This window comes from Manacus candei, unplaced genomic scaffold, assembly GCF_025592945.1.
Source record: "Manacus candei isolate 608988 ecotype Guabito, Panama unplaced genomic scaffold, ASM2559294v1 h1tg000018l, whole genome shotgun sequence".
NCBI lineage: Eukaryota > Metazoa > Chordata > Aves > Passeriformes > Pipridae > Manacus > Manacus candei.
In genome coordinates, this window is record NW_026138066.1 from 15,282,288 (window position 1) to 15,843,750 (window position 561,463).

The 561,463-nt window shown below is 40.0% G+C and overlaps 6 protein-coding genes and 3 long non-coding RNA genes across 25 annotated transcripts; 3 read left to right on the plus strand and 6 right to left on the minus strand.

Moving 5' to 3' along the window:
* The first annotated feature begins 3,564 nt into the window (after positions 1-3,564).
* On the plus strand, positions 3,565-43,676 carry PKP2 (plakophilin 2). The gene is made up of 13 exons (XM_051784544.1): positions 3,565-3,903; positions 10,929-11,041; positions 13,448-14,142; positions 19,815-19,953; positions 22,876-23,083; positions 28,108-28,285; positions 35,537-35,654; positions 37,133-37,294; positions 38,145-38,318; positions 38,893-39,046; positions 40,795-40,984; positions 41,918-42,005; positions 43,518-43,676. Exons 1-13 carry the CDS (start codon positions 3,690-3,692, stop codon positions 43,584-43,586), a joined length of 2,502 nt encoding a protein of 833 aa, XP_051640504.1. The 5' UTR covers positions 3,565-3,689; the 3' UTR covers positions 43,587-43,676.
* Positions 23,016-54,507, minus strand: LOC127469792 (uncharacterized). Its single transcript, XR_007904074.1, has 4 exons — positions 54,411-54,507; positions 51,111-51,233; positions 49,034-49,220; positions 23,016-24,623 (listed from the first exon to the last, which is right to left on the minus strand). It is a non-coding gene; the product is annotated as an uncharacterized LOC127469792 (long non-coding RNA).
* Positions 54,508-103,349: 48,842 nt separating this feature from the next.
* On the minus strand, positions 103,350-104,949 carry LOC127469791 (uncharacterized). The gene is made up of 3 exons (XR_007904073.1): positions 104,849-104,949; positions 103,817-104,375; positions 103,350-103,588 (listed from the first exon to the last, which is right to left on the minus strand). It is a non-coding gene; the product is annotated as an uncharacterized LOC127469791 (long non-coding RNA).
* A 269-nt stretch (positions 104,950-105,218) lies between these two features.
* YARS2 (tyrosyl-tRNA synthetase 2) lies at positions 105,219-110,980 on the plus strand. Its single transcript, XM_051784659.1, has 5 exons — positions 105,219-106,294; positions 107,765-107,932; positions 109,191-109,346; positions 109,649-109,819; positions 110,273-110,980. Exons 1-5 carry the CDS (start codon positions 105,219-105,221, stop codon positions 110,430-110,432), a joined length of 1,731 nt encoding a protein of 576 aa, XP_051640619.1. The 3' UTR covers positions 110,433-110,980.
* A 3,696-nt stretch (positions 110,981-114,676) lies between these two features.
* Positions 114,677-150,732, minus strand: DNM1L (dynamin 1 like). Of its 5 annotated transcripts, XM_051784545.1 has the most exons (20): positions 150,493-150,732; positions 139,154-139,301; positions 133,321-133,359; positions 132,093-132,139; positions 130,968-131,039; positions 130,308-130,394; positions 129,540-129,702; positions 128,128-128,248; positions 127,383-127,514; positions 126,916-127,122; positions 126,596-126,716; positions 125,105-125,260; positions 124,909-124,998; positions 123,904-123,996; positions 122,047-122,103; positions 120,789-120,866; positions 118,374-118,541; positions 117,618-117,727; positions 116,638-116,797; positions 114,677-115,565 (listed from the first exon to the last, which is right to left on the minus strand). In XM_051784545.1, exons 1-20 carry the CDS (start codon positions 150,592-150,594, stop codon positions 115,509-115,511), a joined length of 2,208 nt encoding a protein of 735 aa, XP_051640505.1. In that variant the 5' UTR covers positions 150,595-150,732; the 3' UTR covers positions 114,677-115,508. The 5 variants fall into 5 exon arrangements, with proteins under 5 accessions (XP_051640505.1, XP_051640506.1, XP_051640507.1 ...); XM_051784546.1 differs by lacking the exon at positions 133,321-133,359; XM_051784547.1 differs by lacking the exon at positions 120,789-120,866.
* Positions 150,733-158,950: 8,218 nt separating this feature from the next.
* On the minus strand, positions 158,951-270,648 carry FGD4 (FYVE, RhoGEF and PH domain containing 4). 5 transcript variants are annotated; one of them, XM_051784538.1, is made up of 17 exons: positions 270,325-270,648; positions 201,318-201,482; positions 192,966-193,137; positions 189,373-189,859; positions 183,702-183,791; positions 181,489-181,634; positions 177,850-178,006; positions 176,594-176,732; positions 175,625-175,683; positions 174,856-175,002; positions 172,877-173,049; positions 170,828-170,858; positions 170,561-170,656; positions 170,027-170,152; positions 167,874-168,014; positions 166,100-166,240; positions 158,951-165,920 (listed from the first exon to the last, which is right to left on the minus strand). In XM_051784538.1, exons 1-17 carry the CDS (start codon positions 270,584-270,586, stop codon positions 165,663-165,665), a joined length of 2,790 nt encoding a protein of 929 aa, XP_051640498.1. In that variant the 5' UTR covers positions 270,587-270,648; the 3' UTR covers positions 158,951-165,662. The 5 variants fall into 5 exon arrangements, with proteins under 5 accessions (XP_051640498.1, XP_051640501.1, XP_051640503.1 ...); XM_051784541.1 differs by lacking the exon at positions 270,325-270,648 and adding an exon at positions 229,669-232,597; XM_051784543.1 differs by lacking the exon at positions 270,325-270,648 and adding an exon at positions 226,273-226,358.
* Positions 270,649-272,496: 1,848 nt separating this feature from the next.
* LOC127469793 (uncharacterized) lies at positions 272,497-293,185 on the plus strand. The gene is made up of 3 exons (XR_007904075.1): positions 272,497-272,578; positions 289,196-289,290; positions 292,631-293,185. It is a non-coding gene; the product is annotated as an uncharacterized LOC127469793 (long non-coding RNA).
* Positions 281,599-452,661, minus strand: BICD1 (BICD cargo adaptor 1). Of its 6 annotated transcripts, XM_051784537.1 has the most exons (11): positions 452,364-452,661; positions 365,839-366,051; positions 331,529-331,681; positions 327,545-327,982; positions 320,757-321,851; positions 315,072-315,223; positions 308,105-308,422; positions 306,964-307,154; positions 306,681-306,689; positions 293,195-293,270; positions 287,222-287,435 (listed from the first exon to the last, which is right to left on the minus strand). In XM_051784537.1, exons 1-11 carry the CDS (start codon positions 452,574-452,576, stop codon positions 287,348-287,350), a joined length of 2,946 nt encoding a protein of 981 aa, XP_051640497.1. In that variant the 5' UTR covers positions 452,577-452,661; the 3' UTR covers positions 287,222-287,347. The 6 variants fall into 6 exon arrangements, with proteins under 6 accessions (XP_051640493.1, XP_051640492.1, XP_051640497.1 ...); XM_051784533.1 differs by lacking the exons at positions 293,195-293,270; positions 306,681-306,689 and having other exon boundaries at positions 281,599-287,435; positions 306,964-307,126; positions 308,215-308,422; XM_051784532.1 differs by lacking the exons at positions 293,195-293,270; positions 306,681-306,689 and having other exon boundaries at positions 281,599-287,435.
* Positions 452,662-485,058: 32,397 nt separating this feature from the next.
* On the minus strand, positions 485,059-515,845 carry RESF1 (retroelement silencing factor 1). Of its 4 annotated transcripts, XM_051784514.1 has the most exons (7): positions 515,712-515,845; positions 512,681-512,763; positions 496,238-496,303; positions 495,493-495,577; positions 488,204-493,595; positions 487,479-487,553; positions 485,059-486,277 (listed from the first exon to the last, which is right to left on the minus strand). In XM_051784514.1, exons 5-7 carry the CDS (start codon positions 493,554-493,556, stop codon positions 486,135-486,137), a joined length of 5,571 nt encoding a protein of 1,856 aa, XP_051640474.1. In that variant the 5' UTR covers positions 493,557-493,595; positions 495,493-495,577; positions 496,238-496,303; positions 512,681-512,763; positions 515,712-515,845; the 3' UTR covers positions 485,059-486,134. The 4 variants fall into 4 exon arrangements, with proteins under 4 accessions (XP_051640474.1, XP_051640472.1, XP_051640473.1 ...); XM_051784512.1 differs by lacking the exon at positions 496,238-496,303; XM_051784513.1 differs by lacking the exons at positions 496,238-496,303; positions 515,712-515,845 and adding an exon at positions 515,208-515,406.
* Between the last annotated feature and the right edge of the window lie 45,618 nt (positions 515,846-561,463).

Here is a 561,463-nt window from a genome sequence, read left to right on the forward strand (position 1 = left end):
CGTTCCAGGAAGGGAACACGCGGTGGCACTGTGGCCTCTCGCTCCTCGCAGGGGTTTTCCTGGCGGAGAGGAGTCGGTTCCCTTCCCCTCGGCGGGGTCAAATCGAACCCGAGGGAAGAGGACACGTGTAGAAACAATCCTGCAATTCTTGACTAACCTGCACTTACATATAACGCCCACAACCCTAGCATCCAAAATGAAAAAGGGGGGAAAAAACAAACTCTGAGTAAATGTCACTTCATTTTCTGTGTGGTCCTAGAGATTCACACACATTATTTCTGTGTGTATTTAAGATGCTGTTTCACTTTTAAACTGAACATCTCATTTCCTCTAAGATTCCTGCAACTGAAAATAATCTGTTTCCAGGGTACAAACTCAGCTGGTTCCTTAAGTCCTAACACGGTCCTGGGGCAAGGGGAGGAGGGAAAGACAAGCTAAAGGAACAACTACCATAACTTTAATATAAATATTATTTGTGAGAAATTTCTGATAGAGAGAGGTTGCATGGTTTAGGCCAAGCACATCTGGTAAGAACAGGAAATAAGTCTTATAAAGAAATATCTGTTTTTCTGATCTGTTTGACTCCATTAGACACAGCTGAAAGCAAATATTTTTGTATGTGGTTCCTCATCCCTTAATCACCATATGCATCATAATTAATTCTCTTTTTCAAAAATCTAATGAGTAAACATTCATCACAAGCTGCAATCTTTTCGAGGATAATCCCAAATATGTTGCTTTACATCTGCAAATGGCACTGCTAAAGTATTTCCCTCTCAAAAGACTTGGGGCTTTTTTTTTTGTTTGTAATTCAGTCAAAAAGGGGTGTTAATCCAACATAAATCAACTTCAAGGAATTGCTATTGATGGGGCAATCAGTTACGTGGCATTTATTTATTTTCTTCAGTTAAGAAAAACTGAAGAAAAACTTAATTCATTTCTATTTCAGATGTTGGCTAAGCATTTTCTGAATTGCTGTGCAAGCAAAATTCTTTCTTTCTCCTCTCTCCTCCCCCCGCCCCCAACTTTCCAGTCAGCATTCCTAGTCACAAGAAGAGAAACCCAACTAAAAAAATCTAATTGAAGATTTTAAAGTCCAGAGAAAACTGCCATTTCTTTTGCCACAGATATCACAAGCACAAAGAAATGTATATACTTGCAAAATTAAGTTAATAACAATTCAAGAGTTTTTCCAACAGAGGCAATGCTGATGTGCCAAGAGCTTGTAAACCTCAATGTGGTGTCAGTGGCATTTGGGGATACCCTCTACAAAAGTATTTTCTAAATCTTGAATCCATTTCAGGTGTATTTTTTGTGTGAAACCAAATTGGTCTCGACTATAAAAACTATCCAGAATTCATGTTTGAGCTGGAGTTCAGCAACAGAGAAGAGAGTAGGGAAAAGGAGGAGGGGAGGAAATGTTTCACATTTTTTAGACTATTTTCTAATCTCTTCACTCATACTGCCTGAGAATGTAGTATCTATTGTTTACTGGAAATGCTTTTGTGACCATCTATATGTCAGCAAAAGGGTCTAACAGAGTTTCTGACATAGTTAACATTCCTTTCTAGCTGTGATGTGTCTTCCCCATTGTTTTTCCTGCCTTATCCTGTCCATGCTTTCATTTTTTTTAATCCTTGCACTTTTCAGTTACGATTTTTTCCTGCCCATCATAGTTCTGCCAGCATTCATCAAGATTGTAGGAACGACTGATGAAATGAACACAGCTTTATAACCCAGGTCAGGACGCAAGTTAGTCCTGTCCTAATATGCGACAAAAAAGCCACATGCCTGAGGAACCACTGCTATCTGCACTTCTGCCACATACCTCCAATTTCCTCTGCACAAATTGCTGCTCCTCTTTTCCAGCTGGTACCCCCACAGTTCATCTCCAACCTTTCTGCTCCGATATATAACCTTTCCCCATTTATAAGGGAAAAGGAGTGTGCCACTCAGTTTCTCTTAACTATTCTCATGTATCACTAACATGACCTCTCTTGTGGAACACTACATTGGAAGAAAAGGGAATGACGTTAGTCAGTCCAAGTGATGAGAAGGGCCAGAGCTGTTTCTCCCTCTTTGACAAAAAATTGGAAGAGAGGCAACGATTAAAAATCAGAAGCAAAAGGATTCTGAACTCATAAGTATAGAGCTGGTTCCTCATCCCCATCCCCATCCCCATCCTGTGTTTTCTGAGAAGGTGCCCAGTTTCTTATGTCACAGTGTAACCCAAGACAAGGATCACCCCAGTTTCTCCCCAGCCATCCTGTACCCTCACTGCTGTCTGAAATTTGGTAAAAAACAAGCTTCAACAGCTCATTTTGAGTCCCAGCACGCCTCTGGAATAGCAACACGTGAAGTTAAAAGCCACATTAATTTTCATTTCCTTTTAAGAAATATCGGGGTTTCCATCAAAATACCTACACTTAGTTTGGTGGAGATTTGGGTGAGTTTTTTTTTGGAATCGTGCAACCCTGGATCACCTACTTCTTTTTCTAAAGCCTGCACTTTCCTTTGCCCAAGACACTGTATGTTCTCTTGTTCCTCCTCCTTTCAGCCCATCGCGAGTAGAGTGTTTGTTTTAACAGTGACTCCAAGCTGTGTCCTGTGATAGAGAACTTCAGCCTTCCCCCGGCTCGCACTCCCCCCGCTGTACTTCAGTGGGTAGGAACCCACTCGTGACGGCAGGGGCAGCGCCAGTCGGGGGTTTTCCAACCTTTAATTGAGCAATTCCCTCATCACCTCTTTACTATGGAGAGAAGGCGGTTTCGACTCATCTCTCTGCAATCCCTCAAGGCAGCCTGAAAAAAAACCCACAGAGCAGGAAAACTTCCCAGACCAGCATCCCTATACCCACTCTCGCATCACAGTCCCGCCTGAAAGTTTGATCTGCTCAGCACGGGCCGCTGCACTTGAAGCGTCTTCAATTTCCAGGTTGAAACTTATGTACACATGCACAAAATGCGTAAATGTGTAAAAACATAGAAGCATCTTAAATGTATGACATAACACAGGGCATCTGTGAGGGACGGTACATGGAGACAGCGCATATTTAATATGTTCAAAACGCCTGCATGTGTTTGTTCCCGACGGGGGGCGTGGGGAGGGCGGAAAGGTAGCCGGTCCCCCGGCGAGTGCGGGACGTGGCGCCAGAGCCACATACACACAAACAAACTCACACACACGAACTCACACACACACACAGACACACACACAGACACACACACAAACTCACATACACGAACTCACACAGACACACACACAGACACACACAGACACACAGACACACAGACACACACACACACACACACACACACACACACACACACACACAGACTCGGCCGCTCCGGGACTCCCCCAGGGCGAGGACAAGGACAGTCAGCTCTTGCTGGAAGCGACGGCCGCGCCCCGCTGGGCTGGGCTGGGCTGGGCTGGGCTGGGCTGGGCTGGGCTGGGCTGCCACGCCGGACCCTTTCACCCCGGCGGGCAGGACAGGGGAGGGGAATAGCGGAGAAGGGACGGGGAAAGGGAGGGAAGGGGCGGAGCGGGGCGCGGGCCGTGCCTGGCACCTGTGCGGCGGGCGGGGCAGCCCTGGGGCGGGCTGGGCGCGGCGGGGCCCCGGCGCTGCGGGAGCGGCGGCCGCGCAACAGGTTATCGGAGAGGAGCGGGATCGGAGCCCGGCGGTGCCCATGGCCGGCCGCGGCCCCGCCGCCGAGCAGGGCTACATCCGCACCGTGCTGGGCCAGCAGATCCTGGGGGAGCTGGACAGCTCCAGCCTGGCGCTGCCCTCCGAGGACCGGCTCAAGCTCTCGGGCGACCGCGCCGGCGAGGAGAAGGCGCTGCGGATCCACCGGCAGGTCCAGCAGACGCTGGCCAGGAAGAGCCGAGGCTCGCTGTACAATGGTGAGTGCCCGCCCCGGCCCCTCGGGGCTCCTCGGTGGGAGCGGCGGCGGGAGCACGGGAAGGGTTCCCGGGAGTCCGGGGGGGACCCGGGCTGTCCGAGGGCGGCCGCAGCTGCTTCCCGGCCCCGGGAGGTGCGGACTGCTCGGGACAGCCGGTGCCGGTCACAGGCCGTGACCGGGTATGCAGAAAAAAGCGAATCTGTTACCTCTTCCCGTTCTCTTTTCCCACCGCAGTGAGTCAGAAGTTTCTCCCTCCCAAACTCTCGCTGTAATTCGGTGAGTGGTGGGGCCGCTCTCGGCTCTCCGCTGCCCAGGAGGGGGAGGAATTGAGGGGAAATTCTTCTAATCCAGCGACCGCTTAATGTGCTTATTTTAATGTTTTTATCTTTACCCACCGGTCCTGTTTGCTAAACAAAATGGGAAGAAATATAGAAAATGTTTTGCCTTGTTTAACTATGAAATTCAAACAAACAAACAAAACTAAAAGGAAGTTTGGAAAAGTAGCTCTGAGAAAGGCATGAATGGGAAACACAGAACGATAGAGCTATGAGACATTATTTACCCAGTTCTTTGACATGCATGATACAAATTGACGTCAATCACTCCGTGCTTCTAAAACCTTGTAGGCAGAAGGCCAGACTCAATCAATAAAGTCTGCAGTCACACCTTGTGCCCCAACTAGGGCCCGATCACAGCATCAGGCACCTACAGGGTGACTCTCAGGTGCTGAGGGTTAAAGGCAAGCTGCCCAAGGGGCTTAATCTTAACTATTAATAAAAACTTTGTATACTATGAAACTTTAATCTTATTTTTAAAATATAAAGATACGACTGACTTACAGGCTATATACCCTGTTACTCAGTTATCCTCAAAGAAGCTGTCACCTTTCATTTGCTAAAAGCTGTGAGACAAAGGTCTTTATATTTCACTCATCTATTCCTGTCAGGCAGAGGAATGTTCTCTTGTTCTTTGTCTGGCCTCTATCTAAAAAACACCTCATGGCAAAAAAAGCACACGGTGCAGACATGGACATATTCTGCTCATAAAAATCAGGTATACAACTCACATAAATAGATACACACAGCTGTGCAATGTGCAGATACACGTCCAAGTCCCTAGCTTGGCTGCTGTCATTTAAATGTTTTCTAAACGCTCTTAGAGTAACTTAATTTCTTTTCCTCTCAACAGAGAGCCTGCAAAAAGCTTTTTAAGCACTAGTTTATAGATGATACAGTGTCATGAACCTGAGCTCATGTCTCTAAACCATGCATAAAACTATGAAGACAGAGTTCCCATCCTCCCAAGTCATCTTGACTTCTCTGGAATACATTAACAGACCTGATGTATTTGGGGATAGTTATCCTGGTTTGCTCTGTTTTTCTAAAGGTCAAGTATTTGAACCCCTTGCATTTCTAAGACACCAAAACTTTCAAACTTCAGGATCAGGAGTGGCAAATGCCACGTCTGTAACGTGTTTTGTTCATGCATAAAATGAACTTTTCATATTTCAAATGTATTCTTGTGCCCAACTCACTGTACACTTTTTAGTCCTACTACAAAACTCAGAAAAAGTAAATGAAACTGGAATGCATTCTATGAATGTATACATATATATATATATAATATACATACCTCTATGTATATTTTAAATATATATGTGAATCAAATGCCTATCTTGAATTTAATATGTTTACTTTCCTGAAAAATATACATATATGTGCATACGTGTCCCAATGTGCTTTCTGTATAGACTTGCTCAAAAATCGGCTATGCTTTGAGAAACATTTCAATTCTTATATGTAGGGTACCTTTAAAAATTTTTTTAAAAAAAATATGACCTCTTTTACATGCAAAAGCATCACTTTCTCTGAATTATAACCTTTCTCTGGATACATTCACCAAGGGCCCCATAATGTTTGCCATTTCAGGGAAGACTTACAAAGGGTTAGAGGGAGCAGGAGCAGGCCCCTGTGATATAACTGTCCTATCTGCAGGAGTATTTCAGACTCTGTTCAGCAAGGTACTTAATGCATACCTAACCACAGTATTCACACACATGCCTAAAATTAGACAAGCACATAACCACTGGGTATGAAAAATCAGTGGTAGAAAAGGTCTTGCCCGGTATCATCAGTGCACACCCATTTTCTACTGACTATAGTGGAAACTTTGAAGCCACAAGAAGTAGTTTGCCAGGCAGCATAATTTCTCCTTAGAATTTCAACTTACAGGTGTCTTATTAGCCTTCAGCTTTACCTTTAAATGGAAAAAACATCTTTTTACCTCCTACCCTCATATTGTTTGCTGTTTCATGCCCTTTTCCTCCTTTTGGAGTGTGTATTTCTTTTTTATAATAGAAATTCAGTCATCCTTGGATTTGAGGATTCCACCTGCTGCCAAATGATTGAAGTTACATATGACCTCAGCTCTTTTCAAAACATTGTCAAACATTGTTAACAGCTTTTCAAGCAGTTTAACAACAGCTGCAACTTTTCTAATTCACCCAATCCCGAACCTTTATAAATTAAAGATTATGCTGCACTTAGAAGTTTTGAATAACTAAAGCAGTCATATCAAATTTCTGGATGCTATTTAGGGATGGAAATGGACTGCTAGGTAGTTCTGCCTTATCAAAGAAAAATGGCATTCAGAATCATATACTTTAATGACTGGTGTTTTTCAGCTTGCCTATGATGCAGCACTTGATTATTTTATGTACATTTTAGGAATCTATTAGACTTTTTTCTGTTTGTAAGTCCACTTGCCTCTGATCCTGTTCCATTTGGATTTTGGTAGGCTTTTTAAACCATCCTAATTAGTTCCTCATTCTAAAAAATCAGGGCAGAATTGAGTAATATATCATACAAAATCAAATGTCCTGATGAACTGCTGGCCGTGTTGTGATTCTTTCCCTTACATAGTTTTATAAACACAGTGTGTTTATAAAAAAAAAAAAACAAAACCCCAAACCAGAATTCAAACTTATGAGACTTCCCAATAAAAAACATCAGATACAAGACTGTTAAAATCAGACCCTTATTTATTCCTCACAATTCTTAATTTATAAAATTCTGAGTAGTGTTTTCTTGTTAGACCTGCTTTTAGGGGGCTGGGGCACTTTTTTGTCCTTAGGCTTCCATTTTGCAGAATACTGACTGTGATGACTGCTTTGTAGCAATTTTCTGTTTATATCTTTGTGGGTTAAGGACGTAGAAGAAAATTCCTCGTTGATGACTTTCAATTTTTGTTGGTTTTATTAAATTCCTCGCCTCTGCTTCCTGAGCCAGAAGAAATCTTTTTCTTAAATTTGAGCATTTGTGTAAATGTACTGACCAGCATAAAATGTTAGAAAAACTCCTCTGGGACCAGTCATGTGCTGGCAGAGTGATGAAGGAGCACAATCAAAAAAGAGGGCTCTGTGATCTCTAGATGAAGTGATTCAATGATTTTTTTGATGTGCCATTCTTAAATGTCACCGTCTTAGTCTGTCATGAGTGCTGAAGTATGAAAAAGGATTAAAAGGTGACAGTCCAGAAGCACTGAGGAGTCTCTACTGGGGATGTGATCACCCACCTGCCCTGGGCAAGAGTGGACAGCGAACACACAGCAGGTTGGCCCTTGGGTGCATGAAAGTATCCTAGTCCTTAATAGACCTGTGTGTCCAGGGTACAGCTACACTGATGACTGCAGTGGGAGGTTTGAAGCCAAAATTTGACTTTGATGGTAACCGTTTGAACACAAAAGCCCTGAAAAAGACTCACAGCTGAGAGTTACCACTGTACATGATTTAAGGGGAATTTGATACACCGAGCTTCTTAATGTAGGATAATCGTCTTGTTCATATCTTAAAGATGCCTCTTGTCATAGTTGTTTTTCAAAGCAGAGCAAACAGCAGATTGATCTGTCAGCAGCCATAGGCAGTGATTGCTGGGGAGAAATTTCCAAGGCCTTTGGAGTTGTTGGGCTTGTCACATCCAGGGGGACAAGGGGGCCTCCGTGAAGACAGATGGGATTTTTGCTCAGTCATCTGTACTGTCTCCGTCCTGATAGCGTAATTATTTTTTCCAGTCTTAAAATTTTGTCATAACTGTTGCAATATCAGGTGATTTTTGTACAGCTTTCATTTTAGCCTTGGAGAAGAGCAAAGGGGTTTAGATTTCCTCCCCCACTGACCAAAGTGACATCCAAAGTGTTTCCTGGGCTATTTCAGTTCATATTGACAGGGGAGAGGGGAGACTGTGATAAATGGTTCCACTCAGTTGCCCACACATGGGTGTCTGGTGTTGTCTGAGATGCCTGAGTTTTCTAAAATATCCTTATGGGTTGACAGACATGATGCAGGGCCTGTAGGAAACCCATTTTTTTCTTGACTGGCTGCTGGAAATCAAGTGCGGTATCCTATGGCCTCTCAAATAGTGTTTGTTCCCTATGGATGAGCATGGTGTGCATATTTTCTGTAGAGAGTTTTTGTGAGACTTTAAAACACTGAGTATCACAACTAGAAAATACTAATTGTTACAGTATATGAGACCATAATATGAATTTTTTTAAAAACAGTCTTTCATGGTTTTTTTAGGAAAAAAAAATAAAAACAGTACCCTGAGTATGTAAGGACAGCGTAATGATTTCTGAATATATGTAATACTGAGCAACTTTGCAAGGTAGGAAATATATGCAGGTTTTTGTAGTGTGGTGAAAATAATCTGAAGGAATCCTTCCTGGCAGAGGCAAGTTTTGATCAGGTCACTTATTCTGCACCTCATGGAAAGACACAGCATTTCTATTACCACTTTTAACACACTGACTTGTGGCACAAGTAAAGAGCTCACAGTAAAAAGACATGCATTTTATATCTGCCTAATAAATCTACAGGTAAAAGTCTGGCAAAATAATTTACCAGTGTGGTGAGAGCAAGCAACTGCAAATGTGAAGTGAAATTCCATAAGTTGACATAAACTGTGTTTGTGAAAGAGAAAAATTTTTACTGATGGATAGTTTCACAGGGAGACTGAAGGTTAAAAAAGAGGGCTAGTTGAAGATAACTGCATGTTACAGTTTCTGTTTGACTGCATTTTGCTTTTGCAAAGAGGGAACTGTTAGATGTGTAGTTTATCCTAGCTAGTTCATCTTCTCCTCTTTTTTGTGTTATTAGTAAAGACAAGTTTAGAGTTACCTAAAATATACAAAAATTACTTGTTCAAAGGGTCATTGTGCCCTAACTAGATAAATAACCGGGAGTACTTTCTCACTAAGTGTAGTAAACGGGACAAAAAATACTAACTGTAAAGAAACAGAAATTTATATTATTTATTTCATGGAAGTACTTTATTATGCAGCAATGAAGAAAGTGAATCTTTAAAAAAGCAGGCACAGGGGATAGGCTAAGATAGACTCTTATTGGACACCTGAAATAGTAAATTGTGTCTTGTATGACACAAATTAGAGATTTATAGAAGATCTGTAGATTTTGGATTTTGGTGTACATCAGATAGAATTTTTTGCAGTATAAGAGAACAGTTTTCTCTTACTGATTTCTCATGTACTCAGGTAACCCTTGGGCTCTGGTAACCTTGTAATGTCACAAAGGAATTATTACAATCCAAATCATGAGTTTGACCAAGCTGCATCATTCCACTCTCATGACGCAAAGTTACTGTGAATGTGTCTTAACAAATCACCTAATACGTGTTTAAATCTGCCTCGTGTGGCCAAAATGAAAAAATTGGAAAGTATGATTAAATAAGGAAAATAACTGCAAAGTATGATTGAATTAGGCCTCAAATTATTGCAGTCTGCCATTATATTGTATTGTATTATACTGTATTATAGGATACACAAATTTGGACTTGCCCAGGTAGCTACGTGCTAGGGAGAATTATTCATAAGTTATTATGATTACCTGGGTTTATTTTCATCCTTGTTGAGTCCTTTACTAACTGCAGACACTAAGGATAAAATACACAGATGTGCTGAGCTTTCTAGGGTTGTGCACCTAAAGAAACCCAGAATCTAACTGCATGCATTGGAGGCCTCAGCTCTGGCACACACACACGAGGTGCTTTCAAACACCCCAACAGCCACTTGCTGGTATGTTTTTGGGACCTGAATTCCCATAGTCATAGGTCTCCTACTATTTTTAGAAGCAGAGACTTCAGCTGTTTGGTCCAGTTAGTGATTCATTCCTTAGATTTCTTTTCTGCAGTATCTCAGGTAATACCTGCTATTTTGAAAATTGATGGCCAGTTAACTTCTTTATTGACCACTGCTATCTGTTCAACCCAAACTTCTGCAGCACACACTGGCCCCATTTATGACTGATTTGAGGTATATCTTGCTTTCAACTTCAGTTTCACCTCTTTAAACCTGTGTTAATTATATTCCTGCATACAGATTCTCACAGTAGCATGGAAATCTCATGGATAATTATATCAGCAGTATCTGTTGCTTTAAAAGTTTTCATTAATAGGAGCACTTGTTCTTTGAAAATGCATTGTATTAGTGAAAAAAGAAACAGCCTGAAGTTTTTGGTTGGTTTGTTTGCGGTTTTAATGAAAGAAATAATCCTCATGTGCTGCTCTATTTTCAAAGCTGGGTCATGGAAGAAAAGAATCAGAGCAGATACACTGTGGATCTTCTACATTATTTGGAGGCTTAGTGAACCTTTCAGTTGCAGATTTGAAGCATCAATGAACAACCCAACTTTACAGCATTATATGCCACATGCCTCCATAAGCCATAGAATATGTTAGTGGACTCTTTGTCCTCTTTGGGTGAAACACTGAGAAGATTATATAAAATATATAGGGAACTGAAAAAAAGGCTTGTATCCCCAGGAAGCTTTGCTTAGCCATGTTTTGAATGTGATACACCAAATGCAAACATCTTCCCATTGTTTCCCTGTTCAGTGTCCAACTTATATATATTAATGGCAGTGCACACTGCTGCACTTCCCTAGTACTGTACCTCCTCCTCTGTAACAATACCATGTTTTGTTAAAATCTTACTAATATCAGTCTTTGGTTACAGGCAGCTTGCACCGTGCATCCAGTGTTCCAGAGCGTGTCTATAACATGGGGATTACTGAAAATGATTTTGCACCAAGAACTCCCTATGGTTTCTCATATTACCAGTCAGGCCAGGTGAGGAAGATGATGAATGGAAAAAAATATAATATCATGTGCACTGTTTATTCATTTTGTTACCACAAATAGTAGCATTTAGATGGTGTTACAAGGTTTGGTTGCTTATTTGTTTTCTTTTTGAAGCCTGATTTCTAGAAAATGAGGTTTTTACAACTGAAATCTCCTAATGTTTTACCCCACTTCCAGTGACTTCAGAGCCTAGTGGCCAGATTAAACTCAGTTGTACAGACAGGTTGTTTGCAACCCTGTTGGTTTTGTGAGAATGGGCATCAGGTTAGAAAACGAAAAATCATATTAACACTCCACTAAGGCAAAGGCTGTGAGAAGTTTATCCATCCCACCAGGCAGGTCAATCAGCACATCCCTAACTCAGAGCAGCTAGAGGCCATGCTGCCCTGTTGAACAGAATTAAGCATCCAAACCCAAAGGAAAACAGATTGCTTTAGTTTCACAAAGACAGGTATAGTGTTCCTTATAATTTAAAATACTATTGTTGTAACCCCTTTTAGCCTTACAAGAATTTCAGCAGTACAGTCCTTGCAATACAATGGTGTTTCTAAACCATCTAATCATAAGTTCTCATGTTGTTTTGACCAGCTTTTCTTGGGTTCATGGCCTGAATGAACAAATAATTGGTTTTCTGCAGGGTTTGTGACAAAGCTTATAACTGGTATGAACCTATTTGAGGGAGCAACCATGTGACTGGGAAATCAACACAGCTCAATAGCATCACTGCTGCATGATCAACATTAGTCAACTGAAAGAAATTCAACTTGAGAACAGAAATATTTATTTAATAAATAATTGTCTATGGAGAGTACAATTCTTTCTTAATTTTAGATTACTAAGAATAGCTTATTGTAGTCAAAAGAAATAGCCCAGCTTCTGAACAGCCAGTGAAGCAGCCCTGGCTCTGTATGGGGAGAGTTAGAACTATTTACTTAAAGATATTTCTTTCGGTGTCCTCCTCTCTGCTGTTCTCACCTATTCTCTAGTCCATAATATTTTATGTGAATTCACTCCTTTTTAAAGAGAGCAACAAGAGCAAAACTGGAGGTGACATAGGAATCAGAGGAAAATAATGCAGTTTTCCTGGGGGGAAACGGGGCTTTGGGGGAAAGAGAGAGACTATTTGTGCTGTGTGAAAGCTGGAAAAAGCCACAAGGTCTAGTATTTCACAAAAGCATTAATCTCCTTATCCCCAAACAAAAGATAAAGATATCCTTGCAAAACTTCTGTAGAATAAACAGATATAGCCAATGATCCTTGCCTCAACCTACCAGTTCCTGTAACCTTTACTCCTTTTATGAGTCAATTATCATCCTCAGGATCTCATCAACAGCGAAATTAGGGGATTTTAGTCTGGCAGCTATCTGCTGAGCACTGTTCCTTCAATTCATAGTTTGTATAAACTCCTCAGTTTACCTTGAAAAATGCCTTTAATATTAGAAAACTTTATTACAACATGAAAATGGAATATATGGGGCTTTGATTTTAAAAAAAACAGGATTCCTCTCTTTGAAAGCCAGATAGTGTTCCAAGTTGATCTACTTGTGGAAGGTTGGAATCGAGTATGGTGTCCAATATGGACCAAAAGAAAAAGGTAGAAAATTTGGAGATACCTCAAATGGCACCTAAACAGTAAAAATCTTGAAGATACATCCTACAAAGAAAGGTTGGAGGAAGTGGATTTGTTGACTTTAGAAAAGAGAAAATTATAAAGCAAGATGATGTTCCATTACAGTCTATGCCCATTAGGCACAGGAAGAGAAAAATCATCTAAAATTGCAACTGTAGAATTGGGGAAATCATTGAAATGGTGAAATGGTCATTTTGGTTTTCTTGGAATGTTATACAATCTCCTCCATTTTTAAGAGGTTAAAGAGACAGGGAAAGGACTATCTCTTTTTACTAGATACTACCACAAAGCGAACAGGAGTGCCAAATAACTTTGTATTAATAAAGTTAATATCAATATGCAGCAATTTAGTATATTTTTAATATCTCACTGATTCATTTTCTTCTGTATGTTGGACAGTCTTTAATTTAGTTTTAGTAACAGATGTTGGTATTAATCCCCAAGGAGTTTCAAACTGAAAAATGTCCATTAATAATCAAACTGTTCACTACCAGAAATAATTGGCTTATGCAACTATTTTGAGTTTATAACTGAAGATTAGGTGCCTTAGACTGTACTTCTTCCTGCCTTCATGAGGCAGGTATAAGAAGTGTTGCAGAATCCCATTTAACACACAACTTTGGTGATGTTCACATTTTGTTCTCCAATTCTAAAAGCAGAGTGTAAAATTTTTATCTTTGCTTTTTCGGTTTGGCTTCTTTGCTATCAATCCTAAGTGCTGTGATCTTACTGTGACTCCTGTTCTTTTGTGCCCCCTTGAGCAGGTTGCCTCACCATCCTCTTACACAAATGGCTGGGGGACGAGGATTGCTTACAGGACAATGGAAGAGGGAGCTCAAAGGCAACCTCTGAAGAGACTGGAGGTTTCACCCCAACGAAATCCAGAAAGACTGGCATATGTGTCCAATGATTTTCACTATGATGGAGGGATTTCACCTGGATTCTCTATGAGGCATGGAGATATCGGGAGATCAAGTGGGACTGTCCCCCCGAGATACGCTCGGTCTGAGATTGTTGGTTACACTCTTCGTGATTCGGTGAACAGGGGACGCTCTTTTAAGAGACACTCCCGCATGGGGGCTGTCAATGATGTTGCCCTGGATGGTGTCTACCCCAGCCCCACTGTACCTCTGTACCACCAAGCAGGCAACAGTCGCAGTATGACCAACCTTTTGGAGAAAGAAAACTACCTGACCTCGGGCAGTGCCATGGGACAAGTGAGATCACCAACTGCTGCCCGTCTGGGGTCTCAGAACAGGCAATCTGTAAGGTCCAGCTTCTACCAAACCACCTTCAGAAACACACAGACCAGGAGGGACGTTTCCCAGCCAACTTCAATAGCCAGTGTCCCTGCAGAAACAGATGGGAAGAGGATGCCATTGACAGCTGCTGTGGCTGCAGCTGGGAGAAATGGTTTCCTGCAGAGTGAACAAGTCACCATCAATGGATCTCAGCTAGGGTAAGCATGATGCAGGACCTGCTTTGGTTCTGGGGTGTCACAGCTGAAAGGAACATGTTTGTTTAAAAAGAGAAAGTAAACTGACAGCTTATGGTTCAGCAGCCAACACAGTGTACGAAATATCAGTGCAGGAGATGCAGAGAGATTTGCTTTTAAAAATCCTCTGCCAGTGCAGAGGAAAGGGAGAAAAAATGTATATGCATGTACATATTGCAGAATCCACACCTGCCTAGGTTTGGGACCCCCTTTTGCCAAGAGTTAATGAATTTAATAACACTATAAGTAGTCACTGAGTAATCTACAACCTAAGTCACAGTACACAATATAGTATTGGCAAATTTTGTGCTCATAGAAGACCAGAGGATATCGTGATGCTCACAAGAATAGATCAGAAATCTGCCAGTGAAGCAGCTTTTTGCAGATTTACAGTTTCTGGTTTATAATCCTTCATGGTTTCAAGGATACTTTTTAGTATTAACTTCAGTTAAAACATAAACAGAAATTTCTCTGAGCTCTGTAGCACCATCCATCCCTAGAACAATACCCCAGAGCTTCTCACTACCATGAGATCCTACATGCTCTGAGGGCACTATCTTGATTTAAAGCCCTGTTAGATCCATGCCAGAAAGTCAAAAGTCTGCCCCCAGACTTCAGGAAAATTGTCTGAAGTTCTGGAATTTTTTTTCTGCCAACATCACTCCCCCTGCCCCCACTGAAATTTCCTTCCAGCGAAGATTTCAGAATGTCTAAAATCAGTTTCATTTTCAAGAAAGAAAGTTTATCAGTTCTGAAATTCCACTCAGAGGTGAATATTTTTTCGTTTTAGAATAATTCTGAATGTTTCCAGAGCTGTTAAGGTTCAATAGACAGAACAAGCCACTTGGTATACAGGAGATGGTTACTTGCACTGTCTATTCTGGTTTCTATTGTTTCATAATCCAAATGAGATCCTAAAATTTCTTATTTAAGTTAATCATAGTGTAATTTGCAACAGTGTTATTAAGAAATGGCTCTTTTCCCATAACTGCACAGTGGTTAAGCTCGTTTTTCTGAAGACTACCTTTCTTCTTTTTCTAAATTTGTTACTGTGTGAGATGAGGCATCATCTGGTATCACTGAGGAGGCATTTTCTGTTGACAACTACGTGTTATGTGTTATGATAAGATTTACAAACATATATAGTATCGTTCCCACTTCTGGCCTGGATTGAAATTTTCACTGCTGGGAAATGCAGGAGTTAAGAGATCTGATATTAATGATGTGACTTGTAGCTATTCAGTCTTTACAGCAAGTAAGTCCAGAAAAAAACATCTGAGAGCTCACAACAGCTAAAGATTTGAGAGTAGTAATGTTGAAAATAGGTACCTGGGAGGACTTCATTTCTCAGTAAGACAATTTACAGACAGGTATGAATCCCACTGATAATAATTTACTTAACTTTTGGCACGTTCTTGAATGCATTTCTGAGCAACAACCAGCAATTTTTGTCTTTAATTACATTTAGGAGCAATTTTGGTTTTTCTTTTGCAGGTGCAGACACTGGAGTCTGGTTGTCTGCCTGTACAAACATCAACCAAAGTATTTTTCATACCTGCAGATGTAAAAATCTCTCTTCAGTCATTGTGCAAGGCCTATTGGAAATCTTTTGACAGCACAACTTTTTAAGTGCCACTTTTTAGGTTCAGCTTTTGCTGGAAATTGCAGAGGAAAACAACTAGAAGTGCTCTGAAAGCTGCTAAAGTTCCCTTTGCAGCTGTTTACAGATTTTGTTTATCTTTGTACTTTCATTTCATTTACTTCTACATATCTTGAATCTACTTTAGTTTCATAGCTAGGTTTTTGAGGGAGTGAGGGGCTCTTTACCCAAAGTATTAAAAAGTCTCTGTAAAATGTAATAGCTTATATAGGTAAAGAGGCTGGTGGAAAGCAGCATGTAAGTTAAAATTCTGCAGAAGTCTTGCAGCACTTTCACCATTTTTACACCATTCTTAAATTATAAGGAAGAAACTGTAGCCATTTTAGCTGACTGAAGTCAGTATTTGTTACGTGTTTATGTAATAATGTGTATGATATCCACCTACATTATTACTGTTGTCAACACCTATATTACACATTTAATAAGTCCTCTTGTGAGTCTCACCACTGGAAGGACTGGATGCAGAAGTCCTGTTTTGTTTGTAGTACATTCTGGTTCAACCTCATCTAACTACCACACAGTTTACTGTTTAAACCACACCAGACAACATTTTGCTATGCAGCATACACCACTGTCAAGTCAGAGGTATTTCACTTAAGTCCATCATCCCACCAGTAGTACAATAGTTTCTTCTGACAAGGTTTCTCAGGTAAAGAAGTTTGTAGACACTTTCAGAGCTCTTGTCATTTCCCATTCTCTCTGATTTTAAATCTGCATTGTCTGACATATTACCTGTCACTCCCTTAGTAATGTAAAGGGGAAAAAAAGATAAGCTTGGCTTTGGAGTAAAGTAATTTTTCCTGAAATTTATACTCTTTTAATGCAAATCACAATTTTGGGCTTTCCAAGGTGAATTAAGAGAATGTAAAATAGTTGTGCAAGGTTAGAGAGAAGTAGTGGACTAGCTGTGTACAGCATTCGAAATTTATATAAAAGCATTTTCAAACTTTCTGTAAAAGAATTAGCTCATGCTATGAAAGAAAAGTAGAAAAAATCAGAGTATAGAGATGTTATCTGTGTATCTTCTGGTGAAGTGAATCAGTTAAAAGCATCCTCATGATGAAGAGCTTAGGAAAGAGATAGATTCAGCGTGATGCTGTCCGAGAAACAGCTGCTTACAGAATCTGACCTCTAAATGTACTGAGAGCTGTCACAAAATTATTATGTATGTATATATCTCAAAAATGGTATATTTTGGCAATTAAGGTGAAGTCAGAACTTGTCAAATCATTGTTCTGTTTAACAACCATTTCCTGACTGACTGTTTGCAGTGTCATGACACATGCCAATCAGCCAATTGCTATTAAGTTTGCCTGTAAATGTTGTGAGGGTGGGGTAGAATCATTGCATCAAATTCTATTTTCACGAGAGTTAGGGTGTTGTAACTTTATGAATACCATTGAGGGTCAAAGATTGTATTGCATCCTTTATTGCTGCCAGAGAAAACATTAGGGAATGTTATTTTTATCCAATGGAGAACGAGCCTAGTATGGCAGTGCGCAACAGGAGAGAAATATTTTTGCCTGCTGCATGAAGGAGTATCAGCCATGAAGGGATAACCAGTGAACAGTGAGCTGCTGTCAGTCTCAGTGCACATCTACACCCCCAGCACTTCGAAATGCAGTCTGGCTGTCCCTGTGTTCATCTCAGCCTGGCAGGCACTGCTGATGGACCTTAACTACTCTGGGACACCCTTGGCATCCTGAGGTTGAGTTTCCACAGAAATTCTCTGGTATCCCATGAGGGATCAGCTCATGCAGCAATTTTGACCTTGAAAGGCACATGTTTATAGCCCTTCAGGCAAAGGGCTCCAAAATTATTGTGGTGACTGGCAGTCAGGTAGACATGCTCGTATGTGCACATGTATAACAGGGTCTTTGTTGATTTAAGAAGTGACTAAAACCCAAGGAAAACCTGCTTTTCTGTTCCGCCACAGAGAGTAAGAAGGAGAAATATGATCTAGCTTTTTTTCATCACTCACTGTTTGAGATCTTTAAGTAGGTTTCTGATCAATTCACCTTACTTACAGTTTAGAGTAACTTAGTAACTACTTTGTTTTAAATCTGGCCGGAAGTAAACCCTGAAAATCTGGAAGCTGTAAGCATTGCCAGGCACTAGAGATACCAACCAAAGTTCTGTCTAATTTCTCTTTGATTTAACCTCTCCATTGACATCCTCAGCATCCCCCTTCATTTCATCTTTCTCTTGCACAAGCATCCTCAGCACCTATAGATACAGTGTATTTGCTCAAAACACTAACTCAGAGAAGACAAGAAATAACATATTTATACCAAAAAGAAATATAAAAACAGGTAGAAACCTCAGGGTACGGATGTATAATTTCATTTGCAACAGGTGCAATGGATCAAAATTCTCCATTTCTTTACTGTCCTTACAGCCATACTAATTGGTTTTGCCTTGCCAAAACCGAGCAGCAGATGTCGATTTACAGTGTAGCTGCAAGAAAAATTCCAGTAAAATCTGTTTTTGTCTCAGAGCTCATGAGTACATCATAAATATTTTGGGGGAAACAGTTGGATTTCAGTGCATTTATAGCAAGATTCCCTGTGAGAAACCTGCCTGATTTCTGCCTGGTTTGTCTGCATTGCTCCCCTGCAGCCCATTCTAGGCAAGTCTGGAATTCCAAGCTCTTTCACTCCTGCAGGTCCATTATGGAGCCAGTCTCAGAGCTGAAGAACTGGGTGACACCTGGTGCAGTCCACAAACACATTCTTTAGGAATGTTTCTCTTCTCAATATCAAAACATTTGGTGTTTCACTTTCCTGAACCTTGTTTATTATTTAATATTTCTACTTAGTTAATTGAAAAAAAAAATTAAAATTTCAATTTAAGCCAATTTATTTCCCAGGTTCCTGTTTTAACATAAATGGTAATTGTGTTAATATTTCTAACTTTGGGTTCATTTACTTGGATGATTATCAAGTAAATCATTATCATTCTGGTAGCTCTGAAGTAGGGAGTTATTGCCAATGACTACTTGTTTCACTGGGGTTCACAGCCTGCCTTCTCATCCCTGTCTGGGCAACAGAGGATCTGGTATTACAAAACTATCTGGTTTAAAAAAAAAAAAAAAAAGCTCATATTCTTGTCCACTTCCCCTCCTCCTCCCCTCCCCCCCCTTTTTTTTTCTCTAGGTGGAACATACTTGAAACAAAAAGTAAATAAAAGTCTGGGGAGCATAGCCACCTGCACCATGGCTAATGCACCTGAATGTGCCATGAATTGTTTTATGTTCCATTTAGTTGGGAAAAAATGTGTCTGGTGACCTCTCTTTCCATTTTTTTATATGATTGTCTAACACAATCATCATTTAAGCAAACATGCTGGAAGTTGAGAGGAAAATAGCCATGCTTATTTTTAATCCTCCCACAGTCGATGTACATACTCAGTTTAATGAGTGCTATTTTTATTCTGAAAAAAAGGCTTTACCCATCTATTTCAAACTAGAACAACTTCTATAGTTTGAAATATGCTGTCCTGAATATATGTATTCTGGGAACTAAGAAATGGATGGAAGGCATGAAAACAAATGTAAAAAAGCAATCATCACATTACTGAGGAAAACATCAAGGTGTCTTCATGATCTTCACTCTGCTTTGGTTATAGCCTTCTTTGGATCTTCATCCACTTCCTTCATCTTTCCTTCCACATCCTGTCCTTCATCCAGTGATGAAAGGATGGAAACTGATGGAAACAGTGATAAAAACATCCACTAATGTTTCCATTTTGTTTTTATAATTTGAAGCATGACTTTCTCCAGAACGTCTCATTGTTGCCACACTTTCATTTATGATTTTCTCTTCCCCAGCTTTTTTAATACTTTCTGCTACTGGAAAGGAAAAAAAGTTCTAAGACAATCTAAACTTACTTGAAAATACAAAAATCCTTGTATTATGACAAAGATAATTTTTCTGCACTCTTGTTTCACCCTATTTCCTCTGTCTGTACTTTTAAGGAGCCCAGAAGTGGAGATGACACTGGAGCGTGCAGTGAACATACTGAAGAGTGAAAATACACAGTCCACACCTAGGATTCTTGCTGCAGTGACTTTCATACAGCATGAGTGCTTCCAGAAAGCAGATGCCAGAAGAAAAGTAAGTAATAATTTTTATGCCAGTTACAGTCAGATAGAGAAAATAGCTTTCTGTACTGTATGGCACTATGTCAGCATGAAGAGAAAAAAGGCACCCAAGAAATCTTATAGGATACTAATGTTAGACATTTTCCCTAAAATGCACTGATGCTTTATGCTGCAGACCCTTTTAAATCCATGGAACAGGGCTGGGTCTATGCTTGCAAAAATTTGGGCTTTAGCATTTTGTGGTAGGAGACATAGAAATGTAGGGTAAAAATTCACTCAAACCATGGGTAATTACAGATGTTTAGGACCAACCTCCAGATCAACCCATTGAGTAGGATTCCACAAGCTGCTGTAAGCAGTCAAAGAGCTTTACTACCTTTGCCAGTTATTCCTGATATAACTTTAAAAGCATAACTTAAATCTCCCTTTTTCAAACTGATTTGATTAGTTTCTGTCCTGTCTGGATGGTTTTTCATAAATGTTGAGGCTGCAAAGTGAAAAACCCACTTAATTTGCTCCTTTTCAGGCCAAAAAACCAGTTCTTTCAGCCTTTATAAATAGACTCTGAACTTTTTGTCATTATAATTGCTCTTGTCTCTCATTTTTGACTGGCATGCTTACACCATTAGTACAAAAATATCCCAGAAAAGAAAAGTCTGGGAGTAGAGTACAAACTTATCCAATCTTTAGGATTTGCTAGGAGTGCACAAATGTGTTAATACAGTGCATGGATTAGCCAAAATGTTAAGGGCTCTCTGGGACTGCACAAATGCATTAATACATTGTTTAGATTAACCAAATTTTTTAAATCCCTTAGAAGACACTTGTTAGGTCTCTTACAAGTTCTTTGAAAGCACATATTAAATATATTCTCTTCTTCCTTTTCTTTCCCTATTGGACACAAATATGTCTCTCTGTTCTGTACATGAATGTGTAAGGTGATAGTTTATTTCAACTATTGAAAAACAGTTTTACACCTGCTTTGGTTTGTAATATGCTCAGTATCATTCGTATGTAACCTCAGCCTTAACTCCATATTCATGTATATTCAGTCCAGTTCAGTGACAGCCAAACATCACTCAGTCCTTTTAACTTGCTTTATGGTATGTCAAAGACTGTTTTGGAGGAAAACACCAGTACAGGTAGCATCCTTAACTTCAGACTGAGGACAGAACTTCAGAATTTCATGTTTGAAGGTGGTTTATTATACAGACCTCTCTCAGGCAGCTTCCCAGGAAAACAAGTGCATGAGTAAAAGTGTTCTAATTGGAGCAGTCAGCCTAAAGCCTTCTCCTATTTTCCTGTCTATGCCACATATCCTAGCTGAGCTTTTCTTTTTGGTGCCTGTCAGGCTTGTTCACATTGGCATTGTTTTGTGTCCCCTTTTTAGCCTTTCAGCCTTTGTCATACAATGCTTTATTCCCTGATAGTTGATAGTTTGTGGGTTTAGTGGCTTTTCTTTTTTTTGTGAACTGGTGTTCTTACAGTATTTTGGTGAATTCTGTCTTCCAATGAAAATTTAGAATGACCAGTCAATAGGTTTTGCAAATTATCCTTTGCAAATTAGGTCAAAATAGCACCACTTCTTTTACAAGAGCTCTATAAATGGATTAAAATTACCAACAGAAAGTCTGCATAAATGTTTAAAAAACCCCAACCAACTACAGTGTCAGTGTCAAAAGGGCTGATCTACTGTAATAAAATAGGTTGATGTGCCTCTATGCTCCATTTCCCTCAAGATATATATTTCTGTGTTTCATTCTGTTAGCACTGAGATGGTTATGGAATGATTGCAGAGGGAATCAGGTCAGCAGTGCAGTAGCAAGAAACTGTGCCTTTTGTACAGCTGAATCAGAGGAAAGGCTGGCAGGCTGAGTAGTTTGCTACATGAAGGGCAAAAGACTATGTTACATTCCATTTCTTTGTGTTGCCAACACCTGCCAGTTGCATTCAATTCTTTTTATCATTAAACTCTGGACTGCTCAAAACAGTTGTATCAGATTTCTTAGTCTTTCACATGCTGTTGATTATACACAAGGATGAGTTTGTCCACAAAACCATATGGCATTTTGAGATGCTGGAGGAAGCCTTTCTCAATTGTACATGAATGTAAGGTACTTTTCATAGTAAACTCGTTCTTAAATGAGCCAAGGCTTGCTTATGGCACATCACTGGAATTCCTCATTTGCCACAACATGTAGAACTTGGAAACTTATTTTTCCATACAGCTGCGGTAAAATAAGATCTTCTAAAGTCTTCATTTATGATCAAAACCTCATTTTCTAAAGAATTAGACACTGAAAAGTAGTCTTTGTTAAATGAGGGTGGTTCAGTAGATAGCTAACTTACAATGTTCAGATTTTACTAGTTTAGTATTTTTTCTCAGTATGCCACAGATAAGAAGTACTAAGTATAATGTGTTCTTATTTGATACACTGTCACTTATTTGATAAATGCACAGAAGTTAATAGAGAAAAAATACTGTCTTTTCATCAGGCTGGCTGCTAAGAGGAAAAAACACCAAATTTGGCATCTCAGGAACATTTTACATATAGAAATCTCAAAACAGTTTATAAATGTTCAGAATGAAATCTCAAAGACCCATTTCACCAACATGGAAGCTAAAATACAGAGAGATTAAATGTCTTGTCAGAGAGTACAAATCTGCAGCAAAGCTGGAAAATATTTAGTTTCATTCTCTTACATTATTAAAATATGATGCCTGCCTTAGTTAATTTTAACTATTAGTCATATAAAAGACCAGAAGTTAGCAGTCATGTGCAAATGATTAATGATTTGTGCTTCAAGTCTTTCAAATAGTAGCAAATGAAAGAAGTCCCTATGACTATTTAAATATTTGCTGGGCTAGGGGGAGAGCGGAGTTTGTTTTTTACGGGATCTAACTATTCTCTGCTGTGTTTTGTTTCCTTCACAGGTTTTCTCACTTGGTGGTATCCCCAAACTTTTACAGCTTCTTGAGGTTCAGAATGAGGACATTCAGCGGGCAGCATGTGGTGCTCTGAGAAACTTGGTGTTTGAGGACAATGACAACAAACTGGAAGTGTCAGAGCAGAAAGGGATCCCACTCTTGCTCCGCCTGCTCCGAAACACCAGGGATGTAGAGACTAAGAAGCAAATCACAGGTAGTGTTTTCTGTGCAGTCAAACATGAAGTGCTTTAAGTAATGCACGAGCTTTCCGGGAGAGGCACATGATTGTTTACTTAGGCCCGTGTTTAGTGACTAAATACAAGAACATTGTCACCTATTCTAAGCAATTTACTTAGGGTAAAATTCCAAGGTCCTTACTCAAGACCAGTCTCTCAGTCAATAAAAAGAGATGAGGAACTGCAACTTCCCCTCTTAAAGCTCCTTCAGAAATTATATGAGTCTGTTTGTGGGAAGCTTAAAGTCCTAGATATTCCAGAGAAGAAAGTGACTGGGACTGTAATTAATGCTGCTGCTGTTTACACAGCAACTCAGCCTTTGTTATTTGACTCTATGCTGACAGCACCTACTGGGAGTTCCTTGTTGAAGACAGTCACACAGAACTGTCAGGTGCCATGGATAGAAAATGGTTGTTGTGTTCACCACAAACTCTACTGCCCCAAATTTCTGCTCTGAGCTCTCCCACTCCCAGCAGTTTGCACTCGAGTCTTGTCTTCTTGGATTTGTGACAAGCAGAAAGCTCTGCCACAGCAACAGCATGTTTCTTTTTTGTGTACGGGGGAGAGAATTCCTCCCAGGCACCATCAGTTGAGTGACTGACATTCTGGATTCTGTTTTTGCAGGGCTAGTGTTCTCATGCTTTTATTTCCAATGACCTTGAGGAAGAACTGTTAATTAGTAGGGCTCATTGCAAATTTGAAGGAAAAGCCCTTTGGATCAGAAACCCCATATTACACCTCTTGTTGTACTTCAATGTAGCAGAAGGGATGGTGGGAGGAAAGGTCCAGCATTACTCAAAAAGAAACCTATGGTTGCTACCTTGTTGGCTTTGTCAACCACCTCATCCCTGCAGTCCTGTGTAACCATAATGTGTCTGTTGGAATTCAACTGCTTGTGACCCACATTCATTCTCGTTGGCATGCAAAGAAAGAGCAGGCTTATATTTTATAAATGGAAAACATTATGAATAAATGAATGGAGGTTTATTTCAAGTGAACTTTAAAGATACCAGGAACAAAAGCTATTAAGAGAACTGTACTTGAAAAGATACAGAAGGTGTCAAGCAGTCCTGCCTTGAAGCAAGGACATGTCAAGACCTTCTGTAATTCTGCATTCTTTTAAGTATTTTAAATACTCTGCTCCCTAAGCTGGAGAACAAAGCTTTGTATTGTTGGTTCTTTTGGCTCAGTTCTACAGCTCTGCAACATTGAAATGTTTTAAAGGTTTTCACACTCATCAGTTGCACAACTGGGTCACTTAGTAACTTACTGTATAGTGTGTTATCTCTCTGTGCTGTTACAGATCAGTGAGGTAAGCAGTGAAAATGGTGATACAGTGGCCAGAAAGCCAATGCTCTTTCCTTGCTAGCAATTCCATCATTTCTGACAAAACTGTTGACTGTGCAGGATAGCTCACATGGATACTGTGAATGGTACTGTCTTCCCCTTCAATGTGGAATTGGATGAAGGCTCATCTTCATTCTGCAATTACCCCTGTCGTTGAACATGAATATTTACCTACAAAACAAAGAAGACACCAACAAAATATTTAAGCAATATCAAGCAAGATGAGGTAGCTTGGGTAAAGCAAAATATTGTGATATGCTTTCGTGCCTCTGTCTTGCAAAAGATGGCTTTAAAAATATGCCAAGAGAGAAGTATTTCTTGCTTTGTTCAAGACCAAATGTGCAGTCAGGAGGAAGTACAGAGTGCCTTTGTGAAAGTGGCACTAGGGCATACTTTTTGCCATCACTTGAACAATTCTTCATCTCCTTAATAAGCTGCAAGGAGCCTACAGGGCAAAGGGCAGTCTGGATGAATTCATTTCTATGAGAATATTAGCTTTGCTTTTGACCACCTTCTCTCCTGGACAGGCAAGGAGTGAGCTGCAGAGAGGAGATAGTCAGTGTTATAAGTATGCTAACTTGGGTCATTGCTTCCCGATGACCTTGGCATGTACAGTGATATCTAGGAATCACTGGAATTACTGCCCTGTCAGATTTCCTGCATAGCCTGAGAAAGGCTGCAACACAAGGCTCTTCCAAGGATAATGCAAACTTTGACTGCCTTTCTAACAAAATAGTTAAATTCTGCTGAACAACAGCTTCCCTGTCTGACTGATGGCTCCCCTACAAGCTTTGTGTCTCCTCTTGCATTGCCTTTGGCTTCCTGCAGGACTAGTGGAATATCACAGCTATGCATGCAATCTCTCTGCAGTGTTGTAACACTTCCGGGAAAAGATTAGTGTGGAAAATTTGGCCTTCCACCCAGTCAGCACGAGAAGTCCATCTGTCTTTCCACATCATACGTATTACTTGCCTACTTTGACTGTAAATTAGGGACTTCCAAATGTGTGATTTGATATTTAGCTGAATGTCTTTCCCCATAAAAGATGAGTAAAATCGGCTTGGTGTCTGATAATCCCTCATTGAGCTGAGGTGAAAGACTCCTGACCAAGGATTGAAAGCATGCAATACTCTTTATTAAAGATGTCTAAGCTCAGCAGAGGGAAACTTTTTGTTTCTGTTGCTGTGTAGCAAGCATGGTACCAAAGCACTCCACCTGACAAAATTGTATGAAGATAAGGAAGTTGTTGGAGAGAAGGAAGTTAAAATTCAGAGGCACAGAAGTTTTCTCATACTGTACTTCATTACCTCTCAGAAAATTACATGACATAAGTAAACATCAGCCTTAAAAGCTTATTTTTAAGATCGCTGGCTTATTAGTACTGGCAGTGTTAATACAGACAAGCACTTGCCTAACATTAAGCCATATTACATCATATGTTCTCAAAGAATACTTTGATGGCCTGTATTTTCTTCAAGACCTGAGGAATACAGACTGAGCACAGTCATGCAGTGTGCCTTGAATTGCCCTATGAAAAGACTGCAAGCAATCAAAGTGTATGGAGATAAATGCTGATTACAGCAAGTGCTGTGTGCTGCCTCACGCTCTGTGCGTCCCAGGAGAACAAACAAAAAGCACCAAACCACAACCCCCACCAAAGTGGATTTGTGCCTATGAAAGTGGTTTGAAAGCTGTTATGGACCAGTTTAACTAAGGCCCCTGTGCAGAAAATAGCTGCCTGGTTTCTCTGCAATTTCTGTGCTTATATGGCCTCTTCATAGGGTGAATGAGTCCTCCTCAAGAGCACACTGACTGAATTGACTTCATGAAATCATTGATACAAGTAAAGTAAAGGAAACATAGGCTTTGTCCTTTTTTTGACTTCTTGACTTTTTGACAAGCTACTTAGAGGTCTCTTAGGAAAGGAATGAGGTTACTCGTAAGTAGCAGGAGAGGATGTCACTTGGTGACAACACAAGAGCCAAGACAGGAATTGAATTTTATAGTATTTGGAGAGCATACTGAGGAACAGAAAGTAAAATGGCTGTAGCATGGAAAAAAGAAAAAAAATATTAGCTTTTGAAGGTAAGCCAGATGAGCCTCCAGGGAGTAGCTAACCTCTTGATCTTGTTATCATGAAACATAAATACAAGAAATGAAAGGAAATTTTTCCTGCAGGGAAGATTACAGCACAAGCAGAACTGTCATTAAAAGAAATATAAATTTAAAAGCAGACCCCACCCATTTTTCCAAATAACCATCTAAGGGAAAACTATGCTCCTATGAGTACATTAAGCATAGGTGCAAGGAAAGAGCCCACTCCTAAAGACATTTTCTAATGTGAACAAATTCATCCACACCTAGAATGCCACTGAGAGAATCCTTCTCAGCCCAGTGATACAGTGCCTGTGGGTAAAGGTAGGATTTTTGTTGGAAAATATACAGTGTAAGCAACATCTCAAATTCTGTTCCAACAATTCTATTCTAGGTATCCATCTGCAATTAAAAATGAATTTGTTCTTTTTGAAATTATATTCTGTCCTTGTGCTGTTCCTTGCATTTTTCCCATTCTATCTTAACCTGCTTCCCTTACAATGCTCTTTGGATTGCTTGTCTGATTTGCCATATGGCTTATTTTCCTTCAGGAAAATACATTCTTCCTTTTATCCTTTAATGCAGAGGTTTTGGTTTTATTATTTCTCACAATACCTGAAATTAAATTCAAAGTGTAAGGAGATATAAAAGAAGCATTTTTTGTTGTGAATTGATGAAAGGAACATTCACTAATACTCTGCCAGTGTGTGTGGAGAAGGAGGTCTGTGAAACTGAGAGCAGCAGGCTGAGGAAACAATGAATGTCTTTGTAGTGAAAAGCAGAAATACATGTCGTTTTCCAGGGGAAGAGTACTTTAAAAAGAATTGTCATCTGTTGGAATAGAACATAAGCAAACCTGGTAAGTTATGCAATATTATATTTAAATTTGTTTTGGAGATTGTGAATAGACAAGGTTTGTAGCATTACTTAATGATTTGCTTAGTGACTAATGTCTGGACAGTAACGGCAAACTGGTGAGAAATTTTGCTATCAAGTGTTAGAGAAACTTGGTAATGGGCATCTCCTGTCTTCCAGCAGATTTCCAGCAACCTGTGAACTCCATCTCTGTACTTCCCATCACAATCCCTTTTGCATACGAGTTTATTCTCCCACTCATTGGTCTTTACTTGGTACTTGGAAGTGCAACTAGTTCTGCCAGGCATCCAGAATGGACAAATTCCTCCCTGGAACTGTGGAGGATGATCACTGATGCTGGTGTTGTTATCCCTGTTTAGCTTGTACTACTTTGGTAATAGAGAAGATGATTGCTGCAGATGAGCAATGTGGAGCCATGGGAAACTGCACTTCACGGTTGGGCATCAGACTAGACTGTGCAGAGATTTTACTTCAATCACATGGCACAACTGTGCCACCTTTTTTGCCCCATTTCCCTGTCCTCAGATGAGGGCTGGTGAACACTTACCAACCCATTCTGCTCCTCGTCAGAATGTCAAGTGTCAGTCAGGCTTCTTCACCTTTTAACTTCAAGGACTTTGAGATTAAGTCTTTCAAACTGCAGTGGAGTCTTTTTGCCTCTCTGATTTTATTTTGGATATTACAGGTTTGTTGTGGAATTTGTCCTCTAATGACCAGCTGAAGCACCTGTTGATTAGAGAAGCCCTGCAGACATTGACTGAAGCTGTCCTCATCCCTTACTCAGGCTGGCCAGATCGAGATTACCCGAAGTCAAGTGTTTTACCTGACCCTGATATCTTCTACAATGCCACAGGATGCTTGAGGTGAGCACTCAATCTACAACTGCCCAAAGCAATAGTGATGATAAAACAGGCCTGCACACTTATTTTTTTTCTTGTTTTTAATTTTGATGCACTTTACTGTTGTATAACCCTATAAGTGCCATTTGGACTAGCAAAAGACTAACATATTTGAATTATTAGTTCTGGTATCATAGATCTTTGGTGGGACAATTGAAGTGCCTGTATATCTGAAATTTTCTTTCGAGAGACTGAGAAAGTTATCCTCATCTACAGCATTATTGGTTATTAATGGGACCATTATTTTTTGACATTTCTGCTGAGTATGTTTTGCTCACCTGCTGCAATACCTAAATGCTACCAGGCATGGGAGCACTCTTTTGACTAGTGAGCAGAACGTGCTCAGCAGTGGCCAAGTCAGTCTTTTTTTCTACTCTGCATATAAACCATGACTAACAGTTACATTCATTAGCATCTCCAAGGACCCTTTGCATAAATGCACAGAGTTCCTCTCAAGTTGAGATCCCTTCTCATCTAAACAGATGACTTGGAAAAGAGACTTGGTGCCTAGAAGCACATAAAAGTCTTCAGTTTTCAGCTGCTGCCAAAGATGCTTACTTTGACATATCATAATCTATACTTAAACTGACTAGAAAGTTATTTAAATTAAGGAAAAGCCATTTGTTAAACCATGGTAAGCCCTGTCCAGCCTTTTGCACAAGTTCAAGCAAGTTGCAGCCATGGAGTGAATGAATAGATTTGCAGCTGTGTATTTACTACTACAATCAGCTAATAGGCTCATGAACACAGTAGCATTTACTACAGAGAAACACCAAAGGCCTCAGTGAACACACCCCTAAATGGTTGAAGGATAAAAATCACATCTGCAATAAAAACACCATTAAAAATAACAGCCTATAGAACTGGGGCTTTTTGTGTTTGTGAGTTCAAAGTCATTGCACGTTAAGTACACTCATGAGCAGCAGAGATGCATGCCTTTTGTTTACACATTTCAAAAATGTATGAAAGGGCAGTTTGAGCTGCTTAGAGGAGTAAAGTACAAGTGCAAAGGCATGGCCTGAGTTTTACACACCTTCTAGTATAGTACAAGGAATTAAGTTTGAAATTTAGAGGCTTGGGAAGCTGCCCAGTTTTGCCTCACACATTCCTGCTATGCTAACGTGTCCTATAGCATAGTAGTTGTATATATATGGCATTAATTTTTACTGTGTAAACAGCTCTGTACCTGACTCGTGTGGTTTCAGAAGACAGATGAATTGTTAGCTATACAAAATACTTAACAATAAGGCACCTTTTCCTGTAGGAACTCCTGTCAGCCCACTAGCTACTAATTAAGTTCATCTCTAAGTAATAATTAACTTTTATTTACTATGATGGCTCAAAAGCAAATAAAAAGAAACGTTAACCACCCATAATAAAATCTCTCTAGCTAACGCTGGTGGTGTTTAGGAAATTGAGAGGTTGTCTTTTTTCATATTGCTTAGCCCAGGATGTGTTTATACAGAAACAGTCTGGCTGCTCCTGTCCTACATTTGGACTCTGGAACTGTCTCTTCCCTATGAGCCAGCCGATGCGGACAAAGGATCATTCTCAGGTTTAGCCCTGTATTGCTTTGTCTGAGATTGTTTCAGCAGCTTGATACAAGTTGTTATGTGACAAATAAGGCATAACAGTAGCTGAGTTCTTTTAAATTAGATTCTGGGCTTACCTTACTCTGTACAGAAAAGTCAGTGCTTGAGGCTGCTCCAGAGCTGCAGTGAGCTCTGCAGGTTTAATGAAAACTCTGTTAAACTACCCTTATCTAGGTGCTCAAAGATGAATTACCCATCTTATAAATATGATGTCCATATTCTAGTCCTCATTTTTAAGAGCTTCAACACTGAAAATTATAATTAGAACAAGAAGGGCTCAAAAATTCCCAGGTAAAGGAGATCTGCAGGATTGCAGCACAGAATTAGTTTCTGGCACAGAAGGGTTTTTAATGAGGTTTATCATATTTGTACAGGCCAAATAGCTGAGATTTTTAAGATTAATCAGTTTGCATCTCTTTATTGGAAATGGACACCCCTCCCAGATTAGGTCACTAGAAGTATTCCTTCCTTATGTATTAATTAAAAATTAATCTCTGCATGAATAAATGCTGAAAACTAAAAAAAAAGAGCATACACAAAGTAATAAAGCTGTGCACTGAGGGAATGATGTTGCTAATGAAGATGTTTGAAGAGTATATTTGCCAAAATATAAATCTGTAATTAGTCTTCCCTTTTGTAATACTAACATGTTTGTTGTGCATGCTGATAAAGTCTATAGCCTGCAGCTTCTATTACAGGGTAAAAATAGTACTTTGAAGTGCAATACATTATGCATAGTACAGTACTTAGCCATAGGAGAATGCCAAAACTTATTTTCAAAAATTTACATACACCTATGGACTGAAAGGGACACCCATAGTCCAAATCTAACACTGGCATATGGTGTGGGTGTATGCACTGTGCCACACGGTTACCAACTCATAAATCACAGCTCTCTTCATCCTCCTTGACAAAAGTTCAGGAGGAGAAGTGAATCCACTCTAGCAGATAATATTGCAGATACTTTCAAACACTGGAATGAGTGAATGAGCAGACCAATCCCTGTCCTGCTAACCAGTTATTGCCAGAAGTATTGTGGAGTCCTGAATCTTGGCTGCCTGTGTCAGTGTTTGCAGTCACTGATAAGGAAGTCTGACGTTAGAAGGATTTGTTAATCCCTTTCTCCAGGTCTGTGTTTTGTCTTAAAACCATGTCAGAGGCAAAGCTTCACAGAAATCGCAGGTCACAAAACTTAACATAGTAAAAAGAAGCTGCGTACGCCACAGAATTCCACTCTAGCAGTTAGTTCAGTTGTGAAATATGATAAAAAGCACTGTGCCCTGAACAGGCAGAGTAAACCAAATGAACAGACTTAACTGGTTGCCTGACAATAAGCTGAACAAGTAAAGAAAACAACAAAAAAACCCCTATCTACAGGAGTATTACAGACATGATCTTGTTCCATTTTTATCTCAAAATACCTGTTCCCAAAAGTTCTGCAATGCTGAACTTCCCCAAATTTATGTTTAGTCATCACATTTCCTCCTGCAAAACATTTCATTTAAGTGTTGGAGCTCAGAGTCACAACTGCTGTACTACATTGCAGAGCCCTCCTTTTTAATTGCTCTGGAACTGAAGCATCTGGTGCCCCTTTGTATTCTAATTCTTCAAAACTTTCTAGACAACTGTCTCCAGAAAAGTCAGCTATCCTCTCTGTTACTGGTTCCCCAACCAGTCAAATAAAAATAGTGCTTCCTTTTTCATTATTATTTTTGACACTTTGTCTATCCCAGCTCTTGTTTCAGCTTTTGTTTTGAATTACACAGTGACCCACAAGGACAGTGTAAAGCTGTATTTGGAGGAAGTAGTATCATTATACTTTAGACCAAGAGGCTGCATAAACATCTTCTTCCATTTGCTCCAGAAAGAAGGGAAGCCAAAGCTCTCACCGTGTGTTGAAAAGTGTGATGGCAGCTCAAACCTGTAATGGAAACTTCTAAGAGAGAACGTAAAACAAATGACTGATGATAACAAGTCTTTGAACCAAGGCCTCTTGCATAGCATTGCTACTCCTTGAAGTTTATTTCCATCCATTCTTATCTTCTCTTGCCTCCTCTTCAGTTTATCTGCTCCCCCAATTCCTGAAAGGAATTTTGTTATTTCCAGCAAGCATCTTGCAGCTTGGCGCCTCTGGTTACTGAGTAGATCCTAGATACCTTTCCCTCCTTGATGGATTTTTGAACTGTGTAAGGCATGCAGAGAATAGAATTTCCCAAACTACTCCAGGAAATCGTTGTCTGGTAATTGAATGAGTCCCAGGAGCAAAATCCCTCTTCTTATCAGTTATGTGGATCATTCACAGCAGTTCAAAAACCTTTTCCAACAGTCGGTGCATGACTCAGTGTTGGCTTAAAGGGAGTATCCCTTTCATTTGGTGCCATTTGTGAGCTAATTGAACATATATTACCATCATTCTGTTTCTTTCAAAGTCATGCTTGATTTTACTATTTCTTTGTATTTACCTCACATCTCTGGATCAAAATTCTATTTCCCAGTAGGGAATTAGCTGAACCTCCCCAAATGCCACAAGAACATGGGCAAACAGCTATTTTGATTACAGATATAGTTGCACCATGTGTGAGCCAAGAGAGAACAGAAGCAGCAAATGTAAGATGAGATAAATGAGGCACATAGATAGACAAAATGCATCCACATTAGCATGTGGTATAGTTTGAGCATGTCACCAGGATTACCACATCTGAGCATGCCAGAAGTCAGAGATTTTTGATAGTTAGGTGATGCCAAAGTGTAAGTTCTGAGTCATTTAAAGAGACCATCCCTGCAAGCACCAATCTCCCTGAGGCTGTATTCTCCTCATGCTACACTGTCCCAGCCCTTGAATACCAATGCAGGGTTGAAATATCACAAATTGGGTAGCAGAAGAGCTTCTCTATGAGAAGACTCTTGATTTTTACTCCAGGTGTTCCTTGCTTCATGGATCTGTTTATATCAGAGCACTTTTGATAAAATGCAAATAAAACAAATTTGCATAGCAGACTTGAAGGTTTCCAACCTTCCAGCCCAACCATGACAATTCCCCAAGCACTGAGTATTTCAGGACCTCCAGCAATTCCACTATAATAAAGTCCAGCTCCCGAGCTCAGAAGGAGCTGTTCCAGTTATCAGGAACCTCAAATCTTGGGAAGCCAAGTCAGTTTTGAAATTTTCTAAGCAAAATGTCACCATTGTTTAAAAAATAATTTTTTTTTTCATTTACATTTCTGTGACACTTCTCAGAAACATTTTTTTTCCTTCCCAATCTAATAGCATTTTTATTTCCTGGAATTTCTCAAGCTTCAATTAGCAAACAAACTGAAGCTATCAACTGAGGTTTTGGCTGAAATGCTCTTCTCTGACCCTGTTTAGAGTAAGGTGGTTACAGCTGTGTTTGGGTGAGTGGGAGAGCAGGAGCTCTTCCCTTCCTGTCCCACGTTGTGGTGATAAGAAAACAGGGTAAGGTGGAGAATGGAGTGGCCATGTGTGTAGAGACATGCACACAGACATGCACTGATATCTATTGCTGGATGAACAGTTGAGCATCAACTTCTTAATGAAACAGAGTCTGGTAATTAATTTCCTTTGCAGAACAGGACAGTGCCCTCAGTTCAGGTTCTTCTCCACCTCCTGAGCTATAAAAGCTGTTTCCCTCACTATATTCATGCTAAGACAGTAAGTCCAGGGCACTGCCACTCCTTGCACAAGCATTCAGCATGATCAGTTGTAAAAAGTTCAGGGGGTTTTAGAATGATATACTGGGACAAAACTAAATACTGCATCAGCTGAAGTGTCTTTGGTGAGGGAAATTCCACACTTATCTTTAACAGTATTTTTAGTCTGTGTGCCTCAGGAACTATGTTTGCTATGTGCTAGAAGGGCTATAACATGTACATTTCTGTCAGCATAACCATAAATATATGAATGGGTGACATGCCTCAAATGTGACATATGTAGGTAAAATTAAATTCCAAAGTGATGTCTGTAGTAGGCCATATTGAGGAATCTGAATATTGATTATGTGATACATAATTTCCTGAGAGAATAAATGAACTCATAGGTAGAGACATTGTTAACATTATGACCTAAAGTAAAATTCTAATTACAGTGCATTAGTATTTAATCTGAGCATGTACTTTCCAGGGGGGAAAAAAACAGTAGAAGTGAAATGACAATGTATAAAATGCTACATTCATTTTACAGTCATAATCCACAGGAAAGTTTAAAGCTGTACCTTACTGTCTTTGTCTTTACTAATATAATAAACACTGTGATTTCTGATGGGTAAAGTAAGCATGCAAAATAAGCAACCTGAAACTATCTAAAGAAACATGTCCCTCTCTGGTTTTGATGGATGCTAAGGTTGGGTTGTATTTAATGCTATTTCAAACAAAGAAGCTGGAATGTGCAGTCTTTTGGCCAGCAGAGCTGCAGGAGTCCAAAATAATGAGGCCTAGGTTTATAATTCCAGCATTCCATAATTCAGACCTTGTTGAGTTGTAAAAGTAATTACACAACAGAATGTGTTGTTACTTCCCTGGAAATCAGTATCTTATTTAGAGCCAAGCTTCAAGCAGCAAGTGTGTGTTTGGGTTTTCAAGAGTTTTTAAATCACTTTTGTAATTCGTTTTCAAGGTGCACTTGGGTTACTACAAAGCATAGAATCTGTTACTTGAAAGCCAGGCAAACAGTGCCTTCTTTTGGGTGTGGAGGAGGCAGAAAACCTGCAGAGCAGTGTCTGAGCCGCTGCAGAAGAACAGCATGAGGCATCTGCAGAAGGCATCTCACATTTCCCTCTCAGACTGAGAAGCTTCTACTGGCTTCAGCTTTTACCTGCTTAGATGCCATCAGCTTCTCTGGGAAGCTGGGAATCAGCTGAGCACAGTACAGCTTTCTCCTCTTCCCTGTCTCCCACTGCTGCTCTGGCAGCCGCCTCACCATTCATCCCCACAGCCTCTTGCCCAGCAGTGGGGCCAGGCTGCTGCTCCAGCCTACCAGTCTGGCTGCATTCAAATCCCCTCCTACCCAGTAGCATTTCCCCCTGGAGAATCTCCACACGCACCTGAACTGCCCTGTGAATGTAGCCCTCTAAGTGACATCGGTTTTCTTCTCATGTTAATGTAGAGTTGTTGCTAAAACTCTCAGAACAAGTGCCTGTTGATGAGTTATCTTGGATCAAGAACCAGTTTGGTGTAGGTAAATTGCTAAAGGACATTTGTGTGCATGGAAATTTTTACAGCTATTGTTCCTCTGTTATTTTGACATAGGCACCATCCTAAATATTAAAAATATAACTTAAAATGGAATAATGAAAAAAAGTCCAGGTTTTTTTTTTCAGGTTTGTTTAAAAAGATTTAACTCAACTTTGAGATGAAAATTGGAGTCAGATCTTACCTTATCTATCCAAACACATGGTTTGTTTTCCTGGAGTGTTTGCTTTTGTCTGGGAGTATGCTGAAGTGAAAGTTTTATTTAGAAGAGGCTCAGATTGTCTTACAGCCCTGAAGAAAGGAAGCAGTCAACCTTAATTTCAGTGATTTTAAGATTTAGCTGGAAAAGTTTGTCAGAGTAGCACAAAAAAATATCTTTGACTAAATCTCTTCTCACCAACATATTCCTTCCTGCACAGAAACATGAGCTCTGCTGGCCCAGAAGGAAGGAAAAAGATGAGAGAATGTAACGGCTTGATTGATTCTCTTGTGTATTATATCCAAGGAGCTATTGCAGACCATGAGCCTAATGACAAGGTACTCTTTGAGATGAAAAGTGTTTTCCTGGGGGAAATTGCTAAGTGATTATTTGTTGTTGTTTAGAAACCAGTGTTCAGAAACTGTTGTGATGTAACTGCCAAACTTGTTTCCAGGGCTTTTAAAATTGCCTCCAAAGGTGAAAGTCCAGTAAGAAGCTTTTTGAAGTATTTTTATCCTGCTATCTAAAAGAATAGTACCTTAGCACTGAGAAAGCATTTTTGGAATCATCAGAGAGAAAGGTAGAAAATTCTGTCTTTTTCTAAAAAGTGAGATAAAGTCACAGCTGTCAGAGATACTAAGGCACAGAAGAGTCAGATGTTACCTTTTCAGTTGCCTCAGGGAGCTACCTCGCTAGAAGCTTAAAAAATTAATCTGGTTACTCACCTGTATATTTAATGCTAAATACCCCTTAGGAAATGAAGAACCTAAATCCCTTTGGGTGGCAGTGTAATTAAGGAGCTTGCATCATTTAGAATGGAATTAATTTTCCTAAGTGTTTTTTAGAAGTTATACTTGCCACCTAAGCCAGTAACTACAGGGACACGGGCACCTCCAGACACCAGTTTATCTCATTCTCTTCCTCCCACTCCTGACTGCAGATGAATCCTGAACACAGCCTAGACTAGATGCTTGTCTTTTAGCTGGGTGAAGTTGGGTGAGAAGACCAACCTTCACTTATGACAAAGTTATCTGAAGCCTGCGAGGCACTTCTAGTGTGCCTGCTGTAACTTGTGCCATGTAGTGGTAATTACTGCACATTTACAGCTCTATTCTAGGATTAGTTACTTGAGCATCTCCTTGTATTTAGTGCCATTAGCTTCAGGGAGAATCCAGCACATTACGCTTGTGCCAATAGCTCCTTGTTGCATTCTGTCTTAAAACCACTTATTCCTTTTTTACTTTCAAAAAAGGAGGAGCTGGTAATAAAGCCATTTGCCATAGACTCATCACTCAGAAATTGTATACCTGACCTTAGCTTTGTTCAGAAAGGAACATCTTATTTAAAAAGACATTCCACCACAGAAAAAAAAACTTCCTCCTTGGGAAAGATACAAAGCTTTCCTTTTGCTGATGCTACAGCAGGGTTTGTACATGATCATCTTTACTCTTAAGCTCTTAAACATTTCTTGGCACACTTCTGGTCTGTGTCAAATAGCACTCGCCCAAACACTTCCCAGGCACAATTCAGGAATTATAATGTCCCAGGACCACTTCCAGCAGGCATGCACCCCACTCTGAATGCAAACCCTGTGTGCCAGCTGGCCTCAGTGCTCGGGAACATCCCAGGGCATGTTTAATTTATCAGTGTAAATGCAGTCTTGTGGATCACTGGCATGAAGCCCAGCTCTTCCATAAGGCATTAGAAGCTCTGCAGTTAGTTGTTGAAGATCCAAAAATGAAAGCTCTTCCCATGTCTATACATGTCCCTTCAATGCATGCCAAATCTTTCAATTTCTGTTCTTTTGTTATTTTAGGCTACAGAAAACTGTGTGTGCATTCTTCACAATCTTTCCTACCAGCTAGAGATAGAGCTCCCTGAGAGCTATGCCCAGAGCATATATATGCAAAGAAGAAATATTTCTAGCAATGATAAAACACCAGGCTGTTTTGGAACACGGAGCAGAAAAGTAAAAGAGGTAAAGTGCATGTTTAGTTACATCTCATTTGGTTAATCAGTTGTAGTAACCTCTGGAGAATAACACTGTAATCTACCTAACAGTCTGTTATTGATGTGTCCAATAGCATGACACTTACTTGCCCCAAAAATGCAAATTTATTGATAGTCCTACTTGACACCAATTATCTCTTCCAGCTGCTGCTGGTGACACTGACATATAAAAACCACTGTTCCATTAGCTGAGGAATACTGCCACTCGGTTTCATCCCCTCTGATGGATCTAAGTCGTATCTGTGCCATGTACAGCAATTGTGCAAGTGCCCTCCCAGTGAGTGGGTGTTGTGATGGTTTTTTCGCCAGTGAAACCAGCACAGAATGACTTGCCACTTCCATGACTTGCTGGGGTTTGGGCTATCTCAGGACCTCTTCTTTTCAATGCCATGTGGTACAGATCACTAATATTCTGACAACTGGGAATAGTTGGAGGGAAAACAGTACTAGGGGATGGCAAAAGCAACATAAAAAAGATTGATAACCCTTCCCCACCTCTTGGTTTTGCTGGAGTGTGTTGTGCCTTCTCCTGCTCCACCCACAGTACAACAAGCTGTCCATTTCTGTTTCTCCTTGGTCTCAACCCCTAACATCAGTTGCTGAGAGAGTTGCTTCCCCCATACCTGTCTCCTTTTATTTTGATTGAGTGGCCAGTATCATTAAATACTGAAATTTTACACATTATTATATGAGCTCACAACTTGACAATCTGCAAATAACTTGGTCATAGAGAGTTACAAAATGGCTAGTTTAGCTTGTGATGCATTAAGTCATATAAGATCACTGTTTTTAAAGGCTTGATCTGTTTACATGTTTAGAAGCACCAGGACACCCCTCTACCTGAGGAAAAGAGCAATCCCAAAGGTGTTGAATCGCTCTGGCATTCTACACTGATTAGGATATATCTCTCCTTAATAGCGAAGAGCACCAGAAACTACACCCAGGAAGCATCTCTGGGAGCTCTTCAGAACCTCACAGCTGGCACCGGACCCGTAAGTCAGCATTATATTTTTCTGATCATTTAGTTCTTAGTGTGAACACATAGAGTTCAGGGCTGCAGTGCAACATGCCCACTGCCCTGAGCTCAAATAACGCTGTCTCACTGACATCTTCAAGGAAATTGAAGAACATTGAAGGGAAAGTCACAACCAGCTTTGTAGTGTTTTCTTGCTTGGCAAACACGGGCCCTGCTTCTTCTCACTCATCTCCATGTTGCACACTCCATGTGTGGAATTTGCTAATTCATTACACAATGGGAGGGATGAGCAGATGTTATAAGCACTGAAAAAGTCATGTTGTGGAACGTACTCCCGTGGGGAGCGGAAGGCTCTGACACAACTGCAGATCACTTTCGTGAAGAAGATAATGACTCTGAAGAACTGGCCAAAGAGCACATGGGAAAAAGAGGGCTCAAAACTTTCCTTTTCCATTGCAGCTGATACGTAGCTCTGAATTTAAACTATTTTAAGCGTGCTTAACATGATGTAGAGAACCCTCTGCGTGTGGGTTTTTATGAGGCCGTACATTCACGGTAATGACACAGTATTGCCACGTGCCCTTTAACAGATGCCGTTTGCGGTGGCCCGGACTGTTGTTCAAAAGGCAAATGGCCTTCCAAGCATCCGAACTATGCTGCATGTAAGTCACCCTGCAGTAAAGAAGACAGCAGTGTCACTGCTCAGGAACTTGTCTCGCAACACCTCTCTGCAAAACGATATAGGTGAGCAAAGACTGGCGTTGTCTCTTGGACGCTCTCTGCTCTCTTTACCTTCCAGTTTCCTTCCTTAAAAAAAAAAAAAAGAAATGCCCAAAAAAAACCCTGATCCGTGTGAGTTGAGTAGATCTTTACGCCAGATACTTGCAGCCATTTTACGGGGTTTAAAATAAAGAGTTTTGCCTAAGGAGGACTTTAACCTCAAGTTTTCTCTATATTGTGTATTCCTCGTCAGGTACTTCCATTGGTGCTATTTTTAAAAATACATAATGGAAGTAAAATCTGTGCAGATTTGGAGAGGGAGTTTTTCTTCAGCTTAAAATAGGGTAAAGGAAGGTGAGTGCCAGCTTCTGTGCTGCCACAGCTATATAATGCTTTGCTAGAAATCACAGTGCATCTCTAATTCTTCTAGCAAAGGTTATATTTCCTTCTATTTAGACACAAAATTTTGGAAGCTTGCAGCTCCCACAGTTTTCCCACAAAATGTTTGTCAGAATGGAAGCTAGAAGATGCTATAGAAAAAATAATTCAGTCTTTTTAAAGGATCTTATTTCTAAATAGAAGCCGTTTCTATTCTGAGTATTCTCATTTCAATTTAATGTGTATTTGAAATTTTTTCCTACCGATAGGACAAAATGAATTCACATAATTGTTGTCCTCTTCTGTGTTCCCACCAAAGGAAAAGGGGAAATTACAGGCATACAGATGGTTCATGGGGCAGATTAACCTCCAGAATTCTGCAGAACAGTCTCCTGGACACTGTTTAATCCTTAGAGAACATTCCCTATTAATGAAAATATTATAACATGTTGTTGAGCTGATTTTGAAGGGATAATCCATATGGTGTTAAAAATTACAAGTAGTGAATCTCCCAGACAGAATAGAAATTAAACTGACGAGAAGCTGAGATTTCATCGGAAAAAATAATTTATGAAAGAGTGTGGGAAAGATAGAATAGCACAAGGCTTTGGAGACAGATGCTTCATCTTGCACAGTCACAGTCATTTTCTTACTTCACCTATAGTAGAGACAACTGGGGGAATTTCAGGCGAACCTTTTCTCCATGAAAATGTATTCTTTGTGATTGACTGAAAACATATGTGAATTCAGGTCAAATTCCTAAAAGAACTTTGTTCAAAGCACATTTGGAAAGCCATACTGTTTTCTAGATATGTGTCTAAATTGATCAAGCTTTCTAAAAATTGCCTTTCTTGATTTACTAATGGAGAAAAATATGGACTATCATCTCTGACATAATTGCTTTGCCTGATACATGAACCTTGTCACCCATCTGAAGGAATGAACAGTCTGGTCAAAGTGATGAGGTGTTTCTTTAGTAGGGATGGACTTCAAAATATGATGTCATTCTTAAATAAACAGCTTACACACTGGTTCAGAAAGTTGTGCTGCAGTCACCCTTTCTCAGTTTGCTGTGCATCGCTATACCCCTGATTACCTCTGGGACACAGAGGGTTCCCTGGGAAGGGGCAGCCTGCTGCTGGCACATGCCTGGTGACCTCACTACAGCACATGAGGTGTTAATGTATTGTGTATGAGGTAAATTGCATAGTGTCTGAGTTGGTGTGGATGCAGCCTAACCCAAGTTGTGGGGATGTAATGCAGGTAACAAAACCATGACTGTTGAGAGAGCACACAACACCCTGCTAGGTGAGAATGGCAGGAAAAAGGTAGGACCCCTACATAAACCTGCACCTGTTGGTAATGGAATTGCTTGTCTCTCTTCCAACCTGTAGCTAGAGAAGTTTTGCCTGATTTGGTCGCAGTACTTTCCGAGTCTGTCCCAGCGTCTGACATTGCCTGTGAAACAACAGCGTCCATCTGCTACACCTTGTACAATCTGACGCAGAGCAGCTCACACAATGCACGGCTTCTCCTGAGTGCTGATGGGCTGCCAAAGATTATTGCCATCAGCATGAATGACAGGTAAGGTGGTCGAGAAATCTTACCCTTTTCCTTCTTTTCCTGGGCAAGAAAGAAGCTGCAACCTCTCTGCCTCTTGGGGAGAAAAAACACTTCGTCTCAAGGTAGAGGACAGCTTAAACAAGCGATGTGAATAGAATTGCACAGGTTGGGAGATACAGAAACATCTCTTGCATCTGTTCCATCCTCAGCTAAATTGACCATGTTCCAGAATTTTAAGTAACTCCTCAGAAGATAACTGCACAACATTATCTGTGTTCTGGTACATATAGTGACTGACCATCAGATCTTATCTATACCCAAAAAGTTTCTGTCTTTCCCGTTGATTGTAACACAGTCCTGATAAACTTCAGAGTGAAGTGCAGGGATACATTTTATAAAACTTATAGACCTGTACTTCAAAATAATTTATAAAGTAGCATTTTAGAGAATAGATTCAAAATTTAATCATTCTTTAATAGGTAATCATATGCAATCAATATTTACTCAAAAGATAATTAATGCTTAAGAATATGAATAATGATGCTGTTTGCCTTCCTCTCTCTTTACAAAACGAAAGAGGAAATTAATCTCAATAAAGGAGGCTTCATGAGGCCCCAGGTAGTTTAAATCCTGTTTAACTAACCAGAGATTTTACCTACTGGAAAGATTCTTTCAAATGCTTGTTATGCTGAGTGTATTTTCCTCAACTGAAAATTAATAGTGTGATGGCTGCTCTAAAATGTAGCCTACAAAGTACTTTCATTTGTTTCAGTAATCAGGATGGCATGAAACATGCTACTATACCTAAAGACTAGGAAAGCAGCATTTAGGAGCAAAGAGAGACAGGACAAATGCTACAAGGTTACATTTGTTGAAGTCTGTACATGCACTGTGATTATGACATGGAAATTGAAATATGAAATATGTTTTATCATTCTTTTTGCAAAATTGCAGTAACATGTTCAGCAAAGCTAGTAGGGCTGCTTCAGTCCTCCTCTACTCCCTGTGGTCACATACTGATCTCCACAACGCTTACAAAAAGGTAAGATCCAGGTTAGAACAACAACACATAGTCTGTCCTTTCGGACCTAGAACTCTCTCATTTGTCCTCTGGGGCCCTTAGCAATTCCACACATTTAAGAATCAATAGGATTTCAAGTGGTCTCTGAATTTGGTTTTACTATTACTTATGCTGCCTGAGTAATACATGGCCTTAATTTTTGCTCATCTGCATTCACGTTCCCTCCCTGTGTGGTTTTAAATCCACTGCCAAAGTTTATGAAAACTGTTGCTGCTGCCTGTCAGAAGTGTCAGACGGTGAGAAGTGATGCATAGTAGGTCACCATCCACCACTGACTGAACCAACCTGGCACAGAGGGTGTAAAGTGCCAGCAAAAGCAAAGGCAGGGCGAGGCAGCTTCCTGCTTTGAAACCAGAGCAGTTTTATTCTTCTTATTTGTGTGATCTGGTAGCCCACATGTAGGCAGAAAACTAGGGCCTGGGAAAGGTGTTGGCAAATATTTACTGCCATAGTCAAAATCAAACAAGAAATGACCAGCATGAGTCAGACAACAAACCAGTTTCCTTTTTTTTTTCTTTCCCCTGAAGCTCTGTGACCGCTTTTTCAGTACACAGCTGATTGAATTCAACCTACCTACCTTCACCCTGCATTTCAAACTGTTTTCAATCCTTGTTAGTTTGCTGTTCATAATTGTCACCTAAAATTCCCTGTAACCTAAAACTATTCCATGTTCTCAAGGTAGCCTTCAGCATTTATTAGTTGGCTGTTTCTTTTTGTAGATTTTCTGTTGAAATTTGCTCTAAGAAAGTTACTTAGCATGATATGCTTTAGCGGTGTTGCGTCACACTCAGCAGTTTACTTCCCCACAAGCCAGAAATCTGTGCTCAAGAATGAGGGTACTGTACCCATATAAATTCTTAACTACATTTTGTCGTCCCTGGTTTTTTACAACTACATTCCTGACTTTACTGTACAGCAATATGGTATGAATTTTCTGAAGTCACTGGTAGTTTAGGTATGCCTATAAGACACATTTGTCAGATCTGAGTTTCAAAACTCAGATTACTTGTTGTTCCTGTGCAAATCAGATCCTCTAGAGACACCAGGTATTGCACTGAAAACTGCAGACCACCTAATGCCTAGATATTTTTGACAGGTCAGGCTAATAAGCAACAGAAATTACTTGATCCAATGGGATGGATAAAGTCCTGAGTAATTTTGGCATTGCCCTTTACTGTTTGTTCTGATAATGTTAATCTCAGCTGGCATTAGTCACCTGAGAGCTCAGAGTCTGTAGAGCTGAGCTAGAAGAACAGGCTCCTGGTACAGTCAGTGGAGAGAGTTAAGCAACTCCAGTTATTCATCTCACTTGTCTTAGACTAAATGGAGATGTGACTGTCTCTGTGACTGTAGAGGACTCTGCCTAGACCCCTACCATGGCTCCATATCTAGCTTTTAGACAGCTGAACCCACCTTTTCCTTGCAGAATCAGCACTGAAGATAATGGATTATTCTGTTTCTTTCATTCCAAAGGCTGACTTTAAGAAGGCGGATTTCATCAACACCCGGACCACAAAAGCCTATAACTCACTGAGAGATTGAATCAGAACATACCACTGAAGACAAACGAGATCATACATCAGTTAACATAACTATCTTCACATGGTTGGTGTTGCCATTGTGAACCAGGAAGTATCTCAGAAAAAAAGATATTGTGATTTTATATAAAGACTCGAGTGACCGGAGAGTAGCTTTTTGGAGTTTTTAGTCCTAATCACCTTGTTGTCACTGTATATATCAATATAAGAATAACCAAAGATGGATTCTTCAGGATGTCTGAGGTGAACTTTCATCCAGGTTTACCACTAGTCAGAGCTCCAGATGACTGCCTTTGATCTATGCAGAGAAGTTTGAAATGCTGATCGGCAGCAAATTCTTTTCAGACTGTTTTATACAAATAGTTTTCTACAGTGGATAAGCATCAAGTGCACTGCTCAGGACTTAGTAGTCTTTCACCCTCTTATTTTTCCCACAAGCTACATAAGAATCTCCAGACTCCATGAGTATGCACAAGAAGCTGTTTCGCTGCCTGCATTATAAGAGCACCAATGAAGTTAAAATTATTATTTTTGTATTGCTTGTATTCATGGGTTCACTGGTTCTTAAGCCCCTTTCATTTGAGATTTCATCAGCAACAAAACTGATTTTACATAGATCTTATCATCTCTTTCTCCTCTCATCCTCCCTCACGTGGCTCTTGCAATTTTGTCCAGAAGGGGTTTTGACTAGAACCACTAGGTTTAAGACACTGCGTTTCAGAAACTTTAGGCTTAATTTGGGCCCATCATTCTTTACTAGTTGGTGGAGAAGTTATTTGCGGGTGATTCAGTGATTATTTTAAAAAAATTGCAATATCAAAATAATTCTTTTGATTATATATAGTAAAGGGAGTGGAATCTTGCCTTTGTTTTTGAAGTAATAGACACACACACAAGAGGTTAGGCTCTGTGCTGCTTAAGGAATGCTGATCCTACTCCATATTCTCTTACATGAAATAATCATCCTCCCTACAGCACTTACATGCAATGTGATAACTAGGACTATGTCTGCACATGTGGGAATAGGCAACAGGAGGAAAAAAAAATCCTAAGCACCTAAAAACTATTACCATGATATGATGCTCAGAGAGGGTAAAGAAGCACTAAAAAAAACCTCTTTTGCGATTTCAATAAGTCAGATTTTTCTCAAAAAAACCCCAGTAGTTCAATTGTCCACTAAACCAACAGGAAATTAATATATAAATATATGATAGGATGGGGATTGGGTTATCAGCTGGCATTCCTCTTCTGAAATCAGGGGAGGTGAACTACCTTTATGGCAATGAAGATTTTCTCATTGTATTTTTAAACCTTGCTGCTTGAACAGAGCCTGTCCTGTGCCCTCATTCTGAACTGCTGGCATAGGAGCTATTACAGCTGTTCTTGTCCAGAAGGAGATGTGCAATCCTTTGATGCAGAGGAGGCCATCAGGCCTCTTCATTTCAACACTCCTGGCTAAAGGTCTAGCTCCTATCAGAAACTAAGACAATAGACTGTGACATTGCGTTGTGTCCAAACGTATTTCTGGATATCAGGGACCTAAGTTCTGCTGGTCGATGCACATTGTTCTCAGAGGATTCCCAGAAAGCCCCACACGTACACCCAGAACTGAATGTGCCCTGGGGAGGTAAGCAAACAACCCTGTTTTCCCATCACAGATCATTTTCATAGGTCTGTTAGTCCTCCACACTTGTTTTGAATAACTCAAATCAAATGCATTCCAGAAGGAGGTTATAAAAATACTATTGTTTTTTTTTTAAGAGGTCATATTCAAAATACTACAGGTCCAAAAACAACACAGGGGAAGGGAACTTAGAGCACCTCATGTTGAGGAAATTGTTTTTATAACTTTTTAAAATATGATAGAAAACAGGCAATTAAAATCTAAGTTTTTCTTCTAACTTGTTAACCCAAGTAGCATTGCATGTGCCACAACTCAATAAACACCAGGAAACCTGGACAAGTCTACTTTTACTGCCCAGAAAGAAGTGGTAGGCAAAATTAATATACAAAGAGTAAACCTGAATACAGAGTAGCATGGGAATGAAGAATTGCAGTCTAAAGATCAGGAAAGCTGTTTTTAGAAATACTCAAGCACTGGTTTAGTTCTGTGAAACTCACAAGGTATTTAAAAGAAACAAAACAAACAATGCCGGGTACTTTTAAATACCCTGTTTAGTATGACTATCTCCCAGTAAGATGTCCTTATGAAAGGAATGCAAACTTTTTGGGTTGTTTCTATTGATTCAGTAATTTTAAAGGTCTTTTTCAACCTAAATGATTCTCTGATTCTATGATAGTGTCCCTTTAAAATCAAAGCAAGTTCCAAAGTTACAAAGTATCTCAGACCGGGCAACAACATGAGAAACAGAGACACGCCTTATTACAACTGATCTCCTACTTGTATGCAATCAAAAACACTTCAGCAGGTCTCCAAAGAAAACAAAGCATGTTAGTCGGAGAAATAATAAAGTGCTCTCTCTAATGCAAAAAATCTGTCTTTGGTTTTTCTGTTATTAGTGAACCTACTTGCTGGGATGCAGCAAATGTATTTTCAAGCCTTAGCCCTTCCTTTAAAAGGGCAAATTCATTTTTAAATTAAATCTGTGTTTGGAGACTTAGACTTTTCTACAGCGGGACAGTGTTACTGAAGACAAGCTGTGTAATGCTCCCGCTGGCATCAGAGTGCTCCTGTAAATAATTTGTTTTTACTTTCAAGATATGTTATGGCTTTCTTTGTCCAGTGTTGCTGATCTGTCAAACCACCCAGCATCTTCTGTTTTCACCTCTCTTTAATTGGTATTTGCCAGTAAACTTCATCCTGGGCCACTGAAGATCTCAAAAACAGTTAGAATCATTCTCACCATAGTCTCGGACTTGAGAAATAGAGCATTCCCACTTTCTCTTTTCCTGAGAAACCTTGAATTTAAACATACTGAGCAGTGCCCAAAGTGTCTTTGGCTTAATAAGGAATTGACCCCAGGTCCTCTTGTCTTGTGTCTTAACCACAACCCAGTACAACCATCTTTCACTGAATTGTTTTAGTAGAAATCCTTAAACGGGATGGATAATTTGGTAGTAGATACTAGAGAATATAGACATTAATTCATTGCCAGAGAATTAGTTATTCCTTTCCTCATTTCATCTTCCTACCTTTTTTCCTACTGTCATTGCATCTAAATATTACTGCTTTTTCTTCTCTCTCCCTTCCTAAATAGAATTAAACTATGTAAAATATTGCATTGTATTATACATGAACAGAGGTTTTAGGTTACTTGGCTCTTTTTGTGAGGTTTTCCTTTTGAGTAGGAACATGCTATCTTGTAAGAAAGGTTCAGTCTTCCCTTTTGGGCCCACAGAAAACTACAGGTGAGATGAAGTGGCATCATCATAAGCCACAGTACAAGAACCCCAACTCTTTCACTGGCCACTGCTTAGCCTGGAAGCTCATCCTCAGAAGGCAATCCATTAAAGCTGATGGTAGGCAGGCTGCCTGCTTGCTTTTTACCAGGCTTAGCCCTTAGGTTCCAGAAGTATTGCCAGAAGCATTAACCTTTTCCCACCTTTAGGTTTCAGGAACAAAAAGCCCGACAGAATCACTTCACAGCTCTCCTGGGGGAGGGTTCATGAGACAGCCTGATGAGCACAGTCACACAGTGAATCATGCACAAACCATGCAAAGTGTTGATACTGATGTTTCCTAAGTTATTTCAACTACAGCAGCTGCTCTTCCATTCTTTTGCTTTAATCGCTACTGATTAACATCTCAGTTTACATTCCTGACTCATACTCCAGACCCATCCCATAGGGAAGATAACATGACCGTGAGGCATCATCTGATACGATACAAAGGTCTCGAAACAGTAGCAGAAATCAACAGAAGGAAATGCATGTTTGAGCTCAACATCACAGTGCACCCAGGAGAAGTCCTGAAGAATCAGGTGTTGTACAACCGTGTGAGTTACACCTGGCATATTGTTTTAGATGTTGCACAGAATCTGCCCACTGAAAACGCAGCAGGGAGATTTGCTCAAATATACCAAAGACAGAAAGGGCTTTAGTGCAGGCAGTATGCACAGATCAGGGTTTTGCCATTCTCTATAGTCATCCTTTGGATATTTTAATAGGTTTGCATATGAAGGAGAAAAAAAAAAACTAATTTTATCTTATTTCACATGTTCAGAGCTAAAAGCACTGTAATATACACATTAAGGTATTGTAAGCTCAGGATCAGAAATTAGAGTTTGCTTTTATCCTTTCTTCAGCTGCATCCAATGTGACTGTAAATAATTCAAGTTTAGGAACTTAATCTTTGTTCAACAATTTTTCAGTTATTATGCCTAATCTCCCATTCCCTTATTTCCATCTTATTTTTCTTAGTCATCAGTCCAGCCTAAATATCCACAGATATAAAGAGGAAGCAGGCATGTCCTCAGCAGCTACAATTTAGAGCCAATACTGCAAACACCCCCAAGGCATCGGGGGCTTCTGAACATGCCCATGCCCTTGGTCACAGAGCAGGCAGCACCATGGCCACGAAGGGGAACAGTGACAACACCAGTTCCAAATACAGTGCTCATCTCCATGCTCTTTTTTCCATGCTCACCACATATTGCCTCTGAAATTGCACAAGGCCCTCTCTTACCTAGGCCTGCCTTTTGCAGTCTCTTAAGCTGTAATCATCCAGCAGACTGTGAGTCAAACTGCCACCACTCACACCTTGAAAGGTGAGGGCCTCAAAAGTCTCCAGTCTACTCTTGATATCTGGGGTTCACAAGGACACCACTACTGCCTTGATTATACTTAGACATCTTGGACCTCCTGTTACTTAAGTAAGAGATTAGAGGTCTTGCCCAGTTCTGGAGCAATTTAATTATTTGACCGTCAAAAATATGTCTTATTGTGCTTTCACCAAAAATTGAAATAGCCAAGTCTGGGCAAGCACAGAAAAAATATAAAGAGTGAAAGGGGCTTTTTTAGCTGCTGCCAAGGAGAGTAAAATCTTTCAGAAAGTTCAGAAACTTTCTGAAGCCCCTGAAGGTCATAAGACAATGGGCCCCAGCCAGAATAGCTGTGTTTGGCTTGGAATAACAACTAAATAAATCAGTAATGTTGTAGTATCACTGTTGAACTCTGCCTGGAACGCACATTATGCCTCCAGATACATGAGCACACTTGAGTTTTAACTCAAAATTCTGGACATGGGGCATGTGTACGAGCTGAAAGCCCGCACAACCTTCTTAAGGCTGAAGAACCTTGGATTAGGAATGCAAGATGAATGATCTGTAACCGAGATTGAAGCAGATTTTATAGGGGGGGAAAAAAAAGCTGTTAAACTGAAGAAATAGTGTAAAGATGAAACAGGCTTTTTCTTCATCATACCTCCCCTTTGTAATAAAGATGTTGCCTGGCAGCACAGTTGCTGTGTTGTGCGTTTGTGCCCGTGGTTACCTTTGCGTTGCTTTGCATTGCAGTTGCAGTTACGACACGTGGGATGCTGCAGTGAGAACAATGGAGCCTTTCAAAGGCAACTCTTATCCTCGAGGAGGGACTGGGTGGCCGTGTGGGCTGTCTGCTCTCTGTCTGCACGTTGGATTAGGTGTGTCATCCGGTTCCTGCTTCACGCCTGAAATGAAAGCTGGGATTACAAGAATTTTATCATGTCTTTTTGAAAATTAAAATAGAGATTCTTAAGAAGTTTCTTCTTTTCTGATGCTTAGAAAAAAAGCTGCTGTAGACTATGATACATATAGCCTTGAAATACTGTTTTATTAATAAGATTATATTTGTTATCTTAAAAGCGTATGGACAAAAATTAGAGTTTTTAAAATAAAGGGAGGCTAAGATGAGAAAGTCAGGTCTAATGATATACACGTTGCTGACAAGGATAATGTACAAATCAATATTTTCAAGCAGCATTGTTTTAGGGGGGGGTTGTTTGTTTAGTTTTGTTTAGTTTTGTTTTGTTTTGTTTTAACGGTGCTACTACTCGACCTGAAATTACTTGAAACCTGGCAGTCAAAAACTGGTGCTCTGGACAGCAGGAGTGTTCTTGTGAGTGTTATTGCAAAAGTTCTGGCACAGTTTAAATGACACAAAGCAATGGAGGAAAAATTGTCCTCTGGTGTGAAAGACTTGGACCAGAGGCGTTTGAAAAAAGTTAAAATGCCAGAGTGATTCACTGAGGAGTGGTCAGGAAAGCTGGAGCATGGGGAGGAGGGAAAATAGCTGGCTTCTCACTGGTAAGAGGTGTTACTGGACGGGATCAGGCAGCAAATGCTGCCTTGGCAAAAAAAATTATGAGTAGGTAAACTGTTAAAGTGAGAAAGACCAAGCAAGTGGTGTGGAAAAGAAAGGAGAAATATCAGGAGCTCTGAAATTCACTTGGCAGAAAGCAAGACCATCTGGATGCCAGGTCAGAGGCACTTCCAGTACCTCCAGCAAGGAGGACTCATCTCAGGAGACCTTCACTTCAAACCTTGACAGAGTTACACACAACTCTCTTTCCAACTGCTACCTGCAGCAAATGAGAAGCTGGAGTGGAAATTGCCAAGGTGTACGGACTGGGCATTGCTGAGGGCATTTGTTTTGCAGGTTTCTGAGGTCCTGCACACCGAGCAGAGGGAAGCCAGCACCAGTCTGGCACCTGTCTCTTGTACAGCCACATCTGTGAGCCAGCAGCCTGACCAGTGCTGTGCCTTCTGAACACACAGCACGGATTACCCATCCACCAAGGACACGTTACCTGATTACATCAGTTATTTTCTACTGTTATGAAGAGAGGTGGACAAATTCACTATTACTTTAGGATTGTAATTAAATTATTGGAGGGGTAATTATGGATAATAAATAGGCCACAATGAATTCTATAGTCTATAATATGCTCACCTATAAAAAAAAGAGCTATTTAGTGCAACTGAAAGGTATGTACCTGTGTTTTATGGGTAACCTTGTGTTCTTCACATCTACTGCAGTGGCTACAGATATATATTTGTTCAACAGGCATTAAAATTAAAAAGGGGGAGAAAGAACATTACAATTTGAGATAGCCCTATCCAAGGTATTTATATGTAGACTTAAAGTTTTAGCCCCACTTTGTGTACTTTTGCAATGGAGAAGTGCCTTCAAACCCTACCATCCTGATTCAGAACGACAAAACAGCACAGCACCCCCAGCCTGATCCAACACAGCACAGCACTGGAGCAGCTTTGGAGGAATATTTACTCTTTCATAGGCAAGTTTCACTGTGTGATTTCAGTGACAAAATGGCAGGCACGTGGTGGATGCTCTGTCACTGTGTACACCCACTTTTCCCATAAGGCCAGGGAGCTTCCTGACTCATGGCAACCACCTCTGCCCCATCCCAGAGCCATATGAATCTCTACCTGTCTGCATGTGGAGCAGTGGGACAGACGCCTTGGCAAGGATCATTTTAATAAATTCGGGGTGAGCACAATACAGCAACCTGGTGGGCTCTGAACAGCACCAGGGCAAACAGCTGCTTTATATCCGTCCTGTGAGCACTCACCTTATGGAAAAAAATGCACTTAGCAGCATCAATCAAACACCATGTCCACTGTGGTTGGCAAAAGTCTTGGAAGGTGCATGTCTGCTCTCAGGCTCTCCATTACAGTTGGCAAACAGCAGTCATCTGATTACCAGCCAGGAAAGAAAACAAAGGTAAGTAAGGTGTTGCCCTGGACAATGGTCCCTGATGTGTTTATACCAACCACCTGCAGTAGTTGTATATTTTGCTCTGTCACTGTTTCCATGCCTGCAGTCTGGTAGGAGGACCCTGGCTAGAATTTTTTTCTTGGTAGACACAAAACAAAAATAAAATTAAAAATCAGTGTAACATCCCAAGCCAGAGAAATGTTTTACCACAATTCTTGTTAAACATTAATTTCTTGTTAAATGCTCATGACCCCACGGTTTGGGCAAGAAGACACCCTCCTGACTGCTAGCAGCATCACTGGCAAGGCTTCTTTCCTTCACCCCAGGCAGTCCCCAGGATGTTTAGCTCTGGCTGCAAGCAAAGCCCAGCATGACCTGCTGTCCACAAAAAGGGCAGCAAATAGCCCATAGGTTACACTGACTTGTGTTGTTGTCCTTTAAGCAAAGACATCTTTATTGGGGGACAGTTTAATTTTTACATGCATGTCATTTAACAGTAGCTTTTTCAGGGTAAGAAGAAGAAGGCAAGGAGGAAAAGAAAAAGAGGGTTTCTATGAAGATCTTGCCAACATTTTTTCTCTTTCAGGGCCATAACAATAGCTCTCTTCCTAAATGAAGCAATCTATGATTCCCCCCCTCACCGTCTTCCAAGATAAATCCCTTAATGTTTTTTTGGGAAGGCCTGGGTACAACAGGCAGGCTGAAAACTGCACACATGCCATAAAGTACAAACCATTCTTGCTCTGGCTTAGGAGACAATCTCTGAAGGTGACACCTCTCTGACAAAGGTGAGACCAGAAATAATCCAGCAGTCCCATCTCTATTCCCACATCAAAGTCAGTTCCATCTCCCTTAAATTCAGCACTGAATCAGGGTAACAAACTGCTTAACTCCATAAAACCCAAAGCCTGTCCCCAGACACAGAAAAGTCAGCAGAGGGTTGAGGGAAGGGAAGATCTCAAAACTAAGGATGTTTCAAGTGTGGCTTGAGTATTTTCTTGCCAAAACTAAGTGAGATACATCTGTCTGGGTCCTTCTTCATTACAGCAGTAGCTGTGTTGGTACAATGGTTGCTCACAGGTCTACAAACCCTGCACACGTGGGGAGGGTTAAGGCTGTAGCAGTGCAGGGAAGCTCCATGTGCACACACACAGACACACACCAGTGTTTTGCACTGCCTGTATGTACAAAGAACTGAATCCTCAAAGTGGGGTGAGAGTGAATTTAAGAACATGGCCCCTGTAATGATTGGACACTCCTAAAATAAGACACAGCTTGTTCTCGGTTGCAAGGGGTTTCAGAAGCTCTCAAGATTGCTCTCCACCTTGCTATTTCACTGGAAAGGGATACATCAGGAGATGCAGCCTTGCTCACTGCATTATCTTGCATGTGAAACTTTGTTCACATGCAAGATAATTTCTGATGGGACAGGAGATTGATGGAAAATGTCTTACACTTATTTAATATTTCCTAAAGAGCTTTGCTGGGAAGCATCTTCAGTAATATTGTTCTAGTTGTTGGAGTCCTCTAATTGTCCAAACATACTTCTCAGAAACCATACCAGAATGGTTTGTGGAAACACCCCAGCTCCAACCTTTCTGAGTAAATGGTATTTAAAAGCCCTGCATCCTTGTTTTTCCTCATGACAACAGGTCACTTACCTGTCACTGGCTTTCATCCCTGGCTGAATTTAGCAGACCATCCCATAACTGCATCATTTGCCATCTCCTTCTTCCTGCTATGACTTTTTCAAACCTGTGAACCCTTCTCTCTAAATCTCTGACCCTTGTAATTTGCAGGTAAGGAGATACATCAGCTTTCTCACACCTGTGCTGTGCAGTATGTAGTTCTTTGCATTTATCTGGTAACTGCATCCACCAAAGAGACAAGAGTCTGCTTGGAGCATTTTTTTAAAGTCTGCTTATATGAGACAGCTGTCCCCATATACAGCTTTCTACTTGAAGGGCTTTTGATGGTGCAGGAGGGATAGTTCTGTGAAAGCTGAGCTTTTAGTTTGGTATAAACAATGCTATAAAACCTCAGGTTGTAAAAAAAAATAAATATTAAATCCCCACACCTTGGATTTTCAAGTTCTGTTAAGAGCTTTTTGTAACTTGATGTTTTCCCCCATCAGTAGAGAAGAATACGACTTAGACTGTTTAAAAATGCTTCATGTTCATTGACCTGTAGTTTTTAAATGCTTCTCAGGGATGTAAAACAACCTACAAATACTTCAAACTAAGCCCCAGGGATCGCAGAACCAAACTTGTTACAGTAATGACAGGTGATAAAGCAAGAGGCAACAAGGCAACAGCATCATGCTGAGATGTGGGAGATTTGTGTTGGGCATTAGGAAAAAAATTCTTACCAGGTCAGTGGTATCCTGCTAGAAATAGCTACCCAGAGAGGTCAGAGATGCTCCATCCTTACCATTTTTGAGGACTTGGCTAATAAAAACAGCCTGGTAACTCAGCATTCCCTGTTCTGTGCACAGTGCAAACGGTGACATCCCCAGTGCAACCAGGACAGTTGCTGACAGCAGACGACACTTCAGTGGTGTTGCTGTCCTTGCTACAGGATTTTAAAAGATTCTTGTCATAAAGTGAAAGCATAACAAACCAGTTTAGGCTCATGGGGATAGAAAGAAAAAAATCTTCAAGGTAACTTTAACTGGAGACTGGGAAATATTTTCCAGTTGAAGGCAAACTTATCCACTAGCTGAGAATTCACACTCTGTGTGGCCCTGCCTGGCTACAGGAAGCAGACAGAGAAACATTTGTTCCAACTAACATTAGTATTAACTGGGTTTGGCCAATGACACTAGAACAAGATATTTATTTGATCCCTTTCTAATTCCCCAGCACAAAGCTTAGCTTCATAGCAAAGCAGATAGATTTTCACAAGTTTTGAATGCTTCTGTACTTCTATATTGTTGTTATTCTAATCAAGCCGAGAGTTCTGCCTCCAAAAAATGTCATACAACCCTTACATGAAAGGAAAAATACATGTTAAGAGAAAAACCAACCACTTACAGGCTTTCCTGAAGTGGGTCTTAAAATCACCAGTAGAAAAGGGCTTCCCCATATCTATTTTCAGAATCTACTGTACTTTTGCTTGAGCTTTGATATTTCATAACGCTGACAGGTTCCTTTACCGTGCTTTTATCCTTTTGTGCTGTCCTTTCAGTAGAGCTCTCACATTACAGCTGTAATAGTCACCATCAGTCAGATTGGGCCAGCTCTGGAAATTCCTTTAATCAGCTCACTGATCAGGAGCTTATATGTGAGCCTCACATCAAGAAGCAGTCCGATCTCTTAAAGGACTTTGAGTCTTGCCTAGCTGATGAATGAGCAACCCAGTCAACTGTGAAAAACATCTCAGATAAGGAGGAAACTTGACCTTTTTCCTTAGCTGTTTCCACCAACTATAATTCAGAAGAATTCAGATCTTGGGCCCTCAGTGCAAATATTTGTTTTCCTCATTAAAGTTACCATGTTTGTGTTAATGAGCATGTTCAGTAGGTAAAAAAATTAGAAGTTATCATTAGTTAAAGTGCTAGGTCTTTGATTACAGGTTAATTTTGGTTTATGGGTCATCATTCTTTTCTTTTTTCTTTTCGTAAAGATAGACTAAAATTAGAGGGAAAGAGGATAAGGATAATAAGGTACTGTAGAAGGCTTCTTAGTTTGAAATTTTGGAGCTTCTTTTGTCATTAATATGAAAGCTTAGAGATCTGTTTTATTCTGCTGCTTTTTTTTTCAACAGCCTGTGTTAGAAATGCTAGTTCACCTGAAACCTGGATATAAACAAGCAGTGTGTTAAAGAATTTCCCATGGAGACTGAGACCATATTTTTAAACATATTTAGAAACCTAGTTCCTCCTTAGGTAAGGGAAATGGCAAAAGACCTGGGCCTGTGGATAGCAATTAATAGATGGGTAAAGTTTGTACTGCATCTGTCACTTAGTAAATGCTGAACAAAGTGAAAGGAAGGAACAGACAACATAGCTCAGGAGGGAAGAGTCCAAAATTGCATGAAAGAACTTTATGCTGAAATAACTTACTTGTTATGCCTCCAAGGCAGAATGCTGCAGTAATCTGCTATTCTAACAGCAGTAATAAAGTTGGAGAAGTTTTTTCACAAGATAAATCCCACGTTTCCTTCTTAGCTGATGTAAATTTTAAGGAGTATCTACTAAAAGCCCCATGCCTCAGCAATGGTGCTGTTTTGGCCAGCCTCAGTTGTAGTTCTATGAAAACATATAAACTAGTCAGCAGTGATTACTAATAGAGGAGTTGGTCCTGTCCTTACAAAACTGAGAAACGTGCTGCCATGCAGAGCCCAAGCACTGAGTACAGCTGCAAGGCAACTGAGTAGGTGGAAGTAAGTGCCTTAGGAACCATCAAAGACCTCATCATGCAGGAAAACTTTAGCCCTGGATTCTTGATTTCAGGATGTTTGAGACCAAGTTGCCATCACAAGTTGCATATAAAAACTGGATTTTTTTATTCCTATAGCATGTAAGCACTTTAAGAAAAAATCATATAATGCCACTTATCTACAGAACTCTGCTTTAGTATTGCATATCCAAGCCTCTGCTTACAAAGTGCAGAGGAAATAACAACCTGAACACTGTTCTCAAACTTCATCCTCTGTATAAATGTCATGGTTCAGAATGTACTGCAGGAAAAGATCAACAAGTTTTACCTGTTCTTGAAGAGTTTACTGGATTCCTGCACTCCAAGGTGTTCTGTTTATTGTTGCTCACCTGTCAGATCAATGAAAGCCTCCAGGGATCAGCGAAATCTGTTATGAACTAGGTGCCCTTCAAAACAACCAGTCTTCTCTGGCATCTAGAAGAGCAGTGGATGAATTAACCTCACCTCTGCCATCTTAATCACATATGGACATAGGTCCTTAAAATATCCACCTCCTGTTATTTTCCAGGGACAATCCATGCCACTTCCTCAGCAAAGTATGGACATCGTAGTCTGTGGAGGTTGATGTTGCTTTTTAATGCTTTGAAAAAAGCTTATTGAAAGGACTGTTCTTGCACCAAGGGGAATTTTCTCAGTGTCTGCTAGGAGCCCACATGTATGTGAAATGAATAAACAGGGATGCATGCCACAAGTTAAAAAAAAAACAAACAAAAAACCCCAAACAAACAAACAAAAAAAGTCAAGGATACTTCCAAAGCTGTTATTTAAGGCAATGGGAATTTCCATAGGAACTCAGTGTTTCAGAGCAACACTTACTTATCCCTGTGGAGCTAAAGGCAGTAATAGTGATATCAATCAAATCTTTTCATTGTGAAGTGCACAGTTATATGACCATGTAAGAACTTGAAAACCTCCTACCTTGTATTTTGGTTGAGGTTCTTTGTTTTGGTTTGGGTTTTTTAACACCCCTCTCTAGTTCCAGTAGATAGATCAGTTTGGAAGGGAGCTGCTCTTTACTGATGTCCTGTAACAGCAGTGGACACCACAAAGCCCTGCTGAGCACAAGGCACATGTGGATGTGAGGCCATACATCACCTTCCCATCCTTGCTGGAAAAAATAAGAAAGTGAATGTTAAATAACTTACATTTATAAAATGAGCAAATGTTAGGACAGAAATGTATTGGTTTATGTTTTTTCCATAATATATAGTTTGTTCTTACTGTTAAAGGTATAAATCATAGGCTTTCCAAATGTATAAGTAATCCATCCATGCTACAGTACAACATGCCTGAACTCAGCAGTATAAACAAGTTTGATGCAGACAGCTCTGCAGTCCAGGCTCAGCCTCAGACTAAGATTAGGAAAATTACACAATTGCATCTCAGCCATGAGGCCAAAGACCTGAAGAAATATTCCAAGAGATCAGAAAGCCCACAAGGATATGGATAAATTTGTCTTTTAACACTACTTTTTACAGTTTGAATGGACTGTAATCTCAGTGACTTATATCTCCCTGATCTGACTTTTGCCACTCAATAGTTTGAGACACTTGTAAAAGGGTGAAGCTTAAAAGTGCTGTGGTGCCTTTCAAAGGTGGCAACCAGCAGACACAAATGCACTAGTCCAGTTTGGTTTTTGGAAACACTGATATATTGACACAAATTAAAAGTACTTACTTCAGATAAAGAGCTTAATTTTGTTCTTTCACAGTAGATTACTTTCTACAGCTACTAAACAAACTTGATATTAAAGAGCATCAATGCTCTGAGGAGAACTACCAGCATTCATGATCATTTGAACTGCTATATGCACAGCAGGTTCAGGAGTTGGTTGGGTGTTGCTCCACCTTCAAGGTTAAATACTTATCAACTTCTTTTTCTTTTTTGATTTATTACTTCTGCCAGACAAACGTAGATTAAATCTGTTCAGCAACTCCCACACATATTTATTTTAGGAGCTTCCTCATGCAAATATGCTAGCTCAAGGGCATCTTTTTGCCAAGAGGGCTTTCATATCATCTAGGTTCTTTCTAGAAAGGTGTGAAATCTATCCAAGCACACTGAATTCCAATGTCTCTGTCAATAAACATGTGGGTATTTGGGTATATCTATACAAATTTACGTACAAGGGTTATAAGAAGAACGTCCTCAGGAGTGATGGGAAAAAAAGCCATTAGGGAGGACCAGCAGTAAATTTACATTTTTTAGTATGTCCTCTCAGGTTTTCAGCATATGCTTTGCTTTGGAACAGAGAGAAAGAGATTAATCTTGAAAATAAATTACAATGTCAGTGGCAGTCTAACAGTCCACAAGAATTCACAGTACTTTACAAGTAACTCAGCCTGTGTTGGCAACAGGAATTTTTGACCCTGCCTTACTGCTTATGCACACTTCATCTGTTTGAAACACTGAGATAGATGCCCTTAGATGCCAGCTGTATGTTGGCAAGAAATTGTAAGTCTAAAAATTAGTGCTTTTTTTTTTTTTTTTCTCTCAGAAGTATTTAAAAACCACACAGGGTAATTACAACAGTTCTGCAACCCAGGCAGAACGCTGAACCTGCCTGAGCCATTCTCTCACTTGAAAGTGACACTCCAATTACAAGTTTCACTTGGCTGGCGGTTTTAATTTATTACATTTCAACATTATGCTGAAGTTGTAACTTCGTTTCACACTGCACAGGCCCATCCCATGCCAAGAGAGGGCCAGATGCACGGATAACACTGAAGAGAACTTATTTTGGCAACTCACCCTCACAATCCTGGAAGGAGGCATTTAGGTGCCAAGTTTAGATAGAAGTTTTTGCTACCTTTTGAATGTTGCCATTAAAGTGAGTTTGCAGTGCATTTAGGACTACAAAGTGAAGCTCCATGCCAAAAGTTAATTGAAGAAAAGTGAGAACGTGGCATATTCACAATATTAGTTTGAAATGCACTCTGCATGGACAAGAACAGCAGTGATTTATCTACCAACTAGCTCTGCAAATTCACCCTGCACCTAAAAGAATAAAAATGCAGAAAAACAACAAGACCCTGCTTCTCCCTCACATTGCAAAGGAGAATTAGAAGGGCAAACAGCTTAGGTAAACTAGAACAGCTGGTTTTTCTAGCCCAGTTTAGACAAGGAACCCCTTGTTAGACACAATCCCTTTGTATTTCAGAATGCTCTCCTCATAATGATAACAGTAATCATACATGAAAGCATGGTCTTCCAAAATGTATTTCTGCCAGAATCAGGGGAAAAAATATATATATACAAGAAAATGGATTCTTTTAACATGTGAAACGTTGAAGAAGCTACTGCTCACCTAGGCTAGTTTTGAACATTTTGAGAGGGAAAAAAAAATTCCTTTAGCTGCCCTGGATATGTATCACACTGTCAGAGGAACCCCCTGTCTCTCCAGAGAGCCAAGAGCAGCTTTCCCACACACGTGTGTGTGTGTTTTTGGTGGGCAGGTTGCCTAAAAGCAACACCACCTTTACAGGCAGCCTCAGCACAGAAATCTGTACCCAGAGCTGCCACTGGCATATCAGTGTGGCACTTCACTACCCACACAGCTGAGAGCCCACCAGTGGTGCCACCATGCTCCTCTCCCCTGGAAACACAAGGCCTGGCAGGTCTGCCTGCCAGGGAGGACAGGATCCAACAATCTTTTTTTAAGAACTGTTTGGAGATCCTGACTGCAAGGTGCTCCCAGTTCATGCTCCAGATTTATTAAGGTTTTGTCCAAATGTAATTCCTTTAATGACAATACTAGAAACATCTTCTAAGCACTCAAGAAAACTATGTTGATCAGAGTGGAAGGAAACAGCTTAATTAAAACAACCAGATTTTCAGACAGAGCACCATATTCGGTATTTCAGCTCTGTAGTTTTACAGCTCTGCAGAAATTATTTTGCAGAAGCTGAGATCTGCTCAGATTTCTTCTTAAGATAAGGTTTCCTTTCACAAGGAATGCTCACCTCCATGTTTATGCTGATAAAATCAAGCCCCATTGATTTTATTTCACTTGTGCTCCATGTCCTCTCCCAGCTCTAAACTAAAAAGACCAACCAAAAAAAATTATTCCAGAAAGGTCTGTAGCATATCCAGGTAAGAAGCCATCTAAGATTCTTCTTCTGTGTTAATCTGAGTGGCTTGGATGGAATAGTAGCAATAGTAGTCTCAGCAAAGCATCAGAATTGGCCAAGTCAAATGCCCATTTGACCCATTTTCAACTTTTTCCACAGGTCAGACAGAGCTCCAAGAGGATTTTTGAGCTACATGAAGAATCTTGCTCAGATAAAGGCGATAGATGAAACAAGACAGATCAGATGGAAAATAAGTTAATCACTAATCTTATAAAATATTTACTGCAGTTGTTAGGGTTTAGTAAAACATGAACTAGAACGCGTAGACTGCCATAACCTCTGGAGATAACCAGTTTTGTCTCCAGCAGGAGTGACAAGGTTCAAAAGGGCCGCAGGATGGTAAGCATACAACACTGTTAGAGAGGGCAGGTCAGTAATTTAGAGATTAGTCAAACTCATTTGATATGATATATTAAGCTCCATTTCGACAATAAATAAGGACAGAGTCTGAAAGTGCCTAATAAGCCCTGCTAAAGATTTACTAGGTGGACTCACAAGGGCTTGTGTCACCCAGGTTTGAAAAATGCCTTTCCCACTGAAATTCAGAAGGAGCAACAGTAGATGAGTAGATTCCCTGGTTTGCCATCTGCACTGCATCTCACACAAACTCAGCAAAAGAAGTAAAAAGATGTCCTGTGATTTAAGGTGAGATTTAATTGACTTTGAATTGAATTGAAAGAGAAAAAAAATGGATGAAAGGCAAGAGTGATAACCTCAAGGTATTATGAACCATCAGTTAATTGTACTTCAATGTCTTTGTAAAGAACCCCTTTCCAGTCTGATCCCCTTGATGACTAGTTTTCAATTAGTTGTTAATGGCAAGTACTTGGAATGCTTCTTTAGTGAGGTTAGTTAACACATGATAATTCAGCAGGTTTGTGCAGTACTTAGAAGCCCAAATCTTGCTTTGAAGGACAGTTACTGTGGAAAGTAAAGGCAGGCAGCCATCGCAGTCACATACAGGACAGGGAAATCTTGTGTTTCAATCCGGATATCATTGCTGGTTAAGAGTGTGGTTTTCTAATAGTTTCAAGCAACTTAAATGGTTGCTTTACCTCCCTCATGACTATACTTTCCCTCGGTCTTCCCTTGCATCAATTCTGGCATTTATTTGACTCCTCTTTTTCTGTTTTTCACCTTCTTTGCTGAGACTCCTTTGAGCCTGGGTAGCTTTCCAGACAGCTTGCCTGGGTGTCAGGCATATGTGGCATTAGGCCAGGGCAGGCACATACAGCCAGGGCAGGCAGAGGCCCTGCCTGCAGACACCCCTGCACATTTTCATCTGGCATGTCACCAGCCTTGGCTATGAGTTCCACGTGCATGACCTTACTCACCAGAGGGGAGAGACTCCTGCTGCTGTCCTCAGAGGAAATCAAGACCACAAGGACAGTAACTGGACCTCTTAGCTATCCTCTTTCTTGCTACTATTCCATGCAATTCATTTATATGTGCCTTTCGGTGACGTCCCTGAGTCCCATCACAAATCTCCAGCCAGTCTCATCACTGCCCAGGTTGTGGTGCCATATCTGCAGGCCAGGACTTTCAAGGAACAACAGAGTGAGCCAGATCCCATGAAACCTGGTGTTAGCTAATCAGAAGAGCAGCACTCCAAGAAAAAGTATCAGTGTTTGCATGCATACCTGTCATATCAGGCCATCATGCTCCATTCATGCAGTGAGCCAGCAAAGTGGGTCATACATTAGAGTCTGGGAAGAGCTTCTCCCTTCCTCTTTCCTTCAGAGGAAAAGACAAGTCATTCTTTTCAAGTCTTCTCTTGCTTGAAGCTATTTGACTCAGGTTCCAGACCTGTATCTCCTCCCTAGGGAGATGAGAAAAACCAGAAGCTTTGTTGCTCGCATTGTTTCACAATCGTGGATGATGTTAATTGCCCCCAAAACAATTAATTTCAGGAAGTGTTCTCTTAGACTGCCCACTGAGTCAGGAACATCACCACTAAACAAGTCATAAAGATACATATCATAGGCCATTATTTCATTAATCTTGGAAGACCTGTAGCAGCATGTCTTACCTGTGACTCACAAACCCAAGATGTTTGGATATTACCTGGTAACTTAAAACCTTGTTTCTGAAATGCTGGCCAAAGAAAGCCCCTCCTGTGAATTAGCTGAGGACTTGCACAGTGGGAAGTTGCAGGAACTTGCACAGTGGGAAGTCAGACCTCCAAGGGGGTACAGCAAATAAGCCACAAGTGGAGTACGCACTGGTAGTCCCAAATCAGAGCAGTCAGACCACAAGAGCCAAGAGGATTTAGGGAAGGAGGTAACTGACTGTAATGAGGCTTTAGCAAAGTGGAGGTGTCCAAGTAAAAAGCTGACCTTGTCAAGAGGGACCTCATTAGCAACCGACAGGACTCACTGGGATAATTTCTGTGGAGAAACAGAAATTCAGGTCTTCAATAAAAGAAAGGGTATCAGGCTGTTTTCCCCTCACCCATACCTGCCAGTCAAGAGTAAATCTGCAATTCAGGTACCCAAAATACCACTAAGTAGTGCTACCACACTTTCCTGGTGCCCCCTCAGTCTTCCTGAACAAGCCCTAGAGCAGGAAGACTGAAAAAGTACCCAAGTGGGAGTCTGCCCCAGCTGTGCAGGCTTCAGTCACTCCAGGTGAGGGATGGGAGTAGGGCTGCAGGTCTCCAAGTGACACTGCTCAAGAAGGTGCTCTCCTTGCTCCATGGCTGTCTTGAGTGCAGAAGAGTTAAAAGCCATGGGTGGGGTCATATTGACATTTTTGGTCTGTGCCATGCACCCAGCCAGGAATTGACTGATGCAGTTTCATTCCCCGGGTCTTCTGTCTATAGTTGTGATTTAGCACTGTGAACCACAGTTGGCCAGCTGAACTCTAGGTTGAAAAGGCACACTTATCCTCAGTTTTGGTTTAAACGGGATTACTCTGCTTTTTTCACCGGTAATTTCCACTGCAGGTCTCTCCTGTGCATTGCCACAGCCACAGGTTACGTAGGAGAAATCAATGCATCCCTGTGAACTCACAGCTGTAGAGCAAACCCCCCTGCAGCCAGAGGAGAGCTTTGCCCCACTCTTGCCAGCCCCAGCCCACAGCTGGCACAGCCCTTCTCTGCTGCTGGGACCGACCCACCGTGTTCGCTGGAAGCAGCCCAGGGGAGCAGCAAGGGGCTGCCACTCCAGAAATTATTTTCAGCAGGGTCACTGATGCAAAGGATCCAGCCTCACTGCTGCCACCTTGCACCTGGTGCCACCTCACCCCTCATGGCAGCAGGGCTGCAGCCCAGCTCTGTGCAGGGACTGAGGGTGGAGCAAGCCCAGGGTGGAGCAAGCCCAGGCTGCAGCACCTCTGCCCCAGCACCCCGGACAGAGTGGGAAGAGCAGCGCCTCTCTGCTCCTGTCTGCTGGTTTGAACACAAGCAGTTCTGTATCCTTGACTCCACTCAGCCCTGCATCTTTTTCCCTACTTGCTGGGCATGTACTCCCACTCTGCCACTGCAGGGCAGAAACCCAGTAATATTAACCCATTTTCCCTGGAAGCAAAAGCATGGTGATTTCTCTTACAAACCAAATCTCAATAGCATCAGGTAAGAAACCACCATTTCAGAAACCCTGAAAAAGGTCTCAATTAAGATTTACAACGAAAGAGAAACCATCTCATTTTGAGAAAAAAAAAAATAAAATTGTATTTTGGATTGAATACAATATTTCCTACTTTTAGCTTTTTCTTTTCCTTTTCTTTCTTTCTTTTTTTTTTTTTTTTTGTATTATCAGAAGCAAAAGGAAGTGGAGGACACAAATAAATAAAATGCACTGGAGATGCACAAAATTCCCCAATGACTTCAGAGATAGCACACCCCAGAGGTGGGAGATCCGCAGTTCAACCTGTGTCCCTCACCCACCCCAGGAGCTCAGAGAGCACACATGGTGTGTTCCTCTGTGATGCAGCATGGTAGGACCAACCAATCTCTCTTTTACCGATGGTGCCTCAAATATTTAAGCCCAAAGTAACAAAACCCAACAGGCCTACATGCTTCCAGAGCGTTGGTAGGAGGGAACAGGCAGTCCAGGTCCTGTTATAGTTTTCATGAAGGTGTAACATAACATTTCCAGGAGCAATTAATCAGAATTCCTGCGCTGCTGAACAGCAGATTTCCAGAGGTAACAGCTTCCTTCTCATGCCTCATCCCAGGAAACATTCAAGGCCAGGTTGGATGGGGCTCTGAGCAATCTGATCTAGTTGATGTCCCTGCTTATTGCAGGGGGGCTGAACCAAATGGCCTTTAAAAGGTACCTTCCAATCCAAATCGTTCTATGATTTTCATTAAATCCTTTGTTTGACAAAGTTCTAGTAACCCCACCCTGTCTTGTAAATTCCAGTTTCTTCAGAAGGGTGGACTCCTGTACTTTCCTAATCGCCAACATATTAATCACTTTTCCAGGAATTTTGCAAGAAGACACGTAGCAACACAAAGCAGACTTAGTTAATATAAGCTGGACCAGAGAGCATTTTGACATCAAGGTTAGCAGCCTTGACATAACAGAATAAACTATTAGAAGCTTTTAGGGTGCGGATGTTACTTGAAGCATATTTAGGAAATCAAACCTGACAGGCTGCTACATAACAAAGTAAGAGTATTGTTTTGGGATCTCACAGGGCCTCTGATTTAGATAAGAAGGCATCCAAGTAAAACAAGAGGAATTACGAGAATAAAATCAATGTTTACCCATCAAAAGTTAAGAACTATTGTCTGCAGTTTCATGTGCAAGTACCCCTATTCCAGCTGTGAAAACAATCATTAAAAAAAATAAAATAGAAAAAGCCTAGTGGGGTAAACGCACTTTTAACCAAATACTCTTATTCCTTTTCATTATACAATACCTTTGATAGGTGAAACTCCTCTGTGACAGTCCTATCAGATGGTGTTCAACACTTGAGACCCTGTGGGGAATGAGAAGAAGTTGTTGGGGTCAGAGATGCTGCTCTTGGAACATGCTCTTGTTTCCTACAAAACAAGCATGTGCAAATGGTGAGAGGAAGGAATTAAGCCAGAAAAGGACACTTTTGACCCTGCCACTCTATTCAACATTGCAATATTACTGCTGAGGAAGTAAAAGCAGTTTGGCTACAAACTCCCTCGTGCATACCAGCACTTCAGCTTTTAAAGGCATGATTTTAGTACCTTGTATAGTTCTGTAGGAGTGACTTTGCAGTCACATTATATTGGGAAACCAATGCAGGGTTAAAAAGAGAGTAGGATAGCAGAGTTCAGAAAATAAGAGTAGGATGATGAGGAGCAATATGGGATCAGGAAGATGACAATATCCAGGTTCATATACCATAGGTGAGTTAGCTGAAGCCAACAGGCCTCATTACTGGAGGGTGCCTTTTAGCTCAAGTGAAAGTAACCCGGCAGTGTTGTGGGAGCCTGAAGACCCAGAAGACACTGATGTGTCAGTCCTAAACTTCTTTGTGTCTCCTCAGATGAATGGTAACTTATGGCCACACACAGCCTGTGGCAGTGCCACAGCCAGAGAATTTCAGTGGTGTGAATCCTATCAGCATCTTTTTCCTCTGTTTTTGGGTTTTTTTCTGGTTTTGGGAGGGGCTTTTTTTGAGAGAGGGAGGGGGAGAGTGTGGCTTTGGTTTGGTTTGATACTGGTTTTTTGAATTTTCTGTTATGCCAGGTGCCTGGAAAATACCTTTATGTTTAATTTCACATTCAGCAAAACAGTTCAAGCCTGTTGTCTCCTCCATTTTAATGTATTTTTGTGAATGGGCTGGCCTGGACATCATTGCATTTTCCAATGTAGACCAAGGCTGCTGGTACCAAGCCAGATACCAAACATTCTCGAAGATAAGAAACTGGCTTCTGAAACTTTCCCAGGAATTCCAGAAAGATAGCAACTCTTTAGGCAAGACTCCCTTCCACAGGACTTCTTGTTAAGTGGGGAGATAACAAATGAATAGCACAGGCCACCCTTCCTTTCAGTTACACATAATTTGGGGGATATTTCGATTAATATGGAGTATGTGAACTTTGAGTCTGAGGAGAGTAAGATGCCAGTCAAAGGAGCATGACTTGTGCAGAAAGCCCCTCAGTAAGGTAGACCATGCCTGGGAATCCCACACTGATTTTATAGAGGAATATTCCCATTTTCCATGGGAGAAAGCTTGGGGGAGAAGGGAGAGAAGAAGATGGAGGCTGAAAAGGCAGACTTTCCTCTTTCCCGAGCTGAGACAAGTTTGCTTGGGCTCAAACTGTTGAAAGGGGTGGCCAAACAAGAGTTACTGGGAAGGGTATCACTACTAGCACAGGTGTTGTAATGTCTTCAGAGACAGAAGACAAATAAATCACATTTCAGATACCAGGAATGCAGCAATGGAAAAAAAAAAAAAAAAAAAAAAAAAAGCAGGGTCACCTAGACAGAAGACCTGGGAGGAAGTGAAGTGCAAAAATGAAAACCTCACATTCCATTAAGAAATCTGCATCTGCATTTCTGTATTTATGCCAAGTAACTTTACCTATATCATATATCTTTGAGTTTAGCCAGACAAAGGGGAAGTAATAAATTTGAGCTTATAGAACAAGATAATAAAATGCAGAAGTTTTATATTCCTGTCCCATCAGCCTGAGAAAATATATGAGATCTTGGCTCAAGCAATGATCAAGAAACACATTAAACTGCATAAATTCCTCTGCAATGCTTTCTGGAGAAAAAGTTTCTCTTATCTTAGCCCCAAAATTACCTCCGTTCCTTGCAAATTTCTGCCTTAATCCCAGCAGAAGAATGGCCATGCTTTCAGTAGTGAAAAGTTATTTGCAGAGATAACAAACCTATTGTAACCGAAATAACTGACAGAACTGCTAACCTCAAGGAGAGGCAACTCACAGAACTTAAATTTCCCATTTTAATCATTTTTCTGCATCTCTCCAGCAACTCAGCCCACATTAGCAGTGACAGTGGGGTCACAACAGGTTCAAGGTACACTCACACCATTACCTGAACTAGGGGTTTTGTGCTGTAAAATCTATTTCCCATGTGGATTACCAGGAGGAAACATGATCAGCATAAGCAATGCTTCTAAAACTGATGGGAGATTAAGACTGTTTTTATATGCAGCCCAATAACAGATTTATCTAGCTTTAAAACACTTAATCAAAAAGGTTTTTTCCACAAAGGACTAGCCTCAGCCTCTTCTGGGTGAAATGTCTGGGTTATAACATCCTGCAAGGAAGTTTGCATGTTCGAACCACAGACAAAATTTTAACCAGAAAGGCACAAACAGATGATGGGTGAGAGCCACAGATGTGATTTTTGTCAGGTGAGTGGTACTGTCACTGTGCCAGAGCTAACTTGGTAGAAGCTGTTGCACTGCCCTGGCAATACCAACCAAGAAACTGCTGCTGGGTCAGACTCCCAGCACACTTTAGTTTCTCATGGCCCAACACAAGTAGTATGAGAAAGCCCAAAAAGAGCAGGATGAGGCCTTTCACAATTCTGTGTGCACACACAACCTGTCCTGAAAACCACTCCACAAAAAATGAGCAACCCTTCTCAGCCAGGGCAGCCAGTTGGCTCTGACAGTTTACCTCGACAGGAAATTGCTCCCAAAGCTGGTCTCCAGTGATTGCTGGTCGAGGCTTCCAGAACTGATTCTGCCATCCTGTTAAAATCACATTCCTATACAGCCTATCCAAGGAGATCTATTGTTTTAGTATGAAAAAACTGCAATTCCTATTTTCTCTCTTTTAATGTCTGTGTGAAACAAAGCATGCAGTAAAACTACAGTGGTTTGCGTGGGGCACTGTGCACACTTGAAAGCCAACTTTATCGTCAATATTTAAAACTGATATATATTTAATTTGCTGGTTTTGCTGTACTTGAGAAACAGTAATGGGACACCCCCAGGGCTAATTTAATGTAGCTTTGCGAACAAAGCATCTGCTTCACATCTCCAAGCAAATGAGTTTGAAGTCTTTTACAGAGTGGATTGCATTAACCTTTCTAATTATTTTTCTCCTGAGAAAGCACTGCCAGATTTCTCCTGACAAAACATATTTCACTCCTGAAGTGTATTTGCTGACAATAATTAAAATCAAAGTGTAGCAAACACACACATATTCTTGTAAAACAGGCAGCCCAACAGCAGAACCATGAATGCTGAAGAGCCTTACAGCTCCATAAAGCCTTGGAGCAGCCTGTAAACATAACTGATAACAAATTCCATCCAGCACAAGATGTGTCCTAGCTACATTTAAAACAACCAAACCCCTTGAAATTTAGGTCTGACACCAGGAATGTGTTTAGTCCTCTCATTTAAAACGTGTTATGTTTGCATTAAACTCAGATGTTTGATTTGCTCCAGAGGAACATGTCTGTGAATTTCAGCGTGGCAATGGATCACTATTTATCATGAAAACAACCCCAGGAACATCCGCGGGGTCTTTAAATGCCTGAAAACAGAGTGTGTGCCCTCCCTTTCTCCCCCTACCCCAAATGGTATACAGCTCTGTTATGTTACTCCACAGGGCAGCTAAGACGCTGGAGTGGTGTCCTCCTATGATAAATAGGCACATATATTGGGAACTCAGCACATTCATAAAAATGAAATGAACTGAAGCAAAAGTGCAGTGAGTCACCCAGTGGCTGCTGCCTTTGAAGGGATACAGAAATTGGAGACTGCAAACTGGAAAGGATCACCTTTCCTCTGCCTCTGTCAATGCCGTTCACACGCCACTTGCATTTTTAGCTCAAATCTACAAAGGAAAAAATTCTTTCATAATGGCTACATTGAACTGAGAAACAATGGAAAATTGCTGATTTGGTTCTATTTAAAAAAGACACAGAGTTATTTTGGACTAGGCACAATAGTACTAAGTTCTGTTTCAACTTGGTATAATTACAACTGGCCATTCATACATCAAAGAACAATTTATTTTGAGTAATAGCCCATAATTCACCCTAACATATGTAATGAGAAATGAAATGCAATATGTGCCCAGGCTATCAAGGAAGAATGGGAAATGCAGACTTTTGAATTCATACTGTGTAGGAACTGCTTAATAACATGACTGGTAAAGATTAACCATCCATCACAGTGCAAAAGATCAGGTAATATTAAACAACAAAACAAAAATCAAGAGGCTGAGCACAAAGGAAACCCATTATAAACACAGTGGAAATTATACGTGCAAAAGCTAAATTAATTCCTGGTATAGCTCCAGTATTAGGGGAATAAAGATGAGGAAAAAAAAAACATATTAAAAAGGCACTTGGGCCTCTGTTTCTGCGGCATGTGGTAGTCCTAAAGACAGGTTGAAGCTCTGCCTCGGTCACAGATGGCCATCCAATCTCCCAGGACTGCAGCCCTGGAGTAGCAGCCGTCTTAACACCCAGCTACCCATCTGGGATGGCAGGAGCAACAGGACAGATGGAAAGCTGGTGCAGGCTGGAAGTCACCACCCACACCCTTAGCAGGACCCCACAGAGAAGCAGGGTGGGAAAGAGTAAGGTAGCCACATCCCAGCACCACCGAGTAGCTGCCCAGCTTAATGTATTTTGGAGGCAAATAGCAGTTCCTCTGAATTACCCAGCTTTTTGTAACACTTGAAGTACCATCGTAGAAGCTGCCAAAGCTTCCTGTGCTGAGTGCAGGCACCATGCTTCTGGGTATTTTTGTTTGGTTTGGTTTATTTTAAAAAGTTGGCTTCTGAAGTTACCTCTGCTCTTCCTCTTTACTCAAATGCATTTGACCAAACAAATGCCAGCAGGCCATAACCTAATTCTTTGGAAGACAGATAGCAGGAACCAGCTGCACTGGTTTGAGCCAGCTGGGAAAGTCTCCAACAGTGAGGCTGACTTCCCTGTGGTCTTCCTTCCTCACAAGAGCTTCTCTGTATTTTAAAAGGACTACAGGGTTGTATTTATGTATATGTATGTGTATATTTTATTTTTATATGCACTTTAAAAAAAAATCCTATATACGTGCATACAGGTATAAGACTGATTGTACATAAACACAATATCAAGGCCACACATGCAAGAGGCTCCTTTACCTACCACTGTTAATGAAATTTCTATTTATAGAAAACATGTTTGTTTGTGTGCTCATGATAAAGATTGAGTAATGAACTCCTCAGGGTTATTTGAGGTTCACACACACAAAAAAAATTAGAAGTGCTTACACAGCTGCACCTGGACTTCCATTTGGCAGCCAGGAGTTATCCTGGGCTCTGAAACAGCTTGTCTTGTTTAACATTAAAGTTAAGCAATGTAAACAGCTAACAATATCCTATAGCGAGCCCTAATGCTAGGATACACATCATATTGGGGAAACCTTGCTCTCCTTATTTGCAAGGATGATTAAGCAATTGCAGACAGAGATACACAGGGCCATTGTTTGCCTGGTTTTCAGGTTACTGGAGTCCCACAGAAATAAGAAAGACAGTCCATTGTCAGATCCATTTCAACAGGCTGAGGAAATCTCTGTTACTCAAATCATAAATGAGCAGCTTAAATTTCCATGGACATCTCCCAGCCTACATAGCCACTGCATAGTGCTGGATTAGCAAAGGGAAGGTAAATAATGGGGCAAAACCTACCACTTAACATCTCTGGGGATATGTGGGACCACAGAGAGACTTTCAGCTGATAATGAGAACGAGCATTTGGCTGATCTAACACTTTTTAGCAGCCACTGCATCCAGGAGATCGCTCCTTGCATTGTTGGGAGGCATTATGGCTTGGATTGAATCACCATGGAGAAGCTGGTATTTCTGGCTTCTCTTCAGTCTCTGTAGGTTTGGTCTGGCCAACATCATAACTTCAGAGCTACAGCAAGGTTTCTGGGCTGACAGACACTTCACCCTGCAGCTCACAGTCTGCAAAACCCTCTGCTTCTTGAAAACTTCAAGGTTCTGGGCTATCAATTTTTACCAGTATCATATATAATATGATATGTCCTTGCAGTGTTAATAACCCCAGCTGCAGTGGAGCTGCGAAACTGCTGCATCTTAAAGGTTAGGGGTAAGATTTAGGAATAGGCTCATGCCAAGAGCTGCAGGCAAAAGTAGGCATTTTTCAGGCAAGCCAGAAAATAAAACACACTCTTCTGAGACACCCAGAACCCCTAGACATCCTGTGTTTCCTTGATAGACCTAACCTATTGTGCCATATTCAGGCTGCCCCAGGAGAGTGGACAAGGAGGGGGCTGAGGGCAACCACCCACCCAGAAGACCTCTGCAAGGGGCTCAGCCCAACTGGGTGCATCAACAGGTAAGCCAGCACCAAGAGAAGAGCCAGGCTGGGTTACTCCTATAAAGTAGCCAGGACAGGTGTGCAGGGCTGAGCTGAAACAGGGTCCTGGACCTCGGTTAGGGTGGGGACATTCCAGGAGGGAGGCTGGGCAGGGCAGTGAGGGCTTGTAGTGCCCTCAGGGGCCAGAGAGGCTGCTCAAAGTAGGAGGTATGCACAGAATTACCTGTGTGAGCCCTTAATTCTTCAGTGTTACCTACCAACATGAGTCTCAGTTTTATTTCTGCAAATTCACTGTTCAGTTGCTGCCATCCCTGGACATACCAGAGTCCTCTGGCTGCACAATGGTCTTTTACTAGTGAGACTTCCCAACACATGAAGATCTTCCCTGACAGATCTAGAAACATCAAAAACCATGATAACACTAAAACTCACAGAGCTTAACTCGTGAGAGAAAGGCCCAGCATCTCTATACCTGTTGATACAAGATGGCTCCAGACCTTGCAATTAGACAAGCACAGCACGACACACTGTCCACACAGCCCCTGGGTTCATCCACAGATCCAGTGTTACCAAATGCTCCAGATATCTGTTTGACCCCTTCTCTGAGCAACTTGAGTTTTCTGTCCACATCAAGGGTGAGAACTGCAGTTAAAGAATTTTAGGTAAAAGGCCAATGATTTAGCTTATGACTCTAATGCTTGTGTTTAGAGAGAAAAAACCAGTGCAGGGGCTGATCTCCAAGGAGAGCAGAGCTATCTGTTCTATCTGGTGACAGACACACCTTCCTCCCCCATGGTACATCAGTCCCTCAGGGTGGGGTTTAAGATGTCCCTGGTTTATAACTTTTGCCATGGCTATTTTTCCTGGTGGAGGATTATGCACTACTGCAAGCCTATTCATTACATAGGACTGTGTTTTACTGAGAGGATAGACAAAAAATTTTCACTGGTTTCAGTTTTCCCATACTTGAGCTGTCTGGCATAAACACACAGATGTGCAGTAGGAATTTGAAGCATTTCCTAAGCCTCACCTGACAAAAGCAGTTAGACATTGCATCTGCACCCAAACCCAGCTCCTCCATTGTGCAGAACCCTCATCTACTTCTTGAACTACTATTGCAGAAACACTGACATATATCTTCAAATAAAAAGGAAACTGCAAAGATAGACTTTTATTCACTAGTTTAAATATTTTTCCTGTCACACTGCAATTCAGACTATGGCTGTCCAGCACTTCCCACTGTTTTGTCATGTTCTCTGTCTGGTTGTACCAACTAATCCTTCACTTTGTATTTAAGCCATAAATGCATTTGGGCACAGACCAGTGTTATTTCCCCTGTTTGTGGCGGGGCCTTGCAACAGAGCCTTTCTGGTAACAGAAGGAACAAGTAGCTTTTTTCTTACTAAATCCTGCTTTAGAAACAAAGGTATTTTCTTACAAACCTAGAAGAAACATTACTTTTAAGTTTCCTCCTCCTCCTGAGTTCCATGCAGCCCTTATTCTGATACCTCCATGATGTTTGATAAGCCAGACTAGATAAAACAGCACCTCGATACACAACAAACTTAAAGTCCTCTGAAATGTCTTTGGGAGCTGATATCATCTCCTCATCAACAATCATTCACTAACCAACTGCCTTCCCATATTGTTTATAGATATTCCAAACAGCACTGATCTTAATGTTGATCTGTAAGGGATTCCAGTTGGTAATTCCCCTCTATTGTGAAAAATGAACATTTTTCTCTATCTTTTATCAGTATTTTCAGCTTGCCTTATCATGTATTTGAAGAAGTCTGTGACATGTTGGGGAAACTCCCATAGGCCAAAAAGATTTCAAGCAGAATCCCACTCTGTAATTCCCTCTTATCACATAACAACACACAAGGTATGAATAGCCTGAACCAAGTGCATTGACTAGTGATTCCTGGCAAGACAGGAATCACTTCCAGGAACAGAGCAGGAATATAAATTATTTGCTTTCAGATCACAAACCCATCAAATTAATCATCAATGGCACCTATTTATATATATAAGGAAAATATCCACCAACCTGAAATGAACAGACACCGTTGTCTATGTCGAGCAACATCATTTCATGGCTTGCTTAAGTGGTTCCTTCTTTTCGGTTGAGATATACACTGAACACCTTGAATCAGAAACAGAAATGAGCAATACAACAAATGTTCAGTATCCATGTCAAGATACACATGAGAAAAATAAATTACACAAGAAGAGAGGACACAGCACTGTCATCTTCATATACAAATGCCAAGTGTTGCAAGAATTTCCTGGTGTCTCATAGAAATATGGAGACATGCTATTGATAATTAGAGTTTACTCAGTTTAAAAACTCTAGTTTACCTATAGTTTGAAAACCACATTTTGAAGTGTAACAGTGAGGAAGGTAAGGGTGAGTTGGGGGAGTAAATAACATAATATAACATATATATTATATATTGAAGAAGATATTCTCAACTCATCCTACTAAATGTTTTAACGTGTCAAGTCAAAGCAACATAGCATCTTCTGACACCAGATAAACACAAGATAATTTTCAGCAGGGTTTGTTTGAATGTTGCTATTTAAGGTCAATTAAAATATATTTTGAAATCATTGAAGGCTAATTCCCAATTTAACAAATGCATAGCAGATAGGCAGGAGAGCAGGGGAACACAGAATTAAATTTGTTGCTCTGAATAGACCCTGAAAAGCACGTCACTCACAGTGCACCAAGCCCCATCCCAAACCTCACTGAAACACCTTGGTACAGTCCAGGAAGATTTTAGAGATTCCAAGAAGATTTTCTGGGTTGTTTCTGGCAAGATAAGCAGAAATATTTCAGCAAAGCTTTCTGTGTTTGCCTCTGAATGTTTAGATCCTTTAACCTTCTCTACCTTTTTCATATCCTACCCATTTTGTACCATTTGGGTGCAAAAATTTGGGAAGAAAAAAGTGACTGTCACAGGAAGCAGTACACTAAAAATAACTCATTCACAGAGGAGAATTTACAGTACAGAACACTGGGCATTTCTAAGAACAGCTTTTATTTTTCTGGAAGAAAAATATATAGTATGTGGCCTCTTTCATTAGCACTGTACTTTGAGGCTAACAGTCACATTCTGCTCCTCTCCTCCCTTTTCAAATTCTCCCTTCTGAGAGGTACATGCTATTCTGTACAGTCACAGTTGTCAGGGTAATGTTCAAAAACCTCAGATTAATAAAAGTGTGAACTTATCTTTGTTCATTTGACACTACAGAACAATTTTGGTGGACAGAAATACTATCTTAAATACTCAACACTGAGTTAAATTGTCCTTCTGCTGGTGCAGCCAGTTACATGTAATCTTTGAGAAATTGCTTGCATCGGGATCTATATCCAGCATCTCAAATACAAGCTGGTGAATATAACTGGAGAAAGCTCTAAGGGAAAAGCAGTAGCCACCCAGTTCTTCAAACAGCATGGCCCAAAGCTCACTTTCATTTCTTCAAACACCAGTCAGCTTTTTAAAGCTTTTTTTCTGTAACCTATTGGGAACATGGCTCGAGGCTTGTGTCTGCAGGCTGTGCAGTGTAGAAGCAAGAAAGCTGAGATGTGCATGCAAACAATCTTCAGAAACAGAAGAGGCTTGAGGGATCATGCATATTTTCTCAGGAGAAATCTGCTGCTATCAGCTTTGAAGACAGAATTTATCAAATGTCTAAGCAGGCTGCTTGATGTTAACAGATAGGGTTAGAGATACACCACAACCCAAGTGCCTTACAAAAGTATCTGCTCCTGCCAAATACAGGTCCCCATTTCTGTCAACTGTTAAATTCCACAGTCAGCATTGTGCAGAGGACAAATCAGCCAACTGTTTCCCTCAAGCCTTCGAAGCTGTGAATCTTGAATTCTAAGAGGACAAGGGCAGACATGTGCCAGTGCCTGTGGTCCAGTGGGGTGTTTGAACAGAGAGGGCCATCAGTGCCCTTGTAGAAGATTTATATGTTATTTGAAATACAAGGCAGTCCCAGCACACATGCCCACAGCACATGTGACAGCTTGAACACCCAACTCACAAGCAGAATTTTATCTTAAATCTTTCTTAGAGAAGTTCATGTCACATAAGTTATTTCCTTTTTCAAGGCTCCCTCATGTGTTGTTCTACTTTACACTGCTATTTATTTACTAAACCACAAACTTGCATGTACTTGAAAGACATATTTGCTAACAGACTGACTTCACAATGATTGAAAATAAGATTTCCCATAAGGTGCTCAGTGGAAAACTGTTTCCAAGTCAAAAGAAGACAGTAGCAGACTGTTAGCATTTTCATGTGAAATAACAAAATGCGCATCCGTAACTTCTCCATGTTCAAATAAATACTGTGGTGAATATAGTGACCTGAGGCATATGCCAAGTCCACAATCCATTTCCTATGCTAAAAGATTTTTAGACTATCTTATTTGAATGAGAAAAAAGTAAAAAATCCCACCTTCTGCAAAGCTGTAGCATTGACTTCTACTGAAAGTGCCAACATCAAAATAGAAAATGTCTTCAAATACTTTCTCCGTTACAGTGGGTGGAAAACTAGTCCTTGAAAGTACCTGTAGAAAACAGAGATATTGCTGCTTTCCCCAGTGCCTGAAAATGACACAATTTTAATTATGAGACAGGATGAAAAAGACTGGAAATTAACAATTTCCACCTGACACCACTTATGGTTCACTGTTGAATGCTCTTATAACGCAGAAAAACAAGTATCAGCCGTGCTGAAAAGTGAATTAAAAACATGGATGAAAGAGGGAGACTTCAACGGTGTGAAGCAATCACTTCCCTGGGAATTTCACAAAAATGAGGTGTTCAGGTTTCTTTGGACCTCAGGAAGATCAAGAGTTAAAGCCAGGAGAAGACTCACAGCTCTATATCACCAGTGCAGCCCCTTTCCTAAGAGATTTTGCTTTTAACAGCAGCTGAGTTCCTAGCATAACATCTCTCATCCACTACCAAGCCACTTAAATACAGATATCAATTATTAGCAACATAAAAGGCATAAATCATTGATCCAGAAAATCAGCTTAGTCTTCCTTGGCTTTTGCATGAAGTCAATTATGCAGATGTGGAGCACATATTACACACTGGCACAGAAAGCCAAACTCTGCACAAATACTGCAAACGTATTTATTTAGCTAATACCTCAAAGCTTACCCAGCGTGAATGCTATGAATACCAACAGAATTTAGCATACTAAGCTCTTGTATTGCCACCTCGTGGCTAATGCACGTATAACTTCGCTTTGTTGGAAGGAGAGATCAGGAGTTCCTTGTATTGCATAAAAAGTGAATAAATGCTAGCATAATTCGAAGCAGAGTTTTAAATTTAGTTACATTTAACAATGAAACTTCGCAATGGAACGAGAGTCTTCTCTGAAGGAAGCATATGAATCAAATATTAGATGAAAATTCAAGCATGAAGTGGAAATATAAGTAACCAATCCCAGCTGTGGTATGTCAGTTATGCATTTGCCCCTCAGCCCTGGCACTCTTGATGGTGGGACACAAAAGACTATAGTGCCACTAATAAGTGACTTCAAAATTATCTCAATTAAGTAATCCTTTCAGGAAATTCTTGTCATCACTTCCAAGGTCACTGAGTGATTTGATATTCAACTGACATAGAGACAATTGTGGTTTACAGGAAATGTTACCTTTATTAGGAATTAGATCCCACAATACTGTAGGGGTTGAATTTGATTGTGTCCACACATACTTGATAATGAGGAAGGACAAAGGAGCCATGGGCACAGTGAAGAACAAGGCAGAAAACGTAGGTGGAGGGGTGCCTACCACTGGAAGTAGCATCAGCTACTGACTAGAGAACTGTGGGGATGCTCACCAGGCTCCACAGAGGCCTTTCATACTAGAGTTTTATATTTAATTCTGCATAGCAGTTCCCTGAACTCTCCAAGTAATTTCCTTCAAACCACAAAGAAGCTTATATAGCTGCACTGGCAGGCGGAGGGAATTCCAGCTTTTACGTTTACTTTTACAGTCTGAAAGCAGAATGGTTTTCTTCTTTCCGTCAGCATCAGCAGCACCAGAATCCTAAATCAGCAGGGATAAAGGACTCATCCTTAACAACTGAATTAGAAAAAAAGCAAAACCATTCTTACTCTTAGCTCGTGCTAGTTCTTGTTCTAATCTATGTTATTTATACAAGTACATTGCCATGAGAATAAGTATCCTTTCATGACTATTCTATTTACCACAATGAAGGCTAAGCCTTTGCTATCAGTTACGAGGATTTTGTGTGCAAATGCTTTCAAAATGCCTTCAAAAATCATTTGCTTGCAAGGCTAAGATAAATTGCTTTATGATTTATAGGAATACAATCACATATAAGGCTTGATGATTAATAATGAAAAGGCTAAGCACCTTAATCATCTCTATCTGACTGCATCCACATTTCTTCTACTTAGGGCTTAGCCTGTCTTCTAATAGGATTTAGTCCCAAACACTTCCTACTTTCCCTGGTTACATTGCTGATATCCCTTTATACAGCCAAGAGAGATCACCCTTGGCTTTGTCTTAATCTTTTAAGTGAATGGTTCTTAGAACAAATAATTTGACAGTCACATATGGCAGGGTGGGGAAACAGTCACAAAAATTTTCTCAGTAATGCCACAAGCAAATATTTTGTTAGTGAGTGATACCAATGAGTAGGCTTCAGGAGGAAGAAGATACTATGTACCTATACACATTGTGTGATTACTTAAATTTTAGTGTCATTGACACAGCATGACACTTTTTGAGAATTGTACATTATTTCCAGACACATAAAAATACACATAATTCAGTGATTATAAAGGCCAGCATCTGAAATGTACAAACACAGTCCCTGATAGGTAAGTTCTGGTATTATGCAGTGACTTAGATTCAGTCTAACAACACTGGCTGAAAGAAAATTAGTCCTTTCAGCAGCTGAGCTTTCTTTGCAAACTTCTGCTACACAAGTTTATCCTCCATCTTTGCCAGGAGTTGACAGTTTCAGTTGTGGACACTGAAACATCAGACTGGGATGCAATCACAATAGGGATGACATTTCTGACGGTTTCATGGGTTTCTGCATGATCCAGGGAAAGTTGTTGCCATAAAATTTTATCTCATTTGAAAATTAAGCCTGTGCACGACTGGCTGTGGAGAATGGAGAGATTCTGGACTTAGGATATTGTCATGGGTTTTTTTGCATATAGTATTTAGCTTGGGAAAGGTCCTCTTTCGTGATGCCTGTAGCATGGCTTTGTCATAGCTACATTATATAAGAAGTGGCCTCTCGTTGGAAATTACTGCCACTCTTCAGGCCCTTGCTGCACACGTGCACACACATCCACAGGTGTGCTATTCTGAATCAAAATCCTCTTTCTGCTGCTGCCTCCTCAGTTTCCACACTAAGGACAGAGCTAACACACGTTTTCATACCAGATAACAAAGTAAAAGGGTGAAATGAAGAACAGAGGTTTGCCCAAGACTTGCATATACCTTATGTAAAGAAAACAAATAGATGCCCAGTCATAGCAACATCCACTCCAACATGAGTATCAAGTACTGTGACAGCATGATCCCTGCCATTTAATTTGTGATGGTGTGCTCTTAGCATCTCCAAAGGGAACACAGTCAATGGACACATGCTAAAAACTGCAAGTAAATTTATTTTTTTTAAGTGACATAACCTTCAATTTAATCCCATGCAAATTGCTTTGATGATCTCACCCTGAAGTTGTGTAAGAGGAATAATTGCTGAAAGTTACAATAATACATTAAAAATCAAGAGGATTTTCATAGCTGATTCTGGGTTTGGGACTGTCTTAGAAAACCCCAGTATCGAAACTAAATTTGAGGGAGTCTAAAGGCAAGGACAAAAGCAGCTGTTGGCACCATAGTCTGCGAAACCCTCACTGCAAAATCAGCAAAATTATTTAGCCTGGAAAAATATGAAAGCATATTCCACATTAATTGGTCTGGTGATTCAGGGATGGACATTAAATCTAAGTCTAAACATGATCAACAGCACAAAGACAAACTCAAAGCAGGTATGCACCCATCAGAGGACATATAAGAGGCCCATGAATAAGCTGCAAATTAAACAATATATTACAACAGAGAAAAAGGGGAGATGGAAGGGGAAAGGACAAAAGAACACACAAGCACCAAATACCCCTGGGGTGGAGAGAGATGAGGAAACAGGGAACTCGTTACCTTTCAGCTGAAAAAGATGACAGGATAAAAAAAATAAATATATTGAAAAATAAGAAGATCAAATTAAATGAACATGAGGGAGGGTGGGAAACCACAACAAAAGAAAAGGAAAAATACTCATTCAAATGCTCAGATTAATCCAAGAGATAAAAGCTGCAAAGGGAATAAGGACTGTAGGAAATAACCACTGCCTTCATGCCTACAGACACTGCAGAGTTAGGCATGACTACCCCTTAGAAGTACATCGAAAGCAAATGCTTTTCCCACCCTTAGGCCACAGACAGAAACAAATGCCTTTGAGTACAGCAGAAGCAATAACAAGAAAAGAGGTGTCAGGGGTTGGTATGAGGTGTGCTTCCGGAAGGAGGTGGGCACAATAAGAGCATCCGTAATTCCAAGGTGTCTATCCCAAGACCCATGAAGATATTGCATGTTGGCGAGGGGCATGGGATTCTAAAGCTCATGTTGATGTTGTGGAGCTGGTTCACCATGCACAGCAGGTACAGACTCTCCCTGTGAAAGGAAAGCAGAAGTACAGAAGACATGAATAAGGAACAAAATGGCAAAAATGAGATTTGTAACCAAATTAACTAGTTCATGCAAAGGGAGGGATACTAACGTGACAGAGTATCTCAGAGATTTCAGAGAATTAAACTGATCCTTCACCAGCTTTATTGCCCTTCTCTGGACATGCTCCAGCACCTCAATGTCTTTCTCATAGTGAGGGTCCCAAAACAGAACACAGGATTTGAGGTGTGGCCTCACCTGTGCTGCATACAGGGGGAAGATCACTTCCCTGGTCCTGCTGGCCACACTATTCCTGATACAGGCCAGGATACCACTGGCCTTCTTGGCCACCTGGGTAACACTGCTGGCTTATGTTCAGCTGGCTGTCAACCAGCACCCCCAGGTTGATTTCTACCAGGCAGGTTTCCAGCCCCTCTTCCCCCAGCCTGTAGCGTTGCAAGGGGTTGTTTTGACCCAACCAGAGAAGAAAGAGCAAGGATTATCCACAGGCAGTGAGCCCTGCCAGTACAGAAGGATCTTAGCATCTGCTCCAACTAGGCATTTATCTGAATCTATAGCAAGTAAGAACTTTCCATAGTCGTTGCTTTTACTAATAGTTAAAAGTGGTACAGAACAGCAATTTCAGTGGAACGTGAAAGTGGTGCATGGGAGAACATTACCAGGCCCTTTACAAGATAATGGCTATTTTTTGGTTTCTGATGTGCAACAACTAGATATTCTCTTCTTGTCAGTATTATTTGGATAGTTAATAATCTAAACTTTTCTTATTCTGCACTGTATTTCCATCCATTGATCTCCCCATTGTGTCATCACCTCAACACCTTACCTCTAAGACAGAATGACAACTATTTAACAATATTTATAAAGTCCTTGCCACTGTCTCAAAGGTAAAAGCTGCTGCCCCTGTTAGGATATTTACTCTAAGACAGGCTAGCCTGTAGATTCTGGATTTCTAGGGAGCTGTACATATTCCTTTAGCTGAAGGAGACAAAGAATAGTTTGTGAGGATGACCTCTCACTCCTGTCCCCTTCCACTTCCAAGTGGGAGCAACCATCTCTACCATCTCTACCCCTGTGAGAAGTACCCTTCCCTTGGCACTCAGCCTACCTCCACTGGGACTAACTAGCTGCAAGCTGGCAATGCAGAAGAGGGTCCAGCCTGAAAGGGTGAAGAGTGTGCAATTCCAGCCCAGAAAAGGGAAAGTACAAGGTTTTTAGGAAGATGTCCTCAGGGAGGTGACCAAGGAACAGCGAGCCTCGGATGATGACACACAACTTTTAACCTTCTCTAAGGCCACCTACATTTCCATTTCGCAGAGGCCAAATGACTCTTGCTATTTTCTTTGCCCAGATCAGTTTCAGACACTCATCGCAGGGCTCACGTGTAGTGATGAGTTCAGCATTAGACAGATCTCTCTCAGAACTGAAAAAAAAAATAAAATAAAATATTGTCACAATTACAAACAAGGTGTGCTTGCAGGAGGAATTAGTTTTCTTGGCATCTAGAGTGGGTTCTTCTCTTCTTTTTTTCTTCTATCCCTGGCTAAAGGAAGTAAGGGATCACCAGTCCACACAAAGTAAACATTTGCAGCATATACCATGAGTTTGCCACCTTAGGAAATGGTGGATTTTAGAATATAATATCACAGAGACCTAGACCTCTGTAGAAGGTCTAGGTACTGTACTCAATGCCTTATAAGACTAAATTATTTTCCATGCTATGTAATATTACTTCTCCTTTCTATGCTTTGGAAATTCCCATGGTAGATTAGTCAGAGAGATTCTTCTTTAATGAAGCACTCAACACCAAGACTTTTTTTTTTTTGTCTAACTTCTTAAGAATATGTAATTAGTTCCTACCTCATAATAATTGAATTAGCTTCTGCGCATACAACTGCATGCTTGTCAAAATCAACATCTGCCTTCTTGTAAAATAAACTATTCATTGCCCCTTTTGGATATCCACTGTAGCCCAAGGCAACCTAGAAAGAACCAACATACAAAGAAATAAAAGTTAATGTTGTTCTGGGACCTTTAGCTATTTACAGCCTAATCCAACTCCTGAAATCTGTTAATAACTTCGACAAGAAGCCTCATGTGATACTGGTTGGTAGTATTTATGCAGGTTTCCATTTCAAGATGATTGATTGTGGATCCTAATCATATATTTGTATAATATGTGAAGTTTCAGAAAATCATGAATATTTTTCCCAAAAATGATAATTTATGTTTCCAGAAACACATTTTCCAATTAACATGTAATATAATGATTATAAACAAATATCACAGAAGTTGATTAGGAAGAAGAAAATCAAAACAAAAGAGGCTGCTAAACCCAAAGTCACCAAAAAGATTTGGAAACTGTTAGCTACATGTTTTTAGTTGTGTCCATTTGGAAACATATAAAATATAAGTACGGAATTTCAATATGATAATAGTAACAATGTCATCAGGACATCAGCTTATAAAAGTTCAGCAAATATGGGACTTAACCCCTTCTAACTGCTGGCAGTATATTAAATAATCCATCATCTTAATGTTCTGGGATAGAGTTAGGGAATATAAACTCTTTCTTCCCCATAAAAGGTCGGTTTATGTTATGGCAACTTCACTAACATTTTTTAAGAAAGTCCATACACTGCAAGTTAACTTCCTCATTTAGCTGCATAAAACACAAACCTAGTAAACTTAGAGTGCATTTCTTATAGCAGAAGTGTGCTTTTCTAAACATTTCTGTTGCTGATAATTTATTACATAGCAGTCTTACATGCATTACTTTCAGGTGACAACAGATCATGATTAGAAAGTTTTATGAGTGCAATTTTCAATACCACACAAATTTTTACTTACAATGTTGTCTTCTTTGTAAATCACTGTCCCCACTCCATTGTTATTGTCTGAGGATAAAAAGTCAGACAATCAGAGTCACAAATTCATACAATACTATGATATTACAACAAACCTGCTGGTCAAGAGATATAACATTCTTACTCATGCCTGTTGGTCCTATTGGGATAAAAGTTGCTGCTCCTTGCTTGACTACCTCCAGAAAATATTGAACAAGGTAAAGTGCTGACAAGAAGGCTAATCAAACATTAGGCTAATCAATGCACTTGCCTCCAGTCCTTGTTGGTCTCTGTCTCCTGTAGTCCATCTCAGTTGCCTGATCTAGTCCTCTTGTGTAGAAATGCCAAAATCTCAGACCTTCCCCACTGCTGGGACCAGCAGGTTTTCTTTCGTTGCAGCTCAGAAAGATTTTAAAAGCTATTTTCTCTGTCTGGAAAGCAAGTCCTGTTGGACCTTCCTCAAGGCACAGGCACTGGTATCTACTGCCCAGGACATCTTCCTGCCTCTTCCCCCTCTGCAAGAGGAAACAACCCCCCAAAATTTCCTTCTGTGGGAATGGGAAGGGAAAGCTTGAAAGTACTAAGCCAGGGGAGCTGCTGCAGTCGTGATCTTGACAGGGACTACCTGATCTCTGGCTGGTGCCATAAAACTCCACTTCTTTATCTATGAGCAAAGAGCAACTGCTACAATGATTAAATTCAGTCAAAATCTGCAATACTTTCTCTTCCATAAAGCAGCAAAGTACATTTAGCTAACAGGAGGAGAAGCATTGGGAAACAGCAGAAGGGATTTGGGATAAACTGGAAACCATCTGCTATGCTGCTGAGTGGACCATATTCTCACTTTGCACTTTTCAGTGGGACTGAACAAAAACCAGCTTTGTTTTGATGAAACCAACCACAACCAGCCAGCCTAATGGACAGTGTGAGAAGGAAACAGATAATTATGTCCACTTTTGTTTTCTTTTTATTTGTCATAGTGGTGTTTCTTTGCTTTTGCAAACCTATAGTGTAAAAACAGAAAAGTTTGCCAAAAACTACACTGGAACTGATGGTCTGCCATTTGGTACCATGGAGAAAATGGACCCAACAAGAGTCTCTTGCAGTCAGTCTAAGGAGTTAAAAATCCCTACCTGGTGAGGAAGACAGGAGAAGCACACTCCTCCTCTTCTTCCAGTTTGGCTTGCATTATAGAAAGAGGGATACTAAAGTTGGCTAGATATGCAGTTTCATGAATTACCTAACAGAATGCAACGTTATCAATCAAAGGGTTTTTTCCATATTTTACATTTCCAGGACTATGACTAACAATTATGTAGGATTTTTCTGCACTGAGTGAATTACTCAGCTAAATTTAGCAATACTGATATACTTACCACTTCTGGATGCTAATAAATCACAGAGCTGTATGGCATGGGTGTATTTGGGATTATTCATTTCAATGTATTTCTTCTCTTCTAATTTTAAGATTATTATCTTTTCATCTTTGCACCTTGCCAGAGCTTGAAAACAGTTCTTTGCTGTAGTAAGATTTTTTTCATATTCTTCCAGTTGGTCTTTTTTCTGTTGGCATTTTTTCAAGTGTTCCAAGTTCAAGTACTTTAAAATATTTCCATCAATATCCATTGTTGTAACATCAAATACAGATGTAACTGGGCTTAGACGATCATCAGAAAACACTCCTTTGTTTGAATTAAGTATTTGCATCTCTTTTTGACTGTCTATTTTTGGCACATTTGGTGCTGCAACAACATAGCTTTCTGTAAAGATGGTTTGAGCATGTTTTACTGAATCATTCAATGACTCCCTTTTTGTCATTTCACTTTCAAAATTTGGCCAGTAATTCACCTGTGAGACTTGTGCTGAATAAAGGAAATATATATGCAAGATCAATATTTAATATAAAATATATCGTTGGTAATTTTTTCATTAATAAATATAAAGTGATAAATAAATTTTTCATTAATAAAGTGATATGGAATATACTTAAGCTGCAGCTTTTCATCACATTAGTAAAATAATATTTAAATTTTTTTATTACCACATTTTTTTCATAGTCAAAAGGGAAACTTTATATAGAATTCATGACTTTTTTTTCCCCAGGTGATTAAACTTTTGTCTCTACTTATATTTAACAAGTAGTAAAAATTTCCAAAACAAGGAGATTGTTTTAAAAAGATAGCAGAAAGTTACTGAAGTTGTTGTAGAGGAAAAATATGTATATCAATTAGGCATCTAAAACCCCCAGAAAATTCAATATATAGGTAGTGTGTTGTCATTTGTGAAGTACCAAAGCTTAACTTGTCTGCAAAAAAATCTACCTATTTCCCTCACTATCCTAAATACTAGTACCTGAGGTATATTTCTCATCTGATAAATTCTCAGATAAAAATGGCTATTTTCTTTTTTGTTGTTGTTGTTGATTATCTATGCATTATTTTTTTCAGGATTTCCAGGTTCCCTGAGACCACTCCTTCAATTTTTTTTTCTCACTTCACAGGCACCTCTACAAGCACTGGTGGCTCCTTTTCAAATTCAATAACTTGCACTCTTCATGATCCATGTGTTAGTAAATACCAACAATTTGTACAACGACATTATGAATCACATCTTAATATTCTCTAACAATCACAGGTATCTACTGTTAAGCTACATCAGCTTCTCACAGTGATCTGAACGAATCACATAAAATCAACTGAAGAAAAATGCAGAGATCAAAACGGAAGAAAACATAGAGGATGAGAAATGACTGGCATGACTAGTTTCCCAGCCTGTGAATGTGCCACACGTGCACCCTTAGTCTAGGAGATATTTCAGTTCTGATACTGACCTTGAACCAACAATGTTGCACAATTATTACAAGGCATCCTGGACATGTAAACCTCACAGCCTTTCAGTGCATTAGGAAACCTTAACAGCACTTTTGGCACAGCATGGAGTTCCTTTGTTGAGCAGCCCAGGGCAATAATCCTTTTTGGCTTGCTTGCTTCACAGACGACAATTCCAGTTGTGTAAGGTTGCATGCACATACACAAAGAAATGAATGTGTAAATCAGAGTCCAGCCAGTTATGTGCATGTAAAGTAACAGCAGTCAAAGGATCTCATAGAAGAAGAATGGCATTTGTTGCCAAAGGGTAGGGATCAAGCAGTTTAGAAGTGTGCTGGTTCATGTGGATTTTTAGTCAGTTCTAGTGTGGCTACAGCACATAACTCAGCTGTAGCATTCAATATCAACAGCACAAATGCTTTGACTGAAATCAGAAAGGCATAAGAGGCAGATAGACCTTTGGAAAACCTGTAAGTCCATAAAATCATGAAAAAAGTAATGAGATGAATATCCTAATACCTGCTCAACAGCAGACTACTAAAACAGGAGAAAGGAGTGACAAGACACAGTTTCAAAAAAAATGCCAACACTATTCAGAAGAACTCACGGCAGGAAGCACCAGACATCTGTGTAGCTTCACAACCTTGAACAACTTTGTACGCCAAAAATTATTAGAGTCCAAGCATAAAATCCTAACTACAGGACTGTGGTACACAAATGACCCACACTGGGTCAGAGACACTCCTGAGGGACCACAGCCAGCAGATAACCCATGAGAGGTCAGGGCCAGTAAAAGAGCAGAGGAAGACTGTAAAAAAAGTACAGAGGAGTTGCAGACGAAGCAGCACACACAGCTGCAACTTCCTGCACCACTCATCACCTCACTGAAGGTCTTGGGACCAACTGAGAGTAGCCTACAGTGAAAAGAATGGAAATTGAGACTAGGAAGGTGGGAAGGTAGGTGTTTGGGTTAACGCAAACCTCAAAAAAAATGGAGGAAAGGTGTTTCCTTTGGTGTTTAACTCCTTACATTCTTTTTTCCCCTTAATACCAAATTCAGTAAACAGAAATTTGCATTTATTGGAAATAAACTGAATTAAGTAAAAATTCCTCAAGTTTAGATGATTTTACCTGCAACGCCAAGTCAGTAATTTTAAAATCAAGATCCTATTTGACAGTATGGTTTTTTTAGCCTTAGTACCAATAAATATGGTTGAGATCACATAACTCACGGGTTTCTGCGATTCACTTGGTGAATTTTCCATATGTAGAGCTAAAAACATGCACAAGTCTTCTTTCTTCAGGTAAGGAGCCAGAGGACCTAGAAAGAAATAATGGACAGAAAATTTAATCTTGGAGAAAAAGTAGATAATGTCACAAAATTAGTAAACAATTACTGGTAAAAGACAGAAAGCATGATTTTCTAGCTTTCCAGTCCAAGGTGAAAGGTTTGGGAAAGCAGCTCCAACTTCTACGCATGCTGAACTACAGAACTGTTTCTTAATAATGTATCAAAGCTCAATGTGCCAGTTACCCTGTAAAGAGTCTTGTCTTTGCACTTCACTCATCAGCACATGCACTTAGGCCTGCCAGTCCTCTGAGGAGAATCCTAATGATCATCCCAGCAGCTTTGGCTCGACAGAATGCAGAGGTATCCTGGATCTCTTTTTCTTTCTGGTTTTGTTTGTTTGTTTGGGGTTTCTTTATGCTATCTACTCTTTTCTGCTGGCATAGGGAATGATTTCTATTGATTTCAAGAGGGAAGAAGCAGCATGTGATTATCCAGTATCTGAAACAGCCAATGTTATTACTCTATGTCATATTCTTCTTCAAAATTGCTATATGTCAACTATTATAGTACAAAATCTTCCCTATTTAGGTCATATTTTTTGCTAAGATTTCAATAACATCAGGTAAAACTGAAGAAAAAAAAAGCATATAATTACTTTCACCTAAAGTAAATTTAAAATTAAGGCAAACATGCTGCCAGAGAGATATGTCAGAAGTTCATGCATCGGATGTCTGTGCTGTGTAATATCCAGCTCATTGCTTTCAGGACAATTATATTTATTCAATCCTGTTTAATGAAATGAAACTGTGATTATTAGCTAAACATTTACTAAATTTATTGCACTTTGCCTTCATCATTCATTCCTTCTGTTCCTCCATTCTCTTCTGAGTCACTGGGCACTGGAAGACAGCAAAGAAAAAGGTTAGATTAGAAATAACAGATATGAACAGGTGACATGAAGTACAGCAGTGTATCAGCCCTCCTCCTGTCATTATCAACACTAACAGATTATCCACTGTGAGTTGGGCATCTCAGAAGCCACAATTAGTTTAGGACAATATTTGATAGTCAGGACATCATAATCCAGCCTCTGACACTTTATTCAGAAAGAAACTATAATAAAATGAATGGAAATTTCACAGATATAAAACAGATAACTGAATGTCACATAGAAATAATTGTGGCTCCCCAACAGCTGGTGGTGGTGACAACGGGATTGGGTTGGGCTTTTGTTGTTGAGTCTTCTGTTGAAAGTTTGATTTTTCTGAATTTCCATGAAGTTTGAACAAATCCATGATGCTTTCCTCAAATACAGAAAGGCCAATACCTACACTGTCCCCTCTCTCCCTTTGCTTTCACACTCAGGACTGACTCTCCTGTCCTTGATATCGAGTCTCTGCTTGTTCATTTCTGCCATAATCCTGTCATCCACTTTATGTGAACTTCATCATCCTGGTTCTCACTCTTCCCATGAGTTTGATTTCATTCTACTGCAATTATGTACTGCAAATATGCACTATTCTCCTTGATTTTCTCCTCCCCTTACTCCTCTTCAGTTATGTAGTCTTCCCCAAGTCACTTATCCATTTTATCTTCACACTCCATGGAGATCTGCTCAGCAACTTTTTTGGAGTTTCTATCTTCTAATTCCAGTTTTGTTCCAACTCTTGATTTGATTTCAAATCCATATTCCCCCTCAGCAAGAGCAATGGTGCTTCAGCTTATAAATCATTAAGATTTCAAAATTTTAGTTCAGTACTGATTTTGCTTAAACCAAGCAAGGATCAGGGGTTGGACTTGATGATCTTGGAGGTCTTTTCCAACCCAATCTATTCTATGATTCTATGATTCTATGATTCTAAGGAGTACAAAAGACTCAAACCCAGTACCTCCAAAGCTCATCCATTTAAGGCTAGAAGAAATCCAAAGAAAAGGCTTGAAATAAGAAAACTATCATGAAGGATGCTGATTAGCCATTTGGGGGAAATCTAAAACTTACTAAGAGATACAGCAGAAAACCCAGAAAGTTACTATATCATTCCTCTGTCTTTACAACTGTAACCAGCTATGGGATCTGGCCATGTACAGACCTCAAGGACAGAATTTCTGTGTAATTCTGCCTTCTGCATATTGAGAACTATTGTGGCAGAAGTGGTATCTGCAGGGTACAGATATTTATAATAGTATCAAAGGAAGGCTGGAATGAAGAGAACTAACTTAAGGGTAACTCTGTTCAAGTTACAGTAATTATATCCAATTTAGAACCAGATTTTTTTTATTTATTACATGCTGCAAAAGGGGCTTTAAAGAAAAATAGATAGTAACACGCCATGCTTCTAAACTTAAATATCGAGTAATACCAAGAGAAGACAAATGGAACAGTACAAAAGGATGAGAAAATTAATCTTAACCATACCTGATTTAGGTTGAGTTCCACACTTTGTTTGTTTCCACTGAAAAAAACAAATGAATAAATTCCTAATAAATTTATTTAAAGCATAAGTGAACATTTAGTTAGTACTTTCCACAATTTGACTGCTCAAATCTGCCACTATATCTAACAGCTATTAATCAATCTACCATGAAGATTTCTTGGACCACAGGACAAAGATGGGTCCCTGAAGTCATTCTTCTTTATTCCAGTTCTAAAGCTTTTTTCTACAGAGAAAGACAAAAGTCAATCACACAGTCTACTCTCCTCCAACCATTTACTCAGTTTGTCAGTAGTCTTGAGTGTCTCAGTTCCCTCTTTTTCCAAGTCAGACTGCTTTACTTCCATCAAATGTATCTGATGGATCTTCAAAAGTGAAGCAATATATTTCTATGTCACCTGCTTCCACATCTGACGTGCCTTCTACCTGCTGAATTATTTTGTTATTACATACAGGAATGACTTGCTCCCAAAACTCCAATCACTTTCAAAATTATGACTGAAAAGCTCTGATATGAATAATCAGGTGAATACATACTTATATATGATCAAACACTCATGAACACTCAATGTATTTTAAAAAGCTTTCCATCTAATGCTTTGTAAAAACAACAGGAAAAAAAAACAAATGAAAACTCCCCCCAGAATGATGACTCATATCAAAGCAAAATAGTCCATGCTTTTATTAAATGAATATTGAAAAGTATTTCAACAACTCTTAGTCTAATCTTCAAGATGCAAACCTACCCCATGATAGTCAAAGTTTTTCTTTAATTCTTCAACAATTTGCTTTCGATCTTTCTAAAAGAAAAAAAAAAAAAAGAAAGAGAAAGTTAAAAGCGAACAAATAAACCAGGCAATCCAGAATCACTGAGGTTGGGATCCTTCTCTGGACGTCTCCAGTCCAGACCTCCTGCTCAAGGCAGGACGAACTAGAGCAGATCTCTTGCGGCCATGCCCACTCAGGTTTTGAATATCTCCAAGGACAGGGGCTCTACAACCTTTCTGGGCAACATGTTCTAGTGCTCATTTCCTCCCAGCAAAAAGGCTTTTTCTTCCATTTCAGTGCAATTTCCTGTATTTCAAATTGAGCCCAATGCCTCTTGTCCCATCACTGGGCACTACTGAGAAGGGTCTGGTTCTGTCTTTTTTACTCCTACCCATCAGGTGTTTATGCACATCCATAAGATCCCACCAGAGCTTTCTCTTCTGCAGGCTGACCAGTCTCAGCTCTCTCAGCCCCTTCTCATATGAGAAATACTCCCATGACTTAATCATCTTCATGGCCTTTAGCAGGACTTGCTCTCCCATGCCCATATCTTTCTCATACTGGGGCGGTCAGAACTGGACACAGAACTCCAAGCACAACCTCACCAGTGCTGATCAGATGAGAAGGATGTATATTCTGCTAGAGTTCCTCTCCTACGTACAAGAGCAAGAACTGATGTGTTTGTCTGTATGTCAGCTATAAGTAAACTGACTCCCCTGCCCCCAAACATATAATTACATTATGACAATAAATAATAATATTACAGATGCATACTTTGTTAGTTTCTTTGGATGATTCTTCTACACAGTGAATTGTCCTGATTTTCACATCCTTCAGAAGTTTTTGACAATCAAGACAGGGAAGTTTGGTGCTGTAAAGAACATCAGTCTCTTCTATTTTCACTTTTGATCTGAAAAATACATGTATTTGCACAATTAATTCCATTTCTGCAAAGCTAAAACTAAACGTGATGCTTACATTTTTTAAAAGAAATTTACTATTTTCACTGAAGACTATTATTTCTGATTAGATTATTCTCTATCCCCTCCTTCAAGTTTTCTATTTCATCTTGATTTTACCTTCTAACATTTGATCCTTGTTGCTTCCTCCACTTCTGTGTATATTAAAGTGCTATTGTTATGAGCCATATGGTTTTACAGACTAATGATTCTCTAAGTACTGATAGCTAGAGTCTTAAGTGATCTCGTTGACTTGACTTGACTACTCTTGTTAGCCTAAGGACCACCAAAAAGACTGCCAGGCAGAATGCTGCAAAACTGTGTCTTTCAAAAACTGTTCAGAACTTTGTCACAACGAGACTGGGTGATTATTTTGGCAGTGCAGGAATACAAGGTGAGAACACACCTTCTTGGAAGAGAGGAAACGCACACATTGAAATGTTGATTGTAAGCTCAGAGCTGTAAAATGTGAAGTCTTTGAAACTGAGTTAGTAGGTGAAGTACAGATGGAAAGGTTAAAGAGAATACCCACAATTAGTTACTGACCTATTCACTTTACACACTATTCACATTCAGTGTAACAAAGAATACCTGCAAAGTCACTCTATTTTGAGATTTGTAACAACAACCTGTATAGGAGGGCATTTGCTTCAGCGTGGAGAACAACACTCCGTTTTACATATGGAGTTCTTTGGCTCTTTCTTCCTGCAGAGGGCAAGTTTGCATATAATATGCCAATGGGGTATCCATTATAACCTGCTCCAAACTGCCAAAAAAACCAAATGAAATAAAATAATCAGAAGTTAACAAATCCTTCCAAACATTTTAACCCTCTACTAATACAGCTTCAAAACCTAAATATATACTGCCTAAATATTTCTAGGTACACATAAGTTCTAAGCTTTATAGCAGCTTATATTAGATTTTTAATCAGCTTTAACACCTGGTCACAAGCATCCTACCACCCTACCATGTTACCTCTTTTAACACAGTCAAGAGCTAATTTTGCTTTTGCATGCAGTGGAGTCATTGTTCCCCACCAATTCCACCACCGTCTCTTTGTCTCTCCCTTTGCAAGAAACTTAGGATCCTCTTATTCAGTGACCCCCACAGATTATTTTTTAAAGTTAAATTTAAAATATTGTTATTACTATTTTTATTTATTATGGGAGAATATGTTCATGAGGGAAGTTCATCTCTCTTAACTTCTTTACATGTTTATACCTGACTAGTCGCCCTGAATCCCTTTATATTCAAGAGAGAAAATCAAGTCTACCTGGGCTATTCAGACTCTGGATTGGGATGAATGACAGTCTAGATCTCTACTGAGTACAAAGGGGAGTCAGGGCAAATAACTCAGAAGGCAGCACTTACACCACAGATACCTACATTGTGTCAAAGAAACAAGACTCCTTGGAGCACTGAAAACAAATTTTACAAGTGTAAAGAGAATTCAAAGTACTTACAAAATATCCATCCTGACTGTAGAGTGTACACCCCACACCTCGGTCTGGATCATCTTTTGGCAAAGAGAGATTTTCGTGTCATTAAAAACATACTTTTTTCATACTTAAAACCATATTTTACATATTAACATGTAGTACTTTAATGATATAAAAATGGAAGGCATAAATGACTGCCTATATGTTGAAAGAACCCCTCCATGCATATACATTATGCAATTCCAGACAGATATCCATATATAGTAGCATAATGAAGCATAACCAGTATCAAGTACAAAAATTGTCAGATTCCAGAATACAAAACCTTAAAATCTGACTTATGGTACACTTACTCTTTGATTAGTAATTGCAGGGTATTAACTAGATTAAATCCTGATAACAGAATTGTTTCCTCCCTCCAAAATGGATTAAGTGGCAAAATATCTTTTTCTAGGTTTCTATAACATGTAGTGCCATCTTCTGCTTTATGTTTAAGCTTGGTATTGCAGCAAACATCATAAACAATAACATTAAATATTAGTGTAACAAACAAAATAATGTAACAAATAAAAATTACAAATATTTTACCAGTTATGTTAGGAAAACATGCAATTTCTCTGATACCACCTTTGTTTGCACTAGTTGAATGAATCATTGGCAATAGTAAAAAATAAATATACAGTAATCTACGCTTTATATTTGGCTACTATTTTTTATATAGTCTCCTATCATAACTTACCAGATCTTGCTGCTAGAAAATAACAAAGCTGCAATGCATGTCGATGAACATTTTCCTCCAGGTTTCCTTGTTGGAGTTGGGAACATTCCATTAAAAAAAAAAAGCAGTGAAAAGCATTTTTCACCCGTTTGACAAGCACATCTTTACTATCTTCACTGATACATATATTAAACAATGAACAATATTCTTCAAATTCTTTAGCATGATCATTGACCAACTTGAAATTGATGTTTAGCTGTTCCTTGCATCGTATTTTTGTGGTAATATTTTTCACTGTTTCAAAGCTTGTCATGGGTAAGAGCACAGTGCTGCTTATATGACTTCTAAGGAAGAGGCTGTCAGCTTGTTCAGTATCTTCCTTAATCACTGAATCATCTCCCTTTTTTTCAGGAGCTACTGGCCAGTAATAGACTGAAGAAACTGAACCTAGAAAGAAACACTGAAAGTCACTTAAGTGCCATTAGAGTTGGGTGAGACAACCAATTCACATGTTTTTTGTTTGAAACAGTGGGACAATTTCCTATTGCACTGCAATTCTGTGTATACACTAGTGTCCAATGGCTCTATAGTCACTCACACCTTAAATCACTCCCATTCCAATGGGATCTCAATTGAACATAAGAACTATTGCAACAACTGCTTTTTCACTTTCATAAATGATCTCCCACAGTTTGCCAATCCTTTGTCAAGCAGGAATTCACACTTGTGAGAGACTATTTACATTTTTTAAAAAATTATTACCTGAGCCACCTATAACATTCTTCTAGACATGATGTTTAGAGGGGTCATTTATGAACTTGTTATTCAGGTAGAACTGCAGTTAAAACAGATTTATTAAAAATGTATTATATACCTTGAATGAGGAATGTGGTGCAAGCTGTGCATGGTTTCCTGGACATGTACACAGTGCAGCCACGCAAAGAAAAGGGAAGACATCGAATGATTTGTTGTACAGCATGCAACCCAGATTTGGAGAAACTCAGGGCTACTATTTTGTGTACCTTGTCAGACTCACATATTACAATCCCAGTCTTATTGAACTGAAGAGGAAAAAAAAAAAGAAGCTTATTTTTCCTCAGCAAATTGGATTTTACAAGTATGCATGCTTTATACAGATTCAAAAATACACTATAGTTTTGCCACATTGTATTACATATAACTGCACTTTAGTCCCACAATCTTTAGATCACAACTTCTCTTTATGAAAAGTTAATGCAAATGTGGTATGAATTGATTTTTTTCTGTGCCTTAGTTCTCAAAAAATCCAGTGCTGCTCCAATTAAGAGAAACATAGAAGCAGAACTGCAATCAATCAGAAAGATCAAAATATAGATTTCTAAAACACACTCAGAGTAATTGGGGGCTTTAGCCAAATTTCTCCAAAACCATTTATATTCACACCACACACACATACATATAGTTGCATTCTTTATAAATACCACACTAGGTGTGGTAGGGAAAAAAAGACAGGGCTATTAAAGTTGATAAATAATTGTTCAGGTTATTTAAATTTTTTGCACACTAATGTCCACTGTTGCTACAACAGTGCAAAAAATAAATTATACTATCACTAGATGCATCCTCCCTACAAAGCTGGCAGAGGCACTACGTGGTACCAGAACCTCTGAGTAATTTAAATGTGAAATGAAAACCTGCAGATTAATCCACCTTTCTTCAGAAAAAAACAGCAGCTTTGGGATTCATTGATGCCTCTCAATGAGACTGCAAACATGTATTTCCATAAATTTCCCAAAGAAATCATAGCATTAAGCAAAGCAAGAGTGAATAAAGCAGTATCAATGATCTCAACAGAGACCTGCTACTGACCGTCTGACCAAAAGGAAAAGGGTTTTTTTAAATACTTCAAGCAATCATTCAAGGATCTTTTGATAATGGCAGACTAACTACTGGAGACAGCAGCTAGAAAAGTAATATGTTGATGATACACCTACAGCTCTGGAAATATTCCAGAGCCTATTTTCATTACAGTAATGAATGAGAAAAGAGGTATTTTGCATTTGATTCTAACACAGAAGAAATTACCTTAAATCTGAAAATTGAAAGCCATTTCAATAAAAATTGTGTTGATGCGATACACAGAAAAGAACAGAATTATGCTAATTATATATATATATAATAAGCATATATATATATGCTCTTTTGTAAGAACAGAATTATGCTAATTATTTCAGAAACACATACATCAGCAAATTTAAGGAATTATTAGGAAGTTTCTTGGTAAAACAATCCTAGGACTAAGAGAGTCTGACCTAGTAGAAGAGAAACAAGTGTGAGATGTCCTAATGTAAAGGAAAAGTCAGTGAGACCTTTTTGGTTGAAGCAACAGGTCTTTGTTGAAACCAGAATCAGATAAAAAGAAAGGAAGTACAGGCAATATGAAGAATGAGCATAAAGGAATAGTGTAGCACGTACAGATAAAATTAGAAAGACTAAATAACTGAAAAAAATACAGGCAACTTTACTAGAAAGGCACACAGAAGGCAAAAAAAAAATGGATAGATACAAAACTACAGAAAGAAAATCAGAGGAAGCATAGTTACATTATACAGCAGGAAAGGAGAGCAAACAAGAATACAGAAAAGGCTGCACAGCAATGAGATGAAACCAAAACCAAGCAGAGCAAGATCCTGCTTTGGAAACAGAAACAAAAAAAGCAAATACAATATAGAAATATCTTCTAGCCACAAGAGTCAGGACACTACTGTGCTTCAGAGTCATTCATATGAAGAATTGTAATCCATAAGATAATAACAGCTCCAAGGAACTGTTTCTGTGCTCCAAGGAGTACATTCACACTCTCCATCCTGTCTACTACCATCCTAGCTAGGCTATTGATTTGAACACATGAATATTCTTTTACCAGGGATCTTCACTGGCTTTGTGCCATTTCTAATGGACAGTGACAGCTCTGGTTAAATAACTGAAACTATGTGCATCTCCAGGATTATCGGGAACAGAAACTGAAACTGGTTCAGCACTCACACAAAGGACAGAGGGAGGACTGGCTCACAGAACCATTTACTATTTTAAATCACAAGTAAATATAAAATAATCTTTGCTATAACCCTACATGTACACAACTGCACATCATTGTATCCTCATCTTTCAAGCAGGCAAAGTAAATACAACCTTGTGCCACTTTTCCATGGCAATCTCCTTCCATTTCATTAAAGGGTTCATTAACAATTAGGGCATCTTGGTATGCCCCAGTGATATCACATAGTGATTGGAAATGAAAAAATTGGTATTAATTGATACTTAGGAATCTAGTATCTTTATATAATTTCATCAGATTACAGTGAAAAACTGAACAGCATCAGTCAGTACCAGTAACTTTTTAAAACACAGGACTGGAATGGACCACCTAACACATAAGTCTCACTGCAGCACAAAAGTGGCAAGACGTTTATGTTACAAAAGCTTTGCTTGATGGATATCATTAGATATTTTAAAGGATAATTCTCAGTAGAATAACCAGCATAAATATTTCCTAGCAATGATAGCCTGTTACATACCTCATCAGATGGGGCGTGACACTCTGGAGACTCCTCCATAAGACGAGCTAGAAACATATACAAATCTTTCTTTTCTAAGCGTATGCCTGAACGATTGACTGAAGGACTGACTGAACAGATACAAATAAGATCATAATTAGTAGGCAAATTCAAATAGGTTCTTGCAACAGAAAAGATGCTGCAGATTACTGCACTTTTGGTAATATGGGGAATGAAGGAAGAGTATTTGGTTTAAGGAAAACATAGAAATACGTAATTTTTTTTTTTAATGTACTGCACATACAGATTAACTGTCAGAAAATGCAAGTGAGACAGAGAAAAGTTTGTGGTGTTATCTAATGAGTGCACCACATATTGCCAAAGAACACTGTGCTAGTTAACAGGCAAAAAGTAATACCATCATCCAAACAACAAATATAAGAAACCCCACAGAAATCACACTGAAAGAAAAGCTCTAGGCTGTGGTTAAACTCCTGCTGCTCATTCCATCTACAAAGAAATATCTCAACTTGAGATAAAGTTGTTATATCCTGGTTTTGTATAATTTCCTAAAGCTGAAGAGATGTGCCTGTTTCAGTTGACTCTATCGAGATGATTAACCAGAGCAAAGAAATACAAACCAGTTGCCATGTCCTCAACTCCAGGTGTCCTCTTCCAATGAAAAAACTTATATTTGAAGTATAGTGCTGTAATAAAGAGAATATATGTGTGTGTATATAAATTTATATATAAACATGTCACACGAGTTTATTCATGTTTTAAAAATAATAAACACTCTTCATCTCACATAAGTGCACACAAAATATAGAGGAAAATCTGGTATCTTGCATTGCCATTCCCCTTTCTTTTTGCCAGAACAACAAATCTTCAGAAGAAACAAAACTAATTTGTGCCTTCCCCATTATTATGCATCTTACCAGTCCAATGACAAAGTACTTCACAGCACCTGTTCTTGCAAAACACCATTAGCACAAGCATTAGTATTTACCATTGACAGATAACTCATCACTTCAGGATTCACCATGTTTTTCTTCTTTCATTATTTTCCACCAAATCCTGGTGGTTCTTCCAGTATGTTTACCCTCAGTGTGATACAACAGAACAATTCTGTACTTCACCTACCTGCAGGTCTGTTACCACTCTTCAACCACAGGTCTGTTACTTGTCTTCACCGATAACAGCTTTCAAAGGGATAAAATGAACGCTTTTATATCTTCCTTCTCTTCTGTGAGTCATAGTTGTGTATGTTTTGTTTTGCTTTCAATACTACCTTGAACCCACCCTGTCAATATTTGTATGCTATGTGAAGATCAGTGTGATGAATTAGAGAAGGTGGCCAGGACAACTAGGCAATGACCTGCGACCAATATGCACGGATAAATGCTTTCCCCTTAACCTAAAGTAATAAATTAAAAGATAGATTTGTATTGGAATTGCTGTTTAGCACTCCTCAAATCTCTAATAAAACATCTTCAGGCCAGGTGAACAACTGGACAATCTAAACACCTATTTTATGATGTGTATTCCCCTATGAAATACAGTCTGCCAATACTTACCTATGCCAAACATATACAAAGCAGCACTGTCCAATATTGGAAGGGTTTGCTATAAAACCAACATAATTTCTCTAAATTACTCAATACTATTTTCCATATTCAATCCCGCTGTTCACACCTTTTTCCTTTTTTAACTACTACAGACTTCCTTTTACTACAGTGCTTTAGGGACACATCAAAACGTACCAAGCAGACGGAATTTCTAAAGTTTTTTCATTATCTTTTAATACTGTCACTACGTGGAAGCAGACTCGTCGTTCTGTTAAACTGAAGCAGAAAGTCAGTCAATAGAAAGAGCAGACAGTTCTGAAATTTGATAGAAAAACAACTCTTTAAGTGTTGTTTTTCTTGGACTGGTAGTTTCTCCAGGCAACAGGTGACAGGTGCAAGCCTTCTCTCTCTGCAGCCATGCCAGCAGAGGGGATGTAATTCTGAACAATGCAACTGGGAAGAATGAGGAAGCTCATGGGAAAGGAAAGGACATATGAAGATGCTGGATCCACTTTCCTATTAAATCAGGCCAAGATAGTGGTTTTTTAAAAGGCTCCGCTTTTAAAATTAACAAATTCTGGAGTTTGTAAGTTCTAAAGCTGCAATGTTACTAATTTAAGCATCAGGTATATCCTTTCTGCCAGGTGCCCTACTCAAAACTGAGGGCTGGATTTCCAGTGCATGTATTTAAACCTGGAAGTGGGGTGGCTCTGCATTGGCCTGGGCCAGCAGTTCAAGAACCACAGTTGTCAGAATACGTCATGGTAGTTCAGCTGGTTTAAAACCACCCCACCTATGAGAAGAAATGGAAACAAGTCTCAAGAATCCAGCTATTCTGTAGTTGGGTGGGGAGTTTTTGTTATTTTTAGGTGGGGGTTTTTTGTTGCTTTTGTTTCTTTTTTCTTGATCAACTTGATATTGGCTTTATTTACAGTGTCATTCAAGATTACAATGGTAATTAACTGTTCTTATTCTAGGATAGCATATTCTCAAGAATGGAGTATCATTACTTAGGGTTGGAAAGAAAAATTACTATGTTATAAAATGGTTGCAGCTGTGACAACAGAGAATCTCCCTAAAACAAAAGGTCATTTCAGCTCTGCTCCTTGAAGATGTTTCTGTCCTGTGTGTTACTATGCAGCTCACAAACTGCCCAATACCATCGATTTTCAAAATGCACCAACAGAGTTCAAATAAAGCAGCTGAGGTATACCAGTGAAGAGGTTTTAGATATTCTGCCTTATTCAAAGCACCACTCCTAAGAGGAGCTGCACAAGAAGACAAGGAAAAGATTCATTTCAGAGTCCAAAGATGAAGATCTTTGGATCTCAAAGGAGGCTTCCTCTCCTTTAACAACCATGTGTTGGAGTGCCTGGTTACTCCACAGGAGAACCCACAGCCAGATGAGCAAAATGATCCTCCAACCCAGGACTTCTTACAGCCAATGTGTGCTCACCTACCAGAGAAACCTGTGCCAGTGGGCAAGGACAACCAACCTGCAATCAACATGTTTGTTCACAACAGGTTTGCTTTGAAGGACCCTGCAGGAAATTCACAATAAAGGAAAAGAATGATTAAGCACTAATGAGCTTCTTGGTTATGTATGGGGGCACATTGCACCAAAGCTTTCCAGCCTTCATGTGGGAATGCACAGCAAAATCACTTTTTGAAATGTGGAAGTATAGAGCCTCTCAAAGCTTAAATCAACTTCATGAGTCCCTTTTAAGCCTTCTGTGTGCATAGTATGACTTACCAGGTGAGTGATGCTCATTCTGCTTCTTGGTCCTCTGAATTCACTGGATGCATCCCTGCTATCTGCCATATTTGATAAAAGTGTGTCTTGGCATTAATTGGGCTCTACAGTCAGTTGCAAGATAGTATATTATACCATGAGATTTGGAGCACTTAAAGGAAAGGTTTTTTTTAATTTTAGGTGCCCAAGACTTGTGAGTGAACAGCACCACAAGGGTCTCTGGACCAGGAAACACATGAGGGAAGCTGTACTGCTTTTGCATATAAAAAAGACCCTTCAGACAGTACAACATACAAAAGTTGCACTTATGAATGGGAGAGCAGAAAGTGATTCTACTGCTTATGGCCTAGTCAGCATTTGGGATCATTTCTTCCTCATTTTCTTGTAAAGATGGCATGAAAGACAGAATGAACTTTAAGAGCTGGTAGAATTGCAATATCTACATTTAAAAGTAGAACTGCTTTACTGCTCCAACACACCTTCCCTCCTTTTTCTTATTAGCCACTACAGCTCCTTACACACATGGAATCAAATAAGCATGGAATACAATGCCTTGACAGATTCCCTTCCCCTGGTGAGGTTTGAGATTGGGTTGCTCAGGCAGTACAGGTGCACGAGTTGCAGTGCAAACCCAGATTTGGATTATGTCCAACAGCTTAGTGACTTTTAGAACACAGTAATGTAGTTGGCTGGCTCAGAGCTTCTTTAGTAAGGGACCCTCAGTCTGATATAATGCTTTGGGTTTTGAGTGCAGTGTTGCTTTCAAGGATTAGGCCAGAGAGAATAATTTCCTGGTCCATATATTTCCTAGACAATATAGTCTGCAGTCACAGCAGCCACAAGGGGAGAGGCCTTAACCTGAGCTTCCTGAATGTGGTAACTCAGCACCATCTCTTTTGTCATCAAAGTCATAGTTGTTCAGCTGGTTTAAAACCACCCAGGCTATGAGAGGAATGGGGAACTTCTAGTAGACTGCAACAAGTCTCAAGAATCCAGCTATTCTATAGTTGGGTGGGGAGTTTGTTATTTTTTTTTAGGTGGGGTTTTTTTGTTTATATTTCTTTTTCCTTGATCAACTTGATAATGAGACATCTCTATCCTAATCTCTGTTTCATAAAGAAAACTAAAAAGTACCTGAGTCACTTCTACCTTAAAAAAAGTACTCTATACATTGTCTTAGCTCCCAGACCACCTTCTGTTGCTTTACCTTGAGAGAAACCATATGGAGGAAAAAGGTGAAGAGAAGGGAAAGTAAAGTTCATCCACCTAATATACCTGCCTTGTTTCTTAAACAACAGAAGCATTAGAGCAAATTGAAAACATACACTTGGGAACAAACTACATCAGTACACAGCCATGTTTGCCTCCAGAGAAAAACAACAGAGCAGATTTGATAGTTTCTTTCTGGTTGCAGGAAATAAAATCCCGAGAATAGAAAAAGTAATGTTTTATGGCTGATCTCTTTCCTGCCTTTTTTCCCTGATTACCAAATGGTGCAGATGCACACATATACCCACTTTTAATAAGTTAGTAAAAGAATTGTATTCATTTTTACAAATACAAAGTAAAAAAAAAGGGAAGTCGCTTCTTTGCAGACAAGGTTTTTAGTAACACCCATAAATTCTTAAGAAATTTAGTCTGTGCTTCCTTTTGACCAATTCCTAGCAAACCAAACCCTTCCCTGACTCTTTCCAAAGAAACAGCTGCATACAACCAGTACTTGCCATGACTGTACAAGGTTATCACAACCATTTGAACACTTGGGCCAAGGATCAAGAATGACCAGAAAAATCAAGTATCCTTTCTTAGTCTGGTCTTATTTATCCTATACTCCAAAACAGATATGCTCAGGTAATCAGAAACAGAACTTGTTCAAATGTGAACAAGTAGTAACTGATGTTAAATCATTTAACATGGTTACAAAGGTGTGATTTTAAAGCACAAAACGAAAAGTAATTATTTAAGACAGATATTTTAAAAAAATCACAAACCAAAAGTATCTATACAGCATTTAGGGTCAGCAAAATCTGGAGGACTTGAATTCAACCTTATTGTGGCATCTAGCAATGAAGAGGCAAAGGGTGAGAGGGCGTGCAGGAGGCAAACTCAAAGGGAGCTACTGGAGCATGAAAGCACATTCACTAATTTAAACAGTGTCAATGAGCACAAAACTATATTCAATGGTTTTACACTTTGAAGAATCAATCATCTGGCTCTCACCTCAAAGCACAGAGTTTGACTTGCAACAAAAAGCTGACACTGGAGATCTTCAGTAACTCCTGAAAACACCAGCTACCCATCACCCTCACAGCTGAAGGATAAAACTGCAGGAAGAAAACCTACTCAAGTTAATTCCATTCAAGTTACCAACAGGGCAGGGGCACAACAGACAGGCAAACTGTTTGTCCTGCTGTAGCCCATAAAGCAGGGACCTGAGCCTACTATATACAATCTGGCATCTGTCAGAGTCAGTCCTCCACAAAGCACTGAGTAAAGGCAAGGTCTGCTCTGTTTATTTCAGAATGAGGTTTGAAGCACACAGACCCTGCCCCTTGCCCATCTATTCCACTAAGTGAAATTTTAACCTGACTACTAAACACTGACAAACTCTGTTCACATAGTGAAACTGTGTTTTAGTTATAGTAGTACCACACAAAGCTCAGGTACTAATGTCAGACATTTACTAATCTGAACTTGGTTACAGTGGTTTTTCCCCTCCATGATTGTGTTTTTCACTGGCGAGCACATTTAATTTTTAAGGTAGCTAAAATTTGTGTATCGATGACACAATTATTTCTAGTTTGTTTTAAATAAGGTGGACTTGTAGACAATTGTAAAACATCAGAGTAAATTTTCAGTTGCTGATCTCATTAGGCTTTTCCCCATGGCTGGCAGTAACAGTGGCATTTAAAGTATTCTAGTTTAATTCCAGAAAACAGTTTCTTTCAAACCTATCAACAGCCATGAGCATCCTGTCTACACTACTAGTTATGCAACTCTTCAAGAAGTAAGAATGTAGAACTACATGAAGGTGTAGAAATACAGGTAGAATGGACTCTCAAAGTTCTGCATTAAAGATTATAAACCGTGTTCATTTCTTGGCACTCAAACATTACCAAATTGAATTTTTTTTGTGAAAAAGTAAACATACAAAGTCTTAACATTTCAAAAAACAAATTAAAACTGTGGAAAGAAGAAAAACTACTTACAGCACACAATAACATTTCCTCAAAACAACTCTAATCTCTGGTATAAATATTCCAGTTTCACAGACTTTCTTTCATACTGTCATACATTCTAAAATTTTAAGAAGTTGTGAGGACCCCTTCTCCCTGGACAGCTGCATTCTTTCTGAAAGAAACACTTATTATCCCATTACAGTTTTGAAAACCTTTTTTATTTTTTAGTTCTGCCAGAGCAAATTTACAGTAGATGGTCCAGGGGCTTGGTCCCAGGGGGGAGGAAGGAGAAGGTGCCCTTGTAACTGTTCAGGGAAATGTATGTGGACACACATACATAGTAATGCAGTTGACATCTCTACTGTGCTATAAAATAGATACTTCCATCTGTCACAGTGCATACAACAGCATTGATTAACAACTCTGAAGCCTTCCATCTGCAAAAGATTACACAAGTGGAAATTACCGCAAAGCAAAAAGTAGTAAAAACTTAGCATAGGTGTCATTAAATAATTTCTCTAGAAAGACAACAATTAAAAATTAATTGAAAGCTTTCAATTTGGAGCAAAAACAGCTCACTGTCCTCATTTTGAGCAACTTTTATATGATACAAGTAAGTACGGTCTCCACTTGGAGTTGACTGCAATTCTATGACTGCAACTCACCAGACAGTTCCTTATCCACCAAATCCATGTCTCTCAAATTTAGAGACATGGATGTTGCGTGTCAAATCAATGTCAAATGCTTTGTGCAAGTCCAGATAGATGACATCAGCTGCTCTTCCCTTGTAACCTGGTTGTAGAAAGCCATCAAACTTGTCAGGCACAACTTGCCCTTAGCGGAGCCATGCTGGCTGTCACCATTCACTTTTCATGTACCCTTAGCATAGTATCCAGGAAGATCTGCTCCATGATCTTGCTGGGCACAGAGGCATGACTTCCTTTTTTCTCTTTTTAAAAAGGGGGGCTACATTTTCCCCTTTCCAGCCAGTGGGAACTTCACCAGACTACCCTAGCTTCTCATATATGGATAGCAGCTTAGACACTTCATCTGCAAGACCCCCCAGGTTCTGTGGATGCATCTCATCAAATCCCATGGACTTGTGCACCTTCAGGTTCCTTAGACAGTCTCAAACCCGATCCTCTCCTACAGCAGGTGGTTCTTCATTCTCCTCATCCTTGCCTTGCCTTCTGCAGCTCTGGTGGTGTCACTTGCTAGTGAAGACTGAGGTAAAAAAATCGTGGGGTACCTCAGCCTTCTCCATATCCCAGGTAACCCATATCCCAGGTAACCCATATCCCAGGTGTCCCATTTCCCTTTTGAGAGGGCCCATGTTTCCCCTAATCTTCCTTTTATCACCCACGTGCCTACAGCTGCACACCAACATAGTTTAAGCATCCTCTTCCCAAATACTCAAGCTACGTAACACAGCTAACAAATTCTGGTAATGTAGCTAATAAATTCTAGAGTCCATAAGCTCTAAAGCTCCAGTGTCACTAATTTAAGCATCTGCTACCCATCCTGCCAGCCGCCCTACTACCAGCTGAGGGCCTCATTTCCCACGAAAGCATTTCAGCCTGAAAGCATCAGAAATCCCGGTATTTCGGGTTGGGGAAAGGAAAAAAAAAAAAAAAAAAAAAAAAAAAAGAGGAGAAGTCAACAACATGCGGCGTGTCTGTGCGAATTTGCTTTAATACCGTGGAGGAGAATCACCAGCCAAGCGTTCAAGCCATTCCCGACCATCCGAGGCTCCCTCCGTGTTCCCCCCCCCACCGGGTCATGGCGGTGATCCCACGCCGATTGTCCTGTCCCTGTTACCCCCTCCCTACTAACCCACCCCGATTACCCCATCCCGGTTGTCCCATCCCGCTTATCCTGCCCCGGTTATTCCACCCTGATTGTCCCATCCCGCTTATCCCGCCCCGGTTATCCCACCCCGGATGTCCCATCCCGCTCATTCCACCCTGGTTATCCCACCCCGGTTGTCCCATCCCGCTTATCCCGCCCCGGTTGTCCCATCCCGCTTATCCTGCCCCGGTTATCCGCCCCGGCTGTCCCATCCCGCTCATGCCACCCCGGCTGTCCCATCCCGCTCATGCCACCCCGGCTGTCCCATCCCGCTCATCCCGCCCCGGCTGTCCCATCCCGCTCATCCCGCCCCGGTTGTCCCATCCCGCTCATCCCGCCCCGGCTGTCCCATCCCGCTCATCCCGCCCCGGCTGTCCCATCCCGCTCATCCCATCCCGGTTGTCCCATCCCGCTCATCCCATCCCGGCTCCCCGCGCGGGGCGGGGTCGGCGCCTGCGGGAGCCCCTCCCCGCGCGTTCCCGGCGTGCCCCGCGCGCGATGGCGGCCCCGGTGGTGGCTCGGCGGTGCGGGCGGGTGGCGGGGCTGTGGGGCGGGCTCCGCCGGGCCCCGCTCCCGCCCCGCCGCCGGGCCCACGAGCAGCCGCGGCGGGCGCGGGGCGCGGGCGGGCTGCTGGCGGCGCAGTGCGAGCGCGGGCTGTTCCAGGAGGTGTTCCCGGCGCAGAGCGCGGAGGAGCAGCTGCCGGCGCTGCTGGCGCCGGGCCGGCCGCCCCTGGCCGCCTACTGCGGGTTCGACCCCACGGCGGCCTCGCTGCACGTGGGGCACCTGCTGCCCGTCATGGCGCTGCTGCACTTCCAGCGCGCGGGGCACGACGTCATCGCCGTGGTGGGCGGGGCCACCGCGCGGCTCGGGGACCCCAGCGGGCGGGAGCGCGCGCGGGAGCCGCTGCCGGCCGGGACGGTGCGCGCGCACGCCCGGGCCCTGCGCGCGGGGCTGGAACGGCTCTTCCAGAACCACCGGGAGCTGTTCTGGAACCCGGGGGCCGGGCGGCTGGGCCGGGCCGAGCTGCTGGACAACGCCAGCTGGCTCGGCCGCGAGCCGCTGCTGCGGTTCCTGGGCGGGGCCGGCGGGCGGCTCCGCATGGGCACGCTGCTGAGCCGGCAGAGCTGCCAGGCGCGCCTCCGCAGCGCCGACGGGATGAGCCTGGCGGAATTCCTGTACCCCGCGCTCCAGGCCTACGACTTCCTGCACCTGCACCAGCACCACGGCTGCCGCATCCAGCTGGGGGGCCACGACCAGATGGGAAACATCATGTCCGGCTACGAGCTCGTCACCAAGTACGGCGGGGCCGGGGCCGGGGTGGTGCGCGTGGTCTGGGTACCGGGAGACCTGCATCGGGAATAGTGTGGCCAGCAGGACTAGGGAAGAGATTCTCCCAATGCTTGGCAGTGGTGAGGCCGCAGCTCGAGTGCTTTGTCCAGTTCTGGGCCACTCAGCTCTGGAAGGATGTTGAGGTGCTGGAGCGGGTACAAAGAAGGGCAGTGGATCTGCCTGGGGGAAGGCTCTGGACTCCATGCCCTGTGCGGAGCGGCTGAGGGAGCTGGGGCTGTTTAGCCTGGAGAAAAGGAGGCTCGGGGGTGACCTTGTAGCGCTCTACAGCTACCTGAAAGGAGGTTGTAGCCAGATGGAGATCGGCCCCTTCTCGCAGGTAACAAGTGACAGGACAAGAGGACACAGTCTTAAGCTGCACCAGGGGAGGTTTAGGTTGGACATTGGGAAGAAGTTCTTCACAGATGGAGTGATTAGGCATTGGAAGGGGCTGCCCAGGGAGGTGGTGGAGTCACCTGGTGGTGTTTAAGGAAGGAGTGGATGTGGCACCATGGTCTAGTAGATGAGGTGGTCATAGGTTGGACTTCATGATCTCAGAGGTCTCTTCCAACCCAGTTGATTCTGTGACCAAATGCTGTGCGACTTGGTGCTGACAGTCGCTAAAGCACCAGGAGCAGACGTCAACCCTCAAGAGATTTGGCCTTACATAAAACTGCGATTTGAGAGGAATAATTAATTGGCCTGACCATAAGCCTGACACATATGTACATTTTGGCCAGGGTTTAAGCGTTTTCTATGAATTGTTAGTGAATTCTTAACAAAAAGGATGGATTTTTTATTAGTGGATCCAAGAACCAAAATCAAATACCCTGAAGCATGGGACAAAATCAGGACAAGTCCTCTGCCAGCACACAGATCCTGGTGTGATCACACTGAAGTAGAGGTAGTTGTCGTATATTGGTCAAGATTGCTTCATTCCTTCTCAGAAATAAAATGAGATGTGACGATGATGCGCTTTTTGCTTACCCACCAAATTTAGTGCGAGTTTTAGAAGGTTTGCAGGAGTATAAATCAGTGAGGATGTGAGCTTCTACTTCAGTACGGGCTTGATTATTACAAGACAGAGAATGGGCACAGAAGAAAAGCCTTACAAGTGTCCCAGCCACACCAGCAGCTTCGATTAGTACTCGGGGCAGAAGACAAGAGGTCGGGCACAATGAACCTGCTAATGCTGTTGCTCAAGTTGCTTTGAGTATGTCAACTTCTTTGATACACATAAAAGAACTTCAAAACTTGTTTTTTTCCCTAAAGCACTCTTTTCAGAACATCTCTTCAGGCATCTTTTGCTCCTCACTCCCTGTCTTATTTAACTGCTTTATATTAAGGATAGGACCTTGCAGAATGTTTGTATTTTAGTCAGTTTTACCAAGATGTGATTTTTTTTTTTTAACAAGCAGTGTGCATCTTTTCTGTCTTAGGATGACAGGAACAGATGTGTTTGGAATTACTGTACCTCTTATTACCAGTACTACTGGAGATAAACTGGGAAAAACTGCTGGAAATGCAGTTTGGCTAAACAGAGATAAGACTTCTCCATTTGAGCTGTATCAGTTTTTTGTCAGACAACAAGATAACGTAGTTGAAAAGTAAGTTGTTCTTCATTTTGCTTTTTATCATTGTTTTTAAAACATGATCCTAACTGTTCTCTGTAACTGTTTCATTTGGATATGTGCAACACCAGCTCCATGTAGAAGTATATGTTAATTATAACTGTACATTCATTAAATAAACAAGCATAACTGGTTCCTAAGTATATAGGATAGTGGAACCCGTCATATGCATAAGAAAATTAGGAGGTGCATGAACAAACAGGTGAAGCACAGTGCATTTTGTTTGCCAGTGGGGTGACTCTGTCTTACAAGGTGTGTTAATTTCTGTACTGAGCATCTCAACATCAGTCAAGTCTCTCCTGCTGGTTAATAAGCAACTGCACTTAAATATATATTAATTACTACAAGTTTTGACTTAGAATGAGGTATCCAGAAGGACCACATTCTAATTGTGAGAAGCTGCTTAACTAGTTATAAACACACAGAGTTCAGCTTTTAGAACTGCAACTGCATGACATTCAAATCTGCATATCCTTAAACAGATCTGAATGTTGCCTTGTTAAGAAAAAGCCAAGAAATTAATATTTATGATTGTATTAACTGTAGATCAGTGATCTCCAAACTTTTTTGATCACAGGCTCTTATCAGTGAAAGAAATTTTAAGCATTCACTCCCAATACATGTATATTTATTTATTTTTTTATAGAAGTGTAGTATTACTGAACTTCTAATACTTTCCTCCTGTACCCCAGTGGTCTTGCCTGCCTCCTAGGCTGCTGTCACCCCACTTTGGAGACTATTGACCTAGATGAAAACATGTCTAGGAGGCACTGACACTGGCAATGTCTTTACTGGCAGTAGTGCAAATAAAAAGGAGAGAAAGCTATACCATTTTAAACTCTTGGCAGAGATCATACAAGGAATATAAATACAAGTATACAAAGTAGAGGTTTTCAGGCACCAGTTTTGAGTCACTGTTGAAAGCAGTTAAAGCAAAAACTAAAGCAGAGGAGAAAAACAGAATGAACAAAATTCATATACCTGGTTAAATTACTAGTTCCATAAACCTATTCAAAGCTAGTAGTAGCATAACTTAGCCCACCTCTGGACAAACATACCATTTATTTCTATTCATGTACTATAACTCACACAATTAAGGATTAATTAAATATCTGTCATATGGATTTTTTAAATGGATTAAGAATCATTTTAGTGAGTTAACGAACTTTGAATGACAAAGGCAGGAAATCTGTAATGATGGCTATACAAACAAAATTTTTTTCTCTGCTCGTAGATACCTGAAACTATTCACTTTCCTACCTCTTGAGGAGATTGCCCACATCATGGAAATGCATGCTAAAGAACCTGAAAAATGGGGCCCTCAGAAACGACTGGCTGCAGAAGTAACCAAGCTTGTCCATGGCAGAGAGGGGCTAGAATCTGCTAAGAGGTGAAGTTTGTTTTGTCAAGCAGTTTTGTTTCAGATTTTTTAAATGGTAATGATTCTCTTTTCAGAGACTATTTAAATGTATTTAGTTGTTGCTTAGATGTTAAAAGAGAAAAATGTAATAATTCTGTAGACTTAAAAATACATTAAGGATATAAAAAAAATCCGCAGGGGGTGCATTTTAAGTAATTCTCTTAGTTTGTGGACTCAGGAGAAATTGGGGAGAGGAATCTCTGCTTGTTTGAATAGCACTTTGTGTGAAAATGAGTCTGGCTCTGTATTTTGAATGATCTTTGTTCTCTCAGGTGCACTAAGGCCCTTTATTACAGTAGTGTGGAGGCTCTGGAAGAGATGTCTGACCTAGAGTTACAGGAACTTTTTAGACAAGCTCCTTCTGCTGAACTGATGCTTGAACCTGGAATGAGTGTTCTTGACTTGTGTCGCAAAGCAAATGCCATTCCAGATGGACCTAGTGGGTAAGTTCTCACCTGGTGCTCTACTCACCTAAACAGTTGTAGCAGTCTGGGGTCAGAAGTTAAATGTTCAGGACAGCCAAATCAAGCAGAAACAGGCTGTGATCTACATAGCAGCATTAAAGAAGAGGCAAGCATACAACCTCATTCCATTTTGAAGTATATGCTAACACAGCCTTATGTACCTCAGCTGTAAAATCTACACCTGATCAAGGGACAACCTGAAGCAACAGCCTAGGTTTCCCTACACCTCTCAGACAGAATTAGAGTAGTAGAGGCTAAAGTTAGTTTCAATCACTCTTGACCTGGACTGAAAATGAAGTGCAAGAGAATTAAAATTTACTCAATTATGGATCTAAGAAAAAAAAACCCTTAAGTGGACTTTCAATACTTAATGGCAATAAGTAGTTTCCTTTTGCAATTACCATTTATTTTTGTTTTGGTTTTTTTTTTAAGGTACCAGAAAATTACAGATGGAGGAGTTTCAATAAATGGGAATCGTGTAACTAATCCTGAGACTGTTCTTATTCTCGGACAGCATATTCTCAAGAATGGAGTATCATTACTTAGGGTTGGAAAGAAAAATTACTATGTTATAAAATGGCTGCAGCTGTGACAACAGAGAATCTCCCTAAAACAACAGGTCATTTCAGCTCTGTGGCTTGAAGACATACTTGAAGATGTTTCTGTCCTGTGCATTATTACACACAAACTGCCCAATACCATCGATTTTCAAAATGCACCAACAGAGTTCAAAGAAAGCAGCTGAGGTATACCAGTAAAGAGGTTTTAGATATTCTGCCTTATTCAAAGCACCATTCCTAAGAGGAGCTGCACAAGAAGACAAGGAAAAGATTCATTTCAAAGTCCAAAGATGGAGATCTTTGGATCTCAAAGGAGGCTTCCCCTCCTTTAACAACCATGTGTTGGAGGAGAACAGTGCCTGGTCACTCCACAGGAGAACCCACAGCCAGATGAGCAAAATCATCCTCCAACCCAGGACTTCTTACAGCCAATGTGTGCTCACCTACCAGAGAAACCTGTGCCAGTGGGCAAGGACAACTAACCTGCAATCAACCTGCAATGTTTGTTCAGAACAGGTTTGCTTTGAAGGAATCTGCAGAAAATTCACAATAAAGGAAAAGAATGATTAAGCACTAATAAGATTCTTCTTGGTTATTTATGTTTGGGGGCACATTGCACCAAAGCTTTCCAGCCTTCATGTGGGAATGCACAGCAAAATCACTTTTTGAAATGTGGAAGTATAGAGCCTCTCAAAGCTTAAATCAACTTCATGAATCCCTTTTAAGCCTTCTGTGTGCATAGTATGACTTACCAGGTGAGTGACGCTCATTCCACTTCTTGGTCCTCTGAATTCACTGGATGCATCCCTGCTATCTGCCATCTTTGATAAAAGGTATATCCTGGCACTAGTTCTTTGGCCTCTACAGTCAGTTGCAATATAATATATTATACCACAAGATCTTAATCTGACCTTCCTGGATGTGGTCACTCAGCACCATCTCTTCTGTTGTCAGAATAAGTCATGGTAGTTAGGCTGGTTTAAAACCACCCAGCCTATGAGAGGAATGGGGAAATTATAAATTATAATGATACGTCTCTGTTTCATAAAGAAAAAACGTAGCTGAGTCACTTCTACCTTAAAACAAGCACTCTATACATTGTCTTAGCTCCCAGACCACTTTCTGTTGCTTGTTAACTTTACCTTAAGAGAAAGCATGTGGAGGAGAAAGGTGAGGAGAAGGGAAGGCTAAGTGCATCCACCCAATATACCTGCCTTGTTTCTTAAACAACAGAAGCATTAGTGCAAATCAGAAGCATGTGGGAACAAACTACACCAATAGACAGCCATGTTTGCCTCCAGAGAAAAACAACAGAGCAGATTTGATAGTTTCTTTCTGGTTACAGGAAATAAAATCCCAAGAATAGAGAAATTAATAACGATTCGTGTCTGATCTCTTTCCTGCCTTTTTTCCCTGATTACCAAATGGTGCAGATGCACACATATACCCACTTTTAATAAGTTACTAAAAGGATTTTATTCATTTTTACAAATACAAACTAAAAAAAGGGGAAGTCACTTCTTTGCAGACAAGGCTTTTAGTAACACCCATAAATTCTTAAGAAATTTAGTCTGTGCTTCCTTTTGACCAATTCCTAGCAAACCAAACCCTTCCCTGACTCTTTCCAAAGAAACAGCTGCATACAACCACTACTTGATATGACTGTACAAGGTTACCACACTTGAACACTTGGGCCAAGGATCAGGGATGACCAGAAAAATCAAGTATCCTTCCTTAGCCTGATCTTATTTATTCTATACCCCAAAACAGATATGCTCAGGTAATCAGAAACAGAACTTGTTCAAATGTGAACAAGTAGTAACTAATGTTAAAGCATTTAACATGGCTACAAATGTGTGATTCTAAAGTGCAAAAAGTAATTTTTTTGGACAGGTAAACATGAAGCTATCAGAGCATGAAAGCACCTTCAGTGCCACTGAGCACAAAACTATATTCAATGGTTTTACACTTTGAAGAATCAATCATCTGGCTCTCAACTCAAAGCACAGAGTTTGGCTTGCAATAAAAAGCTCACACAGTGGAGATCTTCAGTAACTCCTGAAAACACCAGCTACCCATCACCCTCACAGCTGAAGGATAAAAAACCATAGGAAAAAAATTACTCAAGATAATTCCATTCAAATTACCAACAGGGCAGGGGCACAACAGACTGCCAAGTTGTTTGCCCTGCTGTAGTCTATAAAGCATTGAGTAAAGGCAGGTTTTACACAAGGTCTGCTCTGTTTACTTCAGAATGAGGTTTGAAGCACAAAGACACCCTCGCCTTGCCCATCTATTCCACTACGAGAAATCTGAACCTGACTACTAAACCCTGACAAACTGTTCACATTGGTACACTGTGTTTTAGTTACAGGAGTACCACACAGCTCAGGTACTAATGTCAGACATTTACTAATCTGACCTTGGCTACAGTGGTTCTCCCCTCCATGATTCTTTCCCCACCGTAGAGCAAATTATTTTAAGTTATCTAAAATTTGTGCATTAATGACAAAATTATTTCAACCTTAAATTAAATAAGGTGGGCTAGGAGGCAGCTGCAAACCGTCATTTTAAACTGGGAGGTTTTTGTTGCTGACCTCATTAGGTTTTTTTCTGTAGTTTACTCATTATTTCTTTTAGTGCTGGCAGCAACAGTGGCATTTTAAGTATTTTAGTTCAATTCCAGAAAACAGCTTATTTCAAACCTAGCAACAGCCACAAGCAGCCTGTCTACACTATTAGTTATGCAACTCTTCAAGAAGTCAGAATGTAGACTTGAACAAGAGCAAGTGCAAACTTAAGTATGGCTGTACAAATACAGGCAGTTACACTTTTAACTAAGTCCTGTCACTTGAACTACAACTCAGTTCAAAACTATTTCTGGGATAATTCATTTTGTGTATTATCTGTTTATTAAATAACAGGATTGTTACAGCGTGGACTTTCAAAGACTTGCATTAAGGATTACAAATCAAGTTCATTTCTTGGCACTCAAAACATTACCAAATTGAAACTTTTTGTGAAATTTAAAACAAAAGAAGTTGTAACATTTCAGAAACCAAATTTACACTGTGGAAATTTTACATGACATTACAGAGCCAGGTTATCACTTGCAAGAATTTCTTAAATAAATGAAATTCATTTGCTTTAGGCAGCATTTCAAAACTTACAAGTCAGATTACTTCTTCACAAGAGACTGTTGACTGAACTTTGGGAGTTAAAGCTTAGGTAGCAGTTCACTTATGGACGGCACTACCTTGTTGAAAACATACTTCTTATGTGTTGAAAGTAAAAGGTGATAGAGGTGTCAGGTGAATTCCAAACAGAAATGAAATGCTTTTGACAAAACTATTAAAACTTTCCACTGATCACCAAAGCTGATTACAAAAGTGGTTTGCACTTCAGTCACATTTCTTAAATCTGAGAACTACCATCCCTGGACACAATGCAAGAAGTTAAAATTACTTGCTTTGTATTCATTACATGTAATACATACACCGTGACTTTTTAGGCTGTTTAAAAATACATTATATATTTCTGTGTGAATTATCTCAGATTATACATAAAGTATCCAAAAGTTGCACCTGCCAGACTTGTGCTTATATTGATGCAAAACTGAGGATTACCGTAAGAAAGATGCATTTTTAAACAGCTTCTTGTAAACTGAATTTTTAAATTTTCAATCTTTAGCAGCTTACAAAAGGAATTCTATTTCTAACTGATTAAAGGCAGAAGGAAGTGCATTTGGTAATAAAAAAAAACCTCATTATACTGGCCCAATACCACAAAGCCATGGAGGTTAAGGGCAGTGTCCTATTTTTCATGCAAGTTGTGTTAAAGATAAAATATCAGCAACACTAGAGTAAACATTTTCACTTTATACAAAAAGAGTGAATCTGCTTGAAAAGTACATGCAAGTGCGCTGGCTGAAGTTTAAATAAATTTTTATTCATAAAAATTAAAATGTTTACTTTATAAAGGCTAGTGTGATCAATAGTTATCTGTACGAATTATAATCAGAAGAAAAAAAAAATCAACTTAACTTCCAACCTAAAATTTCATTATTTTACGATTGTCCTCCAAAAAAAAAAAAAAAAGCGCTACTTACAGCACAATAAAATTTCCTCAAAAGCACCTCTAATCTCTGGTATAAATATTCCAATTCCACAGACTGTCTTTCATACTGTCATACATTCCAAAATTCAAAGAAGTTTTGGGGATCCCCTTCTCCCTGGCCAACTTAAATCTGTTTTTAAAAGAAACACTTATTATCCCGTTACAGTTTTGAAATCCGTTTTTATTTTTCAGTTCTGCCAGAACAAATTTACTATGGGATGGTCCAGGGGCTTGGTCCCGGGGGGGAGGAAGGGGGAGATGTCCTTGTACCTGATTATAATCCCCAGCATTCATACACAAGCTCCAGTGCACATGAAAACCTTTGCACCCACTTTTTAGCAGGCTGCTATTGTTCACAAGCTCCAGGCTAATTCTTCCTACATGATACTCCATTAAATCAAGTTCAACGTTTTGTCTGCAGTTTAAACATTTTGGGGGAAAAAATAATGTGGACACACATACATAGTAATACAGTCGACATGTCTACTGTGCTATAAAATTGATACCTCCATCTGTCACAGTGCATGCAATATATTCATGAAAGGAAATACTCGGTGCTTTCTTCTCTTCACAGTATTTAAACTTCTATTGTAAAAGCAGCTTAAAACTATGCCACAAGACTACACCGGCCGTCTTAACCACAGGCAACCTGTTTAGCAAGTCAGGCACTGGAACTTGAACGTTTTTTCCCCAAGTTCAAATGAGACTGTCACTGAGACAGAAGACTTGGTCTGCTTTAATTTGCACCAGAAAGCTGGTAAGGAAACATTTAGAGCCATTTATTATGTGGATTAAATACGACTTCTTTTGCAAAATACAGCATATTGTCCTGTTTGCAAATCAAACCAACTGTCTTTACATGAGCAGATTTACACAGTTGCAGTACACAAATAAGAGTTCATAAATAAAAATTCTACTCCGTATACCATGCCTAGCAATTTTCAAGCCAATGTAACCTCCAATGCATATAAATAGTGTGGCTGATACAGTCTTCACCAAAGATGTGTCTCACGAATCTCTGCAATGATCTGGCTGGCTCGCTGCAGGGCCTGCACACACAAACACACAGAAGCCAGAGCTGGTTAGTTTTTCTGTAGAGGTTTCTCAGGGAGGTAACAGCAGCAGTCTAGGAAGTGTAAAGTTAAAAACTTATTTTAAGCTAATCAGTTTCATTATGAAATGAGTGGCAACCCATTAAATTTTCAAGAAGGGCAGGCTTTTTCAACACACACAATTTTAATGTTTTAAAACCTCTTCAAAATAAAAGAGAATCTGCACCTAATTTTTATGACTTTTAACATTCTGTAGCACTCATTGCAGTGTAGTCTGCTAAACGGCAGATTTAAAAACTCATAATACCAACTAATATTGACATTATTTAAAGTATTACTCAAATTTGGAGAAATCTGAGCTATGAGTTTGTAGAAGTGGTATGTCAGGATATCCAGTCTCAAATAGGCACTGTCTGACCACAGTGCATATGAAAGAGAAGCACCTCTTGGTACTTCTTCAGTGAGCTGAACTGGCAGAGGGACCCTTTTCTATGCAGCTGAATGCAAAGCAGCAGATTTCTGATGCAGGTGATGTGGAGACTGACACACTACATAACTGAACAATGAAGAAATGAAGAGTTCACTATCATGGACATGTCATCAGGACTGTCATACAGATGTACACAGAGTCACCATAGGTGAGTGCAAACATTCTCACTGTTACATTATGAGGCACTGTCTAGAGACACCAGCCATTGGCCATTAGGCTCTGCATGACACACATGAATGGCACTTAAAACACTGTAAGCTTAATCCCCCAAAAGAGCACTACTTAAAACTACAAAATTAAATAAAAGCACATTATTAAAACCAAATGTATAATGGAAGATAACGCCAGATTAGATCTTCTGCTTTATGCCTAAAATATAGTTTAAGTTACTTCTCCCCAAGTACTCGATCTACATAATATTTTCTGGTCACATATTAGTTTTAATCCCTCTAGCAGAGAGAAGTAATACATTGGCATATTCTTAAAAAAGCAGCAAAGAAAAAAGGAAGGCAAAAGTCTTCCAAAAATCTCACATTTATATGGTGAACTACTGCCATGAACTCCTGATCTTCTTCCTACCTTTAGCATGTCAGCTGCCTCTTTTCTGCGCTGTGCCATGTCCTCTGATTCCGTCAGAAGGTCATCCAACAACAAGGATTTATACAGCTGGCCTACCAGCTCACTCTGAAGAGTGTCCTTCACGTGGTTCACTAGAAAATGCATCACTGCCTTTGGCACACTGCAAGAACATAAAGATTATGTCTTTATTCAAAACCAGGTCTGCTCCAGATTGAAGAAGGTAGTAACACAGTACTAACACTGCAGAAACATTAAGGTAAACATAGCACTTCCCTGTCATCAAATACTAAAAATTATATTGAGGATACTAGTTTATTGGGTAGACTAAAACTTCCATGGCCTCTCTAATCTGCTATAAACTTTGGTTTCCAGATTCCTGTATTCCCCCAAAATTTCCCACATACATAAAAATCTAAATATATACAAAGCTAGGTCTTTCCACAAAGATACAAGCAAAGCAAAGTTTTATATCATTCTTTGTTAAAAGAAAGTATGACAATTTTTAAGCAAAATTTTTCTGCTGACAGCAGAAACAACTCTTTGTGCTATTTCCATTCTTATAGCCAACTACTGGAAAGGTCAGCCACAGCAGTTCCTATCTGACCTTCCCTTTTGAATGACAGGATGGCAAAGCTAAGTTCTGTCAGGGCTAGACAGCACCTAGAGTTCATTGCAATAATTTGCTGCAAATAATCCATCTGAATTGAAGCATCCTCCAGAAGAGCAGGCATCTCCTAAATAATTAAACCTTTTACTTAAAATTATACAGAACTGAAACCATTAGAGAAAGCAAGTGCTTCTTCAAACTTCTCAGTTCTATGAAGGCTCAAGTTTTACTGCTGCTCTCCCTTCTAAAAAATAAATATATTTTCTCTCTTGTTACTAACAAAAACATGATAAAAATAACAAGATTAATATGTATGACTCTTGAGATACCACAATATTTGTATGGTTTCAATATTTCTAGAAAGTTGCCTTACCTGTCCTGAATGTTCTTCCTGACAATAAGGAAGTAGGATTTAATAAGTCGTTCAATCACTTCACAATCTCGTTGCTCACGGGCAGAAAGTTTGCGTGCAACAGGTACAGGCTATGTAAAAAAATAAAACCCTCAGTTTACCAATTCTGCTCATTTGCATGTGTAAATAAAACTCAAACTGTGGAAACTAAAATAAACTATTGCTCTTTTAGTCTGATAGTTCGATAGACGTAACCTGTCTTGCAACAAACCTCTAATTCTTCGGAAATAAAACTGGAGACATATAAAAATCCAGATCTGTGAGACGAAGGTCAGAGGGCAACACTACTGCATTTTTTTTAAAGCTCACTAAAGGAACTAAGCTCCAAACATAGGTATCTCCATCTAATTTAAGTTTTATCTTTAATTCATTCTTTTCCTCTAATATAAAAATTGAACTTCAGCAAAGAAGGAGCAGGAATTTGAGATGAGATTTGTTTCTCTACAAGAACGATCTAGACAAGTTCATTTGCACAGGATTTGCAAAAGGAAGCCAGTTATCCCAATCATAGGTTGAAACTGGGATGGGCAGGGGGGAGATGAAGGACTGAGCAAGGAGGAAAGCAGAAGAGACTGGCTAGAGATCCCTGTTGCTGTAATGGGAATTATTTTACAAAGATATCACATATTACTAGCAAAGTTACAAGATTTGAAATTCAGATGTTTTCTTTGCTGAGCCTGAGCTACAAAGAACAGGTACCTGTCTTTCATGACTCACCACATCTAACAGGTTTACAGCATGTCCTTTTTGAGGACTAGCAGGTAGGGCTGCAGCTGGCTTGGATTTTTCCTCTGCTGATACCTCTTCTGCTTTTGAGGGTTTCAGCATTCCTCTCCAGTTGCCTGTCCCAGGCTCCTGAGATGTATCTGCTGCTCCAGGAGCAGCCTGCACAAACAGCACATTGAGAAAAGCATTGGAGAATTAGAACTTGGGCACTGTTAAGCAGTGTCTGATCAAATCACTACAGATAAGACTCAGTAAAAATGAGATTTTCATATGTATTTTCCCACCATTCTGTTCTTCACATTCCCCACCTTTGTTCTCCCTTTGCTGCTTACAGCTGACACAAGGTCCCAGTAAAATGAAAGCTTTTAAAACTCATATTCTTTCAAATAATGGTATGAAAATGTCTCACATAGAGAAGCTCCCCAGCATTTTAAGGGTCTATAAATAACTTATGAAATATGGAGTGGTCTTCCTAAATAATTTGGCTTTTACCACTTTGACCATACATCCTTGGAGCAATAAAACCTATACTCTCTCAGGATCATCCTGAAACTGTGTTTTGAAGATCACCACAGCTCTTGCAATACTTAAACTCTTTGGTATTTCATCTAAATACAAACTGAAGTTTCTTACAATAAGAGCTAGAAAACATGCACATTTTTATTTCCAAGTACCACAGCTACGAATACATTTGTGCTGCCAGACCTCAATTTACAGAAGGCTTTTTTTGTACCAAATCAAAACTAAACAAAAATCTCCATCCTCTGGAAGTGAAGATCAGAGTTTGTGGGAAGTTCCAGAGAAGGAATGACTCGCTGATCTCCTGAGAAAAGGACACATCACCCAGCTCTTAAATATTGAGAATCACTGGGCAAAAGAAATATTAGTGGATGGTATCCACCATATGTTAATTAGTATTAAAAAACCCAACAGTTTATTTTGATATGGAACAGGAGCAATTTTTATTTCATACCTTTCCATAAGCCTAATATCTGTTCTATTTACTACTGTGCTTTAAAATCTATTGCTGTTTGAAAAACATTCAAGGCTCTGCGCTATTATTTATGTCTTCCTTCAGATATAGGAGGAAAAAAGCTAAATTTATCTATTGTGTTTACAATTAAACACCACAGGCTGATCTTAAATCTAAAAAAAAAAAAAAAAAAGTGAGAAACAAAGCATAGAATATCAAAAAAACCGAATAGCAACAGTAGCACACTAAGAGGAAGCCCAGCTAAACTGTCCACATCAGAAATTTTATTTAAATTGCACAACTGTTCAGAGGCATTGTAGAATACACTATAAGAATTCAAATCAAACTCTGTTAATAAGAGAGAACTACTGACAAGGAAAGCTCCATTACATTATTTCTGATTGCCAGACAGCTACTCAAAATGACAAAAATCCCTACGCCACTCTCGTTCTGTATTACTGTGGAGCCTGGTCTATCTCCAAAGTAGTTTCAGAAACAAAGCTACACAAGAGAAAACATGACACCAGCTAATATAGGACAGATTTTATGGGAAATGCAAACCAAATCTGGCAGCTTCCTGCAACTTTCTAAGTCACAACAGTATCTTCACAGTAGCTCTTGATTTCTTTCTAATGTTTACAGCATATCAGAACCTCTAAAACACTGAGTTTTAACAATAGTTAAGACTCTACTATTGACTAGATTTTTATTCTAACCACTTTGTTGAAGACAGAAATGGCAGCTTTGCATTAAAAGCTGAATGTGCATATGCAGTGAAGCAGAAAGCCTGAGTCCTCTTGGTACTCCCAATACACAAACTTGTGACTTCCCATCTTTTCTGACTGCAAGCGAAAGCCATTAGCAAAAAAGCCTTCACAGTAATAATGAGCTGTTATTTTAACACAAAAGACATCACACCTGAAGTGTAAAAAAACACTGCAGAACACATTTCACAAATATAAGTAAACCAGGGATTGAACAATTATGAGAAACAACACAAAGGAGGTTCAGTTTGAACAAAGCCTGTAAGGATTCCCTGCAGGAAGCAGGAAACTCACATTTTAGCTTATCTTCTGTCCTCCTTCTTTAACTGTCAACACATTAAAAACATGCAGTTTAACAACCATGCTGAACACTTTTGATTACAATACTGTTGCACCAAACAATCTACTGACAGTTTGAGGCAAATTATGCTGCATTCTTGCACCACAATATATTGCAACCAAGAGTTCAAACAGAAAGCAGTGACTTTGCCACCTCATGGCACATCTTTACCTGCCACTGCACGTGCTGAAATCAGCAGTGCCAAGTAGTCCATAGTGGGGAGGGTAACTGTGTCAGTGACAAAGTGCTAAATCCAAACTGCTTTCCTTTCTGCGGGGCACCACAACAGAAACGTGCATGCAGTGCTTAGAGGAGAAATCAAGACAGACCTTGCCATCAGCCTCAGCAGAAGCAGCAGTAACAGTCTCCTGGGAAGCAGGTGGCAATGCACCTGGAGCCTTAGTAGACTAAGGAAGGTAAAAAATGCAGGGAGGGGGGGGAAAAAAAAATTCAACTGAAGACCACCAAATCTACCTAGCAAATTTCATACACTTTTACCTACGAGCGTCTTTCAAAATCCAGAAAAGAAGTATTTTGAATTTGCAAGAATAACTGTTATATAAGCAGAAAAAAAAGCAAAAAAAGGGCATCTTCAAGACAGTTAAGAGACTTTTGAATTATCTGACCTTCAATTTCATTTCAGTTCCTACACTGATGATATAAAGATGAAGTCAATAAAAAGAAGGATCAAAGAGCACTGAACGCAATCTCTAGATAGCTACCCTAAATTCCCAGTTTGTCCATCAGTTGTCTTATACTGAATAAAGGCAGTATTAGATCCATTCTGGAACTTGGTCTCACTTTTAAAGCTAGCAACCTTAATGAACCAATTTCTGTCAGCTGTAGAAACTCCTGTTACAACCTTGTGAGGAGTTTAAACTATGCTCTGTATCTTCGAATACTAAATACTTCACATAATGTTAAATAACTGTCTAAAATTCCAGCTTATTGTCAGACCACTCTTCTACAGCCAGGCAACATTTTCCACGACACTTGGTTGGTTCTTCCACCCATGTATGTACCTGTCATTGCACTAATCCAAAACCTGGTAAAATTAAGCAAGCTCCAGAGATAGAATACAGAATACTGAAAATGTCACCTCCACCATCTTCTCCCAAAGAAAGCAAGGCTGCAATAACTTGCAGTTTTAAGGGTGACTTAAAAAAAAAATCAAAAGCAACCACGAAGTCATTATGTTGGCACACTGGATACTTTAAATCATTTGTTAATCTTTAGAAATCAGTGTATCTCAGCTATAAACTTAAGCATGCAAGTTCTGACTCCATCTTTAACATCTGCAGGCATTTTACCCCTTACCTCAGATGACCTTCAAGTAGTAAGTGTAACATTAAATTTATAGACAAGTCTTCAGAAATGCCAGATTTAAAACCTCCCAAAAAATTGCATCTTTATAAGAAAATGACATTCTGCTTTTATCTTACGAAACTGAAGGAAAAAAAGTCAATACTTGGAAGCTCCCAAGACTGTTACTAGGGTAGCATATCAAAGTTTCCAATACTTAGATTGGATCAAGGAGAATGCATTAAACTATAAATGAATAACTAAAAAAATCCAACATTTACTTACCTTGTCTCGTGGCACAGCAGAAGGCAATTCCCGAGCTAACCTGTTACGCCTTTGTTCCTTTAAAAACAATCCAGCAAGACCTCAATTATGTATTACTCTGTATCAACACATAGGCAAGATTCATATTTTACAGACTTAACATTTTAGAGACAAAAACTAGTAATTTCATCTCGACCAGTGTCATGCAATAATACTATGGTCCTATGAAACCTTGGTTATTTGGATAAAACTACTTTAATTACCTGGTCAAAACGAAATTCTCATTATAAAAAGTTTTGCAAAAATTTTTGCAACACGCTCCATAATCAAAACCTGAGCCTTTAAAAAACAGCATCAAAGCTACACAATTTGGCTCAGCATAAATACCCCTACAGCTCTCACTAAACATTAAATATTCAAAGTAATCTAAAGGATTTGATTCCGTGGCCAGCACATGATTAGCCCGAGGGAAGAAGGAGGCAAAATTCACTTCATAGCAAAACAAGATTTGAAGCAACTAGGACAAAAAGATCTCATTTTTCTTGAAATTAAGAATTGATTGTCCAGTAAATAAGGTTAGGGTGTTTTACATGGTTTGGTTCTTCAAAAATTCCATGTGATGTTCAGAAAAATGTTAGGAAAGAACTAGTTTAAGTAACACATGATAATACAATAATTTTCTTGTTCAACTTCACAAAGTCTTGACATTTGTACTCAAAGCATACACATTGTTTCCATACACATTGTTTCAGAACTAGATTAAAGAGCAGTCTATCAAGGCAAATTCAATTGCATACCCAGTTAAAAGAAGATTTATGCAGAGAAGAAAGTAAAAGATTAAAAATAAAGAGTTTAAATTTTAACAAACATTTAAAAACAGAACACTACAAGAGCATGTAGTGACAGAACAAGAGAGAAAGGCTTCAAACTGAAAGAGAGTAAGTTAAAATTGTATATTAGGAAGAAATTCTTTACTGTGAGGGTGGTAAGGCCCTGGCACAGGTTGCCCAGAGAAGCTGTGGATGCCCCATCCCTGGAAGTGTTCAAGGCCAGGTTGGATGGGGCTCTGAACAACCTGGTCTAGTGGAAGGTGTCCCTGCCCATGGCAGGGGGGTTGGAACTAAATGATCTTCAAGGTCCCTTCCAACCCAAACCATTCTATGATTCTGTGATATAAAAACAACGTGTTGGATAAACACAGAGTATTAGTGAGCTCTTAGCCAGATGGATGAAATATTGCAACAAAACCAGATTGGAAGAATCCATCCAGCAGAACAGTTCTAGAACTGCTTGTACAGGATGATGACAGCAACAAGTATTATTAATCAAAGCTGGGCTTGAAAAACAGAAGAACTACTGATGAGAGGCTGATGGAGAAAATGTCTTACAGAGACTGAAGTTTGGTAACACAGAGATTCAAGAACAATGCCAAGAGCAAGCAGAAATTAGAATCTGAACAGACAAAACAATACTTGTATTATCCTTTCACGAATGAAAGGAACATTATTGATACATTGTGTCAGAGACAAAATGCAGTTACTTCAACATTAGGTGGTAGTTCACAACCACAGTTTTAAATTTCCTCTTACAAAAATTTCATTTAATAGCCAGTACTCAATTAGGTGCCTGTCTTATTTTCCAGACTGAAAAACAGGCAGAATTCTTTCAATTAAACATCAACCACTGTTCCTCAATGTAACAGAAATCTAACAAATCCACAGATCACGAGAGTATACACCATATTTGTAATATATCACATTTTCATACCCCAAAATGTAGAAATGTGTTTCAATGAAAGAACTTGAAGCATTTGTTATCATTTGTTATTTTATCAATTTTGCTTTCATTTAAAGGAGTCAAAAAAATGTATTTTCTCACCTCTATGTTGTTATTCATTAAACCACAGGCATCAGCAAAGTCTGGATGTTTGGTATTGATATAAGCTAACTCAATGGCCACGAGATTATGAACCTGCAATGCAATGACATTCACAGTTCAAAAATTCTGTTGGCAAATCTAATGCTAGTGAGGAGCAATGATCTACAGTGCTGGGAAGTGTGGTCTAACTGTCCATAGCAAAAGCCATTCTCACTGCCCAAGGACACTTAAGTTCTGATCCAGAAGGCGAGAATTCATTTATTCATCACAATTCATTCAGTCCTTCAGCCACTTGGGATGTTACATCAGTTTAACTTGTTACCTTCATCAAGCTAACCCCTCTCCAGCAATAAAAAAACCAAAACTCAACAATCTAATGAGTGTAAACTATATAAAAACCACAGATAACATGTGAACCAGTGGGAGATGGCTCACTATGGGGGATAGTGAGCATACAAAGCAAATTTTGCTTTTCACATCAGAGTCAACAACTGAAACACTTTGTTTCCTCCCCAACAAGCAGCCCAAATCAGACTTTTATATTAAAACATTTTTTCTCAAAGCTAGAAGTTGAATTTTTAGTTCTCATTAGCTAAAGGGCACTACAAGTCCCCAAAACACACAGAATAAGGTCTATAATTTAATTTTCATCACTGCATCCCAAACTTCACAGTTAATGCACAGCTTCTGTTACCAGGGAGAGAAATACACTATATCAGAGAGGCTAGGAGATGTAGAATTGAAGTTTTAGTAAAATTCTTTTTGGGAAATTGTCAAAGGGGACAATAAGCTGAAGAGGAATCCCCCCACCCCTTTGCTTTTTCTGAATCAATATTCTAATATAGAAGAAGTTTCAAATCATGTAGATGTTAAATAACTAGCTATTTAACAAATATAAGTTAAGATTCCTTTAAAGACCTGGGTTCCTGACACTACCAACAAAAGCAACAAGGCTCCAAAAACCACACATTTTTACCAGTAAAATTAGAGTAGATGGAAAATTACCATTTCATTTGTGACAGGAAGTCTTCTACGCAAAAGACAGGTTACTACTTCAACTATGGCATCGTGCAATTTAGGAAACCTCAGTAATTCCTGAAAACAAACCAAAAATTTGTTTGATATGACTTCCCAAAGTTCTTAAGCAAGTGGGGGGACAAACCAACGATTACAAACCTAATTCTAAAACGTGCATTTTTACCTGGGTACTGTAATTACTACAGTGCTGGATAATCCTCTGCATTTCTTCATGAACCAGCTCCACACAGCGCAGGCTGGGCTCTTCTAAACGTTTGATTTGCCTTTTTACCAGCAACTCAAATGAAACTTCAGGAACAAACAAGGCAGGACGGGGACCCTGGTTCAAAAGGAGGGAAAAAGCTGCTAAACTGTGAATTAAAACAAGATGTATTCCTAAGCAGCATCTGATGAAGCCCAGAATAAATCAGGTCACAGTGCTCACACCCAACACTCAGAACAGGTCTCAAGATCTGTTACAAGAATAATTAAAAATAAAAGCTATAAAGTTGTTATCTTTAAGACAAACCCTGTGTTAAACAATGATTAACAAGCATCCTTACAGAATCTTGGGAGATTTCCAGCTACTCCTGTCACCCTAGGCTTACAACTCTGAACAATTCTTTTCACATTTGTGGATCCAAGTTTAATTGAAATTTATTATAGAGGCAAAGACATTTTCTTATTAATTTTGGAGAGAAATATTGCCATTATTTATTTGACACTCCTGGGCATACAATACCACACCAACAAGATAGGTGGGTTTCAGTGTCACTGATTTACAGAGTTTGGGATAATTTCATTTATCACCATACAGATTAATCCTTAGCTACACACAAAACATTTTTTACCTGAAATTTCTTTTTTTTTTAATTAAATGAGCTTAAGAAACACAAAGATGTTATATGTCACATAAAAACATGACTTCTTTCTTGTTACTAAACACTATTTTTTAATTTTACATTTATAGAAGGATAGAATATGCACACAGATCATTGCTGCAGAGCACCTCACAAGCTCCAAGACCGTGAAGAAACCTGACTGTCTATCCACACCCAACAGGACACAGGACAAAAGCAGACTGACATGTCTGACACATAAAGTCAAGCTCTAAGGAGTGAACATTCTATATATAATATTCTACAAAATTTAAAAGTGAGCTTACTATGTTAATTCTTAGCAATACCAATTCCCATATTCTCAAGAAACCAAATCTGTCATGCAAACACTGAACCATTGCAAAGTTGTGTGCCTTATATGGAACTAAAATATCTGTGTCCTAGCCCATACATCTCAGACTGAGCTGTCATAACTAACAGAAGTGTTAAATGCAATATAAGACCAGAGGTAGTCTTCCATCACCATTTCTGTAATATATAACAGCTTCAGCACAGAGCTGCCAAAGCTGGGCCTGTGCTTTATTTCAGCCTGTAAATAACAGCAAGAAGATGTAACCATTCACATTAAACTCATTCCATACAGAATAATGTCTCCAAATTTGGATATTGTAATTTTTCCACTTAAAGTACTAAAAAATCAGGATTCAGCCTCTTTATATTAACTCATTAAGCTGAAATCGTTAATTCACAGGACTGAAGAAGCACAAATTTGTTGAAACCTTATCTTCCTATGCAACATACAGCCACAACACTTAGATATACAGAAGAACACTCACGGTAGCATTTCTAATGGCAGTCAGAATATCAATTGTATTAAGGCCACCCAGCGGGTCAACAGATTCCAAAGTTCTTCCAAAGGTCTCATGAAAAATATAGCAGATTCTGGCTCCACCACATCTGAAAGAGTAAAATAGCAACTGAAGCAGCAAACAAGAAAAAAGCTCTAATTGCTAGCAGTTTTTACAGTTGCTTGGATTCAAAATATGTTTGAGTCTGTTATGCTCCAGTGTAATACTACTGCCAATGAAAGCCAGTAAGAGGCACTGGGTCAATCTAACTACTCAGTCAGTATTCTAGGAAAAGATTCGATACTTACAGCTCTGAAGTCTCTATGTACTTTGCTGTTCCTTCAATAGTGTTACAATATTCTGTGGCAAATTTGGTAATAAGCTGCAATAAAGTAGCACTTTTGTCTTCAACGGGTTCCCCATAGCTGTTCAGTAGAGACTGGTACTGAGCAGCTAAAACATTAATTCTGGTTTTCAGTTCTGGCAAGCAATCCCTGATATGATGCATCAGTAGTCTAAAAATAGAAAACAGTCCCTCATTAGCAGGAAGGAAAGGTTTCAGTATTATTATCTCCATCAGAACAGAGAAGAGACAAAAATAATCACCAAAGGAAAACATTTTCTCAGAAAAATTACAGTAAATTCAAAAACTGAGAATCAAAGTTTGGAATCAGAGTTTTCCTCAATGCTCTACAGCACCAAAAGAGAAACTAAAGGTAAAAAAGAAAGGTCTGCACCTATTTCTAACACATCAGTTTACAGGTTAGAGTAATACCTGTTCAGTGTTCTAGCAAGATACTTGGTTCCGTTTCGGTTGGCTAGGGAAGGGTACTTCTTTTGGAGAAAACCATACTCATCACGAATGGAATCAGCCACACTCTTCTTGTTGTTAATGTCCAACTGACTCCTGAAGGGAAAAAGCAGAGTTGCACACCGGTTAACAGATGCAAAGTAAAAAAATTTCACATTTCTGCTTGTCTGGACAGGACATCTAACAACTGATTTTTTTGCTTTACACACATAACTAACCTTCTTTAGACTTCAAAAGGTTTTATTTTTTTGTTCCAGGCAGCATAGTCAACAAATCAGTATGGGGAGCAGTTGTACACAGACTAAGCAATGCTTTTACCAAAACCACATGAGATTTGGCCTTGCTAAAGCAAAAACTGAAGTGAGCAGTGCTGTAGCCATATGCAGTTAGCACTAATGTACACGGGATCTGTACTGGATCAGTGCTAATGTGAACAGCTGAGCAGAAGCATTCCTCAAGCTGAAGAACAACAGTGGAAAGAAGTGGTGACACTACAGTTCTTTTGGAAAAAGTGTTTCTACTCCTTTCCAAAGGTTGAGTGGAAGAACAAAGGCTTTTGAGAAGTGAGCGACAAGCTCCTCGCTTGCTTATTCAGTTTATTTCAACACTCTCACCTTATTCTTAAAACTATGTTCATGGTTAAAAAGGCTGAAAGCATTACTTCATAGTAACACCGTTTTAAAAATAGCACCAACATGCCCAGACAGACCTATTCACTACTCCAATGATGCCAAGTTTGACTGGAATCACTCTTCCCATGAGGACATCCATAGCATCAGTGCCAGCATCCATGAGATCCAGCTTTGTGATAACAGCAAGGGTTCTTCGACCTACCAAAAGGAAAAAACACTCGCAGGGATGCTTTGTTTTGATCAGAGTAACTAAAACACATAATACAGCAAAGTAAAGAAAAAAGTGACCTCAGTTCATTAGATAGGTAAATACTGCACATCTAAACCAGGAAGGAGGCTAATATGCACAGGATTTGTCTGGGACCTTAATATTTCCTGAGCTCTCGGGTTGAAAAAAAGTGCCAAGAACTTTTTCGTTAAAATATAACACACTTTTTGAGTCTAAAAAAAAAAATAAACCAGCATCTCAGCGAAATCAGTAAGTTCTTGGGTCTTGAAACTTTCATGTGAGGCTAACTACTTTGGTAATTCAAGTTCTCCTTACATACCACTACTCCTACTGAACCTGCAACATGATCTGTCGCTCCAGACCTTTAAGTTTCAGAATTCTAGGAAGTGATCCAAAAGACACAGTCAATAATCTTTACAGGGATAAATTAAAAGAGGTCTGCTACCTTGAACTAGGAAAATTTGACTAAGCAGACTGCCAGCAGAGGTTATGTGGCAGACAAGCCAAAGCAGATTTGGAATTTGAAAATAAACAATAAATGTTTACAGGAAGAAACACTAAATTTTAGCCTAATTTCTGTATATCTATTTTCCAGGTGTACTATTCCATATTCTTTCAAATCACACAGTGCCATTTGTTAGTCAATGGTGCTGACAGCACTTTCCAAAAGCAAAAAGCAGGCATCTAGCAGCTTCAGATCTGTTCCAAAGTAATTAGGAGGTAAATATAAAATGATAATCCTCTTTTTAGATTAAATCTAATCAGTCAGTTCTGTCACATAAATGCAGGGCATAAAAATGGATACTAACAGTATATATTAATCTTAATCTTACTAAAGTCACTAAACTAACAGCTAGACAGTCAATTGCTAGCTGCAGAACAGGATGGTGTATTTTCTCTACTAAATATTTTCTCACTGAACAATAAAACACGAAATTGCCCTAACAGACCTCTGTAAACTACTAAAACTCTGAAAACCCCCAATATTCTGTAATATCATTTGCTGCTGTGAAAACAGAAGTAGCTCTTATGACTACATGTTCATAAGCCAGAAATCTGTCAGATATTAATTCATCCCAGCATTTCCTGAGTTGCAGACACTGCAGCAAAAAGCCTTTAAGAAAATATACAAATCGTATTTTCTAGGAAACGTGGTGACATTTGCTTTTCTTACTACATTTTGCCCAAACAACTTCAGTTTTACTTTAGGATCTAATTTAAAGAATAAGTTGAGTTACAGCATCCAGTTTTGGTGCTTACCATCTGGATCCACCTCACGTGCTATTTTAAGTGCTTCTGAGGTGGCCATGTCTGTGTTAGCGGCTGTGACTGCCAGGATAATCGAGTTTGGGTTGCTGATGAACTGAAGGATTAGCTCTCTTATTTGAAGTTCAATGTCCTTAGGCTGATCACCAACAGGCACCTAGAGAAAAGCAAAACAGAACTGTTCAAAATTGTGTGTTCATGCCTGTGTGAGACTTGGTGTCCAAGAACCACCTGCACAACTGGCAGAGTCAGGGGGATGTGCGTGGGCAGGGAAAGTAGTCATCTTGTCATCTTCGTGTCACAGAAAATGATTCCATATAAAATCTGAACAAACAGGACCTCAACATTTCCTCTAGTGTATCCTCACTTTGTACAACTTCTTACACAAAACACACATGGCAACTTCTGGAGGAGCAATGTGGAAAACATTTTCAAATGCTCATCTACCTGCAGGAACAGCTCTGAGACTTGGAGTGCTACCTCTTCTCTGAAAAGGAACGTGCAGCCCACACAACGCTTCCAATGGGTTGTATATAGAAAGAGGAAGACCTTAAGCAACTCTACTTCTTACATCAGCAAAGAGCATCACAGACCCAAATCTCACACCAGAAGACAGTGATGTGTTGAATTTATATAACACTATTTAAACCTGAGGAAAGCTGTCTATCTAACAATACAGGATAATGCCAAAGAGTGAACATGCACACCTTGTTCAAAAATACCGTTCACAGTGAGCCAGAAAAGAAGGATTCTGCACCCTACCTTTGTCATTCCAGGTAAATCCACAAGAGTCAGATTCACAACATTAGCTGAAAAAATCTTAAGATGAATAGGTTCAGGACTGATCCCCTAGAAATATATTAATAATAAAAATAATTACTGTACTGGGTTATTTAAATGCATCATTGAGAAAACCAAAAGCTGTAGTTACATACTAGAAAACTTTCTTTCATCAGACTCCTACATGGTAAGGAAAAGAAGCCAGACACATCTGTCAACTAATTTCTTTGTATTTGGCAGCAGCCCTGTTTTCTCCATCATAAAATGCAAAAAAGCTTTTATATGTGAGCGATTATACAGATATGCAAGAATAGAATACTCAATTTTATAATTACACATTAAGCCATATATGTGGAAAAATGAAAGCAAGTTTAACTAAAAGTTCATTTTTTGCACTATTATTACACAAGTTTAAAGTAAATTAACAATTCTCTGTCTTTTATCTGAAGTCATTTATCTCATGGACACAGTGAAAAAATGTCAAGATAGCAAGTAGCATTGCTTGCAGCATTGCATTGTTAAATGTTTTCACTTCTGCAAATGTTTTCACTTCTAGCTGCCAAAACTGTTTAAAAAAGGTTTAAATAGAAGTTTAAACAGCAAGAGAATTTATGGAAAGGCAAAGATGGACAGTACATTTACCTTATTATTTCCTGAAATCCTCTCCGTTTCATTTTCTATTTCCTGACGAATTTCATCAAAATCTGTATAGATCTGAAGTAAGGAAGAAAAAAAATGTTTAAAAATCAAAGATAGCATCCAGTTACCTAATTGCAAAACAATGCTCTCTTCTCCAAGAGACAGTGAAAAACTCTCTTAAGTATACAGAATATGAGAAAAAATAAGAATTACTATTAGCCCTTAAGCTGATGTTAACAGGAATCATCAGAGCTAAAAATTACAGAAAATGGAATCTGTTAAACAGTATTTACTCTGTTGACTAAAACTGTGAGATGGCAGTTGTTAGCACTTTTATGCATCAGTGTCAGACACATTATTAACTAGTGTTCACCTAAAGAGAATGCAAACACTTAATTCCACTTAGAACCTAATTGCAATCATTTTAAGTTAAAAAAACATGTAGCCTCAAACCCTTCTCATCTTGAAGAGAATAAGGGCAGAGTTTCATTTTCACATTTTTCCACTCTTGTCAGAACTCTTCTCCTTCCACCAATCCAAAATAAGTTAGCACAGAGCTACCCTTGCACAGGTTCCCTCTGCAATCCTCCCTAGCTTTCCTTCCATTCCTAGCACTGTTTAAAGTAATAAACACTTATGTAATTCATCTCCCAACAAGAGTATGACTTTCTCCAAGCAAACAATTAAGCTTTGACTCTCTTATTTAAGTCCTTGGTCATCTCAGCTTCTGGTCCTCAACCCTGATGCACATTCCTTCTTTTTCATAGCTTTCTAACAAATCTCTGAAGTTGCCAATTCTTCAGTGGACTGAAATGACTTGTGATTATACATATCCTTGTCTCTGCCACGTCCGTTCTAATTTTGCCAATGCACAAAATAGAATAATCAACAAAATAACACAGAAGGTAAATAACTCAGCAGAATCAATGACCTACACAACAGATATTTTGTGTTTCCAAAAATTTTCTACTCATAAAAAGCAAAACACAAAATCCTCAATACTCTGCCATATAGTATAACAGGCAGAATAATCTCCTTTTTGGGAAAGTCAAGGAAAGATAACAGAATTACATATATATACGTTAACATATTTATGACAGTGCTACTCCATCATCAGAGTAAACATACCTTATTTTTGGTATGAAGAAATTTACCCCATTCTGCAGCATCTACCTCTGAAAACAAAGAATTGATACATGAGGAAGAGGAAGTAGATGTTTCAATAACATTTTTCCAAGAGCCTGACTGTTGAAAACTACAATGTGATTTTATTTTTTTCAAGCAGTAAAAGAAAAATTAGTTAGCTTTCTACAGTTAGATGTTAAATAGCTCAGTATAAATATATTTATGATTCTGCCTATTGAAATCTCATTACTATGTTTAATTTGTCTCTCTTACACAAGGTCCACCTTCCTAATTGTGACTGAGCCAATCAGCTGTCCTACAATCTTTCAGAAATGGTCTAGTTCAGCAAATATCAGCTTGTAACAGAAAACAAAAGAATTATTAGCAATAGCTTAAAAAACCTGGAAAAAAAAATGAGGGCTTGTAGCTTCTTTTCTTTTACCATGCAAGCGAGATCAAATTTCAGCTGAAAGAAAAAGTTAGAAAAACCTGTGGGACCAAAACCAAGCAAACAGAAAATACATAAGAATTCTGCATAACAAAGAAGCCTTAGGAGAACATGTCTCTTCCCAAATCTGTCAAGGACCAAACATCTTCTCTCTTGTCAGTCACCACATTAAGTCCAGAATTACTTGGGGGCTGTGCAAGAGCAGCCCCAGAAACAGCAAAGGAGGTTTTGTCAATTCTTGCTTCGTAGCAAAGGCAGCAGTTTGAGTCACACTGTGAGACAGTCACACTTTCACAATTAGGTTTCCAAGTACTAGTGGTAAGTTCTATTTCCAATTTTTAGTTTGTGGTCGTTTCCTCTCTGCTCCCTGACATAGCAATCTGCTCTAGAAGAGTAGTCTACTAGAAATCGGGCCATTTGGCAAACACACAGTTTACCTACAGTCAAGTCATCCTTTGAAACATTCTTTTCACTTAAGTTGAAATTCAAGATACTGATCAACAAAGATTTTTTTATAGGATTTGGGAATTCAAAGTGCAAGAAGCTCTATGAAGCAGCAACGGCACAGAAGAAAAGCAAAAATCATCTCATTCTAATGCAACAAGGTCAGAAAACTAAAAATCAATCAGATCACAAGACTCAGCAAAATAATCAATCAACACAGGAGCTGAAGTGTAAAAGGAAAAGTGTAATCAACAATAACGTGGCATGAAATGTACGTGGTTAGTGTATATAAGCATGCATTTTATGTGTAGGGAGAAAAAGCAAGTGGATAAAGGCAACCTTTAGAAAGGTGTCTTGGATTTTTCCATGTAGCAGGGTCTGCAGTTAAAAAGAAACAGCATTGAATGGTATTTAACAGTTTTTACATCATAATTAATATAGCATTTTATTAACTTTCAGTACCAGATTCTATTAGGAAGATCACAAATGCATGCAGACAGATGTAGATGCTATTCTAGTACTGATGAGAGCATGTAACATATTAACACTACGCACACAAATAAGATCTTAACTAAACACAGATCTTAACTAAACACAGATAAACGATGCGTATCAGATATTCTATACAACGAGTTTACTTGATGGTGACTTATTGCCATTCCCCTAATTCCAACAGCTCACAATGTATTTTATCTCAGCATAGAAAACAGCACCATTAGGGCTCCAAAAAGCTGAACTTCTTTGGTGAAATGTTTCTTAACACTTACTCATGGTAAGAACCAGAAAGAGTAAGAAAATATTTGTAATGTCCTGGAAGTAAGATTACTGTATGGGAAAGAAATCTGAGGTTTTGCATCAATATTTCTAAGATTCCATTAAACAATTACATCAGTTCTGAGACAGATTTAAGAAGAGACAACATAGATATGACCCTTCTCAACCTTTAATTTTCTCCAACTATTTATGGAAATCTCATTACAAAAAAAAATTATTGAAGGGTTGTTGATGAATTTACAGCTCTATTTTTATGTCATGTCTGCACAACAGCACAGAAGTGCAAGAATCAAAACAAGCTGGTGAAGATATTTTTCGTTCGTGCCTGTTTGGTACCAAATGCAAGTAGCACAGCAACAATCACCTCATCCATCTGGAAAGCTCAGAACATCTGGAGAGTTATTTTAATGTCTTGCTCAGATGACTAAGCCAAAGGCATGTGTATCATCAATGGAAATATGCTGATTCTGATGGACTGCATCCATCAAGGAAAAGCTTTTAAACCCGAAACTTTTATCCTTATGTTCCACAGGCATGTGAGCTATAAGAAACCATCCTTAGGAGGAAGCTTTTGTTTGTCTTGGTTGATAAAGAGCCAAAATTACATCTCAGTCTCCAAAGTGAGTGCAAAATGAAAGGGTTCCTTCATTACAGGTTATTGTACAGGTTTAGCTTATTTACCGTTCAGAGGAAATAAAGCAAAATGCACATATAGGAAGAAACTACAGTATCTTCAGGATTGTATTGCTCATCTCCTCTTAAAAATTAAATCCAAGAGAGTAAAGAGAGGCATAAAGCCAGGAAGAGAAATATACAGCAATATACTGCCACTGTTACATTAGGAAGATGGACCAAGCACTCTTCTGTTCTGTCCCTCCTCAGGAGATGATGTCCTTCTCAGACAAACTGTTTCAGTCTTAAATTATTGGTTTTGTAGGAGTATAGGAATTTGCAGCTAGGTACTAGGTTTGGTTCTACGTATAAATAAATGAGTTTTTTCAGTATAATCTATCAACTTCTTAAAATATCTTCAAAGGAACAGAACAGGAGAGTGCAGTATATTGAATATCTCTTTTTTACTTGGCTTTGCAGAAGCACAGGAGAAAAAGTTTGCAATCCAGTTGGCGTCAAGGATAGAAAAAAATGGTCCAAGATGCATTTCAAGTCAGAGACACTGCATTTTAACTTGCTAACACCTACGGAAAAATTTCCCAATTGATCTAATTTAACACAAAGGATTTGCATTACTCTAAATGAAAGGATGTTCAAGGCAAGGAGAAAATATTTTAATTAGCCTACATTCGACAACTCAGTGTTCTGGTTTACATGCAGAACAATTTTTTTTATCACTAGTTTAACTGGTAAATCAGTCTTCCCCCAGTTATGTTACTTTCTGGAAGCTTTTCAGGCAAAACCTTGAGGTGAATTAATCATCTGATTACATCCAAGATTCAATGCAAGATAAAAGTGTGACATTTTGGTCATTATAAGAGTCAGTACTAGAGATTTTAAGAAATTAAGACAGCAGTTGTTAAGAATAAACAGATTCTGCCTTTGAGAAAAAAAACCCAAACAAACAACATAAAAACAACAAAAAAGAAAAAAACCCACAAGAACAAACAACAACCAAAAAACCCCCACCACATCTTCCAAATAAAGCAAGTGTCTTTATTTTTCTGGCTTTTCATATCTTGGAGTAAGACCTGAAAACCTTAATTAACACACAGGAAAACTAGACATATTACAGTATTTTTCTCAGGACTGCCATCCACCAAATTGTACTTTTTATGTCCTACGCTACAATACTCCTTTAAGAAGCTCAAATGCAGTACAAAGCTTAGTAACTTTAATTATTCATTTATCTCTTCTCCCTTTCTAAAGCAGTAGAAATGTTACTCATACACAATGGGAGCACAGAGAAACTGTTCAGGGTCATAAAAAGCCACCACCACAGAAGATTTCTTGCAGCATGAGAACTTCCCAATTACTAAATTCCTAGCTTTCTAGTTTCCATATCTTCACAGCTTCTGGATCCAGAAGGTGACCATCTGAACTCTCTTTCTCCCCTTACCCTATCACCTCATCCTTTCCTAGCTCTATTCCTCTAAATTAAAAATAAAAAGCCAACTTGTGAAAAAAAAACATGCACACATCTTCCAATCCCTTCTGCATGTTGGGCCATTTTTTCCATCCCTGACACCAAGTGGATTGCAAACTTTTTCTCCCGTGCTTCTGCAAAGCCAAGTACAACAAAGCAGGTCACACTGTTCTGCAGCTGGGGCTAAGAGATTCCTCTTTGATGTACAGAGCAAAAAAGCTGCCAAAACAGTGCTGATTTATCAAGCAACAGATCTGTATTAATTATTTCTGTGTTCCATATCAACTCTATCTGTCCAGAATTTGAACAATGTTCAGTTTCCTATCTTAGGACCAAAAAAAATCCAAAACCTATAAACACTTAACTAATTTACCACTGAATATGTTCCCTCTTTTTTTCTATTTCTGAAGTAGCGGGTCAACTACGAGAATAGGTTTTGCTACAAGACCAATTTATTATTTGACAAGACCAGGCCTAGTTCTCTGATTAAGTCCTGTTTCTCTTGCAATTGGATCAGAGAACACCCCAGTGTGGTATCACCACATCAAACACACCCTTTGTGCTGAATCACTAGAGCCTAATAATAAACAGCAAAAGCACAATGAGAACATTTCCTTCAGGCCAGATCACACACATCTCTGTGGAATATACATATCAGTCTGAAATATCATGTTATGAAAATAGAGAACTTTGTATTTAATTGAAAAATTATCTCTGTTATTTTCTGACTGTCTTGATTTATTGCAGTGACCACAGTACAAAGGTCTCACATCGCTCATCACTGACTTTGAGGAAAAAGCAAGGATGATCTTTAGTGCTGCATATTAAAAAATTAAAGCTAGTCCAACTGTCTGGCTGCAATTTTTCTCAACAATCTTTCCAATGTGCTCCCAAGAATCAAAAAAATACATTTTAAAAAATCCAAAAGCAAACCCAAAAAACTTCCCAACCAACCCAACAAAAACCCTAAATTCATACAAACTGATAGTCTTTGACAGCTCACATGCATCAGATGTCAAAATTAAGCCATTGGAGAGACACAATTTTTTTCCTCATAGCCATAAAGACAAGGTAATTGTCCATGCTTAAATGAATAGCACAGCAGTCAAAAGTGCTTTGTGTTAAAAACAGGGAAGATGCAACCACTCCAATAATGGTAAAATTTAAACTTGTAAAAATCACAGACTAGTACCTATTTCTAAATGGCTGTGTTAATATATAACACTAGTAGATATGTAGACCAAGCATTAGGATGGATAAAGGTGACAACCACAAAGCAGAAGTCACAGAGACAGTTGTATAAAAGTATCTGTACATACAGAGAGTTCAACACCAGCATTCAGAAAGCAGCATGGCAAGACTGATAGTCTCTTGTCCAATATTCAATTTGTAATGAATCATCTGGACAAAATCCTTTTCTGTAAGACTATTTCCCTCTGGGAAATCCCAAACACATATTCAACCCTATCTCAACATCCATCTCATACAAAGAAAATTATGACTTCTAATGGCATAGTGACTTATTAAAATGTCAGGCAGCACAGCCAGGATAAGAGGTTGTCATCCTTTTTCTTTCCAAGCTAATTGATCCCATCTTCTCAGGTCTAACAGGACAATCTGAACATACACTAAACCAGATCAGTGAAAAACCATTTAGACCATGATTTGCCTGAGTTTTGGAGAGAAGAGGCATTTCAAACTCAACTGGTAAATCATAAAGGTTTCTCTATTCTTACTAAACAAGCCCACATCTCTCTCACAGGAACAACAAGATGAGATTATAACACATACATCTTGCATATTGATTTTCCCCCCCCCCAAAAAAAATCTAAATGGGCCTCTTAAATAATAATTCAGTCCAACATCCTTATGCAGTATCCTCAGATCAAATGCAACCTCCAACAGAAAGGCTCTGCCTTGACTCAGAATACTTTAATTACAAAACCATCTTTTATACCTGTAATGTTGCAGAGCAGAACGAAGTAATATTTTACCCTACAACTCAGAATCAAAGCATTATGAAAAGTACTAGAAACTATACACTGCACAATGCAAGCAATGTAAAACCACATTTAGAGAGAGCAAATCTGCCATTTCTAAAAGGTTGCCCTGAGATTCTGATTCTCCACCCTTGGCAGTTTTCAATACCCAGCTGGATAAAGACCCAAGCAAACTGCTGTTGAGTTCAGAGCTGGCCCTTTTTTGTGGAACAGATTGGACTAGAGAGCTTCTGAGATAATTTCCTACAATTGTCCTACAATCTCTCCCATGGATTGCACACTAAAAGTTCTTAATTATTATAAACCCTAATTGTGTTCTCTGCTTGTTTCAATAACAAGCAGAGCTAGAGCTTAAACCTTTAAAAGGGCACAGTGTTAGTAACTGTCCTTCAGAAATCACACGCTATAAATATTGCAGGAAAACAAATACTGTACAGAACTTCTGATACCTTGACTTATTGTCACTAGAAATAAATTCAGAAAAATTTGAACACAATGAGAATTAATAATTATAGCCCCAAGTTCATCACACCAACAAAACCTGTGCCCTTTTTACAGTCTCCATCAAGGAGCTAAGATTTATCTTACAATCAAAAGGTCAATATGCCCCTGCTGCTCTTTCCTAAAATCAAGAGCACTAGTTGGTATAGAATGAGCACTGAAAGTCCTAAGGGATAACTGAGATCACTTTCTTGATCTGATGAAGGATAATATAGAAACACTACAGAAGACAAGCTTCAAACTGGACAGCCTCAGAACATTTAAAGTGCTGTTCTTGATGCCTTGGAATCCCAGTGTGGCCCAGTCAGGTGGTATCTGTAAGCTACAGAACATGCCTATTAAATCCTGTTTGCATCTACTACAAGTTTGTTTTCATTCCTCCTTCTTCTGCTCCATTCAGAAATTACCTCATTCCTAACCTCCTTCTAAAAAGTCACTCATCCTCTGAATGAAACACCTTATTTATACAGCAAAAGAGGAGGGGAAGAAAAACACACACACAAAAAATCATGTTTTCTACACTCTACAACAGTCAGCTTAACAACTGAAATGCTTTCTTTGGCCTATTTTTCTCAAAAGCATTTCCTAAGAACAGAAAAGCTTAAAACACTAAGGATACTCTGAATGTCCTAAAGATTTTGACTTCATGACATTTGCTAAATGGACAAAACAGATGTGACAACAGCTGTGTTTTCTTCCGAGCAAATTTTAAAAAATACACTTGAGTTTTAAGATGACAGCAACTGATTTTTCAGTTAAAGGAACAAGAAAGATTTTAAGTCTCTTGGATCACACTTACCATTTTCATCTCCAGCTCCTTTCCGACCATCCTCTGGGGAAACGTGCACCAGCTGCAGAATGAGGGGTCTCCGGGTGACAACTCCAGTACCTCGTGGGAGCAGATCCCTTCCCACAAGACTTTCCAACACAGAACTCTTTCCACTGCTCTGAAAATTGGAATACAGCTACGTTACTTTCTTAAACATAAAAATGCTGTGATATTTTAGTTTTAGTTTGCTTTCATCTAACCTGCAAACAGATACTGAAGGATACAAGTCTGCTACAAATCAGTAACTGTCTAAACCCACTCAGGATATTTAAAAACCATGGGACACCTAAAAAACATGTAGATAGATATATTTTCTATCTCTTAAGGCTAAACCACATATGTAACAGTTTTTTTCAGAAAAATTAATATCCTATTTAGCATTTTCTACCACAAATATTGAACTCTCCAGATACAAAACAGAATTTCCTTCTGACCATTATAAAGCAAGCAAAATATATTATGCAACTTTCTAAAGTCTTGCAGTAAAACTTTATAAACTAAGGAATTTAACCCTCTGTTAGTATTTGTTAGAATTAACATGGGCTGACCCTGTTAGTACCAACAGCAGCATTACACAAACAGATATTATGTATACTTGAGTATATTAAGCTGTTAACAGTCTTATATTCCTTTCAGTTTGAGGTTTTGATTTTGTGGTTTTGTTTTTGTTTGGGTTTTTTTGTATAACATATTGTATCAGTTTCGTAAGTGTAGACGTTGTTTTATACTCTAAACACAGAAACAAACATTGTTTTGTGCCCTCCTACACTCTCTGTGTATATATTTAAGTATTTATAACTTAATTGACTGCAAATATCTGTCTATATAACAACAAAATGTAAGCAGTTGTGAAATACTTAAAGGCTGTGAAATTACAATGTCAACATAATACTTTGAAAGTTTGATTGAGAAGATTTTGTCTTTTTAATAGAACTGTATTAAACTCTTCCAGTTTTCTGAAGGAGGAAAGTCAAAACCTGCTCTGACAGTCACTGCCACCAGCTACGAAATGTTTCTATATTAATGCTACTACCAAGCAATTCTCTTGTTAAAAAAAAAAACCAAACAAACAACAACCAAACAAAACAAAACAACTGGAAAAAACCCACCCCACAAACCAACAGGTGCTTCTGACAGCTGGAATGTGCATTACTGCTATACAACCTCCACTCAGCCTGCCAGTTCTGAAATAAGAGACTTGAGATTTCAAGTAATGAGTATATAACCTCACATACGATCACAGAAAAGCAGGGATGAATATCTTTAAATCTCACACATTCAGTGACATTTTCTAAAAATTAAAAATAAAACAGAGTTCAAGCAACACATCACTATCAGACAGGACATTTCTACTAGTGCAGTAAGACATATATGAGAGCCTTATAACCTATTGAAATAGGACTTGTATGCAGAAATACAAAATACATATTAAAATAGAAGGCCAAATCTGCAGAAAATTTGAACAACAACAAATTAAAGCCTTCTTTCATTCTATCACCTACAATATTGTATATGCTTTATGGAACAGAAAAAAAGCTATTTTATCAAAAATATCATTTGTCTCAACAGGTGAACAACAAACCAATGTGGATCATGTATATTTTTCAGTTTTCCAAATTTGACTGCAGTGAGGTCACTGGTCTAGGAGGACCAGGGAGAAGGGCAGGGTCAGATGAAAGAGAAATATAGCCTTGTAGGATTTTTTTTCCCTTTAAAAGTCTCCCCTAGAAAGTAATTATTTTCTTCTTCAACTGACCTTCTCCAAATCAACTTTAGATACTTTCTCTGCAAGGAGCTTTTAACAGACCATTGGGCACTAAAGTCTTACCAAAAAGTAACTTAAGAACAACCTGACCAAAGCATGAATTAGCTCTGGAAACCTCCATGAGAGAGCTCCTGTCTGGCACACTTTTGAAGAATTACAGGTATTACAGACTGAAAAAACAAACTTCACAGTGACAAATAACAAACCACTTCTTAACTTCTTTAAAACAAGTGCAATGCCTGGTCAAAAAGATGAGAGATTATAAAGGTTCATCAGCTGCATTGAAAAAGCTCACCAAAACCAAAACCCACCATGGTTTCATTTACTAAAAACATCTTGAACATCAAGATGGATATGGCACTTGGGGATATGGTTTAGGGGTGATTACGGTGGTGCTGAACTGATGGTTGGACTAGAGGATCTTGAAGGTCTCTACCAACCTCAATGATTCTGTGATCTCTTCAGCAAGGTTTCTTACACATGGGTAAAATGATCACTCAGTCTCCAAGGGCTGGAGGTGAGATTTAGAGGAAGTGGCTTCTCCTGAACACATAATCCAAGCACATAATGGATATTAATAAATAGCTTGAGTCCTTACCAAGAACCTCATCAAGACAGGAAACCAAAATCCACGGGAGAAGCTGCTGCACTGCTCATTGGTCTTTCCAAAGAGTAGGAATGCGGGAAGCTAAAATTGGCACACACCAAACCACGTATAGAACTAACATACTGTGTCTTACACCACTCCCACAGTTATCTCTGGACAGAGAAGGAATGATCTGGATCCTTTGCAAATGTGAAGTCATACACTAAATGCAACATTACAGTTGTCCACACACCAGGAAATTTACTTCAAATTGCATTACATTCCCAACTAAAGCAATTTGTTGTTGGAATACAATACACTATCTGATGTCACACTCCTTAATCTGGGTTCCATCGACTTCCATTACCAAGAATTGTCTGGGAACGCAATTAGGAAAGCAGCAAACATGAAGCTCATCTTTTTCTGCCAGCAGGAGGAAGTTAGGGATGTTAACAATACAAACTCAGTTCAGCCCATCCCTCATACAACAGGTGAAGACAGAGACTAATACTGATGATCAAGGGTACCACAGAATTTTTGGGAATGAGTCTGCAGAAGCATCGCGCTTGTTTTGGCAGCTCATTGCAATGCTTATCATGATTTTAAGTGTGGACAGAAATCCATAAATTCATTTCATGATGGGTCCAGAAAAGCATTAACAAACTCTAACCTTTCATAGCAGATCAGTCAGATTTTTCCTTAATATCTGATCTTAATTTGAAATATCTATCAGCTGTGATACCTAGAGAAACTTTATATAGACTGCTCAGAAAACAAATGGGCAAATAATACAGGAACATTTTGTGTCACTTTTTTAACCCCTGTGTCAAACCTGCATTGCTGAGTGTTTAACACTCTGCTGTGTTAACCAGCACCAGTCTCACAGATAAGCACCTGAGTTTGATGGATGGTAAAACCATTTTCCCCAGAAAACTAAGATAAGATGAGATGATGCACACAGGATTCAAGTACTTTATTTACATCATATATACTGTCAGAGTGTGTTGAAATCTTATAAGCTTTCTCACTGCCTCCTTAACACCTGTTATGTTTATTTTTGTCAACATCATCTTCAGGTTAATCTAAAGCAATTAAAGACGAAGGGCAGAATCACTGGGACACAACTGTGCACTTACCCTCACAAATGAAGAAGCTGCAAACTGTAAGAACTGTGATCCACTCCAAAAAGCCAACATTTCTACTTTTAACAGTTCTCATGAGCTTGCTTTTGCCTCCCCATCCTTCATTTCTTCTTTACTTGTCCCTGTATATTTCAATTCTGTGCACTTCAGTATTAAAAGGCATTTGCTCCCATCCATTGCACTAATTCTTATGAGAAAATGTGGGTTGCAGTCTGCTGTATTACTGACCACATTTTTCAGGAATTCAGAAGCAGCAGACAGCAGTGGATGACTTCATAATTGTCCAGCTTCATTAATAGCAAGAGATCACTTTCAGAAACACTTTAGGGTTGTTGATAAGCCAAATGGAAGAGACTATTGAAAATTTTCAAGTAACACTATCAGCAGCCATTCACATTCATCTCAAACATTTACTTTGCTGGCTTTCTTACTCTATTTCCATGTCCTCATTAACATTCCTATTTTAGGAGACTTGTACCCTATATCCCACAGCATGCAAAGATGTTTTCTCCATATCAAGAAAACCCTGGCCCAATCCTCTTGTACAGCATTGATAGTTACCCTCCACTTTGAACTCCATCTATAGGTAAAAAGGCCTAGAAGACCCTGATGGTGAAGACCAGGGCAAAGAAAGGATCGAGTACCTCAGCCTTGCCCATATTTGCTGTCACTAAATCTCCTGTCACAGTCAGTGTCAAGTCTGTATTTCCCTCATTTCTTTTTTTTTCTTTTTTAACTGATACAGTTAAAAGATACAGTTGATAAAGTGCTGGAAGTTCCTGTTGCCTTTCCCTTTCCAGTCACGTTGGCTTTCTTACTACATCTCCACATATGCCGGCAGTATTTTTATACCCTTGAGCGAGCTTGTCCTCACTTCTACCTCCTGCATGAGTCTTCTGTGTTGAAGCTCAGTCATGAGTTCCCCTCACAGTGCTCTCCTTACACCTCTGCTCATTTTCCCAAGCAAGTTTATGGACTACTGTTTTGTGCTCCAGTGAGGTTGTCCTTAGAGGTATGCCAGGTCTCTGGAGCTTGGCTGTCCTGGGTCCCACCAATTTGCTCAGTAAATAAGCCAAGTCTACTCCTATTCTTACAAAGTCCATGCAGCAAGAAGGCAATAAACACAAGGCTCACCTGGAGTCTCACTGATGCACGAGAATCATGAGATTTCTTATAGTCATTTGCTCAGATTGAACAGCTGACAGAGTGAAGAGTTGACTGTTGGATATTTCAAATATTATTAAATATTATTAAAATTATAATGGACTTGTATCAGCTGCAACAAACTTTTAAGTCATCTCACAAGAATCTCCTGTCTTCCTTTGTCTACCTTTAGACTTCATAATCTCTTTGTGAAGCCAGTGCACAATATATAACCCGTGGAAAAAAAACCTTTGTAAGGAAACACGTCCAATAAAGTACTGGGACACTTCCAAAATGAAAATTAGTTGAAAGGGATCTAAAAATTTGCTCATTACTTTTGCTAGGATAAACTGATAACTTTTGTATTATCTCATCAAATAGGAAACAAAGGTAAAGAACTCCTACAGCACAACAGAGATTTACTGCAGGACAGCACAAGAAAATAAAGGGGCAGTGATATCAGTATTCTCTATGACTTTTCAGTGGCACAATGATGACAAACATTTGAGAATGACAGTAAGGAACTGTGAAGTAGGAGAGATTTCTCAGTAAGACCTAATAATTACTGAAGAATTCTCTTAAGAACAGCAATGCATCTGCTTTGACACCCCAGGTGGAATGGTGGTAATTTTGCAGTTTCTATCGTACAAGAACTATAAAAGTTCTCCTGGCTACATCACGCTCTTAGCAATATATATGTAAACAATTTACTAAATTTTCATTCTATTATTGGGAAATATAAGCTAATGCATTCTTGCTGGGATCTCATCCACCCAGTTAGGTGCTTTGAAAAGAAGTTACTTGCAGTAGCTACCCTGGAAGAGGACAGCATGCTATAACTAAAGAGCAGCAATATTTTTGTTTCTTTTCTTATTTGCAAACATGAATTGCTCTGAAATAAAAGGAAATGTATGCATTTCCAGAGTAGTTCCACAAGGGAACTGCTTTGCCTGGAACAGCTATTATAACAAAATTTTCCTATTCAAACTAGGAACACCCCAAGCTAGGCTGGTTCAAAACAGCTAACAAATTTAAAAGTTTATTTACTTATCAGAAGAGAATGTTAAAGCTGCAAGCAGGGTACGATGAATCATTTTTAAGACATTGTTTGAAACAAAATTACACTTCTACAAGATGCAGAAGAATTAACAGGGTAATCTCAACTTGAGAAAGCAGCAAAACCAGCACAACGCACTGCTCATTGTTGCAAAATACATTTCAGTATGAAAGACCTTGTCTGAATGACAAGATTGTTGTTCCTTCAGGCCATTCCTCATTTACTTGAATAGAGAGCCTTCCTGAATCACTCAGGAAGAAACTGAAGTCACAGGAACATAAAACAGCTCAGGTACTAGTAGTAAGGAATGCCAGAATTAGCACAGTTCAGCCAAAATTCTTCAGAAATTCTATATTTACACCACATCTAACTACAGACAGGAGCCAAACAAGAGCAAACAGAGAAATGATTAGCAGATGTATTCTTTCTCCATATATCAATTGCCAAAGGCTCTCCAGTAATTCATTTAAGAAAAAAAATACCTCACCTACTCAGAAACAAGTAGAGACTCCAAGCTAGATCATGGAACTGTAGTATTTGAAGATTCATATTTCAAAGCCAGATAAACTGACTTAATCCTACTAAATTCATGACTTGCAGTAAAATGAACTAAAATAAAGCCAAATTGCATCTTTCAATTAAAAAGTTCTAAACAACAGAGATCTGGGGATTTTTCAAGAACTCCACAGCCATTTTCTCTCCAGATTCTGAAAAACATTTTCCTGGGCTGTCTGCTTTAATATTCTTGCCCTTCATTCTCCTGAAAACATTATTTCTTTTGCACTGCCCCTGCTGGACAACATACAAGATCCATCTGGTTTAATTAAATACAGATTTTCTAAGAAAGATAATTGCCAATCAGAAGATGAACTTGACCCTGGCAGTAAGCATCAAAACTAGTGGGGAAAAAGAAACTAAAAAAAAAAAACAAACTGGAGAGAGGGAGAAATGAACAATAATGAAACAAAAAAAAACAGAATCACAAACAACTTCATTTACATCCTTCTACAACTGTGCATTCTGTGCACTCTTCCTACTCTTCCAAAATAACTGTGCATTTGCAAACAATAAAATTAATATCTTCATTTAAATTACGTTTATTATTGCTTTCATATTAAAAATTTTATTTTAATTTATATGAAGTCTGCACATAGACCCAGTGAAAATGCACTTCCGAACATAGAAGCCTTCAGGATCTAAAAGGTACAGCTGTTCAGAACCACAAAGAGCCCATCACAGAAAAGAAACAGCACAACACTAAATGTTGTTTGCACTGTATAATATTACCAGCAAAACTTAGATTATGTCTGGTAAATGTAAACAGCTAATTAATGTCAGCCTCACTTTGCTGCTTGCCTGAAACACACACCAGAAGAGTCAGGGCATGATTTGACACGAGCAAAGGATGGCAAAAAGGCAAACAGTTACGCCCAAAACCAGATTCAGTAAATGTCAGCTATCAAAGCAAACAGAAAAAAAACCCAAACCAAACCCAGAAGTTTGCAAAACATTTGGGAGAAAAACAAGCTCTCCCCAGCCAGTGCTGATGTTATGCTCTAGTTACATCCCCTTTTACAAATGTAGGTAGAAATGTCTTTTCGCATCTGCTTGAAATCCTAGGGAGGAAAAAAAAAAAAGAGAAAGAATTTCCCAAGTTGAACTTAGCCTGGGGTTTTCCTGGTTGCTTGGTACAAGCCTGAGTCTCCACCTAAAACTGTTTTTTTGACAGCACAGTGTAGGCTACATCAAATGAGCTGAAGTAGCTTAAATTTCTTTTCCCCTGACAGGGCAAGGTCAGGGAAGCTCTGTACAGTGCCTGACATTGAAGATCAAGAGGCCAGTCTCAAACTGGATGCTTTGCATCCACTGAATTCTTCTCCTTATCCCAGCCAGGACTGTTACAGTAGCTTCTCATTGCTGTGAACTTAACAGACAAGTTATCATCCTCACTGTTTAGCTTAACAGAATATACACTTATAGATATTCAAGTATATCTGCTATCTCAGATAGAGAAACCTTCCTCCTTGGCAACAAAAAGAGGTTTAGTCTTGAAATATCGAACATGATACTTATTCCAAACAGGAAAAAAAGAAATAAATGTAACATTCATCTGTGAGCCAATCCCAGGGAATCATCCAACAGAACAGCCTAGGTTAAATATTGTAAACTACACCTCCCCATTTAAAGTCCCAAAGCTGTATCAAGTGAAGACTGAGCAAAAGTGCTCCATAAATGCACACCTTAAAAATTGCACTGTGAATTTCATTAGCTGTTAGATCCATTTCCCCACAATGTCTCAACTTCAATTAACACTACCAAATGCAAATAAAGTCCAGAGAGTGTTTTTATAACGACAGTATTGGAAGAATTTTGCTACAGACCTGACACTAAAGTTTGGATATAACTAGGTTGATGACTCCTAAAAACCCAAAAGATATTACAAGAATTAATGACCTCCCCTGAAAAAAGGCAGACAATTCATTTTTACATACCTCCAGGCAGATATTTGGTTGGTTTTTTGAAATTTATTCTAAATCTCATGGCCACCTTTGTAGTGTAGACATTTAATTTTTGTGATATGTACCCTTAAAATACAAAAGGTGATAACTAACCACACTGCTTTTCTTCCTCTTGCCTCCTTTTACTATAGTTTTAATGTGTTTGGCTGAGGCACTTCAATACCACCTTGTTGTCCCTTACAAATACAGATCACAAAGCAATTGTATAAAACACATCAGAACACTGAGTATTACAGCATTATTGCACAAATATTGTTTATATAATATTCCCAGAATGGAAAGGGGTTTTTTGCACTTTAGTAATACAGCTCTAAAAATAGAACTGAAATACTGAATTGGGGAAAAAATAGAACACCTCTCTGGGAATGGCAGAAAAACCCTGAAACAGTGAAGAAAAACTGGCAGTCTGAAGGTGTCCTCTGAGTTCTATCACCAGCAGAGTCCTGAATTTTCTTAACAGATCCTGCATTAGGATCCAGAAATAACTTACACAATATTTATGTGGAGAATGAGAAGGAATTCTCATATGGCCAAGTCCTGGGAAAACAACTAGAAGTGCAAGAGGTCATTTGAATGTGTAAAATTTACTGAGAAATATTTTGTAATTAGTAACAAAAAGTATCTGGAAAGAGGAAAAACTAAAACATTACAATTGCTCAGCGCAGTAGGAAATCAATCCCAAAAGAGAGGAGGGGCAAAGGGAACATGGGAAACAGAAAACATACAAAGCTAAATTAAGGCTTATAAGCAGTTTCTAACTGTACATATTCTAGAAAAGAAAGAATTAACTTGATGCATAGAAGTAAAAATAAATGAGAACCAGAGAAAGACAGAAGCACAAAATAATACAGGAGTAAAGAAGAGAGAGAGAAGACAGGTGAGAAAAATAAACAGCAAAAACTACTCAAAAAAACATTTTTCTTCTCCTTGCTGAATATATAAAAAGGTCATTTAAGAAAAGCATCTGGTAAATTGGAAGGAAAAAAGCATAGCTCAATTAACAGAGTTACAAAAATCCTAACTGGCAGCATTTCTTTCCTACAAAGAAAAATGGAGGTGCAAAATTTAGAACTGCTTATTGTGATTATTATTCAAAGAAGAAAAAGTAAAGATAGCATATGCCAGTAGGCTACAAACAAATCGTGTGAACAAACTTAAAGGCCGAGGCCATGTAGCATTTAACCAAAAATATCTCAAGAAACAAGATTGTCTCAAGGCACATTTTAAAAAACCAAGGCAGCAAGCTTCCAGCAGCAAAACTATCAGCTCTAGGGCCACATCTGAGACATCTCCAGAAGTCTGGTCTACAATAAACTAACTGCAAATGAATAAATGAATAAAACTTTATTTAAATTAAAACTAATTGCATAAAATAACCATCTGTGGAATTACCATGTGAGTAAAGACTTATTTGTCCCAACAACCCTGACTAAACACAAAAAAATCCCAAGATACAGCTTGCTAGAGATTTTTGTATAAATTTTTCTGGAGTCTATAGAGGATTTGGTTTTGGTATGATAAGAGATTTCATATTAATTCAAGGGGGTTAGGAATATAATGAATACAGCACTAAACAGACATTGATACTGACAGGTAGACAACTTAAGTCAAATACATGTCAATACCGTCCTAGCTCTCAGTATTTACTTATAAATGTATTTACACTTAGGAAAAGGTACCTAGGAACAAGTTGTTTAAAAGTCCTTTTAAAAAATGCCACTTCAGTGCATTTCATAAAGTGAAACTGCAAAAAATACTTTCTTAATCTTAACAGAGAAAATGCCACACCCCTGCACTGCATGTTCTGTTGCAGATCTAAACTGAAACACAGAAACAAATTAAAAAAAAAACAAAAAACCACAGCTTGATTGTATAATTTTTAATGTAATGAAGATTAAATGTCTTCATAAAGCGACTGACTCAAATTAGCCACAACACCAGCCAGTATCTAACACAGCTTACCAACGCAGAGTGTCTCCCACCCAATCCAAGTATTTTAGATCTACTCTATTAAGTGGCTGACATAAAGTCAGTGAACCTACCTGATGTACACTGGGAAAAGAGAATGACTGCTGGTTGCCTCACAACCAGTTTGACACTGTAACTGGCTTTGAGCGAAGCTATTCCACGCTTCAGCAACGTGCAAGCTTTAAAACATAAAACTCATGTTTTAGGCCATATAATAAAACCCCTGACTGCAGAGTAGTTGGTATTAATGTCTTTGGTAGGCAAGCCATTGTTGAGCAGCACAGCACACTCAATAGATACTGTTAATGTCACAGGAACCAGAGATCCATTAGCTTCAAGTTTTAGCTCTGTTTAACGTTTCATTTCCTATTCCCTTGTGCCTGCTGCAGTTCTGGTCAGGCATATTCAGCTGCCAAAAGTTCTGCTGGAGAACAGCAGGCCATTTGAGGAGATATGAAAGGGTCTGAGCTATCTCCGAGCCCAGCAGCAGCACCACAGGGCTGAGACACGCACGTTGCAACTGTTGCAGCCGACGGCGGCCGGCCTCGCCTCTCACCTTCACTCCCCATCACCGGCTAAGACAAAGAGGTCCCAGCGGCAGGAGAACTCGGAGCAAAGGGAAACGATCCACGCCTGCAAGATGCCGTTCCGCTGCCACATCCCTTTGATTCAGCCCTGGCTTCCCGGCGGCTGTCGGCGAAGGGAAGCCCCGGCCCGAGCGGCGATGGCGGTCCCGCTGACGCACCGGGGCGGCCGCCGCTCCCCGGGTCCCCCAGCGCCACCCACACCCCCGGTGCGGGGGGCCGGAGCCACGGGAGAAGGGGGCCCAGCCCTCCCCGCAGCCCCTCCGGAGCTCCTCGGTCGAGAAGCGCCCAGGGGCGGGCGGGCGGTGCAAGAGGCGCTGCTTCACCACACGGCGGGGAGGCAGCGGAGCCCGGGGAGGGAGCGCGGGGGGGACGCGGCCACCGAGGGCGTCCCGCCCGCCCTCTCCTTCCGCGTCCCCCCGTGCCCTTGGCAGGGGCAGCCGCGGGGCTGCAGCGGCGAGGGCGCGATGGGCGCCCCGACTTTGCCCTCGGGGCGGTGAACGCGCCCGCCCCGGCCCGGCCCGGCCCGGCCCGGCCCGCCTCACCTGCGTGCCCACCACCACGATCTGCGGCAGCTGGATGATGTCGGCCCCCACCGTGTTGAACACGTCCTGCAGTTTGTTAATGACGGGGATCAGCGCCTCCATGGCGGTGGGGGGCGGGACGGGCCCGGCAGAGGCGGCGGCGGCGGCGACGGACGGACACGACGGGCCCCGGCGGCTCGCTCAGCCGCCCCCTGCGCCTGCCGCCATCGGCGCCGGCCCCCGCGCACGGCACGGCCCCCGGCAGCCCCCGCGCGCAGCGCCGCCGCCGCCCGGCATCATGGGAAGTGTAGTCCGTAACGGAGGGGAGCCTCTCCCCGCCCTGCCGGGACACACAGCAGGGTGGCTGTGGGCGCGCAGCACGAGCCGCTCCCAGGTTTGGGTGTGTTTTTTAATACGACAAAGCTGATCCTCTGCAGGGATCACCAGTAGCAGAGCAACTCACAAGTTCACAGATTCACAGAATCAACCGGGTTGGAAAAGACCTCTGAGATCATCGAGTCCAACCTATGACCCAACACCACCCTGTCAATTAGACCGCGGCACTCAGTGCCACGTCCAGTCTTTCCCCAGACACCTCCAGGGACGGTGACTCCACCACCTCCCTGGGCAGCCCATTCCAACGTCAAATCACACTTTCACCTTTTTCAATTTCTACCCTCGCACAGAAATTCTTCCTGATATCCACCCTAAATTTCCCCAGGCGCAGCTTGAGATTATGCCCTCTTTTCCTGTCGCTGGTTACCCGGAAGAAGAGATCTACCCCTAGCTGGCTACAACCTCCTCTCAGGGAGGTGTAGAGAGTGATAAGGTCACCCTTGAGCCTCCTCCAGGTTAAACACCCTCAGCTCCCTCAGCCACTCCTCCCAGGACACGCACTCCAGACCCTTCACCAGCTCCATTGCCCTCCTCTTGACCCACTCCAGCGGGCACCACAGGCAGCCCATGTGGGGCAGGCTGGCCTCATCACCACACGGAGTTTTCAGCAAACAGCAGGGAGCAGCCACATTTATTTGAGGCACTACGTTTTGTAAATCCCTGGAAAAGCAGAAAGCAACCAAAGGTGTGCCCCCGCTGCCCTCCTCACTGCTTCACCGGGTGTGGCAGTGCTGCTGCCTGAATGCAGCAAGGACAGGTGCTGAATGGCAAACTGCCAGAACTTGGCAGCATCTGGTGTCACAAAGCCAACAGAGCACAAAAATAAAGTCGCTGGGGGTGGGGAAGAAGCATTATGGAGGTCTCTTAGAAAGAACAACAGGACTGGAGAAGACCTGCTCTTACAAACTGTGCAGTGAAAAAAATGTTCTTCCATTTCTGTTCACATATTGAAAATTACAATGGACATATTTAAAACAGCTAAATTTATTCTGTTCACTTTTTCATGGATATTTTTGGTTTTGCAAGACTCTCAGATAATCATCTGAAATTTTGTAACTAAGATGTATAATAGTAGGCTTGATTGAGATATCTGGCACATCTTGGGAAGTGGGAAACTGTGTGAGATCTAATACTCTGCTGCCTTATCAAAACGATAGAATGAAACCAGAGGGTGACTTGTGATGCAAGATCACAACAAATAAGCTGTCACATCTTCAAATGTCTTTCCCTTGAGTGCACTTTCTCAAAGATAAATTATGAATACACTAGCACTGAGTTTAATTCTGACTTTGTCCTTTCTTGTAAGCCAGCAGAGTAAAAGTGCTTCTAAAAGTTTGGAGTTTTGGATGGCAACAGAATTTGTATTCTTAGTCTACACAAATTAATCTTTTCCAGTCTTCATGTCTTGAAACACTCAAATGTCAAAGAACAAAGGAAATATATTTTTATCTGTACATCTTTACAACAAAGTTTCTCATTCTTACATAAGCAATTTCACGCTGTTTGTCAGAGGGCTAATATTTTGGAATAAAAGCATAAAGATGGCTGGGCAAATTGAAACACTCAAAAATTAGTGTATTCAACACAGAGAAAAACAGTTAATGTGTGTAAAATTTGTGAAGAAGGTCCTGAATTCCCTGTTGGTGAGGGGTTCTTGTCATAGCCATACAAATATGATTATCCAGTGGTTTTGCCCATTAGCTTTCAGTGTCACAGCCGGTTGCTCTCAGAGATCATTAACACCAGAAGGCTGTTTGACATCTCCCTCTTCAGCTTCCAGGAAAATAGCAAATATTTCCTGCATTGTACATCTGACACAGCAAATAATCTTTCTAAGGGATTTGCTGTTTCCTATCTAACTTCATTTCCTCTCTCTTCTTGAGTCCCTGGAAGGAAAAGAAGAGGAGAAAGGAAGAAAAGAAAAGCACCCCAGTTGCACAGGACCAGAAGCTGCTGGCACCCAAAGCAGATAGATAACAACCAGATTATTTCTCTATGTGAATCTCTCTTCTCCTTCTGCTTTTATTTTGACATATGATCTCACGGACACCACTGTGAAATGGAGCAAGTGCATTCTGGTTTATATTTTAATTTGGGCCAGAAGTAGGACATCTCAGAAAGAATGTAGAACTGGAAAAGGGTCAGAGAGGGACAACAAGGATGATGAAAGGTGCAGAACAGCTTCTATATCAAGACCAACTAAGTAAGCTAGAAGCTTCACACTACAAAAGAAATGGAACGGGTTAGCGAGGATCAGAGGCCTGTGTAATCATTAGCAACCTGGAGCGGGTGGAAGAGCATCAGATTTCTCTACTTTCCCTTCCAATACAGGCATCTTGGGAACATCTAATGAAAGGAGGAACCAGCTCAGAACAAAACAAAGACAGCAGCCCCTCACAGGTGGGTTGGTGACCTCTTGAGCTCCTTGCCAAAGGATGTCGTAGACAGTAAAAGTTTAAATTGGTTCAGATGGTGTATGGACAAGTTTAAGAAAGAGAAATGTAGTGCATGCATATAAATAGCTATGCAGGAATCAAATCTAGCTCTGGATGTTTCTGAGCTGACAATGCTTGGAAGCTGGGAGAGTAGCCTTCAGAACCACTGTATGTGCTCACCCTTTAGTCTGTCCCAGTATGGCTATTCTTAGAATTTTATCAGTGCATATGCTTCAAGAAGCATACAGAGGAAATATCACTTGCAGAACCAAGTTGAGATAACCTAGCCTGCCCAGCAGAGATGTCAAAAGGCCTACCAGGGGCTGGACACACAAATGGAGAAGTACAAGGCAGATGAAGGAAGTGAATTAACGAAGAAATTCAAGAAGAAAGTACTAAAGAAGATATAAAGCTAAGAAACACCAGAACGCAAAGTTTAACACATTTTACATTTCTGGCTAAAAAGTGAGAGCCGGAAATACCTCTGCTATGAAGTGTCATGTCCTACACCAACTTAAAAAATCCAACAGTTACCTCAGCCCAGTTGAGGACTCTACCAAAGCAATAAATATTTTACAAGCAATGGTTAGCTGTAGCTTTAACTCTAACTTTCCATGGCTGACTTACATTGTACAGAAAAAGAAACTCAAAGTTCTGATAGAAGGCAGTAGTAGTCAGACAGGCTATTTATTAAAAGTTAATTGATATGATGACACAGGAACTGCCACACTGAATCTAACCTGGTATCAATCTACCTCAGGACATCCTCTCTAAAACCATCCAGCATCAGCCATCTGGGGAAAACATAAAAATGCAGTAATAAGATCTTCTGATTCCAAAACTCTATATTAAATAAATTTGATATTGCTGTAAGATCTGAAATAGACAGTTCAATATTTCTTCTGGTTTTTGTTCCTGGAAGCTAAATTTCTTTATTTACCATATAATAGGGGTTTTGTCCTATCATGCTAAATGTTTGGCTCTAATGACAACCTCTGACAGTAAATTTAATTATTTAATTATACATCGTGCAAAAAACCACTTTGGTATGACTTTTATATTTGTCATCTTCTAATTTCATTATAAGCCTCCTTGGTTTTATGTTTGAAATCAGGAGAACAACATTTCCAGTCTTATTTCTCCATGGTATGAATTTCTTTTTAGTTTTGCATCATTATCTGCTTCCACTTTTGCTTAGACAGCTGAGTCTCTTTCTATGGGCATACTGACAGTAATGGACAAGCCATTTGCCATTTAATTCATTTATGCCAGACGAAGAAACCACAAACTAGCACCTCAGCAAAGCATATTTCCCTGCCATCCTATTTGTCTAGAGAATTATTACCACGCTGAAACATATCGAGTTTGTGCCACATACAGTCATACTGCTTCATAATGCACAAACACTATTAGCAAAATATTTCTGTAAATTATTCTTTAAGTATTGTCACCTTTTGGAATTATGCAGTACAGCAATTATATGGGTCTGGCAGAGCCTGATTTTTATGTGAAGACAAATTGCATGGTGTTTCTATATTCTCCAGAGCAACCTAATCACAGAAGTAACTGTAACAGTTTCTTGTAGGAGACATCTGCACAGCGAACACCATTAGCAGCTGACACAAATAAATTCCTGAAATCCCTTGACAGAATGACTCTCCGTTTGGATGTTCTGCACAGATTTGTCAAGCTGATGGATTCTAAACCTTGCTCTTTTTTTTTTCCAGAAGAAACAGAAATCAGAGGCTTGAAATCCATAGTCCAGGGATTCTGCTGAATTGGCAAAGCGTGCTCTCCTACGTGCTGCCTGTAAGAAGGTCATAGTGCTGAAAGGAGTTCCTGAGGTACAAGGAACCTGTGCTGACACCCAGTCTTCGACAAAACAAAATCATCCTGGGGCAGGGATGCAACTTTGCTGGACAATATGATGAACTAAACAACTGAGAGTTCCTTATATTCTCTTACTCTGTCCACTGGGAAGTTATTTATCTAAATTCACTGGATATTGGTGGTGTCACACAACTCCTGGTAAAACACGCTTGCGGAACAGAAAGCAGTTTCAAGTTAAGGAAGGGGAGGGCACAGAGTTTAAGAGGCATAGGGCAAACGCAGCAGTCAAACCTCATAAATCAGTAACATAGCCCAAGCACTCTGGTGTTTGTAAGACATTAGGCCAATAGAGATAAAAACTTTGGTTGGAGATTAAAGTAATCTCTGTACCGTTCTTAACTGCTGCATAACAGTGCCCCTCCCTCCTGCAATGGATGTGGTCAGACTTCTTGAAATAATAAACACAATAGTTAACAGTAAATTATTCTTCCCACTCCAGTGGTTTGCTGTCCAATTTTCATATGAAGACTTTTTATATTACAGGACTAAGATTTAGGGAATAAAAGCAATAGCCTTCTGTCTGCTATCAAGAAAGTAACCTTTACCACTGGACAAAATGCACACTTAGCATTCAGATAAGGCAATATAACTAGAAAAGAAAAAAAACTTATCCCAGCCAAACCTTACCTCAACCAAAACTGACTGATATTCATGAAGAAATTAGCTTGTATCTTCTACTTCTGGATCTAGTAGTTTAAATAAGGCTATCTCCTGTGGACTTTTTAAGATAAAATAGTATGGCAAGATGACCCTTTTTTAATTTTATAATACACATTTTCTTGGGCACCTCCTTGTGTTTGGCACAATTTTAAGTTTAAATTCTAAATGTAACAACTGAGCATATGTGATTTACATCATCATGTCCTGCTTATAAGACTAATGGATACTTCAAGTTTATCTATCTAAAGCTTTTTAGTTCAGGTCAGTATTGCAGTTCTGGAATGGAGATGTCTCACCTGCAAAGCTTTGCTTTGCGTCACAGAGTTGTCTTGGAGTATATGAATGTAAGTCTTTTCACGTGAAACAGAATTGTAAGATGCACTTCAGCAACTAAAGGGCATTCAGTTAATAGGACCACCTTAGTGCTAGTCCAAAATTGAATTCCAAAATATTACATAGGTAAGGTAGGTCTTTTGTAAATGCTGTGTCTCTGAGCCTTGAGCTAAAAGATTTGAATTCCCTTTGCAAGTCAAGAAACATTCAAGTATGGTGGAACAGGCAAGGCAGGTAGTTCTACATAATAGGCAGTACATCTAAAAAGAACTACAGTTGAAATCTTATCTTCTTCCATTAATTTAATTTCACACAGTGAGAAGGCTCCCCTATTCAGCAGAGTCTAAATCCCATTTTCTGAAGGAGGGACCTTTACCCAGAGTTTGGAAAAATGAGTTAGGCATACAACGTCAAAACATGTTCCAAAGAGAGCAAAAACATCCAGCCTTGCTTCAAAACACAAACTCACAGAGATACAAGTTCAGTCTCCAGTGGACCCAAGAGAGAGTTCATTTCCACACGTTCTCAGAAGAGCGCTGGGACTGTCTGGCTCTGAGACAGCAGTAGGAAGGGACTGCAGAGAACATGAGGCCACTGGAGGCCAAAGAGAGGGTAATCTCAGATTCTGCTCCCAAATCAATCTCTGTTTCTTCCACCATGTGCTCTTTTAATATTGCAAATGCATAAACCAAATCCAGAAACCTCTGGAATCTTCAATTTAAATAGGGTGGATTCAGTAAAACTAATATGAAGAAATCTGGGGATCTAGAAACTCAACTGCAACCCACTAAGTCTTACCCTAGATTCTTAGTTAAAGCTCTATTCCATAAGGAGATGCTTCTCACAGCAGAAATTTACATAATTTAGCAAACAAAAACATATTCAAGTTTGGAGTTGAAATTGTTAATGAATTTTCTTGATAAGATCCTGATGGTTGGAGGCTATGTAAATTCTGACTGGGAATAAGAGTCATTAAAAAAAACCACAAACAAACAAAAACAAAACCCCAAAAATACAAAAACCCAACCAACCAACCAACCAAGCGAAAAACAACTGCAGAGATTATAGCTAACAACTGGAAAACTTACCTGGCCGTGTGATGAATTCTTCATAATTTAAGTCTTTAAATCAGGGAAAGTAAAGTGAAAGATATGCTGTAACAGGAAGAAATGTAACAGTTTGACATGACGGGCAGGCAGCACATCCTGCTCATGACACCAGTGTTATGCTTTTGAGACAGAAAGAGCAACACAGACATGGTGCAGACCTCAAGCAACCAAACTTTACTGTGTGTATCCTGACTTATTACATGAACTGGGTCTGGTAAGGCTAAATATTGTCATGGCTGCCTGGTGCACAGGGCCAAGCAGGCGGAGAGTAACCAGCTCCCAGACAAAAACCATCACCATCGTAAAGATCCCTCCACTTTTCTGTTAGAGACACCACAGAACCCTCCAGAGCAAAAAAATTCTTTGAAGCAAACGAGTTCCAAGTACTGTGTTTGCCAAGGGCTGGTATGCCATTTGTCTCGTGTCAGGAAGCTCATATAATGCCAAGAACAATTCTGTGGTAATGAGACAGTATTAGTCAGGCTCTTTGGGAGAGCCAGAGGAGACAACGCCTGTGCTTGATGGGCTCCTGGACAATTTGCTACCACCTAGAAATATCAGTACTTATTAAACAGTACTTATTTAAAGGAATTAAGTAGGAGCTGTGATTGCAGATTTCCTGTAGCTTGATTTTTTTTTAATTGTGTTTTCTTGTTAAAGCACGTTGTAGGGTAAACTCTGTTATTTTGTCTCCATGAAGAAGGCAGGGCATTGTGTTTAATGGGGAAAATAGTGGGTTTGGAACAGAGTTAATCACAGTGGGGGGAAAAAAAAACCAGAAAAATTAGTAGGAAAAATTGCATAAATGGAGAGGGAAGCATTACTCGCCATGGTCCGTCAGTGCTGATTTCAAATACTAATTTGTTTACTGTGTTTCCAAAGAGAAGAAGTAGAAACTAAACAAAATTCTTGTATGCAACTCCTTCCAGATAGGAACTAACAAGTACTACAGTAACTTTTCCTCTCTCTGTTTTGAGAGAAGTCTTTTCTGCAACACCGTGCCCATCTGCAGAAGAATACCAAGAATAAATCAGATACAATCAAAACAGGTCTAATGTGTACAGATAATTGAAATTGGAGGCAATTGTAAATGGTCTGCTAAACCACACTTGGAAAAGGAGTAGTTGCAGCTTAAGTGGCACTTCCTTAAACTGAATGTATGCTTAGCCAGTGAAGGAATTTAAAGAATCCAAGTTGTTTATGCTTAGGATGATCATCCAGCTAACTAACCTGATCATTTTTTTGCTTTGAAGCACCACTTTAATTCAGTGCACAAGAGATCATGCCGAGCAGCTCACAAAATTTACTGGTCACATTCCCACTAAAGAAATCTGGACCTAAACTCAGGATTGCAGGGACCACACCTTGTATCTTTCCTAGCAATGTCATAGCATTATATCCACCCTTCATAAACTCAGAATACATCTTTCATCGACTTAGCAGTACTTGTGAGTAACCAGCACTTCAGCAAATTAGATAGAGTGTACCAAAACAGATAGGTCCTTACAAGCACACACACAACTGGAAATACGTTAAAGATTAAAGATTTGATCAACAAAGAGAACAGTAGGTGGACAAAACAACCCAAAAAACCAAAACCAAACAAAAAAAAAACCAAGAAAAAAAAACCAACCAGCAATACTTATTTAATTATGCTTTTATTTTACATGATACAAATTTCTTTTAAGTACTCAACATGAATTAAAGTGCTTAATTTTTACAATCTCCACCCCCCCTTAGGACCAAATATACATATATTACATAAAATATGTACAATATCTTCATTTTTTTACATTCATATACTTATTGACCATAAAAATGTCAAATTTGCACAACTTACAATGGCATTTAAATTTCACCTTTTTAATATTATTCACTTTCTGGCAAAACCAAAACAAATTTACACCTCTTCCAAATATTAGTATTTTTTTAAAAAGGGGCTTTTGCAATTAAAATCAGAAATGTTTCCATAATGAAGGGAAATTAACATGTAGAGCCTGTAATTCTGATATCAAACATTACAGCTGATCCAGCTCCTACTAAAATTAATGTATTAATCTGCTGTGTGGGCTGAAGAACAGAAAATTTACTGATAGAAAAAACAAAATTTCTATTGCCAACTGTTCCCTATATGCAATAAAATTTGGCTTCTTAAACATACTAGGGCACATACATGCAAAAATGCTTTGATACAGTTCCCCCTTTTCTGAATGTTTCCACCATAAACAGTTAATGAATCTACAAAGATGAACTATAAACAGAAATAGGCTGGTGTTATGCAGTGGTTGCAAACATGTTTTATTCAAAGAAATCTACTGGGGGATTTTAATAGAGAAAAAAACATGTTTTACATTCATTTGTGCTAGAAAGAGGAAGGGGGGAAATAAAATGCCATAGTTAAGACTGGGAAGAAATTTAATTACGAGGTTTCAAAGGAAGCTGATTGAATGCCTTACTGGAATTTGCATGTTTGTGGGGGGTTTTTTGCTTGCTTTTTTTAGGCTGAAATAGTAAACATGCCACAACAGCAGATCTACTTCTGTCGATTTTTTTCTTCTGAAAAGAACACTCAACACAGTCAATACACATTCTCTTTTGAATGCAGCACAGTGTATTTTTTGATTGTAAAATACTGCTTGAAAACAAGTCATCTGAATAATAGTCTCAAATATAAATACACATATATACATATACACACATACATATACATATGTGTATATACACACAGATGTAACCATTAAGTTAATGTTATGTTCTGTTAAAGGAAAAGGATTTAGGAAACAATCTGACTAGCAGATTAAAACTTCTATCCAAGGAACATACTTCACTACAGTCCCACAGGTCAGAACCAGCTAGGTAAATTCCTCACACCAATAGGGCCACAGACTAGAGGAAAAAAAAAAACATTCAACTCCATGTATTTCATTTCAGATTTCAAATAACAGCACACCACAGACTAAGAATGAGGCCCATTTCACCAATGGATTTATCTTAGGGATAGTCAATTCTGCCACGAAATTATTTTTCTCCAGTCATTTACTTTTGGATATAGATTTCCAGCTGTTTACATACACCTTTACATCAATTACCTCTAACTGAAACTCAGCTGAAGTCCACCTGACCACTGTGACTCCAGATGAGACATAGTATGTCAGCAGCTACCAAACTGGTGAAAGTTTGATCTTCCACAAGTGTTTTTATATATGTAAGGCAGATTCTAAGTGAATTTAAATCACTGAAGGTAGAACAGCTCCAGCAGGTCTATGCTGGTTTATACCAGCTAAAGACCTCTAAACAGATTTATGAAGAAAGCCCCTTTGTTATTGCTTAGAATTATTTCGACGTGGAACGTTTATTTCTTTCCTGAAAGCCTTTCCTTCAGTATAAGGAACCACTACTCCCTGTTAATTTTTATTTCATTTTGTCTTGAAATGAAAAGCTGACCATTGTTTATACTAGCTATGTGGTGATGAACCAAAACAACCTGTCAAATGGTTCCACATCTTTCACACTTGATTATTTTTTTTATATATGTATATATATTTTTTTTCCTTCTGACTCCACTTGGAAATCTTTGGAGCATATTTCTATAATCTCACCTAAATTTTACTTAGGTGGTAGTGTATTTATTCTACATTTAATCAGTGCCTTGTCTTCATCCATAATTTGAAAACACAAAGAATAAAACCCCTCTTTCCTAGGATAGGGACTTAGAATCTTTGAGGAGATTTATAAAGCACTTTGAGATGGTTTTGCATAAAGAAGGTGCCACTGTATATTTACGTGCAATTAAAGTGGTTTAATATTCTACTCCAAATAGAAGAGGATGTTTTGTATTCTCAATATCTATTTTGCACATATAAGTTAAATATGTTCTGGAATAAACAAAACTACTCAGAGTAAAGGGATTTGAAAGTACTAGATGATCTAGGTTTTATAGCAGCTCTTCAACCAAGCAGGAGTACCTGATACCCAAAAAGAATTTTCAGAGGGTTTGGACAAGTGGCACAGACATGCAGATGTCGTGATACACTATTTTCCCATGATGAGGTGATGGGGGGGAATAAGTAATTTCAAAAAATATATTACTATGCTCCAAAAAATACTAATGATAAAATTAAGCCATTGTTCTGGTTGAACACAGACAAAATCACACAAAATAACTTTTGATCTGCTTTAAATCGCACAGAAGACTGATCACTTTTAAAGTGAGAAACAAGCATTTCTTGAACACAAGAATTGCAAAGCTTAAGTAATTCAGCAGAGCCATTCACATACATTCATGTATTATGAATGAACGCTCAGTTACAGTTTATTCCTTACACACAGAGCTTTATGCCAAGAAATTTAATGCCTTTTTTCTTTTCCTTTAAGAATTTAACAGTAGAAGTGGGAACAGTTTCTACCTTGTTAGAATGATGGGTTTAATTTGACTGCTTTGGCCATAACACTTAAGCCACAGCAGTTACGACCTTGAATTTGTTCCTCTGCAGTCATAATTTACAATTTAAAGTTTTGGATGCTGTAGGAGGGCTTGTCTGTGGAGAATGAAGAAAACAGGGTGGTTAAATTTAAAGCAATTTCTCCATCTTCTGATGCCCTTTAATATCTGTAGCACATATTTTTCCTACAAAATGCACACAGAAACACATATTTGAGTGCCAAAGCATTCTGACTCAGAAGAGAACAATTCTGACCAAGCAACTGATTATGAGAACATGAAATAGGTCTCACTAGGGTAAATAAAATACCCTGTGCTATATAAATTTTAATGGCTGAGAGTAAACATGAGGTTAACATCCAAATAAATAACTCCCAATAACTTCATTTCAAATAGTTTATGCCCAAACTCAGGGCTTCATCTGGGAGATGCTGCAACCATTCAAGCAGCTTCAGCTACTCAATACCACTATAACAATAAGGCAGCACAGAAACTGCTGCTTCCAATCATTTTCCTAATAATTTAGCTGGAATAGGGCTTCCTACTTGACTTAGAATTCAGTTTGCAGGAGCTTAGAAAACAGAATATACTACACAGCACCAGTCTGTGCAGGATGTTGGTCTGCTGGAGGATAAGAAGGCTCTTCCAGGACCTGGAAAGGCTGGATCAATGGGTCAAGCCATCTGTATGAGATTCAACAAGGCAAAGTGCCAGGATCTGCATATGGGTCACAATAATCCCAGGCAGCACTACAGGCTTGGGGAAGAGTGGCTGGAAAGCTGCCCAGTGGAAAAGGCCCTGAGATGCTGGTGAACAGCCGCTGAACACGAGCCAGCAGTGTGCCCACGTCCCCAAGAAGGCCAATGGCACCCTGGCCTGTATCAGCAATAATGTGTCCAGCAGGACCAGGGCAGTGACTGCCCCCCTGTACTTGGCACCTCGAATCCTGTGATCAGTTTTGGGCCCCTCACAACGAGAAAGACATTGAGGTGCTGGAGTGTGTCCAGAGAAGGGCAACAGAGCTGGGGAAGGGTCTGGAGCAAAAGTCTGATAACGAGTGACTGGAGGAAGGGGGGGTGTTTAGTCTGGAGAAAAGGAGGTTCACAGAGGCCTTTATTGCTTTCTACAACTACCTAAAAGGAGACTACAGTGAGGTGGGGGTTGGTCTCTTCTCCCACATAACAAGCAACAGGACAAGAGGAAATGGCAAGTTGCACCAGGGGAGGTTAAATTTGGTATCAGGAAATATTTCTTCACCAAGTGAGTGGTCAAGTGTTGGAACAGGCTGCCCAGTGAAGGAGTTAAGTCACCATCCCAGTACGTATTTAAAAGACATGTGGCACTTAGGGACATGATTAGTGATGGACTTGGCAGTGCTGGGTAATTGCTGGATTCAATGATCCTAGAGATCTTTTCCAACCGAACCAATTCTATGATTACAGTCATCCCATCATATTATTTTCAGTATAGCTCAGTCCATCTTATCTGGGAACTCTTCTAAGGCAACTTCTTCCCTTACAGTCTACAACTTGACCATGGGAAACCGTTTTTTATAAATTGACATATGGTAAGACAACTCTCCATATCCCACAATTGCACTGGAGGCTCTTGTAGAAGATACCCAGTTTGGGGAGATGACCATGAAAGAAAGATAGCTACTGAGAGTTCTTCTTGCTTACCTGAATGTCCCCCCATCCCTTGCCAAGGTATGCACAAGGTGACATGTATTAGCTAGGGATACCTTGGCAAAGACCTGTTGGTACTCACCAACATGAACCAAAACAGGCTTGAGCTGCCTATTAATAAAGGTAAACACAGCCGACAGTAGAAGTAACTTAAAATCTCTTAGAGAATTACAGAAGAGCTTGCACATTAGATAAAAGTAATACTAGAGTATCAAGCAGAATAATCTGGACACACGGGGCACCCAAGGAAGAATTCAGAACTGACGTGCACAAAACTCAGCTGCAGAGTTAGTACTCTACAATACCATGTCCTGATCATTACTAACACTGGTGTAAAGCTTTGAAATTTAAAGGCTATGGTAGATTTTGGATTTGTGCAGGTGAGAGCAAAATCCATCCTACTAACATTAAGTTGCATGACATTCTTCTTGTGAAGGAACAATGGACAGTGCATGCTCATGTACGCTTGGAGCTAAAAATTTAACAATCCTTTGTTAAATGCAAAACAAGTTGGGTTTTTTTTTTTCCCTATAATGTCGCAGAAAGAGTAAAGTGGGAACAGGAGTTCAGTGAATAACTAGTTTGGCAAACTCGTTGTAAAAAAGCATCAATTTAAATCTGCCCTCATGTTACTAATAAAACTGGACTTGAACCTGAGCTCTTCAGCTTGGCAGAATTTAAAATACAGATTGCAGATATATTGAGAAGACTCCTGAATGGTCTTATGACAAGTTGATTGTAGAAGTTACATATTTCCCCTCCTCTAAGGGTTCAGAAAAGGAAAGACAGCAATGATCTTAATTGTCTACTTGATAGTCAATCACTACTTCTGAGTTTTTCATATTTCATCCAAGGATAATTACAGCAAAAATTTTGGGGAGGTCATTTGCCTCTGTGTATAAAAACTCTAACAGGAATGAAAGTTCATAAGGAACTTAATATTGTAAAGCTAACAAGTCCTTATTCACAGACAAAGAAAACAAATAATGTTAGTTAACACAACTTGAGATTTGCAAGCTCAGACTTCATACTGAACTTTTATAAAGCAGGCTCCACCTTACAACAATAATCCTTGAAGACTGTTGTCATAAATAAGTATTAGAGGATCTAATCTTCTGCAAAAATTAAAAAACTTAAGTTCAAAATGTTCTTTTGTTTCGATAACCATAGTAGCAAATACACACGTTCCCAGCAGGTTATTAGAATCTGTTGCTTTTCTCAAACCACATATTGCATTTGAGTAACAAACTACTGCACTCTTAAAAGCTACCAGTGATAGGACACCAAAGAAAAGCGACTACTCGTTTAAAACACAACTGGAACTCATATGTCCATTGCATGCCACTTACATCACTGCTATTTTTTTGATGCATAAAAATATCAAGATCATTAAGTGTCAGCTATTAAAACAAGTCACTGAACAGTATTTTTCAATTTAGGACTGTGTTTAATTTCAAATAGAAAACATGCTTTTTTAAAATAAATTATTCACTAAGAGGAACCCAGAATCATGAAATCAAAGCACAAATCAAGTATTGTACATTTTTAATACTGTACATATATTATATATAGTTTTCTCATATTTTAGGCATTTATTTCTAGATTGAAAATCATTAGATTTTTTTTTTCCTTGAGAAACTGAAACCTTAAAAGCCAATATACCAGTGAAAGAAATTTGCATTATTTTAAGTAAAAAGAGACAAGTGAATACAACATATGTACAGATCTGTGGAAATCAATCTATAAACTACGTACATTAAACCAAACTGTCCCTGCATGTTTAAGTACAGATCTATTTTGGCAATGTGGAGGTATATCTTTTATCCTGTTGCAAGTCCTAACATGTAAGTAGGAAGCTTAAAATATTTGCATTCTTAATGAAAGTAGCAAATGTTAACTGAAGAGCAACTGGATTCTCAAAAAAAAAAAAAATTGCATTATGACAAACAAGTAGTACAGTAAAGTTAGTAAGTATTTTTAATAGCATTCACATTTTTTTAAAAAGTCTCTTAAATGAACCTGTACATCTCTTTTATTGACAGAACATAAATATAAGAAAAAGATCCCTAAAAAGACCAGAATTTTTCCCAAACATAAAGTGCCAAGATGTGTATGGTAGTAAGAAGTTTCTTTTTCTTTTTTTTTTTTTTGCTTTTTTCTTGATTGAGCAAATAAAGGTTAACACAAAGGTTAACCACAATTTCAACTGAAATCTTTTAAAAATGTCATGTGTTCTCAAGCTTCAGCATTCAGATCTTTTAGAAGATTCAGGCTGCTCTTCTAAATTCACTTGCAGTTCATTTTGACATTCTGGTGTCTCACCTTTGACAGCTAAATGGATAACTTTTAGCCATTTCTGTTTCAGTTCCTCATTGTCAGCAGCAAAGCTGTGCACAGATTTAGACTGGGTCAGTTTGAAGCTGTGTGGGAGGTCAGCACTTCTTGGAGTGTCATCCACTGTATAGCCCAGAAGGGGAATTGTAGCCAGAGCTTTAACATCCTAAGAAGAAGAAGTTCTTGGTTAAGAACAGACAACTAATCTGCCCACTACCTCTCGTTTGCTATACAGGCTGGTGAAAACACTTGGATCTATCCTGCATTCCCAAGCTATTTGACTTCTCTTCCTCAGATGTCAGTGACAATAATTACTAAAACCTTTTCCATTTTCTCTGCACGTACCTGTGGAGCACCATACATGTAGAGCACAAGAGCTTCCTGTTTAGGTATAACACACCAAGCTTTCTGCCAGGGCTTCGACTTTTCCATGTACTGAAGAAAGCTACATATGACACTGTTTCCAGAGACTTCTGCAGATTCAATCTGGGAGATAGTACAAAGCATAAAAAGGAACAAAAACTTTCCTTAAATAAAGATTAAAAATATACAGGCCAGAAAAGCAGAAATTTATCATCATTCATGTAAAATCTTGGATAGCATCTGCAAAAGAGCTTCAGGAAATACCCAAGAAAGACCATGAAGGACCGGATTTATGGAGAATATATATATTAAACATATACAATCACAACATGTATTCCCTTAACATGTGTAATCTATTCCTTTTTTCATCAGCAATTTTGGATTATAGACTTCTAGATCTCTCCAAAATTCATTTTGCCACCACAACTAGCCTTTCTCTGAATCTGAGTATCTACAACGTCTGATTTCCAAAATAACATCATGTTAGGCATTGAAGTGCCACTAATTACCCAACATGACAACCAATCTATTTTGACAGTCAAAATATTATGACGGGATCAGATCCAAACACTTTTCTAAGAATAACATAAGCATGCAAGCACTAATGCTAGAGAAAAGAAGGCACTCTGAAGACAGAGTGACATGCTACTCAGGTTAAATAGTGAACCTGAGACAATTATAAAGTACACAGTGACTATGTGTTAAAATCTCCTTGCATTGACTTTTTTCCTCTCTCACCAGCGGTACTGTCTAAATGCTGCAACATGGTACCAACCACTCTGTTGCCAAGAGATCCAGCTTGCAGACAAACATTTCTGAGACGCTCTGTATCTCCTTCAACTGCCTTATAAAAGCCATCATGCCAAGAAACAGCAGTATCTCGACTCTAAGGGAAGCCAGTGGAGTTCTGCGCTCCTTACTCTGTCTTGCTGAAGAGAGTATAGTTGATCCATGTTGGCTTGACTACACTTAAGAACTGTGTATGGAATTATAATCTGTATTTTAATTTTACCTTCTTTCCTTATTGGCATTTAGCTCCAGGGTCAATTATTCTTTACTAATTCCCAATATAAATATATGTCTTGATAAAGTTAGGATGCTCTTTCTCTAGTGTATGACAGGAATTTTAAAAGGGCCTATCAAAGGGCATTTAAGAAATGTGGAGGTTAATTACAATTCTAAAATGCCTCGTTCTCCCCCGATCATAAGAGAAACATGGTTCTTTATTGTCTGCTTGAGACCTTGAATTTTTAGATGTCAAAAGCTGAGAGCAGCTCGACAACTTAAAGGTACATTGTATATACTGATCAAAACTATCTTACTCCTCAGACTCTGAAGAGCAAAATTCTCCCCCATTCTCCTCTTTTCCATCCCCAGTTCTTTCAGCCTGGGTATATGTTTTCAAGAATCACTGCAGTAGCTGTGGGGTTTGTTGCTGTGAAAGCTTAAACACAGAAGAAGAAAACTGAAGATTTATAAGGAAAGGTAATGTCTCATCACAGGAGCTGATGTAACCGAAATAAGAAAACAACCTCCACGGTCTGTAATTCCCCCTTAAAAAAAGTTGTAAGAAACAAAGCAGTATTGCAAAGGTGAATGCTGAAGGCCAAAAATCTATTGGACAGGATGAGTTTGATCCACATGGTTTTTATTTCTCAAACAAAAAATAAGCCCTGCAAGAATGCTACCATTTTTCACCTACTGATGAGCCAAAATCATAGCATCCATGCATATATAGTATTTTTGAATGACATACCTCCAAGATGCCTTTCTTCTTCTTTTCTTCACTGTCTGTACAACCAATTATAACATGATAGCAGTCCTTACAGACTTTGTTCAATTTATTGCCATCATATTCAAGATGTGCCTTGTAATCAGAACATTTCCAGCAAACCACCTTAGAAACAAAAAAGATAACATACATATAAAGTTTAAGTATTTATGAAGCTTTATGAAAATATAATTTAATTAAAATTAGTATTATTCTACTTTGTACATTTTTAGTTATATTGAACAAGATAGATAATGCCTTTATAACATGTCAAAAATAACTGAAAATAATGATTTTCCAAATTTTTGCCATTACTTCTTAACTAGAAGTGCTTTTTACTATTTACTTAGCACAAGTTTTGTAGTTTGCATAAAATCATATTAGGCTTTCAATTACATCTGTAGATTAAAATTGGATATAGAATCAGAATTTAGTACAAGTCATGCTGCAGGAAGAAAATCCTACAGTTTCTTTAGACGCCAATGTGAAAAGGTAGATTTACTATATGGTTTTCTATCAGAAATGAGGTTCTGTGAATGAATGAAACCTACAATTGAGATGCCCTTTTAATGATTAAAAAAATATGACAAAATCAGAAATGACTAGTTGTTTAACCTGTTAATAAATATTAACAGGTTAAAATTTATATATATATAATTTATACTTTTAGAATTGATAAGGCAATATCACACTGATTTTTCCCGATTTTTCTTTTCACTACAGATATAAAGGAAATGCAAGAGAGATTTTGAGAGAAGTTCTTTCATGAGAAATATTTTTCCACAGAATTCTTTTTTCAGGTGAAAAAAGAAGCTCTGAATAAAAAATATGAGTGTGGTTATTTCAAAAAAGAGAGGTAGGCAAATGGACTTGAATCAGTCAGACACATGAAGAGAATTTTATTGTGGGCCAGGGCTTTGCAGCACTAATCTAGATCAGTACCTTCAGCTAGTAGCTCTAGGGAATACTAGTGAAGTATTCCCCATTAGTTACTGCTGGAAAGCCATTGCTGACCCAAATTAACTCCCACGAAAAAATGTTTTAAAATTAAAGTGCAAGGAGATGTGATAGAATGGCAGTAGAGAGAAGCAGTTAGGAGTCAAAACAAAAGGGGAAATAAAAAGGAAGGGTGCAGTTTTAAGATTAATGGAGTTTTAAAACAGAATGACTAGGGGGAAAAAAACCCAGAATCAATAATTCGGAGCTTCTGTAAAAGTCTCAAGTGTCCTGCAAAGCTTAAAAGCAGCGTTATGAATGCAGTAAGTCTTCATACCACATAAAAACATTAGAAAGAAATCATACAAATATTAAACCTGGGCTTGTACCACCCTCTGGTGGAGAAAGGCATAGCTGCTGGATACCAAGAGAAGGAAGTTTGTTTCCTCTTCTTTTGTTAACTTCTAAAAACTCTCAAGTCATACCACTATTTGGATATGTTACTGTAACATCCTACACGGAAAGCAGCAGCAATATTCTTTCCCCATCCTAACATTCTCGCCTTCCCTGATGCACATGTTCACACAGTCACACAGTGAACCCAGCTGGGAAGAGCTCCAAGTTAACTCAGTGAATAACTGCAGGGTTTCATGGTCTTCTTGCAAAGAGGAGAGAGGATGTAGCAGAATGGAAAGAGGAGGCAGCCAGTGCTGCCAGAAATAATGCTGGATTATGCCAGCTTAATATGGTCTTGAAACTGTTCATATTAGTGGAGGCCACTCAAAACTAGCAATACAGTATGTCCAGGGACTTGGGGCATTTTACACAAACATGCATCTTCCACTGCTCCAAATTACTTCCAAATTTAGTATGCCAGCTAAAGCAGACAGAGGGTCCTTTGTGCTAATGCAGAGCTGCTTCTTTCAGCTACAAGTGCAGCAACAAACTGCACAGCAATGGAACAGGCTGCCCAGACAAGGTAGGGATGCCCCATCCCTGGAAGGCTGGATGGGGCTCTGAGCAACCTGGTCTAGTAGAAGGTGTGCCTGCCCAGAGCAGGGAGGTTGGAACTAGATGATTTTTAAGGTCCCTCCCAACCCAAGCTATTCTATGATAACAAGGAGTCACGGGAAGTCAAGCAGATGCTTGGAGACATTCCCAAGCCTGCTGACCAGCTACAGGCAGTAGGGCTTTGCACTCACATGTCCACATGCTCGGCAGTGGTGCCTTCTCCTTGTCAGGGCATTAAATGGCTCCTTGCACTTCATGCACATGGTCACTTCGTTGTCCCGTATCCACCTCGGTGCTCTCTTCCCAAGCTCGGCGTTCTGAAGCAGGGGCAGGAGGAGGACGAGAGAATAAAAAAAAAAAAAGCTAGTAAAAAGTTGCACAGTGCTTGAAATAGAGAAAATAATTATTCTCTTCCTCTGGAAAGGAAATGGCAAAACATAGCTCAAGATGCATTTTGAAATCTATAAAAGAAACAACAAAGGACTCAGTCAAAAATCACGATGCATCACTGAAAGGGTGCTCTGTTAACAGTTTCAAGAGAGAAAGAGGCTTGTTTATAGGATTCAGCATTATGAAGAAAAACAATTACCAACAAGATGACTACTCTGTAATTACTCTGCTATAAGAACAATGAGTTTGAAAACAAAGTTTCTGCCAAACTTTTTCCACTAACTGAAGAACAAAACGGGTACTAAGAAGGTTACAAAGGAATAACAGCAACTTACAGAAACCTCAACAGGCATGTCTTCATATTCTTTAGCAATAGCGTTTCTGAAAGTTTCATTCCTCTGCTGAAAAACTTCAATAGTACTCTGAAGTGCCTAAGGAAACAGTGGAGAAATTCCTCAAACATGTTAAATTAAAAACAGACTCGGCATTCTGACCAGTTCTCGATCAGCAGAGGGAAGGTACAGACAGAAAATATGAATATTACTTTTTTGATTGCTTCAGTGAAAAAGTGCTTAGAAAATAAAGAAGGTAGATGAATTTACCTTTATCCATTCTTCTTTATCTTGTTCAGAACTAAAAGAAATATTTCAATACATTAGTCCAAGACTGGTTCAGGAAACACTTCACTATCAACAACTTCTTGCAAAAGCCAAGTAATTCTGAAGTAATTCTCAAGAATTTAAATTTAAACAATATTAATTTTTAACTGTCAAACTTTAAAAAAACAAACCAAACCAGAAAGCAAAACCATGACCTTAGGCTTCACAAATTTGCAACCACTAAGAAGTGAATTCAAGTAATAAGTTAAATGTCAATGCATTTAAAAGTAGCAATAGTATTTTCATTGTTAGACTTTTGTAATGATTATTACTTTTTAAATCAGGATAGAGAGGAAAAGAGGACAATGCACAGCCTAGGTGTGTCTTTCTCCTCACATTTCATCACTTATAAGTTCACATACTAATACACATTTCTCCTGTGTACGTCTTAAATCCCACTCCCTTCCCAAAGTGATTTCCTTAATGCTTTTTTGTTGTTGCTTTTCTCAACAGTGACAGGAATTGCATCCAATTAAACTAAAAGAATATTGTTTTAATATTGTAAACCAAACAGCAGAAATGTCCCTTTTATGCATCAGACCAGATACAGATGACTTAACAGTAGTACAGATGAGATAAACAGACAAGTCAAAGATAAGAGAGGAAGCATATCCAACCCTAATCTTGTATGACAGCTTTGCCTTTAAATATATCAGCAGAACTTTGACATTCAAATCTTTGGAAAGGCATCTTATATCACAAGTAATAATACTATTAGAAACTACTGGCTAGTGCTAGTAAGAAAAAGTTTATCTGCAAACATTGTGTTAGAAACATGAGAACTAACACTTCAAAAGTGGCCTCCTCCTTAGATACTGTTTGAAAACAGTAATTTAAAATGTAATTCAGTAGTAGTCTGAAAAGTAAATAGAAGGCTACTAATAAAAAATACCCTGAGAGTAAACTAAATATGCAATATTGTTAATACAAGCTCATGAATTAAGGACATTAAGATATAGCATACATACAATACTCATACATTAATAAAGATTATTCTAATATATATGAATAAGACCTTGTTTGGTACTTATTCCTTCACAATTTTGTACAGACTTAATGCCTTCCAATAATGATCATAAAGCAAAAGATTAAAAGGTGGGTTTCTCACACCCAAAACAAACTAGTGCAATAAACTTTCAATTACTGCTAATAGAGGAAAGTTAACAAAATAAACTTCCTTCACTGTATAGTTTTTCTTCCGATTAAAACAAGCTTTACAGACAGTGCAGCAAGATGCCATCTTTCACCACTGAAATGGGTATATGGCACAACAACTTGCAAAATACTTAGCAAGATATCATACAGCAATTTACAGTGGATGTGATTGATAGGCATAAACATGTCCCAGAAGTCTTATAGACCTCAGTGGAAAGTTTTTTTTCCTGTCATTTTTCAAAGTTTCAATTTAATTTCAAATTCAGTGCAAGTGTAGGTAAATATCTACATTAATATGTATCTGTTATCTTCGCATATTCACTGCTGTAACTCTCATTAATTTTTAAAAGGGTTTTATTTCATAAAGGACAGTCACTTGCAAGCTCATGGGTTAGCAAGCCATGGTTTGTCCCCAAATACATGGTGCCAACAGAGAACTGTATCCACCATGGACATCTTCCTGCTTATTTAACCTTCACCTCTCTGCAACAAAATCCTGACTGCTAGGAATAGGATCTTGAAGCAGGTCCAAAAGGAGAGGTAGAACACCCGACTTTATTTGAAGTGGGGCAGTCTAGACAGAAAAGATTTAGTCTAGGTAATGCAAAAAGGTAATGGGGAGGTAACTCAGCAAGAGCAGGATACAAGCACATCTTTGTAGATGCATCTCCTAATCAGAGAGATCCTTGGACTGACAATTTATGATTTTTTGGCAGACTATTTTCAAAACAGTGATATTTTAATGACATCCACTGCATCTTTCTCCAAATCTATTAGTCCACTCTTTTGTGTGTACATATTTAATCCTCAAAAAAACTAGCTAAAACGACTGCTTACCTGGCCTGCAACTCCAGTGTTCGTTCCTTTCCAGACACTTGAAAAGTATGTGGATATTCTTCATTATGAGTTTCTATAATTTTCATACCATCTATGCCAACTCTGGTTCGAACTGAGAACTTTGATCCTACCAGGCTGAATTTGGGAACGCAGTAGAGCAACATATTGTTAAACTGGGGGAAAAAAAAACCACACGGTTTTTCATCTAAAAAAACACAGATAAAGCCACAGTTTGGATAGTATTGAAAAGCTAGACTTGGTAGGTGAGGAAGCAGGCTCCTTCCTGATCAATTGATGCATAAGAGCTTTGGTCTTCTCATGTAAGACAACTACTTTTTTCTTATTTGTTTAGAAGTAAGATTAAAGGACAGCTTCAGTGACTATAAGAATAATTGCTCTGTATATGCAGCAGTCTTCATAGCATTTATTATCAAACTATACTCAGACTAGATATTATATACCAGTGTAAAGCTTTTCTAAACAAAAACCCCATTCTTATGCCCCAATGCTGCAAAACCTACTCTAAACTGCAGAATAAGGACTCTTTTCTTCAGTGTATACATTTATATTTATCCAGTTGGTTTTGTAGAAGTTGTAATTACTATTATTTGAGGACATTTTTTGTGTTTTATCCAAGATAGAAGAACATTTCTTAGAGTTTTTATTCCCTGAAACCCTCCATATCACAGGGAAAAAAAAAAAAAAAAAGAAGTAAGTGAGTAGGACAAAGATATATTCCTTTATTAAAAACTAGAACTTTAATAATGTTTAAATGTCTAAAGCCCCAGCCTGGAAGCACAGTTATTAAATCATATCTACAGTATTTAATTTTCTCACATTTTTCCTCTCACATTTTTCTCCAAATTAATTATTAAAAAGAAAAACTCACTTCAGTTAAATCCTATGTCATAGAATTCCTGTCTAGCCTATTGCCTAGTCTGTATCGCAGACATAGCACATTTGAACTTGTCATCTCTCATATGAAGAGAACATTATTTTAATCAGCTGTCTAGCTCCATTTGAGGTCTTACTATTCAATGATTTCTCCTTTTGTTTGAAGCACAGTTAAGCAGGAGTTGTGCCTCAATGACTCATTACTAGGCTTTATTAACCAGAAAACAGGCAATGCCAGAGGCCCATAAGCAAAAATGCATCAGCAATTTTTAATGCATGGAAAGCAATTAACTACATCAAGGGAGTATGGCTGCAGCTTGTGAGTTCCAAGACAGGACACAGGCGCCTGTCGAGAGGATGACCTGCCATGCTAACAAGCTCCCAGAGGACCATGAGCATTACTGGAACCTCAACACACAATCCATCAGGACTAAAATCCTAAGCTTTTACACTTCAATTTAATGAGAATGTCAAAGTTCTAATGCTCTAGGAGCCACATTTATAATCAACAGCCACTTAAATGTTTTTCTGGAGGGACTTGGGAGATACCAGGAGAACATCATGGAGCTGCCAGGACAGCATGTGCCAAGAAGTCAGAAATAAATGAAGCCCACTGAGCATAAGCCTGTTCAGCATGGAGTCATCCTGAGATAACATTCTAAATCTGGCTATGAACTGGCAAATGAGAGCTCTGAAACCACAGGGACTGCAGCGGGCACAGGAAAAGGAGTCTGGCAAGTGATTCATTTCAACCTCCGTGAACATTCATAGGCTGGATCCAGTGCAACACCAATCTCCCAGCACTGGAGCAAGGCAGGGTACCTCTGCAGCCATGGAGTGTACTCAGATGAGCTTGTGTGGTAGGTGGTCAGTGACAGTGACCACCATCAGCTGAGTCTGTCTCCCAGCTTGATGGGCACAGCCCACAGTCACCCCATGACCCCGGGCACCACAGGCCACGTGCTCTGCAGAGCAGCACACCCACCCTAGACATCAACTAGAGAGCCTTCCCTTTCTCTTTAGTAGTTCTTTCAAGTCTAGAAAGGTATACAGCCACTCCTGCAAACACAGGTCACTGTACTTACTAGGAAAAGATACCGTTCTTGAGCAGACGTATTGCGAGCAGCGAGTTTAAGGATCTGGCCTTCTTTTATCAGTTCATTTGAAGGGTTCACAATGTCCTCCTCTTCTCCCAGCATCTCATATATCTCTAGCAACTTCTTTAGATTCTCCTATACGGTGAAAATACAGTTATAAGACTTACTAATTGAAAGCACAGATCTTTAAGCATGTTTAAATTAAATGATAGGCGCTTGCACAAGTTTGGAGAACGTTACCTCTGAAAAACAAATATACCTGGTATGCATGGTCTGACTGATTAACTTAGTTGATAAAGTCAGACATACTTTTAGATATGTTATATCCTTGGCAAGTTAAAAAATGCAGTTATACATAGACTCTGCATTATTTCTTCCTAAAACTTCTCACATATTAATGAAGTACCTACCGTGCCCACCCAATAGGTCAGAGAAACAGTAGCTACTCTTTACAAACATTATCCTTACACCGATAGAAACAGACAAAACAAAGTTAAGAGTTCAGTGCAATATCAGTTATTTGAGCCAGGGGAGGAACTAAGTGTCCCACTTTCCACTTGAGGGAATTAAGTGCAATGCCTGATTTTGCCTATCATTCTCAGGAGCTGTATAAACACATTAAGTTGGAGCAACCACTTTGATCCAGGAAAACAATTTTTGCCATTTTAGGGAAGATTTGCAATTCACACTTCCTAGCTTCACCAAATACTCAAATACAATATATTGAAAAGTGAACAGGAAAACAAGGATCATTTACCATCTTTCTAATTGCACTATTCGAGTGACTTGCTGCAGTGGATATAATTTCCAGGGATTCTAGACAGAAGAAAAGGAAAAAGTATCACCAAAAAGCTGCATTTTTACATATTTATATATTACATGGGAAACAAAAAAAGGAGTCATTCTACAAAAATATTTGTCATTTTTATGTAAATTACAAAGTACAATAAATTTCTTTAGTTTTCCATAAAAAGAAAACAAGGTAAAGTGGACAGCATAATAAAGTAAACTACCAAATAGATATTATAATCTGTAAAGACCAGAAGAGAATTATTGCAGATTACTTTAGTGCTTCAGCACTTAGTCACATTTTTTGTGACAAGAACAGTCACGGTCTCTCCCTTCTTTTCTCAAAGCAGTTCAGAATGTCAAACTGTATTTTTCATTGAAACAGCTCATTTTACAAGTGTTTACTGTAATGGTACTAACAATGAAATATAGCAAAAAAATATCTGGCTAGTGATTTTGAGCAACCCACGGAAATATCTTGAGCTGTTCTAGAAATTTAAAAGTGGACTGTTCTTCTTCCCTGAAGAAGCTTAAAAATACAGTGAGGTTAACTTCACTTTTTTATAAATAACAGTTATACGTTCCAAATGTGCATAAAGCAAATCAAAATGCCAACAAAACAAAACAAAACAAAAAAAAAGCCGCTACCTCAAGCCCTGATCATCTGCAAAGCAAACAAATCAAAACCTGTGTGTTACTCCAAAACTAAGGCAAAACTTCTGTGCTCCAGAAGGAGAATACTAAAAGGCTTTATGGTTTTTACATTAATTTCAATTCAGACAGACTTTTTTCAAAGAATCCTATGAATCCCTTGAAGAAATTCTATTATTCTTTTCACAGTTACTTCTTCACTTTCCTGAAGGAAGACATCTTTAGTTTACAGTATCCTCTTACTAATATCTTATTACAGCTCTTTTAATGGCCTGAAGATATTTACTTTCAGCATCTTTCCAGTCTAGAGAATCCTGAGGCAATTTCCTTAGGTAGTCCTTTAGAAGCATCTCGTAGCGTGGAATGCGTTGTACTGGTTCTAGCATGTGATGTTGCAATGTCAAATTTCCACACACTTTTTCCTTCTAAAAAATTGTAAACATATTTCAATGTAGCAGGCAAAAAATGTTATTACGATATAGTAAAATAAAAGTTATGATTGATGAAACATAATGTATTTTGAAATATGCGTGACAGACCTACCGAAAGAAAATAGAACTACTTTACCGAAGCAAATAATTAGAAAGTCTTTCCTAAAAATAACTTACAAAACTTCTCTAAGTATCCAGCGTAAGTATACAATCCATAAATAAAAGTCTTACTAAAAAAAAATCTCCTAAACTCCTAAACATTTTAAATGAGGTTTGTAATAACACAAACAAGAGAATTACTTCTGAATTAATAAGAAGAGTTCATGGCCAAATATTAGAAACAATCACTTAATTGGGCTACAAAGTTATATTTTATCTATCTGAGGAGGGAATGCTTCCTTTGAGTTTCATTTATAGTGCAAACTCCCTCAGCAGTGCTTTAAGATGTATATTCATTTCCATAATCTTTGATACAATTAGATTAGGGAAAAAAATATTACATTAAAATACACATAGTTTCCTTCCCTGGCTTACAATCACGAGACCCCATAGAGCAGTAAAATTTAAGTAGATATGCTTTCTCCTATTTCTAACTGCTCAGTCTGCAGTAGAACACATACCTGCCAATTCACAGAGACACCCACAGGGAGCACTAGAGGGTATGAAACGAACCTCTGACAAGGTCGATGCATTGCTGGACTCTCAAGCTTTCTCAACCTTTTGCGGTTCAGCATTAGTGTGAGCCAACACAATATTATGGATTCAGAGTAAGGATCTACAGATGCACTGATAGGTCACTTATCCTGAAACATTACTTACTTTTGGTATCTACAACAAAATGCAGCATTTTTTAGTCTTCACACGCTACAACCTTTATACTTTGCTCCTCTATTTTGCAGGAGAAAAGTCTGGATTTTTGTGGGTGGATTGTGCACACGTGAAGGAAGAAGGAGAAGAAACAGAAGGCAGCGCGAAGTTGACGAAAACAACAACCCTTAATTCTAGGGGACTTGGTATTTAATTTTCTCTTTAATCCTTTTTTCATCCACAAACCTATGTATTTTTATAAATGCTTGTATTACTTGGAGATTTACATTATTCTTCCCATTACCTGAATATCTTGAATAATGAATTTGAATTGAGGTGACCGTTCAGTCCACGTTTTCACCAATTCCATTGCGTTATCAAAATTCTTCACATACTCTCCATACATCTTGAGGAAAGGAGCTAACTTTTGCAGAATATCTCCAATTCTAGGGGTGGTAGTCCTGCAAAGTAAGAGGGTGGAATCTCAGAGCAAACAGGAAAGAAAAAAAGTCACACAAGGTTATAAAAAGTTTCAAGCCTTTAATGGAGAATCCTTCTGTTTGGGATCACCTCACATGGAGTTCCAAAGTAACCATTAAAACTGACCTGAATTAACATAGGAAGACTGTTTGTATCATCTTTGGTGATGTATAAGCATTATAGGTCATGTAGAGCACTAGAGAAACAAAAGCTAGATATAATGAAAAACTTATGTTTATAAAACATAGCCTAATTTATTTTATTTGCAGTTTCTTAAAAGTACATTATCTTTCTTTGATTTTAACCTCTAAAATATCTAGCCTGTGGTTTTGTTTGAGGACTAAATCCATGCTGTACAGCTTCCCTTCTGTGCCTTATATAAACATATATATTTACAATTTTAAAAAAGTATTATTTCTCTAAGATAACATATGAAGTAGAGAGAATCCCTTGGATTCCAGTCTTTTGTGAGAATTTTCCCACATTTTTCCCAATTCATGATGGCATCTTCAAATAAAACGGAATAGTAAAGCAATTGATGGAGAAGCTGAGAGAAGCTGCCATCTCAATGCACACAAAGAATGTGGAGCAGCACACATACATCTCCGAGGGCTAAAATAGGAAGCACATTTCATGTCTCATTTTCAAGGACAGACTCAGAAACTCAGTATCTCTGCATTTCTCAACGTTGTTATTGTGGTCCGAAGTGAAACAATCCATATTATTTCTACAGTCTACTCCAACAAACCACTTCTCCAAGAAAAAAAGTGTGCAGAAGGGAAAAGTTACTTGAATAGTGGACATTGCAGGACTGTCAAAAACTGGTCCAGCTCCAGCTGCCTCTGAGAGGGCAGAAAGTACCTATGCAACACCTGGCAGAGGTCTGTCCTTCTGCTGGGCCTGGCAATTAGGGGACAAGACAGGCTGAAGTCACCAAGGCTCTCCACCCTCACTTAGCTTCACACATTTGTTCAACCACTCCACATGCAAGCACACAGATACACTTTCAAAGGCAAGGTAGCAATTTAAAACAACTGCCCTTTGATTCTCCTTTGATTCACTGAACCATTTCTCTGGCTTGTCAATTTATGGCAATATAGCAATGTAACTTTTAACTGAAAATAAAATACAAATCATGCCAATTCCAACAGAACTGAAGGAAATGTACATTTATTTCCGAAGGTCAAAAGAAAACGAAAAAAAAGCACAAAAAACATAGACCTCAAGGTTTGTAGCATCTCATTTCAAAACTGGCTGCAAGAAAACTAAGGAAAACTCTCTAAAATCCACCACAGCAAAGGTGCCTACAGAACAACTGCTTCTTCTTCCAACATACAAATTAACAGACATCCAACAAAACTGAAAGTTGCAGTTTCAAAAGCAAAACAAATCATATGAGTAGGTGGTGTCTAATTGACACAGATTCCAAAACTTTGTGTTGAAAGAGTGAAATAATTTCTTCACCACCACCATTATCCCAAGAGGCTATCATGTTGTGTCCTTATATTCTTTCCAAGTATCTGTTTTTGGTCATCCTTGGGTACAAAAGACACAAGGTATTTTATCTCATTATTTTGTTTGATAGTCCAGTGAAAGGTACCTCTGCCCTCAGCAGTAGGGTTGGAACTAGATGATGTTTAAGGTCGGTTCCAAACCAAACCATTCTGTGATTCTATGATGTGGGATCACTGTTATGTTCTGTTATACTCTTTTTATGGGAAATATATTGCTACAAGGCTGTTTCCAGTGTTTTCAAGGCATATGTTGTAAAAGAGACTCAGCTCCAGCTGTTGCTCAACTCATTCAAAATGCAACTACCAGAGAATTTCATTTTTACCAGATAAGCTTAGATTCACACTGCCTTTTCTTCCAAGAAAGAATCTGCTCCTGATCTGCTTTCCCAGTTGCAAACCTACATATTTTTACTGTAAGTTTTCAAAACAAACCACAACTCAAGGGAAGTGTCAGAAATTTTTATCCAGTTATTTTTGTTGGAAGTTAAAGAATAATAGAAGCACATAAACCTACCCATAGAACTTACTTAATTTTCTCTGTCTAACGAGAGGAACTGCCAAGAAAAGACTCTGTATTTGGCAGAAGCTTTTGTGCCAGACAATTTCAGACCGGTGATGGGGAGAGAAAGTTATCCCAGATTTTTCTTTCAGCAATGATCAGAAAGAGTTCTCTTCAACTGCACCCTTTTTTCTAATGCCTCCCAAAAGCATGTTTCAAGGACATTTAAACAGGCATCTCAGGTACAGCACAAAGGTTGTTTTCAAGCAATGTGGTAAAGATAATATCCTTGTGATGAGATTTATTAGCTTTGCACCAATAGTCAAAGCTTATCTGCAAAAGCATTTTTCACCCTTTGAAGTGATATGATTATACACATAATATTAGTGAGCAATGTAGCATTTTGCAAATATGTAAAGTACTGCAACCCATCTTCTGTGCTCCATAAAGTGTCTACAGCAGAATTTGAAGACTGCATCATGAATTTAATTTCAAATATAAACAGCACTGCCATAATGTAGTGTAAGCTGTTTTTCAAACAACTAAACTCCACTGCTCATGAACGTGCACTCTGTTAAAATCCAGGCATTTGTATTTCCTATCAGATTTTTTCAAGTGATTAAAAGTAAAGGTTTGGCTTACCTCACACAGTCACTTTGCAACATAAGCTGTAAGCTTTCCTATATTTCACAATGACTATATTTTATTTATTTTCTTGCATTATAGACTATACAGAGCTACCATGTGTTTGTGCATGGTAACTATTCTATTTTAAAGAATCATCACTTTAAAGGGTAATCATCTTAGAGAGTCAGAACACATACAGTTGCTGTCTAAAGCACCACTGTATGGTCTGAGATTTTCATTTATGTCACAAAAACATTTTTAGTGTGGGTTTTTTGACATTAAAGAAGTTATATGAGAGTGTAACTAGAAATTATATATGGACAAACACTTGAATCCCTCATAATAAATTCTAAGTAAGATGGAATAAAGGAGCCAAAGAGCTGCTAAGGCAAAACAACTGGATGAAACAATATTTTTAAATGTATCCCATCTTATTACAGAAAGCAGTAATGACAAAGGTTGCTGTGCTTCAACGTTAGCATAAACCACACATGTGTTATTTATCTCAACTTTGTATTCTGTACAATGAATTCACCAGGTAGCAAAGAATTTTAGTCTGAACCCCTAATTTAGCAAGGCATTTGATCATGAGTAATCTCACTGGCTTCAGTGAGATACATGTCCTTTATTTTGAGCAAATGATTCAAGTCCTCTGCTGAGTCAGATCCTGATGAAGAGTGGAAGAGCAGCTGTTCTCCTACTCACAGTACTTCCTGGGCCCAGAGCACTTAATTATGAAGGTACCTTCCCTACCTCAACCCTGCAATAGAGTTTCTACAGACACGGTTTTAGTAGCGTATTTAACCAGTGAATTGCCTCTTACCATTCTTGCATTCTTTTTTCAAGTTCTGGAAGTAAGAATTTACTGTGGAAGGCATTTATTGACGAAATATTAGAAAATATTTTATTAATCACTTCAGGTGGAAACGAACCTCTGTTGGCTTCCTCAAGGAGTCTGGAATAGAATACCTGCAATAGAGAAAAAGAGCCCCAAACCTATCAGGCCATTATATTTGATCAATGGAAGACCACCTATCCACCCCTCCTGCTACAACTAAGGCAACATTAATATTTCAGTAATAGACAGGGAATGATGAACTCATTTATTGTCTTTTCTTCACCAGAAGGGAAAAAGCTTCTCCTCCCCTTACACACCACTTTCTTTCTCATAAGCCAGGAGAGCACTGCAGGCAGAGCAGACATAAGGGAAGCCCAACTGAAGTAGTACCATTTTGGATCAACTCCAGACACCCTGTCTGTTTTAACAGCTAGATCATCTCAGCTTTCCCAGTCTTCCAGTCACATTTTCCACTCTTCCTTTCTTTTCAATCAGCATACTGTCTGATCATGATGTTTGATCACTGTTCTTGTATGCTCTATCCCCTTATCCTTTTGAAATCAAAGTAGCTGGCTGACTATGAGTGATACCCTCATACTGTTTAGAGTATTATGTTAGAAGGAGCCCAGTTCTATATAGTCTGCTATGTTTCTTTAAGAAAACCCATATATTCTTTCCCCATCAGTGAGCTCTGCCTGACTAGACAAAGCTACAAAATGGCTAGAGACTTGTGCATCTGTTAATATGCACATCAAAAAAAAGTAGTTATGGAGAGTTGTTGTCCCTCTATCTCCTCCTCCCATGCTTGAACAGACTGCATCTCCCTAGAAAGGGCTTCAGAAGTTTGGGTAAGGACTTGCAAAAGAGTCTGAAGACAGGAATTTTGATCACACAAACTGAGACAGTAGAAGTGTCTTAAAAGGAAAAAGCACACACTTCCACATATACTTTAAAATATGCTCAATTTGCTGCATCTCTGATAGGACAGGTAGTTAAATTTTGACAAGCTACTTTGAAGACCATAAAGATTACACAACTTTTTAACCAAGTTTAGAAATATAACAGTCCCTTCCCAGTCTTCTGCTTTCCTCTCATTAGCAACAGTTGAGCAGCTGTGTTTGAAACTCATTTTTCAGAACTCCATCCAGTTAATATTTGGAAAGCAGGCATAGGAGTAAGGCACTTATGAAAGCATCAAGGGAAATAATTGTACATTACCCATCAGAAAAATCTGTGAACAAAGTAAACACTATTCGTTTTTGGTTTTAGACTTCTCTAAATCAAAGATTTTTTTTTCTCCAATACTTTGGCTTTTAAAAGTCGCCATATATCCCTCATAATGTGGATCTGCTATGTAAATCCACTTTCATAAAAACAATTACTTAGATCCCTAAGCAGCCTGAACAATTATTGTACAAGTTGAGGCTTTTTGCTTTTCATCAACTGCTTGTACAAGGCCTATGCACTGGACCTGAGAAATTTAAGCAGTGGTTTCTGTGAAAAATATCATGGAGTAAGACAATGCAAAGCTGGAGGTATCCAGGTAAAATGTATATGTGTTTTGTTTATGCGAGCAAGTAAACAAGACTTGGAAAGAAAAATACTCAAGAACTAAAGACTTTAGCATTTAAGAAAGATCAGTTAGATTCTACAAAGCATAAGAGTCCAACCCTTTCCTTGCAGGGAGAGTAATTTCTGTTCATTCAGTATGACTTACTCAAAACATATAGTAGAAAAAGAGAGGATGTACCATTTGGAATGGATCAACTTACGTTCTTTAGCACTAAAGAAAAATTCTGATAGGGTGGTTCAAATTAGAAGGATTTAGTAATTTTCCAGTGAGTGGGTGATTTCAGCATTACAAAATTATACTCCTCCAAATCATAATAAACCAAGACATGGTTATCCATCCTCTTTTTGGAAGGGCTATCAGCATGTAATACTATTGCTTATAGTGACATCTACACGCAGAGAACATTTTGCATTAATATCCAGAAAGTTCTAATCCTTTTTAAAAATGTAGTGTTCTTAAAATAGAAGCATAGGCAAAGTCATGTGGCAAGAGCAAATAACTGACTGGAAAATCAGCAAAATGTGAAAAACATATCACATCTTACGTCATTTATATCTACACTTATGCATTGCCATTTGAGTGAATTCAAAGCAACACAATAAAAGCAAATTCAAGAAAAATGTACCCCATCTAGGAGGTCAAGTCGGCTAACGTAGGCTTTTTCTGTTTGCAGAAGCTCACTGGCAATTTTGTGACGTTTCTGTTCATCTGTCTCCTGCAAGAAAATAAGAGCAGCTCTTAGGGATATTTAAGGAAAACATAATTTAAATACTAAAAAAAATTGAAAAGACTTATGATTACCTCACAGTTCAAAAAAAACCTGAAATGCAAGTTTCATGTTCAGTTGTGAAGTAGACACCAATTTTGAAAAACACACACTTTCCAGCAGTTTAATCAACCAATACAAATGTCAGAGAATGATAAAAATCATGGAGCAAAATTCAAAACCTAAAAGATTTAGTATTTCCCAGTTTGTATAGGGATCTTTGCCAAAGCACCAACTCCCTACTTAACAGATCAGCTCATATCCTGGTAATCGAGTACCACTGACCTTTCAGAGCTGGAAGAACTGATTTGCAGAGTGAGAGGGAACAGATGGGAGTACTCAGTGTTCGCCTCCACCCCCATTTCAAAAGTTGTTTGAACTGTATGTTCTTTGCACAACAAAATTATTGAAAAATACCATACAGAATGTTTTATGTTCATCAATACACTCATTGCTGAATAAGTGTTGACTGCAATTAGAGGGCTCCTTCATTAAGTCTTTACAGAAGCCATTTTAGCATCTTAAGGGAAGTCTTCATTTTAAAGCCTTTGATTCTACGATTCTACAAAACATATTTCTGATTCTTTTGCTGAACAGAAACTTAAAACATTCATTCAAATTTCAATATTAAACTAAATATGTTAGAATGTATAATTATAAGTTGCTAGGCAAAATTACTTCAAAACAAACAGTGAAAGCACAGGCTTCTACAACATTAAAGCATTAGGGAAATGCCTCAAGCCTGCAAGTGTCAGATTCAACAAAATGACACTTCCACTACAATATTCTTTCTCCAGATCTCATGCCAGTCTGTTCACATTTAACAATGCCCAAGTTTTTCCTAAGTAAATGACAGTCTTATCAAAGTGCTTTTGGGAAAGTGGTGATTTCTAGGCAAACCAGAAAGTCTTCATAAGAAAATTAAAGAGGAGAGCTTGAAAGAGTGATTTCTGATTTCAAACTGCACACTGCTTTCCACAAGGGTGTGATAAACATTTGCAAGTACATTGATAAAGACAGTTTGTGGAATACTGAATAATAAGGTACGATCTTACATTTCAGGGACTCCAGTGGCTATTTTCCTCTTTTCAGTATTCTATAAATATTCCAAATTTCAACACAGTTCAGTTCTAATCTGCAGTGTTAATGGTCATGCTGCTGCACGGCAAACCTCCTTCCTAAACACAGGCTTTCGATAGTGACTTCAAAGCTGTTCATTAAATCTGTTTAAATCAGCATAGCAACCACAGTAACCTACAGAACAGCATTTTAAGTGCTGTCAAGAGACGTTGTGGGGAGCTGGAGGATTAGCTATTACAGCTACAGTTTGCTGTTTAGTGCAGCCCTTTACAAAGGATTTCACATGCGGACTTGAGGCACAAAACCACGGAGGCTACTGGTTCCTCGACAATTTAAATTTCTTTTTCTCACCCTGGAACCCCACTGTCTCCCTAAGCACTGCTACAGAACCCATCCAGAGTTTTCAGAAGAACTTGAACTAACTAAAAGAGGGGAAAATCATGCATAACAGACACAAAAATACCACATAAAAAGAGCTGACCCCAGCTTTCCAATCCTCTCAGTATCAACCTTACACGTCTTTCTAATTCTTGAATCTCAGCCTCCTTTCTACAATTGCATTACCTGGTACAGGGATCTTCTGTGCGGGGAAAACTGCACGCCACAGATGAGTTATCTTTTAATCACAGTGGCATGTTCTTATTCCCGAACAAAAACACCCACCTACAGGGTTAGATCAGTGCAAAAATACCACAAAACCATACTACTTTTCTTTTAAGAAGTTCTCAGGGTGGGGGGTGGGAAGGCAACTTCTCAATTATTTCAGGGAACATTTCAAACTTCTGTGACAATCTGTAACACACGGCAACTCAACATATAAAACCAAGCAGAAATGGTTAGTGTGCTGTACAGAGGTACATGATTTCAACTGCTGATATGAGAAGCATAAAATAGCAACAGGTTCATGAGGAGGAACTGCAAACTTGCACCTCTATACAGATGCTTACAGTAAATATTTCAGCTGGGTCTAGTTAGACATTCTTTAGTAGAAAGCTGCACATCAGAATCATTACATTACTGTGGATGCTCAAGAAATTAAATCAAGTAATTTTTAACTCTGAAATAAAGAAGAGGTATGAAAAGTGCTGCTGAAAGTATGAACTTTTTGTTCTCATTTCCTAATATTGTTTTTCAATTGTCCTGAACTTGAAAAAAAATGTTGCTGATTTAAAGCAGCTTTTATGTAAGCCTAAATTCCAATATAGCCATAACTTAACATCCAAAGAGGAGCCATCTTCTGTCAAGAAAACTATACCTGCCAGCATGACAGTGATGCTGTATATGATTCACTCTTATTCAGGCACAGACCTTGCCCCAAGGGCTTTGATGGACTATATTAAGCAACATAGACAGGGTGAGAGATGTAAAGCATGAATAAATATAATTTAATTTAGATTGTGCTTGTTTCTTGCTTGCTTCTTGCATAGCAACCAACAAAGCAGTAAAGATCCTGGTATCCTGGTATCTACTCACGAGAAGATTTATGCATTTATATTGGGCATTGAAGCTATGGAGCTTTGTCCAAATCACTGTTGCTAAAGAAGACCAAAAAAAATTGTAGAATCAAGAAGTTGGTAGAACCTCTCAAGTGTTTCAACAGTAAAACATTTCTTGGCAGAAAGTTAACTTTGCAAGAAAAATTTCACCCTATTTAAATCAAAACTTTACCTTACATTTAGAAATATAGGATCTCCACCAGGTTTTGCATCCGAAACATCAGAGCCACCAGCACTGCCATTAAAAGAAGACATCACATGAGGACTTTGTTAAGGATGCACAGTGGATTCTTTTCCATCTGTGGCATGCAGGCAGTCTATATGCCCATTTCCTACCAGTCTCACAACAAACACTGAAACATTTGTCCTCTTGTCTTCACTTAGCACTGGCAGCAGATTTCCTACATGTTGTTATTCAAGGAAGTTAACTGATGGGATGTTCTTGTACTATTCAGCCTCCGCAGTTTAGACAAATCAAAGTTTATGACAGGAGGTGTTTCTGCTGCAAGGCAGGAAACTTTTCACTTTTAATTTTCTCTTTTTTTATTATGCTTCTGTTTCATTACTTTCAAGCTAATTCAGCAAATAAGAGAAATAAAGCATGCACTACTCTGGTCATTTGGGGAAGACATTTCAGATCACTGTCAACTTTACTAAGTCTTGCTCAACTTTTCCAGAACCTGCAATAATCTGTCTTTAATCAGATCTACAGTGATAAGAGGGAGAAAAACAATTGTAAGAACAACACTATTTCAAAATAAGTCTTCTTTTCCAAGTCTGAAAAGTAATCTCTGCTCTGGTTTTGCACCATTTCCCGATTTGATTCACCCCTTCTAGCAGTGGACTTCAGATTACTTCTGCTGTACATATACTTATTTACAAAGAGAAAGCACCACTCTCTTCTCTTCCCTGAATTAAGAAATATGGCATGCAAGAGACAAGATACTTTGCATCAGTACCAAAATACATATATCAGATGTATAATTTAAAGTTTGACTATGATACACGTGCATCTGCTCCTTTCGCTTTTACTCAATTGGACCTACACTTTCTTAATTAAAAAAGGCAGAAGACTGCTGTTAGCCTGTGCAGTGCAACTTCAACTGGACTGCATCCCAGTTTTAATATTCTATAATGACTAAGTGGGCTCTTTGCAAAATCACAGATTGTCTAATGCTCTTACTTCTTACCAATGCCTGCTTGGATGCAGAAACAGCTTAAAGCTCCACCAGAATTCTCTTGCTCATCACCCTTTCCCTATTCCAGACAGCATGGCAGCAGCTACTTAGGTCACCACAGGGCTGATTTCCATCTATAGGCTGCATTAATCCAAACTAAATCAGTGTTTGATTCTGGAGAGGGTGGCCCTTAGGTCGTTCTGTGGCAGACAGGCTTCTTAACCTCACTAGACTAAAGGGGATGTCCTTGTTGCACAAGTAAGCTGGCATTTCAGGAAGCACTGTTGTCACCCAGCTCAATTATATAGATTCAGTTCTACACCAGTGCAGACTCAAAAGTCATCCTGCATGGGTTTGCTTGTTCTGTTTTTTTACCCTTCAAGCACCAGTGAACAATACATCTAGTAACAGTTGAATTACACTTCACAAGTTGACTTTGTCAATACAAGACAGATCACGTGTTGGTTCCAGCAGCTCAAAGACAGATTTTAATGAGATTTCTGCCATCAGCATTTGCCCAGTTCCTTCCTTAACTTTACAACAGAACTGCTTCTCATTTCAGCTTTTTCCTGAAAATGCTGCCAGCACCTCACCGCATGACTTGGATTCAAGTTTAACAGTGTTGCCCACTGAGAATTCAGCACTTTATGGGCACAGAGAGGGGAAACAGGCACTACCGAACAGGAGATAGAAACATAATGAGAGGTGTGGCAGGCTAAAGGTGCCTTGGACCATGACCAGCTTATGCTTAGATGGGAATCATAGCATTCATTCATTACAGGAAAAAAACCAACCTTTAAAACAAACAAGAAAACCCGCACAACCCAGCACCTTCTTGTCATTGCCGAGGATATTTCATCCTAAAATGCATGAGAATTTGAGAGCCACCTTTCCCACTCACAGGATTTGCCTTCAAGCATGTATGCATGTGACCCTTAGCTAACCAAAGTCAAGGGCTTGGAGAGGTGTGTAGTTAACTGATGCAGGTGTACTCCCGACAGCAGTGAGGAGCTTTATCAGCACTCAGCTGTTTGGCTCTGTGGTGAAGAGGAAGACCAGGAGGGTCTGCCAAGCTCCCCCTCCCATGAGTCACACAGGGCACAGCTGGACCAGAGCTGTTAATCACATTCACTGTTTCAGTACAAGAAGGAAAACTGCATAAGCAAACTTTTATAAGTGGAAATATGCACAATTTTTCAGCAATTAATTTCCCAAGACAGATTTTTCTTCCACCCACTTACTGCTCTAAAGTATTTAAAACCTTCCTTACAAGGAAGTTCAAATTCATCAGATATAAGTTCTCCTTGCTATATATTTAGTATACTCTGAACATTGCATCTAGCTGAGAGCTAGAAGACTGCCACTGCCTTTCAAGCTTTGACTTGACAACTACATCCAAATCATGGATTCACACAACAATCCTGCCTGAAGCTCTGTCATTACAGTTTACTACATGTGAAATTTTATTTTATATACGCCCCTAACATGTCTCCCTCATAGTCTGGCACAGCTGAAGCATAGAGTCAAACATGTCCACATATTTCAGTTTCACTTGTTTTTTAAACTTTAGATAGCTAACAGGGAAAGAGCAAAGGAGGGCAGGAGGTGGGAAGAGGCCAGCAAAACTGTTTTTCCCATCTTTTTTTTCAGAGGAAAAATAACCAAAAGAGTTTCAACTTTCTGACCTGCTCTTGAAAGCCTGGTTTTGTAAATAAAAACCAAGAGAAAATAGACAAAGTAATGATATATCAGGAATGAAACAATTTCTCTTTTTACCTTTGTTTCTACAGGTTGATCTTGTTTACTGATTTCCTCAGCTGGTTCTTCCTTCACATTACTATTAATTTCTGGGGTTTCATTTTCAGATGGGAGCAGTGTATCACTACTTGGAGTTCTGTAGCAGCTGTTAAGAATCTGTTCTTCACAGGTAGTCATACTTTGCAATGACTCCCTGCAAGTACTTTCTCCTTCCCCATTTATCAAGCTGCTGTCAATGACATCATCTGGAACTGGAGTGGACACAGCAGAGCCATGATCTGATAATCTCCTGTCCTCATCCTCTGGCTGGTCTTGTGCTACTACTCCGTTGGCTGTGTGTAGCTGTGCAACCTGAGTTTTGTCAGTATTGTTGTTTCCCTGTTTTTGTAGTGAGTGCTGGGAGGGGAGTTTGGGCTGAGGTGATGGTGTTGACCCATATCTTCCTTGAGATTTAGTAAGGTGGAGAACAGAGGAATCTTTCTTCAAATCACTAGGATTCAACGAGCTAAAAACACCAAACAAAAAAGCATCAATGAGAGAAGAGTTAAACGTGGACTTATAAAACATCCTGGTATGGTAAGTGGGAGAGTTGCACCATATAACCAATTCCTCCCAAATCGTTTTTTTTTTTTTTCCTGTGTTAATATTAGGAAGTTCAGGCCACTGAGACCTGGAATGCATTGAACGACACACAAACATGCATCTCTTACTAGAAACCCAGGGTGCCGTTCATACCGATCCATTGCATCCTCATGTGTCTTGAATCTCATTTGTAGGGGAGATTTAGATTGGAAATTAGGAAAAATTTCTCCATTGAAAATGTTGTCAGGCATTGGAACAGGCTGCCCAGGGAAGACTTTGAGTCACCATCCCTGGAGGTATTTAAAAGACATGTAAATGTGGCACTCAAGGATGTGGTTTAGTGGTGGGCTTGGCAGTGCTGGGTTAACAGTTGGATTCTATGATCTTTTGCAACCTGATTCTATTATTAGCTCCACATAACAGCCAAGGTAATCAAGAAACCGATGGATGAAGCAACTGGCCCAAAGTGTTCCAGAAATTACTGGCGGAAATGGAGCAAGACCCGTGGTGTCCCAAGTCCCAGTCCACTGCTTAAAGTAACAAATAGCCTATTCCCTGCCTGCTCTTTAGTTATAAAAAGTGAATTAAATGTGTCCAAGAACATTTAAGCATCCCTTTCCTTAGTTCAGCAGATTATAGGAGGAGCTTTAAATTTTTATTCCATTTCTTCCCCTGCTTCCTTATTTAGCAGTGTCCTTCTATCATGCTGCATCTTTTCTGAAAGTCTTTTTCCTCCATACTTTATGTCTGCTTTAAACACATTATCCTTTGCTCATACCTTTCACTCTCTCTTTGACTTCTAGGCCAATATAAATGCTGTAAAAGCATTTGGATTCCTTATAATTCAGGAAAAAAACCACCTCATTGGAACCTGAAGTACATTTAACAAGTCACATTCAACTTGCTATAAAGTATCATAACTGTCCTCTAACACATTGTTCCTAGTATGGACCTCCATCTTCTGGAGAGATGCTAATTGCTTACAAACTGTATGTTTACTCCTTATTTATAGCACAGTTTACACAAATATTGCAAACACATTCTGCATTTTGACATACAGAGCTCAAAAAAATAACTTACATTAGCTTTACCTTTTTCCATCATATAACAAAAAATTTAAATCAGTTTTTCTTTAGTTGTGTAAAGATTATGCCTTTTTTTTATCCAGTAGGCTTAATTCACATTAATTAATTCACAAAATTAATTCACATTTTTCAATTGTCTTCACAGAGCAAAAAGGTTTAATTAACTTTCTGCCATGCCTACATGTTTGTGGGCTGTACAGACTAATGAAAATAAGTTATCATAACTGACAATCACAATTTGTAGTTCATGAATATGCTACCTAGCCATTTCAAGACCACTAATTAAAACTGAAGATCCAACTACACAGAAGATATATTTTGTGAGTTGAGCTCATTCGAAAAACAGGGATTGCCTCCACTGTCAAAGCAGGATATTCCAGAACTCAGCATTCTAATTATGAAAGTTTCTCATAAGCAGAGATCATATTCTTGAGGAGAATTTAGTCATTAGACAGATATTACTGGGTGTGCCTAATGAACAATGTTGCCCAAAGGCAACTGAACTTCCCATAGTTCACAAAATGTCCCTACTTTTAAAGGTCTACGGACAAGAAAGTTTTCCTTGCTTTCTTTATAGTTTCCTTTTATTGCATAATATTGTAAAAGTTACTTTACAATACAGCAGGCACATCTAGCAGGAAGGAATGTAGGGCTCAGTGGTGTAGGACACAATGTACCTGAGGAGTTTCCTTTCAGAAAGGGTAAAATTGTTTTTCTAAGAATATTGCACTATTTAAAAAACTGTGGAGGAAGACTAGGAAACAAAGTTGGTAACAGAGACTTGTGCTATAAGAATTCACAGGACTTCCAGTGCTGTAGTAGTCTCTTTTCCCCATCTATAAGCTCCTGCCATGACCAAGTGCAATTAAGTCTCTGCCTAATGACAGAAGTTTCTTGCAGATGAAGCTCTGAAATGATTTCTATTCCAATGGATGAAGATACTTTTACAATGCTCAGCTGCTTCCATATAAAGGATTAAATTTCACCCATCTTGAGGGGAAATTCTTTCAATGGAAGTCTTTATAGTCTGGCTCCTCAGAAGCTTATGTTCTATTGTACATCATGCATTCATTCTCACAGGGGGCATTCCTTCAGAACACCAGTAACCCAAGGAAAAATGAGAAAACCGCATCCAAAACTTGGAGGACTCAACTGGCACTGGACTGTTCCTGGAGCTGTTCCTCTGTCATGGGCTTTCTGGAAAGTCGGTCTCTTTATACAGAGCAGACTCCTTTCAAACCTTCTGTTTCAGAGCTTATAATACATCTTACTAAAGATGCATCATGTGCATCTAATTAAAGACACACAAGTAACACTATTTTGTGAAAGCATTATTCACTGTGGTTTATGTTTCCCACAGTTCCAAATGTTTTCTGTAAAATGTAGTATCAAAACTCCAGAACACTGAGCTATTCCAAAATCACCAAGTATTACAAAGGAAACCATTCAGAGAATGTATGTCATATCAATACAAATAACTCATAGACATCACCCTCTTCACATGAATGATCTAAGAGGGTAAAACAGTGTAAAATGAAAATCATGATTTCAGGTTTTTCTATTTGCTTATAAAAGATTTTTTTTCCTGCAAAACCAGAAGAATTTAATATTAGCTGCAATGTTTCATTCTAAACCCAGCACTTATTTCAAATCCCTACCATTTTTGGGCATGCTTTAAAAATGCTAAAAGTTTGTTTGTTTCCTTTTTTTTTTTTTTTTTTAAGAAAAATTAAGGCTAGCACCTCATGAATGAGCACACCTTGTACAGGCCAAATACACAATTGGCTCTCACCATTTCAAAACGTGCAGTTTTGCCACCAAGTCCTCTGGCAGGCATGGGTGTGAGCACTACTGTGGTATCAACGTTCTTCCTCACACATTTGAGTTCCAACAATCCACATACAACAAACAGAGTTACGAGCTAATTGGAATTCTCTTACATACCTGCCTCCCTCAAAACGATGGATGAGATCTGACACTTTACTGGACTTCTCCCTTGCAACACTGGAAACAGCAGCGGGCGCCTCTTCCTCCATCCTTGGTTTGTGATTTGCTAAAGCTTTATGCCTGGGGGTTTGGTACGTTGCCTTCTGCAGATGAACTGGCTTTGGAGGCACTGCAAACAACAACAACAACAATCACTCATGTTTCTTTGAGCTGCCAGAATACAGAATCATAGAATGGTTTGGGTTGGAAGGGACCTTAAAGATCATCTAGTTCCAAACTCCCTGCCATGGGCAGGGACACCTTCTACGAGATCAGATTACTCTCACATATGAGACTTTTGCATAAGAACCTACTGCAGTAATGAAAAAGGGATGCCCATGGCTTTAATTAACATTAAAGCTGCTTTATGAACACAGGGACTTCATATAGTCCTTTATACACTGTTTGGTATTGGGGATCTTATTACATTTCCTGACTAAAATGTGAACCATATGCTACTTTGACAAGTTAGAAAACTAGGAAGTTTTCTAGTTTGTTTGTTTTTATAGTGTATTGTAGTAAATACATAAGTGGCCTCCATAAATGCAGGCTTTATAATAAAAAAGAATTGAGCCCAAAGGACTCAGCTGTACTGTGAAGCTCAAGACAGAGATTTAAATTGCTGCCCCAAAATTCCGGTGCTCTCATTCTTTACCTTATCCCTTGTGACCTCAATAACAATTGTCAATGGAAAAGGTATTTGCCTTCAGCTTTAAACTTCCTTTACTCACTGAACCTTTGTCTAATTATACTGCTGAAAACCTTCCCCCCTGAAAATACTTTTTATTTTTCTTGCTTTTTCCCCATCCTTTCCATAAGTCCTTCTAATTAGATTGTTAATGATCAGTCACTGTTTAATAAAGCAGTGACTAGAGCACAAAAGACAAGGTGACACATAAAGCAACTAAAGTCACACGTACCAAAGATCTTTAAATTAACTTTTATCCCTTTAAGCAATTATGCAGCATTTGTGGACAGCAAAAGCACATCACAGACTGGGCCCAAATGTGTTCCACTATTGGAGTAATGCACGTCCAGCTCCATCAAGAAGAGAGACTTAAAGGAAAGGTCCTTAATTCCCAAAAACACAACTCTGTTCAATCCCACACATATTCCCAAAACATACTGTGATGGAAGTGAAACCATTTGATATGAAATTGAAAAAAGATTTATTAAAAGGCAGGCATAAATTGGCAAGAGTAGGTAATGCCCTGCCAGTAGAACCAGTGGCCCCAGGGGCTTGGCCACTGCTCCACAGACAACCCATTCCAGCGTGCCACAGGCACTGGCCCTCCAGCAACTACAAAGACCTGCCAGGGGGCAACCATGAAGGGAAAGAGCACAGGAGTCAGCATTAGGAGTCATGTGCCATTCTCATGGTAGAAAAAAAAAAAAAAAAGGCATCAGTACAGGGTACACAATAGATGGATATGAAAAAAACATGTTCTTCACATCGCTGGCTTTAGGATAGCTTACTAACTTACCCTGGAAAATCCATGCACCACAGGAATGAGTTTACCTCCCATCAACTGACAACTGAAAGGAGTGTTGAAAAAATTCTTGCAAATATACTAATCATAGACTATGATATTCAAGTGTTTCTTGCAGTTTAAGGGCAATTTTCCATCTCTACCTTACGTTAAATTTATAGGAAGTAATATTTGTGTTTCCAAGAATGTAATTGCACTTAAGTGGGATTGTAGTGATTGCTGCAGTCTGAAAAGTACCATGAGAGAATCTATAAAGAAACAAATTTACCACAAAAAGCTTTAGACTTCAATCATATCAATTACAAATGCAGATAAATGAAATAATCAGAGGGAGAAGGAAGACAATTACTGCAGATCAGATGCTTTTGCTGTGCATATGTGCATACTTGGTTCTTGGAAGCTTTATATTTATTAACACAAGCAAGAAAAGCGAGTTCGTGGGGGATGCAGTACAGAAAGATGACTCAATCACTTTTGAAATAGTTATAATGCAACCCTGAAACAAGCAGACTATTAAATTGTGTAACTGCTTCAGTATCTGTAGTAACCGAAGTCCCTCCTGAGAAGCCGCATGCAATCGCTCAGCTGCAGTGCAGTGGAGTAGCTTTCCCTACGTTCCCTCTTCTCAGGGAGTTCGGAAAAGGTCTGGCAGAATTAGGCCAATGAGCATCAGATAATTGTCCAAGCACTGAATAGCTTGCTGGGCTGACAAAGGCAAGGGGACAGCGGAAAAAGGTGACACGAGCAGGCTGGGAAAAAGCAGGACACATAATTGAGCGTAAGCGCTGCCATTCCCTCAGGGGGGAGATGGACAGGAAAGGGGTCACCGAGTGGATTTGCTGACCAGCACCACATGAGTTTGTAGGAACAAACTCTTACTCTCGCAGTGGACTTTGTATAACCCCCATTCTTGTGAAATCTCTTATGTAATGGACCCGTGCATCTCTTCAATTCTTTTGTACATCTCATAAAATGTTAATATCCTCAAAAGGATATATTAAAACTACTGAACTATAGGGAATTAATGTCTACTGATAAAGCAGAAGGAATTAGTTGGAAGTTATTTTTATACTGGGTCCACGGGGACAAAAATCAAATTCTAGGACATTCTGTGGAGGTGTCACACACTTTTGCAGCTATTACTGAAAAACTACAGCTTAGCAGCATTTACGTAGGGCAAGCATGAGGAACCTCTGGGCAAAGTGGGCAAACCCCGCATACTGAAAATCCCCGTAATATCTTCAGAGGAGAACAACAAACCTAATAGCCATACCAACTCATTTATGCAAAATATTTCACGCTTTACTTCCTACTAGCATCTAAGAGAGAGAGCATTTCCCCTAATCAGCTGCTGCTGTAGCTACTGTATGGTTTAGAAATAGAGCAATGGAGAAAGAATAGTCACAAGATCAATGGAAAGAAAAGAATTGGTAGCGTAAAAAAACCTCAACCCTCAAACCTTCCTGTAAGGTCAGCCTTGTTAACAGGGATTATGGAAAATAAATTCCATTAACTCTCCCCTCAATGTACTTCTGCAGTGTTTTGTTTTAATCAGATTATTTTTCAACGTGCATACAGCAAGGATCTTAAGAGAAAGAAAAAAAAAAAGAAAAGACTGGCCCATTGTAGTAACCTGCATAATACAGAGCTCTGTTTGAGTCTATAAATACTCTAGTCTCCATACTGTAGAATTTTGAGCTCATTAGGAGACAGGAACTGCCCGTTCTGCTCAAAGAAAACCCCTCCATGTACTCAGGTAGCTGGCACTGTATACCACTAGCCATAATCAACATTTACGCTGCAGTGCCTAGCTGTGCATTCAACTTCGCACAAATGCATAAGGAAATGGGAGTTAATGCTACAAATGGCTCAAAAGGCACAACCACCTTTGCAGACTCCAAAGCATATTAGACAAGGTCATTTATCTCTTTCCTTGGAAAGCATCACGTGTTCAATCTCCACCCATGTGTTTAACACACAATGGTTAAAAATGCTACCGTGCCTTGACTCCATGAAAATACACTTAAAAGTTCCTGGGGCAAACAACTATAGCTCTCCTGGTTGAGTCATCCATCATCACCTCCTTGCATGCTTCATCACCTTCAAGAAGATCAAACAAGCACAGCTGGATAGATGCCAAAGATTTACACTCTTAAGAGCAGTATGAAATAACTAGTAACCTAGACTCAGTAGAAAGAGAGAAAAATATCTTCCAATACTGTATTAAGAAAGATGACCAATATTAATCAGATGTACTTTGTTCTCTCATTTGTCTTCTTCCCAGAGATAATATTTGGGATTTGGCAGTTTTGCTGATAAAAGAGACTTTGTAACAGGTTTCTTAAAGCACCACTGAGAGTGAAGCCTACCTATCAACAGCTCTCAGCTTTAGTTCAATTCACCATTAACTGTACAAGTTTGCTAGAGAAGCACAGTCTGCCTTTCAGACTTTTAAGAGTTTTCTCAGCTTTTTTAGGCCCAAGCCACTGAACATTTTCAAAACCACAGAATATATTATAATTAACTGAGAAAGGAAGACAGGACTGATGCTACACAGCAGACAGTCAGCTAAAACTGACTGCTGAAGTCTATGTGCTGAATGTGTTGTGTCCTTATCATTTCACAGTAGCACAAACCAGCTTGTCTTTTGGAGTGGAAATTCATCTCCAACCCAAACAAAAATGCCTCTTCAGCCTCAGCAGGAGATTCATAAGAACTGCTAAGCTCTCATTAGAAAAATTTAAATGAGCAACTGATGCACAGTCTTGAACTGACAAGACAGTTCACTGCTTTGAAGAAGTGTTGACATTTCAATATATTTTGCATCCTACAATAAAGCTGCCCGGTACAGACAACAGCTTCGGTGCCCAGTATTTAGTAACTGGGCATCACAAAAAAACTCAAGCAAGAGGTTCAAAAAGCAAGGAATAGAAGAAACTTTTTTCTTTTTAAAAAAGAAAAAGGTCAATTTTTACATGCCATTCTACGTGCATTCTGCTACTGCTAGCTTCAGATGACTGCCTGACTATTTGTAGGTACGGGCACGTTTCAAATTATTTAACAATTTGCTTCCTCTCTCACGCATCATCTTCGTCTTGGAACCTGGTAGCATATTTTGCTATTTCCACTGATTATCTCCAGTCTGGATTAGTCTGCTCTGTCAGAGAATGCAGTGCACTGGTGCAAAGGCAAAGCATCGGGTTCCACAGCCAGTACAGACTGTGACTGCTTTGCTCCACAGTCCTGATTTCTTTGCTTAACTCCCTCATCGGCCTTCAGCCAGTTTCAGGCTTTGTTCCAAATTTGCAAGGATTTTCACGAACCAAACTGTACTCAGGACAGAAATCTGACATATGAATTGCTAAACTGTTGATGGAAGGAACAAAAATTGATGGAAGGAATTACTGGAGAACAAAATTGTTCTTTACTGCCAGTGTATCAGACAGATTTTTTTTTTCTCATTGAAGTGCCAGGGTAATAAATGAAAATGAAAAGAAAGAATTTTATATTGGATTCTGTGCAGAAATTTATTCACTTGACCTAGCTACCCTAAGTGAACTGTTTCCAAATATTTAAACTACTTCTCAGAGACCAAGTACAGACAAAACAGGGTTCACTTCAAGTGCAAGATTTTGGACCTTTTTTCTCTACATTAAAGCTCTATTTCCTCTAAAACTAAGTTTACTGAAGGTAGCTGTACCCTACTTGCAACAAAACCTCAAAGTAATTTTTTATCTCTCTCATTTTAATTATATGCATTCCAGTAGGTTAAATGAAGGTCATTTTGCAGTTAGTTCATCCACAATCAAATATACTGGCATTACAATTCAGGTCTGTCATCTTGTTTCCTCTCACTATGAAAGGACATTTCGTATTTGCATGACTAGAACAACAATTTGGAAGAACATTTCCTACTGCTGTAAACCAAAAATATTTCTGTACCTGTGCATGAAAAGCTCTTTAAAAAAAATATAATGACCACTTTTAAACCAATAAACTAGAGCAATCTAGTCTGCTTACATCATTTGGACTTCCAAATACTTCTCTCATTAATTATATTCTGGTTTGCTTGAATTCAATTAAAAGCAAAAAAAAGATATACTATAAAACTTCAATCTGATGCACATATTTAATAGGAATAAATGGAGCAAGACATAGGCCCATGAACAAAGCAGACACAAAATACTGTTTAAAACAGTATTATTAAATATAATCTACGCAGCTGCATTTCTTAGACTACAGCACTATTCCTGGCTGTGGCACAACTTGGAGTAAACAGTATTGACAAACACACAAGTCATGGCTATGGAAGAGCAACAACAGCTGCAAAACTGCTTGAATGAATGGGGTCCGATAATATAAAACTCCTAATTTATCTAATGGCTAGAATTTGTAATAAGTGTAGTGGCTTTGTTTTTGAAAGGTTTAAAATCTTTTTATTGATTGCCCATTTCTATTTATCCATTAGCAGATTTCTAAAATATTTTTCTTAGGAAGAACACATGTTCTCTTGTTAACTTTGCTGCAGAGAATTTGTTTCAGAGACATAGGAAATGGTGCAGAAAGGCTACTCAGATAAGTAATGTTTACACATAACTGGCAAAAACATCTTAGTTTACTGAACAATACTGGCAAAAGTTCTATAAAAATGAACTACACCAAAAAAATAACAGCTTTATTTTTCTCTCATTCTCCTGAAGTAAACAAAACTTTCTTGACACCTCAAAAAATTGCTTCCCTCCTTAACTCTAAGATGAACTCAGGACTGATGCAAAATCCTTCAAGATGCATTTTCCCATTAAGTGATACACAGATTGTTGTATCCACTACAAAATGACCGTGTGTGATTCTAGTTTCTATGTGTGATTTAGATGAGCTCCAGTGTATTTGGTTTGCACGGCCAGGTTTCAGTAGCTGTGGAGGCCACAGGGGTGGCTTCTGTGAGAAGCTGTCAGAAGCTTCCCCCACGTCCAACAGAGCCAATACCAGCCAATACTCTAGGACAGACCCACTGGCCAAGGCCAAGTCAATCCAAGAAGGTGGTGGCACGTCTGTGATAACATACTGAAGAAGGAAAGAAGAGTTATTGCACAGATGTAATGGCTCTCAGAGAAGAAATGAGTGAAAATATGTGAGAGGAACAACCCTGCAGACACCAAGGCTAATGAAGAAGGAGGGGGAGGAGTCGCTCCAGGCGCCGGAACTGAGATTCCTGCTCAGCTCGTGGTGCAGATCATGGTGAAGCAGCCGTCCCCCTGCAGCCCATGGAGGTCAGTAGGGGTGCAGAAATCCACCTGCAGCTCATGGAGGAGACCCACACTGGGGCAGGTGGATGCCCAAAAGAAGGCTGTGACCCCATGGGAAGCCTGTGTTGAAGCAGGACCTGGGGCCTCGTGGGGAAAAAGCCCTTGCTAGAACAGCTTTGCTGGCAGGACTTGTGGCCCTGTGGGGCACCCATGCTGGAGCAGCCTATTCTTGAAGGACTACACCCCATGGAACGTTGGAGCAGTTCGTGAAGAACTGTAGCCCATGGGAAGGACTCACAAGGGAGAAGTTCAAGGAGAACTGTCTCCTGTGGGAGGGACCCCCACACTGGAGCAGGGGAAGGACTCCTCTACCTAAGCAGCAGCAGAAGCAACATGTGATGAACTGACCATAACCTCCATTCCCATCTCCCTGTTCTGCTGGGGGAAGGAGGCAGAGCCTGAGAATGAGGGAAGGGTGGGGGGAAGGTGTTTTTAAGTCTTGGTTTACTTATCGTTATCCTGCTCTGATTTTGATTGGTAATAAATTCAATTAATATCCCCAAGTCAAGTCTGTTTTGCCCATTGTGGTAATCAGTTTGTGATCTCTCCCTGCCCTTATCTCGACTCATGAGTCTTTTGTTGTATTTTCTCTGCCCTGTCCAGGGGTACAGGGGAGAGTGATAGAGTGGCCTTGGTGGGTACCTGGCATCCAGCCAGGGTCAAACTACCATATCTAGTTTTCTATAAGTAATTCTTGTTTCTGTTGTATCAGCACTGTGTCTCAGAATCCAATTCCCTGAACAGCATCATGATATTAGTCTTCTAAACTCACTCTTTTTCTTTTAACTTTTAGGATGAACAAAGTTCCTATTGCATGTCACTTCTAAAAGACATCAGTCCAGAGCTGCTTTGAATTCAAGATTTCTGGAATGCAGTGACTCTGTTACTATCAACTTCAGCAGAATCATTGATATTACCAAGAAGACCACAAAAAAGGATGGTTTGTGGTGGTTTGAATCAATATATATATTGTCTTTATATCTATATATACAAAGTATATATAGATATTTATACATATATATATATATATATATAAAATATGCACATATAAAGTATTTATATATACATAGGTTGACCTATGTAGCTTTTAAAAGATACATACTTATGGACAGAAACAGGTTAAGAAGGGACATTTACTTCTACTCTGCATACATTATTGGTCAGCATTTACTGCACGAACATGGAGTTCCCATCTTTCCACAAACTCCTGCAGAGCTAGAACTCCAGAGGTCCTGAATATCCTCCTCACCAATCCTGCCCCAAAGCCGGCCTGTCAAATGCTCCAATTCAAAAATAGTGCCAAAACCTCCCAGCTCCAATGCAGCAATACTTTTGAAAAATAAGTCAGAAATTACAGAATCATAAGGCATTTACAGAACATTTGTATTTCAATAACAAGCTTTTACCCTACGGTTTTCCTTCTGACAAATACAGTTCTTTCAAGGTGCTCTGTTTCTCTCAGAAGTCTGAGATGAAGAACAACTTTCATAACAAAAATATTTGAGACTACTTACCTTGTGGCTTTGGATTTGAAGCTGAACGTGGGGATTGTTTGACTGGCACGCTTCCATTTATTCCCTGAGCCGCTTCATTGCGTACATTCTGCTCAACTAGTCTGGTTGTGGCACTCGCTGTACAAGTTCTAGACAGTATTAAGGACTTTGGACAGATGCTGCTGCCTGAAAAATACACACAAAAAACCTGAGAGTAAGAAACAGGATTAAATATAGGATATAACGAATACAAACACATTTATTAGAGTGCTAACACTTCTCTACAGAGAAAATTAAAATATTCATCTTCCTTTTAAGGGTGTCTCATCCTAAAAACACATTTTACCTTTCACTGAAATTTATTATGTGGTTTAAACCTTGAAGAGGTTTTAAACAATATTTGGATATTAAAAAATACTTCCACCATGACTAGCCTAAGTTCTTCTAGAGGAAGATTACAATCTCCAACAGAGAGATTTTTTCTTATCTGAATTGTCAATGAGCTTGTTCAACAGAACTGTAGAAAACCCAGCATTTTTGTTTGGCTATTCTACTTCTGCATTCCAAGTCTGCACAAAATGCTATACATTCAAAATTTTATTTTATTAATGATGGTAGGATCCAAAATTATGCAATTTTTGTTGGTAGGAAAAGGCTCCTGTTTTAAGTATTACGGAAAAAAAATAGAGCAAAGCACAAATCCAGCCAACTCTTTCCTAGCAGGATGGAATTTATTCCAATTAATAGGATCTGAAGAAATCTGCTATTGGTAAGAAATCTGGAAGAAAACATAAAGGAAGGCATATTCAAATAATAGAAACTGCCATAAAAGCACTTATTAGAATGTGATTACTGAAGTCGGTTGCTTTGGAGTGTGAAAGCAATTGGTTCCCTAAACACAACCAAAAACTTCAAATAATAATATGAAGGACCTTGAGATGTCACTTAGGTCAACATTCATTCAACTCTGAATCAAAAAAAATCCACAACTTTTTTTGTGGGAGGAACAAGGGAAAGGAAGAAAGCCCACTGTTGTCATAATTATTTTCATTTAAAAACATTATTAGGGTAAATGTTGGGCACCTCAATTTATTGCTATTATTTGCCACCATTTTACCTTTTCTTGGCTTTACTGGGGTTTTCTTTGCACATTTCTATAAAAGACAAATCCAAAACTCATTTAACCGTTCCATGAGTTGATCCTCTGATGCCTTCTGACCAACTGGTCTGCACAGTTTGGACACTCCGATCTAATCCAACTCCCTCTCCCATGGCAAAATCCACCATATCAAGCCATTCCTAGCCAAGCCTGTTCTTTGTATAGCAATGGAAAGAGACACCATAGCTATTGCTCTGTGCTGCTCAGTGATTCTTCAGCCTTCTGTGGATTCCAACAATATTTTCGAGTATTTATTCTTTACTTCTTAGAAGCTTATTTTTCCTATTAAACACTGAGGTGCACCCAGAGGCTGCCTCTACAAACATGGAGGCTTGCAGAGGTCCATGGTGAGGTCAACAATCCATACTAAAAAAGCACCAGTACTTGGATGACAATGCATGCACAACATCCACAGCTGCAACATGGCATTTTTCCCTCTTCCATTTCATTTGGTTAGCAAGGGATCTTCCAGGAACATAAGGGTGGCTACTTCCAGAATGATGAGGATAATCTAGCAAGGTCCACCATGTACAGAAACTTTTCAGACATCTGCAATCTGAGGCACAAATTCCTCTTTCCTTGGGTATCGCCCCCATACGCAAAAAGTCGTATTGTACTACAGCAGTGGGAGCTCTGTCCCACATCGTTCCTCAATGCCTAAGAAGGTATTTTCAGTGCCATATCTGTCTCCCCTATGGAGGCAGGAGTACTGGAAACTCTGAGAAAGACCAAGGTGATGATACAGAGAGTTGCACCAGCAAGTTTTCCTGGTCTCCATCAAAGAGCTGACAGGCTGAATTTCCCTTTCCCACAGAATCCCATACCATACTATAGCAGTTTACACTCTAATTGAGGAATCCTAAATTCAGAAACTCATTTAAGAAGAGTAACTCCTGTGGGATCGGTACGATGCACAAATTGGGTAGGCAATTGCACGTAATTTATAAATCTACATTCAGATCACACTTATAACTTTGCAATGAGGGTGAAAGCGTGAAGTCGGACCTTTCTGAAAACTAATTTGCTTGCATATTTGACATCTAATGTGCTCCAAAATCTCCAGCTCCCAGAGTGCAGCTCAGTAAGGGGCACAGCTGCTGTCAACTGCTCAGGCCAAGGTTAAAAATGTCCATCCAAGTGGTACTTTATTTATTAAAAGGATTTCCTAACGAAACGAGAAACTTCTGGGGTCAGAATAGGAACTTATTTTACACACACAACTTTATCAAGCTGCTTGCTCCCATTTAAGGTTATCGCTCACAATCACTTTAAGCCGAGGCTGTCGCAGAGCTGCTGCTGAGAACAGGTTACTCTGTGGTCAGCCACTTGTCCTCCCCTCCTTGTCGCCTTCTGCTCCAGCTTCTGCTTCTGGCTACTCCTTCCCCTGTGCCAGCAGCAGCCCTTCAGCCACACAGTGAGATGAAGAGCAGAAACAATGCAGCTGAAATCTGGACTATATTTTGGGTCGGTTTAACCTCACAGTCACCCCAGCATTGCTGCTCACACACAGGAACAGCCAGGAATATGGCTGGGGAGGGACAGGACAGCTCCTCTCAGCAGCAGCCTTTACTTAGATCTGCCTGATGAGATAATTTAAATGCAACTCCAGTTCCTCAAGCAGATATTTAGACCTCAAGTCCACTTGGTTTACAGGTGCACACACACAGCCTTAACACAAAGTCCAGCAAAACCAGAACAGCTGAAAACAAACCTTTGATACAAAAACATTAGATGGCCTTAAGAATCAGTTTTGTCAGCATCACATATCCCCACTAGACTTGGTAATATTAGTTCCATTCAGTGGGCAAAAGCCATTTTGTAAAGCTTGTGCACTGTAGTACAAAACTGTAACACAAGCAACAGAAAGAGTGCTTCTCTGTAAGGGGATCTTTTGCAACTGCTTACAGAAAACAAAAGCTTCAAGAGGTGTTATGACCCGAGACCTGCTCTGGCTTCACACCAACAACTCAGCACATGGGGTGTGGGGAAACAGGAAGTTTTCAAATTAATTATTGTTGTACAAGCCATTAAACATATCCATCCCCTCTGGAAGCCATATTTTCTGGAGATGGACACGCTGCAGACATTTAACGTATATTTCAAGCTAGTGATTCTGTTAATAGTGTCACATCCTCAAGCCATGTAAAGCTCGAATGGAAAAAGATAATGGAAATCTAGCCAGAGCATACTTCTATGCAAAACTGAGCAGTCAAATTCTCTGGACAAAAAGCATCATTTAACATCTGTGAAAGTCTGAGCCCTGGTTTCTTTACAGTGAACAATATCACCCTCCAGGTGACATAGACAAGAAAATTGTGGCAGAAATACAAACTCCTGGTGAAAATTCCTGTATCTAGTGTATTGTATGCAAGTGTATTATAAGGCCATAATACATTTTGTTATAACAAAAGCCCAAACCATGTAAAATTCAGCCAATTACAAAATGCCAAATACTTGCTCCACAATCAGCAGCATACACTGCAGGAGGGCTTCTCGATTCTCTCCACCTGAGTAAGGAGTTACACAGTCTACCTTTACAAAATACAGTCATTGCCCTGTAAATAGAACATAAAATCCCATTTGATTTGCAAAGAGGCAGACGTGCGGCAAAAACCTGCAGCTTTTACTGGGCTAAAGTAAATTCCCATTATGATTATTTCTGACCTGGTTAAAGAAGCACTTACATATTTCTTCTATTCCTATGCATTATAACAACTGAGAAATTTCACCTGAGGTCAGAAATGCAGTGCACAACAAAATACTACCACCCATTTACTGTGTTGACTAGTACATGATTAATACCCCCATCTTGTAATCAAGAATGACTAAATACGCTGAAGAGGAGAGAAAGGGGGGAAAAAACTTAAGTAAATTTAAAATGGGGGCAGGCAAGAACATAAGAGAAAGAGAGGTAATAAATAACTAACAGAAAAGAGAAATAAACACTGCAAACTTGATAAGCACTTAATTATTTTCCTTATCATTTGTGAGGAAATGAGAAGCTAGAATGCTTACAAACACGCTTGCATCTGCAAGAATGTTTGAAGCTAGGTAATGCATTATCTATTTTTTCACAGCATTCCAATTAGAAATAACTTGTAGCCATGAACATTTAGACAAACAATCAGCCAGATTGAAATGCCAGTAACATGAGAAAATGGCTTATTTATATTCACAAAGGTTACACTAATGTTTTAGTATTGGATAGATCCTTCATCAGCAGTTTCATAAACCAGTCTCAACACCATTAAGTCTTCTGTTATATTTATTTTTATTCCCACTTATAAGCACACAGCACATCTATACTGTTCCAGCACTGTCTAATTTTACTGCCATTGTGATCCCTCTTGCGATCATACATTCTGAATGAAAGAAATCCAGTATTTCTGGATGTAAACAAAGTCTACAGGAAAAGGATTTGTCTCTTGCGACAAGAGAAAATTCAAGTATCAAAATTACTTCTCTTAAAATTATACAGTTATGTATACCTCACGTTAAGTCCCAAAACACCTGCCATAATGGCTGTGGTCTTGATGTTCTGCTGCTACATCTTTTCATGTAACATCAATACAAAGCTTCATGCTTCCTATCCATCCCTGGGCATAGGTGGGGGTTCAGCTAATACACTCTCTACCAAAGTACTGGTTTAGGTACAGTAACCAAGCCATACAATCTCCTGATCAGCTCAGGAGAGTGTTAAGTAGCATTGACCCTTCCAGAGATGAATTCAGCCCATCCACTTACTCACCAAACACTACAGGAGCTGTAGCAAGGAACAGAACAAGAGTGAGCAACAGCTTCCTGACCACAAACAAGAAGGCAGAAAGTGACCTCTCACCCATGCAGTTATATCTCCACATGTGTTGAGGCCTGAGTAGGAAATGCAGTACATTGAGTCACAAATTTTGCCCACAGTTGTGCTCAAACCTGCCCTCAAAACTAAGTTTCTATTAACTAGGTACCTACCCTTCATTGGTTTATCCTTTTTGTGAGAGGACCCAACATGCTACTAAGATGCTTATACTGCTGATGTACAACCAAACACATGTCAATAACAACTGGACTAAGCTCAAACTATCTGAAAATTAGGAGTATGGAGGAGGAGAGTTGAGAGTCTGGAGGTCCAAGTTTCTCTCACCAAAAAAAATAAATCTACCTTCCTCAAATTTCTGTTAAATGCTATCCTTTGAAGTTAAATACAGATTTGTGTCTTGATGTATATTCACCTCTCCCACTGCAGTAGTGATAGAGTTGTGAATGGTTTGCAGCTGCAGAACAGTACAAAAATTTTATACTGATATTCTGTTTCACGCAGATGAGCTCTAAAGGTCAAACATCAGTCCAGCCTTTACTGTGGTGAGCCGCTGCTGAGATACTGCAAATAGCTGATAACCCAACACTGCAAAAAGAGAAAAAAATAGCTTTTGCTGAAGTCAGGAGGGCGGTCTCACCAAAGAAATTAGTTTTCTTTCTGCAAGAAGGTTCTGGCCAGAAAAATAAGTGGCAAATAACAGACAGTTTAGAATTATCTTTGAAAAATGGAATCTTGGCAAAGTGTAGGGGACAGATCAGGTTCTATTAAAGGATTACTTCAGATACATATGCTGACAAAATGCAAAAATGTAGGGTTTTTTTCTTGCAGAGCTATTCTCCAGACACAGGCAAAAACATTCTAAGATCAACAGAACACCATTTTCTGGGAATAAAAAAGATGCAAAGCATATAAGGCTCTTATTTCTCAGTGCACATGAACATTAACAGAACTACCAAACAAATATTACCCTCAATTTCATAACATTTAATGTGTGAAGTAAGTAAATCTTCAAGTTAATATGACAGGTATAAATTGTAGATTGCAAAAAAGTGTGCTTTTATGTGAATGCACTCACAACATCTGATGGTGAAGTTAAACAGGAAACATTACTGAACTTAAAACTGGCAGGCCAACCACCACACAATACTTGCCAAAAACTAGAAAATATTTAACTTCTTGGTAGATATGCTACATTACATAGTAACAGAGAGTAGAGGTTTCCAAACTTTGGTATCCATAACACTCAGTATGTGAACCACTTGCAGTAACACACAGAGCAGTAACACAGAAGGAGAACGGAAACAAACTTCAGTAAGTTCAGCTGTGCACAACACACAAAAGATATTGTAAAAGAAGAAACCATTTTTGAAACAGTTTCATTTCTAATAAACTCAAGGAGGATATGCAGGGCATCAGGGACAGAACCAAACACTAAGTAGAAACATTGTCATATCTGCTTGGTCTAAGATAAGACAATACTGCATTTGTTTGGTTTGTAGGTATTCATGAGACTTGAGCATTCAGTATTGCCTTTCCTGTGTTTTGTCAAGGTTTATAGTTGTTCTGACTGGAGGAAACCATGCATCTTTCCCATGGTAAATTTCATTTTTAGGCTGAAATACAGCTTATAGTAGTTGCTACTGAAAAAATAGAGTTCGCCATGTCACCAGCCATGGATGCCATTACATTTAAGTAGGATATCTATTGAAGGTAACTCCCTCAAGTCCAAGCTTTGACAGGATATTAACAGAACAAGATTTATCAATTCTCCCCCGATCACAGTCTCAGCCTACTGTGTGTCATGCAAAGTAAGGGACTGAATGATGAATTCCACATTCACTACAGATGTCTTGCCAATGCTGGCTGCAGCAAACAGACCCAGTGTGCCTTAGAATGTTGTCCTGTCTGGCTCTGATCTTTGTTCTTTTGGCTCTGGTCTAATAGTCAATTCCATGCAGGCAAACCTGGGCATCTGTTGTGATTCTTATTAAAATGAGTCAAGAATCAATGGAATTATCTTTCAACATTTGTTTAAATTTTGGATTAGCACAATAATATAACGTGCACTGCTGATGCTGTTCCAATAAAACAAAAAGCACTCTACAGGACTCCAAATGACTGTGGTTTGAAAGCAGTAGCTTATGACTGAGGTCCTCCAATAAAACCGCAGTATTTCTTACACTAATTTCTTATGAGTGTTCTATACTCAGGGACAGTGGCTTTGCTGATGGTGGTTGTTCCTCAACTATTTAATGAATAATGGAGGTTTCTTAAATGAACAGAGAAAAGAAATGTTCAAACCACATCTCCAGACATATGAAGGGAGAGTTCTGAGCATGAGGAGTTCTGTTTACAGGAATAAAGCACTGCTCTTTCCACATACTTGGTTCCTGTATTACAGTGCATTCCCACAAACCTTTATTTTCACTTTCATCTTTGAATATATTATCAAGCCCAAAATCTAAAGAGAAAATATGCATTAATGTTCTTTTACTTGTAAAGACTTTTCATGGCTTGTGTTTCATAAAATAATCATGGAATCACAGAAGCTGAACAGTTGGACGGGACCCACAAGGATCATTGAGTTCAACCCTTAGTCCCACACAGGACACCCCAAGAATCACACCATGGGCCTGGAAGCATTGTTCTTCTTGAACTCTGTCAGGCTTGGTGCTGTAACCACTTCTCTGGGGAGCCTGTTCCAGTGCCCAACCACTCTCGGGATGAAGAACCTTTTTCTAATATCCAACCTAAACCTCCTCTGACACAACTTCAGGCCATTCTCCCAGGTCCTGTCACTGGTCACCACAGAGAAGAGATCAGTGCCTGCCCCTCCTCTTCCCCTCACTAGATGTTGTAACTGCAATGAGGTCTCCCCTCAGTCTCCTCCAGGCTGAACAGACCAAGTGACCTCAGCCCCTCCTCATAACAGCTTCCCCTCAAGGCCCTTCACCATCTCCATTGCCCTTCTTTGGACACTCTCTAAGAGCTTAATATCTTTTCTATATTGCAGTGCCCCAAACTGCACACAATATTACAGGTGAGGTCGCCCCAGTGCAGAGCAGGACAATCCCCTCCCTCAACCAGCTGGAGATGCTTTGCCTGATGCCCCCCAGGACACAGTTGGCCCTCCTGGTTGCCAGGGCACTGCTGACTCATATTCAACTTGCCATTGAACAGGACCCCCAGGTCCCTTTCCCAGCACTGCTTTCCAGCATCTCATAATGTCAATATCTCTCAACCATTTTGTACAATATTTTTCTCTTTGCTTTTATTAAGACAACAAGACCTACAAGTGACTCCAGCTCCTGACCCTACAACCACATACCATGTAGCTTAGAACCACAAGGCTCAAACCCACAAAACAAAAAACACCAAAAAAGAAAATGGGTACAATAAGTAGCAGCAGCTTCACCAGTCCAGGATTAGGCAGGGTAAGTTGACCCTGTTGCCCACAACAGCTACCCTGCTGTTACTGCTTCATTTCTGTAACAGGTAACTCTTCGGGTAATTCCTCCTTCCTTATCAGCATCGCCTTTTCCCCCTTCCATAACACACAGTGGCAACTTTCAGCTCACAAACTCCTTCTCACATGACTGTATTTCACAAAGTTGCAGGAGAGTCCTGAATATATATGTCAACTTCTTCCCCCATTGTGATAATGGGAACATTGGTGAGCCCTGTATCCAAGGGTCACTTCCACCCCTCTCCTTCCCCCAAGCCCTTTACAGCTTCCTACATATTTGATGAAGGAAGGAACTGAGGAAGTTTTATGTGGCTTTCTTGAGTTCCAACTGAATTAATAGCTGATTTGATTATGAATCCTAGCACAAGATATACACCTCCACCGAGTTTTCCCAAAATTATTTTTTCATTCGAGTTTTCTGTGTAGAGCTGCGTGAAGTGAGCAATGTTCCTTCAACTATTGTTTTAAGTAACACTGAAATTTTTCCCTAAGTTTTTAATTGTCACCAGCATATTTTGCACAGATGGTAATCATTTTTTTCCAAATGTCCCAAGCTCCTATTTACTAAACAAAACACCCCATTTGTATAAGCAGATTTACTGATCACAGAAGAATCACTTGTCTGGCCAAGGGTTGTAGCACCAAGCCTTGTGTTTCTTTCACTTTATTTGTCAAGTTTTAAGATGATTTATTTGTCTTTTTCCTTTTTATCATATATCGGATGACACCATGCTGGGCAGCACAGTCTAAAGTCATATTAAGGAGACCACCTGCAATACTGGAGTCAAGTGAATGAAAAATGCAGCTATCTCATAAAAACCACTGGAATAATTCAAGACAATACATTAGCATTTACTTACCAGGCAAGTGCAGTGATTACTCAGACAATAACAGAGACCTCCCCTTCCATAATTCATAAGACATTATAAAATAATGGTGTGTACAGATAAATTTGATCTAACTACAGATTTCACCATTTTGCTCAGTATACATTGCTTCTGAACTTCTCTAACCAGTCAGTCACTGACACTTCATCTTGTTCTCTGCCCAGTTATCTGTACAGGTCATCTCAACTCAGAGCTATTTTAGAAACTATCCATATGCTTTGAGACATGAAATTAGCTACTTCTGTAGAAAAAACGACTAAAGGAAAGCATTTTTAGAAACAGGATGCTAAAACAACTCAAAGCAAAAAGCCCCCACAGACCCAAAGGGGGAAAAAATAAAATACCTAATTACAGAAGGTCGAAACAGTAACTGATGTTTTATTTCAGAAGATCTGAGCAGAAGCTGTATAAATACACACACTCAGAGCATTCAAATAATTTAAAGATATAAATACATAATATAGTATATTCAAAACGCAGAACAGCCAAAGATCCAAACAGAAGCCAATTATTCAACACAAGCCCATAAAATTATCACTGATAGATGGAAACTGTTTCCTTCATCCAACTGCTGAGGCAGTCTATGTGTCCCGCCAGCATCTGACAAGCCAAAGCTCATCCAGCAGCCAGCTGTCACGGACACAAGTTGTTCCACCCACTTCCCTCCCTCCTCCTGGCTGCCTGCTCCCACCACTTTCTGTGCACCAGTGTTGGCATGCATCTACCCTCAGGATGCGGTCTGGAAAAGTTAAGCCATCAGAAATGTAATCCTGCCAAAAAAAATTAAGCAGCCAGTTTCATGCATTCATTCACCTTAGATGCACTGAAGCCTGGGCAAAGATGCAAAAGTATTGATAGTCAAAGGAAGACAAGATTTCCTTTCCAGAAGCAAGTAGCCACTAGATAATATTGATTTTGTTGAATCGTATCTCAAGGGGGTTGGAGCAAACGGTAGGGAAGGAAAGGGGAAAAAAAAAATTAATCAAAAAACTATTATCTAAAAATGGATGGCTTGAAATATGCCCTAATTACAGAAAAGGCAGCAGGGTATTAACTGCACAATAGCATGACAACAGGCTACCAGGCACTACTCCCTGTTACATGAAAGATTACAAGAAAATATAAAATCGTGCACTTCAAGAGCAAAGCGCGGGTGGAAAGGAACACTCGGCCCTTCAGAGCGGCACCAGCGGTGCAGCTGTGCGGCACCCCGGCTGCTCCATGGTGAATGCCTTTCCTCCCCCGGGCCCGGGGCAGCCAGCCTGCTGTCAGGCTCCCCGAGCACTTCAGTCTCCCTGCCAAGTAATTAACAACCGTCATCTACGAAAGAGAAAAACAAGCAGTTCCCTGGGAATGCTCGCTGCACCAAACCAGAAATATAAAGGACCCAAAGCTGGACACTTCACAAGAATTCAAGTGCTTCCTGCTTTTGACCTGGTTGAGGGAAAAAAAGTGAAGAATAGCCACAAAAAGCCTCATTTAAGTACACTTAGAGCCTTCCTGTGAAATCATTCAAGAAGGACCTTCCGTGTCCAGTCCCTTTAAAGCCTACCACAGTTATGCCAGCTTTTACGCTGTCTCTTTTCCGTAAGGAACAAGAGACCAATCACCATTTCACACTTACTCATCGGTTTGTAATCATCCCTTATGTGAGAAAACCAAATACTAGTTGTCTGAAACCCAAATGGGGAAAAACCCCTTGGCCCTAGATTGCCAGAGATGACCACCCAGAGATGACCACAGTTTGGGCTGTCCACAGAATTCACCCCAGACTAACAGACCTGCACATGAATATTCAAGTTGCCTCTTGAAAATTATACATATTGAAACAGCTTTACACTTAATGCTAGGAACTGGCTGAGATTCAAATTCAGAACTATTCTACTGTTTGGTCCTCCCTCCTCTCTATTCTAGACTCCCATTTAAAAACGTCCTTTTTCTTTTTTTACATAAAAAGAACAACTGTATTATGAATTTTGCATGTAATTTCTTAAAACTTGTTGAGAATTCAAATATTTTTTGATGCAGACTTGGATGAATATTTACTATACTGTTCTTAAAAGCTTGATACTCATAAATATATATCTTTGAGTGTGCAAATGTATTACAAAAAAAAGCAGTCATGCAATGCAAAAATACATTAAACACAACTACGCCTCAGGAAGAGAAATAATTTTGTAATGGCTCCAGTATCATCCAACACATCTCAAGGATGTGCAACCTTTCACTTTGCAAACATTTCAGAATGAAAATGTTTGAAGGCCCCAGGACAGACCAAAAAAAACTCTTCTCCCACTCAAACCTCAGCTACCCCAGACAGAGCAAGACAGCTCTCCGCCAAAACGAGAAAGTTTCATTCTCTCCATCCCTCCACATCCCCATAGCTCCCACTGCTCACTTCTTACCCGCTCTAGGGCTTCTTGTGTTTCTCTCCAGGCCAGTGTAACCCCCTGCACCTCACAGCAAGTCGATGTGGGCTTCAGCACCAGTTTTGTGCCATGGGAGCGAGCTGAACTGCTTCATCTGTGAGACCAAAAGTCTGGGAAAGTCCCAGGGAGGGACTGGGCAGCCTCTTGGCAGCAACTGCCCACTGGATCACTTCAGCTGCTCACAGATCTTCAGCTCAACAAAATGTTGCTGACTCCTATGCAATATTTACTGTTTTCCTTAGAGCCTCATTTTTGGCATCAGAAGAAAGAGCATCAAAACATTCACTAAAATAAGTGGATAGCTTGCATGTTGGGGAAGAAAGTTTTCCAAAACAGAGCAAATAAAATCTACAAAATTACTCTTAAAAAGCAACATTTGTTTAAGGTTAAACATTTAATGTTTTTTATAATACAAGATTTGGCAGTACTACAATCCCTCTCTACCTCACATGACCTAAACCAGCTGCTGCCTCCCCTTCTTTTTCTTTCCTTTGTTTTTTTAGTGACAGGTCATGACTGTAAGGGCTTTTTCACAAGCAAGCAAGAGCACTTATAACGTGTTAAATATTTTATGGCGATCTAAAGGGCAGTTTCCTAACTACCTGTCCTTCTTAAGGTCAAGCATTTACTGTTAAACTGTAAGAAACACACAGGCACTAAATTTCCAAACTCTTAACAATAAAGAACTTTAATCCTTCTGTTTTATAGTAATTATAAACCCAGGGCAGAAGGGAAGAGATAGAGAAGAGGAACATTCCATAAATATTTTGAATTTTCAGTAAAGACTCAACAAATTCACTGGGTTTACAAGCGATGATGTAAACTAATAGACTGTCTGTCTCTGTTTATATAGCACCTACCACATAAAAGACTAACATAAGACTCAGTGCTGCAGTCACAAAGCAAAGCATAGAGATGGCACTAATGAAAACACTGAAGTCCATTGTTGACTTCTGGGTTAGGGTATCAATGGACCCTTCAAAACAACATTGCTGGAAATCAGTTTTCCTTATAGTGAAAACTAATATTATATGTACATATATATATATAAATCTATAAAGTTCTAGTCTTCAAAAACGTCCAGAGAAGGTACGTTCTACATATTTCCCATATTTGTTATGGGCCTCTAGTACTTGGAAAAACTGTTTTGCTCAGGTACCTGGACACACTTAACTGCTCATTGTGATAACAATGAATAAAGTGCCACGTGAATTTATACCTTCCCATAGACACTGTCCCTCCAGGCATGCCACTCCCCTCTCACCCACTCCCAGCACTGGAAGGATTTCTTTCCCTTTCTGACTGGAGGCAGCCAGTGCTTCAGCAAGCAACTCACTGCTTCTCTCAGATACCGTTTAGGGGAGTTCAGGGATATTTGCCCACTCCATTTCAAACTTACACGGATTGGAACTACTGCTGTCAGCACTTCTCTGCACACTGTCTATATCCATAGGTCTCCTACACCGTTCTGTTCTGAGAAGGTGACACTAGGAGGTATCTATATGCTATTCCACAGGCTGGTAAAAGCTCAAACTCTTACCCTTCAAGCCAGGAATTTGCAACATAGTCTGTTCCTGCACTAACTGCTTTCATACAGCTTCTAACTGGACACTTGGAAATACGCTGCCTGGAAAATACCACGATAGTATAATCTATGACACCTTAAAGCATACACAAATATACCTGTACTTCACGTAGTTAATCTCAAAAAAATAAAAAATAAAAATAAAAAAAAATCAAAGATCACAGCTTCACCATTGTATTTCTATAGTTGACATTCAGACTGCCACTGTTAGATGTAAGTACACTGCAGGCCTCAGCCTCTGTAAACTGAAAGTAAGCCAACGGGCAAGAGGAAAGATGAGTTATACTACCAAGAATAGTAGTTATGGTACCACATTATACTTCCTGAAAAATCCATAAGGGTTTATTTTCTCATTTACAGGAAAAGAATATGCATTACATATCCTAGAAAACAGCCCTTATGGAATAGATCAGTGAAAAAAAAAAGTTTCCTACATCCACATGTAGATTCAGCAAAATGACACGTAAAGAGCAGGAGGAAAGGTATGATTCCCATCCTTTTGGTTGATTATTGAAAGCTGGAGGGAGAAGGGCAGTTTCAAACCTCATCATAAAACAGGTAAGGAGCCAACAGAATTATTTGAAAATAAGTATTCTTTGATACCAAGAAAAATCAGATGCCCAAAAGTACTGAATTTAGGAGAGCTAGGGTAGAACTATTTGCATGCACCTACTCCAAGCTTCTCTGGTAAATCTCAATCTCACTCAACCAGTGACTCCCTTTCCTCTCTTTAGTCTCAGAGGGCTCTCCAGAGAGGGAGACCAGTATTCTAAACCCAAACTTCCCACAGATCAGCTTCATCCATCTCTCTGTGGAAAACTCTAACTCAGAATATTTACTGTCTTATATTAAACTGTTAGGGTTGGGTATGGCTTTTGATTGAACTTACCCTAAGCTGAATGTTTTCCAGAACTGAAAAATGTACTCACAAGTAAAGCAGTATTTTCAACAGTATGCTTTAAAACTCATGAGTATATAATGGAAAAAAACAAAACCCTTCACTGGGTGGTGCAATAAAAGAAAGCATTCTTTAATTCTGGAAGCCAATTCTATACATTAATCGTGGCATAAGCATCAAAATGGGTTATTGTAACAGCATACATGAAAGGCTGAGTAGAAGTCACAAGTGCGCACCTACTTCCTAAAAGAATGCAAGATATAAATCTTAGAGCCAATGCTTACTTATAGAAATGTCCCATAGAAATCCATGAACAGAGGTCATATGTTACAGCTATGAACAGAGGTCAATGAATCTGGCAAATAAGCCAGGAACTGAAACCACTTATAAACACCACAAAACTGATCTGCTTTTAAGGAAGTCTTGAGCTGATGAAAGCAGCAGCAAAACAATGCACAAGCAGCAGAGTTCTTGGTGTGGCAGATGTATAGACAATCAGTTCAGGAGACTTCAAGCTCATTTACTGAGAATAAGAGGAAAAAGCCACCAGAGCATTCCAGCTGTATTGCATCATAAAGCAGCTGATGTTCACCGGCTTATTTGCTTCAAACTAGAAAGTTTAACTCTTGGTGTCTCTGGACACAAACGTACCCCAGAGTCTGGAAGAGATTAAAGCTTAACAGAAGGAACCTGTTCAGTCTTACCTGGTTCAGAAGACATCGTTTGCAAATATAATCCAGTACCACTGCAGCAGAAATTGATTTTGCAATGGTAATAACCCTAGGAGAGGCTCACATTTATCCTATTTACAAGCCCTGTAAGTTGTTAGAAAAGACTTCTCCCCAGATGTTTGGTATATGCTGACAGTTTACATGCTGGGTCTTTCAATTACACTATGCTCCTCCTCCTTGAAGGCGAGCCTGTTTTGAGAGGAAAAACGTAAGCATGCGAACCAGTCCGCTTAGAGAAGAGAGTGAACTCTGTTCACGAGTAAAGAGGAAAAACAAAGAAATCAGCTTATGTAACCTACAAACTGCTGGAGAAAGGAGGAGGAGGGACTACTGTAAGTTGTTTTGTCTAATACTTCAGCTACTATGAAAGTTTTGTCACTATTAGTTGCATTACTGTTTGAAATTAAAGCAGTATCAGGGTTAAAGGACAAGTTAGTACACTTTCTGTTTGGTGCTTTGTTCTCCCTTTTTATTGCACGATGCTCATTTTGAATCATCTTTTGCATTTCCTAATCTCTATTTAAATTTATGCCTAGAATGAAAAACATACAACACACAGGATATCAGAGCAGTGACCAAAAGAGTCTGCAGTAAAGAATTGTTGTGAAAACATTAGTTTATTTGGCACAGATTAAAATCAACTAAAATAATTTAAAATCAATTTTTAAGTGGCATGAACTAGATATTGTGCCCCAGGGTACAATACAAAGATATTAGAGTGAATTATGAACTGTGAAAATGCACATTTTTAAAAAGCAAAAGGATTAACTGAAAAGGGAAGTTACTGCAAGTAACATTCTTTTATTTTTCAGAGCTCCCACACCATGTGATCCCTGGCTGGCACACTTTCATCTCAGCAGGAGAAAAATTGGGATTTAAATCCAGCCCTGTCAATTTGGATAATATGAATCAGAATATAGCAGCCAGCTTGCCATTTGCTCCAGCTGAGGTCATCTTCAACCTCTGCATTGGTCCAAACCACAGCTCCCACATCACCAGCCACTTGTGGTCCTCACATTCGAGGCTGTGCAGGAGCACAGCGCTGCAGAACTGCTTTGAAGGACAAGTACCAAGGGTTACGGGGAACACACTTGCAAAACAATCCATGAATATCTGTTTTTCACCCAGGGGACAGCCCTCTGGAACAGGACAGCTAATTATTTCCTTTCTATTACAGATGTTGAATGGCAGGGGGTACTGCCAAAAACAGCCAAAAAACCCCAAGTACTCCTCCAGTTATTTCAACACTTCGGTCTGTTTTGTTCTTGAGATGAGCAGATACAAGCTCCCTGCATATGGATTTGAAATCTAAATGGAACCCATTTTTAGCACTTTGGCCAAGATTTGCAAGTGTTGTTTTTGTTTTTAAAGTGTTGTTTTATTTTTACACCGCTGGGCTAGGAAGATGCATTTCCCCATGCTTGATACTCCTAGCCAATAATCCCAGGCTCCTTAAAGACACATACAAATTCTGTTCATCCAGGCCATCATCACATCATTAAAACAAAAAAAAAAATAACATTAGCTGAGTTTCATAACCAACTAAGAGAACTCCAATGCATAGGTTATATTTCTATTTTGAAGTTCACCTCCAGGAGTTCAAAGGCTGCCCCTCTTGCTAGGGCTTGCATATGAAGTACATCTACAAAAGAACACCTTATCTCTCCAGGAAAGACTTGGTTGAGAAGATAAATTTTCTGCTCAGTTTCCCATATTTGGAACAAATCATTTTCCTCATGTCCCTGTTTTGCCCATCTGCCAGTGAGGGCTTTGTCAGCCTTTCTTCAGCCTGGTATACTCTTTCCAGCCCAGGAAAACCACTGATAATGCCTATCATACAAGGATGTGACAGACTTTAAATTCAGATGGGATCAGCAATATAGTTTTCACTTTTCACACAAGCAACACAGTGGGTTGGAAAACTCGAAGACAATTGACTACAAAAGCAATTGGTTCAGATATGCAGCTACATAAATGGTTACTGACCACTGCAAACAAAGAGGAGTGAAGGGGTCACACAAGGAAAAGGAGGGGCCAGACAAGAAATCAAGTCTCCTCTCTGGGGAAAGGTATATAATAACTGTTAGGAACTTTCAACATGACATGTGGGAGGGATGACATCTGAGCTACGAAGACACTCTTCTCCCTCAGTCCTTGCCACAGGGACAAAGCAGAGAACAGGCAAGGAGTCAGAGCTCCAACCAGCCATGGACCGCACAGGCAACCCCCCCAACCCACCACAGCCCATGAAGAGTCACCACAGTTCTGCTGCCACTCAAGGAGAGAGAAGGAATTTTACACACACGAAGGAAACTGGGGATTTTATTTCATTTCCAGAAGTAACAACATTAAAACAGCTATAAAGAAGTCACCACTGCCAATCTTTAAAACACATGCTTAACCTGTTCTTTTTTTAGAAAAGGTAAAAGAGTAATTGTTTTATCTCTATTTGATTAGCTAGCCAATAAGGGGATTTGGGAGAGGTTAAAACTGTTAGAATGAGAACATCTCATTAACCTATTCCTCTTGTTGAACATGTGTTCCATCCCCAACTTTGCTTACTCTTAAGAGCAGAAACATGCAAACTGCACAACACAGTTAAAGTGGCAAGTATTAGTTGAAAACTCATCAACAATAGGTGCAGGTGTGCCTTACCTGTCACCAAAATATGCCTGTGAACTTTGAAGAAAAGTTAATTAAAAAATAAAGTTAGTTTAAATAATTTTCTCTAAAAAGCAGATGAAGAGGAATGGAGAACAACTAGTTAAATAAAATGTTGTCATTAGTGTGTAATTAAAACCATACTACTAAAATCAGTAGTTACTGTCATTTAGTATGAATGGAATAACTACACCAACTAAACCCAGTATGTTTTTAGTCCTTACACAGCAGACTAGTTCTATGAAACTATGTTATCTCACATCAACATTATTGCCTCATGTACCACTTTATTACCACCAATAATTAAAAGTTTTTACAGACATCTGACAGTAAATAGACAGCACTTACTTTCTTTTCCTAGCACCTTTCAAACTAAGCACCACAAGCTTTCTCTCAGTACTTTCCCCATTTTGCAGACAAGGAGACTCAAATTATATACATAAATAATTTGAATATTCTTAATGTGATGAAGGAGGTTGAGAAGGAAGTCACATGAGTGCAGTTAGGAGACCTGGAAAGCTGAACTAAATATTACAGAGCTACATGGGCATCATGTCACAGTGACACACACAGCCCCCAAACCAAATCAGTTCATGTGACAGTGAATCACAGTCCAGCATTCAGAGTGGCTGTGGTGGGCTGTCTCCTCCTTACTGCAGGCTCACTTCAGGCACAAAGTGTTTGAAGAGGTTTGCTGAGGATGCTGCATCAGGACATGATACACAGTTTGTGCAAGCCAGTGATTGTCTCATCCAAAGGATCAGTAACCAACCTGTCACCCTGACACAGAATGCAGAATGAGCACTTCTGAACCTCCATATGAAAATACCTCCCACCTTTCTTTTTCCCATGTAGGATACCCTTAGACATCTCAATGAGTCGAAGAGAGGAAGGCCCCTTTCACAGGACTCTCATACAGTAGTTGTGGTTGACTCACACTGACCTACCCCTCTCCACTTTCCTTTACGTCCCAGTACTTCAAAAGCACAGCACTTTGAGTATGGGTAATAATAAAATCATGCTTTGTCCTCAGCCCAAAATAGTTCCTGAGATGCTATTGAAAGCCTCTCTCAAAAGCCAGGCAAAGGGGTTCAACTTGGCTCCCAGCTATTCTTAGGGCAATGGGATCAGCTACCGAGACACTACACACTCTTGTCCCGAAGTGACCCTCACTTCTGTCAGACCTTCCACGTGCTGCCCTTTTCATGACTCTTGGCTTAGCCTAAAATCAGTAACAAGTGATTTTGTGCAGAAGCCTGGATGGACATAAACTGTACCTTAAACAAAACACAAAAAAAAAGTCCAATGCACACAACTTAAGTACTGCTGTCTTGTTAAGCTGCATCCTTCAAGCTTTGCCACACAGGCAAGTGAGGAAGGAAGAAACAGTCATACGACAACTCAAGATTTTCAGGTATATAATGAATATAAGGATGGGGGAAATTCTCTATTAAGCAAATGACCTGCAGAAACTAGTGACCACCAAGAAAAGTAGGGAAGAGGAAAAGTCCACACAAAAGTGGGCTAGGCAGAGAGGGACTCTAGGAATAGGTATTCAGGACTGCCACAACAATGAAAAGTAACAATAGCACCTTAAGAAGATGGGCAACTAGCCCCCAGCAAGGTGAGAAACACTTAAGGGATACTCAGGAACTGCAGCCTAAACAGCAACAAGTCTGTGGAAAGGATATTTTACCCTCCCAGTTTTGAAAATCAAAAACTCCATCACTCTTCCCTAGCTCTCCTGGTTCACATGCAAGGAGATGCAAAACAAGCAATCTCAAGGTAAATGGAGTAAACAACTACCATGTCATAAGTAGAACGTAAATAGCAGTATTTTTCCATCTTTTTTTTCTTTTCTTCCAGTTCAGCTGTATTATGTGCCCCAAAGGGAAAGCCTGTGGTTGCACAAACAAACATTAGAAGTTCTTAGGGGAAAACAACTTTTTGTCATATGTCTGCACAGTATTTGTTGTTGAAGCATCTTTGTGTCTGCAATTTAGTCCAAGCATAGAAGCGATACAAGCAACTGCAAAACTCTCCAAACAAATAATGAAAAGGTTGCAGTTCTACAAAATCAGAGAACTGTATCAAAGATCACATCACTTACATCTATTTTATTAGCATTTACAAAAGGACTGCTTTTGCTATGGCAACTGTATGTTTTACACTAACCATACAAAGCTGTTTTTCAGTAGCTTAAAGTATCTTCCATACTTAAAAAAAAAGTATAAATCCAAGAATCTGTGGTTCGTTTTTCAATTAATCTTCTTTAATAAAGAAAGATCATCAGTTGTTAAAGGATTTCTAATTTTAGACATGAAAAGTGGTCAAAGGCTTCACCTTGATCAACTGGGTTTGATTTGCCAATTCTTCTGTTTAAAAAAAAGTGGTTTAAGAGTTCTTATTTCTAAAACCTCCTTCATATATATATATAGATATAGATATACACATGTATACATATAGATATACACACTATAAATATACATACTACAAAATTGAGAGAAAGTATCATGTTATGATTTAGGGAAGAAGAAATTACTATTTATAGTGTTATCCATTCTATTAGGCTAACACAGAGTTAGCAAATACCCACGAAGAGAAGACACTCTGGCCCTGCAACCCTGCTTTTTCTCATGCCTTCTTCATTGCTTTCTCCTCCCAATGCCTTCCTCCTTGAGAAGGATGCTTCATCAGGCCTCCTGTCTCCCACACAGCTGCTGCCTTGTCCCCAGTGACAGTATTACCTCTGATGGTGACATTCCCACCTGCCAGTGCACTCCCCTGCCAGCCAGAACCTACAGCCAGGCCAGCAGACCAGGTGGTACAAGACCAAGAGGGCAGCTCTGGTCCCTCAACAGCTTGGGGTCATGATGCAGCTGTTACCATAAAAACGCATACTCTTCCTTAAAGAAGAGTGGAAAAAAGCAAGGAGGAAAAAGGCTATGGTCTACCCTAAAAATGTGCCATCCACCTTTACACACCTTCACACATCAAACATCATTTAACATATTTGCAAAACAGCACAGACTCATTTTCCAGTTAATTTAGCTTTTGGTCACACATAAACACACAAAATACACATGTGCCCCACAATAAAACCCCACAACCCAAACGAGGAAGGCCACCACACAAAATTTTCCTAAGATTCTTCAGTACAGTGAAAGGCTGAATTCATAATTTAAAAATTACCTCTGCCACATTAAAAATCCAGACACTAATGACTGAAGTGAAGCAGGTCAAATTGCAGAGACCGTGATTTCATGTCCATATAAAAATCAAATTTGGGCAATGCTAGATACTAAAAATAAAGTACAAATTATTCTTGGTTTGAGTTAATTAAAAAACTGCATGGCAGATTCACAACGAACATAGTGGAGTAATCAGTACATTTCTGGGGTAGGTAAGAGCATACACAGCAAGGTCAGGAAAAAAAAAGAATTAAAAAAACATTCAATAAAAAAATTCTGTGTCTGACAAGAAAGAGTAGCAAATGTTTGGGTAACCCACCCAGAAGGCATCAAACAGACAACGTGGCTTACAGCATCAATTTATGCACCACCCATGTCAGCAGATGCATTTGTGTGCAACCCTACTTTACCAGATGCTGGAAGCCGTATTCACCATGAATTTGTTTAGTCTTTCCCTGAATCCCATTCATATTTCTTAAGCAGAATATGTGACAGTACAGGCATTTTCAATCTATTCCACCTTAGCTCTGACTTTGTCCTTTCTGAGGAAGTTGAGGGCACGACACATTTCTCCTTCCACTTTTCTCCAGCCTTCTTGTCACATTTTAGAAAGCGTCAAATTAACTTTTCCATTCTGAAAAATCACAGAACCATAGAATAGTTTGGGTGGAAGGGGACCTTTAGAGATCATGCAGTCCAGCCCTCCTGCATGGGCAGAGACATCTCTCACTAGATCATGTCACAGGACAAAAAATGTCACTATCTGTTCACAACTATTTCCTTCTGCCTCACATACAGCTTTAGTCTCCTGAATTGTCCTGTTATGGCCAATTTGATCTACTACTTAAAGGATAGTCAGCAAATTGGGACCTTCTTTGCAGAGCTTTTTCTCCTCTGCCATTAATACACAGTACTGCTTTTTTCCAGTCCATCCAACCTTACACATCTCAAGTGTCCAGGGAAAACTGATCAAAAGGAATTCTATGAACCAATTTATTTCAAAAAAGTAAGGTAAAAATACACACAACGGTGAAAAAATAAGAGAATTTAGACACGTATTTCAGCTTTTGGAGCAGTAAGGGTGCAAGATCAGAGACATCTGCGACTGTTTTACATAGTGAAGTTGTGCTGATAGTTAAACATAGCCTTTGAGACCACATCAACACTAATGAAACTGTAATTTCCTTTAAATTATTGCCATCCATACACCAGACCTCATTAGCCAGACAGTAATAACTTTCCATCATTTATTTCAACACAAAAGCAATCAATAAGCTTTTCCCCACAGTTCTTTTACTGCTATCCCTGAATTCTGAAAAACCTAGAGTCAGAGAAGATGCCAGCTATAAAACAGACACAGTCAAGTTTCATTGTTGTCTTTCTTACAGAAAGAGATTCTAAAACACCACCTGATTTTGAGATAAACTGGATTAAAGCAGTTTCAGCGCAAGGAAAAATCTTAATCCATTAAAACATGATGAACAGACTACATTATCAAAGAACAGTAAGTAGATCACATTGGATTGAGAGGCTTTTCCCTCTCATCATTACAGTGTCCTGGGCATTGTTTTGCACTGCAAATGTTTAGTATCAGATTGTGGGAATATCACACTTCTGTTCGCACAAGATGAGGACACTCCATGGAAGACACACATATACACAAAGAACCCACCTCAGCTACCAGCTGAAGTTTTACCCCTGTGTTAAGAAGCAAGTAGAAAAGCATTCTTCAGTTTTCAGAATTTTTCAACAGTAAGGAAAATTTTGGAGTATTTTCAGGCAAACCAGAGAAACATCAGGAATAAGACCATCAGTGACAAGACAGGTCTGGAAAATTTAATTCAATTGTTCAGAAAAACTATATTTTACAATAAAATCAGCTTTATAACCACACACACACCAAAACAAAATGGTCTGCCTCTTACAGCAGAAAGCAGGCCACAGCTTGCAGAATAAGTGGTAATATGGGGGAAAATTGGTGGGCAAGGTGCTTTATCTACAGTGTTCCAGACTAAGATCTTAAAAAGAACATTTACCCAAAATAACAGAATGCTGCTAGCAGACAACAGAGGAGTGCAGCACTGCTGACTTTACTAAGGGCAAACAGTGCTCACACTGCTAACTGTGAATATTTCATTGTGTTAGATTTTAACTGTTGTGTTCTGGTTCTTAGGCAAAGCTCCAGTTCCACCCCTAGGCCTTCAAACGTATTTTGGCTTATCGCAGCTATCTTTAAGAGTGTTTGTAGCAGCTTCCACAGTTAAAACTGACTTACACACAGAAATCTTGACAAGCCAAGGGACTAAAACACTTGCCAGTTACATTATGGTGGGTGGCCAAGTCATAACAGCAACATAAGGCTCCAAGCAATGGCGTGAACAAGAGCTACTGAAGAGAGCAGACATCAAAATTAGTCTTGGAAACTGCCTTGTCACATAAAGCTGCCAGAGAACTACTTCAGTGGTAAAGAAAAGTGGCATAAGATAAATTTAAGGAAAGACAGCAGGTAATCTTATCTAACGCATGAACCCTTTTGATATTTTAGGAAGCTGAACAATACTCAACCATGTTGAACACAAGTACAATGAGCATCAAATTATTTATTCTAGGTATTAGATCTTAGTCTCAATGTAACTGCTGCAATCATAGTATGGGAAGCCATAATACTATTTTGAATTACAAAAAAAACCCACTTCATGCTTTCACTAATCTTCCTCAGCATCACTGACATCCTTAAGAAAGGGAGGAGAATAAAAAATATAAAATAAATATTAACTTGTGTACAAAATGGGACGGGGGTGTAGGAGCACACAAAGGATGTTGGGATGAGGAGGAGATACTAGGAAGAAAAATTCCAAGTGAGAAGTTCAGGTCTTGCCCTGCAGGAATAACTCATTACAGAATCAACTTGATCTTTCATGTAATATTACAAGCTCTTGAGCTAATTTTCCCTCTACTACTCAAACAGCAGATATGCTTGGTACCACTCCAGGGAATACACCACATCACCCATGGCATTACCCAATGTCTACAAAACAAAACCTTTGGTTGTAGAAGAGACTGTAATTCAGGTCTTTTGCAGCCTCAATCCCCAGTTCACAAGCCCTTACTGAAAAAGCTTTCATGATATTTTGTTTCAATATTAGCTATCAAATCCAAAACAGCTACTCAGAACTATAACCACACCACCACACAACTGGGCAGCTGAAGGTGGAATTTTTTTTTAGTAAGTGTTACCACAAGTAAAAGTGGAACAGACAAGTTGCAGCACTGTTTAATACCAGGGTTACCTGCATCCATGCCATCTTCATGAAGGTAAAGTGCTTCTGTGAGAAAACCACAGCTAAAAGTACAGTCTGAAGAATACACAAGTCAATAAATGTCTACAGATAGTCAAGAACAAGTACAAAAAGACTGCACTGAAAGTTCCTCCAAAGATCAGCAGCTGGAAAAGCACTTCTACCACCATCTGTCAGGACTAGATGACTATTCTTCCCTCTGATTCAAAATCTGGCTGCTTTGGGTTCCCATTTTTCTGAAGCAGTGGAGACTGACTGTGGCTATTGAGTCCAGAAAGCATCACCCTGCTAGTAGAATTAATGTCTCAAAGTGTCTGCTTAAGTTTTCTACTGCTAACAGAAATCTCATGACACTGGCAATGACTTCAATCTTTCCTGCACAGTTTCTGAAGCATAGTGTAATACTGGCTTTTCATCATTTAGTACAGTTTAAAGTTCTGCCTAAAGTTTGCTTCCATAGCCACTAACACTCTGCAATTCGCAGTGTGCCAGAAGAAAAGCCTGCTGAACATCTAAATGATGTGTAACTTATATGGCTACCTGTGACTGAGGGAAAAGCCCCCACAAAAACCCCTCAGTGACCAAGTGGCTCCTTCCAGTCCTGAGCTCCACATTCCCAAGTGCACTCAAGGACTTACTTTGTTGAGATAATCATCAAAAAGTAAACAATTCCCATGTCTCTGTCAGTCCAAGTAGTATTTTTATACTTAAAATGAACAGCTAATTATATAGTAAGAGCAACTGGATGAACTGGGGAAAAAAAAGTCAGAAATAATCCCTCTTCAAGATATTCTGTTGCTGGCATGCAGCCATTTCTCCCCACCCTGTTTTTTTCCCAACTTTGAATAACAATTACCTGGGAGGAATATTTTCTGAAATCATTTGCAGAAGAGCTCTGAGTCTTCAGGTTCTCCAGTTAGGCACCTCAACAAGATGGAACTTCTAGGAAGGACAAAAGTACTTCTGTACTAAATGCAATCCCCCCTTGAAAAGGCTAAAAAACATACCACAATTCCCAGACATATAATAAATCTGGACATTGCCAATCTCTCCCATTTACTTACTCATTGTCTCACTGCACTAGTTTAGTATGATGATCTGCTTCAGAACGAATTCAACAATTTTGGTGTTTGCTAAAATCTGGTACAGCTCTTTGCTGCATCAAGAAAAAAAGTGTTACTGCCTGCATTTTGACCCCGCCCATGCAAAGCATAAAAGGCACCAGTAATTTTACATGACTAAGGCCCGGAGAACAGACCAACAGCAGCAGTGTCTGTGTCAGCAGGTTTATCCTCCCACATCCAGCGCCGGGAGAACTCCATTATTTGATGGGAGCTGCAAAGAGAACAGTTTGTAAACAGGCACCCGGACTTTCTAAAACAGTTGGCCCTTCAGAGAGAGCTGCAGGCTGAAACCTTTAAGTAGCCATACTGCTGTAAGGAGACAGTAAGGAGCCTGGGCTTGTTTGTTTGATTGTTTTAATGTTCACCCTACACGAGTAAACAGCAGGGGAAAAAAGTGTACTGAAAACCAAGCACATTTAAAACCTCCACCAAGCAGCAGCCCAAACACAATGTATAAATAAATCCAAGTCATGTCAAACAGCATTCCACAGTCATGTGTCAAGTGAAAAGCAGAAAGACTTGTCTGTTTGAAGAAAACAATTGTGATCGTTTATGCGCAAGCCAGCTTCCTATATATTGACTCAGGATTTTACCATTTAATGACGAGTGTCCTGAAAGCTTAGTATGTAAGACATTATTAACAAGATTATTATGAGCCCACTACATACTTGGTTGTATTTCTAGACACTGTTTAGTTGGGAGTTTATTAGAAATGTCCTTTTTTTTTTTTTTTTTGTGAGATGAACTACCTAAATGTAGCTTACACTCCTAAAAAAATCCAAAACAAATCACTACTCAGTATGACCCATCACCTCTGCTGGTCCCCAAAGCCTGTATTTTAGAATAAATCTCCTTCAAGAGATCATGTAGCAGATTACACTGACAATCATTTGTTTGCATTAAGCATAAACATCAGAGCCACTTGTAATAATCTACCAAAGATTAAAAAAAACAGTCTTTAAAAAAAAAAAAATCATTAGTTTCCAACAGACATTTAACAACTCCTCTGTTACACGGAAATGGGATGTCTACTATGAAAGGCCAGATGTACAAATGGATTAAAGAGTGTCTAGCCTTTAAATCCTGCATCCACAAATCAACACTGACCTAGTGACCTAAAGTAAAATTTAATAATAAAAAATAAGTAACCAACAGACACATGCACACCAATCCAGACAGAAATAAAAAAAATTGTTTGCTGAAGACTATTTGGATATTTGCATAGTGCTTATCAGAGAATATAACAAGAGCTGGAGCATGCAGAATGCAAAGTCCCCTATTTATCCTTGAAACAGGTTTAGCAAAGTCAGTGGAAAAACAAGCTTCTCAACACACCACCAGTTAGCAATCAGGAAAAACCACCTCTGGAAAGGATATACAAGCCTTTACCTTTATGTCGATATGATTGTTGCTGTCTGTGAAGACTTGCCAATGAGACTATCATTCACACACACAGCGACAGTGAACCCTGTGGGCAACAGCAACCTTCCTAGAAAGACACCAGGGAACAGGAACACATCCCACACCAGCATAACCTTGGGGTGGTTGCCCTTCCCTCCAGCTAGGTCCAGCGTAGCATCTGAAGGGTGAAAGTCTAATCTCTTTCCAAGCACAAAAGCCAATCTGCCCCCTGCACTCTTTAACAACGCAATTCCAGACCGGTGACTTGCACGTGTGAACAAGTCCACTGCAGCCCATTAAAAGCAAGTTTTGCATAAATCACCCACTCAAACGGCAATGCAATAGCTAAATTTTGGGAAAGGAAGGGGTTAAAAAAAGGTGTGGGTGTTTTTTTTTTAATTATAAGATGATACAGCTTCCATTTAGAGTGCTCACCCAGTTCCACCAACGTGCAAGCGTAGCATAAAAGTCTGAAAGGACTTCATGCACATATACCAACCTCCCACAAGCGCAAGAAAAGCTCACACATCACAAACAGTTAAAGTACTCAAAGAAATAAAAACCCCCTCAATCTCCCACATGCACTTTTGTGAGGCACCAAGACTTGGAAAGCATCTTCTAGGTTAAAAATTTATCCTAGGCAAATATGTTGCAATCGTGACTTATTAACTCTCTTAGTAACTTCCCCTCCAGACTCCAATATACCGACATTTTCAGTGCATAAAAGCGGGGGGAAAATAGGTTGAATTAGAACTGACACAGTTTTAATTAAAAGCCTCTGGTAGTGTCCTCCCCTGCACCAAATAAAAATGGCAGTTCTGGCAAGAGGGATGCAGCATAAAACCTTTATTTGAAAAGGGAAAGCCCATATGTGACTAAAAACATCTGCTGAAGTAACATTTTGTCTATATGGGGTGCAAAATTTTAATGATCCTCGTTTAAGTCAGTAATTTGAATTGCACTAAAATGTTCATCATTCATTTATTATGAAAAGAAATAACACTCCTAGCTCCTAAATTACAACAAAAAAAAGTCTTTTGTAGGACACAAAAACCTTACAAGCATATACTTCTAATTTTATTTTCCCCTTTAAATGAAATCCTGCCATTGAAACAGTCATAATATTTGCAGAGTATTCTGAAAACTCCTGACAAGTCTCCATACAATTAAGCTCTTTAAGAGAAATAGTCCGAAGTGTTTGGTCAGTTAGTGAGTTAGAAAGAGGGGCAGAGGGTGGGAACGAAGAGTGGAAAACCTGCTCCAGCATTCTGCCTCCCTTACGCTGCTTCCTCTGAGCAAACTGCATAAAACACCCTAAACATCCATTGTATCACCAGCTCTGTTTGAACATTTCTCCCTCCTCTCACCCTTCATGCCAGTACGAAAACCAAACACGTACCACATCCAAAAAGATATCACTCAGACAAAAAGCAATTAGCGTGAAAAGACGTGAATCAAACAGATTTGGCAGCAAACAGCATTTCATAAAGACAAGAGATATGAATTGCTCCATTTGTGTCAGTTCGGCCAGTTATTGTTCTGACTTACTACTTTAACAACCCCAAATTAAACTGCTCGAACTGAAACAGACAAAGATCCTTAAAACACAGTCCCCCCACACACCCTCTTAACAATAAGCATTATTTCTGTGGTGCTGCCATCCTTAAATCATAAAGCCACCACACCAATTAAAAATTGCCTACGTAAAGAATGAATTTAGTACTGACCTTGCAAAAAAGCTTACTCCTCTTGGCTAGAAATCATTAATAGTTTTGATAAAATCCTTTTATGTGCTCCTCCAGCTAGCTAATTCCAGCCTTCCATTAACGCACTCCATTGCAGATAATTGCCGACAGCACACGCTCCCCTGCTTTTGCTGGTTCCCAACCCAGCGAGGATAATCACATTCCAGCAGGGAGCGAACAGATGGCAGCCTCCATGGTAACCAGTCCTCCCCAGCTAGTGGTAGCACTGGGAGACTCCCGGGGACTGGGGCAACAAGCGCTCTTTGTGCTCCAGCCTCCTAAAGCCCGAGCGCAGGGAGAGCCGGCTCCTAGGGCTGACTGGGCATGCCTGGCAGGTGCCTTGCCTTCGCAAGCAGGCACGACACCTTAACAAAAGCTTGCGACCAGGTTTAACCTTGACACTGCCTATTCCCGCGTCGTGCAGGGGGAAATGGGGGTAAAACACTCGCTAAGATGGAGGTGAAGCCAGCAAGAGTTCTATTTGCTGTTAAAACAGAGCATTCAGAGAAATTAGCTGGGATCTGCTTTTCCCCTGACAAAATGATTTTCTGAAGGCAGGCTTACTTCCCCTGAATGGGTTTGATTTCAGCACGATGGACGCATTTGCTGCCTGATCTCTACCTCCTGGACCTCGAAACTGTTCCCCTCAAGAATACTATAATCTATTGCTCAACAAGAACTGCACAGACCCTCTGTTTTGGTCTTAGAGCTTCTGCCAGGCGTATCTGCTCCACATCTGCCAAGATCAATGCTGATTCAGCAGCAGGCAAAACCACCCTGTCTCTCTGCTGCATGACCAGGCTGCCAGGGGAGGCGTGTCTGGAAAAGCCTTTTTCTTTTTTTCCCCCCCACATCAAAGGTGTGCATGAAACCTTTGCTCTCACTGGGCCAGATCCTGCACAGCCACACACCTACAGCAATGATGTGAACCAGCTCAGTGAATTCCCACTGATGTTGTCTGCAGGGAAAAGGGAAGTGGCTTTTTAAGTCCAACTGATAATGACCTTGTCTGCAAAATAAAAGGGCTTTGAAAGAACATATTAAAGCTTTTAAATTCTGGTGATTTGCACAGGACCACATCTCTTTAAGGTTTTAAACACTGGATGTATAACAGCATGCAGCACAGTAGCCTGTTGACTCACTCAAACTTTCTCTCCCTCACTCTCAAAACCACTCAGTGCTTATGACTAATGGTGTGTCAAAAAACTGTGGGTAATTTTACTTAAACCTGAGCCAAATTTGGACTTCAGATTTCTGCCTGCTAACTTAGGTCTAGCACACTATTCTTTTGAGGAAGGGAAAATGGTTTCCTTTCTACCTAAACGACACCAGTCTTGTAGCTGGTCCTGCAAAGCAGTGTTTGTTTCTGTGAAAGACTGAAAACCCCTTTGCCAGAACCCACCACCACAAAAACACCTCTTTCTCCCATGGGTGGCTCCAGGCATGGAGTCAAAAATTTCCTCTCTCCTTAGGCCCAAATTTTCAGTTTTCTTCATCCTCACTGCACAAGGATGTTAGTTTTGTTTCACAGCAAGCTCAATGAAGTTTATATTGGTAAGAGGCATCACTATTAAACTGCTGGGTGCATTAACATTGGGAGTTTTTCAGATTACTGCTGACAGTGTGTATCTGTAACCCATCTGAGAGTCCCCACCACAAGGAGCTGAAGAAGACCCAGATTTGAGAGAGGACTCACAGAGCTCACAAGGGTGCTGCAGATACTGGTGACTGGCATGGGACCAAACCTAGGTCTGCCAACTTGCCTTCCACGACTAGTAGACCATTCTGACTCATGCTGGCTCATAATTTGAATCTATTTTCTTCCTTTAAATAAGCAAACTTTACATCATCAAAAAATTCTTAAGCAAACATGGCCACCAAACCTAATTACCCATCAGCAACAAGAGTAAAATAAAGTAAGGAAGGAAATCAATATCCTGTTTAACTTGCCAATTGTTAATAATAAAAACTTTTCAGCATTTAAGCATCATTAAACACCAATAGCATTTCTCGTTTTGCCTCTTAAAAATAAGGACCATGGTTCAGAAATTAGTTTTGATATACTAATAGATTTTATGTATTTATGCATTTCTGGGGGGAAAATGGAGCAATTACAATTCTTGGCAAACTGACTTCAAAATTATAGGGATTCAGGTTCAATTTCAGTCTTTTTTCCTTCATGAAAGAGACCTCCTACAAAGCAATTGTCTAGATTTATGTTAATTCTAACTTTGTATTTAAAAATTATGTTGTTTACTGAAATATTATAAGCAATTTTGGCATTGGAAAACCTGTTCCCTACACTATAAAAACCCTTAGACCATCTGTTCTTGAACAAGTACTAGCTGTACTCATTACAGGAGGATTGCTAGCAGAATGAAGGGCAACAGCAGTCAGAATCCATTTCAGCTTCTTACTTGGATTTTCTTAATAATTAAGTCTGATTTTACAATGTACAATTGAAAAAAATTGAATAAACCATATGGAGTAGCCATCACACATAGAAAGGGGCAGTGGGGTGCACTACAATTTTTGACAGAAGCAATGGATAAGTTACATGGAGCAAAAAAGTATCCTTTGTACATATGACAGAAGTTTTACTCAAACTACTTGAAAGACAGAGAGGAAAACAGCACATCCAAAATGATTTTGAGGAGGGGTGGACAAGGAAAAGAAAATTTAGCCATCTCCCCTTTTGATCTGGCCAAGCCTGAGCCAGATAGACGTTTAGGAATAAATTGGTTTTAGCTGGAAGATATGAATGGAAAATAAACAACATATTGACATCCTGTCTCCTGAATTGATTCCATTGAAAGGATTGTCTTTTATAACAATGACACCATGTGCTTCAGCTTTTTCCAGCCCCAGCTGCCATCTGATTGATCAAGACTCTGGCACTTTATTCAGGTTGATGAAGACTCAAACTAGGCTTTAGAAATGTATGTTTTTCAAATTGGATATGGTTTGGGGTTTTTTTGCTGATGAAAAAAATGTATTCACCTAAAACAAGTTGTGTGAAATTAGAATACAGCATAATGACAGCAGTTAGTCTCCATTCTCTGCATAAGATTTGAAAGCTTTATAAATAAAGCCAACCACAGCATCTATGTAAGTGACACCAGGCCTCACACATGCATGGGTTTGAATTGTTGTCCACCTGTCATACCATTTTTTAGAGTTCTACTGAAACAACTTTGAAATTTCTGGCAGTTGTACCAACCACACATTACTGTCAGACATAAAGCAAAACAATAGACCATTGATCTTCTCTATTACAGTAACACCTTTGTTTCTAAAAACAAACCAACTTAAATATGAACACAGACTGACAGAATTGTTTAGGTTGGAAAAGACTTCCAAGATAGAGTCCAACTCTTAACCCAGCACTGCTGTATTCACCACTAAACTGCGTCCCCAAGTGTCACATCCCCACAGCTTTAGTACACTTCCAGGGATGGTGATTCCACCACTTCCCTGGGCAGCCTGTTCCAATGCCTGGCCACCCTTTCAGTGAAGACATTTTTCCTAATAGCCGGTCTAAACCTCCCCTGGTGCAACTCAAGGCCATTTCCTCTTGTCCTATCACATTTTACCTGGGAGAAGGATTGATCCCCATCTCACTATAACCTCCTTTCAGGCAGTTCTAGAGAAAGAGAAGGTCTCCCCTAAGACTACTTTGCTCCAGACTGAACACCTCCAACTCCCTCAGCTGCTTCTCATAAGACTTGTGCTCCAGACCCTTCATCAGCTCCACTGCCCTTTCTCTGGACCTGCTGCAGCACCTCAATGTCCTTCCTATAGTGTGGAGTTCCAAAGCTGAACACAGGATTCAAGCTGTGGCTGCACCAGTGCCGGGTACAGGGGCACAAAATATGTATGTATTTCTTTTAGCTTCACACCATCTAGTATTGAGGAAGTTCACTTCAAGAGAAACAGGATGTCTACATTTTCAAGGGTATTAAAAAAATATTCTGTAAGCAAATATAAGGGCTGAAATTTGAGAAAATTTCCTCTTATTCTCCCCAAATCCCAAGATTTAACTTTTTTTTTTTTTTTGGATAAGCACAGAAGGACTAAGGCTTCCACACTGGTCTGAGATGCTCCTCCCATCTTACCTCAAGTGCACCTAAAATCCATGGTGCCTTGCAGAAGGAAAGCAATGAATTCAGCCCTGCAGACAACAAATGCTTCCTCAGCAGCACCTCTGCAGATAACACAGCGAATGGAGACCTCGTACCTGGTGAGTTGCACTCTCTTCACACCGTGTTTTCAGGTCGCACTGTTTCACATTGGCTCATGCTGCCTCAGTCTCACAAGGGACAAGACTGTGGCATTTCTTTTCCCTTCAGAGGGTGCCCACATAACCTGTGAGGATGTGCGTGCTGGGCATGGGAGAAGGGGCAGCAGCTGTTTTGCTTTTGCTCTTACAGACACTGTTTGATGAACATGCTGTCAGTGTTTCGAGTGATAAACCTTTCACTTCCAAACTGTTACTGCTTACAAAAGTGGGATTTGCAGCAGGGAGAGCAGCTATCTCCTTCTCACCAGTTCAATGACACGGACTGTCTCCATCCACTGTAGCAATCATTCTTCCAATATTACAACAGCTGTTTCTGTGGACGTTTATTTTTGGCAACTGTCATTAAAGGACAACAAAGAAACATGGACAGAAGTTGTACTAGGCCATCTTAGTGACCTATTTAGTGTACAAGCCTGAAAGTTATCCTTCCTTCATAGGCAGTTCTCCAGAATAACTTTCAAGTTATGAAAATGAATGCCTTATAGATATAGAAAAAACAAGACTTTTACTGTTATGTCTCCAAAGATAGTTATTTTCAGATCAGGCACAGCATCAGCCCAATACAGTTACACACATTCCATAAACCAGAATTGCTTTAGTTTCCAAATGGTTTATGGCACCACTCCCATTGGCAACAGTGCCTCCAAGTCAGTAATGCCTGCAGAAAAGAGATTGTTTCTTCCTAAAGCCAATACCAAAGTGTATCTGGATTTAGCCAGGCACATCAATTAACATAATTTTCAAGTATTATGAAAAGTAAATTATGTGAAATGTAATTTAAAAAAAAAAAAAAAAATCCATCCATCCCAAGGCTTTAGATGTGAATCTTTTTCTGTAGTAAAGAAAATCTTCTTGGAAATTGCTGATTAAAAGATACAGCTAGTTAAGAGAATTTTTTTGCTGTAAACACTGAGTTATTTTTATGTCAACAGTAAAATGTAGTGCACAGAAGAGTTGTTAAGGAGAACATACAATTGCACGGTCTCCCTCAAGAGCATAATGCAGCTCAGGCCTTGCACATACCAGGCAGAAGACAGATCATACTGGTGGTAACTACCCAGCAGGAAGAGGACAGGAGCTGTTTCTGCAAGATGTGAACAAACAGAAATGGAAAGGCAACATCAAGAGGCTCGTATTACAACAGTAAAATAAACTGAGACACTATTGCATCCAATCAAAAAAAAAAAAAAAGCAAGAAGGATGACAAAAGCAGAGAGGATTTCAGCTAAAAACTGAGTTTGTCTAGGTGGGACAATTCAGTTCAGTGTCTGGAAGCATCCAACAATAGGGCACAGCAACCTCCAGACATGCCTGATTATTTCTGCAGTCTCACAGAGTGTTTCCATGGAAAAGCAGCAGACTCCTAGGTTTGACATTCAGCGTCTGACAGTTGAGCCAGCCAAAGCTCAAACTCACAAGGCTCAAAGAGAGATCACAGACAGCTCTTTGGACGTGGTTCTGAGCAATGCAAGAGTAAATCCAGCTCTGAGGGAAAGTCTATTTACTAGTTCCCAATGAGAGCAGAGCAGACATCAGAGTAGCACATGAGTGGGAACTGTGACCATGGGGCTTTCCCTTCTCTTTAGGCTTTACTGCAGGACTGCTCTTCAACCCTGGCTTGGACAACTCCTGGCAGAACTTGCAAACCAAAGATAGAAATGGTGTCTTTGGAATAAGAATAGCCTGTACCATTCTCTCCTCTGTATCCTAGAATGTAGACCACAAACAGTAAAAGAATCAGGAAATGTAGAAAAAACAGTGCTACCATAATTAAATAATTCAAGATGTTATGGGTATTCAGTGTGCTAGTCTCCTTCGTGCAGCTACAGGAAGTTCTCATACTCCATCAATTAAACTCAGAAAGAAAAAAGTTGTTTTAACTCCAGAACTCGAATGTAGAGGTAGCCTGAGGTATGCAGCAGGAGTGGTGGCATTGGAGCTGTACTAAATATTACATCAGCATCCTTAAGCTTTAGCCCACTGCAGGTGGCTAACTTATTAGTGGCAAAGAATACAGAAAAAAATCTCAAAATGAATTTAGCAGATCCACTCATATAACACACATTGATTTGATTTACATTCCTCTCCAAACTCGTCAGGCACCACTTTGCCAGACATTTCTATGGTCTAGAAACACCTGTGCTAGATCCAACACAAACAAACACTTTCCTGAGCAGCCTCTAACAGCCTTCTGAACAACAACATACTCATTTTATGATACACCTTGCCCTTCTCCAGCCAGAATCTCCTTCTGCAGGTCAATAGATCATCCAGCAGGAAGTCATCTAAAGAAACCAGGCTGGGCTATTTGATAAGGCAGGCAGACATGGAGCACGCTCCTTCCATGCTGACAGCTCCACTGACAAGTGGAAGGAAAAGCAGCATCACAGGATTTACTGGTATCTACCAAGACAACACCAACAAAACCCAAAAATTCCACCTATCTCCCATCCTAGCTGGCATAAGAGAGTTAGCTCTTTACAACCCAAATTTGTAGTACCATTTAGGCTGACAGTAACTATGTAGTCCACTGGAGTCACCTAAAATACTCCTGATTTTATTGTGTTTATATTTCAATGGCTCAGAGATTTCTTTGCAGTCTATCTCCTCCCACGAGAATAAGAAACCAGTTTCACAGCTGACAAAAAAAAAAAAAAGAGGTTTTATCAGAAACTATTTAGAAAAGTCTGATGAATGCTGGGGTCTTGGTCCCAGCTGGGGCTTTCAGGTGGATACATGACAGATGCATGGCATTAGGGGCATGCAGCACAACCCCACAGGTGATCTTTATTTTATTATTTTCAATAAAAGTAATCAATCTAATATAGCCTATTACTGTACAGCATTTCTTGCAGTAAGCACCTCATGAAGGCTTGTATTACTACTGCCATTAACATATAACAAAGAGGGATCTTGCAAGGATTTTATTTTGCTATTAGGAGCCACCAATATTAGAATATTATTAATATTCTTAATAATAAGAATATTAGCACATGGGTCACTCCAGTACCTTGAAAGGTCATAGTTTATATTAAATTGCACCTTGAAAAGTCATAGTTTATATTAAATTGCACATTACTATACATAAGGATAAGGGAAAAAAAAAAATAACCAGAATGTATCAAGACATAGATACAAAGAAAGACTTCTACACATTCTGAGAAATGAGTAATGGCTGACACATATACACACAAAGCAGAACTAATAAACCGATCTTGCTCACTGAAAAAAATTTTGGAAACACTTTTGAGGTTTTCATTGTCTTTGCACTGGTGAGCAAAATGAGTCAAAAGAACGCAATACAAAACAGGGATAAACATTTAACTGCAATTTTATGCTCCTCAAGTAATACAATGTAGTTTAAATGTGTGTATATAATGTATATATGCACTATAGCAAAATACTTTCGATCCAGTCTGCCTGTACTTACATTTTAAACAGCCAGAATATAGGCACTCTAGCAAATGGAAGTATTATCTAAACTTCACTTTCAGGAACATGGAACATTTGGCCATGCACTGCGAGGTAATGATGTGGGGGGCCGTAGTGACGGGCACTCTTTCTCTCCCACCCATAGTTGCAAAGATCATCACTACTCCGAGACTGCATGTGACAGAAAAATGGGAAGGAGTGGTCAGGAGAGCGTCAGAAACTAAGTTCAGATGTGAAGACAAATCCATTGCATGCTATGAGGAAGGTCACAAGGTTCGGTTTCTCTTCGTGGGGATGGCTGCCTTGGGTCAACACACTCTTGTTCTGCTTCCACCCCTGCTCACCCAAGTGATGAGAATTCAGTTTAGTGCAACTGCCCTTGGACACCAGCAGATGACTTGTTCAACAAAAGCAAGAAACAAGCTCTACTGATATGAGCAGAAAACCTAGATCTAGACTACAGAATGCACTCCTGCATAGAAAAGTTTGATCACAGGCTACTAGAGAACTTCTTACCTCCTGCTTATTTCTGATTCTTTAGAAGAGACCTGTACATGTATCAGCTACAGGCCAGGATGAGAAAAACTACATAGATCATGATTTCAGATACTTCTGAGCCTCTCCCAGAGGACATATATTTACTTCAAACACAGTAAACTATTAAGGAAAAAAAAAAAGGAAAAAAAAAGACATCTACTTACAGTTGCCCATGCCTTATATAGGAATGTCATTACTGCGAGCAGAAATCCTTACATTCCAATGATTTTGTGCAAGTAACTCTACTCATCTAAGAGGTAGTCCTTACACTGGACATAGAATGAGCATTATCAACTCATTCTACAAAAAAGGAAGTTCTGAATTTCATAACTTAGTGACATAGCTCAGGAAATAAGCAACAAAAAATATTTCAACACATACTGACAGCAGATTGTATGAGTGGGCACCTAAGTCAAAGGAAACTTATCTTTGAAATGTTTCCTTATAAAGAAAAAATCCTTACACGTCAGGACTTGCTTCTCTCAGTGCCATCAAGAATAGCTATTTTCTATTCCACATCATTGTAGCTATATTCTAGTCACATCTTCAAGACCTTTTAGGAACCCTCACTTCTTAAGAAGGTATTGAGCAGCTCTGGCAATGCAGAATGGCTGTCACTCAATGTAGAAGAGCAGTTCTGTATTTTAGTTTGTAAGGAACTAGAAGCACATGAAAAAAATCCAGAGAAAGGATCTGTGTAAGTTGCTTCTACTTGTAACCTTGCTATTCTTTTCACAGTAATAAACTGTCTAGTAGGGAGTTATTATTTTCCAGTAGTGGGAAACCTGCAAACAAGACAGTCTAATGCTTTGCATTTGGTGCTCTTCCATTTTTGCTTCTCATTGTTGTGGTCTTTATATCCAAATTCAGCAGAACGCCTCCGACTCTTGTACTGCTACATATTTGTGCCATGCAAAATTCAGCACAGAAACAAGTAAGCAGTGACTGCCAAAACCTCCTGACTCTTTTCTGCATTGAATATTAAATTACCGAAACGCCATTAGAGAATTTCCAAGCAGAATAAAAAGACCTGATATTTTCCAGCCTGCCTCAATTAAAAAGACTCTTAAAACAAAATCCCAAAGCATCAGGCATGGATGATGCCTGAAGCTTTCTAGACTCACCTGTCACACTACCCACTCCATGCAGCTTCTTTAGAAGACCATTCCTCAAATTGATTATTTTTTTTAAATCAGAAAGCACTATGAGCTAAAACAAAAAGGGGAGCATGTGTCTACTGCACTGTTGCTTTCGTGAAGTGTGAGAACTTATATTTCAGAAAATTGACATTTAATGATCAAAAGAGAGTCCTATAAATACATGAGTGGAAGAAATAATAGGAGACAGCATAGTCCAATGCTCAGCCCTGAAACATAACTGACATGCCTAATTCACCCTGGGAAGATGGCTGTGAGAAGACTACATCATCAAAAGCATGACTACACCTACCTCAGCTTAATAGAAGAGAAAGAAAAATACAGTACAGCCAGATGGTTCAGTTAAGGAATTTATACATTTTTTTTAAATGGTTCTTCAGTAGAAAGCCATGTGATGCTACTAGTGTAAGTCAACCACTCTCTCATTTTCTCCTAACTGCTAGCAGGGCTAAGATCCTCAGCATTCCCATAAAAAAAAATGGAGTTTAAACATTATCATCTCTAATGCTGTCCACTCCCTCACCCAGAAACCCTTCTTACCCTTTCCTTTAAGCCCTGAAGCTATTATTTGAAAGCTCTGTATGAATTATAATGATCTTTTTGGTCATGTTTCTTCTAGCAACCTCCTGCAACTTTAGCAGCAGAAACACTAAATTTTCAAGCTCTTTCTTCTTGAAACTTCAGGTTATAGGAGGAAATGGTAGCTGAACAGAAATTAATGAAAGAAAAATTGTGCTTTTCACTTTGTAGAGTTACCTTTGATTTCAGCACTATAACTATTAGCAGTGATTGCTGTCATCAACGCGAAAACAGCTGCAGCCAACAGCCTACAAAGAGCACTTATTCATCTGGACCACAGTTACTTAGAATACAGTAGCATTATGTCATATATTACATTGCCATTTATTTAAACTTAGGTTATTTTATTTAAAGTTGCATTAAGCCTTTTATGACAAAAATTAAGGCTACATTGTTAGAGTGTGATTTTTTTTCTCTCTTGAAATAGTGAATTTCCATTGCTTCAGTAAATTGTAATCTAATTTTAAGGAAATCTCATAGTGTCATGGGACATAAAATAGCAAAATCTGTAATCTGTCAGGTTTCAGATTTACTTTTTAATCAGTCCCTCTATTCCATAGCAAGTAGAGACTCTAATAAGTTGTGACATTCATACCAGGAAGCTACAAAATGGAGACAGAGCACCCCAGAAAAGATTTTTAAATCAGTCCTACATGAGGCAAAAGAACCAATCTCCCAAACGCGTCCACTCCTCAACTCAGAAGAGATTTATCACACTCAAATTTAAAACATGCAGTTGTCACACCAAAGACATGTACATTTGTAATTTATCAGAAGTGATGCTAAAAATGGGTATAAATACTTCAGCTGACTCCACACAGCACAGCAGTAGTGGAAGACTGCCAAATTGACCTCAAGTACATTCCTCTGAACACAACAGACATCCTGTACCTTTACCACCTCCCTCTAAAGCAGCAGCTGGCAGCTAGAAACACCTGTGTTGCTTATTCAGTGGAGGGAGAGAATGCTCAACATTTTATTTAAAAAGGAAAATTCAACCATTTTGTTTTCACCAAGACCTCAGGAAACACTAAAGAAATAGCTGAAGGAGACTCAAGTCACAGTTATTTAGACTATGAGGACACTGTAAACCACAAGAAGCTTTACTGTGTTCCTCAGCAGTCTGGAGATTTGAGAGATTGTGCTATTTAGATGTGGAAGAAGAAAGATCTGTAGTTCTTTCGGGATATACAGGAAGCCTATGTATTAAGTACAGTACATGATGGTAAATATTCTTGCTATTTTCCCTTCCCTTTTTGACAGGATATATCTCCACTGAATATTGAAACAAAAGTCTGTCAAGGACCTGTATTTTGGGAAGGCTGCCAACCTCTAACCTAAAACAAGCAAAAGTGTGTTCAGAGGAATGTTTTTATGTTCACACCACGGTCTCTCCCATTTCCAGAGAAATAATAAAACAATGGGTATGTTTTATTATATTCAATAAACTTTCTTTTTAATAAACAAACAAAATGAGTATTTCCTTTTTAGATTGTGTTGCTCATACTCTACATCACAGCTAAGGGACAAAGCTTCAGATATTCTGGAAACAGTAGCTTAGCAGAATTTTAGACTCCTCTACTCAACATCCAGATTCAGTAGAGTCACCAGAAAGAAAAAAAAATATTAATTTCTTGAAATAGAAAAATTTGGGAACAAAAACTGAAGCTCAACCAGTCCAATCTATAATTTGGCTCAGATTTGCAAGCAAGAAAGCTAAAGAGGAGCTGCTAGAGAACACCAACATGCAAACAATCACAGAAGTTTTTTCATATCAGGGGAGGTGAGCGTTTTGGGGGTGTGGTGCTGAGTCTGGTTGGTTGATTGGTTTCAAATCTATAAACAAGCTGGGCCCTGCAGAGTTATTATTAATCATGATCAAATCACATCAGGTTGTCAACATCTGATTGCCCTTCCACTTGTACGTTCTGCATGTGTCTCTCTGAATTAAAATGGTAAAATATACATGAGCAGTGGCAGCATACAACACCTTTTCTTGCAGCAAGAGCCAAGTAAAGTGGAAATAGCTCTCAGACCTAAACAAGCACAAAAGTTCTTCAAGCTTACTTCATGCCAAAATCTTCATGCTGTGTATATCACTATACCAGCCACAGACACTGGAAATTTTTTTTCCTAAATTTGCTTTTAGGTACAGAAGTGTTTAGATGATCAATGACATAAAAAAAGCAAACAAACAAACCACACATACAAAAAGATACCCACTTTAATTTGGATCTCTCTACCTTTACTGCAGATTCTGAACAGCCAGCATTTTGCCAAGTCCATGGCCACATACACCCATGACTCTGACTCACCATTTCAGACTGCAAACACTGCTACTTATTCTTCAGTTCCTTCCTAATTTTTTTTATGGTTTAGGGCATTGCATCCTCATTATGACTTTGAAATCAATTGCAGGTGGAAGGACATACTGCAGCCAGAAGAGCTCTGTGGTATACACTCACACCTTTAAAAACTAGAAATAAGAAAAGTGTTTGCAAACCACCAAAAAAACCCTTAAAACAAAACAAAAAAAAAATCCAATAACAACAACCAAAAAAACAGGTCAGCTTTGCTTTCTCCAAGGATCTCTTTGATCTTTTCTGTACAGGGTTCGAACATCTTTATGGTCTTGCAACGTGTCCCAGGCATTTGTCAAAATAGTTTGTTAAGCCTTTCTATCAACTACCATGACTGACTTGAGATTGGAAAAGGGGCAATTGGGGGAGGGGGGGAAATGGTGGAAATGATGACTTTTTACCTCTTCCAGAACTGAAACTATTTATCTGTATGATGATATTCTCATAAGAGTCTTTGAAAGAATATGCCTGAAGCTGGAAAATAAATTCAAAAATCAAGCCAATAAATACCCAGCTATAACAGGTTTGTATTTGCTGCTCCCACCCGAGGAATATTTGCAAGATTTAAATCCTAGAGCTATTATCATCTTATCTGGTATTTTATTATATACCTGGGCACTTAGAAGGAAAAATGAAAAAGACTGATCAAGAATAAATTTTATATTAAATTTACAGTTCCTTCAGGACAGAAGACAACAGTAACTAAAAGACCAAGGAAGGTGTCTAAAGATATAGTATCACATATTGTATTATATATTCAATGAGAATATAATTTAATAAATACTTGCACCTACCATGCTGAACTGGAGGGAGCTTCATGACCACAAAACTCTGCATGGTTTCTTTTGCTATTCAAGACAAAGGAGTTTGTGCCTCTTTTTCTTCTACAGGAGGCAAAACAACTACTTTGTCTGCCTTACAAAGAACAGCAAGCAACAACAAAGGTTACTTCAGTGAGGACTTACTTCAGCATTGCCCCTCTTGTAATACATATTCTTACTGTTTTACTGCTGTGTGTGTTATTGCATATTATTGAAAAAAAAAAAAGTAAGTAAAAACCTCCATCTGTAAGCTTTGGGAGGTTTTCATTTCCAGTTAAACAGTCAGGCATCTACACTCTTACAGGGACAGTTGCAGATCATAACAGGCAGTCTAATGAGTATTGTCAGACCCTGTCTGATTCCAGCTACACCATCCACTAATCTCACCTCATGGAGTAGTTTAGTTTTGAAAGAATCATAGAATGGTTTGGGTTGGAAGGGACCTTGAAGATCATCTACTTCCAATCCCCCTGCCACGGGCAGGGACACCTTCTGCTAGACCAGGTTGCTCAAAGTCCCATCCAACCTGGCCTTGAACATTTCTAGGGATGAGGCATCCACAACTTCTCTGAGCAAACTGTTTCAGTGCCTCACCACCCTCACAGTAAAGAATTTCCTCTTAACAGCCAATCTAAACCCACTCTCAGTTTAAAGCCATCAGCCTTTGTCCTATTACTGCATGCCCTTGTAAAATGTCTTCTCCATCACTCCTGTAGGTCCCCCTTTAGGTATTGGAAGGTGCTCCAAAGTCTCCCCAGAGCCTTCTCTTTTCCAGGCTGAACAACCCCAACTTGCTCAGCCTGTCCTGGTCTAATGCCCTGCTCAGAGCAGGCCCAGCTTACATCAAGTTGCTTGAGGTCTTGGCGATTGATCTCTGAGTGCCTCCAAGGATGGAGATCCCCCAGACCCTCTGGGCACTTCTTCCAGTGTTTGACTACCCCAATGCCAAGCTTTTCTTCTCCTCATGTTTAGTTGAAATGTCATTTCTTGCAGGTGCATCTGTTGCCTCTTGTGCTAACACTGTTTATCTCTAGAGTCTGTCTCCGTCACCCCAGTAGGTAACATAAAATAGTAATAAGTTACTCTACAAATATCTCTTTTGGAAAAAAACATTTCTGTCAGGCTCTTACATCGTATGTGATCCTCTTAGTCAACCAGACTTCTTCCATTCCTTCCTGGCACCAGGAAGCCCAGAACTGGAAACAATACTCCAGGTGTAGTTTGACCACTACTAGGCTCACTTTCTGTGACCTGACACAGTTGGTCCTGCTTCACCACAGGGTCACACTGCTGACTCACATTCCTCTTCAGCTCCCCACATATCTGCACTGTTCTCCAAGCTCTAGCTTCTACTATTGCACTGAGATTTTTCCAGCTAGATACTAGAACTTTATTTTGCCCATAATGAACTGCATGAGGTTTCTCTCAATCCATTTTTCCAGTCTGAGAAAGTCCTTCTGAAAAGCATCCCTGCCCAACCCTTGTCAGCTGCTCCCACTCCATGTAATATCATCCACAAACTTGCTGAAGATGCCCTTCTTTCCGTTGTTGAGGTAGTTAATGGCAACATGGAACAGCATCAAAGTCAGTGTTAACCCAGGAAAAAGGAACTCCTTTTCCTTCCCTGGCTGCCAGGACTGCTAAAAGTGCTTTGGGAGCCAAAACCATCTCCAGAATTACTGACCATTTTGTCCATAACTAAAGGACAACATTCCAAAAATGGAAGTACAACAGCATAAGGTGGCTCCTCCTCTAAGCTCAAATACCAATTTACCATTAGGCAAATTGCTTTACTTAGAATATAAGTTAAACTACAAGAACATAGTCAGTAACTGTTAGTCATTATCTTTTCCCATCTGCTAAGTTTCCAAGTGTTTTAAGATTTTTCCCCTGCCCTGAACTGTTTGTGTACATCAAAGAAAGAAGACATAAACAAGAAAGAGACAAGAACAACTTTGCAAAACTGTTTTGGTGGGTTTCTTTCCCAAAGGTCCTTTGAAGAGCTTTAGAGTTGCACAGCTTAAGAGAACGGAAAGAATTTTTACATTTTTGGTGTATGAAGGCATAGCACAACTATTTGTATAAAAATAAACGGACATATTAAATGTCAAACTAACATGTTAGGTTTGGGTTCTTTGGCTTTTATTTGGAGACGGGCTAGGATTAAGAAAAAGGAGGAAAGCATAAATAATAGAGATATCAATTATCATTATTCACAGAAAAAAAGTTTGCAGACAATTTCCATGGATGAAGTACAGCATCACCTTGGACCTTTGCTATATTCATATGCAAATTGGTGACGCGTGGTGCTCCAGGGCATTTGGAAACTAACAGTATTCACAGCTGCTAAACTATCCCATAAAACAGTGCAGTTCATATCTCAGAAAAAGACTAATTTGGACTCTTTTTCACTCATCTGGTTTTGTATTTTTGGCTAATTATTAATTCTTAAGCAGTTTATTTAGGGTAGAGAAGAATAACTTACAGGAGTACTCTGGAACAATAGAGAGATTAAGTTCAGGCAAGAGATCATAGATTATTAAGATGATACCACAGAAAACATGTACAGTTAGTTTAATAAACGTTTCAATTCAGGCTTCACCTTTGACAAGATAAATAAGCTCCGTTAAAAACTAGGATGCAGCTCAGGACACATTACTCTGATTCAAAGAGGGAAGTTCACCCACACCAGTGTGTCTTCCTCACATTCTAGTGCAAAACCAGTTTAGAGATATCTGCATTTGTCATAGAGATGCTTTGAAATAAAAAAAAAAAATCCAGAAAACTATTAAAGAAAAAAAATGGAGAAACGTGGTAATCCAAACAGGAACCACTGATGGAATTACTATATTATATCCTATATGGAGAATTTAAAGTGTAAAAAATTCCTATGGTAAGCCATTGAATTACTTCAAGAAATCTAAGTTCAAAATCTTTGACTCTACAATGAATTTTTTGTCCTCAACGTATTCCTTAATTGTCCATGCAGACTTCTCTGTGGATAACCCTATCATTAATAATCCCACCGACTATGAACATAGAAGGAGGAAACAATCATTAATTACTTGAGGTCGTGCAGATATTTATAAGGCAAGAAAAATGAACATGCAGTTCTTGATGGCTCCCGTGGTGTTTTTAAGCAGTTACATGACAGAGGAAAAGAAAAAAGTGACTCAGGAATCAAAATAAAAATCAGACTTTGTTCTAATACGGGACAGAGGAAACTGCTTTCCCATTAGAGGACAAATAAATATCACCAACCACCTGATACAAAAGGGAAGAGGAAAACAACAGGAAAACTTTGCCAGCTGGGGAAAGCAGTAGTTAATTGCCAAGGATCATTTTAGGGTTGCAGCTGCTTGTCTCTGCCAAGTTTAAAGAGTTAGCTGTTCTAAAAGTATATTCGAAAAACGCCACTAGGGAGTTTAAATACTGACCTTGTAAGGAAAAATTCCACTGAGAAGACAGCAAATTTCCAGGATCCCGGGAATTTTGTTAAGAGTCATCTCACGATTTCCCAGGTTCAGTATCAAAACAGCTATTCCAAAAATGCAACTAATGTTGCTTTTTTCCTGCTCACATCCTTACCCGCAGAGTTGCCAGTCTCCCATGTACCTGTCTGGATTTAGTTCTGCACATCCCACTCCAAAGGGAGCAACTTCTAGACTGAGTGTTGCTACTACTATATCATCACAAATCTATTTTTACTGGGTGATGCACAGGGCTTCTGGGAAGATAGCAGATATAACATTTCTCTCAGTATTTTAGGACTATTCATGTACGGGGTTCTCAGCAATACTATTTGCTGAAATTTTAGAGAAGCATTGGTGATAAGCTTACTTCCAAGTATTTCAGGACTTTAAAGGGCTAAATCTTGTTTAAAAAGACCAACAACAAAACAACCCAGGAAAAAAGTATCAAGGTTTTCCTCATAGAAAAGGGTGTCTATAAAACTGACTTTTTTCAGATTTCTTTTTTTTAAACAGGAAAACCTGTCTGTATGGCATAGCATTGATATCAAGTGACATGGAGGATGATCAAAGCACCTTTCTGGTATTTCTGAGAATTTAACAGAAACCCCCTTGAGCAGACGATGAAGGAAGAAGTGACATAAAGGTGCCCAAACCAACAAAAAAAGTGAATCATTATAAAACATCTGCACTTAGGTTTCATATACATCACATGTAGTATCAGCTAGAAAAAGCATAGCAAAGGCAGGTGCAGGAAGAAATACAGATCCATAAGAACAGTGTCATGCCCTTTAACACCCCCAGAATCAGCTGACACTTATCTTAACCACTCAAGACAACCAGGAAACATTTATTCCAGATTACAGACTCTTAGACAGAAATTCTGCTACCCTTTCTCTTAAATCAGAAGCAACTGAATGATCTAAACTCTATCACTTTTGAGGGAAAAGGCAGATTTGGTTCCTCTGTGGTAACATGGGTGACCAGTACCCAATGTGTGTGAAGAGCTACTCAGCACTGAAGGTGATAACTGGCCAGAAGACCAAATGACTATCATTAGGTATTGTTATAAAAGCTTGAATATCTATGTAACAAGCATGACAAAATGTAGAAGCCGCTGGAGACCACAAACATTATACCAAAAAAACCTCAGAATCCTACTGCTACCTGACAGCTCATTATTTTCTAGCATTCCACTCCACCATTATCCCAACAGAAGCAGTTCAATCATGGTTATTGTGCTTCACTGCTGTTTCAGAGTGATCAGCGTGGCTGTTACTTTCAGTGACAGACAAATCTCTAAGGCAGTGCACACTTCCTGCTGAAGAAGTAGCCAGCCAACCATTTACTTTTCTATTTACGGAACAAACTGGCTCACAAAACAGGAACCTCGAAAATCTTACTTCAGCCTCAAGAGTCTTATCGAGTGACACAGGAGAGAGAAAAACTAAAGATAGAATAGGACACCAAAGAAGTTTGCTCTAAGTACAGAGTGGCTTGACTACATTCAAGAGCAACTAAAAATAAAAAATAAAAAATTTAGTATTCACACTGAACAAGTCAGTTAAGAACAAAGGACGTGTTTCTTAGTTTCTTAGCCAATTCTTTCCCTCTGGTACTAATATATCTACAACAATGATATTTAAAGGTCAAGTGTCAAGATGTGTAAAAGTTCAAAGAAAGTTTATCAAGTTTACAATTACCAATCAGATACCTGTTGTATCTTCTGGAAATATCAAGATACAAACATTTATCTGGAATACACTCAGGACAAAGACGGAAGCTTTAAAAATAAAGCTAATTGCACACATCGCCACTGGCTCACCAGTTTCATTTTGACTATTATAGCCAGATATGAGGAACATTTGCTTTTTTTATTATTTATTTATTTATTTATTTATAGTATAAAACTGGACACGAGTTTCACAAAAAAACCCAAGCTGTTCTCTGATATATGCAGGTGATCAGTGGGATCCTTCACTACATAAAGACTGTATTTCATCAGTTCTAATTGTCATTGCAGTTACAATGCTTTGTGTCACAGCTTTTATGCTCCATGAGTGGTTACAATACATTCTGACACACAAAAATAAAGAAAACCCAACCAACCAACCACCCAAAAGTAGAATTTAACATGAGCTATTTCTGGGATCCCAAAAGCAAAAACGAACAGGAAGATCACATATCATGGCAGTAGGCAAAAGAGTACAGGGCTAGAACTTCATGAACTATGGCAGACATCTCAGATAAGAGGACTTCCAAGAGTCCCAGGAGACAAGGAGAGAACAGAAACAGAGAAAGCAACATCTGGCAAGCTCTGAACTAGATCACAGAATATGCTAAGTTGGAAGGGACCCATCAGGATCATTGAGTCCAACTCCTGACCCTACGCAGGACACCCCAAGAGTCACACCATGTGCCTGAGAGTGTCACTCAAACACCTCTTGAACTCCGTCAGGTACTGTGACCACTGCCCTGGAGAGCCTTTTCCAGTGCCCAACTGCCCTCCAGGTGAAGAACCTTTCCTGATATTCAACCTAGACCTCCCCTGACTCAGCTTCAGGCCATTTCCTTGAGTCTTGTCACTGGTCATGACAGTGAAGAAATCAGCGCCTGACCCTCCTCTTCCCCTCACTAGGAACTTGTAAATGCAATGAGGTCTCCCTTCAGTCTCCTCTTCTCCAGGCTGAACAGACCAAGTGTCCTCAGCTGCTCCTCATACAGCTTCCCCTCCAGACTGTTCATCATCTCCATTGCCATCCTTTGGATGCTCTCTAAGAGCTTAATGTCTTTCTCACATTGAGGCACCCAAAACTGCACGAAACATTCAAGGTGAGGCCACCCCAGTGCAGAGCAGAGCGGGACAACACCCTCCCTCAGCCAGCTGGTGATGCTTTGCCTGATGCCCCCCAGGACATGGTTGGCCCTCCTGAGCAGATTGCAGACAGCACCATCCCCCAGTGCAATGTGGGACCCTTAATTTACAACCTGCTTAAAACCTGCACTCTGAATTTGGGTAGAACAAGCATTTTTCCTTTCCATTTCTTTTTCCTTCTTAAAACTCTTTATGGCTGCAAACTCCAGTTAACAACTGCGGTGTTTACAGTTTTACCCATTGCAGGCCCCTGAGGTCACCTACCTGACTAATTTTGAAACTTAGTATTTCTGGATTCTCTCTCAAAGTTAATACAGAAGTAAGAGGTTCTTATTACTAAGATTTTTGAAGTCCCCATTTGATAAAGTTTACAAAAGAAGTGAGTATAGGATTGGCACAAGTGGACCTTTTTAAGATTTTCTGACTGCAAGTAGCTTGGTTAGTTCTGGTTACTTTAGACACACAAGAAACAACTTAGGAAAATGGGAAGGTTTGGGGGTTTTTTAAGTGTTTGACAGACAACACATCATCCAGAAACAGTAAATGCATCAGTCATCTATGTTTTTTTGGATTTACAAAAACAAAACTGAACTCCCTCTCCTCCCCCAGCCTGGCTTCTGTAAACTTTACAGAACTGAAATTAGCAAGATAATTTTAATACACTTTATTCTAAGCAAATATTTTCCATTGAAAATGGTATTTCATACACAGAACATCAGCTCTTTACACTGTGTTCCCAGAACTCCTACAATAACACAAATGCCTTGTTTAAAGCATATTTTCTTCCCTCCTTACTTCAAAGCACACACAGCCCCATTAAAAGAGGAGGACTTCATGGTTTCATCAAGGCAGCAGAGAGGAAATATCTGAATCTAAATAAGGCTTTTCATTTGTCAGACCAAACAGATAGACCCAACGTATCTCATTCTTTAGGTCATACAAGATTTGTGCTTTGAGGTTATGCCCTCCCAAACATGGTCCCATCTGCACTTCAAGTTAAGTACAGTGAGCAGATTTACTGTAGAGAGAAAGAGGGGGAAATAAGTCTGAACAACAACATTTGATTTTGGTGAAGTTCAGTGTACCTACCCAGATGTACCAGTGCAAAAAAACCCCTGTGGTTCCTGCCTGGTTGAAATCATAACCCTCCTTGAGCACAGAAGCAATATTTGCAGAAGATTCCACATTCAGATCCCACCACACTAAGTTCAGCGCAGAAAATGTAAAGGATTGTAAACATCAGCACATAAATCACCTCCAAAAAACCCCATTGATAAATAAACACCTGGATCTAGTTTCAATACACCAGCAGGTCAACCCCACTAAAGTTCATGTGGCCAATGTGCAAACAGCACAGCAAAGAAGTTTTAAATGCCTGATGGATTAGGCTGGTAATCTAAAGCCCACTACTAGTACCAGTGGTTTGTCACTGCACCATCTTGCAACTGTTAAGTTAGAGCAGTCCTGACAGAAGTCCCTTCCAAATAGGCTTTTCCATTAAAACACTAGGTAAGCTATTAAGTGATCAGTGTTACCAGTGTTAATTGAGAAATAAAACATTTTCAATACCTGAGGCTTTTTGAAAGAAGAAATGAATCCGTATACATTGGTGCAGGCTTCCAAGTGATGGATTCAGGAATCATGAACACCGTGAGCCCAGGAGTCAGCAGAAGGAAGGAACGGGAATGTTTTACTTTACATGGAGTGGCTCTGAGTACTGAGTACCCACACATTTATAGGCTGAGGCAAGACTTTCTGAGAACAGCCTTGATTACTACCACATCATGTTAATAAGAATAAAAAGCATGATAAATTGAAGAAGGGGAATTTGGGGGGGGTTGTAACAATTTTTTTTTCTCATGGCAGCATAGGCATCATACCTTCACTGAATAAAACTGGTTAAAATTATTTAATAATGTTTCACAGAAGAACTCCCAAAAGTTCTCCCTTTCATTTACCTTGCTCCAAAAGGAAACAAGTAGTATTTCTCCTCTTTCATGGGAAAATGAGCAGCTCTCCATCTTTGGTACTTTCTTCTGTAATTGTGGAACTAAATAGCATAACAAGGACCTCAGTGACACTTTCTTCATCTTCAGCCAGATTTAGAATAGCCTTAAAAGAAGTGCCATGCCAAGACTCCTTTTCCAATAGAACCCCTTTCTCCATCTTTGATCCTGGCAAACTCGCTCTGACAGCTACAATAAAGAAGAGGTTACCACCACAAGCCGACCATTCGGATCACCTCCTGGAAGCTGGCACCCCGGGAAAGATGTATAAAAACAATTCGTGGGAACAGCACAAATAAAGGAGTGGACAAAATGGAAATTCAAGGGCAGTAACACGCCTGGCTACTGCATAGCCATGCCATACAGTTCATGGAGTTATGTGGCAGCAGTTTTTCTCAGAGAACTAAATCACAAAAAAAATTTCTGAAGCTTGTCTGCCAAACACCTAAATTTCATTTACTGTCCTTTCACAGAAGCAAGTAGTTCACAGACTAAACCTCCCTCCTTCAGGTTATGAATAAACCTTTTGGACTGAACTATTTACCAAAAATCAAAAGTACATTTAAAAAATAATGTGAAAAATTGTTCTTAAAAGGCAGCTATTGGAGCTTGTAAATCCTACCAAAAAAAACTTGTTATTGCACATACACATAGTGTACCCATACACCTTGCAGTCCTAAGGAACTTATATTTTCCTTGAACTGTTTCCAGCACTTTTGGAAAATAGGTTATTTATTCTCAGAGAAAGCATGTCAATTATTCCATGGATGGGCCATGCAAGCAGAGAGTGGCTGCTGTAGCAGGTCAATAAGGCACTGCAGGAAGGGCAGCGTTGCTTTGCTCCCCCCTCAAAGACATATTACAAGCACTGCCTTCATTAACAAGTATTGACTACCCTCTCTAATTACTGCATTCTAGACCTCACATTATCACTGCAGCACAAACCTCAGCTGTCCGCAGACGCCATTTGCTCAGCTTAGATTTTGCTTTAGCTGACAATTTCATACTCTGAAAAGGGGTAGGAACAATTTTTTTTGATACATAGGGACTTTTCTTGGATTTCAAAAAATTGTCAAAATACCTAGAAATGTACTTACTGATAGTAGTCTGCCAAATTATGTACCTGAATCTGTTGGTTTGCATGCCTAAAGCTAGAAATAAAAATCCAATATTCAGACTTGTAAATTAATGAAGTAGTTTTCAGAAGAGCTCAAACTCCATACCTCAGAAAAACAGGCTATCTAGCTGTTATGCTTGTACATAAAATCCTGGCTGTAGAATGGACAACTTTCACACTTGTTCTCACAACTCTCTGATTAACTCCACTGAGCAATATTTTCACTTTCCCTATGTACAATTTAGAAACAGAAAATCAATTCTACTTAACTGCAGGCAGGCATTTAATTGTGAATAGAATACTGTTTTTCTTTTTCTTTTCTCCCCCTTTCTTTTTGCCCTTTCATGTTTCTCAGTAAACAAATCCCTGACTATTTTTTTATTAAAATATTTGCTGCATTAAATATTTGCCTTAAGAAAAAAAGCTATATGGAAAATTATGACCCCCATACCCCACCTCTATTTTGTTTATTAGCAGTAATTTATTTACTTACCAGTGAAGACATTGAAGAGCATTTGTTAAGAAATTATGGATTCACTTTTTCTCCTTAGGTCAAAAGATTTTTATTTCTACACCACGGGGACTTCCTGCTATATCCTCAGAGCTGACACCCAAGGTGGTTGCACAACCTACACACTGAAGGGTTCACAGTCTCTTTTACTTCCTTTTGTGGCTTTTAAGGCCAAAATGAGATGGAGATCTTTTTTTTTCCACAAGAATATTGCACTCTTCAGTTATTTTAGGAATATGTGATTGTTTTTTAAGTGAGAGCTTTGCTCCTACTTTTCAATTCATCCTCAGACTAATCTGCTCCTAGCTGTGGATGCACAGAAAGATGGCAAGACCCCAGAAAAGCTTAGAATATCTCCACTTCATTCTCATGACTCTGCATGCATAACATACTCCAGAAAGCAGATACTTAAGTGAACATTAAAACCTCTGTCTGGATAAATGGAAAGCACACTACTGTGGCTGCCAAGAGAATACATTGTTAGACTGCACTTCACCATTCCCTACAAAGCAATTTTGATGCCTGCTGAGCATTGCCAACCATTTCTATAGGAAAGCCTGAGCTGACATCAATAGCAAGTGGGATTTTTGTCACCCATACACAAGAGCCACGTCTTTTTCAGACACCTGATCTTTACCAGTTTATCTGTAAAACGAGGCATCCACACGGAAAATACAAGATTGTTATAAATATACTTCATCTTATTTCAGTTATTTGGCAGAAGGAAGAAATCATTTTCATTGGAGATCCAGGACACAAAGAGATCTCAGCTTCCAGCAATTTCTTCTCAGTTTCACAGGTATAGTAATATAAAGCAGTTTTGTAATAGTCCTGCAGCTGAAACACCCTGTATTCATTTTCTATTAGGTCAATGTTTTGAAGGATCTCTTCACCACACCGCTGTTCAGGCAATCTCAGTATCAGCAGAGCAGATCAAAAGCAATAACCAGACAAGTAATTCTGGTTTCACTAATTTAATAGTCTGTGGTGTAAAAACACCCCAAAAAGTGTATAGAAGCATCACCCACAATCTCATGCACCATACTCTTTTCAAGTGGTTTATACAGCAACATGAAGCTTTAATAATTATTTGTCCAAGGAAGATACAGATATCAATCAAATAAATTATAGTAGCTGCCTCCTCTTTCTGAAAGTAGAAGGAAGGCTAATGATCCTTTAAAATTTCTTTTGCACAGAAGGCAATTCTGGAGTTAAAACTATACCTGTTAAACAGAGTACAATAAATAGGTCAAAAATATTTTATCAAAGGAAATATTTGCAAAACCTTTGGAGGCTGATGATTTGCTCCTGAGATGAAAAATACATATACAAATGAGAACATTACAAATGACACCATGCAGGTTTTGAAGAAACGAGTTGTGAAAAGCCTCAATCCTTTCAAAACTGCATTACTTGCTATACAGAGCTACTTGAAAATAAAATAAAAATGTAGCTATTTTATAAGCAACACGGGCCCAGCAACAAATCAAAATCTTGGATATCTACAATAGGTTGCCTTTTTTATTTTTAACAGAATTAAACCATGAAAAAAAAATCTGTTTGAAATAACAAGACATTTATTTTAATGAGACCAAAAAATACCGGTTTTCCATTTCACTTGAGAAGTAATCCACAGTTCTCATTTAGAATCCCAGAAATCTAACAGCAGCCAGACAATCTTCAGCTGCAGACAAATAGATTTGTCTTGTGAAATGATCAGCCCATGGTGCCATCGATCTCAGATCACTCCGTGTCATCTTGAAAGCCACAGTCACTGTACCAAGGGCTGCTGCTGATCACTTAACGTGGTAATTTAGTAAAACCAGGGCTGACTTTCCCAGTCAGGTCAATTATTTGAAGTGGGCAACAAGATACACCTGGGATAAATGAAATATGATAGTGGCTTCAGTGTAGTGGCACACAAGTCAAAACCATGAGTCAGAGATTTTTTACTAATTTTGGACTCAATTCAGTACAGGATCCAGTGTGTTTTGGCCTATGACTTGGCAAAACAGTCCTAGAGATCATTTGCTCTTATTTAGTTGGAAGCACACTTGATAAGTACATCTGTTTCACATGTCCAGAAAAATACAGCCAATACTTTGTACGTCATTTCTTATTATGCTGCTCAGTCATAAGAAGGAGGGACAGGAAAGGTTGCTAAGACAAATTTCGCCAACTGTCAGCAGAGTCACTGATGGATTCAGAGTGGGTTTACTAAGCTCTTCAAGCAGTCTCTGAAGGTGAAGTGTTAAGTTTCATAGAGACTGGGAAAACGAGAAGTGTGTCTGCAGTTGCTTCTTTTTTTTTTTTTTTTTTTTTTTTGTAAGGGTATCTATTGCCATGGAAGCAGAAAGCAAAACTGAGTTTTAGAAAGGTTTCGCTATTCAGCATAAGTAACCACGCTCCAGATAGCAAAGGAATAGTGCAGTGATTACAACAAAAGCAATTCTGATTGCTAATAGGTTAAGGGTCTTTTGCCAGCAATAATCATCTTTATCCATTTCCACAGGTAATTTATCCTCTGTTCCAAATTGTCATCATTGACCTCCAGCTCCAAGTTAGCCACTCTCAAAGAAAGAAATATGCGGGTAAATCACCCTGTTTTCATACTAAACTTTGAAATAAGGATAGAAACCTATCATGCTGAGCTACTGCTAAATGTAGCCATTTTATGATTAATCACAGATTAATCTGTGAAAGAGAGATCTTTTGAGTGGAGTCTCTAGGAAACAAACCTATGTTCTACCTGCTCACATTTCTTTGATCCTGAACACAAAAAAGACCAAATTTGATTAGATATAAGTATGCAGCTGATAGGTTAGAAATCTCCTCACCTTTCATATCACATGGCCAATTTACTCAGCACAACCATTTCTTATTGAATCACAGTACTACCAGGCACGGTGTATTTGCAAATGATTCATGTTTAAACTAAACCTTAGAGAAACCAAACCTGGTTTACTGGCTGCAGGTCGGTACTCAAGAGTTTCAAAGAGTTGAAAAAAGTTCAATGTATGAACATTCATAAAATCAAACCATTATTTAGGTTAGAAGGGACTTTAAAGACCATCTAGTTCCAACCTCCTCCAGCATGGGCAGAGACAACTAACACCAGACCGAGTTGCTCAGAGCCCCATCCAACCTGGCCTTGAACACAACTTCTCTGGGCAACCTGTGCCAGTGCCTCACCACCCTCTGACTTAAGAATTTCTTCCTTATATCTGTTCTAAATCTCTCCCCTTTCAGTTTAAAACCATTCCCCCTTGTCCTACCGTTATCTAATTGTGTATCGGTTCTCTTCCATGTCAATCAGTTCGCTGTTTTGTTTCCTGAAGTGAGGAATTTCATCTGAAGATACATATAAAAGAAGATATAGGAAAGCATGCACAAGAGTTTGATAACAGACACATCCATCTGTTGTAATAAGCTAGAGAGCATGTTCTTCCACATGGTCACAGGCACTTCATATATGACCAGTACTGTTACCAGGTCATCTTTTCTCCCTGGGTATGAATAGCCCAGAACCTCTAAGGAGTTTCTCTGCTGTTTAAAATTATGCCTCTAGACACTGCTAAATCAAAACACACTCTGCAGCCCAGGCCCATAATTGCTAGTGGGAAGGAAAAACCAGTTCAGCTTTGCTGAACCACAGCCAGCTGGAAATACAGCAGTAGCCCCTGCCGTCAGAGCACAGCACTGCCACGGCCGCCACCCCACCAGCTCCGGACCAAGGAACGGCAGCAGGAGCTGGAACATTTTCACAGTCCGACCTCTCAGTCTTGCCATCCCCACTCCTGTGTGCCCACAGATGCTGTGGCAAACATGTAGCACAGAGAATGAACCAGGCTGCAGCCTTTACATCCTGGTTCCAGCACAGAGGCAATTTCTTCTTTTTTTTTTAGTATAAGTTGGTGGAGAATTCAGTGAGCTGCCTTGAGGGAAATAAGTGTTTAAATTCAATTACAAAGTGAAAAAAAAAATGACTGTATTTACTTGGCCTTCCTGTTTTGAGCCTCATAACTGCAGGATCCCTGCTTAAGTCTGTGTACCAACACAGAGTTTACTATTCATCTCTCAAGACCTGCATACATATTGTTTTATTGATATCTGTCCTACAATGTTTTATTGATATTTGTCAATAAAGAGCAATATGCAGCTGCTCATATTTTAAGAAATTTCCATAGTTATTATGTACTAATATTGAATTTTCACATTTTTAACACAGCAAGGCACAATTCTGAGTGTAAACCAACGTGGTTAAAGTTTTGAAACATGTAATATTTGGAAGTTGAATAAAGTTACTCAACTATAAATTGCCTTATTAACTTTATATTAACTTTATATTAACTTTATATTACCTTAAGTGAAGTCAAATAAAATTCTGCTTTAGATTTCAAAACTCAGATGCTTGTCATATATATAAGATTATAAATTACCTTCATTTTAATCTCCAAGGAGCTGTAAAATACAGGCGTACTTTTTTTTTAATTCAAACATCTGAATTAGAATTAATATAAAAATTCACACCTGCTTCCTGTTTTTAATATCAGATAAATGAATCCAAGAGGACATGCAGACATTCTTCACAATCCACCAATCAGAAAACAAGCATTACGCGTCTTTTCAGAAAGTTATTTTGCCTTTATATTCCTAAATATGTCTACTAAGTCCTAACTAGGGAACAGGATAATATTTAAAAACAACAATCGAAAAACCCACCCCACAAACCCAACCCCCCCCACCTTCCAAGTTAATAAGGAGGAAAGAGTAGAAGAGTTGGCTTTACTCTCCTCATGTTGTTTTTGCTAAGGAAAAGTAACCACAGGGAGCAGTGAGCTGAAGGACAAAACAAACCAGTCTAAGGTCACATCAAAAAAAACCTTCTCATTAACTCCATATGCTGTGCTAGAAGGAACTTCAACTTATTTTTCTTACATTATAGACATTGTAGGAACCACAATAGCAGAATCTAAAGAAGGCAGGCTATAAATTAAATTCTTGGCAATTAATTCATTGACCATTTCTTATTGTACCCAGATGGATGTCTACCTCATCATGCTATGTAACATACCCAGATGGATGTCTTCCTCATCATCCTATGTAACATAACAGCAAAATAAGAGATGATCGCTCTGCAGAAGAGATTATTATATTATTGTGTTTTGAATACTCATTCCATTTGTTCAGAACAGAAAGAACTTGTTTTCTTTCTACACTGTGCTGAGGAGGCCATGAAGAGCACGGGAACAGGAGAATCTCAGTATTAAAAAAATGGCAACTTGATTCTGTCCGTTGGTGCTTGCAGTGGCCACTGTGCTAACAGGGTAGGCAAACAGCATTACTTAAACATACATGAGGGCAGGAACAGAAGAACGATCTCTGTGCCACCATTTTCTGTGTTACTCCATAAAGTAATGACATGGTTATTTCCAATGCAAGACAAAAAGCAGTAAGTGAAAGCCTCTGAATGAGCTGGAGTTAAAAAAAAAACAAAACAAAACAAAAACCCAAAAAACAAAAAATTCAAGTTAGATATGGCTAAGACCTATTGCTCCTGATTTTTGCTAATATGAAGAGGAGTAAGGCAGCAGTAAGTCAGCTTAAAAAAAGAAAAATCACACCATACAAGGTTTAATACTTGAAGGCATTAGCCATTACATATCCTAATGCTTGGGTCCAGTACAGTCCATCAAATCCCATCTGTGATTAGATTCGCCCCCTGCTGTTTAATACACAGAGAATATTTTTAGATTACCAATAAAATCTCCTTGGAAGAACTACCTAGTCTGCAATGCACATGACAAAGCCAATGCTTTGGGAAATCAGTCTCTTGGCTACAACAGTGCAGCACCTCAACTGGCTGAAGCAGCCTGTGCAATGAGTGCTGTGAGCTGGCAGACACTTAGCATGAGAAACACTCTCCTCAGAGACCCTTTATATTTGCATAATCACAGGTTTTTAGTTCCTTATTTTCTACTTTACCTTTTGAACACGTTCCTTATTTTCCAGGAACTTTTAGGTAATATCTGTGTAGATTCCCATTACATCCCAAATAAACACTGGCCCAATGCTGCTTGTAAAAATAATAATTAAAGAAAAAAAAAATTTAAATCCTTTTTTTCCCTACAGTAGTTTGCCTGAGTTAAGCCACATATAACCTTTTGAAAACAACACCACCACCATCAATATATGGATATGAAACCTCTTCATTTTACATAACATTGAAGTCTCTCAAATGACCTGCAAGTTCAAGGTTATAGTCTCTCAAACCGGCCCTCCATTTGCTAAAAGATTTTTAACTGAAGTTATTTTTTAAAAATATCATGTTTTCCATAACAGGACTAAAAACTACCAACCAAAAAAAAAAAAAACACAAACAAATCCAGCCAACACACCCTAACAGGAACCATTAAGGACCACACTCACAATCCCCAAATAATTAATTACATACTCATGCAGATCTTCAATGCTACAATGTCCAAATATAGAAAAAAAGAGAAGAAACCAGTATACATTCCACACAAAATGTGACTCTATTTACTTGAATGTATGTCATTAAAGAGTTTATGGTTAAAAAATGGAGGTTCTTCTTCATTAGTACAGGATTACCTAGTTATTTTTTAAGTGGCTTGTTAGCAGCTGCTGTAACACAGTTCAGAAGTTTTCATTTAAAGTTTAACATGCTTACCAATTACCAGGATTCTCCTTCCTTCTTTTAGTGTAAGCCCATGCACCAAGAAAAATAAAGTAAGAAAAATAAAAAAGGAAAAATCCTCTGGATAAAAAGAGTCCTTTCAGCAGCATGCAGCCAGCTTGCAGTCCTCTCTCCTTAGTTACTAAATAGCTTCTGCTTTTCTAATCCCTTGTGTACCACACCTGAAAAAAAACCTTATCAGAAAGCTAATCCTGCTTCTACACCCTGAGCCACAGTAAACACTGTATTTTAACTTCAAACAACCTGCCCTTCCATACATACTAAAAAAAAATAAAAATAAACCCAAGTGCAGGACTTAAGATACCTCAGCTCTGTGTATTTCAGTTTCCAGCTCTGCCAACCTTACCCACATTTACTGTTGCCTGTCACCTCACTGACTGTGATAAGCATGCAGTCCTTGTCAGTCTTAGGAAGGGTGATATTTTCTCACTTTTCATATTTTAAAAGTATTTTTCCTTCCTGAAACTGAAGCTAACATTTGACAGCAAACAGCTACTTTGTTTGATTTCTTGAAGGAGGGAAAACACATGGGGAAATTCCTCCATTTCCATCCCAGACTATAGATTCAGGATGGTACGTGGGCACATATATCTACCTCAGAATGAACATATGGAAAGCAGAGAGGGGTTACCAAACAGAGCTCAGCAGAGCACTATGGAAAATACATGATTACTAAATATATGCACTCCCATAGTCTTCATAGAGAACAATTCATCTGCTTCTACTCAGGTCTCTGATCTCTTTCCCTGCAGCAAAAGGAAGGAAACAGTGAAAGTTGGTTTTTTTTAAATTAAGCCAGCATCAGTGTGAGCAATAGCACTGTACACCACAGGGTAGCAGGGAGAATCAGATGTTTTCTTCCCTGCACGAAACTCTCTCCAGAAAGTCTCTCTAATAGAGAATTTCTGTAATTTTTTTCCTAATCCATGGAATATCTCCCAAGTACCTCTAGGCAAAAGGAAACAATTGGAAAGCCTGGTCCTGCAAAAGGGCACTTGTGACACTTAGTGGGTCTGAAGTTTTCAGTTGCACTGCTCTATAGCCACTTCTCTGCAAATGGTGGTTTGGATTCTGTAACTTCACCATATTTGAGTATTCATTATATCACACACATGAACTGGAAAAGAATTATGTTAAACTGTTGTGCCCCAGAGCTGTTCCCCATGCAGATAATTCAGCAGCCTTATCAACCCAGCTTCTAGACACCCGTCATTCTTCTCTGTGTCAGATTTAAAACCACTGTGCTATTTGAAAGGACTATGTTAATATTCTCTCAGAAAGCCATACTGAAAGTCATGGACTGTAGTGAATAAGAGTCTGAATTATCTGGACCAAAGAATTTTTAGAAGACTGTGAAGACTTTCTGATGCCTTCTACAAGAGGATCGTAGTCCTGCTCACCATTGTCAGACACTGTATGCTATTTCAGATGAATGCAGAATACAGATGCCCTGACTCCAGCAGAACATGACCAATCAATAAGGGCTTGGCAAATGCCTTTAATCATCACTGTTTAACCTTGTGGGGATAAAAAGTAATCTGAGTATTTGAGATGCATGTGACACCCCTAGAAACACTCCTGTTTTCCAAGTGACATAAATCTTTAAATCAGTGAATCGTAAGACATGCACAGTGAAACTACTTAATCCCCTTCTCATTTAGAACCTACCACTGTCCTATCTCAACATTTTCTGTAAGCTACATGAGGCACAAAACCCAATTAAAGATTCATTTGAATTAGGATCTAGTCCCACACAATAGCTGAATGGCATTTAGGACATAACAAAGAGGACACAATATTCATGGTGATAAGATAATACAAGTTATGTACCACATTCCAACATCCTGATATTACTCAGGTTTTAAAACAAGCCTACTTTTCTGTAGCAGCTCAACTGCATTTGTGGAAAACAGCCCCAAAAAGTCCCACATAAAACTAGTGAACTGTACAGTTGGTATTGGCCACATAAAAAAAGCAGATATTAAAGTGTTAAAAGTTAACAGTTGTTAAAACCAGGAAGTAATAATTCTCCACAGTTAGGATGAACAGACACTTGTTTGTTTAAGCTCCATGTAACTCATTTGGGTTTTGAAGTTCCTTTTAACTCCTTATTCATACACACAATGCAAATATTGTTCTCACTTCTACTAACAAAAAGCTTTTAATATGTCCTGTGCACATGCAGTCCTTACACAGAAAATAAGTAAGATGAACACTTAAAGAGGCAGTTCTCCACACTGAAGTTGAAGACCCAGGGCAGCCCCCACCAGCACCAGCCAGGTCTCTCACTGGCTGTACACAGCAGTTGGGGGGAGAAACACATCCATCAAAAATGTTATTCTAAAGATTCCCTCTATGCTTGATACAGGACAGGGAAAGAACATCAGGAAGTTTAGAAGCACATGCACAACCGAGCACTCGGGTTGTTGCATTTTGAGTTGCTTACACCCCTCTGCTAAACCCACTCACAAAAGCCACTGCAGAGCACCACAGCAGTTACCTCATGCTACCTGACCTGGCTTGGCAGGCTTAAACAGCACATTAACAGCCAGCTCAGGTGTTAGCATGCCCTTCATCTGTGAGTCTGCTGAGCCTATTTGTCCACTGGATCAGTTATACATTAATAAATTGTGAACAACACTGTTTACTGCATTATCATGCATAACTCAAGAGCACATGGGGGTAATAACAGAGCAAGAGTTGGGTCAGATTGCCAGGCAACTTAAACTGTTGCATTAACAACCATTGTGTTTTCTGAAATGGACAACTGTTTTTACTAGTAAGTTGATGCAACTAGCTCTCATTTTTAATTATTAAGTATTAAATATGTATTAAAATACATCTTAATAAAATTCCCATTGATCTATGTTCAAAATTACAATGAGCTAAAACACAAGTGCTGAATAATGTCATGCACTGATGGCAATTCTGATTTTATCGTACGTACCACAAAAATCAGGTATTTTGCAAAGCCTTCCCTAGAACCACACTTTCACACAAGAATTTCCAAGCTTTTGTTTTAAAGACATAAAAGCCCTCTTTTAAAGTTTTAAGAATTAAGAAGTTACAGGCTTTTGAAAACCATCCTTAGGTGTCTCATCTGGCATGACTCTCTTGAATGGTATAGTACTGCTAGCCCATAGGAGAACAGTTGAAGTACAAAAGGATATTCTACCTTCACAGATGAAATGCAACTTCTTAATGACAACAGTTAGTGTCAGATGGAGTGAAAAGGAATGTACAGTATGTTTGTATTAAGATAGGGACATTTTGGCAAGAGTCAGTTGAAGAAAAGGCCAGCAGCATAATAGCATAAAACTGGAAAAAAGTTTCAATTCCACCAAAAACAATTTATTTTTTCTATATCAGTGACTTTGCTTTGATTCTTAAATCACCAGTTCTGAGAAGAGATCTAATTAGCCAGTAAGTTTAATTTCCTAACTCAATTACTGATGTTAATATAAATAATGAATATATATTAATATTCAATTAAGGAAGTGAAGTATCACAGCCAAGATAGCAAATGGTGGTGAGAGCAAAGAGGAAAAACATTCTGATTACTCACTGCAAGAAATTGTCATCAAGCTCTTGTGATACAAGCCAAGACATTTAAAAAGAAACCTGTCTTCAAATATTATTTGCTTTAAAAATTTTACAATTCTAGTAATTTATAGAGCTTGGGGTTTTCTTAAGTCTGCTGTAGACCCTAACTTTGATTTTTTTTATTCAAAATATCTGTTTTGTGGTAGAAAAGAAACTAAGAGCCTGTTCTCCTATGGGCTAGCATTACTATAGCATTCAAGAAAATTTTGTGGGATGACAGAAGACTGAGGATGGCTTTCAAAAAGCTTAAGCAACCAAACACCTCAGCCTAGTAGGACTATAAAGGATAGTAATATAACCCTTAAGTAAATAAATAAAAAGCCACCCTACCCTAGAATTCTGGCTGGAGTTTAAAGACTAGACAGTCCCTACAAGGCACAGTGACTGGTTGGGTCAGGATCCTCAGCCAGAAGCAGGAGCAGTCCCAGGGAGCTTTACACCCTCTCCCTCCATCTTCTACCTCCAGAAGCCACCCAGTATGGGTGGGAGATTCTGCTCTCAAGTTTTCCAGTTCAAGGCCTCTTGTTCTTCACAGAAACAGAAGACAAACCGAAGACACAGTTAGAAACTTCTCAGTTGACTTTTGCTTCTCAAGTACCACAAAGTCCCCAAAGAGATCACAGAGGAGCCACATCAGGAATCCAGCTGGTCTCGAGTAAGAACACAGCCCTAACCCCGGAGTTCAGATGGCCACTCACAGCCCTGGTACCTGCAGCACTGATGCTCAGGGGCAGCTCAGACCCTGCAGGTTTCAAGTACACAAGGGCTGGACAGAGTTACCATGTAACTCTACAGCTACCAGTGTAGGTGCTGTTACATCACTGCAAGTCCCTACCGTGAGGACTTGGTCACAACAGCAACCAGCAGAGTCTAGCACAGAAACATCACACGCTCAACGAATAAAAAGCCAAATCTTTTAAAAGGCCAGAAGAAATCCAGCCATTGAATCAATCAGTGATTTTTAATCACTGTTCACCATTTTCTCTCTCCTATCCTCATCTACATCTGGCCCCACCAGCATCTATGAGGGGAAAGCTAGACCTCTAAGTCAGCTGCATTGTCCCCTCTGCTGCAAGAAAAGTTTGGTTCAGAAGTCATGAATAGATCGCAGGATTTCACATTTCCCATTAAAATTCCACCACATTTTTCCTTCTTTCCAGGCTATTTAACTTGTTTTACATTAACATCTGACATGCTTAGCATTAATACTTAGATTGAACACTATTTCACTGCTCTGCCCTACCTTCCACTCAGTGTCTTTTGCCTTCAATTTTAATAGATTTTATGCTCCATTTTACTGAGTTTCAGTGTAATCAGAGGTGTCAAACTGCTCCAAAACTCATTAGAAATACATTTCTTCACATGTCTAGCTTTGCAGACTACTGTAGCAGACTACTGTAACAGTTTAATTTTCCTCCTGTCCTGCTTTTACTCAATTCTCCATATGTTCTGATACCACTTCACTGCTGTGCATTGGCACACCAGGACCACATCTGATTTCTACACAGTTTGTCAACATTTCAACAAAACTCCATCCTCCTTCCCTACATTTATTTCAAAAGTCTTTTCTTCTGCTACAGCCATCTCTGCAAAAACCCTCTTTCCATGGCAGCCAGTTGAAGAAACCATTACAAATTCCTCTTTCAATTTTCTCCTCTGTGCTTGGGTTATTGACAGAACCTAGTGCCCTGGGAATGCCCTCTCTAAACAGCATTCTCTCTCCCCTTGTCAAAAGTACAGGAGTTTGTTGATAACAGCCTGAATATATCAAGCTGTCCACTGCTATGCATTTGATTAAAATGTTTTGACCATCAAGAGCTGGAGGAAAAATTTATTTACAGATTTACCACAATGAAAAGGATCATTCTGGTCATCTAAGTGCAACTATTAATCCTGGATCACCTTATATTCAGGAGAGCTAATACATACAGTATCTCATTCTGGAAGAGAAAACCATTTTTCCCCTCATAGGAAAAAAAATACAGTTTCAGCTACAAGATGCACAGTCAGCAATTTGATTAAAATACTGAATTGACAATAGCATTTCTAAGAAAGTCTACCCACTATTAATGGAACTAGAGGGAAAAGCCCACAAGTGTCTCAGTTTAAAATTTGCTTGCTTCATATTTTCCCTTTCTCTCTGACAAATCCTTCATCCTGGGGAGATAATTTGCCTTATACATCAAATGGATAACACTACTTTAAGACATAACAGTGGAAAACACAGCAGCTAGAGTGCTTTATCACAGATCACATTGTACCCAAGACATACTAACAAACAGTACCAAATAGTGCCCAGTTATAAATGGGATAAGGTAGTCCCTCACCACAACCTAAGAAGGGGGTAAAAATTCTGATAACTGCAGCTTTAAGCAGCATGGGTACCGACAGAAAAGGGACAAAAAATAGTCAAGGGCAAAATCATAACTTTTCCTTTTTATTAAGAGATTACTTTCTCAATATTTGCATTTTACTTGTCACCCAAAAGTAGCATATTCCTAGAACAGTTCTGCTTTTCCAATCCAGAAATCTCCCAGTCATATTTATTAATTAAGCAACCTGCTCCTATGATTTTGTACAAAAAACTTTGGATGTGCAAATTATTACTTTCCCAATTTCAGCGACGCCTAAAACCATTTCTACAATGGTTCTTACTAGCACCTCCGCAATTTTGCCCTCTCAAGGTGTATTTAAAAGAATGCTCTCCAGCAAGGAGTAGACTTAATTTTCAGCAAATCCACGTCAAATTGTAACTCTTCTTTGAAACCTTTTGTTTATTGTCCCTAGCAAGTCAAGCAGTGAATACAAATTCTAATTTATTTAAGGAAAACCACGATCACCAGGAAGTCTATAAGGCCAACCACAATTACTGGGTGAAGTAACCCTTGTCAGGCAAGGGTTAAATAGACACATTAAGCCAACCCGAGGTACATATCTATATGACCAGATAGTCTATGAAATAAACAGTACACTCTCATTGGCTTTAAAAAGATTATTTTGATCTTTAATATTTGGAGGAGAAGTGGGGGAAGAAACAGTAAAATTATATTCAGGAAGCAAAGTTCTGTTTCTTGGCACTTCCACACACTTGCTTCACTAGAAGGCACAGGGGATTAATTTGGCCCACAGAAACAGGAAACTCTTTAATGACAGGAAAATGTATTTTCATGCAAGTTCTGCATAAAGCAATTTTTTATACTTCACTTTCCCTAACTTTTGAAGGGAGAGGAACATTTAGAAGCAGTTTCCTCATATTCACCTTCCTTTCTCAGCATTTTTAAGTATCAACTCTCCTTGGTAAAGCCTACCTTTAGAAAAATGTCAAAAACTCTGCAATAACCAGAAAGACATGTAAAGTAGCTAGTTCTTTTTAGCAGTAGTCTCTTATACATCTATAGGTGCCAATCCCTGCTAAGATTAGCCCTAGATTGTACAGGTTTTCCCTGAACACACCATATAGCAATCAGATTTTCAATCACTGCAGACCAATTAACAAAACGAAGGGGATTATACAAAGCCAGGAGCAAGGAGAATGAAAGTCCGAAGTTCATTACTTTATTTTCAAAGGTAAAACAAAGACAACAGCAATGAAAAACTATCAGGTAGGGCACAGTTGTCCTTCTAGCACTTTAAAAATAAACCCCTCAACATTAAAGAGACTAGAGCAGCATGCTATTAGAGTCTCATTTAGTTATCTCCCACTGCAAGATGGAAACCCAAAAGACTACTTAAGTTTTTTTAGCATAATCCCCTAAAATCTTGTCCATTTACAGGCAGAGATACAACAGTAGCAGTGGGAAACTATTTTTTTTCCTGTCAGTGTTAGCAGACACCTTGCTGCAGTGAACGCTGTCCTGAATGCAAATTACTTCAGCTCCCCAACAGGCACACTGCAACGTTTGAGACTGCCAACATATGGTACAATGCCAGCAGATATGCATTTAGAAAATTGGTGGCCAGAAGAAAACAGTCCAAAAGGGGTGTGAATCTGTGCTTAAGTGAGAAAAGGCAAAGAAGAAGTACAAGATTTGAATGCCACAGAAGTTAAGCTAGTCCATGTGTGGCCAGGACAGAGGTGACTGTACTGATGACAGGAATAAGCTATTTCTTGCTATAAAAGGGAGTTACTGTGTCCTTGTGTTCCAAGTGATGGCTTCACACCTTCATTGAGTCAACTAAGCGGAGATAGAACCTTCTAGGATAGCTTGATCTCATGCAGAATCAAAATAGTGCCATACTCACACCTTGCTGAGCTCTTGGCTTGTGAAAGGTGCTGAACAAGCAAGCAGTAGTTTACACCTGTTTCTTAGCAGATAGCTAATTCTGAGTTTACATGCACACAAGTATTTGAAGTAATGGTTCGTTCAAGTTCTCACAAACTCCACTGAATGCCCTTCTCTAAAGCATCTTCAGGTATCAGCTTTGATATTTTTCATCCATTTCAAAGCATCTCTGAAGACTGAAGTGGTCTTCTGTCCTAACTTTTAGATTAATGCCAACTTCTAATGGGAAATAAATTTTGCTTTGTCCTGTAGGCAGTTAAACATGTTAAACTTTTTTTACCTCAAATGTTAACAAAATTCAATTACCACTTTGCACATGACAAGGAAGCCAAATTACCTGGGCTACAGTACATTGAAGAGCAGAAAGGCTTTTCTGTTACAAGTCAGACACTTAGATTGCAATGCACAAGAAAAGGCTGATGCTGTAACAAAAACCTGAAGTAGCTAATCTCAGCATGAGAAATGTTTTCAAACACCAAGAATGGAAATACTCCTTGATCTTTTACCTCTCAGCATAGAAAAGCTGGGACATTCCCTGCTTCATCAGTCCAGTGTCAAAGGCTGTGAGGAAACTAGTGAGTATACAGGAGTTATGATAGGCTTTATTAAGTCTTTGCACTAATTAACACACGATTTACTAGTCTGAGAGGAGTTCTGATATGCATGCCATATACATAATCCAGAATTTTTTCAAATGCATTTATAAACAATTATGACTCATGGAATACATCTACTTTCTCGAGCTGCTTTCCAGATACAGATGTGAGACAATTGCTTGAGTCCTGTCCCCCAAGCAGTAACGTAGGTAACTGGCATATATCACAACACTTGACGGAGACGAGGATTGGAGATAGATTACACTAACTCCTCCTTTCCCATAAGATTTTCAAGCAGGTCAAGGGCATACTCCTGCATTAGAAAAGCCCTTTCAGATCCACTTAGCATTTTGTAAGCCAGAAAAGTTTAAACACCTGCCTTTTTTTTTTTTTTTTTAACTAGAAGAAATAATACACCCAGCTTCGTGCTGCACCTGGGGATTAGAGTTTATTGCAGAATCAAGGCAGTCTGGTCAGCTTTTGTCAGCCACAGAAGCAAGTGCAGTCACATTCTGACTACAAAGAATAGAGAGGGAAGCTACAAAGCTATCCTAGGATTATAGGATGCTGCAGCATGAATAGAAATCATGCACACAATGTTTCACAATGTTTCTTCATCTGATTTTCTGGGAGAAATGGATTATGAGTGGGAAAAAAAGGGAGGATTTATGTACCTGCATGACATCACCAAGTCTTCCTTTTATTTCCCACATTTTTGGGATTCATTTCCTTATCTTAATTTGTGAGTTTGGTTATTGCACTGAAGTGCAGGGACATTTGATAAGCAGTATCATGGCTCCTGTCATGGCCCTCACAACCTTCTGCAATCCAAAAGCCAACAAGAATGGTCACACTGAAAAGCTAGACATTGCACAGATGTTTAGTAAATAAAAGTCACCTGGTGGAGTTGGTGTGTGCACAGATGAAAAGAGCAACAATAAATAGATTGTAGATGTGTATGAAACTCTTAGCTGGGAGTCTAAGGTACCAGTGAGCAACTGCAGAAGCCTAAAGAAACTAACTTAGAAACTAACAGAAAACACAAGGTCTTGATTGTGAGTGTGCCTCTATTAGAGAAGAATAAAATCCATTAGGTCTACATACTGCAAATACAGCTGCCAGTTCCTCTTTCCCAGTGTAAACACACGAGTAAAGCCTCGGGAAAAAAAATCCCATCACAAATAAAAAATTCTGGTTTCAGGGACTTATCCAAACTCACTACACATTAAGGCTAAAATAAGGCATTCTATGAACAGTATCACAACAGTCCGTTCTTCTCTGTACATACTCATTGTTAAAATAAGCAGGCCTCTTGCCCAGGAAGTCATGAAAGCACAGTCCCCAAGCAAAACATTCCATCCTTGCATTTAACATGTCGTAATTCCCAACATTATAACAAGCGTATGTCAGAGATTTCAAGGTTTTTTTCATCCATTTTGCCCATTCACACTCATAAAACCATGCTGTGACAGCACAAGCATGAGCACAGGATGTAACACACCTTGTTACATCACAGAGCTCAGACATATAAATGGGTGTGTGTGTGAACTTGCTCATAAATGATAACTTTCTGAAGTTTAGATTTTACGACAGCTTACTTCTACAGTGTGGCCAAGGTAACACAGGAAGCCAGCCTAAGCTGACTGTCCCTTTTAACATTGTGCATTAATGCTGTAGCAGCTGCCTTCTGAAGCATAACACGTCAAACTAGTCTAACACAGGTTTGTTCCTGAAGGGGAAAAAGAAAGAGGCATTGGGGAGGAGCAGGTGCAAGGCATGATCTGTCAGAGAGGGAACACTGCTTTCATGCCAGCCTAAGAGCTGTTAGTACTAAAGTTTTATATAGAAAAATATAAATATATGTATTATAACATATATTTAGAATAGTATAATAAATATATATATAAATAAAAAGTACAACTTGTGAACATTTCATGCCGAGATGGGGGCTGAGGGTACGAGCCGAGCTGCCGCTGCCCCCGGCTCCGAAGTCCCTAACTCATAACTCCTCCGAGCTCAGCCCCTCCGAGAAGCGGCTCCGCAGCCGCACTCCCGCGAGCAACCCACTCATCCTCCTCGCACAGACACGCACGGCACAAGTTGATACCTTCTACTTGTTCAGGGGGGCGAACAGGCGTTGGAAGCCCGTGGGACCCAGCCCGGCCCCGACCCGCGCGGCAAAGTGACCCTGCCGCTCCCCCGCTCCCCCCGGGATGCCCCGGGATGTCCCGGGACCGCGCTGCCGTCGGTTTGGCCGTCGGGTCGTTCCTTACCTGCGGGCGAGCTCCGGGCGGGCGGCCCCGCGGGGCAGGTGGGCGCTGCTCCGCTGGTGGCGGCGGCCAGGGCGGCGGGAGCGGGGTTGGATTTCCTGCGGATCGCCACCCGCCTGAAACCCGCGCCCTCGGCTCCGCTCATCCTCGGGGCGGCGGAGAAACGGAGAAAGGCAGATTGAGGCAGAGGTCGGGGGGTCCTCAGCGCCCCCCCCGACCCCCGCACTGCCCCGAGGGCAGCGCCTCCCTCGCCGCCCGCCTGCATCGCGGCGGCCCCGCACCTGCCCGCCGCTCCCCGCCCCTCCCTTCCCTCGCCGGCACCTGGCCGGGCGCCGCCTCCCGCGGCCCTGCCCCCGCTACCTGCCCAGCGGCCGCCGGCCCCGGGCGAGGTCCCTCTCCTGCATGGTGAGCCCCAGCCCTGCACTGCCCTGCCCGTCCCGTCCCGGGGCTGCGCGGCGACTTCCCCGAGCGGGGCGCCCGCGGTGCGAGTTCCCCCCGCGGCCGCGCAGGGAAGGGGATGCCGCGGGCTCCGCACCTGCTCCGCTTCCTCGCCGGGAGACCCCGCTCCCGTTCCCCCGGGCGGCTACCAGGAGTGCCACCTGGGCCGGCCGCTCACCCCGCTCACCCACGGCCCCACCGCGTCCGTGTGCCGCCTTCTCCCACCGATCGCCCCGGCAATGCCTGTCCTGAGAGGGGGGGCCCAATTCCTGCCCAGTGTGTCAGTGAAAGCGTAAAACAAGTTAGCCGTAATGCAGTCCCCCGTGTCCAACATTCTCAAAGGCATCTGAGTCCTCGTACTTAAAAGTGAGTTTTGGTGCCAGGGATGGAGCTGCAATGCTTTCATCAATAATGATTCCAGCTAAAATGATTCGTTCAGGCCAAAGCTCTTGCCTTTCTCTCTAAATTTTCATCAGTGTTAACTGAGAAAGGCAATCAGAAGTCTATGATGCTGTGAGATGTGGGATGAGGTTTATTTATACAGCAACAGTGTCTGAAAGTACCTATTTACCTGTTTGACCAAGACATGATGTTCAGAGGCAGAACCTGTGGCCATTGTGAGAATGGGTAACAGCAGCCTGTAGAGAACTTTTGAGTCTGGCAGGGAGATTGATGTGATGCAGTTAGAGGCAAACCAGTTGAGAAGCAGTGCTCCTACCACACAGGGATTTCCCAGGCTTTAGAAACCCCAGGTTTTAGGGCTTCTTTAAAGATGGCCTCCTGTTTTGCAGCATGCTGCCTCATTTGCCATCAGCCGTAGTTGGAGGATTCCCTCATGAACAACAAGTGCAGTGAGCTGCACTCCAGGGACGTTACCCCTTTGGCAGTGGTCCAACACAACCTTTAGTTGCCAGGAAGTACATGAATTGCTGAGCCTTGGAAGAAAGTTTTGGGGAAGTACCCCTTTGTACTTGTCCTGCTCTTACATCTCTTTTTGACCACTGTCAGAGATGGGAAGTGGGCAAATGAGACCTTCCATTTGACCTATACAGCCACTCTTAGGCCCTTACACATTCTGTAATAAAATTTCATGGGCTGCTCAGGCAAGTTGCTGATTTCCCAGCTTCCTTGACTCCCAGGGGAGAAGGGTACCTTTCATCAGTACCCAGAGAGTCATGTGTGCAACAAGGCCACATCTCCAGGGGGGAATCACGTGATGGGACATCAGCTTCCTCCAAAGCCCTGTGCTATGGTGTGAGGCTCCTGCTGAATTTTTTCCAGCAGGCTTTCTTGGCATGTAGGACCTGATGGTAACACACAACCTCCTGATATCAGGGAGCTACCTGTGTGAAGCACCAGCCATGTCTGACTCATGAGAGGCAGAGAGGGAGAGAGAGGCCAGGGTGGTGCTTCCCATACCCCACATGTAGCAGGGAAGGATCATGAGGCAGATCTCACTCTTTTCGTCTCTGTGAAATCATCCTCTTCCAGAAGAGGGTTGATATCTTACAGCCTCCCCTGTCAGTTCCCACTCAAAATGAAGCAGTCAGATCACCTCCTGGATTCTTTTTGTCTGCTTGCAATCGCAAACATCAGGTTTTACTTTTGTAAACATACAAAAAACTAGTGACTCAGAGATAAAAGACTGATTTATTTCCTGACTTTGGTCACCTGACTAGGGCTGGGCATATGGAGATGCATATATCACTTATTACTGAACTTTGTACTTGCCTCTTTAAACATGGAGCTTCACTCCTGAAAGAAAAATAGCTAAGGAAGCAAGGGCAAATGCACACACCCTGCAAGTCTTAACCAAATGGTAAGAACTATGCTAATTTTGTTTTCTGCGATGTTATCAGTGAGTAGTAACTTATTACAGTGCCACTCTGAGAAATAAAGGTCACCTCAGAAAAGAGAATCATGCCAACTCTGCAGAATCAGGAAATTGGTCACAAAGCTCCTTTTCTTGAGAAAATCCTCCTAAAGCACACTGACGTATTTAAAGCAGTGCGGTGACAGCCTGTGATAGAAGAAATGCACACAGACAGTAAATTCGTGGTAATTGTAGAGCATTTGTACACTGCAGTGCAGTACCAGCTTCTCAGAGTAGCTTATTGTCTCTCTTCTTTTCAGTTAGTTACAGCACAGACCTGGAGCAGCTGGTTCAAGCTGGCTTTGAACTGCTCTACACCAGCAACTGCTCTGTTCCGCCTGCTTTGACACGGTGAAATCTGCCCACCCCTTCTGGCATGACCTTCCTCCTTTTCTATACACTGCTCTCAATCTCTCTTGTTCTCCATCTCCGGGGAGAGTCAGAGAGTCTTTCTGCAACGTCAGTGAGAGGGAAAACATTTTTCTAAGTGTAACAGATCAATCAGAGACAGATATGATCTTGGAAAACATCTACCTTAATGATTAACAGATTAGTGCAATAACTGGAGAAGGGATCTGAGAACAGAAAAATAAGCTTAAACGCAGGAAGTGCTGCCAATACTGGTTAAAATATATCAAGGTCAGAAAATGGCACTACCTGAATACTGCAGCATAACTCCCACCATAGGCAAAGTGCAGGAAGAGTTACACACCCCTCTGCTGCATGGTCACCAGAAAGCCCCAGCTAACCCATTCAAACCTGGGCAATAGCTGGGCCATCCAGCTCCAAAGCTTTCTAGGGGAGTGGTGAGAAATGCAATGGTGGAGATTTGATTTAATTGTACCTTATTTGCATGTGGGAGGAACGATAAGAACCCTATGGAAGCACACAGAGGTGTAGAAGGAAAGCAGGGACAGCTGGCAAGATTAGCCTCAAGAAAAAGTTGAAAGAGCACTTCTTCCAACTTTCAGGTCTGTGAAAGTCTCAGAAGCATTCGTCTCATGCTGTTGGAGACTCATAGCATTCAAGGAAACAGGACTTTACAGGCAATCTTTGTTTAGCTTGTCAGAAAAAAAAATCCTTCACTTTGCATGTAAACCATTGTTCCTCCAGTAAACCTCTTTGGATTGACCTTTTCCTAATGGAAACAACCTTCAAAATACTTGATTTTGACTAACTCCTTGAGTGAGACTGTTTCTGTTGTTGCCTCTGGTCAAGATTCTTTATTTCTGCTGGAATTTAACTTTATTTTCTCCATAGCTGTACTACAAATCTATTCCAGGATTCAGTTTATGGCCTCTAGCTTTGATTTCTCTTGAGTTCTGCCTTGTGCTGTACCCCCCAGCAAATCTGTGTAATAACATATCTTTAGAGCATTAATCTACAAGACCCTGAGAAAGAAGATGCATAAACTCAGCACCTAACAGAAGTAGGTTTATAAATCTTTCTAAACATTATAAATATTAACTTGTTGGGAGTAGCTTATTTAGAGCTGATTTGGACAGTACCTTCTCAGAGATCTAACAGAAAAGTGCCATTCTCTGTTAGATATGAAACTCCAAACAAAAACTGAATTAAAATGTAGCTTATAATATAGGAAATCCATACTTAAATACATAGCTAACCAAGTCAAGTCCTGCCTAAGTTAGTGTACAGCTCATCAAACAGTTTGAATCTTCTGTGAACTGTGTATGGGAAAAGCCACAAACCAGTTCTGCCAGCAGGGAAGTATAATGAAGAACAAGAACCGGTATAGCAAAAGAACAAGTAGGATACTAATTACAGAAGAATCTCACTCATCTCAGACCCTCATGCACATTCCAGACGAAAAGTCTCTTCCAATAGCAGCAGCAGTTATGATCCACAAAGCAACTGCAGCCTGTGAAACAGAGACACAGAGTAAGCAAGCAAATTTGAGGCAGATACTTAACCTCCCTTAGATCACGATGCAGGTAAAGACATGCTGTGACTTCCAGCCTGAGGCTGCAGACTCTGGCTTCTTAGCCTGGAGAGTGGCTTACAAAGATGAGAGGGACTCAAGCTTGGTGCTTGTTCCCTACACAGCACCCAGTGTGTGTGTCAGAACAGGGTGGGGACCCTGAATGTGTGACATTATCGTGGTTTACACTAAAAAATGCACTTGGGCTCTTTTGTTACTTACTTACTGACGTATCTTAGGAATGGCTTTACTTCCCCGTGAGAAGGAGCTGCAGGGTCAATAGCAGGAACTGGGAGTCAAACATCAGAAGTAACCCATGACAAACAATCTAAGAGGGGTCTCTCAAATCCTAAGTATTAACTGCTGGAACAAAAATGGACGGGTAAATAGCCCTCAGAAGAAAATACATGGCAGTTTTTTTTCATCCGAACAGTGCTGCTAATAAAAATGTTCTGCCTTGATTGACTGTGTAAGAGGGAACAATGTTGTGCTTAATCTCCCTGTTTCTGCCTGTGTTTCTCCCTGTTGTCATTTTGGGCCCCATTGAAAATAATTATGGGGACTATCCAGCAGCAGGTTTTGTCCATTTCCAGCCACTGTAATAAAGAATTCTACTTATACCCCCTACAGCCAGGTCTTCTTTCCCTGTCACACAGATGAACACCAACATGTAGATGTAGCTCTGCAAGAACAGCACTATGATAACCAAAGAAGAAACATTCCTCTACGTGTTGCTTTGTTGTTAATTTTGTCTCATCCCTTTTTTGCTGCATGAAAGCATTTTTTCTGTTGCAAACAAAGTCTTGGAATTTATCGAAAACATGTTGAGATAAAGCTATCAAACACATCCCTTAGTTTTACTGAAGGACTGCTCCTTAGAGGGAGTAATTGCTCCCTCTAATCAGTTTTGTTAGGCAAGTCTTGCAAAATAGCACTCATTTAACAGAGACTGATTGCTTTCAGAAATTAGAATATTCTTCATTATCACCACCACAGATTAATGAAATGTTTCTCAGTATCCAATTGATGTCAGACATTTAGATACCATTAGCAACAGACATTTAGATACCATTAGCAATGCTTTGCTTTGCATTAATTACAGGTGAAAATAAACTTCCATAAGGTCATGTTAGCAAAAAGGACATAGAAAGCAACCTATGCTTGAGAAAATGTTCTACTCTTCTCTATATTTTTATCCTCTGCACTGACAACAGCCACTGCAAAAAAAAAAAAAAAAACAAACCAACCAACCAAACAAACAAACATGGTAATTTGAAACATTTTAGTGGGGTCTGATTCCCAGGGCAAGTGTGACAACTCTTTTAGGTGTACCTCACATCCAAAATCTAACTTTCTGCCAGATCAGGTTAAATTCACTGTTGAAAACTGTGAATTAATAAATTAGGGAAAACTGTTCATAATATGGCCCACCAGTTCTTTGTGATCAGACAGGAAAATACATGCCAGAAAGATCCTGGGACTGTTTTTCCCAAAGGTGGCTGGAGACCTGGGCTGTGCTAATCTACTGATAATGGTAGCAGCCAGCTCCTACCCACCATCTCTTCTCCTGAGAAACTCTGCAACTTCTCCCTTTTCTTAGAGTGGCCCATGCCTGGTTGGGTGATGGGACAGTTGGCAGTGACTTCTGGAGAAAAGAGGATATCTTTTGTCGAAGGAGTTGGTGGCTGCTATGAGTTGTTCCTCTGGCATTTTCCCTGTGTGGGACTCACAAGCTCTGGGATGGGCTGAGGCTGGGAGCAGGGGCTTTGTCCTCATGGAAATTGGTGACCATGAAACTAAGTGCTCTTTGCATTTATTCCCAAATCCCGCCCTCTTTCATTGGTGCTGTGATGTGTGGGATTGTAGAATCATAGAATAATAGAATGGTTTGGGCTTGAAGATGCCTAAAGGTCACCTAGTTCCAAACCCCCTGCCATGGGCAAGGACACCTTCCACTATACCAGGTTGCTCAGAGCCCCATCCAACCTGGCCTTGAACACTTCCAGGGACGGGGCACCCACAACTTCTCTGGACAACCTGTCCTGGTGCCTCACGACCCCCACAGTGAAGAACTTCCTCCTAACATCTAATCTAAACCCACCCTCTTTCAGTTTAAAGCCATCACCCCTTGTCCTATGACCTTTTATAACGTCCCTCTCCAGCTCTCTCACAGAAGCCCTTTAGGCACTGGAAGGTGCTCTAAGGTCTCTCAGGAGCCTTCTCATCCCCAGGCTGAACACCCCAAACTCTCTCAGCCTGTCTAAAGAGTCATGTACTGCTAAGGTGCTGTATACATTAAACATCAACCATTGTCTCTCTATGAATGCTTACCTAAACAGTAAAGCAAAATGTTTTGATTCCCTGCTTAACAAATCTACACCCAGAGAGCAACTGGCTGATAAAACATGTTGTGAAAATAAAGGTGTAATTATTACTTCCAGCACTGTAAGAAAATATACCGGTCTCAATATTGCAATACTGCATTAACTTCCTTTTCCTTGTTGTAAAAACCAAGCTATCAGGTACTTAAGATTGCATCTAACGAGGCATATGGTACACACACAGGAGTTCCAGCATGCTTCTGAATAATTTATAGTGACTTGAAACAGAGAGACTTCAAAGTTGTCGCTGCATTTGCAGAGTCCTCTAAGTTTTCCTCCCTTGATTTCCTTTGTTTTGTTCTGCATTCCACAGATTCCTTTGGATCTTTCTGGGCCGAAATGTGATTATTACGTGACTGTGAATAGGATAAAAAAAATGCTCATATTCCATTTAAACTTACTATTTTATCCTGAATCTCAAAAATAGCATTCTATTCATACTTACAATTTTTAAAATGTATTTTTACTTCCAGAGACCTAACATTGTCTAACTTTGGAACTCGGTATTTCAAACAAACTTTATAGTATATATATCCAAAGCTTTATGCACTGAAAACCATAAAGTATGTAACTTTCCATAATGAAATGTGCCATGCATTTATATTCAAGCATAAATAGCATTAAGCATAACTGCACAGACGAGGGTCTGAACTTTCAGAACTTTCAGAATCTTAATTTGGGCTTTGTCACAGACACATATTCATGGTTTTGAATACACTCTTTAAAGGGTTGTAGTCACTTTAAAGGAAATCAAAGTTGTCTACCAGAAAAAGAACATCTATGTTTTACTGAGCTAACATTGTTGGGGGAAGAAAAGTTTTCCCATGTTTAGGCAATGTTTTTCTCTTGGGTCCAGTGAGTCAAATTGCCATTTTGGTTTACAGACCTGGCAGACAGTCAGAAGGAGGGCATAGTTCTACGGAAATTAAAACCAGAAAGTGGATGCTAAACTTCAGCTATTTATAGTGAGGATCTATTAATATCAAGCACTGAGGAAATACAGAACAAACTCTGAACCAACTCAAGCACTCAAGGAATGCAGGTTCTGGAGCAATGTATGCACCACATGGACTAGATAACTCACCTTGCTGAGAGCATCTGGCCACTGCACCTAAAACTACTTCAGTATTTGTGTGTGTGGAGGGTGGAGAGGTGAAGGATTACATATAAGGAAACTTGGCTCACTTTATTGAGTGTTGATGTTTTCCCATCACAGTCTTAATTTGTCTATCTGTAGGTGAGAGATAACAGCACTCAATTTGCAAAGACGTTTTGGGAATGAATTCATATGCATCGAGTGCTCTGAAGTTAAAAAGAGTAACTTTGTAGTTGTCTTAGATAATAAAAACCTTTGAAAGCAGCAGTGGCTTCACAGAGGCATTTTCTTTTTAAGTAGTGTAGGACTTTGTTGGTATTTGTATCAAGTGCATTTATATAACTTCTAATTTTACAGCTTGCTTGGCTGAAGTTAAATCACAAGCTGGTCACAAAAGCATTCATCAGTCACATCTTCAAATTGCACAAGATAATCCACACTATGGCCACAGCCCTGCCATCTGCTCCACCTACGTAAATGCCCAACATCCAGACAGAGCCCAGTGAAGTCCACTGCCTTTACTCCAGCCCAGGGATCTCTTTAAATCAGATTTCAAAGGAACAAACTGAATGGTAGGTCCACTCATTCAGGTCAAACCAAGTTTCCCAACCACATGTGAACAGTATTGGTCAAACCCCACCTGATTTTAAGTTAATTTCCCTGGTCTAGGACCTGATGGTGGCATCCATACATCCACAAGGAACAGCTGCCACGTCATCTTAGAGCACTGACAAGCAGTATCACTATAGAAAGAACTACCTTGGATGGGTCAGCTTTGAGCCATCTGACATTACAGAGGTCTATCTCTATCTCTGACAGAGGTTTCTTATCTCTGTAGCAAAGCTATAGAGTCTTGTATAGGGGGATAGAAGATGACCTATGTGCTTCAAAAACAGTGGCTCTTTTTCTCCTGTGATCATAGGTCTTTCCCACCTCTGTGGGGAGGACAAAATATTGGCCCTCCACAGCCTCTACATTCAGAATTTGATCTTCAAGAAAGCTTTGTACTGATGTCGCTTTCCATATTGTATTTCCAATCTGAGTAAATAGTTTCAGTTTTAATACCTTAACCAATATGATGCCACTGAATAGCAAAAATCAATTTCCTTCAGAGATATAATCAACACTTAAAAAGATGAAAGCCATCCCCAGGTAGGGGATCCTATGAATTAATTTAAATGGATACAACTGTCATTATTTATTTTTAAAGTTTCCTGATAACTCACTTAAGAGATATGAAAGGCCTTCTTTTCCCCCTCATATGGAGCTTTCTCACAAATAACATTTTCTCAATCATAAATTATTATTACAATAAATTAAACATTTTTTTGCTCTAAAACCAGCCAATGAACCTTATTCCTGAATTTCAATACCTCCAATATGATATAAAAGAATTTATAAATAATAATGAATGAAATGTGTGTTTTCTAATATACTACTCTAGTCAAGAAGGAATCATTCTTGCAAAGGTCAATATTTTTTACTGGGTTAATAGGCTTCTGCTGAGTTGTCAACTACAGTACTGAGCCTTATTTTTGTGCAAAGTTAGGGCTTTCTTCTTTCATTCAGACAATCACTCAGACCTTCCACTTGTGCCTGTGCCTTTACCACAAAAAATAGATGAGAACTGGCTTTATTCCAAATATTTTTTCCCAGCATGCATATAATTAGTACTACCCATTTTAGCTCCATTTCCCCCTTGCATTTGGTTCTACATATAAATCTTCTTTTCTATGTTTGTCTGTCAAGGGCTGCTAGAAGATGTGACTGTCAGGCCCTTGGATATGGCCCTCTTCATAATTAGTATCTCTGTTCTTACTACTGGTCTCATGAAACCCAGGTTTCAACACTGTTCAAACCTATGCAGTAATTTTTCCTGCTTAACCTCAGTTTCCAGTGGCCTGTCAGTGTTTTATGGTGTTAAGAGAGTCAAACAACAGCTCCTCCTGCCCTTAGGTATAACTGGGAGCGTTCTGCATTTCTTTATACATAACTGCAGGATTTATTAAGGGAGGCATCCAGAAACAAAGACTTGCTGTGGCAGTCTCTGTAAACTTAAGCCTCAGCATCTTTTCCATTATCATCTGGCATATATATACATACATATATATATATATATGAAAAACAATAGTTCATTTGTCAGAAACCACTTCTTGCTCCAGAATAAGGGGTAATGGTGGTTCCCAAGGGAGAAATTACACAGGTGTTTTCTGTGGAGACAAATTTTATTTTGAAAAAAGAAATTAGTTTTTTCTTTTTAGTTTTGGTTGGTTGGTTGTGGTTTTTTTGGTTTTGGTCATTTGTTGGTTTTCGTGTTTGTTTGTTTGTTTGTTTTGGTTACTGTTTGATTGATTGGTTTAAGTGTTTGTTTTTTGGTTGGTTGGTTGGTTGCTTTTTTATCAACCCAGACCACTTCAGTGACTTTACTCGTACCATTGCCTCTCAGAGTGTTGCACAGGACCAGCTGAAGGGAGGATACAGAGGAAGGGGAAGGAGCAATATGGGTTAGAATTTTCTCGCATCAACTTTGAAATAAGAATGATTTCAGAACAAATACACTAAGGAAAGCCTGTTTTCTCCTTCTTTTTTTTTTTTCTCCTTAACTCACAGAAACTCTTTTAATTTAAAATTGAAGGAGAGGAACACCCAGTGTAAGATAATTCTATCCAGAGCAGTCACACATCTGCTAAAATGATCATGGAAGAGTGTTGCCAAAGGCACTTCTGCAATGAGCACAGATAATGTGTGAGACCTCCCCCAGTTAGATGAGAAAAAGGAAGAAAAAAGAGAAGTGGAAAGAACTTAGACAAGTAGCAGCTCTTGAACCTCACTTCTGTCACCATGCACAAATCATGTTACTATCCAATGCACCTCTCCAGCCAGCCAAAAACAAACCCAGCCCTCCAATAGTTCCCATTGAGTCAAACATCACAGAAGGCCTGGAGGTGCAATCATCCCTCCAGGCTCTTCCTGACCCATTTCTGAAAGCTGGACATTTTCTATCCCTCAGAGACCCTGCAAACAGCAGCCACCCTCCGGCCAGGGCTGAGCTCCTGGATCAGTGTGGAGGGATTTTCACCTCCTCGCATTCAGAGCATGGCTCTTCTACAAGGGAAAAGGATGTTTCTTACTGTAAAAAAGGAGGTATGGTACCCTGCACACAGTACTCCCAAGCCAATTTTATGTCATCTTCAGCTCTTCCTTTGCTTCCACATACGCTGAGGGTGGAGATTTGCATTTTACAAAGCATTCTTCTACTGAAACTTTATGCAGATGCTGCAACATTTCAGAGATGACACAAATTTGTTGGAAACATTATATGGATAAACAGTATTTTAGTATCTTCCTCCAACTCAGAAAACAGAGGAAGCATCTTTGCTTTAATTTTTAATCCCTTTTCCTTTAATGTTGACTTCCATTCCTAATTTCCTGTCTGATGCCTTTTAGACTTACAATTAAGGACCTTTAAAAGCTAAATGATTGTGAAAGTCTAAGCCAAGTCTGAGCACTGCAGACTGCTGTAAATAGAAGCAGACCAGACAGAATGGTGTTAAATGAACAAAAATGGCCAGTTTATTCACTGGAACAGTTATGCATTACACTGTAATTTTAATTGGAACATAAAGATGTAAGAATCAGTATATCAGCTTCTTTTAATTATTTTCTTCAGCACTAGAGTGTTTTTCCCAACCATTTGACTGCATGATCATATTACACATGTACAAGCACAGACTTTATGAATCCCTCACAAGGCATTAATCTAGGATTGTCTACAAGGACAAGGAAGAGTTAACATGGGAATTACTTCAATTTTAAAAACAAATGATGCGCTTTTGGAAACAAGAATTATTTAACTTTTTTTGCTTTTAGCATAAAGTAACAACAAGAAGAGTTTCCAATACTCAGTCTTTAGCAAATGAACATATATACTTTTGTATTTTCTTCACCACCTAGAAACACTTCATCATTTAACCCCAAGAAGGCAGGACAACATAATGTCAATTCAACATAGGAGTAGCTGAGTTATTACAGCAGTAAACATACAGTATACAAATTTGTGTTTGTCACAAACTCCACCAATGTTAAAACTCTTTTGAAAGGAACACAGCAATCTGTATGGTTCATTAGATACAGAACATCATGCAAATGGAAACATTCAATAGATTACAAAAGTCACAAAACATCAGTTTTCTTTTTTTTTTAATTGTTTACAAAGGATCGAGTTAATTAACCCCTTAACAGTCAAACCACAGGGCTGATAATAAATAGGGCAATAACTAATAAAATGGACTTAATTTATCCACTGGCATAGCACACATAGCCATATCTGTGAACGGAAGAAATAATAATAAACTAAGCTAGATTACTCTTATTTCTTGTTCATAGCTGATAAAATAACAACTCAGCTAGCAAACCAGTCTACTTGAAACTTTTATCAAATCCTTCTGTTTATTGATTTCCAAAATATTTCTGAAATCAAGTAACCACATAATAAAAACTCAGAATACTAACGTGAACATACTCTTATCCACCCTTTCTTTTACAGCAGATCATAATAATCAAAACAAATGCAGAGCTTCGTAGAGAGACATTTTTGAAACACAAGGCTCTATCACCCAGAGTCTGCCTGCACATCAACTCCAGCCATGAAATGTAGGATTTTTCCTTTACTTTTTGTCAGTTTGTCACTTGGTTGCCATTACATTTCACAAAGGGGATTTTCAAGAACTCCACAGGAAACAGATTAAAAACCAATAAGGATTTAAGCCGTGCGCCTCCAAATGAAAGACACAGACTCTCTGTATAGTTCTCTTGCCCTTCTAGCAAGAGGAATAAGCATATCACACAAGAAATAAGAATTTTCTAGCTTAGTTAAGGATATGGAGAAGCTACACAATGTTAACAATCTCATGCACACATTTTACATTGCATATTTTGATGCATTTGTGCCTGACGGCAAAAGGCAATTGCTTTTTTATTTCTTTTCCACAGGATGCTTAATTAAACTAAAAAAAAAAACCCTTAATGGCTAAAAAAGTCTGAATAGTATATATCCTTTTCAGACTCACTGCACACACAGCAAAGGAAAACTGAAAAGAAGTGATGACTGGAATTTTTAAAGAGGTAACTATAGCAATTATCTTACTTCAAAGGTAAAACATCAGTGCCTGCCATTCTCAAACGAACATTTCTGAAGTACAAAAGAAAGAAATTTACTGTAACCTCAATGGATACGCATCTTCTGCCAAAGAAAGGAACAGACCTCAGAAAGGCTGATGTAATCTATACCTTATGATGATGATGATCAATCCAGCTATAGTGGCATCGGTAGCACAACTACTGACTTTGGCATTGCGTGATTGAACAATAAGGTTGGTATCAAAATAAGGGCCTGGACTCTGGGTGTTGTCTCCAGTGTGACAAGGACTGGGTCAAATTTTACTAACAGCTTACTTAAGTATTTCCAATGTAACTATCGTGAGCAGCCTTCATAGGTGAGGTCATATTTCATGACTGAGGTTATATTTCATAACATAATCTCCTTTATGTACACACATTAATGTGGCAAATGGCTTAAACAACGTTATAAATTTTTTTTTAAAATAAAAAATAAACTGAAAATCATCTTGGCATTAAAACTTGCAGCGTTAATTACAGTTTCATTCTACGAACTCTACTGTATAACTATGGTTACATTAATTTACTGTGAAAAATGTTGATAGAGAAAGCACAGAGATGCCAACCTGTCAATCAGATCAATCAGAAAGAATATCACTATTGCCTCCCTCTAGAAGGCAGAAAATTCTATACGATTAGCATGAAAAATGGTAATATGTCCTCTTTCTGTAAAACCTCCAGGTAGCTTCTGACTGATAGAAAATATATTTTCCATACTATTACATTTTACAATTTACTTCTTCATCTTTTTCTGCCTTTATATTTGATTTTTTTTCTATTTCTTTCTTTTTGTTTTTTCCCCCACACATTTACTATAAACTTGATTTCCAGGAGCAGATCATTTCACTGAACAAGGAATATTTTTTCACTACAGCCAAAAAAAAAAATCAAACCAAAATGCCCCTATTTTGACCTAAATAACTCTATTTCGAGTAGCTATTTCAAATCCAAAGAAATTTCAAGGCCATCATAGAGAACAAAAGCTGCATTTCAGACACAAAAGTCAGAGCAGGATTTGAATTGCTTCCTTACTGAGTATGACACATTGCAGTGCTTCTGAGTATACTCAACCATTAAAAATATATGTATAACTTTTCTTAATCTTTAAAAAGCAGAATAGATATCAACACAACATAAATTCATTTTAAATGGGCAAAATATAGTATTTTGCAACCCTTAGAAATCCCAGGTCTTTGTTTCTGGTTTTGTCTGCATGTAAATATTTCCTACAAAATCTCTCACAAAGTTTTATGTCATCAATCAACATGTAACAAAGAAGAGTTTATCATCTTAAGTTCAAGGTATGTATTTTATTTTGTACTGATTAACTGATAAAAGTTGTCCCAGGGACCTATATAGTTTTATAACTCACAATGCAATAACTACAACCATTTGTACATTTAAGTTGGCTTTTTTCTAGTTCTTACACTTCCAACACTTAAGTTTTGTTACATATAAAAAAATGTAAATTGAAAACTTAGAAATTAAGAATTTAAAACTTAAGAGAATAAAAAATTTATTAGTTCTATAAAATGGGGCCAGAACTTCTATAGCACTGGATGCTGTTTCATAACCCTTGATCCACATGGACATGCCAGTACAAGGTTTTGATTTCCAAAAGTTGCTCTGCAAAAAACAACTGGATAAAAATATGTTTCTAAACTGTCCTGATACAACATTTTTTCCCAATAAATTTGTATCTATATAGATAGGAAATGTATTTCACCGATTTTCTGCTTAACTAAAGTTCAGGGAAAATGTCTTTGATTTGGATATGAAAATAGGAAAAACTATTCCAAGTGCAGTCTGTGGTAACCGTATTCAAAATGCTATGCAAATTCCTTTTCTTATTAACAATATACAGTAGCTGTCTCTGTTGGATGCAGGCATGGCCACTGCATGATATTCTTACACCAGGCAAACAGGGCCAGGAATCTGGAGACGCTTTTTGAAGGCTGAATTTGCCTCAGACAAAATGTTGGTTTTTTAAAAATAGCAATCAAAATAGCAGCTAATCTCAGTCTCAGGCATTATGATAGAGCTGAACAAGGTTTCACTTGACTTTTCTATGACAAGACAACAGGTTAAGTATGATGCTGAATAGTGATGTAAACATTTACGAGGAGAATCATGCGAACTGCATGGAAACCAAAGTCAAAACACTGCTGAGTGTTGTCTGTTTGATCTGATCAGAACTGGATATCAATTTGTTCCTGTTTTCTCTACCTCTGGATGTTTTGTTACAATAGCTCAGCTGCTTTGCCAAGGCTACATGACAGACGTTGTTGATGACATAGAATATTTCTATTTACAGCACCTTCGTTACTGGTACTATGGTAATAATGATTTGTTAGGCACACTGAGTGGTCACCGATTCTCTCCTCTGCTGATGTCTTGTGTATTGTAACATTTGGTAAGCACTGTTACTAAAAAACTGACTTCGTTTTCTCAGCTCCAGGCAGAATTTGAAAGAGTTGTTCCAACCACACCTGCAGCAATTGTTTTTTTTCTCAGCTGCTCTATACCTCAGGCTGTATTGTGTTTCCCACTTGTAGGTCATACATGTGCTGCAGAGAAGGAATAAAGACATGTGGAAATATCTAAGCCTTTCTTCTGTAAATAAATTAAGGCCACCTGACAAAACAAGGAGCCTGCTAGTTACCAACAAGTAGGTAGGTAGGCAGTGCTGCAGACTTGTTTTTCTAGCTGATAACCAGACGGGAAGCCCAGAGATGCTGAAACACAACCCCTTATTTAGCTGCTTGCCTTGCTGCCAGGTACTGTGCAAAATAAATTCCTCTATCCTTGATTTCATTCTGAAACTCACTGCTTTTAAGAAAAGAACAGGCTTACTCAGCTTTTATAGGAAAGAATCTTTAACTAGGAACACTGTGCACTGTTGCGATAAAGTCTGCGTAGTGTAGATCACCTGAGTATTTGTCATAAACTGACATGAGCTAAGGTTCTGTGTCTGTTGATTTTTGGCAAGGAAAAAATGCACTACAGTAAAGTCCTACTAACTTTGACCCACACCTTTAACCCTACCTGCATGAGTCCTTTCACCACAGAATACTTCACACGAAATGCATATGACTTCACCATTCATAGCAGCCTTCCCTGGTAAGGCCTCGAGCTAGGATCCTGAATATGGGAGTGGGAGGAAAGAATGTTTTTAATTAGCACACAGCATTTTACTTGTTTTAGATTTTCTTTCTCAGATACCAAATAGAAAGTAATCCCAGAAAACAGCACCAATTCGTCTACTTGTCTGAAATGCAAAAAATATAATTACAATGCAAGCAAACAACTAAAAACAAATCAATACATTATCCTTTCATCTCCTTCTTAGGCTTAATAATTATCTTTCAGTGAAGAGCTAGAACAAAACCAGAAGCTAGTGTAATAGGAATTAAAAAAAACAAGTGCATAAACAAAATCAGTGCAGCAGCAAAATATACAGTCATTGTTAACATTTCAGTTCAACCCATTTCCAACATTTTTGTGCAATAAAAATTGGCCATATGCTGGCCAATGCAACAAGCCTCTTTTTAATATTAACACAGTCATTCTTCACTGAAGTTATTTCTGCTTGGTTTTAAAAAATAAAATCAGTTAAATACAACTCTCACAGAAAAAAAAAAAGACTGTATTTCATAAACACAAAATTCTGGTGCAAATAAAGTAAGAAATAAATATCACACCCTTGAAGACAAAAGGAAATTTGAACTGGTTCCTATGGCTGAACTTGGAGTATGTGAGGGTAGGATTTTTGTAACATATTTTTTTTAACATTGGCTTAAGTCTCTCATGATTTCAGAGGTAAAGCCAAGCAGCTGGGAGGAACATTTTTGTTGAGATGTTAAATTTCACTACACTTCAGTCGTGATAGCACAGTTTGAGTACAATCAGAGGAACCATAAAAAGTCTTCTTGATAGGTTGGGCTCTGTGCTTTGTGTTCTTCTTCTCAACCTTCCCTCAGTTGCCAGAGCAGGGGATATGAATCCAGACTTGCCAATGCAGCAACAAGGCAGGATTGTCCACCTGCTTGCTGGGAACAACCCCAACTTTTGTTGCACGAACTCCACTCTGTTTGCATTTTCTCTTACGTTGCATATGAAGATTAGGGGTAAGGAGGAGGCTTAGAGAGACAGTTGAGAGGGGCACACTGAGAGCTGGAATGTGGCTGCTCTTCTGGAAGAGCATTAGGACTGAAAATTAAAAAGAAAAGAGAAAAAGTGCTTAAAATACACGGCAAACTTTTTACATCCATGTAAATAGTACAGGGCTGGAAATGAACTTTAGAAGGGCATGAAGCCTCATCTCTAAATCCATATCCTCAGACACACAGTACGCATAAAGAAAATCCTCAGTGTGCATGCATTCAGTGACACCTGGATGCAGATTTGAAGTGGTCCAGATATCCCACTTGCAGTTCCTGTACACAGCTGCTGTTTGCATGCTCTGGTGAGAAACGCTGTGTGGAGAAAAGAATGCATGTGCGAAATGGGAGAGCAAATTTGAAGGACAAGATGCAGGTGCCATCTTTGTGTGAACATTGAAGATTTTCTATATGCAGCTGATCGATTGTTTGAAATGAAGGACAGTGCCAGGATGGAAATCAGGTTTCATAACTTTGTGAAAACGTGATCTCTTACTGAATGGGACCTATTTACTAGTACATCTCTAAAAACACAGTTTAACCTTCTTCATCAGGTAACATGAGCATTATATATTTTGTAATTAACACTCCCAAAGGGTAGGGATTTTTTTATGTTTAGTTTTCTTTTGGGTTTTGTGCTGTTGGGATTCTCTTTATTCTGTCATGTACTTCTGTCATTTGACTGTTTCTCATGTACAATTTGTCTGATAACAGCATTCACTGATAAACCTCTAAATGTGCATTTGTAGCATTAGCTGTCACATTGTGTAGAGAGGTCTGAACCAGCTTTCTGCAAACCAGATGGGGCTGGAGTAGCAGCCAAGATGAGGGGCAGCTAACACAAACACACCCCACTTCTTGGTGCAGAGTTTCAAAGCAGCAAAACAAGATACCAGAAAAAAATGCAAGTAAATGTAGTTTATAAAGAGAAGAAAAACAGTGCCACAAAACTCAGATCTTTAATGTGTCTAGGAAGAGTTTTTTCCTCAATGCTTCAAATGTTCTACAGTCTTGAAGTTATTCCAAGCTCAACAGTGTGATATATGATAAAGCACAATCATTTATGTCTCTGTCTTCAAGAGAATTTGCCTTTTCTGTGTTCCTTCTTCAGAAATAGTTCTTTTATGCTTTTACATATTATCTCTGCAGCACAGACTATTGGAGTACTGGCTGAAGGAATGCAATTAGTCTATTGCTGGAAATGAATCAATTTGAAAAGCCAGAGGTATATGAAAATCTGCTGCTGGAAATGCCAGTGGCACTGAAAATGTCTTTAGTTCCACATATAGCATTTACTTCAGGAAACAAAGAAATGACACTGCGTTTGACTGAAGACAGAAAGTTGATGGCAATGTCCACATTTTCAAATCAGAGAAGCCTAGGAGGGTATGACTACAAATCCACAGGTATTACAATTCAGCAGGAGCTTATTTGAAGATCACAGAGTTGCATGTCTTAAGTTAGATTCTGTTTCACATTAATGCTCCTGAAGTTTCCCAATTGTAACACGGCTGGTGAGAATGAGTTATATAAGTTCAGGACCTCACAAGTTTTGGTTTATGCTCAGCTGTCTGAGTAGTTCAGCCTCAAAGTGTGTAGTGTTATGGACTAAGATGCCTCAGTTTATATATTGATTTAGTCTAACTCTAAGCACCTAGGCATAAATATTTAATCTAAAATATTTTCTTGAAGTTTAGTAGTTGGACTTGTTTAATCAAACACTGAGAAGACATCAAACCTGTACTCGCTAAGTAATTATTTCCATGGCTATAACTATCCCTTTCTTCTCCCATATTCTGCCACCTGCAGATGCAGATACAGCATCTAAAGAGAGATCTGGCTGAGATTTTTGCCTACTCCACACAAACAAGTGTGTCAGGAGTGACTGCAGATGGATCTAAAAGGTCTGTATTTGCTCTCAAACTCATCCACTTATCAAGAGCCAGCTCCTGGTTTCAGCACCTCCTAAGTTTTCAAGATAGGCTTAAGAGAAGCACTAGTCTTAAGTCCTTCAGAGATATAAAAGTGAATTACAACTTTAACATTACATCTGTGGGGGGAAAAAAGGTGGTAGATGTGACCCTACAAAAACTGCCTTACTCAACTCCCTTGCTGCCCCATTTCTTTTTCAACAGGACTCCTATAACTGCCAGAAAGGAACAGAAACTCAATGCACACATTCCTTGCTCATTAGCAGACATGTTTGTCTTTTGGGGCTTCCTTCCCAGCTTTAAAAATAAGCAACAAAAGACATTTGTGCTCTGAGGGAGAGGACTGGTGAGGAAATGGTCATAGTTACAACTACTTATGTACAGCAATGGCCTGAAAGAGGATCTTTTGAGACACATAAGATTCTCCTCTACACAAATAAACACAACCAACATAATGTTATGGCATGACCTTCAGTACAAAGTCAGCCCTGACTGTAAATACTGTAATACAAACTATCCCAGGCTATGCTCAGATTAGCAATTCTAAGCACTGTCCTTAGAATTATATTAATTTTCTCTTCATGGTAATTCTGCATTGCTTCTTACTTTGAAATACAAGCACACTTCTATGCATGGAAGAAAGAGAAAACTCTGTCTTGCTATCTCTTTTTCAACCAATAATAAATATTAGGGGAATTAGAAAGAGAAAAAAAATTACAAGGCTATCAGGCACCTTCATAGCAACATATATAACCACGTCACTTCTAGTTCCAGTAGATTTAAATCTTCTCCTATAACTGTACTGTTATACAATCCCCTCTTCAGAAACATAATACATCCAGTTCATTAAAGCAGATTGCTGCAGCAGTATATAAACCAAAAATACATCAGAAATATGGCATTCAGTGTGCTTTTCAAGCAGGATAGGTGCTCGTGGCAGCAGGTCCTGGAGCTGAGCTATCAGGCACATTGACAGTCGCAGGCAGTAGAGGATGGTAGGTAAGATTTATAACACAAAGCAATAGAGAGACGTGGAAGAACCTGAAGCTGTTGACTATTAACTGAGAATAAGGAAGAATGTTGTTACATTCCTCCCATGGGATATGTGCAGCTTTTAAAACATTAGGTTTTAATAGACATTTTTGTAAACATCTCTATAAAGGCTGGTATCTTTTGGGGATCTATTCATTCAATTGATGAATAAAGTCTGTGTCATTTTTTTGTGTCAGTATTATTGTCTGGTTTTAAGCAGCTCTTTTTTTTCCCCATGGCACCCAAAATTCTAATCACGTATTTCTAAAATCAGTTGGAAAACAGCGTGCAAAGCACTTCAGTGTTTGTAAGCACGCTGTTCTCTGTCTCAACAATGCCATTCACATGCAATATTGTCTGGCATTGATTGTAACGGAAAAATAATCAGCAATGGAAAGTATAAACAGACCAGTAATATTTTCAGAATGCAACCAGTAATATTTTACATTATTTAAAATTTATTTCCTGTTTTTTATAAAGAAAAGCATTATTTCTTATTAAATGTGTAATATTAATTTCATTTGAAGTATCGGGGGATTGTTTGTTTTGGTTTTGGGTTTGGTTTCATTTTGGTTTTGGTTGTTTTTTTTCTTTTCACTAATAGATAACTTGAGTCTAAAGTTTTGTCTTCATTCAACTTGAAACTGTGTATAGCTAATCTAGCGAGACCTACCAAAGCCTATGTACTGGAATCACAACTACTAAAAATTCCAGAGTTATACGAGTCCCACTCACAAATCAGTATAGATAATGGATGAGGGAATACTCTGTGAATCTACCTGTGTTATGGCCAGGCATATTAACTAGTTTGATCATGATTAGACACTGCAGGATGTGGAAAACATATGTGTGAAACACAACTCTTAACAAGCTCTCCTTCAGTCCTGACTGAAATGCCACTGAGGGGTCACCTTACCTCAAGGATTCTGTCAGAGACTTTAAAAACAAACATACCCCTCTCTTAAAATACATGACTTCAGGGCGGGGCAGAGCTTTCATTTGCCTCTTGGTATCACTTTGTGATTGAAATCATGCACCACACCTGCACGGGCTGTCAGAGGATGAGGAAGGCGGGACAAGCTCCTGTCTTCCTTCTCTGCTGCATTCAGAAAAGCTGAACCTCAGTAAGTCTAACTGGTTCTTTAAATTTTATTCCGTATTTCAAATTTATTTAAATAAATAAATAAATCTTTATTTAAAGAGCTCAACAATTTATGCCATCATGCTGGCTTGCTTTTAATCTCTTGTTATTCTTCACTGCTTTACAAAGCTGGGCAGCTCTGTGGCTGAGGCAAGCAAGGCAACAGAGTGAATATACCAAAAACAGCGTGTTGTTTTCACCTTACCAGGAGAATATCACTCTAGTGGTAAAAAAACCACAGCCACTTGACAGTCAGTTTTTCAGCTGAGTATACAGGTATATTGTTTGTGGGATGACTGAAGTTTTTTTAAAATATTAACCATATTTTAAATTATCAGAAGGTAAGGCTTGCAGACAAATATATGTCAGTAGTAAACCAGGTAGGTCTTCCATTCTAAGAAGAATTTTTAAAATTGCAGAAGCAATTGTTTGTTTACATTTAAAGAGATACTAACATTAGTAGTAGAGCATATTCTTCAGAAGGAGAGTAGCTCTGGAAAGAACAGAGTAGAATTTAGTGTTAAAATAAGGGTTAAAATTTAGGGTTAAAATAAGGCTTGTTGACATTAAGCTTCTATGTATCCAAAGCATCTAATGATAACCTTAATTTGCTGTACCATCTAAAATACAGCAGACATCACAGTCATTTTAAGGATTTTAAATGTAACTTGTAACTTTCTTTGAGTGTGCTGTAAAACTCCAAACTGCAAATCAGTAAATGATACTTATCAGTTATAATGAGCTTACCCCAACTTCTCAGTAAAATTTTCCTATTACCCTTATATAGTAAGGAAGATAATAATACTTCCACTTTGTAGGCAGTGAAAGAGAGGCACTAATGAAGCAGGAGTTTAAGGCCACCAAGAGATCCCCTGTGAATGATGCGTGGTCTGAAAGCTGTACCACACCCCTTCCCCAGTGGGCACCATGGCAGAATTCCCCAGGGGAAGTTTAGTGTAGCACTGTGGGGGAAACAGTTTCATTATACGTTTGGCTATTTACCAACTTGGGCACTACAGTTCAGACTAAGGTCTAAAATTAATGTAACCTACTTCAAAGGACAGCATCAGTACAAGGAAATATATGCACAGAATGTACCATGAACTGATAAAGGAAATCACTGCATCTCTTTTTGCTTAGGTTTGGTTTTGTGCCTTGATTAACTCAGCCGTCTGAGAAGCATGAATTGGCCTTTGCACCACCTATGAGCAAGGACATCAGGTGTTTACTTTTAAAAACAAGATTAAAAACTGACTGCATTGGGTCTGAGTTTCCAAGTCAGGGAGAACTTTCTTAGAAGTGTCTGCTAAAATCTCACAAATGCCTTTAAAATGCCACGTTGTGAAAGGGAAGCCTGAATCTACCCCTAAAATTTAAAGCCCCCTCATTTAAAAGAAAATGATGTAGCAAAAAATAAAATCATTACTATTTTGGCATGATTGAGAAACTGTCTGCATAAAAAAAAATCAAATGAGGGCTGCAAGATCCAACTCTGCATTTTTTCCATATTTTTACATGAAAGCAAGTGCATGAATGCCGTGGTTCGTGTTTGTACTGTCACTGCAGAAATTGTCACTGTTCCTTGAGCTGTTAAAAGTTTGCTGTTAGAAAAGTGCAGCGAAGAGCTTTTGTATCAGGAGGAGGAGGGGAGTCGCAGGCGTGCATGCAGCTATGTGCAAAGAGAAGAGAGTTAGTTAAGTTTACCTGACAGTCTGGCAATCTGGCCCCCTGGCTAGTTGTGAGCCGTGTGGCGGTATGGAGGCAGCAGGCTGCTGACAATCTACAAGAAACTGATAAATTAGACATATATACAGAGAGATTACAGAGCAAGGGGTTAGTAACGGTAGTACACAGGCTACGCATCTGATGGAGAGATTTAGTGAGGAATGTGTTCTTGGTTCCTTATCTGACAGAAACACCTTTTTTTCTGATAACAGTAACGTTGGCTGTTGCCTTTTTCCTTTTTTCAAAAGAAGCAGTGGAAGAATTTATGTTTCTTTCCCTTAACATTGGCAAATTTTTGTTTAAACAGACAGCAATAATGGGCTGTATTCAGGGTCTGGGTTTAAACCTTGTACTTCTCATTCTTCTGCTTGTGATGAAGTTGTTTTTCTTACATCTAACACAAACAATGTCAATAAAGCTACTCAAAATTTATCCAAAAAACTTATATCCGTATAACAACTATTACAAATGCCATCTCATTACAATGTTAGAAAAAAGCTAATAAGAAAGTCTTCACAACTTCTAAACAGTGCTTGTGAGATTGGTTTTTATTTTTGGGGAAAAGGGAGAACTCGATACAGTTGGTTTCATTGTTCTGCCTAGATTATTATATCAATTCTCTACCAAAGCAGTTTCCACATCAATCACTTGCAAAGCTGTATTCTGGTTCTTAATTTATTAAATAACAGTAAAGCCAAATAATCCTTCATTGCTAAGTTTTTACTGTGATATTCGAAATACAAAGACAGCTTTAAACACAATAATATTTGTGGGGCTTCATGAAAGTAGTTGAACAAGACAACCTTGCTTTCTAGCTCACTAGTTTCTACTGAGATTTCCAGATCTCAAGATTTGCTAATTTTCCCTACAGCAGTCTGGCCTTTCATTCCACTGTCTGTGTGATTCAGATTGTCAGACAACAGTCATCAGGGTCCTCTCAAACATTAAAATCTATGGGCGAAATTCTAACCATATGAAAAACTACTGGAGATTATTTTTTGTCTCCAATGGGATTTGCAGCAGACCTATCATCCTTTCTGACTGCTTCAACCTGATTCTCAACCTGACTCTTTGGTGGAATGGAGTTACTTTCCTCTGAACCTTAAAAATTAGACAAGGGGAACTTCGTGTACTTGGAAAGGATTTGATTCTGGTGTTTTTTCAACTGGTTGCAACTTAAGGAATCATTTCTCTTTACAATGTAGATATTTTCCAAAACCCCCTTCTATTCTTTGTCTCAATCAAGTGGAAGAACGTGCATGCAAATTTGCTGTAAGGAGTCTTGAGATGGCACCAGGTACAGTGCAGAGCAACACACTTTTCTAACAACATCGAGCATCATATCCACTATCATAACATTTCCCTTTCATATCAGCCCAGAGTGCTTCTTCCCAGTTCCTGTGAAGATCTGTGCTGACCTCCAGTGGGTGGAAGCAAGTGTACCCAAACTGCTGGTTTCTTCCTACTTCAGCAAAGAGGACAGGAGTTTGGCCTTATTTTCTAGTACACAGGTATCCACATTAGAAAAATATGTGCAGTTAGTGCTGGCACCACTGTGTCTGGAAGTAGAAATGGAATAAGAAAGGATACTCTGCCATTCTCTCATTTACCAGGGTTGTCACTAGAGTCCTCAGTACATCTCTTAGCAGAAGAGTGTATGAGTATTTGAGTCATGAAGAGTCTGTCTGGTCAGCACAAAGCTCAATTAAAATAAGAGGTGCCTGGGAAACAGACAGACCAGGCTAACTGCAGGAAGAAAATTATTACTGAAAAGTAAAAAAAAAATTAATGTCTTATTCTAAACAAACTAGTTTGCAGAAGTCCAAAGCAAAGTCATCCCTGACAGCTCATACAAGGTAGCAGTCAGTGAGAAAAGGAATAAAGAATAGAATGCTGTGTAATGAAAAGGTGTGGACAGGTTTTGTAAATACAGAAGAAATTGTTCTGACAAGCTTTTCCAGAACAACACAAATGCCTGATCTATGATCCTACTCCAATATCTCAGACATGGTGCAAATATTTTACGTTGCGTTCTTCGTCTGCTACATTTGGCAGAATGCAAGAAGAGCGAGTCAGATTCTGCCAGCATTATTCAAGCTGGATAGTAACTGTTTCGGTGAGAACAGACTTCCCTGACTTCAAAGGAAACAACAATTCTAGCTGGTGTCAGCAGTGCACATGCAATCCTGGCTCACTCTCACACCAGGACCAAATCTAGTGATCCACATGTCTTAAGATGACTGAATCATGCTCCTACATCCTCCAGGAGTGAAGTTTTTGAGGATTATGCCAGGAAAAAGCTAAGCAGAATGCATATGGCTTACATAGACACATTTCAAATTCAAAGGAGCTTCTTATCTACTTATGTTCAAGTAGCTGTGCCAGAGCTAACTTTATTCCTTCTATATTTAATCCTTTTAAGTATTTTGGAGGGTTTATAACGCTATTCTCTAATGTCATGACAATCATAAAATGACTTCTTTCTACTAAGGAACTCCTGCTTGTTTCAAGTCAATGTTTGCTTCTTTCTGAAATACTGTGCTGAAGGCTAGAAGTTTCAAAGATGTCTTTACTAATTCTGTGGTCAATGTCACATGCCATAAAGACAAGGTAGGAAAGACATGCTTTATTTTATTAGAAAAATAAAAACAAATTTTAAAATTACATTGGAAGAAGCCTGTTCCCTGTATTTTTCAAATCTCAGGGACTGTCAATCAAGTTACAGAGTGAAAGGACAGTTTGTAATTTATGCAGAAGATACTTGGGGAACACACAGATTACACTTTTTGGGTTATCTTCTGAGACTATGACCAACAAAATGATTAAGAAAGTTATTAAATACAGACTATCTTACTTCTCCATCATCTCCATTTACTGTGAGGAAAGAAATCACTTAGGAGCAGGAGCTGGGCTGACTGATCCCTTAAGAGTCCTTTTACAATTCTATGAACTTTATAACAAAGAAATGAATTTTAGTGATCATTTCAACCACAGAAGGCAAAGAGGAGCTATTGTACATTGAAATTCACATGCCAGTTTTCACTGAATTCAGCAGGACTTGGGGCTGCAGAGTCCTGTGGCAGTATTAGACAACATTCACCACTGGATCTGTTGGAGCTTTGAGGCTTGACTTATGCTATACATTAGTCCTGTTTCAACTTTCTGGTTCTTACCATTTTAGCCATTTACTGGCAATGGTGGTGTAAAGGGCTCTGAGATTTCCTCTCACTGATTAGCCACTGTTGATTTTTCTTTGGAATCTAATGCTTAGTCCTAATCAGGCTAATCAGCTCCTGATGTAAGAGCATTAAAAAAAACCCAAGCTCAGAGAAACTACATCTGCTCACATGAGCACTGAATGTGCTGCTATAAATTATGTGCTGAGAGCAAATCTCATAAAAAAACCCAAAAAAGTATTTTCCTGTGCTTCCCTTTGGCTCAGCCACAAACCCAATGCATTTCCCTTGTGTCACAAGGTGTGCTCTGCCCTTCAGTCTGTGAACTGGGTGACTCTAATCAACACAGGTCTGCTTTACTGGGTTATTACTGTCTGAGAGATGGGCATGCCTTCTGTTGACATCAGCAATGTCCCCAGTGAAAACCCTATGTGCAAGCATTTTCAGTCCCACCTGCTCAGGACCCAGCACACTGCAATGGAACATTTCAGCACATTTTGTCACTCAGTAAATTACTAATCTCTACATAGTGCTGTCGAAAACCAAGACTAGTCAGAATCCAAACCTAAGCATAACACACTTTTAACTGTGTTTAGTTCATTAATCAATAAAAAGTTTTCTTTTTTCCTCCTTTTATCTGAAAGGGTAAAACTGAGAGTCAAAAACCAAACCAATCAACAGGTACTGTTACCTATTTAGCATTTCTGACATGAAAACTTTGGGAAAAGTCTGTTCTTGATAAATAAAAAGCTGTCAAGAAATGCTTATGACAAAATATGAGATTGAGGTTTTTTCAGTCTATTAAAACAAACCCTTCCTAGAATCTCATGGACCACATCAGGCCAACAGAAACTCCTTCTTTCCTAGGTAAAAGTTCTCAAGCTCTCTCGTTTCGTGTTACACTACCCAATGTCAATTGAACTTGCTCCATCAAGCTTGAGGAATTTGATAACATGTCTATGAAGTTGCTATTAGCAGTTTACTTGAAAAATAAGCTGTCTCCATTAATATGGTAATGAATAGTTTTCTTCCCTGAGGTGTCAATTTAATGGGAAAGAATGAGTGGCTAATAGCATGAGCTGAAAGTGGTGGGCAAAGAACAAATCTGTAGTCTTCTAGTTGTGCAGAGGTAGAAACAGAGCGAGACCTACAAAGACAATAAATCAATCCTCTTTGCTCAAAGACAAAGAACAAGGAAAATTTCAAAACCAAAAGACAAATGTGAGATGTCAAGAAGAATGTGGCAGAGGGTACAAAAATACTTGTCCTCCTTGCTGAGATTTGTAGAGATGCTTTCAAGCTGCAATCTGATAAGATGAGAAAAGTCCCAAAACTGTTTATATCCAGGAATGATGGGGACATAAGTTTATACAGTTCTTTGACTAGCTAGTTTCATTTATAATTTATCTCCATTTTTCTAATGGATGCCAAGAAAATTGACCTTCCTCAAGGCCAAGAGGAACTCCAGGAGGTAATGGTCATCACAAAGAACAGCTGGCGAGGGGACAGATGTGACACCTTCAGAAAAAGCCACAAACAATGGTATAGGTCAAAGATTAGAAGAGCCTCTCCCTCCTCCTATTTCCAGGGTCAGTTTGGGTCTGGATATAACACAGTTACCTCTGCCCTACACACAGCCCCAACTGATCAGTCTGCCAGATGCAAACTGGATGCAGCTCTGTGTTTCTTCAGGCTGTCACTGGAAGGAGAGGACTATAGTGGAGCAGCCACAGGGATTCCATGTGGAGCCTGGCTGGCCTAACTAACCCAGCTTGCTCAGAGCAGGATTGACTCAGCTTGTCCTGGCCTAGGAGCAAAACTAGCAGAGTGGGAGGACTGAGCCATTGTACCACTCCATGAGAGCCAGCCCTCTCCTGGCACAGCTCCACATGGGCAGCTTAATAAAGTTCACCAGGTGCAAGTTAGCTCCTGCACATTTCCCAGCACCCAGATTACCTGGGATTTCCCACTGTCTGAGTTTTACTTCTGTTCCTATTAAACTGAATAATGGATCACTGAGTGGAGATAGACAAATATACCAATCAAATATCAGTTTCACATTTCTTCATGGTAAAGCTGATCTATGAAATCCCTATGACAAGTCTTGCAAGCACACAGGTGACTTCACATCTTAAGCCTGCTACTCAGAGAAACTTGTTGTCTTAGATTACTTTTGTTTGGAGAAGTTTTAACAACAATCAGTTCTTCCACTACTTATTTCTTAGTCTTCTCAAAAACTATTTGAAGAGTAAAACATGTAAGCATGTTGCTGAACTCCCATTATCTACCAATATCTATATATTGCCCTAAGAGGCAACAGAACAGCAGTAGGATGCATCTGAAATCCTCATCTCCTGTCATCTCCCCATGTCCATTCTTTTTCTTGCAAGGGAGGCTCCATTGTTTCTACACTCCCAAATTCCTAACATGGACCCTTCTCTTGCTCCTCCTCCTCTCAACTCTTTACCTTTAGGACATAGTCAGACAGAGTTAACATAACAGAGGGCTTTCTGTCGAATGCTTCTCAAGAGTAAGAGCAGGAAGGGAATTTAATAGCTATTTGCTTATGGTGTTTAGGGAAACACTATTTATCTTGCTGATTTCCACAAACCAGCTCATGGAGCATCACTAACAAGTTCATGCACTGCCTGGCACACAACACTGACAGACATGGTTTAGTAGGTCACTGGTTCAGTGGTTTTCCAGAACATGTCAGGTCTCTTGGCTATGTTCTGGTGAGTTCTTTCATCTATACAACAGCTACACTATATGGAGTGCTTTTCCCATTGATTTATCTATTCTGCATGACTTAATTTCTATTTTTTTTTTTTGACTTGAATTATCCCAAATCTAGAGAGCTGTTCCGCCATCAGTCCATGTTTCAGTGTTAATGTGTCTGCTAGCTCGAAGTACAGTGATAAAGCTATATCCCAGCCTTGCCCTCTCCTGTAGCTTGTATTAAGAATAACTTTTAAAAAAGAAATAATACCTTGTCATTAATAAAATTAGCATTTTTCTCCAGTTAAAGACTAAGAACATTAAGAGGTTTCTTATCAGCTCTGTATATTTTTTCACATTTTCAATATCACGATGTGTTTATGTTCTCAAATGGTTTCTATGAATGCTTTAAATAATTCCTCATTAAATCTATTGAGAAGCTAAATAATGGGTTAGTAAAACAGCAGAAATGGAAATGGTAGAAGCAGAAAAATATATCTTCAATTCCTTTCTTTTATACAGTTCATAAAAGCACATTTAAAAAGGTCTGATGATTCATGAAATACTTACTAAAAGACACACACATTTTAAACATTTCAAAAGAGGAAAAGAAAGGTTTTAAAATTACATAAATTATCACACTTTGATCTTGTTATTTACCATGGAAACGTAAAATAAGGATACATTTCAGATGGTCACAAAATCATCCAGACCAAAAATGCTTGCACTATTTTATGGGGAAAGAAGGGCCTGATCCAAAATTTGAAGCCAGTGGAAATGGTAACTTTAGTAGGCTTTGGAAGAAACAACATAAGTTACAATTTTAAGGTTCCATATCCCTAAAAAATGCAGACAGGGAGATACTTACAATCAAGGATACTAGTCTTAGTATCCAGGTTAAAGAATGGCTGGTGAGCTTACTCCATACACCACAACATCCCAAGGAACTGCTCTATTAGAGAGCTAAAATATCAGCATGTCTAATTTAAACAGAGACTCATTTCAGCTTTGCCTATTTTATGAGGAGAGAAGCCCAATATTGAATATTCCTGTGCATTTTAATGGCAAAAATCAATAAGTCATGAAACCACATTAAACCTTGTCATAAAAGAAGATAAAGACAGATGACTTTTGTTGCCAACATTGTCAAGATATTTCAATCTCTGTTTTAGTTAATTGCTGGGACTGGACTCCAAAGCCAAAAATTTTCATAGAAAGCAACAAATATCTGGAAACACACCTTAAAGATTTGATGTGTCACCTGCATACCTGTTTAGTTAGAAACAACTGGAAGTCTAATAAGATTTATTGGAGAACTTCAACAAATGATGCTAATATTAACCATTCCATCCAGCAATGATGTCATAGCTTAGATACAGAGAAAAAAATGTCAATAGCCTTTTAATGAAAATATACAAAAGTAAGGCATGGATTTCACTGCAATCCATTTGTTTCATTGTATGTTTGGTTAGGGTTTTATGTTTTTTCAAACAGACTGAAACTTCTATTAAAAATAAGTTTTGTTTTGGAATTGCTTTCTACATATAGTGAAAAAACATCAGTAGAAATTAAATTAAACTTGTAGAACTGCAGTGAATTCATGCAATAATAGCTAAATTATGTTGAAGTAGCTAAATTATATTGATCAGCATGAAATGTATGGGTTTGGTCTCATCAGTGATAATTGGAGAGCTAAATGCAAGAGAGGAAAAGCACAGAGTGAAAAGGTCCTGTTCACAGTGGCACCAAGAGGTAAAAGTACATTTAGCCAGCTGAATCCTTCATCAGTCACAGCCAACTAATGTCCTTGGCAAGGACATTGTTCTTCAAATTCAAAACGGCCTCCACAAGAACAACATACCATGCTTGAAATGGCATAAATATGCAATGCTCATCAAGCTTAGTTGAATGAGCATATCAGATGCAGGACATGGCCCTGAGAGCAGGAAGATATGTACATATATCTGTATATATGCACTAATACCGCTCATTAAACAATGAACACATATATACACAAATATGGCATGTTTACAGAACCCACAGAAAATAGGACAATGCAGAACAAAAAAGAGAACATAGATAATAAGTAAATAATGACTGAATTATCCTTTTTGTGAAGAGCATCATATTTGGGTTAAAAAAATTCTTACATCTGATTTTTAAAAAATCCTACTAAAAACATATAAAATACATTTTCCACGAAGAGACAGATTAGGCCAATATTGCAGGAGCCTTACAACAGCCAGTAGCCTGCCTAATTGCACAAGCTCAGAGACATCTTGCAGGTACAGGATCACCATCAGTGCAAGTACATTCTCTGTAGGTAAAATACAACATACTCATAGCCAAGGACTCAGAAGAATCATCCATGGATCTCTAATGAAGCAAAGGGCAATTTGCACTTGGATAAATTTGCATTCCCAGAATAAAGTTGTGGGTTTTTTTAAAAAAACATAATGGTTCTGAAGAACTTTCATGCTTTGGATTGCTTGGATGAAGCAAAACAAACTTTCCTGAGTGAACAATTCAGAGTAGACTAGCCTGACTAGTTATATATTTTATGTCTGCATATCCTATTTAGTAGCTGTGCCTTGGTTAATCACTTATCCTGCTTTTCAAGAATAAACTGTTTCACCTAATATATAGAAAACCCCACACTGTTTGGAACTCAGAACAACATTATTTAACATAAAATCAGCATAGAAAGAGGTCTCTAGATCCTAGTCATGTTGATTTTCCTCTTCATTAATCTATAAAATTCCTTCACAAAGGAGAAGTAAGAAATATTTAAAATTCTTCACTGGGTGACCCGAGCAATCATAAAGATCTGCAAAGCACCCTCCTGACAAAATTTAGTTCTGAGTTGTTAGTGCTCCTCAAAGGACTTCTTTCATAACCATTTTTTAAAGGAAGCCATGTTTTCCTCTACAAATTTCTAACAGTCCTGCTGTTTCAAAATTGAGAAGTGCCTGAAAAAAGCGAAGTTGAGGTACTGAAGTAATGCCTGTAGCAGCAAGATTTAGAAATCTGTGAGGAGCTTTCTGACATTGGTACCTAAGCTCAAAAGCAAAGCTTCTGGAACTATTTTTGGCAAAATATTCCTAAAAAAAACCCCCAAAAAACCAAACAAACGAACAAAACTGTGCACAGCTAAAGACTTCTGACTTAAACCCTTTTCAACACACAATGAAATGCTATAAAAAAATTTGTTCCCCCTACCTTTCCAATGGTGTAAGGTACACAGGCACACATCTACAGACAGCCTCTGCTGTGCAGAGTGGTGTCAGCCTGAGCCTCCCTGGTCATTTTCCCAACCCCTGCATCCAAAAGGGGAGGGTAAAGAGAGCTTCATTTCCTATCAAGGGCTTCTACTCACTCCTTTTGAAGATGCTTTCCCGTATCTTCACACTACCTAAACAAGATGAAGCAGCAAGAAGGAGGAGCTGAAACCAACAATCTTGCCCCACATGGTAAGTTCCACTTTAATGTTATTTTAAGAAAAATACAGAAGGAGGAACATGAGCTTCTGATTACCTTTTACAGAATATTTCTGAAAGTCACACCCTACACACTATACCTTGAAAAAGCTCAAAATCCAGAAAGAAAAAATTAAAATACCATTAGCGTATTCCTCATCCCTTGAGCCAGGAGAGGCTGCTCAACACCTCACATGACTTATTAAAAGCCCTTAAGGCCTTATAACACTAAGGGCCACCCTACTCAGAAGACCCTCTGCTCCTTGCTGTGTTAAATTTTGTTTGTGCTACATCAAACAGATCAGTACATTCCTAGGTTTCTCACCCATTCTTCACATGTTAAACCAATTCCAGTGTGTCAATTAGCAAAGACAACTCTTAAGTAATTTCCCTCAAGTTCCAGCTGAAAGATTCAATTATAAGACTTAGGAGACCTCAGCACTTGGGTGATTGAGATTTTGTATTTTCATTTTCCTTGTTAGCTTTAAAAAGTACTGTCTACCTACAGACTGTGTAAGTTAGCTCTTGGTGACACCCTATAGGAATTTCCTTTGGGATAGAGTTTTTATAAATTAAGTTACATTTTAAGGTAAGAATACAAACCGACAAACAAGAGCTAGTTATTTGTATCCTATTGTGATTCATATTTGATTTGCCTGTAAGCATAGAGCTACAGCAGAAATTAATCTTGGAATACTTTTATAGTAAGAGTATCTATTAAATACTCTTAATTATGCATGATAGGTAATGAGTTTAGTGCTTGAGCAGTTGTGATACTATTATGTAGCATTCCTTGGGCTGTCTTTGTCTTCCCCATTAGTCTCGTCTTGAGAGAATTAAATGCCAGGCTGCAAATCACTCTTGAAAGACATCTGAAAAGCAAGCAGGCTTTCAGGTTTAATGTGCTTTCAGAAATGAGTAACTCCACAAAATTACCTACTTTTGCAGTGATTTTTATTTTTAAAGTTTTTAGAAGAGCCATTTTATGAAATGCTCTTGTAACAATGAAGAACAATAAAATCTAAAACCTACAAAACAAAAACTTGGGATTGCAGTAAACTAGCACAGTTCTGTTGAAACCCATGGGGCTAGTTTGGCTTATTTCAACTAAACATCTGACCTCAGCTGGGCTTGGAATTTGAGAGAAATGTGTCACATCTTAAGGCTACTTTCCTTTTTTTCTATTTTGATAAAATAAAATATATCACCCTACAGAATTCTCTAAAAGGAAAAGGATTGCCCATTATGATCTTATGATCTGAATTCCTTCAAAATATGAAATGCTTTACTTTTTGCAGCGTTTTCCTGTGTGGGACTTTAAATACCAGGCATAAACAACAGGGAAAGAAGCATCTACCACAGTTTGTTTGGGGGGCACTCCAACAAAGGAGACTCTCAGGTGGTTTGTTGTTGACTCTGTTTAAGAGAGAATGCTGCAGCCATTGGTTATTGTCCATTTCATAAGCCTGTTGGGAAACCTTTTTCTTCAGGTGCATCATCTACACAAGGATCTTGATTTAAATTTAAGCTAAAATAACAGAGCTTTATATTCAATTTTAGAATTTCCATGCTAAAATATCTGACAGAGAAGTGATGTCAAAGCAGATACTACAGGAGACCTTTTTTGGTTTGGTCTTTCCTTGAAGAGGTTGAGAGAATCATATTTCATATTTGGGACTGTGGTATATTAAGAGGCACCTAGTGACTTTATATTCAAGGAGTTTGAACACAACTGCAAAGGAAAGGTCATTTTTCATAGTGTTTCACACTTGAACTGAGCTTTAGGCTTTCTATATGCCCTGACTTTTTCATGTAGTTATGAAAACAAACACAAACACATGCAAAGGTAGGCTGGAATTGTGCTGGACATGTACAAGCTGCTTCTGCCTATCAGAAGAATAAAGACTTGAAAGTGTAAAAATACATCTTAGCAGAACAGAAGCAAAAAAAAGTAACAAACAGTAAAGCAAAATGCTTACCGTTACCTAGGAGAAATGGAACATGATACTTTGAAAAAGGACTGAGTGGTATTTTTAGCCCCTGTGGGCAGTTAGGAGCTATTAGTTCGATTAGAAAGCCCAGATCAAGTCATGCTGTCACAGCTTGATGTCAGAGAGACATGCATGCTGATTTAAAGGTGAGGGCAATCAAACGGAAATCGATGAGGAAATAAGAATCTCTTTCTTGAGAGATCTTCAATTCATCTGGTCTTCCTCTGAAAAAGGCAGCAAAAGCAGTCCAGCTTTCCCTCTACTAGCAGGAGTCAAAGCTGGGCCCAGAGCATAGTGAAGGCAGTCTCTTCTGCCAAGCACCAAGTCCAGAAGAAGGTGCCAAAGAAAGACAGGCACAGCTTGCTACTGGATGGGGAGCATGGGGCAGGGGAGCCTGCTGGGCTTCTCCCTCTGCCAACTTCAGCTGTTTTGGCTCTTGGTCTCCCTCAAACGCATTCCCAGCTACAGCTTCCCAGTCCCCACAACACTGAGCGCTAATGAAAGGACGGGATAGATTCACTCACATAACATGGCTGAAATATTTGTGTGAAGGAAATAGTTCACAAATTTAAAAGAAAAAACACCAAAACATGCTTCCATTTAATGTAGGGTTGATTCATTCTTACTCCACTCCTGAGGACTCAGCCTCAAGCTAAGCTACACTTGGCTCCATAGTGTCTGAGTTTGGATGCTGCTCTTTTGCACCCTCTCTTATGAAGAAGCAGGTGTGGGTTGCTACATTTCTTGCTGGCTTGCTTGACTGCACAAGTCATCTGAGAACAGAGACTCTTTCTGATACAAGGCTTTTAAACTTTCTCTGTAAAGGCAGAAGAATAATATTCTTCACTGTTCCTTCACAAAACAGATAATTAGACAGATGGCAAAAAAAAATCCTACTTGATGCATCATTCCTTTCATCTGCTAACAACCGTAAGAAATCTTCCAGAAACTGGTAAGAACTGAAAAATTCACTACTTAATCTTCAACCTGATTCTAAGATGGGCTCTGCTAACACTGGAATCTGAGTGCTCAGAAAAATCTCAGGTTTGAACCTGTCAGTCTCACAAGCTGAGCCTAAGGCCATGTGATGGTGTAAAATTCTGACAAATGCATTCAGAAAGCTGGGACTGTTGTAGATTCCTAAGGACAACCATAACATAAATCAACAACTCTGTCTCAAGACCCTTATACTCTGAACATGTAGAGATGTACCTAAAGTGACAGGTAAGACTCCAGGCAAACATAATTTTCTGGACAATTCTTCTTTTCAGGCTGCTTTATCCTTTGGCCTCTCTTACTGGAAAAAAAAAAACTGTGTCAGTGTTTCTCAATCTGTGGTCCACACATCTGTGATGTTCTATAAGATGCTTCTTTCCTCCCACTTACACGTTTTTCTCCTCAGGAGACACCTCTTTTGATTTATTTTCTGCAACACTCCTTAGGAAAATGTCTTGTTTAGACTGTCTGCAGTTTTACACTTTTCTTTGGAGTGGGTGTTACTTGCATGGTTCAAAGGCAGCTGTGATATTGATGGCACTGGGTGAGAAATTTAACACACTATAGGGTACTGCTCAGCTTTCCAGAATAAGCATTTTTTTGAGCAGAAACCACTTTAGGGGTTTAGCTTCTATGTTTTCTACTTATTCTTTTTTGTGTATAACAAATTTCAAAACAAATAATGAAAATTACCACCAAACAAGACTGTGCACATTTAAAGGCCAAAGGTTCTGCTCAGGCACAAAAGAAAAAGTAATTATTAGCTTGTCTGTCAGGCAAAGAAAGATGTCTCAACCTTTGAAACGGCATTCCAGTTTCCATTTCCTTTCTTCGCCTTGTTCCAAGTGGATACTACATTTGGGCAGGAAATTAGGAGCAAAAGCTTCCTGCAAAGATAAACTTCATGATTCAATTTATATAAACTAAGCCTTCTGTGAGTTTAACATTACCCTTCAGAAAAACCTGACTGAGTGCTCCAGGGTGAGCAGAAGACAAACGCTGCATAGGCTCCTGCACACTGTCAGTCACTCCCTCGCTGGTCCTCACACATCTGACTCCTCTGTCCTGTTGGCTTTGTGTCTTCCAAGGGGACTACCAACACGACCACCAGACTGAGCTCCACCCTGGCACGGGGGTGCAGCCTCTGCGGATGCCAGTGAGACTGCACCCACCTAACACCACAGCAGGACTTCCCCACTGCATCTGGAACCAGTTTGGGCCGCTGCCAGCAGAATGTCATCTCCTGCCACAGGTGACGTAGGAGGAGACGTCATTTTTGCTTTTCAGGTCCCCAAGAAGATGCCCAAATTAGATTGCATCTGCAGTGCTGGGAGGGTCCCCTGCTCTGCTAACCACTCAGCACCACATGCATCCAAGGAAAAAATGTTTACCTGGTATGGCCACGGTTAACCTTTTTTCCTTGCTGAGACGGTGCCCATGGATGAATTCACTCATGGAAGGGGGGCCCCTCAGAAGATATGATTCTGTGGAGGCGGGATGAGGGGGGGCTCTTAATAATTTCTGGAGGTAGGTCCCTGAAGTCCTGGGATGGCTCTGATCACAAAGGGAAGGTGAGAATAGTCTTGCAGGAGATCCAAGAAAAATACATATGGAAACAAAAGAGTTTTACTTTAATTACCTTTCAAAGCCTCGCGAATGACAACATCATGTTAACTTGCTTAACAGGTAAAAACCAACTAGTGTTGCCACCCCATGTCATTTCCAGAGCAGGACACCTTGCCTGCCTTGGAAATACTTGTTCACATTAGGGAAGGAAGAGATGAGGTTGAGTTATATATCAGCATCCTGGAGTCGACATGTACAAAGTTCCCTGAATGTTCTCTTGGTTTTGCATTGTGATTAGAGCATATGAGAAAAGGGAATGATTATCTGGACTTCTCTAATAGAGATCCCACACCTACAAAGCTTTGGCAGGGCAGTCACAAGACAAGAACTCACTGCTTGAATGGAAAAATATTTGCATTAGGTTATGAATGGCAGCCATTCCCCTTCAAAAGATTGCTTGCTCCCATGTAGAAAACATGATCTGAGTGAACACATCCATATTATTTTTGAACTGCTAAAGAGCAAGTGAGCACCAGAGCTTAACAAAGAAATGCAGTTTCTTTTGTGTTAAGCACTGAAATTCTCATAGAGCACAATCCTTTTTTTATTTCAGATGCTCGTGACAGAAAACTTTAAGGAAAACTGAAGGAAAACTTGTTAAAGAAAATACATTCACACTTAATATTAAAGACATACAAGATGCACTGAGACACTGACAGAGTATAGTTCAGAACACTGCATTAAGGAGGAGGAAATAACAGTGAGTAGGTGGATCAGAACCACATGTTGCCAGGCTTTGAATTTCATATTCACACCCTCCCCACCTCCTTTTCCCCAGTCAAAGTACAAAACCAAAAAATAAAAATAAATTAAAAAAAAAAAGAATCATTATGTTTACAATTCAGTGAACGACTTTAATGAAAGTCTGGCTACTGCACTGTACTGTAAAGATCACTGCATGCATACCTTTTCCTCTGAGTGCCACTGCTGACCAGTAAGTTTGGTTGCTGTGGGCCCTGACTATGCAGGAGGAAAGTGTCTATGCTTGGCACGGTGGCTGATGCCTCCTCACTTACTTTAGGGCTGCCGATCTTGCTCTTTCCAAGCTTGCCTTTGCTGCGTCGGGACTGCTCGTGGTCGAACTCTAAGTCCTCCAGTCGCTGGGTAAGGGCGAGTTTTTGCTGGATAGCCATGCGCAACAGAGAGTTCAGGGTCTTCTTCTCATCCTCCGCAGCCGCCAGCTGCCGCTGCATCTCATCCAGCTGTGTGACGTACTCATCACACCTGGGGGAACAAACAAGGCAGAAATCTGGGGAAACGGTCCAAGAACCAACTCTACCAGTGAGCACACTCCTGGGCTTCAGTTACAGAGGCAGATTCAGATCCAAGCTTTTGCTGACCCTAATCCCGGAAGCAGACAGCCCGAATTCTTCTGTTCCCACTTTGAATAGATTTGGTCTTGAATCTGAATGCCAACACTTCCCAATCAGCAGGAGAACCTGTATCTATATTAACAGAGTAGTCTACCATAATGTAATACATTTCTAGTGCAGATAAGAAGCAATTGGAGGGGAGGTTTGGGATTATCTCCATGTTAGACCACAAGTAACAATTTTCGGTGCTGGTTCTGATAGTAAGTCATGATAAGAATGTCTATTAATTAGATAATACCATTTTTCATAGATGGTAACATCCACTTCAAGAAAATACCACAAAAGAAGGCTGCAAGTAGTGTGAACACTTGACACATCAGATTTTGGAAATGAGAAGCCCTCAGTTATTTGCCATTGTTAACTGATTAAAAAGTACTATTCAGAAAACCCTACATCTAGAGTTATTTCACATTTACTGTTGAATATTTTGGAGGTGTGCTCAGGTGTTCATCACTATGGTCACCAACTCCTTTTTAACCCTCAGCCTCTTATCTGCATGAAAAACTCCCTTCGTTTGCTTTTGAACTCTGAGAACTAAAGCCACCTTTCTTATGATTTTGTTAATATCTAAGACCAAATTCAATTTAGTTCTGCTTTAAGCAATAATTCCTAAAGTTAACAGGAAGAGCAAGGCATTTCAAGATGGTCTTAAGTCATTTTTTGAAGCTAAATAGCTTCAGTTTGTTAGCAATAGACCATCTAATCAGTAAGAGCAATAAATGTTCGCCAGCAGAGAGATGATTCAGAGATAGCAATACTGTCTGACCATCAGAGACTTGTGGCAATATCCAAGACATATTAAATGATGCAGCTTTTGCCAGATCTCCTTCCCACGCGATCTGTATAAATCTAAGTAGCTTTGCTGTGTAATTGCAATTGTGTAATGGATGAGGATGTAACTTTATCAGTATCACTCACAGAAAACAAGCATAGAAAATTATTTTAGTTTTCCTTATCAAAATGTGTGATGCATTAAACTTGAATTATTGCAAACTGAGGGATGGAACTAATTTCTCTGAAATTTTAATCTTCCCCTTGGGAAACAGAAACAAAGCATACTTCAAAATTTGCAGTTATTCTTCACACGCAAACACTTACATATATATTGTACTCTCCTTTTGAATAATTCAGGTACTGGAAACAAAATTACTAAGACACAGTTTCATCTGCAGTTTCAGCATTACCTTACTTTCACAGGACCTTAATAAGCATGACTGTTGTTATTCAAGCCTTGAAGTAGAGAGATATTTATGAAATGCTGGTTGGCTTAAAGACAACTTGCACACCTATTTCTGCTCCAAGCCATGAAATGCCTATTGATGCTTAAGCCAGCTTCCTTGACAGAGATACTAGAATGAAATCAGCATTCTGTAGATTATAGTAATTCCTATTTCAAATTAATTGACTTTAATGTCTGTGTTGCCAGAGTCTTAAAGACTCGTTCTTGTAACCAGATGGATCCTGTATCCACCTCTTATTCTCTCCCATTTTCCTCTTTGTCTAGGAGACATCTTTTTTTTTCCAAATAGTTTTCTGTTGAAAATTTTTAAAAGTAACACTTGGTTTGTAAAACAGCACAACTGAAGAGTTAAGAGACATAAGTGCCATGAAAGTGGATATTACTAAAGCAGACTCAGACAAACATCCTTTTTGTTGCCTGCTATGAACTATATCAAGTTGGCTCAAGAAATCTGGATATACTAGATGCTGTTAGCTGGTCTCATACTTGAGACAAAACTAATCACAGTTTCCAACCCATCTAATTAATTATATGTCCTTCGCAGAAATCTCCCCATAACAGGAATCCCACACTTCTGGCAGTTCACTGCAGTGTTTGGGTGGTTCCAGTCATCTGACCTCCACCACAAACACACAGTCCCTTGTCTCCGGGTTTTGTTGCTCAAGCTTTTTTTTTTTTGTTTTTTGAGAAACAGCATTCAGAAAGGTTAAACCTAAATCATTCAAGTAAAGGCCGTAATTAACTTTAGAAACTGCTGAATTAACAGTCTCAGATCTCCCTGAAGTTTGCAGCATTGAAGGTTATTCCATATAGTGGGAGGTAACTACTGCCTGCAGCCGTAGCATTTCCCTTCACTGAAATATTCCCAGATATGTGCAAGGGTGGGATAAAAAGAGAAGTGTTTCCAATTAAAAAATGACAAAGCATTACACACATCCATGTTGCCTTTCACCCACACGTTTGACAAACAATCGTGAAGTCTCACAGGATACTGAAGAAGAAAAAGGTTAAGAGCTCCTCAAAGACATGACTTCTGGCATGATACAGACCACTGTGTTCTGAGCAGGGCTCCAGGATGCTCCAGGGCTTTGAACAGCCTTCCAGAAGGACTCAAATAGTAGTAAATAACAAAAGTTATGTCCTCCTGAGTCGGAGCTCTTTCCCAATTCTTCCCTCGCCTCAGGACAGGTGTAGCCTACAAGTGACTATTAAATAACCAGCAGCGTTATCCTGCTGTCTGCCGGTCTACTTATTGCCAGAGCAAAAGTCAAGGTTTCACCTATTTCTCATTTCTCTTGTCTCAGAAAGGAAGCAGACAGACACATAAGCCCACTTATTTTGTATGAACTGATCCAAGAAGCTTATATAGGATTTTAAGGGATTTCTAGTTGCATCTCCCTCTCTCGTCTAGGAATGTAAACCAAATACCGAATCAGGCTTATGCGTAATTTAGGTAACATAAATCACAGCAGAGCTTGAGCTAAAACCCAGTGACAGTTCCCTGCTCTAGCCATATAATCAGAATTTTCTTGCACTCATAAAAGTTTCCTCATCTCCAGGACCTGTCCAATCTTCCTAGTCCATCTCTTCAGCACACTTTTTCCTTTAAATGTTAATCATAAGAAAACATCTTGATGGATGAAGAATAAGATCCATGTCTGCAGTGTCAGGACTATGGCAATAGCAGAAGTAATATTTCCTGTTCTCTCCTTTTAAGTATCTCCTTTTAGACTAGGAAAGCAAGCATGTGTAGGGACTCAGTAAAATCAGCTTCCTGAATCCCTTTAGGTTCCTGCTTTAAAAGTAGTTCCTTCTCTCCTTCAGCATGGGACTTCCCTTCCTCTCACAGGGCAACATCTACTCTAGACTGGAAAATGAATGTTTTAAAGAGTTTATTATTTATTTTTCATTTTTCCCCTGGATGAGTGCTGCTCACTGCTTCACACTCCCACAGCTCCCACGTTGGGTCAGCAGCTCAGGGGTGGAGTGAGGGGAAACAACAGGAGGGGCAGGGAAGGCTCTCACCATTTTCTCTGGTCTGGGAATACCAGAAGCAGCCCAGGATAAAACGAGCAGGCTAAAGGCAGGAGCTGCAAATCAGGTGGGCTACACATGGTTCTGGCATGAAATAGAAACTTCAACTCTGCTTTGCCAAACCCTTGTATCCCACAGAACAGATTTTTTTATGGTTTTGGTGGGGTTTTTTCCTGAGACGCGGTAGGGGAAAGGAAAGCTTGAACTATATTGAGGACATATTCTTGACAGGTGTGAAGTAAATAAATCCCAGAAAGGGATAACAGAAGTGAAGCAGGAAGCTGTAGAGATCAGAATCAATTTTTTGGACCGGGTTAAAAAGCAGTCCCAGAAGGAAAAACAGAAAAGTGGAAGTACAAGCAGGACAGAAGGACTTTTGATAGGAAGATGAACTGAAGAAAGAAATTAAGGAGTGGAAGGATGAACAAGTGTCAGGGAAAAATACATAAAAAGGAGGACTCCTGCTTTCTGCATAAGGGAGCTTTGGAGATAAGTGCTATCTTTGCTGTTCAGACCAGAAACAGATGTCCTGTGCCCTCCTTATAACATGTTGTGACCTTTATTCAGTGCATTTAAGGAAGAAACCAAACAGTTCAGCACCAGAATGAACATCCATTTGGCGACCAAATGAGCAGAAAAGGATGGTTTATGAAAGTGAAAGGATATTGTTCTATCAAACAGGATATGCAATCATTTTCAGATTTTTAATACAACCCTACTATCAGAGGGATGATCTCCCTATGGTACAAATTCTGGAGTAAGTACCATGTGATGCACTGTAACCATGGAAACCACTGTTTTATTCAACTAAAGATGAAACAATTGCTTTTTTATGCTAGAGCTTGCTATTGCATCTGATGTTACTGCACAAGAATCTTACGTGTCCTGTATTTTCAAACAGATTTCTCCTCTTCAACAGACTTCTAGAATGTATCAGCTTACTGTCATTTAAACAAATGCTCTTCGAAATGGACTATTTGGAATGAGTCAATGATTTGAACATTTAGGAAGATTGATTTAATTATAAAGGCCATTAAACTCCACGCTAAGGAAGGAAAATGAATATTTTACAACGGAAAAATCTATAGAAGCACGCTGATGTGCAAGACCTTGTAGTGAATAATCTTTTATAACTCTGTTCAGGAAATATTGGGCAAAACTTACGACCTCAAGGGCAGGGATATGTTCCATAGGCCATACACTGAGTGTTTAATCACTACTGCATGGAGTTTACCAACAGCAGTAGATGCTTTGGTTGGGGTTTATCTCTGATAACATTGGACATTTATAAAGTGAAAATCTGTAACTCAGTAAGTCACCCAGACTCCTTTTATAGTTCATTGAAGAGAAATAGAAGCTTCATTGCATCCTACACACAAGACATCTAGAAAAGGTTCCCGGATCAATGGCATCATTTAAGCCTAATTCTCATGGAAGAGATGCTGCTGTCTCCCACCAGCTTTAGGATATGCCTTAAACCCATATAAGTCTGCACTCAGGATGCCCAAATAAGGTAAGGAGCATTCAGTACACCAGCAATCTAACATTCCCTTTAATTAACTTCTAAATCTTCGCAAACTACTTTTACCTCGTAGGTTGATGATTTATGCTCCATGCAAGACACTTGTTTGCTTTATGCTCACGATGCCACTCCTCTCCTCCAGAGTTAGCCGCCTTCCAGGGAGTCTTACAGAGTTAGTACATTCATGTATCTCCTAGAGTAATGAGCTTGCAAGTAAAGATCAACACATGCATTTCTAATACACACACAGAGCTTTCCTTTCTCGAAGAAAATCTTTAGATGCCAATTAAATCAATCAGGCTACCTTGGTTCACACCACCTGCTGAGTTGGGTCTTCTTTTCCATTATGTCACTACACGAACTCTTCTGACGATGAACCTATGATGAATTTGTACACAGCACCAATGTCACGACACATAAATGTCCCTTCTCTTTCCTTCCCACCTCTCCCAGCTGCTGCTGCCACTGTGACGAGGCAACAAAGGACTTTAGAAGGCTGGAAGTGGTGAGACAGCACCTATATACCACAGGGAGCACTGGAGAGATGGTGACATGAGGCACAACATCTTAATTTGTGGACTAAAGCACAAAGAAGAAACTTGCACTGTGTTTGACCATAAGGGGGGGAAAAAGTCCTAATCTAACAGAATAATTTCCTTAGGATAATCATTTGCTTGTGTACTTGTGAATTAAGAATTTATTGATGAAAATGTTGGATTTTTTAAAAAAAATTATTTTTAGGTAACACAGTGTTAAGTTGCGCCAGGGGAGTTTTAGGTTGTACATTAGGAAGGATTTCTTCACAGCAAGGGTGATTAGACATTGGAATGGACAGCCCAGGGGGGTGGTGGAGCCCCCTTCCCTGGCAGTGTTTAAGGAAAGACTGGATGTGGCCCTGAGTGCCACGGTCTAGGTGACACGGTGGTGTCCGGTCATAGGTTGGACTCAAGGATCTCAGAGGTCTTTTCCAACCCACTTGATTCTGTGACTCAGTGTAAAACCAAAAGCTTCTCTGAAGAAGGTGTGGGAGAAGGAAAGATGAAAGATGATTAATTACTGTCCTGCCAGGATGAACTATGTTACAGAAGATCAGTTAAACTTATTTTGTGGAGGAGAAGATAATAAATTGAAAATCACAGTGAGAGAAAATAAGAATTCATGCTGGAGTGGGAAATTACAGTGGCCTTACAATTATTAGTGCTGGATTACAGCATAGGCTGGCTGATGAAATAGATTTTACTAGTGGTAAGTAATGAATCTCATTGTAATGAAAACATGGGGTTCTGAAGATCATCATTAACCGTACGATAGCTTTACATGACAGAATCACTGCGTACTTCTGAATGGGAAAATCAGCCACATAAATCTACTATTTGATTTCCACTTTAAAAAGCTCTATAAATGCAAATATACTGCAAGCATATATTGGCATTTATAACAATTTACTCAAGGTCGTATTGACATTGCTATTCTCCAGCTTTATTTTCCAAGACACGCAGCTCAGCAGCACTTGAAAGCTTGCAAGTTTTGCACAGTGTGCATTCTAGGACTCATTCACCTTCATCCAGCAAACCTCTGACCTTGCAGAAAATAATTTCTCTCTCCTCCTAAGCACCCAACATACACGGCTAAGTCTGTTGTCATTTAGTACACACGTATTTGTTTTTACAGTTCTGAGCCAGATGGGGACACCACTTCCCTTACCTGGTTGCAAACATTGCTCTCAAGGATGAAAAGGTTGCTGCATCTTCCTTCAAAGCCTTTAATTCATTCCGTAGTTTGGTCATGGTCTCAGTCACCATTGCTTTTTCATTTTCATATTTATTCTTCAAATTGGCTAATGCCACTTCAGCTGTCTAAAAACACAAACAAGAATATATGCTTATGAACCAGATATCTGATAACAGCTAAGATGCCATGTCTGATTTTGGTTTTGATGCCCTTCTTCATTCACACAGTAAATGAAGTTAGACCTGATCGTCGTTGTACTGCACACTTTAATGTCTTCTTTTAAGTTGTACTCCATGAAACCAGGAAAGGGAGAAAGTAGTTGAAAGGACAAAGCCCGTTTCAATGCACAGGCAACAACTCAACACTTTAAGTGTCTCTGCAAAACTGTGCAGGTGCATGTTGGGGACTCAGGCAAGTGCATATGTTACTGCAGCTCAAGGAACTGCTACCATGTTGTTTGAGCTGCAGCAAACAAGCAGGTGTGTCCCCTGGCCATGGTGCAAACAGGATGCAGAGCACATGAGGCTCAGCCTCTGCAGCCAAGTTATGACCCAAAGTGTTTGGCCTCATGCCTCCTGCCAGCTGAGCCTTTCCTTGGGCGTGGGGACAGCCGGGACCTGACAGTTTGCTTTTAGGTTTGAGAACTGGCAATGCCTACTGCTGTGCAAACTAGCATTATTTTGGCAATTTTAACCACTACAAAAATAAAACAAAAAAAAAAACCCCAAACCAAAAAAACCCTGTAAATTACAACTGTCATTTAACAGGAAAGCAAAGGATTTGTATTTGTCCTATTCCTAAATTTTTGCTGCTCCTTTCTTTTTTTTTTTTCTGTTTCATCCATTAAATTCCTTTAATTTACTACCTTACTGTTTTTAGTAGTTACATCTGTCTTATCCTTGCAAGACTTGAACTTTCTGCTTTACCTATGAGTTTAGTATTGTTTTAAAGTTATTCAAAATACACAGTTTTATAGAGGCTTTATACCTACTGCTGCTTTAAGACATTTAAAATTATTGCCTTTGAATGAGATGAAGGGAAATTTATTTCCCTTTACATTTACTCAGAGAGGGCTATGGCTGGTATTTTCACTTTGTTTAGTGCATAATAAGTTGCAGCATTTCTTATAGGCAATCAATTTCCCTTGTTGTTTTTGTGGATTCTTGAATCATCACCAGGGGAGAGAAGTGTAGGAGAACATTAGTTTAAAGCAATCAACAAGGGAACAGGACAAAATATATTAATGGCCAAACAGCTGGAAACTGATTTTGAACTCAGTTTTCTGAAACTCAATACCTTTCGCACTAGTAGTGTCTCTTAACAAAAGGACATATTAGAATCTCCTATCAAAATACAATTTTATTCATTTGTCTCTGGGGAAATAGCACAGCTAGCAATGGGAGTATTAAAATAATTTTTTTAATTATTTAAATTGTATACTAACCAATAATATCTTCTCTGCTTTCTCTTAATTTACATTAAGGGAAGAGATTTTAAAAAGTCACTAGTAGTAACCAAACCACCTGCCATTTTAAATAGATGTGTTTTTCCAATCTAAATTTGAAATCATCGACAATACATGCTAAAAATATCAACCACTTAGGGATATATTTAAATCATTCAGCTTTTTTTAACCTTGCTGATATATGCTTTGGTTCAATGTAGACACCATCCTATGCCTTGGCAGGATAAAGCAGAAATCATCAGCTTTCTTTCTGTTTTCAGCCATGACCGAAAATGTACAGTCATAAATTAACATAGAGAGGAAGGATTAACTATGTTTAATAAATCCACTTTTTTGAATGGAAATCCAGGAAATAGTGCATCAGAGGAAAAAATTCCTATTTAACAGTTATGATTAAATCAGATTTGTTTGAATTTTCAGGTCACTAATGAGGTAAAAGTGATTTATGAGAGCACAGGTGGACTCTATAGCTCAAACTGAGTTCTCCTTTGCCCCTAAGGCAAGAATTCAGACATCTTTGCTTTGTAAGAGAAATACAGCCCCATATCCCTTAACCTATCATACCTCAGCTTCAAACGCAGGATTCACTTAAAGATTTTTTTGCTGTTGTTTAGGGATGAAAATGAGTTAAAGATATGTACCACCTAATGCTAGTCTTATTTTTTTTAACTGTTGCATTATTTCAGCAGAAGGATTACATATTCCATGTAAACCCAGTAATTTACACAGTTGGACTGTTGGACTGTGCCAAGACCAACAGAGACAAAATGAACTGAACCCACAGCTTGTTGTTACTCTTCTTCCAGTACCAGCTATTGTCAAAATTATTTCTATTTGTCCCCCACCTCAGCCAATCTCCAAAATTGTACCCATTGAGCCATATATGTATGATTGTGCCTGAAACCAGTTCTGTGGGATAATCTAGACTTAGATAATCTAGAATGGTGCATTCAGAGAGTGTCCAGAAAGGAAGGATGGGGCAAACAAGAGCCTGCATCTCCAAGTAGTGGGTACGAGAAGGAAGCAGATGCCCAGGACCTGGTTTTGATTTTAACAGCTCTTTCTGAAGTACTTGGTTTCAAGCTGTGGTTAAGGCCAAAATTCTATCAGAAAAATTAGAGAACTTTGTTCCACATAAAAATGCAACCTCTGATCAACAAATGAGTAAATGGGGAGCACAAGAAAAAAGATGAAAACACAGAAAAAATGCGTGAATACACTTCACTGAAGTAAATAATGCAATAAGACAACAGAGGTGCTAATGACACTCTTGTCAGAATGGTCATGCTGAGGAACTGGGCAAATGACTACTCAGTCTCTCAGTGGGCCACCTGCAGACACAGGATTAATGGCTCACAGAGCATGTAGTGTTTGCAGAGCAGGAGAAGTCACCCAGAATTGACAAGCAAGGCTGGGAGGGAGCAGAAAGCTCCAACACCTGGACTCCAGCAGGGTGTGAAACACTAAAAAAAAAAAAAGACTGCTGGGACACACAGAGTGTAGCCCCCCTCCCTGTCCCCAAAACCCAGTCACGGAGCTGCATAGGCTGAGGTGATGACATCCCAGCCCCAGGACCCCAAGCACTGCCAAAACTAACAGCATCCTTTTCATCCCACTGCTTTATCCTTAAAGAAGAGATGTTTGCCTAAACTCTACTGCCTAAAGGTTGCCACCTTCATCCTGAAATCCATGAACAAATCTCATTTTCTAAGATGACTTAGTATCCCATTTACTTTACATCAGCAGTGTGAGAAAGCAGACCAACTAAAAAAATTGTTGCTGAATGAATATTAAATCCTACAGTGGTAAGTGCTCTTTTTTTCACATGAGAAAGCAGAAAACTAGCCTGTTATTTTAGTGCTAAAATTGTACATGATACTGTGTCTTTTCACTGAGCCTCATTTTCCCAAAGAAATTCTATATAATATCAGGGCATTTGTTTGTAATTAGGGTTGTGTATGTCTGGGGTTATCAAGTTATTTTTTCTGAAGGACTTTTAGAGCATCTCAGTTATGGGAGCTGAAGACACCATAGTTACTGCTAATGCAGTTGTGAAAATCATGCTGACTCCTTCTCATAAAATTATTTACCAATGAAAACAACCAATCAGTTCTCCATCAGAACTTCAGGATATTAAATTCCCATCATAGCCAGCTTTGCTTTCTCATTGCTATTAGAAATCAAAATCAAACCCATTATTGAACTGGTCCTAAAAGTTATTGCATCATTAATTTGATATTATTTCCTTATTTATGCTACTTGTAAATGTTTGCTCCACCAATCTGGTGCTAACATGGTAATTATGGCTACAAACAAATGGACACATAAATGAAGAAAAGGTAAACAAGCAAGATCTTTGTGAGTTGCTTTCTTGAGTAATTGATTTAATAGATTTAATAATCCATTTTCCCAGTCTTAGGTTTGCAGCTTCTTAGAGCAAATCTTGCTCTTTTTTCATGTTACAGAGTTTTGTGTAGTCTTTTTAAAGCCCAGCCTAAGGCTAAAATGCTTATTTGACAGTATTACTGGTGGTAACTAGATAGCACCTGTGCTTCCCCAGTTAAGGGTGTTTTTTCAGTACTTAAGTACAGTCTAAAATATCAGACCCATGGTCTGCTGCTGGTCTTCACCCCCCTGCCCAGATCTGAATGGTGAGATGCTCTAGGAAGGCCAGGTCTTGCCATTTTTACAGTACATCTGGCTGTGCTCATCCTCCTTTCCCATATTACTTCAACTAAAAAGCTTCACCTAAAGTGTCTCTGTCTGGAGTGCCAACAAATACAAGTGTTTTGTAATAGTATTGCTACAGAGCACAATGAGATATGGCCACTCTGGAGGCTGAGGATGGGCCAGGTTATCTCTTTGAAAGGAATTCCTGCAGCTCTTCACTGCTACATTTGGCACCAGCAGTCTTACCACGCTGTGAAAGGGATGAAAATTTCATATTAATGTCAGCTTCACCATGACTCAGGGAAGGCGTTTATTTTTTTTTTTAAAAAGAATAGCTCTTGTGGTTACAGAGAAAACATGAAAAACTGAACCAGATGTCCTCTGTAGGCTCATCTAAACTGAAATCCACAAGGGAAAAGTATCCCCAGCCTATTGCTGCTTAGAAACTTATTCTTTTGAAGGGGAGGAGCTCAAATTGATGAATCTTAACTAATGGTTTTTTGAACATGAGATGTACTCTGAGTCCTGGGATACACCCACCACTGGAGGCTGGCACATAATAAATCACTCTCCCCACTCTAACTTTAAATTTCTCCTTCCCTTTATATTATTATGTGTTTTAACTTGGAAATTTGGGGAAGTTGTTATTAGGTTTGCATGAACAGATTGCAAGTTTCTGTGGCCAGTTGTACAGTTACCAATAACTATGTTGCTATCCAATAAATAAAATTTTAGTTAATAGCAGCTCCTTTGTCAGCAAATCTATCTTTCCCATTTCAGTGAGCACACCTTAGGATAATGCTTTATTTCTGACAGCAATACAAGAGTGAGACTGAGCTAGATTTTCTGGCAGTAGCAAAAAATAAATGATAGCTCTATGCTAATGGGAAAAATCTTTAATTTGGAATCACATAATCTAAACCCATATACATAAATTCCATCTTAATTACGTTTTAATTACATGGAAAACCCACATATAATTGCTCAGAGCTATTATTGCTTAGCTAGAGATGGTATTTAATTCCTTGAGTTAATATTTAACATGTGTTGTATCAGAGGGGGGGAAATGCTATAAAAGACTCAACGTATGTTGAAATATTGCTGCAATTTAAAAATCCCCAGTACCCTAGAAATGCAGTTACAGATGCAACAATCAATTAAACTCAAAATTGTAACTTCAGAATAGCTGACTATTGGGAGTTTCAGCATCCCATCACTGTCATCAGCTAATAGTATGCCAAGCTGTTAACCAGGATTCATGCCCCCATGTGGTGATCACTGCACTTTTTAGATGAGAAAAGGCACAGGCAACCCGGAACAATGATGCAGCCTCTTGCATTTTGATGAGAAAAGCAGAGCTAAAGTGCTTAAAGAGGAGGCGGGGAGGGAGGGGACAAAGGTCTGCCCTTGCCGTGACTGAGTGAGAGGCTGTGAGTAAAACTTCACCCCCAAAATACTCCTGGGAGAGCTTGTAAGCGACCCGTGTAAATAACACTTTTCTGGCTGTTTTATGAACACCTTACCTGCTTGTTGGCTTTCAGCACTGCTCTCAGGGTCGCGATCTGCTCTCGCTTTGTACTCAGGAGTGATTTCAGCTTCAGTATCTCTTCCATTAAGGCCTCCTTGTCCTTATCGATCATGGGCGCCAGCTCCCGAGCCGCAGCCCTCTGGCGCGACAGCTGCAGCGACCGATCCACAGCCTTCTGCAAGTGCTTGATTTGGTCCCTTATTATGGCATTGAGGTTGTAGATGTTCATAGGCTCCTTGCGGATGTCACTGGTGTCAGAGACAGGGGAGGAAGGAGGGGCTGTGATGACAGGAGAAATGGTAGGTGTTTTTGTTGGGCTCTGTTCCTTGCCGGGCTCTGGGGCTTCCTTAGTCACCTGCTCGGTCGGGGTCCTGGCTTCTACGGGTGATGCCACTCCCCGTCTGGCAAGTCGTGGGGAAAGGAGACCTCGAGGGTCATCCGGTCCTTTCAGGCTCCCGCTGCGGGTGACTCTGCTTTGCCTGTAATAGTCCAACATGACCCTGTTTGGTGTCTCATTGTTGCACAGGCAGACGTGATGGTAGAGCTGAGCCAGCTCCTCGCTAAATGTCACCAACTCGTCCTGGGCAGTGTTGAGGGTATTGTGGTTTTCGTTTGCTACGCTTGTCATCCTTTGTAACTCCTTTTCCATGTGGACCATTTTTTCCTGGCTTTCCTTGGTCGACTTCTCCAGGCTTGTCACCTGCTCATCATATGTCTGGATTCTGCTCTCATACTTGGCCTTCTCTTCAGTGTAGTTTTCCACGTACTTGTTATATTTCTCCTTTAAGGCTTTGATTTCTGCTTTAAGGTCTATCACCTCAGTAACAGCTACTTTGTATTTACATTCTAGGATCTCCAAGCCATTGATGTCCACTTCATAGTCGTGTGCTTCCTCGCCGGGGTCTCGGCCCTTCTCACAGTCGAGCTCAGCTTTCAGCTCCTTGTTGCTCTGCAGTCCCCTCATGGCATTGACATGCTCCGTGAGCCTGTGGACTCGCTCGTGTTGCTCCGTCAGGGCTCCCTTGGTGTGCTCCAGCTGCGTCTGAGACTCCTGAAGGTTGGCCAGGAGAATGGCCTTCTCTCGCTCCACCTGCAACAGAGTCAAAGTAAGAAACCCAGGATCTCATCCTACCCATGCTGAATACCACGCTCTGAAATCACATTAATTTCTTCCATTCCCACAAGGTGTAAACAATCCGAGTGCTTTCAAGAGATTTTAGCCATATACACCTAAACCATAAAATTAAGGCATAGATCCATGGAATTCTCAGAGGTTTGGGAAGTTCCAGCTTCTGCTACAATTTGCAATATCACTAGGTCACAATTTTACATGTTGCCCACTGAAGAATTACTAAGCACTGAGTGATTTATTAGGACATATGTTCCCTGAACAGAGGAACTGCATCACTGTCAACTATAAACCATTCTACTGGTACACACACATTTCTCAATAGAGTTTGAATTTACATTTCCCATTAATAGTTCTACCAATCCTTCACAATATTCATTTATATCTTTGAACTGTTGCGAAGTTTCATTATGGCAAATACAGTTAAGAAATAGCTGTGTACATTTCCACAGATTAAATAACCTGCTGTGTGGAAATGTAACACAGATCAGGAGACTGAGCATGTGCAACTCCCAGGACTCCCCATCCCCAGCCACTTAACTGTAAGTGAAGTCCATCTGTTTAAGGCCAAACCAGAAAAAGCAGGACTTGTGGTATCACTAACAACCCACTGGTTCTGACCTAGTAAATTCCTTTCTGAATATCCACATATAAATGTGGATGTTGAACAAGAGAAGAGGTCATGGAGGACACATCTAGATGGCTAAGATCAGCCATCTAGAAGTTTTAATGCATAGCTTCCTAAAGTAAGTGAACAAGACAAACTTACAAGTTTGATCTGCTCACATATTTGCTACTCATGATAACTCCAGAAAGACTTGCATTTCAAGTTTTTAGTGTAATGCCCCAACTTTTCTCCTGTGCCTTTGTCCTGTTCTGAGTTGTGAATTGGGAAGCAGAGGAAGGTATATGGAGATAGGATCCTATTTGCTTTCATGTTTTTTGCACAGGACCCTGGGCCTATCAAGTTTACCGCTCTTTCGCTGCAGCTGCAGTATCTCAGCCCTGTGTTTATACATGCAGTGAAAATGGCATTCTCCACGTTCCCTTTATGAGCGGTGGAATTACTAATTCTGAGAATTAAAAGCTTTCAGTTCTGAAAAGAACCTTTTTTAAAAAACAAACACCAAACCTTTCCTTCCCTATCAGTAGTTTGGAAGAGAGTCAAATTAGCCACCATGAATCTCATTAAAGGAAAAGAAAGGCCTTTTAGAAACTGAGAGGGTATTAATGCCATCTCAAAAAATGTTCCAAGCAGTGATTCAGGCTCCTGTTTTCTCACAACTAGGCTTTTCAGCAGTGGTTGCTGCTCAGAAGTACTAAGACACTAAAGCATATGGTGATCCCTTGGTTTTACAGACAGGCTTTCAAAACATGGCCTCCATTAGAATCTGAAATCAACTGCAGATAGAAACTGTATGAATAAAAATAGAAGCCATGTTAAAAACATCTAAAAAAATCAGCCTAGTTTTTTTGTGAACAGGGGACTGACGACTTAAGAATTTAAAAACCAGGGCCAAACCACATTATTATTTCATGAATCAGGAAGAATCTATCTCTTTAGATATAAGGTGTTCCATTTTTGGCACTACATAGTCTATGCAGAAGACAGTCAAGAACCACCAGTATTTTGGTACCCTTCTCTATTTGTTGTCCCCCTGTTGCTGTCCCTGTGTGCCTCCCACCCTCACTGTTGCTCAGACCCCGCCACTGACAAGAGCCAGTCCACTCTTGTTGAGAAAATCCAAAATATGGCAAAATTCCCTTTTGCCAAGTGCATCTTCTTAAAAGGTGACCACTTCCTACAGATCTCTTGGTCAGATCTGTCCTGGGAAACCTCAGAGATCAACCCAGCAGAAATCTCTTCCCTAGTTTTCCTGGGTTCTTTTCCACTGAGCTGCCTGAAGGTTTCAGTGTTAGATACATTACCCTCGTCAGATAATGAAGGTATTTATTCCTTCAGGCTGCTAAGGTGAGCGATGCATATTCACGAAAAATCTGTGTTTTGGCTAATTTAAAGGACCATCTTTCTCACCATAGTGAGAAATTGTACGGATAATAAAGAACACACCAAAGGTAGTTGGTTTAATAGTGTATGGGTCCACTGTGGGTATGTTCACACCAAAGTAGGTAATTCACTGTAGATTGCACTGGTGTAAAAATAGATACAGAGCTTACAGAGCCAGAGAGCCTTTCCCTTGAGATAACAACTGGGTGTTAAGGTAGCACAGTGCTTCAGTGCCCGCTTAAATTAATCAGACAGAATTGATCCTGCAGGATTACTGATCTCAGCCATCAGACTCTATCACGAAGAAAATTGTAACTGAGATAATTTGAACCCTGATGATAATTTATCTACTGAACATAAATGTGTTCTGGAAACATACTACTTTCAAATAGGAAGGATTCTTCCCAGAGAAAACATGTGACTTTTAAAACCCATATATTAACTTGGACAACAGGTAAAAGGAAATACATAGATCTACTAAATGTTATTCATTCTGGCCCAGTAATAGAAGCTAATCCACTTCCATTTAAAATTTTAAATGCACGCTCCCATTTCCCAGGGAAAAAAACCCCAAAGCTCCAGCTCATCCCTGAGAATAGCTTTTGATTATTAATGACTCTGCTGTTCCCAAGTACGGTAATGATATTTCTTGTTCTAAACCATACTACACTCTTATTTCCACCACAGCAAACTTACAGGAATTGCAGTTATTTTTCAGTCCAGTTGGTGGGAGGGTTTTTTGGTATTGAAACTGGTAGCTGCAAAAAGGCTTCTTATAATCTTAAAATTAAAATAAAAGCAATTCAAAAGTAGCTGTACTTATTTTGCAATGCATTCTCCCCTTTAAAGATTTCAGTTTGAGGAGATTTTCTTCCCTATTTGCTCTATAGTTTGCAATTATGGAAACCAATTTTACCCACCTTTTTTTTTATTTTTTATTTTTATAACATCAGAATTTCAGTGAACAATTCCTAAAGGAGTTTGGAACAAACAAGAGAACTCAGCTTAAGAACCCTGAATCTCAGCCATATCATATTTGTCAGAGAGTACAAAGCAGCTGAAGAGGAGTGTCAAAGACTGGGCTGTATGAGGTTTTTTTAATTTCCTTTCTTAACAGAATTTAAGTTTTCCAAATATGATGTTGGCCTCAGGAACATAGAAAGCATGAGCACAGAAAGAAGAGAGGAGTCCTAGGCACTGGACAACAAACATGAAGGGAGACCAGAAAGCCTTGAGTTATTCTGAGAAAAATCTCAGAATATGAGAATTTTCAGCAAGACATTTGTTACATTGAGGATATAAAATACAGAAAGGGAATAGTTGCAAATAGATATCTCCTAGAGACCAGCACAGCTCATGAAGCAGCAGCAACCTAAAGCTGCAGAAGGAATTATATCTGTCATACTAATTGTTCTAGTGAAGGGTCCCTTATGAGATTGGGGACCTAAAAAAATTTGCCACACACACTTACAAAATCACAAATCTGAAGTTTGCTTCTCTCAAAAAATTGAACTTGCTGTCCTATAGACTAAAAATAGTTCCCAAAAAAGGGTCAGTTCTTTCAGGAACTCTGTCATAGTGCAGCCTCTTCGGACAAAACAAGAGGAGCATGTACCAAATACTGAGATATGGCTGAATGAACACTACGTGGCAAAGACTTTTTGTCAACTTGAACTGGATTAAGTCTCCCATCTATAAGGAAAACTTCTGAGGAATTTTTCACATTTAATTTGTATGACCCAAGGCGAGCTGATGCAGCTCAACAGTGAAGATGACCACCTTTTACAAAGCACACACTAGCAGTTTGCAGTCTGTCTTTTCAGTATCTAAAGAAATCAGGCTTTCATCTAGGTCTAATCCTTCTTTTTAAACCATAACCTTTCAACAGGATGAGAATGCCAAGCAATGGTGGTGACTATTGGCATGGAGGTACTGGAGCCCAGCACCAAAAGATGTTATGACCAAAATGACTATACTTATTTTCTGGGGTCCTAAGTCTGTGGCTAGTGACTGTCAGAAGGCTGCCTCTTTGTTTAAGAGATGTAAAATAAATAAGCGTTTAAGTCAGAGATGATAACACCAATTACAGTATCTTTCAAGTAGAAATCTGCTGACTCATCAAGCTCAATATTTAATTTAGTACAATCAAGACAAAGCATGACTAAAGCAATCCTTTTTTTTTTTCATTTCTGAGAAGTTTTCACTCCAAATTTATATTGCATAAACTTCATTATAAATTATGGTTTAAAATGCTTACACTGTATTTTAAAATACGAACATTGCAAAGCACTTCCTTTGAAACTGTTTTCAAAATTTTTAACATTGTGTTTCTGAACCAAATTAGAAGCTACATATAATGCATATGTGCACATATAATAGAGATACATGTATATGTACTTACACATGCTTATTTGTATATATGCATACATACACAAAACATACACACTGTACATTTTGATACTGGAAAATTTTGACAGAATTTTTCACTTATATAAAATTCTAAATTTCAAGCTTTCCCATTTAAATTATGTATGGCTTGCATCAAAGTTATTTGTGCAAAGCACTAGATGTCATCAGTGTTCGCCATGTCACAGCTCAGATCAAAACTTCCCACAGTGAGTTTGGCAATGAAGTAAATAAAACAATTAACTCTTCAGCAAATAGGACAGATGAGATAGGGATTTATTGTTCTCCAGCAAGCACTGAAAACTGGGTTTGCTCTACTTTACTTCCAAATCACCTTTTACATTTTAAGCAGCCAGGGGTTCACAATTACTCTTCTCTTTAGAAGAGGCACTATTTAGAAGCCCGAAGCTAGAAAATGCTGGATGTTTCCTTGAGGGTGCCAAAATCTTTCAAGCTCTTGTGGCAGACAAGATGCTCAACAGCTCGGGCAGCAGGACCTTTTCTCTGTGTGGCACTGTACCCCTTCTAAGATGATGTCAACATCGGGGCTGGCAGCTTGAGTTTTTTTCTCTGGCTTGCATCCCAGGCTCCTATTCTGGTTGTGCCTGGGCTGGGCTTGGATGCACAGAGAACAAACACTGGCTGTACGGTCCCCAAGGCACCCCCTGCAGCCTGTGCATCCGCCGGCGCGGACAAGGGCGCTCTGTGACATCTCACACGCCACATGCTCTCCCTGTGCACGGCTATTAAGAGGAGTGCTCCTCTCCTTTTGTTCTCCCTTGACACTATGCCAAACCTTGTTCAAGCTGAATTTAATGGCAAAAACTCCCTCTGACTTGCGAGGGAGCATAACCAAGCCTGCCTGTATTTTAGTGGGTTTTTTTCCAGATAGGTTTGGTCATATTGAAGAGCACTTTATTCCACTTGCAATTTCAGGGACATCTGCTGCTATCGAAGCAGGAAAAAAAAGAATCTAACCTTCTGCAAACCCAGCAACTAGGTCCCTTTCTGCTCTTTGCACTAAATATCTGCTCAGATCACACTGACTTTTTTGCAGACAAATACTGTGTTTACTAGGAATATTTCTAGCAAAACCTGGATATAAAAAAACCACCAAAGTAGAAGTCTGAAAAAAGCACATGTGGTCAAGAACATCACTGGGAATAATCACTCTAAAACTTGTACTAGGGTTCACAGGATGTGTGTCTAAACACTTCAGGACATTAAATTCAGCTCTTACCTGCATGAGCTGCTGCTTCAGTTTCTGTATTTCTGATATGTTGAGCTCACTGAAGAGGTCAGAGACAGGGTGCAGAGATTCTCCTTTCCTACTCGTGGGAGTTCGGTAGTCACCGTTGAGTTTCACGAGAGGCCCGTGGATGTGTCCGTTCATTTTGTCGTCATTGTTGGGCTCTCCCCCGTCCTCTGAAAACTTCAATCCATCTACTGATATATTAATATGGTTATTATACATACTATCATTGAGGTTGATATACTGGGAGAGTTCCTTCCTCAGATTGTTCTTTTGCTCTCTTTCATTTTTTAAAGTTTCCAGAGCTTCCTCCAGCTGATGCTCAGCAATCTCCTTGAGCCGGATGGCATCTTCTAGCTGGCTATTAAGCAACACTGTCTCCTCCTCAAATCGTTTAATCTCATGCTTTAAGCCTTCATATTCAACCTGAATTAGACAAGACAAAGAACATTCATAATACTAAAACTTGAGTCATGAAAACCTGCCATTTATCAGCCCTATTGAAATATTTCAAACTACAGTTTGAAATACCAGACATTGCCTGCAGCTGCAAAGAACTGACTGAACAAAAAAATGCAAGAGGATCTCGCTCTGTCAAATACTCCAGCGCTCACTTTTTCAGCATGTGAGAATCAAGAAATATGACACCTCTTTCTGAGCAACTTACGATAAACAATGTACTTCATGGAAAGATGGATGTTTAGTAGTAGATGTCCCGGTAGCCACAGATTTACTATGAATTGCCCTAAGCAATGCTGATATATCATGGTATGTATAGATCTCACGTGGTTTATGATTTGCAAGTATTCTGAAGATGACTTCATATCTAAATTCTTACTAGATATAAAGTCACTCAGGTAGAGACGTTATCAAGTATCTTAAACACTCACAAGTATCTTGATGTCTTAGTTTTCAAAATATGGATGGAGGGTACAAAACCAGTAGAAAAGCCTCACCTCTCCTCTCTGTATTTTACAAGGGTTTCCATTATTCCAGAAGCATTTAATTTTAAAAATTAAACAGCAAACTATTTGTACAATCAGTCTAAGATGCCCCAAAATTGTTAGATTTTTAAACTACCAGAAAAATGCAATGAACAGCTCATTCAGCCCCCCACAGCCCTTAAACTTTGTGTATGGATGCCATTCTGGAGCACGTGGCAACCCATTGCTCCATCCACACTGCCTGAAGTGTGTCCCAGTGACCTAGTGCAGCCTCACCAGCACTGGAGGGACTTGCTGGTCTTTCTCCTTCTCAGAGGGCAGGCTCCCTGCCTCACACTGAGACAAGGTATTTTATCAAGGTATTTATGGGCACCGTGGGCTGAGGAAAACAACAGCTTCTCTCTTCTTTAAAGCACCTCCCATGTTTATGCAGTCCTCTCTATTTCACCTCACAAGAAACCAAGCCTGGAAAAACCCAGTCTAGTTTGAAACCAGTTGATCAGAAATATCTAGACAGTGCAGGAGATCCCCACTGAAGAATAATGTCCTTCCTCATCTTCTTTTTCACAGTTGGAAAATCCCACAGCAATGAAAAGGAAGACTTTTGTTTATAAAGGTCCATGTCCATGCTTGACCAACTCTCCTGCTATAGCTTGGTGAAGGGGAAAAACAAATGCTGAATTTTCATGATTCCATTAAAAAACCTTTTTAAAAGTTGAGGCTTTTATAATTCAAATGCAGTAGTATGCTTTACTATCTACAATCTTAAGACATTGTCTACAGTATTATTTTATTTTACATATCTGTATATTTTAACAAACTAAAACAAGATTCTGGCAAAAATAAGAAAATCCACCATTCTTATTGGAGTAGAATATTTATCAACCTGTCAAAAGTTTTGTATTCGCAAACCTCTGGAAAGACAAACTTAAAAACCAAAGCACTAATCTTCAAATCCAGAAAGTGGAAACATCAAACAACAAAGAAAGTTCCAAAGTCATACTGGGGATTCTTAGAGACAAAAGGAAAATTCATAAGAGTTTCAAATCTCCATTTAGCAACCTGATATCTTTTCTGACTGGAGGGACACGTACATCTGAAAAATTATGAAATACAATCAAATAGCTATGTTTATAACTTAAGGACATTAAAAAAAAAGCCAAACCCAACAAAACCACCAATAGTTTTTCAATTTTAAATCCATATGCAAAACACAAATCTGTATTATCTATATGGTTACCTTATCATAGACTCTTGCTTAAAAAAGCTACCAAAAAAACCCAATGTAGATAACGATATTTTAGCACCAAGACTTATAACATATGGGTTTGTAAATTCAAGCATTAAAGTATAAAATGCTCTTAAAATTTTATCTTGTAGATCAAAGTTATTTTAGGAGTCACAAGTGCAGGGATATGTGATGCAAAATGACTGATTTTTAAAGTTATTCAGTATATGGCAATGCTTTTTCTCCCCAGACTGCTGGCATTCAGTTTCAGTAAGAATGAAATATTCTGACAAATACAAACACTTGCAAACAGATTTTATTTTGGGGGAAACTAGAACAGTCCATAAAGGAGTCTTTTATTTCCTGATAATGTGAAAATGTCTCCTATGAGGTTGGTGAGGAAAAAAAATCCATGCCTCAAAGGGGGAATTTGCTGGCTAGGTAAATAACTCTGACACAAAGATGATCTGCTATAAATTCAGCTGCAGGAGTGTGAAAGCCTAGGTATCTTCATAAATAAGGAAATTATGTGCCCGTTTCTATTACCTGTGTATTCCCTGTGGCACAGCTCTGTTGTTTTAACTGTTTCCATTGCATTTGTGCTAGAGCAGTAAAGCAGCAGTAAAAGGGAGCTGAAATGGCACTGCTGATTCCTCCAGGAATAAGGCAGCTTTGTTCCCAGGCTGCCACTGGAAACTGTGACAGGGCTGGCTCTTTGATAAAAGCCCCGACTGCACCAGGCATAGGTTAGGACATAAGCCAGGGGCTGCAGTGCAGTGCTGTTACCCTCTGAGCAGGTGAGGAAATGGTGCTATGAAGTGCAATGTGATGCTGGTCTGGACAGTGTCTAAAACACTGAAATCATCCAACCTGGACACTTAAATATTGATCACAGCAAGTTAACTCTTCTGATGCGAGACCAAATCTCTTTTGTACAGTTTAAAGGACAACTGTGTTCTTGATTGCTTTCTTCACAGTACATACATAGCCAGCAGTAAAGGAAGTGTGCTTTTGTAAGGAGGAGGGAACAGACCCCATGACTGCTTATGCCTGGATGCAATGGGGCTGTTGTTTACTGTGGTTCCATAACAGCACTGCAGTGAGAATTACAGTGCTGGTTTGCCATCAGCTGCAAATGAGGAAAACAAAAGAAAAACCAGGAACACCTGACATCCCCTTTGCCTATTTTTGAAGCTTGCTACACTTGAAGGTTAGCATGGCTGACAAGAGAGCAATGCCAGCACAGGAAACCCAAGAGGTAGGAAAACAAAAGAAAGAAAGAAGAAAGGAAAGAAGAGAAAGGGAAAGGGGAAGGGGGAAGGGGAAGGAAGGGAAAAGAAAAAAGAAAAGAAAGAGAGGGGAGGGGACAGAAGGGGAGAGGAGGAGAGGATGATTGTCCCTCTTCTACACTTCAGAAGAGGAAACAATGTACAGGAAACCAACTAAGAGGAAATGGAGGGCAGAACTTTGCCACCGGGCACTGGAGTTCAGTGTGCAGGGAAGGAGGGCAAGAAAAGCAGGAAGCAAAAAGATGCAGTTCTATATATTTTAAAAATTCCCCTCTGATTACATAGCTCTGCAATGAAATATTTCGCCAGAACTTTTCAAAACTGAGCTAAGGGCTTCCCTTTATTTAAAAAGCGGCAAGTAACACTGTCTTAGAGTAAGGGATCAGCAAAAACCCAACTGAAAAAAACCATACAATGAAACTTCTATCACTGCTTTATAGGATCTCATCATGGAAACTGGAGAAAATTGTGTCACTTTACATTACAGTGCCTTGAGTCTTTTGATACTTACTTGATTCTGTTTCAGTGTGGACACCAGCTTCTGTAAAGTGATGTTTTCTTCTTCAAGCTCTGTGTAGTCCTGCAGGAGTCTCGCCTCTCGGAACTTGTACTCTCGAATTTCATCCTTCATTCGTATCCTCTGTAGTTCCACCATTTCGTTGTTCTGACAAAAGAAAACACAAGTACATCACCATTCATGCACAGGCCCTTTAATGATGAACACCATCCCTAGAAAACACCAAAGAAAAGACTAATCCTCAAATAGAAATGATTTAACATATCAAAATGGCATCACCTATTAATCTGAGGCCAAGCAATAATTTCAGGTGGGCGGTGGCAATGTTGAAATGAGAACATCTGATAAAGAAGCCTGATTAAAACAGTTCCAAGATTAGGTGCTTACTGAAACAGAAAACCTGGCAAAGCTTTAGCATCTCATCAGTTTCATTGCTCTACAATGCAGTGGGGTTTAAATAAAACTACCACCTGTTTTCCACCAAAGGATGCTTTCTACATTCATGCAGAAAAGCGGTGAGTACTGTCATCCACCCTGTAAAGACATCTGCTACGGAGCAAGGTGCACTCACACATTTGTATCTGCAGGCACTCGAGAGGCACGCAGGCAGGCAGACAGCTGGAAAGCACTTGTCAGAAAACCTGACAAACACATGCCTGTGCTGAGCAGGATTACACTCAGTGCTCAAGAGCACACAAGGTCACCATTTTATTTCTCCCATTAGCCCATACAGTGCCCAGGCAGCCTTACGGGAGAGGGCCTGAGGGATCACTTTCACCAAAAACTGCTTCCATCAGATTCCAGCTCTGACTGAGTTTGACATCAAGGGTCAGGTCACTCAGGAAAGACTCCGCTGGCATAACCACGATGTAAAATCCACTACAGGAAGATGGAATTAACACAGCTGGAAGAGAACAGTGACTGATACAGTCGGTTGGCAGGAGCAACCTCCCACCCTGCTTTGAAGAGAAGCCTGCATTTGTCTGATTAATAGAAATAGGTGCAATCAGTCACATTCCTGCCTGCAGGAGGATCCTGAGCATTGCCACAACAGCTGGTGGAGAGACTTTATGGATGGAGCCCTGTCACTGCTGGGATGTCAGAAGGAGCACACCTGGGAAGCAATAATGGGTTTCTGTAAAAGATTCCAGTGTGGAGGGAGGGCAACCCCTCCACACTGATAGCTACCAGGCCTGATAGCTACCTGGAAAAAAAGATAAATGTTTAACAAATCATTACAGCAGAAATTGTAGTCAGGGAGCTCTAAATTGATCGATTTGCATAACTCACCGTCTTGGTACTTGGAGGATAAAACTCCACATTCCGAATTGAGGATAAATACAACTTTGCTTAGCATCTAGGTTAAATAAATAATTACAAAACCCCAGAGAAGAACTTTGCAAAGCATAAAAAAACATGTTGATGCAAGACACATTGATGCAAAGTCCTTTTAAAAATGAAGCCTTTCTGTTAGAGAAAACTAAAAACCATCATCCTCCTCCTGGCAGCTAATTAAGAAGAAATAAAGAAAGTACCTAATTTCTTATCTGAGGGCAACTGAAAAGATCCCCAGTGGTAGAAGAGTCACAGACCAGTAGATAAAATAACTCTGTGTAAATATTCCTGCATCTATCACTGCCCAATAAACCTCTGAGTGATGTAAGAGGAGCAGCACAATTGATTTCACAAGGTGAAGGCATTTTATACCCCCAGGCTGCCTTTAAATGCTTTGTTTCTGCCAGTGCATCCCCAAATGTGGCAGTACTTACTCTTGCTAGGTGTGGGTACATGTGCAAGTCTGAGGCAGTACGTGGACAACACCAAATGCCAAGTATAATTAAGCTGCTTTGCAACTCTCCCAGTGTTTGGAGGATGATGAGCCCAGGGAATGAACTGTCTGACATCTCTCCAATGCTGACAGGAGTCCTGGGAGAAGGAGCCTCCTGACAGGAGTCCAGAGGAGCTCTGTTCAGTCAGCCTTTCCCAGCAGTGCTGCCTGCACCTCCTTGGGGGGAGCTCACCACCAGCACCAGCCAGGACAGACCTCCTCGTGATCCAAACTGCCTCTGCTTTCAACATTGCTGAGTGAAAAGAAGGCCTCTCCAAAAGGCCAGTTTGGATGTGGCTTTGAGCACCCTGGTCCAGTGGAAGGTGTCCCTGTCCATGGCAGGAAGTCGGAACTAGATGATTTTTAAGGTCCTTTTCAACTCAAACCACTCTATTATTCTAAATGGGATGAATGAAAAAGGTAGCCAGAAATGGAGGATGTGAACAAAGAATTTTTACAGAATCCTGATATAGTATTTCCCTGATTGAGTACAAGGCATGCTACTTTGAAAAAGCCTTGAAAATTAATTCTGTAAGGTCTGAGTACTCCTTTGTCTCTCCTGTTATTGCAAACAGCAACAGAAGACATGAGCTACCACCTTTCTGGAGTGCACCACCACTGCCTTAAGAGAGCAACCACATTTCTTCTTCACTCGTAGCTGCTGCTTCCTACATAACCTTGCAGGTATAAAAAGAACCATTTATAGTTCTCTTAATATTCTTACACACAGAGAAATTATCTTTGCAGTGCAACCTCTATTTGTCATTACTCATGGCATTTCACCAAGAAAGAAACAGTAGGAAAAAGGAAGGCTCGCCAGTTGGAGCACCCCATCTGCCATGCCTGCCCGAGCACTGCCTGCCACAATTCCCATGGCCAGGGCCAAGGCCTCTGCTGGAAGTAATTCCACTGCTCTGCCACAGATAAACTCAGCACATTACAGAATATGGTCTCACCTTTTCAAAGTAATGTAATACGTACATTTTGTCACTTCAAACACCCTGGAGTTATTCTCCATGCTCCAGATTCCTTCTCCTATTTGCAAACATCTGCATTATGCTGCAAAGTGCTCTAGTGCTCTCACTGCTTCCCGTGAAAGGTGGTGATTCCATGTTACTCAGCAAAAGCCTGGCATTATTGAGGTTTTCAAGTGAGTAGCCACAGGACATGCTGGAGGGCTATTCTGATTTCCTTTACATAAGACCTCTATATATTTTCTGGAAGAACTAGGCCTGAACTTATTAAAAAAAATTCATGTTGAATTTATTATCTGTTGCTGCTAGTAAGAAGGATATATTCGTTTTCATCAAATGCTCTGATTAAATACATTATCTTCTCACAATTCTATTGTTATTTTGAACTATTTAAAATACATATTTCTTTAGCAGAACATCTGCAGTAATAGAGGAGGGAGCTTGATGTACTGATACAGTGGCAGTAAGATGCAAACTTTTTATTTGGCCTCTTCTGAGGTGACTTGGACTTCTATGAAAATAATATGAGAGGATTTAAAAACACAAGGCAAAAGGAGTTTGTCAGCAGGGCAGTTATCTATATGAGCCACTAGAGGACAATGTAACCCATACTATTTGTGAAATAATTTGTAATTAAACTTTACTGGTAATCAAGCACTGAGCATTAAACTTGCAGGACAAAGGAATTGAGCCAGATGCTTTTATTAGGGCACTGCCTCAGGACTTTTTACATTTCCAGAGTGAATTCCCCTATGAACTGTGTGTAGTGGATCTGTAAAAACCAAATTAATCCAAGAGGTGGAGCTGATGATACACGAGCAATGTTTTAATGGCTGAAAATTATTTTCAGTCCTAGCCATCAGCTGAACATGGTGCAACGGTTTTAATGGATCGGTGCCAAGGAAGAAGGAAAAGGCCTTTCAGTGAAGCTATAGAAAACAACAGAGTCCTTGTCAGCATTGCATCTCATTATACATGAGCACTAATTGTGAAAGATGTCAGTCACATAGCACGTCTAATGAACGTACACATAATGGAACAGACCAAGAGAAATGAGAAACAGAAGGCTCAGTCGAGATAAAGTCTGTTCAGCTCACCTATCTGCTAGTGCTTGTATATATTTTCAGGATTACCATATACGAAAAGTGAAAGACATCTCCAGGTTTTGCAGAGGCAAGGATCATGTCTGTATAGTACCAACCATCACTTCAATCCTGACAGGTCTCTGAGTGTCAGTGGAATATAAAAAGTTTGTACTTCTTAGCAAATTAAATGAAATGTATATGAATATATTATTCATTTTTGATTCAGCATAGACTTTTAAAATGCTGTATTTCATACACTACAAGCAGAGCACATTGTAATAATGGTGTGTGGGTACATTGTAATAATGGTGCGTGAGTACATTGTAATACGTTGTCTAATATCAATTAATTGCAAGCAAGAAGGTACTTTAAAATGAACTAATGCAAATGGCTTATGTTGAAAACGATGAGAAAGAACTATGAAAAAATGCATGATGCCCTCAGGTTAATTTTCATGTCAGAATACCCCCAATGCTGCCCTAGGAAGCCACTTGTTATGCTTGTATCCTGTCAATACACCTAATGAAAGCAAACTGGGCAAGGAAGAGAGACCTGAAGCTGGGTACTCTCATCTCCAAGGTGAGCACTGAAGTCCAATGGCTTTTGGTTTCCTGAACTCTGAACAAATAAACTGAACTTGTTGGAAAGTGGCAGTGTTTTGAAGCCTTCTTTAGAAAGTGAATGCAGTTCCATTAACTATTGTGGTTCTCCCCCATGTTGGAGTACATAAAGAGCTTTTTTGTATTTCTGGGTTTTGTCTACTAGTTTTTATTCCAAACAAAATTGGAGAACTACTATTTGAGCTTTTTCCATACATTCCATTCATTCAAATTTTCATTAAGAGATTTAAGGTTCTTACTGTAGCAAAACATAATATTTTTCACACTGAAAAACAGCCATATAATCATCAATTAATTATAAACTCTAAACTATTCAGACTAAAACCATTCTTCGTTAGACTATGTAAGCCATAGCATGATGGTGTATGTAACTTTTTAATTTTCGTAACTCACAAAAGAGTAAGAAAGCAACAGTAAAATTGTAATTTTATAGCATTGTATTATAGCTGATGCAGTATAAAATCCCATTTGATCTGATGACAATTTTATTGCATGAGCAGTAAATTGAATATAATAGAAAGTTTATGCTCAGCCTAATATCCGTGATCTCATGTGTTTGTTGACAAGTCTCACTGTAAATTTGTATGTCATGTTTACTTTACTCTGCAGAGGAAAATAAAATATATATATTTTTTATGAAGAACGGTAATAGTGATATCATAGAAAATACAATTTAACAGGGGCTGAGAGAAGAGAGGATGAAAGTGGCAATGTCACTGAAAATCTTCAGGAAGAAATGAAACCCTCCAATACTGCCTATTAGTGAGCCAGGCATTACTTTATTCTGGCCAGAGATATGTAACAAATCATTCCAGCTACATATATCCCTTTCAAGGCTTTTCACATATTTATACATTTTAGCAAATAAAGAAATTAACATTCATTGGTTCTAAGTTACAGAATTCTCTTCACTAATTAGTATTCTAACCTTTATTGGCTATTGATCTCTCGCCTTCAATGCTAATTTGGTCTGAATGCTTTGGTCCTCTTATCATTCTTCCTCAGACAGAGAGTCTCCAACCCTTAAACTATAACGTCTTTGTTAATCTCCTCTGTACCTTCTGCTTACTCCAGCGTGTCTTTGAAGGACCATAAATTTAAGATCCGATCTTCAACTCCCTCATGCTTTGTTTATTGAAGCTTATCAGAGCGAGTCCAGAGAAACTCAGAGCTTCGGTGGTTTAAAGATCGCACCGACAAGAGTCAGTGAAAAGAAACCTAGCCACCTGCTACCATTAATTTAAAAAAATTAGGAAAGCCATATCATTTCCACAAGCAATAGAAGAGGGAAAACCATTTTCTTTATTTGCCATCAAGTGTTTTAATTCCGCAGAGTCCTCTCAACTAGCCTTGAAGTTTCCCTCCCTCATATACAGTAATACTAAACTTGAACTGAAATAATGACATTTTCCACGCTTCCAGGTATATTTAAAAACATAAAGAGATTTTGTAGATGACCTAATGCCACCTGGTCTGACCCTTTTGCAGAGTTTGCAGCCCAGTCCTCCTCATTCATACATGTAGATGCCCAGCTAAGAAGGGCTGGAGCATCTCTTACAGAACTATTATTACTTTCTTTTCAATACACTATATAGTGTATTGAGATAGATATCTCTATATTGCAAAACAAGTTATTTCAAATATTCTTTTTCACCACTGTTAGAAGTCTGCACCCTTCTTTTTAACCTGAATTTGTCTGATCTCATCCTTCCAAAAGTTTCATTCAGGTGGCTTTACTAGAGTTCATTATATTGTATCTGCTCTAAGCAGTTGTACTGGCATACTGTTTTAAGAACATAAATGCAACACAGTTCCTACTGTCCAAAACCAGAAACTACTAAATTTTGAAATTATGTACAATTCTCACATCCCTCAGCTTTAGATATATCACTCATTGTCTCAAAACGAGGAAGAAAAAAAAAAAAAAACACAACCCAGACATACTACTGTGCACAAGATATTTCTGAAAATATATCTGTAGCATAACCTTTAATCTTTCCTTTCCATGGATTTACTTGCAGAATGACAGCACTATCAAAGACAAGGATGAAAAAAGTCATATATTTGTTGGCTACAGCATATTAAATAGAAGCCAGATCATAATAATGTATGTTTCAAATTCCTTCACCAGCAACGGGTCTTAAATAAAGCATTTACAATACATCTAATAATTTAATCATCTGAAATGCTCAGTGCATTTAATTGGAATAGCTAAATCTAAAGAAGCAGAGTGAATTTCTATCAAGGGCAATTAAATGGTCCATTTATGTACTTATCACAGAGTTTGAAACCCATAATACTAAACATTGTAAATCCTCCTACATATAAACCCCTACAAAGTAGCTATTTTATTGACTTTTATATACAAGTATATGTAGAAAGGTAGAACTAAGGAATGTTCTGGAAGTATAGGTATTAAATTTTCCTGTTGAATATCATGGCCACATAATATGATAATAACTTCTTTATAAACTGATATGAACAACAAATGTCTAATTATGCATGTTATCTGAAAAATAATTGTTTGATTTGACTGCATTTATAGCAATTAATGCACTCATACTCCTGCATTAATTATACATAAATCATCAGTTACTGTATTAATTATAATTAGTTACAATTAATATTAGCACTCTGAAACAAACACTGCCATAATATCCTTAATTCCTTCAAAGGAAGAGAAACTTCACCAAACCAAACTTTATCAAAACAGTGGGAAGGAAAATCCAGACTCCAGGGTTACAGCACAGTTCAGTTCATATGATCCTTCCGCGAATCTACAGAATGACATCATATATGGACATATGATCATTGCAAATGGCAAAATATCAATTGGCTGGAAGAAGTTTTGCCATAAGGAGGACATTTTGGATGTCATTTTGTTTAAAATTAAAACTCTGCTACTCATCCATCTCCTGCAGCTCTAGTAGCATTAAACATATCTGAGAAGTGGGAGAATTTATTTCTAAATTCCATACTGGGTAAAAGAAAGATGATGACACATCCATGCCTTGGAGCAGGCTGATAACAATATTCTGCAAACAAAGCAATTCCCACAGGTAATTCAGGCCTAGACTGGCTTTCAAATTTCTCCAGATATCAGTGGACAAAACCATGTTCACCCACACTCCAAAGGCCAGTCCCACTCCCGCTTATAGAATCATAGAATCATTTAGGTTGGAAAAGACCTCTGAGTTCCTCAAGTTCAACTATTAATTGAGTGTCCCAGAAAGGCTGATGTACACCAAAGTCATCACAATCATCACAGCTCCCCCATCTCTGGAACGCATTAACTATGTGAGCATCCAGAGAGTTCCTCCTGCAATATCCACATGGCAAACCACACTGTCCCTCTGAAGGCAAGGAAGGGGTGTGTTGGTGGGGGGAGGATGCACATGAAGACCAAAGACCTGATTATCTTTCATCACCATCACATGGACCACTGCCAAGTCCACCACTAAACTATGTCACTAAGTGCAACATCCACATGTCTTTTAATTACCTCCAGCGTTTGTGACTCAACCACCTCCCTGGGCAGCCTGTTCCAGTGCTTGACAACCCTTTCAATCAAGAAGTTTTTCCTAATATTCAATCTAAACCTTCCCTGATGCAATTTGAGGCCATTTCCTCTCGTCCTATCACTTATTACTTGGGAGAAGAATCTGCCCCCCACCTGGCTACAATCTCCTTTTCAGAGAGCAGTAAGGTTCCCCTGACCCTCTTTTTCTCCAGGCTAAACAACTCTCATCTGCTCCTCATAAGACTTATGCTCTAGACCCTTCACCAGCTTTCTCTATGCTGTGCTACTGCTGCCATCTGTCCAACCCCATTGCTGTGGGAGCAGGATGGGCTCTGGTTGGGATGAGAGGCACAGGATGGGATTATGTAGCCAGAGGCACAGGCACTACTTCTTAATATCATGCTTTAGCTGAATTATTTTGTCTCCTTATTCCCACTGTGCTGAACTGTGCCTGAGTAACAAATACTTGAGTTTGCACTCTCTGAAGCAAGGGCTGTTGCCCATTATATCACCAATTACCTTGTGGCTGGCTAAGTACTATTATAAAGATACCAAACTCAAAATTGCTCTTATCACATTTGACTGGGGGAGGGGGGGGAGGAAAGAAAGGGGTGGATATGGATCATTTTGGACTGAATGGTAATTTGTATTTTTTTCCCCCAATTACAACCTTTCCTATGAGGTTGTCACTTCCTATCTGCAATTTAAGAAGCCAACAGCAGTGATTCTACATGACAATGCCTCAAGGCAAGCTTTTTGATGGAGAAGCTGCATGGGCCTTTTCAAGCTCATCAAGAGGCCAAGAGCTGGTTTTAAAGCCTAACTGATCGCTTAGGAGAGGCATCTGCCAGTTATATGTATCTCTTTGAGAGGCCATCTGTCAGGTCCAAAATGCCAAATTTCCTACCAGACCCAAAGGGACACTGGCTAGCCAACAAAAGAGAAGTTGTGCTAACAGGGTGCAGGTCTGTGATCAGTTTAAGCTCAGCAGTCCCACAGCTGCTGCTCCCAGGTCCTGACCCTCCCCTGGGCCAGCACTAGTTTTCACATCATCAGCCAGATCAAGAGCAGGAAGCCATCCCATAAAAAAAACAAACAAGCAAAAAAAATTAGTTTTAATGGTATTTATGCTCCCTGACACTGCTGACAGGGTGGACACACAGACACTGGTGCTAGCAGGAGGCAGAGAATAGGAAAACATGCCATTTCTAATTTGGATATGCTTACTGCTCAGCAACAACTGCCTGATCTGTTCCAAGTTCCAGAGGTGGAAACCCATTCCCACCGATGTAAACTGCAAAATTAATACTGCCTCCAGCAGGACTAAGATTTCACTGTATGCACTGAAATGCTGAGGAGCCAGGAGCAGTAAAGTGAACTCCTGAGAGTGGAAAGGAAGAAAGAGAAAAGACACTAAAGCACACAAGTAAGAGGGATGAGCTTTACTATTTTAGGCCTCATTATGCTTGGTTGGTATGGAAAAATATGTCCCTGTTTATTGACTGCTTGTTTTCACATTGCTTTCTTCTAACGTTTGATGTCAGAATGGGTTTCAGTGCTCCCTGTAGTAACCCATCTCCGAGCACGCTGGGCATTCTCCCATGTTTCAGGCACAGAGCTACACTCCTACTAAGCTTTCCATTCCCCATGGCAACTGTCTCCCCTCCTTAGGACTTGGAGCTATTTTAATTACAGCTCACTGCTAGGTCAATCCTACCTTCCTTATATTCCTTATACCAGTAATCAAACCATGCTGCCGAGAGATGCACGTGCCAGGCCCAGGCTCTCAGCTCAGCATCCCCATCCTGCACTGTGTTACAATACTGCTTAAGCTCTGACTGTTTTCAATTTGCATACCAAGCCAATCTTTGGTCCTGTAAACACCAGCTAAAAATCGCAATATCGATGTCTGTGAGGAAATGCCTCTGCTTTCTCCTGCTGCGGGAGAGCTGTGCTGCAGCGCTGTGGGAGAGCTCAGAAAGCTGAGACTGTGTTGATAGGCTGGGCAGCAGCACTAATAAATCTGGTCCCTGGGACAGTGCAGCTAAATTAGTAGTGGGCTGAGCTCAAATTAATCAGACATGTAATTAATCCTGATCCTCAGCTCACCAAAGATCATAAAAATCATAAAAAATGGATCTCAAAGGGACCTCTCGGCAGCTTCTAGTCCATTTACCTTTCCAAGGATAGGAGCAACTACATCTATGTCATCCCTGGTATCTGTCCAATCTCTTCTCAAACACTTCCAATGGCAGAAAGCATCACCTTTCCCAGAAACTCTTCTGGCTTTACTTTTGGCTTTGTCAAAGATCTCTTTTGAATGCCTAATCTGAATCAGAATCTTTCACACTGCAAAAGGAAAACAGCATTTCCTCTCCTACACACAGGAGGCAGGAAAATAAATGCATCTGTTCCTCCCTGCAGGAGGCTTCCATTTGACCACCGTATCCATCTTCAGCCACCTCTCTCTCCTCTACAACCAGAAGGGCACATAAGAAATGAGGATTCCAGACAGCTCCCATCACAGAGCAAACTCGTTGGATGCCCTTGCACGACATACAAGGAGATGGGCAATTAAGGACAACACAAACTAGATGGCAGGGCAGGGCAGAAGAGGAAAGAAGAAGAATAGGAGACCCCAATTAACACTATATTCCTTCACGGTTCCTCAGGGTGGACTGGGAAAGGAGAAATATATTGAAAGAAATAAAGAAGAAACCTTTAATACTTTCTAGAAAGTAATGTGAATAAGTGGCCAAAGGATACAAAGAAACTATTCACACGTACAAATCTGTTTCGATTGGTCATCTGCTGGCACATTCTCTATTGTGCTGCAGAGGAGCTGCAAGAGCTCAGCATCAAAGGAGCTCCATAAACCCATGCTCATAGCAAAGCTTTCCTCGACAAAATTATTCTTGCAGATTGTCAGCTGCAGAGGTGTTTTAAAAGCTCTTTGTGAATCTGCACCCACCACCCTCCCAATGATGACAGGCTCTTTCAAGTTCCCCTTGAAAAATATCAGTACAGTATAAAGAGTTGCTATGAAAGGAGGACCAACAAGAAAGATAAACTTCAGTAACTCTCCTTCTTCTCCAGAAGGGCAGAGGCATGGCATCTTTAAACAAACACATCTGTGCCACAAAATTTAAATATAATTATGTGGCCAATTTTGTCATTATTAAGGGAGAGTATTTCCTCAAAGCCAGGAGCAATTGCAGTAATTAAAATCCATGTAACATTACCCATCTGCTGCAAAAAGCAGCACAGCATTCTGCAGCTTATTTGACCTTGTTTGCAGAGCATCCACCCACTCCCACTCATGCTTGTGTGGCATGAACAGAAACATCAATTCAGAAACAGCAGTTGATTAATATTAAAAATATGAAAATGGCTTGATGACTTTTTTTCCTCAAAGATTTAGGATTTTTATTTTAGAGCACATATTTGAGTGACTTAGGTGGCAAATACAGTCAAAGACAAGTACCTCATCCGTCTATAAACTACATCCTTTAGGGCTGAATTTTACACATAATTTTTACTCATTACAGTGCACATGGTGATTCATGAATACAAATGTCTACATAGAAGATTTGATAAGGTAAACTGCACTGAAGGTTACTTGAATTTATTGATATGGGCAGTGAAAATACCTGTACTCATGAATCGTGTCTGTAACACTATAGTACTCTTAATGGTTCAGTATAAATTGGTCTGAAACCTGATCTTGGCTTTTACAATCTGCCTTTTTTTTTTAAATTTTAATACAGACTGTAAATCTCACATATTTACTTCATATATATATATTACAGTCAGCAGCAGTAATTTTTATGTTGACAGTTTCCTATCTTCTCCTTAAAAGGCTGAGCAAAGAAGATTCTTGCTGCTTAGCATGCAGAACTGAAATACAGATGTATGCCATAAGAACACAGCACAAGGGCTGACTGTTAATACCGTAACTCTGACAGAGATAATTGAAGCATGTTGCCTATGGCTGCAAAGCCTTAGAATTAAATTATTCCTTTGGGAATTGAATAAACACTGAATACTATATAACCGCCTGCAATGCATCAAAATGGAAAAAAAAAAAAAAGCCAAAAAATTCTGTATTTACTCTGTGAGTAAAATATCAGGCAAGTTATGGGATTGTTCACCTATGGATATTAAAATTATGTTTAATTCTCTTTTTTCCTACTCTCTTATATTCCCCCTTAAAACAACTGCAGTTTTTGTTTCATGATTTGTTCCTACTGGACTCTCACCCAGCTCACAACGGGTGTTGGCCTGATACAGACTTCTGCTAAAACTGATTATTGATAATAAGATATGGATAAAAGAACTGAATTGGGAACACCCACAAAAAAAAGCTTCAAACAGCTCTTCAGTAACCTAAAGATAATGTTCACTAAAGCACTGATAATTTTCTATAAACACATTGTGGCATGAGGAGGCCAGTATCTTGTGGTAAATATCAAGTCTTGATGATCATTATAGCACATGTGAGCAAAGGGACTGGGAAGCTCTTGGAGCTGGGCCGCTGCAGAGTCCCAAGTTAGCAAGAAAGGGAAGCAGTTTTCTTGTCCTCGCTCAAGTTGCACTCAAGGACCTTGATAAAGGAGGAACTGCTTTCTTTCCACATTTATGGAAATCTAGAAAAAACATGTCCATGTGGAAAGTAGAGGGGAAAACATCGAATTTCAAAGATATGTTCACTTAAGTCTTCTCTATCTCAATATCAGTGTTTCCAAATTCTGAACTCAGCCTTTGCTCAAGCCTTCAAGCCTGCCAGTGACAGCTGGGTGAGACGGGGGGGATGCCAGACCCCACTGCCCAGCCCTGGCAGGTTTGATCACCTGCGGGAGGTGAGGGCAGCATGACAGCTTCCCCACCCAGCCCTCAACAGCAATGCCCCCGAGGTATAAGGGCACTCATGTGTGACACTGGAGTGCTGGACTGTGAATCTCCAGATACTGCTAAGAAACTTCCATGGTAGTGAAGGATTGCAGTCCAAGGTCTTAATTGCTCCCTCTGCTTCCTACCATCCCAGCAGACCACTGCTGAATGATAGATCATACTCCCTTTGTTTTCTTCTAACTGATTTTTAATATAAAATATAACAAAACATTAGAGGATGGCTCCAAGTTCATTACAGTGTTCTTAAATCTCCTCAGAGTTTTTAAACTACTCAACTAAGATCTTGATGTAACACCATTTCTAATGAAATTCAACATCAATTTCATCAAATAACTATTTAAATGCAAGTTTTACAGTTCTTATTCTGTTGTAATCCCAATGGTTCGATACAGCACAACTGAATTCAGTGCTACACTGCAAAAAAGTGCAGCAGAATAATCAATCTAGTAAAATGACAGCTATCCTCAGGGAGAAAAAACAACATCACACTTGAACTAGGTCAGAATTCAGACAAGCAACAGGACTAAGATGAGATTTATGAACTTCCCTTTGGTAATTGATCAATATATTCTATGTCATACCTACAGCTGTGGACTATTCTCAGGTTTTTCATCATTGAAGTGCTGCTACCAGTGTCTGCAGTGAAGACAATCTGGGCTGATAACAATTTCTTCAGCTCTTAATTGTTATCCTGAGGTTGAGTTTACCCAGCATCTCAACCAAAGAACAGATTTGGCATCTTTCTGATCTTGTGTACCTACACATAAATATATATATGGGTCACAGGATACACAGCACACTTATACACTTGCACCATGCTCTCTGTGCAGTGTAATGTAGGACATTGCTTAACAGAAGGGCAGAATAGGAAAAAAAAAAAAAACCAACAGAACTTCTGGTGTAATCACACCTTTTGGCAGTGTATTACTCCTTGTCTAATAAGACTCTACTTTTGATCACATCAAAGCTTCTGTAGCACAGGTAATTTTTGTTCAGCCTGTACAGAGTGCAACTGCCTATTGAGAAAGCCAGAAACAATGAGGAGAAAAAATTAACCCTGCAGCCATACCTACCTGTTCTTTGCCCTCATCCTCCCTCAATTGATGAAAGCTCCCTAAGACCAAGTGGCCAAACTGCCCCAGTATATGAAATTAAAGTGCTACCCATTTTAATGTTCCAGAGTATGGTGGCCATCACTTTGCAGCAGTTTAGTGTCTGCTGCAGGAGTGGCAAAGTTGCAGCAAGCACAGGGAAGAGAGCTGAGCTGCTTTAGGAAAAGAAAATCCCCATCACAAATCAGAGACATTAATTGTGTGGGAGGCACTAAGTCAAAATCCCTGGGTTTCCATGAAGGTACAGATTTCTTTCTGTGTGCAGTTCAAAGCCTCAAGTTTAAGCTAAAAATCCATTTCTGGCCTTGGTCCTCAGAAAGTAAGAACTGTGCCTTTCCCTGTGGACCTTCCCAGCTTTCATCACTAAATGGGAAGCTTTTGGAGACTGCTCTCAGATAGGAACAAAAGGATAAGACAATAGCCTCTGAATCCTAAATAATTTTTCCACACACTCTTGAGTCCCCCAGAAATCATGTCAGTTGAGTTTCAGGAGCACCTAGACAGAATGCAGATGTACTCATGGTTATTAGCCTAGCAAACTATAGTATTGTAATAAACTCTAAATTTGTGTCAGCAAAGGAAACAAATGGGTTAACGTAACCTCAGGAAAGAAGAAAAACAAACGGATTGTAAAACTTAATTGCACCCCCATAAAGACATAAAACAGACCATCACCTTCCCTGTCCTCCTAGCCACAAATTATGTCCAAACCAGGTCAGGTCAGTAGCATGCTGGCTCCTTTTGTTGAAGAACATATGGATTTATAACCTGTCGTAGAGATAACAAATTAGACTTAGCTGTAAAAATAAAAACATATATTGAACACCTGCAATAGTGATGTAAAATGTATATGATGTAATGAATACGTATGAGAGGTTTGAAATAAGTATCAGATACACACACTGTGTATCTGATACACGGTGGCAGGTTTAGGAGCAAGACTCCTTCTGTCACCCAGTGCTGCTTGCTTCTACTATATAATAAATTCTAATTTGAAAAATTATTTTATCACGAGACTCTGTTTCTCACAGTATCACAACCACTTCTGCCAGGCCCTTTCTGTAAATAAACGTAGCATAAAGCCTAAACATTTTCCTCAGCCAATCCCATTAAGGGGCTGGAGCTGCTGTAGCACTGCTCTGATGGGCTGCTGTTTGACACTGACCAAGCTGCTATTTTATTTAGAAACCGCTTTTACTCAGTAAACTCCATATTTCAGAGTAGGCCTGCAAGTTTCCTAACAGACAAGAAAGACTTCAAGCAAAATTGAACACTCCTGTTCCAAACAGACTTTAATTATCTTTTTTCTCATTCTCTTGGGGAAGTGTTTGGGTGACCCAGAGAAATTCCAGTAAATCTTTTTCAACCGTTTTTCTCAAATCTAAACATTGTACTGAAAGCTTTTTCTGCCCTGACTTGTTCTAAACTCAGCAATAAAAACATCCCACCCTGCCCAACACCACCATCAATTCAATTTTTTCTCTCCTCTACCATTTTTGGTCCTTTTTCTTCCCAATAAGGACTGCCAAAATCTTTTGTTCTTCTACCCCTCCAACTTTTACTTCTTATTCACCATTTTTTCAACAGAGGCATGAGTATGTTGAACCTCCATTAAATACTAGTTTCTCCCCAGTATCTGCCATTTGGGTTAAACGGGAGTTAATGAAATACAAACAAATAATTCAAAATAGCTAAATTTTTAATAACTTTTTAAACTTTTAATAAAGGTTGCAAGAAAGTAAAAAAAGATTGCTAATCTTGCAGGCTGCTCCTTTGCCAAACCTCATCAATAAAATGCATTAGTACCCCAGTCTTAACAAATGTTTTAAGGTGTTTATTTATTTGCTAAAAAGAAAGAAATTAAAACACCTCAATAACAAAAATCAGAATCAGAGACCAAAAGCAGCAGTCTGTGTCACTATGCTCTCTGTCTTGTGGACAGAGGGACAAACCAGTCTCTAATACTCTTCATAAACCTTAAGATATCCTCTGGCAGTCAAAGTCCTTTTTTTTTTTTTTTTAAACTAAAATGTTCTCCCAAGTTACCCCTTAATTTTAAGACCATATTCTCATATTCATGGGGGAAATCTAATTAAGAAAAACAAAATAAAACCAACTCATCATTTTGAAAAAGAAAACCCAACAGTCAGCAAAAGAGTTGTCATATTCTTGGCTCTCAGCTCAGTGGAAGGAGAGGCTGGGGAATCCTTGTGGACACAAATTTTTGTTTCCACAGTGCAGACCTGCCTAGGTGAGAATGCATATTTTAACATGTACCAGCTAGTGTGTGTTAATTAGCCCACATTAAAAGCATACAACAGAAAAAGTCAGTCATAATATCCTATCATATATATTTTTTTTTTTCTGTCATATATATCATAATATGGTTTTTCATTCTTTTTATTTTGACAAGGCTCTGAATGCTTGCTTGAAATGAAGGGTAGTAAATCAAGGTCAGTCAGACCTTGACTAATCACACCCAAATCTTATTTTTAACTCTTACTACAGAACTACCTTCACACATTTTGCCTAGGTGTAACAGACTGTGATAAGAGATATCCCATGCCACAAGCCCTAGCATCAGCCCCTTTCTCTTCTGCAAAAGGCTGATTCAAATACAGGATATTCAGGGGAAGAATACAGAATACACTGTCAGTTTGGTGAGCTTTTACTAGGAGTCCATGTTTCTGACAAGTGCAAGACTGGAAGGGATGGGTAAGGTGGCAGCAGAACACAAAACCTACACCAGCCTGTGGCACAGGTATTTTCTTGCACTGGTCTGGAGGTCAAGCATCATCTCTGTCAAGCTCTGCACAAAGTCCGAAGGTTCCCCTTTTCCCAGCCCTGGGAAATGGCTTGGAGATGGTGCTCTGACAGTACCACGCATTTCATCACACCAACACTGGTGCTGATTGTGCATTGCACTGATAAGGACAGTCAAGGCTCTGGATAAAGCTCAGTACAGGTCTCTCAAAACACTGAAATGCTGCAGTACTTGTTTCAGACAGGAACTCTTCTTTGTTTTCGAAGGTGAAAGGAGACTGTTTTATATAAGGCAGTCTCCATTATTATGGGTTTTCACAGGAGAACAAAAGCCAGTGATGCAATTTTTCCTGCTTAGAATCTGAATTGGCAACTTGGATTTAGCATTGGTACACAGCTTTGAAAGTAATGGGGAAATGGAAGAAAAAGAGTTGATACAGAAGGGATTTCTTAAAGTGAAATAAAAAACTTTTCTTTAAGGAGAAAGACAGTTGTAATACTCTGTAATCAAATAACAAAACAAAAGGATAGGTTGTTTAAATACTCCATCAGGGGAAATACAGAGTGTTGCTAATTATTTCTGTGTTTTTAAGCACATAAAATATATGTGAAACAGAGTTGGTACCTGACAGTCTGGGTCTTCTTTCACAAGATATAAAGAAGAACCAAATAGATGCATACTACCTTTGTTAAAAGCTCTTCAATACCAGGAACACTCGAAAAAAGATTACAATATTTGAACCTTGGGTAGGAAAAGCAGTACTCTTGAGACAGTGTTGTGGATACAAGAATCCCAGGAATTTCTGAGCTTTAGGATGCAACGCAATCTTTCTCCACCATCTCACATAGATCACCAAGTGTCAGAAGAACCAAAAAATGCAAGAGGGTAGCCAGCTACTAAAAACGGCGATCTCTTAGCCAGATACTAAAAATTGAGCCTCAGTGCCTCAGCATCTCCATAAGGGGAAAAAATTCATCTCATTATAACGAATTTGTAAAAATTATACTCCTTAAGAACTTTAAATCATATTTAAAACTTAGTGTAAAATTTTGATCATCAGTCAAAACAATGAGTTCCTTCATATACAGAGGTAGGAAATCTGCAAAACATGTCTTGATTTAAAAAAAAAAGTCTTATTGCAAACAGAATTTATTTCCATAGTATTTTACCCCTCATATGAATAAGATAAATGTGCACTATAAGAACAGACTAGTTAAATTATCTCACCAAGTAGGCAGGGAGTTGAACAGATGGCAGTAGGAGGAACTGCTAGTCCTCACTTATCCAGATGATCTTTATAATTTCCATAATATTAGAAAATGACTCCCCTATGAAATATAATGTTCTGAGGGTAAGCCAGAAAATTTCACTTCTTTTCCCCTGGAATCAAATATTATGGACTGCCCAGCATTATAGTATTAGTAGTTCTAAAAGGAAATCACATACACAGATACCCCATTCCTGCTAATTTGTGGGCTTTCTTTTTTAAAGGACCACAATTCAGAATGAATGTGAACTATGTGCAGTCTGCTTGTAGCTACCTTGGGTTTGGTTTCTTCATAGGTAGGGTTTTCTTTTGGAGAAGATTATCTTGAACAGCACATACACCTTTATCTTGCCAATAAAGAAGACTAGTTTAGAGCACAACTAGTATGCCCAGCCAAAACACGTGTGACAGCATTTATAGACAGCCAAAACCTTAGCCACAGAAGGTAAACCATGGCTGGTTTGGGGCACTTTTTGAATTTATACAATTGTGTGAAACACACAGGAGAAAAAAAATACCTTGGTCAGAGAAAAAAAGCTTCCTTCTTCCTGCCTATTTATCCCATCCTGCCATATGTTCCAAAGGAGAAATGCCTTAATTAGAGCAGTCAGTGGAGTATTTCCTTGCCTACAGAGCACAGCACAGCCTTTTCAGAAAAAGAACTGGTTTTATCACTATTATCGTTAACAGCTAAAAACTCATTTGTGAGCTCAAAGTGCAGTGTTGCACACAGAGGACAAGAAAATTAGTTCATCAAAGAGAGGTGTTGAGGGTTTTATCTCCTTGTTTTTTCTTTCACTTAGCATGCCACTATGCAAACCGTTAAACACCAACATGTAGCAGTCTTTAGGAGCAAATTTGAAACAATGAGGTAAATATATATTACATCTAGTTCATCACAAGTCAACAATGATGCCTTAGGGTTTAACTTTGGCCAAAAACTGTAAATATACCATGCAGACAAGCAGGTCTTTGATGCCTCTTGATACCTAGATGAGACCAATTATGGGGAAAAAAAGTAAAAAAATAAGGAAAAAAGAAAAGAAGAAAAAAAAAAAAAGCACAGCACTTAGGGTCTCAGAAACCTATTCCTCACAGAAACATTTAAAAAGAACAAGTCAAATAAGGCCACAGACTAGAACAGAGCTTCTCAAGTCTTAGCTGGCACCAAGTAAAATGCTTCTTGTAGCCAGTTCTCTGTACCATAGAGAAAAAAAAGCCTTCCGGGGTAATTCTTGCAATGTAAGAAGGTTGGAAATGTTTTCCATGTTGCAGAACTTTATTCCAATGCAAATCCTGCATTAGTTTTTTCCACAGTAACTCTGAGGTTTAATGTCCTGGAATCAGGGCACAAAGCTGAGGGATGGTGATTTTTCTATAATGGCGCAGTGCTGAAGGATATAACCAACTGCATTCCCTGAATAAGGAATTTCTTAACTTAGTTGAAGATGGAGTGCATGCCTGAGTCTGCCTTCAGGCTATTTTTACATGGAGGATAGTTGAAATGCAAGTGTCTGGCCAGAGTAAGGCACAAAATTATTAGAAGTAAAAGGCTGTAAAATATATGAAAGTCAATAATGCACAGGTAAAGAAAGGAATGCAGTCCTCGTGGGAGGGAATGCACGGGAAAGATGTTTGAGTCTGCGAGAGAAGACAGATCTGTAGTTCTCCCTTTACTCAGAAACAACAGCGAAGGAGGTTTGCAAAAGCCACTTCCTGGCTGATAAAAAGACCTGGTGATATCAGCTTTGAATGTTTTTTCCCTTATTAGCTTCTCTTAAAACACAGAACAACCAATCCTACTTACCTTGCACAGCAGTGATCTTGGCAAACAAACAAAAGCCTACCATCCCATCAATCCAGAGACATCCTCTTAACATTCATTATCATAATTGTGAATGATGATCTATTAATGCTTTGGTTGTTCTTTCACATCCACGTCCCCTCAGAACTTGACTGCTGTCCTGCTTATCCACTCCCAGAAAAGCCACGCTGGAGCCACAGGAAATTCATCCCTCTCCTCTGGGAGAAAAAATCCTCTTTGAATAAGCCCCAAGTACTATCACTAGCTGCCAGCCAGCTACCAGACAGCACAGAAAACCTCGGCTAGGACCACATTCCTTGCAGTCAGTGCCCTCTGAAAGCCCAGCCATGCACAAGGGAGCTCAGCACACCATGACACATCTCCATCACCACAGTTAAACCTCTCGGTACAACTGTACCTTAAATCTGGCTGGATTTAAGAGAAGTGGTGGGATGTGGTTTGGACATTGTGACAATAATACATGATGAATAATTTGTTTTAAAAGAAGTCTGAGGCCTCTTCTGAGAAACACTAAGTACATAAATACAGAAAAATGTTCACCTCGGGAAAACTATCTCTGCTATTAAAAGAATTTGTTTATTCTTTATCTATCTGCATAGCTTAAGTTCTTTAAATAAATGACATTTTAATCTTTCAGTAAAGCTTTTCATTGTGAAAATTCCAGATACTAGTGCTGCAATGGGCTTGTTGTTCAGCTGGCCAACTGTGTGAACAGGGTACCACCACAGGCATCAGAGGCTGCAGCACAGGAGGAAAGGTGAGGATGAGAGAGAGACAGACACTTCATATTACAAGTGCACTTTGCCAAAGGGTTAAATCAGTGTTTCAGTGCTTATTCTTATTTTCTAAAAGCAAATAGAAAACTTTAGGACAATACTAATTTTTTTTTTTTAAATCTAACATGAAAGTGCTTCCCAAGACAATCAAAAATCAAAATATCTACTTCATATACAATCTCTCTCATACCTAATTATTTTTCCCCACCCTTGGTTGAACAATAATAGGCTATCAAGGCTGTGCAATAAAATCCTACACTATAAAGTAAAAATTGGAGCAAGGAAAAAAAATCTGAATTTAACTGGAGAACAGCCTAGCTGAAAGCACAGGTTCTGTCTCTGTATTCATGAGAGAAAGCAGCAATAAATCATGTTTAGAAGCTGACCCCCATCATGCTGAAATAATAGAAGTTTCTAATGGATTACAGACAGGAGATGGAAAGCAAAAACAGGAGAGGGCACATGGCTCTGCACCCTAGCAGCCCCTGAGTTATGTGCTTCAGTGGAGGAGGTGACATGTGTTTATTTTACTTTACTGTTGTTTCCACAACCCATTTTACCACACCACTGAATGACACCTTTATAGGGCCTGAACTGTTTTTCAGCTGTGGCACTAGCTTTAAAAATAATTTGACCCTCCAGACCTAGGATGCTTCGAGCTGTCTCCACTATTACAAGGCACAACTAAGAGACAGAGTTTCCTTATAAAACATAGCATTAAAAAAAAATCCTGTTAAACAATAACACTTAAATACATGTAAAAAAACCTGACTGTGGTTTGAGCTTTCAGAAATAAGACCAGCGTTGCAGGATGGTGTAGCATATATAAGAATTTTGTTGCAGTGTTGGACAGAAAAGAAACAGTCATGGCTACATTTCTTTAAGCAGAGGCATGTAATAAAGAAGAAACCAGCCTATTTTGGTTTTAATGTTTTGGGCTTGCTTACAGCCCCTGAGGAATGGGTCAGTGCAATATGATATGTAAAACAGGATGGCTACCCAGCCTTTGCATTTGCTTCTTGATGGAATGAAAGATTATCTCTCCAGTTCACTCTGAGTTATTGCCGTGATTTTTAAATAAATGACAACAGGGATGAAAACAATCTCCAACATATTTGAGACTTTTGGAAGCAAAGAGCTTTCTAGTTGTAGTCAAAACCCTACATTTTTTGCTAACTATTCTGCCTTTAAATAGATGATCATGGCTCTTTCTACCTCAGGGCACAGAGTTACAGAGGCTGTAGCACTGGTTATTCTGACTATGTAAAACATCATTATCTATGAGTGCAGCTAAGAACAAAAATGTAGACTGTGGTAGAGGAACTTCAGAGTTTCAGTTTGTAACATGCATTTATTGGATCTGAAAAGGAAATATGATTCCCCAACGTAAATGGTAAAAGAATTATTAATTTACATAAATGTTGCTGAAGCTGAGCTGGTGGTTGATTTGCCTTGCCTTTCTGATTGCTGCAGTGGGAAGCTAGGTAATAGTATTCATTGAATTCCTGAAAACTGGTCCTCAGCTCACCCAGGCAACCCACAGCCTGCACTCAGCAGGAGGCAGGTGGTGCAGCTGCCCTGTGTTAGAGATGACCATTAAAAAAAAAAAAGTTTATTAATATTGATAACATGCTAAAAGGAGGAGGTTTTCTTAAACAGAAACACCAGCAAGGTTGTATGTTTCTTATTTTAAGTTTACAGACCTACCTAGTTTTCTTTTTTCTTCCCAATGCTCTGAAACTTTTTAAACTTCAGAACATCCACTGCCATTACTGCTTTCCCCTGAAGATGTTAATATAGTTTCAAGTGGACTAACAACATAGAGGTATTTTTAAATTCTATTAGCAATTTAAAGTTCAATTTCACTTATAGCCTATGAAGTGACTTATTTTAAAACAGATTTATGGCAGTTATGACTCTGGCATAAAACTCCATCTCACAACGAATTTGGTGAAAAGAAGCTCTGTAGTGAGTTTAGGTAAGTCATAACTTCTAGAGGACGAGAAAAGTGGTAATTGAAAACTCATAATTGGCTTTTTAAAAGCATTTGCAATGGACAAAAGCATAAAATACTGCAAAAAAATATGAAAGCTGTCAAGGGACTGACTTCAAATCACCACTGACATTTATAGAGCATTGGCAACCCAAGTTGCATGAAAAACAGCTGTATGTCCTGCCTCCAAAACAAAAGAATTTTGATGATGACTCAAAGATCTTCAATACAATTACAAGAAAAACACTCTAATCACATATATCTATACCTATAGCTATGTCCTACTTGCTTAACAACGTACTGTGCAGTAAAATGTTTATGAGAATTGCTGCCAAAACAAGGTGAGCTCCAGCTCTACAAAATGTCTACGAACTTTTCTGAATATATCATCAGGAAATCTATCCAGAGGCTTCTTTGGATATCTTTTATGCTTCTGCTTCCAAACATTTTTAGATATCTTTGTGAATTTGAACTTCTTTTCCAACATCTTCCAAAGGGGTGTGTGGATTCAGTCATTCTTCCACATTGCATTTATGTCTTGCACAACAAAGCAAGGCCATCCCTTTCCTCTCAGATTTTTGGAGCAAGACAAGGCAGAGTGAGTTTAGGAAACCTTGTTGCTGACTTGATTTGGCCAAAATATTGAATTTTTCCCTTAAATATGTTGCTAATTATTTGACAACAGACCCCTGCCCCTACTTATTCTTTAGATTTTTTTACTTTTTCTTCCCTGCTTCTCTTATGTGCCTCGAGCCCTCTTGTGTGCCTCATCAGACAGCCGCTGCACATGAACCACCACTCGAGAGAAACAGTTTCCTTTTTCAACACTGACCAGAGTTTTGCCCCTGCTATTTTAATCACATCTAGTTACTAAGCAAAGAACCAGAATCCAGTATTTTCTGGCTGCTGTTGTGTTGCCATTTCCCTTAGGAAAATGAGATGTGGGGAAACATGAGCAGCAAACGCAAAATACCCTGTATCAGTAGCCAAAAATCACAGTATTGAATTTTCGTGACTAGGTATGCAGGACTGATGGGAAATGGCCCATTTTTAACTCACCTCACTCTGCAGCTGACACTGTAATGCCACAGCCATTCCTCACCTACAGTTCACAGCCAGTATCAGAGCAGACATCCTGACCGTTCCACTGAAGTGAAAAATCACATATCTATGATGATGCCTTCAAGGCACATTTAACTGAAAGAGCCACCACACCATGCTTCAGGAGAAGAAAGGCTATGCAGGCAGAATGAATGAGCACTGAAGACAAAAATTGCATTCACATCTAGTCCTACCTATTTGATGGTTTTTTTAAACAATAACCTCACAGAGGCAGAAAAGCTCTGATTATGTATGAGCATCTGCACGTACACATCTAAAACATTTGCCAGCAAAAGTGCATTTCTCTCAATCCTGAAGCTTAAAAGTGGATTTGACCATCACAATGAAAGGGTGACAACACTGTCTGACCTCTGCCTGACTTGCTGCCCACCTCCTGGATGCTGACTGGCACTGACTGTTGAGAATAACTAAAAATAACCAGCTTGTCTCACACATTATACTAAGGGCAAAGGGAGAAAAAAAGAGGTGGCATATTTGAGGTTCTTGCTGTTCACCCTTCTGTCACCTTCCTCTTATATTTTTCCTCTTGAGAACAGAGTTTATTGAAGAAAGCACAATTAGCACAGACTATGGGAGCCAAGAACTTATTAATGATTTCATACCAATGACAAACTGGTAATGAGTTTGAGGCTTTGAGGCAGAAGGAGGGAACTGGAGAACCTACTCCACAGAGGACCACCTTTAAGAATAGCATCACACTGCCACACAGAACAGGTTTCATTTTTGTAAGATGTAGGCTGAATGAATCCAAATCAGAAAATGCCAACATATAGAGCACAAAAAAATAAACCCCAAAGACACTAACTTTTCTCATGTTTTTCAGGGTTTCTTTATTTTTTGTTCAGTGGGGTTTTTTGCCAAAAATAGTAGCTGCTAACTATCCAAAGGCATGTATTAGATGTGTTATGCTCCATCTCACTGCGTTTGCACCTCGCAAACCATCCAGTTCTGCGGTCAGGTCATGGGCAATACTCCATATTCAAGACATATCCCTAGGAAAAGGTAAGTCCCATTTCCCCAGATCACCTAGTATATCCCCGGAGAAACCCTTACAAATAAATCAGTATTGATTAAAAGAGAAGAAAAAAATACCCTGAAAATAAATATAGTTTTTGAACAAACAAGAGCAGATGTGGAAGGTCAAGTACCTTGGCTGGTAATTACTGTGCACGTGTGATTAGCATGCATGAGTTTCTCTCAAGGTCCAAGTGCTAATCACAGTTCCAGAAGAGATTATTAGATTTATCAGTTTTGCTTGGTGGATCTCATCTCTGAATCAATAACCAGTCAGTGCCATCAGTTCTGCTCTGCTTCATCACGAGCAAAAGTTCAGGAGGAAGCAGGTACAGAAAACAGGCAGTGATGCATCCCTATGCAGAGAACAGGAGAAAATCAACAACAGAAGGTGAAGTCAGGCAGAGATAGAATGCACATGGGGACATCCAGGAGAAGAGAAATGCAACTGCACCACTTGTGTACTGATGACTGGGAATGCACCAAGATTAATGTTCTGTAATCCCAATGAGAACTGAAGGCATAAAACACTCAACAATTGCCAGGCACATTCTAATACCAAATGACTAGAAGAACAACATTAGTCTCTCAGAGAAGCTTTGATTTTTTTTTTTTTTAATTGGAAGCTGCTCAAGATATTTAAAAAAAAAAATCAAAGGAAATTAATTGGAACAGGGATAACAAACTTACCTTCACTCTTTATTTAATATTCTTTATCAGTGACATGTGTCACCAAAATGTATGCTCTATTTGCTCATGCACTCAGGCAGCGAGGACTTTCAGCAAAAATTTCTCCTTCTCCTTAGCCTTTACTTTATCTGCAAGAACGCTCAAGCTTTTGGGCTTAAGCTTCAGAAAGTCAGCCACCCAGGGTATTCTTCCTTTCCCACTTAATCCCAGGCAAATGAATGAAGTCACAAGGTACAAGTCAACACAGCTCCTGGGCTCTTGCTCCTGAGAGTCCAGATCATATTGCAAGGATTCTGTAAAAATTGGCACTGCAGCTAATCACAGCACTGCCAAAAACCATCTTACTCCACACCACTTGAATAGACAAAAGCCCAAGTTATTTTTAACCAGCAAATTAATACTGAAAAGAATGAGTCAGCACAAGCAGTTCTTAAGAGGGCTTCCTCATCTAGAAAAAAGCAAGGTAGCATATTTTAAAAAATTAAGGCCACAAAGACAAAAAATAATGTTTTGACAAGTTCAGAGAGCTATTAGCCCAACATCCAAGGGGCTGTACATCACTCACTGATGCAAGATAGCTGAGAAACAGATACTTTTCCCAGCATCCCCAACCAGCCCTTCAGGTGTAAGCAGCACTGATGGCCACATCCTCCAGGAAATTTGCCTTACTCTCCTTTAAACCCAGGTAATTACTTCTGGCTTCCTCAGCATGTGCTCACTCAATACCTTGCACAAGGGGGTACATAAGGGGCTTTGAAACACTACCTCAGCAAAAATAAGGGGTCATTATTTCAAAGAACTTATGTAAGAACAAGCACTGCCAGATCCCGATTTGATTAATTACTGCCCACAGATTACCAAGTGCAGCTGAAAGTGCACCCCCTTTCATTTTCTATTTGGGGCCCTGCAAAGGTCCCTTTCTGAAAGAAGGAGCTGAGAATTTGAGTATTTATAATAAGGCACTCTGTTATTTATGCAACAGTCCCTCGGTTATGCTCCATTATCCCACTTGGCCTTTTTATGACCTCCCTACTGTCCATTGTTTGACTCTATTCACAGCAGAGCTAAATGCCCGAACCTTGCCAAAGAAAACAGTGTCATTAATGCGTCAGATAACAAGTTTGCATCCGAAGTCATTCTTTGGGGCTCATTAACAAGAAACACAACCACTCAAAGATGTGGTTTGCAGGTATATTCCAGGGTGAGAACCGAAGAACAAGGAGCTGAGGATTACCCTGAGAAAACAGTGACACAACAAAATGTTTAACAAATTTAAACAAAATTTATCCTGCACCGTTGACCCTCCTATTCTATTACAGTTGGTGCATATGAGGAATATGAACTTGGAAACACAGACATTTTATGAGTGATTATCGCAATTTAGGTTTGTAAACCACATTTCAGGAAACAAAAGGGTAAGTCTTTACCACGGCCATCTTTGGTTTCACCCGAGTGGATTGTTGGCCAAACTGTGAAGCAAGAACCAGAAGAAAGTGTTTGGTGGTAACTAAGGAGAAGATGGAGTTGAATGGCAGATGTGTAATTAAACCTTTGTCAGTTAATAAGGTCATTCAGAAGCATTTGAAGCTGGACAGGTCTTGCTGCCTATACTCAAAACACTTTCTTTGACAGATAGACAGCAACAGTCTATTTGTATACCTATCAATTTCATAGCATGAGAAGAGATTTGTTAGGATTACAAGTTACAGCTTTCCCGTCTCCCTCCAATACAAAGAAAATAATTTTTTTTCTTTTCAGAAGTAAAGTTCTGTGAACAGGGAAAGTAAATGCACAGGGCAGAGGAAACCATTAAAAAGCACCAGCATTTAACTCTACAAAATAACACCCTCACAAAACCACTCTAAAAACTACATGAAAATGAGTAAAAAGGTTTTGTCAATCTAAACTCCCCTGGCAACAACAAGAGGCCGTTTCCTCTTGTATGACCACTTCTTACTTGGAAGAAGAGACCAACTCTCACCTCAATACAACCTCCTTTCAGGAAGTTGTAAAGAGCAATAAGGGTCACTCTGAGCCTCCTTTTCTCCAAGTTAAACAAATCCCATTCCCTCATCAGACTTGTGCTCCAGACCCTTCCCCAGCTCTGTTACCCTTCTCTGTTCATGCTCCAGCACCTCAATGTCTTTCTTGTCATGAGGGGCCCCAAACCAGACACAGGATTCAAGGTGTGACCTCACCAGTGCCAAGTACAGGGGACAGTCACTGCCCTGGTCCTGCTGGCCTCACTATTTCTGATACAGGCCAGGATGCCATTGGCCTTCTTGGCCACCTGGGCACACTGCTGGCTCATGTTCAGCTGGTTGTCAACCAGCACCCCAGGTCCTTTTTCGCTGGGCAGCTTTCCAGCTACTGTCTCCCAAGCCTGTAGTGCAACACGGGGTTGTCATGCTCCAAGTGCAGGACCCAGCACTTCACCTTGTTGAACCCCAATACCATTGTCCTCAGCCCACTGATCAAGTCTGTCCAGATCCCTCTGCAGAGCCTTCCCATGCTCCAGTAGAACAACACTTGTGCCCAACTTAATGTCACCTGCCAACTGATTAAGGATGCACTCAATTCCTTGGTCAAAGGCCATTGCTGCAAGTACCAGCATAATATTAGCAAGAAGATAAATATTTCTAATACAGGCTTTATTTAATTGGTGTAGATGTCAAAGTAAAGTTCCATTCTTCAGCAGATTGAGTGGGATAAAGCCATTGATGCAGACACTGGGAAGCACAGGACACCACTACAAGGGAGTAGAGATCAGTAAGGATGCTGCATGCATCATCAGAGTCAACACTGCACTCACTTAAACCACTTCACTGGCTAGGGTAATCATCAGAGCACAATCACAGGTTCCCTCTTCAGTGCACAAAGAAAATTAGACAACTACAAGGAAAAGCAAGCTAATAACATCAAAAGGAGTTCACTTTGTCACAACAGCCAGGCAGCTAAAAGGTGTTTCCTGCAATACATGGTTCCTAGCAGCGATTCCTCTTCCAAACTTAGCTTTTCTGTCTTTTTTCAACACAGAGTTGGTAAGAGTTGCCTTACTTGGTAACCTGGGGCTACGTCCCTCCAAGAGTTCCTCAGTCAAACCACTAGCCATGGGAGATCCAGGCTGAAGATCACACTCCCTCTGGAGGATGGAAATAGCTTTCCTGAGGGCTGCCACCTCACAGAGGAGAGACTGGGGTTCTGGTCTCTGCCCCAATTAATATTTAAGTATTTCTTACCAAACACTAATTGAAATAGGGACTAGAACTAGTTCCCTATTCCCAGCTGAGTGGCTTAGCCTTTAGGCTAAGTCATTCTTATCAGTTTGCTCCCTCCCACTCTCCCTGACCCACAAAATACTAACTATCCCCCAACAATGCAGAACAGCTTCACCTGAAGGAACGAAGAGCCTGCCAACTGACTTCTATGGCACTTTCTTCAGAGGAAGAACTGGATTCATATATCCTAAGCTGGAGAAGAAATTGGAGCCCCAAACCTTGCCACAATCACAGAGCCAGAGGGAATCACAGAACTAGGTGATGAGGTCAGCTGGGAAACATCTCCTTGGAAGATCTCAGTAGCACCCACGGCAGTGCTCAAAATGTAGCAACAGTGTTGTGACAGACCTCAGTCCAAGCCAGATGTGTTCCTGAATGCATGTAGAAACAGAACTTTAGATGCACAGAAAATTTTACAGGTGGAAACTTAGGCACATAATGACTGCAGAAGCTTCCAGTACTAGATGACAATTGAACATACAAAGGATTCTGATTTTGGACTTAACTATATCTTACATTATATAGGAAGCATTATGTAACCAAGTCCTGTTATAGTCTAAAACCAGAGCAACAAAACCAGAACCTGAAACTGATGTGTTTGTCCTGGTTAAACCACAACAGGTTCTTGACTACATCTGTGTTCACATTTAAAGGCCTTAGGCTTTACTCAAAATTGTCAAAAATGAAAAAAATCCCGAAATCTTCAGATTGAAAAACTATAATTTCTAAATAGGAAATAGCCAAATAGAATTTAAGCTATATTTAATATAGAAATATTTAATTTTTTAGATTAAAGTCAACTTTAAGATGATGACTATAAATTTTTTCCCCTTCTCAAACATATGTTCCCTCCAAAAAAAGTCCAGGCTATCACACCCATACATTTCCTGATTAGCATGAAGTGCAAGATTTTTGTACTGCTGAAGTGAATAAATGTTTAGCCATTGATTTCAAGGGCTGCACAACTTCATCTCAGATATTTTTTCACCTGGTTTCAGCACATAATATACCATAAATTTCTATTTTTCTTCCCACCCACTTGTCCACTGCCCTCCTTCCTGTTTTTGCCCTCCAGAAGCCCAGGTGTGTGCTGCTTCCATGGCCCATTAACATTGTCATCACATAAACCTCCCTGCTCATCTGTTATCTCACGGACTGCCGGTGCTGCAGGTACCCAGGTGCTGATTTCTTTCTGCAATCCCTGCAGCTGCTGCCGTGACATTTATTGGAGAGCCTATGAGTTTTAACCCTTTTCTTCCTGACTGTCTCCTTTTCACTAGTCTTAATGGGAACAAAGAGCTGACCTACACCTGCCAGCCTTGGCAGACACAAAAGCATTCATCTACCCACCTCACCCAACTCCTAATCTGAGTCTCACAATACCTACAAAACTCAAACAATACCATCACCTTTCATCTCTATTTTCTACCTGCTTCCTCTTTGCTTCATGCTCTTTCCCCCCTCATTTCCACCTGTTTTGAGTCAGATGCCCAGCATCAAGGCATCATGATAGAGGAGTACGATCTATATACTGACACTGATATTATCTATATATGGAGATCTCCTAACTATGGATATCACAGGACCACTTAGGTTGGAGAAGACCATTGAAATCATCAAATACAACCTATAATGGAGCGCTTTCTGCTCCAGCCTCTGAGCTGGGTCATCTGTGCTTGCATAACCACCTCTGTCAGTTATCAGTTTCTCAAGGTAATGGTTTCACTTCTTTATGCATCTATAAACTGCTTTTTGTTACCATAATAGATTTTTCAGTGGCACAAATGGAAAAAACAGTCACTCATCTCCCAGCTATAACTGGTTTTAAATAGGAAAAAAAAACTGCTCCAGAGAATTAGAAAGTGACAGAAGCTTGCATTTTTAAAAAATGGTTTTAAAAAAAGTATTTCTTTAACATTTATAACTGCAGACAATTCATATGCTGTTAGAAAAGGTTACATGAGCTAATAACCATAATTATTTCTCCATACAGAGAGGCCACCTACCATAAACTATGTGGTGCCTGACATACAGATTTTGTCAATCTGGTCTCTGACTGCTAAAAAATGATCTCTCTGGCCTCAGTTTTAAAATCACTACATTTTTGGTTCAAGTTAAAGCAATTTTAAAAATCTCCAAATAACTATCTGTGTTCCCTATCTGAGGTCTTGATGGGAGAAAAGAAAGAAAAGGGCTACCAGCTTTCCAAAATGTATGTGTTATTTTGTTAGGTGATAGTTAATAGTATTCCTATCCTCATGGGTCCCTTTCAACTTGGCATATTCTGTGATTTTTATTACATCAAAAATAATGCTGCTGGTGTTTTACTCTTTTAATAATTTTAACATGAAGTTAGAAAACTATCTTGTACAAAGATTCCTGGTTCATTATTCACCATTAGGGTGAAACAAATGCTCAGGATCTCAAATAAAATATGTCTTTTTCTAGATATGAGTATTGAAATCAGTTTATTTGCTTTCCCAGACTGAGATGCATAATCTCCAGAGACCTGAGCCTGATACATTCCCTTTTATAGCAAGAGGGATCCAGGTCAAGCTGCCCTGAAGACATCAGCTGTGACTGTATGGCAGATACTTGCTAAAATGCATGAATTTTTAAACTCTGGGGCTATGGAATTCCCAGGATTCCTAAAAGTCATCAGCATTCATATGAGTGTATTCTGACGGTTCACAAAATGCTCATACACATTCATATGACTGTGGACTTCTGTGCAAATTCAGAGAACAGCACATATAAATAAGATAACTCCCATGACAGGCTAGAGAATGGAGAAGCACTAATTGTATTATTTAGGGACATGATACAATAACAGGGGTCATCTTTTGAAAACCTAGCTATCAGTCTACAGTATCATAAGTGGCTGAGTGTGTGGATAAACTACCATAAATTTCTGTCATCCCTACAAAAACACTATTCCCAGAACAACACATCAGTTATTCAAAGCTTTTATACTAAGACTGAAGGTGAAAGGAATGATTTTTTGTTGTTGTTTAGTTTATAAGATGCCTTAGTAAGGTTTAAAAAGCAAGTATAAAGCATATTCTCTTGAGGGGGGTGGGCAGGGAGAGGAAAAGACAGGATACAACCAGGTAACTTATGTCCAGAATCTATCTTTACATCACTCAGTCCAGTTGCTCACACAAAGATCATCCTGTTTTCTTTCATTTTTTTTCTCTAATTAAATTTTCAAATATACTGGCTAAAGAAACAAATTGCTTCCTCATTATAGCAATCTACCCATGGCAGCATCTAATTCTGGCTTTACCCAAAAATTTACAAGAAACTTCATAATTTTTTTTCCCTATCTTTGTGGTTGTCAAGATCTGGAGTAAGTTAAGTCTGCTTTTTCCTACTTGTAGTACCCAGAAAGGTCATAAACACTTAGAGAAAAAGGGTATCTTATTTCTGCAGATACTTGGATGTCACAGCTATAGGATTTACATGGTTGGACCAAGGTACCCCAGGCTGGGTACAAGGGTGAGACTCCTTTGAGCACAAAGTGAAATACCAGTGTAATTCAGTGTGACAAGATCCCAAAGAGCTGGAAGTAGGTGTCAATCACCCTCTATCTGTTATTATTATTCAAGTAATTAATCATAATTGTGTATGGTGTAATCTGGATAATGAACTGACTGCACTAATCCCATTTATCTTTAGATACATCAGTTATAGTGATACAAATAAAAGTTCAATGTAACCAAGGACTTTATATTCAGGATACAATATCATCTTAATGGTAACAGTCAGTTTATCAGCCTTATTTTTATTCAGGTAAATTCCTCTATTGCACTTTAATTAACTACTATGACTTGTTGCTATGTAGCATTAAAGGAGGAAATTATTGCAGCTGGCTTCACACTAGGGTTTACTATTATCTCCAAGGAAATGAGGACAATCAATATTCTAGGGAGGACAGGTACTGAAACTGCCTCCTGAACAACCTACAGATCAATAACCATGATAGAAAATGGAAGGGAGATTTGCATTTGAAGGAATCCCAAGGAGATCCCAGGGGAAGGAATCAAGTATAAAGACAAATGGGTATTTTCTATAACTGTTCATTTGTGACTGAACCCCATGTCATGAGGACCTGTGAACTTAACCAAATAGTTAGGTAGGTGTGTCAGCAGCTGGTTGCCTGCCACAAAAAAGATTTTAGCATAAGTAGATATCAATTTGATATTTTGTTTGTTTCTTTACTACTGGAACAGCAATTACAATAACATATTTTATGTGTAACTTGTGAATAAATGGCATAAATACTTCTTATTGAAGCCTGATTTTTATTATAGGTAAGTCCAGTACAACCATTAAATAAGAATATTCAATGGGAATAAAGGACTCTGATCTAGGGATACCCTGTTCCTGGGGTTTCTGTAGGTTAAAAGGACGCTATTCCACTCAGCTACAGAAAACATAGTAAACTTTAATATTAACAAACCAATGTATTAAACAAGCACTTTCCAGAATCACCTAGGAAAGATCTCTTCTAGCAGCTGGACAGTGGGGAGAGTCCCCATGTTCAAGCATTCCTGGGGAATGCAGGGAAGATGTGGGATCACTTCCATGTGCATCTTCTCAGACACAAGTTGGAAAAACAGCCTACACTGAGGACTTGATGGTCAGTATATTCCTTATCCTCCATTTCACCTTAACTAACTGGTCAAGGTGGGACATACACATCTTAGTGAGTCTAAGATGTGTGTGTCTAAGAGTCTAAGAAAGGGAGCAACAGCCAATTTGTTAGCAAAGCTGAAGGAAACAGTCACCTTCCTCTTGTGTAGGGCTGGTGTTGAGCTTTAGTTGGAACAATTCATGTAGCAACCATCAACAGAGAAAGCATAAACTCATAAAATTATATCAGTCTCCCACTAACTGGGATTAAGAAACAACAGTAAGCAAAGTAACTTTCTATAACTTCCATATTTCAAGGGGGAAAAAGGCAAGTTATTAAATATTACTAAATTCTTGACTGAAATTATTCATTGTCTCATATGGCCACTAACTACATCTGACTTTCTTACTGTTACCATTTTCTTAACATGAGCATGTATTTTAATTTTGCTTTACAGGAGAAGAAGAATGGTGAAAGCTTTATCTAATTCTAGCCAATCCAGAATACCCAGGAAATCATGTGAATTCTGAGAAAGAGAGGAGTTGCGTGAATCAGAAGTGTGCAGAAAATGTGTTTATGTAAAATTCACTTACATGTAGGTGCTATAAAATACAATGCAAAATGCTAAGAGTGTTTAGGAAATTATAGCTTCCTGAATTGGGTTTTATTATACTCATAAGAATTTGTCATCGTTGTTGTTTAAAAATAATAAAAGTTATATTTTTCCCTTTCTGAATTGTAGCCTTTTCAGGCCATGTGGTTTCAGGGATGATCACAGACCGCAAGGTGAGCATTTTTACTTCTTGTATTGTTTTCCTTACTCAGAGCCATGTTATCCATGATACTCCAAGAAAATTCAGCCCCTTGCTCCCTGCACACCCCCATTTACCTCTTTCAAGTCTTGGACGATGGCAGTGAGCCTCTCGTTCTCTGCCTGAACGTTGGTGACCACCGCCCTGCTCTGCTTGAGCTCATTCTGCATCTCCAAAATCTTCCCGAGGTAATAAGCTTCTTTTGAAGCAGATTCCTGGAGCAGGGTCTCCTCCCGCGTCTCTCCATCCTCAGCCACTTTGCGGTGAACGGAGAAGGACTGTCCAAACGCCTGCAAGAGGAAAACAGTGCACAGTGAAACAACTACTGAAGCCCTGGAAAAATTATCAGCAAGAACAAGCAGCTGCATAGCCAGCGGGAAGGAAATAGATCTGCGAGTCCCAAACTCTGACCTAATAAATACTGCCTTAGCAGCCTCCTAGCAGCTGAGGGCCACCATCTCATCTAGCTGAAATTAAGCATCTTGGAGTTGTTCTCATTTGCAGTATGGATTTATGGCCCCCATCCAGGCGACCTCCACTGAGATCAAGATGGTGCTCTGCTAACTGGCCATTAATTAGCGCCAGTGTTTAACTCTCCTGCGTGAGGCCAGCTGATAATTCATCAACTCCTTTCTTCCCTAATTCTGCAAAATAAACGCCTGGTTTGTGTTGTTTTAAAGAGCATAAATAGCTGACAAGTCTTTCTTAATTGCTTTCCATTTCCAACAACCTTTTATTATAGGAACTGATATCATGGTATGGAGAAAAGCTCCTGCAACTTGAAAGAAAGATAAATGAGTACCAAGCAGTGGCCATCTACACCCCTGGTATGCTAAGCATACGGTTTGTCAGCCCCTTCATTTCATTTGTGCTCAGTGTTTTCTGCTGAGAAGAAACAATATTTAAGTGTTCAAAAAGTGTCTAAACATATAGATAATTTCTAGTGATTCTCTTCTTGCTACTGGCTTGGACTGATCAATTTAGTAAGGCAGTATTTCTCAGTGACAATTTCTGATGTTTTTTCTGACAGCTCTGGAGCAACCTGAGAGGATGCAAAGCACAAGCCATGATAGTAGACATGATGGAGACACCATTTAGCTATGAAACACAGAGGGGAAACCCCAGCAATAACATAATAACATAAAAAATAATGTAATAAAACAAAATAATATAGACACAAAAATAAAATAAAAATAATACAAAAAGGAAAATAAAACAAACCCTTATTTGATTGTATTACCTTTAAAAACAGACATTTGGCTGAAAGTTACACGACCTAATTCTGGAAAAAGCCAAAAGAAGGTATCTAATGTTAACAATATTTGGCCTAACATAGGCAAAAGTTGTCTCATACATCTTAATTCAAAGTGAACACATTTGAAAGACCATGCCTTTTATTTTTTTCCCTAATACATGACAGAAAGATTTAAGTCATGGTAATGTTATTTCAGCGAAAAATTATCCCTAAAAGCCTGATTTTTACTCAGTTCTATGAAACCACAAAGCAGAGTACACGTTTGTGCTCTCTGTTAACTGTGGCCTTCTTTGCCTACCTATCGATAAGAACTACTTGTCAAATTAAATCCATTGTTTTACTGTTGCTATTTATAGCTTTTCAGAACACATTCTAAGTTTTACTGGCATTATAAGTGAAGCAGCCCCTTAAAAAACTTCAAAGTAAAACCCTCTTCAAAAACTTCTCAGCTTTAAAGTCTACTTCACTTAGAGAATCTTGTGAACTCAGCATTAAAGGATGCTAAAAATATTCAATAATGTATTAACCCAGCTGTCTTCTCGAAAGACAGTAAGTTACTGAAATAGCAGGCATCAGCAACTTGCCAAATAGGATTTTGCAAATAACAAGAAATTCAATTTAATGAAACTGTTAAGCACTGGTTCAGTCACTATATCTGTACATCTAAGATGACTGTTTCAGGAACACTGCTAATAAATTATATCTTACTTTACATACTTATATGCAACGGCTCGCTGCTCCTAATTTGAGATGGAGCAAAAAGCACCAGGCCAATAATGACCCTACACAGCAAATGTAAAGGCCACTGACTCTGGGATAAAACCAAAACACAGCAGAAGAGTGGGTAGGAGTAAGAGGGATGGAGAAGCTCATGAATAAATGGGACCTGAAGTCCTCTCTACCACCTAACTATAGATAAATACCAGTGCACAGTGATGACAGCCTTCCAGGTGCATACTGTATTTTCCTCAAATGTACTTTGAAGGTGCATTTTAGCAGATGTGATGTTTAGAATGGCAGTGAATACAGATTCTGGAGAGGGTGCACAGTATAATGGAAGATTACTGCATACTTCATGTTCCATTGTGCCTATGACTACAGAAAACAAACTTTTTCTTTTTCCTATGAACCCAAATTTGAACATTACTGTTTATCATACTATTCAATTTCTTTCTTCAACTGCTATCAATATGTTCAAAATCAGGGGAAAGAAAGCAAGGCAGTATAGTTCGCTTTCCATGTTGTTGGAAATTATGCAGATCCATGCAAAAAAGAGAGAAATATGAGATGTCTTTTAATATAAAGCAAGCGAAAAGTTCTGCTTCTGTATTTCATGGTCTGTATAGAACATCAAAAACTTGAACCTTTCCAGACATACCCACTTAAGGCCTTGCATGAGATTGATCACTTTTAAATTAAAGCATATATCAATACTTTTCAGCTGGTAGCCAAATATTTGTTCTATTTTGATTTTATGTTTTAATAATTTGATACATTTACTTATTTCTGAAAACCTATAACCTTGCTATGATATAAATATTCCAATTAACTGTTCTCACTTATTTCACTGAAGCCACCCCCACAGTAGAAAAAGTTATTCACCCGAAAAACTTTACAGGTCATCTAACTTTACAAGAGGCACAACGATTGTCCTCCAACAACAAATGGTTTCCAGACCTGAATGGGACAAAACACCTCACACATTACAGCCCAGACACCACACTCAGCCAACAGCATGAACAGACTGCAGCTGGGGAGTGCTGGAACAGCCCCCTCCAGCCTTCACAATCACCTCCTGAACACGTTGGACATTAAAGAGTCAAAATGTTCCCAGGAGATGGGAAATCCATATTAGTGAAAGCCAATAATGGACAGGATAGGAACTGGAGGAGCATTTGGCACAGAGGCATTCATTTGTGAGAAGCACATGTGACTGGCATTGGCATCAAGCATGGAAGAAGGAAGCAGCAGATGAAGCTCAAAACAGAAGAAGCTGACAACCTGGAGTGCAAGATAAAGACAGTTCACTTGCATTTGGGTCAGTTATTGGATACCAACTGGTATGTTTGCAGCTGTCTGCAGATGCAGATGTTCCCTGCATTCACCATTGTATAAGATACTGGTATTTCCCTAGACTCATACAATGGTTGGGGTTGGAAGGGACCTTAAAGATCATCCAGTTCCAACCCCTCTGCCTCTAAACCAGGTTGCTCATTTTGTTCAGATATTTATAGCCAAGGTGAAGAGTTTGGATCCTGAAGAGATGCTGTTCCTGCCTAAAAGAACTTTGTTACTTATAATTAGTACCACAGCAGCTTCTCCCTCAGTCAAATTTCAGGTGATGTCAGGACAACAAAAGCAGGGACAGGTTCTTCCACACTATTTCATCTTTTCAAATGGATTAGGACAAGTATGTCAATGTATCCTACAGAGTTCTCTGACCCAGCCTTCAAGAAAGTATTCAGAAAAGCAAAGAACTATGGCTGTAGATGCAGGAACAGTGCCCAAATCGCCTGTGTGATTTCTGTGAAGTATTCCACGTAGGTGCTGTACTATATTGGGCAGCTGTGTTAGTTATTTACCACCGTTCTCTTCAGTATGGTGCTGCTGTGCTTGGTATGATTCCTCATTAAAACCACTTAAAAATCACTACTGGTCCCTTAGTGGCTCTTAGTTGCAGTAATCACAGTGTAGAGCTTTTCCAGCACAGGACATCATTTTCCAAATTCAAGTTTGGACTCAGAAAGGGCCATGTAGACCTCTATGGCTTCTGCTTCCTTGAGAAACCTGCTCCTAGTGCAGATACAACAGCTTAAATCAGCTACAAAGACTGAGGCACCTTTACTGTTTTGACAAAGACTGTCCTAACAGAGACCAGTCTGAATTTCATCATACACAGGTATTGTCACTTATCCCAAGATTTTGCTTAAAAAGATGTTCTTGACTGAGTGAGGTGATACTTTTTTGTAAGTTGGTCATAAAAGCTGAGTAACAAGATGCCATTAAACGTTGTATACATATTCCAAGACCTGAGAATTGTAACAGCACCCTGACTTTTTAGAGGCATCTTAAAATCTGAACTTTGAGAACAATAAAATAATCGTCAGCATTTGAGGTCATGACAAAGAATGGCAACAGTGGGCATACACAGGGAAAATGTCAGTCTGACCACAGAGAAAAGTGCAACCTTTGAGGAAAAAGCCATTTACCACTGAACTCTAAATAACCCCAGATGGAAATTCCAGTGTCAGAAGCAAACTAGCACAACAGAAATAATGCTGTGAACAAAATGGGCACAGATTTGTGAAAGAACAATAGAAAAATGACTGTTCCAGACAACGTGTCATATTTATATGCAAATATAAATAGCAGTAGAAAGCTAATGTTCAGCTAGTGACATGAAATGATGTCTGTAAAACAAAAGTTATATTTAACACTTTAAAAAAAAAGGAAAAAGAGAAGCTAGATTTCTAATTTAGGTGTAGAAAGCAGCACATATGCACATATCAGTTATAAACATAAGTAGGTAATGAAGAATGCTATTTCTGAGTTTCACTTTTATTTTTACTAGTCCCCTCCTGGGACAGGAATTCTGAAGTGTTTGCACAGAAATTAATTCTTCTAGTCTGTGATGATTAATAAGAAATAAAACATGACCTGACTGCTATCAGAACTAGGCAGCCTGCCTTTATGGCTTTGACACTTAATGTAGTTTTTCTGATGCATAATGCAACAGCATCGAATTGTTCCAATGATTGCCTATTTCAGCTACTAACTTGCTGCAAAGCAGAATGTATTATGTATTAGTTACCTCCTCCACGTTCCTAACACAAAAGCAGGGAAAAACCAGCCTGGGATTATCCAAGAGGGTACCATATTTCCTAGTCAAATGTCAGTATGACACCACAGATGGAAATCTTTGCTAGAGATTTTAGGGGTTAAGGTCAGGGACAGGTCTTGTATTTTATGGCAAAACTGGAATGCCCATTTATCACTGAATATCCCCTTAGTCATTTGCAATTCCATGTTTCTCAGAGAAGATGGGGGTTTTTTAAGCTTTTATACTTTTAAAAAATTCACAATTTTATAAATTTTAATTTTTTTTTTTCACAATTCATTAACCAAAGCTCAGAGTTCTTTGAAATTTTTCTGCTAAGGAGCAATCAGTGGCAGACAGGTCTGCAAGGGAATCCCCTCTATACAAGACCAAGCAGTGGCTGAGCAGGCTCTAGCCCTTCCCTCAAAATCAGCAGGTACAAAACTGCCCCCTCCATAAGACATGATGTGTCTCCATTTGGACATTATTCCCTTAACATATCTCCAGTATTTTATACCCTGCTCACCTGAAGGCTGATGAAATCAACCTGTGTGTACCAGTTTCTTTGCTAGCAAATCCAACCCAGACTTCAGCCTAACTGGTAATCTCTCTCTCCAAGGGCTGTCTTACAGGTGCTCAGTGCTCAGTTCTGGTCACTTGGTTGTTTGTCATTCCCTGCTCCCTCACACTCTGGGTACACGGATTGTGTAGTGTCTTGGACAAGGACTGCATTTTACTCTTGAAGAACACAGGAGGAGGCACCGAGTCTAAGTCCATTGTGTTTCTTGGCAGTGCAACAGCAAATAATGCCTTTGCAGAGGTGACTGATGGGCTCCAGTCATATTATATCTGCTTTCTGAAAATATGGAAGAGTTTTAGGCCCCTAAAACTTTTTCACAATTTAGGTTAAATCTTCATGCAGCTGACATGACCTCCTGATGGTCATTTAAGATGGCTGAGAGAAGGCAGTAGGTTTCCTTTTGGAACCCAATACTGAAGTGATTAAAGCCTTCAAATGCAAATACCAGGCATACTGCAATCAAAACACAGGCAGATGCAAGCTTAATGATGACAGAGAAAAAAATTAATAGCTATTGTGTGGATAGTGCATCTGAGATGGACAGCCCATGCAGGGAAGCAGATTGAAAAGTCAAAAACAGATTGAGAACACAGCCTGAATCAGCATGGGCATATAGGCAAGAAAACTAGATCATGAACTTTTGGGTTGACAAGCTATCTGAAAACAGCTTGATATTTTACTGCTAGGAAAGTGTCCCATTTGTCTAATTGCTCCCATGTTCAAGAAAGCAGGATGTGGAAATCTCCTACAGAGAGGCAGAAGATGCAAAGATGTTCAACCCCATCACTACTTTATCTTTCAGCTAAGAATAACAAACAAGGTTCCTAGAGCTAACCAGTCCCCCAGTCAAAAGAAATATGAGATAATTGATCAAAATTGCACTGTATCCAAGCAACTGGCTAAGCACTGGTCATTTCAAAATTTCCAGACTCAAGATGATCAGTTTTATGATCTGTGGAACACAACATAAATAGGATTTGTGTGTATTTGTTTGGTTTAATTTTTTTAATGTAGCAACATAGTTTTTACTTCATATGCCCCATCTTGGAGAAAAAAAACATTAAATGTTTTATACTCAGTTTGAAGCAAGTTAACAAACTAGGGTATACCTAGAGGTATTCAAAAAATGACTGGATGTGGCACTTAGTGCTATGATTTAGTTGGCAAGGGGGTGTTTGTTCAAAGGTTGGAGTCAATCTTACAGATCTTTTCCAACCTTAGTGATTCTGATAAACTGATAAACCTATAAATGTTACTTGAAGAAGCTATTTTATTGCCACCTAAAGGCAGAAGGCATTTAACTTTATTTCCAAACACCAGCTTACTTTATCAATTCAATAATAATGCAAATGCTGGTGCAATGATAAAGTAATGTAAGTTAATATCTGCATGAGAGATTTCTTGCGAAAGTGACTTGCAATCCAATGTGCTGGAGGCTTTAGCTGTGCCAGAAATACTGAAGAGATCAGATACACAGAAAACATAAGTAATACTGAGTCTGTTTACCAACGTAGAGCAGTAGGACAAATGTCAACAATTCATAGGCTTTTCCCCAGGGAAGCTTTGGATAAAAGTGTGAAGGATGTGGACACTTCTGTTTGTTCTCAGTGGATCCTTTCAGTGTCTACAGTCCTCTTGAAATTCATATATCAGATGCTAATCAACAAAGCCTTCAGAAAATACAGAGAGAAATGAGCATTTACATTCAACTCAGCTACAGGCACGGCCACACTTCTACAGTCCCAGTACAGTGTGCTGATTTCAATCAATACGTGAAGCCTTAGGCAACCATGCTGCCTTTTTGTAAATAAGGAACAAAAATATGCCTAAATGTGATGGCTGGGAAATATTTATAGACAAGAAGAAAGCAATACCATGAAAATGAACAGTCAATGCTAACCTCCATTGTTCATCAGCAATCTAGTAAGAGGGAGAGTGAATAAGAATTTCCATTTAATTGCCTTTAACAGCACTCTAGATGAGGATTTCTATTCCCCCAGCCCTGAGCATTCCCTCCAGGCACAGAAAACACAAGAAAGGGGAAGCTTGTAACAAAGAGCACCACTTATCTACAACACAACTAATTAGTTTCATGCTGGTAATTTTAAAGCAGCTCTGTTCGAAATGAAAACGGTCAATAATTAAATCATTTCTATTAAAAAAAAAAATTCAACACATTATTAATGAAACATAAGGTGGCTCAAAAATTTGCACCAATTACTATATTGGTGCTTATGAGTTTACACTGCTACATGATCAACCTCCAGCTATTACAAAATTCCAACAGAAGCATTACCAGAACAAGCATGTAAGACTGTCAAAGATTTTTTTTTAAACAAAATGTATCTGAAGGTGGAGATGAAACATGCCTTCCAGTAACAGCAAAATCCCTTTTTTACTAAAACTTGGTTTTTTTAATCTATTTTCCCCTTCTCTAACTGCTTTTCTTTTCTTCTGTTTTTCTAACTATGAAACGGCTAAGATAATTGCAATTCTGTCTCCTGTGCTTGCTTGAATAAAGCTGCAAAGAATGTATGCCAAAACACAACTCTTTGAGTTGTCAGCCTGCTGGGACATTTTAGTTATTTCACATTAGCTCCCCATATGTAAACTCATATTCCACAATGAGACCACACTTTTAGAGCATTTTAGGAGTGGTCTAAGGAAAGTCGTGTTGGTAGTGAATAAAAAAACCAAACCATGAAGTGCACCAAGTGCATTCTACATTGCTTCTACTACTTCTGCCACGATTTCCCAGTGGAGAGAAGTCTCAATGGTAGTATTGGAGAGGGAAAGATTATTTCCAGCTGCATAGGCATAACAAAGGAAAGGAAGGACTCCTATCACAACCAATTAGGGCTATTCCAGAGCAGCATATAAGAGGCAAAGGCTCCATGCCCAGAATGCCTCTTCTCAAAGAGGAGGAAGGAAATAAAGAGCAGGATGCAACCACATCAAGTTGCATGGAGCAAGTGTAATAAATAAGAAATGGTAAAATTTACTCATCAAAATATATATTGTACTTCTCATATACTATAGCTAATGCCTTGTTGGGACTGGGGAGTTGTAAGCTGCGGAACAGTTAACTGCTGTGTTACTATTATAAGTTGACTGTCCTGCAACTGGCAGTTCCATAGTTGGCAAGATAAAGTATTCTGCTTTGCTGAGCATGTATACCATATCCTGTTTTTCTAAAAATATTGTCTAAGTGTACTCATTAGAAAAGGAATAAGAGAACAAGGGTCAGGGAGTCAAGGACAAAGATGATAAAGAAGAGCCAAAGAGAACATCTGGATACCATTCCCATACCCAGCTCCAAGGACATTTGAGCTAATTAAAACTACTAATGGAAAGTGCCTGGCAATTAAAATAGGTCTACAACAGAACCAACCAGAACAAAGCCCACAAACTCAAGCCCAATGAAGAGCTAACAAGTGACTATGGGAGGGGAGTTGAAAAAGTATTAAAGTTACTGTTTGTCTCTATTGAGCTTGCAGGCCGTTGGAAGAGCAGGGGTCTCTCCAGGCTGCCCAGCATGCTGATTTGCTTCTTTACACTTTATATAAATCTTATAATAAAAAGTGCTGCTATATTTTGATTTGGTTTATTTACCTATAACACAAGGAAAAAGAAAGCTGCTGCTTAGGAGATAATGCTCTTTGCACATTAGAGTAAAAAAAACAATGCAGCAACTCCCTCTATCATTGACTGCTGCAGATGTAAGGAGTATGTCTCAGAACACTTACAAAAAGTGGAAAAACTTATTGACATAATATTAGGTTTGTGCTACCTTTCAAGTAGATTCATGAAATTTAAAAAACTAATTGTTTTCTCATTCCATCCCTGAAGAACAGAACTACTTACACAACTGCTTATTAAATCACCTGAAAACTTTAGACTAGCAGGGCCTCACTTTATGAGGATTTCTGACATTTGTTCTCAAATTCAGAAGGAAATGACGTTTGTCTACTGGAGAACACTTAGTTGTATTTACATATATCCTATAAGCAATAGGATATCCCTTTTATTTAGATTCTTTTCTTTTAATATTTTATGCTGTTTTCTTTCAATTAAAAAGAAGGTAAGGTCCCTTTCAAACCAAATCATTCTAAGAGACATAAATCACTCCCCCAGGGATCTAAAACTGTGGATTCTGAGTATAGGGTAAGTGGTGGCACTGTTGCTAAGCAGCAAAATTAAGGATTTACTTCTCAAAGAACAGGAAACTCCTCTTTTTGAATAAGAAAACAAGTAATATAGTTACCATCTTGTCCTCAAAGCACTGTAGAGTGTCACCCTCAGGCAGAAGTCATTACACTGAGAATACTTCTTTGTCATACAAACAAAAGAAATTAGAAGCTACAACAGGAAAAGAGAAGGAAAAATACCCTACCTCCTTTAAGGTATTTTTGGGACCCACAGGAAAGGTCTCCGATAATCAAAACAGCAGTATATTATGCTTCAAGTGACATTTAGAGACAAAGGAAAATCCACTCTGAGAGTGGCATGGCACCAAAATAAGTGCCCAGAGTGTAACCTCCATCCTTGGAGACTTTCAAAACTTGTCTAGGACAGGACCCTGAGCAACACAACCTCAAACTTCAGTCAGGAGACAGACAAGAAAATCTTCAGGAACCTACTCCAAACTAAATTCTATTATTATTAAAGGAGCAATTCCATATGCTGGAAGGACTGGGACATGCTTCTCCAGGACCATACAGTTGAAAGAGCTATGACTCATGGTTGCCCTTTTTCTTAGCTATCTTCAACACCAGTCTGAAATTGAAGATGATCGAAAGCAAGACCATTGTGGTTTTACTGTCATCAACAAATTTGATCATTTAAATGGAACACACAGAGACAGGAAATTTCAATGACAAGCATAAACGGATCTTGAGTTTTACCTGTTTGGGACACCAGCACTCTCAACCAGTTTTATTGCAGCAGTCATAAAAATCACAACCTGAGAGCAGGGCTCAGTCTCAGCCAAAGTCACAGTAACCTGGCAAGACAAGGCTCAGGTCTATAGCAGTCAGGGCAGCAAAAGATCATCTTCCAAACTGATAAAATCTCATGAGCAACTACACTTACAGAATACATTTTTCCTGTATATTCCACAAAAGTACTCCTGCTTATTAAATTTAAAGCAAGCCTTAATTTGTCTGGCACAACTCACATTCCTACTCTCCACAGTTCTTTATGTGAATTGCCAGCACAGCAGTTCTCACCACTCCATAGGTGATTAATAAGAATAAACTCTCTCCTTGTGACCACACGTGACTTGCTTAACATCAGCATGTGGTAACCAGAGTCGCACCTAGCACAAGTATCTTGGACAATGGAATGCAAGGAAAGAGCTCCACATTCTAGTTCATGGAGCTGGAGTACTTAAGTTGAGTGGGGAAGGAACACAAATTAACTTTTAGAAAAATAATTTCTAAGCTAAAGGTTTGAAAGGAGAAAGAAAGACTATTCAGAGATTTCTACTGCTTCAGGCATTTATAGAACCTCTGAAAAATTTAAGTTGGAAAAAATCTCTAAATAAAAGCATGCCCTTCAGAACAAGAGGCCAAAATTACAGACTTCTCATTTATTTTCAAAGGAAGGTTTAATTAGAATGCTGCCAGCTACTGATTTACCATGGGGAACTTTTTGCTTCCATTAGCATTGATCAGTGCAGTGCACACAACTGTTTCACACAATGCTACTGCAGCTGGGTGCTTACTGCAAGTGTTGGATAATCTCATGCCTCCAGAGCAAGTGAAATTTTAAGGCATATGGTGTTACTGATAATCATTTTACAGCAACAACAGCTTGCCTACTTAATGCCCCCAAAAAAGTAAGACTCAGAGAATGGGATCGCCACAGATTGTCCCACTGCAATCCTTAGAGAGTTGTAATTCATTTTGCACAGAGTAAGAAGAAAAAAAAAAAAAAAAGGCAAACCACCAAACCCCAAATATCTAAGTAAAAAACCTGCCCATTTATTCAAACAAAGTAGAGTAAAGTGGTTTGGTGTACACTGCTGACCAGGAGATCTACTAACGAGGAGAGGGACTTGCCTGACACATGAGGTTGCGTGAGAAGGTAGATGGCCTGGCACTCCTCCAAGTACCTCTGCACCCACACCAAATGTGTCTGTCTAAAGTCAGCCTGAGGATAAATTGAAGAAGGCAGACCATGCTCCATGCTGTGCACTCGTATACCTGCTTGTCTAAGTGCAGCAGGGCTCCAGGCTGATCCCACGTGTCACCCCAACACAAGCAAAAGGCAATAGCCTCACAGAGATTTAGCTTTATAAGTAAGAAATCTGCAGTCTAAACCATGTGTCCAACCATAGCCCTCCCAGTGCTTTTGCCCAAGGGCTCTGCTGTCCCTAACACTACTCACCTTTTACTGCATGAACATAGAGGAAGTCGGGGCATCAATGATAGGATTTGAAAATCACACACTAAACAGTGAGATCAGGAATCAACAGGAAACATCCAGGGCTGCAGGCATGTTTATAGGATGGGCTCATCTTACCCCAACCAAAATTTTAAGTAGTTCCCAGCCTCCTTCTCTGACAGCATGACATACGTAATATTGCCTGATGATATAAACTCCCATTTGTGAAATAAGTTGTCTCCCAGTAAGCAATTTGCAAAAGATAACAAGTTTAAGAGGATAACATGCTTTTGCTTTGTCAGCAGCTTTGTCTCAGGGTGACCTATCTTCCAGACTGCAAAAAACTACGTAAGCATATGCAAACTGAGCACCCATGACTTACCTAGTTCTACTGAGAAAGTAACCAAAGCTTTCATTAGCTTCAGGGAAGCCCACATTTTACCCTCGGGTATATGTTTCTAGATGACATGCTGTATATTCTGGTTCCTGATTCACTACATTTACTCATGTGGAAGTTGCCAGCAAATTACAAACAGTTTAAACAACTAACTTATTGCAAATCAGCAAATGCTATGACTCTCAGTTCTTTCAGTGGTTGTCTTATTTGCACAGAAGCTTTCGAACTACTTCACCAGCATCATCAGAATTTTCCCTTTAAAGTCTTTTTCACAACAGCAGTTTTCCTGGAACCAAAGTCTTCTTTCCTCCCCTGACACCCATCCACAGGAGCAATGCCCATGCTCCCACAGAGCAGAGGATCAGCAACACAGACAGGAGAACACCTCAGTCAGCAGCCAGCAAGGGAGTGCTTAGTTAGCCCAGCTAAATCTGGCGCGGCACCGGATGCGGGAGCTTTCCTTTTCTTTCCCAGAAAGGAAGCTTTCACACATCTCTGAACCTGATACTTAGCAAACTGTAATGGAATGTATCCCAGTACGAGTTGATTTGCACAATTGCACCATCAGAATGCAAATAAATATCAATGCTTTCCACAAATGATGGTGAATGATTCCTCCTTTACAAAAAAAGAGCCTTTGGAGAGTGTCAGGTAAATCCACACTGGGAAGGGATGTCACCTAATTTAAGTATTTTCCATCAGAAGGGGACAGAGAGCTCCCCATTGACTCTCACTTGGAGGCAACTCCTGAGAGAGTTGATGGCTTCTTTTCTGTCTCTCTTAAACTTGAATCTCTGAACTGCAGCACATCTGTGAGTGCATTTGCAGGAAACACATATCAACAGAAAAAAAATCACTAAGTGAAAAATACATAAGGTCATCAAACAATACATTTCTCTTGCAATGGATTTACAGATACTCCTTCGTGTCAAAATACAGTTATAACTATGTTTACTGTTGGGAATCTGTAAGCCACCTTTTAAAGACAGTGGTAACTCCACATGCTGAAACTGTGCCCAGAGAGATCACAGAACAGTAATAAAGGTGAGAGGAATCAAGCATCTGGAACCTCATCATAGCCATGTCTAGGGGAAAATCCACCACTTACGCTGTCGTGATTAAATACATCTGCTAATGACAGAGAGATGATAAAGGTAAAGAAAAATGGAGAAAAAAAAAAAGAAATAATCATGTAGCATAGCAGAAGATATTTGAATTCCTGTCTTTAAAAGTTCTTCCAGATAGTACCTGGCATGCTGTAATTTACGACTATAAAATGCATGTAGACACTGCACAAGAACTCAAACTGAACACATTCTAGGTTTATTGAGCTGTGCTCAAAAAGCTCTATCATGTGTAAAAGTAAAAGAAATGCAAAATGTTAAAGTGTTTAAAATATTTGACTTCTTGAAAAACAGCAAACAATTGAGACAGCTCTGCTGTCATAGCAGTATATTTATTATGAGACTAGTCCCAATGGGTCAAAAGGTTAAATGTCTGAGCCACTGTGAGAATTACAGGAGGCAGGAAACTATTTCATTAGATCCCAAGATAATCATGTTTCATTGCTGACCCTGGCAATACAGCACAGAATACAAATATTAGAATGACAGCACACAGCAATCCTCGGTGACAAAGAATAGGTATCTTTGAAAAAAACTCCACAGACTTCAGTTTTTAATTTCAGTGAAATATCAGAGAGGAAGGTCTGAGGTTTAGGCAAGGTCAGAATAAGAAGACAAAATTTATGTAGAAACAGAATAATGCTATTTGTTGAAAGCTCTGATGAGCTAGGCTTCTCAGGGCAGAGTCACTGAAAAGAAACACAGAAAAAATGGCAAGATTTCATCTTGTGACACCATTACAAAATTTGCTACTATTCAGACTGAGATTATATGCTCTTATGTCTTATATGTCCTGCACTATGCAGAAGACTAGACCAAACCTCTGTAACAATTATTAAAAATGGAATGATTCTCACTTGCAACCTGCATTGCTGGAAATATTTCCTACATACAAGATTTTAAATGGTGGCATGGCGAAATGCAACTCTAATGAAAAAATAATTTATTAGCCTTCTTTTAGAGGGGTCACCAATGACAGTCATCCTGTTTAGCAACACTGATTGCTTGCTGTGAAAAATGGTAAGTTAAATACCTGGGAACATGTTACTCACTTGATATGTCTAAGCAGAAGCAACACTTCATATCAACTACCAGCTTGTCTCAGCAGGGACCTGGTCAAGTCCCTTCCAAGGCACTCAGGTGGTCACTCAGGTCCTCTGACTGGTCATCTCCTTTGTCCATCACACCTCTGAAAAAACCCCAAACTTTGTCCCTGTGGCCTCTTTTCAACTACATTGTGACTACCACTATGTGAAAGAGGGGATGAGAGAAAAAGGAAATAACCAAAGGAAAATATATTTATGCCCTTCAATTTCTGCTTTGATAGAAGCAAACTAGTTATAAACTACTCCCAATTAATTTCAATTGCAAGAGGACTCATCTACTTTGTCTATCAAAAAAGATGATGCTTACCTAAGAAAGCAAACCTATTTCAAGGGTAGAAAAATACCATGAAATAAGAGCTATTTAACCAAAAAGAAGTTAAAATTACACAAGTCAAATTGAGAAATGAATGCTCTAAAAAGTGATAGCAACAGAACGAATAACTAGTAAGAACCACAGCTTCTTCCATGTTAAAATTATAGAGTCACTGTATTACAACCAGAAAAGAATGAAAATACCAGTATCACAGTAGTATTTAGAGAGAAGTTAATAAGTTATTAGGAAGAATCTGTCCATATATACACCCATATCTATACATACATATTCTTTTAATATTGCTGTGTAGCACACATTTCCATGGGAACCTGAGAAATCTGAGAACCCCAAGGAGCAGAGGAATATTACATCATTAATAAACAAATAAATGACCTGACTAAAAACTTGTTAGTTAATATCAGTCATAGAGAACCCAACATACATGATAAGGACTCAGTCAATAGCTGGAGTCCTTTGCCTTCTATGCTCTACATCAGCAGTTGTGGCCAGACCACTTAGCATGTGCATCTGGGTATAAACACCACGTGGGTATGTGAGAAATAGAGTCAAGATAAAATAATTTTTCAAACTAGAATTTATTATATAATAGAAGCAACCAGCACTAGGTGACAGAAGGATTCTTCCTCCTAAACCTGCCACACCAACACAGGGTATGAGTCCAGTACTTATTTCAGACATCCCATGCATATTCCTTACACACATGCATATACATTTTACATCACTATTCCAGGTATTTAATATATGTTTCTTTTATAGCCAAGACTAATTTGTTATTTCTACAACAAGTTATAAATTCATACATTTTTCGACAAAAAGGCGCCAGCATCCTATTGACCCGACTTAGTTTGGCTACAACTCATGTCCAGGGTAGCAGGGGAGGTGATGGTCTGTTTTATGTCTTTATGGGGGTGCAATTAAGTTTCACAATCCATTTGTTTTTCTTCTTTCCTGAGGTCACACTAACCCATTTGTTTCCTTAACCAACACAAATCATGGCCTGTGTTTACCACAGGTATGAGAATGTGAGTTATAATTATAAAAAAGTGAGTACAAGTGCATTAATTAACAAATTACATTAATTATTCAACCAATTAAGTAATTTTCTGAAATAAATCTCACCTTCCTCTTCCAGTGAGGTCTCTCATTGAGTTCCTGCACTGTGATGGTTGGTCTATAGGTAAACAAGCTGAATGAAGACAGGCACCTCCATAAGATGAAAAAACAGCCCAAAACAACCAGTCCAATGACTCATTTAGACTGCTCATAAAAGACTGCAAAATCTACCCCTTTATTCTTCTTTTCTGTCAGCACTGGGTCCACAGAATTGTTCCTGGTTTGTATCAGTAAACATGGAAGTTTACAAACTGGGTTTGCTCAGCTTTGAGAAAAGAAGGCTTAAGGGGAAACCTTATCACCATGTTTCAGTAGTTAAAGGGGTGGAGACATCCTTTTTATGGATGAGTCATGTGGAAGAGACAAGGGACAATGGGTACAAGTTACTCCTGGGGAGATTCCAACTGGACACAAGAGGAAAATTTTTCCCCATGAGAACAAACAGCCATTGGAATCATCTCCCCAGGGAAGTGGTGGATTTCCCAACACTGGACAATTTTAAGATTCAGCTGGACACAGTGCTGGACCATCTTGCCCAGAGTGTGCTTTTGCCAAGAACAGTGGAACCAGATGACTCCTGAGGTCCCTTCCAATCTGGTATTCAATGACTCTATGAAGGATTGTCCCACTATTGTTAACAGGCAAATGCAGCTCAAGTATTTGATCTTAAGTTTGCTGATTACACTTGGTACGTCTGGTTACCTACTTCTGAGGACTACTGGTAAAGCTTGTATGAAACAACTGATAGAGATTGTGAACAGTCCAAGCAATTAAGGACTGCTGAAAGTCTGTCATGAGGATGGCAGCAGCCTCAACAACCTAAGTGATGAATGGAAATGAAATGGCTTTGCTTTCAGTGCTTCACTCTAAGGTAGTTTGAAGCATTCAAGTAATCTACATGAGTACCATGGAATTACCCAGGGGATGGTGACCTGAGCAGCAGTACCCAGGAAATATGGATGGAAAGGATCTCCCCACCCTTTGTCTTGTCATCTCCAAAAAAGGGCAAAATAAACCATCAGAAGCACAGATGTCTCATTGAGGTTCCAATTCATGAACAGCAGATATTTTTAAGTGGCAGTTAGGAAATGCAGAATGACTTTTTGAGAGCATTAAAATAAACAGGAAGGGGAAAATTGAGTTAGCAACATCTGAACAGCACGCCTTCGGACACTGTAGTGCATGAGAAATGGAGCCAAACATAGGAGCTGAAAAATAAGACTAAAAAGGCTGAAAATAATACTGAAATCCCCGAGAAGTAGAAGTTGCAACAGCACATAGAGGAATGCAAAGCCAAAGAATGTAAAGCAATAGCAGAAGGATTGTGAAGAGGACTGTGTTAACACGCATCCAGGAGAAACAGGCTTCAGCAGAAGCCTGCTGAAGGGCAGTCATCTTTCTTAAAGTGAGGAAATAAGAATGAAATATCAAAAAAAACCGACATTAATTGAAGCACAGACTGCCATTCACGCCATGCTGGAGGTGAAAAAGAATCAGGAGGAGACTGCTAATCACGTACTAGGTAATAAGCAAATACCAAGTTCAGAAAGTTAGCAGGGAAAACAGGTGCAGTAACAGCCACAAAAGTTGGAGGAAATTTTAACAGCTAGAACAGAAACATCTTGTATGTATCTTGCAGGACTTGGTCTTACAGAGTACAGTACATGCTCTCCCCACACACCACTAGAACAGAAATAACCCAAATGCAAAAACTTTGTGACAGAGCACATTATAAAATACAGAGAGCCAGGGATCATGAGCAAAGGAGAAATGAGCAAATTATTACTGAAATGAAATTAGACGCCAATCAAGTCAGAACTGTACCAAATTTCATGAAGCATTTAAACAGGGAGACACAAGTGATTTGCAATGGAAGGGTAAAATATAGATCAAAATCAAATTAGTCAAGGAACCAGAATAATAGATGACAGGGTTGGGCTCAATTCAGAAATCAGAAATGCAAGCTAATCAAATAACTAAAAATGAGCTAATAAGATGGACTTGATGAGTCCTGCAGTGTTTTAAAGGCTTTGCTATATTATCAGGATTGCCTTAATGTTATACATCCCTCAGATCTTGCATTTTCTTATCGCTCTTCACAAAGAAGCAACTGCTGGGAACTGCAGCTGTGTTTGTGCTCAAGAACCAGAGGGAACATAATTAAAACAAAGACAGCTTCAAACTAACAGTATATGAAGGATGCAGCCACCTCTTAAAGGTGATCATTGCCTCACCAGACATAAGCAGCTTTCTTGAGTGAACTTGCAGATAATTTCTAAAAGACAGAAATATTTTATAGAAAGAGTGTAAGATGCACTTTTTGAATGCTTTTTAATAAGGATGAAGAAGAGCCTGTTCAAGTGATATAATCTATTACAATGAAGATAAAGCAAAATTCATGGATGAAGAGGAAACCAAAATAAAAATATGCAAATTAACCTGCATTAAAAATTCTGAGCATATCCTTAAATGATACCAGAAACTGAAACACTGGCTAACATCTGGCAATAACTAGAAGGATGTGGAGAAGATACAGCTGAGATAAGAAACCAGTGCTCTCGTGAAGAGTCTCAGTGAAAACTGAGGGACATGAAATACCAAAGATGATGGTTACAGAAAAAAAAAAATTATAATCAAATTAGGATAGCAGTAGTTGTTAATTTGGGAGGGCAGGAAAACTCTAAATAAATCCCAACCAGAACCACCCTTGCACATGAGTTGATTCCACACTCCTTTTGCATTACCTCTCTGCGTGCATCAGCCCACCTCTCCACTACTTGACTAAGTTAATTATTCATTAACTACCAAAAATTATTCTTCCTCCTAGGTAGCTGAAACTTACAGATACCACTTCAATATGAATAAATAATAGCATATTGACAGGAATATGGTGTTCATATGGTCAGGAGGATTGTGGAAATAGATCAATGCTCATTTTATACACTGAGTAGATACCATAATGATCATGGCTTTATACACCACTACATCATTTTGATGATGTTTTTCAACACCAAAGTGAGGACAATACCCAATATTTTTTCAAAGAGTAGAAAGTATCTATATTTATGTTCCTCAAAGGCCTTTGAATCTCAAAACCCAGGCCGCCAGTGCTTTCTAAATATGAAGTCCCTCGTAACCTAGTTTCAAACTGGTCACTCATAAGTAATTTATTGATGTTGTTATTTTGGAAGCTTCCTGGAAAGATTAATGCTAGTTAGTATTTCCCCTCAAAAATGGAGCAGAGAGCCTTCTCTAGATCTAAGACATTTCATATTTTTAAATGTAAAAAAATATACTAACCTTTCAGTTTGAAGAGCATGGAGTCTGGGATCTGGTAAAGAATCCAAATCCCTTCCCTACATTCTTCTTGACAATCCATGGCTGTGTAAACATCTCCTTGTTCCTCCAAAAAGGTGATGCTATGTATCATACTTTGATTTGTTGTTTAAATTATCAAACAGGATAACGTGCTAATGTCTTTAGTCTGGTTACTTAATTTTCTATGGAACTTTTGTTAAGAGCAGTCCCAAAACAGAAGTTCTTAATCCGTTTTTAAATAGACACATGCTATAAGCATTATTAATGCCAATGACAGTAAATTACAAGTGTCTACACTCAAAATGAACAGTTATGCTCTTTATAAAGTGAGATGGCAGAATATATTTTGCTTAAAGAGAAGCCAGAAGTTTTACATTCTCTCTCTTGGATTACAAAAAATCTTTACTTCGTAAGTAGTTTGTGTGTGTACAAATCATCAGTTGATGCTGCAATTGTGTATTTTTACTGAATTTTCAGAATGCTTCAGAAAATCCACATCAGTATTTGAAGGTAAATCACGTAGCAGGAAGGACAGAAATGCTACCACAATTCTCTGTTGACAAAACTGTGGCCCAAGTAGGCGAAATCATAACAGTAAAGTTATACAACCAATTTTAATGCTGCTGAAATAGCCTCACGATTTGCAGAAAATATCCATGTTTTTTCCCCAAAGTACCATGGATGTCAACTGTGACTATTACCCAAACCATAAGGGTTAGTGCATTTCTGTACACAGAATTTAAATTGGCAAATCCCTATTACAGAGAGCAGTTTTGAGATAAGCTAATTAGATTTTAAGCTGTTAAAACACTGACAGTGAGTGATGGCCTGGCTGCTTGCCCTATTATTTCTGCTGAACCAGGAAGAAACCCTTATGTTAATAACAGTACATTACTAGAAGCATTTTAAGATAAGACACTACCTGTAATAAGGAGCTCCCATTAATGCAATCTCAAAGCACTTTACAACAGCCACTAAAAGATCAGTGTATTAAAAGCCAGCACTGGTGACATTCAACCTAGAGTTTGTTGTGAAGGACAGTGTTGAAGTTATAAGTTCCCAAAAACTCTTACAGTAAAATGCACGTAAAAATATGTTCAAATACAATCAGTAACTGGTGCAAAAGGAAAATCCAAACCAAACATGAACTTGGAATGGCCAGAAAAAAACCCCTGATGCTATTTCTCTTTCTACGCTGAGGCCCCACTTGATTTTTCACTCAGCTATTGTTTACAGGTAGAACAAGCAGAAATCATAAGGAACACCCAGTAAGTTTCCCTAAAATACCATTTAGCATGTATACAAGGAGCTACATGCTCAGTGTAGGGGGTTTTTTGCTGTGGTTTTTTTTTAGGGCAGTTCTCCAATTGTCAGCTAGTGGAGCTTTCATCACTGATTTTGGGGCATTATTCTGTAAAGTAACATTCATTCTTGTTTCCACTGAGTTTCTTTTGCATGAACTTGCTTTATCTTCATTTCAAGGGGTTCACCAAGAAGGAGATAGGTAATAGTAATAAAATGAAGAAAGCAGAATGGAGAAAATTAAATTATACTTTATACTTGAATGTTTAATATCAAGTTTTTGACATATTTTCAGTAGCCACAAAATTAGAGCCTTAAAAAACTATCACTAGTTTAAAAACTAGATAATTCTACTACAACTTACATATATGTGTATATATATATATAAATATATACATACACATGTAAGTCCACTTATAGAAGCAGAAACTAAGTTGAAAAGGAGATTAATGCCAAAAGTCTGAACCCATTAACAGCAGAGAGTTCCAGGGTTGCCAGCTACAGATTTCCCTCGCTTTCTTCACGAGGACTAATGTAAATAAATGATTTCATTTAAAAAAGAGGCTACTTGCCTGAATATATACATTTTGACTGTTAGTTTCTAGCCACGTATTTGCTTTCCCCATTTTCTCACTAACAGTGTACCTAACATCCATTTTGTGAGAAGAGCAAACTGCTTACCCAGAATCCACAGACTATTACATGGCAACAGCAATTCATCCACTGACATGACAGAGACAGCAGCATATTTGTGCATCCTAACACCTTGATCAATTTTATTGAACAAAGCTGTTGTCCATTCTAAAACTGTATCTGTAGGAAATACCCTGAACTGTTCCTTTTAAACACTTTAAAAGTCGTTGATCTCAACCACTGCTGAGTACTCTAGATCTCTCTTCAGCATAGATTTCTCATCATTTTTGAAGTGAAATAAGGAATGAAGCTCAAACATTTAAAGTCACATTTCCTCACCCACAAAAGCATCCTCACTTCTTCAGAAAGATGGGGAGCTAGGCAGCTTCTTATAGCACATGAGATGCTGACACAGACAGCTAAAGGAAATTCAGATTCAGAGCTGGTTAGGTTTCGACTTTTGTTTTTGCCTATGGAAAATAACTGAAGAACCACATTTCTGAACACGTATGAGAAGTAAACAAGAAAACCACTCAGTAATTCTAAGTGCATTTCTAACAATTGCAGACCAATTTTCTGCTTTCAGTTGTGAAATGTCACTCACTCCCTGCATGTCAAGGCCTTTATATGAAGCTGAAACTTACATCTGGAATCTCACACCACAACAGGTGAAATGAAAAGCTCCTACAAAGATGGCCATTCCCCTACATTAAAACTGCACCTGATATCTGGGTCAGCCGGAAATATGCCCACAGTGTCAACATGGTGGGCAAGTCAGCCTGCAATCTATCTTTTTAACACTAAAAATAAAAAAATCTTTGACAAAAAAAAAAATTTGGGTATTTTGTTTTCCATTTACTGTCCCTTCTTTCCCTTCTAGGAGCCAATTAAAGACCCATCAATTATATTTTCAAGCTGCTTTGTGATAAGTGTATTTTCACACCTAATTACTCTGCTTACTCTATCAGCCAGAAACCATCTCATTACCTTTTGCAGGTACCCTCTGGGTTTATTCACAAGATCTTCTATAAAGGTCTGGGACAGAATTCATCTTCCCTGATTAAACGAGACGTTTTGAATCACCTATTCTTTTCTATCTATTACTTCAAAACATCTGCCCTAGTATTCCACAGAGGTTTCATGCCTGCACAGTCTGTATTTTCACAGCATCAAATTGACAGCATGAAATTCTGCAGTTTGGGGATTATTTTTTATTTTCCTTGTATACATCAGCAGCATCCTAGAAAAACCAAGTTGTAATACCAGAAATGTTTGCTTTATGACAATGGTAAGGAATACTTTTCAATATCTATAAATACTAATATTTGTGGATATGTATATATATGTAGTAATTATAAACAGGGATATTTACTGCAGTGAGAGCATGCAAACACATTTAAGTAGTTGGATCCTGTACTTAATTGAGCTGGGGGAGGGAGACAGGGGAAGGACTGCTTTTAAGAACAACCCTCCCTCCTTGGATTTTGTCCAAGTTGACTCTATAATACAAAACAGCCTAATGAAATACTAAGGATTATTTTCCATGCATATATTAAGCATGGATTGCTTTTAACTTCTTTTGAAAAAAAAAGTCATATGGTTTATCTACAAAACAACCATACTCAGATACTGTACCCTGCACATTTTAGGCTAATTTTATAGTTTGTGCTGCCCACTTCTAGTTATTTGCTTCACTATTTTAAAGAATACATTTTTCATTAAGGGGGAAAAAAAGCCACCACAGAGAAGTATTTTCCCTCCCACTCACTCCTCTACACAATTTATTCATTCAGCAGTCCTGTAAATTCAGCAGGGAATTATCAGCCTTCTGTTCAGTTACAGACCAGCTCCAGGGACACAAGTAGGAGGGGGAAAAGGAAAAAAAAAAGCTGTGGATTGTGGTTGCCATCAACACCAAATCTAACTGAATGACCTTCCTGATAAATTGCAGGAAAGAAGATAAGACAGAAAGAATATTATTTTATTTACTGATAAACGCTAAAGAAATAAGATAACAAAGACAATCTGAAACTTCAGTGAATGAGGCAGTTCAATAAAAAGGAGCTCTGAACTGCTTAAGAAAGCAAACAAATTGTTCTGAATCTAAAAGACTACAAATAACTACTGTACATGTCCTTGTGCACTTAGCCCTGCTGAAGGAAGGTAGGGCACAGCTTTACCTCTTACTCTGTCAGGGGAGGAAGGCCAGCCTGTGAGATCTCTCAGCCCCCTGCTTCCCAGCTGGTGCCTTGGCCATGGATGAACTAAGGAGCACATGGATAGATGAAAGGGTGATCAACTATTTAGAACTCAACCAAGAAAAAAGCGTTTACAGGAAGAATAAGTCACTGAACCTAAAGCAGCTTAGTAAGGTACTTGCTCAGGTGGCCACAGGAGACCCATGGTCCCAGGAAGTGACTGACCTTTTGCACTGGGAAAAGCTGCTACAGCCACCAAGAACATCCTTCAAACTCCAAGGAAAGAGTGAGCGTGAATTACCACCCACAGATAAAAATCTGGCACCACATGAATATGTTCAAAGAAAAGTTCTCTGCTAAGAAGTCTGGGCAAAGGCGGCTTAATTTTTCTGTTTTGGTTTGTGGTTTTTGTTTGCTTGTAGGTTCTGAGGTTGTATTTTTTACATTATCCCAAAGACACTCACTACTTTGTGAGTGACACAAAACTTTCCTTATAATTTAAAGAGCCAGGCTGTACTTGTACCAGCCTCCACCAACAGGATGGGGTCCACGGGAACACCACTTTGATAGCACACAACAAAGAGAGAACTAAGACGCTGTCCAGTGCCATATGGATGCACCCAATTAACTGTGAACGAGCTTGCTCAGGCACTAAAATGACTGTGAGGTGGCACAGTGCACAGCTTGGGCCCTGCACAGGTCAGAGCTCACTGTGGGGTGCCACAATAGCCTACTACACTGCTTCCATGATCCATGACAGGTCCAGTCATGGATCCCTCTATGTGCCACCTCATTGTGCAGATGTATCTACCACTCCCCTATGGACAACCTCTTCCTGCTGATGTGGGAAAGGAATTAACCTTCAGAAATGTTCAAAAGCATCTATGTACTTAAAAGCTGAAGGCACACAACACATGCCAGAAGAGAGATTGCTTATGAGGACAACCATTTCCCCATGCTGTTGCAGTTGCTATCTTAAATCATTACATGAGCATCTATCACAGAAAAGTCTCAGAGAGTTGATGTGGATTTGGGAAGGCTGATGTACAAATGTATCAGTTTTTAGCCATGGACAGTCTCAAGGAAAGCCATAAGAACAAAATTCAGACCTTTGCTCAGTCTCTGGGGATCTCATGAAAGCTTTTGCTCCAGTCATCTGCACCTTATTAAGTAAAGCAGGTTGCCCTGAAAAGTCAGCTAACAAGTCAGTTCTGCCAAGGTATAACATTCAGTCACTGAAGATGGGCACACCTGAAACCTTCTTCATTTGTTCTGTGAAAGAAAATAGAAGTATATCCTACGTTCAGCTTTGCTTGGTATATTGTTCCCCTTAATGCTCCCAGATGGTTCCGGTTCTTGGGTAGTTTTCAAGTAAATGATAAATTGCAGTTCTTGCTACCCACAGCCCACATTCTTACAGGGTTCAGGGTAAGGATATATGGACTGTGAGGTGCCTACTCTTAGAAAAGGAAATGTATCTGCCCACCTAAAATAATTGATGTTACAGAGCAGCTGAATGTAGTGGCAAGGAAAGAAAAAGAGAATTTCTAATGATGTCTCAAACAAATCTTTTCCAACTAGTTGCAGAAAGGCAAGATAGAAGGTGAGAATTAAGCAAGGCAACTGTTGTTCCTATATGAAAAAATATCTCTGCCAAAAAACGGTTTTAATAGTGATATGTACTTAATCTAACACAAGAAACTAGAATGTCTGGCCAAGTTATATTACGCTACTTATTTGGGATTATTTTTACCATCCCTTATGCATTGCTATCTTAGAATAGAGTTTTACCCATAGGGTTTTGAGATTGCTGAGAATCAATTTAGATAAGCAATTCTCTGCATTTATCTTCTTCCTGGTATCTATAAGAATTTTGCAGTAAAGTGAATTTAAGTCAATTGACATCCAGACTACATTTAGGTTAGTTACTTGTTCACCCTCTAAGAGAATTAGTTTCAGAGCTGCCAGGCATCACTAGATCATGCATTCAGAGCCACTCACAAGGTCTCATTTAGGCAGTTGGATTACATGAACCATTATTACAAAAATTTTTAAAAGTTACTGGGCTCCACAGATTTTATCTTGCTATATTTTCCTTTAAGTCATGAAATACAATTTGACTACGAATAATTGCTACGATCAGGTGACACAATTTAAGGTATGATTAATTCTCTTCCAGAGGTACATTCTCCCAGTGGGGGGAAACATCACCCCTGCTTCACCCACTCAAAAAAATCCCCAACAACAAACAAATACTCTCTCCCATCAGATAACTTTCCATTAAAGATATTCCTTTCCTACTACAGAAATAGCTAATGCCCTCTACTCTACAGACATGTTGTGCTATGCAGATAAATTCACTTAAATATTCACTTAAATAAACACATTATCAAAGTCTTTTGAGGGAGCTGGATTCATCCCACTGGTTTAAGCCCAGGATTAATCACTGTGAGGTTATATGTACTTTCAGAAGTCTTGACTAGTAACTCTACTTATGCTTTGAATTTCCAAAATGAAGCAGCAGCTCAAGTCCCTAGTGGCTAAAGATGTAAGAATAAATATATACACATTAATATTGTTTCTTTGGGACACGGTTGTGGATGTCAGAAAACAAATATTCTTCCATTTCATCTGCCCTTCCACTTCCCCCTCTCCCAAATATAGCTTATGTTTCTGTCAAACATGATTTTTATCTTAATCTGGATCTAGAGAATGACAACTACTCTGAAGCATCTCAGGACTAATGTGGATTTTAGAAATTTCACCCATACCAAACTTAAATGGAGGTTCAAGACAACTCAGCTGACGTTTCAGGATGCAAATTTACTCTCTCTACCTGATAAAATATACAGACTTCAAGACCATATGAAGTGCTGGTGATTTTATTCAGCATGCAAGATGAATGAAAACATAAAAAAAAGTTAATAAGCTCCCTGCATTGATCTTGTCAGTAACTGTCCTTTAGGTTTAAGAGAAGCTTTTCTCCCTGAAAGGGTTGAAAAAAGGAAGTGGGTTCACTTCAAGCCATGAAGAAAAATAAAAGCAGTGCAAAAGAGCCTCAGCATTAGTAGCACTGCAAACCCAGAGCCAGAATGGCAACCAGATTGATCCAGTTGTTTTTTTAAGTGGATTTTCAATAAAGATGCAAAAGAAGTCTCAATCCAGGAAAGCACTTACGCACATGATAACCTTAGCATGTAAATAGGCCCCCAGGTTTCCATGGCACTAATAACAAAGTAGATGTTCCATTGGATTAGGAAAGAACTCCTTATTTTATCCTTGCAGCTACTCAAGTAATTATTTCAGGTTGAATAAGGTCTAGTATATTCACAGACAGATTCACTATTAGCTGAAAAAAAAGACCAATCAGATATACCAAACAATATATTATCCTAAAACTGAAAATTTCTGTTATTCCATTTGCAGTAAAACTGACACAAATTCCAAATATGCAATATGAGTAGTACAATATCACCTATAAAGAACTTTTTTTTTAAGTTGCTAAGTAAAAGGTGAAGTAACACAATTCTGGGTATTTCAATTATATTTAGTCTCCCCTTGATATTATTTTGGAAGGAGCAGATAATTGTTTAACTTATTTAAAAACAACTGATCCTCAAACTACCCTTTAGAGACAGTATATATACAATAATGAATATTTCACAGAATAAAGGGGTTCCCCCAGTGAAGCTTAGTGTTCAGTTTAATACAGAAAGACAAATGCCTGCCTGTTAACAAAACTCTATGTTATTAGTAAATCAGGGAAAGTAAATATCCTTCCAAGTGAGCAGCCCTGCCTGTTGAGATGGGAATCCAAATTACAACCTATCCCTCCTCCGCAAATTTATTTCTCATGAACACTGGAATCTGTTCCAGTCAGTCACATATCTGTTGCCAAGGCTGATTTTTCCATACTTTTCTACAAATAACACACCCCTCTAAAGATGTGCTGAATCGTTGGCATCCTACAGCAACCTATTCAGAAGGGTACACTTGCCAGATAACCCCAGCTGGTTTTTGTGGTTTCTGCTACTGCAGGGTTCATTGGAACTAAGCTTAATAGCCTTATTTCATTGCATTGCTAGATGATCTCATAAGACTACAGCATCTTTTTTTGACTAATTGAGGGTTTTTTGCCATCTGCAGTTAGTACAGCTCAGTTGAAAGAAAAAGCTGAAATAGTGTAAATGTAAAAATTCAAAACAAGTTAATTTGTTTTCCTTCAGCAACAAATTCAGGACACATATAATCCTGAGCAAACATATAATGCACTTAAGTTTCTTTTCAATTTGTCCCACTCTGTCATCACATCTTGTCTCTTCATATGCACAAGAGATTACTTTAACCTCTATACTTTGCTCTCAATAGTTGAGAGAGTAGCTTAAGAGTTCCTCTTTGGCTTCTTCCAATGATGATAAAACCAAACTGAAGTATTTTACAGTACTGTATTTGACAGAAACAATTCCAAACATTATCTTTAACAAGAAAGGCGCTTAATACATGTATTATGTCTTTACTGAGGGTACCCAGAATAAATCCCTAGAATAAAAGACACATCAATATAGCTGATGAATATTTTATATTTTTAATGTAATCCAAGCTTGTTTATCTCAGTGAAACTTCCTGTTCTCTCTATATATCCTGAAATCACTTTTCCTGTAATACGATACAGAATAGCATCAAGTTCTCATTTTGGTACAATCATCTATTTACCTCTCATACAGGCCAAACTACAGCAGATTCAAAGCGAGCAATGTGGAAAATATAATAGCTCTTTGGATCAATAAGGGTATAAAGGACAGCCATTGCCTGGAGATCATGGTCCAAGATTTCTTTCTACTGCACCTCTCATTTAGCCAACACCTACCTGTGATGAGAGCTTTTTCCTGAGTCAATTTATTCTTTTGTAGCTTCTCTAGTGTCAGAGTCAGCTAAATTACAGAACTTGAGGCTACAAGATAGAATTGCATGAGAAATATATTTGCATTGATTTTACTAACACACGTTCAGCGGGATCAGAGGAAACCTCTGCTCAGCTGGCAGAAGGTTTCACTCAACTTGCATACTTTTGGCACATCTACAATTCCATTTCTCCCTTCTTTATTAAAAAATGCAACAAAAATACACAAATGAAAGCAATTTCTTGCAGTTTCCTTCAGAAGAGAATTAATGCATTTGACAGTGGTCCAATCTGAAAAGCTTTCTCTTCAGAAACCACTTAATGAATTACCATCCCTTAATATTTTCAAGGAACCATATGCAGATTACTTTGCATCTTTAATTCAGGAGTGTAGAGCAAGGAATGGGAGAATTGCAGTTGCTGCCTATGTATCTATTCCACCCATTTAGAAGTAACATGCTCTCCATCTACATTTCAAATATTCTTGTATACTTCACCATTCCAATTCACAGAAATCAGATTAATCTGTTTCAAATATTCTATTAATTTATAAACATTACTAATATTCCTGTAGTATTGCTGCTGTAGCTCATGGAAGGGAAATCTATATTGATATATTATTTTTAGCCCATTATTGAAGTCTGACCTAAGGTGTCAGCCAGCCAGCTCCAGTAAAGGCACTGCATTGGCCCCTAAGACTGGCCACAACTAACAACTGTAGGATGACATTCTTGAGACAACTCGTGAGCAAGTGAGATCCTACCACTTGCTTGCAAACAGAATAGAAGTTTGGAGTTTTTAGGCAGCAGAAATTAACTTCAAAGTCAAGAAGATGAGTTTTTTTATTAACTCAAATGTGTTATGCATTTTTATGGAACTAAAATCTTCTGTGCTTGAAATGATGCAGATCTGTATTAATAGCCAGTTTAAGGAGAAAAAGCAAATTATACAAAGGTAATCTTTTGTGTAAGATGCCAGTAACATGAGATTATATATAAACACCATGAAACAACCCAACTAGTGCCTAGATCGGTTTGTGGAAATACCATCCATGAGATATACTCAGTATGGCACCTGCTGATCACAAGGAACAGAGATTCTTTTCCATCAGTTACTTCATAACAACAGAATTCAATTACAGCCATAGAAAACAGCAGCAAAGTGCCCTCTGCCTGTCAGCTTCTTTCTGCGACAAGTTTAAGCACTAGACAAAAACAAAGATGAAAATACAGTTAATTCTCATGAAGAAAAAGGATTTGATTTACAGCATCCAAAGCCCTGTACCAGCTGCAAGCATAAACCTTGATTTAATTGGCAGAAGTGGAGATTTAAGAAACTGTTGTGATAAGTACATAGATGTGAAGGGAGGAACTTATAGGCAGTGCTTCTGTATGGAAGAAAAGGAGCTAAGACACTGAAAAATAAACTTTTCTGTTGCCTAGGTTTTGATGGTTAGATTACTATGGTTATTGCCTCATCAGATATTTAAAAACAACCTTATCCAAAACCACAGATATGGAACAAGAGGGAAGCAGTGCAGTAGGGGTTACCTAGTACTAATGAAGATCCTTGGATCAGCCTGAACTAGCACGAAAGCGAGCAAGGATGGAAGAAGCCTTGCAGTCTCTGTCCAGACACAGACCTACCATGGCTGGTGGAATGGCTGATCAATATTCCCTTCTACAATTGCAATTCACCTCTATAATGACAGCACTGATGGTCTCATTTCGCACATACTGCCTTGAATAAACTTCTGCCTTAAGTAGGTTGCAGCCCAATCTGTCTTGAAGCTGAAAGACTATCCTTGAATAGTTAAGCTTGGAGTAATGTAGATGAAAAAATAAAACATAATGCTAGGACTTTCTTGCACAAAAATCCTCCCCAAGTTATTTTATGGATGAGGAGCTGGGTAGTTCATTCTTTCCTCTTCTGCTACATGCTACGGGGGGGGGGGGGGGGTCACAGCAATGGAATACACCTGAAGTTACTCAAAGCCTTTTTAACTTTGCTTTCTTAAACTAATTCCTTCCATTGCGGTATGAATGTGTTTTCAGTCTGTTTGTTGAAGATAGAGCCCTCTCCCTTACTATTGTCCTCTTATGTTTTAACTCTTAGTTAATTTATTTGAAAAAATGCATAAATTATACTAGCTGCAGCTCTGATAACTTTGTTTTCCTCTCACCCAGAAGATAAAATCCTTATTTTCTTTTCAGCATTAAGATCCTCTCAATGCTGATACTTCCAGTGTATACCTTAACTGAGATGTTCTTTCAAAGTAAAGGCTTTAGCAAAAGTTGCATGATTTTTCCATATTGTAAACAAAGCTGATAAAAATCACATTTAGCCGGAGAAGGAGTCCCAGAACATGCATTATATCGGATGGATAACTCCCAGCATGACTGGAGTTTTCAGTAAACACAGTAAATGACATACTAATAAAATAGATGATAGATTTGGCACTTAGAGAGTCTTTTTTTTTTTTTGAAATTTTTTAAAATCACTTCTTTGTACAGTACTGCCTATCCTTTCCTCTGTGGCATATAGAAATCAGACTGAGGAAAGAAAGCCCCTTGCCAAGGGCTGCTCAATGACATGGGCAGGCTTCCACCTGGCTTTCCCTGATCTCTCAGCTAACAGTGTTAATTAGTTGCAAACACCAGCATGGAAGACCATCTTGAAGTCCAGCTTAAAATCCAGCCATTTCATTATTTAGGTCCTCTGCACCATTCTTTAAATCCGAAATCCCAGATATCTTCACATTCATGAGAAATGCAACCCTGCAATATCATTAAAGACAAAATGCCAATTCAATTTGAGTTCCTGAGGCTCAGCAGTGATGGTTTGTGACAAGGTAATCCAGGCATGGTATGATTTCAAGGCATTAGATCTGAGCTGGCAGCCTGGGTAATGTTAGCTCTGCTGCTTCAAGCATCCCTGGAGAGGAGGACACGCCATCCCTTGGGTCCTTCTAGTCATACATTACTTGCAGCTTTCCTTGCCTTTACCCTTCCCAGAGCTGCCAATATTTCTTGTTTGCACTGTGTGCAAATCTGTAGTTAGCTCATGTCTGTGTCTGAACCCTGCCCTGCACATTCACCAATCCTCAGGACTTCTCTCATCACAAGAGCACCTCAAGTGCTTCTGCTGTTTCAGCTATTGCTCCCCACAGTAGTCTCAGCCTTTCGTCCTCAGCCTGACCCTTTTGTCCTTCCTTTTGCAGAAGAGTCTGTGACAGAACTCAGGCAAAAATAATTTTGATTAAAAAAGGCAGGAGAGATGAAAATCAGCTCTTTGTGCTCAGTCATTTCTGTTTCAGCCCGATATCAGGATTTTGATGATAATCTGTTTGCTTCTCTTTAGATTAAGAGATTCATTTTTTTCCTTTCCAGGCCATGGTAATGAAAATGTTTTCTCTTTCTTTTAACCATTTGCAAGACACTACTAAAATTTGAAATAGGGGCTAAGCTATGAAACTTGTCTGATACAGACCCTTCAGTGTAGGTAGTATTGAGACATGCAACAATACCCGTGTACAGGTACACATATATATACCCAAAAACAAATTTCAGCCATACAGAATAAGGCACTCTCCCAAATGCCACTGAAATCATTGATTTTACTGAAATCTTGAGCACATCGTATTTCAACACTACTTGCACATACCCTGATGATGAGATAGTGGATGCCAGCAGGAGCCCCTTAATTTACTTTGGAGGATCTTGACTCAGGCCTCAGTGTTGTCCTCGCTTGCAAATATCCTCACTTGCTGGCCCCAGCCAGCAGGTAAGCATGAAATGGAGAGCTCTGGATATCAAATGACAGATTTAAAAAAAAAAAAAAAAAAAATCTATTCACAACATACCGAAAAAATAGAACTCAGTATGTTTAAAGAACGTACACTTGCAAAATGTATATTCACCTACAGTTAGTCTCCTCTAACTTCCAGCTTCTCCTGAAAGAATAATTTCCATCTCTTTTAACAATGTCTGAGATCAAAGACTGGCTCGATTACATCTTTTCAGCATGAGAACATTGTCACACATATAAGAAAAAAAGAGTCAAAAAGTTGAATTTGCATTTTAAGCTCAAAATAACCATCAAACCACTTAATACAGAAAGACAGACTTTACCTCAGCCATGTCACGTGAAGCTGTCCTCAGAGGTACAGCCAACGAGGGTGGTAGGTGGGTTAAGTTCAGCCTAGAATTTCCACAGATTTACAGTAGAGAGGAAGATAGGCAGAATCTTTCGCTGTTTCCTACTTGACCATCTCAAACTTATTTGAAGGCATGGGACAGCATTGTTATTGGCTGTCCCAAAAGATCAATCATCCCCCCCTTGACAGACAAAATGACTTTCCATTGATTTTATTATTTGCCATCACAGTTTTAAATCAAGGACTGTATCATGGTTTAATCTCAGACAGCAACTAAGTCCCAAACAGCTGCTTTCTCACTCCCCTCCAGTGGGATGGGAGAGAGAATTGGAAGGGCAAAAAGAGAAATGGGTTGGGGTTGAGATAAAGACAGCTTAACAAGTAAAGCAAAATCCACACACACAAGCAATGCAGAACAAGGTCTTCTTTCCCCCTAGACTATATGCCGAGCATGATGCCATATGGAATGGAATATCCCCTGGGTCACAGTCAGGATCAGCTGTCCCCACTGTGTCCCTCCCAACTTCTTTGTGCACCTCCAGCCCACTCGGTGGTGGAGTGATGTGAGAGGCAGAAAAGGTCTTGACACTGTGCTAGCACTGCTCAGCAATAACAAAAACACCCTGGTCTTAACCAGCACTGCCTCCAGCACAAATCCAAAACACAGCCCCATACCAGCTACTGTGAAGAGAAAAAACTCTGTCCCAATCCAGACATTCTGTTTCTGCTTAAAAGGCAATTAAGGGCATGCACTGAGTTTACTAATAGAACAGTTAACTGCCAAGAATGAGGGTAATGAACGTCACTACAGAGGAAAGGAGAGGAAAATATCGAAGATTAACATTTTAAACCTCATAATAATGGCAGGAAGAACAAATTCTCATGTTTAACTGAGGATACTAGATTTGAAGCAGTAACGGAACGTCTTTATGAAGTTGAAATAAAAGCCAGACCTCCTCCAACCACGCAGTAAAGCACAGTAATTATATCATAGATGGTAAAGAACCAAGAAGGTGCATCTCACTGGTGAGACTTATACTTTAACAGGCTAAATTTCTCATTCTGCTTCTCCCATTAATTGTGTTACTGTACTTTCCCATCTTTCCACAGGACTCAAAGTACTAGTTTAAGAAACCTGGATGTATCAAACAGTTCCTGACACTATGTCAAGGCTTTGATTTCATCATTACTTGATTTTTGCATACACTTGCCGAAATCAATTGTCAATAAAAAGCCAAAAAGATGCAAAAACACAAGAAGGCGCAAATACGGGAAAATTTTGCTTATGAAATTTGTTCTCCATTTGCTTTAGTAGATACAGGACCAACCTCTATTTCAAGGAATTTCTTACGTCATTGCATTGTACCAGTTACAGAAATAACACTGAAAATAAGCTGATCAATTTCTCTTAAATAATTTTTAGTACCATCCAGAAGAATGCAAACACTCTGAGTGCATGTTCCAAAAACATATTAGAATGCTAAACCCAGATCTCCAGCAGCACTGGATCTGTTTCTCCTTACCTTGCAGCATGTCACTTTTTTGCTGATAGAAGAAAATCAATGACAGAATTATTAGATCAACATTGCATTTACTACATAATTTCTGCTCTGTACTACTTCAACAGGGGAAGTGTTAGAAAGTCTGCTAAATGGTAGATTATTCAACTACTTGCCTCAGTCAACCTGTTAGGACTGGCTGCTAAGATAGAGTTATCCCCAAATTTACATCAGGTATCGCCCCACCATGGGACTGTTCTAGAGGACTCTGCAGTGCCCATGACACACTTTATATCTTCCCTGATATTTCCAAGAAGAGAAGGGGCACCACAAAGCCTGAAGAGGAATTCACATAAGGGGAATAACACAGTGAAGGACAATGCAGGTACGGAAACACGTTCTCAAGCACACAGAGCATCAGCCTGCTCTGCACCTCTGATCAAACAGGGGGGAAGTTAAATACACCTTCTTCTCCCTTTCAGCTACTTCCCCCTTCTTTTATAGAGCTTAAATAAAATACACAGCTTTCCCCCCCCCCCAAATAAAATCATCCATCCACCTTAGTGAGGCCTTAAAAGATGTGGCTAAAGAGAAACAAAAGAGTGCATAAATAACAGGAGGAGTAAACAACATGGTATGTTTCCTTTGACACAGCACTTGCTGCATTTAAGACCATCTTTAGAAAGACAGATCAAAAGCAAGGTTAAATCTGCCAAAGTCCTTAACTTTACCCTGTAATCTCACCTTATAAATTCTTAACTATTGTGATGTTTTTGAAATCTTACGCAAATTCCCTTTTCTACTGCAGTAGAAGCAAAAACAACAAAAGGGAGAAAAGGATACTGGTGTCTTCCAGAACACATTATTTTCAATTTTCCAAGTAAAAGTTCATCCAGCTGCTAAACACATCCACTGCATCAATGAACTCCAATTTAACTTTTATTCAGCATCTAACCAAGGAAGCAGACCAAGACCACAGCCATCTAAGTTCTTGGTGAAAGCATGCAGAGAGCTGTAATACCCACAATCATCAGAGAACTGAAGAGTGGAAAGAGACTCCCACTAAAGCTGTCACTGAAACACAATGTATTTGGTGTTATCATGAATGAAGCATACATCAAGAGAGAGTTTCATTTTATATGATGTGACAAACTTGCATCGGAGTGAATTAATACAGTGTTAAAGAAGGTGTTACGGTGCCCCAGCCCCTTCATCTGAACCTTTCCACATGAAATTCATTTACAAAACCATCTGAACCAAATTTGTCCATTAGATATGCTGCATATGGACATTTCAGTTGTGGCAATGAACAATTCATAGGTACCTAAGAAAACACAAATGAAAAAAAATTCCAGCAATGAAAGCTGCATGCTAAGTAAAAATATAAAGTTTGTCTTTATTAAAATGGACCATTTTTTCTTTCTATTCCTTACATTTCATCTGTTTCAAGTCTATATTTCAGAGAGCAATAAAAAGGAAGCCAAGTATTTTCTTTCTTCTTGCTACCCACAGTTACAGTAAGTTAAATGAAAGCTTGTTAATGTTAAAGACTGCCCTCAATTTAATATTAGCTTACAGATGCTAATAAAAATTTTATCTTCAAATTAACCATATCATGGTATACTGGGTGCAACTGGGATGGAGTTAACTTTCTTCACAGCAGCCCTTACAGTGTTGGGTCTTATATCCGTGGCTAAAACAGTGTTGGTAGCTCACCAGTGTTCTGGCAATTGCTGAGCAGTGCTTGCAGAGCATCAAGGCCACCTTCATTTCCCAGCTTGTCCCCCCCAGTGAATGCCATGGGCAAGAGGCTGGGAGGGAATGCAGCTGGGAACCTGACCCAACTTGCCCAAAGGGGTATCCCAGACCACCTAATAACAATCTCTGTGATTAAACTGGCAGACAGCCTGCCCAAGGTGACAATCACTTATCATCAGTCTGATGTTGGGAGGTGGTGAGTGATTCCCTTTGTATCATGTTTGTTTTCCTCCTCCTAAACACGGTTTGGTAAATCACTGTTTCTTTTTTGTTTTGTGGGTTTTTTTTTGGTTTGGTTTTTGTGGCAGGGTACAAAAGGCCATGGAAATGACTATATTGTGAACTGGGTTGCACTGTGGAAGAAACTCAAAGGGCAGTCAAACACAAGTGTCTCTCAACGACTCTGTCAAAAACAGAGCTGTGCCCAAGGAAGTGAGGGAACATCCATTTTAGAAAACAAAATCTGTAATTTAAATTAGAGGAGCCAACAGCTCCCCAGCAGACAGACTAAGTAGGGCTGCTGCAGCTCAGCAGTCACAGTACAAGCTCTGCTAGACACACATTATGCTGAATGCAATGAGGAACTGCCGTCAGACAAGTCTATCAAATAATTTTTTGAATCAGATCATGAGTCAAACCGAGTTCCCAACTTTTTCTAGTCTTCATCAAGCTGAAGCCTCCTAAGTGAATGAGACTGAAAATTCAGTTTCCTTCCCAGCTCTGCTGCTGATCCAATCTAGACATAGATTGAAATCCATCAGACCATGACCAATTAGCAGACCGAGTGTGCATTGCCACAGCCACGCTGCTGGGCTCCACCTCCAGCACTGCACCACCTCCTAATGCAGGTGTGAAACGGCTTGGACAGGCTTTAAGTCTCTGCTCAGCTACTGCTGGCTATAAGATTCCCAGAGCACTGTATAATTCTCATTGATTTAATCTTTAAAGCCAGAAATATCAGAGTAACACACACTGCTCTCCAAACCCACAACATTAGTTTTTTTCTTTACTGAAAGGCAATTTAAAAAAAACAAACAAACCAGAAAACAAACAAATAAAAAACCCCCAAACAAAACGAACAAAAAAACCCCACACCACCAAACCAAAACAAGACATAAATTGCCTTTACTATGACAGAAAAACATTAGTAAACAATTGTTACCTCACAACATCATATCATTATGTCATATCCTGATTTTGGGAAGGTAGTGTTTTTACCTAAGTAAATAAGAATGTGAAAGCAAAGAACAGCAGAGTCCATATCTCTTCTGCCTGCTTGTCCTCTGCCTTCAGTTCACCTTGTTTATTCTACTTGTATCTTGAAGAGATTACTACATATTTTATACAGTGCCATAATCTTGCACAGAGACTCCAGGCTTCAACAGAAAATAAACACATCAGTAATAATAAAATTATAAGCTATATCAGATTCAGAACAAGTCTTCATCTCAGCAGTTTTTAAACCTCTCCTGTAAAGGATTAAAATCTTTTATTTATTTATATAGATACATATGGCATGTGTATACACATCTTCATACCTATACATTTATATATGTTAAACACACTTGTATATGTACACCTCATACACATTTATAACCTATAATGTTATAAATATTATATATAATAGAACTTACAAATTTTACATATATACATATACTTCATATAAATTTTATAGTATATAATGGTGACTGGTCACCTGCTTCCTGCAGACTGCTAAAACCATTTCTCTGGAGAGAATCAACCTTTTTTCAAAAGGAAAAACACTGAGGATACCAGAAGCAGAAAGTGACTGAAAAGTCCAAAAGAAGAGAAGACAACAACACTGACCTCACCTCCTAGCAGGAGGACACAGGCAGTAGGAGCAGAGGCCCAAAGCACAGATGGCTGGGAAGCCTGAGTGGGTACCACCACTGGACCTGGGAGCCTCAGCTCACACACTTCCTGATGGAAGATGACAGGAGTGGCCCACAGAGCACGTTTCAAACAGAACAGCAGGAAAGAGTCCAAAATGAACTGTTCCAGAAAGGAAATTTTGCCTTGTTAACTTTCCCAGCAGCCTTATTACCTCCCTTTTCAACTTGCTGCTTTATAAACCAGAGACAAGGCACTAAAATGGTGCATTTGTGGACTCTGTGGTGCTGCATAAGCTTATAACTCAGTAGACTTTATGACTGCAAGTTATTTGTATTGATTTATTTACTTCATTACTGAGGGTAAGATGTAATTCTGCGTAGATGGAGAATCAAATTGGAGAAGGAACAGCTGATTAGCCATTTTAAAATCACATTTTGTGGTGAAGTTTTCTAATGACGCGCCCAAAATTAACAGAGTTAAACTATCAAAATCTATAGTTAGAAACTTAAATCACTGATCTGATCTGTAGACAAATGAGTTATGCAGCTGCTTTCACAAACTCTCGCCTTACCTCACCTACTAAAGTTTTACAAGACCTGCTAATGTAATTATGGAAACTCTTTAATTGCATAAACAACACTGCAAGTTTTTACTCCTGGGCTTTGAAGGAACTGTGTTGATCGAGACCAACAGTTTCCTAAAATCAGCTGGATACTCAGTCAAGGAAGCCCCCTCCTACCAGGCACTGCATGCCATGCAGTAAAAATATTGTGCCTTTGAAATCCAAACCATTTTGGCATTTTCTGTTGATGTAGCCTCTCCAGCAGCGCAGTGGCATAATTATCATTAAAGCAGTAATTTAGCAAGCATGAAAAATCATCTTCAAGTGGGAAATTAATCTTCCCAGAGTAAGAGACATAAATATTTAATTCTAATGTACAAAAATTAGTACAAGAAGTGGGAAAAAGATGTGAATCTATGAATAATAATACTTACCACCTTCCCGTTGGGCATCTCAAAGTACTATAAAAAGATAAATAAGCATTATTTTCTTGATTTACCCATGGGGAAAGTTGAGTGCAAGTTGCTCAAGGCCACAGAGTGAGCCAGAGACGTAACTAAGGAGCAAAGCTGATGCTCTTCATTCCTGCTCCAGTAGCCTGCTATTGCACCACACCTCGACATGCAAATCATTACAGAAACAACAACAAAGAAATCCACTGTCCTGTTGACCTCCCCAACATCATCCTTTCTTTTTTGGCTTCCTACAGATCACTCCCAACCTACCTTACCCTTTTGGATAACTCAGCCATCTGGGAAGGCCTGCAAGGACTGCCTTGAGCACTGCAGCCAGCACCATGCCCAGGACAGTCAGCAATGCTGGGACATCCCAATGGCTGCAGCCTCCACAAAGATAACTGGGCAACTGCACTGGGAAGCACAGCACCGTGGGAGGAGGCACAAGGGAGGATCTCCTGAGAGACTGAAGTTCTCAGGAGGGCTGAGTCAGCTCTATCACCACCTCATGAAGATCCAGGAATGGATGTAACGAAACATGATGTCAGCACTCCGAGAAAATAATCTGTCATATCAACCTAATGCAGCCTGAATCTTTAATGTGATATTGATTTCACTAATGTTCCTCCATGCTGCTGTCTGAAAGCAAAATACCTCTTTGTTATACAGTAAACTACACTCAGGGTCATGCAGTACAATAGCCAATACCATTATGAAGGGAGGGTTGTTTTGTTGTTGGGGGTTTTTGTTGCCTTTTTTTCATTAAAAGAGCACAAGGTATTTAAAATTCCATATTCAAAGGCAGTCATTATTTGCATTAAGAGAAAAACTGGTCATGCCTAATTCCAGTCATTCTGTCTTATATCATCTAAAGAGAAGACACATCAACACAGCAGGCATGTCCTAAGAAAGGGGGCAAGGAAGGCTGGCAGAGTTGCAGGAGCTACAGAACAAGGTGCTGCAGCACCAAATCAACATTTCAGTGCTCTGTTTAAGGGCTCATATGGTCAGAATTTTTGTTCTTTTTATTCATCTCTTCTCACTATACAGTCAAACACTATTTTTTCCACCAAATGGCTAAAACTGTATATCCACTGTATTTAAGTTTCAAGATCACTGCTTTAAATTGGCTGAACATTGACCATTTGCCATTGATTTTGGGAGAGCTGTATTACTTCTGTTACCATGCAGCAGACACAGAAAACTCAGAACTAATTGCAGAGACGAGGGAAATTCTGGTGGCAAAATGTTTTGCAACTAGGCTTCTTCACCAAACCCAAAACTTCTTCTTGCCCTTTTCTCCTTAATCCTCTTTAGGACAACAACAAACTGGTCCCATCCATTCCCTCCCTCAAATCACAGTCAGCTCTCCTTTGCCATCTCACAGCCTTCTTGTATCACCATGGTTAAACAGAACCAAGTTTCCAGCAAGGAAAAAAAGAGGTTAACAAATATCAGTGTTTTTTGGGTGCACTCCTACCAGGCATCCAAAGAACTGTCTTTTGTCTAAGTCTTAAAAATTGCAATATTTGTTGTTATTTATCATCTTTGCCTTTTACACTGTAACTGCAGGCAGACAAACTCATAATTCACCATGTTTTCCACTTAATATCAGACACCTCATTATGATGTCTTTGGACATCTCCTTCTTCCTCCCTCACATCTGATACATGTTACCCCTCCCACTGACTTCCTCTGCAAATGACAGAGATCCACAGCAGGTTTGGAAAGCCAACACAATGAGAAGAGCTGTAACAATGCATCTTTGGTCCATCTACCCCTTTTTTTGAAATCCAGAGCTGGTCCCTGAGCAGGATCCCACTTAAAGTGGGGCAACTACTCTTTAAGTGCTGAGAAAATCTTCATCTGGTAGACAGCTGCCATAACTCCTGTCAGTGAATAAATTATGAAATGCCTCTCAAAAAAATGTTATAACCATAGTTAGAATATACAAGATGACTCATAATCCTGACAAATGATACCCCCATCTGTCAGATTCATAAAGCCAGGAAACTTTATATAGAAATCATGCAACTTTACTTCACATAAAATCCTCCTGCCAAATCTGTATCTTGTCTAAAATAGTAAACTGCCTTGTTCTGTGGCTCAGAACACCATTTTTGGACCATGTCTCACTACAAATAAGGATTACTTTGTTTCGTTTGCATTTGATCCGGCTGCAAACAGGTGAAAGCCTGGAGGGAGGGGCAAAAGGAATCACTAGTAGTCAGTAAAGGGAGCTGTGCCAGATGGCCAAAATGAAGGATGCAGTGAGTTAAACACATTTCACCTCTGAGGGAAGTTAACTGTGCAAATGTTTTTCTACTAGTAATTATAAGTACATAAAAAACTATGGCATTCATAAGCTGTCTTATTTTCTTCAGAAATATTCATGCAGAAAAATAGTTCTGGAGATTAATAGTCAAGTGTAGTCAAGTTTTAACATGTATTCACACATAAGATATGGATTTTGTGTTAACACAGGGGAGTTTTTTTTGGGGGGGGTTGTCAGTTGCTTTTTGTTTTTTTAAAGATGGCAAACACTCTCAAAAAATAGAGCCTTGTGGATATCAACTCTTCACTTATCTCAGGAGCTTCTGCTGTAAAAGTAATAATATTGATACCTCCACTTTAGGAAACAGATTTTAAAAAATGTCTACTTAGCTGTTTAAATGCTATTTAATTAGCTACATTATCACTGAAGATGCTATAGGGAACATTCATATGAAAAAAGTTTATCCTCCAAGCATAAGACCTGCAATCCTATGTATGACAACCACAGATTTTTTTCTAATGTTCAGAAAAAAACCCTGATTTTATTGAACCATTTCACTCATTACTTTGTATGCAATTATTTTTCTCAGGAAAAAAAAAATCTAAAAAACATTCTAGTATTTGCAATGTACTATCTCTTTTTCCAAGATCTGAGGTGACAGTTTAGTGCTTTGACTTGGGTTGGGGTTTTTTTTCCACACCTTTGCAGAAGACACCACCAGTGAATCCTCAGATGCACTCTACCTCTCTATTTTAGTTAGGTCAGTCAGATTTGGTCCTGCTTTATATCACAACTCAAGTGTTTCAAAGAGTCTATTTCTTTTTCACTGAAGTGAGCACAGGAAAAAAAAGAATAATTGGAATATTTTGTACAAAGGATTGTCTGGGTCACCACAGAGCCAGAATACCCACAGAGAAATGAAGTCGCTCACCATGAAACAAGAACTTTTATTCAAGAAAATTCTCTAAGCAGTTTCTATCCTTCATGATTTATGAAGATGTGTTTCTATAGTAAAGAAAGTTTAAGTATAATTTTTTTAAAAAATTAAGAATCTATCTGTTACAGGATCAGTCTTGCTGTTTAATTCCTCAGAAACTTCATTGTTTCCAACCTTTCAAGCTTACATCACACAGAAAAATAATCAAGTCCCTCCCCTCCTCGCCATGAACAACAATGATGCTCCAGTAGCTAAACAAGCAGGCAGGAAACTTCATCTCTAAACCCCAGAGAATACAGTCCCAGAGGTCTGGACTTGAGTGCCAACACCCAAGTCCTGTGGGGACAGCTCTTCTACCTGCTTCAGCTCCTGACAGCAGCATCCCCTCAAATGACTGCACCATGGCAACAGCTTACACTATGAGCTTCATCAAGCTGTGGTCATGCACATCCAACATGCAGAGGAGCTTAGCAGGGATCAGGTAGCTCCTGCCACACAGTCCTTACATTTATTTTTTTCCCCCTTTTACATGCAACCAAAAGATTAAATACAATAATAATAGAGGAAGCAAAAAGCGAAACCTGAAAACATTTCTAGCAGTTTCGCTGGACAATTGAAAAGAAAAAAAAATAAAAAAGAGCTTGTATAAGCAGAAATGTCAGTAGTGTAATTCAATCAAAATGTACTTTGCAGCACAAGTAATGGGTTTCAGGGCACCTTGCAGTATTAGAGGAAGTGATCTGTTTATGGAGAGGGAAGGGTCTTGCTCGCATTCCAGCTCAGCGATGTAAAGAGCTTCACAGACCTCTGCCATGGGCAGAGTTGATAAAAGAAATTGAATTAGCCATTCTAGCTCAATTAAATATACACAAAATTAGACCAGGAGAATTAGTGAGAAAACCACCACAAAGCTGATTATATGTTAAGCATTAGCTACTAAGAACATTAATGTTATGAGTTACTGTAATAATTATTTTAAATCTGGACAATGGATATTTTGTTCTGTAGGTCTCCACTATTAGACACTGTTGTCAGCATTTACACATTACTTAAAAGTTCTGCTTTTTGGAAAAATACATATTATTTTGAATTGTTTTCCTTTAAAGAAAAATAAATACATTGGTTAGGTTTGTTCGAAATTAGGATTTTAAGTTATCCATTTTGCACATACATACCCTGTATGCAGGTGAGTTTCCAGTATCCTAAATTGTTAGGGACCACAAATTCCCCCACGCCACATGAAGAGAAAGATCCACCCACAGGAGCGGACTTTAACCACATGTTTGAGGGAAGACAATATGCTTTTCAACTCTGTCCTGAAAACACTTTTCTATTAAAAAAAACCCCACAATTTCATACATCACCATTCCAAATTAGTTGCTGGCAATATTTGCATTATCTAAAGCTGCTTCTCACACTGCTAAGTGTGTGTTAACTCAGCACAGACTTTCTTGAACCACTACAAGGTTCAGCAAATCATGCAACTTTTCTTTAAGCTAACCAGTGAACTCCCATTATCCACTACCCACCCTCAGACAAGCCTCTCTGTTTCTCAGCCATTTCACTCCTTTGGCCAAGAGGGCAATCCACAGTTTACACTCCTCACCCCATCCACAGCTGATATTCCTGCTGAGGAGCTGAGAGCTTACCCCGGGCAGTGGGGAACGTTGACCTATTTTGTATCAAGTGAATGACCTGTCTCTTCCTATATTTCCTGGTACCAGCCTTATTCTTCTGTTCCGCCCTGAAAACACCCAAAATAGAAACCATTTAAAGAGTCCAGCTCTTTAAAGGGTTGCTGGGTCACATTCTCAATGAAAGAACATGAAAGATTTCTAAAGAACCTTTCCTGAGGCTTCTAAACCCTGTAGCAACTACAGACACAACAAAGTATCTGCAGCCTGAACTACAAAGTACTTATTTTAAAACTGCTATTGTAAACTGCTGCAGAACCTTGTCACTAATAATAGTTTGTTTTTTGTTAGCAACATTTTAACTTAGAGATAGTATTTGCTAATGCAAGCGAATCTGTCAGTAAACAGTTTCACATAGGGTTATAGAAGTCGACTTGTTATTTTATACCGGTTTTCAAAAAACAAAGCAGTTTTGATTGAATAAATGCTACTTTTGTGCAAAGATTACATGCATGTGCTTTCCACAAGCAGGACATGGCACACAGCTTGACAGAATAAGCCAAGCACATCTGCTTCCATGAACAGCCTTCCCTAGTCCTATTCCTTCTCCTCCCCACCCCTTTCACAGTCCCATCAACAGCAAGATTCATGCAGCTGTACTGACTACCAGATCAGGGATCCAAAAACGCCAACCCATTACAAAACTCAAACAAGTCCACCAAAAAGCAGCATTTAATTCACTTTTCACTCAGCAATGACCTTGTCTACTCTTCAGTGAGCTCGCTATAGGTCAAACAAGCTTTATCTAGAGCCCTACCTTCTTTACCTACAGCAAAGCAGAGCTCTCACCTGCTTTTTTCAAGGCAGCAGCTCTAAAAGTAGCCCTACAAACATAAGGGATGAAGAGAGGATTTATTGCTAATCACTATTATAAACCACAAAGGCTACAGAATACTAGCATAATTCACAGGTATTTGTCCAACATTTTATTTCTGTTTTCAGTGAGGTCTGAAAGGCTGCACAAGCCAGGCAAAAACCCACTTTTCCTCTCCAACAGCCAGCAAGAGCTGAGTCCCAGGGAATCTGCTCATAAGGAGGCAGAGCAGGCCCCAACATGTCCTCAGAATACACGCCAGCTTGTGCATCTGGGACTTCCTTGAGCCAGAAATACCATTTACCTATTTAACAGCCTTTAGTAGATGTTTCTGAAACATCTTCTGTCATTCTGTGAAACAATGCAGAGTACCACATGACAAGCTCCACAGCCCAACTACATTGTGCAGAAAAGCATTTCTTTCACATGTTCTGAACCTGTAGCCTACCAGTGGTGCTCAGTGCTGTTGCCTCTTCTGCTGGAGAGCACAGGGAACACTCATTCCCTAAGTATCTCCCTCCTGACAGGCACAAACACATAGACCTCCATCGTATTCCTGCCACTGCAGCTCTCCTCCAGCCTGAAAAAATGATATTGTAGTTCATCAATCCACTTTCAGAAATCATTCTGTGCCTTTAAATCACCCTTGTTGCTCTTGTCCAGATCTACTCAACTCGGACTGTGTCATTTTAGCAATGGCAGACACAGGAAAGAGGGGCCAGAACTGCACACAGTGTTGAAGACAGGGGTGCAACCACTGCCCCTTTTGTGAAGTTTTCTGTTGGTTCTCTACTCTTTCCATACCTCAAATATTGATTTGGGGGTTGGGTGGGGGTTTTTTTGACCACTGCTGAGAGGCTGTTTTCGTAAGAATGTCTTTTACAATCTTAAGACATTACTTCTGAAGGGAAACTGGCAGCTCAAATCAATACATTGATTTTCATGTGCCCTTCTATTGCCCAGATGCTCAAACTCATAAAGCCTGTTTGCAATTTTTCAGCGAGGTCTCAGTCTGACTACCCTGAATACTTAAGTATCATCAGCAACTTGGTCACTTCACTGTTCACCGTCTTTTGCAAGTAATTCATCAATATATTGAGCTGCACAGGCTCCAGCAGAGACCTCTGCAATAGTTTACTGGTGGTTTTATTTTCACCATGAGATTTGCCCATTTTACTGCATGATACCTGCATTTTGTAGTTTTTCACCCATTATTAATTCATTTGAAGATCTGCCTTTCTAGTCCATTTTCAGTGGCTTGCTTTGGGGTTTTTTTTTGCCGTTTTGTTTTGTTTTTAAATGAAGTATGGTTGGGGATTTTATCAAATACCTAGAAAAATCCCAGTATATCACCTCACTTGACAGTCATGTTTGCTCATACACTCACCATGTGCTTCAAACAACTCCAATAAATAAATGGGGCAAACCTTGTTTTTGCAAAAGCCATACTGACTGTTCTGCTATGCATTATGTTCATCCAAAGGTGAATTCTGTTATTAAAAATAAACTCAGTTAATCTCCCTGATACAGACAATTGGCTTTTTGGGCTTCCCTGCAAACTGCCTCCCCCCTTGCCCTTTACCATACTTTCAGTCTTCTGGTGCAAAATCATATTAAGTGAATGACGTTAAGGTGAGCAATTACACATCACAAGTAATTTTTCTGTTCTTCAAGGCACACCATGTGATAGTGAGGACATGTTTTCACCTATTTTAGTTATGTTGTTCCTCTAGTCACCTCTTCCACAGGCACCAAGACAAATCCTTTGGTACCCACCTCCTTCATAGAGCAGATACTGGAGCATTTAAATCTCTAACATTCTCCACTGGGACAGCAAAAGTAAAAAATAATGTGATTTTACCAATGCAACTTACTTCTCTGAATGCTTCTGAAAAAAAAAGAACAAATACACACATCACACACCACCCTCCTCCCCCCTACAGTGGTCCATTGGCCTTGTTGAGAAGTCAGGGGAATCAGTAAACAGTATTCCTCCTTCCAATGTATTTGATGTATTTGCAACAAAAACTCACACAAAACAAAACACAAACAAACAAAAAACCAACCAAAGACAACACAAAAAAATCCCCACACACCAAACAAACAGTATTTATTTATACTTTCTGTAACGTTACAATCTGACATGCCAGGTTTCTTCCTGTTACTTCTTACACTCCCCATTTGGATACAACTTGCACTTTTCAAAGGAGTCTTTGGGGTTATTTTTGTTGTGCTGGAGGGGTTTTTGATTTTGTTTGGGTTGGTTGGGGGTTTTTTTGTTAAAATGTCCTCTTTTACCTTGCTATATAACCACACTATTTTCACTTTTCCTCTATTTTAGTTCCTAACAGGATATACTCTTCTTTCTTGGAGTCTCCAACACTGTGCCTTTAAGCCACCACAAAGATTTGACCCTTAACTACATCTCTCGGCATTCATTTAAAAATAAATAAATAAATAAAATCAAACAACACAAACCCAAACCAACCCCCAGAGCAAACATCCTCCTTTTCTGATCTTTCAGTAGACTTGTCCTTAGCTTTTGGGAGGGAATCTTCTCACTGTTGTTGGCCTTGCAGAGATGCTGAAATTATGTGTGCTGTAGCTACCACCACAGGGCAGCTTTGCTGTGACATTCTGAAATTGCTCTGCATGATCAGGAACCAGATGCTGTCTCTCCCCTTATGAATCACCAGTTTGCCTATGCAGCTGCCACTGACAGTGTTTAAAGCTTATTTGTAGTATCCCATCCCAATATGACAAGTACCCAATCCAGGCAGATGTTAAAGGTACGTGGGGTGAGACACAACACAGCTGCTGCACTCCATCCCTTTGTGGTCTCTCCCATATTCCTCCATAGCACTGCTGGCATAACCACACTGATGGCAACAAAAATTGCCTTGCTTTTCTTTTCTATGCCTAAACCCACCGGGATTTTGTGTTGCTTATAGCAGGCTGCTGATCTGACTTGACTTTAAGCTTTAGAATACAGCACAGTTTCTCTGCCAGCTCCGCCTAGTCCGGTTTTCTCTGTACTGCATTATCCCAGCATTTGTCATCCTCCTGCCACATTTAAGATGCATATTATGTCAATATCCCCCTTTAAAGACAAGCATTAAGTTCTGCATTTTACTACTTCAGTTTCTGGTATTAGTGCAGAAGTACATATACAACAGTTTGATTTTATTTTCCTTTGTGCATGTTTAAGAGCATTCCACTCCCTTTCTGTTTCCTACCTAATTACTGATAAGGGACAAAAGGGGACCTACAGAGAGCATGGCAGAGGAGTTACTGCCTAAGTTTTGTTCCCAGAACCTCTGGATTCACTGTGCCAAGGATATAGGCAAGATACCTAGACCACTGAGTCCTCTTCTTCCCTTCTTAGGAACCTATCCAAACACCTTGGATGACCACAATCTCTCCAATTCCCAACAAGTAGGTCACCAGAGACTCCATACTAGAATAACAAAACCTGGTTTAAGTTATTCTTCATAATTTAATACTTCCTCTTACTTCAAAAAGCCTGGAAAGATATTTTTCAGTGCAATAGGACATGTTACAAGGGGAAGGACTCATTATTACATTAAATTTCCTCACCACTAAGTCCCATCCTCCTGCTATTAGACCAGGGCTGCTACTTTAGGGGTAAGAATGCCATCCCTCAGCCCTGACATGCTCCTCAATGAGTTTCTCTGCCTCATTTCCCCTTTTCTCAGCAACACCAACATTCCTCACTAAAAGCAAACCTCCCCAGTAACAGCAGTGCCAGGGATCCCCTCCACTCCCCCACTTTCCTTCAGATCAGCCACCCTTGACTTAGAAGAGTTTTGGCTCTGAGAACTCTGAGCTGTTCTCAGACCTAAAGATAAACCATGTTTTGGAAAGTCATAGCAGGAAACCGAGAAGCACAAACATGAAAGAGATTAAATATCCCTACTTTTGCCTGGCAGCAGATGCTCCTAAATCCCCAATGACACCCTACACCGAAGCTTTCATAACAATTCTAGTTGCATTCCATCACTATGAACAACATAAAACCACCCTAAAAGTACAGAGCAACATATCTTCCACTCGTGATTCAAAGTAGCAATATACAGAAAAGGTAAGGTGCTATGAGAGAAGCCACAGACCCTCCATTGGCATCAGAATTCAGAAGAATAAGCATGGGAATAGACTTCATTTCATCACCAATGCAATTCTTTCTCCACAACACCAGCACTGCAATGGTGCCACCATTAAAGAAGAATCTCAGCTCTATATAAATAATTTTGGGGTGCAGGAGGGAAGCCCATATATTAAGATTAGAAAGTTAATGTAAAGGAAGCTTTGAAAACAGTTCTTACCAACACTAACAAAGAACTAAATTATTCATACTACTGAGTGCAGAAAGAGGTGCTGACACAGGTAATTGCCTGGATGAGAAGCTTTTCAGTCTCCAAGAGCAACAGTGAACCTTTGTTTTTAGATATATGCAAGAGGTCTTACCCTTCAATAGATGTTACATGAAGTGATTACTTATCTGCTTTACATCTAAGTTGTTTAAAATTAATTTTTTAACTCCAAGACTCTTGTCCTGATAAAAACAGCAGCTTGCCAGTTGTTAGAGAGTCCTTTAGTTCATCTCTGATATTCAATAACAGCCCTCCAGGTATCAGCAGATACATGCATGCTGAAGGAGAAGTTTCCTTATTGATTTATCCCAGACCTCAGATCCAATAAGCCATTTATCACTGCCACACGGACAGCAACAAATAAATTTAACATGACATATTAAACACAAAGGCTATAAAAGGATTGAACCTCATTTTCCAAGGGGCCTCTGCTCAACCTATTAAAATGGGGGAGCATGAGCTGTGAAACAGCCATTCTACAGCAGCAACTTTGCTTTCACACAGGAAGAAGTTGCAGACACACTACTAGAAATTAATTACTTATTTTTTAAACCAAATGGGTCAAAGTGTCTCAGTGAGGTGCTTCCAGTGTTGACCCAAACCTTTTTTCTGAGGTATATGGGGGTTTTGCAGATTTCTGTAATACACCTTGAAAAGCCTAGGAACAGAGCTATTGACAAATTTTGAACTTCAAAAACTACGTTTGTGGCAGAGATACAAACCACTGACATTTAAAGACATTTCTTCTTGTCATCTCTACAAATAAAACAAAACAAAAAAAAAACCAAAACAACAATGAAAAACAAACACAACAACAAAACAACAAAAATAAAACCAACCAAACAAAACCACCAAAACAAACAAACAACCCTCCAAAAACAAACACCACCATCCCCCAAAAACAACAACAAAATAAATAAAAACAAACAAACAAAAACAACGACAAACAGAGAAAGGACTACAATTTGCTCTCTGACCAGGCTTTATTATACACTTGTAAGCAATAATGTTTTCTCCTAGATCCTAAAATTCCATTTCAAAAAGTCCCTATTGAGACCAATCCTGGGGTTCCCCAATTAACTATGCAAGCATAATGTGTATCATTCACTTCACTGACAGACACCATAAAAAGTGTAACAGAAGTCAAAATAAACTGTGCTGAAAACTTTCAAGGCATACCTTCACAGTTTTCTTACTAAATGAATGCAATTTAATCAATTGACATATTCTCTTAAAAAAATTACATGGGTGTTTTACCAACATCAACCAATTCAATGTCACGTGAAGGCACTCTACAATACAGAGCACAGCACAGCTCCTGGATTTGCCAGACCAGCATGAAATACTGCCAGATGGCAAATATTTGCCTTGTTCACAGGTAGCACACTCCACAGTACCCCTACTGCAGCATGACTGGCTGATAAGAGATGTTATTTAAACACAAGACTGTAGCTGGCTTGAAGTTAATGCTTTGGTTTCAGATTTGTGTAAGGATTGGCTCTTGAAAAGCTTCTTTACTTTTCACCACTTGTTCTTCTGCCCTAACAAGAGCTGTCACATTTCCCTCCTTGCCTCACTTCTAATAGCCTTACTAACATTACTGTTACTTTGAAAACCCAATTGAAAGTTTCAAGTTCTTTTCTGCAGCTTCCAAATCCAATAATACTGCTGTGGTTAGGATGTAGAATTCATACATGGCTAATGCCAGAAGCCTTAGCACTACTCTCTGTGGAATTATTTATTTTTTAAGACTGCTTATGAATTTTAGTTCCATAGTAGCAATTCCTTTGCAACACTTCCTGAAAATTAGAGGAATTCCATGAAGCTGCATTCAGCTTATTGCAATTCTTCAATAACTAATTGAACACATGCACAAATAGACTGCCTGACCTGCTGTGAACCAACACTCTATAGCAGGATGCTGTGCCAGGAGTGGGGGTAAAACAACTCCAAAAATACCCTATTTGCCAAGCTATCCAGTGGTGAATGGGGCTGACGAGTCAGGCTGGTTTCAGCATTCTTCAACACCAAAAGTAGCCTCTTCTCCAAAGTTAAACATTCTGAGGAAGAGCAAAGTATCTGATAAAGGAACCAACAAGTGATACCTACTGACAACTTACCTAAAGCTGCTGAGCTAACACAGCTGGCCCAGACACATCTGACTGACAGTCAATCACTTCATAGTATAAAAGACCAGTCCCACTTTTTAAGGGTGGGGTCTTCAAATATAGTCCTTCTTGGAGTGTGGGTGGAGATTCCTCCCCTGAGTGGGGACACCCCTCAAGGTTACTCTGTGAGGCTGATACTGAACTCACCCATGGGTGAGTAGCATCAGTCTCTACTGAACTGTTTTTGCTAGCTTTAATATAGTTGCTCCAATATTGCTTCAAAAATAGTGCACTGTAATACTAGTAGTTGCAGCTAGCTATACTGTGTAGTAAACAATTTTGATTAATATAATTCAGTCTAATCATTATCATAATCAGTTGAAATAATTTATTTATTTATATAAATATATTTGGGTTGCCATCCTTAATCCTGAAGGACAAAGTTGTATAAAGGTTGGATAAATGATCAAATACACCTGTATAAACCTATAACCTCAGACATAAATCATTGGCTAAGTCTGGGGCAAGGATTGGATCCAGATGCACCAGACTCCTCTATCTGAAGGCATTTGGAAAGCAAGGGGGTCCTTTCTGCACCTCATGACTCCATGGGAGGGTCCACCTGATAAAAACTGTGTGAAGCTTCCATTCTCTCCAACACATAAGTCCACCAAACAAGCATTTCTGTTTAACACACATAGTTGCATCAAATGTAAACCATTAGACCTTGAGTAATTTGAACCAAGCCCCTCATCACTGGCACAAAATTACTTGATCCTAGTTCAATTCAAAAAAATATTGCAAGACAACAGTGAAGATGAAGCAGAAAAAATTTTACCATGCAAGGGTTTGTTTGGCTTATAACACAGAAGGATAGCTCATCTGGAAAAGTCATTGCACAACTAAAATTATATTAGATATGCCAAATCACAATATAAAGCTTTAGTTATTGTTTCCAAATATTTATTGCCCTTCGCATGCCATAAAGGTCAGTTCACAATAATCCAAAGATGCCTATCTTGGATGGATTAGTCACACCAGTATGTTTCAGATTTAACATATAATTAGATTCTCCCTCTTAGTTCCTTTTAATGTGTTCTGTCTTTTAGTTTAAAATACCAGTCTATATCAAACCTTAAAATCCAGATTCCCAAGTATTGCGGATATTCCTATTTAGACAGCAAACTAAATCTACAATGTGCCACCATCCCTAAGGCTTCTGCCTTTCTTTCTTCTGATGGGCAGGTATTATATATTCCAGCTCAGCAAAGCAATCTCACTTATACAAGAAGAGTCAAGTGCAAATCATACAGAACAACCAATCTAAAAACTGTTATAACAGTTTCTTTTATAGCCACAACAACAACAAATCACAGATTGCAAAGGCATATTATATTAACAGTAATGGAAGAAGAAGGCATAACTGACAGTTTTAAAAGGCTCACTGTCCTGAGGTATTTGGAGGGGGGAGCTGGGAAAAAGCTCAGGAAGTTGCTGACTGGACCACTGTAACACAAAAGCTCTCATTATGGAAGATGCTATTTAAAAATATTAAGCTATATATTTCATTACAAATTATCAAAAGACAGATACAGGTTGACAGGGAAAATAAAGCAACAACAATACTTCATCCAAGAAGGATCATTAAATCTTCATGTTTGGACCAAAGATAATATCTTCTGACCACTTATGCCCAGGATTCTCCTTATTCCATATTGCAATACCCAATTTGAAACATGCTGATTCTTGTCCAAAGTGACCACAGGAGCACCTAAGAACAAACTGCTGTCTTTCAATAACTGGTGTTTAACTATGGGTAGAACAAAATTACAGTGGAAACCTTGGAAACACTTTGAAGTGGCAATTCAGTGAGATTGCTAAGAAATATTTCCAAAAGGCAAAGGTTTCCCTGACAACCAGTGGTCTGAAAGATGCATTTGCTAAAATTCATTCACAGGCTGAACTATATCATCCCTTCTCTCCATCCTTTCAGTGAGGCTTGTGGGCTAAGAATGCAAAGGTACTAAAAGCAGTCAGCAATCAAGAAACCCCTCTACAGCCAGCAAACACTACAAGACCCTCAGAGCCTTTAAAAATGTTGAATTTAGCTGAAGGCAGGTCAGCAGAATGTATTTATTTTGGCACCTCAGAAAGATTGCTAAGGAGCAGACTGAACTGAAGAGGGCTACGGGAGCAGCTGTGCAACTCAAACCACACTTCAGCACCTCAGTCAGCACTCCAGCATCTCCTCTGCAGCACCAAGCTCATCTCATGTGTCTCACACACACACACACACAAAGAAACCACAGTTCATGTTGAGAAAATGCAATGGAAATACCTGGAAGTTTCCAGAAAATGGAGGTGCCACACTGCCTGGGGGATTTTGAGGGCTGGTGTTTTCTCTAAGTGTTCTCTTCCTTTGCAGGCTTGCTCTTACCAGCAGGCAGAAGGTTCACACTGCAGCTCTAAGGCAGGACTTGGAGGCAGAGAACCAAGCACTTAAAAACCTCACACAGCCTTTTGCACTGGAGCTAGGAATACTTGTAAACAACTCCAAGAAGATTTAAAATATACTGTTAGATAAGACTGGGCTCAAATTTTCAGCCCAACCTTCAGATATTAAAATTTGGTTTTCTTTTTTCCAAAATTCTTATCACAAAGTTCCTGCAGCAACCAGGTGTTACTTCCATAATCAAATAACTTTGATTCTCACCTCCAGATCAGGCTGGGAGATGCACATATAATAACAACTGCAGACAGTTTTATCCCCCAGATCAGATATAGTAAAACATATTAGAAGGTGACTAGAATTCAAAATATCTAGTTTCAGAGGCTTTTTGTAAAGAATATAAATTAGAAGTGATGAAGAGACATTAATTTCTGCTATTGTTTAAAAGTCTCCTAAGGTACCATACAGTAAAGAATCCCTTATTAGAACAGATGATTATGGAAAATTATCCAGCACTGTGGAAGAGCCAAAGTTACTCAACAGCAAGCAACAGAAAAACCAAATGCTCTACCTTCCCTTCCCATTCAATCCTTACAAAGTCATCCATCTCCAGAAATACTATTTCAAATCAGTTCAAGGTGCTCATCCTTTTGTCTCCCTGTGGGTCTGTCTCATTAGGTTCTTGGCACATTTGTCTCTTGACCTCTGTTATTTGGTAATGAGCAGCAAGCACACACACCACCCACCCTACATAAATATTCCTTTTTTTGCACCAAGGTAAAAACTAGAAAACAAGAAGCTCTGCCTCTTCAGGTGAATTTCTTGCTAAACAAATTAGTGCAGAGACATAGGCCAGGAAGTAGCACACAGCCCTTGCTCACAGCAACTCTACTCCAGGCTAATGGGGGGTCTGTCCTCAGCCCCCATCTCTTCTCCTGGAATCTGGGAATCGACCAATTTCAACAGACACTCCATCATGTCTCCCCCTGCCTCCCCAGACAAGTTTGTTACAACTGCAGCAATTGCTTTGCTGCATACTGGGATTTTACTGTCATCTTTTGTGTACAAAGATTCACTAGTAGAACTATTTCTGGCAGAGTTTTAAAGTGTTGACAGGTCAAACAGGGGCTGACCTTTAAATAACCAAGCCCTTAAGATATCTACAAGTACACACTCTGCTGCTGCAAACAAGTATTTTGCTGTATCTTTATGGCTCAGGCTCAAAAAGCAGATTAGTGTTTTGTCACTAAAACCAAGGTAAGGACTGAATTTAAAAGTAATAAATAATAAAAAAAATACCTTCACATCATTTAAGGCTAAAAACTTTTGGTACTATCCACAATTTGTAACACATTCTTTTCCCACCTGTAGATCAGAAGTCACATCCTAGTATCTATTAAATAATTACTAATTTCAAGTTGTGTAAAGTTTCGTTATTCCTACTTATGTGGATAAAGACTCTTAAAATAGTGAAGAGAAAATCATGTATTTTGAGAAACATGCATCAAAAATCTCACTTATTAATTCCCAAAATCACAGATATGAAGTGCATCTCACACATGGATTTATATGAGGACTTAAAAGCTTCAGACGCTTTCTGACTCCTCACTGCATCTGCCTTATTGGTATTCTAGCAATGCTGCATTGTCTGAAGATGAAAACACTAATACTTCAAGATAACAGCAGATAATAATGTTGATATTTTGGTATGGTAAACAAGTTTCAGCTGGACAATGCGGTTTACATACATTAATCATCTTCCTTTAAACAATTCAGTCACCAGAGTGATTCTCAATGGCTTGAACAACTTGGATACATGAATTATTTTTTTTTGTTAACACTAGAAGCAAGGAGGTTATTGCTAATTCTCCTTCTTTCCATAAGCCAGTCTGTAAAAGAAACAGGAGGCACATGCTTCATGGAACAAGCTGTTGCCACGACACAGAAGCTGCCTTATTTCTCCCTGTAATCCTGTGACTGGCTCAACTGGCATCACAGGACTAGAGTAGCTGCACTATCCCAAACTAAAAACTTGGATCTGTTTTGCAATGTTATGGAGCTGTCCCTTTGTCTGGCAGAAACAAGCAAAGTCCTGATGAAAGTGTGGGAAGCAAGGAGTCATCATTTGGGACTCCAGTGCCAGCAGGAAGCCACCACCACTTTGGTTAATCCTTAAGTGCTTGCTGAGGGTATGGCTCCTCTCCAGAAACATCCAAGTAAGAGAGCTGGAAGCGGCTGGAATCAAAGAAGCAGCATTTTCGGGAAATCAGCTGTTTGGATGATGTGCACAGAGATCCAGGCAGGGCTAGTTAATGATGCAAGAAATACAGAAATAGAAAACCTACAGACAGAGTAGGCTGCCATGACTGCTTTACCTTCTTCCATTTCTGTATCCCTATCCACATATACCAAACCCACTGGCTCAGGCACAAGCACAGCCATCTGCAGCTTTATTTAAAGAGCTGTAAGCAGATTGGTTCCCATCTCTCAGGCATTCAGGCATTCCTTCTGATTTATCCCTCCAGTATCATTTGCACAGCCACAGAGAGAAATGGGTATGCTTCCAGAGGAGATGGGAGTGAGCAACAGTCTTGGGGAGCAAATGGAAGAGTAGACAGGAGCCTGCAGCTGTGCTCCTCTGGTCCACCTCTTTGCCACTACCAGCATTTCTTTGGCTGTTCAGAGTTAGGTCTTAACCCAGCTCAGAGAAAATACCTTCCTGAGAAGCACCTGTGAAAAGAGACTTTTGTGCAGCCCCTCCCTGAAAGCACAGCCATGGGAAAAGCTGACCCAACCTGCTGGGAGAAGCGGCAGCTTCTTAGAGGAGCACAGGGGAAGCAGGACCTCTGAATTGAGAGGTGTCTCCAGCATAAAAACAGTGCAGAACCTTGGGGTCTGACCAATGACACACCACACCCAGTTGTGGACTTGGAGCAAGCACTGCAAGGTGTGCACCAGCACACCTTGGGGAGAGGAACAGCCTCATCTCCAACACATAAGCATAACCAGAGTTATTAGGGTTTGCACAGGCAAACACAAAGCTGTGCAGAACCACAGATTACCTAGCTCCTGTGCTAGAGGTATAGCAAACCATTCATCTGAAAGGGAGATCAAATCCATCTTGCCCTTAGCCAGGGCCAGGACCACTAAGGGTGTCATGTTCCGCCCCTCAGGAGAGCAATTTCTGCAAGCAAAGCAATTATCATCTCACTGATTAACTAAAACTGCACAGTCCAATTGAAGAGAAATTGCCCTGTTCAGCTTAGCTGGAGAAATAAAGCATCCACACTCAAAGGTGTCCAATGCAGAACAAACCACAGTAAGAGATGGGATTTAACTGGCAGGGGTTAAAGTTCCACATACTGCTTTCCTCATCTCTTTCATATCTTGGTGGAAGGAAAAGTTATATTTCTAAGAAGAGCTGTTACAGATTCTGCCTTTTCCACAAGAAATCTGAAGCACTTGACTCCCATTATGATCCACTAGGCCAGTGTCTGACTGGAGATTCACTCATTACAAGCCATTTCCTCTGCACAGATGCACGAGGGCTCCCAGCATAGAAATGAAACCATATCACACACATACAAAAAGGAACATCTTTATGATCTGCCATAATTAAAGAAAAAACCCAAACCTATAAACTAGTTAAAGCATTCATCATTCAGTCCTGTTATCTTCTACTTGGCTTGATTCACAGCACCATTCAAAACAGTCACTGCCCAGCCTCACACACCTGAGTCTTTTCTAGTACTGACAAAAACTCCCACCTAAATGATGATGACATGGCCCACATGGGCTAAAAAGCTTGGGTTGCTTGAGTTTGGCCAAAGCCTAAAGGTCTGGAGCTATGTACAAACCTGCTAATCTAGATCCTGCCACCAACACCACACCTATGCACAATCCCTTCTGTGATTCTTTCATTCCACAGTAGGAAACTCTCCATGTGCTCTGCAGACTCTTTTTATTAACTGATAGCATAGAGTTCTGCATGCAGATGCTTTAATACTTTGTTTTCAGAACTGTTTTTATTCTGCTTCAAGTACATTCATCATAGATTTAAATAAAAGTCTACCTTTAAGCAGATAAATAGTCCCACCAGAATTTACTAAAACAGCTTGCAGGTTATGTGAATGTTTTGGTAATGCTACTGAGTGCATTTTGTCACAGCAGGGTAGCAAGAATACACTCACAGTAGCTTTACTTGCAAGTATTAGTAACATCAGCCATGCTGATGCAAACTGGCAAATAATCAAGTTCTGTGTTTAATGGCATAGTGAGTTGTTCAATAAGCAAAATATTGTCTTCACACAAGAAAATAAAAACCAGGAATTTTAAACAAAAAATATTGAAACTGCAGGAGAAATATAAACTATAATCACCTGGTCCAGTGTTATCACTCTAATATACTATGCAATGCTATTAATCACTGAAATAACCACGTTATTTTAAGAGCACTACAGAAAGCTTCTTGTTAGCATTGGCAAACCACTATATCTCCCAAAACCAAATAAAAATATTCTGAAGTTTTGAACCAGCTAAGGTGAAAGCCCCTTTTGCTGCAGCTGAATCAAACTAGAAGAGGAAATGTGCTACTTCCACTTGAGATAATCTCAAATTATAATGCACTTCTTCTTCGTCACAAAAAAGAGTTACATACACATCAATGTCTCCTGTTTGCATGGCCAGTGGAATCCTTTGAAGCTTTGCTATATATCAAACCACTTCACCAAAACCCACACACAGAAAGAGCACGTTTCCATTCAGCATTATTTTTTTTTTTAATAATACATACATGCAGCAGTCACCTGTAAAAGATATTTCAAAAACAGCAGAGACAGGCAGAACTACTGGTGTGAAAAGGTGTAGCCTGGGTCACCAACCTAACCTCCAGGATGTCAATAAGGGATCAAAATGCAGAGAAACAGCAGCACTTCCTATTTCCAACTGATAACAACACATGATGCCAGAAACTGGTAGCTAATTAGATTCCAATTAAACTGTTTACATCCTTTCTGAAACAACTGCAATATTTTATCTTGTTTGAGCAGAAATAACCATTTACATGTTATACGAAGCAGCACTGTAGTAAACATGCCATGTTTAACTCAATGACAGATTTGAATGTTAGATTTTAAAAAACCAACCAAACAAATAATCCACCAAAACACCCACAAGGCATCATATTTATGCGATTTAAATTATCATCTGATTGCAAAGCTCATTAGCTACGGAGGTCAAAACATACCAGGGTTTCCACACTGTATGTTAACAAATTAGGCATTATCTTTAGACACACAGGCTAAATTGCACCTGCATATAAATCCAGTGGGTTACACTGTCTGCAATGAGTTTGAGTCAAAAAAAACTAAACATACAAAAACCAAAGCAGTGATACTTGAATTGAATGCACTATTCTAACAGCAAGGTTAGCAGCTCCAGAGCCTAATCAAACACGCTCAATAAGGGCAGGGTTTCAGGGAGAGTGCACATCTTACCTTTCACTGAGCGATGCACAATACCCAGACAGACCAGGAGCACTTGCATTTCAGTGGATTATAATTCTCACTGGATTGGTAGGACTCCACAGTCCATTACATTTGGCACATTCCCTTGCAAATAAAAGATTCAGTGTGGCAACACTTAGTCAGCTGCCAGCCAGAATCCTACTCTGAGCTATACCAGAGTAGAACTACCAGTATTCAAAGGGGTAAATAACAATCATGAGTTCATAAACTATACAGATTTATTTCTGCTTCTAGCTCATTTTGCAACTCAGGCAGGGAAGCAACTGCTCCCATGCAAACAGTTGCTTAGAAAATATCTTCCCAAAGGACTCTTGCTGCTTCCAACTATTTTTTCCGTTCCAAGACCCTTGCAGGAAAATTCCCCTGGAATTTCAGCCGAATGGTGAATGTCATCTACTGTGATTCCTTTCAGCCTATGCAGTCCATTGACAGAAAGCACAATGGAGCTGTTATGCCTTCTTTATATTCAAATGGGAACTCACTGGAGACTGAGCTTGTTGTCCACTTCTCTAAGTACACTTACGCCTTGGCTAGTGATGGCCACAAGCCTTTCACCCTGGAGCAATTGTCTTCTAAACTCACAGAAGATTTTTCCCCTTTCTTCCTCCTGCATCGGATTGCACTGTTTTTATTTTACAAATATTTTACAAATTTTTATTTGTAAAAGTTTTCTTTTCTCTAAGTATCAAAGTAGATGCCACAAACTCACCACACTCGTCTCCATACAAACTTTCTTCAAATAGGGCACATGCTTTGATGAAATTCCTGTGATAACAAGAAAGGAGTATTTTTTGATGACTTGTAAGGAAAGATGATTGTCTACAGCCTTCCATTCACTTCTTGTGAGCCAACAGCATGAGAGGGCTAAATGAAGCTGGTAAGGGCTTAAGTAGTGACAAGAAAGCCTTTTAAACAAAATTCCAACCCTAACACCTGTGTGCTTGCCTGTAAAAATGTATTTATTCTGTTGCTAAAGTCAAATGCATGCCCAGTTTCCAAATAAAAACCATTTTTCTCTTCAAATGAGATTCTTCTCAGCTTGCAGTTTATCCAGTGTTAGGAAAACTATTTCAACAAAACGTGTTTTCACACAAAAAGATGTGAGTCTAGTTAAATCAACTCTTTCACCCTGAAGAGCTGCAAGATTCTGCTCTGGTGAGACCCCCACATGGGGTACCGCATCAAGCTCTGGAGCCCCTAGCATAAGGAAGTTGTGGACCTGTTGGAGCAGGTCCAGAGGAAGCCACAAAGATAGTTAGAGGGCTGGAGCACTTCTATGCAGACAGTCAGAGTTGGTGTTGTTAAGCCTGGAAAAGGAAAGGCTGCGGAGAGACCTTTCTGATACCTAAAGGGGCTACAAGAGAACTGGTGAGGGACTTTTTACAAGGACACGGAGTGATAGTACAAGGGATTGATAGCTTTAAAGAGAAGGTAGGTGTAGAATAGATGCAAGGAAGAAATTCTTTACTGTGAGGGTGGTGAGGCACTGGAACAGGTTATGCAGAGAAGCTGTAAATGCCTCATCCCTGGAAATGTTCCAGGCCAGGTTGAAAGGCACTTTGAACAACCCGGTCCAGTGTAAGGGGAGTTGAAACTAGATGATCTTTAAGGTCCCAACCCAAACCATTCCATGATTTCAAGGACAAGAGTCATCTCCTGATTCTGTGCTTGCACAGTGTTTAGATCAGTGAGGTGCTATTCCAATGCTAAGAATCACATGGGCCATAATAACACAAACAACAGACAGTGATGATAACATAAACCTTCCCAAGCAGAAAACGGCAGGCATGAAATAAGGAGACATGTTAACTTACATAGCCCATAACTCAGTTAGATAATCTCTACACAGAAAGCAGTCAGGTAACTCCATCATGGTGCTGACATCCTGCTCATACACTGCCTGCCAGCAATGACACCTCCTTCATCAGGTGATGGGCCAACATTAGAGCAGTAACATGTCCAGCCTCAGAGAAGTGGTGCAATTGGCCACACTGAGCTCGTAAGCACTCAGCTGAGCAGCTACATCACCCTCTCCACAGTAGTACACCAAACACTTGGCGGTGGGGAAGAAAGTGCTGATCACATCGCTCAGCAGACAGCTCATACCACTTCAACATCACACCACTGAGAGCCATTGCCATGTTGGACACCCTTCAGCTGGAGAGAGGAGCTTCAGAAGCATCAGCTGCCATGCAAGGTGCCACTCCCAGGCCATCACCTTCACTAGCAAAACGGTGTGTTTCCACTACCTGTTCACTACCACATTTTTTGGATTCACTAAGTGATACTTAACAGTAGAGAAGTTTTATTCCAGGACAGAGTTAAAGTATAATGGCAAGTTATTACCTAGCAGTAATTTTCATAAGTGCCCTCGGCTCAGACTCTGGTAGCATCCTGTCAATCACTTTAGTTACTACCAGAACCACTAATTTGAAGTACCCAAGGTTGTTCAGGCTGAGGAATCTTAAGGAAGAGGAAAGGCTGCACTGCACCTCCCTAAGACAATACCAGCCAAGTCCTGAGGCCCGTGCTGAAGAGTTCACTGCAAATAAGATGCGAGTCTTGCTCCTATTAATTTCTTCTCAGAACAACAGAAAACGGCTGTTTAAGAAATTGTGCATTCAATTACCATAATTTTCAACTTTGGCAGACTTGATTTGAAACAGAACAGTTCCAACGAAGAGTTACTTTGCATCTGATGAGCACTGATGGGCTTCTGTTCACAAGCTTGCTCATTAAAGAGCTGTCAGAACCTTTGTCAGCCCTTACCCCATCTACTCTCCTCTTCTCTCACTAAACAGTAATTCCCACTGGAAAAAAAGAAGAAAAAAAAAAGATAGCACTGTCACTTGGCTTAATTTTGAAGTACTTGATTTCGGACCTTTCAGATCACCTGGGAGTGATGCAACTCCATATTAGCACCTTTGACACCTTTTACCTCTTCTTTCCCCCCCAAATAAACTTAATTGCTCAGAAAGCTCAGATTTGTTCTGATTTAAACTACAACATTCACAAAATGGAATTCTTCTGTCCAAACAGCCCTAGTTAACTCCTGTTCAGTGTTGTGGATTGACATCCAAACACATTATTTGAACACACAGACTTACAGATACACACCACCCCCCTCACCTTAAAGCAGATTTGATTAAGGAGTACCTTAGTACCCAAAAAGTTGTTTCCTTCTTAGCTTAGTTAATCAACTTAGAGTACTGTGTTGTCAGTGATATGATTGTGTTAGATAAATACAGGGTTGGGTATTTTAAATTTCATTGTGTACCTTTATAAAAGAAACTCTAGAATTCTCTACAACATACAACATTTTTACAGATCTCTAAAAAAAAAAATTAAAAATTAAAAATCATTATCTGCAGCTATGTCATGAGGAAGAATGAAGATATGAATCAGTACTTTCCATACTTCTGTTTCAAAGGTTTTATTACCAGACTCATGCCATTATATCTCAAAGTCATGAAGCAGCTAATTTTTTCATAATTCATTCTTTAAAGACCAATTGAAAAATCTTGGAAACTACCTGTCAAAATCTCCATATTTCCTCCATTTTACTGTATTATCTAGGGAAAACTGCATAACTGTAGGCAAATTATATACAAGAGATAAAAGACAGGGTCAAACATGCCTTTTCATTAAACTTCCACCACCATTTCCTACTGAAGAGTACACACTGCAGAGACTGTTTCTAATTAACAAAGTCCAGGTCTGGCACTACTCAGTATTTTTATGAATAATGTTGGCAGCTACAAAAGCTCTGAAGAGAAATGAGACATAGTAGGAGATGAGCAATTCAGCACAAGCCTCAATATGATTGTCTGTCAGAAAAGAGCAAACATAATCCTCGGATGTATAGAAAGGAATTAGGAAGCAAGAATACAATTTTTCTCCCCAGTAAGGTATTAGCTACACGGATGTAGGATTAACCAAGAGTTCCAATAACTCATTTAAAAAGGATACTGAAAATTTGGAGATGATGCAGAGAATTACAACACTGTCTCAAGGTTACATGAAAACTCATCATTGAGGATAAGGAGCTCACTCTGTTTAGGAGATGAAAGGCAATGATGGCTGGGTGACTTGACTATAACATCTAAAAAAAAAAAAAAAGAAAAGAAAAGAAAAAAATCACCTCAGGCAGAAATTTAAATGTCCTTGAGGCTTTTTATTCAAGCAAAGAAAAGCATATAAAAAGGAACGTCCAGCTGGAATTAAATTTAAAACCCAAGATATTGAAATGTGAGACTAGGTAGAGTTTTTAATCACAGAGGGAGTTAACTACTAAAATTAATTGCCAAGGAAACAGTCAAGTCTGCCTTTTAATGTCTTCACATTCAGACTGGATGCCTTTTCAGAAGATGCTCAGACGACAAATGCAAACCATAGGGTTTAGCACACAGCTAATATAGGAGAGTTACATTCCAGCTATTACTCCCAAGGTCAGACTATAAAAACCTTAAGTGCTTTTGAACCCTTACACTCTATGAGTTTTTTCATCCAGCCAAGAGCAAATCTGAATGGTGCAGCTGTAAGCATTTTGGATGGGACTTATCTTCCCCAGCATCATGTCATCTAAAAGTTTGTCTCCTACCCTAAACCAGCCACTAGATCTTCCCAGCAAAGCTACTTCCAAAAGCAACCTTTTGCAGCCTGTTTCTCCATCCCTCTACCTCTATTAGGTAAGAAGGGAGCCCCAAAGGCTACTCATTTGACATTAGGGTGGCAGATGGTGAGCAAGATGAATACAAAATTTCATGACAGTATGTAACACTATTAAAGACAAAAGCATGAATTAGTTACTCGGATGATGGCAATGAAATCTGAGCCTGGTTTAAGCCAAGGAGAGGTTTGCCTTTGGCTTTAGTGACTCCAAGACTTTTATCCCTGTTACAAATTACTCGTATGGCAGTTGCACCTACCAGCCTTTTAGTCAATGCCTGGGATCCAACAAGGCTGGGTGTTCCTTGAAGTGGAAAGGCAGACCCCTGCTCCAGGGGTCTGAGAGCTTAAAACAAGAACTAGCAGAGAGATACGTGGGGTCCTTGGGGAGCAGAAGGAAACAACTAGACAATATTTGGCAGAATAGACACAGTGTTCAAACAGCATCAGCATGGCTCCAGAGAAACTGAAGGGAAGAGGATGAGATTCCTCACAAAGGTGTACAGAATGCCTCTCCCAAATGTATGTAGTGAATTCATCTGACAAAGCATTAGCCATTAAATCAAAAATAATACTTCACCATGCTGTAATCTGAACTTCTTTCTCGATGACAGATTTAAATATTTAACACGTGCAGCAGAAAACAGTTCTTCCTTAACTAAGAAAATTCACAGCAGTAGCCTATAGTTACATTGCAAGATGACAGCTCATTTCTGAGGGGCTCCCACTGCAGCACAAATTTCCAGCTTAACTGCTAGATAAGACTTTTTTCTAACTAAATAAATCCAACAAGAGAAGCCATGTGATTCCCCCCCAACCTTGCTGTTTCTTGCCTCATTTCAATAAGAGCTCTTGAAGCTAAACGCAAAGTTTTAAATATCCCTTTACATATGTAAAATGAAGAAATGTTTCTGCTTCTAAACAATTCCACTAATTTGTTTGCCACTAAAATAGTCTCTGAACACAAGCCAAAGAAAAATTTTGGAAAACCTAGACAGCTGTATGTGATGCAGTTTTTCAGAGATTTACTCCAGACACTTGAGAGAGAAAATCCTAGTAATTGGAAAAAGAGGATAAAGCCACTAAAGAACAAGAAATTAAAAAGACTAAAGTAACACAGCAGGAAAAAAAGGACAGAAAACACATATGCATCAGCAATTACTTGTGACTTTAAGTAAGAGGCATGCCTTGTGTGATCCTTAGAGAGAATTTTAAAGGACACATACAAGGTGTTACAGGTTTGAAAAAGATCATGCTGGATGTGTCCCTTTGGTCAGAGCAAGTTAAGAGAGGTAGGATCTGAAACATGAAAATTACTGTGATCTGTTAAGCCCAGTTCTGTTAACAGTCCCAGCATCCCTGATTTTGAGGGCATATTTCTGTACCCATGCAGGGAGGGCTCCTTTAACTCTAGCCCCAGAGCTTTGGGATACAACTGAAGAAAACAACCAAACCAAACCATACCAAAAAAAAAAAACAAACCACAAACAAACAAACAACCCACAACAAAATCCACATTTTTCTTCAAGTCCTTAAAAATACAAAATACATTTGTAGCTTGACAAGAATGACAAGATGACACTGAGCAGGCAAAGTCTCACCTTTTGAGAGGCAGAAAAAAAATCAGACAATGCAATAGACAATGCTGAATTACTATCAAGTCAGAGATTAAAAAATTACCACCTAACTGGTGTTTAGAAAAACCTGCTTCACTAGAAATGAAAATAGTATGAATTCACATTCATACCTCCAGTATTAGTGGTCTTTGTAGTGCCCATTAACATTTTAACTTAAATAATAACTTGGAAGAAGAATTGCATTTTAGGTTTCTATCAGCAGTTTTATCCATACAGGCAAGTAGTAAGGACAAGACTAAAACTTCAAGCTTCTCTGCAGACTAGTCTAAAACACAGGCCTATTTATTGGAAAATAAGACAAAACCATAAGCTGGCAGTATAATTTTTATGAAGAATGCCCTGTCTTATCAGCAATTTATTTTTTAAGCAAAAGTATGTGTTAATGTGACTACAGAAAACAATTTTTTCAGCATATTTTCCATTTAATCAGAGCCACTAGTACAGGGATTTGTTGCTGGGCAATAACTCTAAACATTTGTAAGCATTCACCTGCTTTCTTTTACAGAAATCATCATGAACTTAACAGCCTATGCTGCCCTTCAGGCAAACCTTACATATTTAATATATACAAGTAGACAGAAACAAATGGAACAGAACATAAAATGTTGAAGGCTAGAAACCAGTCTACTTTGAGGCTCTAACAGACTTTGAATCCTGAAGAATCAGTTGAAATCTCTTTCAAAACCATCCACAATGAACTGAAAGCTGCAACCAGCAACTTGTTCAGCCAAGGAGAAGTACACAACACTAAACCCTTAAACCCTGAACACTAAAGTCCTTTGGCCAACTCATCCAGCACCTGTCAGAATACAAAAGCCTCACCTATCAGGTTATGGCAGAAGAATTCAATAGGGAAAATGAAAGGGTAATGCCATCAAACCGTTTAGTTTCATACACTCACTTGGTTAGCCTATGGGATCCAACCCACACTGCAGACAAAATAAAGGCACAGTTTTGTGCTGAAATTACCAAGTTCTTCTCTTCCAATGCTACCTCTCTTTCCCTCAGAAAAGAGGATAGAAGACACTGACATTTTAGGATTCTGTGCTTAGAATTTTATGGTAGAGCTAACAAGGAAAAAAAAGACTTTTCTAAATGTCATTCCCAACTACTTGCCAATAGATAATAAAGTCATAGAGTTCACCACTTCCCACACAGCCTCAGAAAAAAATGATTCCAGAAGCTCAGCTACCACCTCAGTTATATTTCCAAGCTGAACTACTGAAACTGTAGAATGAAAGTAACAGCATTATTTAAGTCCTTACTTACCCAGAGAGGGACGAGCATGTTCTGATGCCTTTCAGGACACACCAGCAGGAGCAGCACATTTTATACAGTCAAGACAAAGACACATAGCATAGCAAAGAGAAGGGCTATTCATGACCAGGCAGCTCCCATAGTCCTACACAAGGAGTATTTCTAACCACATGGGAAATGATATAAAGCCAAACAAACATATACTGATAAAAATGCAAAAATTTCCCCAAGGGGAAGTAGGAGCCACAGCCCTATAAACACTCCTCAGGCACTGCACTCCACACAGCTAACCCCTACTACTCTGGCACTTACTCAGAAGCAAGCAGAATGCAGGTCCACTATTTTCCTTGGGCACTCACCCTTCTCTTACAGGGAAACAGGTCTTTATCACACAAATACAGTAAAGCAACACAACCTTCTCAAAAGTCCCAAGAGACCAGCACTAAAAAGCAGGCAGCCCCAACAACCTCCCTCCTACGAGACAGCAAAATTTACAACCCACTTCGTTAGTGTGAACCCATTTTCACCTGCAATAAGAGCCAATGCTCAGGAGTGCTGCTCCCTGCCATTGCAGCACCACTTCAGCATGGGGAGGTTAAAGTCAGAGCAGAATAGGCAGCTGGGAGATAGTCTATCTCATTTCTTTACTGCAAACATGGCAGGATTGTTTATTTATTTGTTTCAACCTTCCTGAAGCATCAAAACCCTCCAGAATAAACATAACAGACCCTGAGCCAAAGCACATCTTTAATCACAGCTCCTGTGCCATCAGCTGGCCCTTATTGAGCTGGCCCAGCCTTCAGGGACACACAGCTGAAGCAGACAGACTGCCTAAAGCTATCAAGCCCAGCTGCTCTTTACTTTGCATAGCACTGGAAACATACAGATCAAAGCAGTAGTTACCAACTCTGGTGTGAAAACTGAGACATGGAAACAGCTCCTTGAATATTACTTAGGATCAGTCTGTAGCTTTTTAATCAGAATCCCCATGACTTCTCTGATGTAACCACAGGATATCCCTACCCCTCAAGACCTACCTTCTTTCCCTTCTCCTTTATAGCCTATTTTATTCCTCACCTGATCCTGTTGCTAAGCCATGCCCACATATCCCCCACCTCCCCCCCAAAAAAAACCCTACATATTTCTTGTCTACACAATATCACTGAAAATTTGTAGTTAAGGACTTGAAACATTCCCTTTCACATGCTTTTTCCAGAATTGCATTAAGGAGTAATCAGTAGTGGCCAGTGAGGAATGAGGATAACCTCAATAGGTAAGGGTCAATAGATGAAGGTAGTAATCCCTTTTTTTGGGAAAACAACAGTGGAAATAATGTGTATGACTGCAGGATTAATTATTCCTGTGCTGTCATGGTGGGATTTCAGGGAGAGTGAGAATACTTGGTCTCTTTGAACTGCTGTAAATTCATTCCTGTAAACGCCAAATGTGCAGAAAAACTGGGTCAGCCTGCTTTTCTTCAAACACTCCAAACCAGCTTCTTATCCTGAGGTGCTCTCTCAAAAAAAAATGCTGTCAAAATTTGACAACTCTCTAGATATTCCTACATGCAGAAGATGAGGGACCCAGCCCAAACAGCATAACAATGGCTTCGCCTCCAGGGAGGCATCCAGCAGTGCAGGAGCGGCCACCACCAGATTTCAAGCACACACCTACACATATTCCTGATCATCTCACTGCATGTTTGCCACTAAAAACTGTCACCTTATGCTGTACTGAATCCATGTGAATTTAAGATAAGCCTCTTCGTGACTGTCTGTGTGTACCTACAATAAAAGACATCAACATTCAGAACTTGCAGAAACGTCTGTGTCATTCATAAATTATGAACCAGACTTCCTTAAGCCCTGGTAATTACTACAGGTATGCAGCACTGTGCAGAAATGTAATATTTACAAAGAAATGCCTCAGTAAAATGTCAATATTATAAAGCCTATAATAACTGATCAGATTATTTTAGACGAGAACTTTAGCAGATATGAAACAAAACAGCTTTTTTTTTGATGCTGTCAGAGGCAGCCCAATTTACCAACTGTAAATTATAACTATTTTTCTGCTGCTTTCTTGTCCTCTGTTGCATACATTACAGAGCATGATTACCAGCACATCTTATGAAGACTACCACAGAAAATAAAATCTTGCAATGCAGTTCACTTTCATTCACAAGTCACTAAAAATATTTACAAACAGGAGAAACATTTTAGAAACATTTTACATTATTATGGCCAAAATCAGGGAATTACAGTCAAAACAAACAAACAAACAAAACCCTGCTGCAGAAGATACAAATAATATTTTAATTCGAAATGAACACCTACTGCAAACCTCTTCCCCCCCTTTTCTCAAAGTACTTTGTACTGCTATTACAAACCAGGTAAAACCCCACCTATTCTGAATGACATAGATATATAGACAAAATCGAGACAGCCTGGGAAATAAAAAGGCTTCCATTGGAACTGAAAGGAGATAATGCAATTTGTTTTAAATTGTTTTTAAGCTTAATTTAGAAACTTTCATTTCAGTCAGTTACAAATGAACTGACGGTTTAACTTCCACATTACAGCCAAAGTTACTATGATCACAAATATAACAGTGATTGCTGCAAACAGTAAGATTTTTGCATTCGTTTGAGATGCCATCTTGTTCCAGTTCCTGCTGACATTTATATACTTCTATAAATCACTGTACATAGAGACAGACAGGACAGGGGAGTTGTGTTTATTTATTGTTGTGTAGTTCAGTGGAGAGGATGTACATTTTAGGGGTCCTGTTGCTCCATGAATCTCTCTCTCTCTACCCTCTTAATGTTGTTTGTTCCTGTGGGATAAGAGGTCTGCATATGTTGAAGTTTCATATTTAGATTACACTTATTACTGGATAAAGAGGAAAAATAACAAGCCTGGAATAGTCCATCAAAGATATGGTTAAACAAATCTTTAGCAGTGAGATCATACAAACAAAAGCAAAAGAATGTGCTGTGCTCATCTAACACCTGCATCCCAGTTCCAGCTAGCTCAGGAGGTCTTCCACAGGTGCTTAAACCTAATTGTGCTGGGGACAATCCAGTGGGCAGCCTTCTAGGGTGAGATGCTCCTTTTATAAATCTGACCTCTTGTTCTACATTCCTCTATTTCATCTTTATGGAACTGATGAGGGAATTCAACCGGAGAAGCAAAGACCCTCCATGGATTTCACACATAAACCATGAGTTTTGAAGCCAGTTTTAAGAACTCTGTGTAGATTCACAGACTCAACACCATAGCTGAAGGGGAAGGGACTGCTGGTGGTCATCTGGTCCAAACCTCTGCTCAAGTCAGGCCTCCTGGTGCTCTTTGTCCAAGACCACCCACTACTTTTCTAATTCAATATTGCTCTAAAATGCCTTGCTTCAGTTAGACTTTTAAAGGAATGTTATCTATTTGGGTAAAGTGGATCTCTGAAGGGCACGTTATCCCTCTTGGCTTCTACAGTCAGTGGGCTTCAGGACCAGATTCTGCTCTTGTCTGTAAGAAGCTGCCTGGTTTGTAAAAGGTAACACCTGTACTGTGTGCCCTTCTCATGCCACACTGCACCAAGGCACAAGTCTTCTCACAACTATCACAGAAGAAAATCTCTCTACAAACAGATCCCGAATCTGAAAATGAAAAAGGAATTTGGCTTTAAACCTCATCAGAATGCACTTTAGCATGGAAGGTGACCCAAGTTCCATCACACAAATTCAGGCCTAACTATCCAGGGCAAACAAAGAGCAACTCTTAACCTGCTTCCTATGGAGTAACTTGGAATCTCTTGGTGGCAAATTATGACCAAATTTGACTGAAGGATATAGACTGCAAAGGTGATTAATCTCTCCTACCAGCTCTGTAAAAACAGACAGCTAACTCAATATTAAATTTATCAAAAAAGCAGTAAGAATATTATTTTTCCTTTTCAAAAAGTAATATACATTAATTTTATGAAAGCAGATGGGTTTACATCTCATAAGAACAACACAAAAACCAAACTACAAACCACACTGCCAGGGCACCAGGTCATTTTTGACTCAGAAGGCAGAGCACTGCACACTGAGTCACCAGTGCATCCAGTCTGCTGCCAAGTCCTCCCATCAAAACACCTTATAGTTCTGGGAACACCATAATGACAGTCACTGTTAGAGTTGTGTGACTTAACACTATGAAGAGCCAAGTTCTTTGCCAGCACAATTCTGTCAATTCCAGAAGAGGTGCTGCAGAGAATTCAGATCATAATTCACAGTGTTGTCATGGAGCCCAATGTTTCCTATTTAAAAAAAAAAAAAATTGAAAAAATACTTGCTGTACCTGGCTCTGCATAGCTTATGAGAACAGATAGAAATCACATTCTATATTAGCACCACTGCCTCTGGCTGCAGGCCACAACACGATCTTAATAAAAACAAACTGGCCACCAGAAAAGGTTTTGGTCATGGATATGTTAAAACCACAAAATTGTAGTGTAATTACAATGGTTAACAGAACATGGACTGAAAAAAAAATAAAATCAAAAATTACTCTCCTCCTCATTAGCTACAACCTACCAAGGACACTTGCATGTTTGCATTGCTTACTGGGAGGCCAGAACTCTAAACCCCTCAATTATGATGTCACATTCTCAGCCATACTCATCTTCACCATCACCATCATCATCACCAGCTGCCAGCTTCCTGAAAAAGTCAGGTTTGCACTCATTGAAGGAATAAGGGGTTTATTAGTAGTAAAAAATTTGGAGCCACAATGTATGTCTTGGATACCTAACTTTAAATTTCAAAGCCATTGACGCCTTTTTTTAGCAGAGCTCTGACAAGGATACAGAGAAGGTTGTGAAAGAAGTCTCTGGAGGCCTCTACAGTTCAGCTTTCTGTACATATGGGGAAGAAGATGGACAGAAGGAGCCCTCAGACCTCGATGAACCACGTTCCTTTGTTCCTTACATTGTACTACCACTGCTCACTGGGCTCATCTAAATGGCAACCTGTGGGCCAGACACTGCCCCTCTTGCAAAGGGGGTGAAGAACAGCTGTTGAAGGACTGTGATGTACCAAAGCAACCAAATGCTTTATTTCACCTTTAGGCCCAGCTGCCATGTGAGTGAAGGCAGGATGCAGAGTCACCACCATCTCTCATACACCACAACTGGAAACAAGAGCCTACCTCTTGCAGCTGCAACAGCTGGATCACAGTGATGGGACAGCACAGCTGATTCTTTGTCTACCATATGAGAATTGGGTGAAGAGCAACCAGGGAATCAGTAATTTGCTTTGCATGATTTTGCTTCTTTTCCCCTTATTAAAAATATCAACAGCTGAAACCCACTTTTAGTGAGAAGAGTCTTTAATCACACAAGGGTCCAGTTGCATAAGAGCTTGATGTTACAACAAAAGATGCACAAACCAGTGAACCATCTGACGATTTAGTTTTGGGATTTTCCACCACTGCCTACACAAACAAAGCTAAAGGTTTGTGACAGCTGCTTGTGTTTCGATTATCTCTTTCAGGATCTCAAAGTTCAAAACCACATTCTAGAGAAGCAACTGGCAGAAGGAAATTATTTCTAACAGCCCATCCACAGAAGAGGCCTCATTTTATTATTAATTACTCATATTGCCATAGGACCTAATTGTCCCAGCCAAGAATAGAGGCTCACTGTGTTCATTCAATACAAACAGGCGGGCAAGGGCAGGCCTTGCCCCATGGAGATTGCTCTCTACAAACTCTCAGTCCAAGTTCCACATTAACCATTGCCAGCTCTGCAAGAAGCCTGATCTAGTGCTCAATATACCCCATGAGATTTTAGCTGGACCAAGCTCCCAAAGAACTGCAAAAGTCATGTGTCACGGATTTAAATGAAGATTTCCCTTGTATTCTCATTATAAAGGACATCCCACATGCTGGGTCTCAATACAGTAAAGCCTGACATTTAACTTTTCCCCAGGCAGCAATAGAAACAAGGAGTACTTTGTGGGATGAGGCTACCCACTGACAGCAGGCAAGGAGAGGTGAGATGCATTCTTTGCAGGGAGAGGCAGCTGGAATTTGGTCTCCCCCCACCCACAGTGAACAACCAGGTGTGGGGAAAGAGCAAATTAAAAATTAAGCATTTCAGCCTGTAGGGATTAGTAAATGCTGATGTGAAAATCTCAGTCCCAGCAGAGAAGAGTTGTGGTTCTGAATGGGTAAGTGGGAAGGCGAAGGAAGAGGGTTACAAATAGTGGGATGGCAGCCAGGAGAAGTCAGCTTCCAAAGGGGGAAAGAGCAAAGTAGAAAGGGCAGCTCGGGGGGGATGTACTCTGGGATGACCAGAGTATGGGGCAAGGGGACCACAAAAAGACAGGACAGCCCATAGGAGGCAGGATGCAGAAGAGCTGCTGATGGTCTCTAGTGACAAGGGCTTTACCACTGAAATGGTGCCAAATAATGAATTAGGAAACAAAGGAATTTTATCTAAGTTTTTCATCCTCATTTTTCTTTTAGTTTTGATTGTGTTACAGTAGCAAAACTACCAGCAACATCATTCCTAAATGGCCTTACTGGTCACACTGGCACCAGTGGGAGACACTGCCAGTGCACACCCTGGTCAGTGAGCACAAGGCAGTTGATTGCTTTGGCTTTCTGGTTGACCGGCTTTTTAAAATGGAAGGATTTTGGAAGATAAATGATTGGACTAGATCTGAGAAAAATACGTGTTTTCCTTGTGATTTAGCCAGATTTACTATGAAATTATGGCTGAACAGCCTATCCCTCCACAGCTTCTGAACCTCTATTACTCATCTCTAAATTCCCCATATTATTCCTTAATAGCAAATCCCTGACAAAGTTCTCTATTTCCACTGTAAAATCCCTAATCTTCTATTTATATGCCTGAAACTCTTTGTGCCAGGCATCGCAGAATCCCCAGGTGTTACTGTCACGTAATAAATAACAATTTATCCCACCCTGCTGAGACTTAATGTGCCAAACTGCAGCTCAGGAAACAGGCAGTACTCTCATTTTTCAGAATGTTTCCACTCTCCCAGAATGTAGTCTGTTCTGTCACAGGGTAACAAAGAACTAGACCTGTTTACTAACTAAATTACCTTTTAATAACTAAAACTGACTAATGTTGATGTTTTCATGTGACACCTGTCAGACACATTATTTCACCAGTCTCTTTCTGCTAAAGACCCTGACCAATGTCAGTGACCACTGAGGCTGGATGTGATACCCGACCCTCTGGCAGCAGCCAAGGTCGTGCTGACTCACTCCCTCTGGCTTTTCCCTGCATCCATCCAGTGCCAGTGCTCTGGTAAGTGCTTGACTATTCATTACACTGCCACTTGCAAAGCTGCAACTCCTCTCTCCACAGATAGCACAAAGCATTGGACTGCAAGCTCCTAAAAATGCTGCTTATCAGAGTTCAGACTCCTTTGCAAGTGGTAGGTTACTTTCTGCTACAAACATAAGTGATTGCAGGAGAGGAATGTCTGCCATAGGGTTTTGGGGCAGAATTCAGGATCGCCTTTCCAAAACCCACTTCTTCAGAGTAGAATATTTAAGAAGCACATCCTTGAGTAACAGCAACAAAGCAGCAGCTGTCAGTAGCCAGCCCAGCATCAGCTTGTGGTGCCTAACTCAAGTTCTTACTCATTAAGAAACCACGGGCCACATTTCAAGAAGCATCTTGCAAACAAGAAACCTTCACAGAATAAAAAGTGTACACAGGATGGTCCTTACCTGTAACTCTTCCTGTTATACCCAAGGAAAGGGTTATTTATACCCAAACAAGGCTTATATGCTTATTTTAGGTTTAAGTGTCTTCTCATCAGTCTAATCTACTACAAGAGCAAATTCAACAGTCATAAAAACATAGGCACAACTCTGAATGTCTGTAACATCAGCCCAGGGAATTAGTTGAACTACTTTTCAAGCACCAAGTGCTAAAACTATAATCGAGGCAACACTGCATTTTCTGTTCTTGAACCTACCCACAAGCAAGAAGACAGAAAATACTCAAAATCACAAATCATGAGGCATGTTAAAATAGATTACATTATGCTACATAGATAGCAAAAATGTTTAAAGACAGAAGCCTAAGTGTGTATCCCAAGATCTACAGTGGGCAAAAAGAAGTAGGTTTCAATATGAGGTTGGTAAGTCTGCTTAATGAAGCAAACCCAGTGTTTTCCATGAAAATTAAAATACAGACTTTAGGGACAAAATTCCAGGTAACTAAATTCAGTAATTTAATTCTATTCCTTTAATATGGTTTTCCTTTTGGGAAGACTAAGCACCTAAGAATCTATAGCATCATTGTAACTTCAAATTTGGAAAAAAATGCTATTGCTGAACTGTGTTGCTCCAGATTTGCTACTATTTTTACACAGCTGAGCTTACAGCATCTTAAGTGAAAGTTTTGTTATTATCAGATGGCAACAGTCAGACCTTAACTGGCAGGAAAAAAAATAAAAGCTTACCTAATGCCCAAGAAATGGAATTACCTAATGCTCAAAGTAATGCACTCCTAACGGACACCATGTGACTTCATCTCCCTTATTGGTATACACAGACAATTATATCCCATCTAACTACTGTTTCTCTTTTATATATATATATATATATATATATATATATACACACACATATATATGATATTATATCCTCTATTTCACAGAGCAGTCCTTGTTACCATATCCTTACAATTTACTTGAAATTTTGTCACCAAGGGCCTAGATTTATGACTGAGGTTTTATTGATTAGTAATTGATTCAGTGCACATTTTTAGCTTACTGCAGATGGAAGATACATGTCGGCTTAAAACTCTTTCCTTCAGATTTCTGCTGGGTTTTGTGCTTGGCTGTGGTGGGTTTTCTCCCTTGTTCTTACATATTTGGGCTAGCCAAGTACATACACATGATCAGTTACTGAAGCTCAGCAGAATTATGAAAATTCATTAAACTGGAAGAGTAAGAGCACATCTGAGACACAGTAATTATAGTTTTGCCAGTTCTCCCTTCTTTAATGGGAAGTTTATAACACATTTTATTGCATGCATCTTGATGACAGTGCTGTTTGCCAGAAGGTGGAGGGCAGAGATTCAAATAAATCATTGCCCCCCTCTTACCCACATAGCCAGGACTTCAGCACTGGTCTTCAAAATGACCTTGAGGTACAACCCTGAATATGGGGTATATTGTTAAGAGATGGCATTCTCCACGTGTGATGCTTAAATCAAACCTTTCCTAACTGTTTGTAGATTGGAATTACAAGCAGTTATCAAAGAAAGAAAGAAAGGACTGAATGAGAAAAACTTTTCCTACTCACCTAAAAAACCCCCACAAACTTGACTTTATTACTACTATGAATTATATAAATTACAAGCTATCGGGAGCACACTTTTAGTAAGAGGAATCTCAGATTCAAGTTGGACAGTAGTTGTTAAACATCTTGGATTAGACATCAGATTGAGAACCAGAGGCTATATCTACACAGACACTTTAACCCAACTGTGAACTCCCCATGTGCCTCCATACCAAATGCTCCAGTTCTCTTAAAACTCACATGCCAAAAGGTTGAAAGCTCTATCCTTCTGGACAAGGACTCCAGTGCATCTTGCCTTGTGTGTGTGAGTAGACAACACTCCAGTCCTGAGAAGACAAAATCCGAATCATGCTGCATTCCTGTTCGGCCAACAGCCAAGTTTTATAAATGAATTATTTCAACCAAGCCACCTGTTCCTTTTGCCTGACCCAAATTCCTATCTTTATACTCAAAAGTTTGCTGATCTTTTTCTGTCTTCCTATCTGAGCTTCAAAACTGCTGGGAGCTGGGTTTCCTCCTCTAAGTATCCAAAACAGGTTAAAACTGCAGCTGTTAACAACTTCCAGGCGGGAATTAGCCATTAGTCAGTGATGACAAACAGCACTTCGCAGTTCATTCGCAGTACACTGACATTTAAATCCATCCAGAGTGACTATGGGAACCAAGGAAAGGCTGTTTGGTGCTGACAAACTTCGGAGTGCATATCGAATGCATGGCATTGCTCCTGTTAACTGTGTCACCTGTGAGTTCTGAGAGAATACGAAATAAAAAAAAATAAACAAACACAGACAAAAAAAAAAAACCACCCCAGGAAGGAGAGATGAAGTTTATATAATTTAGCTGAAATGTTCCCAGAGGTGATTGACTGCAGTGAAAGGCGACTAACTCTAGTAACTGGCCAACTCTGGTAACTGAGGATGTCTTTTATGCTTCTTGGTTAAGCACAGTGTTATGTATCTATTACTGCTAGCACTAGGAAACCACTTGCTGTGTAGATGGATTGAACACAGTGCAGAGGTAAATTAGGTCTGATTCAAAGGAACAAGGGTGATGGAGAGGGTATGGCAGGACTGTGTGGCTAACTGGCCCCATTCCCCATGCTAATCACAAGGACTGAGTGCATTATCTAACCTCACTGGGCATTAGTTCTCTTGTTAAATAAACAAACAACCCCATAAACCATACAGCAAGTTAGAAAAAAAAAATTAGTTTTGTAAAGCCTTATGTAAAATGTGCCTTCTTCCTATGCATATACACAGCCAATCCAATTTTAAAGCTGCCCTAAAAGTGATCTTTCCAAAGATGATTTTAATGGTGAGGCTGCTACAAAACAGAGCAGACAAGTCCTTGGTTGTTTCATTTTCAGTTCATTTCTAAATGTTTCAGAACATTTCTAAATGTTTCTAGGAATCCCTCATGTCTTTACAATATATGAGCATGGCATGGAAGGTCTAGTCTGCTAGAAATGGCCAGATTTCCTACATTCACACAATGACAAAAAGGGTCTTTAATATAAAAAATTCAGCAGCAAATGAACACTAACTAAGATAGAGGACAAAGACCGAAAAAAAATAAAGACTTAAAAGTATATAAACCATCTTGGACAGGAGACAAACACTGTATAAGAATGAGGCAGAAAATTATGGGCTGCAGATAGAGAGAGAGGAACCCCAAGAGAGATGAAGAAAACGGAATTGGATGCAGTCTTACTGAAAGCCTTTTGCTGTTAATAGCTCTCACAGGTCTGTCCCAAAACCATATATTTAGGACAGTGACCTGCTTCTTCTTTTAACTACTAAGTTAATTAAACTTTGATAGTGAAAGAAATTCAGAAACATAAATATTATAATCTCAAAATTATTTTTAATATTACCCTCTGCATTGAAATAGAGTCCCCAGTAAAACACTAATGTGCAACCTAGCTTAATTTCTACCTGCCTACTTCAGCTTTAGACACCTGCCCTTGCTCAGACACATTTTTCACCTTCTGACTACTCCTAACTACTTCCATCTGTAACTAGTCTGGACTCATGGACTGCATTCACAGTACAGCATCAAAAATTGCTGGTTTCTCCTCATAGTCATCTGCTGCTACTGATGTGAGTGGTAAAGGGACAAAGGGCACATTCATGTCTCTACATGCCATACCAATTCCTCTAAATTAGGAAAATACCCTCTCTCCCCCTACATAAAACAAGAGTGTTGTTGAGTTCACAGGGAAGTGAGGCAAGAAGAGGGCTATGAAAGTCATGCCACAAACGTAAGACAGTTCAGCAGAAATGGCATCCTTTTCAGTCTCTGCCATTATAAATTAAAATCAACCCTCCCCCCAAAAAAGTACGGTACAGAATTCTATTAAATTAAACATTATCCCCTCAGGTATCAGACAAATATGGAAGGGAAATCCATAGCAAAGGCAATTGGGCAGCAAAGCCCTACAGCGTAGCAGAGACATGAGGGATGCAGGAACAAGCAGGGATTCGGATTTTATTTCCGTTGTCCATGTGGAAAAAACACCAACGCAAAAACATGAAGAAAAATGAGGTGCTGAAGAACAAACACATTCGAGCTCATTTGAAAAACTCAGCACTTGTTCAAGAAGAAAGCTCTTTTTCTAGAAGCCCTCAATACTGCCAGAAAAATACCTGATCTTGCATGTATTTTCCTCCAGCTGCCAACCGCATAAGGTATATAAAAATTGCCCAGGTGCAAATTTACTCTGTCCATCTGACTTTGAGAATGCTCCCCATTTTATTATGATGAATGTTCACAAATTATTGTTTTATGCCAAATCTTATTTTCTCCACCATTGTTTTGCCCCTACTTGCACTTTCAGTAAAGCCAGGTGTTCAACCTGACTGCTGTTGTGCGCACAGACTGCACACACACCCCTGAGAAAGAAAATCCACAATGCAACACAGAAGGGAAGGAAAAGTATTTCAACTAAAGGAAGTTATTTTTTAAAATCCGTTACAAAAGGCCTAATTCCAAACAGATGTGGACCTTCAGATTAAAATCTCTTTAGTGATCCCTAATTTTACATTCTTAAGCCTTAGACAGGAAGCAGCTCACAATAATAATGCCTGGCTTACCCAATAACACCTCAATCAGTCATATTAGATTTGGTACTAATCCAATATTTTCTAAAAAATCTATGGAAAATGTACTTTTCCATGACATAAAATCCAGTTGCAACTTCCATTTCTCTCTGAAGAGTTAAACCCAGATGACTGATTCAATCAGAATCTCTCAGATAGAAATGGATTTCTTTGATGAAAGAAAATAATTTAACTATTTGGAGAAAACAAATTGAAGTCTGTTTATTTGGTGAGTATGTGAGCCTCCACTGTTTAAAGCTGACCATCACTGTTTAAGGGCTGGCTATTATAGGAGGACTAATATTGCATGTTCATCTGTACTGGCTCATAACGATACAATGCAATTACTGAGAGCAAGTGGCAATACAGGTCCCTGAAAAAGAAACGGTTCATCTACATTTTTCTTTGCATCCTGCCAAAGGTCCAACAATAGTCCTAATTTCCCCTAAGATGATTTCAGCTGCTTATGTTTTCTGTAGGCTAATGCACAGGATTCATTTCCTCTTAGAGGAAGCAATCCTGACATAATTCGATGAGCATCTCTCTTAACATCAGTACCCGCTTAAGCAGTTCATCCTGTCCCTCTCTTTCCCCTGCATTCATTCCTGACTTTTAGGCAATACAGGTAAAACAGTTTACAGGAAGGTATTGTGAACCAGATCATGTAACCAGCCTGGGTTACAGACAGCATACACCCCTTCCTCAGTTTTGTTTGACTGAGGTTAGTTTTCTGCCCTGGTGTGACGGTATGAACAATGGCACAGTTGAGAGCCAAAACAGAGGCAGGAATGACAGGGGGAGATGTAGGATTGTCTTGTCGAGAAATGAACACATCAAACTACACCCTTAGTAACCCCAGATCAATGCAGACTTAATGACAAGCCAGAAAATATTAAATTCAAGCATGAAGTGAGGCTATGGGTCCTCTGATGGTCACCATTTCCAGGCACCACGCTGTTATGTATTGGGTAACTCACAGCAAGCTGCTACTGGAATTTAACCAGGCACAGTGGGCATCCTCAGAGACTTTGCTTTGCTTAAGGTCCCTTGCTATCTACCTCCTTTTTTCGCTAGTCCACATTCATCCTCTCAGCAGGATCAGCTCTGAGCTCAGACCAGGTTCCTTAGGGTTGTATCCAGCTGGGGCTTGGAAAGTCCCATGAAAGGAGACTGTACAGCCTCTGCAGGCAACCTGTGGGACTCCCTGTGCTCATGGGGAAACAGTTCTACCTTCAATCCAGTCTGAAATTCTCTAGTTTCAATTTATGTCAGTTGCCTCTTGTCTTCCCACCGTTCACCAAATGATAGAATGGGTAAGGTTGGAAGGGACCACTGGAGGCCATGTGGTCCAACCTCCCTGCTCAAGCAAGGTCCTGTAAAGCACATTACTCAGGATTGTGTCCAAACAGCTTTTGAATATCTCCAGTGAGGGAGACTCCACAATCTCCCTGGGCAATCTGTTCCAGTGCACTGTCACCTGCACAGTAAAAAAGTTCTTCCTCATGGTCAGGAGGAATTTCTTGCATTCCAGTTTCTGCCTGTTCCCTCTCATCTTATTGCTCAGCACCACCAAGAGAAGCCTGGCTTCATCCTCTTGATATTCTCCCTTCAGATATTTATAAGACACTGATGAGGTCCCCTCTCAGTCATCTCTTCTGAAGGCTGAACAAGCCCAGCTCCCTCAGTCTTTCCTCATAAGAGAGATGCCCCAGTCCCTTAATCATCCTCCTTGCTCTCTGGTGGACTTGCTCCAGGAGCTTCTTGTTTCTCTTGAATTGAGAAGCCCAGAACTGGACAGAGCACTCCAGATCCTGCCTCACCAGGGGCAGGATCACCTCCCTCGACCTGCTGGTAATGCTCTTGCTAATGCACCCCAGGATAGCCTTAGCCTTCTTAGCCACAAGGACACATTGCTGGCTCACAGACAGCTGCTTGTCCACCAGGACCCCCAGGTCCTTGTTTGCAGAGCTGCTTTCCAGCAAGTCAGCCCTCAGCCTGCGCTGGTATATGAGGTTATTCTTACCCAGGTGCAGAACCCTGCCTTTGCCTTTGTTAAATTTCAGAGAGTTCTTCTCTGCCCACCTCTCCAGCCTGTTGAGGTCCTTCTGAAGGGCTGCACAGCCCTCTGGGGTATCTGCCACTCCTCCCAGTTTTGTGTCATCAGTGAACTTGCTGAAGAGGCATCTGGCCCTTCATCCAAGTCACTGATGAGTAAGTCACCCAGTATTGACCCTTGTGGGACACCAGTGGTTACAGGCCTCCAATTAGTCTCTCTACCATCATCGTGAAGAGCCTGGCTCAGTCATCTCAATAACCTCCTTGTACGTATGGACAGGCTGCTGCTGAGTCCCTCAGAGCCTTCTCTTTTCCAGGCTGAACAAGCTCAGATCCATCAGCCTCTCCTCACAGGGCAAGTGCTTCAGCTCTTGACTGTCTTTGGTGGTCCTCTGCTGAACTCAGTCTGGTTTATTCATGTCTTTCTTGTATTAAGGGATCCCAAACTGGATGCTGTTTTCTAGATGTGGTTTAACAACTGCCAGTTCAAAAGTGATAATCACTTCTCTCCATCCACCAGCGATGCTTCTGCTACTAACAGTCCAGGATGCTGATAGCCTTTCAACGTGAGGGCACACCACTGTCCCACATTCAGCTTGCTATCCCTCAAGGATCCCTGAATCCTTTGCCACAGACCTGATTCCCAGTCAGTCCCCAGCCTGTAATAACTGAATAAAAGATTTGCAAGCTGCTGCTTGATTTTGCAAAGGCATTCCTTCTAAGTGCACATCCCAAAATGAACTGCTCTTTCAGTAGCAGGGTATGCCCTAGAGACAGAGGTAGTGTTGGCTGGACTCTGGAGGAGACAACAGTGCAAGAGAGCACCTGAGTACAGTCCCTCCAGGTCTGCACGTCCCTCTCACCCTTGCCCTGCCCTCACGGCCTTTCTGAGTGACACAATGTCAACAGACCCCAAAGACAAAGTGATGAGATCAGGATGACATGCTGAAAATGTTCAGCCTCATCTGACACAAGCCCACAGACACTGTCGCTGGAAGGAGGTGTAAAGATATACTGAGATGGCATCAGTTCACAGCTCCCAAGCTCCATATTTGGAACACATTCAGCTTTGTGGAGAATTGAGAACATCTCAGTGGGATTTATGAGCCACTTCACACTTTCCTAAGCATCCTGTGATGTAGACAGGTGTGCAGAGCAACCATTTAACAGGACTGTATTTGGGATAGGAAGTCTCCCCTTCTTCTGCCCTTTTTGGATCCAGAGAAGTCCCACCAAATGTGCACTTCAAAGATGGATGAGGCAGAGGTGATTCAAGCAGTAGGAGTGTGAGAGGTTTTGGGGGAGCTGGTGGGGCAGCATTGCTTCAGAAGAGAGAAGAGATGGAGCTTGAGTCACCTGTGTTAAAGTAGTGCAGGGAAGAGCAGCCCAGAAAAGAACCTGCCAGAGAGGCCTTCAGCTCTATGCCTCAAAAACCATTTTCAGTCACAGACCAAGAATTGCTTCTGGAAGCCCTATTAAGTAGCATTGTGAGTAAGCACTTCACAATCATTGATACAACATTTCTGTGAGGTAAAGAAAACAAGGACCTGCCAAGGATAGGGCTACTCACCAATAGCCTGGTTTCCAATAACTTACCAAGGATAATTGTGTTTAAAGTAAAGCAAATATCAAACTGCATCTTCAGCCTGTAAATCAGATAGCCAGTGCTATGTGCAATCCAGTGGAAGAGTTTATCTCCACAGAATGAAATACAAAAAAGCCAAGAAACCAAGGGAGATATTGCCTAAATTAGTCAGTCAGAGAGGGCGTTAAGGAGAGGAACTTGAGGATCTACTCAGCTGCTATGTTTATGATTTGATTCCCAAAGAGAAATCTTTCCTAGGATTTCTCAGGCCTAACTGTCTTGCAGAGTTGGACACCAAAGCTGCCTTCCATCCCCATTCTATCATGACTAAATGTGACTGATGTTTCTCTGCTTTGAAAACTTTATGGACCACAGGTGCCCAGTAGCTAATCAGGGAATCACGGAATGGTTGAGGCTGGAATGGACCCCATTGCTCAAGCAGTGACAGCTACAGCAAACAGCTCAGGTAAGAAGATCAATTTGAAGCCATTTTACACTTCTTTAGAAGAAATAAAACTAACAACACACATTATTCTTACAGCAAATGCAATTTGAACATGCAAGAACACAGATAATAAAACCACTAGAAAATCTTTTCCATAAAATATGCTGGTAATAAACTCCCAACTCAGCAAGACAATGAAAACAAGCTACCTTCAATCTCATGAGTATCAGTCTCTCAATTCTTACAGAGTGCAGGTTAAAAGGCATATCTGCTAAAGTAACTTTCTGAACAGGGGCCCTAAAACTATAGTGTTTTACCAAAAGGCCAAAATTGCACTAGACTGAGATGTAATTGACTAAAGTGGAGAAACATCATTTTTAGACAGAAAAAAAAAAAAAAACCAAGTCCTATGAAAATTAATAAAGCTTTAAATAATAATAATGCTTTTGTAACATAAGTCAATCTCATGGCCCAAAACATCAAAGTCTTGGGCTAAAGCAGAGAGCTCTGAATACAGCAGAAGAAACATCAGAGGTTACTAAAACAATTCATATTGCATGGTGGATAGCATATATCCTGTACACGAGTATTAATATTTAATGTAATAGATTCCAATTTGCTTTTACATCAACATCCTATAATGGCCTTACACTCCCATCACATTCTCCAACAATGGAAATTATCATATAGCTGAGGTTCTGTATTGCCATCTATATGGAAAAGGACTGCTGAAGTTCACTGGAGCTTTGGATTGCCAAGGAGCATAAGAGAAGGCTTCAGACTGGTAAGCCATAGCTGAGTAGTTAAAGACAGGCAGCTCTGTTTGCTGAGCAATAAATACAACAAGCTCCTAACAACAGAACAAAATTCAGTAATGAAACAGTTAAAAAATAAAGTCTTGCCTCAACAAAACTTAAATACAGTAACTGAATCTGCTCAGAGAAGGTCTGCAGAAGGAGAGGTAGTAGTCCTGACATAATCCTGCCCGCCCTCTTGCACCTACCATTGCTCATGAATGGACAAACTACTTGTTTCAGCACAAACTTGAGGCCCAATTTCTATACCCCAGTATGACTTCAGAGAGGCTGCAGATGTAGCGAGGTAAGAGCAGGGGCAGAGATTCCTGCTGGGAAGTCTTCCCAGCTCCTGCTAGTCAGTCAGTCAGTCATGGCATTTGATGTCCTGCCACTGGCCAGCATGTCCTTGGTAGGGCTTGCTGGAGTAGGAACACGACCCTTCTCCACACATTTTGGACAGAGCTTTAATTAAAAATAAAAGCTGTTTTCAGATGACTTCTGCCACTTTGAGAGCTTTCAGACAGAACCCTATAGCCCCCAAACCTACGACCCCAAGTCTCCACAACAGTTTGCCTGAACTACCTGAATTCTGCCTCACTAGTGTCATAAGAGGTGCCATCTGTTTGTGTCTCACCGTCATGACTCTGACTTGTGCTGACAGAACAGGCATAATGGAGGAGGTAACACAGAAGCTAGAAAACAGATTACAGCAATAAGAAGGGCTAAGAGCAAATTCTGCTTCACAGGGCTGCATGCACAGTAAGAATCTGTGGTTTCTGCTATAAAGGTTAGAAGCAAGAAATAAAAAATCTCTTGCAGCCTAGGTGGGGGATGGAAACGCCCTACCTGCTGCTAAGGAGAGCTCTGGAATTGAGAGCCCCAGGTCTGGACTGGAAACTGGAGAGGCTCCACTCTTGCTTAGAATCAGGCAAGCTACAGGATTTCTCTTCTTCCTGGCTCCATGGATATCCCCATCAGTATCCCTGCTGTGGTTGGCACAGCATGAAGGCATGGTCCCATAGGACACATTCTGGGCTGCAGAGCATGCAATCCCATTGACTTCAAGGGTAGGTAAGCAGGAAGAGAGTTTGTGCCCATCTTTGATTTCAGTTAACCGTGTGGACTCATCTCTCTAGTTTAATAATTTCAAGTCAATTCCTTGCACTATCCCTTCTCTCTGTGACCATGTGCACCCATGTGTGATCCTGGCTTCTGATTGGACTTCTTTTGTACATGCTTATGATGGGGTAACAGCTAGCTGCAGCTCTGCTTATCTCTTTCTTCTCCTTCTTCTTCTTTTTTTCCCTAGAAATCGCATTGCCCTTTTCCCCCTTAATTCTGTTCCTCTATTAATGTCAGGTCATTTCAAATAGCACTGACTTCATGCCAGTTCAAGTTAGGTATCTCTGTTGCTCAGCCTGTGATTACTGGTTTCAAAGTCCTGAGCCTACTGCAAAGGCTCAGGGGGGTGGGGAGGCAGAGATCAAGTTTAAGGAGATCAGTAGGTTTTTCTGAAAAACAGCTTTATTCTTCATACAGAAAATATAATGTTCTCAACTCTTCTGGACACTGAACCAAGTCTGTAGCATAACTCATTTACCTGCAAGTAAAATGAAACCTTTATTTTATTAAAAATACTTCCAAAAGGGCATCAGTCAGTATTCTAAAGAATATATTCATATATAACCTAAATTTTTAAGTGGCTTCCCTCAATATGGATTATGTTCATGGTTTCTAACAGAAATCTCATTAATTCTAACGGAATTTCTACACGTTACATATAGCATAATTTTTTTTGTTGAACAAAAAGATACATTTTAAATTTGGGAGAGTATCTGCCTGGTACTTTTATCTTCTCTTTACAAAACACGTAGCCAGTTACATTCTAAGATAGCATAAAAATACCATGAAGTGTAGAGCTGTGAGTGCTGCAGATGTGTGCACGCACACCCCTTCTGTAGCTCCCGTGTATGTGCACCATATCAATCTCAAGTTACTTCCCTTAATGATGAACACAGGAACAGTGACGATTTTTCAGTCATATTTAGCAGAGCTGAACGTTAAGGTGTAGCACTCACCTACTTTATACTTCAAATGTTACAAAAACACATTTAAAAGATCACCTCAAATCACCTCTCCAATCAAGTCTTTTACCCTTTCAGCATGACGCAGAAGTTTAATTTCCACTGATGATGGAGTGACCTGGAGACTGTTGTATGGTTACTTCGCCTCCCTCCTCCCCCCTTAATGGCAGCGGTTCCCCTCACTGCCAGAATAAAGCGGGTCTATAAATAACTTCAAAAGGAATTGTCTCTCTCCTCACGCACTGCAGACAGCTGTTTACACAGATCCCGAGTCCTTATACAGTGGGTTTGCCCAGCTCTCATCCTACGGGCTGTTTCATCTCCTCTTCCTAAAAAAAAGCCTTGGGTGATGCGATGGAGGTAGGACCTGAGGGACCCTCCGCTGCCGCAAACGCCTGTTCCCAGAAGTTGTGGCTGCCGGCGGCAGGGGATGGAGCGCGGCCCCGGCCCCGGGGAAATTTCCCAGGGCAAGGGGTTTGCGATCCCGTGTAATCCGTCCTTAAGCTCCATGGTCCCGGCTGATCCTCGGCCCCGGGAAACCCCTCCTCCCCATCCCACGAACCCCGCAGCCGCTCCGGGGCCCGCACATCACCACATCTTTGCCCGCGCACCTGCAGGGGGCTGGCCCGGGGCCCCGGGGAGGGACGCGCGTGGGGCGCCCCCGCACCTGCCCGCACCCCCGAGACAAAAGCCCGGGCTGGCTCACCTCCTTCAGCTGCTCCAGCTCCTGCTTGAGGCCGTCATACTCCGCCTCCAGCTCATCGTACTGCTGCTTGAGGGTGAGCTTCTCCTCCAGCACCACCAGCCCGTACTCCGCCGCCTGGATCTTCTCGTGGGTCGTCTCGGAGAGCTCCCGGGTCAGGCGCTCGATCTCGCTCTTGTAGTGGTCCGCGCCCTGCAGCACCTCCTCCGCAGCCATAGCCCCGCCGGCACTGCCGCGCCGCCGGCGAGGCAGCCAGGGGGCGGCCGCGGCCGAGGGGCGGCACCGGCGGCCTGGGGACGGCGGTGGGGACCGGGATGAGGATGAGGATGACGCCGGGGGTCGGAGCCGCCTGCGGCAGCCGCCGCCGAGCTGCGGGGGCGGTCCGCCCCGCCGCAGCCGCGGTCCCCTCCTCCCCCCGCCGGCCGCCCGGGGCGCGGCGAGGCCGCGCTCGCCTCCCCCGGCCCTGCGGCGGCCCCGGCGGCGGGGGCGCCTGGGCTGGCGGGCGGGCGAGCGGGCGGGCGAGCCCCCGCTGCCCGGGGCGGCGCGCTGGAGGCCGGGGCGGCGAGCGGGGCGGCCGGGAGCGCGCCTTCTCCCGGCGGCTCCCGGCGAGATGCTGCTGCTGGCGCCCGCCTCTTCCCGCGGCGCCGGCACCGCCGCCTCCCTTCCACACGGTCCCTCCCCTGCGCTCTTTAAGATGACAGCGTCCTCAGGTCTGGCATTCCCGCCGGGAAAGAAGAGGGGAAGCGGCGCTGAAGCGCGGCGGCACCGGCAGAGGCTCCAGGAGCGGTGGGTGCCGCGGGAGCCCGGCGCCGATCCCGCCGGGATGGCGGGGATGCGCCTGCGGGGCTGCTCCTGCCCGGTGCCCCCTCCCCGCCCCTCCGCGGTGTCAGCGCCTCTCGGATTTTCTCAGCGTGTTGCAGCCGTGGCCACAACATCAGCGGCGGTGCGGGTAGAAATAGAAAGGGAGATGCAGCCCAGCAAACTGCGGGAGCGGGAGGATGGCCTCAAGTATTCCCCTTGCTATTGCGGGAAACTGGGAAAGAAGAGCTACCTGCTCCTTTCCTTTTCCCCGGTGAATGAAGGCACATGGGAATGGTCACGGGAACCTGGATGCGAAACAGTAACGGGGTCGGGGCTTTGGGCTAAGGCCACTCTTCCATCACCATTAGCACCAGGTCTCTGTGCCACTGATGAGACAGCGGGACAAAACTGATTCAGCTCAGACACGGTCACACCATTGTTTCTCTGTCAAATTAACCGGAGGACCTGATGCATAGATTATGTCAGTTTTATGCTGGCTTTTTGCTGGCTGCAGAAAGACAGATGCTACTTGTCCAGCATAAAATTAGAGTGGTGCAGACAGACAGTAACTGATCTCATACAAAGCCTGCCAGTAAAAAGTTAACACACCAGATTAGGGGCATTTTACATATTTGAACTGGAAGAGTGATTTCATCCAGGATCAATGTCATAATGTACCATGCCATAGCTAGCTGGTTGTTTGTTTTTTTTTTTGGTACTAGGATTCTTAAACTCAAATTTACTGTTTCTTCAAACTATGGCCTGCAAACCGACCTGAATTGATATTGATCAAGTTTTGCTCTAATTACTAGCAGGACCTGTTTTTCACGTTTTAGAATTCTTTTTTTTTTTTTTTTTTTTTTTAATATTAGTTCTTTAAAGGTTGGCATTTGAGTCAGAATTTCCAGGAAAGGAAGGTGGGTTTTTAACATAGAAGTTATGTCTAGAAGATAGATATCACTGCCCAGCAATGCAGTGCTGTATTGGAAATCAAAGACATAGATTCCCTTTCTTGCTGACCTGAAAATGCAGTTTTAAACAGGCCACATACCCTTTATACTGTAGCTTCCCCATGTCTAAGAAATAGGTAGAAATGTTTAGACTTCTCAGCACAGTTCTTTGAGATCTGCAAATGGAAGCACTAACACTAGTTATATAACATATGCATCCAGTATATAGCATATATCTATTTTATAAATATATGTGCATGCGTACATAACTAATACATTGTAATCCATCCTATATAAACACTTCTCATTGCCTAGAGAACATACATGGAAGGAGCAAGCAAAGTAATAAACATTCTGTCAATTTTTACCTTGAAAACAGCTTCCAAAAATGCACATTTTTAATAAATTCTACTGTAGAACCAAGCATGAATATTAATAGGAAAGAAATGTGAATAGGTAAGGAGAGTGAGTGGCTCTCATCGATGACTAAATGTCAAAACAAAGAGGAAAACACCACTATTCCAATTGTAATTCCCAACGTACAGCTAACCTCAACATCCTTTTCCTAAAAGAGGATGAAAGAATCCACAACTCAGAAGGGTGAAGCCCACTCAGAATCCAAAGCAGAAGCAAAATATTGTCTCAAGAGCTTTTGCAAATTCTGTTCTAGCTGCCTCCCTCAGCTTTGCACCTATGCCACTGTACGAGCAAATGTTTTGTGAGCACTCTTTCAGGAATGGATCAGAAAATAAAAAGCTTAAGACCGATGTTAAAAATGAGTGGTTGGGTCAAGGACAGTGTGGAAACTGGCTGAAGCAACTGGATGCCTATAGCTAATCAAGCCTTGGTGTAACTCCACTTAACATCATTTATTTGACAATCTCTCTCACAACCCAAGGGCAGCCTCACCACCTGTCTGAACATCTGCACCCCAGTGAGGAAACCTGGCATCTTAAAATGTGTCAGATTTTCTGCAATACCTCAAAAGAAAGTTCAGAGTGAAGTCCAGGTACTGTGCACTGTGCACCAAAGTACAGTGATTGAGAGGTCCTGAAGCTACTCTACATTGAAAACAAGCCCATGCCCATGAATAGCTACCATTATACCTGTTTATTTGCATCTTGCCTCCTAAATATAAACAATATCAAACCTGGTGATGTTCATCTTTGTTTTACAAGTCTGCTGCTTCAAAAGTCTTCTTTTAAAAGTCCCAAATCGTTGGGGGACTTCTGTTGTCAGTTGTGAGTTTCTCTGCACTGACTACACCTGGGCTGGTCAGCAGAGACACGGATGTATACATTCAGACATATATATTTCATTCAATGAATCCCACCTTTTCACTTCTCTACCTTTTCCTAGGCCTTAAAACTAGCACCTACATTCTGTTGTTGAGATCCTCCATCTGTTTTTTTAATGGACTACTAAGGTCACTGATGGATCTGAAAAACATTCAAGCTCCTTTCGCCTGGTTCGCCTCATTCCTGACTCTGTGGAGAAGAGATGGACAGTTTTATAATATAAATAGAATCTAAGCTATAGGAAAAGACATCATTAAAGAAGGAGGTGCTGCAGCATGACCCAAAGGTGGTCGTTCCGTAGTGAGGATCTCATAACTGAAGCAGTGGCACCTCCTTTGGTGGAGATCTCTCACTTTCTGGAGTGCCTATATTGTAGATTCAAGTGACTGTACAGTGGTGTCAGCAAAGTGCTGGTCTCAGTCACAGTTCTGGTACCTTTGGGTTCCCACTTATCAGTGCAGATTACCCTAAAATAATGAGATATTTTAAATAATTTCACTATCCAGGTATGATCACCTCACATTGGTTTAAGTCCTGCTACAATGTTCTCACATTTTTTGCCTCCCCTGGCTCAAAAAGCTTGTCCTGGTCTCATTAAAGGTTTGCATATCACCCTGCATTATTATTTCTCCTTCATTTTGCCCTGTGTACCCCTTTCACATGAATATTTCAAACCATTCCAAAGTGATTTAGTCTATGTGCCATTCCTCATATCTTCACAGAACAAGCTTCTTTCTGATTGCATCCATTTCATGGGCAGAAATTGTCATTTGAATTCCTGGCATGTGATACCAGTGAACTCCTAAACTAAGGATAGTAGGTTCCAGTACCAAAAATGCTGTTCTGATTATACATTTTTTCGAGACAATCAGATATTCAAGGACAGGGAAAATTATACAGTTCAAATCTTGCTCAGGAGCATGTAGTATTTAAATTTCGGATCATTTAAGAAACATTTAATGACCTATATGAAATGAACTACTGGTTTTACACCTTAGTGGAAATGCAGCTACAAAAGCCACCCTGTACTGTATTGCAGATGGCTGAATCTCTGCACCTACAGCATACACAGAAATCACTGTGAGTCCATTTGTATGGAGCATCTCAGAGGACCAGAGCCCAAATCTAACTCCCTGCTAATTAGTGGTGTTGGGCAGGCTCACCAGAGTGGCCAAAGGGGGGAAAAAAAAGGTATGAGGACCAATCTGTCACTGTTAATAAAAATGGGATTGATTTTCTGGAAGTGAAAAGAAGGGGAAAGCACTGAGGGAAGGCAGTGTGGTAACTGTGCTGAGTCTGGTTTAAGAATAAACAAGTGGCTGTTGTACTGCCACAGCTTCATCGCTCTTGAACACTGAATATAAGCACCACATTTGTAATGAATGACCAGCCTGAAGATAAAAGGGAGACACTGGGAAGAAAATGAAATTTAAAAAAAGATATTTCAAGATCCTAGTGCAATAGAAATGGTAATAGGTTTTAAGAAAATTAGTTTAGAGAGAATGTTAAGAGAAACTAAACACGGGAGCTAATAAAAAATAATGCATATAATGAAAAGTAATGATGTTACGCTGATTAACACGAGTGTCAGTATTCAGAAGAAAGGCTTTCAAACAAATGTGAGTTTTCTGTGAGCTGCCTTTAAAGGATCTGCAAAGGTAAATAAATTCTTATTTTTTAAAGCCTGTGATCAGGTAGACTTAAACGTGTTGTACAGGGTCCTGCATTTCCACCAGAATAATCTTCAGTTCCAAAAACCTGAAGGTTGAAAATCACTTGCGTAGAACATATGGAATCTGAAAGGAAGGATGGTATAAGATGGAACACTTCAACAAGGAAATCACAGAAAAGGGCTGTACAGAAATGGTTGGCAGAATGTTTTGTGTGTAATGAGCAGGAGTTAGGGAATCAGTTAGGGAATTACAGGAAAACTACCAAAAAAAAAGGTGTAAGGACATTTAGAAAATACAGTCAGCAATAACTAAGTAGCAAACTGATACCTGCAGTATAAAAAAAAATACAGGCTATAATAAAGAATGTGAATTATTATTCTGTCAGCTTGCTTTTGGCAAGAGTTGCACAGGGGTCTTGGTTCAGCTCCACAGATCTAAGCTGACTCTCTTAATTGACAGCATTGCCCCCAGGCTCAAGACCCAGGACACAGCTCTTCCACTCCACACAGCAACTTACAGTACAAACAAAAAATGGTTGAAAGAAGCACAGAAAGTATTATTATGCTTATTTAAACTACCAGGCAGTTTTCTGTGACACAAGGAAGACCTGTCCACTTAGAATACTTTTCCCAAACAACTTCTCAGCAATTGAGCCTAGACAAATCAGTGTCACAGTGAAAACTATTCCTTACAGGACAGATTTAAAACTGGGAGGAGGAGGAAGAACACAGTTTATTTCAGATGTACAGCAGAAGCATCCATTTTCTGGAAAACCGCTACAACCAGGGCTCAGCCAAACTGCAAAATACCTGGATGTCTAGGGCAGCAAATTGTTACGAGAGATGAGGGCAAAATAACTACAACCTGAAACACCTTTTTACTTTTGCCAGGACCTCAGGAAGCCAGGCACCCACTGCTGCACCTGCTGAGAGGCAGGTGATGTGGAGAAGGAAGGCAGCTTGGATTTGGGAAACTGGATCCTTTCAGCCGTCACAAGTTCAACTCCACTTCCCCACTCTGAGTTTCAGCACCATGACAGTGTCTCTACTGCTCTCTGGCTGTACTTTTCACCTTCTCTCTTCTTTGTATGGTCCACCACCACCATCTTTGCCTGCCACTCACTTCTGAGAACTCCCAGGCCTGTCTGTCTCTGCATTAGAGACATGGAGGGCTACAAAACATCTTAGAAGGTCGTTGAAGCTAATCCCACATGTAGGTGGGATCAAATGCATCTAGACCATTCACGGTTAGGGTTATCTAATATGCTTTTAAACCCCTCAGTGACAGATACACAACAATATACCTACAAAGCCTTTTCCAGTATTTCACCCTGATCACAAATGGAAGCTTTCCTAATGTATAATTTAAACTTTTTCACTACATATCAATTTGATCAATTCCTATCCTTTGGTAAAAACTGTGCCCCTTTCATCAGTTTCTTCAATATTTGAAGGCTGTTCAGTTTTCTCTTTTCTTCACTGAGCAAATTTCCAACTTTTACTCAGACCCTTAAGTCTGTCCTTTTAAATCATCTTTTCTAATCCCATCCAGGGTTCTGAATGGCCTTCTCTGAACTATCTTATTTCTTACTCTTCTAAGCTGACCATAGTCCCTCCAGGTGAAGGCTTCCTCATTACTGAATAACATACATCAAACATCTCCCGTATTGCCAGTATGTCATTCATAGTACCCCATTCAATGTTTTAAGAAACCACAACACATTGTTAATTAGTATGTAGTTTGCTGTCTACCATAGCTTTGGGATCCTTTTTTTTCCCCTGTTGCTTTTCCAGGCACTTACCTCTTTGCATTTTTTTTCTGCTGAGGTTCATTGTTGAATATCCTCCTTCCAAAGGCCCTCAATTGTTTCTTGTACAGAGGTATCAACAACTTCATACCAAGTGTGATCAACTGGCCTTTGTCTAAAAACTTCTCATTCTGGAGAGCAGGATCAGATCAGGAAGTTTCTCTGCTGCACACAATTAAGCTTGCCACATTTAACTCCAATCCAAACCAAACCCTAAAAGCATGCTAATTTTTTTGCCATCCCTACAGCTGAGGGGATTTTAAGCAGAAACACTCCAAAACCTGCAAATACCTGGACTACTCCTCAGGATCTGCCTGCTGGCCACAGACCCCAGCAATCCCTGATTTCTAGTGGCCACCTCTGTCCCAGTGTAGTTTCTCACAGTCCCGATCAGCCCCATCAAGCTGTCAGTAATGATCCCCCCAGACACCTGTAGAGATGACCAGGAAAGTTTGCTCTCTGCAACACCACCTGGTCCCTCCACAGAGCAGAGGGTTTTTGCTCCAGAGCAGTGTCCCAAGCATCCCACTGCTGCTTATCCCCCCACCAGCTGCTGTCCTTAAAGCTGAAAGGGACAGGACAACACCCTCTTTTCTTGGCAATTCTACCCCGGCACTTTTTAAATCCTTTTTTTTTTTTCCTTTCCCCAGACTCTCAAAAATCAATTGCTCAGTCATCTTTAGTGTGTTTCTGGGAAGTGAAATGAGGTTATACATTATTCCTCCAGTCTTCTTCTTCCTTTTATTATGTCAAGCCCCCGTCAGCATATTTGGAGCTAGTGGATGTGTAGAGGCTTCCTCCTACCAGCACAGCATGGGCAAAAGTAGCTGGCAAAACCAGAATAATAGGTAGATCCCATTTTTGAAATGTGAGCTGACTATGAAATAAGAACCAGACTGCAGCTTATGGTCCCATTTTGACTGATTTTTCTTCTCAGAAGTGATTAGTGTGGGAGAGGAATGAATCTCTATTTAACAATGTTTCTTGTCTTCAAAATGAAAGCCTAGAATCTGCAGTGCGCCTGTTAACTATAGCTTCAAAAAGCACTTATTTCTGCTAAAGTTAGCATTTGCCTTACATTCCTTATTGTGCATCAATGACTAAAAACATTTACAGACAGGGATAGCTGAGAGAGAAACTGAAATTTTTATGTGGAATCTAATTGTAATGATGTGTGGATTATATTAATAAAATTTTATTCAGATACTAAAAAAGGCATGTGATTTAGTGTTTTTTTCAATATTAGCCAATATTTCAGCACTCAAATAGGTTGGTTGTTGCCTTCTCTGAAATGCAGCTTCTAAACAGACATTGCAATGAATGCAAACACATAACACAAAGAAAATTACATTACATTTCTATTAAGTGAGTGTGGCATTTGGGAAAGGTGCCAGGTTTATGACACTATCCTTTAAACTTGTGTTTTATTAGTTTTTTAATCAAAATACCTAATACAGAATGGATGGTGTGTATTCAAAACACTAAAACAATGCACTACAAAGAAGGCATCTGGATCAAAGCTACAATTATTTTCCACAGCTAAGAAAGGATTAAAAGCACAATTGGGAGATAAGGATCTTGAACTGGAGATTGACTTCAGTGGGAATTTTCCCGCTCACTTTTAGTACATCTTGGCTGAAAATAGTGGTCTATCATAAAGCAGGGTACTGCCAACCTAGCCACTTAAAAACCTCTATAGAACTTTTTTCAATAATTGCATTTATAATATAAATGCTTCTTCTTATCATAATCACATTATTCAACATAGAGACAAAGATTGGAATAGCTGAAACAAGTACTGCATAAACTTATTTAATATGAATTCTGTGTTGTGAAATCTAACCTTTTAAAAAAGCTGAAACCCATAAAAATTCCTAAGGATGTTTTCTTTGTAGCTTGTTTTGCTGTAGTATTTTGGGCTATTTTCATTTGCCTTATGCTTTCTGAGTCAGGTCAAAAGTGGCTTATATTCTGGTTCCAGCTTTTCCTTACAATCAGGAGCTTTATTTTTAAAAAAGTCAAAAAACCCTCCAGCAGATTATTGAATGAACTTTTGAGGTCCAGGAGAGATGGACTGTAACTAAACCTGCAAATTAGAAAAACACAATGAGCATGGAGTAGTTGCCAACCCTGACCTTACAGACCCAAAAGCATGACTGAATTCCCAGAGTTCTCCTGGAGGGAAACATGGTAAGGTTTTTGGGTGAAGCATTTTTCTTTCAAAAGTCTTGTCAATGAGGATAAGCAATCATGTATTTTAACAGTAGCTATCTGAATGTATCTAGCTGGGAAACAATAATACAGTGTAAGATTAGAGTAAACCAATCCTGTAGTGCCAGAGCCTTTCCTGATACATACTACCATTTGGGAGGGGGATAAAGTTAATTGGGAGTTTCTGTAAGGTTGTCTTGCTAGGCTTTTTTCATTCCTTCTCAGACAATTAGGAGTTTCTGAAAGCTCAGCAGATGGAGCTCAGTATGGGGAGTACGTGAAGTGGGGGTACAGCCACCTCTGGGTGCTGAACTGCTCACAGCAGTTCCTGGCATAACCAGGGGAAAAGGCAAGGGGATGCTGCTGTTTGCCTACCCTTGTTTGCCCAACTGGGCATCAAAGGATCAAGGGAGAATAGGAGAAACAGTCAAATTCTTGCCAGCATCGCACGAAATTGGGAAGAGAAATAACAGATGGTAGTTCCTTTGATGCAAGGAACCCATCTGCTACTGCTCCCCCCATGAGCTCCTGGAGATACTATGTGGAAAAGCTTCAGAAACAGAGTGTGAATGGCAAATGTGAATGTAGGTTGCCTGGGAGAACACGGAAGAGAAGGGGACGTGACAAGAAGGGAAGCTGTACTTCTGCTCAGCTCTTGGTAAGTCCCAAAATAGGTTCGTGAAAACCTGAAACAACTCAGCTATACAGGACGACATGCAAAGTAACTGCTCCCTGATGTCCCCAGCAAATACGTGTGAGTGATGATACATTGAAAAAACCTTGTTGCAAGCAAAGTCCGCACAAAGATCACACTATACCTGTGGCACCAGACTGCACAGTCCTGCAGAACATCCCACTCCTGCTACTGACATCTTTCTGATCACACCTCTCATTCTTACCTGCTTTGATGAGCAAAGAGGTAATATATCTTGATATTATATAACACTGATGCCTGACTACCATTTATTATTCCTTTTAAAATTAATAAGTCCATGAATCTTTCTGTTTTTCAGGCTGTCTGAAAACTCAGACAGCTGTTACTGTCACATTTATCTATAGGATATGAATGGAACAATGTCTGCAAAGACAGACTTATCTGAAAGAAAGATGGTACTCTGGAGATTCAGTACAACCATGGGAAAATGAATGTGGGCACCTGATTGTCTTCCTGCTTCTGACTTCCAGCTGCTCTGATGTCAGCTGCAGATCACACAAAGCTGTTGTTGACAGGCAACTGAATAAATAGGAAACACCCTTCAATAACAAAATTCACCACCATGGAGAAGAAAATACAACTGCCCAGCTAAAAGGCAAAAATGAAATACTAAGCCTTCTCTCCTCCTCACTTTTCTTTAAGAGCATTCCTTCTCCTTAATATTGTCAGAAAATGGCAGCTGCTACATTTTAAGAGATGTGGCAATTTACTGATGATGGATGCAGTGGGAAGGTTGATTTGCAAACTTGTCACAGATTCTCTCTGCAAGGGATCTATCAGAGTAGAAACGTTTTTTGAAAATGAATTAGGAGGATGAGGGACTTGTTTTGAACACAGGAATGGTCAAGGGAGTCAAGTCTCTTGGCTGACCTCTGTGGCCATTAGCTGGCATCCTTTGACTCCAATCCATGGAAAGCTGGAATAGACACACACACACACACACATATGCTTCAAGGTTATCCAAAGAAAAGGGCAAGCAGCATATCTTTTTATATTGTCTCTACAACAAGCAGTTGAGATTTGGTGTCAAGTAAAACCAAAACAAGACCTAAACACCCTCAAACACACATTTATTTATATGCTTGTTTATAAATAACATTACAGGATCATGATGACTTTGCCTTGATCAGGGGTTGAGCTACTGAGCATAATGAGCTATGGTTGATAGGATAATACAAATGGCTGAGATGAGCCTTGGGATGGGCCATGGATCAAAGAGCCTGGAGAACACTATCTGAAACTGCTGGGAAGGTGGTATTGTTGTAGACAGATTTGGGTAGTGCCCCTGGGCACGAAAGAGTAATAGAGACTGGGGGGAGGCATTGCTCTGAATATGTCCAACATATCATGGAAGCAGATTGCTGAAGGTGGAATCATCACATGTTGACACTGAGCTGCTGCCCAGAGCCTGCCATGGGGACAGGTTGGGCAGAGTGAGTGCCACATTCCCCTGGGCTTGACTGCACCAACTCATCATGCATGGTTAAGGTCTCAGTTCTGTGGGTGTGAGCACATACATGTGCAGCTTTTTCCTGTGCATCTTGTCCCTTGCCTGGTGAACTAAGCAGGGCTTGTCAGGACTGCACTGTCTGGTGTTTCTCTTCTACCTGTGACAGATGGGAACTAGAAAAATAGGAAAATAAGAGAAAGAAGGATGGAATAATGACTCTGACAATATGACGATAAGACAATAATAAAATCAGAAAATGTATGGAAAGTGTGTGAGACTTCACTGACCAGCTGAAAAAGGACTTCTTGGCAGATCAGAGACATAACCAGGGGTGATAGGGATTTGTCCACGCAGCACAACCCTCAGGGATGGCAGTCTGCCATCTGATCCTTGTCAGTAATGTCTGGGGATACGACCGGGGAATGAAACGGGTCCTCCCTTCCTGGCCCTTCAAGAAACACGGCCAACAGTACATTGCTGCTCATGGGAAATAGATGTCAGGAAAGGAGCTGTTTGAGATGACAAGCCAGCTGCCTGCTCCAGCGCACGGCTCTCTCTTCAGTCTGGGTCGGTATGTGCTCCAGATTCTACTGTCTTGATAGAGAAGTCTGAACAAAAATATCAAGAGAAAACTTACTTGGGTGACTAAGCACTTAAAAATGAAGTAAAAGACTTATTATAGCCAGCCTGATAGATGAAACCATGTTGAAAAATGAGATTATATATGGGAAAGCTGCTGGCAGCCTAAGGGGAAAAGAAACCTCACTATTAAGCAAAGTTTCTTTTAAACTATTGCTATCAATCAGCTGTGGCTGTAGTGATTGGATGCAATCAATGTAGGTAGAGGTTACACTAGCTGTTCTGAAGCTCCTGGTTTTCCTTTTAACCAGTACACTGCTTAAAGAGAAAAGCAAAAAGTATTAAAGGTGACCAAAATTTCCTGGTGGATCACTTCCCTGACCCTGTTTGGTGCACAGCATCACAAGGTGCCAGGTTGGCTCAGGGAGCTGGGAGGATGGGGATGCTGGGATGCTGGTACTCTGGGATCAGGCACTGCCTGAGGCACAGCTCCCCAGACACCCTCCCACCTAAACTGACAGGCTGTCCCGATTTAGGATTAGTTTAAGCATGGCTAAACTGCTTCCTCTGACTGCAATTAACCTATACACAACTAAATACTTAAATCTTTGGAGCGTGAGGTACTGACTGTCAGTGTAAATTTTAAAAAAGCCTTTTAAGATAAAGGTCTCTGCCATCTTTTGTTTCATTTTCTCCACATCACACAGATCTGATGTTTTCACTGGATGGCTCTGTATTAATGGTGTGTATTCCTCAAGTTAGGAATGAGATCTGAAATAAATCAGTACTTCTCTAGACAATACTTCATGCTGAAGGTTGCAGACCTGCCAACGTACATGAAAGATCACATTTACCTGCTCCACAGACCACGGGACGCCTTGTTGTCTTTAACACTGACACAGCTCCACGCTGACCAAGGACAGCAGAACTGGGCATTGCCCAGGGTGAGGGTTTGGTCTTTCAAATGACACTGGTAGGCTTCTGTGGTAAATTCCAGGTGTGTTTGTGCACTTCCCACTGCATTACTTGCAGACATTCCTGAACAACAGGGAGCAGCGGGCAGGGACAGCTCATGCCTACTGCAAGAATCATTTCCCATAGGCATCCATGCTTTACATTTCTGCTCTCTGTTCTACCTCACAGGTTTATATGTCAATAGTTCCCAAGAAACTTCATTTGGTTCCCTGGGAGACAAAAAAAATCTTCTTGTTTGGTCTTTGAGCAGCTTTGTTTGTTTTTTTTTAATCCTCCTATGCAAGACTCTGTTCTGCATATTCCTCTTCTTTTTGTCCTCTCCCCTCCATTCCCCTTTATACTCTCTGCTTTCCTCAGGCCTCTCTTGCCACCCTACCATTGACATTACTAAGTTGTCCAACAAAAGCTACATTTCCTTAAATGATTTAGTTTCATATTTATACTGCATAAAAGACAAGAAACCTTTGTCCTGCAAAGCCATTAATAAAGTAAAAATTCACAGCATTTCCATACATAAACTCTAATCTAAGCAATACTGTCATCGCTGCTGGGTTCAGCTGCTATGTACTGACAGACAGAGATAAAATATACATGTAATGTATCTCCCTCCTTAAAAACACATATAAAAGAGCTATATACCAATGAGACCAATTATTTTTCACTCAGTCTAATGAAATGTGCCAAAGCCAGCAAGGTCTCATTGTGAACGTATCGATCCCATGTCTAAGGCTATTCTAGTTGCAACATCAGAGGAGTTTTCAGACAGAGCTTTTGTATGTCTCCCCCCACTCCCAGCATTATTCTGCCATTCCTTGCAGCTGTCTGCCTAGTCTATTCTTGAAAATTTTGCTCATGGAGACTCCATAGTCAGGGAACCTGCCTGTAGCTTCTGCCTTCAGTTTATAACTGAAGGAAACAGTTTGCCTGATAATTTGGAAGGCAAAGCAAGTTGAGAAAAAATAATTCTTGTTTTTGTTATTGTTTCTTTTACTCTAGGCTGCTTAACAACTGGAAGCAACCACAAGGGAAAAACAAAAACCTTTTTCTGTGAGGTGTGGCATATAAACCAGTATCACTTTTGGGTTTGGGATTTTTTTTTCCAGAAGGGATAGTGCTTCAGAGATACAGAATTGAACTTGCTAGACAGGAGTTACAGAAAGATCTGCCAGTACTGCACTGACAACAAAGCAGCAAGCAAAAAGCAGCACAGATGAATGCAAAGCAGCACACATGGTGAAGAGTGACCTTAATTCTATGTCCTCAATAGCAAGTTCTCCTGTCAGCTTTTATCACCAAGTATTTTCCTACATCATTACCTACAGTTCTTTGGAAGATGAAGCTTCATACTCCATGACCATCAGAAAGACCAGGAAGGGAATACAAACTATCGTTTGGTACTCCATAAAGCTATGGTGTAGCCAGTCTTGTGTGAGGCTCTGGTCACTTCATAAATGAGATTCTACAAGTAGAAAGGATACAGATAAGGAGGGTCAGATTGGTCAGAAACAGGAAACAATTTCTGCTGTAGAAGAAAGTCAAAAGATTTGGTTTCCTCAGTCTGGAAAAGAGATTAACTGAGGACATGATAGAGGTCTAGAAAAACATAAATCATGTGGAGCAGGTGGCGAGGGAATGATTAGTCGTTATTTTTCATGAGACAAGAACTACAGGGCAAGAAATGAAATCATCAGGCAGCAGGTCAAAGACAAATGAAAAAAAAAAAGCGCTTGCACATGTAGTGCCTAATTGCATTGCAGGACATAACATCCTGTTTTGTTTGGATGCCCAAAGTATAACAAATTCTGAAAGCTGCTAGATGGGTTCATAGAAGAAAGGTCTGTCAAGGACAGTTAGACAACATGATGTAGATACATTCTGAAGATGAGAAAGTTTCTAAACCAAAAATTGCTGGAAACTGGAGAAGTATCTTGGAAAAATTATGAATCCAAGATTGCCCTAGGTTAAAAGCTTTTTCTTTGCTGCTAGTGGCTATAGTAGAAAGAGAATATATAGGATGGGGTATATGGACCCTTGTGATATAGTACAGTGGTTTATCTGTATTTCATCAGAACAACTATTTACAAATGCTATAGAGCCAGAAATGGGAAATCACATTAGAGTAATTGATGCTGATTGTCTCCATGAGACCATCAAATACGCAAAAACAACACTACTTTTCCCTTATAGAAAATCTACATATCTTGAATCATAAAGAAAATTTAAAGTTGGAGGAATGGAAACGTGATAACAATAGAAATTTGTACAAATGAGGGGGGGGGAAAGAAAAATACAATGAACTAGACCTCCTGTAAGGTTGAAATCTGCACTCCAGTGAAATCATAGGTTTTTCTATTGTTTGCAGCAAGACTGGGGTTTCATGTGGAGGATTAAACTTTGTGCGTAGTCAATAGGGCAAAATGATGACAATCTCACTTCTGTAACTTTTCTCCCTTACCAGGGGAGGGAGGAGAAATTAGGATTTTTTTTTTGTTTTTTCAAAAGCTGACTGAACTCAGAATTTGGTAGATAAATCATATAAACTAAGGAAATGCACAGAAATTATAAGGTGAATAAGGACTGGAACACCCATGTACACCCAGTCATTTCCTTCACATTGTTTGTAAAGGTGATGCCAAGGAATTCAAGACAGACTTAAACCAAAGTAGTCCCTTATGCATCTGTATTTAATTTACCTTCCAAAGGTAAATTTACAATGGCAAAAATACATTAGGAACTCAATCAACAGGAGATCTGATTTCCATTATGATAAGGAATTATAATTACTAGGGCCACCTTGACAGATACGTACTATAAGAAATTAGTATTACTAGAAGATAAATCTGTTTATTCAGCTAAAATAATGAACTGGTTTACCTCAGTGCCTCTATAAGAGATTTTGAGAAAACATTCTTCAAATAACACATGCCTAAGAAAGATAATATTAATCTCAATTCACAGGACAACTAGGATTAATTATTGCAATCTAAAAGCTACTTCAGATTATTCAAGTACATACTAGAGATTCTTTACATCCCCACTGAGCCTTTTAACTTTAGAAAGTTAACTTTAAAGACAGTGATTATTTGTAATTTTTATTATTACACATATTACTGAAACTTAAATCACATTACCATATAAGAAGATGCAAGTAGTGTCTTGATACAATGCAATGTCCAATTAATTTGCCTAGACACAATGAAAAGTTTTGCTTCCATTTAATTTCTGTGTTTCTTTAAATCCTTTCAGAATCAAAAACTTAGGAGTAGGTGGTAGATATTTTATTTGGGTTTCTTTCAGCATACTTCAACTGAAATGTTTCAGCATATTTCCTTGGGGGGAGGGCAGTGTCATTTATACATTTTTTAGACGGAATCCTTATAAAATTCATTTGCTTCTTTTCCTGGGATTTTCCTTCTCCCAAAGACTTGTATCTTGTGGAGAAGGGTGCATGTATATTTGAAAGATATGTTGGAAAAGGAAGAAGTTCTCCTCAAATAATTTTCTTCAGCTGCACTTTTCTATACTTTTGTGCTTTGCATTTTTATCAGACCTCATTCATGTCAGAAAGGCAGCAGGAATAGTTTTTATTTTCCAACAGAAATTTCCATGTGGGTCAGCCTTTTTGATCTTAGAATATTCTGCAGTACTGGAGAACAAACCCAGACAAATTATCATTAGCACATGGAAACTGAAGATAGATAAATGGAAGTTTTTGGCCCCATTTTCCCTCTTATTCAGCTCAAACTACTTTATTTTTAGATTACACTACTTTGTACCCCTTCCATAAATACTCCATCTTTTCACTTTGATTGCAAGTTCATAATTAATTTATATTAACACATTTAAATCCAGAACAGACACTCATACAATGATTTGCAGATCTGAATAGTTCTTTGCCATCTCCTGTCTCTTTCTCCATTTATCATCTACTCCTATGGTTTCTTACCAGAATTAGTAAACTTTAATTCAACTGTTAAAGCCCTGGATAAGGTTCATCTGCCAAAGCTACAATGCTGAGCCCAAACTTCAATTTTCCTGTATCTTGTGCAAAGGGGGTTGGCTGTTGATCAGCACTGTGTCCTTCAAATCCAAGCCTCTCAGTTCCTATGCCAAATAAATGCTCTATAGCCAACAATTTGATGTTGTTCATTTACCCAACCTAGAAAGCAAGTACTGGCTCATTCATATCTTACCTGCAGCTTGTGCACAGCCCAAGAATACCCCAGGCTGTGTCTGGTTTTCTTGGTCATGGGCGATGTGACAGAGCAAGTTACTCACAGAGCCTTAAGAGGAACATCTAAACACAAACTTTACTCTAAAGACTGATCTAGAAATTATACAAAGCTAAGGCTTGACAACAGCAAGACCTGCAAGCAATTCCTTTCGTAAGCTTTTTTCACACCTCTAGCCCTCACCTGCCAGGCAGGCAGCTTCTGCTTTGTTCTACCCAGTTCCAGGCCAGATCTCCACCTTCTTACTCTGTCCAGAAATGGATCATCAAAGAATTCCTTTTTAAAAATGTCCTGCCTTCTGGTACCAGATGGCTTTCCTCGAGGACTTGCATGCCTTGCCAGACAACGCAAGGCTTGTTACAAGCTCCTCAGACAGGAGCCAAAGTTATTCTGATTACTTTAACTAGGTCTTTGTTTATTTGCTCTTCAGAAAATATTAAAGCAACCCAAAGACCTAAGGTTCCAGTTAAAAGTCATTCATTACGACTCTTTTTGCTTTTGCTGCTGTACATTTTTCAACAAGCACCATCAAATTGACAATTAATGTATTTCTGATTATTTTTGGCCCATTAGAGCAGCATAGTTACTACCTGCTAGTTTCCAAATCCAGCTGCATCACTTTGTTGTACCAAGCTTACTTTGATTTTTCCAGTTCACATGAGAAAGTAGCTTTTGATAACTGGGTCAACAGGAGGACAAAGTTTAATTACAGTTCAGAGTAGTCTCTATTATGTATATGTTTCTTTCTTTCTGATGAAACTCAAATAAGATCAAAGACCACAGGTCATATTTTGTGCCATACAGACCCTGTTGTACTAAACAGTCGATCACAAGGTCTTTTGGGCATTGAACAGTTTGCTCAGTTACCGATATAAAAACAACAGAATCAAAATTTTCCACTAAGAAAATTTTCTGTTTACAAGTAGAATAACTAAATATTATCTTCACTGAAGCCAATGCAGAATATACTTCAGTTGAAGTAGAGTTCAAGATTCTTCCAAGTTACCCAGAATGTTTCATTCTGAAGCACTTCTCCAATAAACTGCAACTGCTGATTGCACTGCTTTGTATGATACAAATTAGAGTGTCAATCTCAATTCTTTCTTAATGGCCTGGTTACCCTGACATAATTCAGTGCATTCTTTATTTAAACAACGTGGATGGTTCATTGTGGGAGTCAGAGGACTTTCATAGTGCTATGGAAAATGTGTCTGACCAGAAAATTCTGCATTATAGTGAGCATCAGATTATTCAAAAGCAACATCCAAGATGCAATGCACAATATTGGAAATGTGACAATCACTCTAAAGCATTTTTAAATCAAGAACTATTTTTCAGATAATATGACTTGGTCCTGAACTTATTCATATGATTATTATACAATGCAGCAGCATTTATTTGTTATAGAACCAAGTTCTGTTGTCAGTCACAACAAAGTGGGGCTGCACTACCTTATCTAAAACCAGAATTTTGTCTGTTTTACTGTAGTTTCATAAGAAGTTAGAGCAATACGTGTTTCCCTTGCAGGAATGTCAGGCTGCTTTGTTTTGATGCAAATTTTTAGCATTTCTAGAACAAAATCTTGAAGGGAAAACATTTCATATTTGCATTCTAATTTAGGTCAAAACTAATACTGCATTATCAGGTTTTCTTGATCTCTTTTTCACCCAGCTCTAGAAATTACCTCAGAGTCTCAAAGCCTGATATGTGAGTCGAACAAGGGGGTTGCCAATATCTCCACCTGCACATTCACTTCAGAGCCTCCACTGATGAGTAAAGTACTTTTCCTGAGATCCTTGGTAGCCACCAGTCTCCCCTGCACTAAAGCACTTTTATGGAACTCCTCCTCCATCTTATAATGCTGCTTTTCTTACTCAATTTGCATCATTATTCTTTCTCCTGTGGCTTACAAATGAAGTAATTTTCATAAATAACAATCTAGTGGTTTTTATCTTGGCACCAAGGGAGTGAAGTACACAGTTTTACTGAACAAATCTCAACATACTTCTAAAAGAAAAAAAAAATCAATAAAAAGTGACTAAAAATTGCATAAAGATATGAGGTAGATTTAATATGAATAATTTTTCTCCAAGAAAGAAGATGCAAAATGAGATATTTCTATAAAGATAGGGATTTTTTGGATACTTATTTGACTCTTTTTCCTACTGGCAAATCAAACATCATTTTGGCAGCATTGTGAGGTCAAGTATTTGCGAGTTTATACTGCACCACAGTGCAAGGCTTTCCCTGCAAAGTGCAAGTACCCAAATTAAGCATGTGCACATTCAGGAAGTATTTACTGTACTAATTCTTAATCCATAAGTACCAAGAAATTTTACAATGTGGCATTTTCTTTTGTTAAAGGGTCAGATTCTGTTCCTGCCTACAGACCACTGAGGTGTGCATGAAACCAAGCCTTGGCTCAGCTGAGCTGCTGTGACTGATGGGCTGAAAAATAAAAGCAGAAAAACTTGATTATCAAGGTGATGAGGTGATTGCCTGATCCAGGGGCAGGTGAGCTTCTACCCTTGACACTAGGAAGAGGCTGCCCAAGGAAGGGGCTGGGTCACCATCCCTGGAGGTATTTAAAGAATGTGCAGATATGGCACTGAGATGTGTCGGCTTCACCATGGGCTTGGCATTGCTGGGTTAATGGTTGGAGTTCATGATTTTAAAAGCCTTTTCCAACACAAATGATTCTACGGTTCTGTGACTGCAGATCTGCCATGTACAAACCACCCCCAGCCCCATGTCCAGCCCAGTTTTAAATGTCCCCCTCCTCGTGTCCCTGGGTGTTTGCTTCAGCACGGTGAGACCAGGCTAGCTAAGAGGAGACCAATGTTTTTCCTTAAGTATCTATCATAACCTCATCCTCTCCAACGATGTCTTTCATCATCATTTCAACTGAAATATCTTGTAAAATGTCTTTTCACTTCAGGAAGGATGTTGAGGTGCTGGAGCAGGTCCAGAGAAGAGCAACAAGGCTGGTGAAGGGACTTGGACACAAGTCCTGTGAGGAGAGGCTGAAGGAGCTGGGGTTGTTTAGCCTGGAAAAGAGGAGGCTCAGGAGAGACCTCATCACTCTCTACAACTCCCTGAAAGGAGGTTGTAGCCAGGTGGGGGTTGGTCTCTTCTCCCAGGCAACCATCAGTAAGACAAGAGGGCATGGTCTTAAGCTCTGCCAGGGGAGGTTTAGGTTAGATATCAGGAAGAAATTCTTTACAGAGAGGGTAATCAGACATTGGAGTGGGCTGCCCAGGAAAGTGGTGGATTCTCCATCCCTGGAGGTTTTTAAGATGAGACTGGATGTGGCACTTAGTGCCATGGTCTAGTAACCACGGCAGTGTTGGATCAAGGGTTGGACTTGATGATCTCAGAGGTCTTTTCCAACCCAGCTGATTCTATGATTTATGATTCTATGATAAGATGGACATGGCGACTCACATGCCTTGTTCACAGCACTAGCGATGGCTTTCCTAGGGCCTGACACCTTCCCTGTACACTCCACTGAAAAAATGAATTTACAGCGTGGGCTGTAAATCTCACAGCCCACAGAGATTTTGCAGACATCTCACTTGAAAATTAGGAAGAGGGAGCCTGCCACGTGATGAACGTGTCAGAGAAGCTGCCACAGTCCCAGGCTGTTCACAGCCCCTTCCAGAGGAAAACGGTGCCACTCCAGAGGATTGTTTTCAGCTTTGTCGAGCTGGCGTCAGAAGCTCCCCGCCCTTCTGGGTTTAAGGGTTGCAGAAGTAGACCCCAAACGTTTGACAATTTAACAAAACAACAAGGTTACTTTGTTTCCCATGCCAATTTTTCATTGCCTCGGTTGCTCTGCTGGCAGGCAATTTCATGAAGATACGGTCTGATAAACTGACTTTGAACACTGAATCAATTGTGTGACTTAAAGTAAGAGCCCAAACTCAGCCAGCAAGTCATAAAGCAAAAAATTCATTAGAAAGGGAGCTGCAGTAAGCCACTCTAATAAAGGGCATCCTAATAGTTTTATGTTCAAAGCAGCTTTTAATGATAAATAATACTGTTTGAGAAGTAAAGAGACTGAAATAATTGTTTATGAAATTGCAATATATGGTTAATTTAGAAGAAAAGGAAGATTCACAGACATGATGATTTTAAATCCTTTTCCACAGAGCTGCCTGATCCAAAGGCCATGAAAGACTGGTGGTTATTAAATGAGATCACTCACAGTATTTCTTTTCCTCTTTCTAGCTACAGAAAGGGCAGTAAGGAAAATCAGACTGACAAATCATCCCCTAGATGGAAAGAAAAAGCAGAGCAAAAGAAAATCCATCTGTTCTCACTCATGGAATTTCATGTTATCCCATATAAGGACAAGTTTCTGCAGCACATGAATCAAAAATCCTAAAAGCCTGAGTGTTATAAAATTGCCAGGACCATTGCCAAGTGCCAGTTTCAAGGCATCTGTATGAGGCTAAGACAAAATTCAGGGCACTTTGGGATTCCAGTGCATGGTAAGCTGCACTACAATAAATGGCACAACAGATTAATATTTCATGTCTCTCAAACTGAGGCATTTTTTTTAATAGGAGAGAGACAGAGCAGAAGGGAAGGGATGATCAGCTTAGCCTCACTGCCAGCAATCAGATGGTCTAGTGCTGTCTACCCAGACAGTTTGTGCCCCCACAACACTCCTGCCCCAGGGAGGCCTCCACGAGAAGACACCACTGTAACCTCTCAGGGCTGGACTGCAGGAGAGTGACTAAAAGCCATTAATGTTGCAAAAGAAGGAACAGAGAGCAACCCATGGAACTGGTATGAAATGTAGAAAACATGGGGGTGAAAATGTGTGCTGTCCCAAAAAATGAAGGTGATTTGAGAGGACTAAGCAAAAAAGATCACAGATAACACTTTAATGCAAGGCTAATAACAGCAAACAAGGTTTACATACCCATTAAATTATATCTTGCCTCAATAGTAACAGTACATTTTCAAAGCAGAGTTGTCATAAAAGTTACACATGTATAGCACTTTATTTACATTACCTTAATAGGCACTGATTTTTATTAATATACAGCCTTTGCTTCAATTTTCTTTCTGTTGTAGTGTAAATCCTACTTGGGCATTAAATATTCAGTCATAAATTTTAGTGGTCTACATCTACAGTGGTAATATCTGTGCACTTGGTCACACCATATCCCAGGTGGAAAGAGGCTGTGTGGAGAAACTAGTGTTATGAAAGGGAAGCTGCTGTGATCCCCAGGTGTTCTTACCTTGTTTTGCCCATTATCTCATACAAAACTGGAAAAGCCACAGAAGTCAAAACTGTACCAAGCATCTTATCCTTGTCTGCTACTCTTTTCCTCACAGCTTCCCCTTCCTGTATCAGTTGGTTGTCCCTGGGGGACAGATGGGCCAGGCACCACACAGTGGTGGGGAGAGCTCCTGGTGTGCAAAGCAAATCATAGACTCATTGGAAGGAACCTTTAAAGGCCATCTAGCCCAGCTCCTCTGCAAGGAGCAGGGACTTCTTCAGCTTGATCAGGTGGCTCAGAGCCCCATCCAACTCAGCCTTGAATGTTTCCAGGGATGGGGCACCCACCACCTCTTTGGGCAACCCGGGCAAGTGTTTCACCACCCTCATCTTTTCCTCATCTAGTCTGAATCTACACTCTACTAGTTTAAAACCACTACCCCTTGTCCTGTCACAGCAGGCTCTGCTAAACAGTCTGTCCCCCTCCGTGACTGGTTGCAAGGCACAGCACAGAGGTCGTGGGTGTCCCTCCATCCTTCAGTTCACTTTGCACCATCGCTCCCCAAATTAATCCAAGACCCCACATCTCTAGGCTTGGGAAAAAACAGCCAGTGCCAGAGAAATGACAATCAATTCTTTCATGCCAATGTTATCCTGTTGTTTGCATTGACCAAGACCACCCTCACACACATGAAGCCCCTGGGTACAAGCAGAGGCACATTGCAAACTTTGGTTTTATAGCAGAGAGCAGTGAGACAATGCCAACAGGCCCATAAAGAACAGACAGATGTTGCTGTTGCACTGAATGCAGTCTCCACACTGTCATCTAGTGGATTTAGTGGTAATATCCACAGCTCAGCTAACACTACATTGTAATTTCACTCAACATACTGAAGCTAAATTTTATTTTCCTATGAAGTTTCTGCCTTTTCTCACCCAGTTCTCTTGGGATTGCTCCTTTCTGAATGCCCTTTTTAAATTAACTTTATTCTCTCAATTTTAAACCCTTTGTACAACCATCCCTTTTTTCTGGGTTACAGCAACTCCCAGGCAGGCTAGCTCCCCACTACTAGCCAGTGACTGCAGAACATTTTTTTTCCTTCCTTTTAGGAGACTGAAACTTTTCCTTACATTAAGGTAGAAATAAGTTTCTTGTCTCAGCAAGACAGAATAAATCCCCTTAGAGATTTACTATAAGTGACACAGGTGCCTCTTTGATACCCCTGCAGGCTTCAAAGACAGCCCTAGAGGCTGAACACACTGGGTGTCTGTATCCACACACTGTCTCTGCCTCTCTAGGCCCCAGCCCAACACTGTTTGCAGCCTCCTGCCCTGATAAATTGCCCAAAAAACTCATGTACTACAGAGGTAAGGAAATTATGACACACAATTGTGCCAGTTACATTTGCCTAAACCTAACAAGCATGTAACTGTGATAAACTTAGCAGTTTGCAGGTATGATAAATATTAGTAAAGTGGAGTTATTAGCATAACAACCACCCCAAAAATCCTGAGTTCTCCCAGTTCAAGAGGGTCTGCAAGATGCAGCTGTTGCCCTCTAGGGTTTGTGCTCATGAAGGGGGTCCAACCTCAAGTGTCAAGGTGGTGTGGGGAAGATATTTGCCTTTGTAGCTGTGGATTTGCAGACAGTGGGATTTTCAATGCTGATCCTATTTTGCTGAACCTACCTCTTGGTATTTGATTTTCCCTTTTATCCTCTCAGCTTCAGTGACCTGTGACCTTCTGTACTTCCTCATTTATGCAGCCAGATTGCTCATTATTCCTGGGGAGTCAGCTCTGAATCTGTCCCAGAGGCAACCCATCACTCTATTTGCATCCCACAGCTGCCTTCCTGAGGAGTCAGCTCCCCAGGCTCACCCAGAGATAACTGATCCCTTCTCCCTCGCTCTGCAGCTGTTTTAAGCACTGGGATTTTGCAACATCAACCCTATGGTCTACCAGATGTTAAATCAGCAATTAGCTAAATATATTATTTCCACGTCAGCAATTCTGTTACTGCTTTACAGTAACAGTTACTATTAAAGTAAGTCTGAGATTTGGCCAGTCTCTCTCCTATCAGAAGAAATGCTAAATATGTTTGTGCTGGTTTGGCAATTTTATCACTGGCCCATCCCAGCTCAATGGTCCCTTTTCTGTAGCAGGGGTCTGTGACCCTCCACTGCCTCCAGCTTTTCTCTTACAAAAAGTGAGAGAGGAGGGAAAATTACTCACCAGAAGTAGTAAAAAAAGAATATGAGGCCACTGATGTGCAGTAGAAAGGGGAAATGCAACTTTAAACATTTAGTCCAACAGTTTACAAACCACAACTCCAGAGCAGCTTTTCTTCTCTATATCTGTGCCTCTGCATTCCCATCAGAGGCCCTATCAAAAACCTCGTGCATGAGTGCATTCTGAGGTTATTTCTAATAAAAACTTCCAGTTTAATAGTAATTTTTATAAGCCTCCGAGGGAAAAAAAAGTATCTCCAACAGGCCACAGCATTTATTAGCTGGGAAAGACATCTATTGCCACATTCATGGCTGACTCAGATAAAAGCAGAAATCAGTCAACCTGCTCTATAGAAACCTGGGTTGGCTTCTTTAGCAATTAATTGTCAAAAATTCAGATCAACTTTAATGAGGATAGGGGGCTATCCTGTGATAGAAGGATATGACACACAAAGGACAAAGAATTCAGAAACTGGTGCAGGTACTAGATACAACTTAGAAGCTGCAACCAACCTCTGGAAATTACATCTGTGTTAGATATTGTTAGCAGGTGGGCACTCTCTTGGAATGACATCTAACCTGCCCTGCCACCGAGCTCTTAACAGAAACCTGTCCCTGTTGAAAGGACCACTGGAATAACAGAATTCAGGGCAGGAGAACAATTATTTCAGAACAGAATTCTCCTTCTGTAATCTTATCATGAATACATAGACCAAGTCTCCCAAGTAAGGCAAGTGGATATACTTTCTTTGTTATTTGTGGTTAAGCTCATTTTTGGGGGGAAGTCTTGGTCCATGTCTCAATTCTGATACATCTCATTTTGGTTGCTGTGTCCTGCTGTGCTATTTCCAACTGGTATGATCTGGTCTAAGTTAAAGTGTCACCTCTGTAATTATCACTCATAAAAATCATAATAGTTGAGCTCTTAAGTGTCTCTGCTGTAAAGTATGTTCCATGGGTGTTGCTTGCATCACAAAAACAACAAAAACAAACAAAACAAAAAGGAAACCTCTCTATTTTAGGCATGCTAATGAAACTTAAATGCTTCTCACACAGGGATAGGAGAATGGAATCACTGAGAAAGATGAGAAGTGGTAAACACAGCCTTGAGAAGAAAGCAGGACCTGGTATTTCTTGTGGACTCTTTGCCTGCTGGAAAAATGGACAGTCAGCTGGAGGAATAGAAGCTGCCACCCACCCGCTCCCTTGGTCAAGTTTCTCTATGGCTACATGACCAAGAAACCCTCTAGGGTGTGCAAGTCACAGTGTAGGAACTACAGTAGATGTTATGGGGGGCTTTCTGAGCTCTGCTTGTGGAATTACTTCAAAAACACTTAAAAAGATACAATCACATGATCATATTCTGTGTCCATGTTTCTGTTGTTGTTTTCCTTTCGGGGAATAAACAGCCCTTTTGCTATACTTAAAAGTAGCATTACACATTGAATACTGGTGTCACAGCTTCAGGGCATCCTGGGAACTAAAGCACACCTAGGATTGGAAGACATTCACACTGTGTGGTAATGTAACATCCTGGCCATGGGCAAGGAGTAGATTTTATGTTCTTCACCTCCTTGTGCACTGCTCTCGCAGAGAATTTTACTGCTCCCTCAAGGCATAGTAATTTTCCTCTTTAGATTTGTGGTGCACCACTGCCTGCTCATCCATCCATCCTTTGCTAGTTGGGGAGCAACTAGCAAAAAAAAAAGAAAGGGAAAATTTGGGTTGAGGTAAAGACTGAAATCACTCACCAGTTACTGTCCTGGGCAGTGTCACAGGCAGAATGGGAGCTTCTGACGAGGTTTAATAGAGAAGCCTTCTTGTTGAGTCACGAGGGGCAGAGAGGACACCCTTGCTTTCTGAACTCCTTCTCAGAGAGCAGTCTGGGCATGGCTGGATCCAATCCTAGCCCCAGACTTCATCAATGATTTATGTCTAAAGGGCTATACAGGTGTAATTGAATGTTTATACAACTTTGTCCCATAGGATTAAGGATGACAAGCCAAATATATTTATATAAGTTATTTAAATGTATTGTGATCTTTAGACTAAAATATCATAATCAGGATTATTCGTTACACAGTGTAACTAGTCTATCTCTAGGCCAGCTGTTCAGCAGCTTTAGATATCAGTAGTATGACTTGTTGGTTCTTTTTCAGGCACTTTATCAGGTCTGCCACGTCTTCACCTGTGCCAGTTTCTATCAGGAGACATTGTTCTTCCTCAGGATGTTTAGGAGTCAGGCTGGTTTCAGCATTCTTAAATGCCAAAAGCAGCCTGACACCCCCTTCTCCATTCACCACTGATAGCTCTGCAAATAGGGGTAGTGTTGGAGTTGTTTTACCCCCACTCCAGGCAGAGCATCCTGCTACAGGCAGAACAGACTTGCCTCAGGGAATTCACCTCAATTAATTGCCAATAAATAAAAATCATTTGAGTAGTGGGTTGGATTTTTCTTTAAAAAAAAAAAAAAAAAAAGAAACAAACATTTACACACCAGGAAAACACTTTTTCTCCCCCATTCCAGGCCCAGATTCACTCCATCACACCAGGCACCTCTCCTTCCCCTCCTGCTACCACTGCAGGGTGCAATACACTCAGCCCTTTCACTGAGGCAACAGGCAGTGCAGGGGTCAGCACACAGCAGTTTCTCTCTGTTGTACTTTCCTATGGTCCAGTGTAGCTCCTCCATGGGCTGCAGTTTCTTTTGGGTGATAATGACAGCTGTTTCAGCATGGGCTCATCCATGTACCTCTGAGGAAGTATCTGCTCCAGTGTGACTTCCCCATGAGCAGCACTTTGGTAATATCTGCTCCATCATGGAGCACCTTCAACTTTGGTGTTCCCGGTGCTGTTTCACTCTTGTTTCCTCCTCCTCTTTCTCTTTGGTGTTTTCTATCCTTTACTTAAATATGTTTTCCCAGAACACCACCAGTTTGAGTGGTGGGCTCAGCTGTGTCTTGCAGTGGATGCATTGTGGACCCAGCTGGGGGCACCTCCTCACCTCACACAGAGGCACCTCCTGCAGACTCTCCACTGCCAAAACTCTGCCACTGACACCCAGTATAACATTATATCGCTATTATGGGGCTGGGAGGGACCAAACAAAAAACAACCCACACGTGCATCTTTATTAATCAAATAAGAAACCACTAGCCTGCCATGAACTATGTTTTCAATTCCAGATTCCCTCCAGGCTCTTATCTCATTAAGACATTGCCTAGAGTCAGAACAAAAGGGACATCTCCCCCTGACTAAACCAAGGAGCCTCCCCCCCTCAAACATACCTATTTGTTAATTTTGAGTTTATTCATCAGGTAGTTGACATCTAAGTCATTGCTGATCTTTCAGAAGAGAAGTTTCAATAAGTAAAATGGCACATTTTCAATCCACTTTGTGCTTCCTGCAAATTGTATCCACATCAGAATTAAATGTGAATGTGTACACCAACCAAGAGTGACAAAGCAAACAGGGCTACAGAAAGAGACTTCTGAAATCCCAGGAAGACCTCTGACCAGCCATATGCAGGAAACAGCACTCGCAGCTATAGCAACATGTCTAGTCCTCACTGACTATGCATTTGACCCTTCTCCTGTTCCCAGCACACAGACCAATGGAGTAAGCGAGGTTCTCATCACAACACTGCAGAGCAACTCTGCAGTTTCTTATGTCCTTTGCCACAAAACATCCCAGGAGTACAGAAAAGCTGAAAGCTGCTTGCACTAACCCAGCACAGAGTGCCTCCCTGCCAGACAGCAGTGGGACTTCTCATCTTACTCCACTTTTTTTCCCTGAGAGCCTTTCTTTACACTGTGTATGGAAAACCTATCATCTCAGTGCTAAATGAATATGAGTCAAAAGCATTCTGGGATTAGGGTTCACAAATAGATCCAGTACAAATATCCTCAGGATGCAGCCATTACTAAGCATCTCTTTTATATCGCTCATTGTATTAGGATGCAGCTTTTTCAAATATGTCTGTGAGACACAGAAGTGACTGACCCAGAATATATGTTGTTATAGCAGACTATAAAGATGTCTTTCAACATTAATACTACAAAACCAGCAAAGTTTACAAAGCCACTAAACCTTTAGAACTTACCTTATTTAGATACATAGTTGCCTCCAAATACTAAGCATGTCATAATTTTGTCCTTTATTTGAGCTCTCTTTCCCATGCTCTTTCTATAAAGAGTATCTTTTTGTCATAACAACATTTTAAAATTTAAGGTTTAGGGAGTCATTCATGTTTAAGTCTTGTCTGCAGCTGCTTAAGGTCTTACCAGGGAGAAATCTGCTTTGGATGTACTTGTACATCAGAACAGGTTTCAGCCATAGTAAGTTGCATGAGGTGTAGAGCAGAAATCCTGAGGAGCAACATGTGGTTTCTCTAAGAAAAGCTTTTCTTGTTCACTCTCCTGTCAAGCTGCTCATTTATATTGTAGTTGCTGGAGATGCCCACATGTGAAATAGGCAGTATTTGCTCCTCTGTTATGCAGGTCTGTCAAGCCAGCAGGTCCATAATAAAAGGTTTCATGTTAACATGTGACAATTATGGAATGTATCCAGATTGCTTATTCAACGGAGCAGATGGTCTCCAGGCTTTTGTTCCTTGCAGGTACTCCTTGTAGCCATAATGCTGCTTTTTGCAGCCCTAACACTTTCTCTACTACAGGTAATTTCTTTTGAGCAGCTGTCTGAATGGATAGTGGCCAATTCACGAGTCACAGCAATTTATCAAAGAGATTCCAATATTGGCAAAATCACTATGATGGTAATACACTGGAGACTGGAACTGCACAGAGCAGTTTAGAATAACAGCAACCTGCTGAATATGGCGTTACTGAAACCACTGAAGCCATTGAACCCAAATTACGTTTAAAGGACATTTGTTATGGAGCTTGACAGATTCCAACTACATAACAGCTCCTGACATATCTTGAGGATAACTGCCACTGAACTAATTATTCCATGTTGATAATGTTTGCATGTGCCCAAAGGACTTGCTGAATCTCAGAACTAAGTGCTCCAAAGCTCCCACTGCCATGGGCATGCTCTATGCATGCAAGGAGGAAGTAAACATTCTCCTTTGCTTTTCTTGTCAAGGTGTTACAGTAATGAGCACAAAAGCTGGAAGCAGGGAACCCTTTTCCCCTTGGAGTCTTAATACTGATGAACAGACAGCAAACAAAGTAAAAACAAAAAGTTGCCTGGCTTAAATGCAGACTGGGCTAGGCTTTGCATGGTTGAGCTGGTAGCACTGGAGCTAAGAGGTCAGGAAAAGACTGAGCTTTGCCAGGATGAAAAAAGGTTGGAGGCTTTGCACACAGTAAAAGACAAGTCAGAGACCAGGAAGATCAGAAAAAGATTTAAAAAGAGAAGGCGGTAGTTGCAACCTTGCAAATTAAACAAGAAGCCTCAGGAGATGAAGAAGTGAGTTCATGAAGGCAAGGTCTAGGAAGGCAGAAAGACAAGGATTGAGACAGGGAGAGGTAAGTGTAGCCACTACAGCCAAGTTTAAAGGAAGACTTAGCTTAAAGGATCAGATATCTAAAATAAAGGCTGAATTGTAGATAACAACCTAGGTCTGCCACCAAGAAAATCACTCTTGATTGGAAAGCAGAGCACACACCTTTCTAGCACACATGTTAATGACTCGTTAATTCATCAGTAGGAAAAAGGATTACTTCCAACACTTGGGAAGGAAAGTACTGTTGATATCAAATGTGGTGGTAATATTTCCAAGCCCAGCAGCTTATAACACGTCTCCCTGCATGGTTGGTTTGGTTTTTCTTTCCTTGATGCCCTGCTCTATTCATGGTTTACAGATCACTGCATGACTGGACACATGGCAAGACAGTGGGTGTGATTTACAACAGATCATGACAATTATGTGAAGTAAATGGCACTGTTACACAGACTTCCACTCTACAGACCTCCTTGAACATCATATCACTAGATGTTGGGGCAGGGGCTCTGGAGCAGATGTGAATCATTTTTACACAGGCATTGCTGCCTCAAGCCAAAACCAGGCATCTCCTGGACAGGACATCCTTCAGGGCCATGGTTTCATCACACCATTAGAAACCAGCTCTTCTGAGTATCCCTAGTTTTACCTGTTGGAAGTGAGTAAGAGGAAGCAAATGTTCTTGGGAGACACACTGTGTGCCTTTCCTCAACTCCCACACTAAGTTGCTCTTGAGTTTCCTGAGGACCTGTATTTCTCCATGCAAACCTGCAAAAGTTCATTGCATCCCATTCTCCAATTAATTACTGAAGATGGTAATGACAGTCCCAGTATCAATTGCTTAAGAATGCAGTAGTTGCTAGCTGGACTTTTTAACACTGACCACAGACAGTATTGCTCCAAGCCCAGCTGGTCAGCTAATTTTCCACATACTGCATGGGTCACTTATCCAAACTCTCTCTCCTCAATTTGGCTACAAGAATACTATGAGAAACCATGTCAAAAGTCTTGTTAAACAACAGTTTGTACAGTCCACTTGTCCACAGAATGTGTCATCTCATCATAAGGCCATCAGGTTGGGCAGGTATGATTTGCCCTTTGTAAATCCAATCTGACCATTTCAATTTTTTCTTTACTGCACTTTGGTAGTCATGACTTCAAGGATTGTTCTCTAATCTTCCCAAAGAAAGAGGTCAGGCTGGCTGACCAGTCTCCTGTAGCAACGTGAATCATCTTCTTGTCTTTGAAAATGGATAGCAAATTACATATATGTTTTTTTCACACTTATCCAAAACCTCCTCCGTGACTCTCTTGGGACACAAAGACAAGAATGATAGAAGTGGTAGCTCTTTCTACCGACACAGAAATTTTCCTGGAATGAAATGGGAAGGAGAAGACAGACACCAACAGGAGAGGATGTTGCACACCCACATCCTACAGTTCTGTGTCTGCCAGGGCTCAGCAGGAACCAGCAGCTTCTAAAGGCAGGGGCCAGAAGCTGAGGGAGATACCACAACCAGCAAGGCAGGGTCCTCACCAGCCAAGGCCCCAAACCTGGGCCCATGAGCAGGGGGTGTGAGTGGAGGACATATAGGACCATTAAGATCTATTAGTGCTCTCAGAGCCATGACAGGATCCATGGTTTGGACAAAGTAGCCTTACCAGAGATGTTCATATTGCAAGTGTTTAAGTAGAGGCAACAACCCAACAATGGGCACACATCACACCTGTGATGGGCACCTTCAGTGCTAGGGAATGACCTCATGCTCACATCTGTCAGTTCAAGCAACACAGCCCTAGTTTCCACAGAGTATCTTGCCTATCCAAGGCCAAGGGCTTGCTGTAGTATGGCTTCAGTCAGCACTATAAGGAGCAGGAGAAATGGCAAGATTAAGAGCATCTGGCAGTCTTCAGTGCCACATGCATGCAGCAATCATGCAGTAAGTGTAGCACAGGCTACAGGCCAGATCTAAGTGCAAAGTAAAGGCTTTCAAGACAGCTACTGAACTGTACAATAACCAACCAACATAAGAACCAAGCAGAAAGTACATGGCCACTCTATCCCAAAGATCAAACCATACCAAAACAGTAGGCACAAGTCACCATGTAAACATTGTCACAGAGCCAAGATTCACTCCTTGGTATATGAGAAGATGTAGCTGTATCCACTGGGACTCAAAACTGACATTCTCACTTACTGGATGCACAAGGTCAGAAGCAAACTTCTCCAAATATTTAGAATATAAACATCATGGGTCACTGGATTCAATAATTTCCTATTGAAAAGAATTCACCCAAGCATTTAAGTCAGCTTCATGTATCATTGTGCAGAACAAAACCCAGACTAAATTCTTGACAGGAACCATGTGTTGTTTTTACTGGGTACACTTAAGGCTGCAATGAATCTTCCCCAGTGCAGGCAGCATAATACAGGTAACTAAACTCCCACGAAAATGCAAAATAAAATCTTCTCAGAGTTGCCAACACTATTACAAAATCCTTCAGAGGCAACAATCTCCACAGACTAATAGTTTGGTATCCAGCCAGAAAAACAAACAAACAAAAGTCTAAGTTACTAGGACAGCTGTGCCAGATGGAATTAAAATCTTCCCAAACGGTTTCCCAGTTTGAGAGAATAAACATACATTTGATGGAAGGTGAGGACTTCTGTCTCCCCAAAAAGCCTATTTTTAATTGAGCATACAGAGAGAGTTAGGATATTGGGATATTATGCTCCACTGGATAATTAGAGATGCCTGCACACATACCTAGTCACCAACGGAGTAGTACTGAAGGCTTGCCAGCCAATTCCCAATTCCAAGTCAGAGCAGGAATGAAAAAAAACATGCTGAAGAAGACAGAACACATTTCTGATGCTTCCTTAATGTGTTGTTAAGATTTCAGTAGAAAAAGCTTGGGCTTAAGTCCAGTTCTCACTTGCAGCTACTTCCCTTGAACACGGAAGATCCAGCATTTATTTCAAACCTGCTTTTGATCTAAAGGACTATTTTCAATGCCTATTTAACTGCAATAAACACAGCTTGATACTTTTTAACTAAGAAAAAAAAAAGACAAGGCATAGTCCTCCAAAGTTTATTTCAAGTATAAAAGTCATTCAATGAAATATCTACAGGTTTTTCTTTGAGCATAAAGGTTTAACCAGATAGAATCAAGTACGAAATTTCTGAAAAAATATTATTTGATCCAAAATTTTGAATAATAATGAAAAGGCACTTAAACAAAAGATACCCAGCAACAAATATAACTCTTCTGTCACAGTGAATGTGAAATCAAACATTATCTAAGACTTTATAATAAAAGAAATTAATTACAGTCTGTTTAAATTGAGCAACATGGTCCAGACAAGAGTGAATTTCAAACTCCCAGCACTTCAACAATAGCACTTTTCTTTCAAGTGTAAAGAAAGCTAGAGAAAGAAAGAAAAACAAGAGAAGTCTTCACTCAACTAACACTTTACAGCACTGTTTACAGCACTGAGTTAAAACTAAGAACTCAATTCAATTTGTACAAGTTCCACAAAAACAAATGTAACAAAACTGGGTAGCAGCACAGATACTTCATAAATACCCCTGATCTGTATGCTTGATTTGAGGGCTTTAAAGTTCTATTCCCAGTTTAAAAAAAAAAAAAAGGTTTCTACAAAAACAAAAGCCTTTATAGAAGCAAAACTATCAGACTAGTATAAGTGGAAAATAGAAGTGTAATGCTTGGAAACCCACTGCAATCCCTTTCCAGTAGAAATATTCTTCCACTGCCATAATGGAAAATACCACAAGTAAAGTTTTTGAGAATCAGAAAAGAGGTTGTGGCAATTTAAATGAGTTTGATCTTTTTTTTGATCAAGATTCAAAAAAACTGCCCTATCTTAAAAAAAAAAAAATTCAGACATGCCTAAAGAAACAGTACATTTAACATCAGCATCTGCAGCACCAAAGTATATTTGTGCAATAAATACAAAAGATGTCAATTATTCACAAATATGAGGAAAACAGGGGGGGGAATTCCCAACACCTACCAAAAAAACTGTGTTTTTTACAATTATTCAGATATATGAAGTAAACTGAAAAAAAGCATCTTAGTGGTGGCATTTTTTTCTCAGTGATACTGAGCAAGACCTCTGATGCAGGAGCGCTATCAAGGCTTTTGCATCTTTTTTTCCAGATACATTTTCCTGTAGGTCTGAAACATCTCTTTTGAGTCCTTGCTTGGAATGTGAAGAGTCTCTCCATCTCCATCCAGGATCTGTATAGCTGTATCAAGTGGAATACTGTCCTCAGCTGCAAGACAGACAAGCAGGTTAAAGCAAGAGTCTGAGCGTCAAAGGACTCTACTCCTTCTGCATGTGGTACTTGGGGCCCTCCAGTGTCAAAAAGGATGCCACAAACTTCCTTCCTAAAGCAGCAGGTGCCTCAGATTTAAATCAATCTCCAATGCATCTTTAAGCACAAAATGGCCATTTGGGTGTCTTCACAACCGAGATTTCTGAAGAATATTAAGAAAGGTGTGATGGAAAACGTGCATTTTTGAAACCAAGAGAAGAAGTAAGAGGAAGGGCTAAAAGGATGGCAGGGACCAATAGCCAAGGACACAGGCAACAGCATTAAAAGATGCAGATATTGCAGAATATGTTGCTTGCATCAACACCACAACACAGATATGAGCATGCAAGTCCTCTGCTGACAAGTTAAGAAGCGGATGGCAACATGGCTACAGCATGCTGAATGTACCATTCTGTTTCCTTTCAGATGAGTAGAAAAACAAGATTATAGCTAGAAAGATACTTAAAGCAAAGAAGCAAAGACAGTTGGGAGCAACCTCACCCAAGAAGTTTGCAAACAAAGGATGGAACAAGCAAGATCCTGAGATGAAAGATGCCGCTATTGTAACAGTTGACTCCTAAACAGTATAGAAGACCATCCGAAAAGCAATTTGCCAATCAAATGAAACAAGGAAGATGTAGTAGTGGCCCCACTTTTCCTTTATGTGTCATACAAGTAATCTTGACCAGACTACTGGGACACAGGTCCTGGAACTTGTGAGCACAGGTGTATGCGTGGACAGCAGCAACGTATTGTGAAAGCCAGATTAAAAAAAAAAATCACTTTCTGTTTTTAAAGGCTCACACTGGATTTTGCTACATCACTTCCTACATTTTAAAGTGTGAAAGAGCTAGCTTGGTCTTTACCTACGATTTAAAACTGTACTTGAATGTTGTTACCAGTGCTACACCCAAGTCAACAGCACACAGGTATGCAGGAAAATTTCAACTATCTCCAACAGTATATTCATACAGCAGTAGAAAGCTCCACAGATCTTTGAAACTCATATGTCTACTCTACAGTATCCATTTAATCAGCAGAACTAGTAAAGAATAAGTTGGAATCCTTTATTAGGGTTTGCTACTGTAAATGAACACTTAATACCAAGCAAAGACTATTTAGCTTATATTTCAAACTGGATACTCAGAAGTCATTTCACCTGTAGAGATCTCTTCCAGTTTCTTTTGCTTCAGTGGTTCACATTTTAACCAATCTTCTTTTTTACTCTTGACACCTAAAAAGAAAATTTAAAAAAAAAAATTTGGGGTCTTCCTATATCACAAGTTTTGGTCTCTATTCAGCATCAAGTTTTAACATATATACTAGCACATGCAAAAGGAAATTCCCTTTGGATGTGAAAATGACTGCAAGGGTTGCTATGTGCAATTTAAGATTTGGCTTTATTTAAAAATCAGGTACAGAATTTGACATAAATATGCTTCACAATGCACCATGTAAGATGCTGAAAGATTTGGGACAGGAAAGAAGAGGAGGGAAAAGGGCAGCTTAAAGCAACGATGGCAAAGGTTATGGGGACTTTGTGCAGGATATGTCAGACCTAAGCTCTCTCTCTTCCTCAGTGGCATAAAAGATCCCTCCCTCCACTGTCTGCCCAGCCAGACTTACGTATATCCAGGTGAACACTGAATACAGATCAGATCACCTTTGGTAACTATGCCAAAAGAATCTACTTTCTACAAACAAGCCAAGCTGTTCTTTTTCAGCTTAACACACGTCTATGGTCTGTCAGAGAACTAGCTATGATATCTCAGCCTTCAGCTTCTAGAGTCTCATGTTTCCACTGTCTGTAGTTTCAGACAACACGAACTGAAAAAGGAGTACATACTTCTTACTTACAAATTAATAATCAAGATAGCGTCATACCTGCTACAACAACTTTATCTCTTTCCAGGGAATTCTTCACAGCTAAGCTTTCTTCGCCAGTGGTTGGATTTCTGAACAGTATGTCTGGACACAGCTTAAACTCAAGTACTTCCTGCTTGCATGGTTTCTCAGCTGCTGAGGCAGGCGCTTCTTTTTTCGAATCACTGTTTTGTGACACTTTGGTCTTTCGATGCCAGACGGGTCTGACAGGTGATGTCTCTAGTTTTGTCAGGTATATGCGCTCCTGTGCCGTACGTTTAAACGCGACCCTGTTCAGGTAGTGTTTTTTTGGTTCCTTTTGAAGATGCAACTTCAGTCTGTTATTTCTTCTATTTATGTATAGCAGGTTTTTATCAGGAAACATTTTCTCAGAGCACTTGTCTTTGTTTTGACCATCGAGACGTCTTTCTTTGTTAGAAAAGTAGTTTTTAGACATGGGAGAAGATAGAGCCCTTTTTCTCTGTAGTTTAAGCACAGAGTGATCTGCTAAGGAACTCTTTGGTTTCCAGACATTTTCTCCATTCAATCTTTTAGCTCTGTCAGAATTTATCATGCAATTATGTGTAATTTGCTTAAAATTCTTTCCTTCTGATTGTTTCAGTCTTTCATCTTCCACCTTTGCTTTCTTAAGTTCTCTCTTCCCCATCAGGTTTTCCTTCATCTTCCGTTTGTATGGCTGCTCCTGTGAAGGATGAACTTTCACAGATTTATGCGGAGAGTATTTTGTGTTTTTTGACTTAAAGTCTACAGCACCAAAATTTGAGAACCTTACAGCATCAGCTCGGTAACTATTCAGCTTTTTATGTTTTATTTCTGCTGGTAGTTTGTCTTTCTCTTTGACATTAATTCCTACATCTTGCCCAAGCATCTCCTTTTCTTTACTACAGTTCTGTCCTTCAGCTGAGTTCTCTTCACAAGTTTTAATATTTTGCCTTTGATTGACTTCAGAGTGCTTAATTTCTACAGTTTCTGATTTCATAAATTTGTGAATGTGCTTTTTGGATTTCATGGTCAAAGCTGGTTTGGTTTTATCTCTTGAAAATAACTCAGTTTTGAAAACTCTCTCCTTCTTTCCAGATGACTTTGTCATGTTGTCTGCATGTGTGTGACCAGTTTTCTCCAGCAATTCTTCTGAAACTGTCTGATGTTTTTTTTTGTCAGAATGAAATTCTCTGCTTGGTAGTGGGGTTCCTTTGTCACTTTGTAGCTCTTCCTTCTGGCTGCTGCATTTATACTTATCAGCATCTTGGTTTTCAAAACAATTAAGTGGTCCGGTATTTTCCTGTTTTATTGTAGGCAGTATGTGTTCATTATTGATGTTCAGACTAGGGTTTTTGTTCATTGCAGAGGTGTATATGCAAATATCTTCTTTATTTTTGCTAATACTGGTTTGGATTTCTTCAGAAGTTGTCTGGGTTCCCACTGCACAGTGGTTTTTTATTAGGGCATCAGATTTACTGTTGTTTTCTTGTCTCTCTGCAGAGCTACTATTTTCAGCTTTTGAAAGTTGATAATCATTTTTCTCTGAACCAGATGTTCCTGATTTACTGGGACAGTGTGGTATTTTACATCCTACAGATACACAACCCGTTAATGAACAATCTTCATTTTTTTCACTGGAGTTGGAATTTTCTTGAGTTTTTTTTTCCTTCTTACAAAGACTCTGACTAGGCAGAACACTGCCTTCAGGGTTCTCCTCAGCTGAAGTCTTTTCTGACTGTTGACTCACTGCTCTCTTGTCACTAGAGGGACACTGTTTGTGTTCAGGAAACAGCTCTTGAACCTGATCAGAGCTTAACACTGCAATTTTTATCTGATTTACTGGGTCTTTCAAATTAGAATTCTTGTCACAAATTTTAATCTTTCTTTGAGGTTGATTCTCCATCCCTTCAGCCACAGAATGACTTTGTGCTGGCTCTTTTCTTAGCATATCAGCACTTTGAAGGCCATATGGAAACTCTTTCACTAGTTCAGACAGCTGATTTTTTAGGTATTTACAAGGTTTTCGTCCAAAAGAGTTTATTTCTTCCTCTGTGCTATTTTTAGTGGGTATGGCATTTTGTGTACTGTGGTCTCCTGGAACAGTGGATGCATTTGTTTCAGCAGTTATGCTGATAGAAGAACCTAGTGAATGTTGAGCTAACTTCTGGTTTATATTAGCAAGATTTTCTAAGCAATTTTCAGGATGCTTGAAAGATGCCTCAGATGACACGTTTTGTTCTGAGGCAGAAACTACCTTAAGAGGATTGCCACTGCTTTCTTTCTCTAAATGACTCATTGTGCTACCATGCAAAATCTTATCCGCCTTACTCATGCAGCTTGATGATTCTCCCAACATCTTCAGCAGCAAGCTCTCTTTCTGGGGAGTGTTACTGCTCAGCCCATTTTTATGCAAGTCCGGACGTTGTTCCTTTTCCCTTGCATCAGATCCTTTTCCTTCTGATGTATGTGTCTCATACACTGACCTGAAGATGCCTGCTATTTGTGGATTATAAAATTTATCACCTTCTACAAGAGAACATACACTAGAAATACAAAACATCTGATCTTCCAACACAGCTGTGGATGTATCTCCTGTCTCTAACATAGTTTGCTTGTCTTTATGATCTCCTACACCTTCTAGGGAGATTTGACTAGAAAAATTTATGCCAGATTCAGGAAAAGAAATCTTGTTTTGTAATTCAAGTTGCAGATTTTCTCTGGTATCTTGCGCAGACTGATTAACCTTCCTTTGGTTTTCATTATATGAATCATTTCCATTCACACTGGTTTTTACTCTTCTGTTTTCATCACCTAATTTGATCTGTTGCAAATGCGAGTCCACTTGCTGTTCCAGAATACAATCACTGGGTGATGACCAAGCATTTTCTATTGCTCCTTTGTCAGTATTTGCCACATTTAAACCATTTTCCCCCACTTCTTGCAAGCTACATGCGCTCTCCAAATCAATCACTGGATAGGTTTTATCTTTAGATGCTGGGATTTTGTCTGCTTGCTCACTCTGTGTTCTCTGTTCAGAAAGTACTAAAGGAGAGACAACTGCAACCTGAGGTTCAAAATTTTTTATCAAACTGGAAGTCAGTGTATCAAGTTTTTGTCCTACAGAGGTAGTTGTTATAGGCAACACTGCTTCATCCATACTAACCAGAACATTATTTTGTTCTCTCTTTTTTGTGTTTTGGCTGGAGGGTGAAATCTGATTTGCTGTGGGGCTTTCGCTTGACTGGTTTTTTTGCACATTTACAGATTCTGATGAATGCTTCCGCCACAAGCTCAGACATGCAGTTAGCTCTTCCATAGTGTAAGTACAATTGATCTGTTTACAGGATGTATTTTCAATAAACGGCATTTTTTTCTGAGCTACCTCATTCTGGAATTTAGCTTCACCAGATTTAGTTATTTCCGATACAGGAGAGTTTGTGTGAACCACAGATGCCTGCTCACCTTTCAATCTTTCTACGTTCCTCTCACTAGTGTCTTTTTGCAAGCTTCCACCTGAGACAGATGTATCTACCATTTGTTTGTCATTACACAGGAGACTAGTCAGTATTTTATCAGCAGTAGCACCAGCTGTCTTCTCTTTCAATGCATTTGTGCTACTTAATACAAACTGAAGAAACGATGAGTTCTCGGGGTTAATTTGCACACTCTTTGATGCAATTTTGACAGAGCTACCTGCTTGACTAAAACATGAAGCGTTGTTCAAGGAAACTGCAGTTTCTTGAGAAGAGGCCAAGGCATGAACATCCTGTTGTTCCATGGTGGGAGTGCTCTCAGGATTATTTAACTGAGCTGGGAGTTTGCTCTGAGAGGGAATAGGAGCTAAGCTTGATGGAAGGCTTCCCTGCACCACCTGCGGGTTACTTTGAGTCCTCTCTAATCTTCTGTTATCAGCATTGGCTAGATTTTTGTCCTTTCTTTCTTCATGTGAAATCTTAAGTGTTTGACTCTCTGTCATCATTGTTTGAGTTGAGGAAGGTGGTACATTTTGTTTGGGCACCCATGGAAGACAATTAGCAGGAGTACACTGATAACCGTAGGGAGGAGGGGGAGTGTTTCCATCATGCTTTGAAGCTGCTAATAATTTTCTTTTAAAAAGCCTTTCAAGCAGGGGCCAGTTTTTTTTAATACGGTACAGCCTCTCAGCGTCCCAAGCTGGTCTGTCCTTTACAATTTTTCTTTCATCCGCTGATGATGAATATAGTTGAGAATTAACAGGTCCATTCATTAAATTACTGGTCTGGCTTTCTTGAACTGGAGGAGGATCACTCGGTGGCTTGGAAGAAAGAGCTTCTATTTCTTTCACAATATCCAACAGGTCTTCGGGAATGCCAGAGGATGGTACAGTCATTTCATTAAAAGAACCATTTGCTGTCACACTTCCATTTGAACTACAGAAACTCTTAACTGATTGACTGACTTCTCCACATTGCTGCTTCTGACAGTGTTGCTGAATGCTGTTAAAACCAGAAGAATTTTTTTGATCCAGTGGGCTCCTCTGTTGGCTAAGGGTGTATCCATTAGACATGTTTTGTACTTCCTGTGGTACACCTATTGAAGATTGTGCAGCAGCTCTTGAAACACAGTTGGTAGGCAACAAAGATGGTGCAGAACATCCTCTAGGAGCTTGTGATTCCATCTGACTTGGCTGAAATTGTGGGAGCTGTACATTTGTTTCAATATTTTGATTCATTGAGTATGAACCTTTGCACTGAGTATTGGACTGAAATATATGGGTTTGGACTTGTTGCCCGGATGTACCAAAAGACACAGAATTATTCTGGGAATGAGTGCTACTTTGATATAATGCTGCAAATCTCACAGAATTCTGCTGCAGTATTTGTGGCTGCGCAGTGTAAGTGTTTGTAGCAGCATACTGAGGTCCCTGATGTACACTCCTCACACTATTTCCAGCATTCATTTGAGAAGACAGGGGAGGTACATTTCTACAGGAATAACTGTAGGCATTAGAGACTGGCCAAGAAGTCTGAACCATCTCTGCCTGAGAAGGTGACTGCTGAATGGGAGGTTTCTGAGCTGGTACATACATCTGCGGATGTTGTTTAACTGAGTATTTTGACATAAAAAAATTATTACCAGTCACAGATGCTCCTGGTAAGGTCTGATCAGAAGTTTTGAATCCTTCAGCATTCACAAGAGGGAAGGCAACCTTGACAGCTGGCAGATACATAAACTGGTTACTTTCAGCATAAGTGCATGCATTTGTAGAGGAGCTGGCATTTGTCTGAGGAAAGGTATGTCCATTAGAAAGCAACTGAGTGTGATAAGCTCCTTCACTTTGAAGGTTCATATTTGCATTAGCATTCTGGACTGGTCCTCCATTCCAGTCCATCTTCTCTTGATTTCTTTTTCTTCAGGTAAACCCAAAATGCTAAAAAAAAATGCTTAAAAATATTACAATCTTAATCTTTTGATCAAAACCTATTTCACTTACTAAGTAATGATTCAGAATGCATTATGAACAGAACTGCTGAACTTAAATTGCTAGGTAGGAGAGCAACCCCACTGGCACATCCCATGGACATCAATACTGTCAATGTCCAAGTTGCATAAATTATTTCCCAGAATGCTGTTAAGGTACAAAAAGAGCAGCAACTAACAACCCTATTGACTGTCTAATGACTAACAAAATCCTCACATTATCCTGCTAATTCTATTATCATTCAATTTTTTAATTTAACAATAGATGGCTATATTTACCTTCTCATCCAAAAACAATGGAAAAAAACCCCAAGGTATTTGTACAACAGGGCACAATGAGCAATGCTTAAGAGCTGAGCACGAGAAGCACCAGCAGAATAAAATACAGGCCAGAGTTTTCAGATGAGAAGACCTGATTTCAGTTATACCTTCAAATACAACAACAAAAAAAAAAGAAAAAATGAACTTGGGTTTAGTAAAAACCTCTCACAAAAATGTGGCCCACTAGTTTTATTTTAATTTTGAGGAACATAACTCTGCCTCTAGTGAGCTGCAAGGAAAGCTCTCATAATTCTAACGCTGTAGCATGAACTTACACAGCTGGGAGAAGGCATGAAGCATGGAGATGACATCATCACTTCTACTACTGCAGTACACACACCTTCAGGAGGTGACAAAGTGAAGTACTGAGGCCTGAACAACAGGCCCTGAGCCAAAGTTGACCTCCAGATGAACCTTCCAACTAACATTATACTTATCTGTGTATCTCATCATGGCTGGGCTTCGCAGTTTTAGCCAATGAGTAGATACACAGATCCCCCTAATCTGTGTATCTACTCATTGGCTAAAACTACATATAATTCTTAGTGAAATACATAGTATGATAAGACTACACCTGTGTATCTGCTCATTAACAAAATACATGTGCTTTTTAGTAAGATATATTAGTATCTGCTCATTACTAAATAATATTTGTATCTGTTCATTAATGAAATATGTATGCTTGTTAGCAAAATATGACACTTCTCTTTCCATATTCAGAGACTGGTCAAGGCCATGGAAGTAGATGCCTGGCCTTGTTTAGCAGTAGATGGTCAAGGCTGACTCCACTGGTTTTCCCCTTGAGCCCTGGGCCAGGTTTTGGGTGGAATCCAGGAGGAGAAGGAAAACAGATGTTTTTCCACACGAGTAGTTATGTAAGCTTGTTTTTTCAGCAGTATAAAAGCTGGTCCCTCTCACAGTGAAGATGGAGATCTCACCTACAAGTATCTCACCTACACGTATCTCTATGTCTCCATGTGTTATATTGCAGAATGTACATGTATTACCAACAAGCCCAACTGGGTGAGCATGTTACTCTGTAAAGCTGTTAGAGACAATGGCTTCAAAGCCAAACTTTATTTCAGTCTTCAAAATGACAACCTACAAGCATGAATGCAGCCTGCATCTCAACAAGTTCCTCTCAGTATGGTCAAATCCAGCTAGGACATAATAAACACCTTACTTTGTGCAAGGTATTAGACAGTTTCTCAACAAAATGTTTCATGCCACTTCTCCCAGATCACCCAAGGCTCCTGACTTTCCTTCATGGCCTCTTTTAGATTTTAACACTCTTCTGATTTCAAGCTTGGAAATCAGAAGTTTCACTCGTATCTAGCCTATAAAAAATAAGACTCAGTGTTACAATTTTCCAGGTGTTATTTCAAGATTCAAAGATAGCTCTTTCTTCACTCTACCTTTTACCTCCTCTGCTCTCATAGGACACCAATAACAAAAGAAAACCAGAAAACAAGGTTGCATATGAAATCAGCAAAAAACAGCAACAGCAGTGTTAAGGCAATACTTACAATGATGCAGGAATCTTAGATGAGACAACAGGCTTCTGCATCCAATGTAAAGATTTCAGACTGCTACTGTTACACAGGGTATTTCCTGAAAAATGAGCAGAGAATAAAACAACCATGTCCTTGAATTAGATAACTGTTGAAGAAATTTAAGACACATTTTCTAGAAACATGACTAACGGAGGCAAACAAGACTAGGATGACAACCAGTAGTAAATGTAAAATCCTTGCTAGAGGAGGAACTTTGACTACATGCAACACACAACTCCACCAAGAGTAAAATCCAATTATTGTCACTTTCAAAACAATAAAAATGACTACAACCTTGGTTTGTCAATCATCATTATTAGCTGGATTACAAAAATTAAGTTTGCAATTCTCATCACAACCTTAAAAATTCTTTAATAAAGCTAATAAAAGCTTTAATACAATGAAACATGCTACTTTAAAAAGCGATATTTGGCACAGTTCTTTAACAAATCTACCTGACTAAAATGCTTACCCCCCTAGACTTCTCCATCAGATAGTTTTAGGCATGTCTCTGGCCTGTGTCTTATTTAATGTCCCTAAATCTCTCTGTGGAGACACCACACAGAGATTTGAGGGGAATTCAGGCCACCTATATAAAGACCAGCAAGTCCAACTGTTACGGCTGTTCATTCCAGGGAAGAAGGAATAATACAGCTGTTAGGTATGGAGAGGTGAAGTTTCCCTTGATCCTGTGGAAAGGAATTAAGTTTGAGCATACCTGAAAGCGAGATTAAGACACAAACGAGGCCAGATGTTGGATTCCAAAATAAGTCAACTTTATTTTCTAAAACAAAAGGAGAGGAGAGGAAGGAAATAAGGAAAACATAAACGTAGGAAAAGCCAAGAGAAATTACTAGAAGCACAGAAAAGGGGTTATGTGCTGGTTTAAAGGTAAACCAGCAGGGGAAATGAACTCAACTCAAAAGAGAGATTATGAGTCAGAATAACAATTTAATAAAATAATACAGTAAGTATGATTATACAGACAAACAATTGGTTTTAACCCACAAAACCCACGTGTATAACCCAGCAACCTGGGGCATGAACAGAGTGGTGTTCTTTGGGCCCCCTGAGTCCAAAGTAAAGGGAGAGGGGAAAAACCTGTTGGTGAGAGTGCTGTTGCAGTCTAGTCAAGAGTGGTGACTGCAGTCCAGTCGAGGGTGGTGGTTACAGTCTGGTTGAAGAGTGGTGATTGCAGTCCAGTTGAGAGTGGTGGTCTCAGTCTGTTTGAGAGCGGTGGTCTGCAGTCTTCCTCTGGATCCCATGAGTGGTTGAAAATGTTCCAAGACTCCAAGATTATATATTCTCCAGTTCAGGCAGGAATGCTCAGTATTTCCCTCAGGGCGAGGAGTTCCACAAAGGGTATGAGGACAGAAGCACCCTCCTATCTCGCAGGCTTCTTAACACCTAGTTTATAGCCTGAGGAGTCAGGCTGCTCTGGGCAGAGGGTGCAAATAGTCTATTGACAACAGTTTCTGGGAAATGGCATGGAAGGCTATAGAACACACAGTTTTGGGTTACATCCATCCAGTGATGGTCCCAGCTGTTCTAACTAGGATAGGTTACCACCACCATGGGCTCAGCACTGGCTTGTAGATTTAGTTCTCCATGGTGGTGAGATCTCCTTCTGGGGAGGGCAAGGAAGACAAACCCATCAACCTGTCCCTACCATTTTTGTGTTGAATTCTCATCTCCCAGTCAGGTACAAAATCAGGGTCCTTTTATACCTTATCAACCATTATTGTGCAAAGCGCTATCAGTGGGACTGTAGTCGAATCTTCTGTTCTTTGTGGTTGTGTTGTATGGAATATTTCTTGGTAGAAGGTATACTTGGTAGCAGTTGTATGAAACACTTCCTGGTATCAAGCCAAAGAATGAGACCACACAGTTTGTACCCCACTTCACATTCCTCCCCGACGCCATGGCAACACAACCTGACCTCCATCTGGCTTCCATGATCATCATGGGCCCCATCACATATTGAGCTTTGCATTTTCTTCACTGTTTTATGCTTCCAACACTTCTCACATCCCCTTTCTAGGACTGTGTATGGAGATTCCTCCCTTGAGGACACCTCCAAGGTTACTCCTCGAGGCTGAGCGAAAGAGTTCTGCCCACAGGCACTGGTATGAGTGAGCAATATCAATCTCTGCTCAATTATTTTGCTAGCTTTATTATTGTTGCTTCAGTATATAATGCACTGTAATTACAGTTACCTATCTAGACTGTGTAGTAACTAATTCTGAGTAAGTCCATTAATCTAACCAGTGTAATAGACTATGCTGGGTGGTATTGTTTATCAAACAGGACGTGTAGCTTAACCGCTAAGCTAAGGTGAAGCAAGTGCTAAACCACAAAGAGCTGTGCTAATGCTTAAGCAAGATATACGTTAAGATTGCTAAATGTTCCAAGAAATGCAAGAACAACCCATATAAGGAGGACAAAAGCCACAAGAGCCAAAGGGCAGAAAGAGGAAGACATCTTACTTCAGCCTCGACGACCACCGGGAGGCAGAAAAGACCCCCTAGCAACAGCCCAGGCATGCGCGGAGTACTACTGCCACATCACAGAAAGAGGAACTAGAAGACTATAAAAAGGGACTGTTTTAGCATGATGTTGCGGCAGTTGGTGGAGCGGTGACTCCCCTGTCGCCCAGCGCTGCACTTTGCTCATATTCTCTTGCTGTAATTAATAAATTCTAATTGGTTTATTGATCCATTGTGGTCTAATTTATAACAACCAGTATTATCATCAATATCATCCATATTATCACCTGTTCAATCTGTTTAGATGTAGAGAGGCAAGGTTTGCCTTAGTCCATGAATGTGGAGAGGTTCTAAACATTCCCACAAGTGAGATTAAGGTACAAACGAGGCCAAATATTGGATTCCAAAACAATAATTCAACTTTATTTTCTAACACAAAAAGAGCAGAGGAAAAGAAGGAAAATAGAAAAGTAGGACAAAGCCAAGAGCAACTTCTAGAAGCACAGGAAAGGAGTTACCACCACCATGGGCTCTGCTCTGGCTTGCAGGGTCAGTCCTTAGTCTCCTCACAGTCGTCTTCTCTGGTCTTCTTTTGTGATTTCTTGTCCTGTAGTCTTCGACAGCAAGCAAACGAGAAGGCAAAGTGGCAGCAGCTCCCGCAGCAGCAGCCCTCCGTGCCACATTAGGCACTGCTAAAGTGTCCTCATATCTTGTACGAAATTCAACAGAAGCATGAGTAACAGTATTTTAATTAAAGAGCAGGTAGCCTCTGAATGCCCATTGGCTGGTTCCCCAATAAATACCTCATTTGGGAGGGTGAGTCCTTGCCATGTAGCATTTCTCTGACTGCATTGGACGCTTTTTATTCAAGGTAACTTTTTTGTAACAATTTTTTATTACCAGTACGGATTTCTTGATAAAAATAACTAATTTTAAGCTCTTTCAATTAAAACAACTACTTTTTGATTACAGCAACCTGCCTCCAGCAGGTTTTCAACTAAAGCAACTTGCCTCCTCTAGCTTGCTTCTTGCAGTCTTTAAAGTAGTTCGCCTTTTTGCAGTCTTTAATTAAGGCAGCTCAGCTTTTGCAGTTTTTCAGTAAAGGCTTTTTGGTTTCATGCCTGAGGCAATGACAAAAAACTTTTTACCTTTGTAATAAGCAAGAAATGGTAAAATTTACTCGTCAAAATATATATATATGTACTTTTCATATATTATAGCTAATGCTTTGTTGGGACTGAGGAGTTGTGACCTGCGGAATAGTTAACTGCCTTATTACTATTATAAGTTGAGACACAGTTTTCTAGGTGGTAAGATAAAGTATTTTGCTTTACTGAGCATGTATACTATATCCTGTTTTTCTAAAAATATTGTCTAAGAGAACAAGGATCAAGGAGTCAAGGATAAAGATGATAAAGAAGAGCCAAAGAGAACATCTGGACCATCTGGATACCATTCCCATACCCAGCTCCAAGGACATTAGGGCTAATTAAAACTACTGATGGAAAGTCCCTGGCAATTAAATAGGCCTACAACAGAACCAACCAGAACAAAGCCCGTGAACTCAAGCTCAATGAAGAGCTAACAAGTGACTATGGGAGGGGAGTTGAAAAAGTATAAAAGTTACTGTTTGTCTCTATTGAGTTTGTGGGCCGTTGGAAGAGCAGGGGTCTCTCCAGGCCACCCAGCATGCTGATTTGCTTATTTGCACTTTATATAAATCTTATAATAAAAATTGCTGCTATATTTTGATTTGGTTTATTTACCTATAATACCTTTTATCAGTTCTTTACATCACCATATAAAAAAAAAGAACAATTTTTCCATATTGGTTTGCCTTTCCTGAGCCTGTGGGATGAAGTTGCATAAAGTTACAATTACACTATATAATTTTTTAGACATAAACCTTTGACTAAGTCTGGGGTTGGAACTAGATCCAGCCACACCCAGACTCCTCTCTGAGAAGGAATTTAGAAATGAAGGGGGCATTTTCTGCACCCTCTGACTCAATAGGAGGATCAACATGATAAACCTTGTCAAAAGCTTCCACTCTACTCATCACAGCTACCAAGGCATAAATTCTGCCTCCTCTCCACCTCATACTGTGGTCTCAAGAGCTGCCAAAGTAATCAATACCAATTACCTTTCCTCTTATCTATGCATAGATGGTTTGGACATTGAAGACATTCTTCCAGTGTCCCACCAACTAGGACTACCAAGATCACTTAGATTGTACTTGGAATGGCATTCCTTATATCTCTACCCATTTACCTCAAGGCTGTGGCTACAGTCCTACCATTGATACTAAGATAACATGAGCAATATTAGCTGAAATTTCTCCCACTCCTGATGTCTTTCACCACAGTATATTGATGACTTTCCTAGCAGATACAGATGGGTATCTTGCATAAGATACAATCCCAAATTTCAGCCCTCAAAGAACATCAGGAACTTTATATTCTTCCTGATGAATGCCAGGGTCCTGACCAGAAAGTAAGGCGTTTGGGTTATTTTTTAAAGGAGTCTTCTTGCATGCTGTCATAAATTACGACCCCAACAGATCAAAGTACCAATTAAAATTTATTAATTACCCAGATATAGCAAGCAGAATATGAGCAAATGCAGCGCTGGGCGACAGGGGAGTCACCGCTCCACCAACTGCCGCACTAACAGGCTAAGACAGTCCCTTTTTATATTCTTCCAGTTCCGCTTTCCGTGATGTGGCAATAGTACTCCGCGCATGCCTGGGCTGTTGCTAGGGGGTCTTTTCTGCCTCCTGGTGGTCGTCCAGGATGAAGTAAGACGTCTTCCTCGGGTGTTCTTTCTCTGCCCTTTGGCTCTGGCAGCAATCGTCTTCCTTATATGGGCGGTCCTTTTAGTTCTTAGAACATTTGGCAATCTTAAGGTATACCTTGCGTAAGCATTTGCACAATTCTTTGTGGTTTAGCATTTGTCTTAGCTTAGCGGTTCAAGCAGAACATCCTGTTTGATAAACAATATCACTCATCGTAGTCTATCACACATGCCAGTACCAAAGGTATTTCTGAAAGTGTCTGGCAGTCTGTTTCCTTTACCCAACCTACTTCCTCCTCCAAATGCAAATATCAAGTCTCCTAGGCTCTTTAATTGTCATAAGGCCTGGGTTTTAGTCAGATGGCCACCCTCTCTATTCCTTGTTGTGCACACATTCCACCTGGAATTGGAATATGAATTACACATCCAACCTTTCTCCTAAAAGTATTGAAACAGAACAAGGCCTGAAGAGTTAACTCTGAATGCATGCTCTGAGCGAAGAAACAAAGAACCAAGATCAAGGACTAATGGAAGGAAACAAAGAACCAAGACCAAGGACTAATGGAAGATAATACTTTACCAAAGAAGGCAGACACAGTGACACGAGAGAACATAAAGTAAGAGCACAGGAAAATAAAGACAACAAAAAATGCTAACATACATATAAAAAGACATATGGAAGGAACACAGAGAGAGATAAAGGGAAAGAGAAGGACCAGGGTCCAGAAACTCCTGCCAAATATCAGAAATTCCTGCCAAATATCAGAAACTTCTGCCAAACACATGTTGGAGTCAGTAGAATTAAAGAAAGTTCAAAAGTTTACCTGAGGGACAGGAGCAAAATGACGACCCCCAAGGCTGAAGTAACAGGAAGTACCACCAAGATTCTCTCCAAAATGATGACCCCGTCCCTGACTCTGTTGCTATGAATATTATAACTAGATGTTGCAATAATATGAATATGCATGTAAAGATGATGTAATCTCTCTCAAAAATTGTATAGATAGTCTGACTTTTCACTGATTGCTTTGGAACTCTTTGTCCAGCGCGAGCTGGGAGTTCCCCAATGTTGCCTGTGTAATAGTCAAATAGACTTGAGAATTTTAATTAGAAAATATTAAAGAATTTAATAAAGGTAAATAAGCAAATCAGCGCGTTGGGTGACCAGGGAAGTCTCTCGGCTTCACCAGCGGTCTGCAAAGAACAAAAACTAAAACTCCATCTTTTATACCCTTCGCAACCACCTCCCCCTCAGTCTCATGTCATCTTGTCATTGGTCCCTGTTTTGTGGGCTTTGTCCTGCTTGGTTTCTGCTTCGCAGGCTCTACCCACATTGGTTTCCATTTTGCGGGCTTTTTCAGCACTGGTTTCCCCTTCGTGGGCTTTGTCCTGTTGCTGAGGGAGGACAACCACTGATTCCATTTGATTATAGTCTTTAAGGTCAGCCATGTTGGAATTCTCTTAACAGAGACAGTAGTTTCCTTTCACAGTTCTTGTGGTTGACCTTTTATTACTTCTTTCCCTATAGGTATACTTAAAACAGACACTTTAAAAATAATCGGATATCTTATTCAATTTATCACTATAGTAACATAGCTTTTGTGGTTTGACATTACCTAAGTCATTTACCCTTACCTTTGTTAGTTATTATAGCACTTATTACAAACTTTATTTAACAGTAAACTTAATTTGATAAGCAAATTTTTAATTCACCTTTAATCAACCATTACACCTGAAATAAATACCTCGCTGCTCAAAGACTGAGCAGTTCCACTGCGCCTTTTGGGGCACAAAATTGGCATCACCAGGTACACATCAACTCCTGGGCTGTTTTTGCAGGGTGCACCACTGGAAGCACAGTCCTTCACATCCATATTGGGAAAATTTGCGGCTGAATTCTTTGTGAAGAAACGTAGGCTATGCCCATTCATGTAGTTTGGCTGTCAACCAGATTCATTCCTATTCTTCTTGTCCCATGGCCAAGGCCATTTCGAATGCCAAAGTAGAACTCACTGCTGTGATCGGAGTGGTGGCAAACATTGACACCTATAATTTAAGTAAACTGCAGTCCAAGAGTAGCAGATGAAAGTAAAGAAAACTTTAGCCCAAGTCTTTAAATTACACAGTGACTACCCCACTGCAAAATCTTCACTTTCCCTTACAGGTATCATTACTTAAGTTGGGACTAGGACAGTGGTTGACCGAAAACACTATGCTTTTATGGCAATGTCCAAAACACAGTGATTGCACGTTATTACTGAATCTTTTGGGATAACCCAAGGGAACATTTCCTCAGCTCTGAGCTGCCTTCAAGCAGCCAAGGGTACGAGCTGCAGTATCTGGAATCTTAAGAGAAGGTGACAGAGAATCCCACCTGCTAAAACTCTTAGAAGTGCCCCAGAATAATTGCACTGACACCAAATGACACCTGCATGCCTGGCAGCTCTTGGTAGACTTTACATGTAATGCAAACACAAGCTTAGTTGTTGCTTATGTGTTGACCTAGATTGGAGATGCTACTACTAAACAAATCTCCTCTGTCTTATCTGTGGATTTACACCAAGACAGATCTGTGATCCATCCCACAGATTGAATAAAGGCTTGGCACCAAAATTAAGAAATTAAGAAGATTAAGAAGATAATATTGAAGTTTGCACCCCTGATATCAAATGGGGCTCATGCATGAAGAGAATTCTCCTGGGAGAGTCTGACATTTCTCAGTACACTCTAACAAGTTGTTTCCTACCTCTCAGGAACATGGACTTCAGCAAACAGAAGATTCCAAGAATTGAATAGACAATAATTCAGCAGCAGGCCAGCAAAACTTGGCTCACCCATTTCTGCTTCTGGACTTGTAGCAGCCAGCCTCATTTAACCTGAAGCATTTAAAATTAATTCAGTATGCTTGACTTATGGTGTCATAAAAAGATGGCCTGAATCAACTCAACGTGCCTAAAGGAAAGAGTTTGTACAGACCAAGAATTCTTGTTTTCCTCTGTTCATAAATGTATTTTAGATGTCACAGCAGTACCAGCATACAGGGGTTTTCTTGCCACAAGAATTTTTAGCCGTTAAGTAGGAGATAATTTGTTGCAAATTACCTAAATCTCAGAGTGACAATCAATCACAGAATAGTTACATTACCCTTAAGCATATAAAGAGTTGTCACTTCTCTTTGCAGATTCCCATTCTACCATTTCCAGCAGCCTATTTCCCACTTTGGCCTATTGACCTCAAAGAGCAACCTGATGTCATTGCAAAGGCTCTCTCAATGATTTTTGAGCAGTCTGGGGTATCCAGAGAGGTCCCAGATGACTAGAAGCTGTTTTCATGGGCTTCCCTTATAGGATCCAGACTCCAATTCTCATGTTGACAAGACTGGGACCATCACCATCAAGAAGACCAAAACAAGAAAACCATCAGGACGCCATTGGAATCCACGGAGTTGGAATGAGCAAGAAATGGGGAAATTTACTCATCAAAATATATATATGTACATTTCATACATTATAGCTAATTTTTTTTTGGGACTGAGGAGTTGTGAGCTGTGGAATAGTTAACTGCCTTGTTACTATTATAAGTTGAGACAGTTTTCTAGTTGGCAAGATAAAGTATTTTGCTTTACTGAGCACGTATACTATATTCTGTTTTTCTAAAAATATTGTCTAAGTGTACTCATTAGGAAAAGAAGAAGAGAACAAGTACCAAGGAGTCAAGGATAAAAATGATAAAGAAGAGCCAAAGAGAACATCTGGACACCATATTCACACCCAGCTCCAAGGACATTTGAGCTAATTTTATACTACTAATATAAAGTCCCTGGCAATTGAAATGGGCCTGCAACAGAACCAACCAGAACGAAGCCCGCGAACTCAAGCCCAGCGAAGAGCTAACAAGTGACTATGGGAGGGGAGTTGAAAAAATATAAAAGTTACTGTTTGTCTCTATTGAGTTTGTGGGCCGTTGGAAGAGGAGGGGTCTCTCCAGGCCGCCCAGCATGCTGATTTGCTTATTTACACTTTATATAAATCTTATAATAAATTTTGCTGCTATATTTTGATTTGGTTTATTTACCTATAACAGAGTCATGATATTTTTCTACTTAATCTCTCTCTCTCACTCTCTTCCTCTCCACCTGCCTCTCTCTTTTTCCTGTTTCTTCCTCTCTCTCTCTCCAGTTCACATTTACTGTCAAATAAAAATCTGTGCTATTGACTTCAGCATATGGTCTCATTTGCACCTTAATTTGGGCAGAGACATCTCTCTAATAGTTTCAATAATTGGATCATAACACTCATCAGATGGGATGAATACCCTTAGGCCTATGTGTGAATGTCCCATGAGCATGTGACTGTGAAATACCCTTGGGAGATGGGGGGAAGGAGAGTTTTACAACTGAGGCACTTGTGTAAGGGAAGATACTGCCACTATCCCACCTAGCAGGATCTGCTTCTTATCAGCCCCCTCCATTATTGGGCTCAAAACCTAAACATGTCATGGTCATCCTCTAGTGATGGGTGCTCACCAGTTCTGCACCTAGGCTGCTCTTATGCAGATCACATCCAAAACCTCTCCTCCCCTTCAGTTGCGGGGTGCAAACCTGGCCTCAGCAAAGCATCCTGCTGCTTTTGCAAACAGCCAATTGTTTGAGTCATTAACAATTAACATTTCAGACTCTCACAGTGACCAGTGACAGGACTCGGCAGGCAACAGCATGAGGCTGAGACTGGGGAAGTTTAGGTTGGATATCAGGAAAAGATTTTTCACCCAGAGGGTGGCTGAGCACTGGAACAGGTTTCCTGAGGAATTGGTCAAAGCACCAAGCCTTCTTGGAGTGTCCTGGTCATGGTTAAGAAGTGGACTCAATTATCCTGATGGGTCCCTTCCAACTCAGCATATTCTATGATTCCATGACTTTGCTGCCCTAATGCCATCTGCTGCCACAAATACATTTATGGGAAGGGCCTGTTTTACTCCTATAACCTTTATGCTGTATCAGACTCTCCTTCACAGCTTTCCTTTCTGTTTTTAGCATTGTCTCCTCCAAAGACCAGGACTTTTAATGTGATTTTATTTAGTATTATCCAACAGTATTTTTCACTTAGTTAGCAGGGGTTTTTGTTTGGTTTTTTGTTTGTTTTTAACTGAACACATTTCATTCTCAAAGTCCTCAAGGCCCAAATCTAGCACAGCGAGAAGAGTAATCGGAACAAACAGGACCTTTTCCAAAAAGATAAAGAAACAGGACAGAGACTTTTCAGTTCAAGAAACAGCCATTGAAACAAAACCCAACCAAATCTTCCTCATCAAATTTTTATTAGCATAGTTTCAGTGCTTGTTAAAGCGAATACCTCCAGCAGCTCTGTGACCTGGTGGTTCCTCCTGCCCTGAGGCTGGAGCCCAGCTTGGAGATCCAGTGTCTTCATTGCAGGTTCATGGACACAGCTGCTGCTGCTTTCCTGTTTGAAGGCTCAGCAAGCAGCAAGGCTGAGCATGCAGCCCAGAGACACCCAAAAGACATTGACAGACAGCCACAAATAAGGTGCTGCCTTCAACAGCATTCACATACATCATTCACGTAAAACAGAGGTATAGACAGACAAATCTCTTTTCCTCCTCTTTGGCTGGTTAGGATTGAATGTCTCTCTAAAACCCACATATCCCCAGTCTCTAGAGTCACAAGCACACACTCTGCCCATCCAATAACCCTGCTTGGACCCAGAAAAAGCTGGCACTCCAAAGCTGTGGGACCTGCAGAGATGCTCCCTAGAGCTACAGTCCTTCCAGCTACTGACACAGACATTCTCTCATTCCAGTTGCTGGTACCACAAGATGCTCTAATAACAGATATCTCTACACTCAACACACTCCCCAATTTTGTGACTGGAAACAGTGTCCTGGAAATTGTGTTCCGTCACTGCCAACACAGGTTATTGTTTTAACTCTTGGTCTGCTATTTTTTCTGCTGCTTTCTCACTGCCACTGATAGAATTAAAAAGTTTTGGACAAAGTTTGTCACGTACACCCTCCCAGTGAGTCACAAGGAGCAGAAAGGACACTCTTGCTTTCTAGACTCCTCCTCAGAGAGTGATTCAAAGGAATCTGAACACCTTCTCAGAGAGTCATTCAAAGGAATCACTTACACAGTACGCACTGTAGAGTAAAGCACACCTTTATTGCTCCAGGAGCACGTAGGGGTTTGCACCTCCATGTACATGTCCGGTAAGTGACAATTTTCGTGGGGTTTTTACACCCTTGAACAAACAACTTACAGTTTTATCTTAAAAAGTACATTCATACAGAGTCAGTGCAGAATACAGTTTGTGGTTTCCTTATCCAACCACACATCTGGTTACCTATTCCTATACTATCCATTATATACTTGATAGAATCACACATATCTTTTAAGGCCAATACATGACCATCCTTCTATGGTCTTCTATACTGCTTGTTACATGCCAAGCTCTTCTCTCGAGCTCATATCTTACCCTGTCAGTAGGGCAGGTCCCTATTGGCAAGCCATTACAAGCTAAACCAGTGGTTACATTTTGCAGTCATACTTAAGCCAAGTGTAGTGAAGTACTGTAGGCCCAAAGCCTCGAGTCCTTGTTTCAGGAGGAGTCTAGGTGCCACTGGATCCAATTTTAGTCTCAGGCTTGGACAACAGTTAATGTATAAAGGATTATACCAGGTGTAATCGATCTTTCATAGAACCTTGCCCCACAGGATGAAGGATGGCAAACAAAATATATTTATAGTATTTATGTTTATTTAAACTTAAAATATTTATGTCAATTGATGATGACAATGATTAGACCAAAGGACTTGAATGAGAATTATCTAAATTATCTACTGCACAACACAGAATCATAGAATAATTTAGGTTGGAAGAGACTTCTGAGATGGAGTCCACCCATTAACCCAGCACTGCCAAGTGCCATGTCCCTAAGCAACACATCTACAACTCTTTAAATACCTCCAGGGTTCATGACTCACCCCTTCCCTGGGCAGCCTGTTCCAATGCTTGACAACACCTTCAGTGAAAAAAGTTGTCATAATATTCAATCTAACCAGCCATTTCCTCCTGTCCTATCGCTTGTTACCTTGGGAGAAGAGACTGGATGCCCCTGGCTGCAATCTCTTTCAAGTAGTTGCAGAGAGTGATAAGGTCCCTCCTGAACTTCCTTTACTCCAAGCTGAACCCCAGCTCCCTCAAACACTCCTCATCAGATTTGTGCTCCAGACCCTTCACCAACTTTGTTGTGCTCTTCTCTGGAGTGGCTGCAGCACCTCATTGTCTTTTCTGTAGTGAGGAACCCAAACCAAAACAGAGTATTTGAAGTGTGGCCTCAGCAGTGCCGAATACAGGGAGATGATCACTGCCCTGGTCCTGCTGGCCACAATATGCCTGATACAGGCCAGGATACCATTGGCCATCTTAGCTACCTGGGCACACTGCTGGCTCACATACAGCTGGCTGTCAACCAGCACACCCAAGTCCTTTTCCACCAGGCAGCTTTCCAGCCACTCACTTCCAAGCCCACTACATTGCATGGAGTTGTTTTGACTGAAGTGCCACATCCAGCTCTTCACCTTGTTGCACCTATTGATCCAACCCGTCCAGATCCCTCTATAGATCCCTTCTACCCTCAAGCAGACAAAAACTCCCACCCAACTTGGTGTCACCTGCAAACTTACCAAAGATGCACTTGATTCCCTCATGCAAATTGTCAATAAAGATATTAAACAGGACTGGCCCCAACACTGAGCCCTGGAGAACACCAGGTGACCACCCACCAGCTGGGTGTAACTCCGTTCCCTCTCACTCCCTAGGACCAGCCATCATCCAGTTTTATACCCAGCAAAGACTGCACCTGACCAAGCCATGAGTAGCCAGTTTCTCCAGGAGATGCTGTGGGAAAAAGTGTCAGCGATTTTACTGAAGTCCAGGTAGACAACATCCACAGCCTCTCCCTTATCTGCTTAGTGAGTCACACTGTCATACTGATGGCAGAAAGGCACAAAAGGAGTTAACCATGGCCTAGTTGGTATTCCTTGCCCTGCTGAGCCAGGAGAAGGTAATTGCCTAATGTTTGTTCTGCCTTGCTAGAAGAACATTATAGGAGCAGTGGTTAATGTCTTGTTCTGTTCTGTTTACTGGACCAAAATCTTATCATAGAAAGAATGCTAGGGAGTGGACCACAAGGTAATAAATTAAGTAAACTATACATTTGAATTAGATATAGGAGGCCTGGAGCCCGGATTTTGCTAGCTTGAAGAATCTAGGTCATTCAACAAAGAAAGTTGAAAAGTTCAACCCTGAGGAAGATGATCATGATGACCACCAGGGGGATGAAGGCTCGCTGTCTACCAGAGACCAGTGATGCCAATTTGTGCCCCAAAGAAGGCGCGGAGAAACTGCTCAGAGACAGAATTTTGAGTCTATAAGCAGGAGGTATTTATTTACGGCCGGGGAGCAGCCAGGTCGCCCTGGACAAACTGCTCTGGTCGAGAAACTTACAACTGAGCCTTTTATACACTTTTTGCCAAGCAATTACATCACATATTATGAATATTCATTATATTGCAACATCTACTTTTAATATTCATAACAGGCGGAGTTGAGGCAGAGTTAGAGGTGTGGTCTTTAATTTGGGGAGAACTTCGGTGGTCGTTCCTGTCCTTCATCATCATGAACTCAGTGTCCTTTCATCATCATCTTCATAAACTTCTGAACCTTCTCTAATTCGGATAGTTTCCTTGTGCATTTGGCAGGGAGTACCTGATTTCTTGGTTTGTCCCTTTTCTTATCTCCCTTTGTTTTTCTTCCATATGTCATTTTTTGTGTGTGCTAGCATTTTTAGTTCTGTCTGTTCCTGCTTATGTTCTTTCATGTCAGAGTGTCCTGTATTCTAGTGAATTTATTACCTCTGCTATTTCTTAATACTAAGTTCTCTATGCCTTGCTTAAAGCCTGCATTTTGTGTTTAACTCTCTCTAATCCTTACATTGCTCTACTAAATTCACTTTCCAAGTTTTACCTGGCTTCACCAGCCTACTTATTAATATGTATATTAGAAGGTGTAACTGTGTACCTAAAATGTATAAAATGGCTTGTTTTGTGCTCTTGGGTCCAGCGAGTGCGTGCAGGGCGACCTGCCTCGCTCCCAACATTGCAATAAACAAATATCTTGCTGTTTAAAGATGTAAAGTCTCTGAGCAGTTCTCTTATTCCGACATTTTTCGGCATCAACAGAAGGAGATCAAGCAGGATCTGCCTTTCTGCTGGCTGGTCCTGACCCCCAGGTTGTCCTGTATGTGCCATGTGATGTCACTCAAGATGATCTGCTCCATGACCTTCCTCAGTATAGAAAGCTATTACTGCTACTAAAGTGCACGATTTATTAAATCATTATTTTCAAAGCTAGCTTAATAATTATAAAGGAGAGACTGATGCTGGTCACCCATAGTTATGACCGTGGGCAAATCTCTTTCAGTCAGCCCTGAGGATAACCTTAAGAAGCATCCCCACTTAGATGACGAATCCCTACACATGCTCCTAGAAGGGGGGTGCTAGAAATCCTTGCCATAAAAAAGAGGGCTTGGGCTTTTATAGGATAAAGTGATTGACCATCAGTACTGTGTTGTTAGGCTGGCCATGTTAGTTCAGCAGAATAGTTCATTTAAAATAAGTTATTAGTACTACCACTCACTGGTTCCTCTATGAGGAAACACCTGTCAGGAAACTGGTTTCTTCACATCCTCATATTGTTTCATTTTGTGGTGATTCAGTCAGGCTGGTCTCGGCATTCTTCAACACCGAAAGCAGCCAGACCTTTATCACTGGCAACTTTTGCAAGTAGGGTGATGCTCAAGCTGTTTCACCCCTACTTAAATAGAACATCCTGCTGCACTTCCATGTTTCCAAGTTTAGTACTCATGTTAAAAATCTGAAATTATGTTTCAATAAAGATGTTTGAGGCAGGACTACTGCTACAGATTTCTACTTATCACACTTCACAGCAACAACAGTGAAGTGTAGAGACACGAGGAAACGCTTCAAATTCTGAATGTGCCTTAAAACTTGGAGGGAGTTTGGAAGTTCTGCAGTTGAGAAATTAAAATTAGGTAATTCAATTTTAAAACTTATTCAGAGACGGCACAAAAATCAAAAAACAAAGAAAAGGCACTTCATGGCATTTGGCAACTGATCTACAGTCCCACAGCTGTAGAATTGCAGCCAGCAACAATGCCACAAGTGTCACGGAAACTGTGGTCAACAGGGCAAGAGGAAAGAGGTCATTCTTCTCACCACGAATGACATAATCCAGATAAACACCATGCCACATACCAACAACCAGAACCGCTAGATACAGAAAAATCTGAATTTGCCATAAACAGCATCTAAACTAACCTCAAAGAGATTATTCTGAAAGATAAAAAATGAATTTTCTGCAAGCACTATGGACTCCAGGCATTTGGAAGAGCCATGCTTCAAAAGGAATTTTAAAATTCCAGTTCCCCATGATACCAAACAAACGAAATGTCACTGCTCAAAACAAAATGAAATCTCCAAGACTGTATTTGATTGCTTGATGGTTATCAACGAAGCATTTATTGCTTACACTTCTCAGGGAAAAACTTATGACAAACAGCTGTAAGCCTGAGAAAGTAATTTTTAACAGAAAAGCAAAATATTTGCAGGGAAAAGGCATTAATAACAGAGACAGGATTCATCACACAAATTGACCAAATATTCTGTTCAGAAATCTACAGATGAAAGTTCTTCTAATACTACCTTTAGACTCCTTTATACAGGAGTATCCTTGCCTCTACAGTATAGCTCATGTATATAATTGAAATACATACCCGTACTCATGCTTTTCTAGTTTTGAGTACCATTATGATGGAAGAGGTCAGCTAACAATGAATCAGAGTCAAAAGTTGCTGCTTCTTGGATAGAATGACTTTTATTTTAGAAAATGCCTACACCTCTCTGCTACAGCTGCAAATTTTCTACTTACCATCAACACTTCACAGAAACAACAGTGAAATTCAGAGAAACCATGAAACATCCTTCAAACTCTGGAGAATTTTCAAGTTCTAAGGCACATTTAAAGAACTGTCTTACACCTCCAGTAGTTGTAGAGATCCCCTTTTAAAAGTACTGCTCCCTTATTATTCAACACCTAATGACTACTAATTGGAGAAAGGTTTACAATCACACATACAGAATACTGGCTGAACTGCACTGAATTTCAGCCATGGAGATTTCTCACATACTAGAAGAGCTCTTTGGCATATTTGCATTTTATGGAGATCATTTATACCCAGGATGAAGGTATATGACTAGCTTCAAGATCACAGAAGTGTTTATAAGAAGTATAGCTTCTCTGGTGAGTGATCAAGTATCCTGTATATGTAAGTTACATTATCAATTCTTCCATTAAATGAGCTTCCTTGCAATTCCTTTAAGTATAAAATCCTACAGCTTTTTCGCTCTACATTTCCACTGCCCATTGCAGATGCAAAACTGTTGAGAATTAAAACAGAAACACAAATGATAGTCAGAAACATCCTAGTAACATCTAGCAATCAAACGTGTGAAAAAATAAAAATCCATTCCCTGTCAGCAAAGGGAAAGTATTAAAGTTCTGTGAAAAACTGTGGCTGTAACAGTTTTAAGTATAGCCTAGAAAGACTTGAAGTAATTAAGACAGGTTGAGAAGCTTACATTTTCTCCAACCCTACATTCTTCCTCATTTCTACATCTTCAGTTGCACCAACCAATGCTACTACTTGTGGTGCTTCAGGGTGAACCAGATTAGACAATAAAACAGCTTCCACAATTTCACTTAAAAAAACAAAACAAACAAAACTTACTTCAGCAATCTTGTTAGTGTGTTTCTTCAGACAGATGTGGAGCACTCGCTGGAAGAACAGGAGGTCCTCACCGATCTTTTCTCCTAGAAGGGACAAAAACCAATAAGCTGCAAGTGCTACTTTTTCCGAAGGAGCAATGACCTGTACCAACAATACCACTGGAGAGTCTTCCATGTCCCTGATTACTATTAACACATCAGAAGATCTCCTGGCAGATTTTGAAGTCCAATTTGTTGTGAAGCAAGAGTTTCCTTTTATTAGTGCCCAGAATCAGTTCATGAAGGCAAATATTAGCAGTCACCTAATCCTAAAACCACAATAGGCATTTTCACCATTTTTCCTTGTTTTTTCTTTTTTCTCTCCTCTTCTTAAGAGTCACCAGCAGGCTCTGGTTTTTCACAAGCCCTCACAGTTAGCAAACCATGAGCTGCTCTAGGAATTGAGATAGTTGAATTGCACCTTCTTGGCCTCCTGCTCCCTCCTTTACTTTTTCTTTGCTGTCTTCAGTGACCCCTTTCAAATTAGGGGGAAGGCAGTATTGCTCTCTGATGATTATTGTCTTCAACAAAGAGAAGAGAGGCTCAGCATCAAACCAACAGGTTAATTATTGTGTCGATTAGGACCAAGAAAGACCACAAATGCTGCAGAAACTCTCAGATCTCCAACCCACTGCTCATGGCTGCAGAAAACAAAACTGAGCAAGCTCAGCACACACAGAATTTAAGAAAACACTTGAAAACACTTCCCCCGCTTGCCAGAAGCCAATAGAGCCAGTTGGTGGCTCAAAAGGTAACAGTAAGCAGCTCAAGTGGTCCATTATGGGCAAAAGAACTGCCTGAGAAGCACACCACTCTCATCTGGCCACATGCATATTGCACCTCTACTCTATCAAAAGGGACTAAGCCAAAACAAAAGGTCCCTTTTGATTGTTTTTTGTCAAACACACACAGAAAAAAAAAAGGGAAAAAAAAAGGCAAACAAATTAGTTGGGAAACACCATTTAGTGTAATTTTTAGAAACATATAAAAATAAAACATAAAAATATTGTACTACCAACTACTACCGTTGGCTGCAGAAAACATCTAAGTTGATAATTTGTTGGCTTTTAAAAAGTGTTTGAAAGACAGCCTCCTGCAAATCAGAGTATTTCACTGATTTACAACTATTTTTCTTGAAGGTCATGGGGGAGGAGCAAGAAAGCATCTGTGCTCTAAGTAGAGAACAGAACCGAAATGACAAAATAAAAGTACTTCTAAAAAGCTGGCAGACCAGTGAACTGGAGAAACAGTTTTAGCTTCTGTTTAGAGGGAAACTGAAACACCCCATAACAGACTTGGTATGAATCATGCTGTAATGTTTTCTTCTGCCAAACATCAGACAATACATTACTTCCTGAAAAAAAAAAATAAATACTGTTTAAGGTTGAACTACAAGGAGGGCTTGATTCTTTAAACACTGAAGTGTCTCCCAACTCACTGCAGTGAGATGACAGTGAACTAATGGTCCCTGGTAAACATCTTCAGAACTACCTCAGTGAGTTTGCCAAGACTCTGTGCCTTGAGACTTTTATACTGACACAGCCATCGAGAGAGTACAGGACAATAATATAAAAGTGATCACCAACCCGAGTCTGTTTTCTCTGCCAGGAATGTCTGTCTAAATGTTTTGGGAAGCTGGCTAGTTAGTTCATGGGAATTGGGTGATAAGAGCACAGTCAGGAGTTTTGCTGTTAGTAGCAAGTTACTCCCATCATTCTCAGATGCCAGAGGAAGAAAATATTTACCAGGACTCACATAAGCTGGGTTTGTTTTATAATACTTTTAAGTCCTCCCAGGAGGCTAGTTAGGAGTGGGGAAATGGCCAACGTTACCACAGAGCTCCTAGAAAGAGCTGAGTCCATCTCCTAACAACTTCTAGGAAAACAACCACCAGCATTCCTATGGGCTTCTGAAACACATCCAGTGCTCCAGGGGAAAACCTACTCATGTTCTACCTGATGCCTGTTTTTCATTGATGCCAAGAGCATATGAAGCATATATCTCCTGAAGCACATAAAGAAAGTTGCTAAGCGTTGATGGGGTACTTGCATTTTTTTCTCACATTTCTACCTGCCTCAGTAGATGGAATAAGCAAGACAATTCTTTCAACTACAGTACTCGGACAAGCCAGAAGGCAGAAACACCAAACCTATATCTCTTTAAAATTTTTTTTTTTTTTTGCATTTAACATTTCATTTTATCCTTTCAACCACAATACAGGACTGCAGGTGTCCCTCTTACACAAGGCGGAGCACCAGCTCCTTACCGCACACCTTGTGATGCCTACTGGAAAGGCTGAAGCAAAAAAATCACCAACATCGGACTTGCATCGCAGAGCTTAAACACAAGGGACTTGTCTTCCCCACACTGCGAGTCCACAATCCTGAAAGCTAGCTTTTGTTTTTTTTTTTTTGGTCGGTTTGTTTTTGGTTTTCCCTTTTTTTTTTTTTAATATTACCTCTCAATAATATCTCCCTGGACTGCCATACCCTATAGAGAAATACAGTAAATAAACTTCTGCGTCCTTAAGGCGATCGGCGGTGGGGGGGATGTTTCTGGAGCCCGCGGATCGCATTGTCCTTGCACAGGCACCCGCAGGACGCTCATTATATCGACGTTAATCGGTCCTGCGAGACCAGCGGGTCCCGCTACGAGACAAGCACCAACCTGCCAGCCGGACCCCGCCGGTCGCCGCCCCCCCAGGCCCCGCCGACCCCGCGGCCGCTCCCGCCGGGGCCGCGGGCGGCTCCGCGGGGCCTCCCCCGCTCCCCACGGCGCCTCCCCGGCCCAGCCGCGGCACCGGCCGCCGTGGCCGCCCCGAGCCCTCCGCAGGGCCGGCAGCTCCCGGGCAGCGGCTCCTCGCAGCCGCCGCATCCCCGGCCCCGCGGGCGGAGCGGAGCGGAGCGGGGCGCGGCACGGCCCTCGCTGCCCCTCGCCGCGCTCCCTTCCCCGTCCCCCTTCCCCTCCCTGCCCGCCGCCGCGCACGTCCTCACCGAGCCCGCAGCCGCCGAGTCGCCCGCAGCCAGCGGCCGTCGGCCCCGCGGCAGGCGGAAGGAGACCCCGGGACCGGGGTCGGGCGGCGGGGCGGGAGCTCCGGGGCGGGGCGGGCAGAGGCAGAGGCGGGGCCGGCGCTTCCCACCGCCCCCTCGGCCCCGCTGGGGGAGCGGCACAAAGGCAGCGGGGCAGGGCCGAGCTGGGCGCGTCCTGTGATTGCCTTGTGCCCGTGGGTGCGGCGCTGACAGCGCCGGCAGATCGCGCTTTCGGTTTCTCAGAGCCCCCCAGACCGAGCTCCTCCTCCCTGCCTCTTTCCCTGCCTCCCTTCCTGCCTTCTCAGGTCTCCAGTGGGATCCCCCAGCTCCCCGTTGCAGGCACGGCACGTTTTTTTAAGAAAAATACCGTGGTTCTTTCACATCCTCCCAGCTGGTTGAGGCACCAGCTGAGGCTTCAGTTAGAAGAACTGGGGGCTGAACAAGGCCCTGTAGTAAAAGCTAGGTAGATGGAAAAAAATATTAAAAAGAAAGCCATATTCAAGCAGTACAATACTTAAAGATTATTTCACAAAATTACCAGAAGGCTATTGTAATGAGTGAGTAATGATGAAATAAACAATTTGCTCATCAAATTATATCTTAAATTAATATACTTTATACCAATATAATTAAAGCTTCGCTTAGGCTGAAAAATCATGTTGCAGAATAGTTAACCATAAGGCTGACATGACAAATTGTTATGCTTTGCTAAATGGATATACTATATCCTATTATTCTAAAAGTGTATTGTCCAGGTATACTTATAAGGCAAGGAGGAGACGGATAAGGAGCAGAGGGTCAAGCGCAAGGACAATAAAGAGGAACCAGGACTGCCATCTGGAAAGTCCCACATACCAGACCTCAAGGACAGCGGACTGATCAAACTATTGGTGGGAAGTCCCTAGCAACTAGACTGAACCTGCGAAGGAAGGACCAAACAGAACAGAGCCCGCGAACCTAAGTCCAATGAAGAGATGACAAGTGACTGTGGGAGGGGAAATTAATAAGGGTATAAATGTTGTTGTTTGCTTGTTGCGCTTGTGGACCGTGAGCGGAGCGAAGGTCTCCCCGGCCACCCAGCGTGCTGTTTTGCTTATTTGCACTTTCAATAAATCTTGTAATAAGTTTTTACTACTTTTCAAATTTAAATATTTTGGTTTGATTTAACTATAACAGCTATTATCTGCTTAAAAGATCTAAGTTAAAGGTGACAACACTATACTGAATAGATTTTACCTAAAGTTCGTATCCTGAGTAGCAGTCAGGGGCACAAAGCTCATTATATAGCTGTATAGTAAGGGAAGGTAATTTTTATTAAGCTTTATAGCTAAGCTGCGTACTTACACAAGCATCAGGGAGCATGTCTCCAAGCCAACTGGCATGACTTGTAGGATAGGGCACTGGTATGTGATGGAGGGCATGGCAGCTGCTGAACCCTCTCTGTCTGACAAGTTTCTCTTCATTGCTGACAACAAACTGCCCTTAGATAGGCCTATTGTATATAACCTCCTGGAGGCAAACAGTTGCTCTTTTGCTGCCTCCACATGAGTCTTAGGAAAGGGTTCTGAGTCATGTTCAGCTTTTGTTTTCACTTTCTAGTTACCTTTTGGCTCCAAGCCAGTTGTCACCCAACCCTAAGGTGACAGGCACGTTCTTTCCAGGATCTTTTTCAGGATCCTCGGTAGAGTGAGAACTGGCCACAAGTCTGTAGTTATAATTAGAGCTTTATTATTATGTAAAGATTTTAGTAATCAGCGTAGCTTATTGTTACACAGGTTTTCTAGCAATTGGCATGGCTTTCCTATTACATAACATTTCTGTTAACTAGATTGGGTCAAAATTTTAATAATCAGTCCAATCATCATAATTTAGACTCTAACTTTTAAATGTACATGAACCACTCACTCAACCCTTGGAGAAAGAACAATGGAGGCCGATACTCTATCTGACCTGGTTGTCACCAAACAGGACAAAAGAAACTTAGGCAACACCAATTTGATGTGAATAAGCAGACATTTCTTTATTCAGCGCACTGAGAACACAGGGGATTGCTCCTCCAAACATGTTCTCTTTAGCAACAAAATCCATTCATTTTTATACTTTTTTTTTTTTTTTTACATAAGCCTTTTCTTAAATTTAACCTTTACAGGGATTGGTTCCATTAGTTATATATCTTTATTCTAAAGCAATCATTGGTCAATTCTACTTAGCTCTACTGATTGGAATACTTGATACTCAAATAAAGATAGAAAGGGTAAGGGGGTTTCCAAGCAGCGTAAATGATCCAGTAACTTCTTGGTGAGGTTTCTATGGAGGTATACTTCAAACACAACACTCCTAACAATCCCATACATTATGCCTCACAATTTCCTATATTTAAATCACAACTACTTCTTCTATATGATCAAATCTCAATTATTTTATCAGATTATTTGCAACATGGTGAAACAGGATGCTCTGCCTAAGTGGCGGTGAAGCAACTCAGACTTTACCCTATTTGCAAAAGGTGATGGATGAAGAAGAGGGATCATACTGGCTTTGGTGTTGAATGCCAAGCCAGCCTGACTCCTCAATCCCAAAGTTAAACATGCTGAGGATGTGAAGAACAGTGATTCCTGGCAGAAACTGGTACAGGTAAGGAAGTGGCATACAAATTTCCTGATAAAGGAACCAACAAGTGAAACTACAGATAACTTATCTAAAGCTGCTGAGCTGACACAGCTGGCCAGGAAACATATGAATGACAGCCAATCACTTTATATTATAAAAGCCCAGCCCCACTGGGTTTTTTGTTTGGGGTTTATGTGTTTGGGTTTTTGGTTTTTTGTGGTTGTTTTTTTTTTTTTTTTCCCAGGTAGACAACAACCACAGCCTTTCCCTCACCCACTAAGTAGGTCACCTTGTCATAGAATGAGACCAGGACCTGTCTTTCATAAACTCATGCTGGCTAGGCCTGTGCAGAAGCCTGGGCAACAAGGAGTTAACGCGCTGCTATAGCCACCAATAACCACCACTGTTCGAGCTGGAAAAGGATGTGGCTGGAGAGGGGACCTGAATGGAGGCAGAGCAGCACCTTCCTGGGGCCCACTTCCCCGTTCTGGTCCATGGAGACTGAACAACACAAACCACAGCACAAACACAACACAAACACAAAACACAACTGAACAACACAAAACACAACACAAACACAGCACTCTCTCTTTCCCCCGCCTTTTCCCTATTTTCTTTAATTCTCTATTTCTCTTACTACTTAGAAGATAAGGGCAAAACTTATACCACTTTCCATGCCAAGTGTATAATTTACTTGTAAAACTTTGTGAGGTTTTTTGGACCCTCTGACATTTATTGTTCCTTTTCAACCACGGGCACCTGCAAATCTTCCTCTTGGGAATGGGACATGACAGCCTGATCCCTTAGTTGTCCTGTGTGGGCTGTATGATGGCACTCAATATGCTCTGCTCCATAGCCTTCCCTGGCACCGATGTCAGGCTGGGTCCTCCTTCTGACCTTTCACATAGATGGGCATGACATTTGCTAACTTAGTAATTAATCTAAAGAATATGGGGAAGTACAAGGGGCCACTGAAACCCTGGGAGGGGTGGAAAGAAGTAAAGGATTAAAAGACTGCTCAGAGACTGAGGTAGCACCAGCAACAGAGAAACAACACTGATAGTCTCGCCGTGTCATAGTATTTTTCTGGACAAAATGTCCAGCACAAGCTAGACAAGTCCATAATACATTGCATGAACAATTGGCTGCCCAGTTGGGCTCAGAGTTACAGTCAGTGGGGTTACATCAGGCTGGCACCAGTCACCAGTAAGGTCCCACAGGGCTCAGTTTTAGGGCCAGTGCTCTTCAATGCCTTCATAAACAATCTGGACACACAAGTCAAACATACATTAATTAAGTTTGCCGCTGGTACTAAATTAGGAAGAGCTGTGGACTCTGTCAAGGGTAGAGAGCTCCTAGAGAGAGATCTAGATTGACTGGAGAGCTTTGGCAATCATCAACTGTATGAAATGTAAAAAGAGGAAGTGCTGGATTCACCAGCTGGGACAGGGTTATATGTGTTATATGTGCAAGTTGGGGGACTGTAAGGAGCTCTGAGAGGCATTCCACCCACAGTGAGAAGCTGGCACATGCAGCCCACTGAGGTCCAGGAGAGCTCCAGAGGTCTCACTTAAGACTGCTGTTTATAGGGTTACAAAATGCTTGGCTTCAGTCATCTGTCAGTCTCCAGGATGATTCAGGCAAGTGATGTTCCAAGACTGTCACAGAATGGCTGCCTGTCTCTTGTCCTTTGTTAGCTAACAGAAGCTCCTGCTGTGGACAGTGCCTTCCTGCCTCAGTCACGCATGAGATAAGGTCCAGGAAAGCTTCATTGCCTAAGTCATCACTCACAGCTTACTCCTAATGAGAATTCCTGAGACTGTAGAGCAGCCTGAGGAGGGGAGGAAATGTACCACCACAGGGAGCAGTGGAGGGAGAGGTGCTGATCTCCTCTCTCTGGTGACCAGCAGGAGGAAATGTAATGAAGCTGTGCTGAGGGAGGCTCAGATTGGACATTTGGAAAAGGTTCTTCACCGATGAAACAGAGCAAGGCCTGAAAAGTTAACCTGGTGAAGCAGAGCAAGGCCTGAAGAGTTAACTTAGAATGCATGCTCTGAGCAAAGAAACAAAGAACTAAGTTTCAAGGACTAGCAGAAGATAACACATACATAAATCTGACACACTGACACAAAAGAACATAGAGTAAGAGCACCAAAAATGCTAACACACACATAAATAGACATATGGAAGGAACACAGGAAGATAAGGAGGAAAGAGAAGGGCCAGAGTCCAGAAACTCAAGCCAAATACATGTTGGAGTCAGCCAACATGGAAAGTTCAGGAAAGTTCAAAAGATTACCTGAGAAAGAGGAGTAAAACAAGGACCCCCACGGCCGAAGTAAGAGGATGTACCACCAAGGATCTCCCCAAAATGATGACCGCACCCTTAACTCTGCCCTAACTCCACCTACTATGAATATTATAATGAAATGTTGCAATAACATGAATATTCATGAAATGATGATGTAGTCTCTTGCAAGAATTGTATAAATAGTCTGGCTTTTCACTGAGTGCTTCGGAGCTCTTTGTCCAGCACGAGCTGGGAGTTCCCCAACATTATCTAAAATAAATACCTCGCTGCTTAAAGACTAAAACTTTGTCTCTGAGCAGTTTCTCTGCGCCTTTTGGGGCACAAATTTGGCATCACTGACAGGATGGCCAGTCAATGGAATAAGCTCCTCAGGGGAGTGGTCATGACACCAAGCCTGTCAGAGCTAAAGGAGCATCTGAACAACATCCTTTGTCATTTGGTTTGGTTTAAGAAAGTCCTGTGAGGAGCAGGGAGTTGGACTTTGATGATCCTTGTGGGTTCCTTCTAATTTGAGGTATTCTATGATTCTGTGATCTGAAAATCAGTTGCTACAGAGCTGAATATCCTTCTCAACATGCCAAACAGGTTTCATGGGCCCAACATGTTTAATGCAAGTGAGAAATTAAAACTTGTTTCTTTATTAAGACAAACTCAGTGTCATGCTGCACTTCTAATTACCCTTGCACACACTCACAGGCATGTCACAACTTCCCATTACAGCAGAGAAATCAGGAGTGTGTTGCAGCAGATGGACTTCAGGTACTTATCCTGTAATGGTTTTCTTGTTGCCCAAGGCTTTTTGTTTTCTTTGCTGGTCAGTGCTTAATCTTTTGGGGATCCTTGGCCTTTGCCTTCTTTAGATTCCAAGTTGTCAGAGCATGACTCCCAGCCTAGTGCTGATTTTGTGGCATCCCTGTCCCTTTACTCCACTGTCAGACATGGCCTCTCCTTGGTCAAGAGTTAAGAATACTGTGCAATCAGGAGCTATCTACAATGAGATGTGACCAGCAGGACAATGCAGTTCACGTCTGTCCTAGTTAGGACAGCTGAGATCAGTTCATCATGGTGGGTGTAACCCAAAACTGTATTCTATAGCCTTCCATGTCATTTCCCAGAAACTAGACTATTGTTGTCAATAGACTATTCGCACCCTCTGCCCATAGAGCATGGTGGGTGTAACCCAAAACTGTATTCTATAGCCTTCCATGTCATTTCCCAGAAACTAGACTATTGTTGTCAATAGACTATTCGCACCCTCTGCCCATAGAGCCTGACTCCTCAGGCTATAAACTAGGTGTTAAGAGGCCTGTGAGATAGGAGGATGTTTCTGTCCTCACACCCTTTGTGAAACTCCCCGCCCTGAGGGGAGCACTGAACATTCCTGCCTGAACTGGAGGATATATAATCTTGGAGTTTTGGAACATTTTTCAACCCACTCGTGGGATCCAGAGGACGGCTGCATCTCATCGCTCTCAACCAGACTTAGACCATCACTGGACTGCGATCACCACTTTGGCCAGACTGCAGCAGCTCTCCCACCAGCAGGTTCTTCCCCTCTCCCTTTACTTTGGACTCAAACAGGGCCCAAGGAACACCACTTTGTTCATGCCCCAGGGTACTGGGTTATACATTTGGGTTTTTGTGGGTTGAGACCAATTGTTTGTTTGTATTATTGTACTTACTGTATTATTCTAATAAATTGTTATTCTGACTTATAATCTCTCCTTTGAGTTGAGTTCATTCCCCCTGCTGGTTAACTTTTAAACCAGTACAACGTCTTTGAGTGGAATTATCTGTCCCTCCTCGGGCTGAATTTTCTCATCTTTTTTAAACATAACTGATTTTGTCAGATAACTTATACAATAGAAGTTGCTTAATGAAGAAAAGAACTTTGGGTTTCTTGTCCTGTTAGATTCACCCAAATAAAGCAATCTAAGATTACATCACCCAAATAAATATGCATTTGGTAAGCGGAGAATATGTATTAGATAGGTGGGTTTATGTGAAATTTACTGTATGAAAGAGGTAACTTTTTGCCCATGGTGTGCTTGAATTGGAAACTTCCACCTTGCACCCTGCAAAGAGCAAACAATATCTCTTTTCTAAACTACACTCTGTGCCTGTGTTCAGAGAGCTCCTAAAATTAGCAACCTAAACCAGAATTGGGTGTAATGCCCCTGCTGTGTGCCATGTCTGAACTGTGGACAGGAGAGCAATTTCAAAAAGTAAGGGAGTCTGTGAAACATAATAATCATGAATTAATTATTGGAAGGTGGTGTCAGGATATAAGCTTGCTCTTCTTGAAGGCTGATACAGCAATTATATCAGTTACACTGCACTGGGCCAAATTGCTGAGGTAACAGTGTTGGAAACACAAGGTTGAAAAGGAACATCAGGAGTAGCCAAATTGGGGCCAATTTGAAAGAAATACTATGGGGAATGTTGTTTATTTTGGGAGAAATCTGGTCAGAGACAAGCAGGTATGGGTAGGGACAGTGAAAAGGTGGGATCAGGGGAAGAGAAAATGGGTAATTAGATATAATATGAGGTAAAGAATAAAGAAGGGATCTTGTGGCACTAGGATCGCAAGTTATTATGAATAGTGGTATTCAAAAATGGAGGTAACATGAACTAACCACATCCTGGTTTCAATTTCCATTCTGTCTTGGGGTCACATACATTTTAATCTCAGTCCATGGCATGTCTTAGTTCATGTGTTTCAGCTCATCTAGATGTCCAGATTCCATTACAATTGCTCTAAGTTATGTTGATTTTTTACAAGATTAAGTCTGAATAAACTCTCTAGGTCAGATTACTAACATTATTAGTTTACACAAGTTAATTTTCTTCCAATCAAAACCCACAATCAGTAACAGTATTGTTCCCTGCATCTTGAAACATGAAAAATGTTACTGATCCATTGCACTGACTTTCCACAATTCTCAGAATAGTGAGGGCAGACAGACTCACATTTCCATCGTCTTCACCAATAATAGGTGAAAAATCTGTTTTCACTGAAAGAAACAGTGTTTCACTTGTGGAGATGTTGTCAGACTGTTTCCATTTTTCTCTTTTTACCTAGATCTAGGTCATGTCCCTACCTGGATCCGTACCCAGGGCCTTGGCCAGCCGTCCTGGAGCTGTGTCTGGCCCTGGTTCCCCTCACTGGGCCTGGCCCTGACCCTGATCCATGGGCTGATGTCCCAGCAGTGCCCAGTGCCAGTCACTGGGACTGTCCCCACCTGCCCTGCTCCCCAGCTGGGCTGGTAGGACGGTCCTGGCTGCCAGCCCTGCCCTGCTGCCCTTGGGAAGAGCAGTGAGTCAGGGAAAGCATCCAGCTGAGGGACAGCTCAGGGTTGACCCTGCCTCCACTTACGCACTCCTTTCTCTTTGACGGGAGATTATCCCGCTCACGTGGTTGCACATCAAACAGTTCAATGTTGCAGTAATTGGAACCTGGGGTCACTGTGACCTGATGATTATCAGCAGGCACAGGATGTTCACTTTGTGGACTGGGACTTGATCGTGCTCACCAAGCCCTGTCCTTGACTCCTCGCCAACCTCTCAGGTCCTCACCTTGCAATGTCTATCAAAGGGCTATAAACCAGTAGAATATTTTTAGTATTCTATATGCCTTAACTGTGATGCACACACTCATTTTTTCATTATGACATTTCATTGATTTTATATGACAGAGGACTATTTTTAGTCACAGAAGGACCTCCACCTTTATCCTGCAAATTGTGTTCTGTCAACAACTTCAAACACAAAACTGTGTCCCCAGGCTCTGCATATATATATATATTTGGAGGGGCACCTTCACTTCTATCATTCCTATTCTAGCAATTTTCTATTTTGCTTTATATCTCTAACCATTCCTGATGCAACTCAGTTATCCAGGTTAGAATATCTCTGAAGGAGTTTCTTGTGAAGGTAAGGGCATAATGAACATCATCTTAATTGCAGAAAATTGTTTCAAAGAACTAAATCCCAGGTGCCACTCAAATTTGAGCTTCTTAAAACTGTCAAGGTCAGGGATAACTGGTAATTTCAGTTCTTCCTGCTCTTGTTCACTGTCTTCTGTCATGCCCCTGTAACAGTTTTCATGGTTTTCATGCACCACTTGTGCAGTCAGGATGACTGAAGGTCAGTCAGCACTTGCAACTGTTGCTTCATCCTCAGACCTTGGAGGCTGGTCATGGTCACTAAACCCTCAGAACAAAGGCCTCCAGCTGAGTCAGCAACTCGTCAAGTCACGCATGTGGGATGTATTTCCAGTTATCATGTTAATGCATTATATGTTTTTTTATTCCTATGCCTTCTTTTCCCTTTCCTGTTTTCCTGATCTTCATATTTCTGTTGGGCACTGATGTTTACTGTTATTGATTGTATCACATGCCTCAGGCTGGCAATCTCTCTAACAGGCATAACCACCACTCCTTCATTCAGTTCCCTAATCTCGTTTCTCTGATGAGCTTTCACATGTCTGATCCACAAACGGTTCCTAGACTGACTCATCCATTTCTCAATCTTTCTACATGGATCCTTATTTGAAATAATCTTCCCATCTCCTGACTTTCACATTTCGGCTCAAGCAGATACCCAAAATCGTATTCCCTGCGCACAATAATCTGAATCTCAAACCACTCATCCTTCTATCACCTCTCTAAAATCACTTGCAGGCCTGCATACTGGAATTACCTGCCCAGAAGTTCATCCCCATGGATGTTCACACCTATATATCCAATGCACTTAACACTGAACTTCCAACAGTCAGTCACATTTTGCTCGGGCTGAAATTATGCATTCATGCTTCAAAGTCTTCCACCCACAAGGTATTCTTTTACAGTTGCTGGACATTCTTGTTTTGGTCCTTCATTACTAAGGGCACGGTATCATAACCTGAACAGAATCAGATTTAAACTCATATCAGTAATATGCCATAATTAGACAGATATTAAGGAAAAGCAGTTGAAAAGAAAAGTGTTGTATGCATGTATTGTATTACCATTGATGTATAAAGTGAATTTTGAAGGTTTCTAGAACAGGGAAGTATCTAGTCATTAACCCTAGAAGGGAACCATATTGGAATGTGCTTAGACTATTAGGACTCTACACCCAGATAAAACTATCAAGATACTATATGTTAAATTATGTCAAGCTCCATCAGGGAAAACATGAGCTATGCTACCAGGGTATCTTGATAGATGCAAAACTCATGGGGTCATAAATGGAAATGCTCTCAGGAAACTGTATCTTGATGGTGTAGCCTTGAAGCCCAAGTAAAGTGGTGGTGTCATTGCTGGTACAGAGGCCAGAGGCTGTGATTTAGTTTTGTACTGCTTCAAGGCTGAGATTTGTCAACAGCTGCTTTGTCTGAGCTTGTTTTGGCCTGCGTGGGGCTTTGCATTTGTTTATTTAGCTGTAACAGCAGTTGCCTAACAATCAGATTACATATAATATTATCTAACTTGTTTTAACATTAGTTAACTTCATGAGTGTTATACTGTTATAGTAGCTTTTTATGTAACTATAGTTAGTGTAAATAGGTCATCATTCTGTGTCTGTGACCTAGAAGCTCCTGGAAGAGTATTGAGTACAGGATGATAGCAGAGGCCTTGAAAGCACAAGCACAGGATAGTACCAAAGACCTCAGGGTCATAAACAAGTTACCAGTGGTCAATTACCAGTCACTGAAGGAATGCAGCCTTGGGAGCCGGATGAAACTGGTTTTAAGGGGAAAAAAAAAAGAGAGAGAGAACAAGGGGCAAGTATTTAACATAAACTAAACCACAGACAGTGAATTTTGTTATAATAAGGAATTGTGAAGCAATAAAGAAAGAGGAAGCTGTGGTGCATGTTACAAGACGTAAAAATAAATCCAAGCACAGACCCTAGAGTGAGGAAGTCCTCACCAACAGCATCACATTTCTCCCAGTGAAGAACAAAGGACACCAACAAATCACCATAACTCTCCTTTTTCACTGTCAGCTTCTGGGGCCAGAGTGGTAGTGAAGGGTGATTCTTACGCCAAAGAACGGGGTAGGTAGGTACTGGAAAGTTTCCATACATCTGCTTTAACTGATAATTAATGTGGCTTTTTCTGTAATAATTATATTAATTAGACTACTAATATTGGTACCATTGTCACCAGATTGATAGCAATGCTTTGCTGTTGAGACTCCAGTTATTCAAACAACAAATTGTAGTAGTAATGTATTTCTTTAGTCTGCACAAATGGTACATGTTGCAGCCCAATACTGAAGGAAACCAAAATGCCTGTAATTAAAACACTGCATAAGTGACCCACAACATGATCGTGTGTAGAATCTGTTGAGGATGTGTATAACTGATACCAGAACTGGAACCATCTTTAGATGTACACCTAAGACTGCAACAACAATAGCAACAATAGCAACAAAACCCACATACCACTAGCAGGCTAATGGTTATAACTCCATTATGTGAGAAAATTCTCTTCTATCAATTTATAGAAACGGCAAAAAAAAACTTTCGCAGGACAAGGAAACTTACAGAAAAGGATCCTTTATTTGCAGCGCTGGGTGCAGTCCCAAGCCGCCCGCCTGGAAAAGCACACCCCTCCCCGAGCCCGTGTCTTTTTATACTCTTCAGTTACCCAATATCTTGAATATTCAGCAGGTAACAAGTATTTTACCTTAAAAGGGTACTTTTCAAACTGGCGGGTGGGTGTCACCCTCCCACCTGATTGGCTCCTCACTTGATTGGTCCCACCTGATTGGATCAGGGCATACCCCCTGTACAGTTTGATTGATTGGTGACGTACCCCTCTGTACATGTACAGGGGGACCCCCCTGTACAAAAAGACACGTGGCTGATATTGTATCCTACCTCGGCCGCAATATTCCCTTGGTGTACAGCCCTGACGGGGCCTTTCACCTTACAATCTTCACGAGACGCCTGAAATAAAATTAAATGGGAGGTAAGAAGGAAGTCCCAACACCCCGTTTCCTACTTACATAACTTTACTTATAATAAAACCAGATTATTTTATTTCTCATAATCCCCCCTTTTTGTCTTTATTCATGGTTTTATTATAAGTCTCTTGTTTTGTTGATTGTCTTTAGGTTTTCCGTGTTCGTTCCCACTCAGTTAGTATATCTTGTGCCTTATTCATCTCTTTCATTTGCTTGGCAAGTTCCCACTCCAGCAGTGCTTTCCGTGCTTTCTCCATGCCTTTCGTCTGTCTGGGGGTTGGTCGCAAGATCATGATTTTCTGGGTTTCTGGGTCTCTAGCTGTAGTGGTTTTCGGGTCCATTGGCATGGCAGTTAATTGCATCCCTTGGACAACACTAGAAATTAATCTCATAAAACATGGGATTAGACAGGGTATGAACAACAGTCCAGAGACAGCACATAATAAAAAGAATCCCACTTTTTTCCACCATACCCCCCCAAAGAATTTAGCCCACCATTCTCCATCAACTATGGAGTTCCATTTTTGAACAGGGACATGGGTGATTTTTCGGATGTTGGAGGCTATTTCCATGACAGCTTCATAGTTATCATCAATTTGTAAGCAGCAGTCTGAGGTGTTGAATTTCCCACAGACTCCTCCTTCCTCTGCCAAAAGGTAGTCTAGGGCCAATCTGTTTTGGTATATGGCTGCTCTACTTTGGCGCTGTTGTTCAGCTATTAGTTCCAATCCCTTTGCGGTTTGATTTATAACTATTTCTACTACAGCTTGGAGTCGTATAATTCGGTTGAGCATATAAATGGGTGTACGGTAACCCCATGTACCATCTTGTGCCCATGTGGCTGGTCCATAATACTCAATAATTCTCTCAGGAGGCCATTCTTCCTCCCCCCATTTTTGGGTTCCCCCTATTGAGTGTTCTTTGATCCCAATGTAAGGTGTTCTCCCTTTTACTTCTCTTTTTTTTCGGTTAAGGGAGTCATATAACGGGACTCCCAATTCATCTCCACTCTCCAAGGGCAATAGGAAAAATCCAGGCAAAATTATTCCTATGGTACAACAACCGCTCCAATTTTCTGGTAGGACTGTATATGCCCTTTTTCCACAAATCCAAAAAAGTCCATTTGGTGCTTTCCAAAAATGTTTGGACAGGCTATCAGCATTTTCCCAAAATATTGATATTTCCGTTATTCCGGAAAAAGGGTTTACTTTGGTTTTATTACATTGATATAGTTTTTTGTTCGCATCCCACTCACAGTTGGGGCTCCTTTTTTCTGACCAATAGTTAGTTGGGGCTTGTGGGAAATACCCACTGTGAGTGGAGTTGGTTTTTAGGGTTCGCTTGCAAGGGGTTTCTCCGACTGGGTACGCAAAATGTGGTCCTGTTCTCCGTATACAATCTCTCCCTATTACTGTGGAGCTTAATATCCATCCTTCTGGCCTATTCACTTTATTATGAGAAAATGTGTAATTTCCTTTGAGTATTTCTTGGGCATCCAGACTAAAACCTCTCCAGGGCCATTCTTCTGCCATTAAGGGCCCTCCGCATACCCAACATCGACTTACTCTTAACCCTTTTGCAATTTTTTCTGCTAGATCAACAAATAGATTTTGTCCCATTGCCGGGAGCTCAAAATTTCCATCTATCTCCCCTGTCAGTTCAGAATATAGGCTGCTTAACTGTGACAGCGGGTGGTTCTTGGATTGTTTTCTCTCAGTATTTTCAATGATTTCTTCTATTATTATTTCAGGGGCCCCCCATTCACTAGTGATATCCCAGCAAATCCATGTTTCTTTTACGGGACAACTTCGTCCTAGTCGTGTCCCTTCTGGTCCTAAGTTTTGTGCTATCCCATAGCGTCTGTTGCCTATCACACAGGTTTCTAATTTTTCCTTGTCATAACAAACTTCGTTCACATACTCATGTGCCATAAAGATGGTTACCGCACCTGTTTCATAGTATGCATTTTGGTAACATTTTTGGCAGTGGTCATTGGCAACAACCACTAGCAGGAGCGCAGCTAAGATAAGCAGAGGTCCAGTATAGCATATACCTCCACTGTCCATGCCTATCGGATTGCAGCCGACAGCAGGATGGGAAGATCTTCTTGTGGCAAGTATAGAGGCTAATCTGGTCTTGCCCTCTATTGCTCTCTATTGCTCTGTCTTTGCGCTCGAGTATAGCTTGGCACTTAATAGCACAAAAAATTTTGTTGGTTGGTTATCTATTTCCTAATGCGCAGTCGTTCTCTAAGAACTATGGGTCTTAGTAGCGGTAGTCACTCCTTCGTGCTGGGTCTCCGATTTCGTTTGTTGGGAGTGGTGTTCCTTGGCTGTTGTCCTCTCCTGGAGACTGTAAAAACAAAATTTTACTTCCGGGTTATTTTCAGTTTTGGGTACTCTCCTTGGCATTTCCACTCGGGAGTGGAGGAAGGGGGTGTTATAGGCCCTTTGACTCTTGTACTATGGGTCCACCCCTTCTCTATAGTTCGTATTGCTGTTTCAGTGGTTAATACCACTTGGTATGGCCCCTCCCATTCTGCTTTGAGGGGCTCTTCTTTCCATGTTTTTATCAAAACCCAATCTCCCACTGAAATGTTGTGTATTTTCATCTCTAGTTTAACAGTTTGGGGAAGTAGTCCCTGTTGCCTGAGGTCGTCTAACCTCTTGGCTATTGTTGTGACATATTCTCTGAGGTATTTTTCGCCTAGTTCCAGAGTTGGACTTTGGTGGGTTTTATGGCACGATGGATAAGGCAGCCCAAATAACATCTCATAGGGAGATATATTTAGGTCTCTTCTGGGGGCTGTCCTGATCCGGAAGAGTGCTAAAGGTAAACATTTTGTCCATGGCAACCCTGTTTCCAGGGTGATTTTGGTTATGGTTCGTTTCAGAGTTTGGTTCATTCGTTCCACTCTCCCCGAACTCTGGGGGTGCCACGGGGTATGATGTTGCCACGAGACCTGTAGAGCCTCGCACGTTAATTTTAAAATTTTTGAAGTGAAATGTGATCCCCGGTCCGAATCTATGGTTTCGGGTAGTCCAAATCTGGGAACCACTTGCTCTAATAATGTTTTAACTACACTTTGGGCCGTGGCTTTTAAGACTGGAAATGCTTCTACCCAATGGGTTAAGTGATCTACAATTACCAATAAGTATTTCCATCTTTGTACAGGAGGAAATTCGGTGAAATCTACTTGCATTCTCTGAAAGGGTCTAGTTGCAAGTTCTCGCCCTCCAAGGGAGCGAGCTCTTTGTACCCTTTTGTTTACTTTCTGACAGATCATGCACTGGCTTGTTATTTGTTTAGCAACAGTATACACCCCCAGGTGCCCGTAAGCTCTCAAAAATGTTTCTACTAAGGCTTGGGTGCCCCAGTGTGTGCTGTTATGGAGTTCCTTTAGTACTTCTCGTGTAACTGCTTCTGATAGTATCTGTCTCCCATCTGAGAGAAACCACTTTCCCTCCTCGTCTTTCTTGGCTCCCATTTCAATCAGTTTTTGTTGTTCAACTTCAGTAAACACTGGCTGGGATACTTTTTTTTGGAACTGGTATCAGGGCCATAATTTTTGCTTCAGGTGTCCTGAGGCTGAGAGCGGCCTCTTGGGCAGCCTGGTCAGCTCGAGCGTTTCCCTGACAGATCATATCTTTTCCCCTTTGGTGCCCCTTCACATGTACAATGGCAATCTCTTGTGGTTTTTGGATTTCTTCTAGCAAGGTTTCTAGAAGTTCACGATGACTTAAACCTTTCCCCTGGGAGGTTACCATTCCCCTCTCATGCCAGATTTTCCCAAATATATGTGCAACCCCCCAGGCATATCTAGAATCAGTATATATGGTTCCCATCCCACTGCCAATTATGCGTAGGGCACTGACCACTGCATAAACTTCACACGCTTGAGCAGACCAGTCCTTTGGCAGAGTCCCTGACTCCACCACTGTGAGATCTTCTCCATCAACTACTGCATAACCACTTTTTCGTTTCCCTTCTATGATTTTTGATGATCCATCTGTAAACAAATGTATTCCTCCCTCTATAGGGATGTCTAATAAGTCTTCTCTGATCTTTGTTTGGTAATCAATAATGTCTAAGCAATTGTGTGCAGTTATATCATTCTCGGTATTCCCTTGTCCATACAAAAATTGAGATGGATCTACACATGAGTTAGTTGTCAGGCTTAAGTCGTCTTTTTCCATTAATATAGTTTCATATTTTAGAATTCGAGAATCTGTCATCCACCTTCCAGATTTCTGACTTAAGACTGCTCTTACTGCATGTGGAGTGTGTACTTTAATCTTTCCTCCAAATGTTAATTTTCTTGCTTCCTCCACCAGTATGGCTGTAGCAGCCACCGCCTGGACACAGGCGGGCCATCCTCTGATTACTGGGTCTAATATTTTTGATAGGAAACCCACCGGCTTTCTGACTCCCCCCCAGTCCTGGGTGACCACCCCCTTGGCAGTCCCTTCTGAGGCATTCACGTAAAGATCGAAGGGTTTCTTTAGATCGGGCAAAGATAACACTGGGGCTTGGGTTAAAATTTCTTTCAATTTGTTAAATTCCTTCACCTCTTCTGGGGAGTATTCTGCTTGGTAGGCTTTTTCGGGTGCTGTGTCATTTGTCAACTTTTCGTACAGGAATTTTGTTTTACTGCTATAATCTAGAATCCATAGTCTGCAGAATCCTACTAATCCTAAAAATTGTCTGATCTCTTTCTTTGTTCTTGGGAGAGGGAGGTCTAAAATTCCCTTTATTCTTTCTGGGGTTAGCTTACGTCCTCCATTCTTTATAATGTGTCCTAAGTACTTTACTTCTTTTTCCACGAATTGAAGTTTATTCTTTGATACTCTCAATCCCTGTTCCCCCAAGAAATTTAACAGTCTTACTGTTTCCTTCTCTACTTCTTTTTGTGTTTTTCCGGCCACTAGTAAATCGTCTACATATTGTATGATGACGGTTCCTTCTTGTGTATCAAACTTGCTCATCACAGTTTCTAGGGCTTGTCCAAATAAGTTGGGTGCTTCTGAAAACCCCTGTGGAAGTACTGTCCACCTTAGTTGTTGTTTTCTTCCTGTTTCTGGATTTTCCCATTCAAAGGCAAAGATGTCTCGAGAATTTTCATCTAATGGACAGGTCCAAAATGCATCTTTCAAGTCAACTACTGAGAACCACTCATACTCGGGGGATATTCTACTCATTATGGTATAGGGGTTTGGAACAACTGGATGACGTACTCTAACTATTTTGTTGATTTCTCTCAAGTCTTGGACTAATCGGTAAGTTCCATCACTTTTCCTCACCGGTAAGATGGGGGTATTGTATGGTGACATACAGGGTTCTAATAGGTTGTCACGAATTAATTTCTCTATTACTGGTAGAAGACCCTTTTTCCCTTCTAGGGGAATGGGGTATTGTCTAATGCGAATGGGTATATTGGAATACAATTCTACTTTGAAGGGCGGTATTTCCAGTCTCCCTCGGTTCCCATCTTCAGCCCAGACTTGGGGATTTATCCCTAAGTCTTCACGCAACACAAAAAGTTTGACTGTCACCTCTTCCCCTTGGGGTACTATTCCCACCCCTAGAATGCCCATTAGGTCCCTTCCTAGTAGATTTACTCCAGCTTGTGATGTAATTAGTAAATCTGCTTCAATTATTTTCCCATTTCCTTTTATGGTTACAGCTGGGGCTATGGGTACTTCGAACGTTTCTCCTTTTGCTCCCATTACTGTAACTGTGCGTTTAGAAATCTTTACTCCTGGTGGAGGTTGAATTATGCAAGTTCTTTGGGCTCCTGAATCTACTAAAAAGGTAGTGTCTTTCTCCTGGGGTCCTATCTTTAAATTTATCAAGGGTTCTTTTCTTTCTTCTGACCCCAGGAGAAAGAACCCCTGACTTTCCTATTCTAAGTCTTCTTGTAATTGGTAGACTCGGATGTCTTTCCGCTTCTTATTGCATTCTTTTTGTATATGGCCTTCTTCCCCACAGTAGTAGCAACAAATTTGTCTTCTACCTTGCGTATTTGGGGTTCTTCCTTCTGTCTCCTTCCTGTCTGGCCGCTTAGTGAATTTGTTGACATATTGAGTCCTCTGTTTCCTTTGGTTTCTGGGTCCATGGCTATATCCTTTCTGGGGTTCTTCTTCTTCTTTTTGTTCTGTTGTTTGTTTATTCATCTCTTTAATTGTAGCCATCATTATTTCAATTTTATTCTTCTGTCTTTCCTCATCTCTTCGTACATACACCTTTTGGGCTTCTTTTAATAAGTCATTCAATCCTTTCTCGTTCCAATCCTCTATCTTTTCTAATTTCTTCTTAATATCAGGCCAAGAATGTGTTACAAAACAGACCTTTAATAGTTCTTGTCCTGTTCGAGAGTCTAGTTGTACCCCTGAATATTGTTGTATATTTCTTTTTAGTCTTTCTAACCATTCTGACGGTGATTCATCTTTCTTTTGTCGATCATCAAAGGCTTTGGCTGAGTTCTGCCCTCGAGGGACCGCCTCTTTAATTCCTTTAATGATATAACTACGATAATCAATCATATTTTGCCTCCCTTCATCTGTGTTCTGATCCCAATTCGGGCGAGCTACGGGTATTTTCTGTTCCCCATTTTGACCATTTACTCCTTGGGGGTGTTCTCTGTTCCATACCCGGATTCCTGCAGTTTGAATCATTTCTCTTTCTTCTACAGTGAATAAACTCTTAATTATAGATTGCATTTCGTCCCACATGAATACATTTGGGCCTAAAAACTGGTCCAATTGTTCTGCTAACCCTAGTGGGTCCTCTAGTAACTTTTTCATTTCCTTTCGGAATTCCCTGACTTCTGTACTGGTAAGGGGAGCGTTTACATATCCTACCCCTCCTTGTGCTCCGTACATGGGAACTTCTCTGAGGGGATAGAGTTTTCCTGGTGTTTCTGACTCCTGTTCTTTTCTCCTCCTTCGTGTTTGAGGGGGACTAGGAGGAGGGCTAGGAGGGGGAGGAGGGAGAGGAGGGGGAGGAGGGGGAGGGGGAGGGGGAGGCGGGGGAGGAGAAGAAGGAGGAGGAGGAGTTCTGTTTAGATCTTGTGCTCCATTAGCTTGGTTTCTGTCTGGGTTGTATGGAGGGGGGTTATTTAAACACTCTTCTATTGGATCCCAATTTGGGCCTTTTTTCTTTTTCTCGTTTTTGTTTGTTTTACTGTTTACAGTAACTGGAAAGAGTTTCATGGGTTTTAACCAACATGCCGCATAAGCGCTTTCTTCTTGGTTCCATGGTTCCTTTTTATTGACATAGGTATTAAGGGCTTGACAAATCCAGTTGTCAAAAGAGCCAAATTGGGGCCAGATAAGGTAGTCTGATTTTATTGGTTCTTTTGTCCATTCATATATGCAATATTGTATCATAGTTGCCTTATTTTTTCTCCGAGTCCACCTGGCTTCGTCCCATGTCTCCAACATTCTGCCTAAGGGGGGGTCTTGGGGAATATTAGGTATTTTTTCTGATTTTTTCTTTCCCCTCTCCTTTACAGTTGTTTTACTTCCCGTAACTCCCATTGTAATTAATTGATAGGATTATACACACTTTGCCAAAACTAAACAAGAAATACCAAACTTGAAACTTGGGAAAGGAAATACTTATCCCAGAGGTAGCGGAAAAATCTGCAGGGGTTCCTACCTAGGGGTTGGCCGGGGGAGGACCCCTGCGGGAATGCCCCGCCCAGGGGTTGGCCGGGGGAGGACCCCTGCGGGAATGCCCCGCCCAGGGGTTGGCCGGGGGAGGACCCCTGCGGGAATGCCCCGCCCAGGGGTTGGCCGGGGGAGGACCCCTGCGGGAATGCCCCGCCCAGGGGTTGGCCGGGGGAGGACCCCTGCGGGAATGCCCCGCCCAGGGGTTGGCCGGGGGAGGACCCCTGCGGGAATGCCCCGCCCAGGGGTTGGCCGGGGGAGGACCCCTGCGGGAATGCCCCGCCCAGGGGTTGGCCGGGGGAGGACCCCTGCGGGAATGCCCCGCCCAGGGGTTGGCCGGGGGAGGACCCCTGCGGGAATGCCCCGCCCAGGGGTTGGCCGGGGGAGGACCCCTTTAAACAAAGATAGGGACAATATCACTGTCTCAGTCTTCACCTGGGACACACACAGCACAGCACGCCTCTCTGGCCCCTGCCAGACCACGCTTCACCCCCGTCTCCTCCGAGCACGTGCCACCCCTCCAAACAAAGGCCGCACGCTCAGGGACACACACAGCACACCGCTCTGCCCCTCCACCAGAGCGCACGCCGCCCCCGTCCCTCCGGAGCAGGCAGGCACCTCCTCAAACAAAAGCAGCTACGATATAGCTCTCCCACCTGGGACTCACACAGCACAGCACGCCTCTCCGGTCCCCAAAGGCCGCAACGCTCGGGTCTCCTCCGAGCACGTGTCACCCCTCCAAACAAAGACCGCAACGCTCGGGTCTCCTCCGAGCACGTGTCACCCCTCCAAACAAAGACCGCAACGCTCGGGTCTCCTCCGAGCACGTGTCACCCCTCCAAACAAAGGCCGCAACGCTCGGGGACACACACAGCACGCCGCTCTGCCCCTCCACCGGAGCGCACGCCGCCCTGCCCCTCCGGAGCAGGCAGGCACCTCCTCAAACAAAAGCAGCTACAATATAGCTCTCCCACCTGGGACTTACACAGCACAGCACGCCTCTCTCGCTCCGGTTCTGCTGAAAACGTATCAAACCCCTACTACGAGTTACCCCAAACTAATCTTTTTCAATTTTTATCCCCCCCACTGTGTTTTCTCCCCCGGGAGTTCTCAGTCTCACGTCTCACCAATCACTTCGTCTCTTCACTGGCCAGTCCTCTCGCGAGAGACGTGGAAACGCAGTTAGAAAGACTCCCTCTCGCTTCGCGCCTTTAGGCACGTCTCAGTCACTCTCACGCACTCTCCCGAAACCCAATTAGTCCCCCTCAGCCAAGGGACCCCAACTTGCCCCTCCAAGGGACTCCAATCCACCCCCTTAGGTTTAAATGACTCCCTTACCGGGTTCTTGTGATTCGTGTGTTGCCGCGGTCTTTTTAACCCTATATGCCGGCCGGCTCTTCTGTTTTCCTTGTTCTGCAGCCGTATTTCCTGGGTCCTTTTCCGCAGCCGCCCTGGACCGGGGGGTCTCGTCCTCGGGCCGCCAAGCTGGGCGGGGCGCGCGCCTCCCTGGATGTTGGCCCCCCAGCCCAAGGCTGCCGGGCGTTGGATCCCGGACGAGCCCCCAAATTGTGAGAAAATTCTCTTCTATCAATTTATAGAAACGGCAAAAAAAAACTTTCGCAGGACAAGGAAACTTACAGAAAAGGATCCTTTATTTGCAGCGCTGGGTGCAGTCCCAAGCCGCCCGCCTGGAAAAGCACACCCCTCCCCGAGCCCGTGTCTTTTTATACTCTTCAGTTACCCAATATCTTGAATATTCAGCAGGTAACAAGTATTTTACCTTAAAAGGGTACTTTTCAAACTGGCGGGTGGGTGTCACCCTCCCACCTGATTGGCTCCTCACTTGATTGGTCCCACCTGATTGGATCAGGGCATACCCCCTGTACAGTTTGATTGATTGGTGACGTACCCCTCTGTACATGTACAGGGGGACCCCCCTGTACAAAAAGACACGTGGCTGATATTGTATCCTACCTCGGCCGCAATATTCCCTTGGTGTACAGCCCTGACGGGGCCTTTCACCTTACAATCTTCGCGAGACGCCTGAAATAAAATTAAATGGGAGGTAAGAAGGAAGTCCCAACACCCCGTTTCCTACTTACATAACTTTACTTATAATAAAACCAGATTATTTTATTTCTCATAATTATAATAATAACAACTACAAATGGCACAGGCACCACTGCCTCAGGGTGTGCATGTCCTAGTTAGGACAGCTGAGATCAGTTCATCATGGTGGGTGTAACCCAAAACTGTATTCTATAGCCTTCCATGTCATTTCCCAGAAACTAGACTATTGTTGTCAATAGACTATTCGCACCCTCTGCCCATAGAGCCTGACTCCTCAGGCTATAAACTAGGTGTTAAGAGGCCTGTGAGATAGGAGGATGTTTCTGTCCTCACACCCTTTGTGGAACTCCCCGCCCTGAGGGGAGCACTGAACATTCCTGCCTGAACTGGAGGATATATAATCTTGGAGTTTTGGAACATTTTTCAACCCACTCGTGGGATCCAGAGGACGGCTGCGTCTCATCGCTCTCAACCAGACTTAGACCATCACTGGACTGCAATCACCACTTTGGCCAGACTGCAGCAGCTCTCCCACCAGCAGGTTCTTCCCCTCTCCCTTTACTTTGGACTCAAGCGGGGCCCAAGGAACACCACTTTGTTCATGCCCCAGGGTACTGAGTTATACATTTGGGTTTTTGTGGGTTGAGACCAATTGTTTGTTTGTATTATTGTACTTATTGTATTATTTTAATAAATTCTTATTCTGATTTATAATCTCTCCTTTGAGTTGAGTTCATTCCCCCTGCTGGTTAACTCTTAAACCAGCGCAGTGCAGAATCAATCAGTGCCATTATACAGTGCTGTGCCTTTTGGTTTTACCTTAGTAAGGGCAAATAGACCTCTGATGTTTGTCTTGCCTCTGATTACTTCCACTTGAAGCCTGTTGTAAAATGGATACAACAGTGAGCCAAGAGATGACTTTTCAGGAGTATTTGCTTTTTCAGGCAATATAAATCTGAGAAAGTCTGTTTTCTGCCACCTGGAATATTTCTTTTGTCTAAACATTTCCAAACATGGAGTGTATTGCTTGATTCACTGCTAGCTTGTTTGATTTTTTTCTTTTTTTTTTGGGGGGGGGCTGTTTTGGAGCTGGCACCAGCTTGCCTTTCTGACTTTTTTTGTGGCAAAACTATTGCCTGTGTGGTTGGCATGATGACTAAGAAGGACATGTCAAATCTGGCACTTTTATGCTTGCAGCCTGAAAAGTTTCCAATTTCAATTGTCTTACGTCCTCTTCCTGCCTTGGACCTGTCACAAAATAAATGGTTTAGGTCACTTAAAGAATCACCATCAAAGGTAATAGTGAAACCAAACTTTAATATGAATTTGCAAAAGCACAACAAAGTTTGATGGCAAGGTTCACTCTACTACTTACTACATGGATAATACATACAAAGGAAAAGCAAATTAGAATCAATTTAGAGTGATTTATGTGGAGAGCAGGGGTTTAAAAGGCTTGAGGGAGAAAAGGGTAAGGGAGATCTTTCACTGAGTTGCAAGATTCAGAGTGGACCCCCTTGCTTTCTAAATTCCTTCTCAGAGAGGAGTTTGGGTGCAGTTGGATCCAAACTTAGGCTCAGACTTGGTCGATGGTATATGTCTAAAGAATTCAGCAGCACTTAATCATAGAAGCCCTTAAATGTTAAATTAACCAACTAACTTTGCTGATATACTCCTCCTTGTGTCTCCCTCTCTGGTTATCAAATCCTGTTCTTTATCTTCCTTCCATTCTCCACATCTTCAGTTCTGTCCTTCATTTTCCCAGTATGCTCACTGATGTTCTGAGGTCTTGTTAACCATCTGATCTCCATGCCACCAACGCTCACTGTTCTTTTAGCCCTTCTGTAAATTGTTTCTGCTGGTGCTTTCAGACACACTTTTGTATTTACCAGCCTTAGTGTTCCTATCACAAATCTCTGCATCAACAGACCTAACTACTATATAGAAATTGGGGGTTTTTCTCTATTTAAATTATGAGTCACTGTGTGTGGTTCCTACCTTTTTTTTCTTTTTCAATGAATGGATCCAGCCACTTCCTTTCACAATGAAGAAACAATGGTGGAAAGATTTCATCTTCCCTTCTCACTTTGGATTCTCTGCCAACTTATGTGGCAGTTAAGAAAACAAAACTCACTAGGAGACCATACAGATAAGGAAAGTGATTTTTATTTAACTTCGTGAATCAGCTGACTCTGTTTACTCGTATTTTCACCAACAAAAGTATCAGTATGTGTGTGTCTAATTAACCTGACCAGGACAATTTGTGCTTAACATGCAGGACAAGACATGCCAGTACTGAATACTCTCTACATGTCCTAAACAAACTGCATTTGGATAACCTTTGAGAGTCAAAAGTTACTGTGATCTTAGTATCTAGTTTCACTCCACATGAGTCTTAGACAACACTGCTGTGTCAATGCTTTGCTTTTGTTTTCCCTTTCTGGTTATGTTCTGGCTCCAGGCCAATTCCTTTATCCTCCTGTCATCTTAATCTATGGTTTCATTTTCTTGCTCTCTGGTTATTGAATGAAACCATTCATACGTTGTGCTGTGATCCAGGCGAACTGTTGACCTTAGATAACAATATATGCCATTGGTCTAGTCCTTGTTCTACTGTTTCTTCTCATGTTTCCGCTTGCCCAAGCACACTTCCACTCTCACTTCCAGAACAACCATAGTATTTATGATGCAAATGTCTGCATAGGTTCCAAACAAAAGTTTGGGGTCATTTGCAGACTAGGATTTCAAAGAATGCTATCAATCACTAGCATAATGTAAGTTAAATTGCTGGTTGTATTTGCCTATTCTGTTGTCAAGTAAGTTCTAGCTGGACTCACCACAGGAAAGCTCTTTGCTTCTCTCATGTTTTGTCTGTTATGCTTTCCAGTCCTTCTGTATCTTTTTAATAAGTATAGCCTAATATACTGTCACAAAATTTGCTAAGGCATATTTGGGATTTGTGGACCTATCAACCTAGGATCATGTAGTAGTATCTTAAGAGCTGATGCTTATCAAATGCCCTAAAAGTAAGGTTACAGTTTTCTTGCCTTACCTCTCTGAAGAACACGTGTGTACACACGTTGCAGAGAACTTGAAACATTACTGAGTGCTTTGCCACAAAACAAGAGCAAAACCAAGGTAGTGACTGTCGTCTACAACAGTCCCAGTGTAGTCCCAAGTATGGGTTCTACCCAGCACGAAGAAGCCAATTTAAACAGAGTCAAGATATGTATTTATTTCATGTCTGCACAGAGCTGGGCGTTGAGTGGTAAATCCAAAGCTAGCACCCACTCAGTATGCCAGCTACCCACTTTTTTACACTTCAAACAGTGAAAGATAAACATTTCCCCTATACACAACAATGTAAACCTACAGTCACTGTGAATATATCTCCTCACCTTCATTTAAAGGCACAGTACCCATTTATTTTTGTCATGCATGCTCTATGGGAAAGGGGCTTATTTGAGTAGGGGGATACTACAGACTATGGGGGTGTATTTTACTACGAAGATTACTAAAGGCTAGTGGGAAAGTTCAAGCAAAATTCTTCTTTGGCCTTATCAACACTTTGTTCCTCTGCTATCTCCTTGTTTGATGGATTTAAGGCATCATCTTGTTCTCACTTCTCCTCAATGGGACCTTAATTCTTGGTTTATTATGATTATCTTGAAGAGATAGGGTTTATTGCACACACAACCCCAGTCACCGTTTGTTCAGTTCCTCTCTTGGGTTTCCATAATTTGCACATGAAAGAGTCCCAGTTACAATATGATCTGATGGAAATACTTCATCCCAAAGCTAGACTGGCAATGCCTTGCCTGTGCAGAACTAGGTTCAGAGGTAACTTAGACGTCTGTTCCTCTGCTGCCTACAAACCCTCTTTAAACATCCTTGATTTTTACCTAAATGCTAAACAGCAAGCTGTCTTAGAAGAGTCAGCCTGCAGCCCAGTTTATTTGCACATTGGTCTCTTGAGAGAAGAGTCTGAGGTTGTCTGGAGTATCCCAGCTCTGAAGGGTACTTTTACCACTTAGCCATTGATTCAGACAGGCTAAGCTTGGCTCAAGCATTTGTAGAGGGATCTGTGGTAATTTAAATGTTGCAGTTACGGTTTCCTTTCAGGTTTTTATAATGGTTTGATGTGATTTCTCTGCATTTCCATTAACTTGAGGATTTTCTAGTACCATGAAAAGGTGTTTTATAAGCTCTTTTTTAGAAATCAGTTGAACTAATTCCTCTGTGAGGTATGACTAGATTTTATGAAAATGACTCATCTGGAAATCGTGTATTCTGTCAGGTATGGAAGGGCATAAACCTCCATGCTGCCCTGTCTAAGAGAGTTTCAGTCTAGTTGATGGTTAGTGATATCAACAAAGACAAGTAAATAGTTATTTTCCTTGCTGTAGCTTTCAGGAACCCTGCATAAGTGATGCAAATGTCATGGTGATAACCATGAGTCTCGTGGTACTGAATCTCTATTCTCATTTGGCTTGTTAAAGCTGTGGTTTATCTGATTAATTAAGCCTTGGGGCATTGAAGTTTTTTTGTGGATTTTGTTTGTTTGTTTTTCCCTTAGCATAGGTATTTAGTGAGGGGTAGGTTTTGTTTTTTTTTGTTTTGTTTTGTTTTGTTTTGTGGGGTTTTTTTTCCCCTGAGCATAGATATTTAGTGCTTCTTTGGAGGATTCTCAGGATTTCTGGATTAACTCCTACCTGCTATGGCCAGTACAACTGGCTTTCTGCTTCTGTAAATTTCCTGCACTTCTGTGGGGTTTTAAAACAATTTGCTGTGCGCACATACATTATGTCGTACAGCACATTTATGATGAGTTCTTTTATATCATTTGACTAATCTTATGGTGTTTGTCACAGGCAAATTTAGCCACAAAGCACCTGCCTTAACCACATAACTCAAACAGATTTAGGCACAGAATTCTGAGTAGATGAGCAAGTGGAGGTGTGTGTGCAGGATGAGGCAAGGGGATCCATGTCTCTTGCCATGCAAGAAGTTTGCATGAGAGATGCCTTGCTCTGAGGTCACATCAACATATGTTAATCGCGGTCTGAAAGGGACTTCCTGGAGTCAATAGTGATTCCTCCCTCCTTCAAACACAAGGTTAGATAAAGTTATACAACACTTAGTTGCCCCAGGCACCAAGCAATACAGAAGTTTCATGTTAAGTTACCAACTGTTTAATCACCGTAATAATTCATATATAATACCAATAAAACATAAAATTCTCATGACTCTCTATGATTGGTTACTCAGTCAATAAATATCTCTATGACTATACTAGATTTATACTATAAAATTTCCAGTATAGACTGGCTTTTGCATGTAACCTTCTTGCTGGCCATAGCTGAAGAAGTATGTGCTGGTTTAAGAGTTAACCAGCAGGGGGAATGAACTCAACTCAAAGGAGAGATTATAAGTCAGAATAACAATTTATTAAAATAATACAATAAGTACAATAATACAAACAAACAATCGGTCTCAACCCACAAAAACCCAAATGTATAACCCAGTACCCTGGGGCATGAACAAAGTGGTGTTCCTTGGGCCCTGTTTGAGTCCAAAGTAAAGGGAGAGGGGAAGAACCTGCTGGTGGGAGAGCTGCTGCAGTCTGGCCAGAACTGGTGATCGCAGTCCAGTGGTGGTCTAAGTCTGGTTGAGAGCGATGAGATGCAGCCGTCCTCTGGATCCCACGAGTGGGTTGAAAAATGTTCCAAAACTCCAAGATTATATATCCTCCAGTTCAGGCAGGAATGCTTGGTACTCCCCTCAGGGCGGGGAGTTTCACAAAGGGTGTGAGGACAGAAACATCCTCCTATCTCACAGGCCTCTTAACACCTAGTTTATAGCCTGAGGAGTCAGGCTCTATGGGCAGAGGGTGCGAATAGTCTATTGACAACAATAGTCTAGTTTCTGGGAAATGACATGGAAGGCTATAGAATACAGTTTTGGGTTACACCCACCATGATGAACTGATCTCAGCTGTCCTAACTAGGACAAAGTAGAAGGTGCTTATAATCTGTGGCCCACTGTGGCCCACGTGAATGCAAACCTGACATGGTGCACATCTAAAGCCTGATGGACCTTGGATGCCCAAAACCTCTCATAGCTGTTTGTCAACAGCTGGAAACAACTGCTATTGCAGACCTGCTGGCTCAGCAGCCCTGGTTTTAATCTAAATCTGACTCATATTGAATCAAAAGTAAATCCACCTCCATAGTATTTTTCCCAGGAAAGTACCCTCATTCTCACAAATTATTAATTTCTAAGCAGCAGTGTAAATGCTGAGCTCACTCTCCCTTGAACCTCATCATTGTTCTAATTTTCTAGACACTGTAGGAAAATACCTTCCTTGTGAGGCACTTTCCTTTTGCATTTTGTGCCCTTGGTGTGGATTTCAGCTGTGCCCTGGCTGTCTTGGGTCCATACTGTCGTGGATAGAATGATGGACTTCGCTGGTAAGAGGGAAGTAAAAACATACTTGTGCTGGTTTAAAAGTTAACCAGCAGGGGGAATGAACTCAACTCAAAGGAGAGATTATAAGTCAGAATAACAATTTATTAAAATAATACAGTAAGTACAATAATACAAACAAACAATTGGTCTCAACCCACAAAAACCCAAATGTATAACCCAGTACCCTGGGGCATGAACAAAGTGGTGTTCCTTGGGCCCTGTTTGAGTCCAAAGTAAAGGGAGAGGGGAAGAACCTGCTGGTGGGAGAGCTGCTGCAGTCTGGCCAGAACTGGTGATCGCAGTCCAGTGGTGGTCTAAGTCTGGTTGAGAGCGATGAGATGCAGCCGTCCTCTGGATCCCACGAGTGGGTTGAAAAATGTTCCAAAACTCCAAGATTATATATCCTCCAGTTCAGGCAGGAATGCTTGGTACTCTCCTCAGGGCGGGGAGTTCACAAAGGGTGTGAGGACAGAAACATCCTCCTATCTCACAGGCCTCTTAACACCTAGTTTATAGCCTGAGGAGTCAGGCTCTATGGGCAGAGGGTGCGAATAGTCTATTGACAACAATAGTCTAGTTTCTGGGAAATGACATGGGAGGCTATAGAATACAGTTTTGGGTTACACCCACCATGCTCTATGGGCAGAGGGTGCGAATAGTCTATTGACAACAATAGTCTAGTTTCTGGGAAATGACATGGAAGGCTATAGAATACAGTTTTGGGTTACACCCACCATGATGAACTGATCTCAGCTGTCCTAACTAGGACAATACTTCATCGATATAAAGCAGTGAGTTAACAAAGCAAATGTGACAGTGGCTTAACAAGATTCAATAGCAAGGTACAATTTGTTATTTATTGCATAGAGAACAGGGTCGGACAGAGATACTCCCACTGAGTCACAAGGTGCAGGAAGGACCCCCTTGCTGTCTAAACTCCTTCTCAGAGAGGAGTCTGAGTGTGGCTGGATCCAGACTTAGTCCCAGATTTGGTCAATGTTTATGTCTAAAGGATTTTATGTGCACAATCAATCCTTTATATCGTTTAGCTAAGATATCAAAGTTTAACATACTATTAATCACTCACTGAGAACCTGTTGTGGCCATCTCTGAATCCTGAGGAGTGACCTTGAGAGGCATCCTTGCTCAGTGGGAGGTACAGTGTGCAGCCTGCTGACCTGCAGGAGAGTTCAGTGGGCCCTGGGCTGTCTACTATTTATGGAGTAGGGTGACTGACTCATAGTCACATTTGTAGACCAGCAAGACATCTGAGTCACTGTTCTAGAGAGCCCTTGGTCACCATGTCACCATCCATCCTCCAAAGTCCAGAGTAAGCTGGATGCAGCCACCACAGCCCCCACCAGTGGTTATGCCTTAAGGGGATGGAGGGGTGTGGGGGGGTGTGGGGGTGTGATAAACCACACTTCCACTATATTGATTGCTGCCATACACATTGTAGTTTCCACTTTAAAATGCGCTGTGTGAAATCGGTTTAATACTGAAGAGAGTATTAACAAATAGGGAAAATAGCAGGCCACACACAAGTTAGGTGGCTTTTTTCATCAGCTCTCACTGAAATCAGAAGTGGCAGTGAAAGCAGTGAAATTGAAAGTGGCAGTAAAATCAGAAGTGTAAAGATGAGGTTGGCAACACAGAGATAAGAAGCAAGGTGAGGTCTGGAGAAGTGAGACGTAATACAGTCCCATCTGTTTGTGAAACCACAACCAGAAGGTAAAGTTCCATGATAGGACTGGGCTCATCATCACCTTTATTTTAGGTTCATCATCACCTTTATTTTAGGTTCATCTTGCAATAGAATTCCTAGATTCCTAGATTCTTTGTTTGGTAGTGCAGGGAACATGCCCTCACAGCAGTTTTGCTGAGTGAAAAACTGTAAGAACACTTGTCATATTTCTGTAGATCTTACTGGCTGTGTGCATCTTCCCCCTTCACAGTAGGGCAGGGATCTCATTAGGGCTAAGCACAAGGTAATGCAGAATAAAAGGTGAGTCTAAACACATCAGGTTAATAATATATTACTTGGGCCACGCAGATCAGGTGATAAATATTTATCAGTAAATAAAGAACTAAGAAATAATGAAAATCCTGAGAACACTATTCTGGAGAGGCACCTGATTGAGACAGAAATGAAACTCCCTGAAAAAAAACCCTGGAAGAAAGCAATTGCTGTGTAACACAGAGCTCCAGCTTGCTCCTGGGTAATCCACTGACTCACAGAAACTCAGCAAGAGTTAAGCAGGAAAGACTGCCCAGCTATGTCTGAGAGTGAGAGGGTCTCTGGCAATAAAGAAAAGGAAATGGGCTGGATGAGCACTCAGGCTCCACTGCTTCTGAAGCAGCTCAGGAATCCCAGTACCTTTGATGGGCATGGGCTGAGGATGCATCATGGTGCAGTTCCCCTTCCAGGCACGGTACCACAGGTCTCCTTTGGGAGATAAGTGACTGGAAAAGACTGGATAAGTGACTAGAAAGAGCTTTTAACTGCTGAAAGAGCTGTTAGCTGCTGATGCCTCTGCCCTGAGTGCCTTTCCAAGGGAATGATTCTTCTTTCTGTTCCCAGGAGAAGCAGCCATCTACCACTCCCTGACTCACCCCAGGATCCCATTCTCTGCTGGTGCTGCTCCAAACACTGCTGCCAAGTGAAGAGCCCCTTTCTGTTAAAGCAGGCAAACCTAAAAAGGCTTCATAAGAGTCAGTGTAAACAGCATAAGGTAGCAGGGTAGGCATGTCCAAATCCCCCAAGGGACCTTGACTCTATTCACCACAAAGAGAAAGGCAGGTATAAATTCCCCTCACTTTACTCAGAAAAGAAAGTGAAGCTGGCTCAGTCTCACTCTATAACACTCTCTCTTTTCTGAATGCTCAGAGATTTCAGTTTTCAGTCACTTGTCCTATGCTGTAAGTTTCTTTAGACTGGATTTGGGTAACCTCCCAGTTACTGCAGACCCAGTTGTCTGCAAAATTGGATTCATTATCTGGTACGCAACAGGCCAATAGTTACACACTCGAGAGAGACATTGATTATTTCTTTATTTCAGAGCTTTGCAAGCCTGGGTGCTTGGGGGGTGTGATTTTTAGTATTATAATGAAAATACTTCAGCTTTAGGATACCTGGACCTTGAGTCTTTTGACAATTTAGCAATGTATACTCAGACATACATCAGCATCTTGATTTACTACATCCTTAAAGCCTGATAGTTCCAAAATGTTCTTGACTAAGGGATGCTAACTGTTCTACTGATATACAACAGCATCTTGATTTACTACATCCTTGAAGATTGTTAGTTCCAGGAAGTCCTTGACTAAGGGTTGTTAGCTGCTGCCTGTTCCACTGATGGTCTTTTTTTGCTGGTTAGGCTTGGAAGCGTACAAAAACATAAGATAATTTTGACATCAAAGAACATCCTAACTTAGGAAAATTTTGACATATTCCACATTTTGCTATACCTTTGTCAGAGGAATTCCTGAAGACATAGGCCCTACTTGATGGACTTGAGTGCTGCTAAATTGACTAAGAACTGACTTAAGACACACTGCTTTGTTTCTATTAGAAATCCTGTATTACTGTTGTCTCCCAAACAGGGTTTGGTACCCGGTGTGTAAAGACAATCTCACACACAGAGATGAGATATTTGGTGTATTTCATATTTGCACGAAGATGGGTGCTAGGTGATTCCACAAAGCTAGCACACCATCTGAAGAATATATGCATAACTAGACACTTTGGATCTGCTTGTATCTCGTTGTTTACTGATAATTGATTGGCTACATGTTTGCTAACTAGTCCCACATCTGACATATCTGCACATCCTTTGAGTCAGAGGGTTTCTTGAGTCTGTGTCCCATGAGCCAGCAGTCACAATCTCCCACTGCTGGAATTACTTTTCCTGTGAGGACACCATTTTTGAGCCAAAGCAGTTAACTATGCTGTTTATATCTTTGATTTAAGATGGGCCTTTTAGCCAAGATCTGTAGCCTGGCCTTGGAAACCATTGCTCCTCAGTATGTTTTTGAATCATTTACTGATCTCTTTAGGTCACCTTGACTTTCTGGCATAAACCAGCACTTTTTTATGCACACTGAGCAGCAATTCTTTTAACCCATACAACCAGCAATGATTTTTAAGGAGCCCTGTTGCAAACTGTGTATGCTTGTACATTCATGTTCCTGTATTTGATTTTCTGTCTAATAAGACTGATTTTGACTGTCATGGCTTGTGTGTCTCACTAGGAATATGGACATTAAACCTGAATGCTTGCCACCCAGGACCTTGGAGATTCCAAGCATGTAGGCACTATTTGAACTAATTTTCTCACTTTTATTTTTTCACTCTCTGAATGTACTCATAGCTCTTAGTCCAAGATCATCTGCTGGAAGAAAGACAGGGCTTCAGGACATTTGGTGGGATCACTCTGTCTCAGAGGTGGCCTCTTTTATTGAGCTCCTGTCTTCTGTAGAGCTAAAGACAGCCTTGGTATTGCTGTGAATTCTCATGAATAGCTTTTCTTTTGCTAGAATATAAACAGCTCATTAGAGGACAACTAGGCGAATTCTTTCTTAAATGTTACATCAAAGCAAAGTGTAAACTGTTCTACCCTGATAAATGAAAAACAAGGTGGGGAGGCAAGGTCACACAAAGGAGCCAGGATTTACTTGTGTCTCATGGGAACAAACTGATAAAATCCCATTGTTTTCCTGGATACATATTATCACTGAATATATTTAGAGAGGCACTGCTATCAAAATAATAGAGTTCAGTAGCAATACATTTTCTCACAAGAAGAGCATTTAGTCAGATCATGTTTAAAGGACAAGCAGCTCAACAATTTAAACATAGATTAACTAGCCAATTATTTCATGCTAAACTATGTTTACTCATCTATTCGTGTACCTGAAGCTTCTGCACCCTGTTAATCAAATGGCATACATTGCCAGAATACCTGGCACATACACTGAAATCATGAAATTAAAAAGTGGGTTGGAAGGCACCTTTAAAGACTGACTAGCCCAACCAAAATTTATATAGGTACAGTATTCTCACAGTCTTTTACTTTCTCACTTAACAAATAAACAAAATATTCAGTGATCACCTCTGCCTAGGCTTGTGCCTGGATTCTCCCATGACAGGTGGTTAGCCTGTTTCTGTAGGATGATATGAGCCTACATCATGTCAGAAGCTGATCCCATTCAATTATTTTCAAGTTCCTGACTGAAAAAAAGTTAAGTGGGCTGACTCAAGTCTTCCCACTGAACTTCTACTCTCAGGCCACCCATACCTTTTCCCCTCCTTTAAAGACAAACAATGTGCACCACAGAAATACAGCAGCAGACAACAATGTAAAATTTTTTCTTAGAAAAAAACAAACAAACGTATTAGCACAAGTTTGTTGAATTTTCATCAGTGAAGCTCATTCTTGTTTATTTTTCTGAAGGAAAAGGCTGGATGACCAGAATAGAGTATGTTGGGAAGAAAGGTCAGACAAACAGGTTTTTAGAGGATTTAATTTTGCTTGGCTTTAATAGTTTTTTTGATGAACTTAAAAAGTAAAGGCCAGGTAAGCATGTTCAAAAGGCAGGGAAGGAGAAGGAACATTTGGAATTGCCAGCGACTTGCAGCTCAATCTGTAAACTAAATAATAAATGTGTAATAGGAACATTCAGGAACCCCAAGAAATTTGGGAACTCTAAACTGCTGTACAAGACAAAGAAGCTACTAGGGCTCTCTGGAATCACACTTAGGAAAACACTACACCTATGCAATATCTGAAAGACTCTTAATCTGCACCTGAAGTAAACAAACTTATCTTCTTGATTAGCAAGAATGCACAAGGACTGTTAGCTACAGTCTTCTATTGGGTGATGTACAGATAAACAGGATGAAAGAAGTTAAAGAAAGCCTCAACCTCGCAGAGAAAAATCGACCAATCATTCTTATAGCAGAGGTGGAAATGCCTCTACACTGTGGGTGTGGCATCACTTGGTTTCCTCTCTTCTTCAGAACCAGGTGTGCAGGTGTCTGGATCCTTATCAGTATTGCTACACAAAAAGCCTTGTCCTATTATTGTTGGAAGGACCAACTACTGACATCCTTTCCACAACAACCACTGCAGTGCAGCATTTCTTACCTCTCTTTTTGGGCAACAAGAGGCATCACACCTTGTCCTCACATGTATCAGCCTGGCAGTGGAACAAGAAGCCTTCACAGACCCCAGGGGAGCCACCATCAATGCAACACTTCTCTTTGCTGACCAGAGTCACCAAGAACCATCCAGTTTCACAGGACAAAGAGGCATGAAGACAAAGACATGTAATGACTCCTGATGATGCCCAGAGATAGAAACATATTGATCACTGTTGAGATACAAAACTGCATAAAGACATATCCAAACCCTACCCATGGTCATCAACCTAAGAATCACACAGGACATGAGGAATGCTTGAGGCTTGGCATCACTTATTCTCCCTGTCACATGTGAATACAAGACCTGGACACAAGATTAAGATGCCCAGACTCCGGGTCAGATAGCTTGAACACCCAGGCGCCTGTTCTAAATAAAGTCACCTCCTATAAGTTCTCACAAGGCTATTTCCTATGCAGGTCAGACAATATTGCACTAGTATTTTTTTTACCAAAGCCTCTTCAGGTCAATCCAAACTTTTAACTGTCTCCAATTTAATTGACTGAGCGGAGCCCTTTTCCATCCTGATGGAGCTATTGTTATTACTGCAAATGAATTTTTACATTTACCCCCATGAATGTTAGTTTTATCATATTTCTTGTGTCCTCACTGTGCTTTTGTTGTCCCAAACATGGACTCATTACCTGCTGTGCAGCCAATCCTCACACTAAGGAGAGGTATTTCTATTTCTTTATTCTTGTTTGTGCAAAGTAGGGAGCTGTGTGGTAACCCCCAAAAGTCTGGCTCCCCCTCATCAAAACTTTATGCAACTTATACAATTTAACAAACAAAGGCATCAGCATTAATTGATTACAAATCACATAGCTTTTTCATGATTTAGTACTCAAACCTTTATTTGCTAGTTGTATCTCTCACTTCTCATGCTAATTAAGTCCTCATGCACAGCTCTTCCCTCCATTTGACTCGGGGGTCTATTTTGAGTAGGTGGGCAGTGGGTCAGCAGTCACAACCCCCCCTGCCAGAACTTCTTTTCCCCAGTTACTTCTCAGTCCTGCTGACTTTGCTCCTGGTGGCTCTCATCCAGACAGTCAATTCATCTTGGGACTGTTCTCCCTTTCCTTAAAACAAAGGATCAGCCAAGCCTACAAGTCTTGGTAAGTTTCACAATGCAGCTGCTTAATCCTAACTGCCTGGATATAGCTACTGATTAACAACAAAAATATCACAAAATTTGGTTCAAATCGTGAGAAACTAGATAACTTTTTCCATCGTTATCTCACAACTAAGGTAAAATATTAAGGTTAAAAAATCCCAAATCAAGAAATTAGGGAAGACACTGAAATCCTTTATAGTAGTCAAAGGAACAATCAAAGAACACAAGGATTCCTTTTATACACTTTATTTCCCTTTTTTTTTTTTAAATACAGGTAATCTTTAACACACTACACAAAACATTAATATTACAGCAGCTGCATCACTTTGCTAAGACATACCATGTTTCTAAAATCTTTGTCATAATTTGACAATTGGCCATGTCAAGGATTATTCACCTAATTGTCTCTCTCTACCCTTTTTCACTGAAATCCCATTGTAAGCTGATCTCTTATCAGGGACTCTATTGGTTCCCATGGTATCCAATATATCAAAACACCAACATTAAATTTTTAAGCCTTTATTAAGAGATTAAACTGGGCTAAGAAACCATACCTCTGTGCTGTGTGCCAAAGAAACATTTGAAAAAGATTCCCAGGCAGGTTGATTTGTATTGTGGATGGAAAAGGAATAGGAGTATATCACATCTGTAAAATGCTCGTAACAGTTTTAAATGCTTGCATCCATACTTCTAATTTTTGTTAGGCTGAGCCCAGAAGAATCTACCCGTGAACTTACAGTGAACTCAGTGTGTCAGGAGTGGGATTCTTGGCACTAAATCAGTTCAGTGTGCTCATACGATAAAGTACAGACACCATCAATAAAACTGGCAGTTCTTCCCTGCATTACTTGGTGTCAGCTGTTTGATTTAAGGTGACTCAGGCCCTACAGATCATGACTGAAAAGCAACTCTCCATTTTTAGCCATTACTATATGTAATAATGGTTAAAAAGCAGTTAAGAAACTTAGATTAAAAGGATTAACAATAACACCCAATTAACTCTGCCCTGCAAGTCAGTGATTACAGTTCTATTGATTAATCTTGCAAAGCTTTTTTCAGCAAAGGAGAATAATTTTACTTTAATGAGTGAATGAAATGTCTAATTTCACCTACTACTTCTATTGTGCTCACAGTAAGTGTGAAGTACATCCATTTAGAAACTGGCCAGCTACCAAATCAGGTCCACTTTCCAAGATCAAGTTAAATGTTTGAAGATTCTGCCATGGAAGAGGGATGCATCTCACTCAAAAGAGAGAAGCAGTAATATGTTTTACTAAAAACAATAAAAAACAATGAGGTAAAACAACTTGATAAAATTCAATGGAATTTAAAATTCAGTGGCAAAATTCACTTTATTAATTACTGCATGGAAGAAACATACGAATAAAAATTGATTTACAATGGCTCGTAGAGGGACTGGAAGATGAAATGTTAGAAGGACCCTCTTATTGAGTCACAAGGTCCAGAGTAGACCCCTTTGCTCTTTTACAGAGCCTAGGTAGAGCTGGATGCAGTCTTAGTTGGTTCACATCTAATGAAATTATCCACACTTTAACACCTGAGTAGCTACATAGATCAGTAATGCTTCACAGTATTAATTCAGCATGCTCTCAGTCACTTTGTGAGTATCTGCCATGGGTAAGGGATCTCTCAAGCTCAAGGAGTAACCTTGGGAGCCACCCCTGCTCAGGGAGATATCATTGCCAGGCAGACTGCAGCCTCAGCAAAGGGAGCTCAAAGCTTTGCATGGGCTGCCCGTGCCTGTACAGTGAAATAACTGGCTGCCAGTCAACAGTGTAGACAAGACAGATACCTTGTTTTAGCTCTCATATCTTGTTCTGTACTTTTGGATATCTTGAACCACTGGGTTTTGAGAACATTTTCTGAAATATTTTTTCAGAACGCCTTCAGAACGCCATGTACGTCAGCCAGGAGCTTTACAGCTTGTGAGTGCACCCCAAGGACATGAGGCCTTGTTGCTTCTTGGTCAGTGTGAATAAAAGTACAGCCAAAGGTCAAGTGTATCCATCACATTATCCCATCACTGGAGGGTAAACCTGCGAGCTTATTATACTCTATATAGTATAATGCAGTATAGAATGTAGAATGTAAAATAGAATATGGAATATAGCATATAACATACTGTACTGCAAAGGAAACTCCCCAGACTGACCATTCAACAGCCACTCTGGCACTCACCACCCGAGACTTTCACGGCTGGGACTGAAGCCCCTTCACAGGGACAGCTCCAGTGAGGTGACAGGTGCCCCCCTTGACTCCCTGCACACCCCACTCTCACACAGTCAGACAAGTTTCCCTCACCAGTTTGTTGCCCGTAACAAAGACACAAACCAACTGAGTGCCGGTTTATGCGGTGCTTTATTCGGGGCCCCGGGAACCTGAGGACTAGCGTCCCAAGTCAGGATTCTGAAGACCCCCCATTCTCAGTTCAGCTTTTATACACAAACAAGTTTACGTGCAGTTTCCACAGTAAAACAGTTACATTCAGTTACAAACAAGCTCATACTTCATACTGATAACAATTAATAATCATCTACTCTAATCATAAATCTTCTTGAGTTGTCTTACTCCTAGAAACTGATTAACAGACCCTTACCACATCCAAGGTAACAAATCATTATATACATGCTTGACTAAATCCTTTGATTATTGCTGCCACTTCTTCAGCACATTCCATGCTCACAAACAAGGTTGCTAACTTACTACTTTGGAGTGTTGCTTTCTAGGCCTACTCTCCTACTAAGCCTTAGCCATTCTACTACTAAATTTGAATTATTCTGCAACAAGTTTGGCCCCAGGTTTCCCATAGCAGGGTCACAGGCATCTGGTTCCTTTAAGTAATTAAATTGTGGTGCAGCAACAGAGGAACAGCTCGAGCTTATGCCTCAGGGGAGGGACCTCAAACAAAGGAACCCCTGGGCCCTTATACCCTCCCAGACCACGGGCATAGTCCAGGGGTTTTTGAGTCCTCAGCTCCTGCTGTGTCTCTGGGTAACCAATCACCTGGGCTGCTCCACAGGGCCTCTGGTGCCCTTTGCTGAGCAAAGTTCACATCTCATTGCATGGGGCTCCCAGAGCACAGCCTGCAGCTCACACACTGGCCGACCTGCGCTAGGCACATTCCTCAATATTTATGCTCTTGTAGCTTAAGAATATGATATTTCTGGTCACTTTTAGGCACAAAGCATTGTAACAGGTAATGTGGCTTTGCACAAGACATAACTAGGCAGTAAGTAAAGCAAAGTGTGAGCAATTTGTGCAGAAAATTCTCATTGCCAGAGGTTGGTGTCCACAGAGGATACAGAGGAGTTCTGCCAAAGTAACTTTGTTCACGAATAAAGGGAGAGCTCACTGAGCACACCTAGTGAAAATCTCTCTTGAATAACTGGAGGATGTAGCCTCCTTTTTATTCTAAATTCTTCCTGGTCATATAATGCTCTTCCTTTCCTCACTGGCTAAAGTACCCAGAAGGTACAGACTTCCCAAAAGTGCCTATTACATACAAGCATTTCCTTTCTCACTATTCTTCTACAGGTTAATTGATTCTTTCAGTCATTTTATCACCTAAATACAGTTGTTTTATTACCCACAATTAACCATTTCCTTGCATCTGCAAGCAGATAGAGCTTGTCTGGAAAGACATATTCATCTTGTTCTTGTCAAAGTGGTTAGGAGTCATAAGACTAGATTTTTCCAAAACTAGGTTGACTCATTCTACTCTGAAGTAGAAATAGCCTTTTTCCACTGCTTTTTATGGTCAGATTTCATAAGCTACATTTAGTCCTTAAATTTTCTTTTGTTTCTCCCCTCCATCAAAGAGGAAGACACTTGAAACAAATTCTTCTCAACAGTTTCAGTATTGTGTAACTATGCAGCTAACAGGAAGTTTCTCCTTATTTAAGCTAAAATAGATTAGACTACTTCTTACAGATTTCATGGATGTCTGAGCAGCCAAAAGCATCTCTCTGACCTTCATCCTCTACCACCTGTGATTTCTTCCCATGACACACTTTACTGTTGTCTCTTACCTCAGGCACTGACAACCATCTCCCAGCTGCTTTTCCCACGGTAACCATTGACTAAACATCCCATAGAACCTGTTTCTGCAAGCTTTTGTTTTGCTTTGTACAGAATAGCCCAGAAACCAGTCAATGCTTAAAAATGTTTGTATTAACATCTAGCACATTTCACTGAATACACATTTCTGTGTGGCATGAATAATGCAGCATCATCCACCTTTCTCTGTGTTTCTGGTATGTTATTTCCTCAGCAGCAAGTGTTACAAGTTTGGTGCCAACTTAACAGAAACGAATCAGTCTGGAAGTATTATTGATACTTATGCAATTTCTCTCAATTACATAACACATGTGAGCTAATTGGATTTAAAAAGGGAAGGCAAGGACATGATAGCCGGGCTGGCAGTCTCAAAGGGTTAAGCCTAAGCTAAAGAAATGCTCTTGAGGCAAAGCAGAGACCAGGGGAGTGAAGACAAGCACAGAAATTCCTGATGGATGCCATCCTCAGAGAAGCAGTGATGTTGAAGAGCGTGTTTCTCTGCTTCACATGCCGTTTGGTCAGCCAACAGAATTTGCCAGCAATTTCCCTGCAGTCACTTGTAAACTCTAGGGTGTTTGGTGAAAGTCTGATTTATGCTAATTTTAATTAAAAGAACTTTATTTGCAGGAATTTTCAAGCCTTGTCATCTTTGACAGTTTCCAAGTGAAGCACAAAGAACAGAACAAAGAAATTATTTTCTCGAAAGACTTTGATCAAAATAACTCACCTGCAACCAATACCAGGCCCTCAAATTGTTCTTAGAGGTGTTTTAAGAGGTAGAGCAACATAGAAAAAGACCTGCATTGCTCTAATTACTCTCCACTTCCTTCACAGATCTACATGGTATGCCTTTCAAGTTTTAACTCATTTGAGAGCCTTTGCAGTGCGCCAAATATTCAATCATCTTTGACTTTTGCTTGCATAGTTTCTAGCAGTAGCCCATACCTTTTCCCAGGAGATGTATATTTTGCACACAAGGTGAGCACCATTGCATTGCCTTGCTTTTGTTTGAGACTTGCAAACCAGACAGAAGATCTACATTTGCCTCACAAATAGTTTCGTTACTGCTGCCTGTTGTCATTCACAAACACCTGAACAGCAGGGGCATCTTGTTCAGTTTAAGTTAACCAGCCTCATAAACAACCACAAACACTTAAACATTGTGACACCACTGGAAAAATTAGGAAGTGCCTAGGCACATCTAAACCAATGTTTAGCAGACAAAACTTTGTTTACTGCTCAGCACTGGGAACCTCTGTCCACCAGCTGGCCCATGACCCAAGCCACGTGCTGCAGCCAGGGAGAAGAGTGTCTTGGGGAGCTGCCCTTCTTACATACTCCTGCTCACAGGCACTTCAGCCCCAGCATTTGCATCACCATACAGAAGGAAGGAGAAATATGTCAGCCAGCTCCAAGCCCTCAGGGGACGCCACAGATTTTCTAAATTTCATAGACATTCGTCTTTCCATGATGACCCTTCTCACATCTGTCCCATTTACACTGGGATTGCAAGTCAAATGTTATTTACTCAGTCTGATTGCAAATTTGTTCAGCATAATGAGTAGGTTTCTTCAGTTAAATCTTCTAGCCAGCTCTATTCAGCAGCCTGTTAAACTGCAAACCCTTCCTTAAAGCCTTAGACCTCTGATAAAGCATCTCAGGTACGTGCTAGTTAAACTGCTCTTACTCATCCTTCTCAAATCTGAGCTTCTGCCTCCAGGTATCCAAAGCTGCCTCCAACCTAGATCTTGCCACTCCTGTGCAGAGGCCCCTTTTAGCTAACACATCTTGCTTTATTGTCTTCCATCTTCGGGAGCCTCTTGCCGTTTATGAACACCTATCAACCTCTTAAAGGCTTATGGCATTTACAATTTGCAATTGAGCACGTTTTTTGTGATGCAGATAGCAGGTAAGTATGCTACTGGAGAGCTGGCAGACTCCTCAGTAACACAGTGATTAGCCATTCAAATCAACTTCTACACTACTCAAAGAGAAATGCACACGACACAGCCTGCCTTCAACAGTTATCTTCCATCTCAAATTCTGTATCATCACACCTTCCTTCTCCATACTTCCTCCTTGTATGAAGTAATGAGGTTCTCATATACTCACCAACATAGTTCTGCCTACTTTTTCTCTTTAGGCTAGACCATTACTGGAGCTGTTGGAGATAAAACCCAGGAAACACTGGTTTTACTTCACCCACTGTTGAATTCACTGTACCCCAGCAGTGCTTGTGGTCTCCTACAAAAATATCACCTCAGCTCAGCTCCAGCTCTGAAATGAGGGCTGTACAAACCATCTTCCCATTATCTGCAGTAAGCAGGACACAAGGTCTGCTTTCTTACTGCTGGGCATCAAGTCCAGTTTCAAGTGACAGAGTCCACTGATCAGACACAAGCTGTACTGGCTAAGAACAGTAGATACTGTGTCCTAAGAGAAATACTTATTAGCATGGAAGGAACATTTATTTACAGTTCATACAGGCTAATGAATCAGAAAGCAGGAACAGTTAGTGACTGCCAGGCAAAGAAACCTTCTGGCATCAGAGATAAAGTACATCCTATATATCCTTTAACTATCAGGAACTGGGAGTCAGTACAAGCCAGCCTAGCAGAGCTCACCCAGCAGTAGATGTTCAAGGATTAATTGCTTGATTAGTTATGGTACACATTGTTGCCTTATTCCTAGGTTATGGAAGTGTGTAAGAGCTGAGATGATTTATCAAATACACTGTCTGACTGTTGTAAGTTATTAATAAAAAAAAAAAGTATAAATTTATGGTGAGACATTACAGAAGGGGAGAGTGCTTTTATTTTAAAAGTTATTTAATTTCTACACATTCTTTCATACTTCAAGCACCAAAGATGTATGTATCAGAGGGGACTCACCAGAATCATCAGCATGTCACAAAACAGCTGCTGAGACTTCTCTGCATGTCTTAGGCTCCTCTTAATTGACCTTGGGCTCCTCCGCTTGATTGATTAGGACAGGAGCTTTAGCTACTTTTTTGGACAGATCCTGTAGAAACCAGCAGTAATTCTAGAAAAAGCAATGGATTGCCTTGGAATGTTGCTCCCTCCAGCATCCTTATACCTTCAGTAAAATTGCTGCCTATCATCTTTGTTCTCTTATTTTGTCAGGTTTGTCATCATTCTTGCTTTCTGAAATCACTTCCTGACTGAGTGATATCCTTCTCAAAGCCCAAGTCAGTACTGTGGATTCAGTGTATGTAGTGTAATCAGGACCAATGAATGTAGCTTTGCCTGGACTGGAGAATACAGACCTAAGAAGATATGAGAAGTGATAATGGATGAAATTAGGACACTAACAGAGCAATTGTAGCCTCATAAGAAGTAATTAGGCATGTAATTAGGGACTTATTTGTATTTTATATTGCAAAAACAAAACCAAGCTGACTTCTCCAACTAGTTGTTCAAGCACTGTCTTACAACAGTGTTTCTAAGGATGGTGAGGACTGCTGTCCTTGATTCATCAGGCCAACACAGCCACAGCCATGTGAGTTGCATTAACATGAACTGTGATGAACTGTCCGTGGAAGCATCATAAATATTATTTTCAAAATGAAATTGTGTAGTGAGACCACTCTCCTTGACCTCAAAGAACATAACTGAACATGTGACAGTGGTTGCATCACTCCAAAGAACTCATGGGAAATTAGAAATTGCTAAAATACTTGCTATGGGCTGAAAGACACTATGTAAGAAAAGTACTGCAATATATAGATAATTAACAGTCACAAGATTTGCAGTATTAAAAAAATGGAAACCATTCTGAAGGTTTCAAGCTGAGTATGATAGATGAATAAGATCCAATCTGTGGAATGATAGAAATCTGCCAGCTGTAAATAAATAATCAGTTGAAAATCACTTTGGGGTGTCTAAATGCATCTTTGCTAAGAGGCTATTTAGCCAAATGTGCTTATCTGTGTATCTTATTCTGAGATAGGAAAAGATTTCATCCCTTACAACAAAGTATTCCAGGCATCCTATATATGTGATGCACACCTATGTCTGAAAAGTGCAGTATCCCACACAGGTCTCTGTGTGGGTCCCTCATTACTGCTGTCATTCTGAAGCTCTGCAGCTGCCTAGGGTGGCTACAGCTCTCAAGACCCCTCACTTGCTTATCAGATTCAAAAGAGATAACTTAGACTGAAACTGTTTTTAAGTATCCAGGTTAACACTGCAATCTCTCTATCTTTCTCACCTTCACAGTCCTACTTTACTGGTTGGATCCCCTGGCTAAATACCTACAGCAGTAGCTTTCACAGCACAATTTACTCGGAGATAGGAAAAACAAAGGGAATTTTCAATCATTAATGTGAAATTTTGGTGCTGAAAAAATCTCCAGAGCAGTTAATTAGGGGTGAGATAAGAAAGGGTTTATTTTGCCAAGGCTAAGATATTACAAGATGCGCGCAGGCCGTGCCTGAGAGGTTACATTTTATAATACCATCCATCCAATCCCAGATGTGTCCACCCTTTGGCCTTTACTCTGGTCCGCCCCGGGTCCACCCCCTGAAAATGGGTCTGGGGTGTATTTTGGGACCCCTTGTTCATCCCATCTTTGTCTTCACCAGAGCACAAAGGGTACATGGTTACCTAATTCTTGACCGTAGTTCTGTGGTTTAGGCCCTGATATGCTGTTCTGCCAACAATCTAGGCCTTGCCTTGACAAAAGACTAAACATTTCTGCTATATTCAGGGGTAGGATTGATTTAGGGAGCATAGAATGGGGTAAGAGGGTTAAGGAATGTGTAAACAAGGGTGCTAGAGAAAGGGAAAGGGACAAGGGACAAAGGGGGGGGGTTGCTGCTTTCAAAATCTACTTATAAAACTTACAAGTCTTACAAATATTAAAAAAAAAAAACCAAAACATTAGGGGCTTAAGGCATCATTAACTAAGGTACAAAAGACTCTACTTGAGTCGTTTTCATAGAGAAAATGTTTTGGAAACATACTCTCTCATCTTCAACACAAGCATGTGTGTTCAAGTAATGAAAAATGATGTCCTCATCTTGTGCTTGGAGAACCAAGCCATAATGCTATGTCACTAAGTAAATAAAAAGCTTTCAAACAAAAGTGCAAATTATAAAACTGTCTTACTGATATTTAAACTCATATGTCAACTTTTTTTTTTTTTACATGTAACTCATTGACTTCCTGGCTCCTTAAGCAGCAAAGAGAGCTCTGAATTGCAAATGCAGTAAGATTTATGATTACTCACTTCACTATAGGTCCATCTGGTGTCAGAACCTGAAGAAAATCAAATACATTTAAGTAAACCTGATATATCAGTGTGACAGTTAACACTGCCATAAGTAGACAGAAATAACTATAATGCAAAAGCATTGTGCATATATGTACATAATCTCTAAAAAAATTCAACAAACCATGGCAAGAATGTGTGCACAACCTTTTCATGACCCTAAAACAAAAATGTTTGTTACACATAAGTAGCATGGGCAAAGATTGTCAATATGCCACATCTAGAAAACAATCTGTGTTATTAAAAAAGTGTATCTTGATGGATGTCCAAGAAAGAAAGACACTCCCTGTGGGAAAATCAGCCAACCAGTGTGTAGGAGTCACATAACTTTTGGACAAGAATAATTGTATAATAACTGTTGGAACAGCACAATCTTTATGTTCCAAAATGAACTACTTATGTGGGTGCCATTGTTTCAGAACTAGGTATGCAGAATCACTCTGACATTCTTTAATGCTTTGTTTGCAAGTGTTATCTTGCTATCATTAAAGAAAACAAACCACAAATGTTTGTGTAGGATCTAGTATCCAGCTCTTGAGGCTAGTCCAGAGCAGTGGGTCACCATTCCCTGGGCAACTACCCCCAGCTTTATTTTTCAGCATGACACTTTGGACTATCCCTTGAGTCAGTTGGGATCAGCTGTCCTGGTTGTGTCCCCTCCCAACTTCTTGTGCACACCCCAGTCCACTAACTGGTGGGGTGATTTGAGAAGCAGAAAAGGCCTTGAGTCAATGTAACCCCTGCTTGGCAGCAACAAAAATATCAATGTGTTACCAACATTATTCTCTTCCTAAACCCAAACCCCAGCACTGTACCAGTTATTAAGAAGAAAGTTAACTCTATCCCAGCCAAACCCAGGACATATCCTCTGCCTGTACTCAGTGTCAGAGAGCCCCCAAGGATGTCTAGTTTTGTACCCAGGTGTCAGCACAGGCTGCCAGTTGGATC

What these genes read in the sequence shown, in the direction of transcription:
- PKP2 (XM_051784544.1), top strand. Translation starts at nt 3,690, where the DNA reads ATGGCCGGCCGCGGCCCCGCCGCCGAGCAGGGCTACATCCGCACCGTG. An exon ending in CCGAGGCTCGCTGTACAATG is followed by an intron (nt 3,904 to 10,928) that starts GTGAGTGCCCGC and finishes CTTTGGTTACAG; the next exon opens with GCAGCTTGCACCGTGCATCC. An exon ending in CTCTCTGCAAAACGATATAG is followed by an intron (nt 39,047 to 40,794) that starts GTGAGCAAAGAC and finishes TCCAACCTGTAG; the next exon opens with CTAGAGAAGTTTTGCCTGAT.
- YARS2 (XM_051784659.1), top strand. Translation starts at nt 105,219, where the DNA reads ATGCCACCCCGGCTGTCCCATCCCGCTCATGCCACCCCGGCTGTCCCA. An exon ending in CAAGATAACGTAGTTGAAAA is followed by an intron (nt 107,933 to 109,190) that starts GTAAGTTGTTCT and finishes CTCTGCTCGTAG; the next exon opens with ATACCTGAAACTATTCACTT. An exon ending in ATTCCAGATGGACCTAGTGG is followed by an intron (nt 109,820 to 110,272) that starts GTAAGTTCTCAC and finishes TTTTTTTTTAAG; the next exon opens with GTACCAGAAAATTACAGATG.
- DNM1L (XM_051784545.1), bottom strand. Translation starts at nt 150,594, where the DNA reads ATGGAGGCGCTGATCCCCGTCATTAACAAACTGCAGGACGTGTTCAAC. An exon ending in TAATGAATAACAACATAGAG is followed by an intron (nt 122,104 to 123,903) that starts GTGAGAAAATAC and finishes TTGTTTTTAAAG; the next exon opens with GAACAAAGGCGTAACAGGTT. An exon ending in CTGCTGTGCCACGAGACAAG is followed by an intron (nt 120,867 to 122,046) that starts GTAAGTAAATGT and finishes TACCTTCCTTAG; the next exon opens with TCTACTAAGGCTCCAGGTGC.
- FGD4 (XM_051784538.1), bottom strand. Translation starts at nt 270,586, where the DNA reads ATGCAGGCGGGCGGCGAGGGAGGCGCTGCCCTCGGGGCAGTGCGGGGG. An exon ending in ATAGTGCAATTAGAAAGATG is followed by an intron (nt 175,003 to 175,624) that starts GTAAATGATCCT and finishes TTCACCGTATAG; the next exon opens with GAGAATCTAAAGAAGTTGCT. An exon ending in ACACTGGAGTTGCAGGCCAG is followed by an intron (nt 170,859 to 172,876) that starts GTAAGCAGTCGT and finishes TATTTCTTTTAG; the next exon opens with TTCTGAACAAGATAAAGAAG.
- BICD1 (XM_051784532.1), bottom strand. Translation starts at nt 452,576, where the DNA reads ATGGCTGCGGAGGAGGTGCTGCAGGGCGCGGACCACTACAAGAGCGAG. An exon ending in TGAAGCAGCAGCTCATGCAG is followed by an intron (nt 321,852 to 327,544) that starts GTAAGAGCTGAA and finishes ACTCTGTTGCAG; the next exon opens with GTGGAGCGAGAGAAGGCCAT. An exon ending in AGAGCAATGTTTGCAACCAG is followed by an intron (nt 308,423 to 315,071) that starts GTAAGGGAAGTG and finishes TTGTTCCCCCAG; the next exon opens with GTGTGATGAGTACGTCACAC.
- RESF1 (XM_051784512.1), bottom strand. Translation starts at nt 493,556, where the DNA reads ATGGACTGGAATGGAGGACCAGTCCAGAATGCTAATGCAAATATGAAC. An exon ending in AGATAAAGTTGTTGTAGCAG is followed by an intron (nt 487,554 to 488,203) that starts GTATGACGCTAT and finishes TTTTCTTTTTAG; the next exon opens with GTGTCAAGAGTAAAAAAGAA. An exon ending in ACTGGAAGAGATCTCTACAG is followed by an intron (nt 486,278 to 487,478) that starts GTGAAATGACTT and finishes TCTGTCTTGCAG; the next exon opens with CTGAGGACAGTATTCCACTT.